Raw genomic sequence first — 558261 nt, 5'->3', positions numbered from 1 at the left:
TGTCACAGCAAGCTTCACTCCAGTCCTTCTTCACCCAGTCTTCCCAGCAAGGGACAGCCCCCTCACAGATCAGGAACACCCAGGTTCCCAACCCAACCCCATCCGGAACACAGGAACAGGAATTCTCCTCGACCTTTGCAAAAGAATCTGACTATAACGATCCTTACCAACCAAGTGTCGACTACCTCTACCCGAGTATTGTCCCCCAAGACACCCACACCCAGACAGACCTAAACTATATCACCTGGGCCATCAGACATGCAACCAGCCGGATCTGCCCACCCTCCGACAGGATCGAGATCCTCGAAGAGCAAACAACTACACTCCGGAGAACTGTGGACACATTGAAACACCAAATTGAGGCCCAAACAAACATGATCACCAACATGCATTCGGCAATTCATGCCCTCCTCAATAAACAACCACAACCGCAGCAACCGCAACAACAACAGCAACAACAACAGCAGCAACAACAACAACAGCAGCAACACCATCAACCACAACAACCGCAACAAAGAAAGAGAACGGCCCCTCCAGCGGTTCCCCAAACAATCCCCCAAGCAGCGCCACAGGCAGCTCCTCAGGCACCCCCACCCGCACCTCCCCAACAAGCCCCACCCCGTGGATGGAAGGCAGGCACCTGGGCCGCCGTGGCCTCGGCACCCGGTCATGCCCTAGGAAACTTCCAGGTTGTCGAGAGAAGAAAGAAGCCCGCAAAGCCAAAAGCGGACCCTCTCTTCAAACCAGAATATACCAAAATCAACAGAGAAATCATTGTTGAAACCACTGCCCCATCCGATGTAAATCCCTCCGAAATCAGGACCCTAGTCAATGCAAGAATTCAGGACGAATCCTGCCACTTCATTTCAGCAAGGAGAACACCCAAGGATAACTTCATCCTGGAAACAAAGTTTATCACCCCAGCAACAAAGGCAATGGAATATGCCAAAGAAATTGAGGAGGCTCTCCTGACCCAACAAGTACCGGTCGCCATCATCCGCGCAAACTCCAAATGGTCAAAGTTCCTTATCCACGGAATCCCCACTACGATCGGAGAAGGCATCGAGGCAGGACAACTGGTAGCATCTGAAATTAGAAGCAATTATGGAGAGAGTTTCCAACTTGCCCAGGTTCCCCGCTGGATCTCCAGAGCAGAGACTGGAATGGAGAAAACCCACTCATCAATGGTCATCGCGCTCCCAGGACAAATTACAATGGAAACGCTAGGAGTTAAGTTCCTATCCCTCTTTAACCGAAGCTGCCACATCGAGGCCTTCCTCCCAACCTTCCCAGACACCCAGTGCGCGAAGTGCCTCGAATACGGCCACCGCCAGGAGAAATGCAAAAACAATGGGAGATGCGGCCACTGTGCCGGAGACCACCTCACCAGCTTCCACCCATGCAATCAATGCCAGGGAGGATATAGATGCACCCACACCCCAATCAGATGTCTGAACTGTAAAGGAATCCATAAGGCCTCCGACCCAGCATGCCCCGAAAGAGTCAAACGCCGATTCCTCAACAAAGGAAAGGAAAACGCCCCACCCGCTCAAGACCCACCGGCCGCACCCGTCCAAGAGTTGCTTCCGATAGTTCAAGTACCAGCCACCGCCCCAGTCGGAGCCACACCCGTTCCCGAAGACGACCAACACATGACAAATAATGCCTAGGCCTCGAACCACCGCGCTCGCACATCAACTCAATTGTGCACGGAGCGAACTTATTACCAAGGCGGCGGTAGAAGAAGCGGAAACAGACTCTAGCATTTATTTCCTATTATTACAAGAACCATGGACCTCAGCAGAGGGATTCCCACCAGAATCAAACCTCTTTTATATTTTTACAGCCAGCAACACCAATACAAAATGTGCAACATACGTCCGCAAACATGCCAACCTCAAACCAAAACACCACTACACACACGATAATTTTATAGTATCAATCACGGTAGAAATCCAGAACAAGAAAACCCAAATCCTAAATATATACTCCCCAGGCCGAAGTGGCCCCTTTGCCCAAATAGCAAAAACAATCCAAACCCTCGACAACTGCCTAGTAATGGGAGACTTTAACTGCTATCATCAAATGTGGTACGGAGTATCATCACATGAATACAGAAACAACATCCGAGCAGACCGCGCCAACGGTGCACGGCTAAAACAATGGATAATTCGACAGAAACTGACCCTCCTGAATGAACCAGGCGTCTTTACGCACTTCCCCAGAGACAGAGGAAAAAGGCCTACGATTATCGATCTTACATTTGTAAAAGGCCCAACTCTCGACCACAACCTACGATGGAGCACTGAACCTTATGGAGCGGGCTCAGACCACGGGAGAACCTCCGTTCACTTACACTTGGAAAAACCACCATTCGTACCAAGATGGATGTGGCGACAAACAGACTGGAAGCTCTTGGAGAACCACATGTCAAACATTTCTCTCCCAGCAGAGGCATGGGAAACCAAGGAACATACGGAACAAACTGTCGACTTCTTCCTAGAACTGGTCAGGGCAACAATCAGTATAGTAACACCACTCTCGAAGGAAGGAGTAAGAGCCAACTCCTGGTGGTCAGAGGAAATGAAACAAATGAAGGCAAGGGTAAACGCGGCAGAAAGGAAGGCGAGAAATACAAAGAAACCCAACCACGCGGAGGAGCACCGGAAGGCATGCAGAGAATGGACGGTCATGATCCGGAAAGCGAAAGCGGACCAGCGGGAAAAGACGATGAACGAGGCGAAAGGTAGTGAGGTCTGGAGAATCCTAAATGCAGGAAGGAGAAGAGACACAATCATACCAACAATACAAGGTGAAGAAACGTTTGCGGGGAAGTGTCACGCTCTAAGAGCCCAACTTTTCCCCTCAAAACGGACGTCCCCCGACCATCCCCCCCTAAACATTAGGCCCCCCTCTTTTGACCTTAGCAACACCTTCGACATAGTCACCCCAGAAGAACTTAATAAAGCAATCGACTCCTGCCCAGCGCACTCGGCGACCGGCCCGGATGGCATCCCCTATACCTTTATTAAAGCAATAGTGAGAGCAAACACAACTCTAATTCAAGACATGTTCTCTGCCATGCTCCGGCACGGGGTACACCCAGCGGAATGGAAAATAGCTAAGTGCATCCCGATCCCGAAACTCGGCAAAGCAAATTATCATGAAGCAAAAGCCTATCGGCCCATTTCCCTTCTACAATGCTTCAGCAAAATCCTGGAAAAGATAGTGGCTCAGAGACTCTGCACCGCTGGAGAAATCCTAGGCACACTCTCAGTGAATCAATTTGGAGGAAGACCAACCATTTCGGCAATCGACGCCCTCCTGAGAACCTTAACACCAATACAACAAAACTTACTACTGAAAAACAGTACCGGAATCGCTCGGCGAGACAGGCCAGCGATCCTAACCAACGATATCCAAGGAGCATTTAACTGCGTCGACCACCTACTCCTCGCGGAAATAATGTACCAACAAAAATTCCCTACCTACTTAACAGAATGGTGCAAGGAATTCAATACCGGCAGAAAACTACAGTTTCAATTTAACCATGAGCTAGAGGAACCACAGCCCTATGATTCTGGAGTGCCGCAAGGTAGCCCCATGTCCCCGGTACTATTCATGATCTATGCTGGAGTAATCCTGGACCCAACAAGTAGCCCGAAAGAGATGGACACCACATATATCGATGACGATGCGCTGGTGCAAATATCCAAAACACCAGGCTTCACAATCAAGAGAATGGAGGAACGAATGAGAGAGAGACTAATAAAAGCTGAGTCACTCCAAATTAAGTACGACCCGGATAAATCCGACCTGATCTTCTCCCGGCCCACCACGTCATCCACACAACAACCACGACTTCCGGCCAAAATTAACAATACCAACATACACCCCAAGGAGAGGCTGAAATATGTAGGAGTCTGGATAGATCCGACCCTCTCCTTCCGGCCCCACATCGAAGCAGCGATTGCAAAAGGCCTTAAAGCCCTCCACCAGATTCGATACACCGCCCGCTTGCCAGGAATAACGGTTAAAACAATCCATCATATCATAACACAAGGCTTCCTTCCAAGTCTACTCTACGGATCCGAGGCTTGGTGAACCGGCGCAGACCACATTATAAGATCCCTCGAACCACTATATAATGAAGCGGCCCGGATCATCACCGGCCTACCACGATGGACCAAAAGAACTAAACTCCTCCGAGAAGCAGGCCTACCCCCCTTAGAACATCTCCTGACATATCGCTCAAGAAAGTACGGAACTAGAATACTCTGCACCGACGCAACCCACCCCAACAACAAATCTCTGATCGAGCTCCTCCCATACAGAGAAGCAAATATCAAAGGAACAGGCTTACACCGAATCGCCTCCCTACTACTCCCATACCAGACTCCCGGAAATGCGAGAGACAAGTGGAACCAAAATAAACTACTACGTGATCACCTGTTGGAAGAATGGAACACACAATCAATACCGAACTACCATCATCGGGGGGAACTCCGCCCCCCTCCCAAGATAGCGAAACTCACCCTTACGGAAGCAAAAAAAGTATTTCGAATCCGGTGCCAAACCACCCGAATCGACAAACATGCAGTACATACAGACCCCGAACCATGCCAGTATGGTATGGAAAACTCAGCGAAACATATACTTATGGAATGCCCAGCGTGGGCTCGAATCCGCACCCCTCTGATAGAGAAGATCCCCGGAGCGATGACCTGGGAAAACTGGATGTTTACAAACCTGAGAACGGACCTCATCCTACAATTTGCAAAACAATCTCAACTCTCGAAATGGTACGAGTCGGCGGAAGCGGAGGCGGACCTGGAAGAGGGGATGGAAGAAAATGATTAGGGACGGGACTAGGAAGGGCAGGTTCCTTTTACTCTTTAAAAATTTGTTCTTTATTTTCTGTTTTTGATGGATCCAGCGCTCGAGTCCGCTGAGATATGTTATTTCTCCTTGTCGTTGGGTTTTCCGGTTGAGTGTTATTCTGGAATTTCCTTGTTATTGTTTGTGCTCGCTTGTGCTTGTTTTGTTCTTGTTCTTGTTCGTTTGTGTTTGAGTTTGTTGTTTTTCTTTCTTTTGTTCGGTTCGTGTTTTAGGCGGTTGGGTCGGTGTGCGATAAGTCTTGTACTTCAAAGCAATATAAGTTTCTTCTTCTTCTTCTTCTGTATTCATTCGGCTCGCTAAGGCTCGCAAAACTTGCTGATAATAAATCTCGCTTCGAAAAACATTTCATTATCGTATACTTTACTTGCTCTACCTTTTACTTCTCATTACTTTGGTTTACCCTGGTATACCATACCAGGCTGAGCCTCCTCGTTCCTGACTGTATGGTCGCGTTTGTTGCTCTAAGCGAAAGAAACTCTACGAAAACTGGCTTCTAGTGAAGAATTCTCCAGTCTTGACCTCCCGAAAGGAAGAAAAAGAAACTTATCCGAAACATCAATCTACGCCGCCAGAAGAACCGGACATTCAGTCATGTCGCAGCAAGCTTCACTCCAGTCCTTTTTCACTCAATCTTCCCCACAAGGGACAGCCCCCCCACAGAACAGGAACACTCAGGATCCCGACCCAACCCCATCCGGAACACAGGAACAGAAATTTTCCTCGACCTTCGCAACAGAATCTGACTACAACGACCCCTATCAACCGAGAATTGACTATCTCTATCCGAGCACTGTTCCCCATACTACCCACACCCAGACAGACCTAAACTACATCACCTGGGCCATTAGACATGCAACCAGCCGGATCTGCCCACCCTCCGACAGGATTGAAATCCTCGAAGAGCAATCGATTACACTCCGGAGAACAGTGGAAACACTGAAACACCAAATCGAGGCACAGACAATGATGATCACCAACATGCATTCGGCGATCCATTCTCTCCTCAACAAACCCCAACCGCAGCAACAACAGCAACAGCAACAACCACAACAACCGCAACAGAGACAAAGAACGGCCCCTCCAGCGGTCCCCCAAACAGTCCCCCAAACAGTCCCCCAAGCAGCGCCACAGGCAGCTCCTCAGGCCCCCCCACCCGCACCTCCCCAACAAGCCCCACCCCGTGGATGGAAAGCAGGCACTTGGGCCGCCGTGGCCTCGGCAGCCGTCCCTGCTCAGAAATTCCAGGTGGTCGAAAGAAAGAAGCCTGCAAAGCCAAAAGCGGATCCCATCTTTAAACCAGAGTACACCAAAATCAACAGAGAAATCATTGTTGAAACCACTGCCCCATCCGACGTCAACCCCTCCGAGATCAGGACCCTGGTCAACGCAAGAATCCAGGACGAATCCTGCCACTTCATCTCAGCAAGGAGAACAGCCAAGGACAACTTCATCCTGGAAACAAAATTCATTACCCCCACAACGAAGGCAATGGAATATGCGAAAGAAATTGAGGAGGCCCTCCTCACCCTACAAGTACCGGTCGCCAATATCCGCGCAAACTCCAAATGGTCAAAATTCCTTCTCCACGGAATCCCCACAACGGTCGGGGAAGGCATCGAGGCAGGACAATTGGTAGCATCTGAAATCAGAAGCAACTATGGAGAGAACTTCCAACTTGCCCAGGCTCTCCGCTGGATCTCCAGAGCAGAGACTCGAATGGAGAAAACCCACTCATCAATGGTCATCGCGCTCCCAGGACAAATCACAACGGAAACACTAGGAGTTAAATTCCTATCTCTTTTTAACCGAAGCTGCTACATCGAGGCCTTCCTCCCAACCTTCCCAGACACCCAGTGTGCGAAATGCCTCGAATACGGCCACCGCCAGGAGAAATGCAAGAACAATGGGAAATGCGGCCACTGTGCCGGAGATCACCTCACCAGCTTCCACCCATGCAATGAATGCCAGGGAGGTTATAAATGCACCCACACCCCAATCAGATGTCTGAACTGCAAAGGAATCCATAAGGCCTCCGACCCAGCATGCCCCGAAAGGGTCAAACGCCGATTCCTCAACAAAGGAAAGGAAAACGCCCCACCCGCTCAAGACCCACCTGCCGCACCCGTCCAAGAGTTGCTTCCAATAATCCAAGTACCAGCTACCGCCCCGGTCGGAGCCACACCCGTTCCCGAAGACGACCAACACATGACGAATAAGGCCTAGACCCCGAACCACCGCGCTCGCACACCAACTTAACTGTGCACGGAGCGAACTAACCACCAAGGCGGCGGTGGAGGAAGCGGAAACAGACTCTAGCATATTTTTTCTATTATTACAAGAACCATGGACCTCAACAGAGGGTTATCCACCAGAATCAAACCTCTTCTACCTCTTTACAGCCACTAACACCAATACAAAATGCGCAACATATGTCCGCAAACACACCAACCTTAAACCAAAACACCACTATACACATGATAATTTCATAGTATCGATTACGGTAGAAATCCAGAACAAGAGAACCCAAATCCTAAACATATACTCCCCAGGCCGAAGTGGCCCCTTCGCCCAAATAGCAAAAACAATCCAAACCCTCGACAATTGCCTAGTAATGGGAGACTTCAACTGCCACCATCAAATGTGGTATGGAGTAACCTCACATGAATACAGGAACAACATCCGAGCAGACCGCGCCAACGGTGCACGGCTAAAACAATGGATAACCCGACAGAAACTGACCCTCCTGAATGAACCAGGAGTCTACACGCATTTCCCTAGAGACAGAGGGAAAAGGCCCACGATCATCGACCTTACATTTGTAAAAGGCCCAATACTTGACCACAACCTACGATGGAGCACTGAACCCTACGGAGCGGGCTCAGACCACGGGAGAACCTCCGTCCATCTACACCTGGGAAAACCACCCTTTGTACCAAGACGAATGTGGCGACAAACAGACTGGAAGCTATTGGAAAACCACATATCGAACCTTTCCCTCCCTGCAGAGGCATGGGAAACGAAGGAACACACGGAACAAACAGTCGAATTCTTCCTAGAACTGGTCAAGTCAACAATCAATATAGTAACGCCATTCTCGAAGGAGGGGGTAAGAGCCAACTCCTGGTGGTCAGATGAAATGAAACAAATGAAGGCAAGGGTAAACTCGGCAGAGAGGAAGGCGAGAAATACGAGGAAACCCAACCATTTGGACGAGCACCGGAAGGCATGCAGAGAATGGACAGTCATGATCCGGAAGGCAAAAGCGGACCAGCGGGAAAAGACGATGAATGAAGCGAAAGGTAGTGAGGTCTGGAGGATCCTAAATGTAGGAAGGAGAAGAGACACAATCATACCAACCATACAAGGTGAAGAAACGTTTGCGGGGAAATGCCAAGCTCTAAGAGCCCAACTCTTCCCCACAAAACGGACGTCCCCCGACCACCCCCCCCTAAACATTAGACCCCCCTCTTTTGACCTTCGCGACACTTTTGACATAGTCACCCCCGAAGAACTCAAAAAAGCAATTGACTCCTGCCCAGTGCACTCGGCGACCGGCCCAGATGGCATTCCCTATACCTTTATCAAAGCAATAATCAAGGCAAACACAACTCTGATCCAAGAAATGTTCTCCGCTAGGCTTCGGCACGGAGTACACCCAGCGGAATGGAAAATAGCAAAATGCATCCCGATCCCGAAACCCGGCAAAGCAAACTATCACGAAGCAAAAGCCTACCGGCCCATATCCCTTCTACAATGCTTCAGCAAAATCCTGGAGAAAATAGTGGCTCAAAGACTTTGCACCTCCGGGGAAATCTTAGGCACACTCACCGCGAATCAATTTGGGGGGAGACCAACCATCTCAGCAATCGACGCCCTCTTAAGAACCCTAACACCAATACAACAAAACCTACTACTGAAAAACAGCACTGGAGTCGCCCGGCGGGACAGACCAGCGATCCTAACCAACGATATCCAGGGAGCATTCAACTGTGTAGACCACCTACTCCTCGCAGAAATCATGCACCAGCAAAAATTCCCCACCTATCTAACAGAATAGTGCAAGGAATTCAACACCGGCAGAAAACTACAATTCCAATTTAACCACGAGCTAGAGGAACCACAGCCCTACGAATCTGGAGTACCGCAAGGCAGCCTCATGTCCCCGGTGCTATTTATGATCTATGCCGGAGTAATTCTGGACCCAACAAGCAGCCCGAAAGAGATGGACACTACATACATCGATGATGATGCGCTGGTGCAAATATCCAAAACACCAGGCTTCATAATCAAAAGAATGGAGGAACGCATGAGAGAAAGACTAATAAAAGCCGAGCCACTCCAAATTAAATACGATCCGGATAAATCTGACCTGATCTTCTTCCGCCCCACCACATCATCCATACAACAACCACGACTTCCAGTCAAAATTAACAACACCACTACATACCCCAAGGAGAGGCTGAAATATATAGGAGTCTGGACAGATCCGACCCTCTCTTTCCGGCCCCATATCGAAGCAGCAATCGCAAAAGGCCTTAAAGCCCTTCACCAAATCCGGAACACTGCCCGCCTGCCAGGCATAACCGTTAAGACAATCCACCACCTAATAACACAAGGCTTCCTTCCAAGCCTGCTCTACGGATCCGAGGCTTGGTGGACTGGTGCAGACCCCATTATAAGATCCCTCGAACCACTATACAATGAAGCTGCCCGGGTCATCATTGGCCTACCACGATGGACCAAGAGAGCTAAACTCCTCCGAGAAGCAGGCCTACCCCTCCTAGAACACCTTCTGACATACCGTTCAAGAAAGTACGGAACCAGAATACTCTGCACCAACGCAACCCATCCCAATAACGAATCCCTGATCGAGCTGCTCCCATACAGAGAGGCAAATATCAAAGGGACAGGCCTACACCGAATTGCCTCCCTCTTACTTCCATACCAAACCCCCGGAAACATGAGAGACAAGTGGAACCAAAACAAACTATCACGCGACCACCTGCTAAAAGAATGGAATACACAACCAATACCTAACTACCACCATCGGGGGGAATTCCGCCCCCCTCCCAAGATCGCAAAACTCACCCTTACAGAAGCAAAGAAAGTTTTTCGAATCCGATGCCAAACCACCCGAATCGATAAACACGCAGCACATACAGACCTCGAACCATGCCAATGTGGTATGGAAAACTCAGCGAAACATATACTTATGGAATGCCCAGCGTGGGCTCGAATCCGCGCCCCCCTGATTGAAAAAATTCCCGGAGCGATGACCTGGGAAAACTGGATGTTCACAAACCTGGATACGGACCTTATCCTACACTTTGCAAAGAAATCTCAACTCTCGAAATGGTACGAGTCGGCGGAGGCGGAGGCGGACCTGGAGGAGGGGATGGAAGAAAATGATTAGGGACGGGATTAGGAAGGGTAGTTTCCTTTTTACCTTTTATTTTGTTTATTTGTCTCTTTGATGGATCCAGCGCCCGAGTCCGCTGAGATATGTTATTTCTCCTTGTCGTTGGGTTTCTGGGTCGTGTGTTGCTCTTGAATCTTCTTGTCTTTGTTCGTGTTCGTTTTGTTCTTGTTCTTGCTTTGTTTTATTTTGTTTGTGTTTGTGTTTGTTGGTCGTTGTTTTTCCTTTCGTCTCGGTTCGGTTTTGTTTTTAGGCGGTCGGTTTGGCGTGCGATAAGTCTTGTACTTCAAAGCAATATAAGTTTCCTCTTCTTCTTCTGTATTCATTCGCTCGCCTCTGGCTCGCGATGGATTTCTTCCCCCCCGAGATGGAGTTATACTGATTCTCGAATTGCTTCGGTCCCTGAACTTCCCTCGCTCGACACCCCCCTTCTTTGTTCGTTCGGTGCCCTCACGGGATGCGTCCACCGTTCACCCCTCGCCAAAATAACGGCTACTCTCGAAAGCCGTCTTCGCCCCTCCTTATTTTCACTCATCGCACGAGTGATCCCACACGTCGGGTACGCACACTGTCAGTAATCTCCAGTCAGCGAGAACCTACTGCCAAAGCGCTCGACAGCCCGCGAAGTTAGCGACCCTTCGGTCGCGAAACTATCGTCAAATTTTTTACCCGAGGTCCCGTGACCTTACCACTCTCTATCGGCCTTAACCAGGCAACCCATTCTTACCCGAGGCGGCCCGCTCCCCTCACCCCAACCCAACCGGTCTCCGAGACCACCCCTCAACACAATACGGTCGGCACTTTCGATTGCGACCCCCATACATACTGAGTCTCAGACTCAACCCTCTTTGCATGTCCCCTCCAGAGGACACCACTTCAAACACGACTCGGGCACAGTCTTTAGCCGTTGCTCCTGGGACCGACGACCCCACCCATTCTTATCTGACCTACCGGTCACCACTCCTCAACTCCTCGCTGCCTGACAACCAGATGCCCGAGGACCCACATTCGACCCACCCCCCCTCGCTTTCACACCTGACGCTGTTGCGGTTGGCCTTTCCTGCCTTTGTGCGCGTGGTTTCCCAGTCCTGTTAAGGTTCGTCCACAGATATGACACCGGAGACGTTGGTAATGATACCGTTTCGGTTGAACACCATGTTTAGGATCGTGCTCGCTTATATGTAGTTGACGGAGAAGTTTGGGGTTCTTTCTTACTGCGGGAAGGTTTCTTTGTTGTCGCTTAGATTCTGCTTACCTGTACCACTTGTTATTCGCGCCCTCTTCGTGCGCTGTTTTTTCTTATCATGTACGTAGTTCTCGTAGCTGCGGTAGTTAGTTTTTGTACTTTGTTTTTTTCTTCGGGTTAGTCGGTGGAGGTTGTAGTCGGGTAGTTAGGTGTGCGATAAGCTTCGGCTTCTAAGCAATATAAGATTCTCTCTCTCTCTCTGTATTTATTCCACGAATATTACTTTTGTTCTACGCTACGTCATAGGGCTCATCTTGGATCTCGGATCAGGATTGAACCACCTCATAGTCCATAGTCACGAATCTCTTCTACTACGTTCTCGCTTCGGTTGTATTCCTTGGCATCATAGTCCATCGCCTATAGTCCCCGTGATACGTAGGTTGCGTCCTCTATCGCCAACCAATACAATACCATAGTTTACAATGTCGGAACATGCACCTATTGATTATCAACAACTCAACAATAACCTCCGAACCTTTTTTCAAGCGCACCCATAGGTCGATGAAGTTGTTGGAGCCGAATTCTATGCGCTTCTCCAACAGTGCCAACATGGTCTTGCTCAATATGCAACGGATTTACAAGAGGTAGAAGCGGAGGCTGAGAGGGCAAGAAGAATGTTTGAACGAGATCTTGCTGCTGCCCGAACCCAACAGACTGCTGTCCAAGCTGTTACCCCTGAGGGAGCACCCGTTGAGGACAATGCTCCACTTGCACCCCCAATACCACCCGCTACAGATACTACCTATCGGTCGGAAAAGCTTCCGGATCCTGAGGTGTTCAGGGGGGATCGTGATCGAGAAAGATTACACCTATTTAAGCAACAAATGAAAATCAAGCTATTGGGAAATGCCGATCGCTATCCCACCCTACAGTCGAAATTATCCTATGCGTTCAGCAGATTGGAAGGCGTTGCTGCCAATCAGTTCTTACAGTATGTCGGGGAAGGAGGTATTACCTTGCCCTCTATGCTACGGTTTTATGAAGTTTTGGACACTGCTTTTGGGGACCCCGATCGGATGCGCACGGCTAGGAGGAACCTCCGGAACATCCGTCAACGAAATCGAACGTTCGCCGACTCTTTCGCTGAGTTTCAACGGTATGCTGCTGAGTCGGGTATGGATGAAGTCTCTCGGATTGAGGCTTTGATGGAAGGTATTAATGCGGAACTCGATGAATCAATGATACACCATGAAACTCCTGCGACGGTAAATGCCTGTGCGACACTTTTGCAACGGTTGGATAATCGCCGTCGAGCGGCAGAAGCTAAACGAGGAAGTAAAAAACCTTGGAATGTTACTACTACTTCGGCCCCTCGTCCCCCACCAGTAAATCCTGTTCCTGCTCCCCATGCTGCTGCCCCAGTCGCCAATGTACCTGTTACTGAAAGTCATCCCTCATCCCGCCCGGGAGGCGATGTACCAATGGATCTGTCTGGAGGACGTCGTCGCCCCTCCCGTGCCGAAAGAAATGCCCGCTTAGTTGAGGGCCGATGTTTCTATTGCGGAGGTGTTGGACACATGGTTAGGGATTGTCCCCAAGCGAGGGCAACTGGAAATCAACCAAGAAGGCCTGTAATGAGAGGAGCAGCATTGACGGTGGAGGAAAATGATGGAAGCGATAACGAGTCGGCAAAAGATTTGTCCCTGCACTAAGTGGCTTAGCTCAGGGACCGTTTAAGAAATTTTTCTAGCATGTGTATTTCTGGTTTTTCGGTATCAGAGGAGGAAATGGATGGGAATCAACTTGTAGTAACTTGTTCGATTTCACAGAATAAAAACTCTTTCATCCCCACCTACGCTCTTATTGATACCGGAGCATCAGGATACGCTTTTATTGACGAATCTTTTGCACGCCACAATAATCTTACAATGACCCCCCTTAAAATACCTCGCCATGTAGATGTTATAGACGGAAGGCCTATCAAATCAGGAAAAATTACCCATATTGTCGATGTCTCGCTGGACATTCATGGTCATCAGGAGACTGCGCCATGTTTTGTGACGAAGTTAGGACACTATCCGATTGTGATGGGAATACCTTGGATGCGACGTCATGATGTTACGATTCGACCAAAGGAAAATCTACTTGTCTTTGACTCTCGGAGCTGTTGCCAACACTGTTCACTTAGCGGAACTGCAATTATCGTTCATGGAATCTCGATTCCCTTACCAGAATACCATACAGTCATCGTTTCAGCAATTGAAAAATCTACCGTCGACATCCAAAAACTAGTACCGAAGGAGTTTCAACATCGTCTCCATATGTTCAAAGAATATGACGCTTCAATCCTTCCACCACATCGGCCGTCCCATGATATTGAAATAGTGTTAGAAGAAGGCAAACGACCACCATATGGACCTATATATGGATTGTCTCAAATCGAGTTGAAAGCACTACGAGAATATCTTGATGAAAATTTACCTAAAGGATTTATTCGGGCTAGTGAGTCACCAGCGGGAGCACCTATATTATTTGTGAAGAAGAACGATGGAACCCTTCGACTTTGTGTTGACTATCGAGGTCTAAATGCAATTACAATCAAAAATCGATATCCGTTACCACTGTTAAAGGAAACCCTAGCCAAGTTGTCAAAAGCACAATATTATACCAAGTTGGATTTGCGTTGGGGATATAACCAGATTAGAATAGCGGAGGGGTACGAATGGAAGACGGCATTTCGGACTCGATATGGACATTTTGAATATACAGTAATGCCGTTTGGATTAGCTAATGCCCCTGCTACATTTCAACATTGGATCAATGATATCTTACGTCCTTATCTCGACCAATTCGTAACAGCATACTTAGACGATATCCTCATCTACTCCGAGACTCTATCGGAACATAAAGAACACATTCGAAAGGTTCTAAAGGTACTTGATGAGAATCATGTTCACCTTAAACCTAAAAAATGTGAATTTATGGTTCAGGAAACGAAATATCTTGGTTTAATCCTTACCCCGAATGGGAATAGAATGGACCCAAAGAAAGTTATCGATGTTTTGGAATAGTCTACATCGATGAACCTTCATGATGTTCAAGTATTTCTAGTATTTGCAAATTTCTATCGACGGTTCATTCTAGGATATTCGAAAATTGTTGCTCCACTTACAGCTTTGACCAAGAAAAATGTTAAATTCGAATGGACGGATGACAGGGAGGAAGCATTTCAAACTTTGAAAAAGATGTTTACAACGGCACCGACACTAGTTCATTTTAATCCGGATCGGAGGATTGTGATAGAAACCGATGCATCTGATTATGTTTCAGCAGGAATCCTATCTCAACGTGATGACGAAGGAATCCTACCTCCAGTTGCTTTATTCTCCAAAAAACATTCTCCTGCAGAATGAAACTATGAAATCTATGACAAAGAACTTTTAGCAATTATACGATGCTTTGAAGAATGGCGACATTACTTGGAGGGAGCTCAATTCCCAATTGAATTTTTTAGCGACCATCGGAATCTTGAATATTTTATGACAACAAAATTATTAAATCGTCGACAAGCCCGTTGGTCCGAATTCCTTTCACGCTTCGATTTCGTTATACAATTTCGGCCAGGAAAACAGGGAGCGAAACCAGATGCATTGACTAGAAGATCAGGTGATCTACCTAAAGAGGGGGATGAACGGTTGACGCATCAGAGTCAAGTGATTTTGAAGCGAAAAGATTTGAGTACAAAGCTAAGTTTGTTCGCGGGTTCTTTGTCAAATGAATCCGCTGAAGGAGCGTCCACTGTAGAGGAGTTATTTTCAAAAGCTTACCAAGTTGATAGTTTTCCAAATAAGATCCTCACCATGCTTTGGAATGGCGTTCGCCACTCGAATAAAATTTCGCTTGCCGAATGTACGGAAGATAACAACGGTCGGCTACTTTATCGAGGTGCATTATATGTACCAGAGGATAATGATCTTCGGCTAAGGCTCCTAAAAGAACACCATGACAAACTATCGGCAGGTCATCCAGGTAGAGCGAAAACCTTAGAACTCCTAAGTCGAGAATATTATTGGCCACAGATGCAAAGATACGTCGATCAATATGTTGGGAATTGCAATGTGTGCACCCGTAGCAAGGCGCCCCGAAATGCACCTTATGGAGTACTTCGTCCGATGCCAATACCTGATGGACCGTGGACGGATGTGTCAATGGATTTTGTTACCGATCTTCCTGAGAGTGAGGGATATGATGCAATCTTGGTCGTGGTTGATAGGTTAACCAAAATGCGACATTTGATACCAACAACCAAAGAAGTGGACTCAAGGGAAGTAGCGAGGTTTCATGGATCGACTAGTGGAGGAACGGGGTTACGAAGAGTTGGATTAGTCAGAAAGGTTCTATTGAGTTCTATTGGATTCTGTTGATTGTTAATGTATGAGTCATGTTGGATTTGTCATCGCTGGGATTTCCTTGAGTATATTAAGGGGAGATGTTTGTACTTCTTGTTCTTTTCCTTCTTCTTTCTTTACGCAACGTCTTCTGTATCTACGCCGTTTACTGCTATACAATATCACCGTTCTCTTCTCTCTTTAAAGAAGACCACCGCCTCGCTTCCTCCGTGCCCCGTCGAACCTTACCAACGCTAGAGTCCCGTGGGACCCCTATTACGAGTTCCCATACCGCCCCCTTATTACACTCTTCGTACCCTGCGGAATACTCGCTACTCACCCCCTTGAGATTACGTTGCGTCGTCATCCGCACCGTACGACATGTCCACCTCCGACCCACCTGTATGGGCTGCACCCAACGATGTAGAAGGATTCAGGCAGATGTATGAGGCCGACTCTACTGAATTATTCAACAACATCGCCACCCTCGTCCAGCGCGTCCGCCTCCAAAGGGACACCTTTCATACACAACTCACCGCCGCCAACGAAACCATTGACAACCTCGAGGAGCAAATAAACCGGCTCAACCTCGACCTCAATGTCGCCCGCGCTGCCTCCGCCCCTACCGTCGCTGTCCCCGTTGCCGCTGCTCCCCCACCTGCTCCTGTCCCCGCCTTCAGGTCTGAAAAGTTTCCAGACCCTGAAAAATTCGACGGCACCCGCACCAAGCTCCCCGGATTCACCACCCAACTTCGAATGAAACTTGAAGTCAACCACGATCGGTTCCGAAACGAGGCAGCAAAGGTTATTTATGCCGTCAGTCGCTTGGAAGGAAGGGCCCTTGACCAGGTCGTTCCACTCGTTAACGCTAACCCTGCCGCCCCCTTCTCCTCCGTCACTGCCTTCGTTGCCCATCTGGAAGCTTCGTTTGGAGACCCAGACCCCCGGGGTACCGCCCGTCGCCAGCTCGTTGCCCTGAAGCAAGGTAAAGGGGACTTCGCCACCTATTACTCGCAGTTCCTCCGTATCGTGGCATACCTGGACTACAACGAAGGAGCCAAGATCGATGCCCTGGCCGAAGGACTGTCGGAAGATCTGAAGGACGCCATGACATACCGGACGGATAGGCCTAACACCGTCGAGGCCTATGCCACCATGTTGATGACAATTGATAACCAGGTTCGGGGCCGTAAAGCTGAACAACGGGCCATCCGGAATACGATGGGACAATTCACCGCCCCCGCTGCTGTCGCACATCCATCTCACACCGCCGGAGGCCTCGCCCCAATGGACCTCTCCGCTCTCCAAAGCCGTCCCACTCAACGTCCTGCCATCGAACAACGATACACTTTTGTCAATGGACAACGTAAAACCTCTGCCGCGGAAAAACAATGGCGAAGGGACAACAACCTCTGCATGTACTGCGCTAACCCCGGTCATGTCTTTGCCAACTGCCCCTCTGCAAATCGTCCGCGTGGTAATCAACCGGTTATGAGGGGCGCCCTCCTCGCACCCAGTCATACGGCCGTCGACCCCGCTGTTCCACCGGTCGCTAGTCCCGCCTCCTCTGAGTCGGGTTTTCAGTAGTCCCGGGCTTGATTAATGGCCCCTGCCCGGGACCTCCCAATGTTTCTCCTTTGTCTGCGTTTTCTATCTCTGGCTTCTCGGTATCGTCTGTGGAGGATAAATTGGATGGGGATCATTTTGTTGCTTCTTGTAAAATTATAAACAATAAAATATCCATTCAAACTCACGCATTGATTGATACCGGTTGCTCCGGATTCGCATTCATTGATGAAACATTCGCGCGCCATAACAACTTCCCATTTCTCCCCCTTAATTCACCCCGCACTCTTGAAGTCATTGACGGACGGCCCATATCTTCCGGACAAATTACCCACCTCTGCTACCTACCACTATCAATCGACTCCCACCACGAAACTATCCCCTTCTTTGTTACCAAACTCGGCTCGTACCCACTCGTCCTCGGAATCCCCTGGCTCCAATTGCATGACGTTACATTACGGTTTAAGGACAACAGTATACTGTTCGACTCCGAACACTGCAAACGCAAGTGCAACTCTTCCGCGATACCCGTTCCCATCAAGGGGGTTGCACCACCGCCCCGTTTCCACTTCGTCAGTTCAGCTGCTCTTTGTCGCTTTGCTCGAAGGGACAAACTCCAAATCTTTTGTACAACTATTGAGGAAATAGATCAAACAATGGGCGAGGCCCCTAAGGAAGACTGGAGAACCCGAGTCCCAACCCAGTATAAGAGGTTTTATGAAATGATGGACGAGAAATTCGCTAACGAGATGCCGCCTCGCCGCCCCTACGATCATAAGATACCACTTAAGGAAGGGAAAGAGCCCCCTTTTGGGCCACTTTATGGTATGTCCCGTGAGGAACTTATTGTGCTTAAACGGTACATACAGGACAACCTCCAAAAAGGCTTCATTCAGGCCAGTTCTTCGCCTGCCGGCGCCCCTGTCCTATTTGTTAAAAAGGCCGATGGAACACTCCGCCTCTGTGTCGACTATCGTGGCCTCAACGAACTCACTGTCAAAAACCGCTACCCGCTGCCACTTATTCGGGAAACTCTCGACCGCCTTTCTAAAGCCAAGTGGTACACCAAACTTGATCTTCGCCAAGGGTACAATCAGATCCGAATGGCTGAGGGTGAAGAATGGAAAACAGCCTTCCGAACGCGTTACGGGCATTTCGAATATACGGTGATGCCTTTCGGCCTTACCAATGCACCAGCCACCTTTCAACATTTCATCAATGATTGCGTTCGCGACTACCTCGATATGTTCTGTACGGCCTACCTCGACGATATTCTTATTTATAGCGACACCCTCGAGGAACACCAAATACACGTCGAAAAAGTCCTGGAAGCCCTACAAAGAAATGGAGTACTGTTGAAACCGGAGAAATGCGAATTTCATACACAAAGCACCACTTATCTCGGCCTTATTATCGAACCTAATGGTATTAAAATGGACCCGAGAAAAGTGGAGACAGTGAAGAATTGGACCGTCCCCAAAACAGTTAAGGATGTGCAAGCATTTCTAGGTTTTGCTAACTTTTACCGCCGATTTATACGTGGATTCTCGGAACTGGCTTCTCCCCTTACCAGACTGACGCGTAAGGATATATCATTTGGATGGACACCCGAAGCCCAAACCGCCTTCAACGCCCTGAAAGAAGCCTTCACCACGGCTCCCATTCTTACTCATTTTGACCCCGAGAAAGAAATCACCGTGGAAACTGACGCATCTGACTATGTCTCTGCCGGTGTACTCTCCCAATACGATGACAATGGTACCCTTCGACCTGTCGCATACTTCTCAAAAAAGCACTCCCCCGCCGAATGCAACTACGAGATTTACGACAAGGAACTACTGGCAATTATTCGGTCTTTTGAGGAATGGCGACCGGAACTTGAAGGAGCTGCACATCCAATCGCCGTTATATCCGATCATAAAAATCTCGAATACTTTATGAGCACCAAACAACTCAACCGGAGACAAGCACGGTGGGCAGAATATCTGTCACGGTTTAATTTTGTCATCAAGTACCGACCAGGGAAACAAGGAGGGAAACCGGACGCGTTGACAAGAAGATCAGGAGATCTCCCTGGAGAGGGGGATGAAAGACAATTGCATCAGAGTCAAGTGGTATTAAAGAAGGAGAACTTTGATGCAAAGCTAAGTTTGTCGGCGGGTTCTTTCTCAAACGAGCCCGCTGAAAAGAACGCCTCACTGCATGGACTATTCGATGAAGGATACAGCACTGACCCGTTTCCACAAAAGGTACTGGATATGCGGAATAAAGGTGAACGACAATCAAAGGACATATCACTCGCCGAATGCACCGAGGTCGAAGGCCGATTGCTTTACCGAGGCAATATATATGTCCCCGATTACGACCCTCTTAAGCTCCGAATCCTCCAACTTTACCATGACGCTGCCTCTGCTGGACACCCGGGACGCGAGAAAACATTCGAACTCGTTAGTCGAGACTACTACTGGCCCCTTATGCGTAATTATATTGCCCGCTACGTTCGGAACTGCCACACCTGTCAACGAAGCAAGCCCAATACCCACGGAAAACTCGGCGTACTTCGACCTTTACCGATTCCCGAACAACCATGGCGGGAGGTATCAATGGACTTCGTTACCGGCCTACCTGAGAGTGAAGGGTACGATGCAATTATGGTAGTTGTTGACCGGCTAACGAAGATGCGACATCTCCTCCCCTGTAATACAACTGTCAACTCCGAAGACGTCGCCCAACTATACCTGCGAAACATATGGAAGCTCCACGGGCTACCCACACACGTCACCTCCGACCGCGGTACGCAATTTACGGCCAAGTTTTGGAAGGCTCTGTGTAAACACCTCGACATCGAAGCAAGGATGTCTACCGCCTTCCACCCGGAGACCGACGGCCAAACCGAAAGGCTGAATGCTGTGATGGAGCAATACCTACGTGGGTATGTTTCTTACCAACAGGACGATTGGGTAAAATGGCTTCCTATGGCAGAATTCTCCGCCAACAACCAGGTCTCCGCATCCACTAAAGCTACACCATTCTTCGCGAACTATGGATTCCACCCCCGTTTCACAGTGACGATTAAATCGCTCGACAGGACCCCACCGAGTCTTAACGCTAAAGACTTCGCCTCGAAGATGAAAGAACTCCATGAGTACCTACGTTCCAACATCCGCACGGCGCAAGATCAACAAGAGCAGGCCGTCAACACTAAACGAACGCCGGCTCCACGGTACGATATCGGCGATATGGTGTTTGTTTCAGCAAAAAACATCCGAACCGCGCGGAACTCCCGGAAGCTGGACTGGAAGAAGCTGGGACCGTTCCCCATTAAAGAAATTATATCGCCATATGCGTATCGAGTCGACCTGCCTAGGAGTATGAAGATGCACCCCGTCTTCCATGTATCATTGCTAGACCCCGCTGCAAACGATCCTGTACCGGGGCAAATTCAACCACCACCCCCACCTGTTATCGTCGAGCAGGAGGAGGAATATGCAGTTGAGGAAATCTTGGACTCGCGGGAAACACGGCACAGTGGCCTGCAATATTTTGTTAAATGGACAGGCTATACCGACCCCACCTGGGAACCTGCCGCATACCACGACAATACCGCCGCCGTCGATATCTTCCATATACACTACCCCGACAAACCTGGACCGTTGGAAGGCAAGATTAAGGTTAAGGCTCGCAGGAGCTCGCGCTTGAAGGGAGGGGCTACTTTCATGGATCGACTAGTGGAGGAACGGGGTTACGAAGAGTTGGATTAGTCAGAAAGGTTCTATTGAGTTCTATTGGATTCTGTTGATTGTTAATGTATGAGTCATGTTGGATTTGTCATCGCTGGGATTTCCTTGAGTATATTAAGGGGGGATGTTTGTACTTCTTGTTCTTTTCCTTCTTCTTTCTTTACGCAACGTCTTCTGTATCTACGCCGTTTACTGCTATACAATATCACCGTTCTCTTCTCTCTTTAAAGAAGACCACCGCCTCGCTTCCTCCGTGCCCCGTCGAACCTTACCAACGCTAGAGTCCCGTGGGACCCCTATTACGAGTTCCCATACCGCCCCCTTATTACACTCTTCGTACCCTGCGGAATACTCGCTACTCACCCCCTTGAGACGAGGCTATATATCGATAATGTTTGGAAGCTACATGGATTACCAGATACTATTGTATCAGATCGAGGAACACAGTTCGTTGCAGAATTCTGGAAGTCGCTTTGTAATCGTCTAGAAATATCGCCAAAATTCTCTACTGCATTTCATCCCCAAACAGACAGACAAACGGAAAGAATCAATGCCATAATGGAAGAGTATCTCCGAAGCTATGTTTCCTACCAACAAGATGATTGGGCTCGAATGTTACCAATGGCTGAATTTGCGACAAACAATCATGCCTCCGAAACAACAAAGGTCTCCCCGTTTTATGCCAATTCAGGAAGAAATCCAAGAATGACCTTTGGCCTTTTAGAACATGGTAGGACCACTGCGGAAGACCAAGCTAATAGCATTGCAAGAGAGATGGAAAAGATAGTGGAATTCCTAAAGGAAGAAATGTTCCGAGCGCAAAGAATACAAGAAGAATCCGCCAATGCGAATCGAACTCCAGCCCCTCGCTGCATTTTGGGAGATAAAGTTTTCCTATCGACACGTCAAATTCTAACGAAGCGACCTTCCAAGAAATTCGATTGGAAACGTATTGGACCCTATAGCATTAAGCGGATCGTTAATCCCTATGCTTACGAATTGGAACTTCCCCAGTCGATGAAAATACATCCAGTATTTCATGTCTCATTATTGTCTCCTGAAGCAGGTAATCCTTTACCTGGACAACAACAGTCGCCACCACCTCCGGTTGAGATCGAAGGAGAGGAAGAATGGGAAGTCGAAAATATTTTGGATTCGAGGAAACGAAGAGGAAGGTTTGAGTACTTGGTACGATATAGAGGGTATGATGAAGCCTCCTGGCAACCACTATCGGACCTTGAGCATTCACCTGATATCGTCAAACGATTCCACGAGCATTATCCAGGGAAGCCTAAGCCTACCAGGAGGTAGGCCTTAGAGGGGGGCGTGATCTGTAATGGCAGCTATGTATTACGGCCAGGTAATAGATTGGTACGAGACGAGGAGATATTGTGTAGTGGAATTAGGATTTGTAATGGGGATTCTGTTATGTTCTTTTTGTTTCTGTTACGCGGAAGTATTAGTCATCATTGGACTATCGTTGGATATATAAGGGGGTGTTGTTTCGTGCTTTTATTTGTTTTCTCTCTTTCCTTCTCTCTTTACGCAACCTCTGTATTCATTCGCTCGCCTCTGGCTCGCGATGGATTTCTTCCCCCCCGAGATGGAGTTATACTGATTCTCGAATTGCTTCGGTCCCTGAACTTCCCTCGCTCGACACCCCCCATTCTTTGCTCGTTCGGTGCCCTCACGGGACGCGTCCACCGTTCACCCCTCGCCAAACCAGCGGCTACTCTCGAAAGCCGCCTTCGCCCCTCCTTACTTTCACTCATCGCACGAGTGATCCCACATGTTGGGTACGCACACTGTCAGTAATCTCCAGTCAGCGAGAACCTACTGCCAAAGCGCTCGACAGCCCGCGAAGTTAGCGACCTCTCGGTCGCGAAACTATCGTCAAATTTTTTACCCGAGGTCCCGTGACCTTACCCCTCTTTATCGGCCTTAACCAGGCAACCCTTTTTACCCGAGGCGGCCCGCTCCCCTCACCCCAACCCAACCGGTCTCCGAGACCACCCTCAACACAACACGGTCGGCACCTTCGATTGCGACCCCCATACTTACTGAGCCTTCGGCTCAACCCTCTTTGTATGTCCCCTCCAGAGGACACTACTTCAATTACGACTCGGGCACAGTCTTTAGCCGTTGCTCCAGGGACCGACGACCCCACCCATTCTTATCTGACCTACCGGTCACCACTCCTCAACTCCTCGCTGCCTGACAACCAGATGCCCGAGGACCCACATTCGACCCACCCCCCCTCGCTTCCACCCTGACGCTGCGGCGGTTGGCCTCTCCTGCCTTCGTGCGCGTGGTTTCCCAGTCCTGTTAAGGTTTGTCCACAGATATGACACCGGGAACGTTGGTAATGATATCGTTTCGATTGAACACTACGTTTAGGATTGTGCTCGCTTATGTAGTTGACGGAGAAGTTTGGGGTTCATTCTTACTACGGGGAGGTTTCTTTGTTGTCGCTTAGATTCTGCTTACCTGTACCACTTGTTATTTGCGCCCTCTTCGTGCGTCGTTTACTTTTATTTTATGTACGTAGTTCTTGTAGCTGCGGTAGTTAGTTTTTGTACTTTGTTTTGCTTTCGGGTTAGTCGGTGGAGGTTGTAGTCGGGTAGTTAGGTGTGCGATAAGCTTCGGCTTCTAAGCAACATAAATTTCTTCTTCTTCTTCTTCTGTATTCATTCGGCTCGCTAAGGCTCGCCACGAACTCCCTGACAATTAACCTCGCTTTAAAAACATTTTATTTTATTCCTCTCGGTTTACCCTGGTATACCATACCAGGCTGAGCCACTTCGTCCCCGATCGTACGGTCGCGTTTTGTTGTTCCAAGCGAAAGAAACCTACGAAAACTGGCTTCCAGCGAAGAATTCTCCAGCCTTGACCTCCCGAAAGGAAGGAAAAGAAACCTATCCGAAACATCACTCTACGCCGCCAGAAGAACTGGACATTCAGTTATGTCGCAGCAAGCTTCGCTCCAATCCTTCTTCACCCAGTCTTCCCAGCAAGGGACAGCCCCCTCGCAGAACAGGAACACCCAGGTTCCCGACCCAACCCCATCCGGAGCTCAAGAACAGGAATTCTCCTCGACCTTCGCAACAGAATCCGACTACAACGACCCATACCAACCGAGAATTGACTACCTCTACCCGAGCGTTGTTCCCCAGGACACTCACACCCAGACGGACCTGAACTATATTACCTGGGCCATCAGACATGCCACCAGCCGAATCTGCCCACCCTCCGACAGGATTGAAATCCTCGAAGAGCAAACAACTACACTCCGGAGAACAGTGGATACACTGAAGCACCAAATCGAGGCGCAGACAAATATGATTACCAATATGCACTCAGCGATCCATCTTCTCCTCAACAAACAACCACAACCGCAACAACCGCAGCAACCACAACAAAACTATCAACAGCAACAACAGCAACAACAGCGAAAACCACAACAACCGCAGGGACAGAGAATGCCCCCTCCAGCGGTCCTCCAAACAGTTCCCCAAGCAGCGCCTCAGGCAGCTCCTCAGGCCCCCCTACCCGCACCCCCCCAACAAGCCCCACCCCGTGGATGGAAAGCAGGCACCTGGGCCGCCGTGGCCTCGGCACCCAGTCCTGCTCAAGGAAATTTCCAGGTTGTTGAGAGAAGAAAGAAGTACGCAAAGCCAAAAGCGGACCCTCTCTTCAAGCCAGAATATACCAAAATCAACAGAGAAATATTGTTGAAACCACTGCCCCATCCGACGTCAATCCCTCCGAGATCAGGACCCTAGTCAATGCAAGAATTCAGGACGAATCCTGCCACTTCATTTCAGCAAGGAGAACACCCAAGGACAACTTTATCCTGGAAACAAAGTTTGTCACCCCAGCAACAAAGGCAATGGAATATGCCAAAGAAATTGAGGAGGCTCTCCTCACCCTACAAGTACCAGTCGCCATTATCCGGGCAAACTCCAAATGGTCAAAGTTCCTTATTCACGGAATCCCTACAACGGTCGGAGAAGGCGTCGAGGCAGGACAACTGGTAGCATCCGAAATTAGAAGCAATTATGGAGATAATTTCCAACTTGCCCAGATTCCCCGCTGGATCTCCAGAGCAGAGACTCGAATGGAGAAAACCCACTCATCAATGGTCATCGCGTTCCCAGGACAAGTTACAATGGAAACACTAGGAGTTAAGTTCCTATCCCTCTTTAATCGAAGCTGCCACATTGAGGCCTTCCTCCCAACCTTCCCAGACACCCAATGCGCGAAGTGCCTCGAATACGGTCACCGCCAGGAGAAATGCAAAAACAGTGGGAGATGCGGTCATTGTGCCGGAGACCATCTCACCAGCTTCCACCCATGCAATCAATGCCAGGGAGGATACAGATGCACTCACACCCCAATCAGATGTCTGAACTGTAAAGGAATCCATAAGGCCTCCGACCCAGCATGCCCCGAAAGAGTCAAACGCCGATTCCTCAACAAAGGAAAGGAAAACGCCCCACCCGCTCAAGACCTACCGGCCGCACCCATCCAAGAGTTGCATCCGATAGTTCAAGTACCAGCCACCGCCCCAGTCGGAGCCACACCCGTTCCCGAAGACGACCAACACATGACAAATAATGCTTAGGCCTCGAACCACCGCGCTCGCACACCAACTCAATTGTGCACGGAGCGAACTTATCACCAAGGCGGCGGTAGAAGAAGCGGAAACAGACTCTAGTATTTATTTCCTATTATTACAAGAACCATGGACCTCAGCAGAGGGATATCCACCAGAATCAAATCTCTTTTATATCTTTACGGCCAGCAACACCAATACAAAATGTACAACATACGTCCGCAAACATGCCAACCTCAAACCAAAACACCACTACACACACGATAATTTCATAGTATCGATTACGGTAGAAATCCAAAACAAGAAAACCCAAATCCTAAATATATACTCCCCAGGCCGAAGTGGCCCCTTTGCCCAAATAGCAAAAACAATCCAAACCCTCGACAATTGCCTAGTAATGGGAGACTTCAACTGCCATCACCAATTGTGGTACGGAGTAACATCACATGAATACAGAAACAACATCCGAGCAGACCGCGCCAACGGTGCACGGCTAAAACAATGGATAACCCGACAGAAACTGACCCTCCTGAACGAACCAGGCGTCTTTACGCACTTCCCCAGAGACAGAGGGAAAAGGCCTACAATTATCGACCTTACATTTGTAAAAGGCCCAACTCTCGACCATAATCTACGATGGAGCACTGAACCCTATGGAGCGGGCTCAGACCACGGGAGAACCTCCGTTCACTTACACTTGGAAAAACCACCATTCGTACCAAGACGGATGTGGCGACAAACAGACTGGAAGCTCTTGGAGAACCATATGTCAAACATTTCTCTCCCTGCAGAGGCATGGGAAACCAAGGAACATACGGAACAAACCGTCGACTTCTTCCTAGAACTGGTCAGGGCAACAATCACTATAGTAACACCACTCTCGAAGGAAGGAGTAAGAGCCAACTCCTGGTGGTCAGAGGCAATGAAACAAATGAAGGCAAGGGTAAACGCGGCAGAAGGGAAGGCGAGAAATACAAAGAAACCCAACCACGCGGAGGAGCACCGGAAGGCATGCAGAGAATGGACAGTCATGATCCGGAAAGCAAAAGCGGACCAGCGGGAAAAGACGATGAACGAGGCGAAAGGGAGTGAGGTCTGGAGAATCCTGAATGCAGGAAGAAGAAGAGACACAATCATACCAACAATACAAGGTGAAGAAACGTTTGCGGGGAAGTGTCAAGCTCTAAGAGCCCAACTTTTCCCCTCAAAACGGACGTCCCCCGACCACCCCCCCCTAAACATTAGACCCCCTTCTTTTGACCTTAGCAACACCTTCGACATAGTCACCCCCGAAGAACTTAATAAAGCAATCGACTCCTGTCCAGCGCACTCGGCGACCGGCCCGGATTGCATTCCTTACACCTTTATTAAAGCAATAGTCAAAGCAAATACAACTCTGATCCAAGACATGTTCTCCGCCATGCTCCGGCACGGTGTACACCCAGCGGCATGGAAAATAGCTAAGTGTATCCCGATCCCGAAACCCGGTAAAGCGAACTATCATGAAGCAAAAGCCTACCGGCCCATTTCCCTTCTACAATGTTTCAGCAAAATCCTGGAGAAGATAGTGGCCCAAAGACTCTGCACCGCTGGAGAAATTCTAGGCACACTCTCAGCGAATCAATTTGGAGGAAGACCAACCATCTCGGCAATCGACGCCCTGCTGTGAACCTTAACACCAATACAACAAAACCTACTACTGAAAAACAGTACCGGAGTCGCTCGGCGAGACAGGCCAGCGATCCTAACCAATGATATCCAAGGAGCATTTAACTGCGTCGACCACCTACTCCTCGCGGAAATCATGCAACAACAAAAATTTCCTACCTACTTAACAGAATGGTGCAAGGAATTCAATACAGGCAGAAAACTACAGTTCCAATTCAACCATGAGCTAGAAGAGCCACAGCCCTATGACTCTGGAGTGCCGCAAGGTAGCCCCATGTCCCCGGTGCTATTTATGATCTATGCTGGAGTAATCCTGGACCCAACAAGCAGCCCGAAAGAGATGGACACTACTTACATCGATGACGATGCGCTGGTGCAAATATCCAAAACACCAGGCTTCACAATCAAGAGAATGGAGGAACGAATGAGAGAGAGACTAATAAAAGCTGAGCAACTCCAAATTAAATACGACCCGGATAAATCCGACCTGATCTTCTTCCGGCCCACCACATCATCCACACAACAACCACGACTTCCGGTCAAAATTAACAACATCAATATACACCCCAAGGAAAGGCTGAAATATGTAGGAGTCTGGATAGATCCGACCCTCTCCTTCCGGCCCCACATCGAAGCAGCGATCGCAAAAGGCCTCAAAGCCCTCCACCAGATTCGTTACACAGCCCGCCTGCCAGGCATAACGGTTAAAACAATCCATCACATTATAACACAAGGCTTCCTCCCGAGCCTACTCTACGGATCCGAGGCTTGGTGGACTGGCGCAGACCACATTATAAGATCCCTCGAACCACTATATAATGAAGCGGCCCGGATCATCACCGGCCTACCACGATGGACCAAAAGAGCTAAACTCCTCCGAGAAGCAGGCCTACCCCCCTTAGAACATCTCCTGACATATCGCTCAAGAAAGTACGGAACCAGAATACTCTGCACCGAGGCAACCCACCCCAACAACGAATCCCTGATCGAGCTCCTCCCATACAGAGAAGCAAATATCAAAGGAACAGGCCTACACCGAATCGCCTCCCTACTACTCCCATACCAGACCCCCGGAAATGCGAGAGATAAGTGGAACCAAAATAAACTACTACGCGACCACCTGTTGGAAGAATGGAACACACAATCAATACCGAACTACCACCACCGGGGGGAATTCCGCCCCCCCCCCAAGTTAGCGAAACTTACCCTTACGGAAGCAAAAAAGGTATTTCGAATCCGGTGCCAAACCACCCGAATCGACAAACACGCAGTACATACAGACCCCGAACCATGCCAGTGTGGTATGGAAAACTCGGCGAAACACATACTTATGGAATGCCCAGCGTGGGCTCGAATCCGCACCCCTCTGATAGAGAAGATCCCCGGAGCGATGACCTGGGAAAACTGGATGTTTACAAACCTGAGAACGGACCTCATCCTACAATTTGCAAAACAATCTCAACTCTCGAAATGGTACGAGTCGGCGGAGGCGGAGGCGGACCTGGAAGAGGGGATGGAAGAAAATGATCAGGAACGGGATTAGGAAGGGTGGTTTCCTTTTACTCTTTAATTTTGTTTTATTTTGTCTTGATGGATCCAGCGCTCGAGTCCGCTGAGATATGCTATTTCTCCTTGTCGTTGGGTTTTCTGGCCGAAGTGTCGTTCTGGAATTTCCTTGTTATTGTTTGTGTTTGTGCTTGCTTTGTTCTTGTTTTGTTCGTTTGTGTTTTGCGTTTGTTGTTTTTCCTTTCTTTCTTTTTGTTCGGTTCGTGTTTGAGGTGGTTGGGTCGGCGTGCGATAAGTCTTGTACTTCAAAGCAATATAAGTTTCTTCTTCTTCTTCTGTATTTATTCCACGAATATTACTTTTGTTCTACGCTACGTCATAGGGCTCATCTTGGATCTCGGATCAGGATTGAACCACCTCATAGTCCATAGTCACGAATCTCTTCTACTACGTTCTCGCTTCGGTTGTAATCCTTGGCATCATAGTCCATCGCCTATAGTCCCCGTGATATCCGTGTACTCGTAGGCTTTGTAAGGCTGGCCCCTTTTCTTGCACCAGGTGCATTCCTTGTCGCTTGTAGTACTCCTAGTATGGAGTACTTTGTTCCCTGTTTGAGGGGCTACCTCATTCAGGTTTTGTAGTCGTTGGCGTACGTCTTCATAGGTAATATCCTGTTTGGTCTGGATGTTGTCGACGACGTTGCTCAGCGATTTGGATAGCGAGCTTAGGAGGAATGCCGCTATGGCTTCGTTGGATTTGGTGAAGGGTAGGAGAGCCTCAGCGAGTTTGTGGTCTGCGCTTTGGCATCTGGACTTGAGAGTATTCCAGTTCGCATCGAAAGTCGCGAGATGCTCGTTCAGTGATCCACCTTCTTGCATCTTCGTATCTAGGACGTGGCTGAGGAGGGTGATCGCGGTGTTGAGTGAGACATGATCGTAGAGGTCTTTGAGCGCCTTCTATGCATGGAATGCATTTTCGGCAAAGACGACTGTTGGTTATATTTCTTCACATACAGCAGAGATGAGAAGGCTGTGCATTTGTTTACGAGCCTTCTTTATCTCGATTTTCCTGAGTTCGGTGTCATTCTCGGTAGGGTTCTCGATGCTCAACGCTTCCCACCAGTCTACAGCATCGAACGTTATCCTCCAGGCACTCGCCCAAGTTTGGTAGTTGGATTGCCATGTAGTTTAGGGAGTCTATCAAACTTGAGACGAATGTTACTGGTGGCTGTGGTCTCTGAGGGTTTAGTCTCAGCAGCCTTGGATGACGATTCTCCACCTGAAGGCATGATGTTGTATGAAGTGTTGTTGAGTTAAGCGAGGTGGCGATGGTGTAGTGCGGATTCTATTTGGCAGAACCCTGGCTTATAACCAGTGAATTGGAGTGTGGGAGAATAGACGACTTGAGGAGGGTTGAACACGTGACCTTTGTGAGGACTATGTTTATAGTGTGAAGAAGATACTAGTGCGCCGCTGAGTTCCAGCGACAACTGTGGGAGTTTGTTGCTCCTTATATACATATAGTTCTTAGTACCACGTGATCCCCTGATTACATAATCCTAGCGCTAAGCCTCCTTATTCCAACTATGAGTCATTCCTTATACATGAGTAATTACCATACATAACCGATTTCGCAATGCCATATTTTTACAGCTAGTTAGGGTTACGATCGTTGAAAGCGGATTTTGTTAGTACATCAATGTGTATTTGGTGGTGGTTGAAACCTGCTTATGGGTAGTTAGGGTTACGAGAGTTGAAAGCGGATTTTGTTGGTAGATCAATGTGTATTTGGTGGTGATTGGAACCTGGTTATGGGTAGTTAGGGTTACGAGCATTGAAAGTTGGTTTGGTGACGTGTACAAAATACAATGTTCGGTCAAAACGAAATACATCAATGTGAATTTGATGGTGGTTGAAACCTGGTGGTGGGTAGTTAGGGTTACGAGCGTTGAAACTGGTTTTGTTACGTGTACAAAATACAACCTTCGGTAATCTGAAATATATCAATATGTATTTGGTGGTGGTTGGAACCTGGATGTGGGTAGTTAGGGTTATGAGCGTTCAAATCTGGTTTGGTTACGTGTACAAAATACAACCTTCGGCAATCTGAAATATATCAATGTGAATTTGGTGGTGGTTGGAACCTGGATGTGGGTAGTTAGGGTTATGAGCGCTCAAATCTGGTTTAATTATGTGTACAAAATACAATCTTCGGTAAAAATGAAATACATCAATGTGTATTTGGTGGTGGTTGGAACCTGGATGTGGGTAGTTAGGGTTACGAGCGTTGAAACTTAGTAAAGCCGTGACCTGGAGTAAAGTATCCCAGAGCGTAAGAAGACAGCGGAGACAAATAGTGGGATTCGCCCAATGCGGTAATCCGGAGTTCAGAATCCGAAATATATGTATTCCATCGAAGCAGAGGATGGGGAAACGCGGCATCATTGAATTTCGAGCGCCGTCATGATCGTGGGCTCGAGACGGTGCGTTCAATGCCATGCAGTCATCGATCGTTGTACTCGCCCGGTGAGTGGCGGCGCCGGGAGTGAACCAGGACGGGTTGCCAAAACTCACAGTGAGTTACCCTACTCAACAGCCCCCAACCACCACCTCCGCCCCCGCAATCACGACCACGACCCCCTGTACGCGCATACCTGATGATGGGAATGGACTCGGGTCGTCCTGTTCGACCCATAGCCACGGAGCCCGGAATTGTGGGGCGACAGTTCCCGGGCAACCTCAAAATCCTGTCCGACATTCCACTACTAGAAACCTAACTAAACCTAACCCTAGCTAACCTTATTTACGCTTCACTTGATTCCTTTCAGGTGTCGACAGTTCTGCAGGCCGTAGTGGTGGGAGGGGGCGATGTCTCGATATGGTGGCAGAGGCGTGCAAATACCTGTCGTTGTATGCCCTATTCATTGCAGAATCGTTGAATCATTTGGTGCATAATCGCTGCCTGTTTGGTGCATGATTTGGAGCAGAATCGTTGCCTATTTGGGGCATGATTTGGAGGTATAATCGTTGCCTATTTGATGCATGATTTCAAGCAGAATCGCTGCCTGTTTGGTGCATGAATCGCTGCAGCCTTGATGCTTGATTTGGTGCTGGCGGAGGTGTCAATTTGGTGCATGTGGTGGTGCTAGATTTGTTCGCGGGGAGCCGGTGGTAGAGATACGGGCTGTGGAGCTGCGGCCTATGAAAGTGCGGACTGTGGAGGTGCGCGCTGTAGCCGATAGGGTACTGAAGCCTTGCGAATTTGTATGTGTTGTGCGGGCAAATCTGCGTTGGGTCGGAACGCAATGCATCCATACAGGTAGAACAACCGCCTCACGACGCTTGTTCTAGGAGGCAAAAGCAAGTCAACCGTACGCCCCCTATATATCAAAGGAGAAGTGCCTGAAGGGGACTGTACGGCACGTAGAACTGCATACTATAGGGGTCTCCCTGTTTTTGGTGATGGGGGGCTAACCTTAACCCTGAGTTCACCCCATCAGAAATGGGTATAATAGTCCCAGGTCAAGTTCTCACTCAGTCCAAGTCTAGTTCAGTCCACTCAACATGCCCAGCAGCAATAGGCCCAGCAACAGGCTCAGCAACAGGCCGCTCAACAGGCCCAGCAGGCTCTACTACTCCCTCATCAGCACCAGTCAGTGCTCCACTGCATGCTATTGCACCGGAGACCTCTCCATTCAAGCCCCGATGCCCCTCTCGGTTGTTTTCTATTGCAAGCCCATCCGAACTAATAGACCACCCCTCACCAGTATGACAGAGAAGAATTAGACCTTAGCCATCGCCGATTGTACAAGAGACATCCCTGAGTGTTCAAGAGATATCCTCGAGCTCGAGAGCATTTAAGATGACTCAAGCAAGCAAAGCGAAAATGAATTTAGATGTACTCAACCTACCTAAAGTGTACACCAGCATCCCCAACCGCCTAAAGGCAGAAATGCAAAATGTAGGTTGGGTCGATAAAAACACCTCCGGATTGCCTGTGTTTAATGCCCTATGCCTTTATTTAATTAACCTGCCCTCCCTCAATGATTTTCTGCTAATTTGGACTGGGAGTGACTCCGATACCCGTAGAGCACTGGCGAGTGCTCTACAGTGGCTCATCGCCACTGTTGGTATGAAGGATAAGTTATCAAGGGGACAGGGAGACCGTCAGTTCAAAGATGCTGCCAGTGATAGTGATGATGATGATGCCGGCGGTGGTAAGGCAGCCAGAAGACGCTCTCGCAAAGGGAAAGAGCATGTAGCACCTACAGAGCTCGTGCGACCTTTCATAATGGTTTCCATAGTGGACCCCGATGCTATAGGTGCATTCTTTATCCTCGTCCCACCACCTACTTATGACTGGAATGATCCCCTGAACCAACCTCCATTTATCGGAACTTTGACCAAGATAGCCTTCCCCGAGTTATGCAACTTGATCCTGAAGTATACAGCACCTGGCAGAGCAGTAAGGACTATCTGGGGAGCAATTGAGAACGTCCCCCCGGCAGCTGTTCCTCCCGTTCGGCCAGTGGAGGTACAAATTACGGATTCAGAGGAGCTCGAAGGTTGGTTGTGGAACAGCAATGCCAGGCCTCGGAGGATATTGACGGTCCTCCACAGAGCATGCGTGAGTGCTAACCTGGGTGGTGCAGAATCCCCTCCGTTGAACCCAGCTTTCCCTCATGTTGAGGAAGATGATTATAGCGTGATCGATATTCCTGCAGAGGATTCGGATTACGAGGAGGTAAAGCACCGAATAAATGCCAAAGGACTGAGGGTTTATATGCCTAGAACTGATACTAGTAATCAAAGGCTAATTCAGACTCTTGTTAGGCGTCGCGATAGACAGCAGGATGCTATCGACGATTTAGACCCCAAATAACTTAGGAAGTATCCTTTGGGTGTCAGGGTTGCTGACCCAAACTTCTTACAGGGGACGATCTGGACACCTGCCGGGATAGCAGCCAAGAGAGCTGCTGATGCACTCCCAGCTGCTGATGCTGGAGGTGGTGGAGGTGGTAGTAGTGGTGATAGTGGTGGTGGTGGTGGTGGTGGTGATGGTGGCGGGCATCATTAGTTCCCTTTGGTATAATCTCTAACTTCCCTTCCTGCGGAATTGTCACTAACCTTTTAATAGTTGTTAGGATTACTCTCTGAGCACTCGCGATAGCTGCTGAGGTGCGGTACGATTTGGTGTTTTGGGTTTCCCTTTGTATATCAATGGATGAGTTATACCGGATAAGATTAGATTAGATTAGATTAGATTAGTCCAGGTAGTAATTGCATTGCTTTTATTTCAAAGTCGAATCAAACTCCTTGATTGCTCTCAGAGCACTCGTTACCGCTTCAGAAAGTGCAGTAAAACGAGTGATGATAAATGATGCGGTTGAGTGCGGAAATAACGGTAACACCGGATGATCCCTACCGTATGAAGATTAGCGGCGCAAATTTTCTCGCCAAGAATTGATTTCTAATTAAAGATATCACGAGTGCTTCTAGAGCACTGCAGATATTCCTACCAGTCATCAGAATGGCTCCCACCAAGTGCTCCTCCAGTACAGCACCTCCTGCACCAAAGCACCCATGACTCCCATCACGACCTGAAGAGGATGGAGAGACTGATGAGTCTGAGATATCTTACCGACCATTGACTCCACTACCAGCCCGCACTCGGAGTAGTCAATCGACCACCGCAATCCAAATAGCTCGGAAGGGTCTTCTCCGTTCTTCCGAAACCCCGACTGGGAGGAGTATTCCTCGGAGGGTAGAATTTCATCTCCCCACGGATCATACTGACAATTTTGAAGCGCAGGAGGAGCCTGAGGCAATTGAGGCGCCTGAGATGGAAGAAATAGTTGATACTAGCCACTCAGACTATGATGATGCTCCGGAGAATGACCATGAGAGCTCTGAGGGGGATGAGGATGAACCGGAGGATGAACCTCAAGCCCCCCCAATCTTCCACCCAGATGTGTCAGACTGTTGGAAAGAGACCTCATACAATTCAACCAACTACTGCCAGATCAGTGGGCAATGCTCGGAGGAAACCAACTGGCATGGTAGCGGAGGTGATTGCTTCTTCCGACGTATCGGTGGACGTGGTACAGGTTCGACTCTATCTCGCTCATTGATGCTTTTTAACATGTAAGTATTAGTGGCCCACGATTCAGAGGAGAACTCGATGGGGCGCGAAAGTAATACGTAAACAAGGGAGAGCAGCACCCACTCCAGCACCCAGCCAGAATGCATCCCAGAGAGCACTCCCGACATCCCAGTGAGCAGTCATCAGATTCCTTCAAGCCAACTTCACGGTCAAGGTCGATCGCAAAGAGTCTACGAATTCGAGTACATTCCCTCATCTAGGGAGGAGGACGAGAGTGCTCCGATGCCAGAAAGTGATGGTATTTAGATTCCGGGAAGCGAGATTAGTATTCCGGAGGATACTCACGACGTCTTTGAGAACACTGGTGATATTCCTTCGAGCCAATTGACTTGGAGGTCTGTGGTCCCTAACTCTAGGAGTGCAAATGTGCTGTCAGTGCAGGCTCAGAGAATTGAGAAGGGGTGTAGCATGTTAATCGGGTAGCATACTCTTCTATATGAGCCCTTTCCACCTGCAGCAAGACTTTCGATAGTGGTAGTGAGCATGTGGGCAACTGCAAGTCACCAAGTGGAGTGTAAAGTAGACCTTGATGAGGTTGTTATTAAACAGGTGAGTGCCCCCAAAGGGATTACGAGTGCCCCCAGAGAGATTACGAGTGCTCTGGAAATATAATTGAGAACAATAGCTCAGAAGTCTGCACTCCCGTGTCCGTTCCAACTTGATGCACAAGGTGAAAGGGGGCCTGACAGACTCTACAATATATGGGCTTGGAAATCTTGTGGGGCCTGAGGCAAGGGCGGCCCAGGTGGAATACCTTTTGAAGAATGATCGTTTCTTGAGCCCGCAAGAGCATTACGAGGTATGATGGATGCCCAGAGAGCACTCGGGATAGCCACTGACAGATTCTAGACCTACCAACTGCGCTTTCTGGCTCCTGAAATTATCCATATATTGTATTTTAAATACTTCGATGCGGTAAGAATTCGAGGGGTTAGGGATCCCGAATTTCTACAGTGGATAACCACTACCCTTATTTGCCTGATATCGACGGCGATCTGGCACGGCACTTGGGCGTTGTCAACAGGGAATTACTTGAAGCCTGATAATTTTCAGTCGCAGAATGAGAGTGTCGTGAGTAAGTATGGCCCGATGCCCACGTTGATATGGCGAGTGCCTTGGGAGCAATGGCGGATGCTCCTAGGGCTATATGGGATTGCTGAGCTGACATCCAAACTCGAGTAGAAACGTTCAACAGGATGAGCAACACTTGGAAGGGGAGAAGTAAATTGAACCAGGAGGCCACCTTGGAGGTAATCAAAGATAACCTTCGAGAAAAGGTATGATACTTCTAGATGCCGGTAATGCGAGTGGTATTCTAAATGCTAACCCTAATAGATACGAGATAAAAAGGGGGTAACTATTGAGGTGATACCGGAGGAGGGTTTTAGCGAGGACGATGAAGCGCTGGCTGCGGATCTTGCCGCATTCCGAAATGCTCGGAGAATACCCACAAGTGCTCCAAAAGGTCGGGTTGGTTCCGACAGTGCCCAGGACGAAGTGATTAATGCCCAACTTCGTGGCGTTGACACTGAAGAGGAGGGGGAGGAGGAAGAAGAGGAGCCCGAATTACCTATAGTGGGAGAATACAAAGGGGGAGGAGTAAGGATGTGTACAACAATCGCGAGTGCTAAGGAAGATAGTGGGGGATTTGTTCTTTTCCGTATATTGTATTAGGGTTCGTTAGGGTGTCAAATAGCATATTGTTTTAGTATTAGGTGGAGGATCACGGTGTTGAATGGACCAATTCTAAAAGTGCAGTCGCGAGTGCTCTGGAGGCAGTAGAGATCGTCGTGCGAGTGATGTTTTGGTAATCTCATGGTAGAATTGTGAAGACCAGAGGCTGATACGGTAGAGAGGTGTATGCCTGGAGAGAATGGGGTGCGGACATATAGGAATCGGTACGTCGGGCGTGAACCAGGTTTCAAAGCACCCGATCCGGCAAAGTCAGGAGGGGTCAGGGCAATTATTCTATCTCAGGGCCCGCTGGAGCAGTCGGGAGTGCTGCAGGAGTAGTCGGGAGTGCTCCAGTAGCAGTCAGGATATACAAGTAAGCAACTGGCATTCTCTGGCAACCGAACTGACGTCCGGGTTGCGACGAGCGCTAGGATTAGGTGTCGGGGCACTTTGGGCGGACTAGTGTGCGCAGGGGCGGACAACCATACGCCAGAACTCAACAGGAGCACTTGCCGTATCTCTGGAGACGTAGTTTACCTACCGAGTGCCCTGAGCACCCTGAGCGCCTCGGGTGTCTGATGAAGGCTGCAGGCTTGCTGATGTTAACACATTCTATACTGATTCCAAAACGGTTGGTAATAGCTCTTGGGTGAAGATCCTTTCCTCTGTATCTTCTGCTACATTATTGGATCAGTTTCAAACACATTACACTTAACCCTAATCCTCGCTTTCTTATGGGTGGACCTAGTAGTGTAGTCCATGAGCCGGCCTGGCTCGAGCTTTAACCTCGAACTTTCGGCTCGAGCCCAGTGAGTCTCACCCTCCAGCGAGCCTGAGACGGCTTGAGCCATTTTCTCTAAGGCTCGAGCCTTACCTCAAGCTCAATTTGCTCACTCTGAACTAGGCTCTAGAAGCCATAAAGGAAGCAAAAAGGGGATTTCTACCCACAAGAGTGTTCACTTGAATAATTAATCTTTTTCACAGTATTAACCCATGAAATGAAGCTTATATCTGCTATTTTACTAGACTTGTTCTACGGATAACCTGTTTTTTATATCATTGATCACAGGCTCGAGTCAGTTTATGAGCCTGTCACCAAAGCTCGAGCCTTGTGAGCCTCTGCCTCCCACAAGCCGAGCCAGCTCGAGCTTATATCCCGGCTAGACTCGAGCTGGCTCATGGACTACACTAGGACCCAGCTAAAAAAACATCGTGTAATTCAAAGATATATGGCATTTCACTTTATATATAAGGTGAACTACTAGATTAAAAGATCCAATACATATCTAGTAAAGTACTCAGAAGGAAGCGAGATACAAGAAAATAATATATGTATTCTCGCTTTTGAATTTCAACAAAGTCCAGATGCGAAAGCTAGCCTTCTCCTCTACTCCGTAATGACTCACTAATACAATTGAATCCTTATTTACAAATCTAATCGTGGTAGTTTTATCTCTATAGAACTATGCTTAAGGGTGGTTAAGTATATTTAGTGGCGGAGATTTCACATAGCAAGTGAAGGTATCTAATGGAGGCTTGGTAGGGGTCACATGAAGGATAAGACTTGTTTCAACCAGTCAATAGACTTCTCATTCCATAGTGGAAAGTTTGATAGAGATCTTTATAGTACTAGAAGTCTACCCATGAACCAGCCTTTTTTTCCTTTTGCCCGATTCTACTGAAACAGTTTCACCTCTCCGGTCTGTAGATCTCTACCTCCGGATCCCCCCATACGTATTATGAATTGTGGTTTGTATGTATACGATCTGTATCTTTAACATTATTGAAGCAATCATAAGATTTCTTTCGTGGCTTCCCTCCCAAAGATAGCTGCAGAGAGAAAATCGATAACCTATAGACTATGGGAGTTCTGATGCAAATGTCTATAGATAGAAAAAAAGCTATATCCAATTTCAAAACAATTATCGAGCAGCAGATTGGCCAGGTAAGCACTGTTCTGTTACAATGATTTACGCACGGCTCTTTCCTGAAGCTCTTTCCTGGGGCTTTGTATTGAAGGGGAGTTGTTTGTGTCCCCGCTAACCCTAACCCTGATCAACTCGCTAACCACATAAAAAAAGGTCGATCAAGGGTTCCAGAGCCATAGGAGGGCTCGGAAGAGAGATCATTACACAACTCTTTGATAGGAGGACCTCTCTTGATACCTCATTTTCGCCGTGAAACCTTTGATCAGACGAGATTAACAGCAGATTTGACCAGGCTCCCGAGTGATACCCCAAGACTCGCAGCTTGATCGGCAAGCGCGTGTCGATCGATACTTTAGAGTAATACGTACTCGCCGCAAGGAACAAGTACCGAAAATGCAAGCCCTAATCTGCAATTGCCATTGGAGTAGAAGTCAAAAATACACCAAAACCCTGCAGCTACATTTTCAGGTACTTCAAGCCTGTTGCGAGTAAGCAATGCCAGATATTTCCGGATACCGATCAGCCTGCCACACATCTCACCAAGTTGGACAACCCATTTTCCTTGGCCTTTTCAACTCCTTACCTAGGCACTGAATTCCATAAGTTTAATCGATGTTTTCAAAGCGGGAGCACCGACTACCTGTCATTTATAAAGGAATTAAAGAAATTATTGGACACTCTTCATCGTGCTGTAGAATTCAATGTTTAGAACTTGGTGATGTTTAGCCTCAGGCGGTTAACTTCTCCTCTATTCTACGCCTCTATACGCCGCAATATCGATATCATTCCCAGAATATGGCTTGCCTAATATCAGCGGAGAATTCCTGATAGCCTGATATCCTCCAGAATTAGTATTTCTATCATGCATATATCTCATGATCAGTTTGAGGCGTTAATTACCGGTGCATATGGAAAATTATGATCTCCAGCAGGCATAACGATAGAGATGGAGCGACTTGAACTCTATATATGTCAACCGGGTATCCAGGATTCAGCACTTACTCGATTGTTTGCTATCCAACTCAAATAGCTGCACAAACGCCCGCATCACAAAAAGCATCTCAGCAATAAACATACCTCATCCGGTCGTATAGATTAACTCTCATATGATCTCAGGTTTGGAAGTTTCATGTGGACATCCAAATGTGATTTATGGGACCCCCCGGGGGGTCTACTCTTAATTGCGACTCTCACACTTCAATTGATTAAACAAAGCCACAATATCTCCCAAAAATGCCAAAAGGAAAGTCGGGGCCGCACCATTAGCCATTTCAGATATCGATATCCTGTTTAAAGGTTTTCTTCTCACCCCCCCACCCCCCCCCCCCCCGAACCGACCCAGCCAGGTTCTACAGAGTTTAATGTGGTGAGCCGTTGCTATGCAAGATTTGAACGCCTTCGATCAGAATATTCACGGGATGGCTTCTTCATTGGCCATTAGCTGCTAGAACTTCAAGTCATCTGATTATCCAGATGAACAAACGCTGAGAGCGAAAGTGATTTCTTTTTTTTTGAATCCTTCGATTTTGTTCTCCAGATACATACCTTCCATATATTGCCGCTACACATCCAAAATACTTTACCATAAGGGTGACCTCTGCCCTCACCGAGAAAATGGGTGAAAGCCCACTATCCTACTAGAAGTCCGTAGGTACTTGTAGTCAGGTGGGACCCTGAGCTAGAATACATGTAATTATCGGACTAGGTCTGATAAGGTTGAACGAGTATTGATAGAAATACATATAGTGAATACCGGAAATGTTCTGATCTTCTCTCATAGCGTCTATACGTATGTACATCTACTCTTTGTTTATTTTCTTTCTTATTCGATCGTTTAAACACACATTTGTTCAAGTTTCTACTTTATCGCAAGGTTCACAGACTGCTCTGTAATTACCCCCGCTACATTGGATTCTACATTTCAAACTTTTTATACTAGCGAGTGCACTACGTACCGACCAACACCCAACTCCCACACAAATAACCTTTGGCTGCTGCTTTAGCGGCCGGTTGTTTATGAATGCGAGAATGTCTTACACTCATTCCATGTGCCTGGTGAACTCGCTTGATAAAACTCGCAGTCCGGTCCGTGCACCCACGTACTCTAGCTACTCTACTCGTACTTTCGTGACGTTTGTAAAAGGAACCGCTATTGCATACCATACTAAATTGTGGATTTGGCGCGTATTTGTATGGTATGCAATAGTGGTTCCTTTTACAAACGTCAGGACAATACGAGTACAGTACTCTACATACTCTAGGTACCGTATTTCATGCAATCTCAGCTTTTCTTTTTGTAGATTATAATAGCCATAGAACTAATCATTAAATTTTAGTGTTTACTAAATAGGGCTTTCGTTTTTCTCAAACAGGAAAGCTGCAACTTTGAGAGCCCCGCCCGCCCAAAGGATATACTTATCTCTATTAAACCACATACATCCTCCTTGAAAAACGATTCAATGAGAAGTCTCAAATACGCGCGGGCAAAAATTGCACCGAAGATTTAGAAGAGTGCTGAATATTCTTTTCAGCAGCATTTCACAGATTGAGGTTTCTACGCACATCTCTGACGTGGTGAGCTAATCTAGCTCAGGTGGGATACGTTTAGTTTCTTTTGATGGAGTGCTAAGTAACAAAGTGCGTTTCCAGACTTGCCTATTCATCTCCGCGAATAAGAGGCTGTTATGGACTCTCGATCTTTACACCATTTCCAGCTCAACCGAGACACTGAGTCATCGCGCCTGATTGATCTAAGCATACATACATACAAGTTGCATGCATGGTTCTGATCACAATGTTTGAAGATGATTGAACAAGGGGGTCTTGGCGCCCATCACAATTATTTTCGAGTGATGTTCTATGCAGCTGTGACCAATACTCGTAACGTTTTCCGAATATGGCCGCTATTGCATGACATATAGGAGATGGACTTGGGCGATCTTTTATATTTTATGCAATATCGGCGGTCATGAGCACACGAGCACACATTTAACAGGCACTCGGATGCCAAGGCTTTCGTACATAGTAGATACCAGTTGTATACCTACATGTATTAACCAAGTCATGTGGAATTGAACGTACCGCGACATCCACCTTCTACGGGATTTTTCTATATGGTTGACAATTCATGATATCGATAGTGATAGCTGAACCCACTGCATTCTCGAATGAAGGTCCATGATGACTGGCCATCCACTGTACACGTCAAGCGCATTGCATTTGCGTGCATTGCAGAATTCAGTGAAGCTTGGCTAGGCTGAAACAGCACTAACGAGCTGTCTGAACAATTTACGCGCTCTCCTTCAGAGTGTACTGCTCGATGATGTAAGGGAATATTGAATTTTCCAGCTTGTGCTACCTACTCTTTGACACCTAGGTACATACTAAGCCACATTTAGCCACAGTCAGCCACACTATTCCACATCCTCCCCCTCTATCGATATTCCGTCTCACCCGGATCTCTCACTCTCCCGCCAATCGCAGAACAAATCTGCAACTACTTCTGGGCCCAAGCATTGAGCTGTTGGCGATCGATATCCTCCTGGTGTGGATAGCTCAAAGGTTTAGCTCGAAAGCTCAAGATGGGGTCTTCTCCAAAACGCTCTAATTGCAATGTTGAACTAAAGAGGACGATAGATTTTTCGATCTAGCCTGTGATACATTATCTCCTCTCCTCACATAGTGACGGTTTATATGGCCCTTCTTCCCCTCCCGAACGCCTAAAGGGACTTCAGTGAGTTTGGCTAGATCCGAGCAGAGAATTGAGTAGGGCATTGATAGAGACGTAGGTACCAATTTCCTTCCCACAATTCCAGGCACATGTTACCTCCCTGGCGTGAGCTGGACGAAAACAGGTACATTTCCTTACATATACTGCAGAACCAGGTGTAGATACACATACATACCCCAGGGCCACGCACTCGAATACTCGCCAGCTTAAATAAAAGAGACCCCCCTTCACTAAGCTTTCGATAACTACATCTCATTTATTCATCTGAATAAACCAGAGATGAGCGGACACCCCACCAGGTGGCAATTACTCTTCAAGCGAAGCTCACATCCCGATTCTGAAAATCGAAAGGCCACCACCATGCCTTATGGACCTGCACCGCCAATGCCTCCGGCGGTCGAGGCGCACCGGACAAGGCGGGATCACCCGTTAGAGCGCTCCCCAAGTCGCCCATCAAATCGCTCATCAGGTTGCCCGTCAGAACGCCCGTCTGGGCGCGATCGCCCGTCTGATCGGCCGTTAGATCGCACGTCAGGTCGCCCGTTAGATCGCTCGTTAGACCGCCCGTTCGATTACCCATTAGATCGCCCGTTAAGTCGCCCATCAGATCACCCGTCAAGCCGTCACGCAAGTCGCCCGTCTAGTCGCCAGTCAACCCCGGTGTCGAGCCCGGCGCTATCGTCGGTAGACCATTTTTCCTCGCGGACAAGTCTAGGTCTATCTAAGAAACCCTCATCACTAGCTGCCAACGACTCAAACTTCAAACTCCAAACTTTCAAATACGACGCTACGCTTAGCAATACAACTGTGACACACAAGATTAACGGTTATAATGAGGTCTGGGTTCAGGAACGAAGGCTTGGGGGCGGGGCATACGGAGATGTGTATCTCCAAAGAAGTAAAGATGCCAGGAACTCGGTTCGTGCGGTAAAAGCAATCACCAGGAGCGCTCACATGAACGATATAAAGGCCATCAAGAGGGAGTTGAATGCGCTGATAACCCTGCGAAAGGTAATAGTCTAATACCATGGCGTCCATGAATCCGTTGACTAACTGATACCTATTGTTGTCTATAGCATAAAGATCATTTTGTTGATTTCTATGGATGGTACGAGGCCACAGATAACAGTGGTACCGTATTTATCGCTATGGAATATATCTCCGCAGGCGACCTATCAACATACATGGAGGATGACCCAGCGCTGGCAAAGGAGAACTGTAAAACAATTGTTAGGCAAATTCTGGGGGCTCTTGTGATAATGCACCAACATGATTTCTGTCACCGAGACCTGAAGCCACAGGTCTGTCTTTCCACATCTTGCTATTCACCCCCTCCTACGGTTGTAGAAACATAATTGCTAATGCTAACCATAACTTCTCATTCTTAGAACGTACTTGTGGCTTCGACATCACCTCTAAGGCTGAAGCTTGCGGACTTCGGCATTGCGAAATCAACGAGCCAGGACAGTGTGATGAGGACCGCAATCGGCACAAGCAAATATATCGCCCCAGAGGTCTATAATTTGCTTAATTTGGGGCCAGAAGAAGAGTACAGTCAAGCTGTCGATATGTGGGCTTTGGGGACCATCGCCCATGAGATCATGACAGGATCAATACCATTTTGCGCCCCTGCGCCCACGAACAATACCCGTACCCAGAATGACAAAGATAACGCAGTCAATAACGATGACAGCGCGATGTTCAGCGGGATAACCTATGGCAACTCTGGACGGAGCACCAAGAGTACTACAAGTAATACAAACATAAGGGAGTTGATAGAATTTTGCGATGGAAAGAGAGACTTTCCTCTTGCAAGATCAGCGAATGGCAAATTGGCATATTCCTCCATATTCAAGGACTTCATACTATGCGTCCTTGTCCCTCAACCAACCCTCCGCTTAACCGCCGCCAGAGCACTTGAGCATCCATGGATCAACGAAAACGTCGCTTTAGTCGAACCTTGGCACCACGCTATCAAACCTCCCGTTTCCCGCACATGGTCTGGTTTTACTCAAACTGAACGTTTTGAAGCTGAGCGTTTCGAGGCTGAACGTCTTGAAGTTGAACGTCAAGTCGCTGAAGATGAGCGTATCCGACTTGCAAGGGCTCGGATTCGTGGTCTCACGGGCGTGATAAGGGCCACCAAAGTGTTTCGTGGAATGGTTCCACCACGCCCGACAGTTACCGATGAAGAAGAGGAAGAAGAATTTCAGAATTATGATTCTTATAGAGGGACTGAGCGACGTGATGAAACCAGATACTCAGGGGATCAATATTCAGAGGTTGACTACGCGTACGACGAAGCTGAATTCGAAGCCGAGCGTGATAAAGCCCAGCGTGCTGCAGTCGAGCGTGCTAGAGCCGAACGTGCTAGAGCCGAACGTGCTGAAGCCGAACGTGCTGAAGCCGAGCGTGTGGACCAGGAGCGGCGTTCAAAAGTTGCGAAAGCTAATATCCTTGGCCTCAGGGGAATGCTCAAGGCCGTTAAACGGTTCCGTCAAGCAGTTCCACGCCCCGAAGCTACGGATACAGAAGACCCTGGTTATCATCATCCTCGGCGTGAGGATGTATATGTCAGGCACTCACAAGATCGGCGTGAGGATTCCAGGCACTCCCTAGATTACCGTGATCGCGAGGATGCCAGACATTCACAGGATTGGCACGGGGATGCCAGGCAACAACAACAGGATCGGCGTGCAAAAGCTGGGCGGCTTCAACACAAGCATATATCTGAAGCTGAGCGTGCTTTCCTTGCAGCTGAAACTGAGCGACGTATGCGAAGTAAGCTTGCAAGATCTCGGCTCCTTGGTCTCACGGGAGTATTGAAGGCAACCAAAAAATTCCGTCAATTGTCAGTTTCGCATCAAACACATACGGATCACGCATATACGGATCACACGTATACGGATCATGAAGACCTTAATGATGATGTCGATCCTTTGGATACCGGGCGCCCAGCGGTGGAATCTCAGCGTGCAAGGTTGGAGCGTGAGGGTCGTGCTCAACGTGAAGCTGAAGCTGAGCGTGTGAGGCAGGAGAAAGCGAAAGCTAAAGCTAAAGCTAATATCCTTGGCATCACGGGAATGTTTAAGGCCATCAAACAGTTTCGTCGGAATGTTCCCACACCGGCAGCAGCAGCCCCAGCACCAGCACCAGTTATCGATAGAGATGCGGAAGAGATCTACGATCCGCTCAAAATCAATCATAATATCAAATTCACACAGCCCCAGTATCAGCATGCTTAATCGGATATTTCCGGTGTGTCCAGTGCTCTTTCGAGAGTGTGGGATTTGTCTCGGGCTGGATGTAGAACATTGGTGTGCTTGGTCTTTTTGGCGGAACAAGAGGACGCGGGGGACTATCAGGATCACAGAATCCCATCAACCGCTCTATCATATATTTTTATTTACTCTTCTTTAATTTTCGGAGATTGTTTTCATTCATTTCATCATCACGTCTGGCGGAGAAACAACCAACTATTTCACACTTGACCTGGATTCTCGCAGCGTTTACAACACTTCCACTATTCGAACTTTCTCACGACCTGCTCTCCTTCTACTCGATTTACTAGTGTCATGTGGTTTTTCTTTTTTTGTTCTGGAACGTCATTTTGGTTTTTGATTGGATGCATGTACATAACCTATACTCTATGAAAGCATTACGCTCTTTCTTTATGCACTGGAATAAAACTACATGTAATAAGCTACGTTCTCTATACAAGTAGTCCACGAAGTAAGAGTCTAATATCGGCGAAAAAGGGTGTCCTCCCAACCCCAGGCCTCACCACGAGCACTGAAAGACTGCGCATGATAAAACCTGCGTGGGGAAATGGAACATGATGTAATAGAGCAGAGTATTGTAAAGATGGACCATACATAGAGTACACGTATCCGGGTACTACGTTCTCGTACTCGCAGCGCACTACCCGAAAAGGCCAGCCCTGATGTGCGATTACTATTGCATTGAAAGGCAAAAATTAAAATTCACTTATGACTACTACGGAAACAGCACCAATTGAAACCTAAAAGGATAGTTCCGCTACATCCCCATTTCATAATTAATAACATCTTCCACCGGATCAGAGGCTATGCATATGCATAACGCCGACTGAGGTCACATCATGGGTTAGGGTTTCATGTCTTGGCATAATTTCTAGTGCTCAAGTTGTTGGTGAAAAACTAGCCTAATATATCATTGCCGAGAAAAACGATGACTGGACCGTCGCAGCGACTGGACCCTCCCTTCTTCGCGGTATCCCTTAGACCGCCAGGCCCGGTATTAATGTGGATCACTAGTGGTGGGTTAAAGGCCCAAATGCTCCTACTATCACGGTAAGATGATTATCAGACTATGGGAAGCGGTACCAAACATCTCCAGTCATAGAGTTCATGTTATCATACCTAATTTATTCGGCTAGTGATCCCTGGCGGTCTAAGGGATAACATGAATTGTGTGATGGCCGGGGTATACAGGTAGATAAAAGAGCATTCTTGATAAAGTCAGACACTTTCCCGGAATCTTTGTCCTGCGCTCCGGATCACAAACCAGGTAAGTTCGGCCTTAAATTGGTGAAGAGCCCCTAGCCTTGTACCAGAATAAAAAGGGTTTGGGAAGGGGGTGAAAGATTTGGCGTAGTGGTCTTTGAGATACGTATACATAAAGATTCTCAAGTCTTTGCATTGCACCGTACTAGTATCGATACGGAGGTTTTACCATATTATTATATATTCCTAGCTAGGCCTACTATCAACCACAGATTTAACGGGCCGTTCGATGAAATGGTCCCATTAGCAACCTGCAAGGTGAAATTCCTTGAAATCGAGCGTTGGACTGCCAAATACCAATGCCCTTTGGTGATGTTCGTATAATGTTTTCTGAGAACGCATAATATAGGTTATAGCGTGATAAAGTAGCACACAGAGCTAGTTCTTCAGAACTTCCCATAACGGAGTTTTCAATTTGAACGGAGTTTTACCTCCGTTCAGGCCGTTTCCAAACACGCCCCAAGGTTTGTTTCTGGTTACTGTGCCCATTTTATGTATCTATTGGCATCTGTCGATAGAGGCATCCTATTCTCAGTATTTTCTTTCCGGATGACTCAAACTATCCAGATGAAACCCGGATAGGTAGGATAACGAGACTTGATGGCCCCGATATTCTGTAAGCGATAGCGGGATCAGTCCTTGATTGCTTTACAAAATGCAAAGTTCAGTTTCTCCTATCTGCACGAATAGCGTTTTGTAACATCGATCATCCACGAAACAAAGAGATATGCCATAAATAAAAAACTTCCATTCCCACTACTCTGTCTTCAGAAACCCCTCGTCATCAAACAACCCTCTATACCTCGCCAGCTCCACCAACGTTTCCTGCACCACCCCCTTCCAATAGTCCCCATAATTTTCCTTACTATAATACCACGCCGCATGGTTCACCCCCCTTCTAAGCGTCGGTGCATCTTTCAACGTGTCACCATCATTTGCAATCGGCAAATCCGCATACGCCCCGCGGTCCTCCAGCCGCAGCCCTAGGGCCGCAAGACTTGCAAAGATCGTGTCTGCATCGGGAGGTACATTAGGCTTCCCGCGCGGGAAGTTGGCAAGCAGCTTTCGCCTTATAAGGCAGTCGAGCTCGGAGAGCGCCGTGGCGGGGAGGGCGTCGACGTCGACCATATGTGTGCGGCCTAGACGGCCATGCCAGTTCTTTTTGATGAGTTCCTGGAAGAGCTCAGGGGAGGCGCAACCTCGGCCACTGGCGATGGTGCGGGGGTTGTCAATGGGAAGGTGTGGGGGGAGGGTAGTGGGGGTGGGAGTGGAGTTAGCTGTGGTAGCAGGAGTGGGGGTGGTGGTGGACGGTGCTGATTGTGACCCTTGGAGGCGGGCGACACTGGCGGCGAGGTGCGTGTTGACGCTTGTGGTGGCCTTGACCTCGGCGAAGAGGGTACGGACTATGGACTGGAGGGCGGCGACGTCGGTGGGGAGGGGTTTATCAAACGAAGATTTGGTGGGAGAGCGTGGGGGCGGGGTGGTAACGTCGACAGGGGGGGATCGACCGAACGCTGATGTGGTGGGATCAGAGGGGGCGCACGAGGCAAACGGGGAGGGTTGACCGGACCCGGAGGGTTGAGCGAACGGGGAGGACCCAGAGGCTTTAGTGAACGGGGGGGGTTGACCGGACCCGGAGGCTGGAGCGAACGGGGAGGGCCCAGAGGCTTTACCGAACCCGAAGCCTTGACCGAACCCGGAGGCTGGAGCGAACACGGGGTTAGCACGAGAGGATGGGCGCGGGGTATATAGCGACTTTGGTGTAGATGGGTTCGAACGGGATATGTGGGGCGGGGAAGCTGGGGAGGCGGACATACCTTTAGGGGATCCAAACGGTCGAGTATATTCTTCTCTAGCTCCCCCCTGGAAAGCCATGATGTGATGCTTGATAGTTTGGATAGTCGGAGAGGGTTTAATTGTGTAGTTGTTTAGCTGTGTAGTTGTGTTGTTGTTGTTGTGGTTGAGGACGTTAGGAGCTGCTGATCGATGACACGTTCGATGGAGGCCTGATTATTGGTAGCACAAGGCCGCGACACGGATTATCACTCGGGTTTGCTATTTCTGTTGATTATGCGAGTGATGCTCTGTGATTATGTACCTCGTTGCCAACCCGTTGATTATGTGCAGCAGCCCAACCTGGCTGTGACAATATCTGACCCTTCCCCCCGGAACTACCCCTCTTCCCCCACCATACGCAATTATATACCTTTCGTAGCGTGCTGCATCTATGATAATCAATATCCTGCACAGTTTACCATAGCCGAGCATATATAGATCGCGCAAGGATCCAGTCAAATAATTAAGGTAGAGGCGATATATATATGAGGAGATATTAAGTGTAATTAATACAGGACGAGTGTGATATATTATATCTCGTATTGTTATTTTTTTTTCTCTCACGTGTGGTTGCCAGTTGCATAAATATGATAAGTAATTCGGTACACGGTTGAACCACAAAACCTGTGTTCCTACAACCGACGGGATAGCCATACGCCCGGTGAGAAACCCTACTGGTAGCAGCTCTCCTTCACACTTTCGAAACTCTTTCTTGACCGCTTCATTCGTTCGACCAGACCGGAGCCTCTACAATTTTATAAATTCATCAGCAAATGAATCCAATTTTCACATTGCCTGCATGTTGGGAAATGAATCGCCGTAAACGTGTTTAATAAAGTCACTGTCTCTCGCCTTTAAATGAATCAAATTAGTATGAGGAAACGAACCGGTAAACGAATCCTTGAGTTCAGTACTTTGTCGCTTAAGTCTACACATTTCTTATCTGAACAACGCCTAAAAAGTGATCTTGATGAGAGTTGGACTCCTGCCAGTAGGTTGACTGACTAATATAGATCTTATCACTTGCGCAATCAGTTGAGAGACTAATGCTTTCCCGAAAGGTAAGTAGTAAAAGGTAGTCAATGGATGCCTTTCCTCGAGACCTTTACTACCACACCATATTTGATTCATTTTCCGATGTCTTTCATGACGCATTCCCTAAGGCCTTTTCCTTGTGCCTTTCCCGAGTTTTAATCAGTACTTAGATATATCAACCCTTTCTATGGGAAAAACATGGAGAAAAGCATCGGGAAAGGTATGCTACACTAATCACAATTAATGTGTCTCGAAAGGGATCGAGTAAGGCATAAGGAAATGGGTCAAAGATAGTATGGTAGAAAGGATCTCGAGGAAAGGCATCCATTGATTGCAAGGGTCTCGCCACTATTACCAGGGTTGCATTTGTATGCCCGGGTTGGCTGTTGTCTGATCTGTCGTGATTTTGAGATATCTGGGCATGCAGTACAGAGATGGTAGAGATGCGAGTCACGGGTTATCTAAATGTAGTTATTGTACATCCAGAGTTGGTTTACGTGCAATGCGCACTTATCAGAATGCATGCCCCAAGGCCTTGTTTTCAGGTACGGTATAAACCATTGCCAAGTTGAACGCCTTCTAGACAATGTACTACCACTTAGTCCCAACACAAATCCAGACCATTCCCGATTAGCAAAATCTTCCTCCTTTTCTTTATTCGCCAATACTCGAATATCTATCACAAGCTTGATAGCCAGCCCTACGCTCGATAGTTGTACAGCCGCATTCGAAAAGTACTGGCACCCTACTATATTGAGTTGTTCATGAATTGTAGCCCACCAACAACCATAGCACTCGCGCATACTCAGCTTATTGACAGGTATGACCGCAATAGAGACATTGCAGCTCTCTCTGACAACGGTCTCGAATATGAGAATTGCAAAGCAGAAAGGACTGCCTCTTGAGTTTGGCCCGGAGGTGCCAAAACTTTTCAAATGCGGCTGTACATAGTTTATTGTCGTCATGACATATCACTCGTTGACTTAAAGACGTAGCAACATTCCCCTCGTTTGAACTTGCCGCCCTAAAATCCCAATTCCTCACAACTCCCTGGCCCTTATTTTAAGCTTACCTATCCCTCCGTCTTGAGGTACGTATTCAGCAACACCACCGAGATAAACAATCACCCCTTATTCACCCGCCAACGCAACACCCTCGAAATCCCACTTCACCAGCACCAACACCACTCCCCGCTTAGTCTCTTCGTCTTATATACTTCTACACAGGAATGGTACCCCACGAGAGAGGGTTATATAGTCACACCATCTAAACCAGGAACTCCAGTCTGGGATTTATCGATGCTGCCTAGACATAACCCTAACCCTGTCCATCAACCTACATACCAACTCTATCCTCGGCCTCTCTAGCCTATGGACCACCAACCCTTATACCAACCTTCCTTACCAGCCTAATGACCAACAACTAAAAACAAAAACATAAAAGCACACAACATAACCCCAGCAAACGCTCCCGCCCAACGTACTCACCAGCGAGGCGACCCCAATTCGTCACAATATCAACCCTCTTCAGTAAGTACTAACCTTCTTCGGTGCCGGCCTTTCGCGGTGTGTAGACGGCCATATACGGCACCAACCTCTAACCCCAAACGTACCCCGAAATCCCCAAAAGCCGGAAATCCGCACACCACATACAAGCTCCCCACGCGCAAGAGACGCAAACCTCACACCACATACAAGCTCTACAACACACAAAACCTCCTTACCGCAATTAACACAGTGGAAGAAACACAGCCAGCTAGACCCCAGCCGCAATGAACAGGACTCCCAGCTCCTGTTCCGCCAGCACGGGAACTGCCACAAAAGAGGCCAGCTAGCTGGGCGCAGATGGAGGGGAAGAACTATATTACTATTATTATATGACCCCAGGAGATCCAGAGCGGCAGGAGGTAGGCCTTCTTTGTTCATCGATGTGATATATATGGATTGATGGTATATATCGAGGTGGGGGAGTTCACTTTACGATTGGAGTCGGTAGCCACGAAAAACGGAACCGAGTGACAGCTCATGACGCCCTCCCACCCCCTCGCCCCCCCATATATCCCTCCACCCCGACCCCACCCTCAATTATACACCACACCCTAACTCCCTGTTTGACATCTGCAGGGCCCCTTGTCCATCATCCCACTTCTCGAACCACCGGGTCGCCGGCTACATAGCTATAGGCACATACCATACTCTACCCCACACCTTCATTCCCGGTAGCTAGCAGTGTATATAAGAACGTTAAACCCATACTTTCATAGCAGCCATATACGTATATTACAATTCAACCCCAGCGTCCCAAAAAGCACAAGACTCCAAAAAGCTACAGACATACAAAAACGACCAAAAACTAACACAAAAACAGCCCAGAGTCCTATATACACCCCCCGTCCCACAGCACGCTACCTCACCACCCACCCCCCGCCCCCCAACTCCCCCTCGCTCGCCGGCCCCGCACTGGCAGCACTCGCCCTCCTCGCCTCCTCATACGCGGCCTCCACCGCCTCCCTCATCACCCTCCGCGGCGCCTGGCGCCCCAAAAACATCTCAAACTGCGCATACCCCTGCTCCGGCAGCACCTCGAGCCCATCGACGCCGATCCACCCGCGGTGCGCCAGCGCACGCACCTGGTGCAGCAGCGGCGTGACGCGCGGCTTATACGCGAGCTGTTGTTGCAGGTTCACCTCCGTTAGACTCTCTTCAGCACGGCCGGGGCGGGGGCGGGGGCGGGGGCGGGGCAGGAACAGGATGTGGAAAATGCATACCTCGACGCAGACGCCGCCCGTGGGGGACGCCAGCCACGCCTCGGGGAGCGTGAAGTTTGCGGGCGGCGCGCCCTGGATGCTGTGCGCGGGGATGCAGCTGACCACGATGCTGGGCAGCCAGAAGTCCTCGGGCCAGCGGTTGTCGAGTGAGGGCAGCACGCGCACTGTGCTCTTTGTGCCGGTGCCCGTGCCGGTGCCGGTGGGGGTGGTGGCTGCGGCGTTGGTGGGGCTGCTGGCGCCGGACGGGATGTGCGTGTCGCTGGTGGTGGGCGAGTTGCGGCTGGTGGTGTGCGGCACCGCAAGGCTGCTGCTGCTGCTGCTGCGCGACTGGCAGTTGAAGTAGTGGGCGAGGTCGGCGGCGCGGTTCACGGAGCGGCCGTAGATGAAGATGTTCTCGACGCCGAGCTTCTGCAGGGCGTAGACGGCTGCGCGGGCCATCCCGCCGGCGCCGACGACGAGCGCGCTGGTGCGGGCGGTGATGGCGTTCACGGGGGTGAGATAGCGGAGGGTGCACGTCCGGATGCCGATCCAGTCCGTGTTGTCCCCGTGCAGGCTCGGGTGCGCGCCCTCGCCGCGGGCAGAGTCGATGGGCACAATTGTGTTGACGGCCCCGATGGCCCGCGCATGGTCCGAGATGCTGTGCAGCAGCGGGATGATCTCGAGCTTGAACGGCAGCGTGATGGACGCCCCGCCAAAGTTCGGATCGTGCACAATATGCAGCAGCTCATTGATCGACGCCGCCTGCTGGACGCGGTAGTTGTGCGGCAGGCCGTACACCGCGTAGCCCGCATTGTGCATCGCGGGCGAGAGCGAGTGCGTGATGGCCGACCCAAAGATGCAGAACTGCCTCCGTGGCAGCACCGAGCACGCATGGATCGCCACCAGCGCCTCCCGCGGCGTGACGGCGTCCTCCTCGTCCACGGCGATCAGCTGCTCCTTCTGGCACTCGACCAGCCGCGGGTGCGTGACGGGCGACAGCACCCGGTTCATGAAGCGCGACATGCGCCCCAGCTTGCCCGTGTTGAAGGCGATCAGGGGCGGCAGGCTTGGCTGCGCGGGGCTGCGCTCGGTGACCGCGGCGTTGCGCCGCCGCTTGACCTCCCAGCTGAAGGCGATCGCGGCAAAATTGTCGCCCGGGACCGTGGCCCGCTGGCTTAGCCGGGCAATGTCGCAGCCCAGCTGGGCCGCACGGTCGTAGACCTTCATGCGTTCCGGGCTGTCCCAGCCCCCCACCGCGCCGGACTTTTCGTGGTGCGAGCCAATGATCTTGGTTGCGCCTCTCGACGCCACCAGTTCGCGGATTCGCTGGTCGCTGTACTGCAGCTCCACCACAAGATACTCGGCGCCCAAGCGGAGTCCGTGATAGAGAAGGTTAAAGTAGTCGTCCTCGCTCCTCGCATCGGCGGGCCGCGCAGGGTACGATCCGTCCTGGTTGACTGTGCCCACATGGTAGATGATGGGAAGGTGTGACTGCCTCCGAACGTATGCAAACTGCTCGCTCACGAACCGGAGATTCGCCGGGTTGTCCCTCTTGTCCGCCCCGATAGGCATCCCCGAGTGGAGCAAGTGATCGATCCTGAGGTCAAACGCCTCGACCGTCGCACCCAGGTCGTCAAGATCAATCCGGCCGCCATCAATGGGCCCAAAAGAGGCACTGGGAGGCAGCACAAGGGCATAGGTATACAATCTATCTTCGAGCGCCGTCGACGCGGCGGCAGAGGCCGGGTGAGGGCTGTTTCGGTCCCACACAATCAAGGGCGCCATCTCCTGCTGAAAGGCAAAGTTGAGCAGCCTGAGAAAGTCCTGCTCGACCTTTTTCAATGTCGGGGACGACGGCGAGGACTTTCCGCTCGTGGACAGCTGCTGCTTGTCCCACATGTTGTAGAACTCGAAATTGGAGCACACGGTATACATCGGCTCCCTCCTAGCCGCAAGTCTCCGCAGCGTCTGGGCCGAGGCCGACACCGGGCCAGCACCACCCGGCAGCCGCAGCTGCATTTGCATCTGCTGCCCCAGGGCCGCGATCGGTGGTGTCGCCCCGGGCGATTGCGGGCTGATGTACGCCTCGACCTCCTTCTCGTGGCGGACGATATGCACGACGGGGTGCCGCTCCATCCAGTCGCGCAGCAGAGCGCGGGAGCCTGGCTTCTCCACACACCCGCTCGAGCACACGATCACGGCGCCCGTGTCGTACTCGCGCAGGATGTCGGCGAGGATGTTGGCCTCCTTGGTGCGGTAGGCGGGCCAGCCGTGGGCCGTCGCGTACTGGCCGGCGGCCATGCCCGTCACCTGGATGAAGTGCATGTCGGCGTCGATGAGGCGGCGGCGGAGGGTTGACGAGACAATGACGCCTATAGTAGACTTGCCGACGCCACGCAGGCCGATGAGGGCGATGGAGGCATTGGCGGGGAAGCTCTTGGGGCGGGAGGCTGACAGGAGCGGTGGGATCTGGCCGTGGCGGGGGAGGGGGGAGGCGTGTGCCGTGGAGGCGGGGATATTGCTACTGGAAGGGCCGAGGGGGGAGCGAGGACGCTGCAGCTGGCCGTCGAGACCAGCTACCTCTGCGAGTTTCCGTTTCATTGAGGAGGTAGCGCGCGAGAAGGGGGGCCTGGGCGAGGAGATCGAGGTCGAGGAGAATGACTGCTGAGGTGCAGGAGAGACAAAGGTCTGAGGTTGCGTGTGCGTGTGGTTGTGGTTGTGGTTGTGGTGGTGGTGGTTGTGTTCTGTGTTTTGCTGCTGCGATGATGAGGCTGATCTGGACGACGACGACGACGACGACAACTCTTTGGGCGATGATGCTGATATGGGGGGGGCAGCATTAGCACGGTTGTGTTGGTGATCCATCACTCACTTGGAAGGAATAACAGCAGAGTGGGAGTACTGGACTGAATGGGTGGAGCCCGAGCAGTGAGCAGCGGCATGAGCGGGCTTGCGGCTGTTGGTTAGGTGTAGGAGACGGGAGAGTGACATGGGGGGGGGGGGGGGGGGGAGGGAGGGTGTGAGGGTGTGAGGGTGTGAGGGGGGGAGATATGGGTGGAAGGGGGGGAGAGATCGAGTGTGGAGAGGCAGAGGCAGAGGGGGGGGGGTGGGAGTGAGTGAGGGGGGGGAGGCGAATGGGCGAATGGATGGATGCGTGGATGGATGGATGGATGGGGGGGACGGTTGAGACACGGGGGAGAAGAAGCTCCGGGGGATACTCGGGAGCAGACAGACAGACAGCTCGAGTGTGGGGGAGAGAGTTTACTGTCTTGCTAGTACTCTGCTCTACCGCAAACCTGCAAACACATGCTGTCAATTGCAATTGGCCATCCCTCCTCTGTCTGTGGTGGTCACAAAAAAGAAATGCTGCGCGTAAATCTTTACCCGGCGACCGCACAGCAACACCCGAGCCGAGCCCAGCCCAGCCAGCACCCAGCACCCAGCACCCAGCACCCAGCACCCAGCACAGTTCAGCACTCCCGGATAGCCAAGCCGCCAAGCCGCGCTTCACCGAAACTAGCCCACCCCACAAGCAGCTAGTCCGCATGCAGGTCTGTGTCTCGGTTGCGGTCAGGAAGGTCAGGGGGGGAGTCAACACTTGGTCATGGAGCTCTGTACTCTTTCTGTCCTTCTCGTGTGAGTGGGTTTGGCTTTGTCTGTCTGGCGGGCTGTCTGGCGTGGGTATGTCGTCTCTCTGACAGGAAGGAGGTACGTATAACGGTATCTTGATTACCAGTTCTTGCTCACCGCTCACAATCATATAACCACGTCCTCTTCCTGTCCACTTCTCACGCACCAGTGCCTTCATCACCCACTACCCTCATACCCCATACCCCTCCAGTTCTGTGCAGAACCCCAAATGTAGGCACATATACTCCACAGTGTGAATAAACCGCAGTTGATCATCTACCGAGCAATTACAATTACAAAACTACATGCCGTAGATCGCGTACATGCCTCCATCTACCGTCACTAGTACTCCAGACAATGCACGACTCGGCAAGCTCAGACCGTGGTTGCTACGGCATCTGAGCCCTTCCCCGGCGTTCTATCCTTACCTTGCCTGTCTTGCGGTAGATACGTTACTTAGAGTAGAGTACTGATCTAGAGAATGTAGAGTAGAGATGTTGTACCTACATTCGATCGGGTGAGGAGTGCTTAATCGTGATACCGACGCAGTGCAAGTTCCAAGAATCCAAGAGTGGGCGAGACAGCCACTGACTGCTATCCAAGATCACAAAGACGTAGAGTGTGGGGTGTGAGCGGGAGTGAGAGTGAGAGCCTCGTGAAGTGTACCCTCCTCCTCCTCCTCCTCCTCCTCCTCTCTCTCTCTCCATGTCTCACTCCGACGTACATACCCAATAATCCTGCTCCCATCCCACAATCCTCTCCCATTATTCCCCCCCCCCCCAAACCACCAACCACGCTCCAATCCGATCCCCCCAGTCTTCTTCCCCCCCCCCCGTAACACTCTAAGCGTAATGTTCCAAGCCTTCCCCACAACTTCCCCGCAAAAACTGGCCTGCCCTGCAAAGCGTTAGAACAGGTATCATCCATCCACATCCACATCCACATCCACATCTACCCACCCCAACCAACATCACATCTTCAATTCCGGGCACTCTCTCTGTCTGTCTGTCTGTCTATTTGTCTGTCTACACACTGCCCATCCACCACCACACCGCTGCCCACCCATTGGCCGGGCATAGAGAGAGGCAGAGAAGAGGATCTTGGAACTACAATAACACATTCGTGAAGCAGCACAGTACAACATCTACACTATAAACACCACCACCACGCCCACACCAGCAGCAGAGCACCCCAATCCCCACCCCGTCTATGCCCCCCCCGCCCGCACACCCCCCAACATGAGCGCGCCGCCGACCACCCCCACCCCCACCGCCACAGCCACCGCCACGCCCGACCACCCCGCGCCCAAACGCATGCGCGTCTCCCGCGCCTGCGAGCAGTGCCGGTCGCGCAAGGCCAAATGCGACGGCAAGACGCCCGGCTGCTCCCCCTGCGTGACGCTCTCGCAGACCTGCACGTACGGCGCGCAGCCGCGCAAGCGCGGGCTGCCCCCCGGGAGCGTGTCGGCGCTCGAGCGCACGGTGAAGCTGCTGCAGCGGGTGCTGGGGATGCTGATGGACAGTGTGGACGGCGGGGAGGGCGCCCTGCTGGCGCTGGTCAAGGGGAGGGGCGCCACGCTGTTTGATGAGGGCGAGGAGGGCCGGCGGCTGGTGGGGCTGTGGAAGGAGGGCGCGGTGCTGAAGGAGCTGGAGAGGGTCAGGGAGAGTGTGACGGGGACGGCTACGGGGGCTGGGGCGGGCACAGGAACGGGCACGACGGGCACGGGGAGCGTCGGCGAGAGGTCCCCGGATGCGCAGGATCGCGGGCCACAGGGGGAGGTACAGCTACAATTGGTGGGGGGCGAGCACGACGCCTTCCGGGACACGATACGGGCCATGGCCGAGGCGCAGAGGAGCAAGGACGCACCCCGGCGGGCATCGATGGCGGCGACGGCGGCGACGACAACGAACGGCGATGCCACCGCCACCACCACCACCGAGATGGACTGGGCGAAGGAGTCCCAGAGCCTGCAGCAGGACCCCGGCGTCGAGCGCGGGCGAGACAAGCCCCGGGACCCGCCCATGCCGCTGCTGCAGCACACGCCCGGCACCGACCACGGCTCGTCGACCGCGTCCTCGTATCCCACCCGCATGCGGCCGCCCCCCGTCGTGACGCCCCCGCTCTACACGCCCCTCGACGCCGCCGACACCGCCGACTCCGCCGACGACCACCACCACCACCACTTCTCCTCCGCCGGCCACGACAGCATCCTCCCCACACCCACACACGGCACACACGGCTCCTCCTTCCGCCCGCGCTCCTACCCGCCCGAGAGCCCCCTCCGCGAGAACCTCACCGGCACAAGCACAGCCACAGCACCGGAGCACCCCCCGCTGCCGCACAACTCCCGGCTCCTCCTCGACCTCTACTTTGCCTACACGCACGTCTGGTTCCCCATCCTCGACAAGTACGACCTCGTCCGCTTCTTCCACATCGTCAGCACCGCCACCGCCACCGCCACCTCGACCAAGCGCAAAGCCAGCCCGCCGCCCAAAGCCGACATCCCGCCCGGAAAGCGCGCCCTCCTCTACGCCGTGCTCTCACTCGCCAGCCTGCAGCACGACGCCCTCGCCGACGGCGGCAGTAGTAGTAGCACGTACGGGTATGCCTATGCCCCCACCACGGCCCCCCCGAGTGCGGCCACGCTCTACACCGCCGCGCAGGCCATCCTGTTCACCCCCGACGCCGACGCGGACGCGGACACGACCATCGAGCACATCCAGGCGCTGCTCCTGCTGGCGCTCATCAACCTCTCGCACAGCCACAACCACTCGGCCTACCTGCTCATCGGGCACGCAGGGCGGCTGGCCACAACGATAGGCCTCCCCGCCGCGCTCGGCCGCTTCGGCATCCGCGCCTGGACCGGCTACCTGGTCCTCGAGACGCTCATCAGCACCCTCACCAGCTACCCCGCACACATCTACAGCACCTTCTGGATCGGCATCATCGACGAGGACGGCTGGGAGGAGTGGGACAGCTGGAAGGAGCACCCCGCGGCCGTCGCCCCCGCACCACCGACAGCAATATCAAGAGACAGCGAGGACCCCGCGCACATCCTCACCACCTTCAACGCCCTCGCAAACCTCGCCCGCATCGTCTCCCGCGCCACCCACACACTCCCGGACCTCCACAACTGGTGCCGCGACCTCCCGCCCCACTGCAGCTTCGACGTCCTCAACCCGCTGGAGGTCGAGCTGCCCGCGCTGGTGCCGAGCACGCCGCACGTCTCGCACCTGCACCTCTTCTACGCGCACGCCATCCTCGCCCTGCACGACAACGCCGCGGCCACCGCCTCAATAGCCGCCATCCTCGAGGCGTTCGCCGAGACACGGAGTCTCGCTGTCGCCCCGCCGCTGTTTGTCGGCGTCGCGAAACGCGCGGATGCGGCGTGGGCGGGGCGGTTGGGGGTGTCGGGCGTGCTGACGGGGGCGGGGATATTGAAGGCGCCGGCGCCGGGGAGGAAGGGGGTTGTTGCGGCGGGACGAGGAGCGCCGCCGAGACGGCAGGAGGAGTTTGTGGAGCCCAGTAGGGTGTTTAACTTTACGCCTCCTCCTCCTCCTCCTCCACCGCCGCAGCCGCAGCCGCAGCCACAGCCGCAGCAGCAGCAGCCAGTGGGCGTTGGGTCGTTGCTGTCGCCGAGGGGCGGTGGTGGGCAGGAGGAGGAGTATGGTGGTGGCGGGGGAAGCCAGGCGGCGAGTCTGAGCTTTAGTCAGCCGAGTCCGGACGGGTTCGATGAGGAGATGGGGATGCTGGAGTGCTTGCCTTGGTGAGTTCTTTCTCCTGTTTTGGGTGTGTGAGTTGGACATTGGTGGTGGTAATATTACTGCCGGCATGGACATGGACTGTTGGGAACGCCGAATGATCAACTATTATCTGGCCGGGTTATTGGCTACTCAGCCTTGTACTGGACCAGAATATGATTGATCACCGGGCACTCCCAGTCCCCCCCAAATCTCACCATGCCACTGCCAACCACACCTCCCACCCCCCCTCTCTCCTTCCAACTACTAACAACCCCCCAGGACGCAAGCCGGCATCCCCGAGTTCATCCAAAACCTCGGCTACGTCGGCGGCTTCTCGCCCTCCGCCTTCCAGCTCCCTCCCGAGTCCCAAGCACCCCTCCAAATCCTCGGCCTGCGGCAAGACACCGACGCAACCTACAGCCACCCGGACGAGAACGAGATGGGCGCGGCGGCGGGGCGAAGAGGGCTAAATACCGTGCTGGAGCAGTGGCTGGGGGATGTATTAGGTGCTGGCGGGGTGGGGGGGCAGGGCGGAGGAGGGCAGGGCGGGGGGCAGGGGGGGCGGTGGAGTTAATGGTGTAGACTTTTCTTCCGGGTAGATCTCTTCTCTTCTCTTGTTCTTTTTGTTTGGTTTGGGTCTGGTTCGGGTTGGTTTCGGGACAGCGGGGTGAGGTAGAGGGGAAGAGCGTGGGGGTATATGACTTGATGAGGCGACTGTAATTAGTATTCTACATACCAAAAGATTCACGGCCATGACGCATCCTCCAACTCAGTCCAGCAGTAACGTGAATATTTTGAGCATAGATTATCACTCGGTGGATAACCCTAACCCATGCCGAGTTTCGAGCCAGCGAGCGAATTAGGCGGACGTCACGGGGTGCTAGATGATGGCTAACGTTGCCTTGTTAGTTTGGGGGGGGTGTGTCATGCGGCGATGAATGACGAGTGGGGCAGTGAGCAATAGATGGGGGGCAGTGCAGGGCGGTGTCATAATTGAGACATTTCTACTGTCGTTCACGGGGTATTGACGGACACTGGGTGTTGGCGGTCAGGTGGCTTTTTGACCAATAAGCAGAGCTTGGCTATCTCTCTTTTGGCTTGTCCGTCAACACCCAGTGTCCGTCAATACCCCGTGAACGACAGTAGAAATACGTCGAGGGGTGGGATCGAATCGTTAATCACGGGGACCCGGAGTTCAACGTCTAGATGTAGAAATACATGCATCTCTTTTGTCTCTTGGGATATAATGCACCGCATTAACGCATTATATCCAAGCCACATCCACCAATCCCCCGCATTATCAAGTAAGACGCAATAGATATCCTGTATGCCAGGCTCAGACGCGCGAGCTCGGGAAAGTATAGGGCAGGTGGGCAAAGTGTTTGAGTAAGGAGAGAATTCAGGGTCGTTTTCAACGTGTAAAGTAGTTTAATGAAATTCAAGATGTCTCTCTATGAGGCTGGCGGGCCTACCTACATGCCTCACTTAGCTGGTACATATAGCTTTCACATAGACCCGCGTGCTACCTATGATGAGTTGGGATGCGGAAAGAAAAAAATTCTGTTGCTCTATAAATCTCTATACAAAAACTTTCTTTTGAAATCCAGTTGATAGCTTTCCAGATATAATGAGAATTCGATAAGAAATATTCATGATATATATGAACTTTATTAATGATCCATAGGTGTGAGAAATCATCTTTAGATGGGAGCAGGAGTTTTATTTGACATTGTGAGTATTACTAATCCTGTTAGTAAGGAAGAAATCGGACCTACCTATTATCCATTGATTTATTTCAAGACTTGTAGCAATCTGTAGCTAATCACACAAAATTCACATATTAGCTAGAAGCAGCTATCCGGGGCGAAGAATTGTCTCCACTCATAACGTAAAAATTCTCAATTGATTAGTACTGTAAACAATTGTTGTTCGATTTTTGGTCTATCATGATTTCATTTCTAATCTAATAAGTTGTTATTCTCAGGAACAAATGAAGGAATTATCATCTCAGATCGAACCAGTGGTAAGATTAAGTTTTTTTCATTACTAAATTTATATAACGGAGCAATTTCAACTATCTGGTGTATGAGTATACACAGGGCCTGGTTATATGCTGAGAGTTATTGTTAGAAGGCAGTTTCACAGTGATATGCAAGGACCGGCAGTGTGGTTAGCTACCAGCTATTAGAGTAACTACATGCTGAGTACTAGGAAGGAGATCTATTCATAGGGGTAATAACTGACGAGTCTATGCCTCGCTAGTGACTAGGAGATCGGCCAGAGTGAAGCGCTGATTGCCCAGTGATTCTTGTATTCTCTACGCATTGCAGGTCTGCTGATGGTGGCAGAGACTACGTCAGGGAAGTCTACAATAAGCGAAAGCTCTATAGCAATGATTAAGCTTACACATAAGCGAGAGCTCATTCATGCAGACCCCAGTTGTGTGGCAACCAAGGCCGCAGGTGTTACAAAGGCTTTGACTAAGAGTGGTTGCCTTGGGTATCAGAAACACCTACTGGCGCTTTAGAGAAAAGCGGGGTAGCAGTGGTATTGTTTCCCAAACCGAGGAAAGGCTTCACTGGAACTAATTAAGGAGTTAGGAGTATAGAATAGAAGTCTTTTTAGTATAAGTAGTACTCAAGCTCCTTCTCACACTTCAGTCCTGATTCTCCTCAGTATTCATCAGAAAGAAAAACGAAGTTATTATAGTTAGCAGAGCCCTTAAAGATTATTGAGTTCTAGCAATAGTATTTTTAAACAATCTGCAACCTGATTGTCTATCTTGCATAGCCATCTCTATTCTATCCTATTCTATTTCTCTTAGAAGAGACCACCGTTATAATTTAAATACTTAAAATACAACTATTGCATAATATATTACATAGTGTGAAATATGTTATATCACAAACATAAGCGGCTATCGATCTGACTTAATGTTTTGGCTAAAACAAAAATATTCTGAAAATAAATGTTTCATTATTTCCATTAATGGTTTATAGACTTTTTTGTACGATTTAATTATAATTTATCCATATTACTATATTCGGTTGTTCTATCCATCTTTAAATTAATACGAGATAAACCCGGCATATTTTGCTTTTTCAATGAGTCAAACTGACAAGGATTCCGTTGGAATTTGTATTATTGATTGCAACATAATAACCGCTATTGCATAATACATTTAGTGTTTCACATCACTCACAACGAGGATCTAGCGCAATAGTATGATTACTAAATGCATTGGAATCACGTGTTTTTCCTCCTTTTTTCTTACTGTTTACCACACTATATATTCCGACTGATACCCCCGCATGTTGATAGCTTTTTGTACACTTTTTCATCCCCTATCTATCTGTAATACCGCAAATTCTGATTGTTTTCATCCAAACATACATATCTTCAACTCTAAAAGCGCTATCTGATATCAAATCCATAATGTCTCCCTCAGAATCTCCGCTTTTCAACTCCTCTTCAAATCTTTTGGAAATACAGAGTACCAAACCCTCTAGTATTGACTTGCTATCAGTTATTGGTACATGGGTTGGAGTTCTACTGGCACTTCTTACTATCCTCGCCCAAATCTACAAACATTGCACCCAAAATACGGCTGTAAGTAATATTTCTTCCATCTGTTCTCAACCTCGTTTTTTGCTTTCTAAAGAAACAAAATTAACAAGCATCAGACTCCTACTCCAAACAACAGTACCTATCATCTCACTCAAATTAACAATAACTTCAATAACACTTCTACCGGAATTAGCGATGATATCAATACCACCTATGCAGATGCTATCGAAGAAATGGCCTAATATTTGAATGAGAGATTCATTAGTGGGGTGTGGAAAAGTTTAATATTATTAGAACATTGGTTGAAGGGGGGAATGTTTGTCTTTGTTGTCACAAGTATTGTTGCCATGTTATCTCAAGTTAGCCTTAGCTTTGTTGGTTGCTAGCTCTGTTACTGCAAGTGTTTATTTTTTTGTTTTTTCCGGTTTAGTATTATTTCAATAAGGAGATGTCTGCAAGTCATACAAATATAATTTATATCATTTCAACAACTCGATATGTGTAACCTTTTCGTGAATGCTCTATCACCGCTGCTCAATTACGCTCGCCGACAGCAAACCAGGAGTATCCGCTTGGCTACGAGTTATCGCTGCTACTACCCCGCCGCTATGCCGCAGACAACGGGCCTAAGTACCAGCGGGCTACTTCTTATGAACATGTTCCATCGCGACGTAGCAATCACCGCTCCTGGCGGCGCCAACGGCGAGCCGGGAGACGCAACTGACGAAATCCCCCAATTTAGACAGTCGTCTCATATCCACGGTCCTTGTGAACGTATACGTATACTACCAAACGGGGCCGTGTATTACCGAACGGCCAATAAGCAAGAACTGCCCAAATTGGCCAACTCCCATTACTACATCTCGAGGGTGGTACCCGGGACACTATGATTATCTCGTTTTCTCTTTGGTAGTCCAGTCCGCCCATCAGCGAGCGCGGCTCCTCAGCGAGCGTTGCCCCGCTACCACGAGGATTCAACGGTTGCTACCCACCAAATTTTGGGTGGACGCTCGCTGATGGGTGGGGCTATCTGTAGTACATATCCCCGGACAGAGTCTAGTTGGAACGCTATGACTTCACCTGGGCTCGAGGGAGTGATGGAGATACTGCGGTTCCGTCTACAGTGGAGTCCCGATAGTAGCATTCTCGATAATATATCTAGTTGTGTAATCCTAAACGAGTCGGGCTAATCCACTACAGCTGTGAAAACAATGCCGAGTGACAATCTATGAAGCTGCCCGAGGGGACCTTCCCAGGAGCAATATGTCGGCTCTAATAACTATTCCACCCTATGATTAATTCGCCTAGGAGGCAGCTATAGCTATACTTGTATATTCTCTAAGTATTATCCCGCTGCGTCCTGTTGCAACCGAATTTCACATATTTAGGCAGAGTTCCCTCCCAGTGGGCTAGGGTTCGCATCCCCACAGCATCTCTCCTACCAAGCTTTCCAATCCGCACCATCCATCCGCCAGTCAGGGGCTCAGCAGCTCGCCAGGAACAATTCCACTTCCTTTACCACTTTTACCATGGATCCCAGCACCCACGCACTCACCCCCGCCCCGGAAGCTGCAGCCGTGCGTTCGGGCGGAATCTTGGCGAGTCGCGAAGGCTGTGCCTCGGAGTATTTAGAACCGGCGGGGTGGTGCATAGAAAGAGAAATAGGGGAGGGGAAGGGGGAACGAAGAAGAGTGAGATTAATTGCAGGGCTCTTGAGCTCGGCCATGTCAGAGGTAGAGTTGAGCTAATTGTAAGCTTAGTTGACATAGCCTTTGTTGTCTGTCCGAGCACAATTGTAACTAGCTGAGGGTTAGGGGTGCACTATAGGTGATACTCCCAAGACCTTTCTTTCTCAACGGCCTCAACGCCGTACACTCACAGACACGATCGATTGTTTGCCAATGCTCCTTCATCTATCAACAACTCACTCTCCGCGCCCTGAGGAATAATGAACTCTCTCGTGCAAACACCGGCAATACCGAAACCGTGATAACTCTCCACAAACGCCACCGACCTACCCCCCCTGCACTCCCCGCAGTCTCGGAACACGGTAAGCAGTGCCGCCCACTGCAGGCTCAATTGGCACCGAGGGGGGTGGAGGGACCGGGTTCCTTTCCACTGGCTTGTGTAATTGTTCCTGCAGATGTTTCCGCTCGCAGCGTACCCTTGGTACTCTACTATATGCGAACAGCTACTAGCCACCGACTGGTACTGCACATAGTGCTTCTCTTGGCCTGTTGAGGATATATCACGGCGCACCCAGGATCAGGGGAGGAATTGGACTGACGGCCCTTCATCAACCCCCGACACGCACCATCTCGCACCATGTCTTCCGAGCTGGCATCTAGACGAACATCACCAGCATACACTACACTGCTATTACAGCCGTGTATAAAAACACCATGAAACCTCCCCCCACTCTGATCCCCCATTGCCTCGACTGCACCACACCGACCTCCGCGCCACCACAGCGCCCTCCATTCATTCATTCACTCACTAGCTAGTACAGCAGCACCATGCTCCTCAAATCGCTCTTCGGCGCCGCAGCGCTCTTCTGCACGTCCGCCCTTGCGGCCTTTGGCGTGACAGACTCAGGCACACAGCTCACCGTCGACACCAACGGCGGGCTTGTGTTCAAGGTCAACAAGAGCACGGGTGACATCATCTCGCTCGTCTACAACGGCGTCGAGTGCCAGGACTCGTCAAAGTTCTCGCACATCAGCTCTGGTCTGGGCAGCGATAATGTCGTGGCCACCACTTCGGGGAGCTACATCAAGATTACTGTCACCACTGACACCTTGATCCACTACTACATTGCCAAGGTATGCTTTCTCTGGAAATCGTTGACAGTGATCATATAGACACACAGCTAACATTCCCCACCCAGTCCGGCGACCCAATCGTCTACATGGCCACCTACATCACCGCCGAACCCACCGTCGGCGAACTCCGCTTCATTGCGCGCCTCAAGAAGTCCGCTCTCCCCAACGGCGTCACCGCCTCCGATGTCGAGGGCGGCACCGTCGTCGAGGGCTCCGACGTCTTCCTCGTCGACGGCCAGACCCGCTCCAAATTCTACTCCAGCAAGCGCTTCATTGAGGACCAAGTCCACTGTGTCACTGGCTCCAGCATCGCCGCCTGCATGGTCATCCCCGGAAACTCGTACGAGAGCTCGTCCGGCGGCCCCTTCTTCCGCGACATCGACAACCAGGGATCGTCCCAGCAGGAACTCTACTTCTACATGAACTCCGGCCACGTCCAGACTGAGGCGTACCGCATGGGCCTGCACGGCCCATACGGGCTTGTCTTCACGACCGGTGCTACAGCCTCGTCCACCCTCGACTTCAGCTTCTTCAGCTCTCTCTCCGTCACCGGCTTCGTTGCCGCCAGCAGCCGCGGTTACGTCTCCGGCACCGTCTCCGGCGTCACCTCCGACGGCGTTGTCCACTGGAAGAACTCTGCTGCGCAATACTGGGTGTCCAGCACCGGCTCATTCACCTCGCCCGCCATGAAGCCAGGTACCTATGACATGATCTTGTACAGCGGCGAATACCAGGTTGCGTCTACCACTGTTACAGTCACCGCTGGGTCAACCACTAGCAAGTCCATCACCGCCACCGCCGGCACCGCATCCGTCATCTTCCGCATCGGCGCCGTCGATGGCCGTCCCACGGGCTTCAAGAACGCGGCTAACCAGCTCGTCATGCACCCGTCTGACTCGCGCATGTCCTCGTGGTCGGCCGTCACCTTTGCCTGGGGTACCAGCTCCACCGCCGACTTCCCTATGGCGCAGATCAAGACCGTCAACGACCCCACCACCATCACCGTCACGCTCACCGCCGCCCAAATCACCGCAGCAAGGACACTCAAGATCTACACCACTCTTTCGTTCGCGGGCGGCAGACCCAGCGTGGTGTTCAACAGCTACACGGCGGCAACGCCGGCGGCCCCGACAAAGATTGATAGCCGTGGTTTCACGCGCGGTGCGTACAGAGGGTATGGAGAGGTGTATGAGTTCCCGATTGCGACGTCGAACTTGATTGCGGGTGTCAATACTATCAAGATCAGCTGCGCGAGTGGAAGCTCGGGGGATACGTACTTGAACCCCAACTTTATCTATGATTCGATAGAGCTGTTCTAGGCGTGTGTGTCTGTGTATTATTAGTTAGTTAGTTACTTTGTGGGGGAGTGGTTTATGGGGTGGTAATTTTACAGATTTTTGGAACATCAATCACATCAAGATAGTCGTACCTATGTGAAGCCGTGATATCAAGTCTGCCTTTCCAACTCGACTGTCAAACACAACCAACGCACCCCTAACCCTACCAAGACCGCCAAGGATCCAATATGCACCTTCCCGGCCCTTTAGAGTACCGCCGCCAGGGTTGATCCGTAAGGCTGTAAAATTTTGTACTCTATTTTGGTTTTCGGCCTCTCCAAGACATGGCTGGCCAAATAGATGAAAAAAAGAAGGCTTGCTGGCTAGGCAGCACTGAAGTCGCGTCATCAGTGAGCAGATTTAAAGCAGTGGTGCCCAAAGCGGGTTCTCTGTCTCTACTCTGTGCGGTCTCCATTCTACGGCGAGGGATTCGGTTGCCTATTTCGTCTTCAAAGTGGCGATATGCAGGATCCAAGCCTCCTGCAGATCTGCCTCTTTGGTGATCTATTGGCTGAGTACATAATTGAGCGGGATACGTGCGGACTACGTATGCTACTAATCGTTCAGAGAATAGAGTGGAGTGCCTTGAGACGTAGAGTAGAGTGGAATGCCTAAACTGCGGGGTGCAGGAAATTTCGAAAGCCTCTGCCTGTACTCTGATATGAAACGGAGGACGAGGTGTAGATGATGATAGATAACGATGCACCGTTTGTGTTGAGATATTCGCGTGTAGAAGTGCTTCTACTTTACAGCTCTGAAAGCTGGAATATCATGTGCGAATAGGCCTGCAGCTGGACGGGAGTAGACGAACGAGAGCTTAAGCTTGTTTAGGTGTCAACTTGAGGCTCTTAAGCTTTCTCTCAAACGTGCAAACCCTTCACACGCCCTCCCGCTTTTACTTCCGAGAAACGGGTCCTCTGTGCAGCAGCCAACCGTTGTTTGAATAGGTGTTTTAACACGATACAAATCATCACTCTCATATTTCTGCATCCGAGCAGTTAGAGCACTAGAGCTAGCCTTCAGACCCTGGATTGATCGAGAGATCTCGAGTCAACAGCCTGATTTAAACGTGGAGCGGGAATCCACAGCCAGGGCTCTAGGGATTTACCTACAGTACTACAATACCGCCAAGCCGAGAGCTCAAAGCCAAATTAAGGACTTACGGAGAATCTATTTTTCCTAGTAATCCTAATAATCTAAACTTAATTGATCAAACAATTGTTTGCTAGTATATATATACTAACTACATGTAGTTGCAGGACCTCAACGCTCGAAACACCCTAGCTTAGGCGAACAACAATTGGCCATCAAGACGCTGCAGTAAGCCCTGCTTTCAATTGCGCCTCCCCCCTCCTTCCCACAATCACCGCTCGCAGGTTTCATAACCTCCACCACTCCTACTGACGGCTGCCACGAAACCTCCTCTGCACATGCTGTGTTTTCGAGTACCTACTAGCTACTTACTTCTCTGGGCAGTCCACAACCACTGCAGATAGACCCCCCCCCCCAAACATGCGCGCGTCTACCCATTGGGTGGCACCACAGGCGCCAATCCCTTCCCTGCACGTCTGCCTGACCAGACTGGCCAGAGCATGCGAGCTGATCGGTTGTGCATGTGGTGGTTACACAATCTATCCGCGCACCCCTCAGCCGACACGACGACATCCCACAATCGTTATAATATCAGTATGGCTCCCCCCCACCCCCCGTACGTTGAGAATGACCAAACCTCCAGCCTCGATCTCCTCCTCCTCGAACCTCTCTCCCCCAGTGTTCCTGTGTTCCTGTGTGTGAGTGTGTATATATTTACAGTGGGCACCTAGAGCAGAATACATACGTATAATAGACTCGTATAGGATGCAGGCAAGACCAAATTTAAAAGTACCGCCCTACACCGACACCTACGTCGACGAAGGCCGACTCGACGATGTGCCACCGACCCCAACGTCCCCAGCCCTCCCCCAGCACCAGCAGCATGACCGACAAACCGATAACCTCAGCGCCGACCTCTACGGGGGGCGGACGCCTGTAGCTAGTATGTCCCCACCCCACAATGCAATTGCCATAATTACACCCCCCACTAACCACCTTCTCCAGCCCCAGACTCGATCGCCTCCCGAGCACGCACCGCAAAGCAATCCACCAGGCCGAGCTGGCACTGGATCAAGCCCACACGGCACGACGTCGACCTGCACTACGCCCGCGGGGACTCGCACTACAACCATGGCGACGACGTCGACACCGACTACCTCCGCGCCGACCTCTGCCAAAAGAAGGTCAACGACGTGCACGTGCACCTGTGGTGGGTAGGGCGCCAGGGCAACATCCGCCCGCTGCACCACCAGAAGGCCATGTTCCGCGAGATTGTCGTCACGGAGCGGGCATACCTGCACATGGTGTGGTTCGAGAACAGCATCTTCCTGAAGCCGCTGCCCGAGTACCTGCTCGACCGGGCGTGGTTCGAGAAGAAGATCTGCCCGGACCCCGAGCTGTATAAGCTGGCGTGTGGGTTTCTGTATAGTTATTCACGCCTCATCGTGCACCGCAGCGACCACCGCATCGCCATAGAGGAGGGCCTGTTGCCAGAGTATATGGGCTGGGTGCAGTGGTGCCGGTTCTCGAAGGAGATCCGCGAGGGCGTGGACTTCAGCATGATCAACAAGCGCTACCGCTACGGCGAGCTGCGGCTCAAGCGCCTCAACCACGTGTATCGGTTCTGCAGGGGGCAGGTGCGGGGTTTCTACAGTCTTGACCGCGGGTACAACAGCTTCTTCACCCGGAATTTCGGGTGGATGGTGGGTCTGTTTGCGTTTTTGACGATCATCTTGACGGGGATGCAGGTGGTGCTGGCGACGGGGCAGGGACAGGCGGCGGGCAATGGGCTGTTTGAGGAGGTTAGCTATGTGTTTGGGGTGGTGTCGATTATTATTCCGGTGGTGGGGACGGGGACGGCGTTGGCGCTGTTTTTTGTGCTGTTTTGGTGGCATTTTGTGAAGACGCTGATGTATAGGAAGAGTGTTCAGAATAAGAGGAGGCAGAAGGAGGAGGACTTGGAGCTGGCGAGCTAGCGGCAGTAATGCTTTGGTTAGTTTTTGGTTATTTTTCTGGTTATTTCTTTTGGCATGTTTGGTGTGTGTTTTAGCGATGTGTTTTTACTAAAAGTATGGATTGCTTTTGGAGCCATGAAGGTTCCTGGGATTGTTGGATTGCATGGACCATAGTTAATAGATGTCCCATGTGGGCTATAAAAGTCTTAATTTTGATTTAGAGAATAAAAATCCACTCTTTATACATAGTCTTTGAAGCCACTTCTCATATATTTGTTGCCACGCTACATGTAGTTTCCTACTTTTTCTCGAAGCTTATTGCGACGTTGCCCATCTCACGAAACTGTATCAGGCGTACTACAACTCAAAGATTGTGAACTTGGAACAGCGTTTCTATAGACCCAATCCACCGAGGGTAACTTACAGACAGCTAGCGATTTTAAGTGTATCTTTCGACAAATATACTACCCACATGCAATGAGGCCAATACGTTTAATTACCTAGAGTCTCTCCACAGCTTATCACCCAATTGTGGAACTTCTTCCATGCCGATGTTTGGCTACAGCTAACTATCGTAGTACTCCGAAATTTAACCATCCCTGATATCCGAGTGATACATCATGATTAGCATATCATTCCCCGAACAACACATCGTATCTTGCCTTAACGTCGCCGCAAATATCCCAACAGTGGCTGTCAATACAAGTCGCTCTGGAGATTTGCCTGTGGTCGGGTAGGTGTTTATCAGAAGAGAATATGATGTGGCTTGTACCATTGTTCGTTTCGAGAATGTCATTTGGTATTTTAGCTATCTTTCCTCCCACTAAGCACAAGGCTACGTGCCAGGAACGTCTAATTTAGTATGGGATCATATTTCGTGCGGAGGGTGTTCTGCCTCATTATAGTTAGGCCTTCTCAATTTACTTTTGAGGTTCTGGTGATACGCTGTACTCGCCGCTTTCTAGAACTAGCAATAAATAAACGAGAGCCCTGAGCGGATTCACTCGAAAGATCTGAACTTAGGAGGACTGGCTGTGGATCGTTTTCGCTGATTTTCTTGGTCTGGTTTGGTTGATATCGAAATCGAGTGTCCTATGCTGCCTGTTAGTCTGAGGTACGGGGAGGACAACTAGAGGAGGACGGCCAAGGAAGAGGATAAGTGAGCCGTACTTACCAAGGCCGTGGTCAAAGGCCTCTTTGCCACCTGTTTTCAAGAACGTTTATTGACAAATAAAAACTTATCATCGATCGTCGTTTTCAACAGTTTAGAGGAACATGTCTGTGGGTTATGTGGGGCGAGTTCAATGTGTGTGGACGGCGATATTGATTAAGGATCGATAGATGGAATATAATAGTTGCGATTATTAGTTCTGGTTCTCAAGTAAGTAGCGACGTCACGCGTGACATGCAGGCAGCCAAGCTCTAGCAAATGTCACGCTTTTCCCGATATCTTTGTAACGTAGCGTTGTTTCATTACGTATATAAATAAGCTTTGACGCTAATGAAATGTAAACTATATGTAGCCTCATGTAAGGACTCCGTTAAGAGACCATGTCGAGCCTACCCTCCCCTTCTCCCTCCCCCCTAGCTAAGCAGTGGAGGACATTACATTATAGAACTCGATCGGACTGGATCCTTTGAACCAACCTGCATGTTCTGACCGCACTTGTATCCTTTGTCTTCGCTGGATTTGGCCTGTACACAGACTCCGTGGTGTTCGGAAACGCCGATGTCACAATAAACGTGTCTTTTATCTTTCCGTCGTGTACAGCAAGGTATCATGAGTGTAATCGCTTGCTATAGGATTAAGCTCTAGAGGCTCTTTCTGATGGGTGTATAAGTAATGGGTGTATGACTACTTTTCTACAGGTGAACATCTGTGCCCTATACGCATATGCCCATTGGGAAGCTTCGACTCCATCACAGCTAGGTACTCCTAGAGTAAGATCCAATTCAAGTATATCGAAGCCTGATACGCCGGTTTAAAAGATGACTTCTCGGGCTTCATCGAGCCTATAGGTGCACTTCGCCAGTATCATTATGTCTATACAATCACAAGATATAGAAGACTAGAGTACATAGGGCAATATTAAGTAAATATTTCACCCTCACGCCCCCACACCACCGAAAAACGAATTCGGCAGCGCCAGCGCTATCCAGAAACCCGCGTGGCGCCGAATACCAAGGGATCGACACACCCTACCTTGGCAGTAAGCACACTTTATCAGGTACATACCTAGGTATGCTATGGGTTGGATATTATTGGCCAGGAGTACATACGCCAGAAAACACCCTTCATGAGCTTCAGCGAAGTCTGTTCAGCCGCGTTCTTCTTTAATGGATATGACTGACTTTTGGACGTGTTATAGCATCTCAGAGAATCTTCAGAGGAGCTGATATTTGGTAAATACATAACTCTAAAAGCAGTGGCGAAGAATTATTTACACAGCGGTGGAAGACCACAACTCATATCGTGTGCCGCACATAGGGCGAGCAAGATGCATATAAATTCCAACGGGGTGAAAGCCCCGGAGTGAGGCTAAAACCCTGCGAGGGAAAAGCCAGTCAGATTCATTTGCAAAATCCACTCTAGAGCCATGAGTGAGTTAATAAGGATAGGGCTGAACGGCTTACTGGCAGCTGCAGTTGGTGGCGGCCAGAGAGAAACAACGGTGCTTTCCGGCTGTCGTAATATCATTTCCACCCAAACCCGCCACACCAGGCACTATTAATTAAGACTAGTTAACGCGGTTCATGCCGCTTATCTTATCGATCACTCGATCCTCCTCAACATCTGGTGCGACCATCACCTCCCAAAATTATGTTGACTTCTAGCTAGGCACGAGTCATGTCTACAATATCATCGAGTGATATATTGCATTTACATTCATGAGAGAGAATTGCACTGCTCAAACGTTCTAGCTGCACATATGCTACTACGTTCGATATCAATAGCTCAGTGGGGTGCAGGGTTTGATCAGTACAACTCAGGTTTGAATACGCACATATATGATCTTTTGGGACACGGCAGGACTTTGGGACAAAGTTAGAAGAAGTAACTTCAAATAAATTATAACCACATTATTTGAGCTGACATAGACAGCACCACATCGTCGTAGATTCAGGGACGCCTGTCATAGAGTACAAACCAACACCTTTTTTCCGGTATATACCGCGGCCTTGTGGTACATATCGAGAAAACATTTGTTGCGCCGAAGGCATTCTACCCAACTGGAATGTTTCTCTTCTCCAAACCATTACAGTTTGTCCCGGTGTTAAATATCGCTTCAAAGCATGGACTGCAGCCAACAGAGGCGTTTGTAGAGTTACCTACCTCATTGGAGACCGAACTGGGTCAAGCACTTTTACCGCCGATACGCAAGCATTTGCTGCATATATAGACGTTTATGTCGCTCCTCCGGGTGTTACGAGCACTGTTATCAAGATGTACGCGGAGTGTACTTTGACCGGGGTCGGGGGGAGTATAAGAGTCGATGCTGTTACGATGGATATTTTGTAGGGGTGGAGTTGGGAATATTCGTCGATGGCCGGCCTTTGGTGAGTTTTCTGGGGGACATAGACCTAACTAAGAGATATATATATGGTTTATTGTATACTTCCTTTTATTAGTTGTTTTCACAGAATTTCATTGGAAGATGTCTTTCATCTCGTCTTGAGAAGGTCTACTGGGGAATCTCAATTTTACGAGATAGACAAGGCAAAACCGACAATAATTTTAAAATCTGACAAGCCAGATCGAAGTACGTTTAATGCCCGCTGGTTTCATGACGCTTATGCCAAACCGCAATTAAAGGTAGGAATGAGCAGGTTAAATATAATTAGTTCCCCTACTCGTCCACCAGTTAGAGTCCATATAAATTAAAAGGTTACTATCAGCCTTTAACTGGTTGAGTTTACCCTTTTGATCATGAGCCATACACCATTAGCGTACTTTCTAATTCCTCAGGCTAGTTATCTCTGCCTTGTCTATCGAATTACCTCCAGCGTAAACCGTAGGCTATCGATTGAGTTGTCCGCTCAATAAGTCCTGACCTTAATATATCTAGCTTAACGTAGAGTAGTCATTGTTTTGATCCACGGCATGCATGGACATACGGCGTTTCCCTACTTCGCGAGCTCGAGCATGCGCATTTGTGTGACTGAGCAGAGTGGACTCCACCACGCAAAATCTGGCCGTCAGACTTGTAGCAAAGAAATATTTGTATACGAATGCTCAATTAGTGGTGCTCGCCCCATAGGGAAACACTGTAACTCAAGCAGTGTACGTGTTGGCGCAAGAGTGTAGCCGTGATCCGCCCCCACCCCCATAAAAGCCTAGTCGAGGCCGGAAAAAATTCATCAGGTCTTCCCATAAAGCAATATTAGTGTTGTGGTAAGGACGGTGAGTCTACCTTTTCAGGTAATAACCAGGAAAAGAGAAGTTCTAGGCCTAGCTTGTTATTATTTAGAGTGACATCCTATATCACTATTCCGGCTTTCATATTACGTAAAATTAAAACCCTCCCAATAGCTGTGATCAATTTAGGGGTCCCGCTTGAATTACTTTCTGGGGAATCATGTCTCTAGGCCATGGAGTGTCTTACATTCAAATACCTACTCTGGGTATACGAATATCAATGGGTTGAATGTACTGGCATGTGCGCAGACGCTTGAGTAAAATCATATCACATTCACATAAGCATATATATCTAGTGGCGAGATCATTTAGCAGATATAGAGGACACCTAGATTTTATCGCCTACCCGGGAAAGAACTACATGTAGAGTAGGCAAGATATACATCATATTGCTAACTTGCCCACCGTTGGCAGGGGAAATAAGTTTTGACTTTTCCACCTATCGCATTTATCACATTCCCACATTCCCAACAGTTCCATAGATTGTTTAATTTCCGTACTGAACCTGCTATCCCTTCGTCTGTTCCCGCAGTTCACAACTTCTTAGCCTCAAGGCAGCGTCCTGATATTCGATATGCTAGCTGTGATTGGATTGTAACGCTGCCAAAAGAGAATAAAACTCGTTCAAAAATCGAAAGATCTGCTGAAGGAAGGGTGGCGAGCGTTACATTCACACTAAAGAGGCTCACGGAGTGAGGGTTAGGTCTATTAGCAGAGGATTTACAAGAGATTTTGCTTGACCGGTTTAGCCACATAGCGCCCGGTCCTGAATACAGACGAAGGGATGGAAGAAAAAAAACATCGCCATTACTGATACGTGTCATATTTTCTTTGCTTGCATAGCGGTCCTGAATGACTAATATCCTCGCTATCAATCCGGTTGGAAGTCAAACCAAATGCAAAGAGATTCAGATACATATGTAACTCCTCGCGATCATAACCCCGAAAGGAGACACCTCCGTGCCAATAAAACGGAATTCCCGACCAACGTCGTTTAGCCCAGTCGACTCAAGCAATGCCCTAAATAATAATCTCTGACACGTAAAGCTCCGTGCTTGGTAGAGAAGGATTATGCATTTTGCAATACTACCGCCAATACAACTTGTAGTTAACGTTGGGTTTGACGTGGCTTGTCGAAACTTCTATGGAATGGGGCAATTTCCCCATCTCATGCTATCCAATAATCGATAAATTGCTTTCTACTCTTTTCCTGCGTGACGATCGTTATTCTAACGAACGAAGCATCGCGATATGAACGGTTCCTATCAACTGCCACACACTCGTTTCACGATAGTATTAGGCCGAGTGAGTTGATTACCCGCAGATACAGTAAGCTCGGCCGTGACACTCTAGTGTCTCTCGGCAAAAAGATATGTACCATTGCAAATACTGCAACTCCAACCGAAACACTTCGTCACAAGACATCACTCGGGTCCCAAACGATATGTTATGAGGAGGCCATGCTTCTGCAGTAAGAAATATCTTGGTTAGAAAACCCTGGATGATAGGTAGGTAGAATAGAGAAGGGGTGCATGGTGAGCTGAGTAGATACCATTCGATATTAGTGAATTGGTAATGATGGAATTGCCTCATATTTCCTATGTTTCAGTGGACTCAATAACTACCCGAGTGATTCCTTCCGAATAAGGTATGGAAAGTGCCAAACCAGAAAATCTTTCCACTACAAAATAGAGCGAGTTTTCAACGATGATTGATTAAATTAGTCATGTTCCTCTAGGTAGACTCAGAAATTTTAGCTGGGACCACCCATGAAAGGGTGTTCTAAAACACTTTATGAAAGGCTCTGATACCTCAACCGTCAAATCTCGAAACAAGAACCCGGGTGGAAAGCAAAAGTATAGAGCGATTGGCAGTAGCGAGATGGTAGTTCTTGTCGAAGACCTGGCGGTAAATTGATCAAGCTTATTTTAAACCTCATATGTACAGATTTCAACACCTGCTCTTTCGAGCTGAAGAGGCTGGCCGAAGATACTATCGATCTATATGACGAACAGAATCCTGGGCAATCATATATTCCTAAAAGAAAGAAAAAAATGATTTTCGGTTATCTGGCGTTCCAAGCAACCAGGCCTGGTTGTGGTGATTGCGATAGTAACCAATGTTAAAGCCAATCATATTTAATGTTGTGTAATGGAGCTAAATCATATTGAGTCTCGTTTGACCGAGCCTTACATCGACCACACTCGGGAATATTTGGCGGCGGAGCAAATAAGCTTAAATGTTGGCGCATATGCAGGGCCCAATCGGTAATTATCGTCCTCCAAGATTTTCGTGACATGGTATAAAACTCCACACGTGGTCCATGATTCACTCAATCTTAACAGAACTAGGACGTAGCTGAGTGGCTAATTAGCGGGATGGAGAACATGCCGCAACTGGGTTTCTCAGATTAGTGATAATCCCGCTATTAGGCTATGCTCAATCGATAAAGTAAATGCGGTCATTTTGACCCTAGACTCCTCCTATTAAAGAGTGCCTAGCTAGCTATAGGTTGATAAACACACAGAGCATTAAGCCCTTGAGCACCCGATATTAAGGGCCACAATATTTTCAATTACGACTGGGGAGGGTGGGAAAGCTGGGGAAGGCGGGGTATGGTATAATATTTCCGACTGTGACACTAGCTTCATGAATTCAAGAGCGCCTACACTTATTCACGGTAGATATCTGTCCAACTTCAAAATTTTGACATATCCAATCAGAAATCACCTTTTAACGATCGGTTAAAGTTCCACGATCAGCATCGGAAGTTTCCGTTAGTAAATAGCAAATGTAATTTTGATCTTGCGTGCATAGCTAATTTCTTGAGAAAGCTACAAGTAGGGACGCAACGTATATAGAGTAGAGAACGTACGCGTTTTGAGATTTAGCTACTAGTGCTATATACCTTATTTCGACGTCAGTGATGTTGGCAACTGGTGATCTGGGCTTCAGTCAAATACCAAATGTTAAAATGAAATCCCCTGTCAGACAGAGTAGGCATGGACCGTCTCATAACATGAGGTGATAGGCTCCGGCGATGCCAGCGCTAGCATATCACAGTTACTACCATCTAAACACCAATGAAGATACCGATATCCCTTTCTTGATCCATGGCCCGCTTTAGCACCAGGTCTGAGATTCTGCCTTTGTTTCTGATTGGGTGGCAGCTGCAGAGCATCGACAGATGGTTGATCTTCAGCTCGAATTGTGCTGGCTGCGCATGATGTATGCGCAGTGTGTGAGTCGTGAATACTCTACTCGTATTTTCCTGACGTTTGTAAAAGGAACCACTATTGCATACCATACAAATACTCGCCAAGTCCACAATTTAGTATGGTATACAATAAGGGTTCCACGTCAGGAAGATATGAGTAGTTCCACGGCATTTAAAGCCAATACTACTATCCTAGATGTCGAATTTAAGGCGCCAAGTTTAAATATTGCAAATACGACCGTTAGACAGCTCTGCAGGATAGGTGAGTGTTTGAATCTGTAACCCCATTCGATAAGTGTTTGTAGTGTTCCCCCTTTTCCTTAGGCACTCACGCTGTAGCGCTGGCTGTGATCGCCTTCTCATATATACTTCTTGCGCAATATATAACGAACGCAAGTCGCGTTTCTCATGACACCCCGTATGCCCCACAACACCCGACCCACAAACCATTTCATCAATTATAGAGCCACAAGAAGAGAGAAATCGATCCAGATGGCTACCCCCGCCGCGGGCAAAAAACCGCAGATTACCACACTGGAACCGGAGAGCGAACGCACGCAGGAAATTCCACAAAATGCGAGGAAAGGCGGCTTGGTAGGGCTTGTCCTGGGAAGGAACTCCATTGCCACGACCTTCCTCAAAAGTTTCAAACCGTTGACAGACTTCCTCCAATCGTGGGGTATTCTCATAATCCACTTGATCTTCGTTTCTCTTCTCGCAACCTGCATTCTTGTTTGGGTTTCAGGCCTGCGGGTGAATGCAGGCAATAACCGTTCAACAACAAGTCGGCAGGTGTATATCTTCGGGGATGAGATCAACACTAAAGTACTGGCCACCTTTAACGTTAAAGACTGGATCCTCCCCGGTGACATCACGACCATCGTCTCAACAGGCCTTGTTTTCATCAAGCTCGCAACGGGATCGTGGGCAGGAGTCGCAGCCTGGCGGTGTGCCTGCATTATGCTCGAAAAGCAGTCTCTTACCTTCGCAGAGATCAAATTCATAGTATCCTATAAAATGGGAATTTTTCCGCGCGAAAAATACTCTTGTACGACGCTCATCATACTGTTGCTTCTAGTACCTGCTCAGCTCTCTGGTCCCTTGGTTTCTGGTTCTATCAGTTGGAAGCAATCTATCGGTTTCATTCATTCACCCAGTGTTCTCCAGGTGTTTCCATCCTCGGGAGGGGACCCAATAATCTGGAGGGAATATATTGAAGACGCAGACACACGCGAGGAGGTCATGAGCGAGGCACTATCCTTCTCGTGGTCACTGTATCATGAAACCCTAATCAATGAAAACAATGCATGCCGGAGACACATCTCAGATAAAACGTTGAGTGACAGTTCGACGGTGAATAATATCACGATACCTTGTTTGCGATTCGATTCGATAGCGTGGGAGCAGAACCCTCCATCCGAGCAAATTATGAGCACATTCGCGAATCCTTACCGTGGGGCCCTTCCAGAGCCAAAGGAGAATCCCATTACTCATGCAACTACCGGTAATGTTGGAATGCTGGATCTTCCCCAGTGGGATGGGAATGCAACGTATCAGGGCTCCTACCCAACCCCTACGATTTTCAACGAACCACGTCTAGTTGCTTTTCTCTATGCAACTGTGCCCACCAACCAGACCTGCCCAACGATGTACGTTGAACCACAAACCAGAACCAAAAGCGCTGTCTTCCAGCGGAACGGAATAGTAAAAAACAGTTGCTATACCTTTGCCAGAGTCAGCTTCACTGCGGGAACAACCTTATCGCAGGCGAAAGTCATTTCTCCGGGGGTCATGCAAGGCAGTTATCATGCCAATATCGTTGCGAACGAGTTTACCAAAGAAGCAATATTCTTGATGAATGACGTGATGCATAGCATGGCCTTGGGTGATCCTGATCAAAACGTATCAAATCACACAGAGGCCTTAATTCTAGCCATGCAGCGGGCGTATGTGTCATGCTGGAATTCCTTGCAATACAACTTTGGAGACAACAGCGGAACGAGAGCACGGAACGATCTTCTAGGTGCCGGTGCGACGCAGAGAATCGATCTACTACAGGGAGTGGTGACCTACTGGAGGGTGTGGATGTGGGTGGTACTCCAGTTGCTCGTAACGGTTTCGGGAATTCTTTTGCGGTGTTTTGAGTCCCACTGGAAAGTTAGAAGTGAGGGTGTTCGGGAACAGAGCTTTGCAGCGGATGCCTTGCTACTAGACACGACGGAGGTATTTGCGGCGAAACGTGAGAGGAAGAGAGCGAGGATTGCGAGGACCAAAAACCCGCCGGGACCACCGGAAGATTTGCAGAATTCACTTGGTATTAATACGCCATTGCGTGTTCGCTTGGAGCCGAAGGAGCCGAAGGAGGGTATCACAGTCCCGAAACATGACAAACACCCGTACATGTTGACTGTATATCCTCCTAATCCACCATCGGCTAGTGGTGCGGGGCCAGAAGTAGGTGTGGAATGTGCAAAGTGTGGTCGGAAATACTAGGGCGTTGCGATTTGACGGTATATTTTCGAGATTATACAAGTAAGTATACGAATTAGTATACATGTAATGATCGGTTATGTCATTTCCTTTCTTTTCTGTATTTTCTAAGTTTAGTGATGAGCGCATATCAATGTCTGAGTACATCAAATCCTATCTGAACCTTTTTTTTTATTTCTGAATTATATAACCCTCAAGATAATAAACGGCAGAACAGGCACCATTGAGATCCTATGGTACATTTATAGGGGACTAGACAGATATTCAGGATATGATGGATTTAATCTTGGGCCTAGAAAGGAGGACGGAAGGAGAGACAGAGTCCAAATTGTTCGTTCTAAATAGTTACTTTTCTTTACTTTTACTTTTATTTTTATTTTTATTTTCTTTGCTGTTGAGATGGCGCGAACTCATGGTTTTATTTTAGAATATCAACATGCAATTGAGTATAGGCATTGTGTGGAACCCATTTGTACCAGGATCTCTAGCTCAGCATTAGTTTCCCATTCTCATGCCCAATGGGGGTCTCCTAGAAATAGGAGGCTCCCAGTGGTCCGACACATTGTATCACTCGAGACCCGATCAGAGAATATCACTCGACCTACATACATCAATGTGTTAATCATGGAATATCACTCGGTCTCGGTCTTTCGAGTTTCATATATAGAGTTTCGGATTAGCAATCAGGAGGATATAGTTCGGAGTCATAAAGAGCTTTCTTCCGATAAAGGCCTTGAAAGATAGCCTTATAACGTATACGAGGATTAAATATTCCGGCTTACGCGATAAGGCCAGGTAAGAGTTAGTATATATCGCACGGGTCCATATCTCTCTAAGGGATAAGGCCAAATATCCCAGATGTCTATCCATTCTTCTGAATCACCACTTTCTAGTTGAACGTTCTTCCATCTTATTGTCTGGCTTCCTATTAGTTAAAACTAGCATCAACTGAACACCACTCTCTGGAATCGAGTTGGTAGCAAATAGATCGACTAGAATATTCCGGTGGTGTTCCATACAATCGAGATTCGAAGGCCACTTAACAGGCCCATCTGGAAGCTCAAGAAGGGGAAGGAGATATTCTAGGCGAGGGACATCTACCAGAAGTACCTGTAGTGCTGTGAGCGGTGTTGTGGCTCTATAGAGGGGAGAAGGTGATGCCACTAGAGGAGGAAAGTTACAGCGGTGGGTAATAAGTCATCAGACGGAACGCCACCAAAATACGCGTTTGCAGGCAAAATTGTGGTTAGGTCGTCCGATGACTTATTACCCACCGCTGTACGAGCCGGGAAGCAGCTTGCGCATGGCGGGACTGGCCCTGTGAGCCTATCGAGGTGGAAAATAGGTCCATGGGAGAGAAATGGGGCCATGGGTTCCAAGTTCGTGATACTAAATGAACCTGCAGGCAGCCCCTCAGGTACAAGTATCACAAGTACCTAGGGAAGAAAATTCCAGTCCGGCGGGGCGGAACGATTCGGAGGACCCGCAGGTAGCAGGAGAAATGTCGCAAGTAGCTATAGGGGGCGCCTAGCTAGGTATTATATATTGGTGGAAGAATTGGCCCAAAAATAAGTAGAGAAGGTGGGGTGGAAATGATCCAACTAGGCGTCGGCGCCAGAAAGCCTTCACATCGATCTGCATGGTCTCGAAGACCCCAGAGACTGTGCTGATGTTCCGGCTCAAGGCAAGGGGCAACGACTTGTACTACTGAAAACATTCAGCGAGAACTAAGGAGCTTCTCAAAGTTGAATCGTCCCTAAGCTTTTGTGGTTAAGTGACCTATATCGAATGGCTACAGCCAAGTGCGAATGTCTTGATTTTTGTCACTTATCCGGAACTCCAAAAATGGTTTTTTTGTTCCCAAGGTTCAACTAATCATTCAACTTCTAGAACGGTAGGCAAAAGATATGACTTTTTGCACCGCTCGTATTAATCATCATACTTTATATCGCGCTGACGTATGAACCAGGAAAACCTTTTACGCCTTAATTTATACGTACGCTATACAAACAACGGTTTCCGCACTCGACGACCCAGAATGGCTAGCTGCCTAAAACCTCCGAATTGCTGTCCCTACATGTACTCACTAGAGTACATGTCGCTAGCCCGCAATTCCCCTAATCGTTCCATCCCAAAGCGGTTAGACCGCCGGCGCTAACCACAAAATACCCCACCATGTCCCCCGAGTCTGCAAGAGACCCTGGCAATCTGGAAAGTTTTCCTTGTAGGCTCATGTTTACTAACTGCATGTATCTACGTGTATAAAATAGATGGCGGAAATCCATGCGATAAAGGTTGAGATGTGACTGGTCCATCGTGCACTTACGTGTGTGCTATCGTAACCTGTGTGCGCCTTTCATATGTAGATCAGTGTCGCCGCGGTGATGTGATCGCGCTGTGGACTTTTGCTTCAATTTACTCAATATTGTTTTGGGGCGCTTTTCAAGCGAGGTGCGGGATACAAGCTCTATCGCCAATTCGCAAGAGTTCCTATGCGAGCTGCGCTCAGATAGCGAATATATTCAGCGGCAAGCTTTCGGTAAATATTTACTCTAGGTCTGTATATACCCATCCACCTGCAGATCCTAATATAATCCCCGAGTTCATTAGTGCAGATCCTAAGATTATTTGTGCACAATAGTAGTTAAGCCCGAATACGAGTGAGACATGATGAATCACGCCCCCGAGAAAACACACGGACGTCGTTGGTACCCTAGTTGTCACTTACCAAATATCCGAGACATCAAACCTCATTTCCACCCCTACTTTAGACTACCGGCCCGATATGCTTATATGAGACATCAGCATTCCTTTTAAGTCAAAAGGGGGGACGTTGGCAATATTTAGACATTACTCTTCCTCTCCCTCCAACACGCCCCCTCCAACCGCATCCCTTCACTCACTCAGGGTACGGTATATTCATAATTAATTAATAATGGCACTATTCGCAACAACCACTACAACAGATATCTGGGCCAGCTGTGGAACCGATGTCAATCCAACGCCATGTCCGGTTTCAACCTCATCTTCAGGGAGGTAAGTCTGCATTTCCTCTTCACTTTATCTGTTGGTATGTGGGGCCTAACATACGTTACGTAGTTCGACCCCCCTATCCACAACAATCGAGTCCTCGACCGCAACCACAGAGCCCACGCTCCCTCCCGCGCCCCATCCCATGACCAGCTCCGTCGGCTATATTCTTATAGGTGTCGCAATCCCCACCGTTATAATCATAATAGGGGCCTGCATATTCTACTGGAGACGGCGACGCCGTGCTGCTGCTGCCGCCGCCGCCGCCGCCGCCGCCCCGCCATTGGAGCCTCCTTTCCCAATCGAAAAGAATGAGTCGGATGCCGAGAAGGGGTATGGAGATGTGCGATTAGACACGGCGGTTTCGGAATTGGACCCAGGACCGGGAGGAATGGGGAAAGTGTTCATTGCTGAGCTTGATGGGTCATCGATGGTGGGGTGTATGGAATTAGACTCGAGCCCGGTTATGTCTATGAGTCCAGGTGCGGGGATAAAAAGTAACTTGTTTGTTTCGGGTGCTGGTTTCAACGCGAGCATGAGAAACAGTCAGTTCTCTGCGGTTTCGGGTGTGAGAGCGGGTGCGGAAACAACTTCGAGCATGAGGGGTAACGGATTTGCGGGTGCTGGTGCGGGTACTGGTGCGAGTGCAGGTTCGAATACGGGTTTTGGTGTTGGCGCGGGTGTAGCCACGGGCGTAAACAATAACGCGTTTATTGCGGAACTCGAGGCTCCTCTAGATGCCAGTGAGGTAGATAAGAAGAGACTGGAGTTGGAAGGAAATGACGCGCCGCAGATTACAGAGGTCGAGATTCCTAGCTCCATCCTGTTTACGGTCAAGAAGGGGTCATCCGGGGAAAATTAGGAGCCGGAATCAACTGGTGTGATCTGATCGGCTCGGTTATATTCGTTTCTGATGTAAAACTTCTTTAGGTTGTATAAATTATTTAATGTTGTGGGGGTGGCCGCAGGAGGTAGTTATGAGTCCTGAGATTCCATGTTGTCCAACTCAGCAGGAATCTGGGATTTAGACTAAGTACTATTTAAAGAGGTCAGTAATTCAAATATTTGAACTGATCTGTCCTTTCGGTTGCGCCTCGGCCACGGCTTGTGGTCCATTGTCAAAACGCCTTTGGGGATTGGATCCTAAAACCTCCATATGACGTATATGTAAATACCTACAATGCGTCCTCCTTTCTTGCTACCTTACGGCATTAGAACTTTCACGAGTTCCCATGCATCAATACACCCATGAGACCCCAGATCCATGTCAAATAAGATTTCTTTAGTAGTTCCTTGTTCCCTAAGGCGTTGAGACTGTCTCTGGGATACCAGCAGCTACCAGCTCCATGATCAATCATACCCGTTACTATCAGGGATCTTGATCCTATGACGTCGGACACAGATCTCCTCACCAGGACGGCGATTACTTGCCCACTGGCTATGGTATCAACCTCCTGGCGACGATCGAGCCTAGACCATTACCACTAAACATACGTAATTATAATAGTATGTAGATATTTATCGACAAATAACGAAAACTCACCTATGGACTACCCGTAGACGGGTGCTCTTACCCGCGTGAGGTAGCTACATGTATGTATCAATTAAATAATTAAATCAGAGATTCGTGAAGTTTGTTCTTTAACAGGTCGATGTATGTAGCTAATTTTGTCAACCAACTTCCTCCAGCAAGCCCTACTAGGGTAGATACATGGACTTTCCATTTGCGGTGGGGAGGCTACATACATGTAGTTACTCCACATCTGTGTAGGTACATGCAGTATTTAGAAATAGAGTAGAGGAGAGATACCTGCACGTCATCGACAGCTATCGGGTCAGTGGGGTGCTTTCTGACAATGGCACCACTATAGGTACATAGGAGGGGAGAATCCGACCGTTTTCCAAGCAAGAATATTACGACCCTCCTGAGACATGACTCGATTTCTAGAATTCGGTTCTCCAACTGATCAAACAGTAATCCAATAAGATGTGGAACGATTTTTTGACGAGGCCTGAGAATTGCATAGTATCTGGGTCTGATGAAACTGTTTAATCTGCACCCTCTAGATACATGTAGTTGAGCATGGCGGTGGTAGAATGGGAGTGGGAAAAAGGATCCCGGGGAAGGGGTTTACACTTTACGAAATCTGTTCCCTGGCCTCTCAGTTAACTTAGACCCGCATGATCACATAACGCACCATCACCAATGTATATTATGTAACTTTTTATGCTCTTGATGCCAGTAAACGCCCTTCTTGTGTGTACTAGCTGGTACATGGTGCTCCCTCGATCATGTAGCCACCCACATCACATGCACTCCCACCACACCCGGAACAACAGTAGCCCCGGTAACCCGGCACCGCGTGTCTTACTCTGCAGTCCCCAGATTCCTCCACCAAGGAGAGTCCCAGAAGGGGAAACATCCACACCCAAATCCCGATGTCATCAACGCGCTGACGGGAGCTACCGAGATACACCCTGTATCACTCGTCTTGGCAATCGGAACACAAGCCTCAACAGGCCAAGCTAGGCGACCACATGTCTCGGAAGATGGTCATCTGAGAGAGGCTCTTGACAACATCTATTTCCAGATGCAAGTCTGATCACAAGTGCTCGTGGCTTTATATAAAGGACTACAGCCGCCAAGCGAGGGTGTTTGTAGGTCGATAACATTAATTGTCGATTCCAAATGGCCATACCAGCAGCGATGTCGAAGACCGGATTTGCAAGACGGTTGCTGAGGAGGAGTAAGTCATGGTGCATCACTCAGACCCCAATCTCTCACTAACATGGAATTATTCTGCAGATCACACGTACACCGATATTGATCCTACCCCACACTCCCCATCCTCAGCTGGGAAAATAACACTTGCGCTCCTTGTCCCGCTCTTAATGATGTCCCTGATTATTGGGCTCTTATATCTGCGGCGGCTACGGCGGCAACGACAAGCGGTGGCAAATGTTCAGGCCAGGCTAGATGCGGAAGAGACCGGCCAATGGGGTGTAGACCGGTGCTATAAAGGCTGGGATTCACCCCCAGAAACTGGGGATATGGAGAAGTGGGGAGGAGGAGATCTAACAGTGCCGACTGGAGCTAGATTAGATTTCAGGTATCTGGGGAAAGGATTGGAGAAAGAGGATGAGGAGATACGATGGGTCATATTAGAGCGGGAGAGGGCTAGAATAGAGAATGATATGAGACGGCGAGAACTAGAGAAAACGCTGGAAGCGGAAGGGGCCTAAGGGTTTACCCTCACGCGGTTGATTGTATTTTTCTTTTGTGCGGTCGGAGTGTCTCCTGATTTCGTGGCTACTTGTACTTACGTGTAGTTCAGTGGGGGGTGTGATGTAGACGAGCTTATGTTGACGCAGCATGATAGGTGTTCTCGAGTCTAGTAACGAAAGCGACGGCGCTACGTATAGATAATACATACGCATTAATTGAAGTAACCTTTATTGGCACTCCGTTAATCTTGACGTTAATCTCGAATGGTGATATCAACAGCCAGATAAGTACAAAGGGAAAAATGTAGTTAGAGATTCTCAAAGTGAAGGAGAAGATCAAATGATTTTCTGTTTCAATCAAGCCCGCACCCGCAACCAACCACACCCGCCATGCCCGCTGGTCTATTGAAATTCACAAATACCTCTGTAGATAGGCCCATAACATACTTTGGATGCTGCGCAATAACCTTGGTGTAATCTCTGGTTGAGGTTTATATTTAAGTAGGTAATTATGAGTACCTGCAAATAGGAGCTGTAGCCGTAAGGCTTCATACAATTAATGAATTAAACAAAAAAAAAGAAAGAAAAAAGAAAAAAGAAATGGGAGCTGTGGTAATCATAGTTTCTCACTCGCATTTCGAATTACTTTTCCTGCAATGTATGGAAGCATTTTGATAGACCTAAGACGGACGTCGAGAACTACAATCTATTATCGAGTATACCGCATCGAACCGCACAGAGTTTCATTCTTCTTCGAGCTTGATAATCCTCCTTACCATGTGGGTTGAGGGCCGGCCGAATACGTTATTTTGCAACTACGAATATAAAAGCTTTGAAGTGCTGGTCATAAAAACTACAAAATCCGCGCCGCCAGCATAAAAAAGGTAGCTATTTTATCATATTTAATTATTTAGTAGTGACCATAGGCCACTTTTAATTAATAAACCCCACTTTTTCCAAAAAGGGAGCTTGGTGGTACTTGGAAGGGGGCAGGGGGCGGGGGGGGGTCCGGTGGTGATGACTTGAGTGACCGTGATCTTGATATGCGTAGCCTAACTAGCAGTCATGATGCATGTATTACTAGTACCGTGCATGCCCTTTGCTCAAGGTGTGGGTATCTGGGAGTGCCAAGGCTGTCCAAAGTTAAAGGTTTGGCTCATTAAATTGCTACAGTTGAAAACTATGGACCTCCCAATGGCCTAGCGGTATTGGGGTACGGTTCCCGAGGTAGTTTAACCGGGTGACCCCGGTTCGGCTTCCTTCCTGGGCAGGAGGGTTATGTAAGATGTAAAGGCTTATAAACTTATCTTGGGTCACTAGTTTTTGTTTTTGTTTTTGTACTCTTTGTACTCTCTGGAGTTTGGGGTTTGGAATTGATCGTTTTTTTGTTTCTTGTACTCTGCACTACTTAGTAGTGGCCCACATCGCGACCGCGAGTTGTACTGCAATTGTATTGTGAGCTAGCTTGGCAATGGCTGTATTTTATGTTGGTTGTGTGTGTGTTCTGGGCGTGGTTATGTAGGTACTCCCGGATTTCATGTGTATCGGCAAGATAAGCTCAAGGAAGCAGCTCACGAAGGCGGAGTGCGTGGAAAGTGTTTAATGGGATCAAGACAGAGGGCACTAGTGATAAAAATGGGTCACTGACGTAGGAGTGCACTGAATTTTGGATCTTGGGTATGGACGCAGGCATAGAGGTACATAGATGGATGAAGCGTTATTTGGAAGGCTGCATGTAATTAATAGGACGCAAGCCTTAGCGGAGTGGCGTGCCGAGTGATGACGCATGAATAACTGAAAGTGCACTCTGCTGATCCCACGTGTAAAAGTGCAAGTTTTACATCTTGTTTTAAAAGCAATGGTTCGATATGTATGTACTACGCGCGTAGGGGTAAATCTATAGACAGTGGCCGTGGTTGCAACAACTCTCACTATCTACAGACTTACGCCTACACGCGTAGTAGTGCATACATAGTGTGGCAAAATGAAGGGAGATTGTATTCTAGGGTTGAAGGCCCATAACCAGGGTAGCATCATTTGGGGGATCCGGACCTCAATTTCGCCCTCCGAAAGGCTGAGGATTTGCTGTACCTACACAGCTACATACAAAAAATCGTCATTTCTCTTCATTTACCGGCCCCTGTTCCCTGACCTCATCCCAAGCCTTCACAATCTCTTCCGGGGTAAACCTATGCATCAGTTTCTTCTTCACCTCCTCCACAACCCCGCCCTTGCCCGTTTTCGAGACATGGATAACTGGTACATCGAATTCCTATAGATTTCCGTTAATCTGTTAACCTACCCTGCCCCGACTGATGGAACCTACGTAAACGTCCTTCCACTTCTGCTGTCCTGGCTCCATCACGTCGATCTCGGCAAACTCAAAGGGCCGTAGCTTCCACGCGTCGGCGAGGTTTTGTCGCGCGTTGGTGCACAAGGCACAGCTGGAGCGGGAGAAGAATGTTATGTGGATTGGCAGGCGGGGGAGGACTTTCGACATGATCTTGATGGATGTGTTGTCGTTGGTTGGTTGTTCCAGATCTTGGTTGTCACGCCACTAAGATAAGATAAGATATGATAAGATCTCTGTCGGCGGCAAGGTCACTCCAGGTCACTCCACCCCCCCTCACACCAGTCCACTTTAAACTTTAGCTATCCCGTTGGTATGCAAATTCAGTGCGGCTTTTACTACCGTTGGCCCGAAGCTTCCTGTGCTGTCACGGCGGGATTGGCTGCGGTGCCGGGGAGAGGGATGAGTCTAGGATGTGGTGTGGTGGGGTAGCTGGTGGTTGTTGTTGGTTGTTTTGAACCCCTCGATGCAATCATGTGCCCTGCCCTGCCCTTAGCAAACTGTTGAGTACATATACCCACCACCTGCCATTCTCCTCCTCCTCCTCCTTCTCTACCCTCGATTATATTCATCGCTTCCAGTCTCTCTTCTGTCGCCAGAAACAAACCTTCTAAATCTCGTCGGTATCACACTATTCACTACTCTACAGCATTCCTACTATCTTCCCCTGCGTTGTCGTTGTTTGCCGAGAATCAAGTGACGCCCGCGATTCAAGCTTACAAGATCTACCCCACACCCATTCTCCAGTTCCATTTTTTGCCCCCCCCGCCGATTCTCTACCCCTCTCACACCCTCACACCTTGAGTTATTTTCTTCAGTTTCAGATAAAAAGATTATCATTTGAAATTTTTGTTTTTCTTCTCTGGTATTCGATTTCATTTCTTTTTCTCATTTCCTTTATTTTCATTCGCAGTAGTGAGAAACAAAGCGTATCAAAGAAATAATATACTAGAAAGAAAGAAAGAAATATTCGTCTCACTCATTCTATCCAAAAAGTGCACTTCACATACATATATACTCACTCCTGTCATCTCTTGGATCATGCAACTGAAACATATGTCAAGAATTAATAGCAAAATCCTTCCGCTAACCCTCCCCCTCACTAGCTGAAAATATGATGCCCTACGTATCAGTCCGTTGCTTAAACTGCAACAACATTGACGAGTTCCCCCGGATGGACTACGACGAGATCCCATACTGTTCGCAGGTGAGTACATGCTATTACTATCATTTCCAGTACAAACTGACTAACACCAACCACAGTGCGCTTCAACCACAAACCTCGTCCCCACCACGCCCCCAACCAAACCCCAACCCGGCCAACAACAATGGTCCGACCCCACCAGCGACGACCTCGCAAACCTCTTCTCCCGTAATCTCTCCCTCATCGACCCACCCGCGACGCCCCCAACGTCCCCACCGGCAACAATTAACTACTCCGTCTCCCAGCACTACACCCACCCCACCTACGCCCCCTTCCTCGCCCAGCAACAACAGCAGCAACCGCAGCCGCGCCCAGCTACAACCATCACCACAACCGCAGAACAAAACACCTACATCCAGTACCTCCTGCAATCCAACCTCGGCTCCACATCCTCCCAGAACGACCTCGAAATCGCACTCGCCCACGGCATCATCGACCACAATACCTACACGCACGCCCTCACCACGCACAACCAGCTCCTCCAGCAGCAGGCGCAGCAGCAGCAGCAGCAGATGCGAGCGTCGCAGGCACTGACGGAGGAATGCAGCGCCCATAGTATGCTTTCTGCGTCGGCGGCGACGAAGCAACGTTCAGACCCCGTGTACAGGACGTCGGAGTACTTCAATGAGTATTATGGGGGCGTGAATGACGAGTACTTGGATGAGGACGAAATGGCGCCGTGCAGTGTTTATTCGGCCGGTGGCGGGGGGAGATTGAGGCCGTTTGATTTGTAGGTGGTTGGTTTTGTTGGCTGACTGACTGATTAGTGTGTGTGACTTTCATTCTTTTTTACTTTTTTTCTTTTGTGAGGATCCTGTCAAGTGGGTGGCTTTTGTGCTTTTTGTTCCTGAATTTGGTGCTCAGTTTTGGCTTTTCTCTCTCTGTGGTTTTGTGGTATATATAGGACGTTTTGTAGATGGAAATGGCAATAAATAGCTTTACTTGGTCTTAACTTACTTGAGCCCTTGGCCGTCGGAGTACTTTCATCTTGATAGCATATGTACCCATTGTAATAAAGATCGATCAAAAGCTCTCGTACCTCAGGTCGTTCTTCTGGTCACGTGCATTGACCAACTAGTGCCCGGTTCATAAACAATCACTCGTCGCCTCAATTCCACGTGATGACGCATCCTAGCTTCTGTGCAATACAACACAAGCCGACTTCCCCTCTCCTCCTTCACACTTTTTCTAAAAGGCCTCGCCTTATCAAAGTCAAGGCCCCAACAGGGCCGCGGTGTTCTCGCCCAAGGTTTAGTCATCAGGGGTAATGACAGGAATGTCCTGATTTTCGTAAATCTTGGCTCTCCCGTTTTTTTTTTTTTTTTTTTTGTTTAATTCATACTCGCATGCAGCCCGTAAGCTATGGCGGCGCACCATCCTCTCCAAGCAACCAGTGCAGGGCTTCACCTTTCTTGGCTCTCCCGTGGGCGGTATATGGAACAAGGTTTCAAGGGGAAAGGTCAACTCCAAGCTGCTTATTAAAAACCTCACGTTTCATGGAGTTAATGCTGTTTTTTGGACCCATAAAATAGGCTACCAAACGCAGTTCATTTCTCAGAACGGGATTTTCGCCAGAACGAATCTTCAGGCTACAGCTACATAACACCATTAATTTCGGGCGGCTCCTAAATGTTCTCTTAGATACATGTACCTACATAGCTACTTCATACATACATAGACTCAACCACACTACCTAATAAGAAAATTGTAGCCCAATAAAAGAAAACGAAAGTATGATTACATACGTATATATCAGTCACATGTATTATCACGTTGCCTTTGCTTCATGTACCAGCTTTGCCCCGAACGACCGCTCCCCTGTCAACCAATAGGTCCGCAATTTCCACCTCTCCTCGGCGTATCGCTTCCTCTAGCTCGCCACCCTGTATGTCTGCTCCTCTATCCAGCAATAACTTCACAATTGCAGGGGCGGCGCTGCCGGAGCTTTGCACCGCTACTTCTAGCGCCCTACGGGCACTGCTGTAGTAGTTCGCGTAGTATGCGTTGATATCTGCTCCTCTTTCCAGAAGTAGCTTCGTAGTGTCTAGATGATCAACCTCTACCGCGAGTGGTAGGAGTCCACCTGGTCTACCGTTAAGTTCGTCGGTTCCGAGGATATCTGCGTGGATATCTGCTCCTCTGTCCAGCAGCAACCTCACAATGTTTTCCCGTCTGCTACTAACTGCTACCTCTAGCACGCTGCCCCGACCAGGGAAGTTTTCATTGACATCTGCTCCTCTATCCAACAGTAACCTCACAATGTTCTCGTTTCCACTATCCCTCATCACCGCTCTGTGTATCATGCCACCGCCAAGACTACCCACATGCATTTCTGCACCTTTATCCAGCAATAACCGCAAAATGACGTCCTCATTTCCACGAACAGCTATGTCTAGTGCGTTATTAACATCGTTGGCGTCTACTCCTCTGCCCAGCGCAAGTTTCACGATATTTATGTTTCCTCTAGAAACCGCTGCCTGTAGAACGGTGCGGTGAAAACCGGCGTTAGTTGTGTTGTCTTCTGCTCCCTTTTCAAGAACTAACTTCACTACGCTCTCGTTTCCAGACCCGGCGGCTGCCCGTAGCACGCTGCCCCACTTACCGCCATGAGCGTTAACATTTGCCCCTCTCTCCAGCAGTAGCTTCACAGTGGTCTCGCTTCCACGACCGACCGCTTCCGCTATCACGCTACAATCACCCCCATGTATGTTGACATCTGCTCCTCTGTCTACCAATAGCTTCACAAGAGTATCCGCTTCCTCGCCGCCTCCGACCGCTGAGTGTAGCGCACTACCAATTTTACGATCGCTTGCGTTGACATCTGCGCCTCTATCCAGCAATAACTTCGCAACGGTCTCCTTGTAGCTTTCGAACATTGCTGCCTGTAGCACGCCACCGTATCTCTCACTGCGTACATTGATATCCGCCCCTCTGTCTAGAAGCAGCCTGACCATGTTCTCCCTTTGATAGACAGCCGCTATATGTAGGGCGCTGCCCGAGAAAGGGCACTTTGCGTTGAAAGCTGCCCCTCTGTCCAGTAGTAGCTTCACAATGTTCTCATTTCCACCACAGAGCGCTTCCTCTAGCGCACTGCCGTTGCTACCGCCGGATCTATTGGTGTCTGCTCCTCTACCTAGCAGTAGCTCTACAGAGGCCTCCTTTTGGCTTGCGACCGCTGCGTATAGCGCGTTGCCGAAGTGACCGCGGCCGTATACGTTTATATTCGCCCCTCTATCTAGTAGTAGCTTCAAATTGTCTATGTTTCCGTTAAAAACCGTGGACTGTAGCGCGGTTGCTCCTATCCTGAACCTTAGGAAGCCCAGAGTTTGTGTGCCGTCGATATCTACTCCACTATCAAGAAGTAGCTCCAGGCCCCAGCGGTGCTGTGTCTGCGCTGCGATAAACACGAACAAATCTATTTTTTCTTGCTTCTCCATTGCATAAACACCCCCTGAGTCTGAATCCCACAAGCTACGAGCCTCAGAAAGCCCAAACGATAATGCTATTCGGGCTGGAAGAGTTGCCAATGAGCCTGTCCGAGGGTAATAAACAGGATTCCCATAAGACCGGTGTGCTATATCCCATGACACAAGAGCAGAGCTTTTTAAGAATTTCAAAAGTAATTCAGAAAGCTCGGGGGTTGTCTGTTGATGGAGAGATCTAGAGCACCGGACATGATGTATCAAATAAATCACGACGTAACGCTTGACAAATGCCGCCCTGGCATCAGGAGCGAGGGAGGGGCTCATGATAGCAGGATTATCCATCATATAAGAAAGACAAAACTTCGATGCCATGGTGTGTGCATTGATGATTCCGAAATCTTTTTCAAGAAATTCGCGTACTGATAAGTGTGAAAGCCGTAAAATGTTGGATTGGCGGTCAAGCACGAGAGGATTGCAACATATTTTCAACACCGTTTCCACGCTAAGCTCACGATCACCGATGTTGACGGACCGCGAGACTAGAGTAACGAGCTTTGCAGGTGTTAATGATATTTTCAAACACAGTACCCACTTCAAAGTAACTTCAGCTATCTGTGGGCTGTTCCCTTTCTGGGATTGTATATGATCATAAATCTCTAGATATGTCTCTTCTAAAGATTCTGGTAGTGCGTTTAGTCCCGCCTCGATATCCGCCGAGGTATCCATGGCGCATATGTGTTTAATTTGAAGGTCGGCCCATAGAAACCTTTAACCACCAGTTAGAAGAATGTTATGGTAGGTAGTGCATGTGGTATATTAAGAAATATTTGTATTCATACATTCCTTGAGACCGCGTGGTTAGGCTACTAATAATTTTCTCTATCATCTCATCTGTGACGCTACCACGCAACAAATCCCCATCCTCTTCACAGCGTATGACCTCCTTCTGCACGAACCTCTCAATATCGCCTGCATTGTCTGCTGCTTCGATCCAAAGGTTTGGTAATTTTTCTAGCTTGAGTACAATATCGTCATTTCTGCTAGAAACGAATATCTTCACAAGGCTTGTAGAAGATTCCACAATGATCCTTAAGGACATCAAAAATTTCTTTCGCTTCTCTTGATCATACTCATCTAGTTCATCAACCAGAATGGTGGTCTGTGGGTAAACACTGACTAGCTTGATGATGAGTTCGAGGCTTTCTTGAAACCCTAATGATCCTAAAGAGAACCCAGAACGCTTCCTAGCCTCGTAAACAGCGACAACCTCCTTCTGCAACGGCAGCGATGGTCGTAGACAGCATAGTTGCTTAACAATGGCGCTCATGATGACTTCTAGATCGGTCGGCCCAGATGCATCGCGCTTACAATAGAAATAAGCAAGGGCCTCATCACTTCCGGATTTCTGCTGTTGTATGGCGTTATCGATTACTCTCGACCTACAAAAATCAGTACATGAATACCCGCTATTGGGCGGTATGTATCGGTTGCGCTTACGTAAGTTTTGTTTTTCCGGCGCCAGCTACGAAACTCGAAACCAATGTCAGATTATAAATCGTTGTAGGCCTTTTGAGTTGAAAGGTATATTCCTTTCAAGATCTGGTGTTTTAGGTGACTTACGGATTCCACGTAGCCAGAGAATTGTTGAAGCACTTGACTTCTGCCACTGAATAAAATCTCTTTTATTCAGCAACCATTCACCGGTCCCAGCCACATGGCCAATGCAAGCATTTACATGATGCTTTTCATATTCAACTTGTGATAACCATTTCAAGATATTTACTCGCTCTTCGGCTGTTACCATATTCCACTATCAGCCTATATTCATTTGAAATTTTCAAGTATTGATATGTGGGGATCATAGTTTAGAGGAAGCTAGTTTTTTATATATACCATTTTGAGCACTAACAAGTATTTTAACATCGGACTCAATTCTAATAATTGGTATTTGAAATCCTTGGACAAGTCTTTTCAGTCCATCGGATATTTCTGGCGGAATCAAGTGGTAATGTTAGCTCGCACTCATCTAACTGGTCGGCATAGTATACAGGAGCTACCTTTACTTGTTTCCTGAAGTTCATGGCAAGCTATTCTATGGTCTATGAGAAACATGAGGATTAGAATTTATATTATCGAGTTAACAGGTCAAGGACTTACATTCTACTTCTGCAAGGTCAGTCGCTTTGAGCAAGCTAGCCTCCTGTGTGGCGACATCATCAAGCAGGGAAGCTAGCTCCGTCTCAAAGGTACTGAATGCAATCCGAACTATAGTAACGACAATTACATATTAGGATCCTGTGTCAATCCAGCGCCTCGGCGTCTCAAAACTCAGCAATACACGTACCTCCAGTGTTCTTTGAGTAATACTGCTTAGCCCGGACCAGGAATAGTAAGATATATGCGTATACTTTAACTGTTTCTTCTTCGACCTGGTGCCGTTCCCAATATATAGTGCTTCATATATCGCACACCTCCCTATAAGATTCGCAACAATTTCGAGGCCAATAAGTACTGCACCCATGTTTTGCTTGTCGTTTATAGCCATCTGCGCCCTTGATTAAAACTTCTCATGATTTACCGTATCAAAAAGTGAACATAACTGTAGAATAAACCTAAATGCGCCCCAAGGGAGTGCGGCATGATTTGGGTCAAAAGATACAACTACATCCCCAATAGATTTAAATTTGTCGACCCACACAAGAATCTTGTCGGCAATATCACGAAGTATGATACTCTCGCCTTTCCAGGTATATTTCCACTGTTTCTGTCGGCAGATATCTTTCTTCTCTCTCGTCGCGGCCAGGACAGCTTCCAAGATATCAAGTTTTTCTGTACCACCGACACCGAACGCTTCTTGCTCTTCTGGTGATAATTTTGCCAGTGCTGCCCCCCATGTTGATTCAGATTTACTAGTATTGTGAGCTTTATCCACAGGAGGATACTAAAGCAAGATAGTCACCTTACTTCAAAGTGGTGGGGATAAACGCTGCAACGTTCCCCGTAACTTCATTATTTGTTTGGTTATTCCCTGCCGGCATTTTTATGTTGACTATTAACACCTGGGTTTCCTATGCTCGGGGCACTTTTAGCAGGATGAACCGAGGTTTTTCTGCTAAGAGGTGGTATTCCTGTGACAGCTACAGCACTACTTGCTGTTATAATGCCAGCGCCCGTATTAGTCGGCATTGTAGTAATACTACCTGCAGTACTTCTGGGCGAAGCTACGGTGTGGTTTTGGGGTGTAGCAGCTGCAGAACTGCCGGCTGTAATATGGTCCCCAACAGACACAACAGAACTACTGGAGCCCATTGCATGGCCCGAAACCTGATTTGCAACAGGTAAGACTTCATCACCCTTTTTTGGTGATCGATGGAAAATCCTAAGGAATGAGGGCCGTTTCTTTTTGACTTGCTTGTTTAAGGCTTGATCTGAAGATCCACCTAGAGCAACAGCATTGATTGCCGACATCAGTAGATATATTCACGGATTAAAATGGTACGAAACTTACCTGGCGAGGGAGTAGGAAGCTCTCTAGCACTCATAGTGGTCTTGTAAGCTTGAATCTTGGTTGATGTGCGTAATGGAACTGTAAATATGTGGAGTAAAGATAGAGGTTCGACCAGCCTTGCTGCTTACTGCTGGCACCTTGCTCGAGTGATTATGTAAGTACATATATTAGCCTGATCAAGTCAACCCATGAGGTCTGTGTAACATTGAGCTGGGTAGATCGTATGCGAGATACTTCCTAAGAGCAAATCATGCCATATCTATTCTCATGGTCCTTAATGAAAATAAGCATCCTTAGGCTGTCAGGCACGATATATAAATCATGTAAACTAGGAAGTGAAGTTGTAATATAGGAATCTCCAAAGAAGAAGGGATGTATTTTTCTTATCAGGTCTTTTGAACTACGTAGTGGCAGACCGTGAGCAGCTTTATCCGGCTCCTCAGTTCTTGATGTTACAACCTCTGTTTTTGGTTAGTTTACACCATTCACAGCCTAAGAGATAAACACATAGATAGAACGATATCCTTAAGTTGATTTTATCAGTTTGCTTTCTAAAGATAATGCTTATGGGGGGATACTACTCCTAAATTTATGGGGTATCTAACCGTGTCACCTCAAAGGTATTCATGTCGGGTTACAAAATTAACCGATCATTAACGACAACGTGAACGTCGAACTCAACTTCAGGTGAGAATAACTCAATAACTAGGAGGGCAATTGAGTAATTTTTGCTCTCATAAATAGAGCTAGATGCTTGCCAGGAACAGGCTTATCTTTCTGACCTTTAATGTCTCGATGTGAGATTTCCTCGCAGGACGGTTTTGGTTGCTATGAGGGTGCTAGAGATCGGTTAATTTTGTGCCATACTGGATCACTGAGTTGACGGTACAATTTTAGAACTTTGACCAGACGACTACATATGGTAAAATGTGGTGGTTGGTGTCGAGGCGGTCAATTCTAGCTCTCTGATCAATTGTGCTGAAATTAAAACAATACATAGCCATCTTGTAATATACTGATTAAATTCGGTGTTGAGTGCTATTACTAAGGTTTAGTGTTGCCCTTCCTAAAGACTCGTAATTACTTCTCCATGATCCATTGGTATATACTTGACTGCGCGGCGCTCTAGAAATCCATACCCCAGAAATTACAGGGAGTATTATTGACATGGATGTAACTAGTCATGCCCACCAGACACAAGTGCCATGAAGAAACCACATCGATCCAAGTCATCTCAATAGGCTTATAAGCCCAAAGGATGCCTACTCCGAAGCATCTCTCAACGTTAATAATACTAGCAACTCTTGTCGCTTATGCCGCAGCCCAAGACAACACCGCCTGCAGTCTCAGCGGCAATCCCGACCTCTACGGCCTCGGCATTCGCATTGGCTTCTACAGCCAACTCGTCGCTACCTGCTTCGCCAACACGTTCATCCCCTCCGAGACGCGCGGCGCGCAGACTGTCAACCTCTGGTTCCAGTTCAGTCTCTTCGTCGGGCTGATTTTCCAAGCCGCGCGGGAAGGCACCGACTTCTATGCAGCCGAGAGCTACATCGTGGTGATACTCCTCTCCGGCGTTGTATTCACAACCTTCTCGTACTTTTTCATCTACCTCGCAATCTCACGCGACGATGACGAAAACGGGATTTTCGGCGGCGCGGTCTTCACGATGATATGCTTCATAATCCTGCTGGCAGGGTTGCATAGCTATTCGCTCTGGTTCTGGTGGCGGGGAATGGATAGGATGGGGGTGGGGCCGTGCTCGACGTACGGGTTCTTTATGGCGAGAGTTGACTTGTTTGGCTGGTTCCGCACGGTCAATAAGGTTTTTAATATATGGATGATGGCTGCACTGATCCTGGGGTGTATCTCCCTGGTCATAGTGTTTACCATGATCGCGGTTTCCGAGTCGCAGCTACTCTCTTCACGGAAGAAGGAGGAGAACTTCGTGCTGTACTGGGTCGATGTATTGCTAGAGCCATTTAAAGAGCCAGAGTGGTCAAAGAATGGTAACTTTCTAATAGAGATGAGATCGAGAGGTGGGGCCCAAATGCAGCAAACTCAGAATCAAACAGGCTCGGTAACTTCGGGCTCCCAGATCAATAGCGGACCGATCAACGGGCAAGAGTATATGCAGAATAAGCGTCTCTCTCCCGGAGAAATTCTGTTCTGGTATGTTGCTGGCTCATTGTTTGGGTTTGGGGGAATTGGTATAATCATCATCTCCGTAGAGTGCTCTCTGAGATGGAACCAAGTCAGTGGCGTCGGAGATCTCGACTCTGTAGGACAGCTCATTCCGTTTGTTGTGGGTATAGGAACTCTGTTGCAAATCTTCAAAAACATCTATCTCCAGGCGAGAAGGAATTGGAAGAAACAGGAAAAAGGTTTCCCCTACACCCCAAACTGTCTTTTGTATGTCAACCAAATGGATGATTTCTGACATTAGCGAAGGGACGAGGTCGTTTAAAACATTGTTCTTCCATTTTTTGGACCCGCACACAGGTGATGGTGGCGAGGATGCTGGTGGTACGATTGAGCTTGATCGTGAGTTTGACTTGGCTAGTTGATACCAATCCAATGCAACGGGCATTAAGCTGATGAGGCTTGTTATTTAGCTGTGACGACGTCCGTGCAAAGCTTATCGCCTGCGAGTCGTAGCGTCACTAGCGTTACATCCACCGCACACACGAGGTAACGTTCGAGATTAGAGATCGGAGCTGCGCATGCCTACATGTAGTATTGGAAAGTGATGATAGCTGTAATATTGCTGTTCAAATATTAGCATGGCTGCGGGGTAGATAAATATATGTAACAGGGGCGCAACATCTGATATCCAATCTGTGTTGCGTCTAATTAATGCTCAAGTCCCGAGGGCCGGGGAAGCAGGTGCTCGTTGAATTCAATAGATCGGGAGCCGTCCGTTCATAGCTACATGTCTAACAACATCCTCCGGATCCCCAAACGTACCACATCATTACAAAGCAGAGTATTCAGTTACAATTAATAAAAATAGCATTGAAGGATGAAGCTTTTACGGATCGTGATAAGGATCCCGTCCTTGTATACTATATCTTATAATTATTTAGGGCAACTTCATACTCGATCTACCGCTATTCCCTTCTCTATATCTGATGTGCTTCTATAGGGACAAGTACTACCAGGTCATGTGCGCAATCTCTAGCTATGCAGTTGTGCTCCAATCACCGCTTTACTCAGGTGTGCCTCGACTTTAGCTCCCTCAGAGATCGATTAAGAAGTTACATTCTTCTACCAGAAGGTCTCGATGATGTATCGTACCTGCATGAGCGTGTACGTTCTATTGTCATTATTTATGCCAGAAGATGCATGGCAAGTACTTTAACGAGCAGTACATGCTCCAGCAGTGGGGGCGTAAAAACTTTGCAGCGGCGGTTAGCTAGCTAGATATTCTGCAAGAATGGGTAAATATAGAACTCAGGTTCCAGATCCTTATTGGCACGTTCAACGCCGCGACCCTGCGTCGAGTTCTATTGTTAGATGTGGGGATTCTATAAGAACATGGTGCACTGGTCAAAAAATATTTTCAGATATCAAAGCCTAACTTTCGGAACTTTGGTTCCAGCACTCAAATACCGACCCCGGAGAACAAAGAACAATCATGGGAACGCAAGAAAGGGTTTTGTGGTGGTGCCCCACCGGTTTGGGCTTTCCACTTTAGGTTCATTTGCCGGTTCGGTCAATTTTAGTACTGGTATTCAATTAATTGAGATGCTTGGAGATTTCCTATTAGCTAACCAAAAGAAGATATCAAGGGCTCAGCCTCAGTCCATGAGCCCATAGGCATCATCGTCATGCGTCAGAGTTGACTCTCACTTATTTATACAAAAGAAAGAAAGCTCAGGACAAGATACAGAATAACGCCAATATACACCTCAGCCGCGTACCAAAAAACCAATGGAAAATCACTAATTCATCCACAAGGACCAGAGCAAAGCAAAAGCTGCTATCACTAGCGGCGAGGACAAAGACGAGGGCGGTGTTATTAACCGCATTGCAGCATTCGATATGCTTGCATTTATCGGGGCTCCGATCTTTTGTGCTCCCATTCCCGTTCCATTGACACAAAAGTGGTTCCACACCGCCGGCTCAGCAAATATCTCGGCTTCTCTCGCGGAGAATGTGATATCTATGCACTATATCAAGCCAGTGCTCAGTTAGTGGACCTTCTTCTTCTTCCTATTCCTCCTCCTGCCAAAGTATGTATGTATACATACACTATACAGCGCAGCGCCAGTAGCCGTCAACTGAATAACCTGCATCGTGGCGTTTACACCATCTGTCGCCTCACTCGCGATTTTCTTAGGGATTTTTATTTTAGGAATGCAGAAAGTAGCATTGCCACCGGTCTGGTTAAATAGTGGGACCATGGGGACATTGTACGGGTTGGAGTCGATATTTTCGTCGATGTCATTGCCGAGCGCGATGTTGACAGTCGTGAGTGCGAAAGCGTGGATTGGAACGAAAGACAGGGCGCCGCCGCCCACGGGCCATGAGGACCGGTTAGCAGACGGATCTCTAGGAGAACCTGAGTGGGGAAATGGTTAGAGATATCAAAGATGAGGGGATGGGGATGGGGATGGGGCTCAAACCTCCACCTACTAAAGTCAGCGTAACCTTCCAAAATTAAAGGGATTGAGAATGATGGGGTAATGTCTTACATGGGAACTTAAACTGATCATGATATACATATCTCCGTTGCGCGGGATACTGGACCTCGAAATGCGCACTAACGCCAGACAAGAACAATAGCATCCACGAGAAAAGGAGAACCCCACATCCTGGAGTCAGCGATGATAGCAGTGCCATGTTTTGCGAGCTTCTTCAACCAAAAGAGAACGCTTCTCTGTTTCTGTTTGGATTTTTTATTGAGGGGTTCAACCTTGGACGGAAGGAAAGGCTGAAAAAAGAGGGAAAGGGTGGGAGACGCATCAACCATATGTACTACGGGTACGGAAGAAAAGCGCGGGGGGGGTGTTGTGGGTGGAATTCCTCAAAGCTATTGAGACAAAAACCAAAGTGGGCATTACAGTGGAGGCTGATCATAAATTAGTGGCAATTAGAGGTCCAGAAGAGGCAGCGAGTGAGAAAAAGAAAAACAGTGATAGACAAGCTTCTTTCGCGATGGGCCAGACCTAGAGTAACTCCTTGTAGCAAATAAAAGCTTGCATGTAGGTCAAGCCCCCTGTTCAGGCTCCCGCCTTTGGTGATCAGAGCTAGGAAGTAAGCCAATGGCAAAGCTTAGAGCAAAAAAAGCAATTTTTATTCCAAGGATCCTAACGCAACCCACCACATGGTTTGTAATACATGTAGTTAATTGAACCCTTATGATCACTGTCGTCTACAGAGGAATGTGTATTACCTTTCCCTCCGATTAAGTATTTGGTGATTTTCAACAGTAGAAATATGTCGAATAGCATTGGTGTGAGGAGGCGCGACGCAATTGGTGGAACCAACCGGGGAAGCTAAGCTGTCTGATTTTATGATTTTTGATGCAACCCGGAGATGTGACTCCGTTTAATAGTGTGCGACAGTAAAAGGGTGAGCCAAAAAAAGGAAAGTAGATAACCCGGTAGATCTCCTGCTAGAGTACCTACGAGTCTCCCCGCTTCCGAGTTTGCATGCATGCACGTAAGTGAGTCCATAGAGTTACATAGTCCGGCCGTGGCATAGAGTAGAGTTGAGAGTATACGCGCCTGCGTGATGTAGATATTGATCGTATCATGGACTTGCTTATAATTATCGGGTCCATGTTTAACTGGGTTTTCAAAGACTATATCCAATTAGCTCAAAGAAGACGCGTTTCCTTTCTTCCTTTCGTATTCCTCGACGTTTAACTTTTGATGACGTCAGGGGAATATCAGGTGTCATCAGGGAATATCAGATGTCATCAGGGATTAATATCAGATGTCACCAGGGAATATCAAGTGTCATCAGGTACATACATGTAGTACATGTATGTACGGTAGCCTTCTCCCTAACAAGTTGCTTACATTATGGTATCAAGCTAACGAGTGACAACTTATGACGTAGGCAACATGCATATTATCTCTCGATGTATCGATAATAATAGTGTAGCTTTCCGTTTAAGTAAGCAATCCTAGCTTGTATTAAGGAGCAGCACATAACAAGGATTTGATTCAGTGTTTGTCGGCCCTGCAACTGAGAATAAACGTCTCCGTTTGATCTTTAGAAGACTTCCTAGCGGTTAGCTTTTACACTCGTATTCATCTACCTATACCGCCAATAATGGTAAACTCTCTATCATACCCCCTCAGTCTTTATCTAACTTTATAATACAGATTACCTCCCGATACCTTTGGTACTCACCCTATCACGGTGCGAAACCCCAGCGCCAATTGCAAGCGAGCCCTCATAGTGATCTCACCATAGGCACATGTTCTATATCCGTCATTTCAGCCCTCGCCATTATGAGATATAAATCTTTTTGCAGTGTTAAGTTGATCTTTGTTGGCTGTCACATCATGCTTACTCTATGTACTTCTTAATCGCAGCCTTGCATGTCATCAACTTCTTCAACTACCGCGTATATATATAGGTAGCTAGTTTGCTGACTGCAACGATCGACGAGTTCAAGTCAGTCTCTACGGTGTTGGCGGTACATCAATGGTAATCAGCATTCATGACGTGCCAAATCCACCTTTTTGTATGCCATGCAATATTGGTCGTGTTCGGAAACGCTATTGCATATGGGCTTATACTCTAATTACGGCATATGCTGTGAAACGGACTTGTGGGGTACAGATCGGCGAGATTGAATGGCCTGCTCCACGAGCACAAACATATGTACCCAGTGTGTCGGAAAATACATATGCGGGGAAGAAAGGCATGGATTACTAAGGCCCTGGAGGGAATGCTGGACGCACCTATTAGATAGATGAAATTTAGTGCTCTATTTTGCCAAGTACTTACATACAAGTACAAGTAGCTATGACGATCCTGTTGGCCAGTGGGCACTGACTTGATAACAGATAACTTATAGTATGCAGGCAATTAATTACCTATGGTCCATGTGGCCTTTAACTCAGTTGTTCTCAAACAATCTCCCTCTTAAGAAGTCAACAATTCTTACTTTATTTCTCGATAAAGCGGCCAATTTTCAATGGTCAGATATCCATCCACCAGTACCATTTCTCCTTGAGTCTAATAATTAATATTACAATTATCCAAGCTAACTATACATTCCCCAACTCCCCCATCCCCCCCAATCCTACAAAATACAATAAAAGATAAAAGATAAAAGATAATAAGAAACTTTACATTGGGAAAATGCTCCCCCGAAACCCAATCTCACACTCGTTTCTATTTCTCCTCGTAAATCTAAAACCCCTCTTTACCGCTGTCTCCAGAGCCGTCAGCCCTCTCGAATCCTTAATTCCAATATCTGCACCTTCGTCTAACAAAAGATTCAGCACATCTGGCGAATCCCTGCCCGAATCGTCCAACGCTGCCACATGTAGTGCTGTCTTCCCCTTTTTGTTCTGCACATCGATACCGGCACCATGCTCCAGCAGAAGTGTTATTGCATCGTACGCGCCTTCGAGATAACACTGAGCCAGCACATGTAGTGCTGTGTTTCCCATCTGGTCCTGGACTGTCACATCAGCACCGTTCTCGATCAAAAGGCTGATCCCCGGCACCAGATCGCGATTGAAAACATGGTTTCCTTGTGCTGCCCAATGTAGCGCCGTCTTCCCTCGCTCGCACCGCCGGTCGATGTCGGCGCCCCTCCGCAGTAGTAGTTCGGCGACAGCAAGATTGCCGAATTGCACGGCAAAGTGCAGTGCCGTCTGCTTGGCCTGATATGTACCCTGGTTGATCTCAACGCCATGGTCTAGAAAGATCATTACCATGCCTACGCGGCCACTGAGGGCTGCGCAGTGAAATGCCGTCTGCCAGGCGTCATCGTGTGCGCTGATATCGATGTCTGGGTGCGACAGGAGGAATTGGGCCATAAGCTCATTGTCGCCGAGGACAGCATGGTGTAGCGGTGTCTGGTTACAACCGTCGCGCACGTTGATGGAGGCACCGTTGGCGAGAAGGATTGAAGCGAGCTTACGAAAGCCCTTTTCTGCAGCCCAGTGAAGGGCGGAGATACGGCGATTTGGATGCTTCTGAGACTCTAGGATGGCCGCGTCCAGCAGAGGCATCAGAGCTGTGAGGTGCGGGCAGCACTCTAGGAGTGATTTGAGGGAGAACTCATCGAGCTTTGAGGCGATGGCTTCGAGGATCTCGGTGGGGAGATTAGGGAATGGCATGACATTCGGGCCTCTGCCAGTCTATATGTCGGAGGAAGTGACAGAAAAGAGGTTGTGTTTGCGGTGCCTGTCTGGTGGGGAAGACGCGATGGACGGGGGAAGACGCGTGAGGAGGATCAAGCAGGGAGCGCAGCTGTATGTAGGTAGGGGTTACTATACATGCGCCAAGAAAACCCCGGCCCCTGACCCCCTTATGCAGATCGAGTGCACCTGCATTGTGATCTGTGCTGGGGTTATGGTCGTTGAGCGGACCGAGAGCACCCTGTTTAGGAAGGAGTAGAGTGTTCGGTTCAGTGGCTTCATGCACTGTACCTGCATATTTATCGATGGTATGTACTCTAGGACAGTAAGTACATGTATTTATATAGTAGATCTGGAGTATTTATATATAGACGTAACTACGTGGAGCACTGAGTCCGAACTCTAGGAGCGATATCAAACGTCTGAGGATGGTTTCTGACGTTTCTTTAATGGCATGTAGTTGAGGATCAACTATCGAGTCCTAGTTCTGCACCTACGCAAGACACAGCCAACCAAAGCTGGATCAGGGGCTCGCGCCTCCTCCTCCTGTCGTGATAAGAAACTGTAGGGCGAAAAAGAAAAGCAATTGACTAGGTAACGTATACGGTAGATGGCGTGCAGATCCACACGTGTACGCCTCACGCTGAGACACATTCCCGCATGGCACAGCCACTCAATCTTGAAGACTGTCCTGAGTTGGTTGAAATTGGCCGTTCCCGAGACGCCGGGAGCAAATGTGGAGTAGATGGCAATACTCTAATTTTATGCGGTGACGGGCGGTACGCATTGTGCTGGGTGCCACGAAAAGCTTGGACGATGTCTTTGAGCCTACGATCAGTTGACATTATTGATGGGCACAATTAGACCTCTATAATACTCAAGGATGATTATTAAAGTTTCAAGATTTGACATTTTTCTATGGGCTTAGTTAAGCTTGCCTGGTTTTTTAAAAGACCATAAATGGGCGTGCAAAACGATGAAGGTGGCATACATATGTATGTTTCGATCCTCATGTATACGAGAGATTAGACCAGAGGGGTGTATAGAGATCGACTGCAGCTGTGAAAGGATCTGGCAGCCGCACATGATGGCTGTGCCATCGAATAAATGGTATCAATATCAGTATTCCTATCGACCCCCTTAGTTCGGCTATTTCCCAAAATGCTGACTATTTTAGGTACGTGGCGATTCAGTTTGACTTTGCTAATAAATTCCTCGATTCTTAATCTGAGTCAATTTCACTAATCGCTCGTCTGCGCAATTGTGACTTTTTGGCTCCCAGAAACAAGACTAGCCCAGCATTGGCAGCTTACTGGATGTTACATATAGTTAAGTAATTCTATCATTGATATTACCCACATTTGTAATACTATATTGGAATAGAATATCGTTATATATATACTTCATCTCTAGCTCGCAATAGTTATATAGCCATCGTATTATACTCTAGTTAGTCGGGATCCAAGATGGCTATTTAAAGCACCCAGCCTTAAATACTTTCGACTGGGCATATCATATATCGGCAAGCGCATTCGATATATCCCAGTGCTTGATATGCCCACGATGCGGCGTGTACGTTTTATACATTGAAGTCAAAAGAAAATAAAACTCCTAATGATATCACCCACCCAATTGAGTAGACCAATGACCAATGGAAAGGTATGTTCGGCCTTCTTTTTTGTCATATCGATACCCGCTACGGACACATGCCACCATAGTAACCTTCCAACGAGCATATATATGAGTTCAATTCACCAATCACTCAAACACCCAATAGCAACTGATCTTCAGAATCTTACTCATTGGACACTCAAACTACAGATATACCAACGTTTAAGTCTGTATCTCTCGCCAGTCAACCTGTGATGGGTACCCAAGTGGATTTATACACCGTTATAAATCTACTACAGCTTTAGGACAGACTAATACACTCAATTTTGGATGTCATCACCCGTTAATTCTGGTAATAAGACTTCCGGTCTGGGACTTTCCTTTCCATTTCATGTAGTCCCCGGAGATAGTGTGTGATAGCTTAAACGAGATGATATCTGTCACAGAGTCTTAGGCAAGTGATGAATGGTGAAGAGCAGCTTAAGCTTCTATACAAATATTTGTGATATTTGATACAGTCAAAGGATAGACAGGGTCGATACGTATCCTAGCATCAAGAATAGTTAAGTAATAAGAGAGCCTAATAAGAAAGAGACCAGTTTCTATATACGCCCATATCTAGTAGTCTTCCTGATATCATGATACGATTATCATAATTGCTCAAGATTTTGTTGATCGATAGAGCTAGAGTTGGTCCGTGGAAAATCATGGTCGTAAAAGTATCATGGTCCCATATATGAATGAGATTACCTCGGGGGGACCAGCTTCAAGGCGCTTAACTACAAGTACTATTACTACTACTCTTGCTTAACCTTCAATGCTATAATCGTAATTTCTCATAGGGGTTCCCATATTTTGAGGAATTTTCGGATGGCAGGCGCCATACACTAGAATTGCACCATGATGTCGTTCCTGAGACAATGGTTGAACGTCGAATAGAAATACTTACCAGACAAGAATGGTCTTAATTCTTATTTTACAGTCAGCTGACCGATCTCGTCGTGGTTTTGGACTCGTGGTTAATTTTCCCAAAAGTGTGTCCTTGTAGGCTTGGCGCGGATTACCGAGTGATAATCTGTGGTTATAATTAATCCGGATCACAATACTCGGGTGAGCTCAGCTATATCTCTTGAAAACCGTTATTCAAAGAATCTGAGACATATCCGGGTACGAAAGACCGCTACATGATGGAAGAAGAAGGGACGGAGGAGAAACATGTACAAAATTTAAAAATAGTTACTTTCTTTTCCTTTATTGAGATGGCGGTGAATTGATAGGCCCTACAGGAAGAGTATTTTCGGTTATGTGATAACTGAAAGGTTGAATACACTTAATGACAAACAAAACCAAAAAAAAGTTGGGAACCGTCAACTCCTTCCGAGTGATTATATATGATTCGGGTTAATATCGGAATACCTTGGCAACAAGCTAATACCCCTGTCAGAGTGTGCCACCAAGACAACGTGGCCGAGTGGTTAAGGCGTCAGACTTGAATTTCCATCGTTCGGTTATCTGATTCCTTCGGGAGCGTAGGTTCAAACCCTGCCGTTGTCGATTCGAAAACCATTTTTTCCCTCCCTCCCTCTATAGGGAGAATTCTTTTTTTTCGTCAATACTTTCTAACTTCTACGTATGTGATACGCACATGTATGGAGCGGTAAATGTGTCAAAAGTAATTTTACCAACGGTAGTAAATTATTTACCACCGGTGGTATAAGCACTGAATTTCAGTCATTGTGTCTGCACGCTATCCAACATTAGTACATTTCCCACCGGTATAAACACTGGGTTTCGGTCATTATGCTGCGCTATACTAAATAAGTAAATGTTCAATCATTAATGCCAAAACTTATGAAAATTTCCCACCGGTGGACAATTTTCATATATATTGGCATTATATGGCCCCTTTTGGCCAAAAGGTCTGTGCCTTTATCATAAAGATTAGCATTATAGGGTATAAATACATGTACTGGTATTATCTTCACTACCGGTGGTAAAATAATTTACTACCGTTGGTAAAATTACTTTTCACACACTTACCGCGCCCCATACACATGCACTTAGCACGCTTATGTAAATGATAAATCATGACCAGCTGTGTGATCGATGAAAGTACGAACTACATGTGCTATCTTGGAAAAGCTGAGCGTGTCGTATATTATAATTACATGTAGTAGTAGATATTTCAAAGGAGTGACTGGCTGAATACGTAGTAACGCATTACATTCTTGGCCTCGTCAAATTTTCTCTATAAACAAGTTCTTGTACGTACATACATGTATATTATATTGTATAATTACATGTATGTACATGATAGGCACATTCTTAATGGATTGTCTACTTTAACTCATACTAGTAGTAGCGCGGATGTCTAAGCAAAGCACAAGTTCTTATGTGTGAAGTCTTTGTTCAATTGCGGATCTCAATTGACCTTTTAACCTACCCTGTCTACATTTGTCCCACGGACACATAGCCTAGCCCAAAGACCCGGAGACCTACGAGATATCGATCCTAGCATCACGCTCAAATCATGAACCATCACTCGGTCGGATACCCTAACCCTGTTATTCTGGCCGGGCCAGGTAGTACTGGTGCCTCTTCGAGGTTACATCCCCTGATATGCTGTGTGTAGCAAACTAGGCTTGACTAGAGAGTAGAAATTCATTTGGGGAACTACATGTACATAGCTTGTGCAGCTAACAGCGGGTGCATGTCGATAATCAGGGGAGAGCCAGGAGATGGTGAAGTAATATACCCGTACTTGAACCTACATTTACACTAGCATATGTTGGAAGTGCTCTTTGAGAGGGAAACGGCTCGGGTATTGCGTACACATGGCGGGTGTGAGGCCGGAGCCAAGACCGAAAACAACGTCTAAGATTGCGGTCAGTAACGGCGACACAAGTACATGGATGTACTTAGAGTCACTTAAACACATGGGAGACCGAACTTTGCCCACGTGTAATGCTCTGTGTTAGATATAGCAAAGTCAGGGGACGGCTGAGAAGTGGCCTCTTCTTTTGGTTTGCCCCTGAGTGTTTATCGTTCTCAGTTTTTGAGCTTTTGTTTTTTTCCCGATGCTCACTACCGCCGCCACCACCACCACCACCATCATCATCATAACCACCATCACCAACATCACCCTCATAATCCTCATCGTCATCATTACAATCGTCTATTCAACCGCGGCGATATTTATCCATTAGCATTTGTCATTAGAATTAACCCTGTTCTTCGGTGTGGCTAATCAGGAAGAGCCGACTCCTTATTATTGATTTCTCAGTGTTGTCAAGTTTCGGTTCCTCCTTCCTTTATCATCAGTTCTGCAAGGACTGCATGACTCGAGAAGGCTGGGCCGCCTGTAGTCCTTCTAATAGTACTCATGCTCACTGCATGCCAACCCAGTCGGTTCAATTTCATAGGGCCGTCCACCAATAGCGAAGAGTCTCGATCTTGTCCTCGGCTTTTCCCACTGTTAGCCGGAGCGGATCGGGTCTGATTCGTGAGTTCCTACTCTATCTACTGCATCTATGTGATCCATGGCTATTGCCGCTGTATGCCGCACCTACTCGGGGTAGAGTATTAACTTACGTAGTACCTACTCGAGCGAGATAATCTGCTTTACAAGTGGAACATCGTTGGAAAATCTCATGCAACATGAAAAACTGTGCAATACACGAGTTCGTTGGTTGTGATCTGGTCATGTGGCAGTACTGGGTCCGTGAGTATTCTGAAATGCATGGTCTGATTTTTTTCTTTCTCGATGTCTCTCATTAGGCCTTCTGTATTTGAACACAAAACTTGAAGGCGGGTGTGAATATGAAAACGAAAGGAGAGCTAAATTCCGTAAACTAGGTGTTTTCCCCCAAAATACGTGGCAACGAAGGTACTATACCGGATTTTCTCAGGCGATTATGACGGAAGGACTCATGTTACAGGGGCATCAACTCGAACCCACCATCTTACACGTAAATTAATCCGCTACTATACCACTTGACATATCCTGTTTACCTCAGGGCCGTCAATGTGACCAGATAAGGGTAATAGTAGTGCCGTGAAGTACTCTATTAGACCTTTCGCCTACCAAAGCGATATCATGGCCAATCAGGATTCTCAACCAGTAGGGGTGGGCTAAAATTGATGTAGCTGAAGTCTATGAATTCTTTGGAAGATTACTCGGATTCTCACAAAGTTGATTAATTTTCTCGGCCGAGGAATACTCATTATCACCAAGTCATTTAAACAAGCTTGATGTCAAAATGAACCAGGGTGAGACGGGCATAGAGGCGGCACAGAGAAACAACTACCAGTATGGGGAAGAAAACAAAATACCAGCCATAGTCTGCAAAGAAAACAATTTGGCCACTCTACTCCACGGATATTCAGCTTCAGATAAGTACAAGGAGTCTGAGTAGCTATCGTCCAACAGCGATCACAAGATCTCACTCGCCAGTGTGGAGATGTTTTCACAGGAGATGTTGCATCCAACATAGGAATACTTCTACTCCAATATTACAGGAAACGATGAGCGAGTGACTATTCGAGTGATCTCATGAAAAGGTTTGTATTTTGCCGGGTCATGGGTTAGGGGAAACTGGGAGTGATCGATTGATCATAAGAATGAGGAAATATCACAGACGATCACGATTGACCACTCTGTGACCCAGGCCAATGGTATCACAGTGGCAAAGGAAAGAACCTTGAAATTTGAAATTCACAATCTGAGACAGGGCTCACTCCCATAATGCGGGGTATGCCGTGAAACACTCGGGTAATCTAATACCCACAACCAAGACATTCACAACCTCAGCCACTGCATGAGTGTGCCACTCCTGGCATGGCACGGAGCTCGGCAGGCACAGGCGGAGAAAATAAGATCCGGGGTGACGTTTTCACCAATGAGATCGACATATGTGCATCATGCTGAGGAAAATAGAGAGAAAAAAAACCGTGGTTTTGGTTTCGGCACCTACGGATGTGCAGGTTCATCCCGTCTGTTTTATTCTTGACTGCAGTGATAGAAGGCTTATTTTACGCTCGACAGGGAAGATATCAAGGTATGTCGGTATCGAGATTTCATCCGTTGTCGATCTTCTTTATTTTTGTTGTAGATATCGGCAAGTAAAGCAATTAACGAAGCTGGAGACATATTGCCGTGGATCTTAGACGCTAGAGACATACTGCCGTGGATCTTAGACAAGTATTGCACACCAACCCTTTTTCACACCGGATCATAATGAGAGAAATCCGAATCAAATGATTATCTCTGCTGCATACATATATTTTTCGATGTGCGTACATACCTTACCTACATGTATGTACCCCTCCAGATTCTGCATTTTCATATCAAATGTACTCTCCTAAAAAAACTCATACTGATCTATTCCTATAATATGTACCATACATAATAGCAAGAGAGTTCTTCCGTTCGGCATACGTTCCGGCCCACGCGGCCAATAGTCCTTTAACACTTATCCGATTAGGGCAAATTTTGTTTCCAGCCAAGCTTTTCGCCTATTCTTGTCGTGTGACAACGCCTGGCTGGCCACATGGTTGTTGAGATCTCAGCCGTTGTTGTTGTTGTATGTACGCTTACTCATGTGGATCTGGTATCGTTTGTGCAAAAACAAGATCCGAGAACCCTAGACTGTTAGCTCTAATTGGTGTGGGTTCCTACAGATCCTTGAGGCTTGGTTGGGCTGGTTCCTGCGGGTTCCTGCCTAGCTTCACGGTGTGCAGAGCTCCGCCGACGCGCTAAGCCTAGCTTTGCCACTACTGCTTTAGAGAGATGAAGGGATTTTTTTTTCTCAGTCTCCGATGAGTCAAAATAGGCGGACCAAACAAATGTTTTTCCAGGAAGAATGTCGCATAGAATTTCTACAAACTCCGTATGCATGATGAATACATGTAAGTTTTCGTCCCAAACATGAATAATAGAAACCGCAAGAAAAACCCGCTCCCCAAGCCAAACCACCCAAATCCCCACGTACCAACATAAATACAAAACTCATCATCATCAGAGACAAAGAATAGGTCATAGGCCATAGAGCTAGATGGCACATTTAATTACAATAAAAGAAAAAGATAATTTTTATCTTCCAAAACAAGAAGCACGAAGACCATTGCACAATAAACAAGCAGACAAACACATTATATCCGCTTGCTCCAAAGCCAGAAAGACATGTCACTTTAGACCACCTCCACATGCTTAGAACCTTGCTTCTCAATGCTTCCATCCGAGACCTCGCCGGTGCGAAGCTCCTCGCGGTTGATGGCAATGATGCGGTCGGTCTCTGGGCGGAGGTGGGTAGCAAGACCCTTGAGGCTGAACATGATGTCCATATCCTCGAGTGAGAGACCCTTGGTCTCAGGGAGGAAGCACCATGCAAAGATCATACCGCAGACGAGAGAGCAGCCGAAGAAAAGGAAAGTGCCGTAGGTGATGTTGTTCATCATGTACGGGGTGGAGTACACAATGATGAACTGACCGAGCCACTGGGTGCAGGTGGTGAAAACAAGGCAGACTGAACGGATACCAGTGGGGAAGACCTCAGCGCTAAAAGAAAACAGGGAATGTTAGTATGATAGCTTTAGAAATGAATATTGGAAAGAGATGGGGGCATACCAGAAAATCCATGGGATACCGTTCCATGAGAGAGCGTAGAAGATGGCAAAGATGTAGATCATGACAATGGCAACGTAAGCACCGGCGTCACGCTCGGCAACACCCTCGAAGGATCCGGAAAGCTTGGAGAAACCAGCAAGGTAGAACATTGCAACGAGAGCACCGACAGATCCGAAAAGCAGCGACTTGCGACGTCCCAAGACATCAACACCGAAGAACATGAAGATGATGGTAGCAAGAGCCTTGACAATACCGAAAACACCAGTAGCAAGAAGTCCAACGCTGGTTCCAGAGAATCCAATGCTCTTGAAGATGGTGGGAGAGTAGTAGTTGAGCGCGTTGATACCGGACAAGTTCTGGAACATCATGAGAGCCATTCCGATGAAGAGACGGTTGCGGTTGCCGGGGAGGAAAGTCTCCTTCAACTTTGAGATAACAGATCTATTGGCACCAAGGGCGTTCTCGTGCTCAATCTGCTGGTTGACTGTGTCGACTTCCCAGACGATGTACTGGTGGTCGGCGGGGAGGCCACGGATGGTGCAGAGGTTCTTGATCGCAAGCTCGGTCTTACCGGCCTTGATGAGCCATCTTGGAGATTCGGGCTGGAACCACATAAGAATGACGAGGAGGGAACCAGGGACGAGCTGCACGGCGAAAGGAACGTGCCATTGGCGGTCAGAATCGTCATCCTCGTGGATGGAAACTCCGTAATTGACCCAGAAACCGACGACGAGAGCCAATTGAAGCAAGATTTCAAAGATACCAATCAAGCGTCCACGGATAGCAGGAGGAGAACATTCGGAAATATAGATGGGGACCAAGAGCGAAGAAGCGCCGACAGCAATACCTGGGAAATGTCAGTAATGATCAAAATGCCAAGAATCAAGATGCGGACTAGGGGTGCACATACCAGTAAGAGCACGACCACCATAAATCAAACCAAGATGACCATCTGAAACCAATTGCAAGATAGCGCCAATACAGAACAAAACACCGCAAGGCATCAAAGTGTTTTTTCTTCCGAATTTCTCGGTCACCGCGTAACAAGCAATTGCGCCAAAGAAACATCCGGCCTGGAAAGTAGACACAATGTTTGCTTTCAAAGTGGCAAGTTCGTCACCGGTTGCCTCAGACAAACCGAAGCGGGACTGGAAGGATGGAAGAGACATGGTCCCACCAATGAAGGCGGAATCATAACCAAACATGGCAGAACCCATAGCTGCTGAAACCGCGAGCGCATAGATCCTCCAGTTGTAGACCTCTGGAGGTGCCGGGTTGGCGGAGTCGTCCTTCATGGCGAATGGGTTGCGCATATTGGGCGAGCTAGTGCTATTAAAACTAAAGAAAAGGATGAAGATTCGATTCCAACAGTATCAGGGAGTGATGACTGGACTGTAACAGTGAAGTCAGGACTGAGTGATGATTGTTGGGAGGAATGATGAGGTTGCGGAAGAAGGGAAATGATGGGAGTAATATATACGGCCGGACACTTGGACGTTTTTCACCACTAACCTACTGGTGCTAGCAACTTATTTTGTCGGGGAGAACACTAACCCCACCGCGGGTAGCCGAATAGGGTGCTGCGCAACACCATACCGACCAGCCCTTTGGTGGCCACCACTTGACGCTCGCACTGGGCGTTGTGGGGAAAACCAGCCCTGGTCCGGGGAAAGGAGGCCCGGATAGGACATTATGCGGGGAAATGGCCAAGATCTCCATCATACAAATTGGCGGCAGTTCTGCAAGCAAGGCTGAGAGGCAAGACACAAGTCTTACCTTCATGTAACCATGTGCTCTAGAGTCGGTAGCCTCGATTAGGGTTTTACCCGTTTTTGGCGATGTCGTTTGTGACCTGAGGTTGTGGATGGGTAGACCGCACAAGAGACCGAGATATCCTGGGCGTGTGTGAGGTGTGTGTGATGGATGACCCTGCCTTGACTGCACACGTTATGGGTGCTGCGACATGCCACCCCTGTATGACAAGATGCGACCGAACTGAAAGGGATACTTGCTTTTTTTTCTTTCCTTTCTTTTTGGGCCATGATCATGAAATGGCAAGGACGGTTGTGCTTTTTCCGCAAGGGCGATTGAATTAAGCCGGTTGAAGAAACCAATTGTTTCATGATTTCTAATAAACGATTCCGGATTCGATGGAGAGCATAGGAGTTATCTTTTCCCGTTGAACATCCATCTTGGTGCGAGATAGAGAGAGGGGGGGATAGAGGCGTTAAGACGGAAATAACATTTCTTGCGAGTAATTACAGTGTGGTAATAAGCAAGACAACTGGACAAGACATGAAGACCGAAGCAAAGCAAAAAGCGAGAACGACAAATTAGACCTCGGATATATCAAGGAAATCCAGAGAGAGTCTCTTGAGTAACTCTGGCCATATTTTCCGTTCAGAAAAGAGAAAAAAGTTGGGGGCTTCTTGGTAGTTTTAAATTCTTCTACGAACGGTAGCAAAAGAATGGACGGTGGAGAAAGAAATCGTGTCATGCCATAGATCATGCCATTGGGTTTTCGTGGTGGTGCCATTCCTGCAATTACTCGACTCACCAGTACATGGCTGCTATCTACTCTACTGTTGAGCAGCACGACAACGGGGAGCGCGATTAATATAACCAAAGTAGAAACCGTTTCTACTGCTGGATGAAGCAGTTACCAGATTTTTCATCGTCTAATAAGCGTTGTCTACACACAACTCGTAACGGTTGCGTCTTCTATATCAATCCATCCACCACTACATGTACCCAATGGATTCAGGGGAAAAGTGGACTCAAGCTTTTGCCCAGAAAAAATGCGTCTGGGTATATCCTCTACCGGGAAATGAACTTCTCAGTCCTGGGGACAATGCTGTTTGCACCGCCCCTAGAAACGTGGTATCGGTAATGACTGCTATGCAGTATGTACTCTGTGAATGGTTAGGGTTCCATGATAAGGTATGTATGTACCTCTGTGGGCCTGCCCTTGGTGTTTCTGAGGCTGCTGTGCCCTGATTGTGAGGTTTCACGTGATACTGTAGACAGGATGCTTGAAACTGTTTCTTTCTTTGTCAAAAGAAGGTTTGAGATCATTGACATTGTCATATTTTGAAGGTAACACAGCATCGTGGCCACGTGGGAGGGGAATAAAATATATTATTATTGTTATTTTCTTATTTTGGTGTGGCTGATTTTTCGCTATCATCACAGGATTATCACTCGGTTTACAATGTACCCGCCCGGCCATTGATTCATGATTGATTGATTACTTCATTAATTGTATGCAATGCTCCCGCACATATCACGAAGAACGTTTTGGACTCTACTTGTTGTCTAATCTCTTATGGATTCATCTGACTATTGCCTCTAGGTACCAAAGAAATAAATTGAAAACAGAAAAGAAAAACGACCTGGGATACAAAGTCCATTCACTTCTTCGCCAACACCGCATCCACCGCCGCACTCATCACCGCCGAAGGCGCCCGTCTCCCGGTCCACATTTCGAACTGGTGATACGCCTGCTCCTTCAGCACATCCGTCCCGCGGCTTGTCTTCCACCCGCTAAACCGGCCCGCAACCTTCATCAGCGCCGTCATCAACGGTCTATATGCCATCTCCACCAGAACACCGCCCTCCGCCGCCAGCGAAAAGAACTGCGCTGGGATATCCGCCTCGACAAAATCATCGGCGGGCACGCACCCCACTACGATATTCGGCACCGGCGACACCTCCGCCGGGAAGTCGGACATTGCCAGATAGTGCTCAAAATCTAGTCCGGGGAAGTCTGCCGCGAGCTCATCGGACTTGCTCCGCGTACGGTTGATCAGGTAGACCTTGCGCGCACCCAACTTCTGCAGGGCATAGCACGCCGCCCGCGCCGCCCCGCCAGCGCCCAGGACGACCGCTGCGGCAGTAGACACCCCACCGGGCGTCGGCCAGTTGACCTCGATGCACGACTTGATGCCGAGCCAGTCCGTATTATCACCCAACAAGACCCGCTCCCCGGTCTTCGGGTCCGTCTCCACCACAACCGTATTAACCGCGCCCACCAGCCTCGCCGTCTCGGACGTCTTCTGCAGATACTTGCCGATCTGGAGCTTATGCGGGAACGTCACCGACGCGCCGCCGAACGTCTCCTCGAGCATCATGGCCGCAATCTCCTCGTCGACGTTCGCCGTCTCGTGGATCGAGTAGTGGTGCGGCAGCCCTAGCTCCGCGAAACCAGTGTTGTGCAGCGCCGGCGAGAGCGAGTGCGCGATGTTGTTGCCGAAAATGAAGAAGTTGCGCTTTGGAAGCTGGCCTGCGAGGTGCATCACGCTGTGCACCTGCGTGAGCGTTAACTGCCCGGGCGCCGACGACGGGAGGAGCGAGTGCGTGATCATGCTGATGGGGGCCAGGGCGCGCGAGAGCTGGCCTGCGGCGCCCATCGCGACTGCGAGTATCGGCTTTGGGTGGTCTGCGTGCGCCCGCAGGAAGAGCGCTTGCTCGTAAGCGTCGTAGATGCTCGTTGCCATGATACTAAGCTTCGGAATATCTGCCGTTCATTTCCTGCATCAGCGATCATTTCCCATTACCTCTCCTTCTTCCGCACCTCCCCCCCGCCAAAACCAACCAAAGAAAAAAGCTAAAAAAAAAAAAAAAGTGAACTCACCACCAAAGCTATCAGCCCTCTCAAACTTCTCCCTCAGCACCTCACTCCCCCACGGAATGTGCCCCGTCCAGTCATGGAAGCTCCCCACAATCTTGCTCCCGCCCTTCTCCCTCACCACCACATCGATCATCTCCTGCGGCCACTCAATCTCAACATCGACATACGCACACCCGGCCCCCACGGCCATCAGCATCGCCTCCAGCGCCGCCTCGTGCGCCGCGTCCGGCCACTTGCCGCCTTGCGACAGCGTGCGGATCGTGAACATGATCGGCAGCTCTGTGGCCTGCTGGAGCAGCTCGAGTTGCGATTTAAGGTATGCGCATGATGGCGGGGAGGAGGCGGGAGCGGCGGGGTCGCAGAGCAGGTCGACGCGCAGCTCGAAGACGTCGGTGTGGTAGGAGAGGTGCGGGAAGAGCGGGAGGAGCGTGGTGACGCTGGGGTGCGTGAGTGGGAGGATGTACGTTTTTTTGCCGGCGGCGTGGTGCGCGGTGATGAGGTCGGTGGTGGGCGGGGTGAGTTTGGATATCATTGTGGTGGTGGTGGTGGCGGTGGTGGTGGTGAAGTCGAATGGAATGGAATGGTGGAGTGCAGTAGAGTGCAGTGGAGTGGGCTGATAATGATGCTATCGGTAATAGTGTTATCACTATTCGGTGATGTTCCTCTTTGCCCGTGGGGATATTTTTACTTTCAAGGACCGGATTCTCTTAAGCTTCACAAGCCCTCTTCTCTTGGTTCTTTCTTGGTAAAAAAAAAAAAATGTACACAGACAACGAATCAAGCAAGCCACTACTAATAGTCCCCTATAGGGGTACAGTATATAAACTGCCTCCTCTCCTCACAACATCATCGTGCCCTCAATACTCCCACTGCCTGTCTCGTCCGGAGTAACCCTAGCCCTGTCGCAGTGCCGGAACTCCCCTAACAAAGAAAAGCTACTAATCGCTGCCGAATGCGGTAATGATTGTCTTGGAGCGCGTAAGTGCTCTTCCGGCGCTCGGGCCCTGGAATACATATTGCTTTTTGGTATTACTTTTTTTCCCCGGGCTGCTCGTTTAGCCGTTAGCGAGATTTGGGTGCGAGATCGGTCGGTTGGTTGGTCGGCACTGGGGGGGATAGGGACGGGTGCGCCCTGTGACCTGGAGGCGGGATGGGGGATGGGAGGGTTGGGGGGCGGGTGTATGGAGTGTGATTATTGATCTCCCCCGCAGAGAGACGTGGAGGCGGCATGGGGGGAGGAGGAAAAAAGAAAAACGAGAGGGTTTATCCTTATCCTCGGCTCGTGGGGAGGATGGGGCGCGGGCGGGTAAGTGCTTATCCAGTTTTCGTGGGGAAACACGGGGGAGGTGTCAACTGACGCGCGGGGGAGATGAGGGTGGGGAAATTGGGGAAAGGGCTTGGGGGGGGGGGGGGGGGGGGGGAATGCTAACGAGGAGATGCTAACGAGGAGATGCTAACGAGGAAATTGGGTTAGTGGAATATGGGGTAGTTTGGCGGTATATTGTGGGGATATGCCTTGAGGGCTGCAGCTTGTGGGGTTTTTATATAGGCATTGTTAGTAGTCAGCTATATAGATAGTAGTCAGCAAATAGTTGTTTTCATTTTGAGTATTCTGTTGTATCGTAGCAATTGATACTGTAGAGTAATATTCACATCTATATTTCCGTTTCATTATTCGGTCCTACCTTAATAGCAGATCAGCAGTAGAGATTGAGCCTAATGGGCCTGGATGGAAATCAAGTTACCGACCGGTGCATTTTCGTTCAGTGTTATTTCATCTGATGAAAATCTCGGTGTTGTCGGCGTGTCTCTCGACCTCTAGAGACCACTCCTGACTCATTCCCATAGCTTTTATACTCGCCTCTTCTACACCAAAAACACACTCCTCACACCACGATCCCCACACTCAAAACCCACATCCCATACTCATCTCCACATCTTCATCTTCACAACCAAAAATGACCAACCCAAGCCAAAAGTTCTACTATCTGGCGGGCCAGGGTGTCCGCCACTCCATTGCCCCCACCGTCCACCAGACCGTGGCCGACGCCCTCGGCCTCCCATGGACCTACAGGCTCCTCGACATCCCCTCTGTCAAAGAGCTCATGTCCGTCTTCCGCCAACCCGACTTCGCCGCCGGCGTCGTCACAATGCCCTACAAGAAGACAATCATGCCGCACCTCGACCGTCTCGATGAGCTCTGCACGACATTGGGCTCATGCAACAACGTCTACATCGACGGCGACGGCAAGCTCGTGGGCTCAAACACCGACTGGATCGGCATCCTCGAGTGTCTGCGCACGGCATCGGAAAAGGGCGTGGGTAAGCCCGCAATGGTGATTGGTGCCGGCGGAGCGAGTAGGGCGGCCGTGTATGCGCTGTTTGCGCATCTCAAGTGCACGACCATCTATGTCATCAACCGCGACGACCAGGAAGTCGCCGACCTGCAGAGCGACGCGCGGGCGTACGGTGAGGCTGGGCCAACAATTGTGCATGTAAAGTCGCTGTCGCAGATTGAGTCGATCGCGGCGGAGGAGCTGCCAGCGTATGTGGTGGGCACGGTGCCTGATTTCGAGCCGCAGACGGAGAGCGAGATCGAGGCGTCGAAGATCGTGAAGTATGTGTTTGAGAAGACGCCGGAGGAGGGGAGGGGCGTGTTTTTGGATATGTGCTTCAATCCCAGGAAGACGAGGCTGTTGAAGGCGGCCGGGGAGCAGGGGTGGAGGACGGTGGAGGGGATCAATATCATCGGGTGGCAGTTGGAGAGGCAGTACACGTTGTGGGCGGGCGCGGAGGCGGCGAAGAATATTCCATACGAGAAGGCGTGGGAGGCGCTGAGGAAGGCGGCGGATGCGAGTACGATTATCAATAAATAGATGGTGATGTTGGTGGTGCTTGCGGTTGTATAGTTTAAAAATGAAGCTTATGATTTTTGGTTACTCCGTTGGTGAATGTGAACTGAGATTGTGTTGTTAGCTTGTGAAACACGAGAGGAAGTTAAGTGATGAAGTCGATAATAGAATAAGAATCAGACCATAAACTCTGCAATGAGAGTGTCTCTCTGAAATATTTGTGAATTGTGATGTGGTGGACGATAAATGGGAGAGATGTTGAAATACACATAAAAGAGGTCATGGCTGATGTTTAATGGCTAGTGAAAGATGACTTGATTGGTGATAGAGTGATGATAGAGGATGAGTGATGAGAGAGGAAGAGTGATGATAGAGGAAGAGCCCCCAACTGCGAAGATATACTAGCTCATCTGGCATATCTGTTCTACTTGTTCAGTGCTGAGGGTTCTCTCTACAAGCATTGCCTAGCCCCATCGGTCTCTCCTTACTCGGATGTTGTCTGTCCACAGCCCGCATGTTCGGTGTGTCTGTGTCTGTGTCCGTGTCTGTGTCTGTGTCCGTGTCTGTGTCTGTGTCCGTGTCTGTGTCTGTGTCTGTGTCTGGCGTGAGGCGTGGCATGATTTTAAACACGTCATGTTTGGCTGCATGTAGGTGGGTACGTGCGCTGAAAGCACAGCTATGCTATATATCATCCAGCACCGCTCACCCTAGGCTCTTCCTCTCCCTCTTCCATCATCAATCGGGTCTTCTATCTATCAGCCCTCCAATCCATCTATCTACTGCGACTGCTGGGAGATCCATCAACCTCCGAAAGCTGTCTGCCTTATACGCGGCATACTTAGATATTGGATCATCCACTATCACTCGATTGTTCCATCCTGCAACGTCACTCAACATTACTCGTGAAACCTACCCCTCATCTCCGCCCGTTATCTCCACTTTACTCTTGTGTGGATGAAGTGATGTCAGACGAGGAATTGGCTATCTTCCTATACAGGCATCAGCTGATTTACGCAGATATCAGAATATCGGATGAAGAATTGGCTATTTCGCTTGTACAGACACCGGTTGATTTATGCAGACATCACAATATGGCAGCCATGGACTCAAAATTTAAAAGTCCAAGAATGTTATATTTCTAGCTCCCGAAAAGTACAACCAAAGAAAACCCAAGACAAAAACTGAAGAAGAAAGAAAAGAAAAAAAAAGACCCTTTACACGAAGAGAGAGGAACTACAAAAAACCAAAAGAGGAAAAAACGCTCTACGCATCCCTCTCATCCAGCTTCAACGCCTTGATGCACTTGTTCCACGATGCCACACCACGATCAGCATGGTCCTTTGGCACCGACGGCGAAGGGTCCATCATGCTCCTGTTGAACAATTCCATGGAAACCCACCCCCTGTAGCCCCAGTCAAAGATCCACGCCTCGAGCATCTTCAACACCGGGAGGTAACCGCCCCTGTCCTCCTCGAAGGGGAACAACCTCGCATTCCTCGACCAGGTCATGACCCACTTCTGCTTGGGGTCGTACCACTCATGGGATGCCGACAGCGGCGGCGACATCTTTGCGGCGTCTGCGAGCTGAACGTAGTACACCTTCTCGAGCGGCACCTCGCGCAGAAACTCGTCAATGTCGGCCTGCAAGATCTTGTCCGCGTTGGGCAGGACACCGCTCTCAGAGGTGCAGTCGGCCCAGATGTTTGCAAGAATCTGGTACGTGTCGAGACACATACCAAAGTTGTCGCGGTTGACCGCCTGCGTGATCTTCCACGCCTGCTGCCACCGGTCGACGTGCGCGCCCCATGCCATAATCTCATACGCAAACCTGATCGGCGGGCTCTCCTTCGCACCCAAATCTGCCACCTCTACCAAGTCGGCCACAATCTTGTCCATATCGCCCGTCGCGACCATCGGGTCCTGGTGGAACATGGACGGGATCTGGATCGTGTCGGTCCTCAGGATCTTCGCCAGCTTGAACCAGTGCTTCAGCTTCTCGATCTTCTCGTCATGGCGCTTCTGCGACAGCAGCCCGTCGTAGTTCTTGAAGGGCTGGAACACAAAGATGGTGAGATTGTACTTGTCGCACAGGTCGCGGAAGTTCTGCGCGGAGATGAGGAGCTGCTCCTGGAATGTGGTGGTGGGGTCGGCGGCGAGGGCGCGGCGCGCAGGGATCTTGATGTCTTCGTAGAAGACCTCGATGCCCTTGAAGCCGGCGGCGGCGGCGGCCGAGAGCTTGGGCTCGAGCTCGTGGAAGGCGGCGCGGCCGAGGTTCATGGACGCGATGCCGAGGGGGAGGGCATCCACGAGCTTTGTGGGGGTGGTGTAGGTTGGGGGCAACATTTTGGCTTTCTTTTTTGTTTTTTACTTTTTGGGGGGAGGGGTGAGTGATAGTATGTGAGTGATAATAGGTGAGTGGGTGGGAGGTGATGGGTGGTGAGATGGAGGTTTACGATGAGATGAGATGAGATGAATTTTATTTTCCAAAATATCTGGTACTGACCGTGTTTTTGTACTCTTTGGGGAGGGGGTGGGAGGGGCGGGTAGTTGACCGTACTAGCAGAGCGCAGTGTCTACTAGGAACTACCTTACATGTACTTACAGTAGCAGCTACTAGTCTGTTCTGGCTGTGCTGTGGGGAGTTGGCGCTGCGAGAGGTCGGAAGAACGTTTAGACGGGAGGAAATGATCGAGCTTGCCACCACCACGCAGCACCCACCAGCACACCCCCGGATACGCAAGATACGCAACGCACGCACCGCACTACATGCCGAGCTTATTTCGCGGGAAAATGGAGGAAGCATCATGATTACAATCTGAGGGGTCATTAATCTTTTTTTTTTCTGTTGAGGGTAAGGTATAGGATTGCTTGCTGCCAATGCATATGCTACTAATGATTATTATTACGACTATTATTACTATTGCTACTATTATCACGGCTATTTCATAGGCAGTAGATACTCGCGGTAATAGTAGCCGTGGTGCTGTTTGGGGACGTTGTTTAAATGTCGGCTGCGCAGCGCAGTACCGCCGAGACTCCCGAGAAAGAGGCAGTACCAAAGTGGCCGTAGTCTACATTCTATCCTATCTATCGATTGGCCCACCACCACCACCACCACCACCACCACCACCACCACAAACCACCATCACCATCATTACCACTTCCTCCACCTCACCTCTCACCACCTCCTCCTACAACCCCCCAATCCACACAAACACACCCACAATGGCACCCAAACTCCTCCTCATCAACGGCCCCAACCTCAACCTCCTCGGCACCCGCGAACCCCACATCTACGGCCACACCACCCTGCACGACGTCGAATCCCTCGCCGTCTCCCAAGCCTCCGCCGCCTCCGCCTCCCTCTCAACCTACCAGTCCAACCACGAGGGCGGCATCATCGACCGCATCCACGCCGCGCGCGACGAGCAGGTGGCGTGGATCATCATCAACCCGGGCGCCTACACGCACACGTCCGTGGCCATCCGCGACGCGCTCGTCGGCGTCAATATCCCCTTCGTCGAGGTGCATGTGAGTAATGTGCATGCGCGCGAGCCGTTCAGGCACCATTCGTATTTCTCGGATAAGGCGGTGGCGACGGTGGTGGGGCTGGGGACGTATGGGTATACGGCGGCCGTGGGGTTCTGTCTGTTGAAGGAGAAGGAGAGGGAGGAGAAGGAGGCTGCGGCGGCGGCGGAGAAGAGTGGGAAGGCTTAAGGGGATTGGGGGGAAGAGGGGATGGGGGAGCGTGAGGGGATGAGAGGGGTGTTTGAAATTTGTATATCTGTCTTGTATGCTGCATTGTGTGTGTGCTTTTTGGGTGCTGGAATACCTACCACGTACGCTATAGAAATTGATTTCCATCTACAAACACAATCATTACCATTACTGTCATCTGTGAAAGCAATCCGAAACGGCTGCCCCATCGTAGAATACGTAGAGTATCCACACACATAGACTCATCTGTCAAACACAGATCCATCATCCAGGTACCACTCACCGCTTCACACACCCGCCCGGGTCCCCCGCAAACCCAAAACCCCGCCGCGGACTATCGGCACTGTAGCCACCGATAAGAAGCACGGGTAAATATTCACCCGCTATCACCACGTGCACACGACAACCGTGAAGACAACCGCAACACCTAACCCTAACCCATCACTAACCCATCACTAATCCTTACGTGACAGCTAGATGCCAACTGTCCCATGCCCGGGGGAGAGCCGGGGGGGGGGGTTATATGCTACAAAAGAAGCTTCTCCTTCTCTATTCTGCTCTTTTACCTGTATTCTTGTATTCCTACCTGACTGCTTTCCATCGGTGGTATTGCAATTGCATTTCTTTTCTTCCCTTTTTCATAATTGATAGTATACAATAATGGCAACAACCCGCCTCCGCTCCCTCCGCGCGCTGCGCCCCCAGCAGCGCTGCTTCTCGGTGCGCAGCCGCCTGGCGCAAGAATACAAGTCCAAAGTCGTCTCCCCGGCGGAAGCCATCTCGAGCCTGAAATCCGGCGACACGCTGCTCTGCGGTGGTTTCGGTGTTTGTGGAGTTCCCGGTAAGTCTTCATGAGTTCTCTCTGTTGCGAGTGAGTCAATGATTAGGATTTTGGGCTAATTGAGCGGTATCTAGACACCCTAATCAACCAGGTCCTCTCGACGCCCACCATCCGCTCCCTGACAGCCGTGTCCAACAACGCCGGCACGCCCGGCCACGGACTCTCGCAGCTGCTCGAGTCCAAGCAGGTCAGCAAGATGATCGCCTCCTACATTGGCTCCAACAAGATCTTCGAAAAGATGTATCTTGACGGCAGCCTCGACGTCGAGCTGACGCCCCAAGGCAACATTGCAGGCCGTCTCGCCGCTGCCGGTGCCGGCATCCCCGCATTCTACACGCCCGCCGGTGTCGGTACGTGGATCGAGGAGGGCAAGCTGCCGGTGCGCTACAAGAAGGACGGCAGCGGCGAGGTCGAGCTCACGAGCAAGCCGCGCGAGGTGCGTGAGTTTGGCGGACGGAAGTTTATTCTCGAGGAGGCGATCGTGGGCGATGTGGCGTTCATCAAGGCACACACTGTGGATACCCTAGGAAATATCCGTTTCAGGCTGTCGGCAAGGAACTTTAACGCTGCGATGGCGCGCGCGGCGAAGCACACTGTTGTGGAGGCAGAGAACATTGTGCAACCGGGGGAGATCCACCCTGACGATATCCATGTGCCGGGCGTGTACGTGAAGCAGGTTGTGCAGAGCACCACGCCAAAGAACATTGAGCTTCTGACGCTGGCAAAGACACCGGAGGACATCGAGAAGGAGATGAAGAGCGGTGGCGGCGAGGCGGCGAAGAAGCGGGAGACCATTGTCCGCAGGGCGGCGCAGGAGTTCCAGGATGGGGATGTCGTCAATCTCGGTATTGGTATGCCGACACTGGCGCCCAGCTTCTTGCCTGAGGGTGTGCATGTCCACTTGCAGTCTGAGAACGGGCTGCTTGGGATGGGCCCATACCCCACGAGGGAGCAGGCTGACCCGGATCTCATCAATGCGGGTAAGGAGACCGTCACCCTCAACCCGGGAGCGTCGACGTTTGGCAGTGAGGAGTCGTTCGGTATGATTAGAGCGGGCCGCATGGGCTTGACCATGCTCGGCGCCCTGCAGGTGTCGTCGAAGGGTGATCTGGCCAACTGGGGGCTGCCCGGTAAGATAAAGGGTATGGGAGGAGCTATGGACCTGGTCGCGAACCCAGCGGCCACAAGGGTCGTTGTCCTGATGGAGCACGTTGATAAGAAGGGCAGGCCAAAGATCCTCGAAGGTAATTGACTCCCCTAGCTCCAAACATAGAAGAAGAAAGATACTAACTAGGACTTAGAATGCCAATTCCCCTTGACCGGAAAGCAGTGCGTCTCACGCATTATCACAGACCTAGCGGTCTTCGACGTCTCCTTCACCGGCGGACTCACCCTCATTGAGATCGCCAAGGGCGTGACGGTCGACGAGCTCAAGAGCAAGACTGCGGCGGCGTTTGCGGTTAGCGATTCGTTGAAGGAGATTGAGATCTAGATAGGGGATGGGGATTTGGGTTATGGTTATCATGTTATATGGCGTTGGTATTTTTTTGTAAATATGTGTATGCTTCTTAGATGTACTAGTAATGTACCCCAGAGGATAAATGATATCAAAAGTTTTCCTTTTTGTCATAGAATCGTTTGCCTGTGTTTGTTGAGGGGATGATGATTGAGTGATGGATGGTTCATTCGTGTCGATGTTGAGGGGAGAGAGTGAAGTGGATGAAGAAAAGGGAGGTCGCTCGTTGGCGGTGTGATCGTTTGTCAAACGAGTACGTTGTCAAACAACATTCCACGTTGTGTAGACACGTACCTGTCCTATGATGAAGCCAAAATACCCAAAGCCACGCACTCCCGCGTGTCCAATTACTCGTGCGTTAGGGCTTGACACGACTCCCACATCGCTAACAAACCAAATTTTCACAGAATTATCCTCCACCCATTTACCACCTATTATCCCGCTCCCGCTCATAAATTCCAATAAATTTCTGCAGTCGTAACATAGCAGTACGAGTGATAATCCATGACATGGTTAAGGTTAGGGTTTGTGAAACGCAGGTGTGAGGGATCCAATGATGTTGGTTGAGTGTGCTATCTTGATTACATAGGTCTTATTCTGGATTTGGTAGAGGCTGTTTCGTTTATTGGTAGTGCATTACTGGATTGGCTGTGTGAGTGATAGTGGGTTAGGGATTGCGGAACGTGTGAGTGCATGTCTTATGGGGACGTGGCGAGGGATCGAATCAGTGAGAGTGGATGCTGGATTTAGTACGTTACTTACATCGATAGCAAACCAATGATATTCCAGATCACTTTTTATCATCGGTCGTCAACTACTGGTCGGTAGTCCACGTGCGTTACTCACTGAGTGAAGTCCATGTCTTGCAGGAGCGTGGGGGATCCAATCAGTGTATATTCCTATTTATTGTTTGTGCCAATAGTCAGGCTGTGGATCCGGTGGCTCTGTCGTGGTGCTAAAACCAATGATATTATAGACTTCCTTTTATGGAGTCGTGCAGGTGCAGGAACTGCTTTAGGATTATTGCACTTTCCCTTTCGATTTTACTGGTGATGGCGTGGTTGTGTCCACGCAGCCTTGTCTGCTCTATTGGATATCGGCGGAACCCAATAGCCTTGGGCCCGTTCGACACGCCGCCACCATGCTTCCTTACCGGCCTGATGCAAGTGCAGAAACGTTGGATTCTGATTATTGCACTTTCCCTCTCGACTTTACTGGTAACGGCGTGGTGACTGACACCTGCAAGTCAAGTGTCAACTCCACTGGGACGCAGCCCTTGTCCTTGTACTCGCGTGGCACGCTCCTGACTGGCACAGCACAGGTGCAAAAACGTTGGTTTAAGGTTATGACACTTTATTCTCGGATTTTACTGGCTCCGTTATTTGGTACATAGCCTCCGTCAGCCTGCAGCCTGCAGCTGTGTCGTTGTCTCCACTACTGGGATACACAGCCTTGTTCGATCGATATCCATTGGCACACCGTCATTACCATTATTTGAATATCAGTGGTAAGCCAGTGCAGGAAGGCTACTCGCTTTTGAGCGAGTCACCGTCTTTACCAAGTCCACCAGATCGGTGGATAGGCCTCCTTGCTGGCCCATGTAAACGTCTTGCAAGTGGACCTCACAGGCACATGGAAGTCCTCCAGTTAGAGTGCTAGTCTTGTGGATAACGTGTGCGGTGACTGATTGATCTTCCACTCCACCGGAACGTAGCCTTGTCATGCTCTATTGGTGAACCACCATATTTCCATCGGTGGTAAATCGATCAGCTGGCTGCAGACCCGCCTTCCACGTGCACCTATCACCTTGACAGCTACTGACCACTCGTCACCCTAACTTCTGGATAGGTTAAGATTTCTTACTGGCCGAAATACTGCACCAGTGATATAAGCAGGTCTATTATCTACACCACCAACCAACACCACCGGGCCAGAACCAGTAACTTTTCAACCCAGCAACTCCCACGTTTCTGCGCTCCAACTCAAAATTTACGACGTGTTCCGGCGGTGGGGTATCTCCCCATAGGTTCAGATCTAGACCGCACATTATGATTCAGAAACCCTAACCCACAAGGCTGCGACCGCACCCACACCTACGTCCTCTCTGTCCACGCACCCCATGGCCCACCCACCATGGGCCAATACTCTACCACAACTCGCGCCAGCAATAAGCCAATGAAACCGCAGACCGGGCCCCCTTACATCTCCCTACCCCATAGAAATCGAGCACCCTAACTCGAGATTTTGTGCTAGTGCTGTCGCAGCCTTGTGGGTTAGGGTTTCTGAATCATAACGTGCAGTGGCTAGATCTGAACCTATGGGGAGATACCCCACTGTGGTAAGTGGACTTTGAGTTGGAACGTGTATCTTGCAGAAACGTGGGAGCTGCTGGGTTAAAAAGTTACTGGTTCTGGCCCGGTGGTGTTTGGTTGATGGTGTAGACAGCATAGCCTACTGATCCACTTCCAGTCTTGTCCCATCCATTGGTGAACCAACCCCCCTCCCAACCATCCTAACTACCAGTACTGGGTGCATTACTGCAGCACCCTGGATTGGCAGTGCAAAACGTGGGTTAGGCCCATGAAACGTGCAGGTGCAGCAACGTGGAAGGGATCCAATGAAGACCATTGCACTGCCTCTTCATACTACTGCGCGAGGAATAACATGTATTGGCCGGAGATACCTGAATGCTGTTGAATTAAGGTTGCTGCACATCCAGTACCCGGTACTGTAGAAAACGTGCTGCTACGATCTGGATCGTCCACTTAAGTTGGCACAGCCATATCCTACCTCAGGATTCTATTGGTGCACCAGTAGCTGTCGCATGGTACTTGCATATTGGTAGTTGACCAATGAGCTGACAGATTTCTTAACACTCAGTGAAGGTTCTGTAGTCTCACATTGGTTGCGCTGAAACCATGTCTATCTTACAGAAACGTGAGAGGGGTCCAATCAGAACTGCACTCTATTCCCGAGCTATATACTGGGGGTCTTAAGTATTGGATGGTAAAGTCTGAGTGTTGTTGAATTAAGGTTGCTCTAGAGTACAGTACCCGGTACACTAGAAAACGTGGTGCTAGGATCTATATTGTCCACTTGGATGCAACGTTATCAATCGGTGCACCAATAGTAGCCAATAAAGACAGATTTCCTAACTGACTGACGCAATGAAAGGGATCCAATCATGATGCTTGCACTCTACGTTCAGACCCGGATTTAAGGATCTCATGTATTGGTCGATGATGCCTGAGTTTTGTCGGGTTATGGCTCAAGCTGTACCAGGTACAGTAGACAACATGCACCGCTCGTGTCGTCCACTCAGATGTCGCAGCGTTATTAGAATTCTTACGTATCGATAGTAAGCCAATAATAGGATGCAGACCCCCCAACTGCGAATGGCAGTCTTGCGGTCCTCTATGGGTACCTGGTCCCTCCCGATGAAACTCCCCATGAGCTAGTGGTGCACTTTGTAAAAACGTGGGGTCCTCCCAATCAGTATATTGCCCCAATCTGATCATGCAGATGGCGCTGATGGCTTTGATCATGATGTTCATTGGTTATCCCATGCGATATTCAGTCCACTTAAATACAGCACAGCTCCATCCTAGCTATTGGCGCATCCCGGCCACGACCATAAAGATAAACGGTAAATTATAGCCTAATGAGATTCGGTCTTTATTTCTACCAGTCGTGTTTCATCACTACCGTTCAGCCATTCGTAATATGGATTAGTGGTGTGGGTTAGGGTTTTTTGCCGAGGTGAAACATTTTGTTCTCGATTGGGGTGACTGCACTTTGCATAACTATTGGTAGTGTCTGGTTATTAGCTTTTGAAAGTGTTTGAACTTATTTCCGTATAATTTTTTTCGACATTATCGTTATGCTAGAATCGCTTTTTGTGATTAATGACCATAATCTCTTCGGTTCCTACAAATCCACCTGTAATCTTTATTCTGATGGAGGTACCGGACATAGCGACTTACAAACCACTGCCGTGAATAGTAATAAAATGTCGCATCCGCCATAAATCTTATCTAATCACCCGTTAATTCCCCCTCAAGGTGTGTAGATCTCATACCACAGCAATCCCAACCCCAACACCCCCAACCAGGATCATTACCGCGGCAATACCGATCTGCACCAAAAAAAACCGGCTCCCCGCATTTCACAGCGATGGAGATTGTTGATTGTTGGTAATCCACTTCCCATTGGGGCCACCGAGTGACCAATGATCCCAATCCCCCGCATTGAGTGCCATCGGGTAAACATATAAGCGGCCGTGACAAAAACTACGTCAACCACCCAGTCTGTCAGCATCAAGCATCAACAAAACCCGCCGCAATCCCACAATCATTTTCCCTTCCATGATCTCAATCCTCACCAGAAGTACTAACCATCTACTCCGCCGCGCGCTCTCCACCACCGCAAAAATGCATCCCTTCACCTACACCGCCAACCCCTCCCGCGTCATCTTCGGCGCCGGCACGCTCTCGCAGCTCCCCGCAGAGCTCGCCCGCCAGAACCTCACCAGCCCGTTGATCCTATGCACGCCGCAGCAGACCTCCCAGGCCTCCGATGTTGCCGCCCTTCTCTCCTCGACCGCTGGAACCTTCTCAAAGGCAACCATGCACACCCCTACGCACATCACAGACGAGGCCCTCGCCGTCGCCCGCGACACCTCCGCAGACTCCATCATCTCCATCGGCGGCGGCTCCACCATCGGCCTCGGCAAAGCCATCTCAATCCGCACCGGCCTCCCCCACATCTGCATTCCCACCACCTATGCCGGCTCTGAGATGACACCCATCCTCGGCGAGACCGCCGACGGCGTCAAGACCACCCGCTCCGACCCCAAGATCCTCCCCGGAACCGTCATCTACGACGTGAACCTCACCCTCACGCTGCCCGTCTCCATGAGCTTTACCAGCGGCGTCAACGCGATCGCGCACTCCGTAGAGGCCCTCTACAGTACTACCACAAACCCAATCATCAACCTCCTTGCCCTCGAGGGAATCCGCGCCCTTGCCGCCGCACTGCCAAAGCTGAAGGAGGACCCACAGAATGTTGATGTGCGCTCCGACGCGCTTTATGGCGCTTGGTTGTGCGGGAGCTGTCTGGGAAGTGTTGGGATGGCGCTGCACCACAAGCTGTGCCACACGCTGGGAGGAAGCTTCAACCTCCCACATGCTGAGGTACACACTATTGTGCTGCCACATGCCCTGGCATACAATGCGCCGGCGCTGTCAAAGGAGGTGTTGGACTCACTGGCGGCAGTACTGCCGGGAAGTGAGGGCGATGCAGTCCAGGGATTGAACTTGTTGTTGGAGAAGATGGGCGTAGAGAGGGCGCTGAAGGCGTACGGTATGAAGGAGGAGGATGTAGACAAGGCGGCCGACCTGGCGGTAGCGAAGCCATATCCAAACCCAAGGAAGATTGAGAGGACAGAAATTAGGGAGGTCATTAGGAGGGCGTGGGCTGGTGAGCCGGCGAGTGCGAAGTTGTAGACTTATTTAAATTGATTGGTGTAATTTCTTTTGTTGGGCTGGGTTATTTATTTGTATGTTAGTTTATGAAAAAAAAGGGGTTTTTATCGGTCAATCGTTTGTAGCATATGGTCCTGGCGATGGTATTTTAAAGTTGAAATTATGATATTAGATATCATTATTGCCATCCTGGTGGTATCAAACGCCGTAAGTCCGGATCCCCATGAGTCAAATCCACGGAAAAGAAGAACAATAAAACCCTAAGATGTTGGTATGTTGGTGTAGCCACAAACATGCAATCTAACAATTAACAGTGAATGCGTACTTTTTGAAAACAAAAGGAACCCCTTTACCAATAATCGATTCCACAAGAATCATCATTCGTCCATATCTTCGACACCATATCATCTCACAACCCCAAGAGAATCAATCCAAAAACCATTAATCATGATTTCATGATTCTTACTTGACATCGAGCTGTCGATGTCAGTAGGGCAAGGATGATTGCGCGGGCTGACACAATGCGAGTGATAATACATGATTAACTTACTGACAACTCCAAACATAAAACCCAAGGCAAGGACTAGCACAAATTAGCACCACGCCGCGTAGTGTGAGTATTATTTATGGCAGACTCAGTACTAGATCAGAAGTAGAGGCTGCCTACGGCTTTCATCGGCGGTGGTTAGAGCGGAAAGGTAGGCGAGGTGAGAGAAAGAACTTTGTTGCTCAAGTTGCAGGGTACTAAAAACCGACCGTGTTATTTTCTAGTGACTGTATTAAGATTAACCTATGAAATAGTGAGAGAAGTTAGCGTCTGACTTAATACATCCCGCCAAGACTATCACGCCACATGTCTCGCCATAATTCGACAGTCATATATCCTGCGTGACACGACTCGATTGTAGTGGTCTAGGGATAATTACCAAGCAGAAATGGAGACGAATAGAAGGACCTAGTCGAGCTCCTGATGAGAAGTGATGGAACCGGAAGTCAGACCACTGGCAAAGGCGAGTGATGCACTATGATTGACTCGATAAGAAGCGGAGGAATCTTCTCAATTGAACTAGTTAGATGAAAGAGATGATAGTCGTGTAAGTTACATGTACATGTAGTATTGGTGAAGATTAGGGTTCGGTGGTACTTGTATGTAGCGGGCTTCCCTGCGCATGCCCGGTAGTGTGCACGTGCTTTTTCTGGGGGAACATCGTGTGTGCCATGCCGTAATGAACTGTGGTCTTAAGTCTTTTAGGTAATCCGGCCTACCACGCTCCTAGCTACATGTACGTACGCACAAACACACCTTCTCACGAAGCTCATACCTTAACTTCCAACATCGATGTTCAAGGACAAGCGAATACATAGGTGTTCACACACCCACACCGACAATACAGAGGCCGTAGTATGGACACTCATATTTATACAACATTCTGGTTAGAAGCATCGAGCAGCTCTGCATGCTCCATGACCGTTCCATCACAAAATTCCGCCGATGAATGAAAGCGGTAGGGTTCCTGAGTACCCGATAGATCATCACTCACTTAGACGGTGTGGTGATGATTAAGCACATGTCTTTATCCTAGTGGCCAATTTCTAATGACTTATGAATGTCATATGGAATTCTTCCATTACCCAGCTGGCACGACCTCAGGCTTCAACTGCATTAATGCAGACACAAGAGTTGAGGAGTACTAGCTATCAGAATAAAAATGCAGAAACGGGGTTCTGAAACCCAGATCCGGTATTTACCAGCTCCTCATGTTTCATGGACTGGCGGGGGAGAAGAACTATCCCGTGAGGAACACAGTTCGATCCACATCACTCAAGGTTTTTTAAGACAAAAGGAACCTCAAAGAAATGGGGTTGGTCTTGGTAGCTAAGTGATGGGATGTGAGGTCGGGTGCTAAAGGCATGACTACTGGGGGTACTACAACCAAACTCCGGTTGATGACTCCGTATTATCAACTGAAATATATAACAACGAGGAAATCCCGGGTGCGGGTATATTGATCGGTTCCAAGTCTCTCTTCGACTCTTGATTCAAAGGTAGCGTACCGTTAATATGTTACAACCTGTTCTACAGATTATAAAGCTGACGGATATTAGGATATATCCGCTCTGACTCATGATTAACTGTTTAGAGTTGAATTATCAATACTTACAAACCATATCAAAAGCGAATTTCGGAATGGGTATTATTACGGCAGAAAGCCATACGCCGGCTTTAGCCGTACAACTGCATGTTAGGTAAGCAGGATCGGATAAAGTCACCGAGTATCACTCGCCATATTGATATGCTGGAGTACATCGGGATGAGGTAGCGAGTTGATGAAGCTCTGGAGGAAGTAGACTGCATTCAGAACTTGCGAATTCAGGTGCGTACAGGTCTGGTTGCTTTCCACAGTCGAGAGACAGTCTTACTAACTATCTAGAGAGGAATAAACCCATCGGTATCTCGCACTCAAACTCCGTGCGTGTCTCGGTAGTAGACACGTACATACCTACACGGCACTTAAAATGTGGCGACATAAGAATAAAGGTGCAGTAGTTAAGAAGCCGAGTGCGCCAGAACGCCAAAGCTCAGAACAATTTTACGAATGAGGCTTGAAAGAATCCGCCATTCCAGCCACCAAACTTGACACTCGAGCTGCCGGCCGAGTGATGCCCGAAAAACAGGGTAGTTGACTGCACCGGAATCACCTGACAAAGGTTCTAGAAGATTACCGGGTGTTGTGCTTACACGTGGGACGAAGTTAACTGGAGTACGGGATGTCTTGGCAGCTAGACGTTCCAGGTTGGCTCGCACCCCTGCATGATCATTGGCGTTACCAACCCTAACCCACCCCACACTCGTTTAACCCGCACGTTCCGAGTCTCCGCGCAAAGGCGAAGGATATGAGATTATCCGCCAATGATCTGCATACCCCGCACTCGTGCTCTCGTCCTCCTCAACCACGGCGAACGGCACGGGTAATGATTTATGCCATCTGGTACCTGACCCCATACGAGGTGTGCATACATGCGGGGTGATGGTCGTGATGGAGGTGATGGGGTGTGTGTGGCCAGGTACAGCCAGTGGCCATGGTGTTTTTTGGGCTTGGGCTTGGGGGCGTTGTCTTGGGGCACAGCGCAACCCGCAAACCCTACAACGCCGAGTGTGGCCGAGGTGAAAGAAGCAAAACTGCGGAGAAGGGAAGAGAGATGCTTAAAACCCCATCGGAGTTGGTTTTAGACGAAAGAAATTATCACCAGATTCCATCTCAAAAACGTATGTTCATTGCTTCTTGCTAGGAAAAAAAAAGTTCACATCAGTTCATCTCCAACACACACGGGAAAAAAAAAAAATTATCACACCTAATACTACCACCACTACCACTACAATGTCTGCCGAAACCGATACCCTCAAGCTCTCTTACGCCTACGGCACCTCTCCCCTCACCCCTACCTCTCTCACCGAGCCTCTGAAGACATACCTCTTTGGCTACCCCATTGCGCACTCCCTCGCCCCCCTCCTCCACAACACCCTCTTCAGCGCCCTCAACACAACCTGGAACTACTCACTCGTCGAGTCCACCAACTTCGATGACTTCCTCCCCAAGCTCAAAGCCGACAACTGCATCGGCTCCGCCGTCACAATGCCGCACAAAGTCAACTTCATCTCGCAAGTTGACGACCTCACCGAGGAAGGCCGCATGATCGGCGCCATAAACACAATCTTCCTCCGCCTCGACGCCGCCGGCAACAAGCGCTACATCGGCACAAACACCGACTGCATCGGCATCCGCGAAGCCTTCCTCCAGAACCACCCCGACCTGCTCTCGCGCTCGGCCGGCAAGCCCGCCATGATCGTCGGCGGCGGCGGCGCCTGCAGGAGCGCCGTCTACACGTGCTGGAAGTGGCTCGGCGCCTCGCAGGTCTACCTCGTCAACCGCATCCCCGAGGAAGTGACGGCCATCATCGACGCCTTCCAGGCGGCTGGGTGCCCCGCAAACATCATCCACGTTGCGACGCTCGAGCAAGCGCAGGCGCTCGAGGCCCCCGTGGTCGTTATCGGCACCGTGCCTGACTTCCCGCCGAAGGAGCCCGGCGAGATCTTGGCGAGGAAGATCGCCGAGGAGTTCCTCCAGAGGGACGTGCAGAGGGCGGAGGGTGCTGTTAAGGGATATGTCCACGAGATGTGCTACCACCCGCACCCAATCACCGAGTTCTACAAGATCAGCGAGAATAACGGCTGGGCGGTCATTCCGGGAACGGAGGCAATGATGCACCAGGGTATCGCGCAGCAGGTGTTGTGGGCGGAGAAGAAGCTCGAGGAGTTCCCAGTCGACCATGCAAAGGCTGTCATTAGGGAGGCGCTGGAGAAGGCGCGCCAGGGCAAGCACTAGACCATCGTCGTCACTTGACTAGCATATAACTAAGCGAAATGTGTTTTTTTTTTTTTTTTTTGGAGTATGTAAATAGATTATTTTCCTTTTATTCTTTTTCTTGGCATATCTATCGGACTGGGTTGGTTGGAAAATCAAATGGTGTTTTTGAAGCTCGTTCCATGCCGGTTCTGTGTCTCAGTGATGATTCCGTGATGTGCTACAGGTCCAAACGAAATACGTTGTGTAACATTCCCATTTTACCCGCCAAAGAATCATTGACCTTGCGTCGCATTGGCTATTATATTACTATCTGTCCGTATCGGGATGCGTCTTACACCCTGATCCCAGGCGGGCGGGCCCAAATAATAAAGATGGACCGGGAGAGAACGTTGCCTGCAGATCAGATCACAACTGCACTTGCACTTTACCATGCAATAGTAGTAGACGCGGGTTTAACTGGATGCGCGTATCCATGCACTAGTAAGCCCAAGCATCGCTACTCCACAGAGACCGGAGACTTTTACTCGTCATGGCCGGCGCCAACCACCGACGCCGCAGATCGAGCGTGAACCAGTGGGAGCATGGATGGCGCCGGCGCCATATGGTTCACTTGGTTATTCCCGAGGCTCTAGAGTGACAGGGTCAAACACCCTATCCTATCCCTGGTGTAGAGTGAGTGATCCGCCAATGGGATCAAGTAGCGTAGCAGGAAGTACGAGTTGGTCAAGTGTTACTTTACCGGCATGGGTTTTGGTTCAGCTGCGATAAGTCGTGGGGTTGGCGTCACGTAGAGTACTGGTTGTTATTCGACGAAACAAAAGACCGCAAGAAACAAACCAAAGTCTCAATTCCAGAAGCACAGCCAAAGCCATTCGTAGCAAACATGCATCACAAACCAACAAGCTATATACAACTCCCATCCCATCCCGTCCCGTCCCATCCCAGTGCCCAAGCCCCCAAAGTCCAACCCAACGCAAAAGAAAACCCCACACCGCCAAATCAGAGCCTCGCCCTCGCCCTCGCCCTCGCCCCCACAAGTCAGTCCAGCTCCGCCGCCGTCGGCAGCCCATCCTCATTCAGCGTCGCCACACTCCCCAGCTTCTTCAGCGCCTCCTTCGCCTGCAGCCTGCGCAGCGCATCGCTCTCCTCATTCGTGACGATGACAAAGTCGTGCACGAGCAGCCAGTCGCCGACCTTCATGCCGTGCTTCGCGGCGAGGGCCGCGTCCTCGATCTTGCGCAGGTCGATGATGAGGCTGGACTTGACGCCGAAGACGGCGTCGGAGGTTTCGTAGGGGTCGCCGCGGACGTAGAGGGCGCTGTTTATTTGCGTTAGCTAGAGAAGATATGGGGGGGGGGGGGAGGTCTTACGTGACGAGCTCGTCGAAGCCGGGAGCGTTGATCTTGAAGTGCATATGAGACGGCCTATACGCATGCCTCTTCAACTTCATCAACATATCGCCCACCGGGCCATCCGTCGGCACCGGATACGGCACGGGCCTAATCCCCTTAAACCAGAACCCCTCCTCATTACTACGCAGTATGCCCCTGCAATCCGGGCCGCCCCTATCCGCATACTGCGTATCATAATGGCCCGTCTCATCCGTCTCCCAGATGTCAATCGACGCCCCCAGCACCGGCCGCCCCTCCGTGTCCCTCAGACTACACAGCACCAGCATCGGCTCGCCCTTCCCCTCGCTGCAGATGCTCTGCCCATTCTCAAACTCCAGCGCATCATGCGTGTGGAACGGGCCGAGCACCGTGCCCTCCGTGGCGCCGGGCGGCTTCGGGTGGTTCATCGCGTCGACGAGCATGGAGAGGCCGAGCGTGTCGGAGAGGAGGATGAACTCCTGGCGCGTGTCGGTGCACTTCTGGCCGCACGCCGTGAGGAAGTGGATCGCGGCCATCCACTCGTCCGTGGTCAGGCGCGTCTCGCGCGAGAAGTCGTGCAGGTGCGTGACGAGGCTGTGTATCAGGAACTGGAAGCGCTTGTCGGGGCCTTGCGAGTTGATGATGTGCGTGTTTGCGGTGATGTTTTCGTCGGTGAGGTCCTTCATGGGTGGGATTGTGACTTTGGTGGGGTCCATTTTGGGCGGTGGTTTGTGTGGAGTGTGTGGGGAGTGGAGTGGAGTGGAGTAGAGAGGAGGACGGGTGGTGGGTGGTGGGTGGTGGGCTGTGGATTGAATTGGAGTAAAGTGTGGTTGATGCTCTGTGATGAGGAAGAAGAGAAGTGAAGATGCGACGTCCCCAGTTTTAAGAATGGCCACTCGGGGCCCAGAATGCGGGGCGGGGCGGGACGGTGTGCGTGTGCGTGTGAGAGGGGCAACGTACCTACCTACCACCTACCTACAAAGGGACGATCTCATGCACTCACGCAGCCGGTCAGTGTCCGTGTCCGTGTCCGTGTCAGTGTCAGTGTCAGGATTACCAACAGCCCACTAGCAATCACTCAGCATCTAACAATCACTTCACTTGTTGACTCCTGCTGTCGCCGCCTACTCTCGGCATTGGGGCAACACAGCACTGGCTGCACAGTGCTTGGTTACCATTTGCTAACACCACGAATGCCGGTTATGTCCGAGCTATAATCAGTACTATTACTCTCTCTCTCTCTCTCTCCGTCTCTCTGTGTCTGCATCGAGGCATCATGGCACTGGCTCGCTCTACCCCACAACACCCTCGGCAGTGCATTCACCCCTCCACACCCCTGGCACACGGGTAAACATATAGCCGCCGTCTCGGCTAGGGTTGGGGTTCGCTTCCTCTCCACCCCACATCATCGTCGGGAACCTTCACACAGCGACGAGTCTGGATGGAAGGGGATGTGCAATTGAAGTCGGGCTTGTCGGCGTGAGTATGAGTGTGCACGAAGAGATGTTGTAAATTACAGTGCTATAAAAGGTTCACGAGTAGGCCGCTCAATCAGAGAGAGATACACATATATATGAATACATCCATTCCACGCCTCCAACAGATCCTCAACACTCTAGCTCCCTCTGCCATCAAGCTTGTAAAACCATCTCCCGCAACAATGCCAGACTTCCACTCCCTCCCGCCAAACACCCGCCCCGAGGGTGCGGTTCGCAACAACGGCCCCGACGACCTTGCCCTCGAGCGCTACAAGATCCGCGAGCTCGCCGAAGGCTGGCCATGCTACCGGTAATAAGATGACATCCCTCCCCCACCTCACCTCCTCCAATGCTGCATGAATCAGCCCCCACCCCCACCACTAACACCCATCCGAACAGTGATGCCTGCGAATGGGAGAACTTCAAGTCAATCTTCCACTACCCCGACGCCTACGTCTACACAACCTGGACCGGCCGCACCGCCATCGCGGACTTCATCACCGCCTCCCAAGGCGGCATGGACCGCGGCGCCTTCATCATGCACCGCATCCACGGCACCACCACCGACATCCAGCGCAACCGCGCCGTGACCAAGATGAAGGCGACCATCACGCAGCGCTTCGTGCTCGACGGCTGCGAGGTCGACGCCGAGTCCGACTGCCGCTTCTTCTTCCTCTTCGAGAAGCGGGAGGGCAAGTGGGGCGCGTGCTTTGTCAGGCACTGGTACGAGAAGGACAAGCTGATCGCCGTGGACCCCAGGAAGGTGCCAAAGCTGGACGATGAGAAGCTGGCGACTTTCCCCAAGGGCTACAGGTACTTGGCCTACTGCCAGGAGGAGACGATGGGTGTCAAGGTCATGCTGGATATGCCAGGACACAGGAATGAGGGCGATAGTCTCACCGGGAAGAAGCATGATTTGTTGTACGTGCAGGCGAAGCAGTGGCTCGAGGGTGAGGAGATGGATATCTAGATGGGGTTTGTGCGTTTCTTATGGCGTTTTTTTTTTTTTTCATTATTAGTTCGTATATAAAATACAGGGATCTGGGGTTTCTTATTTTACGTACTGGCTTGCGAATGTGAGACCTTGATTTTCTGAATACCACATATCGTGCGCCATTAGGTGGTGCTGTCTGTATCTAGAACCATAACATAGGCCAGTGATGTTTGAAGTTGTTTCTTCCACATTCTCCAGAGCGTGAAATCCAAACTATCACAAAAAGCCGATATATGCGGATGTGGGGGCACATACAAGGAGGGCATATATATATATTTCCATCAGTAAAACCCCCGATATATTCTTCCACTGTTCATATTCGTAGTTAAATAAACAGCCTGAATATACCGACGATAATGCTATGTATCTCCCTATTCAAGACCATAGTCCAATTAGACATTCGGGAATGTTGACCAGTTACACCGATGGTACGCTGATAAGCTATTCCCTGTAAACCTTCCATCGGATCAGAAAATTAGCATAATCGTCTATGATTAAATCATATATGAGATAGCCAAATGGGGCTAGCTAGCACTGACAAGCACAGACCATCAACCTAGCTCCACGAGTCCAGGCACATCGGACAAGCTTTCTTCCCCGCCAAGCCGTTATACAAGCATGCGTTTATTCGCCCTAGCCATTGGTCCCGAAAGTTATCGGTACATCATGCACATGTACATGTATGCATGGTTGATCCTAGATCCAAACCCACATGGACTGAATGCTTGACCGTTACGAAGCCAGGGCCAACTACTAAAGCGCATCTTGAGTCTGGCTCAGCGGTACCGTTACCTGCCCCCGAGCTAGCTCGCTGGTCCTGAAGACACGAGCGTCACAATTATTGGCTACCACGAATTGTAGCCAGCATCCACACTCCCGGTAACGAATGAGATAGGGGACGGCATATGAGGAATCGCTTTCTCAGGCTAGATGAAACACGATTCTGACGGAGACTGGCACCTCCAGCGGGTTCCTGCACAGAAGAGACGGAGTATTCCACTTGAGGCATGGATGAGCTCAGGCCTAACGGTACACCACCGATACTTGTGGCCGCACAGAATGCCGGTTCCTAATGCTGATACACCAATCGTGGCTTCGGCAGCCAGCCAGTAGTTATGTGTGTTCTTGAGGTCGCGTCAACACAGCCCTAGAAAATCCGCTCCAACCAAGGTAAACTTAAAGCCAGACTGCCGCTGTGTTGCGAGGGAAATTGACATTGCTTGGCGGCTCAGACGTGTGATATTGGAGTCTATTTAGGAAGACCAAGACTAAAGTCTCTTGAGACTGCACCTGCAGATGTTACTCAACGGATGAAGTTTGTTCTTCCTTTCTCAAACTTTTTCGTAAGGACAGCTGTACTGATAAATAAATGTATGAATAGGTCCAAATTAGTTTCGTGCCCATCATCTACGAGCATCACGCTGCTCACCATAGGGTCTGGGGAATTGACATTCCGACAAATGCTGGGAGGAAAAAACCCGACACCCTCCATTTCCTAGGCCGGTCGAGCTCCGAAGTGTGATGTAGGCCGGAGTCCGAATTGTGACACCGGGGTCAAAATAAACCTTAATTTGCATAAAAAAAAAGAATAATAAAATCAAAAAAGAACTTTATTTTCGAATATAAATTGGGCCCCGAAAGGTCCCCTACCTCTAACAGCTGCAGCCTTTCCAACGTCGGAAAGCTCTCAAATTAACCCCAGTGAAAAGATCACAACTAACGTCAGAGGGATATGCTCCAGCAACTCCGATAGGAGGCTGTGTACAAGCCTAGGTTCAAAGCCAATTGGGAAAGGGATGATGCGAGTGGTAGGCGAAAAAGGACCCAGAGTGGCCTATTAGGTACGCTGATACCACGATGTAATAACATGGGAGATCAGTCAATACTCAACCTATCAGTCCACTCTTTCCAGCCGACGCATTGTATCGATCCCACCCCTCGCCTAATCGAAGATCTCAGATATGTTATTTCCAGTGGATCGGATGAGAACACACACCTGGTAATGCCAGGGTCCATCTTCGGTCGATGATGGGTCAGATATGCTAGAGTAGATATAAGCTATGTAGTTAATGATCAGAGGTAATGTAATTAAGCACTCAAATCGTACACCGTCGAGGCAATACTGACCCCGTTGTAGAGGCCAAGAGGTAGCTAGAGCCAATCATATTATTTATTGATCTGTTGCCCAATCTTGCTGTGACTTTAAATCTGACAAGAGGTGTCAGCATCGATAGTTTATGGAATACCGACATCGGTAGAGATTGGGCGAACCTTTGACAGCATTATCACGTGGATATTGAATCGCCTGAAGGAAGGCTCCTAATCAATTGGATCCCGGATATGCTCCAACCCGTCAGTCCAGAAACGGCTTTGTCGAAACTTGTGTGTATAACTATAGGCACTGATCTTCAATCAGCAGCCAACTCTTCCAACAACTAAACCGCAGTAGTAGAGAGTTGGAGTGGTGGAGATGTTACCGGAATTTTCAAGACGGGTAAGTGTCGTTAGCTGTTTTCAATATCTGCTGGAGAAGTTCGCGAGTAGAGACAGAAAAAGCTCGATAACTAAGATGATGAAACTAGTATTGCGCTAGGAGAACGATATGATCTTAAAAAGCCAAAGTCTTCCACAACCGCCGCTCTTGCTAGATAGGTGTCTCGGCATATTAGTCATCTACTAATGCTTGGCACTCACCCACATTTAGAAGGGTGCATGCGCACATCCCTGTAGCTGTAGTCGAATTAAGCTCGTTAATTAACAAATACGGAAACCAGCTTGGCACCACCACATCCCTAGAACACGTCCTGGGGACATCACTTAGCAATTCAACAACACTCTCATTCCAGACAGTGTGGCGTGGGGGTTACTTGTGGCTCACTGTGGCAGTTTATATTTCTTACCACTCAGGGCCCTCCAGCCATCCAGAATGTGGGGTGGCTAGATTTGGGAGGTTTCCCCCCACGTTGCACTTGGTATACGGTACATGTAAGTATCTGGTGTTCTCAGACCAAGAACAATGGGGTTTTATCGAAGAAGATCCATGCACGCAGGATACAGGTATGTAGAACCCAATAATATTTTTGTTTTTAAATATAAACATAAGAAATGAAAAAAACGATCGTATAGCGGATACCAACTCCCCAACCCCTACGCCACATAAAAAACAAAAGAAACCAAAAAGAATGTTCTCCTCGCTATGCATTCGATCTAAACGACGCCAACCCATGTGGTAACCTACACGTGATCGATATTAGACTTCACAGAAACAAATGAGCCGGAGACGAGCCCCAAAACTTACAATTTTCAAACCGGGCACTTAATTTGGGTCATCCTTCGGTCCAGTTCCTATCTGACAGGCTCAAACTCCACAGCATCCTCGGGCTCAGAGTGGATGGTTGACACGCGAGCAAGTTCTGGGTCGCTTTCACGCTCGGCAGGGGCGGGGCGCACAGGTGCCATCACGAACTGCATGGGAAAGGCGAGCCACAGAACAGGGCGGGCATCCACTGATCGCGGAAGTGGGCTAGGGTTATCCATTGGAAGTGTCTTTAATGACTAAAACATGGCATAAGCAGCTGAGCCGCAAGCCTTGACCTAACCCTACTTGTACATGTGTTCTGACTTACAGCCTTTTTTGGATGTTTCCAGTATATGTATCCCAAGATAAGACCAACTATAGCAATTATTACACCAGCAAGACTGGTGGTGATAGTGATCACGCGGTCAGCACTCGCGTTTATATCTTCTCTTGCGTAGAGAGTGTGAGGAGTATGGTCAAATGTAAAGGTTGGTGCAGCGGGTGCGGTAGTGTGAGTAGTTGTGTTCATAGATGCTCAATAATCTCTGGATATAGAGCCTTTTTTTCTGAGCCCGACACCGTCAGGCTTTCCCGCTGACAGTATACGCAGTTGGGGGGGGGGGGGGGGGGGTTAAAAGGGATATAGAAAGTTCAAAGTCCACGTCAATGAGGAGTCGAGTCTGGCAGGTTGTGCGTAATCTGGCGGCGTGACTTTCGGTTGAAAGAAGATAGAGTTTTTGCTATAACCTGGCGCGCTAATATATACATTCAAGTATATGTACTGTACATATATATCCCCAACCTGAATATGAAATGACTGGTCTCAAATTAACCTAATTGGGCCTAGCGCGCCTCATTATTAATACGACATCAATCTACATATTAATATTTTAGTTATCCCTTGGACGGATGAAACCTGCAAATTCGCGACCTGGACCGTGCACGCACTTAGTAAGGCAATTGTCTTTCTTTTTACAGGTGATAACAATAATTGAGCCAACCAAAAATCAGCTCTAATTACCACATAAGGCTAGTGATAGCTGAAAGAGGGAAGTCGCGAATTTGCAGGTTTCATCCGCCCAAGGGATAGAGGAAACACGGGGGGCTCGGAAAGGAAATCTTGATGATGCAGCTGCACAGATCGATGCCACCAGTTCTGCATAAAAGTGCATTTATTGAGTCCTGTTGGACCAATGGGATAGTACCTAGGAAAGCACCGATTACTGATTCTTCGCTTCTAGGCTGGACTAATATCGACCTACACTCAGGAAACTCCGCTACTCCAATATTGAAGAAACGTTTCCCTCATTTAAGCTAACAGGTCTCGTATCGACCCGACCGCCGATCGCTCGCCAAGGTTCGCTGTGGCTTCAGACCGCCACAAAAGAAAGGCTTCGCCACAGTGAGCCATAATAGGTTTTAAGGGCGCGTTGTGGCGCAGGTGAGGGCTAGAGCAAGGATTAGAGCATAGGTGTCGGATTCGTGGCCTAAGCGGGTCACGCATACATGTCATAAGCGTAACCTACTCAGATCAAGGGCTTATCCCACAGTTAGACCTATCATCATCTATCATCAATCAAGTCAAGATCACGATCACGAACAGCCTGAAAGCGTTTGGCAACCACGTAAACGGAGGTTAAGACCCCCAAATGCCGTTATGCAACACACTTTTACCAAAACTCTGTTATCTCGTTGCAATGCGCATCCCCCACAAAAACCTGTAACAAAATTCACCTAACTGAGCTCGTGTTTGGCAGACCAAAACTCTATTTTAATATTTCTCAGTTAGCAATGTGCTAACAAGACTTCCGCTTAACGTAGTTTCTAAACCACACGCGCCCTAAATGTACTACATACTACAAAGAAAATATTAAAAACGATCGTGAAGCAGCCCAACTCCAACTCCAACACCCCTACGCCACATAAAACAAAATCCGATAACCTATGATCGAACTCGTTACATTAGATTTATAGAGCAAATCGGACCTGAACTCCACAATGCAATACTCACAATCTTCAAAGTAAACATCTATACTTCTAGCCCGAGCTCTTCTGCCAGCTCAACCCTGTCCAGATTAGAGTGGAGGGTCGACACTCGGCCTAGTTCCGGGTCCGCTCCAGGTTCGGAAGAGGTGGGATGTACAGATACCACGCATTGCACGAGAACATGCATACGGTTGACATTGAATGTCGAACCTGGAAGCTGTGGGCTAGGGTTGAGAACAGGAAGAGGTGATGACTAAGAGAGATTTGAGTAAGCCCTAACCCTATGACGGGGGTATCGTGGTCCTAACCCCAATACTCGGACTTGCGGCCTTCCGTGGGTGTTTCCAGTATATGTATCCAAGAATAAGACCGATTATAGCGATTACTACACCGGCCAGACTGGTGGTTATGGCGATTAAGTTGACACTTGCACTAGTATCTGCTCTGGTATCGAGCGTATGAAGAGTGTTTCTTGGGAGGCTCTCGGATGGTGCAATATGGGCCAGTTGCAATGTAACAGTGGCTGTAACTGATATGGTAAGAGTTGAGTTGAACATTTGTAGCTCTCACTTTTGAATTATAGATCTTGATTTCTTCGTGGCGCGCGGTATACCGGTATGATGAGGGTGTCCGGGGTGGGGCGGGAGGTGCGGTGGGAGATGCTCCAGAGTACGTCCGCACTAATGAAAAGCTTATAAGCTTAGGCTTTATGCTCTGCGCCCAAAGTAGAGCTACTTGCGCGATATTATGTTGAAAATGGTTTCTGATTGTGGTCTTCGTCATTCTGGTTCTTATATATTATAGGAATTGTACATGTAGATAGAGGAGATCTAGATGCAGCCTACAGGTTAGGACCAGCTCGGTACCCCCTTTGATAGGGTGGTAAGCTATGATCGACAGGGGGGTGGTCTTGAGAGTTTGATAGGGTAGCTATGAATCGGCGCGGTGCGTGGCCCGACCGCCCACACACTGTTTGATAGGCCTCGATAGGCCAAAGTGAGAGTTGTGCGCAGGGTTGATATCCTACCCGTACCTACTCGGGCAAGGCAAGAAGAACCTGAAAATGACTTTGTATGGTAACGACTCTGATTCGAGGCTGGCGAAAAGCTACACCAAATTGAGCCCCTGCTTGCAGCTTGCATTTTCAGGTTCTTATTGCCTGCCCCGAGTACAGTCGCAACTCGCTATGCCGGATGGCCAAGACTCTGAGGGATTCGTCCGGGATAGCAAGTGATCCGGGACAGCAAAAAAAAGGGAAAAAGTAAATATAGGGGAGCGTAGACTATAGGTACGGTACTATAGGGGAGTGTAGAGTATAGGTACAGTATGCCGTGACCATGTATCTTGAACTCTTGCCGGCTTTCTACCATCCACATCCAAAATGCCTCCTATCCAGCGCAGACAGCACATTGCCGGTTTTACTCCATTAGAGAAATACAAATTGTGTAAATTGAGAGAGCGATTTCCAAACTTGAAATTATCTTTATTTGCACTTTTGGAAGAATGCCCAAGACGTCCAGATGGGCGGCCCCTTGCAACATCTAGTCTCTCGGACCATTTGAAGGGATGGGAAAAGAGGGCAAAAGAAGATCCACCAAGCGGTATGAGAAAACTTAATCTATGTTTTCTTAGGTTATCTAACAAAATATTAGGTCCGGATTCAAAGAAGAAGAAATCCAGGACCGCCCAATATCCATTTTTTGAGCATTTTCTTGCACTTTGGATAGATGCGGCAGAATCAGAACGAATTGCAGTTACAGATGATATAATCCGTTCGCAGTCAAAGACAATTCAAAAAGAGCTTCTGAATGCAGGTGTTCTTGAAAACTATGAGTCTTTTGAGTTGTCAGGGGGGTGGTTGACCAACTTTAAGGGGAGGTACAATATCGGTCGCTTAAAACGACATGGGGAAGCTGGTCAAGTCGACGAAACCATGCTACCTGTATACAGGGAGCGACTAGCAGAGCAATTAGCACCATTTGCCCCACCAGACCGATATAATTGCGATGAAAGTGGTTTGGTTTACAATAAACAACCACAAAGCTCAAACGTCAAAAAGGACAAGGGAAAACAGATCACCGGTTCGAAGGATTCAAAAACGCGTATTTCAACATTTCACATCGTTAATTCTACAGGAACCGATAAAAGAAAGCTTTGGGTGATTTCGAGAGCAAAAGAGCCGCATGCATTCAAGAAAAACCGCATTAACATCGCCAATTTGCCTGTTGTTTACCGATATAATAAAAAAGCCTGGATGTTGACTGGGTTGTGGTATGAATTCCTACGGACATTTAACCAACAAATGAGGATTGAGAATCGTAACGTAGCTCTTGTTACTGATAATTGTCCTACACATCCGCACCCGCTTCACCCTCCTCAGAACTACAATGGCCCAACTCCCCCTGTTCTAACGAACATAACTCTTATTTACCTTCCACCAAACACTATATCAAGACTTCAACCTTTAGATCAAGGAATAATAAAAGCATTCAAATCTGCTTATCGCCGTCAATATGCAGACAATATGGTACAGTACTTCAACAACCACGGAGTTGCTCCTGAGAAAATCAATATTTTGCAAGCTGTGCATTTAATATCAAGCGCATGGGATGCGGTAACCCCACAAACGATAATCAACTGCTGGTGAAAAGCGGACATTTGTGGTGGAAGCGCAACTCAAAATACTGACCTCAACTGCAACTCTTTACTTCCACAGCGACCCGAAGACCAAGTGCAATATTTTGTTGCTTCCCAGCGCACCCATTGTCAGATTGCTATGCGCCGCATTTTTGACCCTCTATCAGATTTTCAACTACCCGACCCTACATGGGCAGAAAGATTTGAGGAGTTTTTTTCCTTGGACGAAGATGCTGTTCAAGAGAGTACCGATTCAGAAATCAGAGGGAATGCACTACCAAGCACATCCCAACTGGTAAAGGCAGGTATCGCATCAGGCATTCTCCTGCAAGATCCGTCCCTACTTGACCAATATGACAGCATGGATAATGAAGAATCCGAAACCACGAGCACACAGGTAGAAGTTGACGATATTCCAGCTGCTTTAGCAGTTGTTACAACTGAAGGTGCAATCCATTATGCATCAGAGCTTTCCCGCTACCTCCAGTCTCTTAAAACGACAGAGCTGTACAGTAACGGGGGGAAGAGGCTCGGGGTTGATGACTTGGTCAAGCAAGTATCTGAGCTGAAAGTTGCTCTTGTTTGGTAAGTATTCCCTAAATTCTGGATTAGAATCAATAGTTAATGTTGAGGATAGTCACAAGCATACTGCGTATGTCCATCAAACCAAAATTAATAGGTATTTTACGGGCGCGTTCCGCGAATACAGAGAGAATCCAGCAACTGGACCATCTGTTGTTATAAGAGAATGGGCATTGGTAGAAGATGATATACCATTAAGATATTCCATGTCTTCCAGTGATGTTGAGGAGGACGAGGACCCTTACTTAACTTCTCCAGTTGTCTGGAGCGGGAGTGGTATCGATGCAGCGTACGAGAGGCTTGCAAATTGAAAATTGTATATAACTCAACAACCAGCCATCGCGGGCTCAAGCCGATAGCACCATTAGATTCGTCGTAAAAAACTGACCTATACACATTATTAACCTGTACTCATCTCTAATACACATATCATAATATCCAATTTTGAACATTCTCGATCTCAAATCACTTTTCCCTACCGTATTGTGATATTGCTCAGCAACCAGAGGTTGCAAGCCTATGCTGATACCACCGTTAAATTTCTCGTAAAAAACTGACCTATACACATTATCAGCTTGTACTCATCTCTAATATGCAGGCTGCAGTATCCAATTTTAAAAATTCTCGACCTCATTGGAATTACTTTTCTATACCGAATTCTGATATAGCTCAACAACCAGCAGTCACGCACCCAAGCTGGTAGAATGGTTAGAATCGTCGCTAAATTCTGTCCTATACAAGGTATTAGCATATATTCATTCCTAATACACAAGTTGCAATGTCCAATTATGAAAAAGATTGATTTTCTTGAACTTTATCATCAAGAATTTGACTATATCTCCACAACCAGGACTCGGAGGAAGAAACCAATAGTATGGTTAGATTTGTCGCAAAATTCTACCCTAGAAGCACTATTAGTATGTCTTTATCCCAAATGTAGGAAAGGATTTAAAGAAAGAAATGAAACTCCTCGAGTATCACCACTCTGCGACCCAACCCTAACCCATATGCCAAGCCCAACCATCCGGGATAGCAGATCTTGTTTCTGTAGGGACAGGGGTTCACTCTCCTGTGAATTCCCATCCGGTCCGAACAGGCCAATATCCGGGATAGCAAATGCATTTTGGTGATGAAAAGTAGTGTCCACCAACCTCATCCGGGACAGCAAGGGATCCGACACAACGAGTTCCGGCATATCGAGTTACGACTGTACTCGTTCTCCTCCACAGTTACACACAGTGACCCCATACAAATTATCCTTGTCATTGGCACCGGCATTTTCAGGTTCTTATGGAACAGAGTTTCTTCCACCGTAGGCCCATTGCAACGTTGCCGCCCAAAGTAGCATATCCCGAGCCCAAAGTAGCTATGGTGCGCACACTCTTAAAGGTGACACGGCGGCATATGGATGTGGAACAATTTTGGCTGCAATATGGACTCATGAGCCAACCAGAGGGCTCATTTCTAGCCATTTTTCTGCATCACTGCCACAACTTGATCAGGTTTGCTTTTCGGGGGGTATAAATGGGTATATTAATACTGTTCCACTTTGTTCAGTCTTGGCGCTTTTTACATACAAAAACAGCCATTTTCAATCGCTGATAACTTTATGACCATGATAGATATCAAAAATTCGGAAGAATAGAACTAAAGTTCATCACTATTACTATACTTCTATTTTTCCGAATTTTTGATATCTATCATGGTCATAAAGTTATCAGCGATTGACTTTCCGCCACTTTTGGTCACTTTTAAGAGTGGGCGCACCATACATACATTTGTGCCATGACTCCTTAGTCAGCGCCACACCTATCCTAGCAGTGATGGCACAGCGGTCAGTCCAAATCCTAGTGTTACCAAACTGATATAGTTATGCAATGTGCTCTGCTGAACTCTGTCTGTTTTTTCTATCATTGTAGCGACGGAGCATTCTAGCGTGTGATAATACTTATCAAAAATTTTGTGTCCAGCTGTTTTCTTCCTTATCCCGAAATATTGGAGTGCTACGTCATCTTGAGACGAAGCAATATTGGCCCCAAAACTTCATGTATAGAGTTAAGGTTCGATGCTCTCAACCAATCAAAGCGCCTTAAGGGATCCAGAAAACACCACGGCAATATACGAATACTATAGACAAGAGATTAAATAAATTCACGAAACGAACACATTCCCTTAGTTCCTGGTATCAAACAATTCCGAATCTAATACAATCCTCCAAAGTTCCACGAAGGCCTCGATCTATATATACACAACCCAACAACCCACAATAGAATCGTTAAAACAGAACCTCATAGCCTCATCACCATATCATCTACATCAACTAGCACGCGCAGCAAAACTATCCACAACACGCCCCCGATCTTCCTCCTCCACCTCAACATCGCGAATGCGCCGAAGGCCCACGACACCCGCCTCGAGGTCATACACGCGCGGCGTGTCCGGCTCGTTCCCGATAGCAGTTGGCGATAACGACGGCGCTACAGCAACAAAGGCGTTGTGCAGGAACATGAGGACCGCAGCATACGCTATGCCAAACACTTGATTCGCATCCACCATGATCGAGTTCTGCGGTGGGTTAAGGGTTTGTACGGTTCCTAAAGGAGCGGTCGACGGCGACTAATCAGGCGGGAATGTTAGACTTGGAAACATATATAATAGGTTGATGGGATCCCCACAGTCATGGGTCAATAGAAATGATTATATGGCAGGTTTTCTAAGCCGCAGAAAACATGGGAGGATTGAGCCTCAGCCATAGCTTTAGGTTGCTTGATTCTATTTCTTTGACTTTCGTGACTGTGGTTATCCCCTCTTCTGTTCTGTTCCCGTGAAGATCGCCGCCACATGAGACAAAAGCCACACAAGCAGAGGCACAGACAGATGGATACCCCTAACCCTGAATCCTAAACTGTCTTACTCACATCATGGTTGCAATTATGTTTCCAGTACTTGTATCCCTGAATCAGGCCAACCACGGCAATGAAAACCCCAATCATGCTAGTGGACACAGTGATAACATCAACGGTCACGCTTCTTTCATCCCGGGCATATAGTGCGTGGGAATTTGCCGCAAGGGCGGACGTAAAGTCGGCCGAAAGAGCCTCGGTTGTGGTGGTGATCGTGGTAGTTGGGTCCATGGCCAAAAAATGCAATATAAAGTTTCACACCAGTTTATGTATGTGATGATGATGATGTCGGAATCCAAGAGAAGGCTCAAAAGAGCAGATGTTATGGAAAATGTACTGATCAAAATCATGAAGATATGCGCATGATATATAACTCTCATGCTTCTCTGTGACTATTAAGGCGCTGTTGTTGTACATAACGGATGGAGAAAACGAACGTGGAACACAGTAAATAACAAAGATCCGACCGGGGGGACGATGTTACATAGTTTCCATAAGCGCGCGGTGTGCAACGGTTGAGACATCTGGTCCCAACTGTACTTAATTGTCCTTCTGTGGCAACTGGATCGGGTGCACGACCGCTCGCTCGTACATGTAGGTACTCTCCCATGTGGCAGAAAGATACCATCACCACTTTCTACCAATGGATGGATCTCATCGTATTCTTAACGGCACCCTATTCACCTTACTCTTTTGCAATGTAGCGGAGCTCCCTCCGTCCGGTACCAATTGTACGTTAGAGGCGCCCAACACCGTACGCGTCTGTTAGAACTTTTTGGGATTTTTAGAGTACGAACCTTGGATTGGACCAATACGAACTCTGGATTGCCCAATCAGCTTACCAAAGTGCTGGCGAGTCTGACCGGGACCCCCCCCCCCCCCCCACCCCCAATCAACCACGAGACCGAATCGGGATATTTAGATAAATCGTTATGGTTACTATTATGTACATACATGTACGTATGCGACCCGTTGTAGTAACTGCGAGGAGGCTCAAACCTGACAACGTTTTTCCTCGACCACTCAGACGTGCTGAACCACAGGTACACCCACCTTCTCGGGCCAAAAGAGGGACTCCAAGACATCGATGCTTGACATCTGCTGAATCATGTCATGAGCCGCGGCGGGGGCAGCTATTTAGCTCGTTTGACCTGTTCTATCAATTCTGGGAGCTCAGATACACAACAGGTCTTGCCTCTGTGCGTAGCTGGAGAATTATTGTGTACTTCAAAAGGCCTGACCCGTATTCACCGCTCGAAACCAAGCTGCTGCAAAATGAGCGACGTTACAGAGCTCATCACCCCCCCCCCCCCCCCCCTCACACGTGTCATGCAAAACAATCACAACAAACGTTTTGCAACAACTAGTACCCCACAAATGACTCTTCATGCGCACCGCCGTTCTCCTAGTCCTAGTCCTAGATAGGTAAATACCTAGCGTATCGGGTATCTGCATGGTGGGCTTCTAGAAGCCGCAGGTTATTTTGGGCCAAACGTGCATTCCCCGCATAAGTCTGGCTCGAGCAAAGGATTGGCGCGCGTGAAATATGGCATTCCCTCGCCTGGGGAAGGTGGAAAGAAGCATGCAAAGACCCGTATGGTGGAAATCCGTTGCTCAAGGAATTGTGACGTGGTACTTGCCAAGGGTCTTCACCAGGGTGTTGCTTGGGGTTAATGACTAAGCGTCCCGCTGCCCTAGCCAAGGTTGAAAAATAGTACCACATTAATTCGTCTCAGCGGCCGGTCACACAAGACGTCTAAGTTGCCTCTTCTAGCCAGCATGAGGGAGATTGGGGGGCGTATTCAAGGCAAATAACCATATAGGGGAATTTCAACGTCCTGTGTGACCGGCCGTCGAGACGAATTAATGCGGTAACGCAGGTTTAAGCTTTTCGACCCTGCTAGCGCTCGCGACCATGGTTATTTCCCATATCGGCATCCTAGGGTGAGAAAATGTACTGTTGGTCAACTGCCCGGTGTGTTAGTAATCGGGAAAGCGAGCTGGACATCAATGCATGGTAAGGACTCTTTCATCATAGGTAGTATATGGAGTTGATATGTTTTTTCACATGCTTACGATGATAATGTAGATAGAATTTTTTTTTTAAAAAAGGGTAAGGAAGGAGTGGTGGACGAAAAATGAAAAGGAAATAGAAAATCTAAAAGAATGCGCCAAACTCCCCATAATAGACCGAACCATGGTACCAACAAATGAAAATCCGGGGCCTGAATTACCTCGCTCTGGTAGAAACTGCCGATCCCTAACACTTCTCACCGGCATGACTCTAATACCACTACTTTCTCATGAAGTCCGCCTGCCGCCGAGGGAATGTGTTTTTTCTCTCTTTTTTTTCTCTCTTTTATATTTTTAAATATTTTTTTTCTCCATAAATATGTGTTATTGCTGAGGAGTAGGCTGGATTACTGGTATTCTCGGCGCTGAGATTCATAGATATAGTTCAGATGTGGATGCATCATGTATGTTAAGCTTCAGGCGCCATAGCATGGTCATAACATGCATACATGTATATATATATACTATAGGCCTAGGTGGTACGTATAGTCATTATTAGCTTGCGAATGCTGTGTTTTAGAGTTTCTGCTTCGGTTTTTACCTTCTTAGGTGACCGTCGCCGTTGTGCTGGTAGGTCCAAGTCCTCTCTCCTCCTCGTCAATCGAGACATTCTGGGCTGCAGCTGGTGCGAGCTCGATAGTGTCAGCCGCAAGGATTGGCGCATTGCCGACATCTGCAACGGGATCGTGTGCACCGACAGCCTGGGTAGCGGCTGTAGGCGCTATTTGTGACAGGTGGAACTTGCAGATGTCTAAGCAGATGCGGTTGATGTCGATTGTAACGAGGTTCGGATTCGCTGGGGTAGGGTTATCAACATTATTGGCCGCCTAAGCAAGTCAGCATACATGTAAGACAAGACACCGCCACGCTAGCCACTTTTTGCAGTGGCTGACCTTGCAGGCAGGTACTTGCCATAGAGACTCTCTTGCATTGCTTCCAGAACCTATATCCCTGAATCAAGCCGAAAATAGAGATCAATAACCCAGATATACTAGTAGTTATTTGGATCACATCTGCACTGATGTTTCTTTGTTCATTGCGGGCGTGGAGTGTGTGAAGACTATAACGTTGGATGTTGTCGGATACGATGTGGGCAAATGTGAAATTTGCTGAAGGTTCGGCGATAGGATTGGAGTACATCGAGTGCGGAGTTGAATGGGAGTCTTCGAGGTACAATATATCAATGTTAGGGCTTACAAAATCATAAGCAGATAGTGTCTGTGTAGGAGCTTTGTATATGTATTATAAATGTCTGTAGATGTGTTACCTAGGATTTTAATCTCCGAAACTCCACTCGCTCTTCGCAAAATACGTAATTCGCCTTTCCCCCTCGCTACTGCCCTTACTGGCCCCCATTTCCCGGTTCCGCAAAATGCTAGGCGAATTTAAGGAATTAAACAGAATAGAAAGAAAAAAAAATGATAGGCGAATCCAGTTGATCTCATTACGATCCTGGCAGAACAGGTTAGTTCATTCATCGGAGAATCTCGTGGACAGAACCACATTTATCCATGCTACTGCTCGAAAATTAAAGCTGCTGATAGGGTGGACATTGGTCATGTCATACTACGTGCATTATCTCAGTGATTGGCTCGCTCTGAGCTTTAGGGCTCTACAGATATATTGGCCAATTCCCAGCACTAATTCTGGCCTCTGGCCTCAAATACGCGAATTCAGTCCCAGCCCCGGTAGAAATATACCGTACCGATCCCTAAATCCCGGTACACACCACTTGGCAGTACTGTCCGGGCCGTTGGTGAGCCCAACTAGATGGCCCGCGGCCCGAGAAAGAACCGGAAAAAACCCTGCGACATAACCCGAAAATAGTCGAGGTGAACTGAAACGTTAACGCTCCATAAAGATAAATAGTTGGTCGGGTCGAAGTCGGAGCATCATATCAATATGCCTATATACCTGTATATATGTACTATCGTAGCTTAATAAGGTAAATAAAATCGGGAACTGAAAGGCTCTATTTGACACGCAGGTTTTAGCTACATGGGGAGGACATAGGAGAGGAGTGGCATGGGCCTACTTAATTCACAGAGAATTTCAAAGAGTTCCTGAACGGTATATACTCCGAACATAGCTCTAAGATCCGGTCTTGAGTTGTCTTGTTTTGCCCTAGCTACTATCATGACTTACTCGTTTAGAACAGCAATATTTCAAGTTTTTCAGGTTGAATAACTATTGTACATGTAATGGGCGGACGAGGACGCTATGCACTTGTTGCCATGGGATACAAGATGTTGAACATATATGTAATTATTTCCCTTCATGATCCTCGAAAAATTATAAATTCGAAATCTTACTAATTATTCTAAGCAGCTACCAAAGATACAAAACTATCCTATGAGTCTTCTCGGGTCTCTCCAAACTTCTCAACCTTGTGGGCTATGCTGTTCATATAAACTTGAATTCTCTTCACAAGCTCATGAGTATTGACCAATACCGAGATTCATCTTCTTCGAAGACATACATATAACCGCACCTCAAGGCACACACAAGGTTCCGAGACAGAGGCGCGGATTACGATTGATTTGGCTACAGAAGCGGAGGTTTTCTTCAAACACATGTGGTTGGTTGTTGTTATGGGGGGAGCCGGAGTGATGCGTTGTCGTGAAACAGACGAGGCTGTGTCGAGGCTGCAGTGGATGACGGTTGCCTAACACATGTACCTACGTGTCTTCCACAACAGAACAGCCTTTGTCTACATAGTACTTGGAGTCGAGAGAAACGTATCATAGGCTTTCGAACTTTTCATCGGCTTCTACATACTTGATTGATCACGACAATACGAGTTTACACGTATTCTAGATGTCTACACCTACCTCGAGGATCGGATATGTACACGAGCGGGGACTATGCATTGTCTGCTTGGCGTGCTATCTGTCTAATGGCTGTTTCCTGGGGGTTTGATGCGGTTTCTTCCTAGCCTTGCTTCATGAAGTTTCAATTTTTCACTCAAGCGTAATACACCGAGATCCGTTGGGCGATAGATGCTCCAATACCTATGACTCTGAAACCGAGAAAAGATCGATGACGGTTCGACTATATGATCTAGGCCTCCCCTACATGCCAGCTATTAGATACATTGCAAATTTTCAATGCAGGATTTGAAACTAGGCGCCTCCTACTTACGTGGTGAAAACACCTACCAGAAGGCGGATAGGGTCGCCACCTACGCTCTTGCGTATGGTGAAGAAGAATAACATAGATATAGACAGACATACATATCGTTGAGCCGTGTCAAGAAACTGCTGTTGCTAGTTGATAGTTCGAGTTCTGTTTCATACTTTCTCACTCGAGGGGGTGAAGGCTGCGCATGCTAGCTATGACGCATGCGCACAGGTCTAACGTCCACACCTGAGCCTTGTGGGTCTCGGCGCCAAGAACACAAAGCTTCAGGCTACCAATAGAGAATTGATGCATGGTATCCCCATATATGTGGCACGTAGGGAGACTTCCCTAATATACTGAGAAAGTCGTAATCATGGTCATTATAGCTACCAATGTTAAAATGATTGAGTTGAGGGGCCGGAGGAGAAATTGGTCGAGAAATTTTAACAAAGAATATGCTCCATGCAATCTCATCTTACGTCTATAAAGTCACATATATTCGGGGTATCTTTCCAGTGGGTCAATTGATCACCCGATGTAAACAAAATTCGATTTAATTGAGTGTAAGATTATGCAAGGTTAGAAATTCAGTACGGCGTAGACTTGCCTTTGGAAAATTCCGAATGAGCACAATTGTCAAGTCTAATCTATTTAAGCTTAAATTTTGTTGGTGTAGATGTATCTTTATGTCAAAGCTCGCTGCAAAGTATAAGAACATCTCCACAGTACATGGCGGAAGCTAACACAAGCCTGTCAGAAAATAAACAGTGTAGGGGTGGTCCTGGCCAAGAGAATGAAAATGAACCGAGATTTGTGGATGAACAAGATGGCGTGCTTTGCATTGATAAAAGTGATCTACTTATATAACGCATCCGAGAAAGCATAGTCGCTACCAGAAGTTCGGGTCCATGATTCTAGGGCGGCTTTCTAGAGCACCTAGCCGCATGATCGGAGACTGGGCTCGGTCTTAGACACCAGTTTGATAAGCAGCCACGTGCAATATGCATGACTTGGATCCCTTTTCCTTGGCGGTGTCAATGATTAGTGGATAAAGTTCTTGGCAGGAAAGTGAGACATATATGCATGCACATGTAAACCAATCATTAACCGCCCGGGCAGTTGGTTTATCAGCGCACACAATACATAATACCCATTGCTCCCACCCTCCCTCCTAGAGTAAGAAAACTCGCAGTTAGGCGCCCAAACAACTCGACAATAGAGTATTCATCAACGAATATTACCACGAGCACACTAACTCCTATCGATACATTAGCTATGTCCATTTTACCAGTTACTAAGTCAATGATTAATTGCAGTATAGATTCCGCAACGAAAGTCGAAAACTCGCCGTCGCAAAGGCCTTAATATCACCAAATCTGAATGGTAACGGGTTTGTGGAGTCAGCTTATTGATTGGCATATACAAAGAGATGGAACGGACTTTCCTAACGCCAATATCAACTCGCCTTCGTTACTCAATCAACGTCATTAGACCATCTTTTGCTAGTGACGAGTATCCTACGCGAGTATGCGCATATATCCAGATACGAAGTTTCAGTAACAAACTACCATCATCCAACTACTAGTAGCCCTAGCTCTACCATTGAGAAGGTGATCATGACGTCGTGCCGGTCGGGTACCTATCAATCTTGGACCAATCGACAACATGGCGCAATGCACTATAAGTTGATTTATTATTACCAGAGCAGGTAGAAACAAGTTGGGTTATTTGGTTCGGTTGTTTATCTAGATTTGTGGGGGTAGAGCGCTGTCGGATTAGAATCGCGGGAGGGATCGAGTGTCGTCGGGTTAGATTTGGGGGAGAGTGTTGTCGGGTTAGAATCGTGGGAGAGATCGAGTGTCGTCGAATCGAGGATTGAGAGGATGAAGGACTAGCTTAGTCCAGATAATCAAAACAATTCCCAACCTGTCCTTATAACTTTTGTGTTATCAGTACTGTTGCAAGTAATAAGGTCATCTTACTTTGTTAAATATTCTAGGCGTCGTCCACATCCATGAGAAAGCCAATTTCAAGAGCCCCCAAATTGCAAAGCACCAACGTATCACGACAAAAGAAAATAGTGTCATTTCTAGTCCAATCATATACAAAGGAAAATAAGAACAAAAAATCATATAAAGAACGCGCGCGATAGCCTCCGAATCCTTAAAAAGCACCCGTACGTACGCCATGAACACCCCCGGACCTATGCACCTAACATATTGGCAGCCCATCTATTGCCCATGACCCATGATATATATTACCAAAGAAAAGAAAGAAAAAGGAAAGTCCTCAAAGCTAACAATATTTCGTGCCTCATAAACTCCATCCTGCGCCGTAAATGTATTATGCAACGAGCTTCAAACCTAGAACCACCAGATCTAACCACTCAAACGTCAATTTCATCGATCCTCTCAAGCACCATTTTGCAAACCAATATTCCCAGCGGTCCCCGATCCAGGAGTTGATACACAAGCAATTCCCGCATCTCTCTCGTCGTCTGGACATGGAGTAGAATGTACCATGCGTAAGAACGTGAGGATGGCACACACCACATAGAATACATGGTTCGCATCCGCTGCGGGGAGATTCGGAGGCGGATCGCAGGGTGGTTGCCGCACATGCATTCCCACACGGTTTTCTTCAACAGCTGATGACATGAGCTAGAACATACATCAGAATCATCGAATTTTCCTAGCGGCCCTAACGCCGCAAAGTCTCATAAGTAGTATACATCTCTCCTGTATTGTTTCCAACGTTTATATCCCTCAACCAGGCCGATGATTGCGATCAACACGGCAATTATGCCAATTATGGCACTGATTACATCAACGTTCGCGCTCGTGTCATCTCTGGTATGTAATGTGTGAAGTGGATATCGCTGGAAATCGGGATTGTTTGTACGTGCCGAAACAGCAAACAGGGGGATTTCAGGAGTGCTAATGGCAATAGATGGGCTCGTTATAACTGGCGCCATCTTTGGAGATTGTTGACCTTCTTGTATCTTGTAATGAGGACTCGAGTGGATTTCAAAGATGACTCAGAAATATATAGGTGGCTGGAAGATGTGGTTATAGGCTTCAGCACAAATGTATAGCGCTATAGCTAGCTCTTATATATATTGTAGCCTTAGTTCATGGAAGTTATTTGGAACGAACTGTGCGAGGAACCATGGCCAGGGTATATATGGTCTTGAGCTTTCGAATTCATGTATTGTTTCTAGGGAGCTCGTTCCAATCCCAATGCAACTTCGACCTTGGATATTGCAAAGTCCCACATTTGCGCGGGTGGAAACGTTCGGCCTTACGGGGGCAAGTTCGGTGGAGCCGGCCGTTGATTCGGAAATGCGATTGCAAGGTCCGGCTTTAAAACCGTTCGTTAACAGTGGTGTAATTGGTGACTTACCCTTACCCACGTGGCCACGTGATATGTATATCCGGGGTATAAGTGTCTACGGCTGTGGTAAGGCGAACAATATGATAGGACTAGAGCCGACTTCTTTTTGACCTATTTCATGCGCCATATCAGTTGTAAGCTGACTCTGTATGTACATGTAACTACATGTAGTTAATATACATGATGTAGTGTAACGCACGCGCAGTGATAGATCGATGGCGTCCAACTAAATGTAAGTACTGCAACCTATGGAAACAATAATTATAACCAAGTAATTGATTTCGCTTACAAACCGAGGTATAAAGACGCGTACACCGGTGGTACTGAAACCGCTATATGTATATGGACTGCGCATTTTGCAAGCATACTAGTTGGTTTTTCATCTCTCGACGGATGGGCTATCTCCAGACTGGTATTATCCCTTCAATGATTGGCAATCCATGATCCAACTCATTGATGTAGCGCCCAGAATGATCCTCAGCCTCGATCCTATTTATAAAGTATCCAAATTCATTTTCGACGTCTTGCAAGGCTAGATAGCTAGCAGGCGCAGGCCGTAGGGAAACATATAAAGAAACACAATAGCCATGCATCTAGTATCCCGGGAGAGGAACGTTATATTACTCAGGTGCTGGTACGGTGCCGATGATGTTACTACTATCGTACTAACTAAGATGTCATTGGACCCTTTGCATAATTAATCATTAGCCACCTGACAGACGTCGTCCCTGGCGCTAAGATACCAAGTATCGCTGCATGGAGCTCCGGATGTTTTGACTCACAGCTGCAAAGAGAGGGCCAACAGCAAAATTGAAACTAGATCTCCGCTATTTCTGAGCTTTGTAGAGTAGAATCACCAAGTGGAGATGTTATTTCATGGTGATTTTTCCATGGTAAAACTCGGGTATAACGATGATCAGCTTAATGGTGGAGAAAAATGATGTACGTTATATAAGGTTCTCACCAAAATTTAAAACAGGGTAATGCCAATCAGCTAACCAGGGGCAGAAAACATCTATATCTGGCTCTGGCCATTTTGGACCCTCAAGATAAGCGAAAATTCCCATCTCCTCCGAATGGATAATGCCAAACTACAACAACTAGATGCATCCGGAGTCGAAGCGTGTTCTTCCTAATCTCTGCCAGGCACCACATGTCAGAATTGAGGGCTTCTTGAAGGCCGAGCCCAATTCCTGAAAGATTTACATACTTCTTAATCAGCCTTGAGACCATCGAATATCTCTTTCACACATAAGTTCTCGATCTCAAAAGCTCCTTCTTCGCATATGCGGGCCCGAGCCTGAATTACTCTTTTGGTAGTTTTGATGAGGCGAAATGCCCATTCGAATGGTCAGATCTGAAGGCAGTATCCAGTGCGGTTCAGCTTCATTTGTGGTTTTAAGCTTTGAGTCGGGGGAATGTATGTTGGTTCGCTAACATGACGTCAGACCGCAGCAGCGGCAACAGGGGATAACCTAACATACAGGCATGATGTCGGAACAACACATCAATCACCAATGTGATGTTTCCACATAGAGTAGAAGGCCGTGAAGAGGAGGATCTTCTTGGCGATTCTCGTATAGTGTTGGGCACGAGCCTGTTCGAGACGAGCCTGGCCTGGAGCTCGAGCTGGCTTGAGCAGATAGAGTCTTGGAAAGGCTTGAAAACATTTACAGCAGCGATCCGCAGCACTCCTAATGGGACTACTAAAGGCACAAAGTCCAATATGTACTGTAATCTCTGAGTACTGTGACTCTTAACCTGAACAAGGATACTAGAAAACAGCCTATGGATGGCCCGGGCGGAGGATTTGTATTTTGCTAGTAATATCCATGCAACTGTGGGGCTGGGCCTGACCTCCGAACAAGGGAAAATACGCTATCACAGCTAATTCCCCTCCAAAGCACAGAAATTCGGTCGGGACGGGAGCACTGAACCGTCTGATCCAATGCCGTGCCTGCAGGTCGGTATTTGAATTCTCCATGTTAGCCTTATCGTCCGCAATCCACCAGCCTTAAACCCAGAGGCCCAAGAGGCTTGAAATACGAGGAGATCAGCAATTCAGATACACGAGCTAAGCCATCCAAAGCTATCTTTGAGTATCCCCCATCTTCTGGTAGTTCCAAGGTATATAAGCATATTATGTTGGAAGTGGCCGGCTATACCGGCACCAGAACTACTACAAACTTTAATTGACATCCCAATATAAGGAAAGCAAGTCATAGATAAATACGAAAATAGAAATCACACAACTCTATGAAGAGCTTTTGGAATCAAAATTGATTGCTTGGAAGTTACTAGATGGTTTTCAGTGTTCCTCGCGCTTTCAAAGTAGCCCTGAGGACTAAACTTTACTTCATTCTGGCGTTATAACGCGGCGTCCATTATACTATATTTAACCCGGACAAGGAGCCGGGGTCGCGGTGGGGGTCGGGGGTTAGAATATCTCAGGTTATGCTCCGTTTTAGGTCAAGATCGCAATATTTAATGTTTGAGAAAGTCTTGAGACGATATATGGGTTACTCGAAGGAAAGATATGGTACTGATTCTGCAGCAGTGTAGATCCTCTAATACCTTGAACACGAAATCATAGAATATCACTCGGAGCGGTAGAAACGGCTGCGAAGATAATGATTGATTGATTAATAAGAGTGCCAAGAGGATAGCGGCTCAGGCGTCTAACTACATAACTTGAGCTTATCCTGCGATAATCCAATCTCCAGTACTACTCCACATACATCATAATCAACCTCATACATTGACAAGCATTCGACTAAATAGTGGATACTGTTTCAGACTGTGGATCAAAATGCTGACCCTACAGGTATTCAGTACATCTTCGTTTCTGTTACAAACAACTACATGTGATGTAGCGTCAATCTAATACTACCGAGCCCGATTACCAGTACCCCAATACCTCGCCTTCTCGATAACACCCCGCGGCCGTACCAGGTCACCCCCGGGGCCTATATTACTTGTTTTTCCCCCAGCGAGTTGGTAGGTGGATAATTAAGCAATGTGATCTTGAATCCTCAATGAAGAAGCCTCACACAAAATAAGTCAAGTAACGATACAAGACAGCCCCTGTACTTCAACCAGCCTGTAGAGTCATGAGGTATCACTCGGATACCAAGACTCTGAGTGCAGGTAGAATTGATTGTTAATTCACTCAGTGTAGTGAGACGAGGGCAAGGTAATACCAAGAGGACTACCGTTTACAGTTATCAAGTTTATACTGACCTTATTGGAGGTAGTACTTTCGTGGTCACAACTCTTGCAACGGCCTACTAGATCTCTTGGTTTTGGATGGATCCAGTCCTAGAATCGTCGCCTATCAGAGACAAGATTCTTCCGTAATTATGGCATGAAGGAAGGGGACTCTGGGCTATTGGCTCGTGTAGTTATCTACGTGACGTTCAAGCCCGCCGGCCTCTGGTAATGCCGGAAGAGTAAATGCACCAATCCCTTAGATCAATCAATATTACCCACCCCTTATATAAGTTAAAGTCGTGATACTAATAGATATTTGCCAATTGTTTTTTCCGAATTAATTCGATTAACTGTGACCCGTGCCGTGACGTCGCTGTTATTGGTGGTCAATGATTGAAAATCCGAGATTTATCTCGCCATGTGCAGCAGAGAGAAATTGCCACTCTAACGCTCTCACATGCGTAATCTTCTCGGCCGGCCCTTACGTCAAGGATTTGTGGCCTCATCTAATACTGTCATAACGTAGGGCGTTGATATGGAACGGGGCCGGTGATATATGGTATGTGTCTATAGATCTAGCTAGCCTACCTTGTGATGTTAGTATTTTAAGAAGTCGGTAAACAGAAGAGTCAGTCGCATTAAAGTCTAGTATATAGACTACAACCCGCAATGTCGTTTCCTTTATCGCCTTAGATCTCAGATGGTCTTATAATACACCTAGTCCGTATATATAGCGCCCGGCCGATCCCTCCAAGGCTTTATATATAGACTGAACCCGAGCTAGCTCATGGAACTGGAAGTTCTTTCGTACAACGTTTCTAGATACGAAGGTTTCTGTATATTTGGGTGGTCAAATTCCCTTAAAAGTACGTGAGTTCATGGCTTATTGCTATAATTTATTGTAATAGAGATGAGTCGGGATTTTACCTATTCCTGTGGGCTGCCATCAAGTGAACTCAGTAGAGTCACATGCGAGAAAACATGTACTGGCGCAGTCCGTTGAACTGATTCAAATACGAGTCTGTACCCGCTAGAGAGCTCAACGGTCCCACCAACCACAAGCACACTGTAGAGCAATATCATGCCTTCGACCTAGGTCCCCTACTGCTGCCCGGCACCCATCGGTAATATCTCTGATTGCATCTCCCGGAAGAGGCAGCAGGAATACCAACAGTCTAATCAATGTCAGATATGGCGTACGTTTGCTAACGGGAGTACAGAGACCGATACTTAAACGGTCATCCAAAGAGCATTTACACGCAGCATACGGCATGAGTTCGAATATCTCGGGCGTTCTGTAGAGATTTTCATCCTTGGAAACGTGATCCGCGGGATGGGGCTCTTGCTCAGGCTGAAAGGCTCAAATCAATAAACGTCGTTGCAATATTTGATGGCGATTAGAAAAATATCTAGGAGACAGCTAGAGGATAGAATAGAAAGAGAGGCTGGTCTAGCTACATGTAGTCATGACCACCGTGTCGCCCGCGACCTCTCCTCACAGGAATTCCACATGCGTGTCCTTAAATTGTCACACGCTTTTTAGCGAGAAAGGTAGCGGAACGTAGTCGAAAGGCGGGTGAGATCTAGAGACAGGTGGCTGGAAGCGAAGGATTATAGTTTAGTTTTCGATGACTTCTCATCTGCACTACCATACGATCATCACCATATATTTAGTACACGCACCATCATCACAACCACATCGTCTCATCTCTATAGATATCCCCGCTTTTCATCAGTCCATCGAAAAGGAATACAAAGAGCAGCCAACACCGTCACCCGCGCCACAGGGTCGTATATGTCAGGTTTTAGACACAGAACATCACTCGACCTCCACGGTTAGTAGGATTATTTCCAGCCATATTTTCTATTAAATCATTTTAGGCACAAATAGCAGCATTGGCTATAATGATTCTATCAAATACGGGCTAACTTATTTTCAAAACACTGGCAGATCCTCAACTATCACAAACCGACGGTCTTTCTAGCTCGCACTGATCGATATCGGAGTTCCGGATATTTACAACGCCTCGGGCCCTCGTAGATAGATACAAGATGCTCTGCCCGACAGAAAAATACAAGGAGCTATAGCTTCGAGCCGCGGTTCTCAGCCTGGTAGATATCGAGAAATTGTTCTTGATCCCGCTAGGGTGGCTTGTCTATTCTACCCTTTCTCGAAGTTCAAGTGGGATTGCTATGCATCTGGCATACTGGCGAAGGCTTTAGTGATGAGCACAATACGGAACAGGGCGGTATCTGACTCGAGGGTGGTTCCTGTTCCTTGCGAATTACAGAAGGAATTCTCGGAATTGTGAATACTTGAGCCATGTATTGAGCGAAGTCTCGATCTTGAGACTTAGGGTTAAGATCATCTGGTTGGTCTTCCGTATCACTTTACACGATTACACGCCGGTATTTCCCCCCACGATAATATCTTCTCGGGAACCAAGTTTTGATGCTGATATCGGTCAAAATCACAGATGATCACTCGCATGTTTTGAAAATTCTCGAGACTAGACTTTTCCTATTTTGTCTGGTTTTGTCTTCTCTCATTCTAGCTATGTTTTGTTTTGTCTCGGATCTCAAGCTAGACAAAGTCTCGCGTGTCTTCTGGCAGATAGCGAGGCCGAGGACCATGTTAAGGATCTAACTAGTAGCGGGCTTGGCTCCATGCTATGAAGGAATCAGGCCTTAGCTACGAGTCCAATTCTTCCGTTTTTTTCCGCTGGTGTCAGATTTCTTGTTTCGACTATAATTATTATGGTTTGCTTTATACTATAGACTGCTCGCTGTTATACTTATCGTTGACGTATTTGTACTCGACGTACGTTTTTATCTATCTAAATATGCAGAGAGTATATAATCTGAAGGATATTACGTGTAGTACTGGCACTAACCAAAGCTTTCTGATGCTAATCAAACCGATGGATTTCTGATGAGTATGTATTGAAGGAACATGTTTCTATGTTCTAACTACAGGTTTATTTATGGAAAGGAAAGAAAAAGAATTTAAGACGAGGGAAGCTAGTAGCAAAGAAGTGAGGTCAGAAAAGAGAAAAGAAAAAAGAGAAAACAAAATCTAAAGACTCTGTACTTGTATCTTGCTTCCAGATGCTAACTTACTCCGCCCAAACACCTCACAGCCCCTGCTGCCCCAAGACTCTCTCCACCTCCCCCATCACCCTCTCGACCCTCCTGGCCCACCCAAACCAGCCCACCCCCCTGTGCTCATTCTCCTCGCTCCAGACTTTCCGTCCCGCAACCCACGTCTCCTTAACCCTCACACCCGACAGCCCCTCACCCCTCAACACCTCCGGGTCCCCCTCCGCCTCGGCAACCACATCCGTCTCCAACACAACCCAATCCGCCCACCCACCAACCCTAATCTCCCCCGCGCCATGCTTCTCCATAAAACTCGCAAACGCAGGCCCTCGGGTAAACCCCTCAAAGGCGCTCCCAACGTCCACCGTCTCCTCCTCATACCACCCCCCATCCCTCCACGTCCCCGACGCCGCCGGCGACCGCCTCGTCGTCGCCGCATAAATCCCCTCCCACGGACTCGGCGGCTCCACCGGAAAATCGCTGCCAAACACCATCGGGATACCGCGCTCCTTAAACGTACGCATGCGGTACGCACTCTCATTGAGGCGCTGCGCGCCGAGCCGGTCGAGCGCGTATGCGGCGTCGCTGGTTGCGTGGGTTGGCTGGATGCTCGCTATGATGCCGAGCTCGCGCATGAGCGCTTGGTCGGCGGGCGCGATGATCTGGGAGTGCTCGATGCGGAGGCGGCGGTGGTTTTTCTGGGTTTGCGCCATGCAGGCGGTTTGTGTGGTGAGGAGGATCTCGGGTGAGGAGACGAGGTTGGCGTGCGGGCAGGAGGAGGCGAGGACGATGGAGAAGGCGCGGATGGCGGCGTGGCAGGCGCGGTCGCCGATGGCGTGGATGTTGACTTGGTAGTCGTGGGCGTACCACTGGTGGGGGAGTGTTAGTGGGGTTATGGAAGAGGCGGGTGGGGAGGGGTTGGGGATACCTTTCTAACGACTTTCTCGAGGTCGTGTTCTTCAATTAGCATGGTGCCGCTGGTTTCGGGCTTGTCACTGTAGGGCTCGAGAAGTGCGGCGCCCCAGGATCCAAGTGCACCGTCTGGAGAATGTTAATAGAGGCAATGGTTGGGATTTGGATTATCATGCTTACCAGCAAAGAGCTTGACTGATCGGACACTCAATACTCCATCGTGGCGTTTGATCTTCCTCACTTGTTTCCCGCAGAAGGTGTTGCGGACCGGACACTCGATCATTGCATAGATCCTCAGAGTCATGAGGCCCAAATCGGCCAATCTACAAGGAGATCATTAGAAATGCTCGTTATAATCTCGCCCGCAATGGAGAAGCGAAATACGTACTGATCATACAGCTCAATATCCTCTGGCACAACACCAGCATCGTGAGCACCCACGATCCCATAAAAGTGTAAAGACTTCATGGCACCAACAAGATATTCCATCTTGTCCTCTACAGTGGGCTTGGGCCATTGACCAAGTGGAAGGTCCATTGCGTTATCGCAGAACACGCCTGGGCCTGGATCAGTTGTGATTTCGCCGCCAGGGACATTGGGGAGCGGGTTTGGCAGAAGTTTAAGTACAGCCTCTATTAACCGATATCGTTTAGTAAAATCCTTTGAAATGAGTAGGACAAGACGTAGAAATACCGGAAACCCAGGTGCAGTGAACGTCTACGCGATCAAGCATGATGTATTTCCCCTTCAATTCCGGATCATCTTCAAGGTCTTTCTACAGTTGCGCAAATCATATCAGGTAAGTAACCACGCTTTTAATATCTAGTAGGGGATATATATTGAGTTTATTTACAGCAGTTGGCATTGCGCCTCCAAAATTTGCCTGATCCCATCCAATTCCTCTAATCCACTTCTCGGGAGTTCCATAGTCGTTATCGAGTTGCGCCTTGAGATATTTCTTGATCCTTATTTTAACCTCTGCAGCAGAAACCATTAGTAATTGAAAATTTTCACAATCAAAAAAAACAAAAAAACAATCGGGGGTGCAAAGTTTACCATCAATGCTTTCGACACCATATAGCTTGACACTATGCAGCATCTCCCCATACTGCAGCACATGCCCGTGCCCGTCCCACAAACCCGGGTACGCATACCCCGTGTGATGTGTCGCACCAGTCTCAGGCGTATCATTCCAGATCTTAGTAACAATACCTCCCTTTACAGAGAAGCACGTGTTCACGCCCTCTTCATCCTCGGAGTTTGTCCTCACGCGCGCATAGCAATGCTTAGTCTCTCTCCCGCCAGCCGACAGGAAGTAGGCAGCGGGGCTGAGACCCGCAAAAATGGGGATATGGCGCAGGCCATAGAACGCGACGAGGGTTAGGAATATCCAGAGCTTCGGTAGGCGCGGCATGTTGTGATGGTTTGTGTGAAGCGACCGCGGGCGGGATCGTTTCAGGGTGATGTGGAGGTCTCGTGAGATCAAGTTGTCAAGATAAGGTAAGGGTAGATTGCAGGGGGGAAGAATCCCTAACCCTGAGATATGCGGAGGTACTAGGAGAAGGTTTGGCTTGGAAATCTTATTTCAACGTCCGACTGCCTCGGAGTTGTACCAATGATAAGTTGGAGCGTGTTTGTTTCGGGAGGAAGTAAGTCTAGAACGAATTAGTTCCTAGTACAACAGATGTGTATCAATGATTGGCGCGCTTTTTGTAAGGGCTGACTGTATTCCCAGTTCAGACTTTAGTAATTATTCCTTGCCATAGAAATCCTTGGCCAATGGCTCTTGGCTCTTTAGCCTTGTCTCTTGTGCATACGTAGACAGGAGAGGTGGTGGCACTTGATGATGTAACCAAGAAGGTATGATGCTTGAAAGTTGAAGCAAATACCACCGAGAGAGAAGCGAATATCGGCCCGTATGAAAGTAGCCGGTTCCGATAGTGTGAAATTGCCATTAATATTGTGCTGAAATTCAAACTTTAACTTCGGCTGCGCAGATTCTCAATAGACATCAGCGAGGATCATGGTATCTTCGATTACATCTCCTGTGCGTCTTCAAGACGAGAGTGCCGGACGTTGAACAACCACGTAATTAAATACGTCAGATCGTCGCGTTTATTGAAAATAATAGATTATTAACATACCGATTACGATTTAATCTCTGATGAGAGAATAAATGTACTTGAGATAGATTCGAGCGTCGGTCGTATGCTGCCTGTGATTCCGAGGTGCGGTGACGACGACTAAGGCCGAGGAGGACGGGTGCGGGCAGGGCCGTACCCAACAACCTCTCGCAATTCTGTCTTTTCGTGTTTCTACCGGTAACTAAGCATGGGTATATCGATCAATAAAACCCAACACTAACTGGCCTCCCATGCTGCGGTATATGTGTACACATGGAATTATCATGGAAAGGGAGTGCTGTAAAATCTAGCCATAGCCGATATATTGATTGACAAAGATGTTTAAGGGCTATCTAACTAGTTACATGGTTTTATACTAAGTGCCGAAAGCGAGTCAGTAGGTTTCAGTCCCCTAAGGCAATGATGGGCGTTTAAGTACCTGCTAAAATATAGGCACCTTTTAAGGTGTAAAGTAGAGGTACCGTAACGTAAACCCTTTAAGGTAAAAAGAAAACAAAACTTTTGGTAACATGTCGCGTGAGTGAAAATTAAAGTTAAACACAGGCTCATGGTGTTTATCACAAGGACGACAGTGATGTAATGATACACGGATGCGGGAGGTAGAGGTTGAAGACTATCAACTTCGCACATATATTATATTAGCTCAAAAAGGTATTCATGTGGGAGGGCTACATACTACTTCGATGAGTGTCTCTCATCAATCAACCCATAGATCCCGCAGCATCATGTACTAACGACAATCACGCCTTTCAATTTCATGGATTGAGCTGGTTGGTGATGGAGCCCAGTCAAAGAAGATCTCTCCACTGACAGTGATCCAAGAGCTTCTGTGATCATGAGTGGGCTCATAAGTGTCACGAAATTCGACATATTCTGCTTCGTGGGTGGTATTCCTGACCAACGAGTCGGGAGAAACTTGATTCTCTACGTATAGATCTAACGTTATCAGCCAAAGTCAAAGCGAAATTTAGGTAAAAGGATACGGGTTTTTTTTTTTTTTTTTTTTTTTTTTTTTTTGGGGGGGGGGGGGGGGGGGTGAATACCGGCAATATTTGAATTTAAAGCCTCGCAGTCAGGATTACCACATAAGATATCATGGATAACGCCACGCATTCCGTTTCCCCCGCAAGGAGTCACAGGATCGAACTTTAAAGTGATTTCCTCTAGCTCGATGCTGTCCTGATCAACAATAGCAGGACGGACCACACGAACGCAGTCGTGTGCATCAACATCTACAACTAGCTGGTCTCTTTATCGAAAGATTTATCAGCTGAGGCTAATTGAAGATTTTGTACATGAGGGGGATAACTATACCTCGCTTCATTATGTTTTCTGGCCATGGGGAAGCAGAAGATCTTCCAAATCATTCTCTTACTCTTTTCATGTAGACTCTTGAGAAATTCCATCTTTGTGTTTGACAAAAAGATTCGTTTGAGAAGCTTAAAGATTTGATGTATATGGAGTTGATGGAATTGGTAGATGGCAAGGGGATGTTGTTTTGATGGATTGGATGTATATTGTAGGTATCATACAAGTCTCAAAGGTTCAACGGATCTGTGCTTGAAGAGGAATTAAAGTCTAGGGAGGAAGACGGAGAAAGAGAGATGAAGCTGGAGAAAGAGGGAGGATGCACAGAGGAAATGTGAAGAGTGGAGGAGGAGGACGAGGGAGCAATGAAGAGAAGAAAGAGGGAGAGAAGGAGCAGCGGTAGAAGAAAGCGATAGTAGTGGTGGTTGTAAGAGAAGGGAAATATGACGCGAAAACATTGCACACACAAGCTACTATGTACATCGTGCAAGCCCTACGTAGGGGGCTCATTCATGTGGTAGTAGCTCGATTTATTGGGTGAGTTTTTACTTATCAACGAGGCAACCGCGTGTGATGAAGGTTTTACTAGGACCTGTTAGAAGCAGCACATGTTCTTTTAGTTTATATATTGCATAAACCCCATATTTCTTAGTCTTTCAGCGGCGTATAAGGATGTGAGGTTTGTGTGTGAGACGAAAAGTCCGATCTATCGTGTGACAGTAAGAGATTTAGTCGACTAGTACAGCAATCCCATACTATCTCGCTCCTCATTAGAGTATGTTCACATGACAAGGAAGGGAAGGGGAAGATACGATATATTGAATCTCGAGCTCTCAAGGATAGCAATGTATCAAGACTTGTCATAATGAGTATGTGCACATGAACGTTAGCCCACCTGATGTACGCTATTTCACAAGAATTTAGTTTGATAGGTCCGGGGAGATTTCTTAAGTTTGTAGGGTCGGCGCGTCTCTTTTGCGTGTTTTTCGTTAGGTATTAGAGCTGGGTATGTCCCCGAGACGTAAACGCGTGTGTTTTTCCGTCCAAAGAAGGCCATAGTGCCGGAACAACGGGTTCATTTCTGCCTGTGATCTTCTGCTTACCTCTGTTATTGGTATCAATTACAGTTCAATCTTCGTATAGGGTATATACATAAGTCGTAAGTGTAATCATTTATTAGGGTACTATGAGCTCTCATCTTTCATAAAATTGAATTTTACGTGTATCAAACACTTTTCTGTTCTGGAGCACCTCACTGCCCGAAGAAAAAAATTCAATAACAGCTTGAGTTATAAGTACAGTTACATCCCGCCTTACAATTGAACGCGGCTTGTGCCGAGGGAGCTGCTTTATGTCAATGTGTGATACCCCCAGAATTTCCTTATCTGATTCTAAGTGATTGCACTAAGCGATAAGATATCAGCTGATAACGATAGTAAGAGTCAATTGATTTGATGCGATAAGTACTGATCAAGCAAGATAACGATAATAGATAAGATTTAGACAACGATAACGATAAGATCTTAGATAGACAATAATTCATTGGTCTGTTTTCACAACTGGACATGAGAGGTCGGGCCACCAACATATATAAATTTTACTTGTTTCCCCTACATCTGTGACCCTTCCTCCATCTATTCCGGCATGTCTATAACGTGTAGGTATTTAGATTCTCTGAATACAACCACGCAATAGTGTGCCTAGCTAATATATTTTCGTTTTTGTAGGGACAGACGACAGGATAACTGCAATCAGGGTATGTGAGACGAAAACATTGCTTCAAAAAGCCTGCGCTTCCAGGTCCATGGTGAGCGAGTACCAGTGGCGATCAATATACTTGGCAAGCTTGAGCCCCACGTATATCGAGAAGAGGAGCCCGAGGTAAAGACCAATGAAAACATCCGAGGGGGCAGTGGGGCCCATGGTTGTATGCCGGTAATCTGTTTCAGCAAGAAAGGAATCAAAGTCAGGAGTCTCCACCATTAAGAGGGATCTGCCTAGGAGCGGGGTGCCTACATCTTAGCTGTGAAGTCTTGTACTATGGAATTTCTTAAAGGAGAGTCAGTAAAAATAGGATTAAGGAACTTCTTTAACTAGATCTGTACCTGCAGCTGGTATCGTGAGTAGTCGAGAATGACGATAGTGAGGGAACTTTCGATGTTATCTGGAGAGGAAATGTATTGTCGAGGGTGTGTTGAGTGAAGAAGGAGGATTGGACAGAGAGAAGGTTAAGGTGAGTAGTACAATCACATGTGGGGGATAAAGTATAATGAGATAGCTTATGTACGTACTACAACTTTCAGTTACTAAGTGTGGAAATTATTACAGTGCTGTTCATCATATGTAAGTCCTTGCCTGCATTGATTGAACTAATTTGAGTGTTAAACTCTCTCCTACAGTATGTATATGTATATACGAAATGCGGCGGGAGAAACAAAAATATGCTGTGCGTAAAGGAATTCGATCACTATCTAAGAATACAAATCGCGTGAAATTAAGAGCTTGAAATGCAAAGCCCGATTGAGTGAATTACTGGCGCTGCTGGGCATGGGAGGGTTGTGTGGGCTTGAAGAAAGTACATGTAGTCACCCAGCATCACACATGACCACGTGCACAGCAGCCCAAACTTATACAACTAATTTATGGCTTTATCATAGGAGTTGATTTAAGCTTACATTTATTAAGTGTTTTTTAAAATAAAAAACGTGCTTTTATGTTTAAAAATCTAACACTCTGCTGGCTTCTCCAAATTGCTGGAACTACCACCTGGTCTAGCTCGATGCAGTGAGCGCAGCTACCCATTGCCACGTTGCAGCCAAACATGAACGCACAATGAAGTTCTAATCCCGAGACTCTCTGGGTAATAATAGGTCCGTCGCCATGATTGTCTTATCCCTCCCTTTTTATGCAAACCTCCAAAATTCCTTGATCTTAATTAACTAATCTTCTAGCTCACTAAGGGCGGCGGTTATCAGATTACCATCAGCTGCCAGTAGAAGATTGCAATGTAATTTTTTTTCACTAGCATCGAAAATGTTCATGGTCAAAGTACGTCTTTGGTTTTCTATCTTAGGGGAGCGGTCTTCATGCTAACACTTATAGAGTGGTCATACTGGGAAGGCTCAGTAAGAAGAACGCAGGCGGGACTCAGTGGTTTATCGAGAGCTACCGGTGGGCTCTCGTGAGGTTTAGTAGACTTGGTGATTATTCTATAGTGAAAGTATGCTATTGGGTTTATCCTCTCTCACTCTTTTCGGAAACCATTTTAATCATATGTCTATAGTCGTCTTTATTACCTATGGTTGTCGGAAGACTTCAGTCATATGGATCTTGATGGATGAGGATATTGTTGATAACTGGATATGGCTGTGATTGGGTTGAAGCCGAAGCATAGTCAATAAGAAGGTATTCAAAAGTAACTCCATTTAAGAGGATCCGTATTGCTCACGTGACATCTGTGAATTAGGGTGTACGTTGAAAAGAAAGAGAATATATATCTTGCTCGACTTGAGAATCTATTGAACTTTTGGAGAATAAGTGGTTGTTTTTATCGTTCGCGAGGAACGGAGAAAGGTAGTTAACAGTGCACGGAGACAACTACAACTATTACCGAGGATGAGCTAACTGTGGTGTAGGAACTTAGATGGTGGAAGAATAGTTCGCAGGTTGCTCTATTTGGGTGTGCGATGACAATTTGTTTCTGTCGGAGGCTAAAAGAAGTTTTAATGTGTTGGAAATCATTGTGCATGTGTGTCGCTTGCACGACCGCGTACCGGTATATTATTGGAGATTTTAATGCCTGTCTTTCCTTGGTGGGATGTTTCGGCGCATCGTTTTTGGAAGCAAAGCAAACTGCTGCAGAAGCATCTTGCGGTAGTATATAAAGCGATTGTTTCAAGTTTTTCTGTACTCAAGGCATTTATATTAGGATATTGACACCATCATAGTTTAGATATACCGATTTCCGAGAGATCAACCTTGGTCATTATACCTCCGGTCCCGTATGCAAATTCCATTTTCATACTGACGATATATACCTAAGTTACCTAACTAATCAGGGTGTTCAATACCTCCAGCGACCTATGGTGTTGGTTGACATTAGTTTGCGACGTTCTCTGGCCGGCCATGCATTTAGACAGGCTACTGATGATCACAGATATATATACGCTTACGCTGGAGTTTGTATTATTTAAATGAGCATCACGACGTACGTACGGAGCGTACCGACTACTCTACTACGTCAAAAACTGGAGCACATCATCGATTCAGTGGATGGGATAGTCAATAGCCTTCTCGGAATAGAGGACATGGTGTTGGTATCTCATGCTTGGAGATCATTTTAGGTATAATTGTATAAGTGTTATGTTGTTTGGTGCAGTGACCTCTGGTAGTCCGTCCAACGGGGAATGAGAGCATGCAAAGGGTAAAATTGAAAGGGTGAGTGAATCAATACTCTAAAGTCTATAAAGGCTCTATGGAGAGAGTTTACCTCTAATTTCCGGGTGAAGGTCGACGCCTAGATTGACGATTTCTGGGGTTTTGTCCATTTGAAATCAAGCTCTGGGGGTAAAACTCACTTTCAACTACTATAAATATAGCACTCATCAATATTGACGGTCGGAATATCACGTTAATATAGGTGGAGGGATCGAGCTTTTGAGTCTGAGGCATACTCGTCAATTCAATTAAGTATTGCCAGGTTACAGAAATAATTACGCATCCGGGCCCGCATGGCAACCGGAAATCCTTTTCATACGTATACGACACGATCCTCAATCCCTTTCATTCAAGCCATAGACAAGAATACTAGTTCTATAACTCTCTAGACTCATAGATATACAAGCATCTTTTTCATATCTATTGCGGTTATCAAAATATACTCACTTGTGATGGTTGTTTGTTGAAGTTGTGTGCGTAGTTATTTTTGTAACCCGACAATACTTCGTCGACCTTCACACGCACAGGAGTGCCTAAGTACTGTCATAGTTACCAGGCAGTTCGATGTGGGCCAGAAATATCTATTTTTCTGCGGTACTCGTTGGATGAATGGGACGTGTCCAGTTCTGGGAAACACAAAGTGGTCGGACCACTGTATTGTCACACTTTCCAACCGTCACATAATAGGCTCGCAAAATTACGCCATTGGCCCAAGAAGCGAGAGAGTACAAGATACGACTAATTGGGAACCGGATAATCTTGCCGAATTATCCCACTGTTCTGTGCATCGATGTCGTCCCACAAAGTCCAGGTGGCTGAAATGATAGGAAAGCCCTGTACGTAACGTCAACCCAGATTCCAGAAATCATATATACAAGAACAGATCTCGGGAATGTTATCATTAACAACCAATCTAGCTTTCCGGCGGAAGATGGGAGTGTAGGACAAACTCTATTTCAACGACGAACCTCATATGCAGTGAGGTTGTTCGCACGGATTTCATGGTTGAGCTAGTTCTCAAGCAATATGCGGTATGTTATAGATACATATATAGCCTTTGAGATACATTATGGCCCGCTTTATATATAACATCAATCTCTTTGGTTGGTCCACAGATGGCGGGGATGGTTTTGTCCCGGAGTCTTGTCTGGATGATATTAATAGTCTCTTCACTTGAAATACGAGTGATTGAACCAAGATCGACTAAAATCATAGGTTGTTTCAGAATTCTATTCTGGTGGTGGATGAGCTAATACTTTGCGGCCAGATACATTAGGTGTTTCCTTGACACATAGAATCATATCTGGTCACTCATGTTTAGCAATTACTAGGATTACATGCCATTTCCTGGTATCTACTTTAGAGGGATCCCTGAAGCGAAACCAACAACCACAATACCGGAATCAGAGTTCCGAATCCTTATGACTGGCGATCAACGAATAAAATATTCCTAGGTGACTAAGCAAGTCTCGAAGACAGGTCTAGCGATTTTCGTCTTGTCATCAATCCCACATGCGCTGGACAGCGCAGTAAGATTCTGGCTTTCAAGTTCCTCCATTTCCTATACTGGGGTAAGGAGATTTCTGGCCCCCATTATTAATGATTCCACTCCCGTTTCTCCGGAACTGATCGAGTGGGAGGAACGAAACACAGCAAATGCATATCTTCAATATATTCAGCTACAAAATACGTATAAGGAAGGATTTGGAGTTAAGGAAAAATGGACCTCTTACGGCAACTCGGCTTTTTAGCGAAGAAGGTTCTCACCACCTTCTGTCGGTGGCTCTATTATTTACTTGAACCCTTGCCAAGCTACAGGATAATATCCCTCACTCCACGCGACGCGAGGAGCATTTATCCAACAACATCGCGATCATGGTATCCTCGTAGGAATTTCTGCATGCATGTCCAGGCGATGCACTCGGTAACATGGAAAACACTAATGTGGGATAAGTGCATTCCAGGGGTCGTAATGTCGTGTTACCAGGTTCGCCCCTCAACGCCTTATTGCGGGATGATCTTTACCTCCGGACACTAGTAAGTGGCTTAAACGGTCGCTGTAGAGGTCGTCATAGATTAAATACAAAGCTCCGACCCCAAATAATACTCCTGAAGAGAACATGAGTACAGACTCGTATGATGAATGGCACGGCTTCTGGAAAGGATGTACCGGGTTCCCAATTGCCGTGATATCCTTGACAACAACCAGACCTTACAACACGATGGCTCTGTGCAACTTGAGAGCAAGTAATGATTTGTGCATCTTTACCGCAACACTGCAGCAGGAAAAGAAAACTCAGCTCTCTCGTATTTGAGAAGATTATAAGCCGAACAGACATTATTTATAGCCTTTTTGAGTAAGAATAGTCATCCAGCTGTGATGTGTGGAGCCAAGACATCTTGCATGCAACCAATGATTAGATTAATGTGAATTATTTGGGGGCGAAGCTCAATATTAGAGTTGCGAAATCATCCAGAATTATCCATCCGAAGTTAAGTGAGTTAGATGCATGCAAGTGATAAGTAACTATCGCGCTCTCATGATCCTATCATTCTCAAAGCTAGCCGGGGGAATCTGCTCCCGTCTTTCACAGATAGTGTCAAAACTCCAAAGATCGAAAGCGTCTTAACGAAGCTCCACAAAATTATACGATGAGGGCTTTACGAGCCTTTATCGTCCTAATACGATTTCGAGAAGATATCCCGCTTGGGGCGAATGAGGTTGATATCTATTAATATCGCAACTTGTCCACGACATTGATTACCTAAGCGGTTTCGGGCAAGTGTTTGAGTGAGTGACTTTCGAATTCCTTCGATCGGATATACACAGATTTGATGCTGTTGTACCAATTATTGAATTTATTTTTCACAATAAGGTTTACTAGGAATTCGGAGGATTCGCTCCGACCTTGCCGAATCCGAATAGTACTATATTTTTTAGCTTAGGAAGTCCCATGTCGGAACCTGGACTTACTAGATCGAAGATTGTGAGGATGTATGTAGCGTTGTACGACCGTTCAGGATATTTTCCGGCAATAAGAAACATAACGGATGTATTCGTGACGCCATGAGGCGAAGTGACTCAGCCGTGATTCTTGGGCGTTGAATATTGCATAGTCTGTTAGAGTACAAATACCAGTTCTACCACTGTTTATCAGTTAGATGCAGCGACTCGACCGGTGAGAACGGCAATAGATTGTGCGTTATAATGATACTTCATCCATGGGATCCGAGGTAGCTCAAAGCCAACTAACCAGGAACATGGGTGTCGAAGGAAAATCAGGCGTGGGTCATTTCAGCCAACCACAGGTTACTGATCTATTCAATATATATATATTGCATGGCAGGGGTATGAGTACAGTTGAACCAATGAGAACCAGCAAGCCCTGACCAGGGATGAGCTGTCAGCTTCATATCGGGTTTAACCAGTAGGTTCAACCAACCATCAATGAGAAATGTTCTGAATAGCAACCTTAAAAATCCCTGTCGAATAAATACTTGCTGGCCAGTGGAACCATTCTAAGCATTCGGAAATGCACATCTTAGAACCTTGGCTAGTAGGTGCGTACGTTTCTGCTCGACTGTCTATGGCAATGAATGTTCTGCACGTGACCTTTGAATGGGACACAAAGGATTAGTTAAGAAATCATGATAGAGAACGCGAAAAGTGGATAAATAGAAGGGCTTCTGCCTCTCTTCAATACCATCGGCTTCACTCCTCATCTCAAGCACAGATCACCAGGAGCACTGTAATTCCGGATCCCTATTCACCTTAATCCTAATCATCCACCCCGCCACATCTACATCATGAAGTTCCAAACTCTCGTTCTTGTTGCGCTTTCTGCCTTGGTCTCAACAGTGCTCGCTATCCCTACCCCTTGTGACGTCTGCGCAAACAGCTGCACTGTACAGTGCGCTGCACAGGCACCACGATCATGCTTCTGCCCACAGATCTGTGGTAAGTAAATGGAAATATCATATCACGATGTCACCTGAGACTAATCTTTCATTCAACCAGATCCTGAGTACTCCACATGTACCACCCGCCGGTCACTTCTCGGAGAACGTGAAGCTACACCAGCACCAGCACCAGCACCGGCCACTAATCCCTGCGGATGCTACAACGACTGCACCTTCTACGGTTGTGGTGACGATGTTGCGCCAGAGGACTGTTTCTGTACCAAGGAATGCGGTCAGTAATCACACTCCACCAGGTCTTATTGAGGCTTCATACTAACAGAACCAGATCCCAAATACGCTTGTGATGCCACTACCACCGAAACGATCGAAGCAAGACAGGTTACATGCGGACCATGCACCAACGCGTGCAAAATCAATTGCCCAACATGCATCTGTCCTGAATATTGTGGTATGTGTCCCAAACCCAAATTCTTCCTATCGCGTAATGATAAACTAACATCCACCTCTTAATAAATAGACCCCGCATATGAATGCCCAGCCACAGAATAAATTAATACGGGCCATTAGAACTCGGATGGCCGAGAGTTCTATTATGCGGCTAAGTACATAACATGTACATGTAGTTAGATCTAGAATCTATTAGCATTCTAACAATAAATATAAATATGCAAGTGCAGGAAGATCTTAAGAGGCACTAGTCAAAATTATTGTTGTACCTGTGAAGGAAAATTGTCCATGGACACATACGTAAACAGTGTGGCGTTAAATATATTCGCCATGAAAGCGTGACAATAAATGAAAATTTGTTGCGTGAGCCTGTTGCAAGGTCCAGTATTATTATCCTATGGGGTGTCTAGTCTCGCCTTGCCCGCCCCAGGACAGGCTTGGCAAACACGAGTGAGTAACCGTGAGCCAAGAGTCTCGAAATGAAACCTCAATCGCAAGGCGGCTCGGCTTTTTCACCGAGAAAACTACACTCTACACCTGCAAAGTCCTTCGTTTGACCGTTGTCCATTTCTTGGTAGGGATTGGCGATAGTGGATAGTAAAATCGTAACTTGTAGTAGTGAAGTTGAATCGTCCTTCTTCTCGTTCGTTGCATATGCGAATCGGGGAGCAATCAGAGAGCGTATTTGCCAACCGTCAATTTCAAGAATTTACAAATTGTGGGGCTCCGAAATGGCAACCGGGGCTGTTAATTTTGAATTTCGGTGGGGCGGCGTGCTGTGAGATATACCAGGAGGATCACAAGTACCCAGTTTTGTTACTACCGAAGCTAGTATATAAATTGTCTGATTTTCGGGGTTTATTCTGTCATACCGTTAACCAGATCGATTTTGGCCACTGAGGGGAACTGTCAATTTTGCCTCCCGAAACTGTCAAGTTTGAAGTGTCAATAGTTGAAATTGACGGTTGGCAAATACGCTCTATTTGAAAGAAGATCGAGTAGGTAACTGTAGGCGCACGGTGGTAATGTGAGAAGGTCAATAAAGTGAAGTATCAGGTTATGTATTTCATATATGGAAAGATATGGTTTCGACGTAAGAGGTGTGACTGTGGGCTCAAGAGTGATTGGACTGAGCACGGAGAAGATGTTTCGCTAACCATTTTATATTAGCGTGGATCTTGTCGAACCTCAATGTTGTGGCGCGTGGCGCTAGCTAAGCCACATAATAGCACTAGAGGCGACGTAATAGTAGTTAGGTAGCTACATGTATATAGTTGATGAAGGCGAAGGAGGAAACGTACATGTAGCTTAGATGGTACGCTTAGTCTTAGGTTTTTGTCTCTATCACTTCTAGACTATCATCCGCTCTACAATAGATTTAATCTGGCTTTTACGTTCATCATCGATTCTGATTCATGGGCGAATTGGACTAGACTCTAGAGGACTACGAGAAACGGCCTGCAACGTGTCGTTATAGGCAGTACTTGGAACAGATGCAACTGTTCTGTTTATTAAAGTATGTAACATGTCGATATCGTACATGCATGATTCCGCCAAACGTGATCACGCGATCACGCTTAGTATGATCTCAATGTATACCCATAGTTTTAGAATATCTTATGATTGATCAACGACTTCTACAAATCCAGGGCTTCAAACTCTGACAATATAAATACACGGATCCCTCATATAAACTATGAATAACAGTTACCACATTGATTGTGGTATAATGCCAATTCTTAATTTGATCGATACGGTGATTCCGAGGTTTCAGTGCCTAGAGCGAACAGTTTGACAGGAGCCATTTACGATCAGTGGAGAACGTGGGGTGTTCTTATCCTGGGAACTTTCTTTTACGGAACTGTTTTGTGAGGATCCATCTACAGGTTTGTGGTAGTGTTGAGGGTTTTGAGAAGGAAATAAGTTTGCATTATGGTGCATAATGTTGGGTGGCAGAGAATTGTTCTCTTGTGGATTTTGTTTTGTGGGGCTATTCTGTGACGGTCCGTTTCCAGGTACTTGGTGGTATTGAGAGTTTTGAAGAGGTTCTTCCGGAGGAATTATGTTTGCATTATCGTGCATATTACTAGTGGGCGGCAGAGAATCGTTCTCTTGTAGATTTTGTTGTGCGAGGCTGTTCTGTGAAGTTCCATCCCTAGGACTTTGGTGCTCTTGGTGGTTTTGTGAGCGTATTTTAGGAGGAACTGGGTTCGAAGAACTGCGTATATTTCTGAGTGGCAAAGAGTTTCTGCGATGAATAGCAGGAGACCGTCTAATATTAGAAAGCGGACGAAGTGGCGATGGTCCTCGCACACTTGGCACATTACGTTTTTGGGTTGGCATATGGTACTTTGGTTTCTCCTCTCGTGGAGCAAAGCCCCCCACCTGTCTTCGAGGAAGTAGTGGAGCGGATGGCAAAAATGTTTTGGGGCCATTTCCGGAGTGGAGTGGGTATGTGTCAACCGAAACATACGGAAAATTGGGATCTTGAATACCCCCGGGAGGCATTCCTAGTAAAGGCGGCGGTAATTGCAGTTCGTAGGGAGGTGTTGGCTGATTTACAGTGCTTCCAACTTGTTGGCCTACGTCCGGGGGACCAGGCGGTGCCAGATCAAGCGTAGGCAAGTTGAGGTTTCTCTGATCCGTGGTAGGATACATGTGAACTATGTTCTGCGGGAAGAACATATTAGTAAGGATTTGAGAATTTATTAAATTCAGGTCTTACGGGAGCGTTATCAATGTCCATCAATGGTTGTTGGTCTAGTTTTGGATTGATCCCGTCTAATATAGCAACAATATCGTGTTCGGTGTTTGTGTAAGGACGATTGGAGCTGGGGGGACTCCGCAATACCTAGGAGAACGTAATGTTAGACTTTCATAATGCTCATTTGCGACAAGGTTTACGGGAGTATAGGTGAGTGGCCGAAAATCTTACAGGTCGATTTTCAATGAATTGACCTAGCGAGTTCACATAGGCGGACCTCAAAAGTGGACGTTGTATAGACATATGACCGTCTAGCATAGCTCTTGCACGATCTGCTGCAGTTCCATGAGTAAGAACATCAATAAAACAACGCAATCCTGTAGCCTCCGCGACCAGTCCAATCCTATCTTGTAGCAGATCTCTAATCCTGGCATGGCACAACGAGAGAATTGCGTCCCTCCCAGATATCTCTTGCTCCAATATTTGAATTTTTTTGTCTTTTCGGATTAATTCTTCGTTCAGTGCCAATTGTACCCGTAAAGAAACCGATTCTTGCTCTTTTTCCAGTATCTCTCTTTTTAATTTCTCGATTATTGCTTCATGTTTAACTACTTTTCCGATGGTTGGAAATTTGTGGGGTTTTTGCTTTGCAGAAATATGTTCCGTTCTTTCTTTCTTAGGATTTAGCAATTGCAAATCGAGACCTTTTTGGACCCAAACAGCGTTCTTTGGGTCAAAAACGCTCTCTACGAGAGATTCAACGGTTACCTGTGCTTTCGAGGCATTGTTCCTATCCCCTATTCTCGCTTGTAGATGTCCCGGAGTGACCATATTGCCTTTTACCTTAATTAGATCACCGCCTCTTTCCTGGAGCGTTTGATATTTCCTGGATATATCTGCAGACTGCGTTTGTACTTGCTGCGTTTTCTGCCCGGTTGGTGTATCGGTATTGGATTTGACTTGGTTGTCCCTTGTGCGCAATGTATTCTCATGTTTCGATCGATTTTCAAAGAGTCCCATGCTGTGTTTTGACTCTTGCTGCTGTTCTTCTGAGGGCGTTCTATGCGTCTTTGTGATGTCACCTTCCGCACCAACAGTATTTAACTGTCGCTGAAATGTATTGTCTAGCGGCTTGACTCCTTTGGGGTCTGTACCTTTGTGTTGAACTGGCCCGGGGGGAATCGGGGTTGTAGATTTCTTTACTAGGGGAGGCCAGCTCCAGACGTTCTTCTCAGGTCCTATTTCCCTTTTTACTTTGCTCTTTAGAGTTGTCGCGTATGTATTGTCTAGCGGGTTAGCTTCTCTTGCGTCTGTACCTTTGTGTTGTACTGGCTCGGGGGGGATTGGGGTTATAGATTTCTTTGCTAGGGGAGGCCAGCCCCAGACGTTCTTCTCAGGACCCTTTTCCCTTATCCCTTCGCTCTTTGGAGTGGGGTATATAGTATCTAGCGGGTTGACTTCTTTGGCTTCTGTAGGTTTGGATTGAACGGGTTCGACGTGAATTGGCGTAGTGGATTTGATAAGCGGGGGGCACCTCCAAAGAGTTTTTTCAGGCCCTGTTTCCGTTTTCCCCTCACCGTCTATAGTGGATTTAGTTATACTTGAAAATATCTTGCTGCCCTTTGGTATTATAATAGATAATATTTGTGATTTTTCTGCCTCCGGTTGCTTTATGTTTTCTATAACTTGGGCTTGGACACTTGTTGCCTTCTTAGGTGCTTTAGTTTGTATCTCCTTTGCCCCTAATCTACCCCCAGCTTCGTAGTTTGAAATGATAGAAGCCCAATCCTTCTTTTCAAGAACTTGTGAGTTTGTCTGCCTGGGGGGCATTTCTTGCCTCTTAGCCTGCTTTTCTAAACTCCGTACTTCAGACAAGGGCGACTTCTTGGATCCACTAGACTCTAGTTACAGTGTATATTAGATTTGGAGCTTGATAACGATCTTTCAAGTAACTTACCTTTGGTAACAGAATCTGGAATATTTTCTTTAGTTATGTCATTCCTCAAAATTGTCTCCTTCGCCTCCTGCTTTACCTCAACTCTCAGAGGTTGATTAGACCTTCGCTCCTCAAGTTTCTGTGTCGTCTCAAATGATTTTGAGGTCCGTAATGTATTTTCTGGAGGCTTAGGCTCATCAGAAAGCTTGGGAGTCTCAGAAGGCTTAGGCTTCTCCGAAAGCTTAGGATTCTCAGAAGGCTTGGGTTTCTCCGAAAGCTTTGGATTCTCAGAAGACTTAGGCTTCTCCGAAAGCTTAGGATTCTCAGAAGGCTTGGGTTTCTCCGAAAGCTTTGGATTCTCGGAAGGCTGAGGCTTCTCGGAAAGATTGGGATTCTCAGAAGGCTTGGGTTTCTCAGAAAGCTTGGAAGTCACAGAAGGCCTGGTCTTCTTAGAATGCTTTGTGTTTTCTGGAGGCTTGATATAATCAGAAAGCTTTGTATTTTCCGGAGGCTTTGGTTTCTCAGAAATCTTTGAATTCTCAGAAGGTTTGATATTCTGAGAAGGTTTATTATCCTCCTGGGGCATGACGTTTTTCGAAGACTTGTCCTTAGTCTTCCGTTTATCTGGCCTTGTTACCAGCTTCCAACCACTTTCAGTAGAATATGAGTCCTCGAAGTCCGATAATATTTCCCATTGATCCTCTTCTTCTTTCATGTGCGTTGGACGCGATCCCGTTGGCGATTTCCCCAGATCACGCTCAGTTTCCTCACTCTTCTTAGGAAATAAGACTTGGCGAGGCCAAGTAGGAGATGCAATAAAGACAGTATCAAGTTCTTTCCCCTTTACTGGTGTTCCTGCCGACCGCTGTGGTGACTTCAATTTCCCTAGAGCTCTTTCATCTTTCTTCCTGAAAGGAGATAGGGCTTTGCCCAACCCATCGATGTCGACCTTCTGCTCTGGCGTACCTGTCGTGTGAAACAACTTACGGCCCTTAAACTTAAGAAATCGTTTTTCGTTATTTTTTGCATCAAGGGGAGAGGTATCAGGCATGGTATTCGTTATTGAAATTTTCTTCTGACTCCCTGTCCTGTGCTGAAATTCTGCCGATGCTTGCTTCCTCTCTCTAGTAGGATACCTGGTTGGTGTGGATGCTTGCTTTCTTTCTTTAGGGTGCCTTGTTGGTGTCGATGCCTGCTTCCTTTCTTGGGGATACTTTGTTGGTGTTCTCTTGATATATACCTCAGTTTTGCTATTTTTGACTGAAAGAAAGCTTTTAGGACTCACAAGTCTAGGAGAGCAATCGGTCATTACTGCGGTAACGCCCACGGCTGTTGAAGCATTAGATTTCCCGTTTGTTCTTTCAGCCAGAGAATTTACACGCTGTTTCTGTTCTTTAGCATCTCCTTTTGGCCGTTCCATACCCAAGGCCCTCTCTTCTTCCTGTTGCTTCAGAATAAGCTCTTTCTCTAGCTCATCCCAGCGGGTGGAGAATGAATCGTCCACGCAGTCTTTCTCTTCCGGCCGCGAATGCAGCGACAGAACTTTCTCTTCTTTCTTATTTATTACCAAATGATTATCTTCACTTGAGCCAGAGACTTCGGTTTCTAAAGTGTCGATAGGCTTACACTTACCTCCATACCCGATTTCGTCGAAGTCATTCCGTTCTAGTACTGCTATTTGAGTTTCAGTCGCGATGGAATCAACTTTGCGTTTTGCATTCCTTCCAAACGTAGTAGACAATGCCGATATCTTACCCATCTTTCGGGTATTTGATATCGGGTAAATATCTACCTTGGATACTTTTGTTGATATTTGTTCCGTCTCAGTAAGCATTGCATCAATCATTCCTGACCCTAAACATACACCGCCCGTCTTTAATAGGATTGGTGTATCATGATCGAGCTTTCCGGCCCCAGGGATTCCGGTCCTAATTATCACCTTTTCGGGAATGCTTTCAAGGCGAGGAGGGATAGATAATTGGTCGACCACCTTCGCAGTAGCGGGCTGATTTGATGTCTTCTCGTCTTTGTTACTGATTTCCGTCAAAATATGAGACGGCCCTACATCTCCTGTCTTACAGTTGAACTTTGCCCGATCGCCATTTTTCTTTTCTATGTCTTCGTCTTGTTTCTGGTCGGCGTTGGAAGTCGGTTTTGATTCTCTTGAATTATCCGCACTCGAAAGCGCCATTGTTTTACTTATTTCTCCGGTCTTAACCTCCAGGGCGTTTCGGACACTCGATAAAAGGTTATTTATTTCCAAGTCTGCTGGTTTATGTACGTCATTCACAAGGGTTCCAGACATATTGTTCCGGATTTCTTCTCCCGGATTTGGAGATGGAATTTCGGAATGAACCTGAATTTCTTCGTCGTTACACTGCTCAGTTTCTTTGGCCACAGGTTCGCTAGTTGCAAGATGCTTCGAACCCCCTTTCCGTCCTTTCTTCTTAGACTTCTTTTTGATCTTTATGTCTTGTAGGAGAACGTTCAAACCAACCAAAAACGCTTCTATATCCTGCGACACCTCGGTGACTTGATCTAGTACCCTCATTGGTCCCTGCTCATTAAAGCAGAGAATAAATTTCGTGGGCGACAAGAGCGTAGTGGTGGTTAGAGCAGCCCAAAGGTATCCGACACAAATTAAATTCCACTTGACATAAGGGACAAACTTGGCATTGTACCAAAAGCTCAGAATTTCTCTGCTTCTAGGGTGTCGACAATCTTTCACCTGCTGGAGTAGAAACTTTTGTACTGATTGCCTGTCCTTGATACCCATGACGGGAACAACTTCATTATTCTCAACATTATATCGAAACAGAAGGTCGATTTGGTGATCAACACAGAGAGAGATCGTAAAGATGAGGCGCCTTATGTAATTCAGAGTGCGGTTGAAATTGGTAGGGCCACCCTCCTGAGCAAAGCGATGGAGACGGAGCTCTAGAATGTCTGCCCCATATGAAAAACAAGTGATAGCATCTTCCAACTTGATGTCTAGGGCGTGACGAAAACGAAAATTATTGATTTGTTGTTGCCATCCGCTTAGGGAGAGGGCGCAGCCCGGTGCAATAGAAGCATTTCCGCAAGAGTTCAGATATGACCATGTGCGCGCGCCTAGAAAGACGTCATCCTCAAGGCTCGTATTATACAAAAATATATCCAACCAGTCTTCAAGCCACTGAGCAGTTCTCTGGCTGCCAATAACATTCAGAGCTTCTTGTATTCCCAACTCTATCATTTGGATGATCTCCCCACACTGTGAACTTTCGATACGTCGTTGAGAGTCACCATTCTCCCATTCTACCTGCGTAATCCAAGACTGCCATTTGGCCTGTATCTCCCATTTAACGATCAATTCCTGCTCTTGTTCCGTATAGTTCCCCCACAGATCGGAATACGGAGGCTGGGAGATAACATCGTACATTGCTCCAAAGGACAAATGGAATATATCGGATAATCGCATTCTCCTCCTCTCGGTAGCTGGCAGCTTACGCGACTCAAAGTAATAATCACATCCTTGAATATGTAAAAGATGAAGTTTACTAGCTTTGTCCATTCGGGAATAAAAGTGACGTGGCAGGATACTTCTTGCCCAGCTATCGTTGTGACAGTCACCAGTTCGTGAGTATCGATACCATTGATTGATAAGATATGTGGGCTCTAAATATTTCTCATCTTCAGGTCGAGGTTTGAGACCACTGGGTTCATTCGGAATGGTCATATCCGCCCTGTTATTGTGAGTAGGTGACCTATCATCAGAGAGAGTATTTGAAAGAACTTTCATACGATATAGGATGATATTGATATTTTAACTCTGAGACAAAGAGATTTGACTTGATGATAGTATAGAACCTCCTATGCGAACTGTTGAGAATAGGAAATTTGGAACGAGAACTCCAAGCTCGGTATCGATGATATAGTTATTCGAACAAAGTTTTCCTGAAGTTGTAAAAGGTAGAATGACCTAGGGGAGAAGGATGTATTCGCGCATTGGGACCCGGGAGTGGGTGGACTGGGAGTTGTGAGTTACGTTATATCTGTCTTATAATCGTTCTCTAGTGCGTCGCGAACACCGTGTCACGTTTCATGTACATGTACATGTATCTTCATTACATGTAAGCTATCGACCTACGTTGCCACATGTAAATGTTTATAGAAATATAACAAGCACAAGCATTCGATGGCTTCCCTATGATATTATTTCCATAATGAATCGGATAACGTACCTATTAAATAAGACATTAAAGAATACATGCACTTTTGTTCTTCAAAAAAGTGATTAACCGTCATGATATCGGGTAGAGAGCTAGCATGTTTGAGCCTGGACGAGGTACCTAAACTTCAAAGTGGCCGGCCGCATGTGAGATCTAGGCCCAATGAGTGTTTAAATGATCATGTGATCCTCTTTACTGATGATTTCTGGAATGTTCTGTTAACACTTTAATTGCTTTTGGAAGGGTGTCTCCACAAGGGAATTGTTCGGTTCCCATGTATTCTCGCGGTCCGTCAGCGTCGCCAGATGTAGCACTGCTTCGGATTTCCGTGTGGCCTGGGTCGTTCAACTATCTTGGGCCTGTTCATATCAGGTATTGTGAATGTAGAATATGTTTGACGTCTTATATAATTAGAAATGTAGTTGCGGGAGATCGAGAGGTGAGGTGAGGTCAAACCATACTCGACAAATCCTAACCCTAGATGCTAACTACATACATTCGTTAATTAAACAAGCAAACAGACTTCTCTCCTAACGTACTCGGACCTTACACAGTGTGTAGAGTATCTTGTCAGAAGTTCCATCCGACCGGGGAGCGTTCCAGTTCACCGTTCAGAAGTACTTATGTAGAAGACTGCTAGGCACTCAGAGACAGAAAATGAACAAGAGGAAATTAAAGAAACAAAGTGAGCCCCGGCCCCGACCCCCGCGGTGCAGCGCAGGGGAAGAAATACCAACTAAAACGCTGATTCTGATAAGCGGGCAGGCTCCTCCCCGCGATAAATCGCTACATGTATCTAGTTCACTTGTTTTTGCGGGAGATGGGTTTCCTGGCGAGCAAGATTTGGGGCGGGGTGGATTGGAGGGTGGGGGCGGGGGAAGCATATATGCTAGATACATATACATATATATATATATCGATGCTGGATACCTCTGGAGCATGAAGGTAGTCTCTTCATACTGATCCCGAGACTTTCAGTTCCCCTCATTCTGTGAGCAAGACCGGGACTCTCTATATCGAGCATATCCTACTTTAATTCTTCAGGTAGATTAGTGTAACCACAAGCCACATTAATTTACAGTTAAACTACATGATCTACATTGATTCCATATATAATAATATGAAACTTTTATCTTAACCCGCCAAGACGCACTAAAAATTCATTTTGACCCATACAGACTTTATTACTATTATGACGTCTATCTATCTGAAAGGTATCCCTATTTTACCTAACCCCTCCTTGCCCTCGAAATCCGGGAGAATCTTTTGAAAACTTATCATCCGTACATGGCGGATGTGTTTTCCCACCCCAAGCCTAGTTATCACTTTGGATACCACCGACTCTCAAGCTCCTTCTATACCCCTCCCTCTGCTTTGCCATGCGGGCATCTAGAAGGCTCAATCCTCCCTTCTTCTTCCTCGACCAGCTGCCGGCTTTTGGTGTTGAATGCTCGGGTGTCAAGAAATGGTTTTGCTGACCGTATGAGGCATGTGGACCGAAAAGTGGGAGATGCCCGAGTGGTGTCTGTACAGGGGACAAAGATTGCCTGAATACGGGCGGTTGGAAAGCTTTCTTCTGTAAACCTTGCTGCTGAAGGGCCTGTTGCTGAAAATGTTGTTGCTGCTGGGACTCTTGGTCATAGGGACCTCGATGATCATGAAGGAGACCTTGATAACGTGACCTTTGGTGATGCTGTGCCGACTGCTGAGATTCCACGTTGTAAGATAGTGCGTACAAGGCAGAGCCTAGAGCCACTGGCGGCTTGGTTTTCCAGAGGTTGTTCTTCTCGATATGGGAGTTTCTCCTGAGAATACTATCAATCTGAAGAATGGGACCGCCTAACGCCTCGAAGGACTTATTGAACTGGTCGATCTCAAGGCGCCAGTTAGGGAGGCCTTCTTTCAGATAAGGTGACGGAGGGTACCCCGGAATATAGTCAACGGTCATCCTCGGTGGCCAGCGCGTAGGTTGAAGAGGATAGTACGTCCCAGTGTATCCTTGGATAGGAACAGGAGGTAAGATAGGATGCCTATGGTCAGGGCTGATCCCGTCAGCAGAATTGAGTCGTCTGAGAAAGGCCGCGGCAGTCGATTGGGGTTGAGGATGATACATATCCTGAGGCCTGATTGTGGAGAGTTTGATAGGAAACGGGGCGTGCTGTGGATACTGAAACGTTCCCTGAGACAGGTTATAGTTCCGCTCCGGCGAGGAAAAAGCGTTTCCAGGTTGGGTATACGCAGAGACCCCGGGGCGCTGATTTCTAGTATTGGGACCCAAAATACTGTCCAGCCTGACTGGTGTTTGAGCAGTCCATCCAGGACGAGGTTCCATGAATCTCGTTTCCTCTCCTCGGGATAAGAATCCTAAATCTTCCTGCTTGATCTGCCCGAGCGCCGGCCCGAAATCGTGATGAATTGGGATTCCGTCATGATTGGAAGCGGTTAGAGCAGTATCTTCCAGTCCATTTGGTGTCTTCACGATGGAGTCAGTTTCGCCTCCAGCTCTCGGTTTATCACCCTCTTCTGACGAATCTGGTCTATGGTAGGTTAGTAATGAAATGGAGTAAATGGAGCAAAGTATATGTACATCATCTCAAATTCAATAGCACCATTGCTGTCGATAAACATCCATTGAGCAATCTCAGGGAACCAGTTTGCAGTGGGATCGAGAGACTGAACGTGTTCTGGGGTTGGGTTTGAACGTTCGAGATGCATCTTGCTGTATTTGATGAAAGGTGATGACCTGACGTTGAGGTGTTGCGGTTGTGGGGAGCTCCTGTAGAAGCGGTTTAAGCTGGGGCTTCACCACTCGCACTCGGCATCGGTGGGAGTACCTACGGTGTAAATCCCAGACAACGGTAGCCAAGAAATAACTTAAAAGTTGCGCGTATTGCTGCGTCATAAGATATCACGCGAAATAAAATAGATGTAAGGTGTGTGTCACAAGGTTTCCAAATCCTTGAAAATCTACTCGGCCTACTACCGGACAGAACGAAGCCTGCAGGGAGACCCTCTTCCAAGAACTCTATTATCCGGCTTTTCCCTTGGTTATAGTTTGGTGTAGTTGTCGAACTGTTTCTCACCAGGTCAGCACCTAATCTTTACTGTTTTCAAATGCGTTGTCCAAGGGGTCTGAGGCTCTGCGGCATTCCTATTTCTTTATACCAACATTTTAACTCGCTTCTGGATTCCTTATGGTACTATAGATATTAAATTCCTCTATGAGCTAATACTACCCTAGAATTTGGTGGTAACTTGTGTAGAAAGCGATACGCACAGTATGCTCTCGAATAATTCTCGACTCTAGTGGAGGAAAAAGTAAGAGGATATGAGATGTAGGTGGGTGGTCATAGAAACACACGGAGGAAATGCATTAGGCGTTTTGCAGCAGTGTACTAGTGTCTTCCCCTTCATCAATATACATGTAGACACGTTATAAAAACTAGGGAAAGAACAGTAGGGGTGGGGGTTGTACATGTAGCGTACAAGACATTATTTTCCCCGCCTCCGAGGCCTTATCCCGGATCCCAAACTACCGGCGTTATCCACGGCTCCCGTGAGAAACTTGTCGCCTCAACCGTGGCGACCGCTATTCAATACATATAAAGTAGCCTTCATTATCTCAAAATATATGTGATATATTGATGGTTGATCCTACCTCAGTGGGGGTAGAGTACATCAAACAGTAGTTTTTTCCACCGAGTACTCATGGTCAAGGGAATGTATATCGTGGTATATCGGTACTGATTGAATTCTTAAGAGATCTAGAATTGAATGATTAGTATCGATTCGTGGTATGATGAATAAAGAAAGGGTGTTTGCTTACACCTCTTGATCGCGAATTCCACGTTCCGGTACCGTTCCACAGCTTCCAGCTCCCAGTCGGTAAGAATCCAAGACAAATAGAATGTAGATAAATGTACATCTTATATCCAATGACATCTTGATCGACTCACCTCCAACCTTCACGACCGCTACCCTTCTTTCTTATCAACATTAACCAATCAGGAGGAATCTTTTCAGTGTCAAAGGGTGAGATATACCCTCGCGTCAGAATCCAATTTCAATAGAATCCAAGCTGTAACTTGATGTGGCGGACCAAACCAGTGGCAATTGCAACGATAGGATTTATTTTTGTTAGTTGTCGAGATAGAACATATGGAACAAAATACCACGTGCACTAGCAGTTGAACTGAAGGAACTTAGCAAACTTCCGAGTACTTGAGAGAGAGAAAAATCTTTAATCAAGTTTTGAGTGTTTAAGTTCTTTTTTTTTAGGGTGTCATAGAACAATATATCACTTTTACTACTCATTGAAAAGAAAAGGTCAAGAAGAAAGCTCTGTGTAGGATGTCAAAGAAATGATATATGTGAACACGATAGGAATGCGTTAACGGTGACCCGCTTTCGTCACTCTACTAGTAAGTTGGGAGAACATAGGCTGCGGGACCGAAGGTAAGTACATGTAGCATGCACACTTCGCAACCATCGAGTTCATTTCGACTGCATGCCGGAATAAACAATAATATGAGCAGATAATATATATCAGACGTTCAATAGCCCAAGCATCATCAAGATTATTCTTTAGATCTAGATTTCATAAACCACTGAAGACATGCAGTTAAGTACATGTACCGTGAGCTCTCGAGATCAACCCGCCAAAAACATCTCAAGCAGCCCATATATTATACATGTATGATTCCTTGATTGGCCCGAGCATGTGTACCTCCCAAATCACACAGTTTATACATTTAGGTTAGCTACCTTTACAAAATGTATTAAAGGCTTTATAAGATCTCCTCACAACATGTGCTTCAGAACATGCTATGGGTAAGCTATAACTATACATGTACATATGGCTTAGATCAGGTACTGCACGTATGTCTCTGCTTCCCGGCCCCGCTCTATATATATACATGTAGTAAGAAATAAGATTTTCTTAGACTTGAAAAGCAGCTGGCACGGTGGATTTCTTCCACGCATGAGATAAAAGTCTACTGACACTTAGGTTAATCATACCTGCTGCCTGCCTATTAGTCAGAGGATACTTTTCTCCTCAAGCTTCCTCCTGATCACCTGTGACGAGAAATAATTAATACGAGCACCCGAACACTATCATGGCTCCTAACCCTCTACCACCTCCTGGTCACCTATTTACCACTCAGCCTTCTAACGGACTCTATATTTACCATTCGCTGATTATTACAACGTTCATCTCATTTCTCATCCATCTGGGACAGAATTTACTCTACTCCAAATATGTATTTCTTGCAACCTATATCCCACAATATTACTTTCATCCATAAGATGTCAGGTTGTCATAGAAATATTCCAGAAACCAGCCTCAAATTTTCTCAAAACCCATCATGTCCATATGTAGTATCAGTTCGCCCTCAACATACCGATGGTATATATGAAAACAAATTTCTCAACCCTACCGAAGGGACCGATTTTATCCAGCTTTTAAAGATCCATATGAACCTTGATGTCAACCTCATAGCCCTCGAAGGCCCGGAGAAACATGGCCCAGCATGGGAGAGATAGGTCGACGTATATATCAATACCTTCGTGAGAATGACATATTGGTCTGTTGAACAAAGAAACGTTGTTGATTTTATGAGACTATACGATGTAACATTAATTGCTACCCTGATAATTATTCCCATAGTGGAAAAAGACTATCAGAGCTAACCCTATATATACCCTTCCACGTTTAAAAGCATTAATGATGTCTTTAAAAGAGCCGTTCTTTCACTTAGTCGTTGGCTCAGACTCAAGGCCGCCTATGAGAACGGGCTTTTTAATCCTCATAATCCCAACCACACGGTTGTCAACATTCGTCGTCAGCCAACATTCGGAGAGCTATTCAGGGGACTCCTCATTCTTTATCGATATTTCAGAATCTGGGAGGTGACTACTAAAAATCAAGCTCCCCCAAGCCTTATATGGCGAACAAAACGTCTCGTTTCATTCAATGGTATTACGGCAATCCGGTCAACGCACACAGTCTCAGCGATGTCCGATATTTCGGTATCGATGCTTACTCGACCCCTCAAAATACCTGTGAAGATAGCATTACTTTTCAGAGCATTAAGCGTAAGCGCGCTTCACGAGAACTCACTATTGCAAAATGTTTGAGAGATGCATGCCGCACCAAGGCGCCCTCGGCCTTGCGCTCACAGAGAACATCCTCCCAGGATTCTTTACCGAAATGGCTCCCTACTTGGGTAATCCTGCTTTGCAAAACATTTGATAAGGACTCTTTTCCACTTGGAGACCAGGGTGCGAGTATTGACTCCACTCATTAATTTCCCGAAGACGATGATAATGAGTCGCCGCGTCGTAAACGCGTGAAGATCGATTATACCGTTAATACATCTCATTGGAGGTTTGTCGTCAACTGGGAAGGTATCCATGGATATAAAGCTTTCTACAATCCGGCAACGTTAATGAAGACTTTGAAGGGCATCCTTAACGTCAAAAGTAACAGCGTCAAGAGATATTGTAAAGACTCCAAAGACAAATATAGTCTTATCAGGGACACTGATGACTTGAATAATGATCAAATGGATATATTGTCTCATGGAAATTCCGCCAATAAAAGATTACATGAACTAATTGCGAGTGGTGACATTGGTGTGTATATCGATCGAACGCTGTTCTTTGCCCTCATTAAGTCGTAGGCACCGAAGCTCGAAGTAGCCGTTGACAGACGCTGATAACACTCTAAAAGGCCAACGCACCAGTACAAACATTATGTTCTCCGATCATAAAGACACATCCTCTAATAAGATACATGCCGGACACGTCGATCAGACTGATAATAAAACCTTCCCGTGGTCCCTCTCACCGCGTCATGCACACCTGCTGTTCGAAGATATTTCGACGTTCAACCAAAACATGGCTCCCAATGAAAACAACATGCGGGGTTCCGAGGATATTCCCTTGGATGTTTTGGATCAGGACCTATCCGACCCTCCTAGCCAACCTAAGAGTTCTCCAGAACTGAGCTCTGTCAATTCTCCAGAACTGAGCGCTGTCACGTCTCCAGAACTGAGCACTGTCAGTTCTCCAGAACTGAGCTCTATCAGTTCTGGAGAACTGAGCTCTTTCAGTTCAGAAGCCGTCTATAGTGATAGCGAAGATGGTTTTAATACGTATAATCCTAGGGGCATCCGGGATTGGACACGTGAAATGAGTATCCCGCGTGAAGATAGTGATGAGGAAGACGACGCGAATGGGAGCCTTCCTGGGCGCCTTGAGCCTTCCATCGACTCAGAAGAGGAGGAGCATGAATTTATGAGCGTCCGAGAAGGGAAAAGACCTGCGCGTACCACCAATCCCATCGTGCCTAATAGACAAGGAGATTCTGGTAGTAAGGCAGTTGGTAGCCGTGAGTCGTCTCCTAGGAATTCCGATGAGGGGTCCGGATCCGCAGATAGTATCTACAGATTCGCAACTAGTCACATGGATTACCGTAACTCGGAACGTCTGGACTACGTCTACATCTACTGCCGAGATCCTCCGAGCTTTCTCGATTTCGTCCACTTGCTCTATGTAAAACATAGGGTAGACGGGTTTAAAAGGATCTACAGAGTCAAAGTGATTTTAAAGGGGGATTTTATCAACTTTCGCGTCGGGAGGATTAGTTGTCAATATGAATGGGAAAAGGTCCTGAAGATTATGGACGAGGAAAATCTGCAGGCCGAGGTGCTATACCGTACAAGGGAGGAAGAGAGTGAGATTATGACAGATGCCGTGCCCGAAGCCGTCGTTCCCGAAGGCGCCATATCCGAAGCCGTCATACCCGAAGTCACCATGCCCGAAGTCCCCATGCCCAAAGTCGAGCAGGCCGACAGAAGTCAATTCTTACTTACAATGGAAAAGTTTCTTGAGGACACTGTCAAGGAGATTGGCACGACCAAGGAGACTATTAGGATCAAAGAAACCGCAGATTCCATCGATCAAGGTCTCAAAATGGTCAAAAAGCTCTTCCAAAATACTATCAAAGTGATCGTCAGACAGGTGGGTGAGCAGGGCTTTAGCCAAGCTATCGACCAAAATCATGACCAGGATATTCAGCAAGGTTCTAGGCGGAATCTCAAGAGGAATGCGGACCAGATTGACGAGGAAGATGTCAAGGAAGACGTCAAGGAAGATTTCGAGCAAGACGAGGAGGAAAAATCAAACATTGACCGCATGGAGGTTGATGATATTTGAGAACTACCGAATTTGTTATTGATTGAATACATGTCTAGTGTATTAGTCTTTGGTAATCGAGGACACTATGTATGTACATGTTCATCCTTTACGAGACCTGAGAATGGGATAAGTAAGAAAGCCCAGTAGGCTACATAGGCAGAGTAAATGTTATTTTTACTACCTATATGTTGATGTCAGAATGAGTAATAATAACAAAATGACATTCTTTCATCCGTAAGTTAAATATTTTTCCAGCAATTATATGAAACTCACTGAGCTCCTATAGTGGTACCCAACTGCAAGAGCCGGCATAGGAGTGATGTATATATCTTGCTGTTTTTCTTGGAACTCTCGATCTCTCGATCACTTCAGTACTCCCCTATGACGGAAACTCTTTTTTTAATCAATATTTAGCTTTAGGTGTGGAATATACATGTGTATAACTGTCATGACAGGGCGTAGACCAGCGGAAGCGAATAGGGCTAGCGAGGCTATCTCTTTTCTCCCCTCCCCCACAGCTGGTTTCGGTAGACCACACAATGCCACAGCACCCGAATTCACGGAACCACGGAACCAGAACGACTATACGTGTACAAACAACCTCACAAGCCCACGAGGCCGGCCGCGTGCATGAGACTTTACTGGCAATGAGGACAGATATATCTGGATCCTGATATATTGTCGAATGGACACTATAGTCACGACCGAAACGAGAAAGATTGACGGTTCTCGGCCCACCACCAAGCCAAAGTTCGTATAAGTTCTTTTCCTAGGGAACTTGGATGTCAATACCTACGGTGATCTATATATGTACGTACGTACCTGTTCTAACGTTTTAATTTGTGAAGCCTCTACGTACCGAAGCGATCTCTATCCACAAGATCGAATGCAATCGATACACAGAACTAATTGAATACTCAGATCTCTAGGTCCAAAATCCAGTTCCATGCACGGCTAGAAGCTTGGGAAAGGCATGGCGGGTCTAAAACGACGTCCAAATGTAGGAGTTTTACTCTCCTTTATGAGTACGTGTTTACAGCCCATCTTATCTCTACCTGGAGTCGGTAATTAATCGCACTCGGTTGCGACTTGTCAAAGGTAAACCGGAACCCGGTATCTTGTACGATGCGGTTCAAGTACAGCCTCGCCGGCAATCCTTTCCTTTGGTTTGATAAGGTGCAGGATTGCTCTATAACTGAGTGCTTTACTTATAGAGGTTACTTTAATTACTAATTCTTTTTTTCCGAGAGTAGAACACGAGCTACAGTCTTAACTAGATTCTCTCTGTACTACCGTAATGACCTTAGACACGCTGCTATCATGATTACTTCGTACCTCTTTATACTCCGGTGGTCCTAATTATTTTCTTTTAGGGATACCGGTATAAGAAGCCTACTGGCACTAGGAAGACCACCGTAGTTCTACAAAGGCGTTCCGCTCTTCCGGCATATATGGACACCCTATTCCCGCATTTAAGAGGTTGCGTTTGGAGGAGCTTTCTAAATTTTTGAATTTACTTGTCTGATATCGCCTCTATCTTGTATTTATATACGTATAAGGAAGTATCGAAAAGGCATCCTGGATGTCCGACTGCTGTAGCGAGATAGGAATTAAACTTAGAAATATTAGATTCTAATCCCTATTAGAAGAATATCCTCGTTTTGCTTCTTGCTTATAATCATTGTATGCACGTTCTTTTTTAATCGTAGATATTTGAAATTTCTATCTAAGCTTCGAGTCCCTTTTGATCGAGTGCTTGACATAGGTCCAACAGGTATATATTAGTAGATATACTTATATATCCGTGCTAACCAGAACCTACATGTACCTGGAGTGTTCACGAGACTTTGGAGATAAGTTACACACGGTTTAATTGAGGCTACTGCTCACGTCATTGGCCCTCCGTGAAGTAACGTACTAATATTCTCCTCCCTCCTCTCTTCTTCTAACTTTGCTCCAACTTGCCTCTCCAGTAACAGAAACCATCGTCAATATATTTCTTTTGCAATCATCCGTACCTTCACCCATATATATCTAGATCCTGAATCGAAACCTTTCTCCCTTTCCATCGTTTCCACTCATCACATTCATAAGATATTTATGGTCCCTTTCTTTACTGCTTCATATCTCTTGATTTCTGCAAGTTATATCACAATCAACTCTTGATAACGCTTCCCTGCTCGGACTTCTTGATTACAATCCCGAAACAACATATCCTCAATTGATCAATTGATCAACCTTCATCTGTTGTTTCACTGACGTTCTCGGTATTTCCACTACTAAGCCCCTCAAAAACAAACTGTCAACAGATCTCTAACCAGTATATTGCTCTAGGATCTCGCACACACGCAATTTAAAACCTATTCACCTTTGAATATAACATATTTCATCTTGCAATTCGAATATAAAAAAAATGTCGACCATCGAACAATCAATGCCTCACACTCAGAAGCACGTTCACACTCTCGAGACCAGGCAATGGGTTGATGTAAAGGCCCTTAAGACGCCTATCTCCGAGCATACGGGACCTCTCCCCGATCAGTCTCCTTCATCGCACGATCCCCCACGGGGAACGACTTTTGAAAGCGATAGTGACTCCGAAATGTCTATTGACGAAGAGCATACAATCCCGGGAGGCGATCATTACCTTATCCCAGCAAGGTTTTCAGGTGTTCCTGTTTTTATCAATCTCACCGCTCATAGTTACATATCTATGCCTTTCGAAGCCACAGATGGCATCCCCTCCCTTGTCGGATTTTCAGCTGCGGATATGGAAATCGGCGGTCAAAAAATACAAGTATTCATTAGGGATCATGGATGCTGGGATGACACTAACGAGATAAGCTATGTTCCGATAGGCGATTCTGGGTCTAAGGTGATCTATGAAAGAATTGAGGACGCTATCAGGGCTTTAGAAGTGTTTTCTACCCAAAAGGAAAGAATACAATTGGACGTCGATGGTATTCACAATGATGAATACCACGATAAAAACGCGGCGATAATGGAGGATTTTAGAATTGAAGAAGCAGCAAAGAAGAAGCAGGATGGGGCGGGAGAGGTAGGCAACGGCGAGAGCGACGAAAGTGATGATGATTATACTGGTAACAATTGTGACGAAGATTGCGGTCTTCATCATGGTATAGGTGAACCTGGTGATGGGGATTGTGTAGATGGTCTAGCGGACTGGGTGCGTGAGCAACACCGGAGTTTAGAGAGACGAATTGACGAGTTGATAATGGAAGCGGCGGGAATTTCTTCCATCATCGTGGATGAATATATGTATGACGGAGCTTTGCAGGTCATCATTGATGAAGACGAGAATATGTGCGATAGTGACGTTTTAGAGGATGGCGCATGGGCCGGGGTGGGGAAGGGGGCAGGAATTGTCGGGGGACATGAAAGAGGACAGGATTCATGATACTAGGAATTCTAAGTTGAAAGGAAGTATCTCGGCGCAAAGTAGGTGGATCCTTTAATTTCGGTATTTCTTTCTTTCCCCCCTTCTCTTTCTTTCTTTAAGCTTTATGACAGGGGATATAGATTATTGGTCTTTATGTTTAGCTCGTGCCAGTTGCAGGTTGGGAGTCGACTACGTGATTTTTTTTTTAACATTGTGGAATATTTTTATGCTTAAGGTGGAACATGGGAAGTAGGAAACGTTGAGGTTTCGGAAAGATTAATTAATTTATTGAGCTATACTAATCTAATCTAATCTAATCACTTGGCATAGTGTTCGCTATGCTTATGACCGTACTACATGTATTGAAAGCAATTCATTTGAAAGCAAGAAAACCCTTTTTCTCACCTTGCTTAAACGTCAGTTCAAGTCACTTTCACAGTCGCACACACGTAACAGAGGGGAAAGCTACTTACAGGTATCGTTCAACCGCACACTTCCCCTCTCTGATCTTGGCACTCAGCCAAACGAAGAAGACTCCCGAAACTCATCTAGATCCCGGCCATGGTTATGCCCAGGTACTTCTTCAGCTGTCGCCTCCGAACTGCCACCACCCCCACAGTCGGCAGACCATAGCTGTTGAGGATGGCATTCACATCCGCCGCTGGTGACAGTCAACAGGCATCCTCCATTACGCAAAGACACGAGAGTGTAAAGTGAGAGAGACTCACAGTTTAGGCGATCGATATCACCGGGAGTCAACAGAAAGTTTGGTACTTCCTGATTGTCCGGTGTCCGTAGAGGACTAAGCCGCGAGTCGGCCGTCGTCGCGAGAGCGCTGTTGGTCAAGCGAGCTACAGCGTTGTAATCCCTATAGTCAGTTAGCCGATAGTCAAGCTATGCAGCGAGAAACACTCACGCGGAAGAGAGGCGGGTGGATATCCCCGCGACTCCTCGCTCCAGAGCACCGAGTCTCTGACCTATATTTCTCAGCTCAACCAGTATCTGAGCCCCAGCATCAAGAGCTGGAATGTTTCCCATCCTCTGCAAGTTCGTCGCCAGAGATAGATGAGAACGAGAAATGACATTCATGACTTCGACCATCGCCGCGAAGTCGGGCTGTTCTTGATCGGGAGCAGCCATGTTTCTGTTCATTCTCGTCAGTAAAGCACGGGATGGCCGGACAAACGAGTACTGAGCCGGCGGGTCCTTTGCAGGGGACCGTGCCATATGACTGTTCCGTCGATGGTGGAGGGGAGATTTCGGTGGGACCCACGATACCGTCTAGGGTAGTGGTTGGTATACGATGTAATGGTTAGGTTCAGTATGGACCATAGTCGGGGCAGGGTAACCGTGTCGCAGGGGTGCCAGACTTGGTAAGTGACACGAGAGTTGCTGGCACATAACCCTAGCCTGTGCCAGGCATGATTGGCTGCGTGCCAGGGATGATAAACCATATGGGAAGTGGATATTCTATCCTTAACAAATTGTCAATGTGCCATGTGCCAGGTTTTCTCTAGGGACGAATTAATTGTACATATTGACTTTCTTCGAAATCCTTGTCCCCATATGTGAAGCAATTATTACTGTTCTCGAAAAGGTTAGCTTCGTGAAACGGTTAAATGCCCTGTTACATATTACGTAATGATTGTAACGCCTTGCCTAATATCCGAGTGATATCTCATGAGTCATACGTATCCTTTTTTGCTTATGATTGATCATTGACGAGAACCGAAACTTAATGGGGACGGAGATCTCAGTATAACCCGAGACTTCGCCTTAACTAAAGAATTCTTTATTCACGATTTAAAACTACATTATTACGACTCAATGTTATCGACTAATTTAAACGCCATGAAATGTCACATACACAATTTTACACAAATATACATGTAACTAGTTGTGTAGATGTAAGAAAGGTTGGCCGTCAAAATGATGTCCCAGAAAGCTGTCGGTCTAGAGAGAAAAAAAAAGATGTTTCAACACACGCATGTAGCTCACCATCAGCAACATACCCCCGGAGGAATTGCGGTAAAGAGGTGTACTTCTCCCAGCGTTCTCTTTGTCCCTTCCGACTTGGCGCTTTACCCAAACGTACAGCTGGTCAAGCTCAGCGGATCCATGTTTCCTAGGCTACCGACATACTCTAGTTACATCCCGTGATAGTCTTGTACCCTTCCCTACGAGCAGCTCGCTGCTCACCGAAGAATCTTACAATAAAATCTAGATCACAAGCATGCATCTCAGAATGCTCAACCGTATCAGCTGGCTGTTGCTGCTGAGGCCTTCATCTACTATCTGGTCCAGGACCCGCTCGGAAGCCGATCGAAAATCCACATCTACTGTGCTTCTTAACTTACGACCATATCTACACACTTAGTACTAGTGACTAAGATCGAGCTCATGGCTCTTTTAAGGACTTAATTGAATATCATAAGGTGTGTAAGGTTCATCTCAGACGTCAAGCTATTTACGGATTACTGATGTTCCTTTATTAATCTTAGATAGGGAGGATGGGGATAGGGGCACATGATGGTTGCTTTTCGAAATTTTCATAAGGTAAATTCACGCCGGAGTCTAGCCATCACACCGTTCTTCAAGCCATTTTCTTCATTTCATCTGATCTTTCTTATTTCATTCGCTCTTGATCTGATAATAGAAGGATAAGCTAATTTCATATTAATGCTAAAGATTCATCCATCTATTTGGTTATACCGATCGGGAACACAAGACAATTTTCATCCCACGGTGGAGTTCATTTCTAAGGATCTTGTCTCTCGTAGGAATACCAACGGAATTAGGAGCGTCCTTAAGGCTGTTTGGAATCGAATACACAACCTACTGAAGTAAGATTTGCTTATTTTCGTTTTATTTCTTTTTGCAACAATGACTGATCAATGTACTATCATAGATATGATATCCCATATCTCTTCAACGTATTGACAGTATCAGGGTTTGGGACGAGTCACAGGCAGAACAACCACCATTCACTAGGCGCATGGCAGCAGGGCCGTTGGAAGTTGGGCTGGCGTCAACGCCAAAAACACCTAGGGGACAGGTCTCTTGCTCCGGCTTAGTTCAATACAGCCGGGCCAAATTTTCTTTTCATATATCCCAGGTGTTTTGTCGGAGGGTCGATTGACAAAATACTTTTGTCTGTTCCACGGCACATAGTTCACCTAGGGCATTAAACTTGCTAACCTAGTCGTATTCAAGGAAGGTTCAGGTACGTAATAACCGCCCTGAGGGACGAGCTACTGTACTAATGTTAACCTGAAAAGTAGTGAGTATACCTTTCTCACCGTCAGGTGTTTTGTAAGAGGGTGGTTTCATCACATTTTCCCCAAGGCACTGTTGTCCCTCCAGCGGAATAGCCTTTCGCAGTGCTATATTCGGCCGTGTGTCTCAAGTGGTCTCGCCGACAGCTTCATGGCTGTAGCCGAGACTACCCATCCTTCACTGGAGACGGTGCAGTTGGAAACTTTGCTGGTTTCAGCGCAAAAACGTCCAGTATATTGGTCGTCTGCTCCGGCTTCGTTCAAGGAAGCAACATTCTTTCCCGCGTTGAATCAAATCCCAGGTGTTTTGTATGAGGGCAATCTCGCAAAGATATTCTGGTGAGCTCCCTTCCAACGTTATAAAATGTCATCTGGGTAATTGACGTTGCGGCTAGCTAACATGGCTGCATGTTCTTCAAAGCAGCAGTGGAGGGCAGACGGGCCTTGACTGGGTGGACGCTGCCGTGACAAGGTCAAGCTGTCAGGTGCTTTGTTGGAGGGTAGATCCACCAAACTAGCCAACAGGTTGAACAACCTTCGCCATGGGACTCGATGCCAGGATCCATGAACAGGCGGCCGAGCCCTCGGGGTTCACACCCGTTAATGCCATCGATCCCAGAGACCGATACTATATACTCAAGGACGGGTGTGCATTGGCCTTCCCCCAAATATAGCCATATATATAACAAGTTCCGAGAGAAGTGAGGAAGGTCAGGACTGTTAGTACCAGTTCCATAGGAGACCAAAAAATCTTATTGACGATGATGATAAGTATAGTAGATTTATTGCCATGGCCTACGACAAGGGAGTACCCACCTCGTGGGTACATAGTGATGATGATTTCATAGTGGAGGAGGATGACCACCCAAAGGTAACGGCACAACGGCGCAGGTGTAGCTTGATACTAATGTTTTGATAGATCAGCCAGTTTGAGGACCTTAGTTCGCAATACCCTGCCTCGAAAACATCAAGGCTCTTGCATGGGACACTATTCTCAACCGGCCAATGCGACAATACCGAGTTCGCAGTACCCCACTCTTCCAGTGGAGACGGTGCGGGTTAAATGGTTATGTTGGTGCCAACGTCGAGAGGTCTAGCATATTAGTCTCCTGCTCCAGATTGTGGACCACCTTAGTGGTTCAAAATGTTATCGATAACATTCTGTGAACAATGGGAGCCAACTGATCTAGCATGATGTTAGATCTTTGCGGGATCTATGTAACCCAACATGACACTACTACTAGGCCCGGAAGGTGGACTGGGGTGGATTATCTGACAGGGATAGAAGGCAAAATTGGAGCGAAGAGCTCAATTTTCTCTTCTCGACAGCAAGGACAGGGAGATATTAATCATTTCCCAAACACCTTTGGGTGTGGGCTTGGGGGGGATATTGGAGACAGTTCTGATCTCGATGACGAGCTTGATGAATAGGAGGAGTTAGGGGGAATCTTATGATTATGTAATTACTACGTAGTTGGGAAGAATGAGAAGTTTAGTTCTATTATCTTGAATTCTCAAAACTAGTTTTCCCTTCTGCCACTTCTAGCTTCTCCATTTTGCATTTTTCTGTTTTGTAAGTCTTAGGTAAATATAGCGCCGTATGTGTTGCCTGGTAAATATGTATTACATGTAGTAACAGAATCTGGCCAAAAACTCCAGCTAAACATGCTATATATATAATGTCTGCTCCAAGAATACATTATTCGAGCCCGTAAGGAAAAAGAGAGCGCTACTCCCAAGTTGTCTCCCTTTTATTCTCGGTCGGGACAGACAGGAAGTACCGCCGCATACCTATTTTTATTGTACATGCGGGCCCGGTTCAACCGGCCGCACAGGCCGATGCCATCAAGCCCAACCAAAGAACCATTGATACATTTGTAGCCCGTGGAGAGTTGAACCTAGCTCGACAAATTAGGTTAACCTCTCAAATAACCTTTGGCTATCCCGGTGCAGTCAGATCCATATCTCTTCCCGCACTCTACCATTTATGATACACTAACCCAAACCACCACTAACTTGCCAAGATCCTATACGAGTGCTTGACGATGACCGAGTGATGTTCATGACCGAGTGACCACTCATGATTTCACCCTTTGTGGCGGGTAACGAACTCATCTAGCTCCGGAATGTTATATATATAATCGTTCACATGCACAGAGATCCTGCGTGTGAGGAATTATGAGGGATGGCTACCAAAGTCAGCTACATTGCATATTCGAACTATTGGATAAACATGTACTCGAGTACAGTCTTTGTCAAAGATTTAAATTTCACCTGCAGCTGGCTCTCGTTTGAAGTCTTTATTGCGGATTTAGTAGGTGGAGCTTCGGAGAGCGGAACCACGTGAAAGTCCGTGGCAAAGATATGCCAGTAGTATTCGTAGATTTTCAACTCTATTTCCCAAGCAGAGTTACTGCAATATTAACGTGCTAAAGTAGGATGTAATATGAAATGTGGCGAACATACAGGCTCCCCTATAGGACTTGAAAATAGTGGATAACGTCTAGGTAACGAACCAAAACTCAATATCCTGAAAGATGCAAAATTCGGTGACACAGTTTAAATGTATTAGTGTATCGAAGCTAAAACTGATTACAATCTGTCTGAAGACAAGCTAGCTGTGTTCTCAGATGGAATAGTAATCTGGAATTATTTTTTACTCCTCGAGTCCTCCTATGATAGTTATTTGTAGTTGAGGAAGTGCCTATTTTGACAGGTACGACATGCTTGATGTTATCTTTGTGATGGTTATTGGACGCTGTTAATATTATTGATAAACTCGTTATTTTCATTATATTACCTGCCGAAATAAATTCTACAGTATTTTGGCAACGGTCTCACATCCATAGACTTTGGAATAGCATGTAAATTAGGTGAGTGTCGAGATATAATACAATCCACTTTAACAAAGCCGCTTTATAAGAGAGGTTGGTAATACAGCGAATAGAACCTCCTTATTCTATGTACTAAAAATAAGACAGTGGTAAACTCTATCCTAACGAACGACGCCTTCCCTTAATTTCAGCAGGAACTGCGAGAAGGCTGTGCGCCATTTATACAGTTGATAAAAAATGCAACTAGCTATGCTCAACCTAGCCTCATACCTAACGCATTCCATAAAACTTCATCTCCACAAGTCCCTCGTATTATGTAGCCATAAAATCTCGATTCAATCAACCTAAGTCTAATCTTACTGGAATTGAGTAAAACTACGAGTAAAACTCCGCGTCAGCGATCTCCAGAGGCCCGTCCGGCGCTGGCGGCGCTATAAGAGTCGCCTGTGGTATCTCTTGTTAACATAGTCCTTTCAAGCAAGGATCAATAATATAAACATACAGCATACTGACCCCCTGTTTGGGAAAATATAGAAGACCGGTCTAAAGTTGGATCTGTTCTCATTTGGGCAAATGGAACTGCCAAGTGACCTCTTTCCATGAGAATCCTTCGTGACCGGGCGTCTCCGTCTATCAACATAGTAACTAGTGCCCTGAGACTATAAATTTCTTCATGCAACACATGAATATCACCAGCTGTATTTCTAGAAACAAGTCAGCGCTTCAGTCACCCAATAAAGATAATGTCGACAGGAATAGTTCTTCAATACCTGCTATAATCCACGATACTCTGGATAGCATTGCCTACCTGATCAGGTGGTAGTGCTGTACTAGGCCCAGTAGAAGCGTCTTGTGGTGGTTCTCTATTCACCACCCTAGGGGGTACATCACATGAAGTAGAGTTATTAATGTATGGTTGGTTCAAGACTAGCACCGATAAGTCGGGCTTATAGGTATGATCACTAGTAACATGATCAGTGTGATCTATGGTTGGCATAATCTCCGGTGCTTCCGGCTGGTCTAGTTCATGTAAATCTCTGGAAATATTTGGTCCGTTCGATTGGCCTGCTTGATGCGATTGAGCTTTTTCAGATTCATCCACTTGATCTGTGATTGGTGTATCGCTCTCAGATTTAGCTGGTTGATTATGCTGCTCTGTTTGGGTTGTCTCAGTCTGTGCTGTTGTTGGAGTGTCACTCTCGGGTTTGTCAACTTTGATCTTTGGCGGGGCGGGTTCGGTCGGTGCCTCTGTTTGGGTTGTCTCAGTCTGTGCTGTTGTTGGAGTGTCGCTCTCGGGTTTGTCAACTTTGATCTTTGGTGGGGCGGGTTCGGTCGGTGCCTCGGTGTGGGCTGCCACCGAAACGTCGTCCTCGTGTTCCAATTCTACCGCTCTAGAGATGAGCTCCGAGAGTGTTTTGAACCAAAAAAGCCGTACTGGGGATAATTTGAGCATGTTCGGGATAACAAGAATATCGGCATTCTCCTGTTTTATGTAATTCCATACTGACTCGGATGTTTCCGTTATTTGGTCTGTATATTTTACCGTCATTTGCTTAAGCTGATGTTTTAGTCCTAAGGGGAGGTCGACATCTTCTTCGTAAAGAAATACTACAAATCGTAGAAGTACAAAATGTAGTGGTTTATGGACCTTAATTTCGAATGGGCCCAACTTGCCGTCAAAAACAGATTTTGAAGATACCGGCATTATTGTGTTCTTATCCTTGTACAAGCTAAGTACTCGGGCCATATCATCGACCCATCCTTGGAAAATCTTTCCAAATAATCTGAACGTTTTCTTTATATCCTTACCTATGCCTGCCTTGGAAGAAAGTGCAACCAACAGATCTCCTTGAACAAAGAACGGTTTTCGCTTGAGCATAGTGAGCTCGTTCTGCGAACCATCTGAATCGTTATCTTTTTCCGTCATCTCCTTAAACGGGCGTAATTCTTCTATTGAAAGTTAGTTAAAAATCGAAGCCGTTATAACAGTCTCATATACAGCGGAACAATTTCTGTTACCTTGATTAGCGTCAAGACACTCGTATCCGGTCGGAAACCTTTTACTAATAAGCCTTTGGAGCTCAAATATAAAAGTCTTAGCAAGACATAACTTTTTGTCAAGCCTATGTTGATCAAAATTTTCATTCACATCCCATAACCAGATGAAGTTCTCGGCAGGAACCATGTGCGCACAGAATGTAATAAAGTCCCATGCGTATCCAGTACAATAGCGATCTAGATCGATAGTAATACGGCAATATCGAATCCAACGGCCGATCGCCGGCATTGCACCTCCGAAGTCAATTTGACGAATTGAAGCTTCGAAGTCTGCGAATGTTTCTACATCTTTCTCCGTGAATTTCATGAAAACTCCCGCAGCATCCAGAGAGGCTTGCATGAAGAGCTTGAGTTGAAATATTGCATCAAATTGATCGAGAATCATACACATGAGGGAGAATCTGCGGTCGTCGAAGTCATGAACCAATGGTTTCTTCGCAATGGCCTTAGCCTCTAACAAGGAAGCCTGTATCGCATTTCTCAGTTCTCCAATCGCATCTTGAATTTCCAATTCCCATGGCCAGCGAAGACAGAATTTGTGAAATTCCTCTAACCAGGATTGAGGAAGGTCATAGTCCCTGAAATCTGCCAGGAAAGCCCAAATTATGGAGGTTCCTTCGTTGTAGAGGGCTGCCTCATATGCAGCCTGGTATTCCTTTTCCCATGATATCATTGCGTCCAACTCAGGGCCCTTTGGAAGGCGTCTCATGAAGGCTTTGATAGTTTTTGACAGGTCGAGGTGCGTGTCTGGTTCAAAATTCCGGCGTCCGGAGAGTTCTTTTAGCTTGATAGCCCCCCATTCAACACAGGCACTGCGTAGGTCCCATGTAGCCAGCAAAAAATCTTCTTTCTGTTTCTTGGTCAGCGCCCCCATTCGGTTAAGCGCCCTACGCCCTATCACCTTCCTCTTCTCTCCGCCTCTTTGATTATCAGAGCTCATAATTTCAGAAAGCTTTGTCATCCAGTCGACAGCTGATACCCACTCGGTTTTCTTGAGAATCTCTAGTAACTTATCTGGGCTGTGTTGTGCCCAATGCCTTTTCGTCTTTGCATGCTGATGAAATAATGACAGTGGCATTGTGAGGTTGTATGATATAAGTGGAGTTTAACTGGTTGAGAGGGACAGAAGGATTTGATTGGAATTATTAGAAATATTTAACTAGAATGGTAAACGGTCCAAAATATGTTAGCCATTTAACTTGGGGCTCTACTTGATGAAATAGGTTTCATACCTTCGCAGAATTTAAATTTCTGGAACTATTGTGTTTGGCAATTGTATCTGATCAGAATCAGAAAAGACTTCAGTCTAGAAAGAGAAACAGAGGTTGTGTCTATTTTGGATATTTTCTAATCGGTCTTAATACTCGTTGGGGAAATTTTTAAATCGTGATGATTTTAATGAAATATCTTAATTTGAGAGATCTGAGGGGTTAAAGGTGTGGATTAAAGTTGTAGATGAATGATGAAGGGCGAGGGGGAGTGAATAAATAGGGCCACCTAGAGAGGTCCATACGTATGTACATTCATGTATCTCAATCTGTTCTCAGGGTTACCTAGGGACCACGCTCACTGAATCAGATAGACCACATCTTACTACATATACTTAAGTTAAACCACTTCCGTTTTAACCCTCTTATTCAAAACTACATACAGTACCAAAAGAGGGGTGGGGGTTAGTACGGTAGTACTACGCCCATCCCACAAAATCGGGTAGCACTCCGGTTGTCGAGCGAGTAAAGCCGCCTTTCAGCAAATGCTCTATCGATGCTGTATCAATACTGCATTATATAATCTATGTATTCCCTAGATTGCGCAGTGTGGATGGTATATTTATACTGCCCTAGTACTTCCGCATTTCCCAAAATACGGCATTCTTGTGGTATTGAGGGAAATGCCATTCCCCTAACTCTGAATATCATATTTTGGTGATGAAGCATTTCGGAACCAAAGATCACCAGTCATTGTTTCATCCACCGATCCATCAATTCACATCCTCCTAGTATAGGCTTTAAACTATTGGGATATACTTTTGAAAAATAAATTTTGTGTTCCTAGGCACACATATGCCCGTGATTATAATTAAGAAAATGACGACGAATTAGGAATTACATGCACTATTCAGTCGTGATGATGATGATGATGGTGATGATGATAAAGTGGTGTAGGTGCGGTCTAGTCTCGTACCATGGGACGAGCCTAGGTGTGGGTGGTCCTGGACCTGGTACTGGAGCACTAGACCTGGTGCTAGCACGCTGGACCTGCGCCTGGTCACAGTGTGCTGCGGCCCCTAGGTTATTAACATACATGTCATGTTAAAAGGCCTATATTGGTGTGGTAGTGCTATGGTACTGCTATGGTATTTTATAAAAAATATATTGCTCGAAATTCTGAAATGATGCCGCTGTCCTGAGAATACCCTATCACGGCAGTGCTACCGTAGCACTACGGCATCAATCCCTACCCCCTTTTTGGTACTGTATTCATGTACATGTAGGCCTAAAGTAAAGTAAATATGTACATGTATGTATATACATGTAAAGCTCTAAGACCACGAACGTTCGTTAGTAGGATTACACTTCCTATTGAGCTCAAGCACATCGAATTCTGTCAATTCGATTCATACATGTAGGTAAATTAGTAACCGTATCATTGAATTGACAGTATACGTACATGTACAGTATATACAGAATATCTAAATGAGTAATTCATTTACAAAGACTTTTGTCACTATATGCCATGTGTCCATGCAATTCACATATACGTACGCTCGAGGTAGCACCAACTAACACAAAGAATTGATTGCGAAAGACAATATTAAAATACATGCATACAAAGAAGCTGGTTAGTCTGAAGTCCTATTTTCCATTCTGGGCATGACTCTTCACCGCTGACAAATTAACCCCAAGCCCCCATCCTCCCTGAATCACTTGGAACCTCTGCCACAACTCTGGCTTCGTCCCTGAATCTCCACTCCGCTGTCTCGGCTGCCTTCATTCTTCTAGCCAGCTTTGCGATTTCCTCCGGTACCCTAAAAATCAATCCCTCAGGGACAGTCACAAGCCTCTCCTCCTTGTCAAGACGTACTGGCGCACAACTCGTTGCTGGCCGGGCCATAACGAGACTCGTGTTTACCCAACCCTCACACAACCTCTGATTTTGCTGAATGTCACTGCGGCAAAGTCGATACTTGACCCCGATCTGGTCATAATCGATATCTCCGGTACCATCTCCAGCACTCGAGATGCTGCCACGACGCAAGGCCACATCATAGCACCGAGTGTATGCTTCACGAGCCTCCTCGAATCTTCCCAGGCGGATGTAAATCGATCCAACATGGAAGTGAGCAACTGCCAGGAATGGATCTATTCTGATAGCGCTTTCAAACCAGGAAACACTTTCCCGCAGATTTCCCTCACGGAGATGAAGCTGGCCGATGTTGAAATGTAGCTTGGCGGTGGGTTTGGAAAGGAAACAAAGCTCATGGTACATAGCGAGACAGATATCGAAGTCTCCAGCGTCGAAACATTCCTCGGCGTCATTTTGGATTTTGATTTGGCGAACATAGGGCATCGTGGGGTGCGCGGGTGGCCATTGTGAGGCAGAGGTAACATCAGTGGGACAGGCTAAACGAGCCCGATAGTGATCTGACAGACCATATAGCGCCATTTTACTGTTGTTTACTTCGGTTTGTTAGTCTCTAGAGCTTTTGTGGATAAATAAATTTATTGTTGATAGTGCTTCGAATTTCAATGAAACCACAGCGCTGTCGTAAGTATAACTAGGGGAGTAAAAATAAGACATCATTGTCAATTATAGGTTATGCTGCTTACGGATTGGTATAAGATAGAATGTTGATAAACGCCGGCACTGGGGGGGAAGGTGGCTATTGCGAGGTTTGGTGGGGCAATCCTATTTCGTTGCTCGAAGTTTATGATTTTGATCTCGATTTTTCCCTCATTGTATGTACGTACAATTATATGTACATTCCTATCTAAAGGACAGACGGCACCAAGAGAATTTAGTTAAAAGGAACAAGATAATATAATTCACTTTATCTTATTCAGCCATTTTGGGTTATCGTATCTATTCAGCTGAAAGCCCGGCCATAGAATGACCAGATATACGGTATCGATACAGGTATCTGCAGCATTTATAATCACCCATTGTATCTATCAGGCGTTGACATCATTGCACTGTTCTAAAAACCATGATCATTAGCTAAACAATCAAGGCCTCTTTTTTCCAAGGTTAGGTCTCGAGGTCTTGATCAACATACCCACTCTGGTCGCATCCTGTAAGGCAGCTGTGTCCACCGCATCTGCAGGCAAGTGGATATATCTCAGGCTGTTACCGCGAAGGAATATGCTGTTTAATGCGAACTAACGGTCCTCTTTTAGCCATACGATCGTAAAATGAACAGGGCGAATCCAACACTACCAAAACTGCTTCATTTCCGGCCGCGTTGACGATTGTGATGTCTTTGAGGGTCATGTTGAAGTAGCTATCGATGGAAGCGAGAGTGCCCCGGAATACCATGCCGTCCTTAAGTTCGACCGTGACCTAAACAGACCTCGTTAGAAACACTATGTGAGAAGTAAGAGAAAATACCCCTACCTCGAAATTGATGAGTGTTTTAAACAGACTAGACAATTTTTACCTCACGATTAGCCAGTTCAATAATATTTCTTCCTCCTCTGGCGCGGTCATGAGGCGGCCGTTGAAGCAAAGTGCAGATTAGGGCCAAGGGTGCCGTACCTGAAGAACGGCATGCTTGGAGATGTCTTCAGGGTGAGGAAGCCTTCTCCTAGAGGATTATTTCGTGGTGTTGACTATGGTGTATATGTGAACGCTAGTCAGGCCTTCATGTTGAAACGCCTACCCGCACATAGAAATCTGGTCTTAGCGTAGCCGTAATGCTAGCACATGACGGAAGAGAACGGCGGCACCATACAGATGAATAATTTCATTTATATGTATCATTTATGTGCGAAATAATATACAAGTTCGTTCACTTTTTTTTCCTTTCGAAACCAGGGCCTGTGTCTTTCAACATTCAAGATGCCAGTCAATCAAGTCAGTTGAATACCCTCAAAAGATAGATGCAATTAATACTCCGGCCCCACCACCGCCGTCGCCGCGTAGTGTAGTCGACGAGTTGAGTATGCTCAAGCTCACGATCACAGCTCCAGCCAAATACACGACTAGGGTCGAATAGGGTACTATACTGATAAGTCGAGTTTGCTCGCGCGATTATTCTAAGAACCGATTCAAATTGCTCGAGCTTCCTAATGCATGAGATTGTTTCTTTACTCGGCACCATTCAACGACAAGCTCCAACCTCGCTACGAGGATTGGTGATCCCCTCCGGTCTACAAGCTGCTCGAGACGTCAATAGTAAAACTTTACCCAAGTTGTTAACCAGGCTACGCAAGAGATAAGTGGAAAATGAGAACTAAGTATGCTTTTGTGCGGATGTTTCTTGTGTCCCATTAATGGGTATCTACATGTACGCATGTTAACGGCAAGCTTTTACGGCAAAGACATGATGTTTGCAGTTCTGGAGCTAAACGATCCAGATAGAAACGATGACAGAACTACTTAAGGACAGACGCAACCAGTTTAATTGCGACCCTTTTGTATATTTAAGACATGGATTCATAGCTATAGTAGATAGCCCATACTTTCAAGAGAAAAACCCTATGTAGAATATTCCCAAGCACGATCATGCGCAACGATGCCATTGATAGCTAAACCGTCACAGCAAATGTATGAATATACACACTAAATACACGTATGATGTTAGGAAATGATTTTGATATGGCCAATTTGATAGAATGGAACTTACCTCTTTTTTTCTCCCCTTTCTTTTTTACGCATCTCCTAATCCGAAAGTTTCTAGAATATTGCTTCCTCTTCTGAAACGTGATCTGTTTAAGATGTTGTTAGCACCTTGTGACCTCCCTGGCTTCATGTAGATCACAAGTTCGGGGGTTATCCTATACTTTCGTCTTTAGCCATAGCACATGTATACTGTAGACAGCTAGACATGTGCACATACGCTAACAGCATCGTTAGCAATGATCTATATGTACAACTATGACTCAATGACCTAATGAAGCAACCTACCTTTTTTTTTTTCCTCTCCTTTTTTTTCACCCAGAACCGCTAAAAACCCGATGATGATATAATTCGCGCCCGAACTAAAGAAGCGTAACCTCTTAGAAACCTCGCTCTTTCCGGTCTTACCTAAAGTTATAGGAATGGTGACTTACAATATTTCTGTAGTGATGACTCGTATGATATCATACACAGACAACTCCACGCGGAGGCGATCAACCGCTGGACGCTGAATACACAATATCCAGTTAGTCTCCAGCCCTTAATAGTAACTCAAGAGAAAAACCTACATATATCATCGACCTGACCAACCTCCGGTTCAGACTGAGGAGCCGGGGTCGGCATTTGTTCCCTAGCCATTTGCTCCGCGAGAGTTGTAGTTGGTGCCTCCGCGCGAGCAGCAGTCGGGGCCGGCCTTTGTTCTCTAGCCAATGCCGCCGCGCGACGAGCATCACTCGCAGCTCGCAGATCACTTACGAGAACCGTATCGAAGTCAAAGACATGAACGTTGGGGGCTGGCATCCCAGTAGGCAAGGGTCCTGTCCAAATACCAAGGTCAAAAACCACAAAACCACCAACGAAAAGAGAAAAAAAAGGTCAGATTTTATATAACTTACGATGGCGCAAATTAGTCCCAAAGGCGACATTACCCTCGGTTTGAACAGCGACAAATGTTCTGGTGTTGGGCGAATCTATTCCGAGATGCGAGGAGAGAATCGCGGGTGGGACACGGGTTACGGTCATCAGGACCATGGAATTCATCACGAAGCCTGTGCGGGGCCTCTGGGGCGTAGAATTGGGGGTTGGGTCGGCCATTGGTGTGAAAGTATTTGGGTGTAGAAATTTAGAGAGTTGAATGAAGGCGAGGGACAGGTGGAGAGGATTTATGATTTATATAGGTGATGAAGGGATGATCGAAGACGATGAAAGGATGATGAAATTTAAAGGATGGGGGGAGAAGATACGGGATGACGAGGGACGGAAAATTTAAGTAGGCGGAGCCTGCGACTGTCAAATTCTCTCTCTTAATCATTTGGTCACTCATTGTGTATCTGATTCTTTTATGGTAACGCGAGGATTATAGGTGTTGACGAGGGTATAGGTTTGAGTGCGTCGACGTCCGCCCTCATGATTATCTCACCAAATTCTTTCCAGATGGTATTCTGAGGCGACTAAGAGAGGCAAGAACCTTGGCAATCCATAAGGTCATAATTACATTTAGGTATGGCTCTTAGATATCTGGTAAGTAGTTTTGATTGATGTCCTCATAGTGGAGTCAATGAGGATGGAATTCTCATGACATTGACTGGTATGCGTATGGGATTACGAACACGATATTCAGTGGCTATGAAGAAGATCGAAGAGGAATTCTTTCTCCTCTTCATTATGGAAAAGGGAAAGTTAGTCAGATATGTTTACACTGGGGCGTGTTCCTCTCACCTTTGAGATAATGAGACATCTAATTTGCTTCTTGGTGTCAATGCATTTACTTGTCAAGGCACTTACTTGTCGAGAGATTCACTGACTAGATTTCGAAGTGTTACACCTTAAACGAGAGCTACAGTCACTACGACTCGGGGAATCGGGGAATCGGGGAATCGGGGAATCGGGGAATCGATAGCTAAGTGAAATTAATCAACGTCTATATTTTGATTCGGGGGAGAGCATGCATTATAGCAACATGTTTAAATTGTTGTTTTACAGTCTTTGCTACCTGCTATTACGTAGTACTGTGTCAAGACAACGAATCTTGTTGGCCTAATGCATAATACGTGTTTATTTACAATTTCTTTGCTATAAAACGAGCTCCGTGTTCCTTCTACTCCCGATAACAAGTATCAATCCCGTAATATAATATAGTCTCTTATAAATTCACTCCCTGAATAGCAGAGACAACCATCACCAAGGTAAGCCCAAAGCAACCGTTTCATTTTATTACAACTATTGCTTTTACTACTTTCCATTATACATATGCCCTCGCCAGTAAACCCAATTCTACATAGACCTGGACGTACATGGTCCTATCTTCTATCACTTTTCTCTCAAGAGGTTCAAGGAAATAAATACTGCAGTGTCCTAATCGTGCATACATACATACCCCTCCAGACATACCGGACCATTCATATCCGACCCCCTAGCTACTTCCTCCAGCGCCTCTCGCTCCACTGCCTCCTCGGCTCTCTAACCACCGCATTTTCCATTGTCTGCAAATCCTTCACCTTTCTACCCCACCCGTTCAGCCCGGAGTCTACCACCCGCTCCCTATCCGCCTCACGAAATTGTGTCCGCCACATGCCACCATTAAACGCTGCGATCTTCTGTTTGTAATACGACCGGACCAAGGACACGGTGATGAATATCAGACTCAGGGGGAGCCAGCCACAGGTTACGACGTAGAGGATGGGGACGTAGATCTTTTCGGCCTTCTTTTGCTTGGCGGATTTGGGCTTGGAGGAGTTGTCGTAGCCTTCGCGTTTGGCTAATGTCTGCGGTACCAGAATGTTAGTATATTGTAGGTGTGCCAGGTATGCCGGAAGGACACTGTAAGGGTCCTCTTGTCCACTCTTTACCGCCACTGAGAAAGTTGATCGGTACCGTGGTTTGGCAACTAATAGAGATCTGCACTATGCATCTCTCCCTCCATAGTTCAAAAGTGCCAAGCCACGCGACCTGGAGCTTCCTGGCACCAGCCAGCACTGTGAAGGTTGAAGAAAGATGCTACACACATACACTTTCGGAAGAGATATCGACGCAGAACTCGCCCTCATAACTGCGTAAGCCGCGCTGTCCGGGTAGACAGCAGAACGGCGGTCCTTCGCTCCCGCCCTTGTCGCCGGTGCCGAAGGCCGGGGTCCATGATGTGTCCGCACATCCGCCTTCGGTACCTTCCACCATTGCGCCATGCAGGCAATTAATTCCTTCGGTCCATGTCAGCACTGTAAAAGGTGTTGTTTTAAAAATGGAATTTTACCATCAGGACAGCAGATAAAACGCCCTGTGTCTTCAGAAGCTATGCAACTGCTCTTCGGAGGGCAGCAATAGCTCTGTGTGGACCATTCATGCTGTTCCTCAGTGAATATAGTGCTGGTTTCGGTGCTACATAACTCCAGCCTTCCTGGACAAGTCGCAGCCCGTAACGGCCAAGTCGCGATACCGTGCTGCAGAGTCAGTAACGCATCTTCGTATGGTCTGCCGTCAGTCGTACGGCTGCCGGCAAACAAAACAACAAGCCCAACGGCCAAGATGAAGGGATGGAGGTTTTTGAACCACATCCTCGGGGGAGAGAATGTTTATCTCCATGGAGAAACCAGCTTGACTATATGAACTATATGAACAGTCCATAAAGCCCGGGCAAGCTATCACTATCGGGGGCTGAGTACTTTATGCCTCGTTGGTTGACGCAGCAGGGATAAGGTAGGAGGTGTCACAATGTGGTCTGTGTTTTTGGGCGACTGCTGACATTGGCGGGTTACACTCACGTGCAGACGGAGGCAGCCGGGTCATGGATTGTCACTCGGGTTCGTCTGCCTTGGTAGCCTGATGACAATGAACATATCCCGGTGCAGAGGCCTTGTTCTGTCTGCTTGGCCGAGAGAATATATACGTGGAGAGCGATTTAAAAGAGGTACGCCCTCGCCCACATGCCCATCTATTGTCGATATGGCGGTGTTGTATGGAGACTTCATTAATTTGGCGGTGTGCACCTTGCTTACACAGCCAGGCCCAGATACTTAGTTGTAAAGCACGAGTACCTACTACTACTACTACTACTACTACTACTAAAACATGGATATACTAATATATTCTTTGTCCCCAACCCAACAAGGCTTCAAAAATCAAAACCGCGATAGCAAACCAAAAAAACCACCTTTCCCATCTCCCCCTCCCACTACTTCCTCCACCCCAAAAACGCCTTCTCCGGTACCTTCACCTTCGCCCCCTCCTCCTCTTCCTGCACCTGGACACCCCATCCATTCACCCCACCGTCCCGCTCCACATCCACACCGTCCCTAAACCTCGTCCGCCACTCCCCGTCCTTCCAACTCACGCGCACGTCCATGCGGAACCCACACACGCAGTACCGTCCCCTGCTGCACCGTCGCCTACAGGCCTGGAGCCACCGGTGCAGGCGGGTGCCCGGCAGAGAGGCCATGCCGCCGATGTATATGACGAAGCAGGGGGTGATGAAGGTCCAAATTATGGCGTTGATGGTCTTGGTGGGGACGGCGCGCTTGAAGAGTGACTAGCGGGGGGTGGGGTTAGTACATAAGTCTCCAGGGGAGGGGAGGGGAGGGGGACGAAGCTTTTTATAGGGAATTTGGAAGGGGGGTTGAAAGGGGTTGGAAAGTGGGGCATACCTTTGTAGCTGGCGGTGATGTTCCCAATGAGAGTTCGGATGGGGGGGGAGTGGTGGGGCTAGAGCTAGAGCTTGTGGTGTCTTGAAAATATCATCAGCAAAGAGCTCACAAAATCCCCACACAGCTATATATATAGCACTACCAGAATTAATTAAGCTGGTCGTCGGGGACACACAGGTATACGCACCGACGTCACTTATCTCCCACCCAGAGCCACTACCACCACCAGTACTCGCGATGCCGTCTAGAACACCCGCAGGGGCAGTATCAGCTTGTAGATAGACCTCCCGTCCCGCACCCGTACTTGCAGGGTGGATCTCAGGGGTATGAAACGCCTCGATCCCAAGCTCCGGCCCCGGCAGTGGACGGCAAGCAACGACAGACAGCAGAGCAACAAAGAGCACAAGCACGTTGATCATAGAGTATAGTACTGCGGCCGAAACTAAAGAGCTTCTGTAGCTATCCTAGATATCTCTGGACAGCAGCAGCATCGTAGCTGGGGTAGCTAGATAGGCCGCCCCCAAGGCTGTTTTTTATACCCAAGATGGCGAAGAAGTGCAAATGTGTAAATGCAGTTATGGGATGCATATGCGGCTGACAGTTTTTGGTTGGAGCATGGACTTGGTTGGCTGGATTGGGTTGCTTTGCGAGTGGGTTAGGGTTGAGGTGTGTAACGGTCACTGTATGGACGATTGCGACGGTATCTCGATCGAGGAGGCTACAATGGATTGATTGATTTGATTGATAGGCTACAATGGAAAGACTGATGTGGGATCACGAAGTAAACTATATACAAATAAACATCGTTTATAAGTGCACTAAACAATATACTCATTCAACATGCATTACATGGTTTGTAGCGAAATAGAAGTTGAGGATAGATTTGATCCCATGTATATCTAAATCAAGGATGAGATCTCAGGCTCAATTCAAAGATACAAAGCTCGAATCGAAGTGTATTGATGACGATGATGGGAAAGGTATTCCAGAAAGGAACACAAAAGCAATAGCCTTTGTCCTTGTGACCTGTCCTTGTCTTATACCTCCAATGCTGTCTATAAGATGGTACACGTCAGGAAATCTCTTCTTCAAATCATCTATCGGTAAACATACCTATTCACCCTTGCTACTGGAAGTTTTCCCTGCGCCGGTCAACTATAGCGTCTGTATATAATCGTTTGGCTGAGAACATTTTGTGACGCTCCAGTTAGGAGTTAAGCAGAAAAATAACGACCTATAAAACTTAGCGAGACTTGTAATTGGATGAGTACTCATTATACTTACAATTCCTGCTCCTCCAAATGGTATCTTGCCAGGCCGTAGACTTAACGTCGCCTCAGGCCCTTGCATTAAGTCTCTCATCAATCCCATAATCTTAGATTCCAGACCACCAAAGCTTCCCTCCCTCTTCATAGATGCAAAAGCCTAATTATCAATAATTAGTTCATATCCAAATAAACTGACGACTAGCCTGCACCTCACGTTCTCAGGGCAGAGTATCCCCACTCCTGCAGTATTTTCTGTATTACAAGTATATACAGATGAAGCACCTTGTGGTGGCATCGCGATGCGTCTGGTTTGTCTGCTTCATTGTGTAAGTCGATGATTGTTTTCATCTGCTGTACTACGTACCGGTTATTTAATTAGAAACTAGCAAGATGCTGATTGGACAATATAAAACTTGCCTGAGTGCTGGTAAAAGCTTTGAATGGCACTGAGTGACAGATATTCTCGGCTGGTCCATGGCCCAATCAGGGGCGCCGTGTTTGATAAACAGAGGGAGAACTTAATTCATTCACGACGAATATGATGAAAACGTGGAGGATTGAAGTAATAAACCAATGTAATTAATTACGAAGATGATGATAAGGAACAGGAGAAGTATCTAGAATTTGAGCTATTTACAATATGTATACGTTTCCTCCTGCAATTCTAACCACTTATTTCCTCCCGCCTTTGATTAGTATACGTCTCCCACTGAACCTTAATTTGCTGCCAAGCCACTGTCCGTAGTCCTCATTCAGATTCCCTCTCTGCATGTTGGGAGCGCTTAAGCGTTCAATCCATCCCGGGCCCAGCTCGCAGCCACCGTTAACGTTTCTGGTCTCATAATCCTTCAAAGTGAAGCTCGTTCCAGTCTTCCCCGTGGTATTTCGATCCTGCCCCTAACCCTCGCTTGCTTATGTAGATACTCGTTCAAAGTGACACCTGCATATACCACATGGGATGCATGTCATGGTTACCGTTACACAAAGCGTTGTATGGTTGAGGTCGAGCGAGGCTACTACGTCTAGATATCTGGCTACGAACGAACTATCGACTCTAGCCGCCGCGAAGGCTGCTACATGCATTCGCCACCGGGCAGTGCCGCACAGGTAAATGCATTGCGGATCGGTCGCCTTCTTTCAACACCGTTTGTTTCGTTATTTGCAATACGTCGGATCCTTGCAGCGTATCAATTGGTGCCGCGAGCTAGGAACTAATCCTCACTGTCGGCGTGAGGCGGCTTAGCCCAGTGACGGAAGGGGGCTCTCAAGGCCTTAGGCCACGAGTATGTACTAGTTCTAGGTGGAGGACTCCACCTCCTAGTCTACACCATCATCAACCACGTACGTTACCAAGGCCGTGCCTACAATCAGCCAAGAGCTACTTTCTAGATCTAAGATTGCTGGTCCAGCCAACCCCCTTGAAGACATGCTCTGTCGACAGCATAGGTACGGCGCATCCCGGACGGCGACGCTACCTTCCATACTACACGTAGACTGCGGCCAGATGGAGAGCAGCAATGACAGAGGCACTCCCGGGATAACTACGTGGACCTTGGCTTTTCTTGCGGCTGGATTACGGACAACACTCTGTGGTATATATCTCCCGCGAGGCATTGCCCGAGGCGAACAAGGTTGAGATTATGTCTTCCAGAGATTTCACCAAGCCATACCGATCCGTGTGCCTTATGAAGCCGTTAAAGCGCACCCAATCCCCCGAGGAGGTAGTGTAGTGTCGTACTGGATACTTGGAAACTTGTGGAGGCTTGGATTAAAGGTTAATCACCAACTACGAGTAGCCTGTTTTGAATCAAGGGAAAGGACTAGAATTTCGGTTTAGGAAGGCATTGGGAGTTTGTGGAATGGGCTTTTTATCGATAAGGGGTTTTGTCTTGAGGTTTAGGTCCGGCGGATTAGCTATTCCTCGTGCCTTGGCCGAGTGGGCTTGGCAAGGATATCAAAGCATGGGAGATGGTATGAGACAGTTATTCAAAGAGTTCCAAATTCCGGATGTCTGTGCATATTGACGTAGGAACAGCGGGCGGCTCAAGACAATGGCCCGTTTGGCTGTTTTGGAGGTATCGAAACTCCGTTTAGTAACTGCTCCGTTAGGGGAGAGTAAACAGAGCTTTTTCAAAAGGGAGTTTGGGTTTATTTGGCCTGTCAAACACCTGATTGTTAAGGTTGCAATGGCTGCAACAGCGAAACGGAGCTGAAAAGTAGGTACCCCCTACTTTTCAAAAACTCCGTTTCAGCAGCCTAACGGAGTTACAAAATTGGCTGTCCGAACACAAACCTTTTTGAAAAAACGGAGTTTCGAAGAAAATGAAACGCAGTAATAACTCCGTTTCGCTAGGTAGGGCCCTAAGCATTATTGGCAAGATACATACTACCACCTACCTTACCACGTAGATCTCAAAACAAGCCGGACATAAAACCGTCAAAAACAAAAACACAGAAGTCTATTCAACATTTTTCTAGGTATCTATTCTTTAAATCTTTCAAATAAAGCAATATCGTTTTTACTCGGTACCCCCCACATCCGCGGTTGGGTCTTTGAAGACGCCGCCGAGAAGGAAGGCTGGTTCTTCGACGCTGTGGTGGTTGTAGCTGTAGTAAAGTGCCAGAGTTAGCAAGGAGCCATAGGATCAATGGAAGAAGGAACACTCACGTCAATGTCGCGATACCACCGGGTTCCAGGATCATCTGGAGCGGAAAGTCGAGCTCGAGGCCTAGCCACCTCTTGGTGAACGCGCGCAGCAGATGGCCGTGGGATACCTACACACCATCAGCATCAGCACCCCCCCCCCCCCCAAACCACACTACCAGTAGCAAGCAAACATGAACCAATAACACCTACCAACATCACATCCACATTCTTCTCGCCCCTCATATACGGGCCCTGCAACTCCTTGATCTCCGCAATAACCCTATCCAACCGCTCCTTCACCTCCGCCGCACTCTCCCCCTTCAACCCCTCCGGTCCCTCCCCGTCCTCACACCCATCCCTCCAGATATCAAACGGCCTCTCTTTATCCAGCCCCCTCGCCTTACGGTCCTCGCGGATCTGGGCAGGGAACCACCCCTCATACCGCCCATACCCCCACTCCGCAATGTCCTCCGTCGTGCGTACCTCTGTGCCCGCTGGTGCGCCACTGGGGAGCAGGAGCTTGAAAGTGCGCTGCGCGCGGACACGGGGAGAGATGTAGACCCGCGTGAGGCGGGAGGGGTCGATGAGGCGGCCAGCGCCCACGAGGGATCGGCCGGCTTGACTGACCTGGGTTTCGCCGTGGGGGGTCAGCGGGATCTCGGAGATGCCGGTGTGGCGGCCGTTGAGTGTCCATTCGGTTTCGCCATGGCGGGCGAGGAAGATGCGCGGGGTGGACATTGGTTTTGATTCGAGGGTGGGTGCTGCAGTATGCTGGTGGGAGTGGTGAGGGCGGGGTGGTGGGGGGTTTGAGAAATATTCAGAGTGGGGCAGGGTCAGGGGTTATGTGGGGTGTAGGGATAAGCTTTGGGCGCTCTTGCATGCGATGCGGCTAGTGGTCGCGAGAACAGGGATTTAGGGCGAGCTCTGGAATGTTTGTGTGGGGCGGTTTGGAGCTTAGGGAATGTGGGGTTTGTTTATGTTCGTAGTTCATAGACGGGCTGAATTGTTTGGTCTGTGTATTCAGTCAATTGATCATTTCCCTCTTTCTTTCTGCCTGAGAGATTGAAGTTCCAAGGCTGCCAACCGAAACAGCTCGCTTATCTGATTCCGTGTCTATTATTGGCCCAATCTTCAGCCGCATCACCAAACAAAGCTCCCCAGTGCTGCTCCGCACCATTCCAAGTTACCGGGCCACAACAACACCATCACATCACCACCACCACCGCCACCACACACAACTCCTCCTCCTCCTTCACAAACCACGCCCTGTGACAGATATTCACAATGAATATCGACGACGACGACCTCCCCGCGCTGCCCCGCCCTTTCCCCCGCCGCCCTGCCCCGCTAGCATCCCGCTACCTCGACGAGATCTACCCCAACCTCTGGCTCGGCAGGTATGTCATCACTCCCGCCCCTCCCTCCCCCTCCCCCCCTCCTTCCCAATCCTCCCTCCCACCCCGCCTAACTCCCCACTCCGCGTCCAGTCTCCAAGCCGCCGAATCTGCCGAGATCCTCCAAACCTGCGGCATCACCGACATCATCAGCATCACCTCCCACCGCCCGCGCATCCCCTCGAACCTCGGCATCACCAAGACCCACTTCCGCCTGCGCGACAACACAGAGGCCGACCTCCTCAGCATCCTCCCCGAATGCATCCGCAAGATCGAGGAGGTCATGTCCGCCGACACCACCCCAGGCGGGCGGGAGCGGAAGGTGCTGGTCCATTGCCGGATGGGCATCAGTCGGAGCGGGGGAATGGTGGTTGCCTACGGTATCTCCCCCCCCCCCCCCCCTTTCTTCCACCTCCCCCCAGATAGAAAAAGCACATGGCTGACAGACACCCCGCAGCCATGAAGCACGCCGGCATCCCCGCGCGCCTCGCGCTCGAGTTCGTCCGCTCGCGGCGCCCGATCGTGAATCCGAACAAGGCGTTCATGGCGCAGCTGACGGTGTGGGGCGAGTGTGGGTACGACACGGCGCTGCTGATGCCGGACATGGACATGGCTGTGGCGGAGGAGGAGGAGGAGGTGGAGGAGGAGGCGGAGCCCGACGAGGAGGAGATGCTGCAGATGGCGCTGGAGATGAGTCTGGCTGCATCGGAGGGCCCGGGGCAGACGCTGGCCGCCGGCAGGCTGGTGGTGGTTAATCCGGATAGGGTGCCGGAGATAGAGGCGGGTGCGGCGGGGGCTGTGGTTGGGACGGCGCGTGTGCTGGATGTAGAGATGACTGAGGCGGCTACTGACGTGACTACTTGTGTAGAGACTAACGAGACTAACATAGAGACTAACGTGACCACCGACATTCCCACTGACGCGACCGCTCCCCATACCGAGCTAGACATAGAGATGACCCCCGCCCCCGACCCGGCGGCTATAGAACCACGGACCCCCGAGCTCCTCGCGCAGTACGAAGTGCTCGAGCCGGCATCAACCACACCGCCAGATCTGCACCCTGAACAGCGCATGCTGAGAGCGGCCGCCGCTGCCGCCGCTGAAGAGGAGTGGGTGGTGATCACGATGGATGATGTCATGCGGCAGTGCTTCGAGGAGTGTGTGAGGCGTGTTGGCAGGGTAGATAGATAGCTGAGAAGCTTTCCTTTTTTTTTTTTTCTTTTTTTTTTTTTATTATTATTACTGATGGGGTGGGGGCTTTTTTTACATCTGTTTTTTTTTTTTTTTTTTTTCTTTTGTGGGGTAGATATACAGTGGGGTTGCGTGTAGCTAAGTAGCTAGGTAGAGGTAGCTAGGGAGAGAAGAAAAGAAATGGACTTTTTTCAGCGGCATGGTGGGAGTTTTGTGGGTGGGGGTGGTGTGATGTCTGTGGGTTTGGGGTGTTTGGAGGTGTTTGCGGTTTTATGGGTTTTGTGGGGGGTTTGTCATTGGCTTTGTGGAGGAATCATTGGCTTTATAGCTGGAGGTAGAGTTGTAGGTATGAACGCTTCCTTTCTTGTCTCGTACGTAGGCGTGGGTCTAACTGCGCTGGACTCGGGGGTGGGTAGGTGTGGAGGTTTCGATAGTTATGTGGGTTCGTGTGGCTGGAGTGATTGTGAAATTTATGCTCGAGATGGCCTTTTTTTTATGGCTATGGGTACGGGTAGATATGGTTCGTAGATATACAGCTGCGTAGCTTGGTATATGACGTTTGACACTCATTTCCGATACTATGAGCTCCTTTGGTTCGAACTGTTATTCACTACTTAGTACTTCCGATACGTTTGGCCCAAATCTCTACTGTTAACTACCATGAAAGCCAAAATGCAAATATCAAAGATAAAAACCTTCTACGAAACAATCCATATCCTTCTAAGAACCGCCCCCGAGTAATTAGCCATTTCTCTCTGTCCTCCTAGCTTATCCCTCACACCACCTACACAGGAGTCGTGAGGCCTCCCCTCCCCGCACCGCTCTCGAGCTCGTCCGCCGGTGATGTCAAGGCGGGGGGCAGTGGTGGTTGGTGCTTGGCATAGGTTGTGCTTCTAGACCGTTGGTGTACCTGGAAACCGGCGGAGCTAGTGGAGGGTCACTTCATAGGAACTCATGCAAGGAAATGTTATGACCTTTTATTGCAATTTTATTTTCGTGACAATTGATACAGTATTGTTTCCTTAATTTTTCCTTCCTGATCTCCTGGGCTTGCTGGTGTGATGTGATATGATGCTCCCAAATTGTGATGAAATTGATCATTGACTACTGCTCACGGAGGCGTTGTATGGTGTTAAGGTAACTAGATGAAGATACGGCACACCCAAGGCTGTAGTGGATATTGTGGAGCCCTTTTGGGTGTTGGTTTCTTTTGGTTGCCGTTCCGCCATTGTTATGATACCGCAGGTTCTAGCTAGTACTAGTATGGACAACAGGTTAGCGGATGTAGAGTGTGAGATTTTTTTGACGGGGTCTGAGAAGTACAGAGGATACTTACAAAATAGCTCGATTATAGCCAGTCAAGCTCACAGCCAGATGTTGATCGTTTTAATTGCCGCTTTGTCGCTATCATACCGCCGAAGATCTAGATCTAGTTAATATATATGTTAGCAAGCATGCTCTTTTTCTAGATTGTATTAAAGACTCTCCTCAGGGTGTCTACAGAGAAAGGGGTCCTAACAACATAGTGTTCGATTAAGGCCAGTCAGATTCGAGCTCATACTGGGCCTTTTGATAGATATGTATTCAATAGGTGATATTACGGAGTTGAACTACCGCGAGCACTATGGTGCTGGCACGACGAATTATATATTAGGTGAAAGCCCACTTTTTCGATAGATTGTACGTTCTAAAAAGATGATGCTGGGGGAGATAGGTATTCTCTTGGTAAAAATAAATTTCTTTCGTTTTCATCTGCCCTAATGATGTTGAAAAAATGCATCCAAATTCCCGCTACCAAACACTTACGGCAAGTCGTTCCTTAGCAAGTCGTTCCCTGGCAAGTCGTTCCCTGGCAAGTCCTCCCCCAAGTTCTCAGCAGCTGCCAGGGCAGCAGCCGACTTCGTAGCTCTCCTCGCCTGACGCCGAAACAGCCGCTTGATAGACACACTTTTAGAGGCCGCGACCACAAACTTTCTTTTTTTGCTTGCTTGCAAGGTTTCGCCAAACGCTGCTCGTCCTCGCAGGCCAGGGAGTGATTGGGCGCCGATCTTTTGGTCGGCGGGGGATTTGCTGAACAGGGCGTTGAAGATCTGCTGTGGTGTAGGGCCTTCGGGGGCTTGGACAGCGGGGGCTTTGGCGGTTTCTGCGTCTGAGTCTGCGGAAGCATTGGCATTTTCGGGAACATTGGCGTGTTCGAGAGCATTGGCGTCTTCGGGAGCATTGGTAGCTGCATCAGGGGCCAGGGTGGCTGGGAATTTTTACTTGTTAGCAGATAAATCCGATTGAGACTTTTAATGAGCATTTAATCACCTTCATCAGCGTGCTTGGTGGTCTCTAAGTTGGTAGAAATGAGAACACCGTCGTCGTTTTTTGAAGTATCCTCCTTATCTGAATAATAGAACTTGTTAGCATTGAACTAAATTCATGAAACTTCCAATAACGAAGAACAGTTTTATTTACCCGAATCGCCCTCCACTATAGCAATCTCTTCTTTAGCGCCGTCCTCACTCTCAGAGAGAGTATCATACGAATCCCCCAGATCCTCCAGCCCACCGCTCTCCGATTCAGATTCAGTTATAAACTCCTCCGGAAGTGTTGCTGGTAATGACCTACGGCGACTTTTCGTCGCCGTTTTCAAAACGTGGTCAGATCTCTTGATTCGCACCATGGTTTCCGAGAGAAAGAAGTAGCCCTTAAAGGAATTTGGGTAATGTGTTATTTCCTGGCGTTTTTGGGTGGGGGTGGTTTGTGGGGATGGGAGAAGAATGTTCACTCCATGTCACTCGATTGTGGCGTGGATGAGGCTCAGCTGCGCGCGTGCGCCACACCCAAATGCGATTTTTGACAGGTCATTGGAAACCCACTAGTATCAAATATTACACCAGAAAAACAACAGTTGGGGATTTGTGCATGACTAGAAAATATGTCTAATAGGTAGATGACAGGTCTTCTTCTTTGCTTTCTCTATAGAGATCTTCGTACTCGATGCCAACGTTCTTAAAATTTCCATGCCTTTACCACCGTGCACCTCGTCTGTCGATATTCCCGGGCCCACTATATAATTGAGGGTCGCGATTTTTATGATAGATCAACTATTTAGAAGAAAGATAAAGTGATATGTGAGTAAAAGTCACACTCTTGGCACTAACATTACGGTGAGCAGCACCTTTCCACAGACCAAGACATAAGTCACAAATTCTACCACCCTATGCAAAAAGAACATGCTGGAGGACAACAATCACTTTACAACACCCTTTCCTTTTCTTTTTTCTTTTTGAGTGTCAAGAAACCTCATGGAATCTTCTTATCTTGCTGGTCAATAATTACCAACATCTCAATAGCGAATAATTGGTGGAAATGCGAATCAATTCCATCTCGTGTCGTGGACATGACAAAAGGAGATTGATGAGTTATGAAAGATTATGAAGCGGTATGCCCATATGCATTCCCCAACGCCATGGTTAAATCCTTGATACTGACTTTCACAGGATCTCCCTCACGAGCAGAGAGAGAAGAGACATTAATGAGTTGCTCAATGATCCTCTTCTCTCTTTGCTCATCATGGGTGAAACTTTCACCACGAATTGGATTAAGATATTTCCCTTTGTACAATTGTGGACTCTTGTATTACTCTTTTGTCATGGTCTCAGTACCTTGTGAGTACCCTCCTACTACTACCCGTTAATTCATTGTAAGCATGCTAAGTGATTTATTAGTCTTGTTCTCGTGAATTCATGAATTAAACCGCCCATTGGCAAACATGACCAGATCACGCCAAGGCACGACATAGTTTCATCGAAAGATGATTTGAGCAGAAATTTACACGGGCCCTTGGGCTGCTACTATGGAATGGTTTTGAGAGGGATGCGAGTATGCGATACTACGCCATCTGATGATTACCGTTTCGTTGTGGACGTTGGCCTGTAGGACGTTGTGATAGATTAGGATGCGTTAATGTGTGGTTTCTGAGAAGGAAGTGCCCAAGTAGCGTACTGCTTTAAGCCCATCTGACGGATGAGTGCATCTGATTGCAGGCTATGAAATTGTTATCTTAAAGTATAGCTAGACTGCTTCTATCACATTATTGAGCCGATTTGAAGCTCTAAATGATCAGGTATGTACAGGTTATCTTCTTCCTTCACTGAAACCTATATCCTATTAATACTATCACTAGCAATAACTATTCGGTGTTTAAAACACCAAAATACCGGGCATCAACGATACCTGCTGCGGATTCCCTGGTATACGCCTAAGACACCAAACAAGTTCGGTGGAACCCTCATATTGGGTTATTTCCTTCTTGGGTGTGTCTCATCCGGTTTCTTCATACCTTGAAGTATTATAGGAACACTAAAAAGGGTTTACGAAATATATGTAAGCATCTTTTATGATTATCATGGCTTGAAAGATTTCTCTTAAACGGGATACCTTTTTCGTATATGTCATCTTCCCTCAGGCTTACGAATTAATGAAGTTGGCGTCAGACCTTTGGAATTATTATATCAGGGGATCCGACTTTTCCATTTAATCAGTGAAGGCTGTTGCAGAGACCATCAAATTCTACCGAATCTTATGATGATTCGACCTGACGTTGCTGCTCGGCTACAGTCATTGACGGTGATGGCAATCGTGACGCCTGAGATAATGACCCTTATATCTTACTTTCTCCTTAAGATCAAAGCTCTATCAAGATTGAACTACACTTATATTCCGAATACAGGTGAGAAAGCACTCTACGTTACCCAATTATGAATATCTCTAACACCTTGAAAACTAGGAACATTGGGCCCGCAAAGAGCCTACTGACCCCAATTATTTGTTTGGTGTGAAAACACTCAGTAATTCCCTGTTAGATCGCGGAGTGAGGTTTCTGATCAAAAATACTCCATCCTATCAATCCAGCAATTTGAAAAACTACATTTTGTAACGGAAATCTGGATTACCATGAGACATTTGAGGAGCATACCAAGGCATATGTTTCTCAACTCTTTCCATCATATCTGCTGAAGATTTGAGTATGTTTTTGTATAGGAGTATTTCTTGAGAAACCTCTGGAGATTTGTGTACTTTCAAAACTCAGCATACTTGGAAAAACTCCTAGAAAACGGATCTGGTGTTGAAAGGGTTATTCAAACTGCAATTGTGATCTTCACGTCTTTTGCTTGGTCTCCCGTCATTTTCAAGAGGTATTGACCTTGTGGTTTGAATTGAGTGCGCTCATATATAAACAAAAATATATTCGACAATAAATCCTATCATCACTCACTCACATTGGTATTCTATCATCAGATAAGAGCAACAGAACACCAAAAAATATCGCATATCCTGACATCTACACATCAGCAAGCCAAAATACTATCAATATATCACCCAAACACAAATCAATCTTATATCTCAATCAAAAATGAGTCTTTCTATCGGTGGAGCTTCTAGCGACGGTGTTGATCTTAGCTTTCCAGGAGTCGACCACGACGAGATCACCCTCGGCGTTGAGCTGGAGCTGGCAATTTTCAATCTTAATGATGACAACCGGGACCATAGCCTATGGTTCTCTTATATCAGAGGGGCGCTCATTGATATCGAAAGAAAGTTGTCTAAACCCGGTAATAAAGTCATATTCACTGTCAAAGACGACGCGTCGATTAATATCTACTGGAAGGGGCCCGGCCCAAACGTGGGTGTTGCAGTAGAGGTTGCAACCCCGATTCTGCTCGGCGATCAGTTTGAGTGGGTAATTCCTGAGATGTGCACCGCAATCAACAACGCGGTCAAGAGGCAGGGTGCGACGATTGATCTTTCACCTGAGAGTGAATGTGGTCTTCACGTTCATATTGGTATTCAGGAAAGACACTATACTCTTGGGGAATTGAAGAGAATCGCAAAAGCCGTCGTTATCTTTGAGGATGTAATGGAAATACATCATGCTGCTCATAGGCGAGGAAGCGCGGATTATATTAAGAGTAACCGAGCAGCAGAGCAGCTCAAAGGACTCTCGATAGTCCAGATGGTCGACAAGCTTGAATCGACCACTACTAGTAACGAGCTGTTGCACATGATCAACAGCGACCCAGACCATCCAGACAAACACTTTAAGTACAACCTTACAGCAACCAAAAAATTCGGAACCGTCGAGTTCCGTCAGGCAGAGGGATCAATTGATGATACTAAGATTCTCGAGTGGATTCGGAACGTTATCACCTTCATCGTCGGCGCATTATATACCCCAGACGAGCGTTTTCCGCAATTTGCGGATTGGGCCGACCAGGGTTTTGCTTGGGACGAAGATATCTGCGCATACTATGGCCTCCCGCCACCAGACCGGCAAGGATTGCCAGCTGACATTGATCAAGCCCCTGGAAGTGACGATGATTCTGATGAAGAGGCAGAGGAGAGTGATGATATACTTCCTGACCTCGTGGATTTGAGTCTTGGCTCTGGTGGTGCTGAGGGGCCGAGTGTGATGAGAAAGCGTGACACCCTAAGGAGGCTCAAGGGAAAGGTATCCGCCAAGATACATTCTCATCATATTCGTGAGAGACTGACCGACAGGATACATCGGAAGCATATTCGGGAGAGATTGTCTAACAGGATCAAGCGGACTTTAACCAAATTTTCTAAACATAGAACCGCGTAACTAACCTAATATCTCATGATTTAGGGCTTGATATTCTGACGAGTTATAGAACACTGCTTCGTGATCTATTGCGACTAACATGGGTTTTTGATTTCTAGGCTTGGGTTTTTGGATCCGATCTATTAGATGGTTTTTGATTTTTATGTCTTTGATTATGTTTTTCGGCGTTATCTGATTTGATGTTTTGAATTACGCGCTGTGTTTTTATCGTTTGCATTTTTAGACTGCGAGTTCCGATAGATGAGTTATTAGAAAATCAAAACTATTAAACTGCGATATTTGCATCAATCGTTCCTCTTGTTGTGATAACCCTCTTGAAACAGGTGTCGAGAATGAAAACCCTGCCGCGGCTTCCTTCACAAAGCATCACTCGGGCGTCTCGCTTGGAAATGATATTTTTTTCTTTTTTTTTGTTTAATTCATTAATGCTTGGAAATGATAGTCTCAACAGAAACCCAAACCAACTAAAAATCCGACTTGTAAACCCCTGTCGATCGCAACCCGACACCGCAGCTACCTTTATCACACTAGCCATCTCGCTTAACACCCCATCACACACAGCCAAACTTCATAGCTGAAAAGTTAATTCTCGTTGGTGAAGACGGATGATTTCTTGTGATTCAAAATCTGAGTGATGTGTTGTGACGAACATGTCTTCATGGCTTAGTTGGTTAAAGCGTCGGTCTCATAATATGACCAGATTCATCAGTTTCTGGATATCCGAAGGTCGCGAGTTCGACTCTCGCTGAGGACATACCTCTTTTGCCTCATCGGGTGATGATGGTGCTGGATTTTTTAATTGCGTTGGTTCTTGGTGGTGGGGGATTGCGCGGAGTGGAAGATTTTGGGGGTTTTGGAGGTGGGGGTCATGGTGTATTTTGGTGGTTGGTGCTGGCTGGGTGGTGGTTGGGTACGGGTATGGGAAAGTGTTGAGTGAGGTGCTTTGAATCCGGGCATCGGGAAGTGATGGTTCTCTATCTCGGAGGCCCGGGGACTTGTAGTTCCCGATCGGGTTGTGCTTTTTTGAAGAGATGATGATAAAACGTGAAGAATTTCAACCTTCATCTTGAATACCCCCGCTACACTTCCTTCACAACCATGGACCGCACCGCTCCACCCCCCACTCCGCCAAATAAGCCCAAAAAGAGTACTGATCGTAACCAATGTCTAGTAGCGATAAGCGCTACTTACTTGATCTAAAGGAAGCGGATGTGCTATCAGAAACGATCAAGTGGGATGTGCTTAGGTCATGGGCTATCACTCGTATATTAACTGACTGCGTCTTTGTTTTGGTTGTTAGTTTTTTTTGTTCGGTTGAAGAGGGGGGGGGGGGGGGGTTGGGGGTTTAGGCAGGTTGTGGGCTTGATGTTGCTTAAGGTAATGAATGGGTGGTATGTTAGATCAATTTGTTCAGAATATTCAAACTGAAACGCTGGATCATCTGCGCCAAGTTTTGTATCATCGATCGCATTTGCGGGAGATAGGAAGTGCAAGCATGCTAGTTGATAGTTGGTTGTTCTGTTCGGTATAAGTAATCCCAAGTTGACATCCACTTTGCGGTGGTGTGTCACTGTGATGATTTAGTTGGGTCATGGGATATCACTCGGATATATCAACCGCTCTGATAGGCGTCTTGAAAAAATAACAGCCTATGTTCAGCTTGTTAGCTTGCTTGATTTTCAAATATTCTTCAGAGTAGCTTGAACAGAATCATGGAGGATATAAGAAAAGCTTTCCACACCACATCTATACTCCCATCACATCATCACACCTCATAAAAAACCAACGTACAAAAACGCAAATCAACAACACACACCAAAAAGCCCAATTCCAAGCACTCATCCACCATGAAAACCACCATAACCCTCCCCACCGGCCTCCCCCCGCTCAAACGCAGCGCCATCACCATCGGCCTCGAGCTCGAATTCCTCATAACACACCTCCCCCACCCCATCGAAACGCACAACGAGCTCTGCAACGTCCCCAGCACCTTCATCCTCATCAGCGCCGCCCTCCTCCCCCTCTGCACCGCCCTGCGCATCCCGCCCCCAAGCCATGGCCACACCCTCCTCACCACCCACAGCACCTTCGCCGTCAAGCGCGACGCCAGCCTCTACACCTCCTCCGGGCGGCCCTCGCCCCCCCGCGGCGGATCCCGCCTGGCCACCGGGGGCGGCGTCGAAGTCGCCACCCCGATACTGTCGTACGGCACATATGCGCGCGTGGTGCACATCATGTGTGCGGCCATCACCGGCGCCGTGGCGGCGGCGGTCGGCGCGCGGGTGGAGTGTAACCGCACCACCGGCCTGCACGTGCATATCGGGCTGGGGCGGCAATACACGCTCGACGAGCTGAAGCGCCTCGCGAAGGCCGTCCTCATCTTCGAGGCGCGCATGGACACGCACCACCCGCCGCACCGGGACGGGAGCGTACCGAGCGCGGACGGGCTGAACTACATCCAGTCCTGCAACGGCAACGAGGCGCTGCGGAGCCTGGATATGGGCGGGAGGGTGGCGATGGTGGATGGTGCGCGGTCGTATCTGGCGCTGTGCGCCATCATGAATACGGGGCGGTTTGTGGGCGCGCGCAGGGTCGAGGAGATGTCGTGTCGGTTCTACAAGTACAATTTCGAGGCCGTGGGGCAGTATGGGACGGTTGAGTTCCGGCAGGCGGCGGGGACGGTGGATGCGGTGTGGATCGAGGATTGGGTGGAGAGGGTGCTGAGGTTTGTGACGGCGGCGATAAGGACCGAGGATGATGTCTTTAGAGAGTGGGCGCTGGTGGAAGGCGGGCCTGATGATCCGGCGGTGTTGGAGAGGTTTGGGATTGGCGAGGTGAGCGAGAGTATGGCAAGGAGGAGGAGGAGGCGGCGCAGGAGGGCGGAGAGTGCTATCGGAGATTCGAGGCCCGGTAATAAGAGATCGAGACTGTCGACCGTCACGAATCATGAGTTTCCAAATCTTGGGCCTTTGACTCTCGATCCAAAGCTCAAGACCACTATTCCCCAGAGTTCAACTCCCAAGCTCCCTGACCCTTCCGCTTCGACTATCCCTCCCAAGCCCAAAATAACTGCCCAAAAACCTGTCAAAACAGACATTACCTACCCCGAACTACCTGCCCTCAATCCCAAGATAACCGCCCACCTACAAGAAACCCAGAAAACAGACATTACTCACCCAAACCTCCCTGCCCAGCAACCCCCCAGCACAACCCCAGACACCCCCAAAACCGACCCCAACAACCCCAGGAGAACCCTCTCCCGGGACGAGTCCACCAGCTGCAGACCAAAGGTGCCCATCCCCAAGTTCAAGAGGAGACACATCCCCACCGTCTCCCACAAGCCCGTCATTCCGAAACCCAAACCCGCTGCGCGTGCTCCACTCTTCATCCCCCCCACGCTCCCCGATCCCAATCGCAAGATACCCACAATGATCAAGCCCGACCCCGCAAGTGGTATTCCGGTCATAGTTCTTGCAGACCCCGACGAGACCCCCATCACTGCATATGTACGCGCCGATAGCGACGTCGAATCTCTTCCGTCGGTCATCAGTGATGGGGCGCCGACGTCTGAAGGGTCTGAAACCGGGTATGAATCGCCAGTGTATTACGGCGAGACTGGTGGTTTGGCGGTGCAGAGTGCGCCTGTGTTTTCTATTGTTGCGGTGTTGACGCTGCCGTTGGCGGTGGCGATTTTGTGGCTTAGGGCCCAATAGATTTGATGTGCTGTGGTAGATAGAGGTGTTGGTTGGCGATCGTGGGAGGACTAATGTTTGAGTTGTTTTGGATAGAGTCTTAATGTGTGTTGGATAAGTGAATCGTTTTTTATACGACTACATGTAGTCTTGATAATTAAACTGTAGTAGAGCAGCGCTAGAGGAGGACGGTAGATTTGAAAATTAGGGCCAATAGATATAGATGATCATGAGCTTTTGCACTTAATATAAAATAGCATGTGAGTTTTCCAATCGATGCGAGTCTCAATATTGTCCAATGCGCGCCGGATATTCTTGATCATGCCGCAACCTAAATTTTGTCTTTCGAAGTTAGCAAAGGATATCCCAATGACGCTAGAAATTAGGTGACGCAAAAAGCCCTGTTGGTATCCGAACTCACCCGTCACGTTCTGACTTGTATTGAAGAGCCAACGCCCAGAGATCATTCAAATACTATCACCACCCAACCCGCCCACAGAAAGTCTTCCATCCAAACACCACCACCCCCGAATACCGCAACGCATTATAAACCCCCCAGTCCCAAACCCCCAATCCCACGTCATAGTATAACCGCAACAACCCAAACAACGCCAGCCCGCGCACCCCCCCCACCCCCCCAAACCCAGCCCAAACCACAAAGCCGCAAAAAACCCCCACCGCTCCAAAAATAAAAATGCCACCCAACAAAAAAAGCCAGCTCCTCCAACCTCTCCACACCCTCACCAAACTACGCCGACCAACCTCGCCCTCATCAACAGCGGACACCACGCGGCTTCTACACGCCTGCACGCCCGCCCCCCGCTTCAGCATATGCATCGGGCTGCACAGTGTCGCCTCCCACCTCTGCACCGCCGCAACCGAGCTCGACCACCGCCGCAACCAAAACATGCGCCTCGTCCGGAGCACGCAGGTCTTTGAACACGAAGCGTACGAGGCTGGGCTTCGCCGGTTTGCCCATGGTGCGGGGGAGAGCGAGGGGGGGTGGGGGGGGGGGGGGGTGGAGGGATGTGATGAGGGCTAGGCCTGACTTGATGTATGAGTTTGTGCGGGCGGAGGTGAGGGAGCTGGGGCACCTGCTGGACCGGGTTGAGGAGGCGTTTTGAGGGTGTGAGGAGGGAGTATCCGTATAACCTTTTGCGGGCCGGGGGTAGAGCTGAAGGGATTGCGGTTGCGGTGTTGTTGTAAGAAGTGGGATTTTTTGCCTTGTGCCTGCCTGCCTGTCTTTGTTTTTTTGGTTAGTGTTTGGAAATTGGATAGATCTAGATCGCAGTTATTTTTTAAAAAACACCGATAATAATAAAAAAAAACCCCGGAAGCCAGTTGAAAAAAAAACAAGCAAATAACCCCCCACACAACCATACCCCACCAAAAACCCAACCCCCCTCCGCTCCAAGTGATAGCCTTTCCTCGAATCCGCCTTCTGCTTCATGATCACCAATCACCATATCAAGTTATGAGGACCACAGTAGCCAACCCAGAAAAAAAAAAAAAAGCGATATATAAAAGGACCAATAACCTAGTCCAGCATATGCCACACTACTACAACCAGGGCCGAGAGACTGGGCGAATATCTTCGCGTTTGTAGTTCCCATCACCGGAACCGGATAAGCCAGACCTCCGGGGGGGGGGGGGATTAGAATCATATACCATCACTCGGTTTGGAAATTTTACTATCTACGACGGCCTGCCGTGTGTCCAACGTGTATGTATATCCATCCATAATGCTACGGTATGCTGAAAGTCAAGCGGTACTTCTTCACTCCGTGTAAGCCTCATTTCTAAACTACGGATTTCTCGATAATTTTTATTTTAGATGTTATTTTGAGCTCCAGGTTTCCTGGACAATTACGGTGGAAAAGGGGTAGTTAATAGGGATGTGTCATTTCATTTCACGTAATAACTAGAAATCTTTATTAATCAATAACGCTACCATAAAACCAATCTCTTCCCCGGGTTCCCCCATAAAGCACGCTCCAACCCACCAACCTCCCCCCTCCCCCCCCCCCCAGGAAAAAAAAAAACCCTCTACCAAAACTCCCCCCTACGCCATCAACACCCCCGGAATAAGCCCGCCCACCCCCCACCCCCACCCCCCATTCACACCAACACACTCCTCCCCCACCTCCCCCACCACCACCCACTCCTCCTCAAACACGCTCCTCCGCCGCCGGCTCCCCGCCCTCCCCACCACCCTCGGCCGCACCACCGCCGCCCGCTCCTCCCGCACCCACGGCGAGCACGCAAGCCCCTCCCACGCCCGCAGCTGCCTTACAAAGCTGCTGTTCGGCCGCACCCCGCCCCGCCTGCCCACAACGTACGCGAGCGCCTCGTCGACGCCGCACCGCCGCGCCTTCATCACTGCCCGCCCGCCCACCACACGCAAAATTCAGCACGCACCAAAAACCAAAAAAAGGGCAAGCTGCGGGGGGGTGGATAACGAACCATACGCGACCACCACCGCGCCGCTGCGCGACCGCCCCATGCAGCAGTGGACCAGCACGCGCTTCTGCTCCTCCTCCTTCTTCTCGTCCGCAAGCAGGTATTCAAGCCTGTTCACGCAATCCGGCAGCACCGCCAGGAGGTCCGCGCTATGGTCGTCGTGGAGGTTGTGGTACTTGTGGATGTAGCCCTGCGGCACCCTGGGGCGCGCCGAGGTGACGGAGAGGACGTGGGTGATGGCGTGCTTGGCGAGGTGCGATGGGGACTCGGCTGCTGTGAGGCTGTAAAGGGGGGGGGAAGCTAGGTCAGTGGGTGGCGTGGGTGAGGCGGCAAGGGGGATGGGGGAATGGGGAGGGGATGTTACTTTCCGAGGAAGAGGTTGGGCAGGATCTCGTCGAGGCTGGGCGGGTGGTGGCGGTGGCAGCTGGGTGTGGGTGTGGGTGTGGGTGTGCAGGTGGGGTCGCTGGGGCAGGTGCACTCGGGCTCGACGAAGGAGACTTTCGGCGGCATGGTAGATCTAGAGCTGGTGGTTGGTTGTTTGTTTGTTTGTTTGTTTGTTTGTTTGTTTGTGCGGGTATGTTTTGTGTGCGGGTGAGTCTGTCTGTTGGTATCTCTAGAGCTAGCCAGAGAGTGAGGATCGCGGCTGCTACTTATGCTGCTGCGGTAGCTTAGCTGGCTGTAGCTGAGGTAGCGCTCTGGCCTTGTGATAGCTGCGGATCGAGCTGTCAGCTGCGATAAGGAGCGCGTGTGTAACGCGAGAGCCCTTATCGGGCGCGGCATGCAGGGATTAGGGGGTGCAGGCACGTGAGAGGGCTTGGCGGAAATGATGGAGAACAAAAGTGCGCGTTTTGAAAGCGTTGGTGTTTTCAACATGGAAACAGTGATGCTGGGGACAGTGGGCGCTATAAAGCTGCGCTCTAATGTAGACTGTAGCCTCTCATCAAAGCCGCACAGAGCTTACAGCCATACAAACTAACAAACTAACAAACTAATCAGAGTTCCAACTAAACCAAAAATTAAAAAAAAAAACCTCACAAAATGTCCACCCCCACACTCCCACCCACCCTCACCACCCTCCTCGCCACCCTCTCCCACCTCCACACCCACCTCACCTTCACCACCACCACCGACCTCCCCCTCCTCCGCGCCTTCCTCACCTGCATCCCGCTCCCCCCAACACTCTGCCCCCCCACGCCTACCCGCCGCTCCCCCCTCTTCACCCAACAATCCCGCCTCGCCGTCCTCTCGGCCCTGCACACCCGCACCCTACCGCACCTCCTCCAAACCCGCCCCGCCGCCGCCTACAACTTTGCGCAGCGCAGCATCGAGCACACGCGCGCGCTCCTGCGGGCGTTCATGAGCGCGCTCGTCGACGCCGAGTTCAGCGTGGCCGAGCTGCGGGCGGGCGTGGCGGCGCCGGAGGTGCTGGTGGGCGTCGAGGAGGGGATCGATGCGGCGCTGATGCTGTATGGCGCTGCCGTGGTGGAGCTGGACTATGTGAGAAGGCGGTGGCCGTGTGAGTACTTGGAGCCGGAGGAGCCGGGCATGGAGTTGGAGCTACTGCTGGAGAGGGGGGGGGTGAGTAGGAGGCGGTAAGAGTGTTTTGTTGGGGGGGGGAAGGAATTGTTGCCGAGTGATGGCTGATGACCAGGATGCCAGCCAGCCGTTGATTGTGACACGCCCGTGATCTAGATACCGATAACTAGAGACTTACTAGCAGTGCCAATACTCGCCGGTAGTTGCTTGATCCCAATAGACGATGAACAAACTCCAAACCCTCCCACAACCCCCTACGCGCCCCGAGTGACACGCCATGATCCAAGCCAGCCCACCCACCCACCCACCACCGTGACCCATGCACACCGACCATCCCCTGCAACCCCAAAGCGGCTGCTGCATCCCCGCACCCGGGCTGCCCACCCAGCACCAACCATGGACGCCCGCCCGGACTACAAACCCGCGCCCTCCCTGGTCGAGGCCTCGGCGCTGAGCGAGGAGCAGCTGAAGCGGTGCTTTCTAGGTAGGTATGACTATGTAATTGCTATATATAGTACGTTTAACTGTTTAACTACCTGGCTACCTGGCTGGCTGCCTGGCTGCCTGGCTGCCTAACTGGCTGATTGACTGACTGACTGATTGATTGATTGATTGATTGATTGCTGGCTGCCAGATTTCCCGCACAGCCCGGAGTACATCGCGACTGCTCCCCCCACTTGTGTTTACGTGCTCTCTTGATCTTGATCTCGAACAACCGATGCATGACCGATGACAGCCTACTCTAAACTTCTAGGCCGTCAACGCGCTTAACGCGAACACCCACCCCATCCCCGTCCGCAGCTCCATCCACTATCAATGCCACCGTTGCTCCTATACCGCTAAGTTATTCGCCCACCCAGCTCGGCCCACCCGCCGCTAGATATGGCCCATCCGGACCCCTCACTGCCGCCGCTCCTATATAGCCCGCCGACGCCGACGCCGACTTCCAGCACGGCGCCTTCAGCACCACGCAGGACCACCCGTCGATGCAGAGGAAGCGCGAGACGGTGCGGCGCATCGTGCTTGAGCGGCCGTACGCGCAGCCGCCGCAGGCGGTGGTCACGTGGCCGTCGGGCTTTCCCGTTCGGGCGGCGCGCGAAACATGCGGGGCGGAGGGGCGTGTCGGCGGGCGGCGGCCGGGTTCCGATCTGTATGTGAGAGCTCGGCGGAGGAGCCGATGCTGTTCTCGGCGGAGCGCATGTTCGTGGGCGGCGCGTGCTCTCGGCCGACAGGGCGGATACGCGGATGGGCAACGTTCCAGACGCCCGTGCCGTTTCCCGAGGAGGGAGACGGGGGGGGGGGGTTTGTGGGGCTTTGGGAGCGGCCAGTTTCACGGAGGAGGAGGAGGCCGGTGATGGGTGTTTTTGGCGATTTAATCGGCTTGCGGCGAGTATATATGGGGTCTGAGGTGAGCCTGAGGGGGTGTCGTGTGCGAAAGGTGGATAAGGCGGGCCGGGGCTGAGCTGGTATCTTACTACGTGGAACAGCGCCCAGGTTACCTTTGCTGGGGCTGCGTTTATCGTGGTGGGCTGAGTTTTCGATCTGCGGGGGGCATGTGTAGCTTGTGGCTTGCTTCCTGCGCCGTAGTAATAGTTCTGGTATTCCTAAAGAACACGGCAATCCCGTTGTCGCCCATCCATTGATACCGATTCCAGAACGAGGCTTGTCGCCTTGTAATGTCATATGCCCATGGGTTATTTTTGTCACAATATTCAAAAGGTCTCTTTCTTAAATAACCTCGATCTGGCTGCCGTTCTTTGTGGCTTAGGCCGGGTCCACGGCTGGCTCCTAATCAATGTTAGTTGGCGCAAGTTCATGACATATTTCATGAGGTACAGGCTTGAAAGCTAATAGAGCGGCCACAGTTGCTACACTCGACTTCACCCTGGAGCCATTAAACATTCTCAACAAGTAGCACTTCTCACCAATATCTGGAGAGTGCTACGGTCCATATTGATACTTCTTTTTGATTGCGACCAATTGATCATATTAACTACACTTTATTAAGCGGCTGCTACGGCAGCCCTGACACCACAGGATGCCAGAAGAATCTCTCAGAATAACAAAAATTCGGTCCTCCCACCACCCAGTAAACCCCCCCCCCCCCCCTTTCTCCTCTTTTTACAGTACGCTCTACGTTACTATTCTAATTTAAGCCATCCAGTAGTCCTTGGTGAGGTACGCGCAGTAGCCGGCCATGCATGCGAGCCAGGTCTGGGCACCATAGTATCCAATCGGTCTCCCGACACCCATAGTTCCAGGACTGCGAAGTCCAAATTCACTATCCATCCACGTCAGTGCCTAAATCAAATACGTGGGAGAATAGAAGTACTCACATATGAGCAATCTTGAGCATGAAATACGCTCCAAGGGCATAGCTCAACGTCTTATGGTCTGCCCCGTTAAGCTCCGCGATCAAGGAGAAAATCATCTATCACGATCAGCCACGATTTCTAGCTTCCCTCAAACGCGGCGGTTACACTTACAGCCGTCGGCACGGTCTCCATGTAGTTAGCATAGCACCTGGTTTCCAAGAACAGCCGATCCGGATTCTCTGCAATGCTCTTCTTCTTTCCCATCCCAGCACTAAACTCGGTCTTTCCGAGCTCTGTCTTGTTTGCACCGCCACCCAGCTCGGTCTTGCCGGCTGGGGGGGATGCGGCCTCGATGTGGTCACCGAGGAACGTCTTGGTGGTGAGACGGAGGTATACGACACGGCCAGAGAGGAGGATGAGGTACGCTCCGAAGGGAACGGTCCACGCAGCGGTTGCGGCTGTGAAGTTTTAGAATAAGTGCTGAGACGGGTGGGTTTCGGGGCCAGAGGAAAAACTCACGGGTAAGGAGAAGACGGGGCATGAGCCCAATGGTTGTAGTGGAGTAGTTGGCCATTTTACTATAATTTTTTCGAGTGTATCTAATATTTCGATGATAGAGAGTTGACTTGATGACTGACGGTGATGTAGATGGGAGAGAAGATCAGGGGGGAGGATGTTGGGAGAAAATGTAGGCTCGTATTCCCAGCCCCCTGAGGGGGAAGAAACAGATATGTAGGTGTCCCGCGCGGGCCTCTCTGTGATCTACGTCATGACGGACTAGCTTCTTGTAGCGCTACCGAATCGTGTTCCCGGGGGATTGACACCTGCCAGACTTAATTTAGCGAAGTGTTTAATTAGTTTGTTGGTCTATTAATTTCATCTTATCTTATCAGTAGTGATAACTATCTCTTGGCAGCTGTCTAACCTGATCTGCCATTAGTACAGCTCCTCCTCTAAACCTAACAATCTGAATCGAAAGGAATTTTTCAAAAGCATCATCAACCTTCTGTTGAATATTACAAGAGTGCGTAAATCAAGTTCATATCTCTTTGACCTCGTTTAGAGTTTTGTTCAGAGTATTCGAGTTGCCAAGGCCCATTCAACTGACCCTAACCCTGATGCTTTCAAGATCGTTTCCTAATACATGTATCTTACTAGTTGTTACTACATGCAAATATGCGCTGTGCGGCAACATATTTTTCAATACGACTCCGTAAAATCTCTTTCAAAGCCGACAAAGCGCCCACATAGTTTCTGCGTCTGCATAACTTGAAAGCCTCTATGAGCATACTATGCACTGCTCCATGGAATACATAAATATGGTGTTATACTATTGCCTACTTTCTCTCACCAGGTTATAGAGCACTCACTACATCTTCATACATCAATACATCCAACACTCTACATTCAACACTCAACTTTCGATACTCAACAATCCAACAAGCTCAAAATGTGCAAATTCAACCAAGAAATCCACGTCTGCGGGCACATCACCTACACCCTCCACGCCGCTTGTCCCATGGCCAGCCACATGCAAGCCAGCGGTCTCACCGGCCAAGCTAACTGTTCTCTACTCCCAAACACCACCCACTTCGTCCCTAGCTCCTTCATCTACCGGACCACCACTCTGCCCGACACCAGCTGCAGCTCGCCCAGCTGCTTCTACACAGTCGAGAGCGACCCCTTCCACTGCGATGCTCCCAAAGCCCCCAAGACCACCCCCCCGGGTCCCGCACTCCCTCCGTCAATCCCGTCCTTCAGCATTCCCATGAATCTCAGCCCCACCGGCGGCCCCTCTCTGTTCGACGAGCTCCTGATCATAGACCCAACTCTCAGCTTCGTGGAATCTATCCAGCTCGAGCTCCAATGCTCCGTGGGTGCTCTTTCGCGCGAGAAGCACCAGGCGCGGGCCAGGCGCGGATTAACGGGTGGCTATATGACGCCGAGGAGGGGTGGCTATCAGAAGCTTAGCCGTAATATGGTGGAGAGGCGGTCTACGAGGGTTAGTTATTCGGGCAGTCCTGTGTCGGTGAAGCCAAAGAGGTTGTGTGATATCCCGAGTACGGGTGGGAAGAGGAAGAGGGTGCTTGGTGGCAGGCCTGTGAAGAGGAGACGGATGGCGATTTCGAAGGTTGATGAGGAGGCGTTGACATGTGATTTTGAGGCGTTGAGTGTTCAGGGACGGGAGCAGGAGTATGAGTTGCCGATGGATGTTGTTGTTTGAAGACTTTATTCTTGGGACTATATTTGAGTGGTTGGTTCGTTGTGGTCGTGGGGCTGTTGTGCTAGATGTGTTATCTTGTTAGGGTCGATTCCAACGAGATTGAGTGTGATAGTAGAACTATCGTTGAGGGGTAGTGGCTATAACTTCTTATTATAGAGATCATTTATTAAATTATTCTACATAGGCACTCAATTGCAAGCTTTGGCATTTACATGAACTCCGATCATTGGCCTGGCTAACGAAGGATAACCTAGAATCCAATGGTTGTCCCCGTGTCGTTGATGATATTAACTCTCAATTATCAGATAACTCAAATTAATAGCCACGTTGACTTTTACTACAAACATTTGATCTTTGTCATAACCTACACTTTCTCTACTTTATCTAAGCCTCGGAGACGACTACAAAAACATAACGATGCCTTCTCATCAAGCCCAGCTAAAGTCAACTCGATACATCACTAACACCACCTAATCTTCCGTCTAGATCATTCTCGCCCTGCTTAAACTCGAGCGCACCCACCATACAAACCGCATCACAACCGCTCACTCGACGCAAAACCTTGGCAACGGCGGAACACCAGAAAGTCACGATAACCCCTCCACTCTTTTTGAACCCTCGGTATCACCCAGAGCCCACAAAAAGAACGGAACGAATTAACGTAAAAAGGCCCTCTCCTCTTCATACGAAGAGGAGAGGGCAAACCCACAGAACCCAGAACGACCCAACGCAAAAAAGCCCCCCTCCCCTTCTTTCGAAGAGGAGAGGGCAGAAACACCCAACGCAAAAAGCTCTCTCCCCGCAGGGAGAGAGCAGCAAGCCGACCTAACGTAAAAAAAGCCCCCTCCTCTTCAAAAGAAGAGGAGAGGGCCAAAACAACTGAACGCAAAAAGTCCCCTCCCACAAAGGGGAGGGGGCTTTGATAGAGAAAACTCTACCGCTTCTGAACCCCACGGAGGCGCAGAAGCGGTAGAGAGATTTCCCTCCCGAAAGGGGAGGGAAGAGAAGAAGAGTTTTCCCTCCCAACCTGGGGAGGGGAAACCACGGGCGACCGGGGAGACGGGACCGGGAGTGAGGTTCCCTCTCCCACCAGGGGTAAAGGAGAGTTTTCTCTCCCCAACAGTGGGGGAGAGAAGAAAACCTTTCTCTCCCCACCCCTGGGGGAGGAAGTTGGGGGGGGGGGGGGGCGGCAAGGCCGAGACGTCCCTCTTCCCACAGAGAGAGAGGAAACGGGGAGAGACAAGGGGGCCCAAAGGGGAATTTCCTCTCCCCACCTGGGGGAGAGCAAACGAGAAGGGGGCAGGAGAAACTGCAGTAACCCTCCCCACGGAAGGGGAGGGGAAGGGGACGGCATTAGCCCCCCTCTCAGCCCCACCCAGGAGACCAAAAGCCAAAGAGGCCAATGGATTATCCTCCCCTTTAAGGGAGGGCCGGAAGCGGGCTAGACTCTTGCGAGTCCAGCTGGGATAACCGTCCATACCCCAAGAGGGGGAATGGAATTCGATGGGAGACAAAAAGAGAGGGCTGTGATAACCTGAACGTAGGCATGGGATAGCTCGGCACGCCCTGCTAGTGACGACCGCCCAACCTTGGCAACAGATATTTGAAATGGACGTAAGGTAGATTTCAATTTCTAAAGGGAGTTTTATCTTGTTTTATTGCGCGAGAAGTATATTCGGGAAAATTCAAAAGTACAAGTACACCATATTTTGTCTCGAGTAGCCTCCTAAGTTAATCACCACAATCGATCTACTAAATTATAACCCATTAAACCAACTTCAGATCCTTACAGTTTCCGTTATAATTAAGGGGTTCTGTTTCGTACACCATGCGTTAGGAGGTGGTCCAACTAAGACGGTAGGATATTAATACGGCTTCCTGTTGAATGTCTGGAATAGTCATGTTGAGAGCTAGAGCAATATTCTCGCGAGTTTGCGAGCTCGAAAACACTGACTCCTATGTGCCTGTCCCCGCACATGCCTAGATCCAACGAGGGCTGCGCTCAGGTACTCATATTGTATTGGTAATATTGGACATTTCCACATGTATGATCGGGCCACGGGTGTAGTTAGGGCTATGGCGAAAACGAAAGATAGTATGTACAGCGAGAATGTGGACGTTTAATTAGCCTTCCTGACGGGCTCCCACGCTATCTGTGACCATAGTCGCCATCTTTGTAATAGTGCTGTCGCTCTGTTTGAATGAATGGTGGATTGCTAGTAACGTCGTAAACTATCACTCGATGTCCTCTCGCTCCGTACTTTTTTAAATATGGCTTCCGAGCCTAGGATAAAATATGAGGTTTTCAGTATGAATCACTATAAATCACTATATGTCACTATGAATCACCATAGGTCACAATAGTGTCAATATTATGGAGCGGTAAATGTGTCAAAAGTAATTTTGCCAACGGTAGTAAATTATTTACCACCGGTGGTATAAGCACTGAATTTCAGTCATTGTATCTGCACGCTATCCTACATTAGTACATTTCCACCGGTATAAACACTGAGTTTCGGTCTTTATGCTGCGCTATACTAAATAAGTAAATGTTCAATCATTAATGCCAAAACTTATGAAAATTTCCCACCGGTGGTGAAATACCGCCACCGATGGTGAGATTCCCCACTGGTGGACAATTTTCATATATATTGGCATTATATGGCCCCTGTTGGCCAAAAGGTCTGTGCTTTTATCATAAAAATTAGCATTATAGGGTATAAATACTGGTATTATTTTCACCACCGGTGGTAAAATAATTTACTACCGTTGGTAAAATTACTTTTGACACATTTACCGCCCCATACAATATTACATGGTACAAACAAGGGAATAGTCTAGTATGCAATAGCTGTTATTAGTATATAAGGACAAAATTCCTACTGTAGTCAAGCATACAACTCATGACAGGTTTCTACCACTCACCTCCGTGTATATTTCTAACAGTTACTTCCTGTCCTCATTGCTGGATATTTGACGTCAACTTCCCCACCTTTCCATATCTGTATATATGTGGTCATATAGCCAGCGTCTGTCTAAGAAACAAATCCTTTACCATGATTTCACTTGGTTTCAACAGCCCGTTTATCTACTTGAAGTTACGATTTAAATCCACTTTTATATTTGCCTTTAGGTATGGGTACATTATCGAGCTAGGTTCGAACCTATTTGTCCATATTCCCGACGGAAGCTATATATGTACCCCCGTAGAAGCCGGCCATTATACTCCACGTCAACTAAGTCCTGAGAAGCTTTTCGAGAGGACTCAACTGACATACGAGTCAGCAGCCCGCATATCATACCTAAAGCTCGCCTATGTATAAACCACACATTAGCAATCATCAATCACCCATGTAGAAAGGGCATTACTAACCTTCGAATTCTCCCCCTTCAGAAGCTTCGCCATCAACATTATCGCCATCTTCAAGGCCTTCCCCCTCCTCGTCCTCGTCCTCGACCTCTGTCACTAGCCTCGCCTCACTCCCAATTTCAAGATCCATCACGTGATCAACATCTCCCCCCGCCTCAATCAATAGCCTAATGGCTTCGTCCCATAATTCTGAATCCGGATCCCCCATCATCTTCCTCTCCCAGATCATATCATACGCCGCTTCAAGAGGGGTCCTACACGCTTCATCCTTCGCAATAGAGTCCGCTCCATACATTAAGAGAAGCTTCACCATGGCGGGATTATTGGTCCTTATAGCGGTATGCAACGTCGGCTCATCCCACAAACACCAATCCTCCTCGTTCTCTTCCCACATACAGCCTAGTTCAGACTTCTCATTGGGCGAGGCACCATGCTCCAACAACAGTTGGACCATCTCATAATGCTTAATTTCCACAGCCTTTCTGACCACAGAGTCTCCATGAAAACAGACACCAAGCTTCGGAGTAAGGTCGACGCCGTTGAAGACGAGGAGTTCGACGGTTTCAAGGCATCCGCTGTCGACAGCGAGATCGAGGACTGTGGGGCAGTCCAAGAAGGCTGGGTAGCGGTAGTTAATGTTAGCCCCGGCCTCAATGAGGCGGGCTACAAGGTGGGTGAGGCCACGACTGGCAGCCCAGAGAAGGATGGTGTCCTTATTTCTGTGGAAATAGGCAGTGAGGAGGGGGGCAAAGAGGCGGTGGAGACCGCGGCAGGTGGTTTGAAGTGAATTCAGAGAGCCTGTTGAAGATGGGAGAAGATCTTTGGCAATTTCAAGGAGGATCTCATTAGGAAGATAGATGAGAGGCATTTTTGCTGATGAAATTCTTTCTTGAGGATGGAATTCTTTCTTGAGGATGGAATTCTTTCTTGAGGATGGAATTATTTCTTGAGGATGGAATTATTTCTTGAGGATGGAATTATTTCTTGAGGATGAAATTCTTTCTTCAGGATGGAATTCTTTGGTATTGATGGAGTTTTTAAGAGAAAGAGAGGGAGGCAGTGGGTATATTTTTATCAACGATGACTGGAGAGCTAAGGTTTCCTAGCGTGTGAAAAACTGGCAGTGATGTGGGCTTGCTCGACTGCGCTTATTTGCTTGTAGAAAGCCCCTGTAGAAAGAGAATAGAACTGTCTCTGACAGGACGTAAAATCGATAAAAATGACGCCGGAGTATTAGAAACTAAGTTTTGATATTCATCTTCATACTTGTGAATATTTCATCTGTCGTTCAACCAGTCTCACGCTCATCATTCTCGACAGAGAACGACTACATGTACCCTGATCCATTATTCTCATGGCTACTGTACATCCGCTCCCCATGCATGATGCAGCATATACAGGATAGATAACCTAAGGGACAGAGGAGAGGGGTGCAAAGGGTGCAAAGGGTGCAAAGGGTCCTATAGACCACATAACCGTCCTCCGTTGACCACCGTCATCATATCATCTTTACCCCAACCACTTGGCTCACTCGTTCCCAACTCCATTGATGAAAAATCACCCTCTTTCTTGTCCGTTTCTCCACAGTTTACGCCTACCCAGCAAAATATCCCCGCAAAGAGGGCTCTATCAAGAAAGGGCTATCTAGAGCAAACTATTTTCTGAGAATCCCCTCAAGTCTTTATATATATCTACTTCTTAATTTCATGTTGAAAGAGAAGATACCAATGATCGACTTCCCTCTTTTTTCAACCGACGCAGTGGTCCTCCACATACACAGAATCAGAAATTCAAAGCTACATATACAGACCTGATCTTCAAACTACAATCCTGAAATATGTGTGCAGAGAGAAAGGCAATATTCAAAGATCAATCACGTTGCCCGCTCGAAAGGCAAGTATATATCAGACGTTACATGGAGTAACACTAGCGAAGTAGTTAAATAGGTCAATGATCCGGGAGATGGTTAAATAGATGTCAATGATCCCAGAACTAGTTAATGATCTGTCGTGACATAAATAAGCATATATAGCCAACGTCTCGTGACAAAATCCACATCCGACCCATGTAATCTATTTTTAGTAACATATTTACACGCAATATAAACAACCTCATAAACAATTGCCTCCATTTATTTTTTTTCGGGAGTGCGTTTCATGCAAATAAGAATCGCGCGATAATAACCCTCTGGACCGCAATAAGGTCTTCTAGACTGCTCCCAATCAAAATTACCCATCCTGCGCTTTCTTAGTGAACCACACTTATCAGTATCTCCTGATCCATTAATACCAACCACCATCTCCGAACCCAAACTCCCCACCAATAATGCACCAACCACAAGCCACCTGCAGAATTTCGGGGAAATGAAGGTTTACGTAACCCTCTACTCGGAACCCGAGTGACGATTCATGAACGTGTCGTGTGACACAATTTCCGCCAAGGTAACAACCCCCCCATCCCATTGCGCCTGTTATCGCCCAAGATAGTCAGCCTCCTCATTTCGCAAACCTCTCCTCCTCCTCCTACTCCTCCTCCTCCCCCTCCTTATTCTGTCCCCCCCAACACATCCTTTTCTTCCTCGGCATATCTCCAAGTCTGTACTCAATCCACATTAGTACAGTATATCCATTCCACTCACCTGAAAGATCCCTACCATCAGAGCTCGAAGCTCCTCAACAACCGGAAAACCACACAATGTCTCTCCTCGCCCTCGCCAATGAGATTCTTCTCATTATCGCCTCCAACCTCTCCACTCGCGACCTAATAAACTTCCAGGTCAACCACCGTCTACACTCCCTCCTCACACCCGCCTTAACCCGCCTCATGCTCGCTCGGAAAGACCCCCTCCTTCTCTGGGCCGCGCACAAAGGCCGCGCACCACTTCTCCGGCGCCTTCTCGCCAACGGCGCCTCCCTCGCCTACGTCGGTAACCGGCACGATTGGCCACGCAAAGAGCTTTACCAGCAGCGCACCGTCCTCCACCTCGCCTCCGAGTGCGGGCACGTAGAGCTTGTAAAGCTGCTGATTACCGAGGGCGCCGACGTGAACAACGCACAGCACAAACCACAGCAGTACGCGTCGACAGCGCTGCACCTCGCGGCGAAGCGCGGGGATGTGGCGGTGGCTGAGGCGCTCGTGGACGGCGGTGCGGAGCTGGAGCTCAAGGACCGATCGGGTGCAACAGCGCTATTTTTTTCTGTCAAGGGTGGGCATGAGGAGGTGGTCAAGTTTCTAGTGGACAGGGGGGCCGACGTCAATACGACGGATTGCGCAATGACAACTCTGTATCAGATGGCTTCCACCCGCGGGTTCCTGGAGATCGAGAGGATCCTGTTGGATGCGGGAGCTGTGCCAGAAGCGACAGATGAGGATCAGTGTATGCTTTCGCCCTGCATTAACGGTGTCTAATAAATTGATCTTTTTGGGAACATTGGCTTATCTGTGCACACAAAAGAGATAGCCACCGCTGCGGACTCGAACCCCCCCCAGAGTCGCGCTAACCGCAGTGGCCTGGGGCCTGTGGCCTTTTTGCGCGAATTTGTTTCTCGATTCGGGAAGATGAAAGTTAACAGCAAAGCGGGGACGTATGATAAGAAGGGAATTCGGGCTGCTGGCCCGTTATTCCAAAAAGGATTTCGAATCGTGTGTTTTTCCCCCAGACGCCGCCCCAAGACTGCGGGGCTCCCTCCCGGGGATGTTGATTGAAAACCTACAGAAAGGTGGAGTTATTAACAGTATCGTTATTTAATAGTCCTCGGTAGTTATAAGTAAGACATGTACATAGGACACCAAATCCATTCAAATTTCCTTCTCAAGAAATCAATTGTCTAAAACAGACCTCTTGCCTTCCGTGGCTAATTATCAGTTTAAATGATTGGACGACTTACGAGGTTGATAGCATGCGAGCCTGTAGCCTGTAGAATTGCCACTGTGTTGCTGATAAAATTTTATAGCAACGAATGTAGTCGGGAGTTCTCGGAAGTGAGTAACGAGTGACGACCCATGATCACTAAACCTCAAAGCCCGTTCCGTTTTTCTTTTCAGCTTATTCCTTCCCAATACACAGGTCGGTCTTCAGATAGCTCTTGTGGTATGGTTTTTATGTTTGAAATATATTCCCAGGGCAATCTAGAATTTTCCGAGGTGAATCGCAGTAGATGTAAAGCTTGCTTCCAGTCGGAAACCCGTATCGCGGGGACGTCCCTGAATGGCAGGCCTGTTTAAGTCCTTGCCGGGCATCTAATCGCAGTTATACTGCAACATCCATCGCACAAGAAAAGCCCAGTCAAGCCTGCGAAACCTTATAGATACCCTGACATTGTAGGCCAGGCAAGGATGGCGTAGAAAGCCACAGGTTTTGGTCGGCAGCACCGCAGGGACTCCTCCGGTAGATCTCGAACTTGATTAATTCTCAAAGCTTGTATTTTCCAAGGGACATAACCCTGTTCACTTGATTTAGAAGGATGGTTAAACTGATCCAGCTATATTGAAGAGTGAATCCTAGATAAGAAATTCTTCCTATAATAAGAGACGCCGAGGAACAGTCCTAAGATTAACACTTTTCTGTGAGTGATAGAGAGAGGGATATACCTTGATGGAGATATAGTGGACAGGTCAGTTTGAAGTGATTTTGTAGTCGTAGGTTGAGTGTGCTGGTAATCCGCCCCTGGTTGAGGTTTTGTCTCCATCCCGAGTGGCCATGGTATATACATACCAAAAGCTAGTCATGTACTCATCCCCCGACGAACAGTTTGTTGCTCACTGTAAGAGGGCTGGGTACGAGCCTAACCAAAGGTCTACCATTAGGGATATCCTTAGCTGGTGACTGGGTCAGTTCGGCAGATAGATCGCGATTCATCAATCTGACAGAGGCTAGAGTATCCTACGCCTACCTGACAGATGACCTTACTCACGTCGCACGATAAGATCGTTCCTCGAGTGGTTGATGTATTCTACCGCGTCACCCCAGCGGGTGTGCGGTGGTGCCAAGCTAGCTCAGAAGGTATTTGAGTTGAAGAGCGAAAAAGCATACACGGTGCTCTTAATTCCGGGTCGGATAACCAGTGACTCAGGTTTTTGCCTCACGCTCCGAGTCAAACCTCGCTTAATTACTGTGGTGCGCAAGAACTTTGTGGTGTTGGGCTAGAATTGCGGGGGGGGGGTTAAAAATATCTCCGGTGTTCTTAGACTACATACAATTCCAAGCACAGTACTGCAAGGCTCGATTGGCAAATATTGAATTCCAGATACGTAATATACGTATATCCCATCCAATACATGTAGTGAATAATCAGCACTTTAAACGCATGCACTTGAGCGGTTGGTAAATATATTAGAAGCCCGCGGAGAATAATGTGGGCTCTTAAACCATCGTTTGCGGTGTGAACATAGCGCGAATGATGGGGGGAAATAAGATGTAATCACAAATCTGCAAAGAAGGAAGAACATGTATGTATTATACCACGTTACATAATTTAAGGTTCCCTTTGAACAAGAGCTCGGACTTGAGCACGTGTAAGCGTGATGACTGGACACATGAGAAGAACAAAGGTGTGTTCTGCTCCATACCCCACACATAAATCCTTGTTTTATAAATTTAACGCATCCCCAGGGCGAGTCCATCATCTGCAGCAGAGAAAGCCATCACGACAGCAATATTAGTGGGCTCGCCACTGTGACACGGTGATAGCGTGCGAAGCTCGCTGGCTGGCCGTACAAAGGACTGGATGAAGCTCTAGATCTGTAGGACCGAGGGAACTAACATAATAGATAACTGTTTTAGTCCTTGGGCTATCTATTTGGAACTGTGAATACTGTACGGAGTGTTCCTACCAAGCCAGGCCAGGCCATATCCATAGGTGCTCGCGGGTACTTCGCCATGAGCGAACATACCCAAATACATCGTCAGAAAATACATGAGTAAGCACCTCGGAATACGGAATTCAAAGATGGTTTGCTTTTTCTCCAAAAATAAACTTCAAGATCGAAAAATCGGCAAACAGTACTTGATCCACCAACTTTTATTGATCGATAACGGCGGCACCCAAAGGTTCGGTCAACGAGGAGAGGATAAACAACGGGGAAGAAAAAGAGTGAGAATTCTAGCCATTCTATGTGCCCGGAAAAGTTCAATAATAACGGATAACAAGATAAAACCGCAAACGAGTTTGCCGCCTACAAAAATAATGACACCATAAAAGGTTAAAAAATCTACAAAGGATTGGAGGCAATCAAGTCCAGACAACATCTCATCTCGCAATTTCAAACAGTCAGTCCAGGGACCTTATTCTTATCTCTTATCCTTCTCCTTCCAGCCTCGGATTTTATCCATAACTTTACTGGTCTTGCCTTCACGATATCTCCGGTTTCCACCATATGCATCACCATTCAGCGGTAGGTTCTCTGCAGATACTTGTAGGTTTACCAGTCCAGTTATTCGCCCAAAGTCTGCATCGTTTTCAGTCTCGGTGTCGGGAGATTCGGAAAATTTACTCCTCACTTCCCGCGGCATCTCTGATGGCAAGTTCAAAGATGGGTGAGTAATGCTGGATTTCTGAATCCCAGGCTTCTTTTTCTTGGAATCGGTTAGCTTTTTGCCGAACCTCTCACTCGCGCTTCCAAGCCGATTGATCATTGTTGACGACTTATTCGACGCTGTTGGGTCCTCCTGAGCGGTTGTGATGTAGGTAAGAATCGTGGAGTCCCTTTCTATCTTATCCCTTGGACTAAATGCGGCCTCCTTCCTTTTCTCCGCCTCCGAACGAATCTTCTGTCTCATCTCCTCTTCATCCTCATTATCAGTTATCTCTTTTGGCCCCCTAAACTTCTCAGCCTTATCTAACGATATAGCCTTTACTGCAAGGGGTTCGTTCTTCGGCTTTGATAGTGAAGGACTCAACATCGAAGTACGAAGGCCCTCCCGCGACGATCTTCCTATATTCCCCAGAGACGGTAAGTTTCCTTGACGAGCGCTCAGAATTGGCGGTGATAGGGGAGGAGAAATCTCTCGAACAATGCTCAGAGGAGATGCATATCGTGGGTGCCGAGCCGTCGGAGACATTGGTGTTGATTGGTCTGACTGAATGGGAGATTGTAATACCTTGGAAGGTAATGATATTGTCGATAAAGCCCTCGGGGAAGTGTAGGCGTTTGAGTTACTTGGGCCGTATTGGCTGCGCGTTGGAGATGACGGGGGCTCCCCGATTGTCGACCTGGCAACCTTGTGAGGCACTGGCTGTTCCCTAAGCCTTGAGTCGAGACTATTCGCTGCCGAATGATTCCCCATGGGGGGCATCGCCGGTAGCTCTTTATCCACTCGCAGTATTGTAGTGGGCCTAGAGATGACCTTCGCAGTCACATTCTGCTGGGCTATATCACCACCTTTACTATCACCACATTCTTCACGGGGGCGACCTTCTGGTGGCAGTCTTGACCGTATAGGTGTGGTGATATCAGCAATACTCGAAAGCACGTTCCGCACTTTTTCCAGCTCGTCCCGCAACTCTACGATAGTAGCGTCCTTCTCTCTGATTAGCAGCAGTTGGCTTTCAACCTGCTCAGCTTGTCCCTGCAACTCGATGATGGTGGCGTCTTTCTCTCTGATAAGTAGTAACTGGCTTTCAATCTTCTCGGCTTGCTGATTGATAAGCTGCTCCTGCAGATCAGCGAGCTGGAGGTGTTGCTGCTCGAGGTTGATTTTAGCTTTTGAGTACTGATCTCTAGTATACTCCAGAGCGATAGGTGCGTAAAAGTCCATAGCGGCTTGGTTATTGTTGTCCATGGCTTAATATTCAGGTTTGTGACTTGAGGGTATTATTAATATTAGAGCTTATGGATAACCAGTATCGTGATCACAGCAATCAGCGTGAGGATAAAAGGAACTCTGTGGAGAACTACTCTTTATAGAATTGGCTTCCTATCTCGATCATATTGATCGCTAACATGACATTCTATGACGGACGTGGAAGAGCCTAGGCAGCTGGAGAGAGCTAAATTGGGCCTTGAATAGCATCTATAAACCATGTAGAATGGATAAGAGATGATGTCCACCAGGCGGAAAAGAACATTAGAAAGACACAACACACGCACGTATGGAAAAGAGACCGCGTTACATATAATGTATAAATTAACAAGAAGAACAATATAGAAACCATATGATACCCTTGCCCTCTCCCAATCATCCGAGTGATAATCCATGATTTATTGACTGATTATTTGATATCTTTTATTTTTCATGACAGGAGCGGCGGACGAACTTTATAAGGAAAGGAAAGAAAGAAAGAATTGAGCAGACATAAAAGATCGTGCTCAAAGGAAAAACTGTCATAAAGGAAAGTAATGGCCACAGGAACTCTGACAAAGGGGAATCATAAGATCATTCTGGTCATTGACACTGACAACGAGCACACCCGCCACAGCCACTTAAGCAGTATTATAGAGGAAAAAAACATTCTTTAACGCGTATCTACCGCCCAGCAGCCTACACGCATCTTGCCCGGTACGTTCATGCATCCATGGAACTCCCACTCCCTTTCTATGCTCGCTAACGCGCGGACAACCACGGACAGCTACTTAGCTAGCCCAGCGCACATCCATACAATTCTATCCATCCTCCGATGTCTCTCGCACTTGTTCCGATAAGGGAGTAATACTAACCCATCTTCTATACCTCCTATTCAATCTTTTACTCTCCCAGCCCCTAGCTGGGACTAGACTGTGCTCGTGTATCGTCCAGTACCAGATAAGCTACCGGAGATCTGATCTGCACCCACACACACCGCACACACTAGCTAGCCCGGGAAGGGAAGGGCAGGGCAGCGAGGACGGGTATCAGTTTTCAGATTTGGGTTTTGGCGTGGGCCCACGTGGTGGTGTCGAAGCTTCTGGATTTTTGGGTGTGTGGGTGTGGTGGACGTACAGATGTAGAGAGATGGGAGGTTTTTTGGGTTTGATAGTCCATGGTAGAGGTGGCCATGACGAAGTGTGAATAGTAACCTCAACTCTCTCCCTACTCTACGTATATGGCGTAGATCTAGAGTGAAGTAGAGTAGCACGCCCGGACCCGGAGATCTTCCCACACGGGCCGGATGGGTATGTACGCTATGCTGTTTTGTGTAGATTAAATATTCCGAACCAACCCACTACATCTGTATCTCTATCTAATCTCTATCGAGTTCAAATCTGAAATACTAAACACACACTGACCAGATATGCTTCAAACAATAACACCAGCAGCCATCTCAGCACTCCAAAGTAGGGTACATACATGTACAGTCTACATACATGTACCTGATTAGAGTACTTTCCTTACCGCATCCCACCCACCTTCCCATATATCAACCCGCCAGCCCATCCGCCCATCCGCCCCCGGTAGACATTCCATATCTCCATCCTCCGCTCCCACCCAATCAAACCTTTTTACAAATCCACCTAGGTATGCACCCAAACACTCTAGATGTAGAATACATGTACTCGCAGCAGGTAACAAGTACCCGAAAATGCACGTCCTAATCTGCAATTTCCATTGGAGTAGAAGTCAAAAATACACCAAAAACTTGCAGCTGCATATTCGGGTACTTCATGCCTGTCGCGAGTACCTATGTAGATGTAGCGTAGAAATATCTCTCCAGCTCTACATACATACATACGCCATACCCCTGCCTACCCATGCCTCCGCCCTACCTTACCTACGCAAAAAAAAAATTCTTCACAGATGCCAGAGCGACGTTGTATGAGTTGTCCATGCCACCCCCCCATTTTACCCGGCGCATACCCACGCACGTCCCAACGTCGGCGTCTCTCTACCTTCCACACATAATTCTCTGTCTCTTCTTGCGAGATGATTCGCGCGGGTAATATAGAGGCTTGTTGCATGGGCGGCGGGCGTTTATCCAGCGAATCAGGTGCGGGGCGCTAAGATCTGGGAGTGCACTGGGATGGGCTTTCCACATGGAGAGAGGGCGGGGAGGATGACGTGATGGTGCGCTATCAAAAGAAAGCAGGCAGGCAGGCAGGCAGAGAAGAGAAGAGAGGGAGGGAGCGGGAGCGGGTCGGGGCGTACTCTACAGTGCAGGCAGAGTGCGTGGTTGTATTTCCAGTGTCCTGGTGTGTGGTGTATTTTTTTTTTTTTTTCGTTGGTGTCGTGTCGGGAGGGAGGGAGTGCCGTGTTGCGGTGAGGAATTATATTGGCCGGGCCTTTATTTTCATTATTATTTGTGGTGATATATTCACTTACGAGTCTAACTAAGCTACTTAGGTAGGTACCGGCGATAGCTACTCTCGATACTCAGATACGAGCTAATCTACGTGTTGTCCAAGATCTGCAATGTATCTTTTCTTCTTCCGGGATTGCCAGAGAAGAAGAAGCAGCAGCAGTAGCATCCAGCAAAAGAAGAAGAAGGGTCGTGGGTTTGTCTCAGGCGCTATCTGCCTACTTTTGTGCCATTTTTGTATCTATATCTTACTCTCCTCTGTATACTTGCTTCTTCCCCGTACCTTTTCATAAGCTTATTATAAGTGGGGGTGGTAGGTTTCTCACTGTCAGGATGTCTATATTTTCTTCTTTCCCCGGCAGCTGAAGAAAGAGACAAGACAACGAACGGGCAACACGATAGATAGAGTAGAGGCACTCTCTCGTGTGTGTGTGACATCTGCACATTCCCAGCAGCGTGGGGTTGAAGCTTAAATTCCAGCAATGTACCGGCCTCACCTCCATAGAGCACTCTACCTTTCTGCCTGCCTGCCCTGCAGGGACCCCAATCAGAGTCGCCAAAGTCATCCCTATCGATAGTGTATTGGCCCTTCCGCTCGGTGAGACAGCATCCCGGAAGACAGGCAAAAAAAATTGCTTTGATGGCATGGCAGGGGATGTGCATTCCTGGGACCGTTAGACTTTTTTTCTTGACCTTCCGTGCTCGTGCTCGAGCTCGGAAGATACATAGAGTGATGAATCATGACGCAGCACCCAGCAGCAAGCAGCAGCAGCAATCTCTTATCTGAAGTTCGGCAGGTACCTAGATAGCCAGATAGCCAGGGAAGGAAGAAAAAAACGAGAAAAGAAAGGAAAAGGAAAAAAAAAAAATATTTATTTTTTCCTCTTCAACGCACAGGCCCGCACACCCGCTGGCTCGGGAAGATGAGCCAATACGCATCGAGAGCTAGTTAGCTGGTAAAGAAGCAGCAGAGGCAGGTAGATTTCAAACCTTCTTTCGCGGGGCCGCATTTTGATTCCACTTCCAGTTCGGGGGGTCGAGCAAGAAAAAAGGGCTAGCCAACAGAAAGTGCTTTCTGTTACCCTACTACGTCAGTTCAGTTTTTTTTTCTTTCCCCTGCGTGTCTCATGATCCTGTAGGCTGTAGGTAGGGTCATGTAGCTTCTCAAAGAAGCCGTGCTCCTACAGGTAAGTGAAAAGTTAGGGTAGCCCTCTGAATGGCCTCCTTCGCGAGCCAATGATCGATATTTCGTGCGAAAATATTCCGGCACGTGCACACTTGGAGGACGCCGATGAACATCGTGGTTTACTATGGCTATCGTGATATATAGGAACGTTCTTATTTCTCTTGCCATTCCTCGCGCGCAGCTCCCGTACGTACTCTAAATTCCCATCCTTACCAACAGCCCCCCCCCCCCCAAACCTTTCCTTACTTCCCCCCCCCCCCCCCGCAATCCCCGCAAATTGACTATCCCCGGATTTTAATCATGGCGGGAGATCAGATCGAGGGTAAGAAGAAGCGGAACTTCATCTACACGAGATGGATGGTTGGTAGCTGCCACGTTTCGAACGGCGGATGACCGACAACGTAACGACGACGACAACGACGACGATGTATTGTAGTTCTCGTCCCGTATCGGGTTCGCAATCGATGGCAGCAGCAGAGATTTACCTGTTGTCGTGACCCCTTGGTGCTTGGGCACGGGGGGACAAAAAAAAACTGAGGTATGATAGTTGAAGAGCTCGAGCAGAACGGAGACGGGTAAGCTGCCAACTCGAGACTATAACTGGGTCCCCCCAATAAGTAACAATTACCACTGCTGTTACTACTACCATCCCAGGGATTTTGCCACTCCCCCCATCCTTCACGAACTGGAACTACCCAAGCTCTGGATTCCCGATATGAATTGATATGAATAGAGCTTCACGATCGGGATGGGCTCTTTCGTCCTCTATCAAGAACAGGTCTGAACACGCGACAGGGCTAGGTACCTCTCCTCTGGCTCGATGTGTTGTTGGGGGCGACGTCAATCAACGTGTCCGTACGGGAGATCATTCTATGAATTGCCTATCAGAGCATAAATCACGTTCCGGTGGGTTTCAGATGTGCTGTAAGCACTCTCGGAAGGGAAGATGGGGATCTTGGATTGCACTGAAACAAGGGGATGGGGTTTTGTAGATTCGTGCCTGCAACAGATATTTCATCTCTATCCCCACATACCCCCCTCCTCTCCCTCCTCCTTCTTCCCCCTTCCTACCCTGAAGCTGTAAGCAGCATATGGGTTAGAGATATGTCGTTCCAATTCGACCGTAGTACCAATTCGACTCACTCCCCCGAACATTACTAGAATCCTCCTGAACGGATATTCAGGAGTCATGACGGTGTTCAAAGGTGACAGACGTCAAAAAGTTGCCGACCCATTCGAACAGCACAGAAGAAGCCCGGATGATTAGGAAGCTTAAGAAACCTGTATTTTCCTACCAGGCACCATAGGTAGGCCCAGGGTTATTGCATCTCCAAAATAGGACCCGGTAGGCTGGCTCATCAAGCTATTGGAACGATGCGCTGGTCAGGGGGCTGGGCATGGGGCGTAATTCTCCGAAGAGGTTGCAATTGGTTAAGTTCTTTTTCTCTTATGCTTTGTCAGGTACTTGCAAGCGGAGAAGGAAGGAGGGAGGTTTGTGCGAGTGAAAAGAAATAAAGAAAAGGGCCAGAGAAAGAAAGCACATCTCACGATGTATGTAAAGTAGTTTGGAATTGGTTGTAAGATCAGTCTCAAGTGCCGTTGTTTTACGGTAAAGCCGATCATTACCAATCTCCACGATAAAGGCGAGCGATACGGGGCTAACCCAACATCGCATCAGAATGTTAGTTAACCTAAAGTTTACCATAACCGGGTGCGATGCCCATTTCGTTAATTCCAGCCACTCTCGTGAGCGAAATCCCGACGCAGCAGCCAGATGATCGATGGTTTGTGCGGGGTTCGTTCAGTGGAGTCTGAGTCAGGCCATTGTTTCCCCTCTGTCTGTCTCTTTTTTTCTTTTACCCCCTCCTCACCGGTACCGTCTGTGGAGAAGCACGTAGCTTAGCTGGGGAGGGAGTGTAACTACTGTTCTCGTGATACCCAGATCGATGGAGTGCTTAAGAAAACGACGGAGAGGAGAGAGTGGGTGAGAATGTGATTGGTCAAGGAACAGGAGCCTCAACCTCGGCTGCTAATAAACGATTTGTTCCAAACAAGCCACCTGTCATAGCTCTAGCCAACCATAACATTCCATTCCAAACGAGCCACGGCCCAGTGCACCACCACCAGTGTCCACCACCTGCCAACTTGTGTGCCAAGTGAAGTGTTGCTGCACGTATGTCGCCCTGCCCGATCCCAGCCACGTTCTGCTGCTACTGCGCTGCTCCTGACTGAGGCTTTCACCGGTGGGATTGAACCCCTCCAAACAATGCAATTCACTTTGTTTGGCTGTGGGCAATCAAACCATTACATTACAGTACTCACATTAACAATGCCATTTACTGCTCCTTTCCTTGGGTTCGTCCGCCCTTGCCGCGACTAGCGTAACGCTAGACACTTCAGGGCCCCGACCACAGGACACGACGGTCACGCACATCGAAGTCTCCATGGATCTGTCCATCTTGATTGACTGATTGATATCCCAGGGATCTATTCGAGCACTCACGGCTGACAGCTACTCTAAACGATGATGGCGAGTATTGTGGAATGTTTCCCCAGAGGAGTAAGGAAACCTTTTTTTATTTTTTAAATTCTAAAAGGACATGACATATCGTGCGTGATGCTCGGAAGGAGACCGAATCACTTTGAATTGTTTCGAATACGAAAAGAGATGCATGGGGAGGGGATTTCTAATTGTTCGACACGGAGATAACTTTTGCCTCATAGTACTCTACTGCTAACTGCACTGGCATGGTGCACATATGGCGGTGGCTATGACTACATATTGAATGCCCTACTGAGCATGAAACTCGATTTGATGTGCATCCGAACGTTTTCTGCAGAGTAATGAAAGACGTAATGTAATGGATGAGGAAAGTCGGAAGGCAATTCTCACTTTTCGCCTTTTCGCCTTTTCGCTCTTTCCGTTCGGCGCGTCCGGAAGCTGAACAAGCGAAGCTGATGATTGATGGTGGAGGCGGCGAAAATAGTCTTCTACATACAGCCATGTCTGTACTCTATGTAGACGCAATCCAAATCTCATGCGCAAACAAATCCATCCGTCCATCACACATCAGGCTGATGCTTACTTACATTCACGCTGTTGTTTCCCACCACCCATCCATCCACCGCCTGTTCCGGAGAATATCACCATCATAAATTTTAGTCTTACCCATGAAGTAAAAACAAAAATACCAATCACCAAAGTACCAATATGTGTGTAGATAGAGAATCATCATCATCCGTCCTCCGGCCCCGACCGACCGATCATGTCAATGACGCCAGCACTCACCCCGGGAGATTCAGTCATCATCCTCCCTCCCTCTACCGCAATGATTAGCGGGATCACCGCCCTGGCTTCAACCCTGACCCTCGTTGTTGCGGAGACGCGGGGTTGGCTTGTTTGTTTTGTTTTGCGCATCACAAGCCAGCCTGAGAGTACGGTGCACCTACCTCCTCTGATATGATCCTCTATCACTCTATCGGCGGCGGGGTAGGTATCATATAGCAAGCAGGGACCACTATGTAGCTAGACTTGTTCCATCGCGACACCCGACAAGTCCAGACATCCGGTGAATCCAAAAACACATACAAATAGCTTCATTCGAATCTAGCGCGCACATCTGTTTACTCTGCCCTGCCTCTGCTCTAGCTGTGAAGTGTCAAGTGCCTGCTTGCCTGCGCCTGCGGTGTGATTGATGAGGTGCTTCCTGCAGCAGTTTGTGTTCGATAAGTGAAGTGAGTGGTTGCGAGGGGAACGGGTGATTGTTTACATCCCTCCATTGAAGGGCCACGAGGCGCTCGCTCGCTCGCCGCCGCCGCTGCTGGTGCAATTAATCGTTGTATATATGTACCTGGCTGGGATGTACCTGCCTGCTCTACAGACATGTAATCCATAATCTACATGTGGAAGTCCACGAGGAGTACGTAGAGTACAGTAACGTCTGTATGTAGCACACAAGATGAAAATAGCACTCTGCTTCCCTCCTCCGGAGGTACAAACTGCGTGCCAGTGCGAACTCCACTGCGCAAACTATCCCCCTCTAAGTCGTAATAGTTAATCTAAGCCTCACATATCACGACATCAGGGCGAGATGCCCATCCGTACCCGTACCGGCATCGCTACCCCTCCATCGTCCACCCCTCAAAGCAGGAACCGGACGATAGGGGCATCACGCGCAAGTTGGGGTGGGGAAAGGGCGCGATAAGGCTGGTTTTGGGGGGGTTTTTGGGAAGATTACATGGTTAGCTAATAGCTAGTGCCTTTCTGCTACAACTACATCTACATGTAGATACTCCGCAGAGAGATGTCCTCCCTCTCCAAGCACTCGGAGGTAACACGATGGATCAGTCACATGAAGTGATAGCACAGTCCAAGTCGGTAGTATCATAGCATCATCATCACCACGCTGCCTGCCCCCCATGTCCTGTCTTGTCTGCCTCATATGCGATGAACCAACACCACCAACACCCCAAAAAGCTTTACCGAGAAACTTAAACTTGATTCATCCCCCGCATCATATCATATCTCACCTCTTTTTCCCATACACCTGTTTCCCCTCTCTACTAACCCTAGCCAGTCCGGGTGTGCGCATGTTGGACAATACCTAACCCTGCACGTAGAAGCACATCACGAGCCCCTACGTCTTCGAGAAGCATTCTGAAGGGCAGAGATAAGTGAATTGAATTGGCAGGCGGGTATGTAATATGTAGTTAGGTAGGCCCCGCATTGACATTGATTATCTTATCCGCTCCCCGAATAGGATATTCGTACTGATAGGCAGCTAGAGTAGCTAGGCTCGCACTGACTGAGGTGAGGCGGCAAACACACAGGCCAGGTGAGACAAATGTCATAATTGATAAACATCTTTTGGATACGTATATTTCGTTTTTGCACCTGCATGGAGGAGTGAGTAAGTTGTACATATCTACATAGAGCACTGTACGCGTAGTACACTTTCTGTTGAGTCCATGTGTGTTAATTCGCTGTGTTTGAAGTCGTGTTGATTATAATCGTTCTACTATCTACATATTGACCGTCTATCTACATGCTGTACACATCTCAAGAGTACATATCCGCTACCCAACCAGCCAGCCTGAGTCGAAATCTACAACTGCAGTGCTACTCCGAGTACATCATCTACCAGGTATATACATACCGCTGTTGTACTCTCCAGGTGCTGTCCTACATACATGTGTTGAGCAGGTAGGTAGGGCAGTCTTTTATATCCCCAGCCAGCATCCTCGCGCAAGACGGCACCCAGCATCAAAGTGCATACCACCAGAAACTTGGCCTCGTTCGCCCTCTCCCCCATGTCATGTAACGTGCACATCTGGCGGCGGATGTGGAAGGGGGGAATTTCGGGGTAACTTTTGTTTGGCTCGACGTTTACTCTATTTTGTATCTGTTCGCCTCCCCCCACCCCCACCCACCCTGTACCCTGCCCTGGAAATGTTTCGTTTTGACGGTGGTGGGCGCGAATCGGCAGGGCTTCTCTGGGTGCGGCATCTTGATGCGGACAGGGAGGTGCTTTTATGTAGGCAGGGCAGGGCAGGGCAGTTGAAGGGAAGCAGGAAGCATCATCATCATATGTATGTCAAAAAAAAGGGCATGTAGCTGTAGAATCGGTAAGTAAAGTAGAAGCGGGCAGCCAACCAGCCCTGCCGCTCAGTCGGTCGCACAGCAGTTTCCATTACTCCCACGACCACGACCGCCGCCGCCGCACGCACGTCCTAACGTTGAGGGAGTGTTTTCGCGGGCCCCTCCCTCCCCCTCGCGCGAGATGGGACGACAGAGACAGTCAGATGTGGTGATGACCGTCCGGGGAACGGAAGCGTGCCCGGCTCGCAAGGGCCAGGGAGAGAGGAGAGTTTCTTTCTTTTGGCTTCTGGGTGGTTCCGTGCTAAGGCGCGATGCTGCTGGTGTATCGTGCAGGGACCAGGAGGGGTTCTATTTGTGTCATTTGCGTTTCCAGGAATGGGTTAGGGGAAAACCCCGTTCTGTTTTTGGGGGCGCGACGAGGGGCGCAACAGTAAATAGTGCCCGATTTGGAATCATGGGGGAATGAACCCCATTGGGGATTGGTGTTTTCTTTTGTTGGCTGAGCTTGCTGCCCCCGCTTGACAGTCCATGATGGTTGGTTTGTGGTTTGTGGATATGTGAATGGTTGTGGGTTATGGGTTGTGGTTACTATTGTGGTTGCGGTGGTTACTGTCACTGTCACTGTGGTGGTGGTGGCTAGCGAAACTACAGTTATGTAGCAGCAGCCACCCACAGAGCAGCAATTCGACAAATCCCACAAACCATAAACGCCCTGAGGGAGTGGCAGAGGAGATTTTATTTATGTTTACTGTATGTATGTATGTATGTATATGCGGTGAAGGCGTTGTACCCCTTCCAGATCAGTGTCTGCAGGACCCGTTTTTTTGTTTTGTTTTATTTTTCGATGTCTATTTTTTATTTTAGCTTTTACCTGGAGAGGAGCCTCCCTTCCTGGTTTTCGCTCCCACCACCCCATGCGCAGATACCCTCTCGACATACGCGCCGGGAACGTGGGGATTTTTCCTGATTGGCTGAGCTGGGTGGTTGTGGTGGTGGAGAAAGGGAAACCTGTTGTGGGATTGTTTCCCTATCAAGTAGTTCGGTCGGGAAGAAGGGGAAAAGGACAAGGACTGGATTTGGCGCCCCACCACCACCCCTTCCTGCTCGAGAGAGATATTTTATTTATTTGTAGAGATGAACCTATTTTACGCGGCGATTTAATAATAAATCACGGGGTAGATGTAGTAGATGGTATGTACCAGTTTGTACCCTACGCAGGGAGTTTGGGACCCTACGAGTACCCAGTGCGGGTGCAGCGACTTTACGGAAGCCGCAAGGTTTGCTCTCGGGGGAGGGTTTAATAGTGGTGAGTTTTTTTTTTGCTTGGGGGAAGGGGGAAGGGTGGATACGGGGGCCTTCTTGAATGTTTTTGAACAACTCATCAAAGTGTATGGAATCGAGATCATTTTTTTCTGGTGGTTTGGAAGAGAGAGAGGGCAACAAGAACGGGTAGGTATTGAAAGTAGTAAGAGCCAAAATCTGGGAGTGACTTCTTGGCTTTGCCGGGGGTGGTGGCGGCCATGAACCAGTGGGAGTTTGGGCGACTTGCCAGTTACTTTTGAGCCCTTGCTTGTCTGTCTGTTCTGTCTGCTCTGCTGCTGCTGCTCAGTGCAAGTTGTGCTTGCCTGAGAGCTTCCCTTCCCTGCTTTGGCGTTGCCCTGGCTGGTCGCTCCCCGCAGGGCGTGTAAGCCAATCCGCGATGTCCCCCGCCCTTTCCTTTTCATAGTGCTGGCCGGTGTTGCTGGCCAGAAGAGTTCAGTTGGACGAGAGAGCAGCAGGAGTAGCCATAGCAGGAGCAGGAGCAGCAGCAAAAGGCACCTTTCTTAGCAGCTAGCACAAGCAGGTCTTGGGACATCCCGCTCTCCCCACCATCACGAATTGGACAAGTGATGATACCCAATAGCCCTGCTTGCCTGTTCTGTTCTTTCCCTCTCCCATCATCATCGCGCCCTCACTCTCCATTCGGGCCACACACCCACACCCCATATGCACCGCACCCATTCCCATACCCATATCCACGCTCAGTCAGTCAGTGTCGTTCTCACCCACCACACTGTACGCAGCTGTCTGTCTGTCCTGCACATCCCCCCCCCAAATACTCCAACCAGTCAGTAACTCGGACAACAGGCAACTTCGCTCGCGAAAGTGAATTGGTCGTTTCGTCAATATTCCCATCACGCTCCGTAACCTCTTCCCCCTACTTCTCTCTACCCTACCTTATTCTCTATTCTCTTCTCTTGAACCTCACCTCGAAATCCCCCCCCCCCATTTCTCTTTCTAACAACCTTTTATTTCTCCCCACACCCACTCTCCCCCTACCCCCATCTTGCATCTCAGTTGACCTACACCCCCCCCTCCCCCTCTCTTCCCCGAATTAACCCCCCCCTCTTACTACTACCATCCCCGCTTCTATCTATCGGTCGGGCCATCATCCCCATTGCTCTCTCTTCAATCGTCCGCTCGGAACGAAAAACAAACTCCGTGCTTTCTCCATCACTGAATCTTTGACCTTTTTTTTTTTTACTTTCTTCAATCTCTGTCTGCTACTGTTCTATCACCAGTCCAGTTCCAGTCCAGTCCCACGTTGCTTGTCCGGCATAGACATTCATCCGTCCTACCCCCCCCCCTCCCCCGGTTGCATTAACTTGCAATCGAAACAGCCACGACTCTTTCTCTCTCTCTCCTCCGAAACAATCGAAACGTCGCCCATCTGATTTGACTACTCTTTTGTTACTCGAAAGATCAACTCGGCTGCTTTGAAATCGTATCTCCGGGAAACGAACCTGTCAAGACAGTTGTTCGTCCCTATTGTCCAGCCACCGCGCTGTGTTAGAAACAAGAAGGGGCCTCTTTTGCAAATAGACTCCTCGTCTTATAGGCTTAGGCTTGCCTTTCCTCCTTACTACTATTTACTACTTCTACTTCTACTTCTTCTACTTACTTCTTCTATTTCTACTTTTACTGCTTCCTACGCTTAACGTACTTATTTCTCTTTCGTTCCTTTTCATTACCCGCTAGCTGGTAGTCGTCATCGAATTGCCATCTGCGTATACAGCACACTGCAGGTTCTGCGAGCCACCACCACTGCTTCTACTAAGCCCCCCCTTTTCTTCAGAGCCGTCCTCTCTCTCTCTTTCTTCATCCTTCCACAGGAAAAAGGAAATCAGGAGCAGGCCCAGCCAACAATATTGACCGTAGACCGTCAATATAACCAACCCCCCTCCCTCTGAATGCTATAATCGTTCTTTTATTTCCATAACTCACTCACGCTACCATCTGGAATCGTTGCCTGGCTATTCACAATAACTCAATCGACTACTTGCATATTATTCATCTCAATCCGGCGAGATCGTCTTTCGTTCCATCGACAGTTCTTCCATTCCGGTCCTGATCTAAACCACTCAGTCTTGGCATCTACTATTCCCACGCTACTCCATACTTGGCATCTACTATTACAAGAACCATTACCGAGTACACGTCGTTCCCTGTAGTAATACTCAAAAGTGGCCACTACTACTAGCGCATATTAGATCTCCCCACCTCCCTCTCCCTCACCCCCCCCTTCACCCCCTTCAACAACATCATCAACCAGATCGTTAATCTTAATCAATACTACCACCAGCCAGCTGCACACCTCTCGAGCAGACGACTTTAACCGTAGTCTCTGCTCGTCTGTTACAGCCCCCCCATCCACACACCCCCTATGGCGCTTCCGAAAATGACTACCGACCCCTATGCAGTCCTCGGAATACCTAACGATGCCGCCACAGCCGCCATCAGGAGTTCATACAAGAAGCTAATCCTGCAATGCCATCCCGACAAGGTGAAGGACGAGTCACTACGCGAGGAGAAGGCCATTCAGTTCCAGAAGGTCCAGGAGGCCTACGAGCTCCTGATCGACAGTCGCCGCAGGCGGAAATACGACGAAGAACTGGTGAAGCAGGCCAAAGCAGCAGAAGAAGCAGCAGCTAAACCACCACCACCCCCGCAACCACAGCCACAGCCAATGCAGACACCCCACATGGCCCATGCGCACCCTCACTCATCACATCGGAGCACCAGCGGACCCGGACCGTCTCCAGGCAGTGCGGAGCGATCATCGGAAAGGACGGATAGGCCGAGGAGGGAGAGGAGTAGTACTAACCCGTCGCCAGACGACAGGCAGAAGGAGAAGGACCGGGAGAGGCATGCAAGGAAGCGAGCAGAAGGACGGGGGGATAGAAAGTCGAGGGAAGAGTCCTCGTGGAGTCAGGAGGAGCGGAATATGAGGAAGGAGACGCAGGAAGAGCATTATGCGTGGAAAGAGGAGGCGAGGAAGTTTGAGGCAGAGCGGGAGCGGGAGCGGTTAAGATATGAGGAGGCACAAAGGTATTCGCAGCCACAACCACAGGCCCCACCACAGTCACATTCGCGCCATCCCGATGAACAGCCGCCAAAGAAGGGATACAATAGATATAACCCCGACGGTTCCCCGCGAAAATCATCATACGACGCCCGACAATACGAAATCCCGATCCCGAGTACGAAGATTCCGCCAGCAGCACCGATACCGCCGGTGGCACCCGACGTCCGACCGGGATATCTCGAGGCGAAGAAGGCTGAAGAGGAGAGACTTGCTAAGGTCAAGGCGAAGATGAGCATGGCGGATGAACCAATCAGGCCGCCTGTTTCAGAGGAGCGAGGAGGTCTTGGAGCATCAGAAAAAGAGCGGGAAAGGCTGGAGAGACAGGACAGAGAGCGTCGAGAAAGAGGTGGTAGAGATCGGGATCGAGATCGTGGATCCGAGGTCCCGCAACACCGCGAACGAAGGTCTTCAAAAACCCCACCAATATTGCGCAGAGGATCCTCTGTCACTTCAAGATGCGACGAACCTTCGACCCCGATGATGCGCCCCGCGGTCTACGGAGCATCGGCCCCGACCCATAATACCTCCCCATACTCGTCTAGCGGAGGAGCAACCAACTACGCGTCAAGACCGCGAAGACACAGCAGCCCAAGTGTCGAGAAACAGACGTCCCGCCAGCACACTCGCGAGGGATTGGCACCGTGCGACTCTGGGTACTCAAGCCCGTCAACCGATACGCCAGTTGCCGACAAGAAAGTGCCTACGCCTGAAATGCGCACTGCTGCAGAGGGGTAAGCACTGTAATGTCAATGATAGGTTTTAACTTTTGCTGATTTTCCCCCCAAGCATCGATACATCAAGTGGAGCATGGAAGAGGTACACTTTCGAGGTTTACATCCATGAAGGCATGGAAGCCGCCGCACAAGCCAAGGGCGGCGTACCGTCAGGGCCCCACAGCTACCGCCAACCTGGCTCATCTTCACCCTCAATACACCCCGCCGACCCCGCATGCGGCCCCGCACCACCTCTCCCCGCCGAGCATTTCCGAAGAGCAACGGATTGCTATGGCATACCATTTGCCGTGCCCGTAGCCTCCGTGTACCCTAGCATGGAGCCCCGCTATCCTCCACCACCGAGCAGCAGCATCCACCCCCACTCGCCGCCAAGTAGTCACCACCCCCATTCGCCTCACTCGCCCCACGCTTCGCCGCCAAGACATTCAAGTTCAAGGCACCACCACTCGCCCACGCTCTCGCCTAGGCTGGTGTCGGAGCCAGTGTTTGTGTCACCAGGGCTGTCGAGGTCGAATACGATGCCGACGCACACAGCTTACGCATCACACTCATCGCGGTCGTCCCGGGAACGAGGGGATCACGGCGGGTATGGGACGTATGCGCCGTCACTGAGCCGCAATTCCACTTTCTCTAGTTAGTTAGTTTCTTGTTATCATCATGTGTTTTATGTTAGTCTAGATGAAGGCAGGTGTCTGTGTCTTTTTGTTACTTGTAGTAGTGGTGAATTACGCGCGCGCACCCTTTTGTTTTGCGGTTATGTGGGATGTTTTGATGAAACGGAATTGGAACCCTGTTTTCGGTTGTTTTTGGTCGGTGGGTTGCTTTGGTTTGGGGGGCAGTAAGGGTGGGGGGGAGGGGTGTGATAAGCCTTTTTTTGTGATTTTTTATCTATTTTTTTGGCTCCTTCTCATGGGGTTGCTTGTTATTTTTTTCTCCTGCTTCTAGCTGTTTTTGCTTTCGGATTATTATTTTTTTTCTCTTTCTGTGGGGTGTTTATTGCTCGTTTTTTGGTTGCGGTTGCGGTTGCGGTTCTTGTTTTATCGGATGCCAAATGCTACTTCTATAGCTTACCTACAATCTTTTTCTCCTCCTCTCCTCCTCCTCCTCGATCTCTCTCCCCTTTCCTCTCCCTCATTGTGTGTGTGTTTATTTCGCTGTTTTTATTTTTTGGGGTGCCATTCCCTTTTTTTTTTTCTTTCCAAACTGCCAATGATCAATTGTGGGGTTTTCTTTTTTGGGATTACCGGGTTCTTATGGTGACTGCTTTTTGCACTTTACAATTGTTCTCTTGCTCCTAAGCTACGTACATGTAGCTACAGAAGCTACATACATACATCCCCCTTATTATGTGGTATATCAAATCCTCCGCTTTTTTATTTACTTTTGCCTTTTTTGCTTTTTTTGTTTCTTGTCTATGGCAGCGGGGCGGGTATGTGCATTTTGCATTTCAGATTTTTCATTTTTTGCGGGGATGGAGCGGACCGGGGGGGGGTAATTTTTTTTGGTTGACCACCTCCTTGGAGTCTTGCCCCCTCGTGCTCTATATGCATGCATGACTTTTGATGTCTTTACGTCTCATGAATAACTATATACCAAAGAAAGAAGGAGAAGGAGGAAGGAAGGAAGGAAAAAAAAAGAGGATATACACTACCAGACCATTTCTGTTTTTAGCAAAGAAAGATAGCAACAAGCATAACATGTCAAACAACCCACCCACCGCACCGACCCACCGACCTCATGGGCTCACCGGCCGATTGGCGAGAAGAAACAAAGAAAGAAAGAAAGGCGCGATATAGCAGACACCAGGCAGCAGGTAGACAAACTCGACATTGCAGACTAGCTAGATAAACCCATACCCGGTTTACCCGCCCATCGAATCGAGTCGGATCGGATCGCACGAGTCAGCCCTGTGGGGCCCGTTCGTTCGTAACTGCTGGTCCGGAAACGGGGGTTGGCTCAACCACGGTACTCTACCAGTTTGCACGTACGGTTGGAGGAGGGATGAGCGAAGGGTAGCTACACAACACACAGCACACAATGGACTTCGGCGTTTCAGCTGCTGCGTGCATACCCTGGCGTTTCGTTCCCGGCCGCGGACCGACCATTCTTCTCTGCGTGGGGTTTTTTTCAATTGCGGGGAGGGTTGCTGCATGTCTGTTTTCGGAGAGGGAGCGGAGTTAGAGGGATACATATCAATACCGTACCATAACTTTGTACTTGCTTTATGTTTTTTTTCCCGTTTGTGATTTTCCGTTTGGTATCAAAGTGTACTATGTACCCCCCCCGATGGTGTTTACTGTTTGTTTGTTTCTGTTGCATATTTTCCTGCGTTCCCTTTTTTGATTTTCCTACCCCATTTTATGCATCCCATGTTTTCCTTTTTCTTGACACGATACGATGACGGTAATGATGATGATCTTCGAGTTAGGCTCTGACGAGACGAGCTGTTTTACTTTGGGTCTGCTCTGCTCTGCGACATTTGGGAGGTTATTGAGACTTACTAAATTGTTTTTTTTCCTTCTGATGTGATGATATTGAAGACAGGGGTGGGGTTTGGAGTTAGGGGTTCGTTTCCCGGGGTCCAACTTAGTTGAGGACCGATGAGGTTGAACCCTTCTCTTGGACCTAATAGTAACACATATTGTAACAAACGAAAAGGGAACATACCAAAGAATTATTACTAAAGAACGCCGCGTCCCTACATACACACCTCGTGCACTTGATGAGATGGCGAAGGATCTTTCTGTTGCTGTTGGAAATGATTGGAGAAGGATTCGAGATCTACATATCTCCCTCAGTTCAGTTGGCCATCGAAATGTATTTTATGCAGGCTTCTTTTTTTTTAGAACCCGTGAGCGAGTGACATCATATTATCTCTAGAAATCTTCTCGAAGATTTCACTACAGGCAGAGATAGATGATGACTTGGTACCGTATCTAAGCTGGGCCGGAGCATCTGCTGCTGTTTCAGAGAATTGTGGTAGAGTATATTATGCCTCGTCCCTATTGATTATGGTGGAGGTACATATTCTCAAACGTCGACGTCTGTATGTGCCTTAGTTGCCGGGTTTCTTGGCAGGTGTTTTACTTGGCATTTCCTTACCAATGGTTCCCATTCCAGTCAGCATGTGTAACCAACGACAACATCAGGTTCGCCAGACCTCCCGTTTCGTTTGGCTGGCGATCGAGGGAGGACAGTGAAAACGCAAGATGGTCGAAACAAACACCTCCTCATCTGCAGGTGGGTGATATAACCATGACACGCCAGCCTTCTCTTTCTCGCTTCCTCCTTGCTCCTGCAGCTCCGTCCAGTCGGGCCAAAAGATTATCTCCTATGCAGAAAACCAATTAATCGCTTAATTGTGCACATACGCCTTGGGTGTATCTTTATCCCAGGCGAACGAACCAGCTGGTCTGTTTTCCGTTTAAAGGGAGGGGATGATGTTTTTTTTGGTGCATGCGTGGCAGTTGATTTTTTTTTCTATTTGACAGCCGCCACACTAGTTGACATGGCGCATCGGAATTGGATGGATGGGATTGGGATGGTCTTCGTCTTGATTCCTGTTTGCCAACCATACATCACAATTTCAGAGTCGAAATTGTATTTGATTCCCCCGCCGACACTCCATAGAGCAGTGTGGAACTCATGCGCGTGTGGTCCGGTTGAGAATTTCCAGCGCAGCCCAATGAATAAGTTGAATTTTCACTCACACACCCCTTTTTTTTTCTTTTCTCGGTGAAAAGATGAGGGTAGATAGTTTTTTTTTGCTCCCTCTGTTTTAGCTCAGCGTCCTCCACCGTGCCCCTACACACATACCAACTGAAGCTAAGCAGAGTAGGTACATGTATGTACATAGATTCGTAGGACAGGTAGGGGTTCATCGTCGATCGGCGGCGCAAATTATTGAATTCCGGGGAAGAAAACCCTTGTCACTGTCCACATACACTAGGTATTTTGCAGGTTTGGTTTGTTTGTCCCGAGAGTCGACAGGTTACAAACGTGTTTTTTTCTTTTTATATTTTAGTTTAGGCGTTGATTCTTTCCTCGGATCGAGAAAACGCCCGACGTGGTCCCCGGTTCCGGTTTTCGGGAAGTTAACGGCGTCCGGCGGGCAAGCAGGCAGTTGGTTGCGTCTTATGTAACTCAGGCCCGCCCCGCCCGCTGGGAACGATGTTTTTTCTTTGGTTTTTCTGAGGAAGGGGAGGGAAATATTTTTGTTGAGTGGTTGGGCTTGGTTTGGTTCTCAAGCCGCCCACTTGGGCTGAGTTTTTTATTATTCCTTTTCCTTTGGTACCTGAGCGAGTGAATGTGCTCACGCTTTCTATGCGTTTTCACAAGTATCTACTTACTTCCTACATGTAGAGCAGAGAAGTGCGTAAAAATCATAATAAAGTAGACGTCTGGTACATGTATACGCACCCAATTGACTACATGTATCTGTATGTAGATTAGTAGTAGGTACTCTAAAGTAACTAGGGTCGAGTGCATAAACAACCCTTGTAACACTTACGTCCCAAGATCTGTAGAGTAGAAAACGGTGCAGCTTGTTTAAGACTAGAAGATATGCACACGCTGTTTCTAGCAACTGCGTGTAACGGTACCGCTACATAGTCTACCCTATGCAGCGATTTCCTTGCGGAATTATGTCTGGCCGGGGGCTCTCTAGTCTGTACACTAATATCTGTAGGGCACCTTTACATTAGTATTTTTTCTTTTTCCTTTTCTTTCTCGGTAGGTACCATTATTTAATCCATCTGTAGTAGGCCGTAGTATGCACTAGAGCCTCAAGGCGGAATGCAAGACGAGAAGAATTATATTCTTCTACCAATCGAGTTTAAGCAGAAGCAAACTTGGTATGGGCTATGATTGGTGAGGTCCGACATAAGAGATCACTCGCTATCGATGACTCTGTCAGCCTTCTGCACAATGCATAACATACTAGCAGTTTTACTGAGTGCAAACCACCAGCGATTGGGTAAGCAGATGGAGGAATCCATCAACCAGGTCTCTTGCGAGGACGCCGAGTGATATATGGTGACTCACTTTCGTAACTCAGGCAAACTGGTTGCCCAACAGAAAGATTAATTCAACGACTACGTTGTCGTACCCCCCAGTCAGGGTCTCCATAGACACCATCAAACAACGCAGAGATCCAAACAACGCAGAGGTCTAGGATGGCAACTATCCAGTCAGTGGCCTTGTTACTCAGGCGGTAATGAAATAATCCATATTTCGTAGATGCGTGTGGAACATAGCTCGAATATGGTGGCTCCAGTCGCCGTAGCGGAGAGATCAGCTGTCTGTTGTCTAGGTTCCAGCTCCAGCAATGTGCCCGGAGATGTTGCGTGTCACGAGGATGCTGTCAATAGTTCTGGAGATATGCCATGCTGTAGATCTATTATCTGCATATTTCTTGTAGAGGAGCAAGGTATACCCTAGTGCTGGTCCGAGAGCCGGGAGGTCGGCCGGAGAATTGGAGAAGGATGCCTGTGATAAAGAAGATAAAGGCATGTGTCCACTCGTGTATCGCCGAAACAGCCGGGAGGAGACTTACAAGACGTAGATGATGAAGTTAAAGCTGGGCGTCGATGACGCTACTTCAGGGCTGACTGCATGCAGCAACGGTGTTCTCAACCGCGGACTCCAAACGCCTCGCCGAGGAGATACAGGTAACATCCCGGGGGAGATGGTGATTTTCGGTGGAACCCTGCCATGACTCAACTGGGGAGTGGATCTATCACATAATCTGTCAGGTCCAGATTTCGACGGCTGAGGTAATAGCACGAAATAACAGTGTGGGTGAGTAAGCTCGTGTTTACATACAGCGGTACGATGCAAGGCACCGATAATCAACTTATGCAGGCCGAGATCAGTGGGGTTTCGAAGGCAGAAATTGTCAGCCTCACGCATGTACAATTAGCCTTGTGAATACGACGAGGTCTGGGTTTTTTGGACAAGAGGATTGTGTGAAGACGTCTCGGATGACGTGACAACAGTTGTGCAAGTGCAGTACATACCACGGGCCAGGGTTAGGTGTATATTCAACAAATGCAACCAGGTTTTGATATTGTAGGCTGATGATATGATATATTTGAGGTCACAACTAAAGATGTAGAGCAATAAAATTATATTGTTGAAAAACTAAATGTAGTGAAGTGAAGAATGGTTATTTGGAGGTGACCCTCCATTTGACGCGTGTTTTCCTGTTCTTATGTGACCGTGTCCCCAAGAATCGTGTCACGCCACGATACCTTAAAGAATCGTCTAGCACTCGATCGAGTCTTCATCTAGCTGCAATTTTAGCCATCAACTTCTCTGTACTTCATCAACCCTTATCCCATCGTCCGTCTGTAAAACGCTGACCCCCCAAATTTTGTGTGGCATTACTAACCGATATTATTATCTCTCTTATCAAACTAGAGACCTCCCATACAAATTTAATTCCTCTATTATAGGGGGCCAGCTTTAACGGGCCATGGGGTAATCTAATAGGAGGGAAAGAACAATGATTTATTTCTTGTTTGGATATTACCGGTTCAAACTTAAAGAGCCGACCGTCTTATCATTAACGGTGCCGAAACATAGCCGGATACTATACGCCAGGGTGAAGCATTAATTTGGAGAGCTTGTACTCAGTCGTTAATTAAAAGGTCGGAAATTTTAGTTGCAACGATATCCGACCATTTAATTAACGCGCGAGTAGCGCTCTGGAATAATAATTTGCAGAGGTCGAGTAGCTCCGGCGACATCGGGCAAAGCCAGTAATAAGGGCCAATTTACAGCCCTACCACTCACCCCCTAACTCGGTGTCTAACCTGACGAACAGTCTAACGATTAGACCACTCGCCCATGGTGGATACTGCGCAGGAGGTAATACTTAAGCTTAGCAATATACCAAGATAAGGCAAAACCCCTAACCCTTAGATATCAATATATACTCAGCCATCCATAATATTCAATAGCTCGATCGCATTTTTTCATTTTGATTATATAGCTCATTTTGCATCATATGTTATTACAGAGCACGTATACCGAAAAAACTGTCATTTTAGACCTTTTCCGTACAAAAAACTAATAAAAATAGTATATACAAGAAAAAACCCGCAAAATAGAAGTTTGGAGTCACGAGATGAGAGGAGGGGGGGGGGGAGAAGAGATAGTAAGAATTTATCTGAAGGATTATCTGCTTATATATAAGTAAGTTAAGTGGTTATTTGATAGTAGGTATTTTTTATTAAGCCTATAATTATAATAATACATGTCTTACATGTACAACTAGACCTATATACCCTTTCGATCAAGAAAATTAGAAAAGCTGCCACAGACACTTATAGTACTTGTTATTATTCATCCTAAAGTTTCGATATACCTATTATTTGCCGTGATCGACGGTGCGATACTATATTGGTCATAATACATCACTCGACCCGGAGCAAGCCAGGAAGAAAATAATGAATCGAGACCGGGACCTAACACTGAGCGAATCATTTTGGGCATATTGTTGGAATTGTGTTCCGAGCCTAGGAGCAAAGTCCTAATAGTCATATGAATGTCAGTATATGTCAATATGTAGTCATATATAGACTGTTCTAGGCACAATATTGTTGTATAAATAAGGGCTTGATATGCCCCCTGTATTATAGTTAAGCAAGTCAATTGAGAAAGTCAAAGTCTTCCGCATTTATTATTCTTTACTATTTATTTCCAACACATATAAAACAATCACTTCCATTTTAGACCTATACTCTTATCTAATTGAATCCAAGGAAACCCTCCAAAACGAATATGCATCATGAAATGTCACTCGATGTTCAAAAAAAAAATCAAATCCCGCGTCCAGTAGATATTGAAATGTGTTCCTAGTAGCTGGCCCGCCGTTGTAGATAGCCCAGGGCTTATCTCGGACTTTTAGGGAGACTTCACCTGGTTACTGGGATGCTATCTAAAACGTGTATGCGCAAGAAAAGCTACCACAGCTCACGAAAACATCAGTCGGCCCATCTTCTCGGTATAACTTCCACACAACACCATGGGCCGGCAAGTACATACCGGTATCTTTCACTATTCTTCCCACCTACCCTTCATCCAAATACACCCAGTCTGAGTTGTTGGGGTTACATAATGAGGTAGTTAGGGAGACGGCCCCGAGCTCAACAAAGCTCTGTCGTCTAGATGTGCGGTATTATCCACCTCCTGTTGTGCACTGGAATCTCGGGGGCCAGGATCAATTCGCCGGGAGTATCGGTGGGGCCGCAGGTACATGTAGTTCTAGCTGATTACTTAGCCTCGCGTGACGATGTGAAAATATAGAGATAGAGCTTGACAACTCCGGGAGCTTAACACATTGCTTGGGGCGCCTACCAGTTCTTTCAGTGCTAGAGTTATGTACGTGCTAAAGGTTCATCAGCGTAGCCCAGGTATAGTGCGCACACTCTTAAAGGTGACACGGCGGCATATGGATGTGGAACAATTGTGGCTGTAGTATGGGCTCATGAGCCGACCAGAGGGCTTATCTCTAGCAATTTTGCTGCATCACTGCCACAACTCGATCAGGTTTGCTTTTCATGGGGTATAAATGGGTATAATACGGTTCCACTTCGTTCAGCCTTGGCGCTTTTTACATACAAAAACAGCCATTTTCAATTAATCGCTTATAACTTCATGACCATGATAGATATCAAAAATCTAGCATGATAGAACTAAAGTTCATCATTATTACTATTCTATCTTGCCACTTTTTTGATGGCTTCTTTGGTGGTGAAGTTATAAGCGATTGACTTTCCGTCACTTTTGGTTACCTTTAAGAGTGGGCGCACCATATCATTGACACCTCTGGTGACATCTTGTGTCTGATGCACGCTTGCACATACACCAACTCCGAAGGTTTCTACGGTCTGAACTACCTTTGGATATCTTTGATTACGGATCTAGATCCTACCGATTAAACACTGTCAACAAACTTTTATCGGCAGCTATGTAGCATGCCTACTAAACCACCGCTCGACTAGCTAGCTAGAAGGGCCAACAAAGGAACAAAACAAAAATAAACCAGCGAAAAAACAGCCACATAGCTGCAACTCCGTCTCTACCCTACTAGTATACGCCACAGCTCCCATCCCCGCATCACCACTTTCCACCAGACCCGCAACCTCCCACTCGCTGCGAACACCAACATCAACGCCATCCCCGAAACCACATAACGCCTATCCCACTCAAGCTCAACCACCGCCAGCGCACACCATCCCACCAAAAACAAAACAATAGATATCAAAGTCCACCGCCACTCCCAGAGAGAGGCTGGAGATGGCAGCTCGAGGTGGTACTCTTGCAATGGGGAGTAGATGTTCTCGTAGCTCCAGGAATCTTGACCAGGGGTAGGGGTTTGATACAGATACTCAAAGGGCTTATACTCATGCCAACTCTTCTGGCTCGCAGGAGGGGTTGCGCTGGGACGAGGAACCGGCAGCGGCGTCACGAGATCCAACAACTCAGATAGATTCTCCTCATGCTCGCCATTTTCACTTGCACTGGGGCTTGCAGAGACACGAGGGACAGGCAGTGGTGTCTCAAAATCCAACAAATCACCGTACTCCCCACACGGCGGTAGCGGGGTAACGTCACACCTACTCCGTACGTAGAGCAAAGACAGCACCTCGTCACTTCTATCTGCATAGCTATAACAAGACTCTGCATATCCGCTGCTCCCGTAATCTGAGTACGCATCAGCCCTGTCCAAGAACGGGTCGTACTCGTCCCGCTGGAAGGGTCTTGCAGTGTCGAAGCTTTCGGGGGTTCCGGGGATATGTTGGGAGGGTCTGGTGGTGTCACCACTTTCCGGGCTTCCCGGGGGCGCGAGGTATGGCGGCGGTGGGTGGCGAGTGATGGGTGGTGACGCCAGCGCGGAGAGGAAGAGGCGGGGGAAGGATAAAGACCAGGGGGAGAACTGGAGGGTTAATTTGTAGGCCATGGGGGCGGTGGAGATAGGGGTAGGGATAGGGATTGATTGTGGTGTAGATGAGTTTTCTGGCATTGTTGTGTGTGGTTAAGGTTGTGATTGTGGTAAAGTTGTGGTTGTGGATATTGTTGTAGTTGTTGTAGTAATTGGGAAGTGCTCGTAGATAGAGACAGGCGGGTTCTAGTTATAGTTATAGGATGGAAATTATCAAGATAAAGTTTTGATGGTTCTGAAAGAAGGTCTTCAAGGTGCTGTTGAATGCGGACATGCTGAAGAGACTATGTCGTCTTGAAAACCGAGATCGTAATCCACCAGTTTAGTTGCACGTACGGCCTGCAACTCTGTTTGATTCCCAATGCCATCGATCTCTAGCAATTGGGGGGAACGTCGACTTCCCACTTCCGATGGCACTCTAGCTAGGCCTTACATGTTCGGAGCAGTATCCTCGGCCAAGCACTCAACTGGTCGTCTCTTGAAATGCGCACCGATGATATCGCAAGCGCAAAACTTATTTCGCCATTAGTGATATCTGGAGACAGCGATCATTCGGGCGTCGCTGTTACTACATATCGAACTCTTGGATCTAGCGGGTACGTGGTTAGCTTCTAGTTGCGATCATGACCAAAGGCGACATACCAAACCTCATTCTCGGAGATTATTTTAACCGCCCACACTCCGCCATGTCCGAACGTACAGTTACAAGTAGTTGCCACAACCCGACGTCGTTTCTTGCGTTGTGTCCCAATCCCGGAATCTCTCGAGGGTGCCGTTGCAACATCCCCGGCTTGGCACGCCTCCTCTTTGCCATTCCCTCCTGAAAAATTGCCAGCGCCGAGACTTCACGATTCAGTGGTGTAGTGGTATCACGGGCGCTTGCCATCCTTGCGATGATATGCGCCCGACCCGGGTTCGATTCCCGGCTGATTCATTATAGGCATAAGGGTAATATTCCTTACGGGATAGATCCAAGGTTTGTGCTTTTTGCTATGGTTTTTATGAATCGGCTTTTTTTGTACCGGATTGGGTTTTGTGGTGGTGGTTCGAATGTTGTTCGAGGATGGAAATATTGCAAGGCGGAGCTTGTTTGTAGGATTTACTACGGCTTGGTTCATTACAAGTCAAAAGTAAGAGCAACATTAATGATGATAGCAGATAAATACTATTAACTTGTAGCTCTATTTTCAATTGTTCAAACCATCTTTAAGGTCTCGTTTGGAAGAGGCCTAAAATGGAGTTATGGGAGCTGATCAAAACCCCATCCTGGGTAAAAACTCTAGTTCGAGAAAACGATTTTGAATAGTACGCAGATATGTACACATGCAATTTAGCGGGAGTCTAGAAAAACAGCACGTCACTAACTCCGTCAGAGGCAGGGTTTTTAAATCGCCCTTTTCCCACCACTATAACATACATAGTCCTAGCTAGGCCTACCGTTACTATTATGTACTTCACATTGTAATATATGGCAAACACCACCATTGAGGCTGCTGCGGAAAGCGGCATACGTACTTAGTAGGTCAAACGCGAGGTTTGTTGAGGGTGTGTTGTTGGGTGGGCTTGGTCTGTCCTTTGTTGATCCCGAGTGATTACTTATGATGCGACGGGCCATCGGCTGGGAAGAGTACAACAACTACTTCCTCTTCACCGCCCCATATTCTCTCTTCTCTTATATCATCCCACCACCCGTTCACCCCGCTAAGAATGGTATGGCCCACAAAGCATCCATCCTCTCTTTCTCTCCTGTGGGGATGAACGCCGATCGACACTATACGCCATCGGCCTCGGATTAATTCGCAACGGAGGGATGGAAGGGCATGCGAAATGTGAACGGACTTTCGACACTCGGGGCGGCGATACCTACTGGAGGAAAGAGAGGAAAAGGGTGGGGAAAAAGTAGGTTGAAATTCATGGCTGTCTGTTTACCGAATCACCCGGTGCATACTGGTTTAACGTTTGATGTATATAGATGAAGTTCGGTGTTCATGTGGGCCGGGCGGAATATCGGACTTGAGAAATCTGGTAGGTGGCAGGCACTACGGGCTAGCCCACTTACTGCTGCCAGATTTGCACTATATTTGAAAACTCCATCTCCGGTCACGAAGAGTTGGTAAACCCACCTCAATATGCAATATATACTTCAACGACAAGTGCAACCACAGCCGTAAGGACCTGTCGAGGTTGAGCCACTGAAAAAACATCTTTTCAGAACTGTTTCCTGGTGACCGCTCTTGATGTGGAGTCTATAAACGGGTTATGCATGTAGTTAGTCCTCTCCACTGCACACCACAGCTGGTGCTCGGTACTCAACATATGCGCTCCGGCTCCCCTCCCTACAGATAACACCTCTGCTAAGAAATACCTGTAGCTCTCTTGATATTGATAGCCGCTTCTTATTATTCTTCGCTGACGTTCGCCACCATAGAACCAACTGATCCCGCTCTTGCAGCCCATAACCCTGGTAGAGGGCTGGCCAAGAAGTACAGATGGCAATGATAAGTAGATCACCACTTTACAAATTCCCTTCTTTCTTTGTTTTTCTCATGCGCAGTTGGGATTTGACCTACCCTTCCCCTTTTGTTTCCCGCTCCCGCAAACCCTCTCATGTCACTAATAAGCATTAGCAAAGAGCGCACCCGCCGAGAAATGGCTGCCGTGTCACAATAGCAGGGATACCACCGAGTGATAACCCAAGTACCTACATACCAGCACCAAGTGTGCCAGGTTTAGGGTTAGTTACCTCACCCACTCTATAACCTCAATCTGTCGACTGGAGCTGAAAAAACACAACCTCCGAGAAAAAACACAACCCCGCTCCGGATCCGCTCGGGCCCACTATTCGGACACTCAGACAGTTCGAAACCCGCCAGTTCTAGATACTTCCACCCCCTGGCGCTAAAACTTTCCCCGTTTCTAGAAAACAAAAAGGAAAAAACGTATGGGGAGAATAGGCTTATGTACATATCGCCACCTACAGAGGGATCCGTGGAGTGGATCAGTAGATCGAGATATCCATGTTGAGTAAATAGATACACCTACATCTATCTATGTATCTATGTAATCGCCATACTACATGTAGGTAAACAAGTAATGTATGTAGAGCAAGAATAGAACTCGCTGCCGCCCGCCCGCCAAGATACCAAGACCCCAAGCCATGCAGCCCCGCCAATGATAACCCACAATCTCGTGTTACGCAGTAGAGTACATATGCCACCGTATCACGGTGAGACAGCAGCAGAGGCGGCTAAGCAAGCAAGGCCGGAAGGAAAGAAACACTTTTGAGCGCTACACAGCAAAAAAAAAGAACGATTCTGGGATACCGCTGCAGTGGGAAAAAGAAAACCGGTAGAGAAGGTAGGGCTTTGGAGGGGACTGAGCGGTACGGTGCCGGGCGGGTGGGTGGGGTGTGGAGTAATCATTGGTAGGGACAGGTAGTAGGAGGGGCGGTAAATGATTGCAGGAGCAGGAGGAGGAAGAGGAGGAGGAGGAGGTCAGTGGGTGGATGTAGAATAGAGTAGAGCAGAGTGTATACTCGGTAGCTAGCCGGCCGGTACCGCAAAAACGGTGGCACGCTTCGATTTCCTACCGGCTAGGGGTGGGCGGGTGGGCGGATCAGTAACATTGAAGGTTAATGATAGCTACCTGCAACTCGGGTATCGGTGGGGTGTATAAGTACCAGACTATCAGGCCACTGCTGGAGTTACTTTTCTTCATTCTCATTCTGGGTAGTATCAGTAGTTCTGTGTTTAGTTCATTCTCTATTTTCTCTCTTTTTCTCTCTTTCTTTCTTTCTGAGGCCCTTTGATAGGATACCCATACACTCATTCATTGATTGCTACTTACGTTCATTCATCCACTTTCTGTCTTTCCAATCATTTCCACCCACTCATTCGGTACACCCACCACCATCCACACCATGCATTCACCCATATTCCCAGCAGCCCTCCTGCTCTCCCTTCTCGCTCCCGCCGCCAGCGCCCACATGATCTTCAACACGCCCTCGACCTGGGGTCTCGCCACACAAGGCGGCGACCTCGAGAAACCCCTCAACGCAGCCTTCGGCCCCAGCTGGCCGCACCACGGCGCCACAAAGGACACCGAAGAGGTCGTCACCTTCACGCCCGGCAGCAACCCGTCGTTCCCCATCACGTGCGGCGAGGCCGCGGGCGAGCCGGGGAAGGCGTCGGGCGTGTGTAAGACTGAGGCTGGTATGTTCATGCCCCCCCTAGAGTAGTCTGAAGGAAGGAAGGAAGTAGGCTGATGTTGTGTGTGTGTGTGTGCTAGATTTCCACGGCGGCGGCGGCTGCGCACTGTCGATTGCTTATAGCTCTGGAGGAGCGCCCAAGCCGGAGGACTTTGTGGTCTTCTCCGTCACCCACGACTGCCCAACGTTCAACAAGTTCAACCACAACTTTGCCGTGCCCGCGAATCTGCCGGCGTGCGAGAGCTGCGTGTGTGCGTGGCACTGGGTCCCGGATCCGGACTTTGCCGCGGACGAGTCGGTAAGTTTTTGGCTTCAGGTGGATGCGGAGGTGAATGATTGCTGATTGGTGGTAGTATATGAACACGTTCAACTGCGCGGTGGGCGGGACGACGAAGGGCAAGATCACGGGCGGGAAACAGCCGAACTACTTTGGTGTGAGCGGGTATGAGGGCGGCGGGGAGAGGCCCATGTATAAGAGCACGTTCCCGGCGGGGGCGCAGAAGCTGACGGTTGGGGCGGCGGGGAAGAGGTGGGTTGCGTAGGAGGGTGTGACGGAACGGCTGTGGATTTTAAATATTTAGGCCCTGGTGGTCACTTAATGTTTAGCTTAGAATTATATAGGGGTTTGAAATGGAATATCCAGTACATAATGTTGTGTGGGCGAAGAGGAAAGGGTGTCTGTGTTGCTGTGAAATGCTCAGATGTCGTGAGAGTGTTTTTGGCGTGGGATTGGTTCGCCCGGGGAAGCATTGGTCTCTCCAGGTCTGAATTCAAAGAATGTGTCCGACATGGCTCAAAATATCAGCCGTGGAATTGCACTGGACCTGTCTACTCTACACGGTACGGGAGCGATGTCAGCCAATCGCAAACCCCCCATCCAGAAACTCTAGTAGGTACACGAGTAGAGTAAGTATGTCTTACCTCCCAAAGTTTAAAAGCTGTCTATAAAACTCAATTCCTCATCACAGCCATGTTGAAGGGACCCGAGTGGTTAGATGCCACTTCCCTAGAAGCCCAAGTTTGCATCTCGGCCCTACCACAAGACGTGCATATCTCGACACTAGCGTGCTCTACTCTACTCCTCTGGTGGTTTGCATAAAGCTCAAATCCCAGAAGCCCGGTCTGGGCCCTTACCGGACCGGCCCTTGGTTGAGCTCATCATGTAGCTCCTGCATCCGCTTCATGCCGCGATGTTGAGTTTGTGATCTGGCAGCGGTGGGAACGCCAGAATTAATTGTGTACAAACATATAGCTATGCTATACCCGCAGTTTGCGAAATGAATAAATCCATTGGGAGCAGAGAGACGTTGTAGAATATGCCAGTATGGTGTGGGCCGGAGTTTGAGTGCAAGGTACAGCAAACCCAGCGTGACAGCCCGGGTTGCCGCGATGCTGCGGTCTTGGCAGCGGTAGATATAACATCAACGCGTCTCTCTCTCCCTTACTCTTCTTCCCTCCCCGGGCATCACGGTACGTCCCCCACAGAACCCCCCCCCCCCTTCCACCCCTCCAGTTCCATATCTAACAAAACCCACCACACAGACACGGGGATCTCGGTGACGACACAAAGAGAGCACACTACCGCAGTCGCTCCCCAGCGGAGCCGACGCACATGGGTGACCACGAACAGAAATCGGAGAGCATCCCCGCCGTCGCGGTGTCCGCCTCGAGCCGCAGCCCCGCCGCTCCGTCCCCCCGATTCTTCACAGGGCGCGCGAGACGGCGGCGGCAGAAGAGAGGGCGCGAGGGCATGTGATGATGACCCATAGATAGACCTGCGGAGACCTGTACCTGAGTAGCCGCAGCCAGCGTCTGCCTGCCTAGGGTCGGGTTTGGTCTGCGAGAGCAGATCGGGCCGCGACCTGGCGGCGGATACGGTGGTGCGGCCGCTGGTGGGTTGGTGATGGGGTGTTGTATGTAGTTTTCAATCTGATGCTGGTATGCCCACCCCCTCTCTCGTCCTTCCTGCTGTCTCTTTCTTGGCTGGCTCCGCCGCTGACTTGGACATTGTCTGGTACACAGAGCGTCTCTCTCTCTCTGTCACGTCTCGACGTGCCCGAGTACTATAGGCGATACGCCGGGTATGGGGTTTCGCGGGGATGGAGATGGCGTGGGTTGCGGCCCGACGCACAAACCTTGCCTGGTGATGACAAAAAATCAAAAGCCAAATCTGACTGTTAGCCCGGGGCCCTCTTGCGCGGATTGGTTTTTCGGCCAGTCTGTGTATTGGGTCTCTGTGGTTGGCAATGATCAAAAAAAATTGAGAGCTATAATTTTTATCTGAAGGCCCCCTCCTCGCCCCCCCTTTTTTGTTTCATCTGAACTTTTGTTTGCACCTTGTTTGTACGGTTCGCGAGTCTTGTATGCAGTAATTTAAACCATTTTTATAACTATTTCGGGACATGTTGACTTCTACCTCTCCTCTCCAGCTAACCCAGACCCAAACCGACCGCTCTCACTTCTTCCAGCTAGCCTTCCACATCACCAAACAGCACCCTCCTCACTATCCTCCCACTTCACCTTCTCCGGCCCTGCCCACGCCCGCCCCGGCTCAATACACACCACCCTCCGCACCCCCGGCGCCGGACACACAAGCCCCTGCCAGTCCGGCACACGCTCCCACGCGTACGGTAGTATGAATAGTATATACCCGAGCGCAAGCCCTGCCAGCGTCTGGGCGAGGAAGGAGTATGTCTGTGCGCGTGCGGCGGCCCAGTTGATGGTCGGGTGTGGGCGTGGGGGTCGGCGGTGTAGTCGGCGGGTACGGCTTGGCGGTGGGGTAGGGGAAGGGGAGGAGGAGTCGGCGAGGGGGCATTTGTAGAGTGCTTTGGGCATGGTTTGGATTGTTGGTGGTTTTGGGGTGTTTGTGTATGTGTGTGTAGGGGTGGTTGAGGTGTGTAGGGTGGGGGGGTTATATAGCTGGTGGTATCAAGAGTGTGGGTGGGTGGGGACTTGAATAAATATATCCCTAGGGATAGCAGTTGGGGTGCTTCTTTTCTTGTGTCAAGGCCGTATATATGGACCCCATGAAAACTGTAGTGTATATTCTGTTCGGTGGGGGGGCGTTTTCATGGTCGACGTCGCTTCTTGTATCAAGTGACATGTGGGGAGTAAAAGTGTAGAGTGTATACATGTATGTATACAGGCAATCTTTTTGTTTGAACTCTTGGTGTTTGTTGAAACACCTGGTCGGTTTTGTTTGTAATATCTACAGGTGCTGACGTTCAGACAAGCAAGACAAGCCACCGAAATGGAGCAGGCAGGAGTTGTGCGGGTGATTGTGTACTATGGGATTCCGAACCATTTATATCAAGGAAAGCTCCGGTCCGCAGACTGTAATCCGTTTGAAAGCCCCACTGTATAATCTACCGTTGCCGCGAAACTGAAACCGCAGTTCCTTGCCGGGCGACTTGACCGTTTCAAAGATCTAGACCAACCTTCTACCATGATTGCGGGCCTCAACGTAACCTCATCCATCCATCCAATTCATAGAGCTACAGGTTCGGCCGGAAAAAAACTACTATAGATCCTCTTCGACAGGAATCAATCGAGAGCCCATATACGTAAAGTTCTTGGGGGTTTCCGGATTCGATATCCTTTCCCAAACATATTTCCACTTCTAAAGATACCGAAGAGCAGAGACCTGTAACCCTCAGGAACGCGGGTGCAGCCTCTTCCTGGTGAGGTGGGGAGCTGGTTCTCGACCCATGAGATGCGATATGGTGTGTCGACCGACTAACATATATATAGAGAGGGTATTTATTAGTTGCCGCGTTTAATTCATGCAGGAAATGAGACACGTCTTCACCGTCTCGCGAATCTCCTGTTTGGGGACGTTGTCATCCAGAAAGGCTCTTGGGCCAATACTGAGGAGAAGGGGTGCGATGAGTTGAGAGTGGTAAGAAAACAAGCATTCCGAGTGACGTGTCATGATGCCAATGATGGAAACCTAACCCTAGTACATACGTTTAACGGCGAATGCAAATCAGCCCTCTCAACAAAAGGATCTGAACCAATTCCGGTCCACTTTTATACTAATTATCTATATCACTCACCGTTGTACTAATCCATCTTCACCAAGTAACTAAGATGACTATATCCGCTTTTTATACAGCAAAGCCAACACGCAGGCGGTTCTTTGGGATAGATCGATTGCCACCCGAGGCATATCAGCAACAATATAAATTATAGTAGCCTTTATTTTACACATTATAAATACAGGAATGAAGAAAAGAGTTAATTGATATCAGGCCCGCACTCGGGCTGTTTTCTTATGACGCTGCAGCTCGCGAAAGACATGTAAAGTTGAACTCGGGTCCACATGAAGTGTGTCCGGCTCAAGGGATCCAAAAATAGATGTTTGAACACGTACATAAATAAACAATGTGGCCTTTCAGAGTTCGCCAGCGTGTCATAACGTTACCCTCCTCTCGTTCCGAACGATCAAAACCGTTTTCGCGCCCTCTCTTCCTTTCCTTCCCTTCTTTCCTTGGGGGCGGCGGTGGTGAGGGCCCCCACAGAAAGATTTCTTTCTATATGTTTTTCATTTCTCTCTTATTTTCGTTTATCTTTCAATCATTTTCTTTTTTATTTTGTAAGGAACACTCTTTTTCCCACTGGGTTTTTTAACGAGGTTCCTGTTGTTGTCTCATGTCTTCTCATTTTCTTTCCTATTTCCTTTGTTTCTTATTTTTCCTTACTCGACATTTCTACTATATTTCTATTTCCCCCCTCATACCATTATCACGTCCTGTGGATCTCCCATCTATGATAGATGGGGTTCCTTTTATATTTCTCATATTTTTATTTCCCCCCTCATACCATTATCATGTTTTGTGGATCGCCCATCTATGATAGATGGGGTTCCTTTTTTCCTTTGTTTTACATCTCTTTTATATCTTTTATTTCCCCCCTCATACCATTATCACGTCTTATGGATCACCCATCTATGATAGATGGGGTTCCTGAAATGTACTTGTTGTGGCCTGTATCTCTAGAAGTCGGTTCGCTCTTTTCCCACAGGGTTTTTAACGAGGTTCCGTTCTTCTGTCTTGTCAATAAAGAATACAAGTCATTTTAAAGTCATAAATTCGCCCGGTGCTATGCAAACTGTAGAGTGAGTTGAAAAGATTATTGTTATATATATTGTAAGACATCGCCTGCCCAACCCCAATCGCCCACGCTGTATATTGGTTCGGAATATTCCCGTTTATCCTCTTTCCACTTTTTAGCTCTACAAACCAATCAATCAAGTATCGTAGGCGCAAAAATCTCGTCGGTGTTTAAATCGAGTGACATTTCATGATCCCGCCCGCAAAAACGGAATATTATGTAGTATTAACTGTAACCCCACGAATTAAGATCCCGCCACAACTTTAAAATCTCATTATCACCACTCCATTCTCAATACCCTAAGCTATCTTAAAAATTGATGGAGAATCTCTATCTATTTGTGGAGTCACGGTCTTTGTAATCACAACGACAAGTAGCATCGCAAACAAGAGACAGTCAAAGCCGCAATCACCAGCAGCGCACTATCCTCCCAGAAGAATGTGCCAGAGGCTGGGTGAGCCCGGAGTCAACATACCCGCCGGCCCCACTTCCGCTGCTCTGAAGGCACTCTCGCGGGGAACCCACCATACTTTACCATGACAAAGGCCAAAATATATTATATATCTGCTGGCTTTGATGACGCAGGATGGCGAGGGAGCTAGAAACAGGAGTGCTGTATCATCTTTTTGAACGCTTCCGAGTTGCAGCTTATGTCTTCGGGTCGGGGGTGGAAGTGCGGACTTAATTGAGAGAATATTCATGGAAGAGACAGACCTCTTTGGAGTGGTGCATCAATACATCACGACCAAGAAGCTTGGAGTATGGTTTTCTTTCAGAGCGAAGATATTGTATATGTGGCCTTAGGCGCTAGTTTAAGAATCTGCAATCACCTACAAAATCGAGTGGTCGGTGTGGATGTGTATATAGTATTCACTGGTTTATGATTTAGCTACGTTAACGTAATCTCACCCACTTAAATTCCCCGTTCTGCAGCTGCTCATTGCAGTTGTATGCTATCCGGTCACACAATTAAATTGGGAGATGTATTCTTCAAACGATTGACATCTACGACCACATCTTCTAATCATAAATTGATTGTGTTGCTATTCTCTAAGTTATTGAACTAGATGATTGCTTGCCACACCCCTCATATCCCCAGCCGTACATCGACAAGCGGGATTGCAGGTTGGAGGCCCCCTCGCTCCTATAGATGAAGCACAATCATAACCGGAAAGAGAATAGAAAGAAAGAAAAACTCTAACAAAGCACTAAGTTGAAACTATCCCTACAATAATCTAGATGTGGAGGTTCACCACAGTCTTCTCCGCCTCCTCCAGCTCTGTCGAAAACATATCCACTGGTGCCGGGGCTCCGAATGCTTCAAGAATATAAGCATCAGTAGTCCTACCAATGCCTGCTTTTGCCCAATTTTCCAGCGTATCATCCGATGTTGATACAGCACTGATCACAAACTTTGCTATCCTCTTGATCCAGTTAACCGCCATCTCACCGTTGAGAGTCCCCGCTGCCTGCCGAAACTCAATTGTGCCCAAGGTAGGAATACTCGTAAAACTGTAACGATAGCCCTTCCAGTGTGAAAAAGGTGTATGGTTGGCGTTGTTCATGAAATATGGAACCGGGTTGATCGTATAGATAAGCTCGGCGATCGATGTTGTCTTTTCAAGTGCCATCATCATATCGTAATCACTAAGTCCGTTCAGATGTCCACCTTTGCGGCAGGGAAGAATATGAGAACCAAGTAGCGTGTAACGCAAGTTTCTGTATAGTGGATGCAATGTATTCATGGCATCCTCGAAAAGTATAACAGCCTTTGCGACGCGTTTCAGATCTCTCAAAGTGTAGGGCCGTCCGATACCAACATGAACATGTAGAGCTGTAGTACGATTAAAAGATATGTCGAGAGACTTTCTAAGATGTCCCATCATGTCCGGGACGATAAAGGTCCACTCGTCATTTCTCATTATTGGAGTGATGACTTCGACCCCTGCAGAGTTTGATGCTTCCCAAATAGAAACAGAAGTCTCAACATCAGAGTCTTGTTTTATATTTGTCTCGATGCTCAGGTCATCAATAACCTGAAAGAGGGTGTTGAGAAATGGAACGTCTGGTGCCTCTAGGCCGCGCTGATATGCGACACTTGTTCCTAATTCCTTGGCCAGCGGATGCAAGGCATCTGCAACAATCCTATATACCTCCAAACCATCTTCGAGTGTGAGATTATCGATGATAGCTTCCAGCTCAACACCAATTGTGAGGTCGCGTCGCCTAGGTGGAGTAACAATCTCATGGGGGTTTTCCGCGGGGGACGTATGACCATCGGTAGGAGGTACTTCATCTGGGCTACTATCGTCTGATTCGGATGATTCAAGCCTAGAGTAGCCATATAATGTAGGTGTGGGAGGTGCTGTTAATGTGGACCCCGGTGGGTTACTATCGGTGGTGCCAGTCACTGCTGATGGTTTCTTATCAGGTGAGGTTTCTGGCTGTGAGGGAGTGGTGGTCAGTTCTAGTTCTTCGAATATATCCGCAGGTGTACTTACTGTCTCGATGAAGAGTAGGTTACTATGCGACTCAGCTAAAGCCTCTCTCAAGCTGGTTATCTCGCTTCTTTTCATCGTTGATAAATGGCAATAATTTGATGGTATACGGTAATAATGGTACTGAATGGCGAAACGTAGTGTTGGAAGACTGTGGGGTATGTGATCAGTTACACTTAATGCAGTTGGGACTTAAGGCTACGAATGCGGCATCGAAGTGGTATATATGTAGGTGGTGGAAATTCCAAACACAGAATGACAGGTGGAGAAAGAGGCGTTTGCTGCGAACGTGTTCTATTAATTGAACAGCCGAGTCCCTTATCTTTTATATAGTAGAATATTTTGAATAAACTAGAATTAAATACGGAAAGCTACTTGGTATCTCGCATAATGAAAGAGGGGAATATAATTAGGGGAAGGATTAAACGAGTGATATTCTATGATTCTAAAGACATAACAACACCACCGGATAAGTAAATTTGCGTGTAAAATTAAACTAGGAACAATGAATGAAAGAAAGATTAAAGTTCGGTTAGTTATGCTATCTTTTGACAACATGACCTTGCGTCCAAACTGGCATCTAAGGACAGTGTGAGGTATGTGTTTAAAGGGAAAATGGGCCGAAATTTCGGAAGTTTTGACTACATACTTGTAAGCTCTATAAGCTCGGTGCTATAGTGAGCTAGGTTGGTAACATTTGATAAGTGACAGCTTGGAATTGGAGCTTTGCCTCAGGGAGAATATCGCTTGCTTGGGTATTATATATATGCATGTACTTCTCTACACCCCTCAATTCATCACCCTTCAGTTTGTCCACCGCTTCTAATCACTTGTACTTGGACAGCACAGCAGCAACCACCCACCGTATCTAGGAACTGGATCAGTAGCTTACAAAAGGCGTGGTAGAGAGTAGCTAGACTGCTGGTGACACAGTTGGAAAACACGAAAGGATCCAGCTTCTTCCTCATCATAAGATTTGTTCAGGTATACAGTGTCCTACTTCACTGTTTTACACTGATTACATTCTCATATTCAATCTGCTGGGAAACGAAATCGTCACCCATAATTAAAGACGGCAATAACCGCTAGGCTGGGCTCTCCGTCCTTGAGAGGGTTATCATCGGCTTAACTCATGTTTATGCCGGCCGGTCACACACACAATGACTACTTACCGATAACAGAATTCGTCTAGATATACGGACCCTGAGATATGTCATTGCTCGTTCGAATGACAGGGAACATCTTCTATTATCGCTCGTAAAGAGACCAGTTTGTGGTAGTAGACCAATTCTTGACACTTCCGGTAGTCCTTAGAACGTGCAGCCTCATCTCTAGCTCCAGGGTTAGAAAAACGACAAGTTGAGGCCCAGCAGAATCAGTTTGATTACTACCCGGGCTATGGTTAAGCTAGGCACTGTCTAGCCAGTGGAATAGCTATCCTTAGACGTTCAGAAGCAATTGAGCGACTACAAAACTGCGGTTGTCAAATCGTTCGGTTGAGATGAAGGTGTGTTAACTCGATTGTGTAGTGGTGAGGTGGTGGGTACGTGACAGGTGGTTGGTAATGTAAATAATTTCCTTCCACCGCAGCTTTAGATTTTATTTTACTCACACACAGCCCACCTTTTTCAATATATATGCACATAATCCGACGTTATCCATCGCCACAGAACTCTCTTTCACTCTACACAACTAGTTTCACACTGTACGTACGACGGCCCAATAGGCAGGGTTTACGAATAGCACAGAACATCAACGTTGACGAAGGGTACGAACTATCTATCAATTACTTGCTCTATCTGTTGACCAATCGTTGTATCGGAAGTTGACAGAGGGTACACCACTGGCCAACTTAGGTCCTCGGTGAGTGTAATAGCAAAACACTGACAATAATGACTAGGTCGGGTCAGCGATCCTCCACAAATTAATTCCCTTAAGGATCTTATGCAAACCTAGGAGATTCGAAACCAATTCTCTGTCCTAGATACACCCCAATGAATTGGTTGTATATGTATATGTACCCCGATATCCTACAGAAATGTACGTTCACCCACTCTGGATTGCAGCTCAATACTCTCAAAATTGGAACGAGGTGACAGACGGTGCTTTTTCAGTGGACCTTCGATATATCAAACGGTCGACGGATAAGGACGGTTGATGGAGAGGCCAGAGCAGCCATGGCACAGCCAACGGTGGTTGCCTGTACTCTATCAACTTCCGTTGTGTGGTTTGCGTTTACTTCGTCAATTTTCGTTCTGAGGGTTGCCTCTGGCCTTTGGGTTATCCGGTTTAGCTGGGCTATCTCCCTTTTTGATTCCCCCCGAAGAATAATATTCTAGGTGCAAATAAGGCTAGCACAGATAACTATAGCTATCGGGCCTGTAAGTTCGCGAGCGATCCCTTGAAGAAAGATAGCAATTTTATCAATCACGAAGTCACGACATAAATAAAAGGGCAAAACATTAAATAAAGACAATGACCTACTTTGGAAGCTCATGACTCTAGCTAGTATCGACGGTGCCCTAGAAGAGTCTCTATCGTGTCTTATTGTGATGATGGAGAGGAAGAAGAGACAACAACATGAGGAAAACCAAGCTAAATAAAGGTTGCCCCATTATGAAACCTAATATCTACCACCCTCCTAAAAGCTACGTTTTAGCTTACTCTCCCAGTTCCGCCATTGCTTACACATAATCATGTTCTCTTCCTCATCTGGGCATATTAGAGTGCTATGGGAAGTCCCGATCCCATTCCAGAATTTGTTATTTGTTGCATTAGTCATTTCTTTATAGATGGAACCATTTCTAGCAGGGGATCTCAAATCTTTGGAATTTCTAAGATTATTCTCAAAAGCCTCGGGAGCTTGAATAGGGCAAGGTGCAAGTCCCGAGTCATACCAGGGAGTTTTATCAGTAATCTTGACAGCAGTAAGAGTCATTAATTTGTTTCTGTCCACAAAAATGATGCACATTTCCTCTCCAACAATTGCTGCTGCAATTGAGGTATGAGGACCGGACCCTTCTCAGGAGATAATGATGCTCTTGTACTCTGATAAAGTAATAGGAAGGCCATGACCATGAAGAGCAAATTGGATCCTAAACCAAATATCTCCCCCCAAAGGTACTCCCAAAGCCTTCCCCCAGTACTGGACATCCTTCCCACTGAATGAAAAGTCCCGAGGAAGTCCCTCCAGCAGGTGCGAATCCTGGATTGTTTTGCCATCTTTTCTATACTACATAGAATGCAATTCCAAATGATAGGTGCCAGGGCCTATTTGGGCACAAATCATTCTCCACATATCATAATATGTGTAGGCTTCGGGCATCTTGGCTGGTTGGCTGGGATCGGCACTGCAACACCCAATTACAGACAGGCTAGTAACTATCAGTTGTAATAGTAGACAGCTCATATAGATACCCAGATAGCAGAGATGAGACTCAGTTATGGTGGTAGCGAATGGGATGAACAGTACCGGTGGTGGTGGTGGTAAAGGTAGCGAGACAGCTTGCAGCTAGGAACAGCTCAGGTACAGCTACATGTAGTAACGAGTGCAGCTACATAGCCACGCAACCAAGTCTCCTACAGAGCCTTAAAATACATACATGTATAGGTTTATTAGATTCCAAATATTAAGAAAAAATAATCAAAACACCCGTCTAAATTAAATTCCTATCCTGCGATATCATGTCAAAAGTTGGGATTCACGGCGTTGCTTGGTTGCGCGGGCAAAAAGTGCAGCGCAGCTCACCACACGGCCTCAAATCTTGAGCTTGCGCATCAACCTCTAACTCTTTCTACATGCATAGAATGGCTTTATATTAGTCACATATTCTTTATTTACTTTGAAATATTAAGACTTTATAATTAAAAGACTTTCGCTAAAATTACTACACATTACAAAAGTAGAGGTTGTGCACTAAGCTATAACTCTTTCTACAGGAAATGGAAAGACTTTATATAACTTACATTTTCTTTATTCACTTCGAAATATTAGGACTATATAATTAAAACACCCGTCTAAATTAGGTTGCGGGCCTGCGACATAGTGTCAAAAATTGGGAATGACGGCATTGGGCGCGCGCCCTTGCCAAAACCACGGATTGTACTTAAAGGACGAGTCAGTACGACCCTCGAGGAGTTCGTGGGTGCCGTTCAAAGTTTCAAAAAACGGAGCAAAAAAAAAAAAAAAAAAAAAAAAAAGGAAATTCCGTGTTCCAATGTCCAAAGCAGTAAAAAGGAGAGGCATCCCGCTCTGCTCCTTTACCCAGTCACACAGTGTATGTTTTCCCACCAAGTCTGGGAGGTTCGAACTATCGAACTCGGCCCCTCTGGGCGACACTTCAGCTTGCTAGGCCACAGGAAGTGGTTGATGGTAGGTAATTTTCTAATTCCCTTATAAATCCATGAACGCTAGTGAGTCGGTAGCATACTTCCATCCTCCACCGTGACCCTCGAATACATGTAGTACATAACACTAGCAGTGGAGGGGACTCGCGAGTACCGCGAGTTGCTAGTTTGATCCCTTTACTCCAATTAATTGTACAACCTCTTCATGAGGCTTTCTGTCTTCCTGAAGGACCGCAGTTGCGCATGTGCAGTCCAAGATCGCCCCCCGCCCCCCTCCCGCGCCAGTGAAGAGACCTCTTGATTTTTTTCGAACCTGTTCCCAGTTGATGAATACACATACCCAGATAGAACACCTCCCTACCCCGTGAATAAATAGCTTTTGATATCCCGTTGATGATGATAGCTCTCTTTATATATTCCCATTGAGGATATCTCAATACTCTGTAAATGTTTATTCAGTCTCCGGAGGTAAAGAAAAGAAAGACCTACACAAATTTGATATACAGTTTAAATTTGGGGGTGGCATTTTGGGGTTGAGCTGGTTGCTATGCAGGGTCAGGGTTTTCACTCTTGACTAATCAGAGGGCGAGTAGGTTCGCAGAATTAAGGAGCAATGGCTAGTTAATGTATGTACATCACTCTGTACTTGCGGGGAATGTACTCAAAAAAAGGATGGATTCAAGGACCGTAAAATGGGAGCACGGATATCACTCGCGCGAATACAAAGGGGGAAGTGTCAGGGTCAGGGTTGTAGGGTTGTAGGGTTGTACCCTCGTTGAGCATCAAGGATTCAGCGTAAATCACTCAAAAATTATGTTTATTTAACGTCCCCGAGAAACGCATCAATTGATTCATTAATAAAGCCGATAAAGTCTTCGTCTTAATATATTTATCCTCGCAGGTACTTTTGGCGATGTTGGGTGTGGGCTCCGTGTGTGGTTGTTGGGGAGACAGAGAGGATGTGTTGAGCCCTGCCCTCAAGACCCACGGTAGAACATCATCCTCACAATCGGCATCCTGTAATTCCGGATACTAGTAGAGAAGGAGAGGAGACGAAACTGACATATGTAGTATCCCCCTTCAAAACCCAAGCCACCACAAGGCTTCCCTCCACAACCTCTACCCAACCCTCATGAAGCAACCAATCACCCAACCCTCGAACACCCAAGGTTTCCGAGTGACACTCCATGATTCTAGAAGCCCACTGTTTACCACCTCCACTCCCAACACCAACCCTACGTCTTCCTACTACCAACTCCTGATACCCCACAACAATTGTTCTCCATTGTCATACCACGCAACACAGACATGGACGACTATATGTACGAGGACGACGGCGCCTCAGCTGTCCCCAACGAGCGTAATACCGGCAGGGCCTTCGAGTCCGCCATTGACCATGATGCTCTTCTCCAAGCTGAACAGGCCGAAAGCATACGTCAGGAAGAAGCCGTAACCCCCCCCCCCCCCCCCACGTTGTTCGTACCCGACTAACACCCCCTACAGATGAGTAAATTCATGAACAAGCTCCGCGACATGATAATCTGGGAACCCTTCCTACTCGACAACACCATCGACGACCTGGAACTGGTCACCAAGAGCAGCATCGCCCAACTCGAAGAGCTCGCCTATCGCCCACGCACGCCCCCACCACCTACCTCCGGCGTCGTCCTCCCCACCGGCTGCTTCCACATCCAATCCGCCGCCGTCCTCCACCTCGTCACCTCCTCGTCCGCCGGCCCGCGCACCGTCTTCCTCCGCCTCAAGCGCGACCTCGCAAATATCGACGAGTTCATCAGCAGCGTCACCCCCGCAAAGGTCGAGTCTGTTTATTGGAACGAGCTGGGAAAGTATGCGTTTATCAACTTCCTCGACGAGGGCATGGCGAACGCGTATCGTGAGTATATGCGCTACCACCCGACCCACCCGTACAACTGGGAGGTAAAGGACACGCTCATGAACAACAGCGTGCGCCCCATGCGTGCTGAGATCGCTGAGGCTATAATCGTCAATGGCGCTACACGCATCCTAAGGCTGAATAAGGTGCCGATTAACGTTGGTTATGGGCGTGCGTGGCGGATTGCCGAGACCGGCCATCCACGTTTCTGCCATGTGATCCGCATCAGGGAGGGCCCGGTGGACAAGGATTTTGCGCTCGAGTTTGATGATGTGGGGAAGGCGATTAGCGCGAGGGATAGGCTGGCGGCGAGGGTGGAGATGAGGGGCGTGGGATTCGTGTGGATGGGGAATGAGCTGGATAGGAAGATTGAGGAGTTTACGGAGGAGTTGAATGGCGTGATGGAGCCGGTGAAGATTAACTTTCGGGTTTGAGGAAAACAGAAGGGAGTAGCGGCTCTTTTTGCATACTGCGAGGCTTGATGAGCAGCAAGGGTGTAACATAGTTAGATTCCAATTCCACTGTCTGCCACTTACGGTCTTTGATAGAATGATTGTTTCTTCCTAAGCCATGGTTGTTGTCCTCTCGAGATGAAGCAGAATGAAATTCAGGGTATTGTATAAGTACAAGAAAGGAAGAAGGAGAAGAAACTGTGCGAATTTAACGAAAGAAACAGGACAGCAAGATAGGATACGTATACATGTGCATGTCGTATAATCTCCCACCCGCTTAAGTTAAAACCTCGCGCGATATCACTACATGTATTTTACTCACCTTATCATTTCCATGTCTTGCTCGACATCCTAATGAGACATTCATTCATTTACAAATCAATATTGCCGTGCTTGAAACGTTCCAAATCGGTTTATGCCATTTGAGAATCAATGGGTCGACGGGCGAGCAATCAAAAACAAGCGTACAAGCGGGAAACTTTATCGGGAACCTTCCCGCTATTGTGATTGGTCGGACAGATACTTCATTTACCGCTAGTATAGGGATATTAGTGCACTGGTTGCCAGCAGGCTAGCTAGGCCCCCAATGTTTCTGCTCTTCTTTGAAGCCTACCTTGCGACTACATGGATTATAATTATGGATTATAAATATATATTAACCTTTTCATCAATAATAATGGGGTACTCGATATTGGGGTGCCTTCGGCACCCCCTCCTCCTCCCGCCTTCCGGGATCCCCTTCGCTCTCCCCTCTAAGTTGACCTAGTAAAAGGGACCGACTTCGAGATTTATATGTGCCAAGGAATGACTGTCAGAGACTACGCCGGAAAATTCTCCCGGGCTGTGGTGGATTTGGCTGAATAATCATTGGTTTCGTGGTGAGCTGGGGCGCTTGGGTGGGCAACTTTGTACAGTTCCACCCGCGACCCCTTCTTTCTCCGGCGTTCGGTGCGTGTGAGCACTCTACGCGCCGCGGAGCGTCTCTGTTCACACATTCTACTCGATAATCGGAGATTCTTTGTAAAATCATCAGATGCAGCCGGCATACTAGCTAATAATTCTCATTCCTTACCCCACCTATTTAAACACGACCACACTACACTTTCCACAGCTACATACAGACTCAGTATTCTCCACGACACCTCTCAAGACGAGAGTAAAGTCCAGTAATATCCCGCTTTCTGAAATCAACCAATCAGGCAATCGGCTTCGCTTGTCCATCCTAAGACAGGCGAGTGACATCTTGTGAACCAATACCCCCAAAAACGCTCAACAAGGACGCGATCACGGTTCAGATAAAGTTAGGTCTGAGGAAAATGAGGGTCTACGTGTGTTTAGGCTTCGAGGCACTCTTGTAATCAGCTAATATGATCGAGGGTGTTCGCTTTATTCCTTGTTCCTAGAGGAAGCTATAAATATATAAATCTTCAAGTAGTGCTTCCACGATGTATATAAGGATTCCTTGGAAGCACACCAAGCACCACACTCCCATGAGCAGGTCCTTGGTGCTTGTCGCCATGCAAAAATAACATTTCTCATTCAAACACTACCCATTCAGGAGACAACCATTAACGGAGCGGTCCTGGAAGCGAATTCCTTGAACATAGCGGGAGCTCAGTCTCTATTTACTAAATATGGCTATCGCATCTAACAATCAAGTGCAAACGGGGTGATTGAGCTTAAAATCTATCCTGCAGTATTAGTGTGAAAGGCTGCCCCATATTGCTGTTTCAATGAGCCCTACAATGGCAGTTCAAAATTGGAGACGAAGTCTCTCTCGTAAACAGATATTTTATACTATGATTGCTCTCTCTATCGTGCGCCCTAAGACTAAGCTCGCCTAGCTTAATTAAAGGCATCTACTCGGTCGGCTCAAAATAAATTGTTAAAAGAGCCATGTGGAGAACCCCTCAACGGAAATCCACTCATCAGTAGCCCCTTGCGACGTTTCTAGTCTGTATGGTGCTTTCTCTGGTTCCCCGTCCGTTGGTTGTTCTTTGACAGGGCTCATCAGTTTGACACTCGAAATTGATAGATATTGAGACTGTAGCCAACATTCTCAAGATTGGGTGGGGCCTGAGAGAAAATAGATTTTCGGACTGTTCATCGTAGCATGAATACGGGCCCTATAGCTTGGAACTCGACCCCAGTTCACATAAGGACATGGTTGATTCGGGAAAATTCCTGAGTGAGCGGGTCTACCAAGGTTCTCAACGATAATCCGATATGGGGATATGTATCGATAAAATTCTCTGGTGGTACAGTGGGTAAAGTACGATATGTTTAGGTAATAGTGAGTATGAATGGTATCCTACATATCTGTATCGATAATATCATGACAGAGTCTTGGCGCGCGGATCAACAGTCTATCCGCCTTTTTTTTGCTTTCTCTAAGCTGGATCTATCCTTCAGACATACTTTTCGCAACATGAGACATCACTCGCTTCCACTATGATATATCACAGTTAGTACAATAAGACATTCGCAAAATATCATGCAGTTCGATAATGATCTGAACACATCGCAGTTGGTGCAATATGGCACGAAAATTACACCGATATGTATCATTGAGAACCCTGGGGTTTACTGAGGAATGATTTGTCAAGAGAGTACAAATGTCTATCTTGGTAGCCTGACCAAACACCCACTCCCAGCCATATACATTCTACTGAATGTATAGGAGCCTAATATGTCACATCTTAAGCGATTCTTCTTCCAGCCGTTGGGTATTATATTTCTTTCGCCGGGTCAACTCGAGTCATGACGCAAGTACAGCCGATATAACAAACACGTTCCTGTGTCGACGGCTCGTTTAGGAGGATTTCTGAATGAACCGCACCTGAGTAACATGCAACGATATATGCATCGGGCACCCTGTGGATGAACGTTTTTCGAAGGGTTGAAAAGAACCTGTTTGGACCGTCTGAGTTAGCGTCGGATACTCTGTAAAGGTATTATAAGTTTAGATCGCTGATAAATGACGTTGATTTCCATAAAACGCACGGCACTGAAGGGTTCATAAGATTTGAAGGTAGAACAAGATGATATGACAGAGTTCCAGGGGAATGAATACAAAGGATGAGGCACTTACAGTATGATAAGTTTACCGGAGCTTACGTAGTAGCAAAAATAATAGTTTGAAGGCTCTAGGAGAAACTTTCGAGCGAATTTGAAGCTCTATTTGTGTCTGCTCATCGAGCTATGGAACTTCCGTGCCCTTAATTCCACCGGTACATGCGATGATAGCTCGGTCCGAGCTACGGAGCACCCTGATTACTTTTGAAGCCTAGGAGAGCGCCTCTGACAGGTCGGGGTACCAATTTGAGATGGAAGTGCAAATTGTGATTTCCAGCTATGAACAGATAGGTATGTTAAGGGATCGTTGAAACCCTAAGCCCTAACAGTCCGGGGAATGTGGCACATGTGCCCCCTGCAGAAATAGGCCAGTCAGCAAAATATGTTCCCCGATCAGATCTCATCAGATTGGCCGCGGGTCCAGATATTCGGAGCGAGGAGTCAGCCGGTTGTAAGTGGCGCACGTTGTGTCCACCACTTGAGAAGAACTTGGCGGTGATGTTTTCTGTATCGGAGCCACAAGCAGGAAAGGAAAGATGGAAAAATTCTGAAATAGGAGATGGTGTGTACATGTAGTTTTAGAGCCCTAAAAGTGTTTTTTTTCTCCGTAGGGCTACATGTACTTAGTAGGTTCTATTGTAAACATGTAGGTACTGTGGCGCACAAAAAATTAATTACCCTAAGCCCCAATTAAGGTTGCGGCGACACGAAGATCGTCCTCGGTGATTTTCCAACCAACACCACACCTTACTCACATCCCATTTGATATCCACCCACGACGCTCTCTCTTCCATCACAATTTCTTCCCCTTCCGCAGCGAGTCTTGTTGTTTGTTGTCGCGCGAAGGACTCTCGACACCAACGGAACCTCCAAACTGATCTCTCAACCCAACGTGACGTCACCTGATCAACAAAGAACGGAAGGATAATTGTAGTTGGGAATAAAGGAGAAATGGTGTTCAGAAATAAAGATCCGTGCCAGCCTTGCAGGACCAAAAAAGTACGTGAACCTCTCCACTGCTACTCCGCGCACTTCCCCTGACCCGTGAAATCATTATCGAAAAAGATAAGGTGCATTCATAATATACAACAGATCCCTAGCCCCGCGCCGGTCGTGATCCCCAAAGCAACCTTGACGCCTAGGAAGACGCGTCATGCTATGGAGAAACCATTAACGGTTAATCTTGGCAATATTCCGGTGTTTGAAAACCAGGAGGGTCTTGATGCGTTGGCGACGATCAGCAACAATAACCTTGGGGCTAGAGACAACACTCCGGACTTGCTAGAAACCTGCAACACAAAGCCAGTGGTTATACCACGTAAAAAACGCCTCTCTAGGGAGTCTCCACCGGCAAAGCTCACCAAAAAGCAGAAGTTGGATGGTAGCCCAACAGACACATTCGAAGCAGAAATGAATGTATCGGTCCCGGCGTGGATGACCGAGAAACTAAAAACTATGCCTGATTTCCGGAGCCCCATGGGCTCCAAGAGATCCGGTCTTAAGTACTGTCGAAAGAACCTCAAACCTTTATTCGCCAACACCCGTGACCCGGAGGACTCCTCTAATAGCTCTGTACAAAGCGCGTCAACTGGCGAATCAGAGAAGGAAGAGCGCTTGAGGCCCTCCAAAGCCAGTTTGGATGCCAGTGCTTCAAAAAGCGGGTCTTCAAGGGCGACAACATCAATTGTGGTGATTGATGATGATGATAACCCGTTTCCTTCAATAACCGAAGACTCTGAACACGACCTGAGGATGAAAGGGGGCATGGGGGCGTTGTCATTGATGAGTCCATCGGCTCCTGCCTCCATAGAGGGTAGTCTAGAAAAGCCAGAAGTTGGCAATCCCGTAGAGGTTGAAAAACATAATTCACTATCCGTCCAGGCTCTGGAGGAAGAGCCAGACAAATCCATGAAATCTGGAAAAGCGGATTCGGGAATACTCCAGGAAGTGGAAAGCAAGTTGCATGAATCTGAACCGAAAGATGCGGGCGCTTTATCAAACGGTAAAAATCTTGAGGAAGAGGTAAACGTACCTGTAGAGATTGAACTGCACCAGCCAGGGACGACGCAAGGTGTCGAAAACGCACCGCATAGTTGTAAACCGCTGAACAGAAACGAACCTGTATTGGTGATTAATGGTGCGGCGGACGGCATATTCTCTGCTAAGGGTAATGATCCACAGAAGGTTCCTGTAGTTACTGGTCTCAACGAACAAGGCATTGAGCATCAGGAAGAAGAACAATGCGTTGCTGGTAACCCAGAAGGTTCCTCTTCTGAGGAGCCGGGCCTTCAATCTATCATTACATCAGATGGTGTTATTGATGGCGAGGTTGATGTCGAGCATGTTCCTCATCTTGGTAACACGAATGATTCACCACTGGAAAAAGCAGGTGTTTCTGAGGAGAAGGCCTTGAAGGATATGGCACAAAAGAATTTGGTGGAGGTTACGAGGGAAGAATCAGCCCAAGCCACTCTCAAAGTCCAACAAAACAAGGATGTCCAACAAAGCCCGGACGAATCATTGGACCCCGACGCAGATATTTACCTTCCTGATATCGCGTTTCCGCGGTATGAACTTCCAATAGCACCAATCCATCCCAATGGAGTTGCGCTGAGTCCGGACCCCACTCCGTGGAATAGAACACCTAGAGATGAAAGTTCAGTGTCTTCAGACGGGTCTATGGATAGCGACAACACAAGACGAAACCTATGGATCAAGGAGCAGACTGGGAGCCCCGGTTTATCCACTGTCGACAGGTCTCGCTGGAGAGATTTGGATGCTGGGCCAAGCCGTTTCTCAGGGCCTCGTATTGTTACACCGCTTCGCGCCACCCCTCTTGAACCTGGAATGGGCCTGGTAGATACAAGACGTTACTCTCAACACGAAGGGTTGTGGAACATGGTCACTAATGATGTAAGTTTCCTATCTATTTTCGTATCTATATATAAGCCTGGGATATAATTACTAACTGTGATATTGAAGTACCTGGCGAAGTTCAAGCGCGTTTCTAAAGAGAAAGAGGAAGAAAAGTTGTGATGGAACGGCTATCAAGAGTATCAATTTGGGGCTACCTCTCTGTGTGAGTCCTTTAAAGGTTCTTCGTGTTGGAGTATTGATTTCGCCCGTCCTTTCTGTCAAGCGTGTCATTTTTGATGATCCAAGGTTACAATACTACCTATGATACATCTCAGCATAGCCTTTTATATACCAGAATCGCAACTATCACTTCTATCGTTCTACTTGGTCTCATCCTATAATCTCTTGTGCAATGATAATTCGCATTTTTTCATTGGAGAGCATAATCAGAGTACCTCTATACCAAACAGTCATAGAAAACTACATCGGGCAGCTGGGAACCAATGTTGGAGCGTGATCTCCTACTATTCCACGATATCTATACTGCGCAAGGGCTCCAAGTGTCGTAAGATCGACCCCTTTAGGCAAATATAATCGCTGTCTCACAGCCATCACCTGTGTGCGTGTGTACGGTACGGCAGCTAGAGTAACCATTATAATTGGAGGTAGGTCCCTTACTCCTCGTAAATCGGTCTATTTGGTTCGGATATAAGTTGCTTGGGAGCTGTACCGTCGGGTTACAAAATTAACCAATCACTAACGACAACGTTAACGTCAAACCCAACTTCAAGTGAGAATAACTCAACAACTAGGATGGCAATTGAGTAATTTTTGCTCTCATGAATAGAGTTAGATGCTTGCCAGGAATAGGCTTATCTTTCTGACCTTTAAGGTCTCGATGTGAGATTTCTTCGTAGGACGGTTTTGGTTGCTATGAGTCTCACGAGGGTGCCAGTGATCGGTTAATTTTGTGACCCTACAATATGTAGCATTGTAGGGCGTCTATACCACAGTACCTTGACTCTATATGCTACTAAGGTGCCTTTCGCGATCCCGCTGGCCAGTCCACGATACTACGGGGTGTCAGCAATCCCGTAAAAGGCGTAAAAACCTCACAGGCCCCAAATAATGGACACTGTATCGGGATCACCCTAGAAGCAGCCTAAGCTCATGATCATATAACCCAACTTGAAACCGGTTCGTTGAAGTTTCCCTCACAATGGGCTCAACTCAAAGACAATCGGCTCGACTCACAATTCCCAGGTGCGTGCGTGCTAGACGAAACGTCAAGTCTCGTCTAAGTGGCAGAAGAGATGTGTCTGTTGTGGTGAACGAAGGAAACCTCTTTCTATAGAGATCTTTCACGAAGCTGACAAGTGTCCAGGTTATAATGCCCAATTGAGTCAGGTCTTTCGGTCGACCCATCCATCAAAAACATGTCCGACTAATTATTTTAACTGTCCCATTGGCATGACATATGAGTAGGCAACCCAAAGGCTGGACACACCCCATTGACCGGCGACGGCCCGATATATAGGCAGGGTTTGCGAATGGGACAGGACACTATTACCCGGAAAGTTCTCAAAACCATACCGGATTATACACTAAGGTCTAAGCCGGTCTCTTAGTACACGAGGTTTTTCAGCTTCGAATTCACCCAAAACGAAAGATCGTCAAAATATACTTGTATCCTTATGTAGCATTCTCCAGTCCCACCAGCACATAAAGAATACTTCTTCCCTCGTTGTTTTGCCGTCTTCACCTTTGGGCTACTCACTAGAAGTTTGTTTCTTTTCAGAAGCAGTTATTATTTTGGTCTCGCCCAAACCCCTAAACCAGGGTTAGGGTTATTTGAGCAATAATTTTATACGATTTTTTCATTGCTCTCTCTCTCGACTCGCGAGCTTAAACCTCTTTCTTTCCTTTTCTTTTCGGTCATTTTTCGTTTTTTCTTTTTTTTCGTACACATATGGTGAGTTCTTTTACCAGCTCCTTACTCTTTTTGATAGTGAGTTAGGGAACCCGCAACGATCCAGAGATGAATTGACAAGTAATAGAAGTCTTCTTTGGTATATCACGCTAAAGGTCTCTCATTGCTGCGAGCTGAACGTCATTTATAAGAGTAAAATCAAGATCAGTATAGATAGGGTTAGGGTTGTAGCAAAGAGAAATACTAAATACGAATGTATCGAGTTGTGAGCCCTCCCATCTTCTTTTTCAACAATCGTGGCCCTGGATTAATTAAATTGGTCATGGTGATTCCTGGTGTGGTTGGTGAGAAAGAAGGCGGAAATCGGTAACCCCTTTACTCCTTTGTTTGACATGCGGTTAGTAAAGATTTTCTACTGGATACGGATGGAGGGATTGGGAGAGAACGTTTATCGGTATCAACTCTGGAGTTCTACATCTTGACCGGCCGGAGGTTGTGCACCCTCATAATTGGAGGGTGTTGAACATTTAGAGCGACAGGGTTAGGGTTATATCGTATCTTGGCGCCAGCTATGTACCTTCAAGTATAACTCCCGGACAGTGAGAAATATCGGCGAGTGGTTAGTGGATAATACACCGAGACTACTGGCCTGTCTAGATACAGCACCACTTTCAAACCCTATACAGCCAGCACAGTCTATGTGGTTGAGGTGCTTCCTGCCTCTCTAAGCCGAAAGCAACGTACCTTAAGACACCACAACACCCTCGCCGCAAGATCTTGCGGCGCTCAGATCCTTTCCGGTGGGTGTGTCTTCTTTCTCTCGAAAGGCATAATAGGGGATTGAGGTACGTATTTCAATTTTTGTCTCTAGTGTTGTTTCTCGTACTGGTCGTTGGTAATCATTTCGCAGCCTGTGTCAGTTAAAGCCAATTGCAAGGTCTCCAGGAACATCGACGGAGTTGAGGCAGCCAGCGGGGATTCTTGTCGAGGTGGAGGCCAATCGATACTCTCCCCCCTCTTCACCTAGAAATCTCTTGTGGACTACACTGCCTCATTGCCTATGACTATAGGTTTTGCTAACAAACCACCATCCGTCCTCTTTATTTTCTTCTCTCCTACTTCCCTACTGCGACAGAAGAGAAAGTGTCTCCCGTGCAAGGTAGTGGCTGTGCGTGGGCACTTTCAGTTCTCTTCCCCGACGTGCAAGCATTCATGCTACCTGGACGTTCTGGTAACAGGTAGTAGTTGCGCATCATCCAAAAACATTCCAGAGCTGACATATAGCACGTTTGATAAGATATTCTAACCTTGGAATATTGACCATAGCTTTTCGCAAGCCTTATCCGACACCACAACCTTCCCAACCTTACTTTACAGGGAAATTCCAAAGCGACAGTTGGTTAGGTCAAGTGCGTGAGAGGCTGACACTGCTACGTTCATTTATATGACCGCTCGAGTATACTTGGGGGCTGTGCGTAGGACTATCGAAAGCCTCGGCAGGACGATAGGGCAGAGATACATAATCTCACGCCTAGGCAAAACAGCCTCCGAGTTCACCTCCTCATCTTGGAAGTTGGAAAATCAAATTTCAGCCTAGGAGCACTGTATACCGTTCGTATCCTCGCCCTTGTATCCCTCATTTTTCACTGCTCAGATCTACCCTTGCAATTGCTAGAAAAACAGAATATTCCTGGCTACCTGGTTCAATGGTGATCAGGATCTAGATTTGGGCTTACTTTCGGGGAGGTCTTTTATATGAACAGGCACGGCTGACGCTCGTCGTATATGCCAGTAAAGTCTTCTCTTCAGTGAAAGTTGTATCGTACTTCTCCGGTTGTTTAACATGTCTGGGGGCTGACTTCCTCGACAGGGAAAAATCCCAAGGGCTTCGCTTCACCTCGCCAGAAACCTGGAAGCCCTGTCCTTCTTTCGCCCAAATTTGAGCCGTTTCGCCGTTCTTCCAAGGCCCTCAAAAATAGCCCTCTTACGGACGCGGGGAGAACTCTCCGGCTGGGCCAAGCTCCCGGCGGGTTTATATATTTAATCATAGATTATCACTCGCCGATAGTTGCACATCACTACCACATGAGGAGCCTTCCCGGGGGTGGATAAGTATAGATCAAATAGACATTATCGGGCATCGGTAGAGCTCCGTACCCCGCTGGAGCCGTAAAGCGTGCCTCACAACATAAATTACTCCCTAGTAGGGGCACATCTACGCCACGATGTACTTAGTACTCAGTATACACGAGCTTCCTCTAGAAAATACGAGGCGATGATCGATATATGCATTGCCAACTTGATAACACCTTCAGTATATATCCGCTTGCGAGAGCACCATCAATTGAAGCCCTTCGCGATCGGGTGAAGGATAGTAGTAGAGCCCGAGTGCCCTAAAACATCCTACAGATTCTGTTACTGTCGATACGGATAAAAGATCCAAAGCTTATATGTAACATCATTACCAAATCTTTATCGAGATCATCGGATTACATACAACAAGCGTTATTTAAGCATAAAATAAGGCGTCAAAGTCAACCTACATGTATCTACCGAGAAACCTATTATCACCCTACGTTTGAAACAAGGTTTACCTAAAGCCCACCTAGAGAAAATGTATGTGGAGAAGTGTAGTAATTGAGCGTGTTATTGCAACTAACTAGAGGGGGGAATGCTCCATATTTATACTAAAGAAAGGTAACACAAAACATAATGAATCATAGCCGTATGAGTAGCAGAAAAACATGACTAATAAATACCAGTGAAAGAATGAGTCAGAACCCGTAACTCATGATAACAAATGAGAATCCTCCAGTACTATGAAACGTGCCGAGCGTACTATTTCAAGACCACCTTCCCCACTCCGTTCTCGGAAGCAGCGTCGTCATCAGGAATTGAGTTATCATCAAAAGATTAACAAGCTATTCTACTTCTGGTTACAGACTTTTAACAAAAAGTACTGTGCCCCGTACTGCACTACTCCCACCCCCGATTCGAACCCAGGTCCTAGGGATCAAACACGCGGTGTCTAGCCTGGCGAGCAGTCTCAGTGTGTTACCCACTTGACCACTCGCCGATGATTTACAAGGGCGGGAACTTATACCTGGGGGAGGTGCTGAAACTAGTGGGAAGGCTATCCCTAGCAGCATCACGATATGAGTACTATATGAATAACAACTAAAGGCTTCGCAGTCCCGACATCTACGAGAAATGCCGCCCTCAACTACGAGTCCCCAGGACTGCCGTTATGAGATAAAAAACAAAGAGTAACAGCCTATTCCGGCGTCCATTTCCATCGAACTGCCAACAAAAAGTACTGTGCCCCTTACTGCACTACTCCCACCCCCGGTTCGAACCCAGGTCCTAGGGATCAAACACGCGGTGTCTAGCCTGGCGAGCAGTCCATGTATTACCCACTTGACCACTCGCCGATGTTGTGCATTCGCGGGAACGTATACTTGAGCGGGGCGGCAGATGAGGAGGCTAGTGCGGTGCACTAGTATTGGCTGCATTAGAAGCCTCGCAGGCTCACAACGACACCTACCACTTTACGCACCACATGGCTGACTTCTACGTTCGGGAGAGGGGTGAAGGGCTTGATTAGATCGTATCGGAACACTATCACTTCCGGTGCCTGCTGCTGAGGATATGCACTCCTTCTGGACTTCCAGGGATAGGTCAACTTCGAGCAGATTGGTAATCTTGAGCGTATGAGACACACTCGAACGCCGAAAGATGTTTCAATGATGAGCGGTATAGCCCATAAGCCTGCTCCCCTGGTGTTTCTCCACTTCGAGACTTTTAACAACTATTTGGCTGACCTGACGTCGTGACCACGGGGAACAATGAGCTTTATTGACAGCTGACGTCCCAAGAACAGTGCAATCTACGGCAAATATGGAAAAAAAAGACCCCATTCCTCTTCGCACCACGCTCAGGTTTTTCCTCTCCGTCACTGCTGAGGGTGCTTTGCCCGCAATGCCACATAGGTGGTGCCGATCACTGAGAATCACTCGGAGGTCTCGAGTCTTATTTCGCGATTTCAAAGCAAAAATTCATTTCACCAAAGCTACACTACATCATTCCAGCATCAAAACCCACCAATCCCCCAAGCGCTCGCCCTCTTCATCCAGTCCCCCCTGAATTGCAAGCCACCGATTGCCCTTCCCAGCTGCGGCGAACCGGCCCCTCGCCAAAGGCTTCTCGCCGGTCGTGATGACCTCGCACCACTCCGCCGCGGCGATGTCGTATGCCCAGATGTCTTGCAGGTATTTGACGACCTCGTCACCGCTCTCGCCGGATTCGCCGAAGGCCGTGAGGAGGTATTCTTTCTTTGTGGCGGGGTGCACCAGCGGGACGAGACACGATGAGTAGCGCGGTGCTGGGCCGGCCTCGGGCGGGTACTCGATCGTGCGCCATGTGTCGTGCTGTATATCATATCTAACGCACCCGTCAGTCCAGCCCCCACAGCCACCAAAACCAACCAACCAAAAAAGCAATGAAAAAAGGAAAGAACTCACACCCCCACCTCCCCCCCAACAGCACTCTCCCCATCCCACCCCGCAAACCTCCAAATCTCCCTCCCGCCCGTCACCGCCATCCCCACCGCGCTCCTCTCCCCCCCCGGCGCATCCCGCAACCTTACCCACCTCCGCTCCGCCACCACAAACGCCCACAGATCCCCCAGCATCCCGCTCTCCGCCACCCCCGCATGCACATACACCCTCCCGCCCGTCGCCACGAGCGCATGCCCCCCCCGCGCGCTCGGGAACTCCCCGCCGTCGGCCGGATCAACCGCCTCCCACGCCTGCGCGCCCGCCGTGAACGCCCACAGCCGCCCGCCCTCCTCGAGCGGACTCATGTCTGCGCCGCCGCGGCCGCCAAACACGTACAGCGTGTCGTTGAGTGTTGCGGCGGCCGCGTCGACGCGCGGCGAGGGGCCGGACGGCGAGGCGAGGATCGTGATGGCGAGGGGGACGCTGGGGTCGAGGGGGAGGAGGTGCAGTTCGGCGCCGGAGGGGGGGCGGTTGTCGTGGGATTCGCCGGAGAAGTGGTGTAGGGTCGAGTGGAGGACTGAGAGGGTGTGGGAGGAGCGGGGGATGGAGGGAAGGTGCGGGAGGGGGTGCCATTGCGCGGATAGGGGGGCCATTGTGGTTGTGGATGGAGAGGGGGAGGTGGTGGTGATGGTGGTGGGTGGTGTGATAGCTAGAGGGATGGTTGTGATAGTGGTGGGTTGATGATTGTGAGGTCGTACAAGATCGCGGATCTTAGACATGTCGGTTATAGGGTTGCTGGCATGCTGATCTCCCGTTGGACTTACCGAAATACGCATGGCCGATAATGATAGCTTTTCCTAACTTCTAGGGAACTTAATAGCTCCCTCCGCAGCCTACAGCAACAATGCCAGAAGTCGTTGGTCACACTCGCTCGAAGCACTCAACAGGCGTAAATACTACTAACCACCGATTGTACATACCGCACTATATTAGTTGCCAGGATCGGATTTTATAATATGGAGATCAATCTGTGCAGTTCAGTGCGGTCATGGGGCATACTTGGCAGGAGCTTCCACAGCCCGTTGCGCACTACTGCAATACTTGCTATTTCGGTCATTTACCCCGGCCTCCAACTCCAGAATTGCGTTTAGGAAAACTAGTTAGGGTCACAGACGTCGACTGGCACTCACTATTGGGCGGATAGTGAATAAGGTGAATTTGGCGGTTGGCTGAATTGCAGCTCTCTATTTCACTCAACTTTTGCTCCACGTAGTTTTGTGTATATACATAGCCACCTCTTCGAATTGAAGTACATATATCTAAATACTAAAAGCCCACGAGCCTGTAGTGTTGGATGTAACTTCAGTGGCAGCCTATTGCAATCAGCGTGTTATAGAGAGCTGAGGAGCGCAGACGCTATGTACTACTTTCATCTAGCATTGCCGGTATGGGTACGTCTTTATCAGAGAGAAAAAGCAACAGAGCGGTCTACGGTTTCGCTTTACTCCCAGATGATATACAGACAGAAGCCCTGTTACCATTAGATTCCCCGTCCCCTTCATTCATGTACACGATGGGACCCTGGCTCATGAAGCCCTTTAACTGGTATCATCAGTGGTATGTTGCCATTGACAGGGTTAGGGTTCCGGGTGGTCTTGGCAGTATATATCCCATCGACTCGGTTTCACAACTTTTTACTTTTACGGAACACCTCAATAGCATGTTATTTATTTCTAAAATAAAAGGCTGCATCTTAGACATAAGGTTCTGTGTTCATGTACCCCCCTGCAGGCACCAAAGTGCACGGCACAGCTCCACACACTGAATTACTTAAGTTTGTGAATACACATGTATTTGCTTAGACCCCCGGCCCCGTCACCAGCGCACATATATTGACGATTTAAATTTAATAATCATGGCCCATCAAGCTACGAAGAAGCCCATAAAACATGTTTATAGAAAACTAGGTAAACTGTTTCTCGGTTTTAATGACCTGAAAAACTACCTTCTACAGTACACCTAATTCACATCCCCAGATTCTCATTAATACCACCAGAGATATCGCATGTTCTCTTCCAACGAATGATTCTTCTCATTCTAGTGTGACTAGGAGTACAAACTTAGTGTTATTACTCCAACACCTTCATCCCCGCAAAACTCTCAATCCCTAAACTCTTAAAACTGAGCTTTGTTAACACCCTCAAACAGCTCAACAGAAAGGAAGGGGAGGGGGGGGGTGGCTACCTATAGCATGGACTAAATATAACTTTTTGTAATACTTTTGTTCCTGGGTTTGAAGGGAACTCACACCTTCAACCCCAACTGGTTCGTTGGATGTCTTGATATCTTCCAAGAATGGAGATATGAAAAATAGGTTTCTGGCAACTGAGTAAATGCCATTGGATCATGGAAAATTGTCTTAATTGATAACAGCGACTGCATTGGAATTGGGATCCTGGCAAATGTCATTGATCATGAAGTATTGGTCCAGGGTGTCGACGATCTTGGGCCCCTCGCCCACAGCATTTGCTGTCTTAGAGTCTTCGCAGCTAGTGCTGGGCATCGCGGAACCTATATATACGTTAGTATTCCCCACCCCATATTCACAGGGAGATATAGAATCCACCCACCTTTCGCCGCGCCAATAAAGTACCCCGCCGCATAATCACCCAAGTACTCCTCCCCCGTCCTCGCCTCCCCCACCACCTCTTTCCCCCCCCTCGTCTTCCCCGCCGGCACCCTCCATTTGACACACCAAATATTAACCCTAACGCTCGTCCCTCCGCCGCCGCCCACCAGCGACGGCGAGAAAAGCGCCTTAACCTCCTCCACTGCGCCCGTCACCAGCTCCCGCAGCCCCTTCGGATAGTCCTCCCCAAATACCCTCGACATCTCCGCATACTTCCTTGGTCTTCCGCGCGGTCTGGACGGCGACTTATTCTCCGAGACATACCCCGTCTCCATGATAAAGCGCTTGTACAGGTTCTTCAGGTTCGCGCAGCCCGCGGAGTCGCAAGCTTTGAGTGCTTCAATACCGACCTTCCAGCCTAGCTTGTCGACAGCGGACTTGAAGGCAGCTCGGAGAAGCTCCTTCATGGGCGCCTTGACGTGGATCATCGGGAACGAGCCCAGGAAGAAGTCGTACGCGGCCATGAGGGTGGCTTTTGTGGTGTCGTGGAGGACGAGCGTGATGTGGCCGGGGACGACAGTGGAGTTGCGGATGGAGCCGGTGTTGAGGTTGCTGAGACGGCATGTGATGCGGTCGAGCTTGGAATCGGGGCCGTAGATTCTGGCGGGCAGGGGGATGGGGGAGGTGATGGTTATGATGGAGGTCGGGGGGGTGAAGAGCGCGGTGAGGGCGGTGTTGACATGGAGGACGCGGGAGTCAGCGGGGAGGGAGAGGAGGGTGAGGAGCCAGGCGGGGGTGGTAACTTTGGTTGTGCGGACGGAAAAGGAGGGGCTGGGGGAGGGCCAGGAGGAGGTGGGGGCGGGGGGCTGGGACATCGTGGGGGAGGAGGGAGTGGTGTGCGGAGGGATATTGATGGTTAATGTTGGACGATGTGCAGAAAGATATTGCCTTTGAAGTGCGATTAATATTCAGAAAAGTATGAGTAAAACGGTGGACGTTCAGAAAAAAAGTATTGTTAGGTCAAAGTTGAATTGAGATGCAGAAAGACTGGTGGGGGTTTCTCCTCCTCCTATAACATTATACCAGTCGATTGCGTATCCATGACCCATGACGCTCACGATGGACCAGAGAGCTAACTTACCTGAACTTCAACGACCACGATATGACGTCTAAAACCGCCCAAAACAGTCGCCCACTTTCCAATGCCATTACAGTAATATAATATGCGGAGATAATCTGCTAGATTATAACAGAAGTCAATGGTACAATCTTGAAGCTTCAACAATTTCTCTGATCCTTACATGTAGTTGATATGAAGGTTCATAAATGACGATCAGAACTGCGTATCTGATATATGCACAGTCGACTCTCTCGAAGGGTACGGAAATCCCGTGATATCGTTCCGTTATAGAAGAGTCACCCATATGGTTCAGGGTTAGGGTTCAAGGCGAATTCCATTCGAAACGTTTCTCACGCCGTCTTGCGTTGTTGTTGCTGCGTCTGCCTCTCGAACCCTAAATCTGAGTGCTGTGTAGCGTTCAGTTCTCAAGAGGTGAGGATGGCTTATTAGAAGTCTAGGAGGTCTACATGTAGTCATGCAGTTGAATAGTCCTAGATCTAGCGTAACACCGTGGTCCGGTTCTACATTATGACACAGTGGCTCAACCTGTCAGATTGACCCGAGTCAGGACAACTGGCCATAAATCCTGAGTTGAGCCGCTAGCTCCACCGTGCAATGATCTGGTAGAGTAAAAAGCTAGCGGTCCCTTCACTCTAATGGTTTCACTTTTTAGGGGCGAAGGGTGCTTCCACTCGAGCTCAAAAGTCAACTTCCCTATAACAGTAACACACCAAAGAATTTAAAAATTGCATGTCCTAAGGGTATTTTTATATCAAAAAATACAAGCATTTGCCCTTAACAGTATATTTTCTATCCCATTGCCCATTCACCGGAGGTTTTAAATTTTGTTATATAACGTAGCTACAGTACAGTGACATTAGACAGATCTCGAAACGGTTTTTTCTTCCTTTCAGGCTTCCAATTTTGTTCTCTTCCCCAGTGTTGGATCGCCGCTCCTAACACCTGTTTATCATTAAAATAAATACAATGCTTTCCTGTGCCGTGGTGGTCTGTATGTGAATGCTAACCTACCTAATTGCGTGCAGACTTCGCAAGAAAGGATTTTGTAGAATGTTGAAAAGGCACGAGAACGAAACAGTCTCGGAATGCCGAAGAAATTGCATATTCCGTTGTCCCGGGGTTTTCAAAACTGAGTTTAAAGTTTGTAAAATTCTCATCTCGGCTTCCTATTTCATTTGCACAAAATGCCTAAAGACAATATCTAAACAGAGTTCCGATTAACTGATCTAGGGGCCTTACATTCTTCTTGCAAAATATGTATAGGTTGCAGGATTCCACAGATCTAACGTCCGATGAATATGGCGCTCGTCCAGCAGAAGTCCGGAAAATCCAAAGCGTCCATCAGATATGATATCCATTCGATGGACTTCCGGTGAATGGGTAGCGTCCGCGAATGGGACAGTACTGGAAAAAAAAATGGCCTAGATACAGGCCGGGACCCTTATAGGACGAGTATTCTTATGGAGAGTACCGTTATAGGGAGAGTCGACTGTGCCTGAGATGAAACATCCACTTAGCGGGTTTACTAATTGATAGCATCATAGATCTGGTGTGGCATCTCCATCTAGATCAGCCAATTGCAAAGGCTTCAAGTTCCGGGTCGGCAAATGATATGCTATGTGCAGCTGCTAGTATACATGTATATATATACCTTATTTAAAGTAATGCTCCAGAGGTGCAACAAGATCTTCGGACTGGTCTAGATTCAAGTGTCCCTCGTCGTAACCAGACCTTATGTAGCAGCCTAAGGAATCATTCTTCGCCCGCGCCCATGATTCACCGTATATCACGCTTTGGTTTATTCGCATATATGTATATGAACCCCTGTCGACCACGGATGACGGACATGAAGTTTTAAGTGACACACCTTCGTGCTAAAAAGCACTTCACGTCAGCTTCCTGCAGGTATTTACAAGGATCGACAGCGCATAGCTCCCTGCGCAAAACGTGCAAAAGATGGAAAAATATGTATTACTCAAAGTGCAAAAGATAAGGTGTCATTGCTACGGGCCAAGTAGCAGTACCGCTTGAGGTGATAAGAGAGCGGCCCGAATATTCCGGCAAACGGCCCCCTATATACCCAAAGTTTTCCCATGTTTCTAAGATGCCTTTTCATCCTCGGTGATCTAAAGTATTGGAGCTTTCAGCTACCGACCGTAGAAAGGTTCTCGAATAAAAGTTCCAAGACCATTGTGCATGCTTTAGAGAGTCCTGGCCGCATGGTACGGGACGTACTTTGAGATGGCATTCCTAAGCATCAGCATTTGAAGATCTAGAACAAAAAATTTCGTCCTTGACTAGAAACTGACCTGTCATATGCAACCTAATGCACAATAGTCTTAGACGCTTTAGACTTTCCGGTAGAGTATCTACTCTAGAAAAAAGACTCGATTTCCATATTATCATTTCGGCTCGTACTACCACTTACGTCGTAGGATATCTATTGTTCAGCTTTCAATCGCAATCATGTCAAGTAGATCTGCAGATCATTCGGCGGCCAACCAACCGGAAATCTTAAATCGACGCCGAGGTTAGGAATCCTGTCTGAAAATCCTGCTGCAGCTGCTTCCCTGCAGAAGCGCCAGGAGTTTCTCATGCATAGACCATCTCTTCGATGTTGGTCGAGAGTTGAAGAAACTGCATTTTTGCGTCAATGTCTAGAAAAGCAATGGTGTTAGTATTCGATCTCTCTGTAGTAAATTTACCATGTACCTACGTTTATTTGCAAGAAAGGGGAGAACCTCATATGTATATAAAGCTGGCCATTTCCACTCATTGTTCACCGCAGACAATTTCCCATTCGATTTATATTCTAAGTCCCACTGCCCTTTTCTTCATATATTTCAATATGACCCCAAATCAGTACAAGTTCCTCACCGAGGACCAAGTCGAAAACTTCATGAAATATGGCTACCTCCGTATCCCAGAGGCCTTTAGTGTCGAAAAGGCTGCCTCTTGGTCGGCCCAGTTATGGGATCGTCTAGGCTACTCTCCCACCGACAAGTCCACCTGGCTCCAAGAGCGCGTCAATATGCCCGCACACAACCGAGAACACGTCCGTACCTTTTCCCCCAAAGCCTGGGGTGCCATGTGCGAGCTCCTCGGCGGCGAAGACAGAATTCACCCAAAGTCAGGGCTCTGGTCTGACGGCTTCATTGTCAACCTCGGCACCGAGGAGTGGAAGAAAAATGGGCCACCTCCGCCAAAGATGTTAGAAAATTGGCATTGCGACGGTGATTCCTTCGTGCACTTTTTAGATTCCCCGGAACAAGGACTACTCGTTATACCCATTTTCTCAGATATTGAGGTCAATGGAGGGGGGACGATCATCGCTACAGACGGCATTGGAGCTGTGGCGAGACATTTATGGGAGCATCCTGAAGGAGTGAACTCCAGGATGGTACCGGTGGGGGAGCAAGAGTTAAGTCCAGACTTCAGCCGGTTCAAGAAGTGGGTTCAAGAGGAGTGCAGCGAGTTCCATGAGATGACGGGAAAGACTGGAGACGTGATATTGATGCATCCTTTGATGCTTCATTCAGTATCAAAGAACTGTCTACGTGTTCCTAGGATCATCACAAATCCGTTAACGTGTATGAAAGAGCCCTTCAACTACGATAGGGAGGATCCGGCGGACTATAGCTTGGTTGAGAGGAAAACCTTAAAGGAACTGGGGGTGGAAAGGTTGAATGGTTGGAAGATTACCGGAAAAAGACAGAGGGTTATCCCGGAGCGATTGAGAGTTCATGCCTTGATGAGAGAGACTGAAGAGAGGAGGCTGAGAGGCGAACGAGTGGAGTCTACGGATATTACAGGTGTTACTCATGGGACAATCACGGCGGGCCATGTAATATCGATGGAGCGGCTGATGGCTTGTGATACTCAAGCTTTCTTTTAAGTGCTATGTTCTTTCTAAAATCTCCGTAGTCAAGGGAAATAAATAACTAGACGACCTTTTACCGTACCAAGTGTGTTTATAATATATCGTACTTAGTTGTCCTTTGCGTATTTCCTGCGTGTGATAGCCATAAATCATTGAAAAGCTGAACATTCCTAATTCCAACATGTTGTTTTGGCTGTGGCTCTATGTTTGTGGGTACATGTACTCACCACAGATTCCTGTACGGATGTTAGCGGGGTTTCGGGGCATCATTTCTCCCCGGTCGAGCAGGACCGGGGATGCATACGTTCGAGAGCCGGGGGTACTTTGAGGAGGTTTCCTCTGTTAATTCGCCTCTGTTTGCATCGATCGGGATCATGGAGGGCAGGTTACGTTCCTCAGTCCTCATTAATTGCCAGATATTTCCTCCAATCCGCACGCCCTAAGATTGTATCCTTCTACACGAGCATCAACATTCAACTAAACCGGTGTAGCTTAAGACTGGCCGGGAAGCGGAGGAAGGGCATAGGTGCAGTTCCACCTCCGAAGATCGCATACACCTCTGAATCGTACCGTAGCTGCTAACACCGAAAGATTAGATCTCGAATCGATTTTCTTAATCCTCCGTATACCGCGCATCGAAACGGCGAGAGAGGCTGGGTGGTATCCGTCCCTAGTCACAATATTATTCGCAAAGCCATTATATGTACCTAGTACATGATGGAGCCGCCAAGACCTACCAAGGGAATCTTTCCTTTTCATTCTTCCCCTCACCCATTAGGATTTTCTCTTCCTTTAGAGCCCAAGGTTCACCACAGCTGTCCATGAATAGGGCCTTCTCGTTGGCAGGTACATACATTGTACGGGTCATGATTTGTCTGAAGAGAATATAGGAATTAACGCTCTGAAAGTTCGCCAGAGTTGAGACCATACGGAGGGGCAGGGCCAGAATTTGTCTCCACAGCATTAACACAGACGTAAGATCGCGAGAGCTCTTGGTATTGCCGATAGGATTATCTGTCTCCGACACTTGGGGGACGCCGCAGCATTGCTATATCTGACACAGAAAAATCTACCGAGAAAATTGGGCTGATAACGGAGTGCGTGTGAGAGGCTTTATGTTTCTGTATGCATATAAGGTACACTTCCATGTGATCGTTTTGCCCCTTCCACCAGCGAGAGGGCGGATACATACCGCCAAAACTCGAAAAATTGGCTATCTTCGTTTAGGGATTACCACTTAAGTGATTGGTTGAATGTCATCGATCTGCATCAGAAGTTCCCATATAAGTAATTTGATCTAGCCAATTTTTCTAGTTATGGCGGTATTGTAGTTAATTCATGCAGGGACGGGGGAAGGAGAGGACACCCGAAAACAGTGATTGGGTAGGAAATATGGACGTTTTTTTCTTTTTTTTTTTTTCCCTTCATGTATGTACCAAAGATTTGCTATACTCTTGTAGATGTATCCAGATCAGCTCTCTAGGCTCGTTTAGGCGGGAACGCCGTTCACTCTGATCATGAAGTATCACTCGTGAAACGCTAAAAAATCTGTTAAATTGAAACGAAACAAATCTTAGGTCTAAAACGAGCTCATCTAATAAAGAAACCAGCACTATCCCAAAGAGCCCATATATATGTACGCAGCTGGGTCCCAGGAACTACATGGCCATCGCAAACTCATGATCATGCAAATGCGACCAAAATCAACCATGCTGCTCGTCTAGCATATGTATGCTTAGATTTAGCAGCTATGACTTTTGGTACCCGTACAAACATATCGTGTCCTAGTCCCAGCAGTTCTACGCTTTTTGGACGTGAGGAGTCAGAGCCTTACTCCTGAAGGTCCACCCGTCTCGCATAGCAGTTACTTGCTGTACAGCCACGTTACAAAATCCGGGAAGTAACATGTACGTATACTACTGGATACGTAAGTCAATTGAGCTTTCTCTTATTACGTGGGATCGCTTATCAGCAACAATTTGAAGCTTATAGCCCAACAGCGGTATTAAAGACGAAAGGACTTTTGCCAGCGGGGAAGCGTACAGTGGGGGCTGGGTGGGGCTTTATATGTTTGTCCTTTTCGTTTTTTCATGTCCAGCCGGCCCACTCAGAGTTGATTCCTTCTCGCTATGAGTCGAAGAAATCGAAATAAAATTAATATAAACTGTACAGGTTTTTTCAACGAGTAGGGTCTTTGGAAATTATTCGGCGATTGATCACGGACTATCACTCGAGTAATAAGAGTTAGCAACATTAAGCAGTTGGTTTTTTGATTAGTTTAGCTATTATATGTAGCTTGAAGGAGTAAAAAAGTAGAAAAAGAATTCTGTACCAATCTCTGCCTCTTCATAGACCTGATGAGTCCATTTCTGCGTTTCTCAAACCTTATTTTCGAAATGGCATTCCCTTCGGCACGCCCTCCCTCCCCCCCCCTCCTTTTCCCTCCCTCTCTCCCCTACCTCGTTCCTCATCGTCCCATGTATGCTATCCTTTCCCAGCATATACTGACATAAAAAATCGCCTGATTTTTTCTTCACTCCTGGGACATCATCTCTCCAAATTATTCAGCCAGAAACTTCCACATCGCCTATGACTCTGACAAGAACCTCTCGCATAGAATCAGATATATCAACGTCAAAACCTTTGTAGGTTGGTAGAAATTTTCTCTCCTACTCCTTTCAATCTCGGATCTTTCTCGTCCTCACCACCACCACATCTTGTCTCCTCATTTATACCACTTGAAGGTAATGCTCATTTCTTCGGTGTTCATTAGACTCTACCGAAATTCCAACTATCAAAATAACACCAATCCACTGCCGTGCCCCATAAACAATATGACCGACAGTGATCCTCCTGACATCGACAGAACGAACCTATGTGTCTGGAACCCACATAGTGTTTATTGGCATATTCGACCGATTCGCCCCCCATCGGGACCGATCTCTGACACACCATCCGCTCCGATTGATATCGTGAGACCCCCAGCCCCGAGAGTCGTCCCCAAGGACGAAGAGGTGATCGTTGGGTCACCTCCAAGGAGAAAAACGTCCGGGGCCCATCCGGCCCTTTTAGGGTCGACGTTATTGTTCAACCAGTGGAAATGGTGGACGGCCATCCAGATGGGATTAATGGGACCCTCCAAACGTGATGGAACAAATTCCAAATCATGATATTTCTTTAGGTTCGATCTTATGGTTCAACTTTTCGGTCATTGAGCTCCATAGGAGTTGCAGTTTCTATATTGAGCGTATATGTCAACGTTTTAATTTTTCGAATACATGCACCGGACGTTCAAACTCACTCATCATTGACCGTCAATAACGCACCCTTCTTCCATTTCTTCTGATTCTTGTTTCTTTGATTGTGGAAATGGAAAGGCCCGGTTTAGTTCGTTCGTTGTGCTAGAGCTGTTTATTGCCAGGTCTGTCCTTATCCTTCTCGCAACATCTGGCATTATACTGTGGCTGACCAAAGTTAGATAAAATTATGAATCTACAAAAAAAATGTCGATATGGTGAAGCTAATATTACCGATACTCTCCTGGTTAATATTCCTTCGGTGAGAAATACCGCCTGAGACGATGCTAATTGGTGATCTTTTAGCAACCCATCATCTATACTTCCTCAAGTCGATCATCTCATCTTCGTTATATCTCAACCCTCTGGCGTTTTTGTTAATCGATGATAGCTATCATCTGGTATTCAAGAACCGATCAGAATGTTCCGCAACGATGAGCAACACCGACAATTGTGTTCCAAATACTAGTTGTCAAACCTAGTAGTGTTTTTTTTTTTCACAACCTGGTGGTTGTTCTCCGATACCTGGTTGTCAAATCCACTGATAATTGTTTCTAAATGCTGGTTGTTGAATTCATTGATATGAAGGTATTTTCCCTTTGCTTGGTTGAATGCTTTGTTGATTCGAGTACTAACAGAGGTCATTAAATGTAGCGAGTTTTTCTTGAATTATGGATGTCGGGGGAAAAGAAGGGTTGCTAAATTGTTCATGCTTGAATGTGCCGTCTCACGTGACACGGCTTATGATATCCTTTTCGGGATTTATATAAAATTTGTTTGTTGGGAGGATAACGTCATATTGATTGGACAGCTCGGCTGCCTTGGCTTGGTATTACGTGAATATATACTCCTCTTCTTTTAAAGTTGTAAGGTATATGTTTTGTTATATACTGGTCTCAATACTACTCTTCCACAGATAACAGTGTATTTCGTCTTTCGTCATGCTATTTTCAAGCGAAATTTGTCACTCCCGTTGTATCCTTTCTTCATCTCATGATTACAGGGAGACAACAAGCTTCCACTTCATATCCGATTCAGAATTCCTAACTGAGGATGAAAGGGAATTAAACCGATCTTAATATCAGTGCGGCTGTTGGCCGGAGCACCCGCTCACCCGACAATAGTTGTGAATAAATGTGGTGGAAAGCTCTGATATTATAAACTACCAGAATGCCCGATGCACAATCTGATCGAGAAATATGACTGACGATAATAGTCTACCGTACGACGAATTCATGGAGATATCATCAAAGTTTCCTAAGTGTGAGGATTTTTGTTTATAAGGAAAGTGTATCTGGCAATGCGTCCTATCTCGGATGAAAGCTGATATTTTATAGAACAGGTGCTGGATACATGGCCGCGGATGGCTGTAAATCATCTAGGCAGGTTTTACCTCCAAGACGGTATCAACTCAGAATTAGAACCCCGAATGACAGATATCAACTATGATCTACATGTTGTGTTTGACAATCCTACAGGGGAGCAGGCCAACTTTTCAGAGTGGGAGTTAGAAATACTGGGTAAAAAACTTTAAATCATACGTTTTACTAGATGATGTCTTCTCTTCTAAGAAGCCTCTAATTAACGTGGAAGCTTCGAAGTTCAGGCGGTCGAGGTCGATAAGTTAGTTCTATCCTTTAATTCTCTTTTTCAGAGTTAAACTCAAGTCACTTGATCGGTACGTTAATTATTGCCAGTTATCATGCCCACACCATCACGCCCACACCTGGCTTAATCATAGTCTTGCTTATTATAGCTGGTTCTTTGAATAATAAGTCCTAGATCGGAGAATGCCGTTCTTCCTCCGCACCTGGGTAGAATATCACCAATCAACTGTCAGGAAGAAGAAGGAAGTTTATATTTCGGACCTTGTACCTTCCGTAACTCTTTGATCTCCAACGCAGTACGTCGGGAGACTAGATGCGCACCGTTAGCCATGCAGCCGGTCATCTATTATCACTCGATATTCATCGCCAAGCTTGCAAGAATGTGCGGGGGAAGGATTCAACTCATGACTAGAACGACCAGAGTTCCTCCGGACCCAAACGGAGAAAAGAAATAAATATGAAACATTTTCCGGCAAAGCTGAGAATGGATATCGATTGAGTAGGTGTTGAGGTTGGTGTGGTAAATATTATAATGCAAGACGTCATGTAGTACAAGAGTTGAAAGTGTTACGATCATGAGCCCTTAAGAGCAGATGACGTTTTGCGACCGTGGTAATGAAACAAAATGCATGCCTCTAAGAACTCTTGGGATAATTGTGAAGAGCGTTGAGGGCCCAAAGAACTTCCTCCAATGCCGTCCAAATACTCCGCTCCTAATGATCTCGGACACGGACAAGACGGGCCCTTCCCCGCAAATTGGAAGTCTCCGAAGCTAACCGATCACGAGCTCGGGTAAATTAACCGGCCACCCAAAGTAACGCCTGATCTACGGTGCGCACTCTCATTGGAAGATGAGCCCTTGCCCGTGTGATCGGGTGCATATGAATCTGCATGTTGCATGAGAATGGTGCAGCCGCAGATGAGCAGGGTCCACATTTTTTGGCGGGGCATGTCAGGGTTAGGTGTCGGCGTAGCCTGAAGAGGTAGCGATCTTCACAACACAAACAAACCCTGCGGCGTACAACATGTGCTCCTCCCTCAACCTATGCCGTCTGCGGTATTACTTCGGACCTCGTTCGCGATATCGTGACTGAGGAGAAACTGCGGAGCTGACGCTTGTTTGTCTATCACAGCAAATCCAACTGCTCTGAGGTGGTGAGGATTGGGAAATTAAGCTCCTGATCAGCTTTGGTCCCGCACACTGTTTCGTGTAAGCTTCTCTCCAAGGATTCGGTTAGCTCCAAAACTACTTTAAAACTGACCTCTTAGCTTCCCCGCATCTTGCTCTCTTCGGTCCATTTCGTCGCAATCACCAGTCGATTGCTCAACTCTTCAAAACAAATTGAATACGGCCCAAAGGATGAAATCACTTTTCTTACTGCTCTCAGTAGCAGCTCTAAGCTCCCTATCGGCAGCTTCATACACCAAGCCCCCAGTACTGCCTCTCTTCGTCCGGAATCCATACCTTAGCTTGTGGCTTAATGCTCGACACAATCCGTGGGATAGCTGGCCAATATTCTGGCATGGACAGGAGGTTTGGTTCCCAAGTCAATTACCCTCTGTAAGATGAACTGACAGAAGTGTCCGGCAGATTGGGTTCGGGGTGATGGCCCAAATACCCGCCACAAACACTGTTTACCCTCTCATTGGACGTCCGCAAGACGCACTACTCCCAGCACATCCGAAGGATGGATACACAGTTCAGTTTCCGACCTACACGGGCTTTCAGTACGACTCTTCAACTACGAACTTGACTTACTCGCTTCCAAACCCATTGTCGGGAGATGTCCTTGTGACGTTGATGTTTACTAGCCCGATTACTCCTGAGAGTACGGAGAGGCAGGCACTCCCGGCAAGCTATGTGGAGGTTATTGTGGAGGGTCAAGTGGATGTTAATATTTACGTTGATTTGAACGGACGTAAGTACTCTTCCAAACCTTTTTGATCTTTGCGCTTCATCGCGGTTCGTTTAAAGAACAAAAGCTGAAGTTTACTTCCTATAGTTTGGGTCACACACGAACGCAAAGCGATCATTCAATGGGGTCTCACCAAGGGCGAAAATCTCACAACATGGTCGATTCACAAGCAAGATCAATGGACCTTTGCCGAAATTAGCGATCGGGCTGAATGGGGCGTGCTTCACTTCACTGGTCCTCAGGTATTTTTTATAGCCAAACCCTTTCTAATCATTTTACTGACATAAATAGGACCCCACTGTCACATACGAGGCCGGAGTATCTGGACCCCTGCGACGCCGGTTCTCGCGAAACGCAACACTCGCAAATACTTACGATACCGGCTTCCGTGAGGTCATGAATGAGGAACCTGTTTTCTCGTTCTCCAAGCACTTTGCACTGAGTAGCAAGAAGAATCATACCAAGACAGATTCGGTGCTTTTCACTGTTGCACTCATCCAAGATCCTGTTACACAGTTTGCAGCTGCTCGTGGCCTTACTCAGATGAGGCCACTTTGGAGGTTTCAACACGCGACAGATACTGATATGATCTCCTACCATTACTTTGACTATCCCAATGCTTACGCCCAAGGTAAGGCATTTGCGGACAAGGTAACAGCTCATGCTAGAGCTGTGGAGGGTGACACCTACGCGGATATTGTATCAATCTCGGCGAGGCAGGTGATGGGAGCAACTGTTTTTGCGGGCACTCCCGAGGATCCGATTTTGTTCTTGAAGGAGATTAGTAGTAATGGGAACTTTCAGACGGTGGATGTTATTTTCCCAGGATTCACATTCTTTTTGTATGCAAATCCGAAATGGCTGGCTTATCTGCTTGAGCCGTTGTTGGAGCATCAGATGGCCGGGTTGTACCCAAACAAGTGAGGCTTCCCCCTTTGGCAGATTAGAGAGATCAATCCCAGTCCCAATCGATGAAAGTGCTAACAAGTATTTAATTGCAGGTACTCGATCCATGATCTTGGTGCTCATTTTCCCAACGCTACAGGGCACCCTGATGGAAATGACGAGCCAATGCCTGTGGAAGAGTGTGGAAACATGTTGGCAATGGCTTTGGCATATGTACAGACGTTGAATGATGGATCAAAGGCAGGGAAGAAGGCGGCACAGAAATGGATAGATAAGGGTGGAAGATATGCTCTCTGGAAGCAGTGGACTGGGTATTTGACGGAATTTGGGTTGATCCCCGCTTATCAGCGTATGTGAGCCTCTTTTGCTTTTGTCTGAAGCCGTTGTAAACAGCGGTAATTCTTCACCCTAAAGACCTTTACTGATGCAGAACAGTGTCTACCGATGACTTTGCCGGCCGACTGGAGAATCAGACCAATCTCGCAATGAAGGCGATTGTCGGTATCAAGGCCATGGCAGAGTTGTCGTCGGTAATGGGCAACACTGAGGACGCCGATTACTACACTAAGGTCGGCGACGCTTATGTCCTAGCCTGGATTGATTTTTCCATGTCACGAGATGGATCTCATACAAAACTTGCATACCATCTTTATGGTTCTTGGGGCACGCTATACAACCTATATCCGGACTCCCTTCTTTGTTTTGCCCAAAAGGGTAATAGCGGTTATATTCCCCACGATATCTACCGTAAACAGTCACGCTGGTACTCTGCCGTTCACCAAAAGTACGGTCTTCCATTGGATACCCGCCACCTCTACACCAAATCTGATTGGGAGGTCTGGGCTGCTGCGATCTCTAGCAAGCACACTCGTACGCAGATCTTAGAGTTGATGGGGCTCTGGCTTAATGAGACAATAACAAATCGTCCATTCCCAGACCTGTACGACACCGAAACCAGTGACTTCCCGGGAATCTATTTCATGGCCCGGCCAGTTGCCGGCGGTCACTTTGCTCTTCTGGCACTTGATGAAGCATGTGGTGGTACTGGGCTCTCCTTTTTGGAACAAAATATTTTCTCCTCACCCCAGGAAGAGAAAGCCTTCTCTGCTGCTATTGACCCAGATGCATCTCGCGCCTACGATTATGAGCTCACCGGTACCCCTGTTCACGGTAGTAATGTTCAATTCCCACCATTCCCGCCAGGCGAGGGATGGCCAAATTCATGCAAGGAGTGGGACATTGAACATCCACCTAAGACACCCGAGCAAATTGCGGATAAGGAGAAGTGGCATCCTAAGATGTATCTGACCAAACAATATCTCACCGACGGTATTGGTTGTTGGTGGAAGGGAGGTTGTGGGGATGACCAGGTGGTCTATACAAGGCCGAGCGAGTACAGATGGGACTCCGTGGATGAGGTTCAAAGGATTGACAAGTGGCTCAAGACGATGAACGGTCAGACACCGCTCAATTAGAGATTGGGTGGGGCCTTGCAGGACTTTTTATGGTTGATATGTTCATTATTTTTTGTATTTACCCCGTGATTTTCTTTGTTTGTTTATCACATGGCGGAGTATGGGGCTCAATGTGCATCCGGATCCGGTATCAGGAGGTAACGTGGGTTGTATGTAAGGGCATTTTTTGATGAGACACGTCTTGGCATCAATAAAGATATTGAAGATCTTCTTTTCATGGACTTGCGGGGGAGTGAAAGGAAATTGTTCATGGCGGAGGTGATGGATCAAATAGAACTAATTGATACTATGTGAGAGTAGTTCATATCAGTTGATGCCGATCACAATTACTTGACAGGTTCGACTTTATATATCGCGCGCAGGATGTTCTTGTGGTGGGACCTGCTTCTGCTGGAGATCGACGAGCTGCAGTAAAACAAACCATCAAGATTATCTAGGAGAAAAGATTAGTATTAACTGATGTGAGGAGAAACGAATTACTCAGTATACCCACCCCGCTATAAAAACATACCGCCGCCAAGTGAGACAGATGGCGGGAGTCATCCTATATCACTCGATCTTGGCATTTGTGTAACAAGGGATCGAGGGGGGGGGGAGGAAGAGATATAGAATCTTATTCCTGGGGGCAATTGTGGCTAAAGCCTAGTAGAGGAAGAAGGTAGGTATTGATTATAAGGGCTGTTAGGTGATGCGAGTATGCTGTTGATGAAGTTGTTAGATGAAATGGGAAGGACGTTGTGTTTTGGTGTTTCTAGTGATGAACACGAGACCAACTGTCCCGAGATGAAGACTCAATACCTCTTTAGCCTTTTTTTCCCATCTAATTATGCTCAAGAGAATTGACAACTTGTAGCTGTTCACTCTTTGGTTGGGGGCTTCAAAACTGAAATTAAAAAAACGGGTAAAGAAAGTGATGCTTTATCTGGGAATGGAACGAAAGCATAGTCCACTATGCCAGTAAAGTTTGAGAGCGAATAAAGATATAAAAGCTACGCATTTACTCGTTACAGGCGCGGTGGGCCAGGACACGATAGAACCACAATTATAATCAAAGCTTGAATTGGAATAATACTGTGCGGGTAATATTTTTATTGAGCTCAAGTAATCTCTCCTAAATCTTTAAAGACTAATGGCTGGTATGAAAATATTTACTAGGTGTACACCAAGGGGTTGATTCGCCGATGAGCAAGATTTGACCATCATCGTATTCCCAGCTTGTCTTGCTTGAACCCTGGAAGAGCCTGACTCGCACTGGGATTATATTCTGAATGTTACCTATATCCTTGCGAGAAGAAATAATTTTAACGCAATACTCACGATTACGATTCAATACTCCCGGACTTCTAACGGACGGTTTGCGGGGCGGTATCTTCCTTGAATGCTTAGTTCTTTCCATTTCCCGGGAATAGACCGGAATATCACGTGCAGCCCTGGAATAAAAAGTAGTAGTACGTGCTCACCTGCCAACTAGCTAGCACTCTTGTTCTTACTATGGTTATTGAAAATGCTGACAGGTGGTAATGTTAGGCGCCTCTCCTCATACGACGTAGATTCCGGTACCAACTAACCAGGTCTATCTATCACTGTCAAGACCGTTCTTATGGGGTTCAACTTCAAAGATTTCCGTGCGTTCGTGCCTGCTAAAGTTGAGCTGGCTGGGAGGAGTGAAAGAGTGGGTTTGGGAAGCTCGAGGTATGGTAAAGAGTAACTACAACCCTGGTTATCAATAGGCTTATAGGATCGAGGGGGGGGGAGGAGGGTTGTTATAACGAAAGAACTGTCATAATTAGCCCGTGTCTAAGCATTTAAGCGACCACACCTCCGGTTTAAACGGACAGCTTGTAGTGGTGATATGGGACAACCATCTTGCCAGGTAAATATAGGGAAGGGAGTAGAGAGGGAAATATAGCTGGTCGACGGAGAAGGTGAAAGGCAAGACTGAAACGAAATCGAAGCGCTGTGGGAGGTCAGGTGCTTTTTCGATGTCTTTCCCTTCTGTTCTCTCTATATTATCTCCGAACATGTCTTTCCCCTGGCTTTTCATGGCTTCAAAACAAGTAAAACGGCTTCTTCTGTCATGGCTTCGACATGTCGAGAGAGTAAAACCTTGAGATGGAGTTCGGTGCTTCCTAATCTCTTCTGTTAGCCGGATCCTCGGGCCAGAACATCACCGGTAAAGCATACTGAAGGTTTCCTACCTCAAATAGAGCTTTCACCGTTATCCCTTAGACACAGACCTGACTCATTGAAAAAAAGACCTTTTCTTCGCCGGAAAAGGGGCTTTCAGTCTCGCTAATCGAAATGGCTTTTGAAAAGGCAGGGCCTTAAGCTTTGGGTTCAAGTCTCCTTGCATCATTTTTAGTTAAGGCCTCACTAAAAAGGGAGCAAGCACGGTACACGAATGATCGTAGGATGTAGCTATTCCGGCTGAAATGGATTTGGGACCACCATTCACAAGGGACTGGGGTACCAGGGGATATCCATAGTTGATTGGCCGCATATACCGCAAATCTAGAACACCTTTAAGCTGGTCATCGATCGAAAATCTGTAGGAGCAACGGGTGATGACACCTACCAAGTATTCCACCCCCTCTCCCTAGACGTGGCGTAGCAAGCTGGGGATATTGAGATGCAGATTCAAAAGCCAACAACATCAGAGGAGAAGAGATAACGCTGCAAGGCTCCTTTGACAGTGGAGAAAAGAACTACATATGTATATGATGGGACGCAGGCATCTTAAGATTTTACTGGATGGAACAGGCTGACATGCATGCTCCCGTTGCCAAGATAAAAAATGGAGTAAGCGGTGGGGATAAGAAGATTCACAGCATCCTTTTTCTTTCGCATAGTTCCGTGCATTAAGTACATGGCGAAAGAAACCGCTGGTTCGGATGTAGATTGTAGGCCAGCACGTATCTTGCTGCTTGCACCCTGATGCTTCCCTCGCGCAAACTTGAACTCAATGATGATCGGCTCCTTGCATTCAACTTGGCGGAGGATCAGCTGACTGGATTAAGTTTTATGCAGACTGGTCACGACATATATTTAAAGTACATGGATAGAGATAGATCCTCACGGCTTTCTCTTATCTCTTAGAATCCCTTTCGATCCGTATCCTTGTCCTACCGTCAGGTACTTAAATAATCCAAAGAGAGCACTTTAGTATTCACAGCTAGTCCAAAAATACATACAAAATCCATACAGTCCTTCAAAAACTCCTCACTACATCTCGCAGCATCGTTGTGTGGCTAGATTAATAAATTCTTGGTGACGACGATGACATCGCGGGTTAAAGAAAAGTTTTGTTTCTATATCAATGCGACCAGATGAAAGATACATTTATTTCCTTTTCTTAGTTCCGCATCTCAGAGACAGGATGACCCCCATGCATCCATCACGAACTGATACACGGGGTATGTGGGTACCCGTCAAGGTGTCACGGCGCGGGAGTGCGGATTCCTATATGTGCCTGGGTATAGGCATGCATGTATATATTGCTATTCATTAATATTTCAGAATACAAGAGGCTTGGGAGTTAATTGATAGAAGAGTGCTATAAGCAGGTGGGGGAAAAAAGCGCAATAACGAGAATAAACATTCGGGGAGAGCCGAGATCGAGAGTGTGTTGATACGTGTAATACATGATCGTTACGATGGGCGAGATATAGTTCTCGTGGGGTGATCTGTCTAACGGGCATTTCTGTGTTTGAGTATCTTGTCCTATTATCCCAGGTATATATACGTATACTACGCGTGACAGAATTACCGTTCATAAACTCCGAGTGATATATCATGATTCTGGTTCGAGCTCGGGGATGTTATATTTTTGGACGCTTTACAATCAGAGCCGCGAATTGCATATCACATAATACACTCGAGAGAACTAGAACGAAGTAACTAGCAAAATATTTTTTATTTTCCAGCACAAACTTTTCAATCCAGCTCAAGCAATCTAAAATCATAAGATTTTCAACAACAACAAAAAAGAAATTACGGAAAATACACGTTTTTATTGATCAAGAGAAACTTGAAAAAGAAAGTTACAATCCTCCAATCAATACTTGACATACCTAGCATACTTTTTGGCAGCACAAGAGGCGGTAGGATCAACCTTGTTGATAACGATGTTATCGATTCCGAACCTTCCTGCGGGATGACCACTTGTTTGGTTCTTAATCTCCCACCTATTCTTCATATGGAAAGATACCAAATTGGTGAACTTGCGGTCAGGGAAGTCCTGGATAATCTCCATGGTGGTCTTTCTGACAGGCCTCTCGAAAGAAACAACTGAACCATCGATCTTGGTGCCGGTGAAGGTGGTGAGGCATGCGGTGTCATTGGAGAAATAGCGGGGATTGACGAAACAACCAATCATCCACAGAGAGATAACATCGAAGGCGTCACCCTTCTCGGAAACGGAGAGCTCGGCGTTGGTGGTATTGTAGTTGACGCCGGTAACAAGAACATTTGGGGAAGACTTCGGGATGAACGGAATGTTCGGACCAGCCTGAACAACGTTCCAAGAAGGATCGAACTTGAAGCCCTCGTAGATGGTGGGCGCGGGGTGAAGGGCAGTAGTGCCGTTGAGATCATCAAAGTTAACAGTAAAAGTATTGCGAACGCCGCCAGTAGGGAGGCAAACTGCCTAAATAGTAAGAGCATTAGAAGAGTTCTATCAAAGAAGAAGTTGGTTTCTTACATTTTGAGCAGCGGCGTTGATAAGACCAGCAAATCCGAAGATAATGAGAGAGAACAACATGGTGTTGATGTGATAGATGATTTATCAGAACGTGAAAGAGGGTGTGTAGATTGAGACTGATAGATGATTGGAGATCGAGTTGAAGCTTGAGTTAAAGGCTTGAGACGACAGAAACTTCGAAATGCTGAGATGAGCAGATGATGGAGAAGGGAAGAGAGGAAGGGGCAGGTTGAACCTCTTTTATAGCATAGGAAATCCTCAGATATTCCGCAATACAGAGAATATATTGGGATTCGTCCTGTACTAGCAGAAGCTTAAAATGCCAAGTAAGTATCTTGAAATTGGCCGACGGTATGCCAAAAATGCCAGGTTTAAGAGAGCCGAGCCTTTTTTTCCCACCTCCAAGGGGAGGAAGGTTCCGTTCAATATACGTACGTAAGTCCAACGTACTCTGTGTGTGTACAGGCACCCATGGGTGAAATCCGCGTCCGGGAATATATGCACTCTCCCGAAGGTTTTTGGTCAGAATTCCCGGGGTGAGTTATACATCTCCTCATGGTATATCTTGTTCTGATACATGTAGCTGTGCAGAAGCAACGAGGCGTGAGGTTGGATCATTTTTGCATAAGGTCCCGATAAAAATTATTTCCTATGTTAACAACGTATTCCAAACCTTATAGGCGAGAGGGGTAGCTGTATCTCGTAAAAGTTTCTCAGCAACAATTCGCTAGACTTCAAAGTCATTTGTTACAGTATACATGTATTTCTAGATGTCGAGCCATAATCCATGTATCGGAAAGTTGAATCATGCTATTAATGGATAGGGTGTCTTGGCACGCGTGTTTGCTTGAACGACAGAAGTACTGCACACGCATGTAGTTAGACAGTTTGCGGTAATGCCGAATATTTCGCATGCAAGATGTTCCCGAGAATCACATAAACGTTGCATGTATTCCCTCTAACCTGTTGTGAATGCTCGAGGGCATATAGTTGTCGAATACATCCCCAGGAGGTGCCTGAGTCGTAGGTTCTTGGGTTCCGGGAACCTGTCAACTAGTGCGAATGAGACTGTACGGGTTGAAAAGCGGTCTGTTCGTGATTCACAGATATTAATATGTGAGAGGCCTGCATTAATGGGCACGCTGGCAGTATCACCTCGAGCTAATTAGTGACAGTGTTTGGAAGAGAGTTTAAAATAAGGCCAAGGATGGGAGATGAAGGCTACATTCATGCACTCAAATACATAGTAAGAATCCTCAAGAGTTGCCAATAATTGTCACAAGCACATCGGTGTACTCTGTCTGCGAGAAGCCCATGGGAGTACATGTATTTATAACAAAACTCTGATATTAGGCTCCAAGGCGATGGCAATTCAAAAGCAGGTGAGGTACTCCGGCAGTCAATAAACAGGAAATTGATACTTACAATTTAAAATCGACAGCGATATAAAACCTAGGTTACAGCTTTCATTTACGTATGGGGGATCACAGAGGTCTTGAGAACTGCTTTTAGAGACATGCTGACTAAGTTGCTGCAATTCAGACTTGCATCTTAATGTTATCTCGAACGTAATTTAGCGAAGACGTCTGTGTCAGGACGCTGCAGTAATGCATATACGAGAACTTTATCAGTCACCAGAGTCCCGATAACTCGCAAGAGAAAGGACGGGAAGCCTTTTACTCATAGATCAACTAAAAGGAGGTTATGCTCTGCTCCAAACTCACGGTTCAAACCGCTATCCGGGTCAGAAAAGCGCTCAAGAGCTACCAATATCCGATCCCGCCGGTCCCATGCCAACAGTGCCCACAGCATGTCCTTTGAAGACACCACTCCTGAAGATTATCCTCTCCCAGTAACCAAAGGCATAAACCCCGATGGTCCCGGAGGTCTTGAACACTGACTCTCGGGAGCAATTTAGCTTATAGATATCAGACTAATCCGTTTACACAGCATCATATGGCGCGGATATTGAATATGGTGGTGGTGTTGAATTAAGGTTATTGCACTGTCTTACCTCAAACGTCAAACCCAACATGCTGTGATAGTCGCTCCTTCAGGAACAGGGAAAAACGAGGTCCTCGTCGCGGCAGTTGAGTTACCGACATCATGCTGTACGACCGGTCTTCTCGCCTCCTGAGACGAGGCGGTTGCTTTCGCCTATTTGGGGCGGGATGGAAGTGGTAGGCCTTTTGAGGCTTCAATGCACGAGCGTTATTGTGATAATGTCAATACCCATCTCCGAGCGGAGTTGTGGGTGATGCAAGTCTCTCATGCTGCTCGACAGTTTCCAAAATCAATCTCCCAATGATTTTCATAGAATTCGCAAATTATTGCATGTTAAACTTTCGGTTACTAACTTCTCACTTTTGGAAACCTTCATTGATTGACTATAGCTACATCATGTATAGTCAGTGGCAAACGGAACTGGACCATTTGCAAATATGAATGAGAAATGTCCGAAATGAAGTACATGTGGTGAAAAAAAGAAATGCAAGATGAGTTGTATGTTCTATCTGGATGAGACAGCATGAGCAGGCACCATTTACCCTGGCTGGTTTTACCATTCGCTATTGACCTGGGTTCGCCATTCACCTAGAAATTATTAACCTAACCCTGATCTCACGTGCTCCCTACGACACAGAATATCACTCGCTCAGTGTGTGCATGTATTCAAGTTTTTTCTTTCTTTTTGGTTTAACTCACTAATTGTATGCGACAGGTATTCATGTAAAGAGAGAAACACATTACCTGTGCCTCGCAATCCTTTCCGTTCTATCAAATTCCGCAATCAATGGTATTACTAATCTTGCTTTCCTGTAGTTGGGGTGGAGAAGAAATATGTTGTGGGGAGTATAAGGGAGAGTCTCTCTAGTCCACATGCTCCCGTTGTAAAACCCTCTACCGCTCTCGATAAACGACCCGGCGTATTATTCCTCCTTTTTTGTTGACGTTCGCAGGACTCGGAAGTCTGGAAGAAACGCCAAAACAGCTTGGATAGCGATTCAGAGGACTTGGGAGATTCACCTCTCTTTCCATGAATGGCGTTTAACTATCACTCGTGCATGCGGCATCTATGGAGTTTTGAGCTTGCGGTTATAAGTTTTCCGTAAGAAGCCATGTGCTATCTTCCGGGTATGAATCGCATGGGATAGATATCATTCCAATATCACGAGATACCATTTGTTAGGAGGAGAAAATCTACCCAAGAGCGCTTGAAAAACATCGGTACTGGGGGTCTTCTCCGGTACTCAGCAATCTGGCCGTTCTTCGGAAACACATGTCACATCAATAAATAACTCGCTTCTAATTCATTCCATTATTCTCATCTAGTATTTCTCTACTTTTTCCTTCTCATCGTCTCATCTATTCCTTACCCAGATCTCTATCCTCGCGGCCAAGCTTCTAGTCCGCCTCACTCCTAGCTTCGCACCCCCACGTATCCCCCACCTCCACATCGTCCAAAATCCGGTCCGCCATCCTGCTAAGCGACACAGCCCTCCTCAACGCCCGCAGGACCTTCCAGATAAGTGTCTTGCGCCTGATCTGCCATCTGCGCATCTTGGCTTCGGACTCTAGGAGAGACTCGGAGTTGAAACTGTCGAACCGGATTGAGCCGCGGTCTCGTTGTTGATAGATTGTAAAATCATTTTGAATCGGGAGTGTGGTGCTACGAGACATTGATGCTGATGATGATGGGATGGCGCCGCGAGGGTTGTTGTATGTGGTACGCATTTCTTGTTATTGCTGGTTGGTTTCGGGATAATTGGTTTGTGTAGATACTGTAGACGTAGAAGTGTGAGTTGTGGTTGTGTATAATCTGACGGAGAATAGTGATTGCAGTTTCTGATACTCATATTAGAGTGAGTAGAAATGACTTATATATGGGTGAAAGGACGTTCCAAGTTTGGGGTCGGTTTCAACTTGAATATCGATGTTTGCCGTTTCATGCGGCGTGGCGCGCAGAGATGATACCTGGAAAAGCATGTGTAATCAACATGAATCGTTGAGTGTGTAATATTGTATCTATTTCAAAGTAATATCAACATATTACTCGCTATATCTATCGCCGACCTTAGAGGACAGAGGGGGTAGGGGATTCAATACTAATCTTGATGCTATAAATAGAAATCCCAAGAAAATTTATCAAATAGTTGGGGCGTTATGGTATTGAATCTTTCCTTGGAAGATCTGGAGGAAAGAAGTGTCGAACCCCCCAGTTAGCCCCAGAGGCGTTGCCATACAGAAAATAAAATCGTTGTGTCTTGGCAGAGATATCCGAGTGATAACCCATGAGTCTTGGATTACGCTGTATTGATTGATGAAGATAGTCAGTTCGTGAGATGAACCCACGTTACAAGTGAGATTCCAGAGTGGGCGGAGCTTTAGGCTTGCGGTGACTTTCATTGTAAAATGTGGCAGCACCTCCGCGTCTCCTGGGGTGACCGGTCATTCAGGCAGCATAATGACAGGCGTCTTTATAAAGACATAGCAGAACAAAGAAATGCATTGGAATAAAAACGTCGACAGAGGGAGTGTCTTTTCCACATTGAAGCTAGTAACCTTCTGGAGGATAACCATCAACGGGAGGAGCGCCCTACCGCCTATGACCGATTTAGCAGTCGTCTCAAAATTGATACTTAAGAGCTTACATACGGGCCTTTCGGGCGATTTTTGGTATCTGCAGGAGAAAATGATTTTTGAGAAGAATATTGTAGCAGGTCCTAGTTTCAGAGGATGTCAACATGGTCTCATTTCTTTTTCTATGGTTATCCTTTCGAACAGCCCCTATTGTACGCATGGATCGTAATGGAAAAATATTGAATCCTTATGAGATATCGTGCTGTCGACGTTGGTTAATTGACGTTGGTTGACGTTGGCTGTTGCTCGTGTTTTGGTGGGGTGAGGTGAAATTCCGCGCTAGCCTTCCCCACCACCGCTCCCAGAAACCACCACCAAGCGGTCCCACCTCACCTCCACCGCACTACCCATCCCACCAAAGCACACAGACTTCTCTAGCGCCAGCCTGGAGTGTAAGAATCAGCACCACTGAGCTATGCCGCTGTGGTACCACCCGCCAGCGGTCCCGGTCAACCTCGGGGCGCCAGTTTAGTAAGTACCACTCCGCCCACAGAAAAAAAGCCCACTTTACTAACCGCACCCTATTCAGCCCTGGGCCCTTAATGTACCATCCAGCACCCGTCTTGGTCGACCCTCGCCCGCAATACCCCTGCGACACGCTCTACTGCGCCTGCCAATTCTCCATCGGTCCAGCGCCTCCCCCGCACTGGTCCTCCAATGCCGCTCCACCGGCGATCACCACTCTGCCCGAGAAGCCGAACACAATCAAGAAACATGTTAGCTGGGCTGGCCCGTCAAGTGTTGAGACTGAGTGGGAGTACGAACTCAAACGTCCCACCGGTCCCGCGGTGGATGTCGCTGTCGAGAGGAACAACACGCAGGATGGGAGAAGGCTCAATATTCGTCTGTCCGGTGGTCATCTTCGCGCCCACTATGCTCCGCCAAGCAATACTGCGGCCGAGAGGGTGTCGAAAGTTGTTTCGTTAGATGAGGAAACGGTCGAACGAATCCGGGCGGAGATCAGGAAGGATTTCGAGAAGATTCACGGAAAGAACGCACAAGCACAAGCACAGGCACCCCCTGCTGAACTCGAGATCACCAGACAGCACGATCACATCAAGAAGGATTCCGATCAGTCGAAAGAGATCTCTGAGAAGGAAAAGATGGAGAAGATCAGAGATGAGGTGCGAAAGGAGATGGCCGCCACATACGACGAAAAGATGAAATCTCTTGAGGCTCGTGAACTGGATATTCAAAGGAGGATGGATGCGATTAGGAAGAGGGAAGCTCAATGGATTGAAAGTTACGGGGAGGGCATCATCAAAGGCAAACCTGCTGGTATGTAATAAAAGATCCAACTCCATGCCAGAATGTCAATGTCATTTCGTCTGTACCATGGAGTGGGCGGTGTACTCTGACGTTCGGGCTACTTTCAAAATAAAAATAATTACACCACTACTCTTTCTTTATCATACATAAAGAAACGCCGCGAGAAAAGTTGATATAACTTCTCTTCTGGCTGCCCTTATATCCTGCTCAGTTGTAACATGTAGCAAAACCTATTACCATAGATATATTAACTGACAAGTATGATTCAGAATCAGTCCGCCCGCAGTCTCCACCAGAGGTCGAAGAACAGAATTTCGTGTCAGACCTCGACAACGTCAGCGCCAACGAAGAAGAAGATCTCCCAGCTGCACTCAGCGAAGACGAGCCACAAAAGACTCCACGCCCAATGAGGTGGCTATTCCGCGACCACGAGCTCAAATCCTACTACGAGTCCCCCCTATCCGGCGGGGAGGAAGACCGTGCCTCCACCACAGGCGACAGCTCCAGCGGCCACGACGAAACCGTCGCCTCCCCCCAAAGCTCCACTCTACGCCTGGAGAGCACCTCCGAGAGTGTCAAAGCACACGTCGCCCATCTTACCGGCGCGACAAAGTCGGCAGGCCTTTTCGGTAAAGTCTCGCAGATGTTCAGCAGCAGGCCGTCGAGCAGGATGGAAGAAACCAATACGTTTCGAGATGTACCAGCCGCCGAGGGTAGCTGCTACAACTTTGAACTCTTTGATGCGGGGCCTTCAAGGCAGCCGTGGAAGTGGTTTGAGACAGGGAGGAACGAGAACGTGTCGAAAGCCACAGTAATGGGTCCTACCTACAACATCTCATCCTTGATTTCGAATCCGGACGGGATAAGCCTCAAGCGTTCTTATGAACAAACACCACACACGTCTGCCAATGGCGGCATGACTGGGAGAACAAATCCCGACACTGAGTTTCAACAAAAACCTCCATCTTCGTCATGTTCGTCGTCTTATGTCAGTGCCCTCCGCGATCTCAAGCTAGATGACGGCTCGCCCAAGAAGTCAAAGTTCGTATTTGGAATCAGAGGCTCAAAAGATTCTTTAGCCTTGCCAAGGAGTACGAACTCTTCACAAAGCACGGTGATAAAGACTCCTCAAGCATCGCCGTTGGAGAAGGGAATACCAGAGCTGCGCAACCATTTCTCCCCGGATAAGCAAGCGACTGCATCTCCACTCAATATGAAGGGCGAAGATTCGCCCAGCAGTCCAGTGGTTGAAGCAAAACAACCGGTATATGATGCTCCTCCGGCACCTCTGGTTAAGAAGGAATCAAGTGTGAGCGATGTGTCAGAGGCAGCCGACTTGGAAGACAGAGATTTCTCTTTCTGTGAACCGTTTTACGACTGGTCAATTCATGATAACAGACTTCACGAGTATCGGTTCAGGCTGCCGACGAAGAAAGAACTCTATGATAGGGAATTACAAGCTGCGGCTCCTCTACGCAGCGCGCCGGGTTCGATCAATTTTGAAGAGAATTCGAATATCAGTTCCAATTTATTCAAGGCCACGAAATACATGATGAGAGGTGCAAGGTTAACCAAGCCGGATATAAGGATGACCGGAGAGCTCAAATGGCCACCCTCGCCGACTGTCTACACACTGAGCTCCACATCAAGCTCAGACAACGGCGAATTCGAAACTCGCCATGATCAAAACACCGCCGCGGACACTGAAGGAGACTTGCTTCTTTCCAACGAGCCTATCCTCAACCCCAACCGCTCGCCAACGAAAAGACCCGCCGCCGTTGAACAATCCCATATCCTCGATGAACCTATCGTCTTTGCCGCAAATCCATATATGCAATTCCATTCTCCTCCTATAACACCCACGAAATCTCACTCGCCTCCACTTTCCAAGAACGTACGAGTGTTCACATTCCCGCCGAGCACAATCGGGCATGAACTCTCCATCACCATATCCCGCAGCGTCTCGGAAACCTCTACACATAGTGATGATGGCCGTGACGCTCCTCCGCCAACTGATCATGAGAAGAGCATTCCCCCAAGCTCGCACGATCATTTCGAAGACGCCGCAAACGAACGGAAGAGCAAGCGTGTGAAGTCGGTTCACTGGGGGGCTTCGACCGAAGCGGAACGGCAGTTTGCGGTTTCGGAGGGAATGAGTTATTATGAAGTTGATAGTGATGAGCATTCCGATCCAGAGTATGACTGGTCTGAAGACGGAGAGGACGGGAATGATGAAGAGAACAGGGATGATGGGGGTGACGGCGATGACGAGGATGGTGAATTAGACGACGAAGGCGAGGAGGATGATGGGTATGAAGGGGAGGGCGATGCGTCCTCGTTGTGCGGGAGTCAGGCGTCCACGAAGGGGGTTGTTGATGCTACTTATTAGAGGTAGAGGCAATATGATTTCGAGTTTCTGGAAGCCTAAAATAAGCTATTCTCATCACTATCAGGGCTCTTTGAGCATGGCAATGCACCTCCGGAAAAGGGCCTTTGAGGGTGGTTATTCATAATGATATTTGGGCCTGGCGCAATTGATATCCTGTATTGTAGTATCTGGCTGACAGATCTTTGTATAACTAGTCAGAATCGATAGAGGAAATAAAGTAGAACTACCAATCTCTATGCAATCGAGGTGTTTTTCAGGTAGAATTGCCAGGAACCACATTAGGTGGCAAATCCCTTGTGGGGTATTCGTGTGGATTTATGTCACGCTTTGCCAGTTGCCCTCTGCGTTAGCACTGGAACACGTTTAGTGTGTTCGTGGGATGCGCACCTCTGTTTTTGTCTAATCTCAAAGAGTTTTATTTCTTTCACCCTTACTTTAACTAGACGCCACTTGAAGGCCTTCACCGACTGCGCAACAGTGCTCAATTTCAAACTCCACGTCCTATCACCTTCTACTACATACTATCCAACTCAAAATTGAACTTCGCTTTCCACCCGATTCCCCGTATACACCCACCCGTTCCTATCCCCTCACCGCCAACCTCACCCCACCCCACACCTCCACAACCCCCCACAATCCGTCCCCCAGCTCCTTTACCAACCCCTGCTGCTCCCCCTCCAGCGCCTCCTCCTCCAACATCCGCATCCACCCCTCCGCCCATCCCAACAGTTGCCTCACCTCCACAAACCTCAGATGCCCCTTCGCCCTCCGGAGGACAATAATAATACGCCACACCCTCGCTACTACGCGGTGGAAGCGCTCGGGCGTGCGTTCGGCCGGCGGACAGTACACAGTATGCGGGGGTGCGAGGCGGCGGAGGAATATACTCGGGGTTTCGGGCGCGGCAGGCGCGGGGGCGGTCGGTGGGTATATGTGTCCTGGGGGCGCGCGGAAGGGGGCAGTGCCAGGAGGAGGGATGGGGGCGGGGATTCTAATGGAGGTGCTGAGGTCGGCGAGGAGGGTGAAGATGTCGTATGTGCTGATTGTGAAGGTGTGTGTTGACATTTTTTAGTTGTTGCTTTGTTTTGTTTTGTTTGTGGTTTGGGTAGTTTGGTATGACTTGGTGTTTTTGTTTTTGCGTATTTGTGATTTAGCTGGTTTGATATGATTTCGTGTTTTGGTATTGGGGTTATAGGGAGGGCTAGGCCTGTATATATAGAGGTAGAAAATGTGTGTATCAAATTAGGATACAGATACTTGAATATAGTTGTCAGGAGTTTATATGGAGAATCAAGGAAACAGCGAAGAATAATAATTTCAAGTAGCGCCAAAGTTGAAGTTCCGGCACTCGCTGCTTGAAGTATGATTCGGCGAGCATATATAGCCCGTAGATCTCCACCCAAGACCGCACCATCCCGCTGGTTTTCTTAGAGGGCAAATGGGTTTCTATAGTCCATAGCCCAAATACTATTGTCTTAATGATGCAATTAATGAATTAAATTAAAAAAAAAAAAAAACTATTGTCCTTATGCATGTATTCATAGGTCGTCACTCGTTCCGGCTGCGAGTGATAAACTGTGATTACGCCATTCGCGGTGGTTAGTTAATTTTTGTGTGGATAGGAATACGGGTCCTACTTGCTCAACTGTGAAGTGAGGGAGCTCGGGGGATATATTATCACGTTGGTTTATATCAGCTTCAATCACCAGACAGCTGTGGCATTGGATTCACTTGGTGTATGGATGATGGAGTATTGGTGTATGTATTAAGCTAAGACTAGTTCGCAGAGAGGTATAACAGAACAGCGATATGACAAGAGATAGGGCTAAAGATACACAGGAAAGAATAAGATATTATCTGCCATGAAAAAACGAAAAGGATGTTAAAACATGATCTGATAGTCGCCCATGCCGCTAAACGGGAGTAACACGATGTATCTTCTCCTTATAAGAGCCTCTAACCCTTCAATTTGTAACAATCGGCGCCCCCAGCACTATTCCGACAACTCATGGTTAACAACCTTCGGGTATGCAAGTGCGCGGCCATCCTCCTCCCCCGGCGCTCTCCCCCTCAACCAGATCCTTCTTGCGCCCCCATTCTCATTCTGCGCGCCTCCACCTTCCGCAACGCCAGTAGCCGCAGCCCTCTCAATATCACCATTCTCCGCATCTCTAAAGTACTCCGCCAAATTCTCCGGCACCTCCCCGCCACTGTAATCCCATGCCTCAGCCTCCCCCGCCTCTTGCTTAGCCTTATCTTCCTTACCTTTAGCTTTCATGGCCTTCTGAGCCCGTCTTACGGCCTTCCAGCCTTTCTTTTTGATCTTCTTTGGCACTTTTGGCTTCTCCGCAGCCTTTTCAATGGGCTTCGCAGCCTCTTCAATGTGCTTGTCGATCTCGCTTTCCGTCAAGTTCTGCCTACGCCTTTCCGGTCGGCCGAAGGATCCGCCCTGCTTCTCGGAAAGATGTCCCAGCTGTACGCGCTTGGGATAGTCTTGAAGCATATCGTCTGTGATGGTTGGGGACAGCTTGCGCTCTGGGACCTCAACACACAGCCACTTTCCATTAACCATGATATTCCGAGTAGGGACTGGGGGTTGGTACGGCTTCCAACCACGGTTCAGATCGCTGGGTTGGATAGTGTTGGCGGTGATGAAGGTGGTGCCGGTGAAGTCTTCAAAGTACTGAGCATCAGATTTTTCTCGGTCGGGCTCGTTTTCGGGGTCCTCATGCGGGGGGCCATCACGCGGAGAGTAGGCGGGTGAACGGGATCGAGCTCTGGGACAGCAACCGTACATAGATTCGGTGTCTGAGTCTGAGTCTGAGTCTTGAGTTTTGTATCCCATCCTGGCTTCCGCAGTGATGTCTTGCATCTCATGGTCGGTTGTGTGTTCTGCGGTAGATCCTTTGTCCTCTGGAGACTCTTCATCTTCGAGATATAGGTCTTCCTCCTCAAGACACGAGTCTTCGAGCTCGCAGCTGTCGCCGTCCGACGCCGCCACCGTGGAGGGGTATATCACGAGCTCCACGCCCTTAGCCTTGCATGCCATGTCCAGCGCCAACCTGATCGTATGCTTCAAAAGCTCTCGAATCCTATCCAAACCTGTCAGCGACGCGTCCTATGCACACATAAAAAATGATTGAAAACTCACTTATCTGCGTGAGACTCCTCATCCCACCACCACCCACAACTACTCTCCTTATTGAAGACATACTTCTCAAATTCGGCGTTGATAGCGCAGAAGGTGGCCAGATTCACATCCTGTATATAGACTGCATCTTTTGGGCGTCTCTCCTGCGTAACCCGATCAAAAAAGGTGTTTTCGCCAATCACGTGCCGTTCATCGCCGCCGCACGCTGCATCCTCTATCATCATCTCCGCATACCGCTCTGCTGCGGTCCACAGCACGTTCATCCTAAATCCTGAAAGGCCGGCGCTGTTACTCTCGGCATATTGCGCAAGTGGAAGAGGAAGGGGACGTTCTGAAAAGCGCCGGATTGTGCTCTGAGTTACGCTAACTTCTAGGGCGGTATCCAGGACGACAACAGCGAGCGGGTGTCTTTCGAATCTGTTGCTTGATATCAGTTTCCATACGATTCATCCTTCTAATAAATAAAAAGGAGAACTTACAAGATGCGATTATTATCATTCTTTCTCAAGGGATGAATAGGCTCGGAGAAGCCGCTGTCCAGGACCCATGAGAGCAGCAGATCATGCTGATCCTCAAAGCCGAGATAGAAATTCGCCTCCTCGCCAGATTCAGTGAGCGGGGGAGGACGGTGAACGTAGTCCAGGGCTGCCATCTTGAGGATGTAGGCTTGGAAGGGGTGCAACTCGGCGCCTATTTCGTTGCAGGGGATCGGGTAGGTAAGGTGATCCCAAGTGGAGCGCGGCGATGTAGATCCCATCTTTGATTGAAATTCTAAACAGCTGTTTGGGTGATAGAGTATCTAGAATGTGTGATGGTGGGGTTGAGACACGTGCGGTGGGATGTGTGGTTGAGGTGACAAGTGCGGGGAGAGCGGGGTGGTGGGGCGGGTGGCAACCGGTCATCAGCTCTCACTCGGTGGCTGAGGAACCGTTGCAAGCTTGCATAACGTCTTGCGTGATCCCCGCATGCCAGCCACCCGACCGCTCTGCCAGCCTTTTTACCTCTTTTTTTCTTATATCTGCATTTTTCTATCAGCATGCACCAAATTGGGAATTATGATAAAGTACCTAGTCGGCAGGCTCTGGAGCCTTTTGTTTTCTGTTCCTCACGCACTTATACGCGTCTTCTCGCTACACCTTACAACGCAATACCGATGCTGCGCGTCTCTCAACTAGGTGTGCAAATATCTCCACCGTAACATTCCACCTCCAGAGTGAGGCACGCTGATTAGAAAATTTGACTTCTCCGAGGCTCCCCCCTTAAACTTAACAGCCATCAACCGTCGCCAATCATCCCGAGCTCCGGTAATGGTAGCTATGCACTGAGATAAGATAGGAGATGTAGGTAGTGCTGCAATAGATGCTTGTCGACTAATTGGAGTATCTAGATGTGCGAGGGCTGTGTTCATACTTCTTCGGTTTCCCTTTTCTTTACTCACCTCCCCTTACTCACCTATGATTTCACTTACTCTAATTTTGTTCTTAGTTATATAAAACCGAGTAACCTCGTTATCCCTAGGCTGGCTAGATATTTATCAATTTTCCACCACGGTCATTTGGGGTCTACCGGTAGCTGCGTTCACATATCAACCCGAGTGCCCTTAGCAGGAAGGAATTATGGTGAGTAGAGCTCTTCTACCAAAGGTCTATGAAGATCCAAACCAACTAGCAGCTAGCAGGATATCAGAGATCGAAGTTACTCCAGGGTGTAGGCCAGAAAGAACACCGCGAAGGAGGTGAGCTTAATAACGGAGGTCCAGTACGGCCATGGAAAAGAGGAGAAAGTGCTTGGCGGTTAATTGACACAGCGTAGAATTCAGATGATGGGGCTTGTTGTGAAGAGCTTTCCACGCTCACGGATCATTTCATCAAACCCTACAGGTCAATGAATGGATCATATCTCCTGCCTCTCCTCTACCTCGGAGATACCTTCAGTAGGGAATTCTTGCAGATTTAACAAGAGGAAATTTGACTGATCGAAAATCTCAGTAAATCTCTGTATGCCAAATACTATTGGAGGTGTCTGGGGCACAGAGTTGCATTCCTGTAGGATTCGAAGATTGTCAGTGCACACAAAACTTTTAAATTCCCTTCCGGTAATCCTTAACAACTCTGAGCAGTAAAGCATAGAAATCGAATATCAGGAAGATAGGTTAGGATATCCTTGTTGAACTTTCTGGTTGACGAAATGCCAAACAGAGAAGATATCGTAGTGATAAGTGTAGGAGGGGGAAGAGGTCCAATGAATCATGGGAGCGAAAAACAAAATGAGGCAAAGTGAGTGGTCTCTTGGCCGCGGCCAGGACTCTCCTCCCTGATTGATACCATAATCTGACATACCTCAGAAAGAGCTATTCGGTGTAAAATAGAGAGAAGTAAAAATAGAATAAAAAAAGAATGAAATGAATAGGACTTGGCGGCAGAAATGTAAACAAATGTCCAGGGTTCAAAGCCGTTCACAACGGGAGGGGCTTCCATCACCCCCGAGACATCTCACTCTTCATCCATTGTGCCGCTGTCTTGCAACCTCACGGGCACTTCCTGTGAGCGTGTCTTAAACAAGCATTGGGAAGCCAATTCCCTATATCTTGAGAAATAAGACTTGAATATGAGTTTGCCTAACGGTAAATAATAATGTTTTGTCGTGTGAATGTAAGATGTTTTATGGGATAAAGCTCCGAGGGTAAATATAAGAATATTTCATTCGGGGGAAATTGTGCACCGCAAATTTGAGGCTTCCAAGCCAAGCTGATAGGAGATTTGGTGGGTTAGTGGGTGAGGGTTCTACTTCCCGATATTGAATAACTGGTGGGTTGCAATTTGGTGGCAAAGAACGGAGGCCTCAGCTATCGCTGAGCTGAGTACGACTAGCTAGAGTGACCACATGCTAGACACGAAGTATATGTAATTGTCAATTCCATGATAAGAGCCATTAGTACACCGCTGCCAGTGCTTATTTTATCATAGAGAGAAAATCAACCTCATGTTGTCTTTCGGGGCGACAAATAAGGTTATTATTGATCCCGTACAAGTTGAAAAGAAACGCCTTCTCATAATGTAGCCATTGAAAATTTCCTGCGGCTGTATGGTCTTCCTCGTACAACCGGCAGCGCCAGATTCTGGATGTAGACGGCCGAAATTCCGATCCTTCGCCAGTGACCCGCTTATTACCGTCGGTAGCGTCACCTGCCGGCCGATTCTGAGGGGTGTGTAGGCAGGCCAAGAAAACTCAACCACACAGCATCCCACCTACTTTACCAACTCGTTGCCTCCACTTCCCACTTCCACTCCCTTCATCCTTTACCTAACCACCAACGAACTCCAAGCAACTCTACCCTCCAAGCACAAGCGCAAGAAAGCATCTTTCTTTATCCTTTCAACAACAGTAGCCATGTCTACACCCAATCAAGCGGAGTCGTCAACTTCTGGCGATGGAGACTCTCCTGCTCCCGCTCACGCTGTCCCACCACCTCTGTCAAGGAACAAATATGTCATGGCCTCTGAGGCATTGTACAAATTGTTCATTGAGAGTGGACTCACTAGGGATGAATGCAGGACCCTCTGGAACTCGATGAATGACCTTATCGTTGGTGAGAGGCACATACTGTACTTCTCTCAAACTGCCACCCCCGAGGATCGTGCTATCTGTCGCATAAAAATTCTGAATCAGATTTTGGTAACAATCAGGACCTGGGCTAGCTCTACTTGCCGTTGGAGCGATGACCTGTCTGCGGATGACCCTGCTAAAATCTTTGCGTAAGTAATATGACCTTTCTTTCTTTGGTTTTCCTAGCTGCTTACTGAGGCTTAATAGTATCGAGAAGAAGGTCCACAGTCTTCTGGGGCAAGCAATCACCTGCTTCGAGCTTACCGTGGATGGCTACATTCGCACTGGCAGACACTACCTCTGGCTCATTCAGGATCCGGTATGTAACTATTGCATGAGTTCAATAAAAACTGATATTCAACAATGAAATGCTGACTCGCCAAAGGTGACTGATCCACCCAAGGAATGGCAAAACTTTCTTGAAGTCCAGGGTACTCGGATTGAGTATCGTTAAAGATTGTTGATGATATCGTACGACGGCCTCCGAAGGCTCCAAAGGAGAAGGTTTTATAAGGCTGGAGGTTTTAAGTCCACGAACAGCGTCATATTTCTTTTTTTTTTCTTTTCATGTGGAGCTATGCATCTTGTCTAAGAAAAGATTCGTTTGCTATTGGGCGTAGATATAGCAACGGTTCTATCACGCAATAGATATTAGATGTTATTAGACTAGCTAAATATGATAATGGGTTTCTTGTTACTTACCAATCCCTCTTGACATAGTGACCTTCTGCACGATTGTTTCTCTTTTGGTATATCGATATATCTGAAGATCTGCGTGACCTCTAAAGACTTGACTTTCAGCAGCGCTGTGACAGAAAATCTTTGGTGAATATGGAGAAGATGTGGGTTCAATATGATGGGGAAGGTAATGGATGAGGTTGGGAGGGAGGTTGCTAGTGGTCATATTGCAAGGGACGAAATTAAGCTTCGGTAAATACCGCTTGAATCTACAGTTATTCTCTTACCCGGCAATAAGAAGAGGACATCATATGACCTTACATATCATTCTGCCCCTCGGCTTATATAATTATACTCGAAGCTCATTGAAACATCAAAATACAGCATAAATCAGCAATTAATCCAGATATGGTAGGCGTCGCTTGCTTATAAAAGCCACACGTTCTGGCGTTTGTTCGACTAAGATTTCCCTCGATTAGTACTCCGTAGCTACTTTAATAAAATCAAACACCTATAAACATGCAGAAATCACTGCTTCAGCCGGAGTTCATTTCGACACACGTTGTGTTGAAATACATACAAAACTAGCCAACCATCCTTGGCGCACAAATATCATTTCTAGCCATCAACACACATGGGCGAGTGGTCTAACGGTTTAGCCCTCGCCAAAGAACACCGCGAGGTTTAGCCCTGCTTTCGATCACAGAAGGCCAGGGTTCGACCCAGGGGTGGGAGTAGTGCCAGTTCGTCCCGGAACCGCACAGTACTTTTTGTTCTTTTTTTGTGTATGAAAGAAGAGATACTATAACCACCCAAAATGTACCGCTTGGGGTATTTTTTTAATTTGATAATAGTGCGCAATACCCCCCAGTATAAAGCCGCAGTTGAATTTGACATTCCGTGGCATTTGGGGGTGGCATTTTGGGTGAGCCCGTTGCCACGCAGAGGTCAGGGTTAGGTTCCGCTCTTGGCCAATCAGAGGGCGAGTAGTTCCGCAGAATTAAGGGCAGTACATATTAGATTCTAGGGGAGGTGTAGGGAGACTTGGGCTGTAGAAATGGAGCTGTGATCTTCCGTTTACCACAAACTATATGGGCTAGGACGGAGTGTACGATTAGATCTGCATGGGCGAGGACTCCTTGCTACATGAGTTGTCTGACATCAGGTGGTTGGGGCTTATTGCGTGACTGTAGCTGACGAGCGATATAGATCAAAAACGAAAACGGAGAACAGCAAGATCTCGAGACGTGCAGACTCGGACCTGATAAAGTACATATCACCGTTGATGTCGTACCGGGACCACCTCAAGGACTCTGCCTCGAGAGAGCTGAAGGCATGGGGGTCGATGAGGCGAGCATGCTCGAGGCAAGCCCTCGGCCTCCTACAGGCCTCGGAAACCAGCCGAACTATATGGAAACAGAGGAGTTTCGGTAGGTCTAAATATAGGAACTACCAGCTGTATTGAGCCAGCAGGAGCACCACGAGGCGTCACTTCCTTGCACGAGCGAGGAAGTTTATATACCATACGAGGCAGAACCTCCTCGAGACACAGGTATCTAGTAACTTCGAGCAGCCTCTTGGGCCACACTACCGTCTTCTTTTGGTAAGATGGGCGAAATCAAAGACAAGGAAAATTAACCAGTTGAATGGAATAATATGTGAGGTATTATAAGGTTATGGTATTCCCAACAATTTAGAATATATAACCTGTGTTAACTTGGGACGTTCTTCTGTGGATGGTAGCTCAGGGAGGAACGAGTAAGACATCTATAAACATTGGGTTTGACGGGCGCAGGCAAAACCTCTTCTCCCTGTCTAATCGCTAGCGGCGTCCTGTTCTACTCCATTGACCATCATACTCCATACAATAGTGAAGAGGTAACGCCTGCGGATGGGCTCATGATCAATTAACTACCAACGAACACCTCATTCTAGCGGGGTATGAAATGTTCTAGATGATACCTAGGGTACACGAAGTAGATATTCCTTCTGACAGTTCACTAGCGTTTTGAATAAATTATGACACAAGATGTACAGCTGCAACTTTCATTAGGAATGGCTGTCTTATATTGTCCCTTTTTCTTCAAAAATACAACATTCGCATGGTACATATTGAGTAATGACGTGTGCTTGGTTTCTCAATAAATATTTCCCTTAATATTTCAATGGAGGGCTGATAAGATAGTTGTGAGTTCAACTAGAGGATGGGGTAAGTGCGTTGAGCGTTTTCTCAAGAGCCTAATATGACTGCCGTGCGATTATGGAAAATAGAAGTGAATGATTCTCAGAATCGGTCCCTTTCACGAAACTCTTTTCTAAATCACCGCAAGTGTTTCCTCCAGTGTGTCCCTATCGTGCTCTATCCTTTATCAACCAGAGACGAGATATCTATTTTGCATGATGGGTATCAAATTAAACTCAGGTCTGGGTAAAAAGCCTGTAGCCGCGTGATATATTTAGATCTCCAGAAAGACTACATTTATTCACACCAACTTCAGTACCAATATGAAGGAATCCGGTTAGTTGATGTATTCTTTTACAATTGATTTGATTTTTACTACGGTCAGAATCTCCGGTTACTAGAAAAAAGGTGGATGAACGTTGTTATAGGATGTTCTACTCACTTAGAGATCCCAATATTCAAGGTCATCGGATCCAGCCGGCCGACATTTTTGTTAGTGCGAACAACGGGGTCAAAACGCATGGCCCAACCCTAAGTCCTATCGCGCTAAATAGATCTCTACGTAACCAACACACATGCTTTCCTCTCCGTCAACTTATTCCATCATAATTCTGTATGCAACGCCAAAGACACAACTACAAAAGCAACCATGCCGTCGAGTGCTAGAGAGATTCGCAACGTGCTTCGAAAAGAAAAGATGCAGCGCAAGAAAGACGCTGCCGAGCAAGCTGCAATTCATTCCGGAGGTATGTCTCGACAATCCATCCAATTCATGATAATCTTACTCATACATATAATCATGAGGCAGACATCGAAATGGGCGAAGATAAAAACCCCCATGACACCACCTTTCCACCTCTGGGACTCCGTCCTACAAGCCTGAGGAATAATCCGACGAAAACGACGGCACAAGCTAGGAAGCATGCGAGGAAAATAGCGGCGGACAATGCGACCGACCTTTCGCTCTCCGGCGCCAACGATGGGGACCAGGCGGGCGAGAAAGCTGAACCGTCCAAAGCACAACAGAAAAAAGCCAGAAAGCAGAAGAGAGGTTAGAGATCGTTCCCGCCGTACATGTGTACTCATGCTAACTACTCGTAGAGGAATGGCGTGTACTATTGCTCCGCGTTGCCCAAAAGATTTCCGGCGACGATACTCTCCTGGAGATAGTCAAGAACTCCTACACCAGTGAAGGTCGCACGGAACTATTCAATGCCGTCGCTGCAATTGACCCCGGCGCTGGCAGAGATTCGAATCTCATCAGTGAACTCAACGCCATTTGTGATAGGCACACCCTCGAACCTCTCCGGGTAGCACTGAAGTATCGTCACGACGTGAAGGCTCTCCGAGATTCAATTGCTGAGAGAGACAAGGCGGAGCTCCTGGCACGTTTTGAGGAGAGTCTAACTGTTCAGGAATATGAAAACAAGAAGCTTGAGCTCGAGGAACAGCGCCGGGCGGGACAGCGCAAGTTCGTTCAGAACGAAGCGGCTGCGGGTAGGGAGGTGCGAGATCCTGGGGTTGATGCTAGGGCTAGGCGTGACAGGATAAGGTTACATAGTCGTCTTATGGCAAAGCAGAAACGACAGGAATTGGCGGGGGCAAACAGTGCTGGTGAAATGAATGACATTTATGCTATCATTGGAGGCTTGAAGTTTGATGCTGGTGCAGTCGACAAAGACACCGGTTCAGGGACTGACACTGCCTCGGAGGTTGTACCTGTCAAGGAGATGTCTCTTCCTGATCCCTAGACAGGATATCTCGCGGTTAGTGTAAGATTGGTTGAGATCATTTTTTTTTGCCGATCTGGATCTGTTGAGTAGCACGTTACTTTGAAGAATTTCAATGTCACGTATTTCAGTCGCTTTTTACAATTCGTGTCTCCTAACGTACTGCTCCTTCTTCTTCTGTGACTAACCCTGCGTTCTTAAGCTTTTCCATTCCTCCTACTGCTGAGCATCATCCCATGATGATTAGGTCCCACAAGTCTTCAGCTATTGTAGTCTCTCAACCTTGTTATACGTGAAAGAAACGATGTACTCAGGGTTCATATCTTACAACTATCCAATGATCTGTATGCGGACATATTATCTTACTATTCTCAGGTGATATTCATCAGGTTTTCGGAAGCTCAATATGTATGTATACATGTACCTTTTCTCATCGAACTCATAGTCATCGCGAGCCTGGCATCGGGGGTATGCCCATAAAGGTAACAGCCAGCTCTTGCAAGCTCCAACTCCTCTTTCTCAAAAAGAGAGGGAGGGAAAAAGGAAAGAAAAAAAAGAAATGGACAAAAAGAAATCCGCTTCGACTTCTTGGAGGGCTCGAATCCACGGCCCCCCAACGCCAAGATTAGCGCGGCCGAAATGGGTGCTGACTCGAGGAAAGTAATGTCACTATGTACTACACTACCGATGCTACTGGTGTACTCCGGACGGAGAACATATTTGAGCCTGGCGCTCTGCTCCCTCTACCCCTTACCATCCCTTCTACCCTCTCATCCAACTGAATTCGTATATGGGGTGTTTATTGCACCGTAGGGCTTCTGACTGCTCAGTGCTTTTTACATCTAAGTATTTTGAGATGTCGTGCCTCCAGTCCTAAGCCACCCACCACTACTGTGTACGCATAGAAAGATATTAGAGTCCATGCATGGTACATCTCCCCGCGCCCACCATGAGTTTATCACAGTCATGAAAGTATCTCTTTTATATTTTCTTTGCACTCCTATACTTGAAGCTTTCATCTGGTGTAATCGTTATTCATTACATCATCTCTCAGTTCGAAGGACGACTGAAATTTTATGATCACTTGACATAATGTCTACTGCTTACACAGATTTTCGCTATTCGCTAATACCTACCTACTACCTCAAACCGTCGCCAAATCTCCCTACTCTGCAGCAGTATTCTCACCATACCTGGGCGGCCCCCTCTCCACCGTCACCCACGTTATAGTGGTGGATAAAACCTGTTCCATCAACCCCCAACACCCAGCAAAGTACCTACATACCTCCAAAACTTCTTTATCAAATCGCCGCCTCCTTCTGGCAATCAACCCATCTAGAAAATCATTCTTCAGTGCTTTTGGTATATGTGCCAGCATGTCGGCCGTACTCGCTTCGAAAACGTCCTCGCGGTCAAGGACCTTCTTCAGTTCCACATCACTGATAATCTCATAGTTAAGGAGGTCATTCACGTTCTCGCGCAGGTCGTCAAGGCGTTCTTCGGCGATGGAAGACATTTCGTGTATGTGTCTATATGTGTGTGTGTCTGTATATGTGGATTTTGAGTACAATGAGTGGTGAGTGAATAGAGGGGTCGAACCCGTTTTTGTGGGGCCACGATGGGCGCTTTCAAGGGGCTGGGTTGATATATGGCGAGTCTTTTCATGTTCCTAAGCAATAAGGTGTCAAATCATAAATTGAAAACTAACGCGCTATAGTTGTTTTGATGAAAACGCTACGCACCAGGTCGCATGCGGTGTACCATCCTACTCCACTGAGCCAGCCATCTCATCAGGCAAGTTGCTGGACATGCCCAGATATCCAGTCCGATAGCGAGGTACGGCAACCGAGCCAATTGGCCCACAGTATTGCAGTGTTTTCAACCGTTTTGAGTGGTTCTTCCTTTGGGAAAAGCTGAAGCAAACTGAGCTAAAATGACCGAATAAGACCTGGTACAGACTGGGCAAGCGTGCTGAGGCCTCAGCATGGTTCAGGTACGAACTCTACACCAACGATTTTGGGGGTTAGGGTGCCACGTATCACATAAGATGTTCGTTGTTTATACGGGAAGTGCAATATGCGAAAAAATGTTTGCACCGCACGGCGAAGTGAGGAAAATTCTTGAATGTCGGGCGCGCATTCTGCCAGGAGATAGATCAAACAACAGGAGACAAAGCTGTCACAACCTAAGACCGGCGGCCGCACCGTACAACAACAAAGAAAAAGCACAAAATTGGGGGAGAATCAATGAGATACATTTTGCGATCCGAACGCCCTTCCTCTCGAGCAGCAAAAAACGTATTAATATACCTAAGTGGTAGCTCATGGGGAAAACGGTCAAGTCCTATGTAGGTACGCATAAGCTATTACCTCTTGACCATTTTTCTTCGGGAGCGAAGGTCCCAGTCTTTGGTGGAATTTGAGGGGCTGTTGGATTGTGTCATTGGGCTCCTAGGTTGCTCAGTTTGGCTAGAAGGAAACGCTGCTTCGGGGTGTGACGTATGGGTTCTAGGTTTTACATCATCTCCTAAAAGGAACTGACGAAATAAGCGGAGTTATTTTATTCAACGGTCTTTGGAAGACGCTCAAATAACTCCTGTTCTACCGCACTGTTCAAATATCTACGCTCAGACTGGTCCGATAAGAAGATCTTGTCTCGAGTCAGACCCAATTAGGCTCAGCGTGGTTGATAATTAATTCGTGTGGTTGAGTCGTCAGCCTCTTGCTTCCAAGTTTATTATTATTCAGGCACGTGATCTGTACCACCTAACGTCTGGTTCGAGACAAAAGAAGATCTGAGGCTTGAATAAAAACTAAATATACTGTGAGAGAAAAACCAGTTTGCAGCTTCCTCCGACTTCAGATAATTCCAAAGGTCTTCTCAGAACCAGCACATCGAATTACACAGGTAACTCTCATTAAGTGGAACTGGTATTGCACTTAAGAACACATGGGGTATGTCGCGATGTTAGTCAGCCAGTTCATAAAAGATCACTCGCTTTGGTTTCTTGTGTTACCTACATGTACATAAGTATTAAACCCTGCTGACTAAAGTTGCCTCTTTATGGTTCCCGCCAACTTATTTCCCACCAGTTGATGCACTAGATGCCGCCGCATGTTTGGAGCGGAACCTTGGGAAGGGCGGGGAAAAATGTGCAGTCATCGAACATCACTCGTTATTGGCAAGAAACTGCATGTGTACATTGTAACCAGCATGTGTAGAACGGTGAGCGAAGGTTTTCTGGACCTTAGGTGCATGTATTGCCGATGGGTCTTAAACCTTTGCGAGCTTTTAATACAAAGTCGTGTATTTCTTAGCCTGAAAATCCATTGAAGGCGTGTTCGGTAAACGTTGTGGCACATGGTTGTGGCTAAGCCACTGAGCGACGTAATCAGGAGACAAGAAGGAAACGTAATAGCTAGAAGCAGACTAGAATTAGTCGACCACAGAACGCTTAGACTAGACCATCACCCATCATAATCTCATCAGTTCTCTCTCTGGTTCATATCGATTCGTATTCGTGATCAATCTGGAGGAGACTCTAGGGAACTACAGAAAACAGCCTTCAACGTGCTGTTGATCGGTCATAATGTTGTATTGCGAGTTGCCAAAATTAGCTGGACACTGCGTTATAATCAAACTTAGTACGGGAATGCAACTTCAAAATCGCCTTGCAACACAACCACATCTGGAAAGGTCGAGAGGGGTTATATCTGTGAGCTCTAATCTTGTATTATCTCAGGTATTAATACGGGCTCAATCGTAGGGATTTGAAAGCTTAGGCCGCGCCCTGTTGCAACGAATATCACGATATTCGGCCGTCTTGGCACAATATGTGAAGGTATTTAGTGTTCGAGCAACCACTTTTTGTGATATTTGTCATCCTATTAGAGTCCCAATATCACGATCTAAAATATTCTACTCAGACCAAAATATTCAAGCTTGTATCACTCGATCCTCACCGCGCTATCACCAAATTCACAATCAAATTCACCAGCGCCAACTATTGTATTGCTAGAGCTCTCATTCACATGAAAATACACTCATCGAGACACCATTGTGGCTTGCGAAGGCTTAATGTGCTATGGGTAGCAGAACACGCCCTAAATTTTTATTTCTGCCAGGTTGCAATCCTGACATATTCCGTTGCTACATTGGCAGGTCACAACCTCACAATATTTGAACTAGCGGTTGCCAGAACGCGGCCTTAAACTCCTCTATAACTAGTGATTTTGCAATTGTGTTTGTTGACTGTTGGTATAATAGTGGGTCTTATGGAGGAGGGGAGGAGTTGTGGGTAGAGCGTCCATTTGCTGTTAATTGGCCCGTTGCCTATGCCAAGAAGAATCTCATCCGAAACATCTTACATGTGGTCGTAGTAATCGAGTGGCATTCGACAAAAATAGATTTATCTTGTTATATGAGGCGATTTGATGAGCTACACCTCCAGGGAAGGATTTCCGAAATTGAAAGCTCTCCGATCGGTACGCCCCCGACATAGACCACCAGGATGGGATGTTAAGTAAATGAATATGAAGGATGACCGATGTATGATGACAGATATCGCCGTAATATCCCGCGGTCCGGCCCATAAGAAAGGAGACGTTCATAGTTCCCATAAAAAAGTCTTTTTTTAGCGGAGAACTGAACTATCCAAAGGATTTAAAGAGGACAGTTGGTCTTATAAAGCATAATTTCTACCCCTCAGTCAGACATCGTGCGAAGACTCTTCCAAGAAAATAGTCGACGATTTCCTCCCCATGAATCTCCGCCTTGCTTGATCCCGCCTTCAGGGCTTCTCAATATTTCTTACGTTAGTGCAATCAGAGAGTAAGCTATGTCGGAGAGTAAAAATAATCACACAGGGATGACACCGTGTTCAAACACTCGTAACGAACGGTATATATGTATCTACATCGAATGTCTATATGTATTTTGATCTATCATCACCTTTTGCCGTTCTGACACATTATAAACAGAACGCTATACACGCGAACACCAGTACTGAATGTGTCCTATATACCCCAATCTATCTAATATATGATTATTATAATTAGAGCGGCATCGCCGCTTATCCGTGCATGTGTCCAGAACTACGGAAATATCAACAGATTCTTTTCTTCTTCACAGCTTGCACCTCTGAAAGGATCAATAGATTTATCATTAAACTTAAATATACCCGGTGTTTGTACAGAGGTAGGTAATAAGTGATGGAACGGCTTGAGACACAGTGATACCTGGTTTAGGTAAAACGCCACCAACATACGGTGTTTGCAGGTATAACTGTACCTCAGGGCGTTCCATCACTTATTACCTACCGCTGTACTGATGAGCACGACAGTAGAATAGATTCAATTGGGCAAATCTTGTCTCATTTTGTTTCCCGAATCGGGGCTTAAAGCCTCAAGAAATCCGATTAGTTCTGTCAAAGTCTCGAGACATTTCTGTGTATAACTTCCCAATAAGAAAAGCTGAGAAATTATTATAAATACGTTCGGAGATCGTCGTGTGCGTTGTTCCGAAGTGTTCCGAAGAAACCTGGAAAACCACTCTCCACCCGGGCAAGGAGTTATAGCTAAAAGGCAAAGCTTACAAGACTTGTATCGAGATTTCCGGGACTGGTCCAGCCCTTCATTTCCTAACCGCTGCCAATGTCCCCTCTTCGCTTGCCAAAACCATCAAGAAAATCTGGCTCGTGCACATTACTAGGTGGGTGTAAAAGGCGCCAATCAGCATTACCACCCCAAATTAGGCCAAATATCGAGTCTCCGAGCGTAGAACCACTGCTGATATTGTGTAAAGAAGGAATCATATCATGGGCCACAATTGATAGTATTCCTCACATTGCGGTCCTAAAGGCTTGAACCCAATCCTTGGTATATCATGTTTTTTGTATAAATACCTCGACCTTCATACCACAATCTGTATCAAAATCAGCAGCAAGGTTCAATCCCTCCCCTCCTGTAGTACTGATCGACATATACATACCTTCTCACCAATTGGTCACGGTTGAATGTCGCATAATGCTGCCATACGCAATAAGATCTAGCACCTGGGTATGGGAACATCGATGAGCTCCGTCATGGAAGCATTCATCGAAACCTGTTCAATGGCCAGGGAAGACTTCTGAAACCGCTTAAAGAGGTACCTGCAAACTGAGCCATGTGTGGGAAGATCATTTGCCCAGGTCTTCTTTTTGCAGGCGAAGATTCGACTTATGCGCGGATTACATGACTGGATGTCATGGGGGTAAGGCCAGATATACATCAAGATATCCGCCGTCATCAGAGCATCATAAGATTTGCGAAAGTTTAAGGAGTTTCGCACGCCGATTCAGACACAGGTCATCGTCAGCTGTTCTCTCGGCGGAGCCCCTATAATCCTTCAACCTTCCTCGGGGTGTTTATTTGACATAACCTAGCAAGCGTCGAGCCACAGGTCGAGCTCGAGGTCTGATACCTTGGGCTCCTACAGGTCTTCGCTTATCGATAAGCATGACCTTCCGATCGATCGCTTAGAGCGGTTGTTGCGCGAAAGGTCATTCATTAGTCCTCGGCGCATTAGTAGAAATTGTAGAACTTTCAATTCTGAACAGTAGAAAATACCCGAATGGGAATCCGGAATGGGAATTCGGTCATTCTCAGGATTGCCGGTCTTGAGATATTCTCCTTTTTTGGTTCTCAATGAACGCGGGTGGTGTGAGAGTTGAATTAAAAAAGCATCGGTCACAAGATGACCGCTGTGACCGGAGTCTTGGCACGGGCAAAAAGACTGCGAGTGATATTCTATGAAGCTGCGATTCCATTCATGCGGAGTGGGTGGTACTGTAGGTCACATAGGGGGGTGGGTGCTTCGCTGCTCTGCGGGAAAAAAAGAGCTTACACCTGATGATAGGAGATGGTAGAGAAGCTCTGGCCCGGTCTATGTTGTAAGAAGGAGGTCGGAGTTCGCACTTAACTGCTACTACACCACGAAATTAATCATTATTTATTGTAGGATGTAGAGGGGTTCAAAAAAGGGAAAGAATGAACTGTGACTCTGCATACTCGCTGAGCCTAAGCTAGTACAGAAGCCTGTATACACTAGAATTTTATTCCTAGAGGTGGATCATTTATTTGCTGGGGTCGGCGAAGTCACGTGGTATGGGTGGAAGCCCAACACGGCACGCTTCATCGACTTTGAGACGCATTTTACAACCACAACACCACTACTATCTTGTACACCCATTATAAAGTTCAAAGTACCCATGGAATCCACCAACCGTCCATTTCCGTTCGAGCGAGGGTCGCCTAACCGAAGATCTCCGCCGCCGCTCGCAGTCGCCGCCGAGAATGTCTCGCCCATCGATGTGACAATGTTCGCATGGCTCAAATCACCACCTGGTGCTGCGTCTGCCGCACCACTTACCAGCACAAGGTCAGCGGATTATCATCCCATCACGCCACAGCGAGTAACCGCGCCCAAGGGAGTGCCCGGGGTAGGGTCGAAGTCTGCAGAGCATCCCGGAATGTCGGCGGATGTCACGCCCACCCCCGTTCCCGTGGTCCTCCCAATTTTGCCAGAGGACAAACTCCCAAGTTCTAGGCCAAGAAAAAAACGTCGACAACGCAAGATCAAGCCCAGTATATCTTCTTTCCCTACTTCGTGAGGCATCTGCCAGGAGACTAACATCTCCTTTATTCTTAGGTTATAGCCCCTCCACAATCTGGGTAGGTATCGCGAAAGGTTTAGGTAGTAACGAGCATCTACTGGACCTTCTGAAGCACTATCGAGATGAAGGGAGGGATGCCGCTTCAAAGAAGGAGATTGAAGATTGGCTCCGTAGCCATATACCGGGGGCTTCCCTGGTTGGGGGTCTTTTGAACGAGAGCATCCGCATCCTTTCGCAGGAGCAGGGAAAGACGGGCAAGATCATCAAAAATCAGCATTACTTCAAGAAAGTCAAGGCCGCACTCAAGTATCGTGTGGAATTCCTAGCGAGTGCTAGTGGAATTGAGAGGGTGGGAGATGGGGATCACGTGGCCGCAGTGCAAAGTGACGGAGTAGAGAGAGGACCAGTTGTCATTAGGTCGGCGAAGGAGGGGGGGCTTCAGGCTGTGAGAGACTGTGCGGAACTCCCGGGGAATTTGATAATTGGGCCCAGTACTGCGGATTCCATTGAAACGACTGCGGGTGAGGACTGCATCATAAGCGAAGTGCACGTTGTGGTTCAAGGTTAAGGGGATATCGATTGGCCGGAGATATTGGGGCAGTGTCGATAGGTCTGATGCATCCTGTCGTTCATAGTTCACCACTCCTACCTCTTGCAAGGCCAAATAATCTCCAGTTTTTCATGTTCCTCGTCTACCTTTCCGCTGTGCGCTTCAATCCTTTGTAGAAGTGACTCTGCGTGGACTGAACAGTCAACTGGTAGTCGAGCGAGGCAGAAAATATTAATTAACTATCAGCTTCCAATATCGAAGGAGATATCTAGAATACTATATCTGCACTACATACCATTCTTATTCACCAGCGCAATTGAACCCTTAGTCCTAGATTTGTTCTGCCTCGTCCAGAGAGCTCCAATATGTGGGAATCGTCTCGAATGCTTTTACCGTCTGATGGCTTGTACGTGTGGGTGCTTGACTATCAGCTTGACAACCAGAATATAACTAGCCAGGAGATAGATGAAACACGTGGGATTAAGCTGTGAAAGCCTGACCCACTGCACCATCCGAAAACACAGAGATACAAGCTGCAGAAAAGGATATGATGCTTGGAGAGGGGGGGGCGGGGGGGGCGGTGACTTGAGGGTTGTGTAGAGTTTTATCAGAACTGGCTTCTTCACAGTGGTGATCGCGTAAGGTGGGAATTTGAGGAGATAGAGGACTTTGGTGAACGACAACACCCGGTACATATAACTGAAGTTTGTTCTATTATTGATCCCGGGAAGAAGATGCACAACAGCCTCATCTCCCACTGGACTCTATGGCTATAAGCCCACGTAGATACTGTGTCTCGCCGATGTCGACAGGCTGACAGCATCGTTCCCCAAGGCACCCTTTTGCGCCATATGCAGAGTCCTCTTCGAAAACGTGAGGAAGGTGTTCAAGATACTTGAGGCATACGAGGGACGCATTGACTCCATGTAGTGATTACATCTTGTATATGACTATAGCGTTTCGAGGTGTAGTGGACAATGGTTATCCGACATGTCGCGTTGGGTGAGCTATGTGAACGAAGACGTTCCAAAGCATTCTCACGCCGGAACGGGCTAAGCGCTTCTGACAGTCCTTGGCGTCCCTGGGAGACCAGAAATCATTTCCAGTCAAGAATACACATGAGCGAATGATACATCGGTTCTCTGCCTTACTTGCCTGCCAGAACCGAGCGGTTATGCCTGGTCTTTCCGTAGAAAATCCATGGTTAAGTCCAGTCGTGGGAGTCGTAGGGGTGGGCCTGATCTTAAATGCAGTACTATTTGTTTTCTTTGTTTAGAAAGATTGGTATCTGTGAGGAGTGAGAGCTGTACAGATAAATGGAATCGATAATTACTCATCGCTCGAGTCTCTGTCCGTTGTACCATTACCTGCTGGAGACTCAATCGAGTTTGTCCTCTTACCAAGTGTTCTAATTGGCTGATATTCTCTCAAGTCGTGCAAGCTGGTATAGATTATATACGTTGATCTACTATGATTGGCTGGGCGTCTACTGGTATTTCCATAGTATCAGATGAGACCAGGGTTTCCAACGGTAGAAACCGGTTGTGATATAAGACAAAACCGCACCGACCACTAAATCAAGCAGCTCAAACTGTACCAACTGTACCAACTGTTTATCTTGACAATTTAAACTAGTTTTACTGCTTAAACCGCGGTTTTATATCTTAGCATACTCACCATAATCACAGTCCAAAAAATCGCTCTTTATGTTCTCGAACAGGGTATTCGAGCTTTGGAACAGACGTGTTCGAGCTCAGGAACTGGGGTGTTCGAGCTCATGAACATGAGTTGTATAAACCGTTTAAACCGTTGTATAACAGGTTTTGCAGATTTCTAAACCGTTCAAACCATGTATTCAGGGCGATAAGAACTGCACCAACTGTTAAGTTAAACGGTTCAGTTAAACCGGTTTGAACCATATAACCGATGAACCACTGGAAACCCCGGATGAGACTTGTGAAGAGGCCCAGTCCCTCGTCCCGGGTCTTCATAAATTTGCCAATGCATGGCAATCGTGATCTTTGGGTTTGGGGGTCTCGGAATCAGAAAGGTTGGGATTGCAAATGTGGGCGGAAGGGTCGTTGCGCATCATGGCCTAGACCTATGGCTTTCTAAAGTATCCCAGCATCACTCAGATCACTTATTTTACAGTCATGGTTAAAGAGAGAGTAGCTTTTTTTTATCATGCTAAATATCAATTAAATTAGTCTCGTGCCCTGACCTTTGAAAACTCGCTCGTCGTTTGCTGGAGAATCACACCACAGGCTGGCACGAGACTACGATTAAATAACATCTTTCTAACGATAGTAGATCTCGCATTGCTGGGAGAGGCCTTGCCTAAAGTTGTACTATGACAGAAGCTACGTTACAAAAAAAGGTAGGGGACTGTAGATTCTCCTAAACCGTTCCAAGTACTCCTAAAATCGGGAAATAAAAACACAGGAAAAAAGGGACTAGTAGATGATGTTTATCCCAAAATCCATCTCGTATTAGTCAATACTCATTTCATCCTCTCTAGCTTGGTCCTCGCTGCTGTTCTCCGCACCCCCCTGGAAAGACAACAGTGACTCAAAACGGTCAACCAGCATATTCGTTTCGTCAGTCCTCAGCATGCCCCCCCTCGTCCTTCTCCGATCTCTCGGCGGCCTCGTCATCCTTCTCTCAATTCTCTGCGTTGATGTTTCTATGACCGTCCTTGGTAGTCTTAAACCGCCAACGGTTCGGTGCACCCTTATTCCCGCGGGCCTAATCAATATACGGGGCGAAGCCGCCCAAGGCCTCTTCTTCTCCTCCTTGATGCGGGACCGATATAGCCTTTTTAAAAGATCATTAATACCCCCGGCACGTGGGTAGAGCGTGATCATGCGTAATCTTATCTCTTCGCCGCAGCTAGGGTCGGTCTCCGATCGCTTGAGGAGACCATCGAGATCGGGGTCACGCATAACTGCTAACGTCATATATGTGATAAGGCTATTGTCTTCGTCGTCTGGGTCTATGTTAGTAATTTTCTTCGGGATTTGAAGCGAGGTATCTGGAAAAGGGAGGGGGGGGGGGGCAACTACCAAGACCAGAGACTGCAACAGCGTCACGGGAAGATTCGGAATGATAGATACCAGTATCTGCTGCGAGGTATGTTAGTGTTTCTTCTACAGAGAGAGGTATGTGTTGGGCTTCTACGTGTTTTGGTGGGCTCTCGGTCTTCCTGCTGCTGGGGAATCGAGTACTCTGGCATTTTCCCCTTCTTATCGTGTTTTTCGCTCTGCATTGCGCGACCTTTTTGATTCCTGGCTGTTGAAAATCAAGATGGAGTCAGAAAACGTTGCGGTCGTATCTTAGGTGTAGTGAACCTGGAGCTGTGGAGTGGTGTTTAGATAGAGGTGCGAAAGAAGTGGAGATTCGGGGTCCTTTGTAAATGTAGAAGGCTGTCCTGTTCTCGCTGAGAGGTGATAGTGGTGTGAGTGTTGTTCCAGAGCGGGGCTGGTGATGTAAGAGCAGACCGAGGATCTCTTTGGTTAAACTTTAGATATGTATTCTACGATGACATATGGCGCCGTGGGTAGCATTTAGGTGGTCAGTGCGTACTAGAAGGTCATAATGAGATTGCGTCGGGACTGGTTTGGCAGAGACCAATCAGCACAAGTACTCAGAAGATCAGTTAATTGTGGTTGGGCACGGTCCAGACCCAGTGGATTAATCGGATGGCTGGTGATCTCACAGTCTGCCAATGTTTGGACTTGCTGCTGTGGACCAGTTGCATGTTTCAAGATTCGGATGGAAACTTGTAGGGCTTCGTGATGGGACGTACTGGACCTACAAGTTGATGCGTGGAAGATGAACAAACTAAGGAAATACCTAAGTACGTACTATGTCTCATGCGGGGACGAAAGGTCAAATCCTTTCACAGAGAACACTCGCAGCAGCACTAAACATTCCTTCCTTCTACGGTCTCTATTTGTTATAATTGTGTACTACCGGTGTAATTTGTGTCGTGCCCTATGAAACCTTTTGGGCCAATCCTATTTACATGCCAAAATGATTTCTGGAATGCTATTTATTACTGAAATAGAGAAGATCCCTAACATAGGTGTCAATTACCTTTTCTATAGACCTACATGTATACATGTATGTACCTATATTGCGGGGCGGGTGGGATATACTACTGACTACATGTAGCAGAACCTTTGGCCCACAGGATGTGGTCATGCTTTCATTTATAATATAAATGTTCATGTACAAACTCTTCTCTCAGAAAAAAAGAAGGAAAAAGAGGAAATAGACAAAAAATATGCTTCTTGAGGCCCGCAAGGTTTCCAGTGGTTTACCGGTTATATGGTTTAAACCGGTTCAACGGAACCGTTTAAGTTAACAGTTGGTACAGTTCTTCTCGCCCTCAATACATGGTTTGAACGGTTTAGGGGTATGCACAACCGGTTATACCGACGGTTTAAACGGTTTATACAACTCATGTTCGTAAGTTCGAACACCCCAGTTCCTGAGCTCGAGCAGGTCAGTTCCAAAGCTCGAACACGCTGTCCGAGAACATCAACGCCTATTTTTAGGACTGTTATCACGGTGAGTATGCCAAAGCATAAACCGCAGTTTAAGCGGTTAAACCAGTTAAAACTGTCAAGATAAATAGTTAGTACAGTTGGTACAGGTTGAGTTCCTTGATTTAGTGGTCAGTGCAGTTTTGTCTTCTATCACAACCGGTTTCTACCATTGGAAACCTTGCTTGAGGGGCTCAAATCCGCGACCCCCCAACACCAAGATTAGCGCGGCCGAAACGGGGCGCTGACTCGAGGAGAGTAATGTCACTACTACGCTATCGAAGCTACTGGTGTACTCCAGACGGAGAACATATTTGACCTTGACACTTTACCCTTCCACCCTCTTATCTAACTCAACCCATAGACTATATATGGGGCCTTTTTTTTGCGCCGTAAGACTTCTGACTGCCCAGTATTGTGATGTGTCGTGCCTGCTTGGCCACCCAGCCCTGCTGTGCACACCAAAAGAACGGATTGTAGTACATATTAACTAGCCAACCATCCTTGGCGCACAAAGGTCGTTTCTAGCCACCAACACACATGGGCGAGTGGTCTAACGGTTTAGCCCTCGCCCAAGAACACCGCGAGGTTTAGCCCTGCTTTCGATCACAGAAGGCCAGGGTTCGACCCAGGGGTGGGAGTAGTGCCAGTTCGTCCCGGAACCGCACAGTACTTTTTGTTCTTTTTTTGTGTATGAAAGAAGAGATACTATAACCACCCAAAACGTACCGCTTGGCGTCTTTTTTATTTTGATAATAGTGCGCAATACCCGCCAGTATAAAGCCGCAGTTGAATTTGACATTCCGTGGCATTTGAGCCCGTTGCCACGCAGAGGTCAGGGTTAGGTTCCGCTCTTGGCTAATCAGAGGGCTAGTAGGTTCGCAGAATTAAGGGCAGTACAGATTAGATATTAGCGGTTGCGTATATGAAATAAATGTAGATTCCGTGTATCATCCACTTCAATGAGGCTCTTGTTAATAGAAATAGGGTCTGGTGATTGTGGTACATATTGTCGAGGGGGCTCATTGGTCAAACCCACGTGAAGCATTATTGAATAATCTGCCAACTTCTCTATTCTATCCCAGAAAGAGGATCCACGGCCAAACCAGCGGATCACCATTCAACTTATGCTTCTAGACGAATTTCTCTCTAAATCGTTTAGTCTCTCATTCCTCAAGGCATCACACACTTCATAAATGGTTCACAAACACTCATCCCATGAGCAAGCACATTGGAGAGATAGTAAAACCAGAGTCTCAGTCCAAAACCTGACGTGCACTATTTATTGAAACAACTTTAAACTGTGAGAGCTATACTACGAAGATAATTAACCACTCCTCTATCCACTACAAGACATGTGAATAATATCTCGCTCCAAAATATGCTCCCCCCCCCCGCCATTAATATCTCTAATTTCGCATTTCTGATAACTCCTAGAACTTCCAGTCTTACACTGAACTTCGCCGTCCTACCTAGGACGCGATCCCGCTATTCAAAGAACCAGATACAACCTGGGGAATTATTGATCGGCGGACTCTTGTGATTGACGAATCTATCGAAATCAGAGTCGTACTGGCACGCGTTGTCGCACGCAAGTTGCATCTTTTGAAGGGGAGATCTGGTTTTTGGAATATGGCGCCTTTTCTGGATACCTTTCGGACCAGCACTGTCGGGATTGAGTTTAAACCTCTTCATCGCAGTTACTAGGTCATCTCGAGATGGGGACTGTGTGCCCGATGAGCAAAAGTTTTGGAAGTCTTTATCATCGTTCTTATGAGGCATAACGGGCATCATGCAATCATGTAGCATGACCTTTTTGGGGTCCTATTTAGCATCCCCAACCAATATTAGTTTCGTCGACTATAAAAAGAGAAGTGTTCTGAGGTTCAAGAAATCAAGACACAGGAATCCTACCACGTAAACAGGGCGTCTGATACCACCAATGTTCAATCCCAGAAGTGGTGTGGACCAGATCATCTCACCCGGCTCAAAGTTCTCCTTTGGCACCAGTGCCCTATTACCGTGCATATTTTCTAATATGTTGGAATGAAGACTATTAAGATCAGAAAGAGTGCTCAACAAAGCGCTCTCTAACCTATTCCCCATAACATCCTTGGTCAACCTCGATTTCGCTATGGTGGAATCCGAGCGATAAATTAAAACCTTAGGTTCCAACGGAATAGGAATGTGATAGTTGAATTCAAGCATCTTGAGGTTCTCTGGAGAGTTACCCAAAGAGGTCTGGAGCTCGTCACTGCTTGGTGTTTCTGACCACTGATAAGTGCATGCGACACGTCTGGTCTCGGTCGGAATATCCTCTACATCAATCTTAAGACACATCTCGATCAGATCGCGGACGATCCGATAAACACTTGTAAAAATACACATCTTAGTGGAGTCTCCTGGTGATAATTGGCACAGATGCAACTTACTGAGCGAATCTTTCGAGTGGGTTGAAATTTTCATCCTGCATGTACTTTCCCCATACCTCCGGTATGACCTGTCTGGCGAACCTATAAACCATTGGTCTGCAGGCGTCCTGCTTAGAAGGATCCAATAGGATTTCACGGTGTTGCGACATGAAGACAATCACGTGGTGCGTGAGAACGGCAAACGAGACCTCAGAAAGATCAGATTTTCCGAGTAGCTCACCCGCGACGAGTGGTACCCAGGCTGCGACCCCCTCACCGCCCTCAAGGTAAAAGAAATTCGAATCTTCCGACATTTCTTCAATTGGGCTCACTATGTCAGATTAGAGGTAATCCTCACTTTTGGAAATTACTGGCAGGTATCTTACGAGTACATGTATGTCGGGCGCCCTCCTCTCTGGGTGTTTTCGCGGGTTCTCCACCAGCTCGCAAGGTTCCTTTGGTCACTGCCATTGCAAGAGAGTCGTATACGCGTAAAGAGTACTATCGCTTGCGTTATCTGTTACCACAAGATGTTAGAACGTAGGGCAATGAAGCTTTTCCCTTGGCCCAGTTCACACCGACCACCAGATAAAATGAGATTGACCAGTTTGTCTGAGGGCGAGGGAGGTGGGGGGAGGGGTACAGGGAACAATATGGAGAGGGTTCAAGCATGGACATACAGTTACAAAAGGTCTCAGACCGAGTGCGTGTTCGTATTTATGTCAACCTTCGCGGTCTTGGGTTGGTGTATTTTCTTTCGGTGTTCAGGTCTGGGAGGTCATGCAGGAGCGGCTTTATTTGGATAGGTGAGCGTTCTGGATGTGGCTTTGGACTTTATATAAGGTGGGGGAAGTGTGCGTGTGCTTGAGGTATGAGGTTGCAGAGCGTAGGTTTAGCACTGCTGACTACCAACGATGACGTGACAAAACAGACATTCGGGAGAAGAACACCTATTCTTAGGAAACAAGCGAACTAAAGTAGGAAGCGCGCCCCAATTACGTTCACAGAACGAGGTATATGTTTGTAATTAACAAAGATACGCCACGGAATATATACTACTGAAGTAGACCGAAGCAGACTGAAGCCGGTCGCGCGTTTGGTACCTCCACCCACTTCGTATAGGCACGACAGAGACAAACCATTCCGTAACAAAGTAACACCAAAACGAAGCACGGCTTCTATTCGCGCAGGTCAGTTCTCACCGGACTCGCTTACTCTAGGCCCTAACTGATAAGTCGTCGACTCTGTCACCCCCAATTGTTCGCTAACAGAAACATCGATTTGATGTTGCTGGGGCTATACAGCATACCACTTAGACCTCCATATGTGCTCCCCCTGTGCTTACACTTCCGCTTTCAATGGAGATAGCTGCCATGGGAAATCTTTCTTCCGGACGAATTCAAATATTCTTCATACGATACGTATACGGGTGACGTAGGTAACCAATGAAATGCCGACACAAAGAGGGCAGGTACCGCCTGCCTAGCCGGCGGAGACAATGGAGAGCTTTTACATGGCTTTCACTATCGTTTCCACCTTTTTCCAAGGCGTGACACTATAAATGGAGTCGGGCATACAAAAATGTTCCTTCATGGAATATCACTCGATAATGCCAGTCCCCCGGATGAGGTCAGAAAAATAGAAAGGCGATATGGTAGGAACTTCGTATAACCTAGGATCCTTTCTAACGAGATAAGGTGTATTTCAAACAAGTCTATCAATATTCATAACCCACACCCATAGAAGGAGTTTAGGTCATGGGGTGTCTAGGGAGAGAGTACGTTCAGAACATTCTACAGCTTGCTATTTTTGCCCTAATTTCTATTTGGAAGCACTCCGGTGTAAGATCCAGCAGGTTTGCAGTGTGACAGGCTCGTGCGAACCCTAAGGATTAGGGGTAAACAACAGGTGCCGCAGATAGGATGATGACAAGCCGTAAGTGTAATGCTTCACTGCTGCAAATAGCACGGCGAAGCGCTTCCAGAACACACCCGAATAGAAGCTCTATCGATTAATCTCGAGCTTCTACGTCGATACAATCTTATTATCGCTCCACACGATAGAATATGAATTATCACTAGTAGAAGCGAGATTATCGGAGTCCAGTTCTCTGATGACACTCCGGAAATATTACCTACAGAGGTTCCAGCTGACCTAAGAAGACATTACTGAAAAAAAAAATAAACTTGAACAAATTGGTACGGATACTCAACGGTTACGCTAAAGCTCATCCTCAACTTATCGTTAGTCATCCATGCGAGTGATACTCCGTGCTTCTGTGAGCGAATCGTCGACTTCGCCAAGACTCCAGGACAAGAACTCCCATTCAAGTCTATAAAATAAAACCTAAAAAGGAGAGCGATATTGTGCATTTCAGCCGCGTTGGATCTATCATCATATTGAACAGCTGTTTTTCAAGTAACTCGAATGTCCGAGTTGTGTCATGGGTCCTGGGACAGGACGTCATCCCATAGAGCAAATGTTTATGTCATGATTTAGTAGCAGTCTTCCGAACTTTAGACATTGCTTCAGCGGGACATCAATATCGAAGCTAGCCAGCGCCTACGGATGGAAGAAACTCGTCGTTTCTGACACGGTTTAGAGCGCGCTCTTCCGGTCCTCGCTGCCCAGACATTTTCTTTCCCGTTCTCTGCTCATATCGGCCCGACCGCTTTCTCCTCTGTCTGTCCACCAAATGTCCAGTTTTAACTCTGTTTTCCGATCGCGAGCTGAACGTGCGATCACCTTCAAAGTGTTAACGGTAGACAGACATAAAAAGGCTGCGGCTGTTATACGCAAGACGAAACGCGGGAGTGCCGTTATGACACAGCCCGCCGAGACCAAATATTGAATTGCCGGGTGGTTTTGTCTCCCCTCGACCACTCGAGTCACGCCGTTCCTTATGATGTGGGAAGTACGTCTACAGAATTTGTAAATTTGGACTTCATAAAGTTATTTGGGGGGGGGGGGGGGGAGTACCTATTCTGCTCAAAGGGGGGAAGGCCGGTACCGGTGAGGATAGAACAAGACAAGAGAGTCTTGGTGATGTCGTAACCATCAGTCGGAGATTCCAAGAGTTCCCTGTTATTTAAATAATGGTTTATAAAGATATTGGAATTGCAGCATTAATTCGCCATGGTGATAGCATCAGTCTATTGTCGTACCTTGGCTGAGGAAAATGAGTTTTCTTATTGCAAGTTGTTATAATCGAAGGTTCAAAGGGAAGATAGACGAACCACAGTCGCCATGTCAAGTAGTATCATCTGAAGAAGAAAAACCCCTCATGGCACATGGAGTCGCCGAGAGAAATAAATACTACCCACCTAATACTTCAATGCTATGAAATTCAGTAATCTCTACCGGAAGGCCCGGAGAACAATTGATTCTATTATGTATTGGAAGGAGTACCAATGAGAGCCGCTTAGGTACAGCGGTGGTTTGCAAGTGTGTTACGTAATTAACCCTAGTCCCTATATGTTCCTCCCTACATGTAGTCCTGACCACTATCAAATCAAATGTACGTTCTCCGCCATGAATCAGCACAAATTCAGTAAATGAGAGATTGAAAGAAATTGAGTAGACAAGAGAACTTAGAAAAAAGGAGAAGTAAGTCTCAGACCAGAGTTTTCCCCTATGTGTCAAATAAGAACAGCAAGCTTATATAAAATCAAAGCAACAACATCATTATGCGAAATCAATTTAAAGAAAATCCACTGAGAAAAAGAGTGTAAGTTTTCAACAACTGATGAAAGAGATCCGTCGAGTTCTTAGCTTTTGAAATCAGCGACTAACAGAAAATATGAAAAGAAAATTTAATGTGTGCGGTGTGGCTAGAAGCAAGAAAGCGGCAAGATTGGGGTGAGAAGCGGGAATGACCGCGACCATCCTAAGGAACTATGACCTCCACTACCTTCCCTCCTCCTGGATGAACCCCTTTCCAGATCGTTAGTTGCCCGGCGGTGGTAGAATCGGTATTTGACTGATTGGCAGGGGCGGTTTTGGTCTTTCGGTTATCGATGGCGGTGGTATTAGCGTTTTTCTGATTGCCGGTTGTCCTCTTGTTGTCGGGGGGACAAAGGGGCGGCCAGTCCGGTTGGAGGGGATGCTTAGTGTGAGGGAAGGTATAGTTTCGTTTAAAAAAACTTTGGTTCCACGGCGTACGCATATTTTGAGATGGAGTTCCAGCAACGTTCGAGTCGGCACCACGAATGTTCATTTCCAGGCGTATCTTGGTGACAACCCTCCCTTTCTTTGGAAGGTCCTTCTTAGAACACATTGTCCCATCCGGCGTGGTATACATTGAGAACTTGATTCTTAAATATTTTCCCTTGAGAACTGGCTCAGTGATGATGTCACGGCTTGCTTTGACTCTGATCCTTATTTTGTACTCACTTTACCGCACATTGGATTAGCATTAATATCTGATACGTTGGAGACAGGAGGGAGAGCTAACATGTAGAGTCGAACACGCTTCCCAGACGTTCTGTTGATCAGACCCTGGGCTAACCTTTCTTTTATGCTGGCAAAGATACTGCTCTTGAATGCCCATACGATGACCATTCGTAGGAACCAAGGGGTGAACACCTGATTACGGTCCACTACAATGTTCATAATCCTCTGATAAAGAAGGTTTGATTAGACAGGGCTTCAGAAAATGGAGAAGATATCATACATTCGAAGCCATCGTTATAGGTTGTATGGATCAGGAAAGAAACCGCTTTTTGCTTGATGATTACTCAGAGAGGTGGAGATGAAAGACGAGGAAGAATATTTGGCAAAATATAAATTGTGGGAGTGCGGCACTGACTTAGGATTGAATGGAAGTCACGCTTATTAATGAATAGGGCTTTAACCATGACGGAGAAGCTTCATAAGCTTCATAAGCTTCATAAGCTTGACGGTCTGGTGGGTCCAAGCGGTAAAGTTTAAACGTGCACGGACAACAACTTCTACTGGAAATAGAATACAAAAGAATTATGATAATGAACATTGCAGCTTCCAATATCTTTATATTTCGGAGAGGAAAGATATGATCCAGATAATCACAAATGAATTGTTAGGTGATATACGACACCTCTCGTTTCAGTTAGGCCTCTGATCCTAAAATCTGCTCCGAGTTGCTTGGCAGATTGATCTATAAACATGGCGGAGATAATGCGGCATGCTGCGGGATGTGTTAAAAATCATGTTATAATCTCGTCCTGATTCTTGGTTCCTTTTATATTGTGTGCTTATCACCAGATACGTATAACATCTGCACGATAGGGTTGAGTAATTCCAAATATAACCTCCAAATCAAAGGCTCTATCTCAAACTATCCTCTATAGCCCGTTATGACGTCTTGGATATGTAATCCTGATGCATGACCATAGATATCCAGATTCAGTAGCAAGAGATACTGAGTTCTATCAATTCCGACTTCAAGCCCCTGTACCCACCTCTACGCCCTGGGGTAACTCTAATTCACCCTTGATAGTAGCTGCTGCAAACTCTCCGGCAACAACCGAGATTCTCCTTAAGTCCCTCACTCAATACCTGTGTATGTCATATCCAGGATATCGAGGCCCACATTCCGAACAAGGGGTGGGGGGACCTCGGAACTGAAATGGGAAAACCTTCGGGGTTAGCTTCGTGTTGCGAGTTTGGTTCTGGAAGGATCATCGTTGGGCTCGGGACATGTTACCTGAATTCCGTAACAATTTATATACAGATTCGGGAGAGGGCTAATGAAAGGCGGAGGAGTTGTAAACCCCCGGTTGTACTTCCCAGTGTGTACTACAGCGCCGAGGCAGCGTTGGCAGCAAAAGAAAAGAGCTTTAAATGGAGATTGAGTAGCAACATAAGTATCACGTTAATAGGGAGACTAGATTCGGGGGTGGGTTGAGAAGCGATGAATTACGTCTGACAAACTTTAGTGCTAGGATAAAACAATGCCAATGTATGAAGATTTTGGAGACGCGATTCTGGCACGTTGGCATATGTGATTGAGGTATTTTATTATGACACTAAGGACTAAGTAGCACAAGGCAGTAGAACCATTAACAAAATAAAAAAGCAGGATATGTACTGCGCCGCTGAAGAAACATCGAAGATTATAGGCAAATGGAATAGAAAGCCGTCAAAAGAAAACAAATACTGAGCCCGCCAACTATTCCACCAGTCGTTCATAAACGTCATGTACGGATGTCAGCATTACCGTTAGCTATACCAAAAGAAAGGGAGGAAGAAATTCCTAAATAAGGAAACAGAAGTAGTAATAAGAATGAAAAGAAACTAGAATTAGAAAGAAATTGATTAAAATAGTTTTGAATTCATAAATAAATGGTGAATGAACGTTAACAGGTCAGTTATATAGAAGTGGGTTAGGTAGAACAGACCATCGATATGAGCGAAGCTAACGGAACAGCAAATCATCTTCCTCTGTATATGGATAGAAGGTGCGAACAATCACCCCTACATGGTTCGTTTCTTCGAGGAAATATCCGAAATCATTGGCATCTGGGAGTTTGGTCTCCTCGGCATTTTGCTCCTGAAAACCCCAATCATAGAGAGGGAGGCCTGTTAAAGAACTTAAGGTTAATCCGTCGTTTGGAGGAGGATAAAGGAGCCTATTAGTCGCATCTTGATCAGAACTACCAGCAACCGGCTCGTTAATGTTCATTGAGCTTTTGAAAAATTGCGACATCTCTGATTCTGTTTCAACCTTATCTGAAGCGTGTTCCGGAAAGAAAGCAAGGTCAAAGTAGCTATATTCCTGTGGATCATAAGCCCAATCAATCCCTTCGTCTGCACGAATCTGGGCTTCGATGATATCATTTTCACTTTGTGGTAAAAGCTGTTCACTGTTAAAGGTAGGTGTTTCCCAATTAGTTCCTGGCGGTAATTCAAAATTGCTGTGTAATTTCATTTCATCTGTCCTCATGTTACCTACTCGTTCAGAAGGCCATGAATCTGCCTCACGAGCACGGGAAAGGTATTCATTATCAAAATTGGGATTCTTGGAAAGAAGAATGGGATCGATAGCTCCATCTTTAAAATGCGGAACCACCTCCGGAGCCTTTCCTTTGTCAAGCATGCGAACCGGATGAGTACCAGTTCTCTCATTAAATTCACCAATAGCTTCGGGGGCTTTGACGTTGTCGATTTTGCGAATTGTCCCCTCTGTCTTTCTCTTTACAGCTCTACGGACCACGCTCGGGGCCTTCCGTTTCTCAACCCTATGAACCACTTCTGGGGCCTTCCCTTTGTCGATTATGGGAATCACCTCCGGAGCCTTCCCCTTGTCAACTGTGTGAATGATCTCTGGAACCTTTCCCTTGCCAATTATGAGAATTACCTCTGAAGCCTTTCCTTTGCCAACTCCGGGAAGCACCTCTGGAGTCTTTTCGTCGTCAATATTGTAGACCGCTTCCGGTACCTTTTCCTTCCCGATAATATGGGAACTGGCTTTTGAAGAACAGGCAGCAACCTGCAAGGCTGGCTTACGGCGCTTCAACACCTCTGTAGCTCCACGCCGAACATGACGACGCGGTGATCTCCGTAATTCACCAACTCCTTGGGAGGGGCTAGCAGTGGGCCCCGGGACGGGTAGGGATGGCCTCAAACTATTCTCTGGCGTTTCCCTGTCATCATGTATGTCTGCCCAGTAGGGTACCGGAACTAGCAGGTGTTCGGCGGGGTTGGTAACCATGATATCTGGAACGAATGGAGCTCTTAGACGCATGACGCGGTTTTGATACATATAGGTCCCAGTCCTTAGGTCCTCTGCGGATTGTTCATCAAAAGCTTGAGTGGATGAGAGATTATGCCCAGCTTGAATCTGGAGGATATATTCTTCGTCGGTGGAATACTCCCCATCGAGATCAGGATCAGTGACTGTACCATTAAGCTCTAGCTTAGATCCAGTCGCTGAATTCAATTTGAGAATCTCCTCTGCAAGTGCAGCGGCTTTTATCATACGAATCTCCTCGGCTAGCGCTCCTTCCCTTGGGTCTTTACCATCTACGAGTGTAGACGACTTGGGGGCGATCTCGCGCAAGGGGCGAATTGGCTTGTCGTATCTATTCTGAGCTTGGGCGCGACGGGTTCTGGTGCGCTTGCTTGAAGACGGACTAGGGTCTTGAGCGGAGGTTGAACTCATATTGAGACCTGAGAGACGTTGAGGTATAAGACACGAAAAAGTAGATGTCAGGAAGCCCTGATTTATTATGAAGCTCTAATGAGCTCTATGGAAAGATGGGAGGGAGCCTATGGCGTTTCTGCACTATAGGGTGGAAGGGGACGATGTTGGTACTGGGTGCGCGGTGGACTCCGTAAATTCAGAGGCTCCCTCTAATCAATATTCTGATTAGAACCTGAGCTTTTCTGGGAGCTTCGTAGTGCGGGTCGCTATAGATGTTGACGTTCTGTTCCTGCAATGGGGTCGGGGTAGACGTAATACATAAACAAATCTCGAGTTACTTCCTGTCCTTCCACATACATAGAAAGTGACTCGCATTTGAGTACGAGCTGTGAGCCTTCGGAAGATGCCGATCCTACTTCCAGGGGGCGTTTCATAATTAATTAATGGAGTGTGTGTAGGTGATTCGTAGCTGTACACCTTGCCCCGACTCCGAAAGAGGTACCCGAAGTCCTACAAACCAATAGTTAGACCATAGAATGATAACATACATTGTTTGAAGATTAGACAGAATATATGACTAACCGTGATGAAACTCCTCGAGGTATGTTTGATATTATTCTGGTGAGCCTATGGAGAAGCATACTTGATATTATACACATGACTTGTGCACATAGGTTATTAAGACAATCGAGGATACTATGAGCATACTCACCTTCCCGAAGCTTGATCAGGCAATATATGTAATGATGGCTAAGATGTCACACTTCGGGCTCGCGTTTGTCATTATCATCCAGCGCCGGAGGTATATATATGTCTGTCCATACTATTCCTTTAAATAATAACCGTAAGCTTCTGCTTTGTGCGCCGTGAACTGTGCATCGAAGAGACTAATTGCATATTCTGGAGCACGAGTCTTATGGTAGAGTGAATGGCGGATCAGGCGGAAGGAGTGGGTGGTGTTTTCGATCAAGAGCTCTAAGTTCGCAGGCAGGGTAGGTTATACACTACGTGTGTTTACCCTGCTAAAATGACTTTCCCCCCCTCCAACACCAAGTGCCCTTTGTGAACGATAGTGGACTCTGCTGTGTCCACCTGAACTTACTCACCATACATGATAAATAGCTGTTCATTAAGCCTGCCGAGGATGCGGATCTATGTGCCTTTTATCGACGTGAATGCACTGAATACAGCATTGAAGAGTTGGAATCCACAATTTACCGTACAGATTATAAAGCGGAGGCGGTTGCGGTGTCAACTTAGGTGTGGAATAATCGGTTGAGTTGGGGCCACCCGATAGGAGATCCCGGTCGAATGTAACCTCTATGGCGCCATACGTTCATTGGCGAACCTTCTATATTCTGTTGCCATGTGTATCGGCCTTTTCTGCCGCGCCTATGCAACCTAAGTTCAGAGACCAACACTGCCGAGTGATAGTATATGACTCTCCAACATCCTAGTCATTCCAGAATATGAAAGCTGTAATATTGGTGTCTGATCATAATACTCCATGTTCTCAACACAGTTAGGATGATACTGCACATAAATCAAAGTTTTCTTGAGCAAGGCTCAAGTCTGGTAAAAGAAATATACGTCTGCTGCGTGATGTCCAGAGCAAGGGAAATAAGTACAAATTAAGGTGACATTTATCCGAACTCACCATTCCCTTAACATTGAATTTTATTTCTGTTCATATATAGCACTACCTTAGAAAAGACTATACGTAATATACCTGAAGATCACCGGCCGTGTCCAAAAAGAGAGGCGGTATGAGAATCGTATCATTCTTGCCTGATAGTCCAAAAGGGTTGAGTACATAGACCTCCTGACACGTTCCTCCCTCACAGACCTCCGGACTTCGAAAATACCCTATCGCCCCACCTAAAACTTATGGAAGAAGTGGGTTCTTGATCCTGCACTTGAATTTGAAAAGTCCTATAGAGCCTGACAGCTATTGAGAACTTCAGCTTGCTCTGAAAATGCGGCCCAAATCGAGTCATTCATTCCATCATATGATTACCATACCATTATTCCCTGCAAAAATACAGATTCCTGCCAACAGTCATGGAACTTCATGCATACATGTCCTATAATATACATCCCATAAAATGTAAATCTTATGTAATATACATGCAGTTACCCACACCTTTCAGTAGTTGATTTGGACACCTGTCAATCCTCTCGGCTGCTGAGAAAGTATAAATCAATCCGTACATAAGTAAGCCGTAAGGACACGCTTGTCCCTCATCCGGTGTGCACAGGAGGGAACCCGTTAGTTGCGTATAAGTAGAACATAAACTCCCATTCCTCATGGTTCCGTTATTTACTCCTTGTCATCGTCCTTTATCCGCACCCCTTATCTGTGATTTGTGGGTAGTAGTTATATCCACGAAAATACCAGCAAGATGTTTGATTCTCCGTGTTTTCCTGCAACGAAGTATCTACATCTTAATAAATAGCCATTTTTATTGGCTGGGTTCCAACCCCCAAAAAGATAGTATCCCTATTTCTCACCCTTTCTCGCCCTTGGAACACCTTATTCCTTTCTGTCACGATCTTTTGGATAGCATGGCAACCATCTTCCGCTCTCTCTCCTCTTGGGACAATTCTCCTGAGGTGGAGAATTCTCACCACCAAGAGGCTCCTTCCTTCTTTTTTCTTTTTTCTCTCTGGGTGGGAGGCAAATAGGAACAATTGTTCCATATCCGTTGCTGCTGGGCTCGGTTTAAAAACCCTGACCAGGAAACCATTATAGTCAGGTATTCCTTTCTATCTTTCTTTGATTGAAGAAAGCTCAGAGCTCCTCAGCTCTTTCATCCACAGCTAAGCTACTAGTCTAGGAGGGTCAGCACCTGCTGAAACCCCCATACCCAAGGCCCTTATTCGGTTAGGATATACGGGGGCGGTATCCCTTAAGGGATGGTTAATCTCGAGCAAGACTTTTCAAGCAAATGTTTGTTTGGCCTGTCCTCTGATATTACTTCGTATAGGGTTATGCTAATAGTAACCTTGACTTCTAGCTCAGCTAGATATGTTTGTCACCGAGGGTATTAAAACCTGGTAATTGGACTATTCCTCTCAGGACCTCCTCCCAAAGGGTATATCGCTGGTCCTCAAGAAGAGGGTAATGATCCAGTGGTCTACGGGAGAAGGATGGGGCCGGTTTGTGGGGGTGGTGATTAGACAAACGGGCCCGTAGTTGTTCCAAACCACGGTAGGTTTATGTTCCTGACCATTTCTTATATCCCAATATAAGTACTGCGAGTTGTGAAACCCCGGTTGTACTCACCACCTTTGGTTCCTTCCTAGGCGTCTGAGGCATTACATTCTGGCCTTCGATCGATCGCTTTCTTAATAGGCCATGTTTGTTTGCATTGCAATTGCCCGTGGCATCAATTCGAATCAGTTAGGAACTGAAAGGCGTGGTGCAATGTTGCCTTGGCGTTCCAAGCACATACATGTACATGTAGGTAATAATTGGTTCCAAATCCGGGCTAGTCTATTATTTACTAACCGCATTCAGTCAAAATCTAGACTGTACTGGAACACCCAGCGGGATGGCAAACCCAACTACGACATAAGTGCACCATTGGATGGGGCGAATAGGTCAAGGTACCATAGGTTAAGTCCAAGGGCTTGGGAAAGGAGTCGTCCTGTTGGGCAAAGGCGTTTAGTACCAGTAGAAAAAACCTAATCAGTGGGTAATTGGGGTTTTGTTAGTTACGTCCCCATACATGAAAGGTTTATATATAATACTAACAGTAACGAGTGTGAATTAGACTCGGGCTGAGGTTCAAGGAATTATTGGCACCCAGACCTGCAGGGGGGTGTCAATTCACCCCAATGGAAAGAGTGTATGACCGGGCCAGAGACTTCTGAAGAAGCTTCTTAAAGGATCTCTGTCCTGGGTGTGGACGGGCATACATCTAGTGAGAGACCTTTGAAGAAGCTTCTCAAAGGACATGTTTGTGGCTCTGGTAAATTCAACCTCTGCACTCGAATAATTAAATTCTGACTTTCCTCTGCTAATTATAAGTATGTCCAGCTCGACTTGGGAAAGAACAGCAAGACACTAGGAGGAGTATCCAGGTAAAACAGCTTTCCGTACATTTTTTGAACTGTGAATTCGAATTAATAAACAGTACGTTTTACGCAGGATCATCTATGTTAGGGGTGTACACCGACCATCAGTCGGGGCTGCTGGCGTTGGACTAAGTTTGAGAGTGCGTTAATTTTCCAGCTTGTTTTAGTTTTCTACGCTAATATGTTGCAGCTTGGCGGGTTGATTCGCCGTCTTGTCTCAACAACTTCATTTGCCGGCTGGCTCTCCCTATATCATCCATAGTCGTGTTTCTTGTTCAGTGAGTTAGGATCCATCACTCGTTCGTTAAACCAGAAAAGAGAACTAATTACGCCAATTATTTGATTAAGGAACAGAAAGAAGACGAATTTGTCCTTTGTTACTCAATACCATACCGGCTCTACTTATGCCCTGTAAGAGAGTCCTGGAGTTTTCTTTCACCAAGACATGCAGAAGGCATGAAAGAGAAACGAGCAACCTGGGCGCCAGTAAAGCGTAAGATTTGGTTGGTATGGTAGGAGGGTTGAGGCGCCAACTCCCACACCTACTTTGTATCTATTTAAGACAAGAAAATCAAGTTTATATTAACAAATTCTTCTCCGGCTTGCACACTGCGATCTCTTACGGTAAATAGCGGATCCCAGTTCGCCCTGATAGCTTCCTTGAGACACTAAACGTGGAGACATCATGGCAGACTATAAGTGAGATGTATTCCTGGTATAAAGCTAAGGCTCCATAGGATCATAGGTGCTACACAACGTGTATACGTACTTCTAGTGACATAGACATATCCCGTGCCGGCATAGGTGGCAAAGATTGGAAGCTGCTATATGTCAACCATATTCTGTGCGAAACATGTTACTTCTTTTTACTCCATTTCTTCTAGATCTGTTCTGATCCATTGACCAAGACGTCGATTTGGTCAAGTGCGCGCACAATTCCTCAAGATTGATGGATAGGGCGATCCTTTCAAAAGGCCCATATTATGATGAATAGGTCGCTCCATCCAGTAAGCTCGCGTAATAACTCTACTCCAGTCAGCAAGTACACACACATTGAGGTTCCGAACTGTGGCAGTACTTGTACTTTATTAACCTATGTCGGTGTTCACTGAAATATTGAGTCTTATATTGCGCGTCACAGAGGCGCATAATGAGAGAAAGAACACTGTAAGCGTGCACCATAGCTGCTGCCGTAGCATAGGTGGGTCCTCCCCGCTGCGAAGAACTCACAATTTGAGCTCGAAATTTGAAAGCCGAGCGTGGCCAATCCACTCTAGATCTAATGGTTGTTTAAAAAATGCAATTCCTCTGTATAGGGGATCAGCGTCGATATGTAGCTTAGAGATAGGTAACTCCTACTATATTAACGCGTCCGCCTCAGGAACGAGTCGAAATTATCTGACATTGGATTTTGAGTGTTGGATTGTCTCGACTCATTAACACATTTGGAGGAAGGAAATAGCATAAAGTCTATTTCGGGAATGGCCACTTGATCATTGGACCAACAATCCAGCAAGACGCCCATTTGGCCAATGGATCGTCCCGTCCATCATCTTGTTCGATAGTGCGCCCACTTGGCCAAATGCACGTCTTGATGAACGGAGTATAACAGATCTGATAAGTATTCTTTTCTCCGATCACACCTCTTCCCGCTCCACCACTCGAGTTATTGATCGCCGAAGAGAAGATGACTCGTATTCCAGTTAGGCTGGTGGGCGAAGATGTTCCCGGTATACCTCACGACCATAAAATATCCCGCAAATCACGGGGCGGGGGGCCCGGGGGGACCCATTAGGAAAGGTGTTCCGCAACAACATAATAGAACTCCAATAGTAAATAAATGCCTGGACGTAAATCATCGTGGCGAAGATATAACTTATACCATTCAGTAAAAGATAACTTAATAGTTAGGGGAATCATCTGGAAGTATTAAATTTCAAAAATATTCATTGTAGCATGGATGGTAGAGCATTTTGTTGGTTCTTCTCAGAAAATGTGCCAAGACCTCAAATTTGTTTGGGGTCTTGGCAATTTTCGGAGAAATCCCAAAATTTGCAAATTCAAAGTCACATAACTTCCGACATATTGGATGGAAGAAATTATCGCTCAGAGTACATGTTCTTTTAAAGTGTATATTACTATCCTGAAAGTTTCATGGTGTTTAGGTAACAATTTAAGCCTAGGGAGGGGGCCAATTTTGGCTAATTTTAGTGTGTTTTTGCGCGAAAACGATGATTTACGTCCAAGAGCTATACCTCTGGGCCTTTGAGTTTATGTAGCATAGGACTATAGTCCCATTTCATTGTAGTGATTTGTTGCTGGTTTGTTTCTGGTTCTGGCCTCAACCAACCAAATTTCTCTGCCTAGTATAACTAGTACACTTCCGCTGGCCGAATGGGAATTCTACGAAATAGCTCTATAGGATCAGGAGACACGAGTACCCGCAGAGATGATATCTCCTCCTGTGAGTTACAGACCACCGGAAGTTAGATTTCTATAATGGAAGAGGGAACTGGCTTTATTATATCAGCGGTTAGAAGAATATTGAAGATCAATTCTCACGACTATTTTGAAAACACCCTAATTCCACTCTATACACTTTCTGTGACCTACACCAATACTCCGAAGTCGTCAACGCCTGATGAAAAAGAATGGACTGTTTCCACTGGCTCCCCGAGCCACCAGAACCTGTCTATGAACCCAGAGGTTGCGGAGCTTTGACTTTGTAATGCCGAGAAAAATTGTGGCTTTCTTTTCGTCCTCGAGGATAATGAGGCAGTCGTTCATCTCTTCACTTCGAAGATATTGGAATAGTCCTCCATGAGGATTGCAACAGGGCGTTCGATTTTGGTGATCAGTTCTACCCAAGTCCTCAGCCTGGACAGGCCTTTTTTTCAACCCCGGAGTTTGCCGTTGCCAAGCTATATTCCGAGTAAGTATTTGGTTAAGATCTGCATCGAGTGACAGCGCATGGATTTCCTTACTTAAATGATCGCTTGGCGAATACCACTTCACTTTCACCTCAGCGTCGAAGCAAATTGCGTCTAGAGTAGAGGAGGATTTGGGTTCCTGAGGTCTATAAATGAAAGAACCTATATAGTTCCGGTATCTTTATTTCCATAACGTTAGGGACATGTATGATGGAATTGAAGAAATCCTGGGAATATAGGCCGTAGTGAAGAAGGCAAGAAAACATTTAAGGTTCAATAGGCAGCATGGGCTCACTGATTACAGAATATGCAATGACTGCTAGACCGGTCTAGCCTATGAAGACCTTAGGCGTAACAGGATAACATCAAACTATTAGGCTCCCGAAGCTTTGCAAACAGAATTCACCAGCAAAGTCCCTGACAACTGTGTATAGATTTTATCAAAAATACCCATCTATATTTATACAGGGACTCGCATAATCCAACTGGCATTTCTCGCTGAATCCTTCAACCCTTGCCTTTTACTATTCTACCCAGAAGGGAGGGTATGCAGGGAGTGCCCGGTAGGATTGGAGCATCCCCGAAAAGGTCTTAATACTCGCGTATACCTTCAGCGTTTCACTAAGGTCTGAACTACCAGCGGAGATGGATTCTGTACGATGAAAATTGTAGATAAAGTATGTGGGTCTCAGCAATCCTTTCCACGATCAATTGGAGATAGTGATAACCACTTGAAAGACGCCCTTTACTACATTGATCTCGCCTTGTCTCCGATGAAGACACTAGGCGTAATTCAGCTTTTTTCGGCCCTGGAAGAATTCTCTATACCCCATCGCACCGAACCTTGTCAATTGTCACCAACCACAGGACTATACCGAAGTCTACAGTTCGGAATGTAATTTCCATTTTTTTTTAAATTTACCCTTTCGGGCTGTTAAACCGTACGAAGGTTGTCCTGGGGCAACGCACGCCTGATGAGGAACTGATAAGTACGACGGATTATTCCTCTGTTTAAAGAGAGAGTGGTTGCAGTTACGAACCTCTATGTTTGCCGAAGTCATTGATAGAAGCCCCCAGATCCAAAAGGTCCTTGAAAGACTCAGTCCCGACTAGAGGCTCCTCTTAACGTGAAATTGGGTGTATGTGACCGCGTTATTTGGGTATCCAATATGAGGCCAAGCTAGCGTGGGAAATCCAACTGGCTCAGACAAGACGCGTGCCTTCGCACCAAAGCCCCAATACCGACAAAACCTACTCCCCACAAAAACCTCTTTGAGAGAGACTATTCCTCATCTCAACCAGATATTCTCAGAGCCGGGCTACCATCGAATAACCGTCTCCCATTGACATAGGCAAGCGTCTGAATTGCAGAGGTGAGTGAGCTTGTTATAATCTCCGCTTTTAAGATGATAGTCTAATGGTGGTACGAACCTATCAGCTTTTATTATGCCTCAAACTGTGCCTGACTTCGAGAGCGAACTGTATCGCCTCGAAGAGCTGGTGCTGTCTATGGATGGCTGTAATGCTCACGATTTAAATCAGAGATCTATGGAGGCCAAGTGTCTCCTCATTCAACTTTGCTTGAGAGCGGATTGTCCGCCATGGCTTACCTACGGTATCTTCACCATTCTCCCAAGAGAGAGGAGATGTCGAATGCTCAATATCACTGGAGAGGGCTGCGGAGCTTTCTTCAGAAGCTCTAAGAAACTATATGAGCATGTATACCTTTGCCACCTACCCGATAACCTACACGAGAGGCGTCCTCATTTGCTACACCTCACGCTTCTCCCCAGCATTGGCAGGTTTTCCCTTCATCGTACCGACTTTCAGGGGTTCGTACGTTCGCTTAAAGAACGACTCAAGGTGCAAATGCTTATTGCCAAAGGCCAAGAAATCCAGGTATGAAACCCCGGGAAGGTATCCTATTTCAAACTAATAACGGAAGCAGCAATCCTCGGCCGACGAAGATAAGGACGAGAGGGACTCCGCCCAGGAGGAGTGGGATACCGACGAGAATATCGCAGTTACGTCCAAAGATGACGTCGCTGCTAGCCACGAGGGCTGCTACGCTGTTCACCCGGAGGGGGGCGACCCTGTTAAAATTGAGGGAGGTAAGCAGAAGGATGGCTCCGACGGGAGCTCAGACTGGCTGGCAAAGGTAACGGATGAAGAGGCGTTAGAAGCTTATGAATGGTTCTGGTGGTTGTATCCTTAGGGAGTCGCGGCGATCTCTTAGAAAGATGTTTTTGTTTCAAAAAAAATCGCATGTATACAACTGTCTGAAATGATTCTTTTGGCCCGATCGCCAAGAAGAAAAGAAGAAACTGTGTGGACCGTACTTCGAGTCAGTGCGTATATTTCTTGCCTGATGTCATGGATCTTTTCGGGACCATTCAAGGATTTGAAGATTTCGCCAATGGATCCGGGTCCTCCGCAAATTGCCCATGGCCCCCATATATTCATGGCAGGCCCGGTCTGCCAGGGAATGACCTGGAAGAACCATAGTTCCTGAAGGGAAAAATATGGTTTACTAAACGTCAGCCACCATCCAAAGATGAAAACCTTACTAAAGAAGCTTAGCACAATATTTAAGATATGAGCGATCTCGCTTAGCAAATTAACGATCAGTTGTGAAAATTCCTTTTAGGGCCTTTCCAGGTATCTTGATGCATGCTTGCAATATGCAGATCAACATTTGGAGTCACGGTTCCATTTTGTTTGGGGTTGCCTGTACCATGCTTTGGAACAGGATACCATATTCTTTTGGGGCCATTCGCTGGTGGACCGGGCCTGCCACGAATGTATGGGGTCATGGGCCATTAGCAGAGGGCCTGGATCCGTTCGCGAAATTAATTGTCAAACCCTTAAATGGCCCCTAATAGATTCCATTGTTCTCTTGTCGCATCCGGTTCAGTAGAAATAGGTTCAGATATCTCGGGATATGTATTTGGTCAGATCAGAAAGCTCATAAACACGTATAGCTCGGTTAGGCCATATACGATGGGCCATGAGATCTGAACCACCCCTCAGAAGTTTGTCAGCCCATACATCTGTGATATCCGCTTTCGTACCTATGAACCCCCACCCCCCCCCCCCAATCTTCCCCTCCCAGTTATTTCAATCTTATTACTTTTACATGCCAAAACATCATAACTGATCCGTCTTCTGATATCAGCACACCCATATTGTAATAAATAACTCTACCTGGCTGGCTTCCAATGAAGTTAACTATCCAGTTAGAACCATTTCGCAAGTGGAGGCGGGCTTCGTGGAGTATTGGGTTTTCCAAAGCTTTTCTTGCTACCTTTTTCCGTGATTTAAATACCTCCAGTACCTCATCATCAAGGTAGGGTTTGGGCATGTACCTTGACTTGATTCTGGATCTGGCGTATTCAATGGCGCTTGCTATACCTGTGGACCTCGTTTCGGTTTCGGATGAGGTCGCAATTTTTGACTGAAGAGTTGAAAGAAGTGGAGATTTTTGACATAACTGATTTATTGGAAGAAATTGGACGGGGAGAGATCATGTCGGTTATCCTCAAACACCGGTTCTAAGCGGTCGTTACCCTCTTGAAGGTTCATCTAATATGTACTACGATAGAGCAGTTTCGCGCTCGGTTGAACCCTGACCCTGATATCTGCGTGGCAACCAATCCGCCCCACCAAATCGCCCGTGGTCAATCAACAGCGGCCAATGCCCAGTCAATCAAACAAAATGTAGGAGTTTTAAATTATGTCTTAATAATTAAATTATATCTTAATAAATAAATGTGCTATCTACTATCTTCTATAGTGTACCTACTGGAATACGGAAATTAAACATAATCATATTTTTAGACGTTACCTCAGATGTGTCTGGACTATTGAATATCAGAAACGTGGTTTATCACATATGCATCTTCTATTATTTTTAAACCCTGAGGACAGATTCATGACTTCTGAACGTATTGAACAGATTGTATGTGCTGAATTGCCAGATCCTCAATTTGATCCCGATGGTGAACTCACAGCTGTTATCAAATCATGTATGGTGCATGGCCCATGTGGAGAATTGGCATTCGATTCACTATGTATGATCTCGAAAACACCTGATGCACCTTGACTTTGCACCAAACGGTATCCTAAACAATTTCAGAATGAAAGTGTTATACAAGAAGATGGATACCCATTATATCGATGTCGTAATGATGGTAACAACTTTATGGTTCCTTTAAGAGGTTCACGAGACGTTGGAATGCATACTTTTGATAACAGATTGATTGTGCCTTATAATCCTTATTTGTCCTGGCGTTATAAAGCACATATAAATATTGAAGTATGTGCAACAATCAATGCAATTAAATATATTCACAAGTATATTTACAAAGGATCCAACCGTACAACTCGGGAAGTGGATTCAAATTCGAATGAAGTCAAAAGATATTTACAAGGTCGATACATTGGTCCAACAGAAGCTGTTTGGCGTTTGTTTGAATTCTCAATGCATGAGGAATCTCCAGCTGTTATTCATCTCGCAATCCATATACCAAATGAACAGCCTATATACTTTGAGGCGAATATCAATGAAGAGGCTTTATGGGAGAGAATGCTGTTAGCGAAGTCAACGCTCATTGCATTCTTTGAATATAATCAGTTACATGAAGATGGACAACAATATCTTTACCAGGATTTCCCACCACACTTTACTTACAATCCACAACTCTGGAAATAGGCACCTAGAAAACGCGGTATTGCAATTGGCCATATGTATCATTGTAATCCTTTAGTCGGAGAGAAATATTATCTCCATCTATTATTGACAGTTGTTCGTGGTGCCCAATCATTTGAGCATATTTGTACCGTCAACAATACTGTACATGAAACCTTTAAGCTAGCATGTCTTGCGCTCGGACTGCTTGAAGATGATCAAGAATGGATTCAATACTTTCAACAGGCAGTTATATTTTCCAGTGGATTTTTGTTACGAACCCTCTTTGCAACAGCTATGCTATTCGGAGATGTTACAGAACCTTTACAACTCTAAAATCAATTTGCAAATAATATTTGTGACGATTTACGACATGCGATTTTAAATGACGAAGGACTAATTACACCACCTGACCTACCTGATGCTCATATTGATTACGGTCTATATTTGATATCTCAAATACTGGCAGATTCTAATAAAAATCTTTCCGACTATAGTTTACCAACAAATATCAATGATTGGGGACGTACCGATGGAAATGAAATGATTGTATCTGAATTACGATATGATCTTGACTTGGAAACAATGCTAAGCATTGAGAGGATTGATCAACTCAACCAAGAACAGTTGAATTGCTTTAATATTATCGTCAACAGTGTCAACAATACCCAACAAACTTCACGGTTTTTCTTACAAGGGCCAGCTGGAACTGGAAAAACATTTCTTTATAAAACATTGTGCAATCACTTTCGGTCTCAAGGAAAAATTGTACTCTGTGTAGCTTCGTCAGGAATTGCGGCTCAATTGTTACCAGGCGATCGAACTTCACACTCTCGCTTTAAGATTTCAATCGTTATTAACGAATCTTCAGTCTGCGGATTTACACGTAATACATTACTTGGAGGCCTTCTTCGTCAAACAGCAATTATTATTTGGGATGAAGTGCCAATGCAGCACAAGTATTGTTTTGAAGCCGTCAACCGTTCACTAAATGATATTTGTGATACAAATATCCATTCTTTGTTTGGTGATATCCCGATTATTCTTGATGGTGATTTCGCACAAATTCTTCCTGTTGTTAGACGGGGGAACAGGGATGCCACAGTTCATGCCTATCTTCAAACATCGTCTTTGTGGCAACACTTCAAGCTTTTATCATTGAAGCAAAATATGAGAATTCAGAATAATATTTCAAATACGTTATTTGCGGAATGGCTTGCGGCAATGTCATACAACCCCGATATACAAGGATATATAACACTTCCACCATTTATTCAAATAATAACAAATAATCCAGCAAGCTCATGTCGATAATAGAGTGTTCACAGGCCGTGTAATTCTGGCCATACGTAATGATACGGTATCAGAGTTTAATGATATTGTGCTGAACGAGATAATTGGAGAAAGTCAAAGCTTTTATTTATCTGATACTGCGGATTTTGAGGGCTCTCCGGATCGATCAAATGAGCTCCTGGCTGAATATCTTCAAAGTTTGAATCCAGCCGGTATTCCACCTTCGGAATTGAAATTAAAAATTGGTGCACCGATTATTCTTCTACGTAATCTCTATCCAAAACAAGGTCTATGCAATGGCACTCACATGACGGTTACAAAAATGGCCAGGCGTTGCATCGAAGTGCGAATCTTGGGTGGTGACTTTGATGGTCAAATCAAAATCATCCCACGAATCAAACTATCAACAACAGAAGGAGAACTACCCTTCATTCTTACACGCAAACAACTACCAATTCGATTGTGTTTTGCAATGACCGTAAATAAAGCACAGGGGCAATCACTTAATGGGGTCGGTATTGATTTGCGAACAACATCATTTACTCATGGTCACCTATATGTTGCACCATCCAGGACTATCGACGTCAACAATTTAAAGGTATTACAAAGGTAGGAAACGGACACACAAACTACAAACATAGTTTACTCGGAGGTTTTGTTAGCACAATTGTAATTGGATTCATGTACAATAGAGAATAAAATAACAATATAAATACTGATAGTTACAATCTCATGCTTAACGTTGAGTATGAACATCAGCAAGATGGTACATTTGAATAAACCTCCCAACAGATATTGATTCTCTGTAGGTTCAGGAAAAGTTTTACGGTCATTTTTCAGCTTGCTGATTCAATTATATAAATATAACGTTTTGCAACAACGGCTCTATCCAAAATCATTTTTTAGTTGGTCATGAAATATCACTCGGCATGTAGAAAAAAACTGCATCGACTTACGCCAGCTGTTCACACATCACATAATCTCCCCGAAAGGAAAGTAAGCTTTGAATAAACAGCTGGAGCCTTACGCCCTTAGCTCCAGAGGAATAAATTCATGGTACACTAAGTCGGACGACCCTCTTCCTCTGTGGCAAGGCATCTCATCCATTTACGATGGACAATGTGATGTACCTTCGAGGCCCTCAATTATATATCGCCGAGCCTGGAATTTGAACCCCAAGAACTTCGACATATGTCAGACATTTAAACCACTACACTAGGTAGCAATAGCTATGCAATATAATTCTGGAAGTTTATATTAAAGCAAACTCCATTAAATTACACATACCTTCAGCTCACTGGCGCTGGCATCGGTACTGTAAAAACTGGACTCACCACACCCACCCGCCCTTCTCAAAATTTGGTCACATTCAAGCTCACACTTCGCCCTGGCGAGGTGGCCAACTGCTAGTTTATATGTACGGTAGCTACATCCGGAAAGGTCCTACTGCGCATGCAGACTCTACACCTGGTACCCAAGAAACAAACACCTGGAAAAAATTGTCACTCGGTCTTACGCTATGGGCCTAAATGTTTAATATCTACGGAATATGGTATCGGTGACGGGAGTGAGTAAGGAGAACTTTTGAGCGTTAAAGAAAGCGTGAACTTCGTGTAATACTTGGCTGATAGGTCTCTTCTATCAGGTAAGAATAACTCCACAATTGTCAAGCTTTCTCGTCTAGTGCTCAAAGCTGATACTTTCAAAGCTCAAATCATGCAACATGACTGTAGTCAAAAGAACAGACCTTCTTGATAAGTCCTTGTTTTTTATTATGATTATTGTGCTGAACAGATGTCATCCTTAATTCTCGGACGATCTCAATAGAAAGAGCCATTAATTTTCTATATCTAAGAGAGCTTCCGAAAGCTGATGAGGTGAGGAAACTCACAGATTATCAAAGACGGCTGTTTGCCTCAGGGCCAGGCCAGCATATACACGAACAATAAAACACAGCATTAGCCTTTACCCTTCGAACCATGCCCTGGATTTTTCAATGTCTTTTGCATGGCATCTTGTAAGACAAGACATCATCCCTTTTGTCCACAGACACCGGTCGAGATATTTACAGACACACAATTTCTTGCAACAAATCTCAGTCGTCCACCAATCTCGACCCTACTTGCGCGACGCACAGTGGAGTTCTATGAAAAGGACAAGAACTATATTGAGATATATATATTACATTACCCATGGGAGAGGCCAGAGCATGTCAACAGAATGGTATTTCCGATTTGGATTCGTTTAGAAGAAAGCCGCGTGGGGTAGCCCTAGAATAGAGAACATTAGAGAATTTTTCCGAGCATGAAAGTCAATCGCCTCATCAAAGGTACTGCTTGGATTCATTTCGGAGTGGCGATTTCGTTGAAAGCCTACTAATGCCTGATAGGTATTACTACCCCCACAACATATAATGACGTAATAGCCATACTAATTACTGAGAACCAAAACAGATTACTCTTTAATTTCTAATTCTAACGGTAGCTGTAAATACCTAGAGAGCACAAATGACTTGACCCATATGCCCTCGACTAACCCTCTTGTTGCAGGAGCGCACGGGGGCAGAATTCAAGCCTACACTCCCGGACGTTTACAATATAATACCTATTACTCAGGGGTTAGACAAGACAGCCTTTCATCACCCCCGCTACACCCAGAGAAAGTAAAAGAGAAAATATTACGTCATTTAGGCGGAAAGTCTTGTGCAAAAGATTGCCAGGCACCCACATCTCCCTGGCTGTGGGTAAACCTAAAACGTCGTAGGTTGGGCAACAAGTCTAGGATGAGCATTCATTCAATAAGTGGATCAGCTATCCTTGAGCCCAAATCCAAACAAACGTGGTCATGGGTTCTGCTTTCTCATACCAACTTCTCGAATAGCAGATTGCGTGTAAGCAAGCTAGGTTCAGGTTATGTCATCGAGTAGAATAACGCTGATGCTGTTAAACCCCTACATATACTCCTTGTGGAGTCCTTATCCACTGCTGCCACTATCGCAAGGGGGAATAGTACGATTCTGAGAGATATCTCCGTATATCCCATCCGATGAATGATATTCTATGATAAATTAAGGTATAACTACCACACGCTGGCTTTAGAATATTAAGCGCTTGAATCAATAGTATACATCAGATATCAGGTTTGGATATACAAAGCATACCCCTGAGCACATATCAAGATCGCAGCGACATTTCTCCAATTCGAAGTCACCACCGTTCTGACTTCGGTAAGCCGATGACCGGCGTGGGTTCCGTCTCAAAAGAAGACCTTATTAATCATTTTCAAACGGCATCGAATCTAGCACCGTGGCAGAAGACGGGACTTTTAAATGTGTATCTGATCTAGCGTTCCGGGTGTGCTTGCTATTAAGCGCAGAGAAGATTCAGTCCGTTCCAATCTATTCCTCAGAAAAGTCTCATTGCAATTAAAGGGTGTAGTAGGGTGTGTTGTGATTGATAAAGGCCAAAAGGCAACCTCAAAATAAAATAAGAGAATTGAACCTGTGATCTATCTACATGCGCTGCGATGTTGTTTATAATTTCCGCACAGCAGTGGTGGTAGGAAGTGCGACATATTTTTTTGAGAGTGAGGAGTACTTGGAACTTGAAAACGTACATTATACACGAAAGCGTCACCACATTTAACTATCTTAGCTTCTCGCACATTATTTCGCCAATTAGTCTACCCCATGCATGGTCAGCCGGATGTAGGATTAGGCCGGTTGAGCGAAACCTTTTCAGACCATATTATTTTATAGTATAGTAAATACATGTACTGGATTATTTTCTGACGTACGCGGAATCGACCTGATTGTCTGAGGAGCAAGGAACTCTAACCCCGCATACCAACCAGCCCACCCCACCAAAGGTTGGTAGCGGGCAGGCATACCAACGAGAGAAATGTAGTGGCAACCGGCTCACCCCACCAAAAATGCACCGCCAAACTCGCAGTACCACCCCCAAACGGTATATAAACTCTTGCGTTTTATTTAACTGCGGAGACGAATTATCAACGGGGTATAGGATGATCACCAACAGGTAACTAGTTCAAAAAAGAATCACGAGGTCTATTTAATGGAGGGGCAGAGTGGGGGGGGCGGTCTTGGACTGGACATACCAACTACGGTCCTTCAGGAGGGGCGATAGAGACAAAATTAAAAGGCCTCATGAACTTTGCCTGGGGAGTGCGCTCGAGAGATACAATTGTATGTAATTGGAGTAAAAGGATCAATGGATCTCCGCACGATCAGTAACTCGCGGTCGCGGGGCAGGCCACTGCTAATACTGTCTCGTATAACCGTACTAGAAGAAAGGTGCACTGTCCCCACCAGTGGGAATCTGTCAATGGGGGGCGCTTCCCCTCCACCGAGCGGGGCAACAAAAAGGGTAACGGTTTAAGCCTTCGTAATATTTGTCATTTGGAGAAGCGAGTGATTACTCATGAATCTCTACATTACTACCTCGTCTCGTGTACCATGAATATCTCTCCTACCGCTCTTTACCATCTTCGTGGAGTTCTAAGAGTCTAAATACCCACACCACTACCACCTCAATAAAAAAATAAACAGTTTTCAGCACCACGATAACGATATCCCGTCATCTAATATCACTCGCCTCCATATATAATTGCATGGATAATCACTCGTGCCAAGCCGTACGCCATAGTTTATACTTTATGCGACCATTCTGTACCTAGAACCAGAAATGAAATGATGTCACACACACACACTCGTGCCAAGCCGATGTCTCCAAGCACGTATGGTGCGCACACTCTTAAAGGTGACGGCGGTATCTGGAAGTGGAACAATCGTGGCTGCAAGGTGAACTCCAAGCCCAATGAGAAGGCTTATTCCTAGCCAATTTGCTGCTTTCCTGCCGCAATTCACTTTTGAGGGGGTATAAATGGGCATAATACTGTTCCACTTTGCTCAGTCTTGGCGCTTTTTACATATAAAAATACCGAATTTCAAGCTCTAATAACTTTACAACTAGCATAGATATCAAAAATCAGGAAAAACGAACTAAACTCCATCACTAGTACTTGACTTTCTCTTTCCTGATTTTTTTTAACTTTTTTCGTCGAAACGTTATTAGCCATCGACTTTGCGCAATCTTCGGTTACCTTTAAGAGCGGGCGCACCATACCTTCCTCAGGCCGATTCCACAGAAATTTATCGTTTACCCATAACTAAATCTACCATTCATTTGCGATAACCTACCTAGATCACCTGGCTATGTCTCTAACTACAGTCCTAAAGGTTTGTTAAAATTAGTTCGGTTCGCACCTGTTACTGAGCCAAAATCTATGACTACTCTCTGCTGTCGTTGAACATGGCCAGCGGATGGCCACTCAACCCTCAGCCTCAATTATTAAAACCATTGTCGCCACTATGGTAGAGAGAATGAACTATTTGTAAGAACAAAGCGAGAATCTCGCAACGGTTCATATTTACAGCACCTGCTCGCTCCCGCGGGACGCGACCATAACGGTCGTAAACTTTGTTCCGCTGAAGTAAAACCTAAGAAGCGGTGGTTGGGGTCTCGGAGGAGTCTGTGCAGCTCACCACCATGGTACGCAGTGTCTTCATCACATCGAAGGTGGGCTCCGCGTGTTTTTGGCATTCATTGAAGTATGTACAATTCTGTATCTCTTGATGTAGAAAGCTTAAGTTAGTTCTCTTACGTTGGTACTTTGAAGTTCATGCTCTTCTTCGCATAAGTGAGATCTATAGAGCTCACAGCCTCAGTGGGCCCTATAGGTCTTCCTCCGACGCAAGTATCAAGTAAAAGACCAACTAGGATAGAGTTATCTCACACACTGGGTGAATTGCTCCCGGAGTATGTGTCATTATTTTTTCGATGAAGGAACAGATAGCCTTTAAGTGCGGAGGTACTGCACACAACATATCTGCCGACCCGGGATAGTGGTTTCACTCCAGATGTCAAGCAAAGCCGCCAACCACTACATCACAAAATAGGGTGAAGAATCAATAGAATATTTATTCAGATTCAACTATTAAAGTTTCTTGTAGTTATCATTTAAGCTATGTTCACTCCTCTGGTATCTGGTTACCATTCAAAGTGGTAATTTCCCCCTCCGAGTAGTATATCAGTAGCATCACCCCCATCTTTTTCAACCACAAGATACTCACAAACAGAATAGATACTATCTCAGATTCCAATAATTAAACCTTTCAGCGCTCAAGTATCTTTCCCTCACCTAGACACATCCAAATCAATTAAAGAATACCTGTTTATCCTATCAAATACCGAACACAACAATTATAGCAATGGCAGATCTAAACTATAATGTAAATGTTACTCTAAAACTTAAAATCCCAAAAGATAGGGAAGGGGATCTCACTGTAAGTAAATCTACGCCCAGGTAATTGCCTTGACTTGTATTGAATTATCTAGGTTGTACCACTCACCGGAGGAGACAGAGTACAGTGCGGTACCATGGAGGTAACATTGGACAATGGAGAACCTATTGTAAGTCAACAAATGCTCACGTGGTTTGCTCTGCTGACAGTACACCATCTAGTTTGTGCCTCTCGCAGAAGTAAATAACGCACAATGCGGGTCTGCGGAAATATCTTTAAGTGCTGAAGAATGGGACGCTATCTTCACTGAAGGAAGCACCAGCTTAGATACCCCTCCTTCATCGGGGTCTCGCTCTCGTCAATCACCAGGAGTATCAGACGCAACAGAGAGGGAAGACCCTACACAAGTTACCCCCGATGAAACGAGTAGTGCCTCCCGGGAACCAACTAGTGGGAATGTTTCACAAGAAAAAGGGAAAGCGCGTGAGGCGCTGGAGGCAACTATCCCAGCCCAAGATAATATTTCACCAGACTTCAACCCTACACTGTTCTCCATGGCTCTTGAGGAGGCTGAATGCGAATATGCCCAGTTTATAGGCTCCGGAATTAATTCGTTCGGCATTGGTGGGTCAGGGGCTCTCGGATTCCATGAGGCTGGCAATGTTCAAGAACCTTCATCTATGGAAGAGAATAAACTACAGGCTATCCCGGGGTATGAGTGGCAGAGCGACGAGGAACTCACTCAGCTTCTAGGGGCCGCACTAGAAGATTCCGATAGTGGGGACGCAGAACACCCAACATACGATTCAGTTCCTGGTCTCGAGGAGGTCCAGACGCCCGAAGCAAACCAAGAAGAGCTCAATGAGATAGAGGACTATGATTTTGAAGATGCACCATTGACTTTGATAACTGATCCCAGCAGTTCTGTAGGTGACCATTATATTCTGTCACAGGAGGACTCAACCTGGGAAGCATACCCAATCGGTCGGACACCATCATTTAGCTCTCTATTCGGTAACTATCGGGACAGCCCTGAGAGAGCGTCTCCGCAAGGTAGTTCTCAAATAGAGATATTCGTGCCATCGCCAGCGCCTGACGGTGAAGCCAGACCTATCAACTCGCCCGATCATGATTCGGAGATGGAACTTGACAGTTCCACGGAGTACGACGAGGATACATCAGAAGATGAAGGGATGGGAGTTGACTATTCGAACCTCGAGATAGCTGACGATGACATGGAGGAAGATGAAGAAACTGAACCAGACGCAAATGAAGACGGAGCAGAAGGTGGGGTTAGTACAGATGCTGCTACGGGGAGATGTACTCGGGAGGGATCTGAAGAAGGGGAAACGTATGATTATTCTTCCGATACTAGTGATGAGGATATGGACCACTCGGAGGGACCACCCGGCGATATGACGCCAGAAAATGCAACAGATGAGTCAACAGCAATGAACAATTCTTCTCCTGTACCAGAATCGCCACACCCCATCAACGCATATGTGTCCCCGCCCACCCGTGCACGTGCAGATAGTGAGACACCACTCTATCAGCGGAACTCGGTATACTGGGAGGGACAAGCAAGCACTGCGCACACAGTCTACCCCCAACCATGGGAAGTGGAAGTTAATGAACAGGCTAGGATATTAGTGTATAATGGCCAGATATATCAACTGATGGATTACTCTTAGCTCCGACCTGTGGCAAGATCAGAGAACGTAGTTTGGATCTCAACCGTTGCTTGAGTTTGGAAGGTATTTTGAAAATGTGCAAGGATTTATGTCTTTGCTGGGAAGACCTTTTTTCTATGGTTTATTTCTTGTCTTTTGTTATTAGGTTTCTTTCTCATCATAGTTTTGGTGGAAGTGTACGGCAAACAATTATAAAGTATTATATCTTTGAACAAGCAATCGCGCAATATATCTTATTTCTCCACCTGTAATCTTATCTAAATAGAATAGTCAGGTATCTCTGTCCTCACGAAAGGTTTCTATTGGCTGGTTAGTTACCTCCCATCTCTAGAGTATAGTCCGGTGGGCTACAGCTGTCGATACACAAAGAATCGGTGCATTAAGGAAGACGACATGCATGTTTTCATACATGTTTTCTTAAGGCATCAAACCACGAGTTCTGTCATGATATATAATAGCCCCTCTGACCAACGTTATAACCTTTATACTTGCCATCAATGGTTCTTCTTGAGCTCTTCCAAAACTAACACTTCACGCGAGCAAGGAGGGGCCCAGCCTGCCGCGCAGCGGCAGGCGGCCCCGACTGCGTGCGAGGAATCGATCTCTATTCCGAACCATTGTATAGAGCTGTATGTTCAATTCGAAATACCATTGTATCTGTATGTTCAATTTGAAACACCATTCTATAGAGCTGTGAGTTTTCTGGATCTTTACATACTTTTCTTTTGATATCGGCGCTTCCTCGAACTGATTTTTAATTTTATATGCGGCCGGAGGCCGCTCCTCACCAGTACATCCATCAACCCACAGCTGAGACTCTTATATTGAACTCAAGCATGTTCTGCGCTGTCCGGGGGGCAGCGATGAAGCAGCTTTCTAGAGTTTCATTATCAGGGCACCCCTTAAAAATCGAAATGAATAGATTTGACTCAAGTCTTGAGGTTAAAACTACCTGCCACCTGCCACCCTCCACCAGCCAATACACAAACGAGACCGTTCCCGAAAATGTTACAAGCTCGTGTCCGGAGCCCATAGTTACATTAAATCCTTAGCTCAGATCTCCCCTTACTCAATGGCAAGACCCCTCGTTTTGGTCACCGGAGAAGCAGCGCTGGTATTACTAAATCTCTGCGCTGGCATCGGAGGTCTTGGCCCTCTTTGTATTCCGAGACGATTTCTGACAACTCGGCTTCTAGGTGCGTAGGATCGTAACTATTATTATTTTTAGTAGCTGGATAGTGTATGTTATTTGAATTGAGACTTACGGAGTGCTCGTAGTGCTGCGGTGGCGGGATCCGTGAAGAAAATCAGGTCTCAACAGTTCTCCCTATTCTCCAGAACCTGCACTTTGAGAGTGTGTTTTCTTTCCAGCGACATGAGCAGAAAGAGTTCTGTGCTATTGGTGTTGTGATAACTAACGATCGTAAGCAGACTTGCACACAGCTTTGTCTGCAAGATTGTTTGGGGGGGGCACTTGTAATGAACAGCAAACCAGAATGACTGCCATCTTCAGACGTCGAGCGAGGGTGAATATGTATTAGGTATCTGATTCTTTCTTTTACGCTGTAGAGCTAGTTTCCGAGTATTATGCTCCTCTTGAGAGTTGTCTCAAACTAGACCTGGTCTGATTATTGAACTTGACGATCCGAGTTCACCCAACCGCATTTTCATTGAGAAATTGATCAAATGTACGCTAGGCCGAACTGGGTTTGGTACGGGACAACTCCTGCGAGATAGATTTTGGAAGTCCCGGCGTATTATTCAAGGAAGACGCCTTTAGTGATGGAAATAACCTCAATCTGAGAGGTCCACAGCCTTTGGTAGAATTAAGTTAACTTGTAGTTGCTTTGTAAGTTGTTTGGAACAGGACTAAACACACACATGTGCCGATTTTCAAGTTAATTTGAACCTATTTGCTGACCTTTAATATTGAGGCACCAAGAATTAAGGAAGGGAACAATAAAGAAGGTCACATGAAGAGACGGAAGCATAGAGAGTTAAACCTGGGACTGCAATAATCTCCATTAAAAGACTGAGGATATAAATAGATATTACGTAGAAAGAAGCCTGGGAAATGAAGACCGATGTCCTTATATTTAGATCAAAAGCCCTTAAGGGGAGATTTGATACTCGAACTCTGATCAATAACTTAAAAATATTCTGAAGAGAGTGCCTTCGCATCCTTGGTATCCCCTCGTCCTAGTTACCAGGATTCCAACGATAGAACCCATCACTCACACAAGTGATGTTCAGGTTCTTGCAAATATTTCCAAACCGAGATTTCTCATAAGCAGAAGGAATAACTTGCTTGACTACCTGTAACTTAGACGGCACAGGGTCGTCAAGCTCATCATCATCTTGCCAGCTACCCCCAAGTGTCCACCCCCGAGCCTCAAATTCCGCGTCAATATCTCCCAAAGGCGAGGTCTACACATGTGAAGGGATTAGCGTTGCTCTCCTAATCGAAAAGGATTGGCTTACAGTATCAAGTGATACGCCTGTGGAACTGTCTCCACCTTCAAGAGAAATCGCAATCACTTTTGGAGCATCAGGTTCTTGCCCATCAGTCATGACAGGAGAACGCAGCTTAGGCTGATCGTTAGTGCCCCTGTCATCCTCAGAGACACATTCATCAAAATCTTCTGCACAGTCACATCCATCAGAGTCTTCATATTCCGGCGCAGCGTCAACCGCCCAAGTAGGAAGCTAAATATTTGAAAAACGCGTCAATATCAGACGGTCACCCAGTTAACATGGTAAAACAAATAGAGAAAGGCCAACCTCGCATCTCACAGGAGTGGAGTCAGGAAACAATTTACAGACAGGGGTGGACGGCTCGCCACTATCGAAAATAGGGGTAGTTTGGGCAAAGGCAATCTCGGTATAGGAATGGTTGTTTTCCGGACTCAAGAACGGCCCAGCCAGATAAGTGTCACCGGGAAAGGTGTCACATGCTTGTGGGAAACTAATATCCGTCACACGAGGCTCTTGGACCTGAGGAAGAACATTAGTGAACAACGTCTTCAAGTCACTTGAGAGAAAACTAGTGTGCTTACAAGATCGATAGCTATTTCAGGCGGCGAAAGAACCAGATTCTCTTCATCAAGCAGAGAGTCGTCCTGGTAAGCAAGCTAATATTAGTCTTAGGAAATTGTAGGATCAAGAGATGCTTCCAATCTCTACCTGTGTAATATCTGCTGAAAAAGATAATTCTGCCTCTGATAAAATCTCGCTGTATGGTACCTCTGCCTCAGATAGATCTTCATGCTGCATCAAAGTAGTTTCCATGACCTCAGTCACGTCGTTATTATGTAGGCAAGGTGGTGTTATCTGGTCCTTGAAAACTATTGTATTAGTTTCAATGTTCAAGGAGAAAGGAGTGAATTAAATGATGAACATACTGCAATCATGTCGTGGTCGATTGGAACACATTGAAGAACCTCGTCAAGCGCGAGGTCCGAAGGGATACTATTATTATACCTTTCCGGTATGACGTTCAGATCGAGCTTCTATATTACTCAGTTAGTAAAGGAGAAAACGCAAAGGGTAAGGAGCTTGTTCACACACAACATCTTGACCCGACCGAGCCTCACCGATGGAGGGCTTCCGAGTAGAGGTATTATTACACGTGAGATTACCACACTGATCGTCCTTAAGAGAGGTATTTTCTTCCTTGAAGGAGACACCTGTCAGTTTGCAATTTAAAGGTAGGAGGAGATAAGAAGCCTACTTGAGTTTCCACAGACTCGTTCTTGCATCTAGTATCACGAACAGTTGGATCCGCGGTAGAAGATGCAACTGACTCAGATACAAGGGATGACTTAAAAGATAAAAAAACGAAGTCAACAAGCATTCCAATCACGAAATCTTGAATGAATTCCGTCAACTTACATGTTTGAGTAGCTGTTTCTCGGAAGAGCAGTAAGTTGTGCCAGAGCGAGAGTCCTCATCATCAGAATCACTAAACACACTAGATGCGTCTGACCGGTGGGATGATGTAGCACTATCATCATGGATGGCAGTCAATGAAGCAATGTTAAGAGGTGAGAGTTGGACAAGGGGACGAGAACGTTTAGAGAACACTCTTTTTGTCACTCGAGTTGTAAGAGCTTCGTTGGGCTTTGCGAGCTCCTTCCTGAGGGACTCGAGACTGTTCTTTGTCAGCTGAGCAGACAGCTTATCAAGACTATCCGGCTTCTTTTTTGATGGCGCAGCGCCAAGAGCTGGAGTCTCGACTTGAATGACAGTCCATTCAACATGGACTGTAGTAATGTCAAAGCTTTGTAGCTTGTGAGCAAGGAGAGATAGTTGCTCCTCAGGCTCAACATAGGTAGAACAGGGTGCATCAACCGGGTCGTAGACACCAAATGGAACCTTGAATCGTGGTGCAACGTAGGACCTGAAGAATAGAGCGGAAAGAAACTCGAGGGCCTCAGGGCTTGGAACGAACTTGGCCGGCTCGGAGGGCGGGGGAGGAGAAGTGGAAGCGAAGATGGATGGGACACTGCATTAAACCGGTTAGCTGCTGATGGAAGATGCAATGTTTAAGAAGAACATACTCCGCGACAGTCTCAGCCGGCTTGGCTGGGAGCTGGCGAAACATGATGAACGGCAACGCAATGCCATTAGCGGCATCGGTCTCTCGATGGATGTTTTTACAAGCCGAGCGCTTGCTCGGATGGCTGCAATCAATAATAGCACCATTGGAGATACGCTTGGACGACATGGAGGTCATTTTGGAAATGATTCTAGAATCTGGTGGATGTTAGATAGACCCCAGAAAGTGCTGCTACATAAGATCTAACGGCTAGTTGAAGGGGAAGGTACAAGAGAGGGTGACAAGGTGGCATTATTAGGTTATCGGGGGTGGTTAGGCTTACTTAGAAGTGATCAGACTGGAGATGTTGAATGGTTGAGTGTAAACAAGTGATGGAAGTCGACGGAGCTTAGACGAATCAAGATTTGTCTATTGATTGGTGAAAGTCGATGGAGATTGGATGAATGAAGTTTTGTTTACTGATCGATGTAAAGAGATGTTTGTTTGTGGAAGGGGGTAGGTAGCTCTTTGTGGATGTATGGGATTAAAGGTGGGAAGTAGGCTTTGCCAAGGTTGGCACGAGTTGGGGGACTACCAGTTACAGCAGCAAAGTGGGACCACTTCCCAATTGCCACTTTACCAACATTAATCGCCGACAACGTCCTACACTCTAGTCGCAATGCCTCAGGACCCCCGCTCGACCAGCTTTCAATCACCCGCCGGAGAGCCCCGCAGGCACTTCCATCAACGACAGGATGGAAAGTCTCTGATGCAACCAACGTACACGCCCCTCCTTCAACACGCTGCACTCCTTTCCGGCAGTGTTTAGTCACCAGATATCACTCGGAAATGCCCCGAACAAGACTTCCACGCCCCACCTTCCATTAAACAGAGATTCTAGGAAAAGAACCACGTGTACGAGTAGCACATCTTACGCCAGCTATGACACAGAGATTTTGGAATACTAAAGAGCTAGAAGCTATCGTCTTACTTCAGGATTACCCGCTACTCACCCTCTCTCACGCGCGAACTGGTGCCCCTACATGCTTTATAGAAATATAGGATCCCCAATCGAAACTTGGCTTCTTTTTATAGAATACCGCTCTTCCAATACCTATTCTTTGAATTCTTCGATACAGACTTTGACATACTATTTAAAAATCCGAACGATGTGTCCCCGGTTATCGGAAAATGCCGTCTACTTCGCTTGTTCCTAGACTCTTTTCAGGCTTTGTGCTCCTTTCAACTCACGTATCTCTTGTAGTATAGGTCAATCTCTCTGTGTACTCCAAGGCCAAACCGAAGCGGGCAGCCATAAGCGAGTGATTAACCATGATGCGGGAATGCGAAAGGGGTCAATAAAGCCTGCATTATATACATGGGACTATGCGAGTGCTATTTCAATCAAGGCAGGAACACTAGATTGCCGTACATAAATTTTAATATCCTGAACTCAAGAACAGTCCTGGGTATACAAATTTACTTTGTGTTCTGCGAAGCCGTTCACGGTGGTGTTTTGAGAGTTCGGTGCAGTGTGTGATTACCTATAGCGAACAAGATGTATCACCTCAGCGTAATGGCTAGTTAAGGTCCTAGCATATATTGCACTATACTCTCAATTCATTGTGTTGATCGATCAATGATAAACCCCAACCTTGGGCCGGACCCATTTCGAAAGTACTCCTCGCCTTTGCCCTTAATTGACATGCTTTACGCACAGTCAATAGGCAGCTAAGAAAAGGGTATGATGTCTATGAGCACACAGTCTATCATAAGATAGTAGACTGTAGAGCACTGCTTATCACAATTCCATATTCGAATAGGTGAGGAGGGTTCTATATCTTATTAAGGACCGGATGCTTCCTTTAAGCTGTTTGTCCCGCGATTCAATACAAAGTAGATAGAGTAGGGACTCTCTATCGCCGCGACCATCACGTTTGGTCTTCCTAGCTCATTGAAATCGACACGGAATGTGTGAGTGCGGCTCCGGGAGTGTTGGACACTTGATTGATAGTGCTTCCAAGAATGGACGCGGAGCTCGAACCCCGTAGATCCATGCACTATTCTGATAAGCGATAGAGTGAGCTCTCTTTTGAAGTTGAATAGGAAATACGACTCCCGAAATGCGGATACCTGCATCCCCGGTCTTCCGACTACGGAATATTGTATAGAATATCGGTTTTGAACTATGCTCGCTTAAAGAAACAAAACACATATCTTCCTCGTTCGTGTTGCACATCAAATCCCGCAGGCTCCCCAGTACAAATCCAAACCAGGAAAACACATCATTGGCTCTCCGAGTGATAAATCATGATTCATGTCTTTCTTCTTTGATCTTGAATCCTTTTCAGTCCCCGTTGCTATGAATTAATATTCAAACAAGGTTTAATCTCAGATGCATATCCTGGGCATCTCTTGTACCCTCGATATGCGCAATAACATTGCGTGTCAATGACTACGTAGTGGTTCTCTCCCACTAAATGTGATTCGAAATATGAGATCGTACTATGTAATCAATAGAAATCCTTCACCTGAGGATTTTCTCAGTTCTAAAATGCCTCCTGTAGGAAATGAATTAAATGCAGATATACGTAGATTAATTACTTCACCGAGCGTCAAATCTAAAGATCACAATCCTGAGAGGTATATATCTATCGAGCTTCGATCCGTTTGATTTTCATCGCTATAGAATTAGCAATCGCAGCGCTCCTCTGCACGCACCGAGCAAGGGTCCTCTCTCTCGTGCGCCTCGAGGACAAAATCCCAGAGATGGCTAGCTCCTGAACCCACTGTCAGCACAGGCGCCGTGAATATGCGAGCCTTCACAATGTGAGGAGAGTCTCCGTATCTTACATACCCGCCCACCCTCCCCCCCCCAACCTTCTCATTAGCAAGGTACTCCTATAGGCGGCCAAATCCCTCCCTTGGGAGCGGCCAAATCCTGCTCTTCGGCGGTCAAATCATGCTATACTTGTCCTGAAGGTCATATGGTAGGCTTCCAAGGTAGGCTTGGAAATTAAGAGTATAAAATCCCTCTCTTCCTCCTCTTCTCCTTCTTTTTCTCTTCTCCATTATTCATCCTTATCCATCATTCTTATCCTAGAGACATCGACACCTCTTTTCTGAGTACCGATTCCTTCTCGTTTTTTTCGCCCCTTCCCGGGCCTTAATTTATCACGAGAGCCCAAGGAGATGGGAATATCGCTTTCCCCCAAAACTCAGCATCGAGGGCTCATTCTTCCGTTTCACCCTTCTCTCTCTCTTCTCCTCTCTCTCCTCCTCATCCCTTCCCTCCCCTCGTGTGGTGTATTGCCTCTCCTCTGAGAGTGCAATGTATCTGGTCCCTCTGGGACTGAGTCCTCTTTAAGCTCAGCGTTCCACGAGGGTCCTCCGGCTTTCTTGACCTCTTTTCATTGGAAGAAGTCCAGGAAGGTATTTCTCCCCCTCTCTACCTAGCCTTCAGCTTTAACATGACACATATTGACTGCTATCCAGAACACATGACTGAAGTCCTGCTCACGCAGACTCTCTGTGGTCTCTCGCTCTCTGTTGGGAGAGCACAAGATCCCAGGGACCTTGGGGACGGGCCGGGCATATTTTCTGCCCGCGTTCCCACAAACCCAGGCGCGAGGTGGACCTCTAAAGTATGTCTTTCTCTCCAATGCTCCATTTTTGTGCCTTGGCTGACGTTTAAACAGCTAGCTGCGCAAGCCCCTTAACTGCGGTGGTCTGTGTGCATCTCTTGACCTTCACGAGGGCATATCAGTCGCCCCTCTGCGGGAACCTTCGCACCGCCATCTCATGGCCTCCGAGTCTGGGCTTTGGCGGTGACTCTCGGTGTGGCGCTTCACACCGCCATCTCATGGCCTCTTGGTGTGGCACTTCACACCGCCATCTCATGGCCTCCTGGTCTAGGTTCTATAATAGGAAGGTAAGCAGGTGTTTCTCTACCAATGAACATCTCCAACAAAGGCTGACAGCGAAAAGGACCTTATATTCTCGTACCTATAGTAGTTCTAACTCTACAGCGAACGATGAGGATAAGTAAGCCCCTCTTGGGTGTGAGGTGTTGGAGGTATTTGGTCAGTCTTATTCTTCTCATAACCTTGAAATATTGAAACATTAATACTAATTCTGTTTGTACAGGTGGAATTCGTTCCTTTAAAGTATGAAAAAGGATCCTGTGTCCTGGCTCCTGCTCGGAGACGTTCTGGCGTCTGCCGTGTAGGCAGATTCTTTTGCGCCTGCCGTGTAGGCAGATTCTTTTGCGCCTGCCGTGTAGGCAGATTCTTTTGCTCCTGCCGTGTAGGCAGAGATTTCCTGGAGCCTGCCGTGTAGGCAAGCCTTCTGGCGCCTGCCGTGTAGGCAAGCCTTCTGGCGCCTGCCGTGTAGGCAAGCCTTCTGGCGCCTGCCGTGTAGGCAGAGATTCTGTGGTGTCTGCCGTGTAGGCAGAGCATCTGGGGGGTGTGTCTTTCTTTTTCTGTAAATTTAATTATAAAACAAAGATTTCTCTTTAAATTGTTTCATGAGTCTATCGCTATCGTCAGTGATATACTTCCTTCCAGTGATTCACAATCATTACCTTGTGTGGATAAATCATGAGCTTGAGATACCTTAGTTACCGGTTGTAGTGATCGACCTCGAACTGTTTCTTGCCATCAGGATCATTTCACCGATAGGTGTTATTGTGACACTGTGGTAAACCTCCCAAACGTTTTGCTACGCATAGTTAAGACCCCTAGCCAGCGTGGATGTTTCAGCACCAAGCATGATAGATAGTTGTGGTCGTGAGGTTCCAGTCATATAGTTAAGGATTGCATTCGGCTATAGTACTCGCGCATTGCTTTAGTTAGTGTATAGGTTGCTGCCCCGCATTCAGGAGCGTCGTTGGGGGGAAATGGTACTCGTGAGACGTCACCACGCCCTTCTCTGACATTTCCACGAACGCAGCAGATGCTACATGCACTGATCATACGACAAGGCACCTTACGAACGCAAAGGAATGACCACATCACCATTGAAACTGATCGCTCTAGTAAAATGACGGATAAATCGGTGTGTTCTATGTTTTTTATTTCTCTGGGTGGTCTCAGGAAGAAGAAGAAATATTTATATCACAGGGAAGACCACTTCTCTTCTATCACACTCCCCAGTGTTCCGTAAGATTTTCATTATCCTTTGTTACTTCTTCTGACTAGGGCGCCATAAACCGCCACCACGAACTTGCGAATCACTCTATGAAAAAGAAAACCTCGTCTGCCTAGACAGTGTGAGACGTCTTGCCATCTTGCTACGGTGTAATGCTCAGGTTCTGATTTAAGCTGTAAGTCTTACAAAACTAATTACTACAGCAGGCATCAATCACAAACCCATTCCATACCGTACTTTAGAGGATCGCAATTTATTCCTATACGCCGGTGCCCACAACGCCCCACCACCTCGTCGTAACCGAAAGCATAACCCCAAAGAAAAGAAAAGAAAAGAAAAGAAAAAAAACACCCTCTCCCCACCCGCATCACCACCAGACCACCCTCACCCCACCATCTCCGCCACCTTCACCTCCATCTCCACCTGCTTCGCATTGGGGCCCTCAACCCTCACCCACGTCTCCCAATCACACTGACAATCCTCGTCCTCGGCCTCAATGCACAGCTTCTTGCCCTTAAAGTCCAGCACCACCGCCGTAATCACCTGCCTCGCCCCCAACCGGTGCTTCTTGCGCAGCTTCTCTAGCACGCCCGTGAACGGCAGCGGCGTCAGCGAGTCGCCGCGGATCAGGCGGATCTCGTGGCGCCGCTCGTCGCGCTGCACGTATGTCATGAAGAGCAGGTCGTCGGAGATCTGCGGGGTGGTGGGGGTGTTGCTGGTGCTGCCGGAGGCGGTGGTGGTGGCGCTGGGCGGGGGGATGGGTGGGAATACGGCGCCGATGGGGTCGAGGCGGAAGACGGCGTGGGGGGTGGGTTCGAGGGAGACGGGGCTGTGGTGGTGGATAGTGCTTGCGGTGTTCCGCTTGCGGGTGTGTGTGTGTGTGGTGGTGTCTGGCGGGGGCTCGTCGGCCTGCTCTTTTTCGGCGTTTGATAGTAAGACCATGATGCGCTCTAGTCGTGGGTTCTTGTGGCTTGGCTCGCCGTCGACTTGGTTCGCTGAGGTGTAGTGCAGAGAGGTTGGGTCCATTTCACGCTGGCGTTTTTTGGAGAGGCCCTTCTGCGCACAGGGGCTGCTGTTGTCTTGGTCTGTGTGGGACTGCTGGGTCGCGGGGATCTTGATTGGCGGGTGGGAGCGCATCCAGGTTGTACCGCCGCTGGGGCCACCGCCAGCACCACCAGGGCCGCTGGAAGGGGCATCAGACCTTTTTCCCTTTGCCGCCTATAGTTTTACAGACACAGGTTAGACATGATTCCCGCCGTGATTGGGACGGTCTCTTGCCTTGCGTGCAATCCTTGCCCGATGGACGCGCTCTTTCTGGAAGAAGTTCATGAACAGCCGGCGGAGAAAATCCTTGATCCTAAACGCCGGAGTGTCAGCAGATGCGCATTTAGCTTCCGGAGTGTAGTGATAATTATTACAATATATGGTCCCCCGCACGGTCCCCAGCCCACCACCGGCCCTTCGTCTTCGTGCCCCAATGTCTCTCTGCGTAGATGTCGCAAAGCGGGCTGAAATGCTCGTCCCAAGCCTTCCCCTTATCCTCGTTCTCGAGCATGACGTCAAGGCCCGTCGGACCTCTCACATCTCTCGCCACACACAGACACAGGTTCATCCACTCCGACTCGTCCAGCTTGCTCTCCGCCCGGAGCGCATTGAACTTCTTCGTGTAGGCGCCGGGGAGGTAATTCTCCTCCTCCTCCGCCGCCGCCCCATCCATCCCCGCCATCGCCGGATCCTCATCGCCGGCCGGGTCCGGCGAGTTCTCGTACGGCGCCTCCGCACTCTTACAGCGCGCCTTACACTTTGCGCACTGCTTCAGCACCCAGCCGACCTCCTCGCGCGTGACGTGGTAGAACTTGTCCTTGAGGTAGTGGAAGACCTTTTCGCGGCCCGCATGGCCGTACTTGAGGTGCGACTCGACAATGAGGCCGTACGCCTCGTCGTCGTTGATGACGGTGCGCGGCGGCCGCCCGTCCTCCGGGATGTACTGGAGCGTCTCGTTGGCGATGCGGTAGCGCGAGCGCACGTGCGACTTGTTGCAGGAGGTGGCGTCGCCGAGGTAGACGCCGCGCAGAACCTCGCTGATGAAGGTGAGCTTCTCGGGAGAGGGGCGCTGGCGCGAGCGGCCGTTGAGCTCGGGGTACTGGCGCCAGAGGTGGAGGGTTTCGTCGGTGAAGCATTCGGGCGGGTCTGCTGTGGTGGTTGACATTTTGGGATCTGGGGGGGGGGGGGGGAGGTGGTTGATATTTCTCTCTCTCTTATATATGATATGAGCTGTTGGCCGGAGACAGACGGAGATCCGGGCTAGGAGGGAGGGAGGCGAACTGCGATGTTGGTTGTTTCCTGGACAGCGCGGGCCAGCGAGGGGATTCCCTGCGCTTCTTATACACGCGTGGCCAAGACCCGCCGTCCGTTGCTGTTGCTGCACGCCGCGCACCACGGACTGTTCGCGTGCCCGGCTCATGAACGGCGTGACTGCGACCTTCGCTTACCGGCCAGCAACCCGCGAGGAATGGGCAGCAAGCGGAATGCATTCTTCCTTCATGTAACCTGCTTCTGTGCTGCAAGACGCCGTGCGAATCGAGGATCCGCAACAGAAAATCGGTTTTCACCATCTGGGGGAATCGAGCGTGTTGTTTGGCGATGCGTATTCGCCTGGCACGCCGTACCGGAACACGCTCTCACGCACTGCACTCTGACCGCACCGCACACCACACAATGCCAACAGCTTTCTTTACTCGACACCCATACAGCGTATATCAACCACATTCTCAGATTCACAGGCCGATCGGCATCGGGTGCGCTCGACACATCGGAATGAGCAGACTGCCGAGCTGGGCAAACCACACCCTCGCGAGCCGAGTGAGTCACTAGCAGGTCAGAATTCCCTTCTCACATCTAGGCCATACATAGTAACCAACTAATAGTCCCAAGGTGAGAAAGAAATCTTGATATATGACCGTTCCTCCCACCGCACACCGTAACTATCCTCCAACAACAGACAAACTCACAGCCCCCAAACTACCCATCACAAACCGTCCCCTCCACCAATGATATCTGCTAGGCAAATATTACCACCCACCATTTGCGACACTGCACACGTTCCCCAACGGCGCGAGGCTGTACGCCGTATCGGCTCACACACTCCATCATTCCGGCGATGTGGGCCGGTTGGTTGCGCTGCATGGATGAATGGATGGACGGCCCCACACCACACCGTGCGCTTATACTTGCTGCTTCTGCTGCGCAATCGGGATGTGTACCCGATCGGTTGTTGCCTCATGCGCTCGCTAGCTAGGTTGGAATCGGGATTGTTCTAGTCGTCAAGCGAGCGAGGGTCGGGACCTTTTTTTTCTTTTCTTTTTTCTTTTTTTTTTTTTTTTTTGGGGGGGGGGTCTATGGCTCCAGTGCTGGGGAACGTACGGGTGATGGTGGTTTGGTTTGGTTTGGGGAGTTTTGAGCTCGCCATGGTATTGAAGCCTACGAGGGCGCACGTGTTGCAGGGCGCCGGAAGTGCGTCACGCGGTATCACTCACTTAGCGCAACAACGAAATTGATCAACAGCTATGCGCACCCTAGACGTATTTAGGGCGTCTCTCATCATGTCTAAGGCTTCAAAGTATGTAGATATAACTATAAAGTCAAAGTATTCGTCTCGATAGCGGGTGGTGATTTTTTTACAGCGAGCACATGTAGCTGCACAGATCATCACAAATTCTATATTTGTACCGCAAAACCCAACCGCCTCCGAGATAAACCTAGGGTCTTTTTAACTGTTGTATCATTGACCTTTGATAAATGTTGGGAGGAACGGGGTTAAGGTCAAGTATGTTTGCCCGCCCGTGTAGTACATGTAGTGACATTACCTTCCTTGTGTCAATTCCACTGTCCGGCCGCGTTAATCGGGTATTGTAGGGCCATAGATTGATTCCTTCAAGAAACCCCTTTTTTTTTCTGTTCTTTTTTATTTATTTTTTTTTTTTTTTTTGAGAGAGAGAGAGAAGTTGGAAGAAGCGGGGTGGGAGAGAGTATCTGACATTTTGCAAGGAAGGCAATTCACCGCAGCCCAAGTTCCAAAGACTTTGATTACGATTATGAACATGACCACTATTATGGCGGGGGAGAACCGACTCTGTACAAAATCAAAAACTTTGAGACGACCTATAGTAAAAACCTGTACAAATCCCCCCCGTTGCCCTTCAGAACATTCCCCCAGCCATCGGAGGGAGCTCCACAGTTTCCGGAGAGCGATGGCGGTACATTTCGGCCTCGTCGACCTCGCGGTTCCAGGCCATCTCGGTCACGCCGCCCATGGAGATCCAGTTGTCGCCTACATGCTCCCAGACATCTTCGGTAAAGCCTAGTATAGTATAAGTAATATAAACTAAAGATCGGGGGTGGATGTACATACTGAAGACGATGCAGTGGATGAGTCCTTGGGATGCAACACAGGCCTGGACAACACCGGGGTGGTTAATAAATTAATAGATAGGATTGAAGGTTGGTATATAATGTAGAATTCACCTTCTCCAGAATAGTCAACCACTGAGGAGTTCCCCATTGTTCGCCAGAAGCATGGTAGACATGCACGCAGGTAGGTATAATCCAAATCATAGCCCACGCCAACGGATACTTCATCATCCTGAAAGAGGCCTATTTTCTCGCGTCAGTACCCTTTCAATCGCCGGGATAAACATTGCTAAAAAGAAAAAAAAAAAAAAAGGCAAAAGAAACGCACAGCACGTAAATCCTTCTCCGTAGCCTGATAATTGACCGGCGCCTCCGCAAAGCTCTCTCCCCCGCCGCGCACCATCGTATCGTCCCTCGCCCTGATGCGGCGATGGAACTCCATATCGTCGGTGTCAAAGTCGGAGGACTTGGTGATGTATCGGAAGAGAGAGATGTAGATTGTCATGATGACAAAGACGATAGTCCAACGGGGGATGTAGTTGATAAAGAGAGACATTCCGTCGTTTTGGAACCAGCACCCTATATGGGTGTTAGTATATATATGTGTCGACTAAGAAGTGGTAGGATTTATTAAGTAGAGGAGTTGAAACATACAGGCGCCAACATCACCGTATCCCACAAGTGCCAGAGAGACGGAAGCACAGGTGATGGAAAGCAGCCAGGGGATTGCCCATATCACGCCCACGCTGTCACGGATGAACTTGGCATATTTCCCGCCCCAGCCGACCATGATCCATGTGTTAATTGCAATGGTTAGGGCCCAGTAATCGGCTGCAATTCACCGGAAGTATAGGTATTAGCTTATAATGCCAGGAAAAAAAAAGTAGGGAGGAGGTCAATTACTTTGGACAACAAACAGCTGTGTCAAGAACCCGCTTGTGGAGCAGAGCTTGGGGTAGTGTTCCTGGTTGATGACTCGGCCGCTCATCTGGAATGCGGTGCTGAAGAGGAAGTTGAGACTTAGGAGCATGTCGCTGGTTGCCAGGCCTGTTTCGGAGTTTACATGAGCACTTTGTCAATGTCTGGTAGAACTAAACAAAGACATACCTGGTAGGACCTTGTGCCTATAGTACCTCAGAGATCTCATGAACTACATGGAAGCACCCGCGTCAGCAACCTCACCCCTCACTCCTCACCGCTAACAAAGGCAGCTAGCACAACAACCCACCTTGCAACTCAAAACAATAACCAACGAAGACAGAAACGACAGCAACGCAATCACAAACAAGGTGACGTTCATCGATATACTGGGCGTATAGTGCTCTATATGCTCCATCATATCATGCCCATGCCCATGCCCATGGTGGTCGTTTATATTGGACTCAGAGTGCGAGTGGGCGTCGGCGTGGGTGTCGAGCGCAATCTCGCAGGCTTCGACGAAGCTGGTGTTGGTGAGCTGGGTGAGGATCACCTTTGCGCAGTCTGCGGTGAGGTTTCGCATTGCTGAAAAAGGAGGGAGGGGGTGTAGTGAGCGTGGGGGTGTAATTGTTATAAAAGAGCGTTAGATATGATTGTAATCAAGCTGTGACATGGGGATCAAGAAGAGTGGGGGAGTTGGGTCAAGGGAGGGAATTGTCATTCATGAAGATGGGTAGGAGTGCTGTGTTGTCCCCCAAGGTGTGTGTTCTGGGTATTGGCTATCTCAGTGGGCTTGGTCTTTGGGTGTTGAACTTTCGGCGAGTTGCAGAGAAGGGGATTCGAGTGATCGTTCATGATGGTGTTCCTGCAATGAGCAAGCCTCCTACAACACTAAACCACAAGAATAAATCGAATCATTTTTCATTTGAGATGGATCTCAGACTTACCTTCTTAAAGACACTCCCGCCCTGCTCCCCCTCCCCCTAATCGGGTTCCTTAGTCCTCGGCGGAGGTCTATTGATACCAGAGCAGATGTTGGCAGCGGTGGCAGGTTCTATGATGAGCTTGAAAAGAAACGGAAGCTTTGCACTCAGGTACTCCCTCCTTTCTCTAACATTCTCTCGCTATGCTATAAAATTTATAATATTGGTTGAGAAAGCAAAATGTCCTTTCCTACCGACTTCATCCAAATAGGCCCTACGCGGGACCGAATCTTGGACGAGATTATTGAAAGTAAGCCTGGTGAGCTCGACGCTGGATCTGCACTCTTTGGAGCGGAGGGGGATTTTTACCCCACCAATATTTACAAGAAAAACTCGGGGGTGGTAGCCAAATGCAGCATGGTTTTTTTCCAAGGATACATGTCTCTCTAAGGAGAGGAGGTTTGAGGTGGTAGTACTTTCTTCAAGGTGGATGTTTTGTATCTATTCATTTGAAGAAAATACGTCATGGATATCCAACCCAGCAGCATCGAGGTCCTCCCCCGTTCTTGATGCAAGAGAAGGATATCAAGACGTTTAGTCCAGAAAGACGTAGATTGAATAGTCTTCTGGCTCTTACCTGTCGTTCTTCTTGATCGGTATTGAAGAAAGTGATAATGCGGAAAGAAAGAAAAAAGGAAAAAGAACTACAGCGCAAGACGATGGCCCAAACTGAACAGCTGAGTGTTCTGATTTACAAAGTCTCACTTGTTCTTTTTCTTTCCCTTCATTAGAACATGAAATATTTATTATCTTAGTCTACATTGTTGTTTAAATTAATGTCATCCGAAGTGTGACGTGCGGAAGGCAGCTCAGTGTGAAATCAGTCGATTCTAGGGAAGAAGTTCAAAAACACACCGTTTTCCAAGTTACCTGAACAAAAGTAACATTCGTGAGATGAGTTTGTTTTTCTGCTACTCTTTACAAGGGATATTAAGAACAGTTGGTAGTTACACCATCTCCTTCGCTCCTTTGTTTCCTTAATTCATTTCTCCCAATTCCCACCCATTCAGAACTTTATTTTCGTAATATTTGGAGAGCGCAGAATCTTACTCGTACGGTTTTTTATGGTTCTTTCCTACGGCGCGTAAGGAAAGCACTCGTTAGTCATGCCGTCGCATAGTAGTTGAAAGAACAAAAAACAAATGGGGCACTTTGCACCAGACGAAATAGTCGCTCTGGTTGGGACACTTACAAGCGAAACCCACTACTTGCGTTCGATATCTTCCTTCTCCCTCCATGCCCCTCAACTCACAGGAAACCTATACGCCTCCCCCTCCATGTAAGGGAAGCCGTCCAGGCTTCCTCCAATCTTTTTCAGATAGGCCGGATCAAAGTATTCATGTTTACGAACATTGATACCCTTGAAGACGTTTGTGATAGTTGCGCTAGAGATTCCAACACAATGCGCAATTCTTGCTACCTCGACATTCATATCCATAACCTTTGCAATTGCGTAAATCGCACTCCCCACAATGCTGAGTGGGTTTCTTCCACTGAAGGTGCTGTCCATAATCATTTTCTTGACCAACTCCTCCGCCGCTCCTGTGAACTTCGTATCGTAGCCTAGCATATTGCAGAAGCGTATCATATTTTTTGCAGTATTGGTGTGGGTTGTAGGAATGTACTGTTTAACTGGAGCGAGCGGTACTACGGTAGTCTCTTCGTTTGTCGGGACCGGCTCCACCTCTAGGTAAGGGAAACAGTCCAGGCTTCCTCCAATCTTTCTCAGATACTCCGGATCAAAGAATTCATGTTTATGAGCATTGATACGCTTAAACATGGAGGCGATAGTTGGGACAGAGACACCAAGACACCTCGCAATTGTTGCTTGTTCGACCTTCATATTCAAAACCCTCGCAATTGTGTAAATCGCGCCCCCCGCAATGCTGAGCGGGCTTCTCGCACAGAAGGTGCTGTCCTCAGCCATTTTCTTGACCAGCTCCTCCGCCGCTACTGTAAACTTTATATCGTAACCTAATAGGTTGCAGAACCGTACCATGATTTTACTAGCCTCAGTGTGGGATGTAGAAATGTACTGATTCATAGGAGCACACGACACTGCGGTACTGTCGTCGTCTGGCGGGACGGCCCCACTGGACTTAAGGAGGTAGTGTTCGATGCGCTTAAAGGTACGACCAATCTCCTTCTTGGGCACATTGGTTAAAAGGAATATCTCGCGGAACGTTCTGTCAACCTTGCACTGACGACAAGCGATCAAAATACAACTCGCAACCACTGCCTCATGCACAGCGGACCTATTGTTCAACTTCATCCCCTCATCGACACTCTTGTAGATATGCTTTGCCACATCCCTCACATCGTCCTGAATCCCATTCTTCCCACAGTAGATCTCGATTTCGGCGTAGGCCCTAGCGAGGAACCTGCTCTCAGTGGAACTACTGATTTTTTTATGGGTCCTTTTCATTACCTGAGCGTATCTGTCACCCTTCATATCGGCAATGCTGGTATCGAATCCAGGACCACTTTCAAAGGCACTGTGGACTGCGCCGACTCTGTTTGGATCTGCTTTGCTGGAGTCGTCGTTGCTGAAAGTGCGCCATTCAGCGCGTTCGTCGATCATGTGATCAGCCATGACAAGGCCACATGATCCGCAGATTGTATCGCCGCAAGAATACTCCTCGATGAGATTTGGAGGGTCTTCGCGGCAGTAGGGACAGACGACTTTGACCGAAACGTCGAGGGTCCACTTTGGCTGCTTTGGCTTCGCGGGCGGGCCCATTGTAGCGGGAGGTTGTTTAGAGAAAAGTGGAGACATGAGGTTGGAAACTGTTCACAAAGCCGTTAACTCTCTAGGAGTAAACTTCCTGCTCACATGAGTGACTAACATTTGAAATCTGTTGAGGCAGCTCAGTACAGTGTTTTACAGTGCTTGCAGGCAGCGTGTTGCTTTCGATTCGTAAGATTTTCTCTCTAGAAACTACTTCTGCAATACGCTGAAAAAGATTTTTTTTTTTTTTTCGCTCAATCTGAATGTTCAAACCTACGCATTAGTTTATTCCCAGACCAAGTAGCTCGGAAGAAGCATGCTGGGTTCTGCACTCACACTTTGACACGAAAAATACAAAACCAAAAGTGTATCTCTTGTACGTTGATAAAGCCTTCCTTGACGAAAACAAAATCTCACTGTGAAGGAATAACTTAGGTGTGTAGTAGTTTTCTGTCTTGAATATCTAGAGTGAGATGAAGAGGTCGGGGGTGGTAAGCGCCGGGTAATTTAAATCAGTCAACATTTCCACAGACCTGAGCAACTTAGAATGGACAAGTACGTTGTTGTAAAAAATTGATTGGCTGATATTTAAACTCGTGCAACAAGTGAAACTTTCCAAATTTTCCGAGTTTGCTCAGAACCTTCCTGTAAATGTTTCGCCCCGAACTGTAGACCAAATTTTATATAAGTCTAGTCACTGGTGCCAGTTCTGTCTACAAGGGATTTAATCAGTGACTCTTCTTTGATAGCATGAAATACTTTGAGGTATCATTGCTCTGTATTCGTGACTCAGAGCACTTGAAACGAAGTTTCACCCAATCATCATCAACTAGAGCAATGGATATAAGCTAGTCAGTACATACGTGCGGGCATTCTGTGCACCCCTTGTGTAAGTAGAAACAATTTGTCTCACTCTGCAGTCTCACTCTGCAGCATGCAGGTCCAGCAAATATTTTCCAGCACATGTGATAACGCAAAGATACTCCTTGGAGAACACAATTGATCTTCCCCCATCGGGGGCAAAAGCGGAAGCTCTCCGCCGCAAAGCTTGTGGGAGCATGTATGAACTCAATAAACATAGGCCAAAAGAAAATCTTGGATTCCCTCTTCATTCTTTAAAACGTATAGACAGTTTGTACATCCGGAGGACTAGGTGTTAAGAGAAGCTTGTGTACAAGAAAAGAAAAATCATTTATGAACAGTTTGAGATAACGCTAGCCATATGGCTGGTGAAAGTCCAACCCTGACCACTCAGATACGGAATATCACTCACGCATTCCTTCATTAATCAATCTCAACCTTTTTGAGCTACCCAGCCACCCTTTCGTCTCTTATCAAAGGCCCATCAGCCCGACTCATCTCCTCATGCCATGTGGCCCACTTGTAGTACAGCTGCTCTGCGGTCACCTGCTTGTTTGGGTAACGAATACTGAAGTCACGTGCCAGCAACCGGAAATGATCAGCATTTACCACGGTTCCCATTTGCTTCACCGCCCAGATAAGCCAGCGCAGATCTTCGCTGTCGAATCCTGGAGGGATTGTTGCAATGGCTTTCGCTGCTGCTTCTGATAATTGATCCTCTGAGCAAGTGTTTCCGAACCTGCTGACGTATGTGGTGCGAAGGACCTCTCGTGGAATATTATTTTCATCTGCGTAGGTAGTATGCTCTAGCAGTATTAAAACACACGAGTATTATTAGTCTTCAGTACCACTTTCTGAAGGCCTGAAGTGTTACGTGAACTTACGGTGAAGTAGGATGAGAGATAGAGCAGCCTCCCACTCATCACGGGTAACGTGTATAAGAGGACGTTCTGAAGCTTTGGGTGGAGGAGGGCTTTCTGAATCCAGGGACTCTTGCTCAATGGTACTGTCACTACCAGGAATATGTACTTCGAGGTTTTTATTTGGGGGGGTGGTAGGCTCGTCGTAGGTAACACTCTGACGGAGCTGAGACTGCTGAATTGGAGTTGACAAGATTCGATGTGCGTTTTGAAGTCCAATCGGGCCCTGTACAACTCTGAGCTTACTGGCAAGGTTCTTGTGACGTTGCCTGAGAACCTCTGGACTTTGGTAGTTGGGTAATTTGGGTTGTCCCATGTGTTGCTGTTTGGAGAACCGGTGAGGATTCTCATCTAGAGTGACCTCTTTAGTAGGCATCCCAATTTTTCGCGAGTCAAGTCAACTTTGCTCACCGTTGCCCAGATCTCGGTGCCTCGATAGGCTCTCCACGTTATTTGCACCAGTCGCTCGCAGAGAACTCTTTGCAGTTATCATAATCCTTTCAACATCTTTGCTGGCTAGGTTTTTGACCTCTGAAGGAGGATGAGGAGGATTTTTGTGAAACATAAATTCGATACTGGCTGGGCTCAGGAGTTCCCTTGAGTTGAAGTGGAATAAGAAAAAGTAATTATTTGTACCTTGAGAGCAGCGAAGCACGATTGAGAGATCAATATAGACAGTGAAGCGGAATAGATGTGTTCATGTTAGTTTGATGGCTTATACAGCTGTGCACCCAGAATGGGCCCCCTTGAAGGCTGCCGAGTACGTCACGTGTTCCGCTAAAAAAATACTATGAAGAAGGGCCCGCCCAGCTTGGCTTAGTGTCTTTTTTGTCGTTTCCGCAGGAAATCGGGCCCCGGTACCACAGCGTAAGATCAAGTTTGATGAATCTTCACTTCGACAATTGTCTCATTGTGTACATGTAGTTTTCATCTATCGGTTTGAAAAATGTGTACTTAGATATGAGCCTACGGTTCCCCTCAAATTGAAAGATCACTGTGGCTTCAATAACCCCCATTTGCAATACGTATCTAACAAATCAGGAACCTAGGAAGTACGCCGCACTCCCGTAAACTGTGCAGGACATTAGATGATACTTGTAGTTTCTACGTCAACCTTTGAATCCTCTCTCACACAGAATCACGTCTGTCCATCAGTTTTAAATTTTACCAATTTCCATAGAGCGCAGTAGTCTCTCTCTCTACGTTACCCAATGTTGGGGTTGGCTGGCTGAGGTTGGGAAAATCGAACCAAGTGGTCCACCCCCGACCTCTTCGATGGAGAAACTTGCTTAAGGTGTAGAATTGGGACATCTTTCACATCTTACATGTTATACTGACCAATTGAAGGATCATGCGAGATGCTTCCATCTACCTCTGAGGACAACTTGTCGGCAAAGAAATATCGCTACGCATACGCGAAAGGAGAGGTGGTGTCATGCAGAATGATTAGATGGTTAGATGATTGAATACTGAGCGGATCAAAAGTGCTTTCGTCGTTTCTCGATATCAAATTTTCTTGCCCTGACTCTTATGCGGGGTAAACTTGTGGGCTCATGGAATAAGACACTAGTATCTTGGCATTCCTGCGGAACACCCCCGGGAACACAGGCACCAGGACACATTAGCTCAAAAGACCCCAGCTGGAGGCTCCTACACATGAAGTATTTAATTCTTACTCAACTCCACAAAATAAACAAAACAAAAAAATATTTTATCAGCATCATAAGTTCTCGGTTGTTGTGGGACGAACGCATAGCCTTGGCAAGGATTATTTACAAAACTGAATATCGTTAGCGCGGTGCTTTGCCAAGGCGTGTTGTTACTGTTCTTTGAGGCTCTGCGGGGCTTGCCGGTAATAAGTAATGGCGAAAGGTTGCACCAGTCAACCCCAGGCAGCAGAACACTTCGAGCTTCAGTTAAAAATCACATGCAAACCATGATACACGTCCTACAGGGATCATACTATTACAGATGGCATACGAAGGATACAAGTACATGTAGTAACAAAAATATCCCTTCTTTCATTCAATTCTGGACGATCTTCAAGACTAAAATTACATACCACTTCCACTAGTGACTTCTATCAACACGTGTGCCGACTTGAATACAAGCGAGATTACGAGAGATCGTTCATGAACGACCCCCATAACAACAACAGACCTCGCACATCAAGCCCGAAAACGAAATTGAAACCGCGTCGGCGAATTCTACTAGCGAAATCGAAGCCCAGGATAATATTCTGCTATCCCTTCTTTCTTGATTCGAGGTGCCTCCGTCTGTTATAATTGTCAGGTTCTACCCCTTGCTGGACAGATCTGTGGACGTCGTGTGGCTCTGCTAGCTTCGAACTGTATCGGATTTCTCTGGCCTCGCATTTCTCTGTTCTTCTGCGAGTGGACCCCGCTGCAGCCAGTGATATCGCGTGTAAAGGTATATCGCAAGTCTTGGCAACAACTCCGACCGTCACCACAAAGAAAGAAAGACACAAAGCGAGCGCCGCAGAAAGTTCCACCACACCTGTGACAAGTCAACATCAGAGCACAGCACACTCGATCCTCCATCTAACACCTACTTCAAAGCCTTCTGCTCCCTCTGTATGATAGCAATTATTCGCGGCGTCTAGTTGAATCTAGAGGATGAGAGGTTCTATATAGAAATACAGTCCTTCAGCATGAAGAAGGTACATAAGTCCCCTCATCGGTAACAGTAGCTAGAAACTAGCACCAAGGCAAATCATGAATTTTGGCGGAGCTCTATTCCTCATCTACAAAGCAGCGAGTACGGTCAGACGACGTGTGCCCAGCTACCGTAAAGATGGAGTGCAGCCACCCTGCAGATGGAGATGGTTCGATTTCTCAAAGGTATCGCGGTTGTGAGAGTGAAAGGTAAGTGAAGCTGTTGTGGTTAATATCGCCGGTTACGGTAATTGAAGGTCTCTAGAACAATGGGCCCCTTTACGGGTTTCTTTGTTCGCAGAATAAATCCTTTGTTCTAAAATAGACATGAAATTCCAATCCTAGATATTTGATCGGCGCGTAAAGCGTATAAGGCAAAGACTTACCTCTATCCCCCGTAGGTCCTCTTCACGGCTGTCAGAAACCCCCGAAACCGAGACTGGCATCCAGGAATTCGACGAAATGACGACTAGAACAGTAGTAGCTACCCCAAGCAAGTCGGCACTAACACCCTACAAAAGACCGTCGAAAAGAAGGCTCAGAGCAGAGGCCGCTCTCCAGGAAGCCAGAGTAAAAGAGGCCAGATCCCGAATTATCTCGGGGAAGGCGTTTGTCCCCGACACAAGCCAAGGCAAAGACGTACCGAAAGACAGAGGCAAAGGCCGTACTCTTGCTGACCCTCCCCCTTTCGATGAAAACAGCCGTTACCTCCAAAGCAACGAAATCTCTCCTTACTTCGCCTGGACTGAGAAGCTCGACATTGACCGCGCCTCCCTCCCATGGTGGGTGCGTGTTCCGACAAGGCCGAATATCACCCACCATGAATATATGAAGCAAACACGGAGCGTCGCGCGCACAACAAAGCTCCTCAACGACGCTCTGAGGACAATGCAGACCCCGGAGAACCAGCGCACAAAGGAGATGAATATGGGACTGTTTCCGGCGATAAGCGAGTACGAGCAGTGCATGCATCGGGAAAAAGGCAAATGGGAGTTGCCAAGGTCGACGCATGAGACCTATGATAAGCTGGTTGTTCTATTGAGCCAAAAGATGCCCGAGTATCTTAGACCTCCGCCGCGGTCGGAAAGGGAGATAAGGAAGTATCCATGGGGCAGGTTTAAAAACATAGTGCCGAAGAAGTTGCCGCCAATAGAAAAACCGATTATATGGGAGCCAATATACCTTAGCGATTGGGAGGAGCACATGTCGTGGGGACCGAAGGAAGTTTTGAAGAAGCTTAGCTCGGGTGATATGGGAGAGGAGCGGCGGCAGAAGATACGTGAGATGTTGAAAGGGATCGAATGATGACCGATTGAAATGGGCTCTTCTAGATGTATTATAAATCTTTTTACAATGTTATCGTGTTAATGGACTGTCTATATTTCTTCTCCATATTTCATTTACCTATGCGCAGCCTGAAACGGACAGTCCCAGGGCAACACGGACCAATTGCAAGCATGTGTCAATTGGGGTGGGATATTCCAATGTCACACGGCTTGCAAATTGGAAGTCTATGATCTATTTATCTATTGTACATGGCCTCCTATTTATAGTACCTAAATTTATTACGCAGTCTAAAACCATATATAGCGAATCAGATAACGTTCCAACGAGGGTAATACTGAAAGCCTCAAGTAAAATAAACAATCTTCCAAAAGAAATAAAGAAATAAAAGATTATCTAATAACGAAAGTGGCTTTCCGCGAAAAGCAATGTGGCCAGCTGGTGATGAGTCATTTTATTAATGAACAGCATTTCCAGCAGGATGTACAGCCATTCAGCAAAAGTGTTCGTGATTTAGTTTTAATGTCAGTTCGTAGTGTGGCGCACCCGTAAGGTTGATATTATTAGTGTTGAGATTTAAAACAACGAACAATAATAATATAGTTTGTGACTATATATGAAAGAAGATAGGTAATTGATCTTATTGTTCATTGATTCTGGGCGCTATTGATCACTGGGAAAGTCTTCTCTTGGGGGTTTTTGGTGGTCCGCCACGGTTACCTATGGAGAAATGTCTCACTCCGAAATCGGGATCACGAACACTTTTGCAGAGTGGCTGTACATGAAGTACTTTTGAGTCTTTTTTGCCAACGACCGTGAGAGTTGTTAACACTACATGCAAATTAAAATACCGAAGACTCTGGTGCATGCAGGATGCATATCATATATCACTTTTTGAATCAGCAATTGAAGGATTGCCGGTATCTCAAGTGGGTGATCAACGAAGGTAATTCAAGTCCTGAATTCACCCATTCTGTTAAGTCCTAACATACTGCCTACCCTACCCAGCACTGCGATTATACCCGGTCGTCCCCATCAACTTCCGCTACAGAATATACTGTCAAATACTTAGAATACCAATCCTTAGAATTATTCTTTACGAGTATTCCTCATACCATGCAGTCCAAGGTCCCCCTAATGCATGTAGGGCGGTCTTGGGTGTTTTAATTTACTACATGTATTAACACCTCTTGCGGTCGTTGGCAAAGAGACTTTATTCTCCCCGTTTCCGCTCCTTATAGAAAACCTAACCCTATTAGTCAATAAAGATAAGATTATCGATGCCAAGCCACAACTAACGTCAGGGCGTGCAACAGAGGAACAGACCTCCGTGTCAGGTTGACGCAGACTTTTCTTTCGACATTTTTCACCTTTTCTACTTGAAGCTCCCCGCATGAGGTTATTTTCATTTGCGGTCATTGGCAGTAAGGTTCTGCAGCTATTTATTCTGCTCCCGGCAATTTCCTCTTCGCCAGGTTCATGGAGAATGACAGAGGCCAGTTGAGGAGAACTGTCAAGTGCGAAGTGATATCATCGTTTAGGATTAATTAATTGTGGATTGGTTCTGTGCCTTGACCAAAGTCATATACATATAAGCTCTACAAGTTATGCTAGAGTCTAATTGAACTATATCACTGAATTATGCCCAAGGCTCTAGCAGGTACATGTATGCAGGCGGAGGTGGGGTCTTAGCTCATAAGTGCTGGGTGAAAAGAGCCCGCCAGGAGGAGGCCGAATGTCTTCTATATTCAACAGATACTTCGTGAGAAACAGAGAGATACGAGCAATCTATGAGTTGAAAGGTTATGGGTAAGAGAGAAAACATCCACCACTGCTAAGGAAGGAAGTCTCGCCGAAGAAAAAAGGACATGCAGTAGTAGTTGTCTTGGAATGTACGCCGGCTGGGCCTTGGCCGGATTGACTGCCCGCTGTCCTTACCCTATTACACGCTGGCTATAGGGAAACCCTTTTCCACTCATAAAGCAGTCCTCTAGAAAAAGCCCCACAGAAAGCCTCCCTCTCCACTTTCACTTCCACACAAACAAACACTCCTGTCGAACAAAAAATCACTTCATTACGACAAACATCCACTCTCATTTTTCTATATCTCCGTCAGAAGTAAATTCCAAGCGCTCTCACTCCTTAATCAAAATGCAATTTTCCACCCTCACTGTTGGCCTCGCTGCCCTACTCATGGCCGCTGTTCCTGCCATTTCCGCTCCCCAGAGGTATTTTCTTTTCTGTTCCCGCTAGTTTGTTTCTCTTGATATTCTTCCCAGCTTTCTCTGATACAGTGTTCAAACAGTGGCGGCGAGTTTGACGATGCTGAATTCATGCTTCCTGATGTTCCCTCCGAAGTTTCCAACATGTTCACGCCCCCCGAGGGCATGAAGATCATCACCGACACTACGCTTCCACAGATGACCGAAGGGCTTGCTAGTGTGTTGATGACTATGGTCACTGCCATCGGTGCCACCACTACTCAACCTCCTGCTATGATGCTGCCAACCTCCACTGGGAATGTGGTACCGGAGCATGATCATGATCATGATCTTGACAACATCGAAGACATGGAAGACATCGAGGACATTGCCCTGCCAACTGAACTTGTTTCTCTTCCAGGTATGACTCGCTTCTTTTCTGACAATATTCATGCACGATAACTAACTTGAATATGCAGTCTTCACTTACACCTCGAGTGCTGCTACCGAGACTGCTTCTTCCATCATGTCAGCCCCTACTAGCCAGGCCTCCAGCAACGGTACAATCGTTGGTCCCATTGATCGTGCTAACCCGGGAACCATGGTCACTAGTACTATTCCAACATCCATCAATGCTACCGCTACCGGCAATGGTACTCATACCATAGCGATGCCCACCGCTCTTGCCAATTCCGCCAGCGGTGTCCAACCTCTCCTTCTCTCCGCTATTGCTCTCTTCGCTCTTGGTATTGCGATTTTGGCGTTGTAGGATGGCCAATTGGTCGAATTTTGAGTCGGATTCAGTAAATAAAATTTACCACGTTCTTTTCTCAATTTTCTTTTGTTCTCTCGGTCGTTCTGTAACATCCAAGAAGATGAGTTAGTATTGTTTGTTTCTATTCACTTGTACTATTCCAAGCGATGAATAATATGTTTCCTTTTTTAACCTGGGAATTGGGCTACGAAGTCTCTTTTTTTTATTCTTATTGTCTTCACCATTTCTTTTTTAACCCTTGATACTGCAGCCGATTCACTATGCATCTGCTTATATTGCCATGTTCAGTTCGTCTACGGTACAGGTTTTCATTGTGTCTCAGCTCTTCTGTTCCATGAACGGTGAAGTATCTACAAATAAAGTCTGCTACTTCACACCTCCTACCATCTTTGTTTTCTCATATTCGGTGTGGTCCCACATGCGGGGAGATTTCACGAATAAATATTGCGCTCTCTGCCGCTTTATAACTTAAAAATAAAGAACAGGGAAAATAACTGTGACCATTGTAGAGCTCGGTAAGTTTTATAGTGATGCTGATCCGGTTCACGGGTTACCCGTTAGCCGTTACTCTAAATAATCGAAGGCTTTGTTCTCAAATTGATGTATACGTAAATACAAGTATGCATAATAAAATCAAGGATTACGTTCTTTGTGCTTCCTACAGATATAAAAGAATCACTTTTGATAAGTATGTACACGGTGTGTAAAGGTTAAGCTCCATACTTTAATCTCATGTACCACCGCCTCCGCCACTACTTCTTTTCCATCTTTGCAAATGCGGTGCCGGACTTGAACATGGGGGGCCAGGGCCTCCAGGTTTAATTTGGAGGAGCATTTGTAAATGGGGATATGGTACTAATCGACCATGAGGAAGAGTGTAGTATGATGTGCCAGGAAGTACCCCCTACCTGTGGTACCTACGGGTAATTCCGCTTCTGGAAACTTGCCCATGTCGCAGAGCGCCATCATGGATGTAACCCCCGCCATTACATCGGTCTCTGATCAAATTACCTGTAGGGTGCGCGCGTTATGCTAACCTGTTTCCTGGACGATCGATACAAAACCGGAATTGTCATCTTAGTGAAAAAAGAAGAACAGAAAACTACAGGAAGAAAAAGAAGAAAGAAGAAGAAAAAGCAAAAAAAGATTGAATAACGCTCTGGTCAGGAATGGAACCCAAATCCCGCAAGAATGAACGGGCCGCCGCGCGGTGCGAACATTCCGAGGTACGTTGCCCACTATGCTAACAGAGCTTGGATGAATGTGCGCTGGGTGCATTTTGAAGATGGCCCCCGCGTCCAACGATGTTGGCGCCATTTCCAGCGCTAACATCACCTTCTTGTTCTCGATGAAGTCGGCTGTGAATAGCACCGCCAGCGTGAGAATGCTGGTTCCTTCACTCCACCCGGGGGTCTGGTGCAACGCCCCGACAAGCTCTGACTCTTTCCAAGGTACATCCTTCTACACCCCGGAGGAAACTTATAAAAAGATTAATTTTTAACAGGAAGCTGTCAAGAAATAAGATAACCCCTGCCACCGCCATCCCCGTCCTGTACCGTCACTCTTACAGCATCTAACTACGTCGCAGCTCAGAAAATAGAAAAAAAACCGATAGTTCTACTGAATTTCGATGGCTAGAGAGCAGGAGTAAACACCAATGGCCAGGTCCGCGGATAAGGAGACCAGGTACGAGCATGGAGATGCTATCAGTGTTCTGCCCTCCATCGGGAGTGCGATAGGACAGAGATAAAAGCCAGAACTCAGAGTGTTAAGAGGTAGAAAGATTGATGGACTATCATATGATGGGAAAGGGTGTGTATTTCATCTAACGTTCATAGGCGGAGATACTATTCAGAACTGATATCAAATTCAGATAGAGAATCGACGCTCTCGGGGGTTACAGAGCCTCCGCCCTTGAACCCATTGGGCGGAGGTTCGATGGAAAGTAGGAAACGTTCTGAAAGGAAGAGCAAGTGCTTTTAGAACATATCGTAGAGCCTTTCTATGAGTTAAGGAAGCGGGCCTTTGCAATGTCAGCTTCCTCAGTTGTAGCGGAGCGCACGGAATGCCTTGTATACTAACTACAAAAAACCTAGATTACAAAGACAAACAGAAGAACGCCCACTACCAAGTACACAACAATAATCTCACACTCCATATGCCTCAAATTCCCAAATTCTTCTAGTCCAACCGGCCGCTCGCCTCTATACCGCTCAAGGACACAGGTTTCCGCTTCCCTATTATTGAGCGCCCCATATGCCATTCCGCGCCAGACAAAGAACTGGAATTCAGCAGAAATATGTCCACGGCAAGAATCAGAACATGGGTACGTTGCAAGGGAGAGGGAAAAGTAGACCCGCAACTACATCGACCCGTGGGACCATCCCCATTCGCTGAGCTGTCTTTTGATCTCATGGGAGCGGCAGCGAAATGCTACAGGATATGGCGCATAGTTTGCCATTGCCCATACCTACCTCCCACGTCTCGTATTGCATTGCACGTCGGCGGAGACCAAGAGTGTCGGAGGTCTATGTACATAGGTTTGTGTCAGAGGGGGGAATAATGGGAGGGTAGATATAAGGAACTTATCGATATCTTACTTAGAGTATGCTAGGTACATGGCTTTGCACCGTATAAATAAACCAGTCCTGCGGGTCATGTTGGATCTTTGGATCATACGGTGTCACTCGCCACTACCGGATCATGAAGTATCACTCGCAACGCCACCTAGCCCACTACCTGATATCGAAGAAAGAACAGGGCTCGCAAGTTTTGTAGTCGAAATAAAATCAATAAAAAGAGCTTGCTTTTACTCCCTACTTCCGAAGACTTCGGCGAAACAGACCACTAGATCAGCCCGGCGGCGGGAGGGGAGGTCGCTCGCGTTAGTAAGGTAATCATCCACTAGAGGTTCATGAAGTGCCATGGGCTTTTGTAACCGCTTAGATCTCGGAGGTAGAGTCCGATCTGATTTTTTTTACGAGCAAAAGTTTAGAGCTCGATTAATGTTATAACATAACCTTCATATTCCATATTCGTTGGTATAAAAAAGATCAAACAACAACCATATCGGTTACCATATCGGTTGCCACTTTATGAATAAAGGAACACGAATAAACACATACAAAAGAGAAACAAAAAGACATGGCGCATAGTGAGAAACTGAACCAAAACCGCCGCGAAAAAAAGAAGATAAGTAAAACAATTAAGGAAAGGGTATAGTGCGTATCATTATTAAACTTGTGTATCATCAAGACATGAAGCCATATTCATACAGACCCTGAAATTTGCAAAGACAGACTGAACAAGAGACGATGAGCAATGTTGCCGGGAAAGCACAACGTGAAAGGAAAGACCAATGCCCCAGAAGTAACGCGCTCTCTATTCCCATCCCGGATCCGGCCCCAACCCAACCCAGCTCTTCATCTTCCTGGCGAAGTTCTCAATCTTCATCTGAAACCCGCTCTGCGCAAACCTCTCCATACTCCCATGACGTCTCTCCAACTGCTTCCTAATCTTCCTCCTCTCCTTATCCCTTGCCCTAATCGCCATCTCCGCCTCCTTATCCTCGACTTTGAGTCTCTTAAGCTCTTCCGCGGCCTGCTTCCTGGTGCGAATGGCGGCTTGCTTCTCTTCCTCCTTGTTGAATTTGTCGAGCTCGGCCTTCACGCGGAGTGACCTCTTCTCTGCTTCGCGCCGTTCTTTGTCGGTCATGGTGGCGCGGGCGGCGAAGCGCTGTTCGGCGATGTTCATTTGCAGGGCTGTGGAGCGGTGGACGTCCATTGAGATACGCTCGCGGCTAGTTGAGGTGCGGACAGACTGCTCGACGCGGAGTTGGGAGATGAGGTTGACTGGGGTAGGGACGTGAACGTCCTCTCCGGCATCCTTGGTGTGCTCGAGTTGGAGGTTGGCCGCTGGGCGTGCTAGAGGTGACGGCTGGGTGACGGTGACCATCGGAGGTGCAGAAATGATGGCACTTGGGATAGGTTCACCGGGTACTTGGATGTAGGTGAGCGGGGGAAGAACGTATGGAAGATCTGCAGGACCCGGCGGAGCAAGCGGCTTGGGAGGCGGTGCGGGTGGTTGGATGTGGGTGAGAGGCGGGATAACGTAGGGGAGATCAACCGGCGCGGGAGGGGCAGTTATCTTACTCCTTCTGAGACTACCAAAAATGCTGGAGCGGCTGCTTTCAGAGGGAGGGGAGGTAAGCGAATCCCGGAAACTTGGAGTGCTGGTCTGCTTTCGAATATCCCCAGCCAGATTAGGAGGGCGTAGATTTACTTCGCTCCTCTGAACTCGGAGGATTGAGGCGTTAATTGGGTCTTCGGGAGTCGGGGCAGCAGCTGTGTTCAATGTAGCACTGATAGAGCCGCCGATCTTAGTAGTCTCGGTGTTGTCCGGCAAGGTGATTGTCGGGACCTTTTCTATGGCTTTAACAGTTTCCTCCATTTCTGGTGACCCGGGAGGGTCGTCAGTCGCCTGTTGAGAGGAGATCGTCTCTGTGAGCGCCCCGGTCTCAGTCCAGTCAGGAGAGAGATCTGGAGGCACCGGAGAGCGTGCCTGGCTGATGTTCATATGTTCCTGAAAGCGGGAGACGTAGGCTTGACTTCCCACACTCGTGCGGAAACTGTTAAAGTTAGAGAAAGACTCCTGGCTTCCTAGGCTCCCTCGGAGACTGGGGGGAATCGAGCCGTAGTAGGATGAAGACTCCAACGGAGGCTGAGGATATGGGTAGGGGTTGGCGTTGAAGAGTTTCCCGTACTCTGACATTTTGTTAAAGGTAATGACTGTGGTTGTAAATGGCAAGAAAAGACAGTGGGTGTGCATAGAGTTGAAGGAGAGTGGATGAGAAATGTTGGGAAGGGAGAAGGCTATGGGTGAGAGATTGAAGGAACTGAAGGTCCCACAGCTGGCAGCTGCCACACGAATGGGAGTCTCAGCTGGACTCAACACAGCACCCGCAGTTGTAATCAACAATTCCTCAGTTCAGCCTGCGCTCACTAACCTATGTTTGGAAGCGGACTACCGAGGCCATTTCCTCTTTTTTATTTTTGAATAATGGTAAAGGTGCTAGTCAAACGTTTCTGCCTATAGGTAGAGACATGCGGTGGGGTAGTGGAAGGCGATAGCAGGCCGTCGGAAACTCGAGATCGTCAGGAGAAATTCCGGCTGCCTCTTTGAGTAAGACAGAGAAGAATATGTTTAGGTAAAAGGGGCATTTGGTGAATTCGTACATTGTTGTGCTGATTTTCCCACCAAGAACATATTTCAACTTCGATCACTCACTGTCTAGAAGCCACTCTGTGCAAATATTGGATCCCCGAAAAGGGTAATGGAGTTTTAGTGACGGATGCGGATTGTAGATGATATCAGGGGGTTAGGAAATTGGAAAGAGGTTGTCCGGTCTGTAAGAGAAGAAACCGCAGCTTTTTGACAGATATATCTCATTAAACTAATTGCATCTAGTCAGCTTTGTAGATTGCAGGGCGAGAAGGGAACTCTGACCAATGAGGAATCGCAACGAGTAACTCCTTTATTATCGGAGGTTTGAAGAATTAATTTGCTTTTTAGATCCCCCGATGAAGGAGGAATTAATATTACATGCAGCTCGCAGGTCATCTTCCGGGAGATTGTGGAATTTGCGATCGCTTTAGTTAAAAGCTGTAGTGCTAGTGGCTTCCGAAAATATACCTATGAGAAACGTTGAAACTACATTAATGCTAATTGGAGAGTTCTCACCGTGCTGAAGTCTAAAACTGAAGGAACAGATCGTAACTTACTATTCCAACTGCGTACACCTGTGAAATATTTGAGGTATCCCACTGGTAGTTCTCAAAATACTAGTTAGTCACCGAGATGCTCAAATTAAATATGAAGGAATAACCACTTCTCATTCCTGCATCGTTAGATCTATAGAGCTCCTCGCCCGGTCGGTGTAGAGGTGATTAGCCCAGTAGGGTGGTGCTGGTATTGAGCAGGATTGAGTTCGGAGATATAGTAGTTCATATATCGTAGAACACAACATTGTTTGTCGCAGAGATAATAAATATTAATTTGGTTTTGCTATTTTACCGTATATAGGCTTTCACATGAATCCGATTGTAACAGTTATAGAACCGAAACGCCACATATCTTGGCAATGCCGCCACAAACTTCCGATATCGCTTGCTTGGCAAACAGTGCGGTAGCCGAGATCTTTAAAATACCATTGGTGGGAATCACATACACCTATTCACTTCAATCAAGGAAGAGTGCTGAGCCTATAAATCTTCAGAAAAATCACTTTTTATTCTCCACGCAGTGCGAAATATCTCTCCAAATCTATAGCTAGCAACAGATCCGAATTCCCTTTTCCACCCGTTGGCAAGCGCACTGCTAACAATCAACCATATAGAAGCCTGCAAGAAAGCTCATTCCGCTGACAGGACACGCCCAGTAGGTCACTGAAGGATCCCATGCCCGGTCATCTTCACCTACTGTAGACCTCCGCCAGCAGCTATCAAGCTTCCTCATTCTCATCGGTATCGACAACTCCGAAGAACCCCGACAAGCGCCTGAAAACCTTGGCCACGATCCCATTGTCTTTGACAGTGTCCTTCACATCTTCATCATCACCATCATCAGTCTCATACACATCCCATGTAGCAGTATCGAACAGATCAGACTCACTTTGAATGATCTCAGGAACAGACGACCCAGCACGACAAGCCATGTCCCAGATTTCATACGGCGAACCCTCCTCTTCATCCACCGCCGCAAGGTTCTGGTAGAACTCGGGACGATTGCGTGCCTTTGACACCAATGGCAAGTGGGCATAAGGATACAAGTCTGCATTGAAAATTCCCTCAGCACACTTTCCCTCGCGGATATGCATGGTGTTGGCGGCGTGGTCGAGATAGGTTCCAGAGCCATAAAGCTGAAGCCTCAAGGAAGGTGGCATCACCGCGATGTCGTGCTGAGTACGGGTGCAGTATGTGTAATACTTTTCGGGGCACTGTTCATAGCAGTGATATGGCGCCTTACACTCATGGCCGGGAAAGGAGTGGAACTTGTAATAGTCGAGGATGTAATCGAGAAATTTATGATCGGATTGGTCAATACAGCGGGTGTAAAACAGCTTTCTTACTGCCTGTTCGGCGAGGTAGATTTGTTGGCTGCGGTCGTCGTCGGTAATGGGTGCGAGGCAGACGGCGCAGGGGGACTCGCTGTATTCGTGGATGACTCCGGGGTGGACAGTGTCGGAACAGTCCATGGTGGTCTTTTTAGATATGAAGACTGGGTGGAAGCAGCCGTGGTGGGTGAAGATATTGAGGCACATGTTAATGCTTGAGTTTGAGATAGAAGGTGAGTGGCAAATGAAATAGAAGTGTTTGTGGGAAGGGTCTAGTAGGTTTGCTGTTTGCTGTTGATGGATGATTGGTTGAAAATGGTGGGGGAAGATAGATGTTTAGTTGTGGGTGGTACGGTGATTATATAGCACGGGAACGCTCGAGTTGATTTCTAACGGCTTGGCTCGAGGGATGAAATACAGTCCTTGAAAGGAAGAAGGCTAACCAAGAAGAAATAGGATATTCAAATTTGTTATTCAGATGCTTGAGAATAAACGGGAAGCTTCTTTCGTGTAATCTCTAATGGCATTTATTTTCAAGCAGTCTCCTTCCTCGCGATTGTTATTCCCATCGAAATACATAAAAGACAGAATAAAACACTCTAGCTACTCTTGGCCACCACGAACAATAATAGTCTCTTCATTGATATACGGATTAACAATAGGCAGCAATCCAATAGACGAGATACCATTAAAATAGAACAGGATTTCGTCCAACGCTACGTAGCACATAGCGTCTGTTACGCAGGTTCTCTGTACTCTTTGCGAATAAACAGATCATCCGCTTAGCAGCCCATATCCCGCCCTTTCGAGAAAGATTACACCCCCGAAAACGCTAGTGAAGTACCATTGTTCTGCCCGTCCTTCATCCCCCCGCAGAAGGGCAGAAGGGAGTAAGACCTACACCTACAAGGCAGAATAAGATAATCGAACGTAGAAGAGATAGCTCAACATAAAGCATCCCACAGCCTTTCAAATATATCAAGAACCGTTCGTGGAAATCATTGAAAGCACTCCTCAGTTTAAGTGTGACAACGAGATTCATGAACCATCACTCGAAGATCGAGCGAGAATCCATGACTCAGGCTGTGGTGATGGCGGTGATGATTACAAGAATCACCCGCGAACGTTCTTAGAGTCTTAACAGAGGTTTGACGTAGAAAGAACGAAAAATTGGTTCTTTTTTCTTTGGTACCTGAAGTTGAACGAGTGGGCTAGGAGGAAGTCGTGCGGGTGGGGCTGTTTATGCCCCCTTCCCCGGGGAAACAATCATGAAGGGGAGACAAGCAAGCCCAGGAGCGCGAAGCGAAAGGCATTACTAATTAAAGCAATACAATACTTAGTATCTGTCGGCTGATGTTATGCGAGAACAAACTTGACCCAGTTCCGCGGTACATGCGGGCGTTGATACTCTTAATTATTACATGTATCCAGGAATATGTCCCTTAAATGGAGGAGTACATTTACGAAGGAAGTTTCACTGAGAGGTAAAAACAGTGGATGATTATTTGTGCGGTTGGTCATCGCTGTATGCGGCAGCCAACTAAATCGGCATTTCGACCTGCGCTGAAGGACATCTGCTCGTGCTGCCAACCACTCCACTCCACCTCTCACATACCACCCCGCTATCAACCGACTACACGCAAGTCATCAAATCTCCGTCAACGTTATCTCCTTTGTGTTCTGTTTCTTCCCCCTTGCATCTAAGTGCATTCCTTTTGTCACCTACTCTCTCTATTGTCAAGTCATCGAGACTGGTCTCCTGTGTTTTTAGCCTTGTCTGTTTACTGGTGCGACGGACGCACCGATTGATTTGAAAATGTATTTACCACCAATTCCTGCCAGCAATTGCCTTATTTTCCATCCAGTGCCTAACAAACTCCGATAGCCATCGTGCTATAACTAGGCTGGGCCTGTCTCACTCAAGTGCACCCCGAAGACATTGAATTAATCATACTTCAGCGTGGATCTCTCGTCATCAAAGTCTTCATTTAAGGTAATTTACATCCCTTGTTCATGTCATTTTTCCCTCACACCCTAACTGACGATAACCTATTTCCAGGAATCTTCTTAGTAAAATCATCAACATTCTCCTGGAGACTTCCGGCCAGGGCGGAAATCAGCTTCCAATGGTGGTTACGAGGCCAGCTCCACGGCGAACACTTCGTCGCGTTAAACATCTCCAAATCACGAACATTTTGCGGGGTAGGCGATCATTCGAATTTGGTCGCCAGTATAATGCCAACCCTTCCGGCATCAGAGGCGATCTAGTACCCCCACGTAGAACACCTCGGCGCTCTCCTCAGAGCCTTCGCGTATCACCGAGGTCTAGACACTCTGTACCTAGTACCAGATCATTTGATTCAGTATTAAGCCAAGATATGACACCACCCCCTCCAGGACGACCGGTATCGATAAGGACGCCGACAAGGGGAGGAGCCTCAACCATTCCAAGTGATGATGTAGCCGGAATTCGATTACGCGGAGTCTTTGAGCCATTATTCACACCGGTCCAACGCTCATCAGTTCAAAAGATAGTCAGTTATTTGGAGGACGGGACAGAAGTGACTACCTTTGTGATGAACACACCTACCAGCCACGGGAGCGCCGACTCCAATGGGTTCCGGAGTCCCTTTCAGCGCGATCCGAGCCCGCCACTCACACCCAGTGATGCCGACAGCATCTGGCGCGAGAATGAGAGGCACTCAAATGAAATTCGAAATCAGATTTCACGGCTTTTGAGCTTCGACTCAACCCTATCTGAGAGGGATGAAACCACTCATCATCACATCTTTTCTGTACGCTCCAGGTCCAACACTCTCGAGAGTTGTGCGGAAACAACATCTGTACTTTCCATCATATACGCTTCCTCCGATGATGTAAGTAATGGAGTTGAGGAAGGCAGTTTGTCATCAGATCGGTGTGTGGAGGATGCAGCTGGTTCCCTGCCTGTCGAGAGATCGCATCGGACTGTGCCAAAACCTCCCTCTGATCCAACTGAGAAACCAAGCACTGAGATGAGGTCGCGTCGGAACAGTTCGGTTAGCATGGTTGCAATGTTGGCCCCATCATCCAAGAAGAATTTCGCATCGATGGGAAAGACAATGACAGCTCGCTTCTTCATTTCTGGATCGAAGGCATGTAAAAAGTTGGTTTCTCGGATCGGCCTATTTGATATTTTTACTCGTCGCTCTAAAAATCCATATACGTCAGCTGGGTCAATAGCATCTTCCGAAGCATCAACCCTGTGTACCAGTATAAATCATTTCTCCGAAAGGTCCGATGGTAGAAACTATCTCCTCAACGCAAGCAGTCACGCGGAATCGATTTGGAGCGTTGAAAGAGACGCGACCGTTGGTGCTTCATCGCCACGCGAGGGGAGTCCGACAGGTGAGAGCGAGAAGAATGCAGACAAGGATATTGACGGCTACGGCGGTTTAGCCGCTAGTGGGGAGTACTCTCAGGGCACTAGTACCACGCACGAAACCCCTATGTCAAGCATGAGCTCAAAGCTCAAGAATTCCGGATGCGATCGCTACCTGCGTCTATGCCAGAGTAGCAGCGAAGGATATGAGAGGCCACCAACTGCGGCCTATTACGAAGATCCCACCGATCCGACCTCATATTACCGCCCAGAACACACTCAGTCCGATATTGATAATGACATACCAACTCCTCCTTCCGGGCGATGTGTTCGGCCAACATGCTATACAACAATTGGATCAAACACTTCGGTATCAAGAGCATGGACCGTTCTTCGACCTAACTGGCAAAGAGAATTCATTAGTGGCAGTGATGGGAGAGAAGTGGATGAACCAAAGAAGAGGAGATGCCGGGACATATCGTATATCTCCAATCCTTCCTCCATCTCTGTAGGAAGTACTGGAACCGTTATCAAAAGGGTCCCTCTAGAGAAAGATGATAAGCAAAGGGTGAGCCAAGCAGCAGATCAGATGGCTACTTCACCTTCGCAACTCGAGAGCCTCTTTTCTGCTGATGCGGCAGGTACGGATGAGTTTGCAAATAATAGCGAGTGTGGTTCGATGGGAGCGGTTCCGTCAGCACTAATCACCTTGCATCAAACTCACGATCTACACCGCGTGCTCGTCCAGGATACCACTCAGCTTCCCACAGTATCAAATGCTATCTACCAGGTTGTGGCGGATGCACAAAACTTCAAGGTCTTGGAGGAGAGGGTTTTTCAACCTGGACAGTCAGGTGTGGTCGCTCTTTCCGAAGACGCAAAAGCAGTCCCGATCCAAGGTTCTCTGGATATGGAAGAGACTAAGAGACAGTCTTGGCTTAAACAAATTTCCTTGAGAGTTAAAGCCAGCGTGAATGATCTCCGGAAACGAGATTTCGGCTACAACACAGATCGTCGAAGGCGCTAGCTTTGAGAATGCCATCATGCGGATACCTGTTCTGATTTTTCAGGGTGTTACGTTTCCCAAATAATGCTTTCGCTCGCTCCCCACATCCCCCAATAATCTTTAATCCCTACCTTCATTTGAATTTCGAACTCCCGTTTTCATTCGTTAGGCACACCCTTCCCTTCCTCTAAAAGTTGTCACTCTTTCATCTTGTTTAGAATAGCTCCCGCACATCTGCGCAGGCAATAAAACGCCAAATTACTTTCTTTACCCAGTTTGTTTTTTAACGGATCAAAACAGTTATCATATCTTATTTGGCGCTTTTGCGGTGGGGTTTTCATAATAGTCATACCATTTATTTCATTTTCGAGAGTTTTTATTCGGGTATCTCACAAAATCCGAGGACATTTCGTATTCTTACATTCATGATACGTTCGGAGGATGGTTGTTGAATTGGCTTCTAGAAAATGTAACACATAGCGTCCAGATGAAGGAGCATGAAACTGGGGGAGAAATAGATATTATGCATTTTACAACCAAGACCCTCCGATAACAGCTGGATAATGGTCTGATAGGCTTGATAGAAAAGATGCCTGAAAGAGCGTTTCATAAGTTTTGCTACAAGCAAGAAATCGACTATCGAGGAAGATTGTTACTGAGGACCAATATAATATCCCTAACGTGCATACCTTAAATACCTGCTATGGCTCATTCTAATGTAGGTATACAGAAGATAGAGAGATATCGACACCCCCCCACGCGACGGAGTTAAAGAATGAACCTTGACCCCCTAAGGGTAAATGATCTGGTGGGTCCTGTCCGAATAGTTCATAACGGGGATAGGAAATCAATCCATACTAGATAAAATAAGCAATTCCAGCCCTTCAATACTCTAAAGACGTAGAACTTTGAACATAAGAACTATCACTTTAATTAATTAAAAAATCGTTAGCCCTTGCAAGTCGTATATGTGTCTCGGAACGTGCCAAGGTCACAGTGTCAAATACTAAAAGTACATTCTGGTAACACGGTTGACTATAACTAGCTCTCCTTTATACCCTTCCTCTGTTATACAGGGTGACCTCGTCCCCTTTAGCCGTCAAAGACTTAAGACTCGCCAAAGTTCAAGTTTCGATATGAATCTCAAATGCAAGTGATATTCCATGACCATAATTCCACACATGTTTAAGGAATGTGATATTCATAAGATGATAGACCACAATACTAGCTAGAATTTCCAATAATTCAATAAAGCTATAGGATACACAGTGAAGCCTGGTAGGAGATATAACACCCCCACACCCCTTCCCCCCAGATGGAAAATGGTAAGCAAAGGAACAGCGCCTTTGCCGATGTAACCTCAATTTGACTATACTCACTAAGATAATGGGGCTTTAAGAGAATTACGATCTATGAATTTATCTACCTATATAGGAACGAGAATTTACAGTTATTTACCATCTAAAAAGGTTCTAAGAAGCGTCAACACACTACAATCATAAGCAAGCAACAATCAAGAAGCTATGAGGGGGTTTGATGTTAGAGCAGAATCCCATGATTGGCACTCATTCTCTGTTATAGAGGATTGAGGAAGAACTAGTTATGCTCAAGCCACCGGGGGTGTGTAAGTTATACAAAATCACCTGGGAAATAAGGTTCCTGGATCTTTGGAGGCTGTAAAGCTGAGAAGAAATTATATTAAGAAGGAAGGTTCTGTACCCTCGCTCGGAATATTATGCTGCCTTAGGATGTATTGCTTGAATCAAAAGAGGAGAGGTGAGGGTCACCGGGTTATCAGAATTACCAAGTTGAAGTACGTCAGGATTCACCTGGAATTGTTCGAAAATGCACATAATCTGAGAAAAAAGCGTGAAGAGTTGCAAATGAAGAAAAACGATCAGTCACTCGGAAGTTTTCAGGGAAAATATATTTTGTTGCTAAGTAAAGTAGGTAAAACTATAGATAAAAATGAAAAGCATGTTCCTTCCAAGAAGACCCAAAAGGTTAAATCTGATGCTGACATGAACGTCGAGCAAAAAAGGTTACTTTTGAACAAGAAACAATCGAACACATTGATAACTCTCGCTAAAAGAGAAGGAGATCATTGTTATAATACTGTACAGCTCCTGTATCAGAATTGTAGAGGACCTTCATCGCGCTCTTGAACTTCTTTGCAATATGTGAAAGCCGTACCTGAAGCTGGTCGTTCTCCTCCTCCGTCGACATCGTGTGCCAGATAGCTCGCGCAAGCATCACCTTGGTTTGATCATTTGACTCCTTCGTTCCCCTAGCCGGGTCTTGAACTCCAAACATTTGCTCAAGCGTTGCTTGTGCCGCGAGTCTAAAATCAATGATAGCAGTCTCCCTAGTACGATAGACTCCGACAATGATTAAGGAATTGAGCTCTCTAATCTCCAGCGGCTGACCGTTGTTGAATAATGGGATATCTGAATCCACGGTACGCATATCAATACCATCAAGGATCTTGCGAATGAGGTCGGGGACAGGTACTGAGAGCGTCCAGCCTATGTTACTGTCGGACATCGCTCGGGAGATTGTGTTGAATTGAGTCTGAGTGATGGACTTCGGGGTTGATGCATTTTGCTTCAGTATAACATGAGCTTCACGGATTGAAATCATAAGGCTATTGATCCAGTTGATAATATCAACCAGTTGAGCAGCTTCGAGCGTGACGCTTCCGATCATGATGATTGATTGGATATATGACGTTTATGTGTTGGGCTGTTAGTTTTGGTCTAGAGGAGGAATCTGGTGATATGGTCTAAGAAAATGTTGAATATTATTGAGGGAGGGGATTGGAGCTCTGGGGGTTCTTATAGGGAGATTCGAAGGTTTTAAGATATGACATTGAAGGGTTGAAGATAAAATAACGTTCAATATGTTATCTAGGGCCTCTCTCAAAGTATAAATTTAGACAATGCTATTATATTAATTAACGGGCTCCAGGTGCATATACATAGAATACATGGAAGTAGTTTCGGTAGCAGCCGCAGGAGTTCATCAACGTCACATTTAGTATTTGCAGATATTACAGGTACCTCTTGCGAAATAACTCTAGACCTACATATATGTATTCCTTTTTGGACAATGCGTAACTTTTCCATCTATTCGGCAGTTACATTGTTGATGTTCCAATAATTACATTCTATGTAGAACTTCAAAGGTTGAAGCAAGGTAAGCTCAAATGTTGACTTTACATACATGGTCCCCAATGTTCTCCTTTCTATGTCAATATAGAATATCGAACGACCTAAGTCACACTAACCTAACGATTGATTTTACTATCAACTACATGTATTTTATTAAAATTCTCATATGATCAATCGTAACAAAAACTTAACTTCGCCAGTCTTTAGGTCTGTGTGGTAAGAGATGTAATATTTCTTATGCCAATAATTCGATTCATGTATAAACTTTACATATACTGGAATGATTGAAGACCACATAAGAGTTTCGAAATTTAAGAACCTGAATGAAACGACAGAGGATATGAAGCAGTTATTACAACCCGAACAGGAAGCTGTATGTATGAGAGTAAATAGACTGTATGAAGGAAAAGAATGCGTAGTACATAACGGAAAAGATGTTGTTTGTAATCCCTACCAACCCCTAACAACTTCCGGCTCGCCAGTCAAACCAGGGATAAAGAACTCAATCGTGCCGAGCTCGGGATAATAAATTGTTTTAAAAGAGCTCTTAACTTTAAACTCTATATCGGAGAGGTGAAGATTAAAATTACGGCGTTGGACGTTTTCTTCTGCGGGGGTGTATATTGCTAGGGTCACTCCTGCCACCGGTTCTGTAAGCTCCCTCTCATCGTAGTCCGGATTCCGAACGCGAAACTTCTGGTATGCCAATGACACTAGTTCAGCCCTCGATGCGACCATGTCTGCCCTTATCTGCATATGCAACTGGCAAATCAATAAGGCGTTTCGTTCCATGATACCAAGAACGTCTCCGTCATGGTATGTTGGTTCAACATTATTGAAGGTGACCGGGTCGACACCAGTTGGTTCGACCCTTTCGACAAGCTTGGGAAGCAGGTTATTTAATGTGTATGATATATTGCTTTCCGTTAAGGCCCTGATAATCTTTCTGATCTTGTCATTAGCGTACTCCTCTGGAGGGCTTGGGTTATCTTTGATTATTTTGATGGCGTCGTGTAATCTCCCATTTATCGCGGAATATTGAGTATTCAGCTTTGCCAACTGTGTAGCTTCAATACTGATGTTTGAGATGACCATATTGTCCTTGGATTGTTGATAGAATAATCGGCTTTAACACAAGATACTAAAGAGTAATCAAGTTGGCGAGGCTTTGTTAGTGTACCGGTGTTGGACGGACTATGGCAAATGTCCAGAAGATCGGAAGATCCTATTTATATCAACTTCGAGGTACAGTAGGGTAGTACAGGTGACGAGAATCTGCTTACCTTTCAATGTACATCGGCAGTTCAGCTGGGTGTATTGATAGATTTGACTTTAGTCACTACTTACGTCCCGAAGTCCTACAACGTTCGGCTTTGTAGAACCCCCACACGATGCCTCTTGAGTGACGTCGGGATATGATTCCATATGTTACATCTAATGCAGGTGAGCATTTTGTAAGTAATACTGGTCAGGCGTAACAAGATTTCGGGTAAGCATAACTAAGTCATAGTTAATTTGCGTATGTTCCTTCCGATGGTCAAGCAATGACAGGTTTGGGTTCTAGAATATCTGGAGTCTCACACAGGTCTTGGTTTACCATACAAGATGAAGGGTCTATGTAAGGATTTTTCAGCCCGTAGTACCTTTAGTTTTTCCTCGCGTTGGTAAGTATTTGACTGAGTTCCAAAAAATGCGAACAATAAAATTGCACGCGAAAGTGAGAAAATGAGACACTACGATCTATGCACGTGCTAAAAGTTCCGAAGTGGAACAAAGATGCGGCTCTGCGGATGTGGTGTAGATCACTTTAGCGCCTTGGCCTGATGAGCTGAACGTCGCGACCAAGAACAGGTGCGCGCTCAGACCTAAACACACCGATCCATAATATCGCGACCTTTGGATCACAGCTTGCATCTTTGAACTGAAATATCATCTATCCAGATTCAGATGCATCGAATACAGCTACACGAGCCAAACTCAGCTCGTACGAGGCCATAGTGGAAAAATTGCCGTACAGGGGTTTATGCGAAGGTCAGCTTCTTTCTGCGCATCAGAAATATTTTGATTTTTCAAATTTCTCTCGCGGGGAACAAGACTTTCGGATTAATTCGTGTTGAGTTCGTTGAAGTGATTCATCCGCAGCCCTCGGCGGACGAGCTTCAAGTTTACACGCTCTTCGTCGCCACGGAACACAAACGGTCTTGTCAATACATGTGACGGATCCAGAGCATATGACTGACGAAAGTAAGACCTAAACCACCTCTTCGATCTTCAGCCATAGGTCATGGGAACAAATCTTTTGTGACTCTGCTCCTTGGAATGCAAGTAGCTCACTACTATCGCTTATGTTATCTCCACATGAGTTCCATTGACTCAGCTAACCTCTCAGAGATTCTCAAGCTTCCTTTGAAAGGGTACGGCGAATGGAAACCGATCTATACGGCTTTAGGGTTCAAGATCATTCATAGGATTCTTTGTATCTTCCATGCAGCCCGTTTTACGCAAAATGCTTATTTGAAGCAACCTTCCAGGCTACATACTAGGGTAGATGAGGTGGATGTAGATTTTGGTGAACTAATAAAGATTCTCAGCCACCATGGGATCATCAGCTGCCTGGGTCTGGAGTAGAAATTAAAGAGTATTACTTGTCAAAGGGGCCTTGAGCCGCATGGATACTCCGTCTAAAAACGAAGGAACTAGCACTATTTAGCCTAACAGTTGGTTGGGAACAGAACTCACAACTCAGTGAATACATGTATGTCAGTAATATCTTTAACTTTACTCCCGGGTGGAATACATGTATATTCTCTTACATTAGAAATCATTTTCCTTTCTCTTTTCTCTACTTGTTCTAAATAGAATCGTTTGAGATAGAAGGAAATGGACATTGCACATTATAAGCATAGAGTAAGGATTATGTGAACTCTCTTGATAAGGTATTTGGACGCCGAGGAGGCACCCCGCTTTATCACCGCCACCAGCAGGCCCTGAAAAATTCTCAAGACCCGTCAGGTGAGGTGAAAAGGAATACTTATCAACTCCACACGTGCATGATATTCGAGGAGCTAATGAATATAGTGAAAGAAAGCGGTGGGGAAAGGGAGTGAAGATCTAGCACGAGAGAGATATATATAACGGGAAATGAATATCGATAAATTCGTAATTCCAAACGGTGGTGGTTTAAAGTTTGCCATTACTGATGTTCTTCCCTTTTCTAGCTACCACTGCACATTTTGCGAGATCTTATACTGGGGAATGAGATTAAAAGTAGACAGACTTCACCTCTGCGTTACTGCAAGGCTTAATGGCCGCACTGCTCTAGTCAAACCAGTGAGTCGTCTATCCGGCGAGATCTCCAGTTGGCGCCGTCCAACTGGCCAAGATTTCCCAATGGGCCGCTATTTTGTGACTCCCTGGATCGCTAGTCAGCTGGGTGAGATAGTTACCATTCAGCGAGATCTCAAGATCGTGTTCATGTATGGTCAAAGTCCTTGATTGATATGAGGAATAGACTCCGTCGGTGACCTGCAATCCCTTCCTTGACCTCTATATTAGCTTTGATTAATAGTTAAACCAAACAGTTAAAAGGCCGAAACCGGTGTAGTTTTACTTGGAGACTGCAAAGCCTGGCACAGTACCATAAAAGAATATAATAGGTACTGTAACAATACAAAACTATGTAAAACCTCCGAACTAAATTGAAATCCTAACTATCATGCGTAAAAATACCGTATCCTTACTGGATTCAGGGGTGATAGACCAACCACCTCACTGAACGGACATGATTTTACTTATCTCACTGTTTGGGGAAATGCCAATGCTAAGCGATAATTCTGTAGCTTTTAAACTTGTAATATTGTAAACCGGATTCCGCTCGCTGAGTGACTGATGATGCCACTAAGACGAGGCAGAACCCTACCCTATTTATACATATTGGAACCTATGCCAAGGCCCGCTTTCTAATACTACTAATACCACGATAATAGAATAAGACAATCAACCCGAAGATAGCCCCGATAGAAAAGCGCCCCCGCATAATTCTGTTCCTCCATTCTAATTCTAACACGTAACCATGAACCCTGCAATTACCAGTAACCGAGCTGTATCATACTATTGTCCTAGAACTACTTCCTTAAGTAGAATGGCCTGCAGCCATTAACCCCGCTTCTATTCCGTTCCGGGTGAGACACCCAATAGTAAGCGTGTTCTCACAATAGCCTAATACTGGTGTGGTCGCACCCGGTGCTCCCACACCCCTCGGTACCTTTCTATGCTTGTTCTTCCGCTACCCGACCATACCCGCATCACCACCCATTACTCGTATTCTTCCTATTTCCTCAACCTAGAACAGTGCTCGTAATTCCTGTAACACTACTCCCCCTTCCTAGACGTCGCCCTCGACCGTTAAAATCTCTCTATGATAAAAACCCTGTGGGAAAAGTCATAGAGTAGGAAAGGTATCGAGCTAGTCTTTCCTAGTCCATTGTCGCTTCGGAGGCCGTCTCGAGTCGGTGACTGGCCCTTGACTCCGCGTATGGGGTCGAGTATTCGTACTTGGTTGGAAGTTCTCATCTAAGAGCGCTTCTTGAGGATCGGGTGTTGCGAGTCGTTTCCGTTTATTCTGTTGTCTGCCTGGATTAAGGTCCTCTCGATAAGGTCGTAGCAGCATTTCGTGGAATACATCGTGAACCTTCCATTCTACCGGAAGATTCAACCGATAGGCCCTATTTCCTATAGCTGCGGCAACCTCGAAGGGTCCAGTAAACTTGTCCGACCACTTGTCGTATCCCCCGAGATTCCGAGTATCCAGCAAGACCTTTTGACCGACTGTGAACCGTTGAACTGCTGGCCCTGGTCTTGACGCCATTCTGTCAAAGGTTTTCTGCAGCGTATTTCTCGCTGACTCGTGAGCTTGAAGAAGGTTGTCCAAGTAGTTGTTTCCGTTGACGTCCAACCGATCGATATCCGCATCTGTTGGCCAATCCGTTCGTGGGTGGAAACCGTAGTTACAATAGAACGGCGATTGTCCTGTAGACGAGTGTTTCGCATTGTTATATGCATACTCGCAGATTGGTAGCAGGTCCTTCCATTTCTTCCCTGTGCCTGCGGTGTAGGCTCGAAGATAGGATTCGAGGTGCTGGTTAGTTTTTTCCGTTTGGCCATCTGTCTGCGGGTGGAACGAGGTTGAGAGTCTTCTACGAATCCCAAGTCGTTCTGTAACCGCCGTCCAGAATGCCGATACGAACTGTGTTCCTCTGTCAGAGACAATGCTCCTGGGAAGTCCGTGAAAACGCCAGATGTCTTTGACAAATGCGTTAGCGGTTTGTTCCGCATTGATTCCCGTCATTGGAATGAAGTGAGCCATTTTCGTAAAACGGTCCACAACTACGAATATGTTACGGAATCCTGATTTCTCCTTTGGCATTTCTACCACGAAATCCATTGAGATATCAGTCCAAGGGGTGGTGGCTAACTCTAGGGGTTGAGGGAGTGACAAGTGTCTCCGACGTTGCTTGGCTCTCTGGCATACATCGCAAGTCTTGACGAAGTTGGCTACATCCGTGGACATTCCTGGCCACCAGTAGTTCCTATCGATCAACTCGAGGGTTTTATCCCTTCCTAGATGCCCCGCTACGGGTCTGTCATGATAATCCTCAATGACTTGCTTAACCGCGTATCCTGGCACTACCCAACGACCATCGTGGGTGGCCTCATTCGATCCCGGGGTCCATTCAGTAGTAGGCTCTGCTGTTACGGCAGCAGCTTCCTCTGACCCGAAGACTTCAAGGTTTGTATCAGGGAGAGGTTCATCCCGGAACACTCTCCGAACCCATTGTCTGTCCTGTTCATACCAGTCTTGTAGTAGCTGAGGCAGCTCTACACCTGGTATGTCGTACCACTGATCCAACGGAATCCATCCTTCTTCGGGGCTGCTGATAACTTCAGGTCCAGTTTCTACACTGGTCCGTGTTTTTCTGGCAAACTGTTCTGCGCTGAGCAACTGTTTTACGGGTTGTTCACGCATCACTCCCCCTTCCATAGCGAACTCTGGACGCCTTGTGAGTGCATCTGGCTTGCCGTTCTTTTCGCCTGGGCGGTAATGGATCCTGAAGCGAAAAGGTGCTATCTTTTCGGCCCATCTGGCTTGTCTTCTCGACAACTTCTTGGTCGTTGTGAAATACTGTAGGTTCTGATGATCCGAATGTATCTGGATAGGAATATCCGTTCCTTCCAGCCAATGTCTCCAAGTCAAGAGAGCAGAAACTATAGCGAGCATCTCCTTGTCATAGATCTCGTAGTTAACCTCTGCCTCGTTGAACTTGCGAGAGTGGTAAGCTACCGGGTGTAGAATACCGTCCTCGAACACCTGAGAGAGTACTGCGGCCTCGGCCCAGTGACTCGCATCAGTTTCTATGATGGCTTCACGGTGTTCGTCATAGTGTCGTAGTATTGGGGCAGACGTGAATCTCTTCTTGAGTTCGTCGAAAGCGCTTTGCTATTCCCTGCTCCATCGCCATACGGAACCCTTCTTCAAAAGGTCGGTCATTGGCCGACAAATTTCGGAGTACCTGTGGATGAACCGTCGTAGGAAGTTGGCGAACCCGAGAAAACATTGAAGTTCCTTAACCTTGGTGGGTGCTAACCATTCAGTGATTGCTTTCACCTTTTTAGGCGAGACCTGGTTCCCTTTTCCTGATAGTACAAACCCCAGGAATTCTACCTCCCGTTCGTAAAATTCCGTTTTCTCGAGGTTCCCGTATAGGTGGTTTTGTTGCAGTCGTTCCAATACTTTTCGCACAAGAGTCGTATGCTCTTCTCTAGTCTTTGAATATATCAGGATATCATCCAAGTAGACTACTACGCCTTGATCCAATAGATCCTTGAATATGGTATTAACCATGACCTGGAACGACGCTGGTGCGTTGGTTAAGCCAAAAGGCATTACCCTATATTCGAAGTGGCCGTATTTCGTTCTGAAAGCTGTTTTCCATTTCTCGCCAGCAGCGATTCTAATCAAATTGTAGCCATTTTTCAGGTCCAATTTGGTGAAGAACTCTGCTCCTTTCGTCGCATCGGCCAACTCTGTCATAAGTGGGAGAGGATAGCGATTCTTGACGGTGATAGCGTTTAAGCCACGAAAATCTACGCATAGCCTTAATTTCCCGTTGGCCTTGCGAACGAACAGAATGGGTGCTGCTGCCGGGCTAGTGGAGGGGACTATTTTGCCAGAGGCTAGCATTTCGTCCAAGTATTCCCGGAGTGCCTTCTGTTCCACTGGGGAGAGCGCATAGATCGGTCCCCATGGAGGCTGCTTTCCTTCCATAAGGGGAATGGTGTGGTCCCATTCAGAGTGATCAGGTAGTCGATCAGCTCCCTCCTTGGAGAAGACGTTGACAAAGTCCTGATACTCCATTGGTATAGCATCAACGAGAGCCTCGTTTACCAATGCCCTTGCCCAGAAGGGGTGTTCCTCGATCATCATCTGTGTCCCGGTCGACGACCTCAACAGCCTGATGACGAGCTCTTCTGGGTCTTCTTCATATATGTCATACATGGTCATGAAGCATCCCTTAATCTGACAATGGATATTGTCGAAGGTGACCTTATTCTGACCCCAATGTATGGTAGGTTGATGCTCCTTGAGCCATCGATGTGGTATGACGAGGTCTTCTCCTGCGAACGAGCCAACCTCACAGACGATGTTTTTGTCTAGATGGTTGCCGATGCGGAGGGTAAGAGATTGAGTGATGTGGGTTCCGGAGTTAGGCATAGGGGTACCATCGGCCTGTCTGATGATGAGAGGCTTGGGTCGAGGTTGGGTTGGTATCTTGAGACGATGGATACAGTTCCAGGACATAACCCAGTCCTCTGTTCCGCTGTCTAGAAGTGCATTGACTATTTCTGCATAAAAGGTACTAGTTGCAGGGTGTGCCCAGGAGATCTCAATCTCGAGGCGGGTTTCTTGGTTGTGTGAAGACATATTCATATGTATAGAAGGGTAAGGTAAAGGGGTGTTGTTTTCAGATATATGTGAGATGTTGGTGGTTCTTGTTGTTGAGTGCGGGGCGAGGGAGTTTATATAGACAATTCAAGCGTCGATGGAGGCCATAGTACAATACTTATGCATCAGACGTTTCAGGGTGTGTCCCCGCTCCTCAGAATATGTGTAAAGAGAATTAAATTGCGCGAAATAACAACCGATAGAACATAACATAACCCGATCCTTTGTAAAAACCAAACATGGAAAAAACCCATAATACAACATAGAATGTAAAGCATAGAAATACCCAATCAATTTTTAGTTCTCCAGATTCGTAATCCTTGCCCTAAATGCCTCATTTTGTGGCCCCAATTTTCGTTTCTTATCACCCTCCCTTCCGTGGTCCTTCCTCCCGGAAAAAGGCTCTCTCCTCTTCAGGTTCGTTAACCTGACCTTGCTTGTCGCCACACAATCCTTCACGAAGTGGTTATCTCTCTTGAAATAGTACGCTCAGCACATTTCATAGTATTGGAGGATTCTCATTTGTCATTATGAGTCATGGGTTTTGACTCATTATTTCCTTGGTATTTATTAGTCATGTTTTTCTATTACTTATACGGTTATGATTTACTATGTTTTGTGTTACCTTTCTTTAGTATAAGTATGGGGTATTTCCCTCCCTTTAGTTAGTTGAAAGATAACGCTCAATTACTATACTTCTCTACATATATTTTCTCTAGGTTATGAGCCCGGAGACCATCTACGCTTAAATACTCCAAACCATTTCTACTATCAAAAGTACACTCTATCGTTTCACTTCAAACATGTCGAACAACAGTGTAAAAATTCCCGCTTTACCATGCAAGTTGTCTGGCCAAGGCCATTACACTGTTTGGAGGGACCTCGCTTGTCGCATGTTAAAAGTTTACGATTTGTGGAATCTAGTCAATGGTACGAGTAAGCGTCCTGCGTTCACCACTACGGTTACAGCGGCACCAACTGCAGAACAACCAGCAGAAGAAGACGAAGAAGAAACCACAGACAACGCCGAAGAAATCAGTGAATGGGACAAGAAAGATAACCTCGCGGGCGTCTTCCTTCAATCCAATATCGAATTTGAAGTCATTCTCACACTCACTCCGGCCGATACCGCTCACCACCTCTGGACCCAACTCGAGGACAGATTTGATCGAAAAACTGTATCTTCTCTCCACTCGCTTCTTGCCAACGTTGTAACCCTACAGTATACACCCGACAAAGGCATCAAGGAACATCTAACCCAGTTCAATACTCTTTGGTCATCTCTCCTCACTAGAACTAGTAACTCTACGGACAAAACCAAAGACCCACTCGGTTACCACCTCCACCAACTCGCATCAGTCTCAGAAGCGAAGGCATCCTTCCTACTCCTCTCACTCCGGCACGAATCCCTCGAATCAGTCGTTGACAACCTGCAAACCAAGCCCAACGTCACCTTCGATGACGTCTATGAAAAGCTGTTGGATCTGGACTCACGACGCAACAACGATGGACAAACGACTGGAGAAGCCTACAACATCAGGCGAGGAAATCCAGGACATGGAAACAACAAAGTCGGTAAGGCACGGAACAACAAAAAGGATAAAAAGGATCTTACATGTACATGGTGCACCAAGAACGGTGAATTTGCAAAAGGCCACAAGCACAAAGACTGCCGGAAACTCAAAGCTTTCAGAGACAAAGAGAAGTCCGCTGCATCTGGCAACCTTAACGTCGCATCCGGTACCGCATTTCACACAAAACTAGACCTCTCTTGGATCCCTGATCTCTCTGGCCTCCCCGCACTCGAAGAAACTGATGTATTTACTATGCCGGTTTCCTTCGACCTTACCACTTTCTTAGATACCTCGGATGTAACAATGGAAGACTGCTTTGGCCTCGTTGCAGGACCTTCCACATCTGATAACAAGGCATGGATCTTTGACCCTGGTGCAACTAACTACATGACCGGAACTCAAGTTACCAGCCCCTCACCTCATAGCGGAACAGTTACTGTTGGCGGAGGGCGAAAGCTACAGATAACCGGAATTGGAAATGTCACCATCAACGGATCACATGGCCCCATTACTCTGCAGAACGTATTTTTAATCCCAGAACTCGGCAATACCAACCTAATGTCCTGGTCATGCATTGCCAAAAAGGGATTTACAACGACAGGGACAGAAAACGGCTTTACCATTTACAAACCGAATAGCAAGGAAATCGTTGGGATCGCTAACCCAAACAGTACTGGTCTTTATATTTTTGAAACCAAGGAACTTTGCGCACACATCTCCATCGCTACCAGCTTCTATGACTGGCACCAACGACTCGGACATCTCCCCGCTTCCTCACTCTCACGGTTACGTAACATGATCGCCGATCCCAAGTCTCTCCCCACAACAGGTCACATGGAAACATGCAACACATGTGAACTCGCCAAATCCACCAAATCACACCTTCCTCCTCTCACCGAACCGCGATCCAAACAACCACTAGAACTAATCCACTCAGATCTGAGCGGCAAGTTTTCCAATCCTTCTCTTGGCGGTTTTAGTTACTATATTACTTTCATCGACGATTACTCCAGGTACGCTCACCTCTACTTCCTTAAAAAGAAGTCAGATGCAGCAGCTGCCACACAACGATACATCGCATACATGGAAAATCAATTGGATAAAACGGTTAAACGGTTTCGAAGCGACAATGGTGGCGAGTACATCTCCAATAACCTTCAACAATTCTTTGCCTCTAAAGGCATAAAGCATGAATTCACTGTACCCTACTCTCATGAGTCAAACGGAACAGCAGAACGCTTTAACAGAACAATAGCAACAATGGCACGATCCGCCTTGCTCGACCACGATCTTCCACGGAATCTATGGGCAGAAGCAATCAACACAATAGTACACGTCAAGAATCGTCTCCCGCATAAAGCACTCCCGAATATGACACCATATGAAGCACTCACCGGCAAGAAACCCTGCATTGGGCATCTCCGATCCTTCGGTGAAACAATGTTCATTCATATACCTGTCGAAGCACGACCAGCTGGAACAAAGTTGGATGCTAGGGCAATTACGGGACAATTCTGCGGTTACGGAGACTCTGATAAAATCTGCCGTGTTTACATACCATCACAAAGGAAAGTAGTTCTCTCTCGTCATTTTAGGTTTAAAGGTCCGTCCGTAGGGGAAGAAATCGAAACAATAAAAACCGACATACCCCCTAAACCAAAACAAATCGAGATCAAACAAGAACCACCTTCACGTCCACCAACACCACCTGCGAAACTCTCAGATTCCGATATCGAAGACATGTTCAACCAACAAATGCTCCGAGAAACTATGGAACAAATTTCCAACGACGAATCTGAAGTAGAAGAAGAAGAAGCCGCTCCTGAACGTATCCAGCACGATGATGTTGACACAGACACTGATCAGCCGAGACGTAACCCACTACGGGAACGGAAACCTCCGGTCAGATACGGATACAACATTCAGCATGATATCACCATGTCAGAACCAACAAACTATCACCAAGCGATCAACAGTCCTGACTCCGAAAAATGGCAAAAGGCTATGGAAGTTGAACTAGACTCACTTGCTAGGAATAATACATGGAAACTGGTTGACACACCAGATCACCGAAAATTGGTCGACTGCAAATGGGTATACAAAATTAAACTCGGGCCCGATGGCAACCCTATTCGGTACAAAGCCCGACTTGTCGCAAAAGGATTCTCACAGGTACCTGGTCAAGACTTCGATCAGACTTACGCCCCCGTCACTCGATATGAATCCATCAGACTGCTTCTTGCCCGCTGCCTTCAAACCGGCGGTCAATGCGATCAAATGGATGTTACTAGCGCTTTCCTATACGGCGAACTCCAGGAAGAAATCTATATGAAATCTCCACCTGGCTACCCTACTCCCGGCAAAGCATGCAGACTTATCAAATGTATCTACGGCCTCAAACAGTCATCACGGAAATGGTATGCTCGTCTCTCCAAAACGCTAATCAGAATGGGATTCAGAAAAGCGGACTTCGACCCTTGTGTTTTTATTCACAAAACAGGGGAAGTCGTCATCGCCATCTACGTGGATGATATCCTTATCTTCTACTGGTCCGTTGAACGCAAAAACCGCGTCAGCCTCCAACTCCACGCAGAATTCGAAATGACGGAAACTGGCACAGCCAACTGGGCACTCGGGATCCACTTGATCCACACTAAGACTGGCGTGATCCTATCACAGGAAGCCTATCTCAAGCGTGTACTTATCAAATACGGTTTCGATGAATCTAGACCTGTGGCAACACCCATCGACAACAATGTTCACCTACAAAAAGGAACAGAAGCGGAGAAAATCGAGGATCCAACAATCTATCAGTCGATAATCGGTTCATTAATGTATGCAGTAATCGGTACCAGACCGGACCTCGCCTACACCGTCACCATGCTCTCGCAATTTTCTTCCTGCCCCACTAAAGCTCACCTGGCTGCAGTCCATCGCGTCCTTCGTTACCTCAAGGGTACCCTCGATTGGTCACTCTTCTACGCCAAAACGCCACCCACTGCACTCATCGGCTTCAGTGATGCAAGCTATGCCTCTGACATCGACGATCGCCGCTCATTTACCGGCCACTGCTTTATGCTAGGGGAAGCTCTTATCTCCTGGCGCTCTTATAAGCAGCGCTCCGTCGCCACCTCTACTACTGAGGCAGAATACATGGCTCTCTCGGATACTAGTCGACAAATGATCTGGTTAAAGAATGCGATACATGAGTTGGAACGGAAACCGAAACTTTCTTTTATTCTTCGCGGTGATAATAATGGTTCTTTGTCCTTGGTTAAAAATCCTGTCTTTCATAAAAGGTCTAAACATATTGATGTGCATTTTCATTTTGTTCGGGAACGATACGAGGATAAATTGTTTGAGTTGGAATATATTTCTACAAATGAAAACGTGGCGGATTTACTTACAAAGGGATTGGATAAGGGCAAGCATGTTTTATTTTCCTCTACTATTCACTGTGGTTCACGAGGGGAAGTCTTGAAATAGTACGCTCAGCACATTTCATAGTATTGGAGGATTCTCATTTGTCATTATGAGTCATGGGTTTTGACTCATTATTTCCTTGGTATTTATTAGTCATGTTTTTCTATTACTTATACGGTTATGATTTACTATGTTTTGTGTTACCTTTCTTTAGTATAAGTATGGGGTATTTCCCTCCCTTTAGTTAGTTGAAAGATAACGCTCAATTACTATACTTCTCTACATATATTTTCTCTAATCTCTACCACAACGGAAACATTTTCCTTCCTTCTGCCATTTCTCCTTTTCTCCCTTGGTGACACCTAAGTCTTCCGAGGTCTTGGAGTTGTTGGCTGATGCGGGGAAAGTCTTCCGAGGATTTGCATTATTGCGCGATTTTCGCCGTTCCGTTTTTTCCTCGCGAGGTTTGACAGTATCTTTACCTCGCAGGATTTCTTTCCGAGCCTTCACCTCGTGGTCCTTGCGTCCAACTTTTCGTACCCAGGCTAACCAGTCCACGAAATCCCCAGGTTCCTCAATCGCATTGGAGAGCCGTTGTTCCAGCGAGGAGTTTATTCCTGTTAGGATCATGGATCTCATGACAACTGGTCCAACTCATGCGTCCCATTCTAGATTTTGCATTTCATTGATGTAGTCGTCGATTGGGCCAGTTTGCCGGAGTTTATCCATCTTCTGCTTGGCCTGTTCCTGACTTGTACGGTTGCCGTATTGGGTACAGAGCTCTTGCTTGAACCGTTCCCAGGTTCCGATGCTGCTATCCAAAGCTAACCTCTCCGTGAAATTTCGCCAAAAATTCGCCGCACTACCGGTAAACTCGAGTGATGCCCACATAATCTTGGTGCCGTTATCCCATTGGACCTTTTTCTGGAGACTGATTAGGATCTCCATCTGGTCGATCCAGAGTCTTACGTCTTGATCGGCTTTTCCGGAGAAGGGAATGTTGGCTTTTTTGGGTGCATCACCTACGGTGGCACGAGGGGGGTGCGAGAGTTCTTTCTCTCGTTGGCGCCTCCTTCCCTGTCTTCGTTTTTTATATTCCAGCCGCCTGCGGCGTTCGTTTTCCGAATCTGAGGAGTCCGATGAGGATGATCCTGGAGGTCCTGGTCCACCAGGGGCGTTACCTCCCTTATTGCCATTCCCGTTGCCTCCACCTTGTGCTCCTTGACCTGCTTGCTTCCCTTGTTGGCTACTACGCTCAGAGTTGCTTCTTGGTGCTAGGCTTTGGTCCTCGGGGTCTTCACTGGATTCGGAGCCAGCTGGAGAGGCGACTGGTGATTTGGGAGGTGGTTGGGGAGGTGGGCCTGATCCACCGCCACCTGTCTCTGGGGCCAGTGGTCGTTCCGCAGCCGTTTTACGGGCTGTTTCCTTCATTTGCTCCATCATATCTTCTAGGGCCGTCTTTGTTCCGGAGAACCCATCTACCAGTGAGGCCTGCTGCTGCATAGTCCTCTCCAATTGTGCCAGGGTGGCTGCTACGCCTTCTGGGACTTGGGCTGGGCCTTCTTTTGGCAGCTGTTGGATCCAGTCAGCCAGCATGGTTATATGCTGGGCCTGCTCTTCCTGCCGCTGTTGGTGGGCCCTAGTAGTGTTGACGATCTGCTCCAAGACTTGGCCGAGATTCGTAGTGGTTGTGGCTGTCTCTGCCCGCACTTGCGCGAGGATAATCCCTTCGCGACGTTCTCGTTCTTCTTGGTCCTGGTTGAACTTCATCTGCAATTCGCGGATGAGTTTGGTCTGCTCTTCGTGCTGCTGGGCGAGCTGCGCGGAGTGCTGCCGATTGATGTCCCTGATTATAGGGAGGTCTTGGACGCTCACAGAGAGGTCTCCAAGTCCGCGACTCAGCTGCTGAACCACTGGGTCTCCTCTCCGTTCGATTTCCTGCCCGATGATTTCTCCAAAGGGGTGCTCGATACGGCGTTCCTCCACGTCCATATTCGTGTCTTCGTCTTCGTCCGTTTCCCTGGGGACCGAGGGCCTCGGAATAGAGGACCTCTCTCTGATTGGCGTTTTGTACGGGGAATAGTCTCGATAGTCCCCTTGCCTGCGTGGGCGGGGTTGGACATAGGATTCGGCCGGCTGAGTCGACCTGAAGAGGTCGCTGATCGGCATGTCCAGATCCCGCCTGTGGCGCTGTCTCGCCTGGGTCTCGACTATACCTCGATCTCTCACTGTGATTGAGCTCTCCATATTGTAGTCTTCCTCCAATCGTTGCTGATGACCCCTTGACATTGCTAAGTTGCTCGATCCTGAGCTGTGGCTGTCTTCTGCACCAGGGTTGAACGACGAACCAAGGGACGGGGTGGGCTAATCCGTAGGATTGCTGTCTGAGGGTGACTTTGATGGGGAAAAGTTCAGGGTAGTTGAGGATCTCCGGGTCGTGTTCCTCGAACGTGCAAGTAGTACCTGCTTCGATAAAAGACCCGGCGTACTCGAGGTATCCGCAATAGAGGTGTTCGGCACTGCCTCTGCGAACGACAAAAGAGGTGGTGCAAGTAAAGTTGTTGATAGCTGCTGTTGCTACTCGGGGATGCATAAGGATCAAAGAGCCCTTCTAATAGACTACTTTCTTATTCTTTTACTTGAGCGCACGGTGACTATCCGCCACAAACAAAATACTCTCAAGTATTGGTCTAAGCAAGTAGTTGTCTTATCGGGACGTTGATAATATGCAATCGGTGAAATAATAGCGTAGTGGATAAGGTACAATATAGTGTTTGGGGAATGCCAATGCTAAGCGATAGTTCTGTAGCTTTTAAACTTGTAATATTGTAAACCGGATTCCGCTCGCTGAGTGACTGATGATGCCACTAAGACGAGGCAGAACCCTACCCTATTTATAAATATTGGAACCTATGCCAAGGCCCGCTTTCTAATACTACTAATACCACGATAATAGAATAAGACAATCAACCCGAAGATAGCCCCGATAGAAAAGCGCCCCCGCATAATTCTGTTCCTCCATTCTAATTCTAACACGTAACCATGAACCCTGCAATTACCAGTAACCGAGCTGTATCATACTATTGTCCTAGAACTACTTCCTTAAGTAGAATGGCCTGCAGCCATTAACCCCGCTTCTATTCCGTTCCGGGTGAGACACCCAATAGTAAGCGTGTTCTCACAATAGCCTAATACTGGTGTGGTCGCACCCGGTGCTCCCACACCCCTCGGTACCTTTCTATGCTTGTTCTTCCGCTACCCGACCATACCCGCATCACCACCCATTACTCGTATTCTTCCTATTTCCTCAACCTAGAACAGTGCTCGTAATTCCTGTAACACTCACCCAACTGACTAACGATCCAGGGATTCACGAAATAGCGGCCCATTGGGAAATCTCGGCTAGTTGGACGGCGCCAACTGGAGATCTCGCCGGATAGACAACTCCGCTGGTTGGACTAGAGCAGCACGCCCTGGGTCAGGCTGATGGAACGCAGTCTCCATATATTGAACAAAACAACATGCAATCTGAATGGTGGGATAATTAAAGAGTTTAGGAGTTAACGTTCCGAGTGACCAAAAATATTTCGTCCCCAGAGTCGGGCCAATATTAAGCTCTAATAGAAGCCAAGAATACCCTTCCATGAGCTTAGGTATAAGTACATGTACGTTTTTTTGGAGTCAAACAGTTCAGATACTTCAAGAACACCAAGATATCAATGTAGTTCGGAGATATTCGCATCCTATTTGATTCAACCCTTGGTATAAATAATTAAATACCCAAACAACGAACGAATTAATTCACTCATAGAGAGATAAAGCCACGATATGATATGAAGTAAGTGGATTGGTAAACTCTATTGTTCCACAAAGCATCCCAGTAGGAGGGCATAAGCCCCGACCATCTGTCCACACTGGTTAGGGTTAGACACGACTGCTATACCCTGGACATCCCACAAACACAATCAAAGCTAAACAGTGTATGCTCGGACCTTCTCTTCTGAATCTCTTCTGTGGATAATAGACTCAATCAGAAGAGATCACTCGACCGAGTGATAACAAGCGTGGGTAATTACAAATTCAGCACCCTGAATTAAATCGTCAAGTACACGGTACCTATCAGTGAAGGTCTTTCTTTACTCAAGAAATTAAAACTACCCTCAAAGATTCAAAATTCTCTCCCCCCCCCCTTACCCACCTCGACCCCTCATAGTCCTTCTTAGCAGTGTTTGCAGCATCGTGGAAAGAAACTACCAAAGCTTCTCATTGATATAAAAGAAGGCCAGAGAATCATATAAAGGTAAATATTACTAACACTGGTACTTCTTTCAATGTTCTTTCTCAGGTTCTAACTCAATTGAATAGTTCCTACTGTTCAATTCCAAGAATATGCCCCCTGCCCGCCAGCCCGCCCGTCCTCCCGCCGGGGTTAATGCCTTGACAAATACGAAGACCGCTCAAGAGGTTCGTCAAGCAGCTGAAAGGGCCGCTGCGTTTCTTGCCCAGAGAGACCTCCATAGCCAACCAGCGTCCAGTATAAATACAGGCAATGGAGCTGATAGGCTTCACACCTCCTTTGAGTTTGCTTCTCTATCTGAATATGAAGCAAGCTTTCCTGCACGTGTAATAAACGAAATGATCGATCGTGGACAGATTGGTCCGGAATGGAGGGAACTGGCTCGGACTCGAGCTATCCAAAACGTGTTAAACCGGGGTTCCCTAGTCGAAACCGGATCGTCCCTTCCCAGCACGTTGGGAAGTAACACTTCGCGTCCTATTATTATGGACACACAGATGAAAAGAAGTACGGAGCATGCTTTAACTACAAGCATGAGTGGTGCGGAGCAGGGGCTCCTGCCACATTTAGAAAGGTCTTCACTTTCAGCGGAATCAGATGCACCTTGTACCACTCGCTCGCGATCCGTTCGTGGACGAGCGCGCAGAGCAGCGTTGCCACGTGCGGGAAGGCAAACGAACCCTCCTCGTCCGTTACCTATTCAAGGGCCCAAAATGGAACCGTTTGATCCTGAAAAAAGTCGTGAAGAACTGGCCAGGTTTCTCGGAGCGTATATGGATAATGTAATGCCTGGTGTCAATCCCTCCTCCCTGTCAGCGGCTGACACAACGAGGCTGATAAACGATATGGAGCAAATGATCGTTGCAGGTACTGGGTTGCCAACTGGCCCTAGTGCATATCCCGACATATCTGCGGGTTATTTAGGTAGCCCTGGCAACAGCGGGCAGGAAGGAATTATGAGCGATGAACTTCCACCAGTGGGGTGGGGAATGTCCAAGGAACGGTATATGTGGCTGATCGCCTATATGAAACGCTACATGCCACTTGACACCCCAGCAACACTTAGTGAAGATGAGAGAGCAGAAATCATGCTCGTTTTCGATCGAGCCATGCTTACGGACAGCCTCAATGTTGAAGTACCTGATATCAAACTTAGTGAGAGCATTGCTCAGCAATCCAGGGATAATTCAACGCAATCTATTTCGGAGGATGTGAGCAGGTCAGACACATGTTCTCACTCGGCCAATTCCATTTCCGCCGTTGACAAGAACCCACCATATACTGCAAAAGCCTATACCGAAGAAGATTTGAGCCGGCTGGCTCGGGTTTCCTACGATATTGCCATGAAAAGAGTACGTGAAGGAGGCGGATCCCAGAATGCTCTTAATCAGAGGGACGAAAGCCATGATAAGTCCGATATTGACCAGCATCAGTGCTCGATTTCGGAAACTTTGCACCAGGTGTTGCTTGAACAAGTCACAAACTTTTTAGGGGATAGTAAGGTGGACGCCCAGAAGCCAGACTTTCTCAAGCAGGGAAATTCAACCCCTGCCAAATCTGATATCACTTCCCCCGGAACTCGTACAGCTCGCAAAGCGGTTACCCGTCCCAGAGGTGGGCGAGGCAGAGGCCGGGTTACAGGAAATGAACACCACCAAGGCCGAACTCAACAAGCAGACAACCCAGACCAGTATATTGCACCTGCATCAAAAATGGCTCCTGATGCTTCCACCATGACTGAAGACAAACGTGAAACACTTGCTTCCTACATGGAGAGAACAAAGGCAATGAAAACTTCGTCTGGCCAGCGCGGAAACAAAAGGGGAAAATCTCGCCAAATTGAGGATGAGACAAAGACGGCAGTGGCTGATGAACTCCCGGTTTGCACCAATCCTCATTGTCAATGTAATCAGGCCTTGCCTCACGAGGACTCTGCCAGCGAAGCCGGCGGTGGATCGGGGCCGAAGTTCTTTGAACCGGTGAGTCCTTTCATCACTTTACCCCTCTTGCCGTCTTCTAATAACTGGATATTTAGCCTACCTCATCCAACGGTGCCGATTATGGCAGCGACAGTGAAGCTTCCAGCCCCATGCCCTTCAAGGAAACATTCGAAGAAGCCCTTCTGGCTACTTCAGCCTTTTCCGAGCGCGTCAAAGTCACTCCACGCAGCGGACAACGCCAAACGACCCACATGTCTGGTGTCGACGAGTTGCTTGCGAAAGCCCAAATGTTGGAGCATGATCAGTGCCCTCAGGAAGCCGAGAAATCGGATAAAGATGGGTTGGCTGCCGATGGCCATCAGCAGAATAAGCCACACACGCCTCTCGATAGCCAGACTCCCGAGCTAGATGAGATGTTGACCGAGGCCAAGAAGGCGGAGTTGGATATGTTGGTCAAGAAATATCTCAACTGCACATTGGAGCCCGAACGTATGGGCGGCGTGGTTGACTGTCACTATCGTCAAAGCACCATCTCGTCATCCCTGAAAGAGCGCGACCGCCTGTTCCACGCCATGGATGAGTTGAACGCACCGCCGCCGAAACCAGCATGCACCAATAAGACTCGCCCCAAGCGCGAGAAGGTTAGTGCCTGTGGCGCAACAAACAGCGAAATTTACTCCGGATTCCGCGCCGTTGTTGCTGAGCAGTTCAAGGCTCCCTCCAAGACCTCAGAGGACGGACCTGGTCTCAACCTTCCAGCCTTCCTGTTGCCTGGACTTTACGACTATGTGATGAGTCAGAAGAACGATGGTGCTCCCGCTCCCAAGCCCCGCCGCCGCCGCGTCAAGTACAAGACAGTTGTAGCCCCCATTCCTGCCGACCTCAAGAGGGAGATTGATCACTGGGAGGTAGAGTTCAAGGAGTTGGGGATTCCGGAGGAGAATTACATGAAGTGGATGACCGGCAGGTACAATTCGTACTGCAAAGGCCTCGCGAAGCTCCAGCAGCTGGTTACCGATATGAAGCAGGGTCCTTCTAGCCCTGAAATCAACCATATCTTGAAGGCTGCGCAAGGTGCGACTGGGGTGGCGGCTGACACTTATTTGTTGAAATCCAATGCGGAAGGTTCTTCTTCTGCTGAAACTCCAACCCGTAAGAAGTGAAATGTGGGACGGAGTTTATGTCACAAACTGAGCAGTGTCTCGGGGTGGCCTATATCTGTGTGGAGAAGTGGGGGAAAATACCAAATGGGTTTCTTTGTGGGTGGATAACTGGGGAAAAAGTGGGAATAATCAGGGTAGCCTTGTTGAAGAACATGAGTATCATTTGTCTTGTATGGTGGTCTCGGTGGCCTGAAGAAAATCTTTGAGGACGAGTATTAGTATATCCAGTAAACAAAAAGTGGAGAAAGATTTAGTTTAGTCACCTACCGTCACAAGAAATTGAAATGATCTACCCAGCTAGTTGGCAATATTCCCAATGCAGCTTGACAGAATAGTCGGTGATAGAGCTTCTTGTATGTCTTCAGTTTTCTAATTCCTGCGCACTCTAGTGGTAGCAATACTTCCAGGAATGATTTGTCTTATTAAGAGGATGTGATAGGCATATGATCAAGATCTGCACTGTAATTCTTTTCGCAAAGAAAGTGCTTAGATGGCAAAGTGTTTTTAATTTCCCGCTAAACCAACGTAGAGTGTAGAAGGTTGAGGAGAATGAATAATCAAGGTCAGAAAACTTAGACAAGAGATTGGCAGACGAAATAAAACAAGTGCTACTAATCCTGGAGGACAGCGCTCTAGATATATATCAAAACGTATCAATGATAATATTTTATCAATATCGCATCCATAAAAGGTCATAGGGCAAAAGTCTGTTTTCTTCCTGTGCTGGTAGGTATGCACAGTAGGAGGTCTCACATACATGTACCCTTACAGATGAAGATCTTTGAGGCCAGAGAACATCTAGAAGTCTAGCATAAGATCTCACACTGACGGACTACCTCTCACTCCTTTTCTCATCTTCTCATGCAAGTATCAACCTTGTTCAGAAGACGGTATGTTCGGGGAGTTATAGTACATGTAGCTTTACGGTGTTGTCTCCGTTACCTCTGACTGGTTTTGTCTCCATTTCCTCTCAGTAAGACTTTTTTCCTCTCTGGGGAAACAGCAGAAATGGTTACATCAATGTATCGATTATGTCCCTTATTCTAGGAGGATAATACTTGTGATATGAGGACTACTTATGGGACTATATCATCATCAAGGTCCGGACACCTGGAGTAGGGATAGAGAGCTTGCTATAACTGTAGAACTACATGTAAGTGGGCAGGAGAAATGACTGGATAATTCAAGAGTTTTTAACCCTAGGCCCATCTATGGTATCAATACGGAACCCGCCACATGGATGTAGTATACAGTATACTTGTATATCTAATAAGTATATAGATATACCGATATGCAATGTGTTATTTAAAGGTTTTGATTGGCCAGGTTTGAGGGGTTTTCTTTTTCTCTATCAAATATGTTTGTCAGTAAGTAGATATTCTATCAAATATGTTGGAGTTAGTAGATATTCTATCAAATATGTTTGAGTCAGCCAGTAGATATTGGTTCCAACATACCTTGAGTCAACCAAATAGTATATCAGATATGTGCACAGGGCATCTTGGGGTTCAGTGATCTTAAGCGTTGGTAAACTGATATTGTTTAAGCCATAACAGTTCCTACTCCGGCCAAAGGCCGGAAAATGCTTGTATACACTAATACTATATCTTCTCCCGAGAGTTTAATAATTATATATTTGGGAATCGGCCGCTCTCTTGAGTTTTTCTATAAATAAACCTCTTCGCCCACAGCCGATGTTCTCATAAATCAATCACCGGCACCACTCGCCTCTTTTTCTTTTGGTGCCCTCTTTTTCTCTTTTCCATTTTGGCCAGCTTTTTCTTTCAGTCCCTTTTTCATCCGCCTTTTTAGAGGGAGACATCTTTCCTCTCTTTTCCCGCCGGCCTTTTTCTCCCTCTCCTGACGACCTTTTTCTTTCTTCTTTTTTTTCCCATTGGCTGACCCGGCCCGCACCGTGAGTTGGGCGGGGGGAAGAAAAAAAAACCCGCCCCGCACCGGAGGGGACTAGGGACTAGGTCCCAGATTTTTCCTTTTCGCTGTTGCGGCACCCCCCATCTAGCGGAGGGTCCCACTGGGTGTGCAACCAGTGAGGCCTGACTCGCAAACCCTTCTCCAGGCCCCATGACCACCATTCGCAAGAATGTGATCATGGCCCTATTACTGGCTTCCCCTTAACAATGGTTTTGTTATAGGAACCGTGAAACTACTGTTGGAGTGATTTCTGTAGGGTTAGGGTTACTAGTAAAAAGAGTTGTTTCCTTTTTTTGTAATCTCCTGTTTAGCGTAATTAATTACGATTCTATTCAATAACCTGTTCTTTGTCATAAAAAACTCTTCTTTCCACTAGCAAAAGTCTTTTCAACTGGTTTTGTAACTTCAATCGAGTTTTCCTATAATATGGCCGGGGAATGTACATGTATGCACATAGACCAAGAAGCTTGTTACACAGTACTAAATTTCTCAGGCCATATTAGCAGCTAATAGTCCCGGTAGTCGTCTAGCCACACTGAGCCAAGCACTTTCTATCACGTTCAATGATATTTTTAACTACACGGGCCCGAAAAACAACAAACAATCTGCCAAAAATCATCAAATATCAGAGATCACACCTGTAATAATCAAAAGAGACCCGTTAAGAAGCCCGCAAGCTCAAGAAGTAAGTATTTCATCGCGGGGGCTTCCGGGCTAGTTAGGTCGCCGGCGTTCAAAGCTAATTCACCTCGGCGATATAGGTTATGTCGCCGGTTATGGGCAACCTTTGTCCAAACCGGCATGCCCACACAGAACACCAACCCGATAGATTTGTACCCCGGAGAACCACTTTTCACTTACGCACCCTCCTTGGGATCAGTGCCACACCCACCATTCAAGTTTGATTCGCTGACCACCAAATTTACTCCTCTTCTATTTCCTCACGCTTCCAGGCTCCCACAAGCACAAAGGGTAGCTCTGATACCGCTACAGCGCATCTGAATCCAGGCACGTAAGAGGAAACTTGAGGGGTTAGGCACAGAGAGACGGTAGTTACACTTACTACTTTCTCTGCAAATACGCTCTGTTTGTATCCCCGCTAGGCAGTATTCAGCACCCTCGAGGTGTCTTAATGGGATAGTAAGCTCTCTACCTTCAATTCCTATCGGTTTCAAAGGACTAACAGTATAGGAAGTAGAGACCCTACTCGAGGAAAAAATTGTTCACGGATCGAGTAGACTCTTACTGGATAACCAGGGTGGGAGAGCCGTGCTTTTGGGTGGTGAACGTAACTCAGGAAGAAAGGGGAGAACTGTATGTATGTATACCTTGTATGCATCTTATTTCACCTCAGGGGCTAATCATACCAGTAGGCAATTATTCCCGCGGTGTTGAAGGGGTTCACAGCGACAAAGATGATTGAAACGCCAGTGCGCCACGCGTTCATGTGCAGTACGGATACCAACTTTCAGCATAAACATGGGGGAATAGAAAGAACTACAGGAAGCTGTTCCTCTGAAGTCGGGGAAACAATGAATCACCCATTTCCAGAGACTCTGTCTACTACAGTTACCAACTTTGGTGATGCAAAGACACTTGATTCACGACTGTCAATGGACAGGACCCATTCAAATCTTAGTGTGGCAATCCCATATCCAAAGGAAAATCTGCCTTCGTCACCTCCATCTTTGCCATTCGTTGCTCCTCTCCACCTTCAAAATACGGAGACCTATGAGCAATGGGTTGAACGAGAGAGGGCAGAGGCTATTGTCAAGAGACGGTCACTTAGTGAGATGGAACGAATAAGTCCAATGAAGAGGAGGTTATATTCTCCATCTTGTGCGTCTAGAGTAGGCTCACCACCGCGATGCCGGCAGCATAGCAACATGGACAAGGATTCAGATATTTGCAGTTCACAATATCTTCCGAAGTTGTTAGATGAGCCCGAATCGAAGATGGAATCTTCTAGAATCAGAATAGGGAGAGCTCGATGTAAGCCAACAACAAGCACTACTTCCGGGAGCCATGACATTCCAGGATGGCCCTCACCAAAGGGAAAGGGCGTTGCGGATGCCGCCGAAACGGATTCGGTGGAAGATATCTGGTTGGATAATTCCTACGACAACTTGGTTCGGTGGAAGGAAGAACTGAATGAATTCAGAGGTGGATTACAACCACAAGGCAGCCTTGCGTCAACATTGACGGGTGCATTCACAGCAGTATCAGAACCCGAGGAATCGCTTGCTCAAATTCTGACACGTCTCAAAGCCACTGGGGCTAATGAAGGAACTGGAAGACCACCATTTGATTTAATCAATCAGCATATCAATTGTGTCAATGGTGAGGCAGATAGAATTTACCATACACAAGGCGGGATAGAATCAAGCGGCCAAATAGTTGATGACTCACCGGAATTTATTTTTTCCCCGGACGGACAAGCCCAGACACATGCGGAACTCGAAGAACTTCGGAAAGAGGCAGCTACGTACCAGAGCGTGCGCGATGTATGCGCTAGTCCTCAACTAAGACCTCTAAATATGCAACGCATTCAGTGTGATCCTGATAAAATCAACTACGGTACCTTCGAATACGTTCCTTTCAATATCAACAGGAGCTCTACGACACCCAAGGTGTCCATGACAATTCCAGAGATTCCGATTGGAAATATCACGATCGAATCAAGGCCTCCTGTCCTGGTACCAAAGCCAAAGAGGAAGCGCACAAATTCTTTTAATAGGTTCATTGACTGGATGTATGAGAAAGTCATGAACCTTAGTCAAAGCGTCGTGGTGGTTCGAGAGAAGCGTTGGCACATTCCTACCCAGAGGTTTGTTCCTCGTGGCTCATCGTCCACTGGTTAGAGCTCAGTTGAACGGAACCCGAGGCGGCTATGATTTGGTCAATTCTTGACCTGTAGCTAAATATGCTGCATCTACTACGGCACTTCCTGCCTTACCACATTCATTTGCTTCTTATTACATTTCAAGGAGGATATAAAGGGTCCAACTATCTTCACCATTACCCCATGACTATATACTATTTCTACACAGCTTTAGCACTTATTTTATGTTTCTTCTGGCGATTAGATTCCATATGCACGTCAAGCATATCTTGTACTCATCGCAGATACGCAAGACCTCATATCTTTCCTTTTTGCTAGCTTTGGCGCTATGGTTATTGATATCAGCCCCCTCAACCTTTTCGAATGTCATATTGACAAGTCCCATTGGCTTTGAATATGTTCCCTCTTTTCCGACCCCACGTCCATTAAACTTCTAGCATGTTGTCAATCAATTTAACAGTCGTTCTTTATAACCAGCCTGCCTATATTTACATTATTTTAGGATAGGCATCCCGGGCAGCATATAGCTTCTCATCAAATAGGCTCTCTCGAGGTTGTTTCATGCAAGACATTAGGGCACGATTCAATCTAGCGTCCATCGGTGCAAGAAGAATATTCGAACAGGCGGGACCTCCGGGCAGCCAACTCACCGATGTTACGCACTGTACTAATCGTGTTGATTACTAGTCTGGCCACTGGATTTGTGGCGTGTGGTGGGGCTATGCAGAACGTACTCGACCTTTCTCTTTCTCGTTTTATTTCTTCCTGTATATTTGTGCTCAGGTTACCAATCATAGACCTACCTGGTTGTTTGGGGAATGCCAATGCTAAGCGATAGTTCTGTAGCTTTTAAACTTGTAATATTGTAAACCGGATTCCGCTCGCTGAGTGACTGATGATGCCACTAAGACGAGGCGGAATCCTACCCTATTTATACATATTGGAACCTATGCCAAGGCCCGCTTTCTAATACTAATGAGATAACGATAATAGAATAAGATAATCAACCCAAAGATAACCCCAGTAGAAAAGCGCCCCCGCATAGTTCCGTTCCTCCATTCTAATTCTGACACGTAACCATAAACCCCGCAATTGCCAGTAACCGAGCTGTATCATGCTATTGTCCTAGAGCTACTTCCCTAAGTAGAATGGCCTGCAGCCATAAGCCCCGCTTCTATTCCGTTCCGGGTGAGACACCCAATAGTAAACGTGCCCTCACAACAGCCTAATACTAGTGTGGTTGCACCCGGTGCCCCCACACCCCTCGGTACCTTTCTATGCTTGTTCCCTCGTTACCCGACCGTACTCGCATCACAACCCATCACTCGTATTACCCTTATTCTTTGACTTAGGAGCAGTGTTCATGTTTCCTGTAACACTACTCCCCCTTCCTAGACGTCGCCCTCGACCGTTAAAACCTCTCTATGATAAAAAAAACCCTTTGGGAAAAGTCATAGAGTAGGAAAGGTATCGAGCTAGTCTTCCCTAGTCCGTTGTCGTTTCGGAGGCCGACTCGAGTCAATGGCTGGCCCTTGACTCCGTGTATGGGGCCGATTATTCGTGGTTGGTTTGAAGTTCTCCTCCAAGAGTACTTCTTGAGGGTCGGGTGTTGCGAGTCGTTTTCGTGTATTTTGTTGCCTGCCAGGGTTGGGATCCTCTCGGTAAGGTCGCAACAACATCTCGTGGAATACGTCATGAACCTTCCATTCTACCGGAAGATTCAACCTATAAGCCCTATTTCCTACAGCCGCGGCGACTTCGAAAGGGCCTGTAAACTTATCCGACCATTTATTGTAACCGCCGAGGTTCCGAGTATCCAGCAAAACCTTTTGACCGATTGGGAACCGCTGAACTGCTGGCCCTGGCCTTGACGCCATCCTATCAAAGGTCCTCTGCAGCGTGTCTCTCGCTGACTCATGGGCTAGGAGAAGGTCTTCCAGATAGGTACTTCCCTTGGCATCCAGCTGTCCGATTTTCGCATCCGTTGGCCAATCTGTCCGTGGGTGGAAACCATAGTTGCAGTAGAACGGCGATTGTCCTGTCGACGAGTGTTTCGCATTATTATATGCATACTCGCAAATCGGTAGTAGGTCCTTCCATTTCTTTCCTGTTCCTGCGGTATAGGCCCGGATGTAGGATTCGAGGTGCTGATTGGTTTTTTCTGTCTGACCATCTGTCTGCGGGTGGAACGAGGTCGAGAGTCTTCTACGAATCCCTAGTCGTTCTGTAATCGCAGCCCAGAATGCCGATACGAACTGTGTTCCTCTGTCAGAGACAATGCTCCTAGGAAGTCCGTGAAAGCGCCAAATGTCTTTAACAAAGGCGTTAGCGGTCTGTTCCGCGTTGATTCCCGTCATTGGAATGAAGTGAGCCATTTTCGTAAAACGGTCCACAACTACCAATATGTTACGGAATCCTGATTTCTCCTTTGGCATTTCTACCACGAAATCCATTGAGATATCAGTCCAAGGTGTGGTGGCTAACTCTAGGGGTTGAGGGAGTGACAAGTGTCTCCGACGTTGCTTGGCTCTCTGGCACACATCGCAAGTCTTGACGAAGTTGGCTACATCCGTGGACATTCCTGGCCACCAGTAGTTCCTATCGATCAACTCAAGGGTTTTATCCCTTCCTAGATGCCCCGCTACGGGTCTGTCATGATGATCCTCAATGACTTGTCTGACCGCGTATCCTGGCACTACCCAACGACCATCGTGGGTGGCCTCATTCGATCCCGGGGTCCATTCAGTGGCAAGCTCCGTTATTACGGCATCAGCTCCCTCTGTCCCGAAGACTTCAAGGTTTGCGTCAGGGAGAGGTTCATCCCGGAACACTCTCCGAACCCATTGTCTGTCCTGTTCATACCAGTCTTGTAACGGCTGAGGCAGCTCAGTACCTGGTATGTCGTACCACTGATCCAACGGAGTCCATTCTCCTTCGGGGTTGCCAATGATTTCAGGGCCCGTTTCTACACTGGTCCGTGATTTTCTGACAAATTGTTCTGCGCTGAGCAACTGTTTTACGGGTTGTTCACGCATTACTCCCCCTTCCATAGCGAACTCTGGGCGCCTTGTAAGTGCATCTGGCTTGCCATTCTTTTCGCCTGGTCGGTAATGAATCCTGAAGCGAAAAGGTGCTATCTTTTCGGCCCATCTGGCTTGTCTTCTTGACAACTTCTTGGTCGTTGTGAAGTACTGTAGGTTCTGATGATCCGAATGTATCTGGATAGGAATATCCGTTCCTTCCAGCCAATGTCTCCAAGTTAAGAGCGCAGAAACTATAGCGAGCATCTCCTTGTCATAGATCTCGTAGTTTACCTCTGCCTCGTTGAACTTGCGAGAGTGGTAAGCTACCGGGTGTAGAATACCGTCCTCGAACACCTGAGAGAGTACTGCGGCCTCAGCCCAGTCACTCGCGTCAGTTTCTATGATCGCTTCACGGTGTTCGTCGTAGTGTCGTAGTATTGGGGCAGACGTAAATCTTTCCTTGAGTTCGTCGAAAGCATTTTGCTGTTCACTGCTCCATCGCCATACGGAACCTTTCTTCAAGAGATCGGTCATTGGTCGACAAACCTCGGAGTACCTGTGGATGAACCGTCGTAGGAAGTTGGCGAATCCGAGGAAACATTGAAGTTCCTTGACCTTGGTGGGTGGTAACCATTCCGTGATTGCCTTCACCCTCTTAGGCGAGACCTGGTTCCCTTTCCCTGATAGTACAAATCCCAGGAATTCTACCTCCTGTTTGTACCATTCCGTTTTCTCGAGGTTCCCGTATAGATGGTTTTGTTGCAGTCGCTCCAATATCTTCCTCACAAGAGTCGTATGCTCTTCCTTAGTCTTTGAATATATTAGAATATCATCCAAGTAGACTACTACGCCTTGATCCAAAAGATCCTTGAATATGGTATTGACCATGACCTGGAACGACGCCGGTGCATTGGTTAAACCGAAGGGCATTACCCTATATTCAAAGTGGCCGTACTTCGTTCTGAAAGCTGTTTTTCATTCCTCGCCAGCAGCAATCCTAATTAAGTTATAGCCATTTTTCAGGTCTATCTTAGTGAAGAACTCTGCTCCTTTCGTCGAATCGGCCAACTCTGTCATGAGTGGAAGGGGGTAGCGATTCTTGACCGTAATAGCATTTAAGCCACGAAAGTCTACGCATAACCTTAATTTTCCATTGGCTTTCTTCACGAACAGGATCGGTGCTGCTGCCGGGCTGGTGGAGGGGACTATTTTGCCAGAGGCTAGCATTTCGTCCAAGTACTCCCGAAGTGCCTTTTGTTCCACTGGGGAGAGCGCATAGATCGGTCCCCATGGAGGCTGCTTTCCTTCCATAAGGGGAATGGTGTGATCCCATTCAGAGTGATCAGGTAGTCGATCGGCTCCCTCCTTAGAGAAGACGTTGACGAAGTCCTGGTACTCCATCGGTATAGCACTAGCGAGGGTCTCGCCTACCAATGCCCTTGCCCAGAAGGGGTGTTGCTCGATCATCATCGGTGTTTCGGGTGACGTCCTTAACAGCCTGATGACCAGCTCTTCTGGGTCTTCTTCGTATATATCATACATGGTCCTGAAGCATCCCTTCACTTGACAATTGATGTTGTCGAAGGTGACCTTGTTCTGACCCCAATGTATGGTAGGTTGATGCTCCTTGAGCCATCGATGTGGTATGACGAGGTCTTCTCCTGCGAATGAGCCAACCTCACAGACAATATCTCTGTCTAGATGGTTGCCAACGCGGAGAGTAAGGGGTTGGGTGATATGAGTACCGGAGTTAGGCATAGGGGTACCGTCAGCCTGTCTGATGATGAGGGGCTTGGATCGAGGTTGAGTTGGGATCTTGAGACGGTGGACGCAGTTCCAGGACATCACCCAGTCCTCTGTTCCGCTGTCTAGGAGTGCGTTGACTGTTTCTGCATGTTGGGTACTAGTTGCGGGATGGTTCCAAGAGATCTCAATCTCAAGGCGGGTTTCTTGGTTGTGTGAAGACATGTTCGTACGTTTTTTGAAAGTATAAGGTAAGGTAGATTGTTCTTGGGTATGAGTGGGTTGATGTTGATAGTTCTTGTTCTGAGAGCGGGGCGAGGGGGTTTATATAGAGAATTCGAGCGTTGATGAAGATCATAGTTCAACACTTATGCGCCAGGTGTTTTCAGAATGTGACCCCGCTTCTCAAAATGTGTGTAAAGAGAATTTAAATTGCGCAAAAATAACAAAACCGATAGAACATGACATAACTCGATCCCTTAGAAAAGTCTTTTTCCCAAATAAAACCCGTAACACAACATAGAATGAGACACCGCATAAAAAATAGAAATACCCAATCAATTTAGCTCTCCAAATTCGTAATCCTTGCCCTAAATGCCTCATTTTGTGGCCCCAATTTCCGTTTCTTATCACCCTCCTTTCCGTGGTCCTTTCTCCCGGAAGGATACTCTTTTCTTTTCAGGTTCGTCAACCTGACTTTACTCGTCGCCACGCAATCTTTTACTAAGTGGTTATCTCTACCACAACGGAAACACTTTCCTTCCTTCTGCCATTTCTCCTTCTCTTCTCTGGTGACACCTAAGTCATCCGAGTTTTTGGAGTTGTTGGCTGATGCGGGAAAAGTTTTCCGAGGATTTGCGTTGTTGCGCGATTTCCGTCGTTCTGTTTTTTCCTCACGAGGTTTCGCAGTGTCTTTACCTCGTAGGATTTCCTTCCGAGCCTTCACCTCGTGGTCCTTTCGTCCGACCTTTCGTACCCAGGCTAACCAGTCCACGAAATCATTTGGTTCCTCAATCGCATTGGAGAGCCGTTGTTCCAGCGAGGAGTTTATTCCTGTTAGGATCATGGATCTCATGACAACTGGTCCAACTCGTGCGTCCCATTCTAGGTTCTGCATCTCATTGATGTAGTCGTCGATTGGGCCAGTTTGCCGGAGTCTATCCATCCTCTGCTTGGCCTGTTCCTGACTCGTGCGGTTGCCGTATTGGGTGCGAAGTTCCTGCTTGAACCGTTCCCAGGTTCCGATACTGCGATCCACAGCTAACCTCTCCGTAAAATTCCGCCAAAAGTTTGCCGCACTACCGGTAAACTCGAGGGATGCCCACATAATCTTAGTGCCATCATCCCATTGGACCTTCTTCTGGAGACTGATTAGAATCTCCATCTGGTCGATCCAGAGTCTTACGTCTTGATCGGCTCTTCCGGAGAAGGGAATGTTGGCCTTTTTGGGTGCATCACCTACGGTGGCACGAGGGGGGTGCGAGAGTTCTTGCTCTCGTTGGCGCCTCCTTTCGTGTCTTCGTTTCCTTCGTTCCAGCCTCTTGCGGCGTTCGCCTTCCGAATCTGAGGAATCCGATGGGGATGATCCGGGTGCTTCTGGAGCGTTACCTCCCTTATTGCCATTCCCGTTACCTCCACCTTGTGCTCCTTGACCTCCTTCCGGATTGCCATGGTCTTCGAGGTCTTCACTGGATTCGGAGCCGGCTGGAGGGGCGACTGGTTGTTGGGGAGGCGGGTTAGGAGGTGGGCCTGATCCACCGCCACCTGTTTCTGGGGCCAGTGGTTTTTCCGCAGTCGTTTTACGGGCTGTTTCCTTCAACTGCTCCATCATTTCTTCTAGGGCCGTCTTTGTTCCGGAGAAACCGTCCACCAGTGAGGCCTGCTGCCGCATGGTCTTCTCCAATTGTACCAGTGTGGCTGCTACGCCTTCTGGGACTTGGGCTGGGCCTTCTTTTGGCAGCTTTTGGATCCAGTCAGCCAGCATGTTTATATGCTGGGTCTGCTCTTCCTGTCGCTGTTGGTGGGCCCTAGTGGTGGTAACGATTTGGTCCAAGACTTGGCCGAGGTTCGTAGTGGTTGCGGCCGCCTCTGCCCGCACTTGCGCGAGAATGATCCCTTCGCGGCGCTCCCGTTCCTCTTGGTCCTGGCCGAACTTCATCTGCAACTCGCGGATAAGTTTGGTCTGCTCTTCGTGCTGCTGGGCGAGCTGCGCGGAGTGCTGCCGAGTGATGTCCCTGATTATAGGGAGGTCTTGGACGCTCACAGTGAGGTCTCCAAGTCCGCGACTCAGCTGCTGAACCACTGGGGCTCCTCTCCGTTCGATTTCCTGCCCGATGATTTCTCCAAAGGGGTGCTCGATTCGGCGTTCTTCCACGTCCATATTCGTTTCTTCGTCGTCGTCCGTTCCCCTGAGGACCGAGGGCCTCGGAATAGAAGATCGTTCTCTGATTGGCGTCTTGTACGGGGAATAGTCTCGGTAGTCCCCTTGCCTGCGGGAGCGGGGTTGGCCATAGGATACGGCCGGCTGAGTCGATCTGAAGAGGTCGCTGATTGGCATGTCCAGATCCCTCCTGTGGCGCTGTCTCGCTTGGGTCTCGACTATACCTCGATCTCTCACTGTAATTGAGCTCTCCATGTTGTAGTCTTCCTCCATTTGTTGCTGATGACCCCTTGACATCGCTAAGTTGCTCAATTCTGAGTTGTGGCTGTCTTCTACACCAGGGTTGAACGACGAACCAAGGGACGGAGTGGGCTAATCCGTAGGATTGCTGTCTGAGGGTGACTTTGATGGGGAAAAGTTCGGGATAGTTGAGGATCTCCGGGTCGTGTTCTTCGAACGTGCAAGTAGTACCTGCTTCGGCAAAAAACCCGGCGTATTCAAGGTATCCGCAATAGAGGTGTTCGGCACTGCCTCTGCGAACGACAAAAGAGGTGGTGCAAGTAAAGTTGTTGATAGCTGCTGTTGCTACTCGGGGATGCATACGGTATCAAAGAGTCCTTCTAATAGACTACTTCCTTATTCTTTTACTTGAGCGCACGGTGACTATCCGCCACAAACAAAATACTCTCAAGTATTGGTCTAAGCAAGTAGTTGTCTTATCGGGACGTTGATAATATGCAATCGGTGAAATAATAGCGTAGTGGATAAGGTACAATATAGTGTTTGGGGAATGCCAATGCTAAGCGATAGTTCTGTAGCTTTTAAACTTGTAATATTGTAAACCGGATTCCGCTCGCTGAGTGACTGATGATGCCACTAAGACGAGGCGGAATCCTACCCTATTTATACATATTGGAACCTATGCCAAGGCCCGCTTTCTAATACTAATGAGATAATGATAATAGAATAAGATAATCAACCCAAAGATAACCCCAGTAGAAAAACGCCCCCGCATAGTTCCGTTCCTCCATTCTAATTCTGACACATAACCATAAACCCCGCAATTGCCAGTAACCGAGCTGTATCATGCTATTGTCCTAGAGCTACTTCCCTAAGTAGAATGGCCTGCAGCCATAAGCCCCGCTTCTATTCCGTTCCGGGTGAGACACCCAATAGTAAACGTGCCCTCACAACAGCCTAATACTAGTGTGGTTGCACCCGGTGCCCCCACACCCCTCGGTACCTTTCTATGCTTGTTCCCTCGTTACCCGACCGTACTCGCATCACAACCCATCACTCGTATTACCCTTATTCTTTGACTTAGGAGCAGTGTTCATGTTTCCTGTAACACTGGTTCTCCTCGATAAGCAGTGTATCTTAGCTTGAAGACAGGGCTGAAATATGGTGTCGCTATGGTGCTTGTATATACAAATATTTCCAGAGGTTTTCAAGTTTGTTGGTGAATCATTGACCTCCCGGTCCTTTCCTTCTCAGCCGCATGGGCATCAAGGGTGTGAGGTTCATCTTAGTCAGCATCATAATCAAGCACTCGCTCCCCAAGTATCCTAATAGGCTTTAGTTTGGAACAGCACTTAACGTTGCTGAGTATCACAGTTGCGTTTGATTAACATCGAGAAAATACGCTCTACGTAAAAAATAAAATTTTGTTGCAACCAAAACCTCTAGGGATGCAGTAACTTGTAGGGCGTGGTGGTGTGGCTACATGTATCTGTCCTGGCCAGGTAGATGTCGATCTGTACATGTACATGTATTTTATATCTTTTTTCTGCTCAAACCCGGATATAATATGGATGTATCAATCTGTCACCTGCCGCTTTGCTGTGAATTTAATAATTTTGAGAAGATCTATATCGACATTTCCAAGCTCTCTCTTTCGTTAATATACCTGCACTTTGGGATTATTGTCGTTACGAGTATGCCTGCAACGTATCCCTATGATCCCCTACAGGAAGTTGGGGAACATGTACAGTCATCATCATGGACTAGCACTCGCAGTCATGGAGTATCACTCGCTGAGTCATCACTCCGCCGCCCCAATCCACATCTCTACCCATCACCACACTACTCTACACCTGGAGATATCGTTCAGTGAGATACATGCTGTTACTTACGGAAGTATTAGTGATTGAATACACATCGCAGAGCAGAAGAACAGACAGTCCTTGTGGGATATATTTTGCCGGGAGTCATAATTAATGAACTATCAATCGCCGGGAGTCATGGATTCTCACTCGCGGTGCTGTAGACTCGTGTTCTGGGGTAAGAATGTGGTTTCTACAGCGTATAATCAATCTCAGCTGGGTGATAGAGCTATGAGGCGAGTAACTCGGGGTTACAAGAAGAGGGAGTTGAACTGGGTAACGTTTAGGGCAAGATGCAATTTGAGTCATAATGTATCACTCATTAACTGTGAACTGAAGTAGGTTTATAATAGCTTTCTGGGTATTGATGGTTTTTTCGTGATCTTATCGATATACTCGATCAGGAGTGTGTGCATGCTGTCGGGTAGATTGGAAAAATCTAACCCAGAAAAAAGAAAAAAACTGAGGCTTGGTGTTTTTATTGGTGGAGCTCAGGTCTATTCATTCGCGGCAAGAAAAATGGGTTTGTGTAAACAAATAACCATGAACCTCTTCTTCTGATCACCTTTTTTTTGTCTTTCTGTGTGGTATGAATGGGATTCTTGTAATATCAAAGTTTCAAGATGCCAGTCAGTAGCTCCAGTCTTCATCTCTCCTCATGGGACACCTGTAGCTTATCCGGTGGTCGAATCCAACCCGGAAGAGAAGAGTACAGGGAGCGATGGAGATTGTGATCAAGATCAAGTACTACTACGACCAGGTGTGTGGGCGGACTAGCAGCTATTACCTCTTTCGGGAGTCGTACGGTGATAGCTGCCGCACCGAGAATAAGCGATGGCATTGGGTTGCACTAACCTACATAGGGGAACATAGAATGGTGAAAAATCGTGCTGCGGTCAAAGAACTGATCCTATTCGCTACCATTTGATTGTCACAAATCTGTGTAAGTGTGTAGGTCAGCGGAGCAGAAGTGGCGGTTTTCTAGTTACCCGCGGCGTGGTTGCGGTTGCTGCCATAGTGAGAAAGTGTTCATTGTTTACCTCACAATGTATCGTCTTAGCAACCAGACCCTCTCGGTGAATCCTCTTAGCGTTGCTCCCATCACAACAAACCAACCAACCCACCTTCTCCCCACTTCTTCCCAAACTATTGGTTAAGGTCAAACGTTGTGCTTCATCCCCAAGCATAATTGTGATCTTAAAACATCCGTCACTTCTCTCCCCAACCTTCGCCTCCTGTTAAACAATCATATTCTCTTCTACTTCATTTCCCACGTCTCTATCTCTCATCTCTTTGCATAATAATCATTGACGTCTGTCTATGGTCTTTTCTCTAACAGATTCTTCTCCATTCTTCGTAGTGGTTTTAAGAAGAGTTTTCAGTATTCTACCGCTCTCAGCGTGTATCATCTCTGACAAGTTGCCTGAAGGTATGTAAAGGGTCGCGTCCTCCTTTTCTAATTTATACTAACACTCCACCAGTATCAACACTTCCGGACTTTAGCAAGATCAACATGTCCGCCAACACGCAGCTGCCTCGCGCCATTGGTAAGAGATAGTCTCTCTCAATAGGAAGGAAAGAAAATGGTCGAACTAACACATATACACAGTGAGGAAGTCAAACCAGTTGGATTCTCCAACGAAGTCAAAAAGCTCAACCTCCACCGGCTCTCGTAACTCGTCTACCTCCGACTCTTCATCCTTCACAAGTGTTGAAGGCTTCGACGCTTCCAAAATCCCTACCCTCATCTCCGCTTCCACCCTCATCTCCGCTCCCACCTCTCCCTTCAAGAACAAGTTGAAGAACCTTGAACCAATTCTTGACAAAGTCCCTCATACACCATCATCAAGAATCCCCAAGCCCAGCTGCCCCTCTCCCAAGAAGGTCATCCCAGGAAAGGTCACTCATGCCTGCAAACCTCAGTCCCCGATCAAGCGTACAGGCCCTACACCTGCTACACTTCCTCAAAGCAAAGTCATTGCTACTTCGGTATCTAAAGAACACAAACCCATTACTAAAGGCAAGCCACTCAAACTAGCCTTCGCCAAAGAAAATGCCGAAAAAGAAGCCACTCGAGCGGCCGCCAAGCAAGAGCATGCCACCGAGGCTAAGCCTCTTACCAAAGGCGAGCAACTCAAACTCACCTATGCAAAAGAGAAAGCCGAAAGAGAAGCCGCTCGAGCAGCAGCCAAACACGCGCACATGTCTATGGTCCTGCCCACAGCAGAGGAGGTAATGGCAGAAATCAAGCTTGAGACTGCCGCACGCATCAAGAAACGACACGAGGAAAGAGATCGTGTTGCGCAGGAGAAAGCAAAGAACGAGGCCGCAAAGTCTGTTGCATCTTCTGCACAGTCAACCTCCGCAGGATCTGCTGATCCATCGCTCACCAACGCTGAATTGATAAAGTTGAGGATGGCGAATGAAGCTAAAAGGAATGAGGAGGAAAGGGCAGAAAGAGAGGCTGAGAGGGAAGCTCTTCGTCGGAAGTGCGTGGAGCAGATCACACTGGGCACTTGGTCGCCTGTTGCATCTCCTGCGAAGCAATGCGAGAGCCAACCTATCATCCAAGTCCAGGCGACTCCAGAAGAGATACGTAGTGAGGATTATTTTCCCAGGGGTCTACCTCGTCCCATTCAGTCTGTCACCCAGGTTCAGGCGGCTCCAGAAGAGTTCCGTAGTGAGGATTACTTTCCTAGGGGATTACCTCGTCCCGTTCCACCTGTCAACCAAGTTCAGGCGGCTCCAAAGAAAGTCCGTAGTGAGGATCACTTTCCCAGGGACCTACCTAGTCCTATTCAATCAACTATCCCCAAGCCAGCTACCTTCACTCGAAAGCGTTCCAGCTGCGCCATCTCCATGCCTGTCCCACGTCAGAAAAAGGTTGTTTTCGAACTTGAATATTCCGACAACGACGAGTCCGATGAATCTCCTGAACCCACCTTCATCACACCTTCGGATTATTCCGATGGCGACGAGTCCGATGAATCTCCTGAACCAACCTTTATCACACGCTCTGAACCTATCGACTCTCCTGCGCTCCTCTCACATGCTGAACAAGTTGAAAAAAAGAATGTCGAAACAGAGAGGGCGCAGAACCTCGCAGACCTCAAGACTCAGCAGCGCAGAAGGTTCGGGTGGGTAGATAAGGTTATTGAGACCCGCACTTCTCGTCAGAAGTTTCCACCTATCGTCACTGGTTTCGAACACCTCGGCATCTATGTTCCCGATCCCAGGAATGGAACACCAGATAGGTGTACTTCATCTTGGGGCCAGTACCTTACATACCCTCTTGACAACGTGAACATGGATGTGTACAGGGCGAGGCACCAAGCAATTCAGCGTTGTATGGCGCATTTTGTAGCAGAGAGAAAGATTAGGATCAAGCAGTATCACTTCAAACATGAGTATGAGCATGAGCCATTCGAACAGCACAGAGGCTTTAAGCATGACTACTTGTGCATCGCGAACACTGAGGGCCCGCTTTACAACCATCACAGAACCATGTCTTATCGCAACTCACGCTTCAAGCATGATCCAGAAAAATGTTGGCAGTGCCACTTTGCCAAGATGCCTGAGATTAAGATCATCTGGGAAGAGGAAGACGAGCTTCAGGAAGATCACTGCGAAGAGCAAGACAGCTGCATGATTGAGTTGTACGATGAGGATGGCTTTTTGATCGAGGAGAATGTGTGCAAATTTGAGGATGCTTATGAAAGGGAAGAAGATTTCTACGATGACGAAGTGGGAGTCTATCAAAGTGATGTCCACACTGAGGAAAAGAAAGTTTTTGAGATTGGGAACAACCCCGATAATGAGGGGCTCTTTGAGGTGGAAGACGATTCTTACGAGCAAAATGAGATAAATGAACAAGCAACTGCACCTGACTACGTGCAAGAAGTTTCTGAAATGGTTGAATGCATCGAAGCAGAGACAATACCCAAGATGTTTGAGGAGAACCAGCTCATTCAGGTCCAGGAGAGATCCTCAACTCAACTCATTGCTCTTAAGGCAAAGGCCAACCTCTCTCAAGCCATCAACATCTCAAAGATTCAGCCTGTTCTTCTCAAGCATATCAAGTCACTTTCACCATCAATTCTCGCCAGAACAACTAAAGTATTCTACAAAGCGTTCAGGTCCATCATCCTTACCAACTCCCGCGATACCGCTGTCAAGCTCCCCCTTCAGCGATATTTCTCCGACCTCTTGATTGATCTCACAAGATCCCACAACTGCGCCCACATCGCTTCGCACCCAACAATTACATATCTCCGAGTAGTAGCACCTACCGCTCTTGTAACATCATCTGCTACATCGTCTACCGGTGTCTCCACCATCACTGGTCTTACAGCAGTCTCAGAAAACGGAGAGCTCACCAGTGCTATCAAGCTTCTTACTCAGTTTGCGAAGGAGAATGGGATCACTCGAGGACCAGTTAACATCATTAAATCATGGATACTTAACATGCCACCCTACAAGCAAGTTGTTTCGTGTACTAAGAAGGTTGGAAAGGTGATTAGACGTGTTTTCGGATATGTGAAGAACGCAAGGGCATAGAAGAATTTACGTCTTTAGGGAAGATGGGGTTTTTGTTCTGGGGATTTTGGAGGTTGTCCATGTCATTCTTACGATTGCCTTTTTTTTCATTGTTACATTTTGCTGTTACCACACCTCACTTTGTATTTATTATCTCTTGGGATGAGGCCGTATTAGAATAACGACATGCGTACAATATTTCTTTGTATCACTTTTGGGGGCGTCTGTAATTTTAGAAATCTAAGCCTGCCTATTTTTTTGTGTTTTTCTAGAGGAGGTTCAAAACATGATCATTTGACTCGATATTTTTGTAGTAAGAGTATCATTTAATACCAGTAAATTTTAAAAACTTTATGGCGTACAAGTTATTACACTTAGAGCTTCTTGCACCGTAGTTTTTGCTGTCTATTTGCCATTCTGTCGAGACTACTCTCTTTCTGATGTGACTTATTTCCTTCTTCACCCTCTCCCCAACATGAGAAGTAGCATGTCCATACGAAGATGGTCCAGTTATTCAGAAAGATTTCCGACGATTCATCTCTTCTCTCTCCCTCCGATTCAATCCCCCCATTCCGCATACATACTGCGCAGCGTCATTTAGCCCTACGTATCTCACTATCTACGGGACTACACGGCTTCACCTACGTACATGCAACTACAGCTATCTCTCGCTATAAAGATATTATCTATAAGGACATATTATTTATAAGGATAGGATGGCCCGGTCCCGTTAACCTTCTTAACGCCTAATCCTTATCCTTCTATAGCGATCATTCTCTATGATGATGCAAAATTTCGGTCCCAATCGTATCCTTATAGCAAGATATCACTGTACATGTACTACATGTAGGTATAAACCTCTTGGTCTCCACAACATTTAAATGTGGTCAGCATTTTACGTATAGTATACATTTTCAAGTTCCAACTCCTTCCTCTCAGAAAGGAAGGGGGAAAAAAAAGGAATCGAAAAAAATTGTGCTCCCAGAGGGGCTCAAATCCACGACCCCCCAGCCGATCTTCTCCATTAACCTCTTCTGCGATTATCTTCTCCTTCTCGTACTCGGTGGTGAAGCCACAGGTGCAGGGTTAGGGTTCCGCGAGGCCTTTTTTTACCTACCCGAGGGTTCGCTCTCGTGTTTACCGGCGACAAGACTTCGCCTCGTGCATTTCAATGAATATTTCTGTAGAGCGGTGGGGAACTTTGTCCGTGAGCGTGTGGGGGCATTGATGACCACATCACCCTTGCACTCATGGGAGATCACTCGTTCTTGGCAAAGATCGCATTGCAACCTCGCCTCCGTGCCGATCACGCTCAGCCATATGGGCAAATGTAGAGTTTGCTCAAGATAACAATAACACATAAAAAAACCGTCTAATTTATGTTCCAAGTATTATTCTCCACGCAGAAATCTGGAACTCTCGCTAGCGGACCTAAGCTTATCTTAATCACGCTCTACCGAATGAACTAAGGGCCCGAACCGGGACCTCAAAGTTTCAATGAGTTTTTCGGAACGTAGATGATTTGCATGAGCATTCTAGCTCCAGTAGAGGTGTATATATACATAAAAAAAGTAGCCATACTATCTTTCTTACGAGCATTGCATGTGGTCGCTTCCGGAGGTATTATTCCTACCACCTTGCCGCAAGTCAAGGCCGATATCGAGTAATTACTGCATGTACCCAACCCCCATCTCTCATCTCTCATGCTCCCACCCGTCGCCTCAACACATCCTCCACTAAACCCCGTCGAGGCCTCTCTCTCACCTTCCGGAAGAGGTACGACTAGCTCCTGGTTTCAGCCAGGGGATACTCGCTGCTACCTGAAAAGGTAGCAGGGTAGTATCCCCCCACCTTGAGTCGCTTGTGAAGGTTAAGGTCACTACAAGTAAGAAACACCTGAATGGGTAACGTTTTCTATCGTAAATACGGACGAAAGGTTGCCCCATCGTAGACGTTCTCTACCCGGGAGTAGAGGATGAATGGCGAGTGCTATCCCATGATTCGGTTACACCAGTGTGCGCGTGGTAAATTGTACGCAAGACGATTCTATAGTTTTTAAAAAAGAAGCAAGTAGTACACAGGTGTCTTGCACTACCTCGGCTACCTTAAGTATGCTGCTAGTTGAATGGTTGCAGATTTCGCTGCCTACTTGTGCCCAACGGTAGCCAAGAGGAAAACCTGGGTCCATTACCTCACCAAGCTGTTCTTGAAACAACACCCACAAATAAGTCAGCTTTCAACTCAGTGTTATACCTACCTTACTCACCTTCAACCTTAACTCTTCATTTTACCACACCTCTCGCCTCACCTATATGCAATCACCACATTCTCTCTCCTCCCATAGCAAGATGTCGCATAGACTCAGCTATAGTGAATCCGCGTCGTCCTCTCCCGACCTAGAGTTCTCACCCTTCAGGAGGAATGTTTTCTATATTCCAATTCCTCCCTCTGGCGAAATTGTCTTCCAAAGTCTCACCCGCGAGCAGAAGCGTCTTCTCCGCAATATGGGGAAGCCGTCCCCGAAGAAGATCTTCGATGAAAGTCCACCACCAACCCCCGATAGACGCACCTTTCGCCGACACAGCCTTGCGCTCTCTCCGGTGCTTCCTGTCTCCGAAGAGAGTGACAATCCGGCATATGAGGTGTCGCCAAAGGTCCGGGAATCCACTGAGAGAGTCCGCGTTTACAAGGAAAGACTCGTCGCGATGAGAGCAAGTCGCTCTCTCGGTAGTGCTGGCGCCTCTATTTCTCCCGTAATAGAAAGTGACGTAAGCACCGAAAATGTTGTTGAGGTTTCTCATAGCGACTCCGCCGGCGTCGAGTATTTCGAAGCAAACGAGAGTGACGATGCCCATATCCGGCTTTGCGAAGCGGTTCAAATACCCGTGTTGGTCGGGGCTGACGGGACCAAAGACGGAGTCTGGGAACCCCTTCTTGCGGGCGCAGACGAGGAGAGCGGTCTCGGTCTTGAAGGCCTAGGTATTAGCGTATGGACAGAGACCAACCGCAAAACCGGGAAGCTTTTCCAAGATGCCTATTCCGAGGATAATTTCACTGTCGGCAGCGCTACCGAAAGAGAGGAATTGGCTTCCGGAGAGGTTGTGACCATCTCTGCCGATGAGGTCAAGCATTCCACCATTCTCGATATACATCAATCACAGTCTTGTCATAATCTGTCAGGAGTAGATCCTCCTCCTGATTTCCGGGTTTGCGAAGCTGTCGCAATGCCCGTAATAGTCAAGACAAGCGAGGGTGAAGACGGAGCCTGGGAACCTATATTTGCAGGGTCATATAAGGGGAACGGCCGAGGTCTCGAAGGCCTAGGCATCAGTGTATGGATAGGGAACACATCTAGCCTGGAGAAGTTCACCCGAGATAGCTGTTGCAAGGACGCGCTCGCTGTTGGCATCGCTGTAGAGGAATCTGATGTTTGGGAGGACATCATCCTATCTGACGACGAAGGTAAGTCTTCTTCTCTTCTTGATACATATTGATCACAGGCTCACCATAATTTATTAGAAGTAAATGATCCTATAGAAAATACCATTACGCTCACCAACATGCTATCTCCTCCGGAAAGTGACACAGTACACAGCGACGCTCCTTCAACCCCCACAATGGACTATAAAAATACCCTCCCGTCTTTCGAATTCTCTCCCGGCCGCCGTCTGTGCTGCACCGGACCCATCAGCAGATCTGTGCTTCTTTTAGGGTGGGGGTGGAAGTGTGCTACTTTCGCGCGAAAAGAGGGAAAATTGAATTATCTTGAGCGAAGGATTGAAGAGGCCAGAAAGAGCGTCGGAGTGAGTCGATAGGGCCAGAAAGATGGTTCTCTTCAATTTCATGTAAATATTTGGAATTTAAGCGCGCATGTTTTCCTAGAATGGAACTTCTGTTCGTGAATAGAGTGGTGGCATGAACGAGTCTGATAGAAAGAGGTCTTAGAGAGGCTGAAATATTTAGAAAGCAAAATGATCGATATTTCGTCAGCTTGAGATCAGCGTTGTCTGATGAGGCTCGGGAGACGAATTAGAGTTTTAGTAGCGCATAATGGCATTTGCGTGTTGGATTTCAGCAACAGGTGCAACTATATGATCGGGAGTCTACGCCAACGTTCTCTGTAGCTCTAGCCTAGACCTATTTCTTCCCTCAGAACAGCGAACCTAGAATCCTGCCATCCCTGCAATGATGCTGGTATTAGTCAGGTGCCAAGCGTCTAGACCCGAGTGACATGCCATGATTTGCCTAGTAACAGCTCGTAACAACAGTAGCCCCGAAAGGTAGCAATTTGAGGAAAAGCAAGAAGGGCCGGAAGTACATGAAAGTTCAGAAGCAGATCACATCACGACCCTCCCGCAGTCTACATGTTTCACCATAGCTCAAATTCCCGGTGGTAAAGGTATTGGCAAATTGTGTAACGTGTTAGTTTCGTTTCAATGAAGATAACGAGCGGCTTAATTGATCTCTGAAAATGAGCGACGTTTGCTTAATTGATATATCTGGTGGAACAGAAACTTCCCTGGTGAGTCAAGTCTCAAGTACACAACAATCAAGTTAAACCCTTCTTACTGATCATTTGGTATAATACAGCCGGGACAATCGCGGGATCACTTTGATATCGATATATCAATCATATATGCTATAGAATTTCATAATTTCTTTCTTGGAGGTTGAGGACCACAGTTACCCAAAATTGATCTACATGCTGCATTGAGCCCGGTGTTGCCGCTCTCCAAACAGCACGCGGGAGTTAGGATGTTGATTCATGTACCTGGCGAACGGCTCGTTCTTTCCCGCAGAGTTCTACCACACATACATAAGCGGAACTGTTCGGCGGCCAATCTCGCTCACTCAATCACCTACCCCTCATTCGAAACCAGAGGTCACCACGCCATACCTGACGTACGCTACAGGCTGCATGTTATCCTACTTGAAAATCTGGCTCGGCGTCTTTTCACTTCTTCTCATCATCTCCTTTTCACTGCACCAAACCTAGCTAGGCCTCTGCCACTACGGTTTGTGGAGGGTCAACGTTTTAAAACAGATCTATAGTAGGTTTTTTATTCCAAATCCTTCTGATTTCCGGATACCTCCGCCTGCTAAATCAATGAGGCGTCTATTTTCAAACGTGTCCCAAGTGTTCGCCTACCTGAAGCATGTTCTCAGTGGTTCTTCTATGGAATCTTCCATGCTAATGCGGTCAACATAGGACTATACCCCGCGGTTACACTCCTTCAGAATTGCCAAACCACACATACCATGTATTCCCGCCACCACCGCTCCATGCCGAGTGCCCCGGTGCCCACCCACCGCCCCGACTCCCGCACCATCTTCCAACAAAACCAAGCCCAATTCCAAAAAAGCATAGCCTGCAACCACCGCGGCCCCAACGGCGTGCGCTACAGCGGCGAGATCTGCGAGATCTGCTTCTGCCGCATGAATGACGTCCCACTCGAGGAAGCCCCTCTCAACCTCCCACGTAGCCAGACAGTTCCAGGTACTCCTTCTAGCTCCCCACTAGACTTGGTTGGCAGCCCTGCCTGGGTGCGGCAGGCATTAACACCGCAAAAAGCAGTCACCCAGTTCATGCAGAACCGCAGCTTCGGCAATATCAACCTCGTCGAGAACGACAACATAGACCTCGTCGAGAACGAAAACGTCGTGGCTCACCCAAGTGGCTATGGAACGGACACTGTGGGCAGCCGTCTGTTTAATGCGGACCCGATCGATATCGACTCTACACGATCCGACCCCCGCCGGGTCTTGAGGCTGCCGGTAATGCAGCCGGAGTTTGCGGGTGCGGATACGATTGCGAGGCTCAACGATGACCCGGTTAGGCTTCACGATATGGCGTTTGGAGGGGATTTTGGGACCTGGCGTAGCAATGGCACTAGACGCATGAAGTTTGATCCGCCGGTCAAGTCTTTGAGTATGAAGAGCATTGAGAAGAAAGGTGTTAGGGGGTTTCTCGAAAGGGCTTTTGGAAGGAAACGCACCTAGGGCATACCAAACAAACAGGGTATCCCCCGGGGCGGAGGCTATTAAGACAGCAATCAGGGTGGAAGGGAAACGATCAACGATGTGACAGAGATATCTGCTGTCACTTGCAACGGTCTTCAGATACGTCTCTCTCTACAGGTTTTAAGGTCGAAGCTGGAGGATTCGTTGCAGTGAGATATTTTAACAAACAAGCTAAACGCTACCATGTCTTTCTTCACCTGTACTGTCTGCCTTCTTTTCTCTCTTCATTATTTCCTCAAATATTCGCCGTGGACTGTTTTGATCCCTTTTGCTTTATTCCTTTGGGGATGTTTATTTCACATCCCATTTGCAAGTTTAGCTCATTCAATCATTAGATTGAGGAGCGTTGCTATATATCAGCCTTTTTTAGATTAAATGAATAAACTAATAAAGCTTGAGTTCTGAAGTTTGATCCTACCTTCGTGGAAATGTTTACAACACTGTGATTTGATTGATGAAGAGCAAGTAGCGCCTCGTTAGCTTTTCTTTGATAGTGCACTATCTTATTGAGAGCTAGAGTAGTTTAGTGAGATCTTAGTAGGATAGGAGTATAAATAATCTGCCCTAGTGAATATGGTGTAATCTGTAAGTGTATTGACCGCGACATGTGAGAGGAAAGATTACGTCGGAATTCAAGCCTGAGAAGACTGTTGTGTGGCCTAAGGAAAGACTTGGCAGTTCATTTCTTCCCCACCAGCATATAAAGTGAAAATGAACAGTTCTTTCACAATAATTCTCACAGTTTACAAAAGAAGATAATACTTAGTAGTAAATCTCTTTCTAGGCACTGGTGCAAAATAAACTGCACAGTTACTGAGCTCGTTAGAGAGAACTATCTATTGTTTCTTATTATACTAAATAAAGAGATAGAAGATACAATGTGAGTGTATTTTAGCTCTTATAATAGAATGTACATCGGACTGTATCTGTCTGGAGTGAGTAGGTTGCGTGTTTTTGGTAAAAACGGGCTGAATGTAATCTATAAATAACAGTATCTCGGTTCCCAATGCCTTTATTAAACAGAGGTCCTACACTGTTCTGGTTCCACAAATATATGATTGTTCTTCGTATCTATACATACTCGGAATCGTTTTAGGGCATATAGGAGAGTTCAGTTAGATGGCTTGAGTCTGTCTTCGTATTAGTAAGAGCTGGCAAAATTTAAAAGTAAATATCTATCTGCATCAGGTTTTGTGCTGTATTTTCTTCTCTGCAATCTAGCAGATTTGAAGCCAGTTTTGCACAGAATTCCAATTGATTCACACACTCAAAATAGAGTAGATGTCTGCTTCTTAGAATCTTAGGCTAGTCACCAAGAAGAACATACTGACTGCACAGCTCATGGGAAGTGGATTGCCTGAGAGGCACAAAAAAATATTCCTCCCTAAAATTTCAACAGCCTTCAGCCTGACTAGACATTGGATCTACCGCGAGTAACTTGCTGTGCATCTTGATCCTTGTAGATGAGATAAGGAATCCCTGTCCATCAGAACATCCCGGGCATGGAGCCCTGTCATTTTCGTCAATGACCAGAAGGTTGCCAAGGAAGACCTATATCTAGTATTGAAATAATGTTTTCTCGTTGTTTGGGACAGTTGGCAGTTGTAGGTATGAAACATAGGCCCTGGAGTCATACGCCAAGCCAGCCGAGGGCAGTCAGCTCCTTCACACCTCTCTCGCTTCCATCAACACAACATTCTTCTTTCTTCTTTCCAAGCCACGCAGGAAGAACATCCCTCCCGAATCTCAAGGGATCTCAGTAACAACTGCAAAGGTATAGATAGTTGTTCCAACATCTATTCTTTCAACCAATTCTGCTCACTGTCTTTTTTTGCCTACTTTGCTCCTATGTTTATCCGCAAGTACCTGTCAGCTAACTTCTTCAGCGTGATCATAACGCTTACCCCAAAGCCCTCCCCTCGTTCAAGCTGACAGCTTCATCTTCCATTTGACCTCCAGTCGTCGTGAGTACCCTTACTAAATGTGTACTCCACATTGTCTCCATCTTACTGACCTGGTGCATCTTATAAGACGCTGAACTAGCTGTCAGACAGGATCCTTGGTTTTTCAAAAAGACTTTACGTCGTTCATACCAGAAGAATAGGTCAGCCACTGTTTATTTCTTTCGTTAAATATTGGCCTGCTCGCTGACGGATATATAGAGATGTCCAGCAGCGGCGGCTATCCCGCGTTTTCCGAGCAGGACTTCCAGGCTTTTAAGCGTGAGCTTGAGGCGAATGCAGATTCCATTTTACTCGTGAGCATTACCCAAGCTGGGGAAGCAGCACAGGACAGGCGCCGTAGCCATACAGGCGCTGTCGACAAAGGCTTCCACGAAGTTAGAGGACACCGCAGGCAGTCTGCGATCAGGTCCAACAGCGAATTTGAGGCGTATTTCAATTCTCGACCTCGTCCTAGTGCGGACCAGCCTGAAATCTCCGTCCCCTGCAATGTGGTTATCCCTACTATTGTCATTCACACCACTGCAATGACCGAAACCGAAACTCACGAAGCAAGTGCTCCCTCTACCGAGGACGATGGGAACCTTGGAGACGCTTTTGAGGTTCAGGATCATGTCCATGTGGCTGCGAGAAAAAGGAAATTTGAGGGCGTATGTGATAGAATCCTCGCCTTCTTAAAGAAGGTTCTTCGCCTCGATTGAGGCAAGAACTGGAGTCATTTAACCCTTCGTATGATTCCTTCTTCGAGCAATTCATCGTCCTGTGCTAACATTCTCATCAAGTATTTCATTTGTGTCTCTCAGGCGACCGCATCTCCCTAGCTCTGTTCATGGAACTGTTAGGCATATTCCAGAGAAAACGAAATAGTATTGGAGACTCACATATGTATTCTTATTTTGCTTTGGGCGTTTGGATTTTGGGTCTTTCTTAAACTTCCTTGGCCTTTTCATGCTCTTCGTGCTCTTTGGTCTTTGGCTTTTGATACTTCGTCTTTATTCTCTGTTCTTGCACTGATCCTCGCCATGGATTTGGAAAGGGTTTCTCCTTCAGACTATTGCCCTGCTGTTTACTGCCAGTTTGTTTGCTTCCTGCCGTCTTCTCTTCTTTTCCTGGCTTTTTATGAGTGAGAACGATCTTGTGCTTCTTCAGAGAAAATTCCTAAACTTCTGTATAAGTTTGCTTGGTTTTTGCTTATTTTCTTTTTAGCTTCGGATAAATGTCCTCTTTAGATTTTTTCTTCTCTTGTCGCATGGTTGGAACGGGGGCTTTGAGGAAGCGATGGTGAACTGACGATGCTTGAAATTTCTTAAGGAAGAAGAGGATAAAGGGTTTATATGACATCTGTCCAAAAGTCTAGGGTGAGGTGTCGTCTTCAGCATTATGCGCCTCACCAAATCTGGATCTCGGGTATGCTTGGCTGCGATAAGATCTGGATGGATGGCCCGTGCACGATAAGGAAAGTCTTATTCTCACCTCACTTCACCACACCACACTTTATCTTATTTCTGGGATTTATGGATTTCGGTGCTACACTATTGGAATATTGGGCTTTGGGTTTGAACTATTCTGAGGTTATAATCGGGAGGAGATTGAGCTGGTGTTTTAAATATGACGATATTTAATTATGAGCTCTGATTAATACAATACGACGTTTGCCAAGCTGTCTCAAAATATCGTGAACGAGCTCGAGTACCTGATTAACCAATTAACAGGGCAATAATATGATCCCTCCTAAGGGCCTCGATTAATTAAACAGCAATAGAAGGCACTATTATATTACGGTCGTGGGGTCGTAATTCGTAGAATCTGAAAATAGGTGAAATACCGGTCATTGCCTACGTACAGCAACTCAGCAAAAGTGTTCGTGACTTAGTTTTTATGTCAGTGCGCAGTGTGGCGCACCCGTAATGTTGATGTTATTAATGTTGAGATTTAAAACAACGAAAAATATATAATATAGTTTGCGACTATATATAAAAGAAGATAGGTTATTGATCTTATTCTTCATTGATTCCGGGCGCCATTGATCACTGGGAAAGTCTTCTCTTGGGTTTTTTTTGATGATCCGCTACGGTTACCTATGGAGAAACGTCTCACTCCGAAATCGGTATCACGAATACTTTTGCAGAGCGTCTGTACGTAGTGAACTAAATATCATTATATCTATATGTATTTTCTTTCTTTATTCCATAAATTACTCGTCAAGTACAAAGAGAGATCTATTGAAAAAGGGGCCAGGAAGATTGCGGGTGGAGCGTTTATTTCAAGGATCCCTCACGATACTAGCTTGATTTACTCAAGGCTAACATCCTGATATTCATTGCTAAAAAGGTTTCAACGTCTAGAATACGCTCTCGACCTAAGGCAGCATCGCTAGATATATGCTACATATAAGGTGGCACAATCCTCGAGGTCAAGAGCAATGTCAAAACCACGGTAAAAGGATGCACTTTAAGTAAGTCCTTCCAATCTTTAGGATCTTTGTAGTCTGGAAAATGTATATTTAAAGGTAAGGTGAGACATCCGCAGTTCTGAGATTTCAGTTACGCGAAAATGAGGCACAACACCACGGTATCGTACCCCTCCTCCATGAAATACATGTACTTGATCGATTGTACGCAGTGGCATAGAATTTGCAAAACATGATGACTTTAATATTCTGACTCAGAGAGTGGTTCCGTGTATCATCAGACTTCGATCCATATATCCTTTTAGTACATCCTATATCAAACACAAACACATTATCCAATCAGATGCAGTCTCCTGTATGCGGGTCTTCACACCGGGGGATATCAACTGAATAGGTCTCTTAATAAGGATAAGGTTAGTACAGAAAAAACAAGTAAACATATCAGTTACGGGCTCGGCGTGCACTAAACAGAATCCTCGCAAAATGCGCGGGGATCAGTGATTTCCCCATGTAACATTAACAAATGAGCGCAGTAGTATTCCCTAAATCCCAGTCCTTCCCCCCTTCTTCTTCTCCCACTCAACCCCTTCTCCATTCACCTATTTTCATCACCGATCGTCTCCCCTATCGCCCTTTCTCTGCGATCATCCTACCACCATCACCGCTGTTTGTTTATCAAAAATGACGAACATGGCGGAAGCCAAGTATGTCATTTATGACCTTGAGCAGTACAAGCGTGATCGTGGCACAAGATGGATACTCGAGACCTACAAGAGAACATCTGCTGTAGGAGGCCCTCTTGACCTATCCCAATTCGACCCTGGTACAGCCCATATTTTGTGGGAAGGCCAAAGGCCGACCTGGCTTAGATTCGGCCTTGTCATATTCCGTGCTGTGCACAGGACCGGTGATAATGTACCGCCTGGATTTGTCCTCGGAATCGTGGTAAAAGAGGAATTGGATCTCGAGGTGAGAATGCGCTCATCGAAACGTGTGGTGAGGTGATGCTAATAAAGGTTGAAAGTTGGCACAATTCGATATCCACTTAAATTTTATCAGTGAGTTATTTGTTAGCCATGTAGGTGTTAAAGATCCGCTGCTTTTGTTGTGAGAAACATTCTAACAGGGGGGGAATTTAGGGATGGAAGATTATTGACGTCTGGATCCAAGAGGAAAGTTTGTATCTCGATATCGAACTAGATGTGAGCTTAAAGTACCGACTTTCTATAGGAGAGACTGCTGACTGTTGGCACTTCAGACCAATGCCATTGATGCTGTCAATGGAGATGTTGAAGATTATCTCGAGCCGGCGAGGTATTCCCGGTTGAGGGACGCTAGGCTGTCTCGAGGGCTGCACAAAAACCCCAACTCGTTCGTGCTAGTATTGACATTCCTAGATGGCATCCCACCAATGCCTAGAAACTGGGTACTGCCTAGCGAGACACAACTTCCCGCCCCACGGTCTCGATCGCCCGAAGAGCCAACCTCTCGATCTCCCACCAACGAAAGTCTTGAGGATCAATCCATTACACCAGCTTATACATCGGGCGAATACGAAGCTGATACTTCAGCATCTCCCCCAAGTGTTGCATCCGATTCCGCGCTGACCATTGACGACTACTCTGATACCTTTCCTCTTCCTGACGACAATCGGGAATCTATGACCGACGATGAAGAAAGACTTGCTGCTAGATTGGACGCTGAGTATCGTCTGACGCGCGGTACTACGTATTCCGATCAAAGTACCTTTCAGGACAGAGAAAGCAATCCAAGCACTGGTAACCGTTCGGAAGACTCCGGTGGTTATTCTTCAGGCGCGGCCTTGAGTGATCTGCTCAGGCGGGATGGACAAAGCACCTTCACTACGGCTAACGACGAGGATCGCATTAGAAACGCGGCGGAGTCAGCTAACTCGGCAGGAAGCTATCCATACAGCAGCTACACTGATAACTCTAACGGTAATAATATATCGGGTGAGTATGTTCAACATTCTACAAATGGAATCGACCCGCAATTGCCCACCCAATTGGCCGAAACCGAGACCACAGAGGCCGCTTCGCCATATATGGATTCTAATGGATCTTCACCTCCAAGGCGCAAGGCGAAAGATCTCGGAGAATACCTGGGTGTTTTTCAAAAACCACTCAAGAAATCTCAACACCCACCCTCTCAAACTTCATCATCCGAAGAGAGCGTAAAAGGATCGGGTTCTAGGTCAAAGTTTCTGCCGGGGATGTTCAAGAGCAAAGAAAAGTCCAACTCTACTTCCACTTTATCTACCGAGGGCGGTACAACATCTCCTCGACGTTTGGTGAAGACTCGACCCGCTCCTGCTGGGACCAAATCTGGAGCTGCATATGGTGGATCCTTTAGTCGTGCTACCGGTCCGGGCTTCGCTAATAGTGAACAATCTCTCGGCGGATCAGCAGGAAGAGCTACCGGGAGTATTGCCAACGGTGACATCGATCGCAGCGCCAATGAACCAGCACCTGCGCTCCCAGATGTCTCGGGGACCGGTCGTCCTCGCAGAGTCAGGAATCGGGATAGCACTGAGACAGTCAACCAGGAAGAGTATAGGAACAGCGGCAACTCAGTCAACAGTCAACCTCAAATTAATAATGCCGCTCCCGTCGCTTCAGTCATCAGAAATGCCTTCTCTACCAGTTCTACTTCCTTCAATTCTCTTGCCACCAATGCGCAGAGCAACATCGCCACAGCCGCCGCTCAGACTCCTGCTATTGTACCACGTACTTTTCCAGCTGATAGCTGGCAGGCGAGAGTGAGGGGAAACTACAATGCCAGGATTGATCAGGCTGAGGATGACTATGAGGCAAGCGCTGAAATCGATGAATTCGAAGTAGCCAGGAGAGCAGATGAGGAGAAGGCAAGGACCATGCGGTCCTGGGCGAGGAAACGTTAAGCAAAAGAAAGAGGTCATCTCGGTTTTAAGGCGTTACTCATTTACTGTCCCCTCCCCCAAGCACTTATTACTTTCCTATATCATTACACGTTGTTTTCCTTTGTCATAAATGCACGAGCCCATATGCCCCATTGCCCCTGGTACTGTCACCGTCGTCATATCATGTCGCAAAGAGACTTTTCCCAAGAGGAAATCACCACATTGTAACTCATTTACATTGTAGGCTCCATATATTAACCTAGTTCTTAATCCAAGAATTTAATCAAAATCATAATGACTTCGTGTTCTATCAATTCTGAGTAAAAGTTCACTTCGCTTTCGGGAGCACCAAAGTAGATATCAAGCATTTCCGGTCTAATAACCCAAGGGGGTAAACGTTCCAGGTAGTAAGTTGTTCATGAAGAGTTAGAGCCTTGATTATCAATGAATATACTCGCGTGTTATCTAAGTGCGAAATATCTTGTGAGGTCGTTCATGCCAAGAGCATTGAAATCTTAATTGGCACGGATGAGAAGCTCTATAAACCTAGATTATTATTCCTCAACACATGTTTTATGCCGCGATGGTGGCTACGTTGAAGGTGAAAAGAATGTTGCGGCTCGGACTTCCCACGGAGCCGAGTGATATTTTATGATGCCGCCATGTCACATCCCCTGTGGAATGGATGTATTTCTCTGTTAAAGTACTGGAATTCGATTAAAATCTCCTTTCGCTGTGAGACGAAACTCAGACTTTCTTTAACTAGATTTTATTCTCTACAGATCATCGTTGTTCAATTTTCGGGAGAGGCAAACACTCCACGGGCCCTTGAGAAGTCGAGAGGTTGTGCCTTTCTTTAGCCGAGAAGTATAAGGCTCTAACGCTGGGAAAAATATTTTCATTCAGAGAGTATTCCCCTTAGAGTACTCAGGTGTTTTCTTCGCCCTTATGTTGGACCTGACCACAATTGTCCTGTGTAACCACCACCTTCCAACATTTTACCCCACCACCGAGGCACCCCACACACCCTATAGTTACCACTCTCTCTCAAATACCAAACTCCGCAAACCTAGGCACTATACCTGAGGTAGAACTTTTTTCGCCCTTCGGCGGACAGGCTCCTACTCGAGATCTGGTATTTCACATAACCCTATAAAAATGAACCCCGCTTGTACCTCAGCGGACTGCGATTTAGTTCCAATATCCAACCAAGAGTGGGAAGAGGACTCTGCAGTTACACCAACACTTCGTGGTCGTCATTTGGCCTCTCATCAGCTCTTTGAGGACAAGGAGGAGAAAGAGTATCAGGGGGGAAATGACGCTGATCTCACGCTCAGCGGAAGGGCGGATGGGAAATCAATCAAAGTGTACGAGCTTGACGCAGACACTGGGATAGAGGAGTGCGCAGAGCTTGAGGAGGCGTGCTTGTTCATGCTTGGGGATATGCCGTGGGAAGATATTCAATTGCAATTTGGCTCGCCTCAAATATCTGGTAATTTCGTAAGTGGAATAAGACTCCGCTACAACGTGGGGAGTCACAACTAACGCTGGTAATTTCTAGTCTCGTGAGGAACGCATTTGCTATGAGGAAATAGTTGAAATGTTTAACCTTGCTGTAAGATGCGACACCTCGGAAGTGACTTGATTTGATCCTAATGTAAAGGTTGTAGGATTACCAATTGAAGGACGTAACTGTTTCGGAGGAGGGACTGCAGTTTGTTGTGGATCATTGTGTAAGCTTAAGATTCCTTTTGACAATAAAATTTCTAACGATAGGTAATATGAGAAGAGGCGATCCAGGCAAGGTTCGAAGAGGGAACACGTTTCTGAGGAGCTTTTTGAGGAGGAAGGGGTTGGAAACAGGAAAACGAATTCAACTACACCCGCTAGCTCAACGCAAGGATCTGCCTACACCAGGAGTGGGAGGGTCCTCGAGAGAATGAAAACATATGAAAGTCTCTCCCAACACGCACCATCATCAGCAGATTATCTTCCCATGGGCCCACCTCGTCCTAGGCTACGTTCAACGAGCAGAGGCATCATCTCTGAGAATGGTGTTGTACGGAAGGTTAAAACTGTGGGGATATTATCTTTACGCTCGGAATTCACGAAAGGCTGTTCAGGGTGCAATGAATGCGACGAACATCCCGAAACCGAAGCTGACGCAGGGCGTATGAAAGCTCAGAATTCCCTGTACTATTTCCCGAGCAATCCCTCTATCGAAGACCTCACAGATCAGTCATTTGCCACTGCCAATCAGTCAATCTCGGCGAGCGATGAGGGCTGGAAAACAAGGAGCGTTATAAGTGCTTCACCGACTGGAGCCTTGCCTGTCTCCTATAATACAAGTTGCCAAATTAAAAACACGCAGCATGAGACTAGACGCTTGACCTGCCCTCATCTACAGATAGTCACCGATCCCCTACTTCTCAATACTCCCTCAAGTCCCCTCGGCCATTTGAAGAATATCTCGCTCGAGAATCTTGGTACTGTGAACCGAAGAAGCAAAGTTCAACGAGGCTTTATAATCCCTGACGATCCTGCAAGCACTGAGTCTGATCTCGGGGACAGCTTGAGCGAGGGTTCAAAGAGGCTTTCTCGAATGCAATCGATATTCGCTTCAAGACAGCTCAATAAACGTAAATCTTTCGAGGAAGCTCCATGCTCTCAAGAGACTACGAACACTCAGCTATCTAGAACGGAGTTCGATACCCAGCTTCACGAAAAGCTATACAGCAGGAATGAAGAGGAATATACCCTGGCCGCGAGCATGTACGAAATGACTGGACGCAAATATCGCTCTCACTCCCGCTCCTCTTCCAACCAATCAACCAAATCCAACCGATCAATGATTATGGAGGTTGACCCAGAGTTACTCGCCTGGATGAAGAAAGAGGTCTTGACTGTCAAAGTTAGGAGAGACAGCGAGGTGACTATTTCCGATTCGAACTCATATGCAGATAGCCGCCGGAATTCCCGCTCTCATCTCAGTGACCAGTCTTCCACGACACCTGTCTCTATGTGTCAGTCTCCTCAACATAGCTTCTCCGATGCTGCGTTGGCAATAGCCATGAGAGTTCCGAATCCGTCCCGTTTACCTTCTGAAAGCGGTGAGAACGTCAGGCACTCCGGAGGATATTTCAGCTCTTCGCTTTCACGCTCATGCTACATGCCTATGTATTCCGAACAGGATTACGAGACATGCGCGAGGAATGATGATGCGGAGAGCGCTGTTGCTCCTACCAGAGCCTCCGCCGAGAGGATAGAAGACCCAAACAGACGTCTAGAGGGAACTACAGATGGGATGGATGCGAACGCTGATAGCTTGAATGGAATGGAAGTTGTCTCTTGCGCCCTGAATGGTGTTTCACTTGGATCAGGTATCAAGGCGCCGTGCCAGATGTGCATGACGGACCGGCCTCATTGATCCACCGATTTCGTATCTCACAGCTTTTGCTCCTTTCAAAACCCCGGGGTTGAAATATGGAGGATGATATGTTTTACATAAGGCCCGATAATAGCAACCTCGGGCAACCTAGCGAGCGTTCACCCTATAGTGTGTAAGATCTGATCATCAGCTTTCATATAATATTATAATAAAGCGTCGACTGGGCCCAACCGGTTTGAATAATCTTTTTTCCTGTTCGTTTCTGAGTTTCTTGGGGTTGGTGTGCTGTGTTTTTATATTGATGGAAGGCGCTGGATTGAAGGTGAAATAGAAAGAGAAGTGGTTTATAGTGTCAACCAGAGTACGATTTCATTGGAAGGGGGTTAAAGGTCATAAGATGAAATATGCCTAATTGCGGTCCTTTTCGTTTCAAACATAAACTGCAATTAAAAAAGAACGGGATGAACACATTGGATGAGTTGGGTAATACCTCAACCACTACATAGCGAGAAGGGTAAAAATATTTGCTGCACAGAAAGTAGATTACCTCTTGGGGGGTGGAGGAGGAGCATCAACTATGATGTAAATATTTCAAGGTGTAAGAACTTAGATTTTAATAGAAACTAGTGCAAAGAAAACAGAATTAGCCTGGCTTCTATATGACCTATGTGACAATATCCCGCATGTTCAGCAAATAACATGAAGAATGGCTATGACTTGACGCGACATCTCCTGCCATTAATCGGCATTCACATCTCTGTCTTAGTTCATGGGCTCCCCCAACCATCCTTACATCATTGTCCCTAGTCTTAGATCTTTCTTTTCGCCCTCATCCAGTCCGCCGCTAGAGACTCGCTTTCCATAAATGCTTCAAGATCAGCCTCTAGCCCAGGCTTGTGCTCCGTTTTGTTCTTGCATTTAACTCTGGTTGACTCATCCCGATTGATGTTGTTTAGGTAGTCACTATACTCCTTCGTTAACGCTTCAATCTTGGGAGTTGACTCCTCAACCTCGGCGGATTGAGAGAGAGCTACCCTTGGAAGCGGAGGTAGAGGTCCCTTCGGGAGTGGAGTTGGGGCCTGAGCCTCAGTAGGAATGGGAGGCAAAGGCCTTGTCGGAGGTTCGGTTGGTGCTTGAGCCAGAAGCTCCTCAAAATTGTCAGGAACGTAGAAGATGTACTTCTTCACCGGCTTTTCTTTCTTGACCCTGCGTCTTCTCTGCACTCTCTCTCCCCGAGGCTTGGTCGGCTTTGGAGGAACAATGGTTCCAACCGATGCGTTGTCGTCTTCACCGGATGAGTCGTCAGACTCCATAAATCCCTTTGCCGGAGGGTTGGTCACATTGTCGAGATCAAAGTGCGTCATGTATTCCTGGAAGTGATCAACTGTAGGGGTAGTGGGATTGAGGGAGCCAGTTGAAATCTGACTTTGAGAGAGTTCAGCTCTCTCTGCTCTAATGGATGAGTGACTGAGAGTCTTGCCACGAGAGGCTTGAAGTTGTTCGGTCTCTCTAAGGCTATCAACCTCAGCACGGGCACGCCTTAGTCTGAGATCCATTTCCACACTGAGAAATCCTGCGGAGGTTCTTTTTCTTTCGGTTGCTGGGGCGGGTATTGGAGCGGAATGAGCAGTGTGAATAGAGGTACTGCTACCTGACTCTCTTCTAAAGAAGGTGCTAACATTGTTTGAGCTCCTGCTCCTAGGAGGCTTGGGATGGGTGTTGTCTTCAATCACCATTGCCTCGAGTTCGAGAGTAGCTAATTCGGCGGGGGTGAGCGGACGAGTATTTTGTTGCATGATTCTCGACAGGTGCCTTGTAGTGTTATAGAGATGTTTGGTACCTTTATAGTCCGGTTCAGAGCACCAGGTAGTTGTAGTACTTGGCCTTTGAGAAGTATGAAGATCAACGTTCTCATTTACTGACATCGATACGAAAGAACTGGAATCAATGTCTGTAATCACTAAGGCCTCTCTATCTACCGACGTGATGTGCTTCCCGGAGGTTGATGGTGAAGCTTGAATATGGAGGGATTCAGAGGAGCAATTCTGACCGACCACTTTGGTGAAGTTATTCATATCTTCCGACATGTTGAGAATAATCTTCAATGATGTAGGTGAGGAAGAGAGGGAGGAGGTCTGAGTGCCGTCGTCGTCACTTAAAGAGCTCGTTACCAGAGATCGTGTGACATTGGCAGATACGTTGTCTTTTTCGGGCGCCCAAATTATAGTTCCTTCGTCAGAAGAACAGCCGCTTTCATCCGACTCGGTATCCAAGAACCAAGATTCTCCCGCCATACGTTCCGCAGGCCGCGCCGTAGTAGATTGAGAGCTTATTAACTCTCCCTTGTAGTATCTCTCAAAATTAGACTTCTCATAATTCTCCCCACCATGATCACGGTTGTAAACGTAATGTTTCAGTGGAGGTAAAGGCACCTCCACATCCACCACTTCTCTTGGCCCGATATCCTCTCCGCCACTTAAGGGAATAGCACACGTATTACGCAATAAAGACTGAACTGGATAGCTGTCTGCTTTAAGGTGTAAATCAAATATCATTGGTGGTTTGAACTTATTAGTTATATGATTAGCGTGACCTAGAATCTATAATGGAGTACCAGCCGTCAATATAATTACATTCTTTTCCAAGGTATATGTACTATTTCCAGTCGGTAACTGCGTCTCTTCTGTATTATAGCCCTATAGATCACTCAATTAGTATCCTCTTCAAGATCATAAATCGGTTTAGAAAGGTACTGAACTAACATTTATACCGCAGTGCTTGCTGAAAGTAAGAAACATATTCCGAGTCTCTGGAGACTTTTTTTAAACTATTAGCCAATCCTGTCAAGAGAGACAACAAGATCTATCACACCAAGTAATATCCAGGCAGTATCCCAGGGATGACATAAACCTCTATCTTGTAGCAGCTCCTCTGAGTTACACTTCCAAAGCTCTCTCGAACAGGGAGCATCCTCGTCTTTACTGTAGTTGGCTGCAGGATTGGCTGTATGGTGTTACAATACAATTTCATCAGAGGGAAGGGTAGCAACATGACGTACCTGGCTCTTTCTGTGGAGTTTGATACCAGTACGAAGCGTTTCCTCAGCTGAATCATTTCTGTATAGAGCGCTACGCCTTGTGCTGTAGCGACGGGGAGGATTGTAACGTTCCATTTCTGTAGCGGTAGCAATTGGCCTCATGGGAACAGAAATGGAGATACACCCATGTGATGGGGACAGAGTGAGGATAGGAATTGACAAGATAATTTGAGATTGCGAAGTTTAAGCTTTGCTCCCCGCACAGGATGCTTTAGGTTTATGGTAAGAGATTCCTGAGGCAAGGAAACGGATACATGTAACTATTACCCTTCCTATTTGGTTGGGGAGAAAACGGGTAAGCCCGTTGATTTTAGGCAATGAAAATTTAGAGCAGCGAGGCAATCCGTGTTTCCCATGGTAAAACCTTTGCTTTTCGAGGATCAGTTGGAACTTGGAAGGGAAGAACGAGAAGTTCACAGATCATGTCACAGAGAACGCCAGTAAATTATTTGCACTTATTCGTCATTTGCCATCTAACTAATGAGTACAAACATTTTCTCAACAATTCTCATCCACCCTATCTGAGTCTTAGCCCAGTAAACTCAAACCAGTAACCAAATCTTGTAGCATAATGAACAACCAAACGAGAAGAAATAGCCAACAAATAGATTGTCAACAAAAGAAACACTCCAATCCAGTACCAATCCCCAAAGCCCATCTCCACCAGATAGTATATGCCTCTCAAAATTTCTTCTTTCTTGTTCGATCTTGCAGGACCTAGGCGGAACCTGCTCCTTCATACTCAGTTTTTTCGTGTTCTTCATCGGCTTTGCTGTTCGCATCGAGTTTCTCTTCCTCCTCCTCCTCCTCCTCCTCCTCCTCCTCCTCCTTCTCTTTGTCTTCCTTCGCCAACCTAGCCTTTTCCTCTTCCATAGACATTCTAAGAGCCAGAGCCAGTTCTGGATCCAAGCTAGGATCAAATCCGAACTGAAACGCCCCAGCACCTTCTCCGGAACCAAAACCTTCACCACTCGCATCCTCCTCCTCCTCCTCCTCCTCCTCCTCCTCCTCCTCCTCCTCTTCCTCTTCCTCTTCCTCTTCCTCTTCCTCTTCCTCTTCTTCGTCTTCTTCCTCCTCTTCCTCCTCTTCATCATCTTCCACTTCATCTTCCTCATCTTCCTTATCTTCCTTATCTTCCTCATCTTCCTTATCTTCCTCATCTTCTTCGTTTTCTTCGTTTTCTTCGTCTTCTTCGTCTTCTTCGTCTTCCTCATCCTCGATATCTTTCTTACTGCTCTTCTTCTTTCCCTTGTTCTTCTTGGCCTTGGACTTGGCTTTCTTGCCCTTGATCTTCTTGCCTTTCCCGCGGGTAAGCTTTTTAACTCCATCCTTATTCTCTGCCTTCATGTAGCGGTCGCGCATACGTGTGGCACGCATCCAAAGAGTAGTATGGAAGGTGTCCTTCTTCTTTGGAGGGGCGGTACCAGCAGGTCTATGCTTTGGCTTCCTCAATTTATAGGCAAGACGAAGCGGTTGGCAATCCTTCCCGCAGAGCCATACGAAATGCTTTGCTAAATATCCATTGGCCTGAAGCCAAACGAGCCAATAAGAGTACCGATCATGTATTGGCATACAGCCGACATCAGGAGGCGGGCCGTCAAAGGCATCGCTGTCAGGTGGAGGGAAATAACCTAGTCGCATATTATTCTCCTTCTCGTCGTCGCCTGGAATGATAATGTTGTTGTTCGGAGAGCTCTTGGCCCCAAATGACCCCTTCAAGGCATCTTTGTAGACAACCTTGAGGATGTTTGCTGCTCGTTTCGCGAAGTGTGGTTTTACGGATGGCGAAGGAACCGCAGGAAATTTGGAATTATCGATCTCCCACCAATTCATTGCTCCAGTTAGGCTTACATCTCTTGGAGACTTCCCATCCCAGTGGCAGTTGTCAGTGTCACGATCCCATTCGGTCACTTCAGCCGTCACTGAGCCTTTTTTCTTGTAAGCCCTCTTAATTCGAGGGGCGGACTCCGACATTTCCGTATCGTTGTCCTTGTCCAGGGTAGGCGCCTTAAACTTAGGGTGCACGTAGGGAACAGGTTCATCCGTCACTGAGGCCGTTTTCTTAGAAGCCCTCTTAATTCGAGGGGCGGACTCCGACATTTCCGTATCGTTGTCCTTGTCCAGGGCAGGCGCCTTAAACTTAGGGTGCACGTACGGAACAGGTTTATCCACCACCAAAGTCTCCTCTACCACATATTTATTCTGTGGCCAATTCAACACCTCCTTGTTCCAAATCTCTATCTCATACTGCGTAAGACTGACAGGAACTATCGTCATAACCACAAAGTTAGTCAATCACTTCAGAACGTAATTCTAAACAGGATATACGTACCAAAGATTTCACATTGGAACTTGTCTGCGATTCGCAAATGTTCTCTGGTGCGGTCAACTACCATTTTACGATCAACTGGTTCGTTGTTGTGATTGCGCTTGGCATGACTGTTCCAACCCAATCTGAAATAGTCCTCGACTGTTGCAATCACTAGTTCAAAAGATATTAGCATTGCTTCAGCATGGGTAAGGGACAGAACTAAAAGAAATACTTACAAGATTGTTTCTCCGCTTCTTTCTTTTGGTCTGCTGTCATGTCATCGTTATAGTACGGCGTTTTGTATGGATCTAAATACCATGGAACAGTCATTTCGTTAGTTGATTTTTTCGTAAGTAGATTTTTTTGTTTGTTAGATAAAGGTTGAAGGTGGAGAAAGTGTTGGATGGGATTTTTGTTGGAGGTAGTAAAATGCAGCTACATAGTTTCATGTATGGTTGGTCGCATTGTGCTGGCCAGACATGTCTCACTTTAATCTAATCTAATCTAGTTCCCTCTCAAATAATTGAGAAAACAAAAAGAGACAAGAAAAGGTTGTAACGAATGGGAGCAGACAGGTTGCCAACCAACAGCACAAGGGCTAATGGCAGGACTACTTCAAATGATTTTTATAAATTTTGATGTTGGAGTGGAAGTATGAAAGAATAAAATGAAGATATGAAATAAGAGCAAGATGGGTAACCTACCGGAAAAGGTGTTCTTTTCGGTCCAATAGGCTTTCTTCAGGCGAAGCAAATTGGGGGTTACACGGTCATTTCCCTCCTTGTTGTTGACAGGAGTCGTAGTCTCTGACAGCTGAGTTGTTGGAGTCTGACTGCGCACCGACCTAGGAGAGACCTCTACCTCTGGTGTCGCCGGGGTTTTTGCCTCTGCCTTTGTAGACATCGAAGATGCAGTCTTTGGCTGCTTTGTAGGACGTGATTCGCCATCCTCTAGTCTCACCTTCTGGAAAGAATCGCTGAGATCTTGCTCCCTATCTCTTTTCAAAGTTGTAGCAGGCAAGGTGATACCCTCTGCGGCCATTGCCCGAGCCCTATTGGCCCTTTCTTTGGTCCTGGGGTTACCCATTGTGAAAGTGGGATGAGATATTTAGAAGGATTGCTCTCGCAGCTGTGAATTTTGCTTTGAGAAAGAGGTGGTTGGTGATGGTGATGAGAGGGAGAGGTGGGTGGGGATGGGCTACTTAAATAGTTTTCCGACTACGTGAGTGGGAGACACACACGTGCCGAGATGGGGTCTCCACTCCCCGTGCGGGATAGACTGAACGCCTTGCCTCCATACACGTAGATGTTCTGGCACTGGCATCCTGGGCCATGGGGGCATGCCTATCAGCGGCATCTTCATGCATCTGCAGCCATGAGGTAGGCGACCACTCTGACGAATGCCATCAGTCAGTAGAGACATTCAGTAGAGATAATCCTAGCCTAAATATTGATCTCATGTATCAAGCAGCATGTTTACTCTACCCACTTGCTCCCCATTCTCTTGGCCTACGACGAATATTTCGCTCGAGACCTTCACGTCGCAGGTCAATCAGGAATGATGTGGGAAAGCGCCCAATCCTTTCCTCAAACCCTCGCAGCCTTGAACTATCCACCAGTTCTAGATCCAGAGCCTGCCTCGCCCATTGGATAGTCCCGCTCTTGATGTACCCGGCCGACAACGGCGACCATAACGGAATGTTTACTATGCCTCCTCCAACAATTGCAACTCGTAGGCAGACATCACACCTTCCTTGAATAATCTCTCTCATCCCAGGATGGGATGCCATATCATAACCCAGTATCCAATAAACCCTATACATTGCATGGACAAATATCATCATTGACATGTTGCTTAAGATCATTGACATAAATCAAGTGATTTTCATGGTATAAATTGTCAAACAAGATTTATCCATGTAATGTATAGAATATTAAAGTCACTTTCCTCTTACTCACTTTCCTGTCGCAGCATGCTCCAATTAACCCAGGGAAACATGGTGATCTAGATGCGAGGTACAACAACTATGCCGGCCACAGTTCTTCTTCCGCTCAGGCCAATTCTGCCGGCCATGTACAACCGAGGCGGGTTGGACTAATTGAAGTCTTATTAGACACCGCAAGGAGGTGGATACCCAGTTCTCATCCCAGCCCTACATGTTTCACTGGTCATTCGCCCACTACCTGTTGAAAAGCGAAACAGTAGGTCGATATGGCATGGTCCCCACCCAGGACCAAACCCTCCGAAAACGAGTGTAATCTCGACAAAGGAGAATCACTTCCTCCCATATTTTGTAGCCGTCGGTTATTATATCCAGCGCCCCGACGTCCTATCGACGGAAGGACTCTCGCAAGAGCTCTCTTCCGCCACCCACGCCCTCTATAATCTGCCCACAGATTATCTCTTTCTCTCCGGACTGTTTTTGGTACCAACTAGTTGTTAACCTTCACCCCCTTCCCCCTTGCTCTGCTTCATAGGACGAAGAGAGCTGTGTCACCTCATCAGTTCAGCTGATTTTCCAACAACAATTGACCATCTTGCGCTAGCTGCAGAGGACTCGCAAAAGCAACTATGTAATCCTCTAGCTCCCTGTGCTCTCCCACAAGGTCGACGGTTACTACCCTTGAAAGTCTCTCCGGAAGTCAAATCGAGATCAGTTGCAGCTCTGCCTTTTTACCCACAGCTTTAGCACCGTTCCTAAATCTAACATAAGTCTAATAGATCCTTAAGTCGAGTCGAATCTTGAGAGGGCGAGCTACAGAGCCTTGAAAGCAGCTGCAGTATCCTATCAAGCACCAGCAGCCATCAGGGCGTCTGAGTGAAGAAGGCAGAATAAGGTGCCGCACGATTATTTAGCGCTCGTATTCGGCTTATTATGACAGCCCGATGCCTTCAGTGACGGAAAGCTGAATCTCTCCGATCTCAAGCTCTTTCTGTATGCCTGAGATAAGACTCAATGCCAGACCTTGGACCGGAAGTATAATGCCCATATATATTATCATCTTACACCATGTGTAGACTCGACACGATAAGGGTGTCACTTTTCCTTCCTTCACCAATGATACTGAGAATAAACCCAGCTCAACCATGCTCATCAACAGCTTGATTCCCATCTTTCGGGGGTAGTGAGGTAGTAGCACAAATTGTGGTCAATGATCTACGAATACTCCGGGTTGATTTTTAAGAGCCGGGTCTATTAAGACACCTCCGATGTCGAAGAAGTCATACGCAGTTGCGCTAAAGGCTCACGATAGTCATATGAGCGGCTCTCTGCATACCCGGAATCCCACTCTTCCTAAGGAATGCGGAATGGACACCCATCAGTGTGGCGGTATCGCGCAATGAGAACCCGATCTCATGGTCATATATATATGAGACCGCTGCTACTAAACATCAACTGATGGGGTCGAGTTGAGTTGGTTCAGGACTGGCGAAGAAAAGCGTACTCCGAACCAGGGAATCATCATAATATAGAGGCCTAGAACGGTAAAGCCCACTTACACATAGACCTGGGTTTTAGGGTTAATCCCTCGACGGACAGGTCCCCTTTGGCTGCGTAATTAACATTGATATTCTGCTCTATATGTACTTGAAAGGTGGGAGGAATGGCCTAGATTCTCACCTCTTAATTTTGACTTTGTGTCAATCACCCACCGGCCATGGTAACGGTCTATCAACGAAGATCAATTACCAAACATCTTTTACCAATGTCATGAGATAAACTAGAACGACTAACCATAGTCGAAAAGAAAGGCTGCAGAGGGGAGAGCTACTCTCACTGATGCACATTTCGTTGCTCGCTGTGAATATGCTTGATGAGAGAGATACACAGTGGTCTCGAAGGCTTCGGAGTCTAAATCATACTTGTTGTCTATTCATGTCAGTCGTTTTCTCTAACGTAACAATTGAGAGCCATTCTGAGATGGAAAGTCTTCATTGACACCGTAAATCTTTTCAGTCTAAGGCCAATCATAGTTCTCGAATGTATGAGTTCATATGAATCATCCATGAATCGACCCCATTAACGTGGGGGCGCGGAGAGGGAATTAGTTGCACTCATAGCGCGCAGAGCTTTCAAGGACTTTCATTCCATCACGTCGTATACGTATAGGATCCTCTATACATCTGTAATTTCGAGCGTTTCGGGAGAGACGGCCCTTCCGGTCCACTACCTCCTATTCACCACCTCCGGGACAAAGACTGTTTGATATTGAGAAGAGACCACTACATACCATATACCAGGCTCAATAACTCTCAGAGGCTTTCTTCTCAAGGTTAGGAAGAAGGAAATACAATTTCCGAAAGCGCTCGTCGCTGAGATCACTTTTCGACTATGTTGTCACGTGATGGATGTTGATCTCATTTTGAGGTTTATCGATCCGAACGTGCTCGACGGCGAGAGGGACGGTGGCGCCAAAGGAGCGCAATATGCCTAAGGTGAATGGCATCTGAGTCTATTTGTCGGAATGGCGCTGTATCGGAAAGCGGGGTCATTTTTGGTTTATGAAGGTTCTTTTTGGTGAGGGCACAGCACGCCAACGCAGTAGTGACGCAGCAGTGCAGTGCTGAGGCTTACATGCACGCACGGCCCTTCTTCATGCATGATGGCAACAATATCAAAAACATAAGAGGTACCTACAAAACACATTCCAAAGAATAGATCTTTCCTGGAATTCAAGTTGCGGGTGTGATCGACAATCCAATATTTGAGAAGATCATTGGTCCTCTTCATTTTTTTTACTTGACCTCTTCAATCTTTCTGCAAGGTATTTACCACATATACCAAATACATGTTGATCTCACACCCTTAACAGCCTCAATGGATACAGCAGCCGGTCTCATCGAAGAGCGCTGTCTCATAACAACCTAGTCAAACGTCCACCAAAGGTTCTGTGGGGTCATTCTAGCTGCTGTCCACATGGACCACCTCGGCCCGGAAATCACACCACCGCAGATGAGACTGAAACTCCTTTCTTTACCCCAATATCCCACCTTGATCAATTGACATTACACAGATATATATACATAAAGTTCAACGTACCATCTCCCACCTTCTTTCCCACCTCTGATAACGTACAACTTCAACCAGTAAAAACTATACTTATTCCAATAATCTCTACAGAGGTTTCTCTTTTGTTGTCTTTTTCGGGAGTCACAGCCTTGCTCGCAAGCTGTGATCAACAATCCGCCGGAGGTGTAGTACGCTCGCATTAAGTAGAAGGCCGTTAATATCTGCTCGATAATTTCTTCTTACGTCAAATGAAATTATTGTAAACTATAAGATTACTACAAGATGCATAGTAAGTCCTAGATAGATGCGGCCCATCTAGCAAGGGTTTGCCAAAGGTGAGCCGGAATGATCACCAATGCTTTCAAGATCATCGTCATGTAACAAATCTGCTCTTCACTCTTCATCTATCTCGTCTCCTTGTACCTCATAAATATACTGTTCCCTTTCCGCTTTCTCTCTTTGCTTTCATGCCAGTGCTTTAGGATCATTCTTAGCTTTAGCTTCTGCTCTCATCTTTGCTTTCTGCGCTTCTTTCTGGGCTTGGGATAAGACTAAGAAATCCACTTGCGAACGGCACTCGCGCTATCTGATCTCTTTGTCAAGCGCCAGCTTCTTGGCTCGCGCTCGGGCCTGTGAGTTTGACTCCAGAAAATTATGGACAGGCATTTAAGGTTTATAGGTATGGTGCGTTGTGAGAGGAACCGGAGAGGGGAATTGTTGTAGTGTATGGCTATACCGAGACTGGCGGAATATTAGGTGGTTGAAACCATAGATCGCGCCGGCAGGTGTTTTGCAGTGATTGTGGTTGGATGGAAACGTAGTCAGTTTAGAAATTTCTGAAGTAGAGGAAATATTTAAACTTGTGATCACTAGCGTTCTATGCCATTCAAGGTCTCTTGTTGCAGGATTTAATCGTTGTGGGAAAGGCTAAAGCAGGTATTCCTACACTCAATTCAATGGAATTTACCATATTATCAATTCTTGCATAGGCCTCGAGCAGAGATGGGAATTTATCAGTGGTGGTACATGGTGTTCCAGTACATCTGGTGTTACCAGAACCTTATCATCTTAGTATCGCACTGCCGCCCACCTTTGCCTTGGTATCCATCATTTCCCTTCCCGGCTCGACCGCCGCTACTGCTTCTTCCTCACTACCTTTTACCATCTTCCATCGCGAACCCAGAGGCAGCGTCATCGTTCACCTTGATTCTATTAGCGCCGGCATCTTCTTACGACAACATGTATTCCAACATAAACCCCGAGACGTTTAGCAGCGGCCCCGAGCTACCTATACAATGACCACGGCTGCCGAGGTGGATACGCTCCGGTTTTGCATTTACTTATACGCCGCATCATATGCACTTCGTCCATCGCCATCTCGATCTACTCCCGATCATTGAGGGCAGAATATTTCCATTATAATCGGCCGCTGCCACCCCCAACAAATAAGTCTTGTCTGTCTTATACAGATATCTAACTTGTAGAATTATGATTCTACCAACCTTTTTTTTCCGTACCTCCTGTGAAAGTTGGTATATAACATCTCCGGACACGAACTATATTATCCGACACCCCCGAAGCCACATGGTCCAACTCTACTCCCTCCTCAATGCCGCAACTATCTGCGTTATATGGATCTTGGGATCGGAGAGAAGTACTTTTTTGACGTTTCGGGCTATATATATATGGACCCAGTCAACATTCTTTCCTATGCGCTCTTGAGGGGTAAAATTGTTATCTATAGACATATTAAAGCTCAGTTCATCTTCGTCATTACTACATGGATATAACAAATAATGATCAATCTTTCTTACGTTCGCCCACTATTGACCTGTTTCTAATAACAAATACCGGCGCATCCACATAAACCACCCAAATTGATCTCCATAAATTTGCCAAATCAATCTCTGTATAGTAAAAGTATCAATTAGTGAATATCTGTAGGGAATATCTTGAATTGTGTCGTTCAACCCGAAGTTGTCTAAAGCTATCATAAATTCCCCTCAAATAGTAATTTTCCCCGTCCCGGGACTCATAGCACAAGGCCTAGATAGACCACGCCTTCAGCACCTGTAAGTCCAATATCTAGCTAGAGATCTTACATTTAGGCCCTTAAAGAGTGTTATCGATAATACTAAATGAACCGGTAGTAATAATATTAAAACAACACCTAAGACCGCACCCGTAGGGTCACTTGATGACTCCCTCACAGCTCTATCCTCGCTTCATATGATTAAGTATCATTCAAAATAATCAAAAACTACCCAGAGATCACTTCTATACATGGACGACCTCATAGGTGCTGCTTTAGTCCTTCTGTAGTGTTCGGTTGCTTTCCCGGTGATGATTGCTTGTCGAGCTTGAGTGAAATATGTTGTCTACCTTCTGAGCGCTTCCAAACCACGCGCTGTATCGACGGAAATGCCATTTTTAGTAATGCCATTTTTAGTAAGGCCTGGGTCAAAACTGTGATCCCGTCACTTTCGCTTGGGCTAAGGTTGAGGATACGCGTGTCAGCCTACCTACGTCTGCGTACGTATACGGTACAGATAAAAACCTGTCGCCTATCCATTCACAGGAGGTCTCTATATATTGCGAGTTGTCAAAAATAATGGGACGCAACAGGCTCCATGACCAACGTAACGATCGCTCAACCATGGCCCACTACAAGGAGGACGCATTTAAGATAAATGATAATAAGAAATACTAATAACAGAGATTCAAAATTTATTTCATTTCCTATTGTCGTTCGTTGGTAGTGGAGTTGGGTGACCGTTGCGGTATTCGTTGCCCCGTTGCATCCCATTATCATTATTTTTGAGAACCCGCAATACCTTGCCGGGTACCAGCTCTTTCCGGGCGTGATTATACTAGGGATGAGAGTCATGAGACTCATAGAAGCGTTAACGCCGGGAGTGGAATTTCAGTCACAGATTATCACCACAATTCTTCATTCTAGAGCCTTTCATGTGCATACTGGTAAAAAAAAACATTGTACCGCCGGAGATATATCGTGTTGGCACTCCCGGCCATCGGCATTGTCTTTCTCCCTTTTGTTCAGGTTTTGTGCTCACGACATACCTTACCGTCGAAACGGGTAAAATAAGAAGGCTGATTTTGAGCTCTAAGATGTAGAAAAGCCTTAAATAAGGCATATATCTCAAAAAAGCAAAAAATAAGCGTGTTTTGGGCAAAAGCATGATATTTGCTTAATATTACCACCAAATAAGACTCTTTTAAGACCTTTACTAGTATTAGGATTACTAAATAAATAAGCATTATGGAAATTCGTCAGGATTATAGGCATTTACGGGTGCTAAGGCTGGGTTAGGGTTAGGCACTTAGCAAATATTAAACCGTGTTCTTCCATCCGTTCATTAACACCCCACCTCTACCTCTCTATCACCTCCGTCCCCTCTACTCTCCTAACCATCTCCCCCCCCCATCTCCCAATCGTCAAAATTAATATCAAAACATGAGCTAACCAGCGAATCCAGCAGCAGCGAATCCAGCAGCAGCAGCAGCAGCAGCGAATCGAGCACCAAATCGAGCACCAAATACACCCAATTGAGCGAAATAGGTCGATAGGCAGGTAGGCAGGTAGGCAGATAGGCCGATAGGCAGCTGCAGGTAGGCAGGTAGGCAGGTAGGGAGGTAGGGAGGTGTGTAGGCGGGGAGATAAATAGATTGTCTTAAATCAATGTACATATTAAATTCAGTATTAATAAAAACTTTATTTCCGAAATTCACTATGGCGAATAAGTGTAAAAGTATACCTATCAGGCTATCATGCTGATCTCACGAATAAACATTATTCAGCCTTATTTTTCAAAAATACCTTAAATAAGACTGATCAAGCTCGATAAGCCTGAAAAAAATTAATTCTTAGCGAAACCATGGTCTACTAAGGACTTTAAAAAGCAATAAGAGAAAATCGTCAAAAAAGGCAAATATCATGCTTATTTAAGCCTAAAATAAGACTTAAAAAAATACCCGTTTCGACGGTAAGGTATTTGAGAAACTAATTTGTTTGATACCGAGTTTTCTAGCTTTATGTATAATAAAACATACACGGCCCCAACTCAATGCCTCCCAATGAATTACCACTAGGCTTGGAAAGTACTGACAATCGCAGGCCATCACTCGCTCTCCCACAACTGACTCATCCCCTACTGATATTCGAGTGATAGACTATGAGCCAACACCGGCATTGCTATTCCGTCTTCACAAATTCACACAACACTTTACATTTTCCTTCTATGCCGTCAAGGCGTATCATTGACGTTGGGAATTTGTATATTTGGATCCGAAAATGATTAAATGGACGAGAATCGTGGGGGTGATGCAAACTTTCTATGGAATGATCCATGTTGAATGTTAGTAAAGTCTTGTGACGATGCGGAAAGACGATATCCGGGTCTAGATCTGATTGAATTCCCGGAATAAGAATCTTGGTGGCCACCTCTGCGTATGGAGCATTGGAATTGGCGGATGAGGGAGTAGAAAATAATCTGCTAAACATTTGAAAAGACCTCATCTGAAATTAAACTGGTATCTTTCAGGAAGAATATACGTATTCAAGTCGTCAGATATATCTACTACCTTCTAAAAATCATATCCGAAACAAAATAATGAAAGACGACGAGTCGAGTGATAATCGGTGACCCACTGCCTTCGACCGGTAGCTTTCATAGCATAATATCCTAGAGAAATCTAGAAGTATTTGCATTGCAATTATACATTTTCTCCTCCGTAGCCAATCCCATTTACTTCTGTCTACCAGCCACGAACTCAATTCGACTCACACTCAGCCAATATTTCTATCTGTCGCTGGCCTTCGGAGACAAAGCAAACGGAAACAGTCAACAGACAAAGCATGACAAATATACCTCATTCCGATAGTATATTCGGTGTTGTCCCATGAATCAGAGCAATTCTACGCAAACTTAAAACACCTCTCCTTAGCGTGATATAAATAGTGAATGGGGGGTATCGCTCCCCGGAACTTCTTCGAACACAAATTCAGAATCGGTCCAACAAGCTTCCCTCCAGATCAAATATTTATTACCACTTACACTATTTTTATTCTTATTTATTTAACCAAATATTCATAACCATGTCCGTCCGACCAAGACGAGCAATGTCACTCCCGGATAGAGTCGGCTTTCCCATCGGAAGTAGTCCAAAGAATATAACACCGAAGGAAGTCCTATTGGAGAAAAGCAAGGTTCCCCAAGCAGTAATACCGGAACCTATCAAAAAACCTGACGAAGACGTCTGTGAGATAACAGACACAAGTATAGTTCGTGCACGTCCGATAATGCCGGCAGGACCTGTACCATTAAAGGCTCCGTTCTACGCTCCATTCCATCCCGGTAGTGTCACGTATAGTTTTGGACGATCACCAATCAAATTCCGCTTCACTCCTGGGAAATCTTCCAATCTGTCCTTTGAAGAGTTTAAGCAAACACACCTCGGTCCCAAAAGGCCGGTAAGACGAATCGAATGTGTTGATCTAGATTCTGACCAGGAAGGAGAGATGATAACTGAATCGCCGGCAACTAAACGGCAAAGAGTCGGACTCTCGCGCAGTATACCAATCTCCCGCGAAGTCAAGGGAGAAGAAGTTGGCATAGCAAATAGGGCAATCTCCTCCGTCACAACGTTAGAGGTACGGCCTTCCACTACTGGACATATCAACCCACAACCAGAAAAATACTCCGCCAACACGATCGTAAAATTGGCTGCAGCCCCTTCATCCAAGGAGTCAACTTCAATTTCATCCCCTGAGATGTACAAGAAAATTCGCAACTGGCTTATCCTGTACGTGAACGACCACACAGGTGCTTTTTCAGAATCCTATTGGGCCGCTTGCAATCAAACCCTGAAGGAGGAATTAGGTATACCGGTCCATAAAGACTTTCTGCATATCATGTGGGACCAGATCTGCAAGGCTTTGGCTGTCGCCGAGGCAAGAAAAATGAGACAGGCTCTAAGTATTAGCACTTCAAAGGTGATATCCCCATATTCTGCTGTCTTATCACCGAATAGCGGGTCTCATCTTGTCAAGCAGATTGAGAGTTCTTCTATTATTCAGCCTTCGGAAGTCAATGCTCAGCAATTGAAACGAAAGGCCAGCAGGGAACTTGACATGGCCGACGAAGAGAGCAGAAGTTTTAAATTTACTAAGCCCTCCCCCAATCATGAAGAGTCAGTCAACGTTAAATCGGAGAGGGATATTCGAGAGAAGCTTTTTTTAACTCTGCTTTCCTCGTCCGGCATATCCCCTGCACCTCAATCCCCGACCCCGGACCGTGCACCGCGCCCAGCACCGAAAGCAATACATAAGAAGCTGTTGACTTTCTTCTCTCAGTTCGACTACCCATCCTCAATCATCGCCATCGGGAGTGAGCTTACTATAGACCAGGCACACTGGCTCGTTGCTTACGAGTTGACAAACTCGCCGCCCCAGACAGAACGGAAGCCGAATGGGTACTGGAACACTACAACAAATCTATTCAACAGTCGTTTTTCCGTAAACAGAGAGAAAAAGTCTATCACAGAGACGACGGCGCGTCTCATGAGACACTTCCGAGAGGATTCCAGGTAAAATGAGGAGGAAGAGATAGCGGGCAAGGAAAAATCAAATCTACGGAAATCATGTCTCTTAGTATTTCTCAGCGTAGTGTAGTCTTTTTCCCATTAGTTATATAGAAAGATATACAGACATTCATGTATTCCAATTTATCTCATTCTGAATCAGCTAGATCATCATCAAGTTATCCCTTTCCATGTGATTAGGCGTAGTGAGTAAGGCTGGGAGGGCGGACTCTGAGTGTAGGCCATAGATGGCAAAGTTAACAGCGGGTCTATCAGCTGCAATGAACACATACCTGCGCACCTTGCCATTACACATAGGCTGTCTGCTTTTCTCGCTTCCTGGGCAAACAGAATCTTGGCAGCGGTTCATAGAAAGACTCCTATTAAGCTGTGACTGAATCTAGCCCTGCATGTGTGACCACGTGTCCAGAGTAACCAGGCTAGATAAATGCAGAGTATATGTATACGTATTTGCACCTTCCATCGACAGGAATAGCGGAAGTGTGCTGATTATACTCAATTCGAAGAATGTTCAACGTACATGATCAACTTTCTGATCCTAGTATCCCAGTGAGATTAATCTATCACAAAAAGACCATTCTGAATGGTTTATGCTAACAAAATAATACTAGATAGAGCAGTTATCACGATTGGACAGAACAGAGCCGAGCTACCGAGATATCTTCACCGAAGAAAGGAACCACAGGCACAGACGCAGATAAACATGAAGATAGTCACACGATCACAGATAACAGTCAAGAGTAAAGTAATCAGGGTTTAAGAAAGAAATTTCATTTGACTACTCTGAAAGGTATCATTGCAACGACATCAGTTTAAACCTTCTACACAGCCTATAGCTCATCAACAACAACCTTCCTCCAATTTGACAGCGAGCTATCTCGACTTCCTTCAGACTATCAATTCAAACAATTTAAACTGGACAAAACAGGACCAAGAAACGACTTCGCATCAACCAGACCATCAAGTATCGGTATGCCCGGCCTTGTCGACGTCGCGGTTGAATTCAATGATAATGTACAAGGTGTCGCTGATCTCTTGAGTGGTGCGATCGTCGAGATGGCGGTCGTTGAACAGTTCAGTAAGCTTATTGATGTTCGTACAGCGACGGTATCCGTCCTCGAGCCACTTGATCTGCTCAGTTGTGAACCTTCCGTTGGTGCGACGCACAAGCTCTGCGGATCTTTCACCGCCAGCTTTCTTAATCGCATTAAAAGCTGCAACACTTTTTTTCGGAAGAGCCGGGGTGTGTGGTTCTCCATCAGCAGGCGTAGTACTACCCTGAGCCACGACTGGCGACGACTTATTTCCGTGTGCAGTCGCCCATTGGGTTGGAGTAGTTGCCTTTGGGTCTAGCTGCAAGCGTGGACCCCCGGAACGGCTAGCACGGAAACTGGCGGGGAGCGGGGAGCCGTCAGGGTCGTCACGACGGGAGATAGGATTGACCGCAGGGAAGGGTGTAGTGGGCTCCTCGTCTGCTTGCTTGAGTAGATACTCCAAGCCCGACGGTTTTTCGGAGGAACGAGCAAGCATCCTCGCGGGAACAGCAGAGGCGAGAGTAGGAAAATGATTGCCGGCCATGGTATTGGCGGTCATAGCATCACGAGCGTTGTTCATAGCATCGTCACGGATGCGTCTGGCGACGACCTCGTTGAGGGATTGCTCAGCGATGACAACTTGATCGTTGAGATGAGTTGCGTCGACATCCATCTGGTCATCGGAGTGTTGCTGCTCAGAAGCAGCAGCAGGGCGGGAGGAGCGCATATTCTCACGCATTATGGGCGAAAAGGCTGGAAATAGTCGCAGAGTTAGCATATACTAAACGCGCCCAAAGTGGGAACAAAACAAGGGAAAAGTTGGTAAGTAGAAAATATTGGAAATACCTTGTCGTCGTTCAGTTACCAAATGGTTTTGTGTTCGAGCTCGATGATCAACGTTGCTTCGTGATGATGGAGAGATGGAGAAGTATGGGGCCAGAGGGGTGGAGTTGAGGAGGCGAATGGATGACGAGGTGAAGAGGTAAAGAAGTGAAGAGAGAGAAGGTTGGAGGTAAGTAATGGGGCCTGCGGCGTTGGTGGGGGTTGGTACTTGGCCCACACATCTGTGGCCGCCGAGCTCCCCAACATCCCCGCGCTCTTTCACTTGTGACTGTTCTTATACAACACGATAGATGTCTCCCTATGCTCTCAACGACCGTTTCGATCACATACCCAGCCTTTGCGCATTTCGAACTTGTATAGTTCATCCTTCATTTTTTGATCATGCTATGCTCATTTTTGGGAAAATAAAGTAGCTATTATGACGCACATTAGGCTTGAACACTATGTACATTCTTGTATCTAAAATAATAAAAGAAACTTCGAGTATCAGATCGGCCAGTGTATCTCCCTGCTACCACCACCGCACCTTTTGCGCGCGAACCTTCGCGACGAACCAGCACTACAACTCTCGCATTAAAGACGAGTCGAAAGAATTTTCCCACGGCTACTCGTTCCCACATGTTTCTATCCTTCACATGTTGCAGGAATTCGCCAACTAAATCTAGGCATTACCAGACTACCCTCACAAAAACCTTTTCTCTATAACCGCCACCCCGTACACACGGGCAGAGCGGCAGAGGCCCTTGCCGCCGGCCAGGGAATTGTCGTGTGCTAGCGTCCATGCAACAGGGTAACTCACAGAGGGCAAGAGCCCTCGCCGCTCCCCGAATGCAGGTTAGCTTGTCCTATTGTTTGTTTACTTTCGCAGCGGCGGGTAGCTGTGTACGTGTGGAGAAGGCTGCGGACGCGTCACGTAAAGAAAACACGAAACGCGTTTCTTGTCGAAGGACCTGGGTAACTGTACATGTAGTTACCTCTGGAGTCTCCGACTACTAGGAGGTATGGAGGGGCGGCGTGTAGTGCCAGCGAGAGCACTGTGTATAATCTCTTTTATTTCCAATAGATACCAGTGTATGCCTGCGCATTGGACTATACAGTCTACTTGGAGCTCATTGCGCAGATGAAGTGGAGGGCAAAAAAAACATACAGCAGGCCACGACAGACCAATTACCCCGCTACAAATGACCAGATATATCTCAATTTCAAGGCTGGTACGCCCTAGATTTATCCAGAGACAGTCCCCGTCCACAATTTAGCGATTGCAGTTTATTCCAGCTCCATATTGCAGCGATGGTGAGATGAAGATAAAATTCTTAATTTCACGCTAAATTGGTGCTCGTGAACCGTTGTGGGAATTGTTTGTTTTAGCTTATCTTAGCTTATCTTATCTTGATTGTAACAATTCTTGGCATCAACGCGCTAGAGAACACCAACTTACATAGAGAACGTGACTGCAAGTGAACAAAGAGATTACATGTAGTACTCGGGACAGGCAAGAATAACCTGAACATGCAGACTCTGTATAAGCCTCGGACATAGGGTTCTCAAACAGATACCTCAGCTGGATGGAGACAAGATATTTTATTCTAGAGACTGCAATCCCGTAGGGAACCCCTGTAAATGTGTACCATGCCACAACAACAACCAGCTAGCAACACCTCGCGCAATAACATAACTGCTACCAGAACTTCGAATCCCTAGTTGTAATTCCGAAATAAAATTAAGCGATCAGTTTACGGTCACTTAGTCCGGATCATTTCTCAGTTTGGGTTGGCAATAATCATGGACAGCTGGAAAAGTCCCTATAGTGTTTTCCGGATGCGATATAGCATTACTACAGTTACCCCCATCTCTTGTACGCGATAATCAGCGCGAGAATATACCCATCCCCAGGCTCTAAAACAGATTGCCCAGCCCATCTTGCCCATTACATAAACTTCTTGTCCGTTCCTTTCTTCCACGGGTATCTTAGCTTCTTCTGTCGGTATTCATCAGGTGATATTCCATATTGACGGATAACTTGTGAAGACAAGCAAACATTTGAGAAAATAGAAATAAGAGATATCGCCAGCATTAAATTCCACCGAGACGGAATTAGCACTAGGCATGACCTCCGCTTGAGCTTCTCCGAAGACAGAAAATGTGTGCCAATCACCCCAGCTCCTTCACTCCTCAACCGCCGGGAAAGAAACGCGAAACCACAAATACTGTTCATCTTATCGATAGTTTTGAATAACTGAGAGAGAATTAGCAAAGAAATATTTGCCTAGGGCTATGAGATTTATATTCATATATTTGATTACTACTGCCGCCCCCGGAGGCTCCACAGCTGCATGAACAGTCCCTATGTTTTTCTTGGAAACCCGCGGCCAGTCCAACCGGGTCCCTTCTTCTATTGACGCAGAAACCTTCGACGCCGAAAAGCGAAGGAAACACCAAGAAAAGGTTCGTTGTCCAGTCTTGACAGTTCCTTCTCGCTATAGACCTCTTGTTTCTGTTAGGTATTGGTTTGTACCAGAACCTGCGAGAATGCCTTTCCCGGTAATTTTCCCTCTTTTTGCGAGCTGTTGTTTTCTCGTGTCTTCTACATGTTTCCCGTACTCTCTATATCTAATTCATTCGAGAGTACGCTTTGATTATCCTGTCGGCGGTTCTATCGGGCGTGAAGATTCTGGCATTGATATAGCTGGTGCGCGAGGGAACAGGGGTGAAGATAACGCTGTGGTGGACGCTCAGAAAGACAGAGTGCTATACTTTCACCCACCACCGGCAGATGGTAATTTAAGCGGAGTGAAGTTCGCCGAGAGTCTCGCCATAGAGGAGACTTCCGAACGCACGAAAGCCCCTCTTCCACCTACGCCAATTTTCATGGGCCTCCGGAGGAGCTGCTGTATACCACCATTAACATCCTGAAAGCACCCCGAAAACCGTGTTTGAATGATGGATCTGAATCTTCCCGCTTCTCCACCACTTTCCAAGATGGAAGAGAGAAGGATGATGACCGGAGGGCTGGAAGAGATGTGGGAGGGAGGAAATAGCACTTTTTGATGGGACTTACCAGGGACATTCTCGTAAAGTATTTCGCTCGTTATACCGGCGGCAAGAGGATGAACGCGGGAATGTCGGGTCGAAGGATTGGTTGGGAAAGGCAAAGGCTTTGCCCGGATTCAAGATGCGGGCGACGTTCCCATCCGCTGATGGCGGATGAAATAGTGATCGTATCGTCTCTGTTGCCGACTGCAAGCATGTCCGAACGCATGTACCATGTGCTGGTGCTATTGTCACATCCAAGGCCATCACGTGTCCTCGCATGTCAATAGTGATAGGTGATAGAGCCCGAAGGACCTGAGCCCCTTCATAAATGGGTCAGATAGGATTTACAACCAGGTTCCGTAGCACAGTTGGCGGTGCGCCCCTAACAGACCCGGGTGGTCGAGGGTTCAAGTCCCTTTGGAGCCCCCCCTCTTTTTTATTTTTCAAAAATTAGAATTCGAGACCATTTTACAAGGTGCCCACTACTAGTAGAGATTGTTTTCCAACCTAGAAACACGACTCCCACACTACGATTCTGCAAACCGTAGTTACCATCTGTCCCTTTGGAATAACTTCAGGTGGTAACTCGAGCCCCTTGATAAATGGGTCAAATAGGATTGACAACCAGGTTCCGTAGCACAGTTGGCGGTGCGCCCCTAACAGACCCGGGTGGTCGAGGGTTCAAGTCCCTTTGGAGCCCCCCCTCTTTTTTATTTTTCAAAAATTAGAATTCGAGACCATTTTACAAGGTGCCCACTACTAGTAGAGATTGTTTCCCAACCTAGAAACATGACTCCCACACTACGATTCTGCAGACCGTAGTTACCATCTGTCCCTTTGGAATAACTTCAGGTGGTAACTCGAGCCCCTTGATAAATGGGTCAAATAGGATTGACAACCAGGTTCCGTAGCACAGTTGGCGGTGCGCCCCTAACAGACCCGGGTGGTCGAGGGTTCAAGTCCCTTTGGAGCCCCCCCTCTTTTTTATTTTTCAGAAATTAGAATCTTAGGCCATTTTATACCAGAAATCGTTTCCCAACGCCACTCTCTTCGTAATTCTACTTCAATCTATAACCCCCGAATAACCTCAAGTCAAACTCGAACCTCAGACCCGCGATTTACGAAGAAAAAACTAAAAAAAAAAACTAAGATAAAGTACTCCACCGAGCAATGTTTTCCCCTTTAGAGGCGGAAGAGTGTTGGCGGATGCTGTCCTTCGCACTGCCAAGCCACCCGATAGCGAGCAATAATTCATGACGCACCCTCCCCAATCGGGAAAGCTCACTCGTAGTCTGACTAATCAAGTCTCAACACCACCCAGGCATGGAGGCAGTCATTCTGCTTCGAATTGGTGAAGAGTACCCGGCCCATATCCTACTTTCCGGGAACGGTTCCTGGTGGCGGTGTGGATGGTGAATGTCTAAACTGCTCACAGACATCACCATGAGGCTGAAGCGTACCGTCACTTCTTGTCTCAAGATGGTTTTCCCAGTCGTGACATTCAACGCGTTGAACCTCTTATACGTCCGGTCTGTTGGTTTTGACTTCAGATTCGGTTCCAGAATTCCTGGATCTACACCTCTAGCTCTCGTCCGCCTCTGAGGAACAGTTTTGACTTCCACGAACACTTTGGATGAAAGGGTGTACGTTCGTCAATAACCTAGTTTCCTGACGAACGTTCACGGGCGGAGGGCGTTTGTAAATGGGCTGTAAATTCAGTAGTTTACTTCGCGGGTGTCGGTGAGCTGTAAATTCTATGAGTATACCTGAATGTCTAGGTTCTCTCACAATACACTAAGGGCCTGCTCGGATGCAATATGGCTTTTTAATGCCATTGTATTTTCGGTTGCATGGTATTTCACCTCCCAGGTAATGCCAGGTATGTATTGCCCCAGTATGAGGTGTCTGGTCAAATATAGCAAGGCATCTATTGACTGGGCGTAATATAAATATAAATAAGAAACACAATTCTCCACCGAGGTAGATGACTCGGATCTAGACCACATGTGCAATGTTTGAGCCCTCATCACCAGCTATCTGCGACAAAAAAGAGAGAGAAAACTCCACCAACACTAAATATTGGGCACCATAGCTGGAAGGCTAGATGCCTATACTTGTAATCGATGCGTAAATTGTTCAATCAATCAATGGAGGTCCAACTTCAACTCCACCACCTACCTCCCACCACCTACCCACACGGATTTCTCGCCATTAGAACAACTATCCCTCTGGCCATATGCACAGCACTCACCCCCCTCACCTGTATCACGCACCCTTATATCAGTATGTGCTCTTGATCAGATTTCCCACATCACAGTGAGAAACACCCACCGCACTTAAATATCCACGATCTGTAGTTGGATGCCGGCGATATTGTGTGTGGGTAAACGGGTGGTGAGGCGCTGTAATAAACTGAGTGTAGAAGGTGAGAGGGTGGTTGGGTGGGCGGCTTTATTTACTTTGTCCCATGAACCGTCGATGCTGATATTGATGTCGCTGGAGGGCCAGTGAGACATCGCCTCGCAGCGCTGATCTCTTTAAACTTGGCCTTAGTTCTTTGATTACTGTGGTAAGTCCCAGTCTCGTACCCATCCCCTACTTACAGCAAGCTGCTCAAGCAGGGGGTTTGGGGACGAGCCTAGGTAAGTGCATATTCCAAATAATGTCTTAGACTACGGTAGCAAACCACTACATCGACGTCCTTCCGCCATACGGCACCCTATCGCTCTTAGCTAGCTCCACCTATATTACCGCTATCGCAGGCATAGTGCAACGCGGGGATACACCAACCGCACCTCGATTCACTTCGCCCTGTAATGGGTAAAATCACACACATCCACAGGGATCTCCACTACTACAGCGTCTTAGGTAGCTTGAAGATCCCTGGAATAACACGGTCGTGATACTCAAGCTACTTGGAGGCCATAACGGATGGTTCCTTTGTAGGCATTTCTCGAAGGTGAGATGCTACCATACTAGCTGCGCTGAATAATCTTCCATATATACCCCGTTGATGATATAGACAGCTCCAAATAACTCATTTAAAATTATATCTCTCGGTACGTACCAGCTAATAGAAAATTTTAATGGTTTATGTGCCGTTGATGATACCTCTTCACATACCCGCTTTGGTGATATGTATTTACTTCAACCGCTGGGATGGGGCGAGACACTAGGAGCTCTTTGTCCTCCGCTATGCTTCGTTGTAGCTTTGTACTGGTTACGGATTGAGTTGGTATTCCACGTCACGACATGAGCGGTAAAGAAGCAAGCCGCAAGACTCCCGCCGTAAGAAACTCGCCGGCATTCATCGACGGCGCCTGAGAGTATCTGATAATGGGCTTCATTTCCGTTAGAACTATAAAGACCTTCCTAGCTCTTGCGGCTAAGGTGTGCCTTGGTTTAAGTCGCTTTCTGGTACCCGTTCATATTCCCGTTGTAGTGTATTCCGCCGAACATTCAACGCTGAAACTCGCTCTGAATCCATGTTAGCATAAAGCTCTGACATGGTGAGGAAGGACAGGTGCCGAGCTGAACTCCTGCAGACTGGAATGGGACGGTACGGGTGCTACATGAGTGTAAGCTATCCTCGAGGTGACATAGAAAGTTCTCTAAATCATCTTGCGTGGTGAGCATATGAGTCTATCAGTACCATTCTTCCCTGTAGAGAACAGCCAGAGGAATTGTGTTCATGCTCCTGCGCAAAATCCCGTACCAACGGATGAGTTGAAATCATATTATGAGTGGGATCACAATGCGGACGACATACGTACCGAGCGTAATGAGAGAAAATACAGTGGTGAGTAAGTATTGGTGAACCCTAGCAGGGCGAGCGCGCGAGATGATATTTTATTTGTGGTAGAAAAACAAATTCCCTTTTTCCCTTATTTCCGGCACTCCATCTGCTATCCTTTCTTTCGTCCGTTTTGGATGCTTCGGTAAAGCAGGCAAATCGCGCCCAGGCTACATTCATATCTGAGAATTGATGCCTTAAAATAATATCCAGTTCAATAAAAGAAACGAGAAGGGAGGGAAAATCCGGCAGCAAAAACTGCAGCAAGCCCGGCCCCGTTCGGCCACGGCTCTCCCGCCTCTACCTCTTTATAAACATCCCCACATCTAGCAGCACTACCGGTCGTGGTACACATATAGAGGCAAGAACTAATGACGTTCGCTGTACCTCCCCCGTACTTCTTCGATACTTTTTCTGAATTTGTTTTGCAAGACTAATATCTTAACTAGATACTCCACTGTCTACGGCCTCCTTTATTCCTATCACCAAAGTCAATCTGTATTTCTTTTTGTTTTGTTTCATCTATTTTTGTGTTCCGGGAATAGCATGAACTTACTTCGGTCTGTAGAGAACGCAGAGCTTGCCGCAAGGAGTATATTATTGAGAAGGCTTCTCGAACTCTTCTGTAGTTAGTGCTGTGAGCTGTCATTATGTTCAATATTAGCCTGGAGACAATGGATCGAGCCCAGCTACGATCTGTAGAGCTCTTGCGAGTTCTATACATGTATTTGTAATCTTGCTGGACAAAAGTATCGTCCGGCGCATGCATTAACCTCTCCCCCGCGAGACTCCTAAAATATTTGTTTTCACAATCCCACCTAATAGGCCTCCTTTCTATCTTGTGAGAGACTGAGGCGGTTTCGGTAGTGTGGGTATATTATATTGAGAGAATAAACATTCCGTCGTCCGGAGGAGGGAGAAAGGGAGGTTTCATCGAAATAATATTCAATTGTCATATTTAAACCCATAATAGCTCTCAGCGGCCTATAGTTAGTTCCGGGTATCGGGTGTGCACATGTGCTCTTCGTGCGTTAGGATCCTATCCCGAAGATAAGGGGAAGTACGAAAAAAGAGGGGGAATCAACATAAGGAGCGTGCAAGTCGCAACCGGTCCTCTTCTTCTTCTCTCATCATGCACGCCCGCCATATTCTCTTTTCCAAACAACAATGAAGCTTTATTGAAGCGTGAAATCACATGGCTGTTCTTCCGCCTCGAGCTTCTAGGGCTCTCTGCCCTTGCTCCATGAGATCCGCCCTTTGTTTACCCTAGCGCATAGACCCTTAATGTACCTTGGCTGGACAGGATGGAGGGAGGACCTATCTTTGTGTATCTTAGATGAATTCAGAGCTTATAGCAGGGTACGGGGGTGCTTTGGTCGGGCGAATTGAAATGGCGGAGAAGGGTTCGGGATCTTCTTTTTGATGGAAGAGAATTTTGAAAAACGAGACAACTGTCTTGATGTGATGTCTTTTGGAAGGAGGAGGGGAGTAGATGGAACATACGTTGGTTCTGCCATTCGAATGCTGCACCCTGAAAACAACTGTCATCGAAAATGGAGGGAGAGCGGAGGACGCTGATGAAGATACGACGAAAACGAGCCGGTTTAGATTGAGATTCCTGGAAGAACCACTTGTCTCAAAGCTCAGGAGGGGGCCTCCTCAGGTCAGCGTCATCTGCTCGCCGCAGCGGTCTTCGTTTTTTCGTTGAGCTGGATCGAAAGATGTCATCGGTATATGTAATTACTCCATTGCAAGGAGCAAGACTTGGGTAGAAGACTCTGCCGGAGTGGAGTGATGAAGGTGGAAAGGTCAGAGATCGTATCTAAGGAACATATCGTAGATTGAGATTAGATAGGGGTGCCGCGCGTGTAGGTGGTGTTTATCACAGAGTTCCGACATGGTACAGCAGGTGTTTAAAACGGCTTAATTAGAGAAGTAACTACATGCACGTACTCAGTTAGTAATCTCAGATTACCGTCACTGTGCGAGCGGCCCTGATTCGATTCCCGGGGCGGGCGGTTAAAACACGGGATGGTCACAACTGTCCCGACCTAACTTGCTGCAGTTTTTGCTGACGCATCTTTGTTTCTTTTTTAAACTAGATACACAAGTACTAGCAAGGCCAACCAACCTCGCGACTGCGACCTTTTTCCTCACTTAATTAATCATATTCTTCCCTGTGTAGGTAAAACTCATCGTGCAGAGTTGCATGAGATATCACTCGAAGAGTGATATCTCATGCAAATCAGCCACAATCACCAGCCACGAGTGACAGAACATGTCAGAGCGTCCTATACCTCATTTATCGTGCTTCAAGAACCCAAACACAAGGCCATGTCTTGGAAAAGTAGCGGTAAGTGTGAAGTCTTGTCCATACCGAGAGCCGGGCCACCACAACTGTCCAGAATAAAACCGACTCAAACTGCATACTAGATTACTCTATTGTGTGAATTTCTTATACGGTTATCTCTACGATATAACTGGTGTGAACGAGCTAGAGGGATCGCTGATAGGCAAACAGAGTGATTCTGGGGCGCTCAAGTGGTCGATATTCAGAATATAAGCCCAAGTTCCCTCACTCCCCTCTTCATCCGTCTTTTTGCACCTTGTGGTGCAGGTTATTCGAATAGGTGTTTTCACACGTTGCAGCGGTTACGTGGTTGGACTCGGGCAAGCATATGTGTTAGTTTCTTGGAGCCTATAAAACCACGCTGTGGCACCCACTTAATACAACCATCATCACTCCTACATACATTCCTATATCAAAGCAAAATCTGCAAAAGCTCCGATAGAGAGATCTCGAACACCAATAGCCTGAAAACGTGCAGTATTCACCCTTGGGTATCTCATTAGACATGAGTTCCTTTCCGGAGCAGTTTCACTCTGGTTCTGCCGAAATCCTAAAATTGGGTTAGGGTTATTGACGGATAAGTTTCGTTCTTTTTTTTTTTTTTTTTGTAATGAATTTTCTTATACATATCACTAATTGGTTCTCCTGTTTTTCTCTCTCTCTTACTCCTTCCCTCTCGCTTGTGATTTGTAGGTCCTTGCTTTGTTTTGTCGTTTATTTTCTTTTCTCTTTCTTTCTCCTTTAGATAATTTAGTTCGAATTCGCTATTTAATCTTTTTTTAAAAAAAATATCAACATGTCCTCAAACCAAATTCGCTCTCATGATTTCAAACTGTTTTCTTTCATTTGGTGATTCTGACTCACGGCCCAAATGCCACGCTGCCCACCCGCTCCTAAAATCGGTCAAGAAAGCACAACGCGGAGTAGTATGATCAGGGACCAATCTATTTGACCGTATTTAACTACCGCTCCAATAGAAACATAATGCTGTCATCTTCTTGAATATGTTTATGGTAGTATAGTCCCACCCCCCTTCCCCCCCGGGCCGGCACCAACGGCGGCAAAATTACTTAATTACATCAGGATCCAAAGTTCTACCTACCTTACTCTAATCGACCCCCGCGGGGTAATATTGCATCCCTGTTCCCTTGGGTCGCTACATCTTAAGCCAATCATACCCGTGATCGTCCCAAGAATCCTATCAAGTATATCCTATAAACTTCTCTATAACCCTATCCTTTGGGGAGCCTTGATAACCTGCCCCCCTGATTTTTGAGTGATGTTGGTTCGCCTTCCTCAGACGAAGAGCCCAACCTAGATGCCACTACTGCAGCACATTTTTCCCAGTTTAAAAGTTTGATTCTACTTTCTTCTATCTAAGGCTTCAGAAAGGTACTTATTATCTCTTTTCCAGCTTTTCATGATGTTGCCGTATCACCTATCCAACAACCAACGCGTTAGTCACAGAATATCACTCGATTTTATTTCTTCGTTTAAATGTAACACAGCGAACGCTCGAACAGGGACGGTAGTTTCTTACCGAAGATACGTTGGCGCGTCTGGAACTGAGCCCCAACTGCTTCCTTTCCACTGCGCCTCTGCTGTTAGTTGCCTCTCTGCTTCGTACAAACAATCTCATTAGCCCTCTATTTCAAACTCCAAGAATATCCAAACAAAAAATGTCTATCAACATTTTCCACAGCTCGTGCGTGCCCTTCTACTCTTTGCAAGGACCAAAAAGAATCTTTTACCTCTCACCACGTGATGGACAATAACCTCCCTGAGCCGTTGATCCTCGAAGGACGCCACATCCTCATGATGCATTATGGCCGAAAAAAACAGCGAGATATAGCCCAGCCTCTCCCTGCATCCCACCAGCACCCTCTGCCAGGCCGCTTCATCATTCAGATTGACAAGCCCCTTATACTCCGGCACGTATCTGTGCGGGTATTCGTCGCCCGAGACTAACCCATGGAAGCAGACGAAGACGGTCGGGTCCCTGACGACCGACCGGTCGATCTCGAGGCAGTCGAGCATTTCCAGCAGATGGATGGTGGTGAATGTCCACTCCGCCGTGAATGCCTTGTCGCCTCCGCGATGGGCCGGGAGGATGATTTTGAACCGGAACCAGGTCTGGATGGGGTGGGGGATTTGTATGAATGGTGATTCGGCCGTGCCCAGGCCGCGGTATCGCGGCGTGTAGACGCTCAGATGACCGTCAGGCGGGGCACAGGAGCAGCTCCTGTTGGTGGGCGCCCTTATTGGCGACATGTTTGGTGGGTGCGGGAATTAATATGGTTGTTTGGCTAAAGTTTGTTTTCGTTGCTTTTCGAACTACATGATGTATCTAAGGAATACCTTATCGTAGATCGAGATTAGATAAGGGTGCCGAGGTTGTAGGTTGGGTCTACCATTGAGTTCCGACACAGTAGGGCAGGTGTTTAAAACGGCTTAATTGGAGAAGTACTCTGTAATCTCTAATTATCGTCACTGTGCTAGCGGCCTGGGTTCGAATCCCAGGGCGGGCGGTTAACGTACGGGGTGGTCACAACCACCCCGGCCTAACTTGCTGCAGTTTTTGCTGCCGGAGTTTTTCTTATGTTTTCCGGTCATAGTTGTATATGGGTTAGGGTTACTGACACGTACACATCTCAGATTCTTAAACGCCAACGTCAACCCCACGTGTCCATCTAGACGAATATTCTGCTTTCGGCGACACAAGCCTGGCCTGATCTTCTTCGATCCATTCAGTTTTAGAGCTGACTGGAGGTTTCCGTCGAATGTTGTTGTCCAGCTATACGAAGTGGAAAACGAATTGTAGATTGATCGATGATTAAAGGAAAGATCGAGAAGGAACAGACTCTTTTTATAACAAAGCCAGAGAATACGTGTGGCGTGGAGACCATGCGAGCTGTTTGCTACTGGCACAGAAGACATGTAGCAAAGGTCAGTGTGAAAAACCAACACTTTCAATATCAGTCAGCAGGAGACCCGAGAAAGCCCGTGACAAGAAACCTTTACCGTGTCCTCAGGTTCGTGCGGTTCGACCTTTTTTCGATTCTCTACGTCTAGATGTAGTTTATTGTGCTCTGTAGGCCTGTCTGATCTGCTTATCCAAAATACTTGTAGCACTCTTGTCTCGAAGTTATCCCGGGAGGCTCCTAATTCGCTTCAGCGAACTTTGTAGGTGACTTCCACCCAAAACTCATCCCTACTCCTCTTGAGAGGCTCTACGGACCATCACACAATGACCTGCGTTACGCGGAAAATTTCAGAGGCCACCACAAGTTTTTTTTGGCGTATTCGAGTGATATTCCATGACCACCAGCCAACTCCGACTCCGCCAAAGTTCCCCGGAACTCCCAAGCAACAGATATCAAGCCAGAACACACAACTCCCATTGTAGCGCTACTACTGTACTGGCCTCTAACTCTACACACCGACACTACGCCTCCTTCGCCAGATCCCACCTTCCCCCAGCGTCAAGAGAGACCGAGTCAACCAATCTAACATGACATTCTTCTCCTACATATGGTAGAGCCGCATCATCTGCTCAGAAAGCTCTCTACCTCACCAAACACCGTCATAGCAGTCCCGGAGTACCGTGTCATCCCAGTACGGTCTACACATCGACCCCGTCGCCGATTCTCCTCACCGGTCACCAATTTTCACTTCCTGCACGCAAACACAGAGTCCGTTCCTTCCAAGATTACATGATACGACTTCTAAACACCCCCCCCCGGGGGACTTTCTCTTCCCACCACGAAAAGAAAGCTAGAATAGATCTATCCCCCAGAAGCAGGTCACAATCGCAACCCTAACCCAGGTCACACCACTCGCTCTCATGCTGAGTCATCACTTCACGACACCAACTCAAACTCCGTGTGCACGTGACTCCACAGTACAGCGACATACAAAAAGTGATCGGATATGCCTTGCTTAGAAATGTGAGACACTTGACGATGTCGATCCCCCTATTGTCAAATGCCGTAGAAGTAACTTAAAGAGTCAACCAAACCTATCCTCAAGACAGACAAAATAACGGTAATCAAGTCAGATTCGAAGCTAAAGAGGTCTCAAACCTCTGAGGCCCAGCGCTCTATAGTAATTACCCTCCACGAGTAGGGTACCCATTCAATAAAATAGTAGAGAGAATAGGTATACCAAAGAGTACCTGTTTTTCAATTGTCAAATGCGACAAACAGCACCGAGAAGCCGGTACGAAAACTCCCTACACCCAAAATGCAGCTAGGAGTGGTCGCCCATTGAAGCTTAGCTACAGGGAGAGACGTTTTCTTATCTGGATTGTACGTCGATGCCGTCGAACCGCCCTTAACCAGCTTATTAAAATCCTACCGAAATCCATTACAATCAATACCGCTAGATCCTATTTGGCATGGGTAGGCATCCGTAGACTGAGGGCAAGGAGAAAGCCTTTTTTTAAAAAGGTTCACATGGACAGGAGATTGAGTTGGTGTAAAGAGCGAAGACATTGGTTATTGGAGGATTGGAGGATTGAGGTGAAATTATCTGGACAGACGAGTCGAGATTTGAGGTCGGATTTCATGCAGGCACCTGCTGGGTTTCTCAGGCAAAAGGGGAAGAAGATTTACCTGACTGCCTTCTATCTTCATTTAAGAGTGGCAGGACGTCAGTTATGATTTGGGAGGCGATCAAGTTGGGAACCAAAGGGCCAATGGTTATTTTACCTTCTAGATCACTCAAAGAACCTGATTATATCAAGCTAGTCATAATTCCGGCACTCTACTCCTTCTATACCCAGACCAGAAGACAAGATGGAGAAGCAATGGTCATGGAGGACGGAGCTCCTATTCACAGATCTGTAGTAGCCTAGGAAGCTAAGAACCTCCTTAGGATCCAAAGAATTCCTTGGCCTGCCCAATCGCCAGACTTGAATCCAATTGAAAACCTCTGGCGAAAAATGAAATACAGAATCAACCAGAGAAACCCCCCAATCACCAAGAAGTATCAACTGATCAAGGTTCTACAAGGAGAATGGGACAGGTTTACCCCGGATGATTTTAGGAGGTTCATAGAGAGCATGCCTAGGAGAGTTATGGAATGTATTAAGAGAAAGGGGGCCTCAACCCATTATTAAATTAATTTCCTATGTCCATCATATCATACTAGATACCTCTATGGTCATTTTGATATATTAATCGATGTATTTCGTTGCCATTTCGTGACATTCGCGAGGGTCTTCGAGGGGGAGCAACGCTGATGTCTCACATTGCTCAGCACGCTCCATGCAGGCGTCCGATCACTTATTACCTGTCGCTGTACAAAAGATCACTGAACAATTATTTCCATTCCTCGAGCTAACTAACAAATCCTCTATTACAATATTCTCCTTCTAATCCTCCCCATATTTAGATTATTTTCCTGCCGGAAAGGCTTAACATCTCTCCGCAATCTCTCCGAAGGGGAAGGGTGTGAACAATTGGTAATTCCCTTGATTTCAAATCCACCAAGACGACGACCCCCCTGCAAGTATCTGCGGGCGGTAGGCCTCACCCAAAACACCACCCAAGCTAGCTACTCTACAGAAAGCTATCGAATCCCTCGGCCCGCCCCATACGGCGGGGCCAATTTGTCGCCCTAAACCACATTGTCAATCATCCAAGCAATGTCGTCATGGGCAAACAACGGGGACCACACACCCCAACTTCGAAATCCCCCCCCCCCCCCCCTTCCACAAATGCATATATAACACTCGCCCCCTCGCGGCCCATCTCGAACTATGAACCGCAGCATCACCAGACTCCTCAGCATCACCAAACACATTTCCAACAAATCCCCCGCCAGCACTAACACCTCGATATTCCGCGCCATGTCTTCCTCTTCAGAACCTTCGATTACATTGTACACGGCCCAGACGCCCAACGGCATCAAGGTCTCGATTGCTCTCGAGGAGCTGGGCCTCCCGTACGAAGTCAAGAAGATCAGCATGGCCAAGAACGAGCAGAAGGAGCCCTGGTTCCTCGAGATTAACCCCAACGGCCGCATCCCCGCCATCACCGATAAGTCCGGCCCCGACGGAAAGCCCATCCACATCTTCGAGTCCGGAGCCATTTTGCAGTACCTCGTAGAGACGTACGACAAGGACCACAAGATCTCATATCCCAAGGGCACCCGCGAGTACTGGGAGACCCAGGAATGGCTGTAAGTCCTCGCACAATTCACAATAGTAACAAGCAAAAAACTAACAATCCATAGGTTCTTCCAGAACGCCGGTGTCGGCCCCATGCAAGGCCAAGCCAACCACTTCTTCCGCTACGCCCCCGAAAAGATCCCCTACGCCATCAACCGCTACATCGCCGAGGCCGAGCGCCTCTACAGCGTCCTCGACACCCGTCTCGCCTCCAACCCTCACGGCTTCCTTGTGGGCGACCGCCTGACGATTGCCGACATCTCCACGTGGGGCTGGATCAACATTGCGCCGTGGTCCGGCGTCGAGCTGTCAAAGTTCCCGAACCTCAAGAAGTGGCATGCGAAGCTCCAGGAGAGGCCGGCCCTCAAGAGGGGAGCGGATGTGCCTGAGCCGAGCACCCTTTTAGAGACGTTGAAGGATCCCAAGAAGGCGGAGGAGCTGGCGAAGGAGGCGCAGAAGTGGATTGTGCAGAAATAGGTTGTGGACGAAGAATATATGTATTTTAGGAAAATCACGTAAAATCAAAATGCGAGATTCCAGAGCTCAAGATTCAAGTCGTTGAAGTTGCAGCCAATCGTTCCTTCAGCAGGATTAGAATGTCATGGTGCAATTGCAATTGGAGGTTGCAGTAGTAGTTCCATATGTAGCTCCAAGGTTAATCTCCAGCGAGACATCATAGGGAACACTAATTGAGGAAACGATGCAGAGGATACATGGTCTATCTTTGATAAGGAATCCAATGCCATCATGATCACCAATCACCATCATGAGGCTCCGCTCGCCAAGACACCCCACATCCGAGCCCCACCAGTGACGATGTGCAATCCGTTCAAGAAGCTCACCTCCAAACCGACCCCTAAACGCCCAGATATATACATTCCCAAACCTCCAGGCATGTCTGGCGCGGAAGCGTTCCTCATATCGGGTCCTGCTCCCCGAAAGAAGCTTCGCGTTGTGTGCGTATCTGACACGCACAACTCCTCGCCCAAGGATGGCGTCTTCAAGGTTCCGCCAGGAGACGTGCTGATTCATGCCGGGGATATGACGAACCAGGGGTCCTATTCTGAGCTCAAGAGGGTCGTGGATTGGATTGGTGATTGTCCGCACGAGGTGAAGCTAGTCATCGCCGGTATGTTTGGCGAGCTTGGATACGGTGCAACAAACAATAGCTTTGGGAGCTCATTCTGACTACAGTATTTATCAGGAAACCACGACGGGGTAACACTAGATCCGGAATTTCTCAAGGAGTTTGGGGGCAATTTTCACAATCAGGCGCCCCAGTCTCACGCCGATAATCTAGCTCTCTTCACCTCGCCAGAAGCTGTCGCGAAAGGCATCGTTTATCTTAACCACGAATTCAAAACTATTACTTTAAAGGATGGACGAACGTTCAATGTATTCGGCTCACCCTGGGCTCCCAAGTGCGGTCTTTGGGGATTTGGGTACAGCGAAGCACCAAGTCTCCAGTCGAGCATGTGGAAAGGCATCCCACTCGACACCGATGTAAGACCTTCAAAGATGCCACCCCTCCCTCTCTACTTAGAACACAGATATACCAATCACTTAATACGGGCAGATTATGATTACCCACGGCCCTCCCAAATTCCACCTCGACGGCCCCATGAGCAGCAGCGGCTGCGAGCACCTCCGACAAGCCGTCTGGACCGTCCGCCCACTCCTCCACGTCTTCGGGCACATCCACCAATCGCGCGGCGTCGAGCGCGTCCGCTGGGACCTCAATTCCAAGTTCGTGAAATACAAAGAAAAGTCCGTAACAGTTGTTGAAGACCCCGCCCCCGACAGCGCAAAGCAGTTTGTAGTAGATCTGACCGAGAAGCGTCGCAACGCATTGGACAACGATGGCACACTGAATGGAAGAAACGAAACATGTCTTGTGAATGCGGCAATGGTTACAAGGCCCTGGAAGAAGGGTACAGCACACAGTGCGAGAAACAAAGCGGTCATTGTGGATGTGAATGTGCATGTTGTGGAGCAGCTTGGCCAGGCGGGCACTGGTTCCAAGCCTGAGGACGACGTTGAAATTGATGCTACGACGGCATTAAACAAGGACAATAATACGGGTGATGATTTTTCCTTTTAAAAGAGACCAGTGTAAGAGCTCGCAACGAAGGTTTGGAGGATCAAATCCTGAACTATTGCCAAGCCCAATCACTGTCTGCACATATTTGGAACTCAGAGCATATTATTACCCCTTCGTAATTTCCAATATCTGGTGGCGGACTAGGTTAGAAAGCCATATGTTGGCGCACTCAGTCCAACCTCTATTACTATTTCTCGAGTTGGTTGTTTGACTCACCTACTACGCATTATATATTCTTTGTTGGCACAACACAACATCTGACACTGTGGTGGAGTGGTTAACACGTTCGCCTGCTATTCCTCGGAAAGTGTAAGCGGATGCCTTCGGGCGCGCGAGTTCGAATCTCGTCGGTGTCGTTACTTTTTTGTTCTTTTCTTGTAAGTGGATAATTGCATATGTATAATTTTCAATTTCCAGACTTTACTTGAGATCTTTGACGTTTTCTGTGTTTTGGTGGTTACACAGTGAGTGGTAAGCTGGTGGGTTTATTAAGCTATAAACCTCCACACATAAAGCTTCCAATTCCGCCGCGCCAGATTTCCGATACCTCAAGAGTTGCATATTCTACATACTAGGTAGTAATTCCATAAAGCACTACACAAAAGCTCAAGCATCCAGCGTTTTAACTGCTGATGAAACCAGCTATTTCATTTGCAATTTACAAGTAATGCTAATGATGACACAATTAGTTTGAGTATGTCAGGCCGCAGGTTAGTACCCGTACCCGTCAGTTTCCATACGATCGGACCCCCCCGGCTCCTTGCTGAATTATGCATGATCGTACTTGATCTACAATTTCGGGCGTCAACTTCTCACCAATTTCATAGTTCGGGACCAAGCAAAGAGACCCCTCCTCCACCGGTCGAAAAAACTCGCAAACGCCCTTTTTAGGAGGACACCTTTTCCTCTCGTCAAATGAGATAATGGCTTTTTCCAACCCTCTTTTCATAGCCGTCAATTCTGCCTTCGTTTCCCATTCCGGGAATACATTGGCAATTCTCAACACCATTCCCCCCAATGCTATTTGGTCCTCCCCAATCTGCGTTGATGGATTAGTTTGTTCCAGCTGCTTTTCAAAAATCACAACAATGATATCAATGGTAAGTATAGAGTACTGTCCCAATGCTCTTTCCACGAGTAGGTCTCTATACCATCTCGGGCGTCTCTCAACCAATAACATCACCAGCTTTAAGATTGGCGCCTCGAAATTCACATCGCATTCCTCACAGCACACGTTACCATCCTTGATGCGAGTGATCATGGCTACTGCGAGCTCTAGATTCCACCGATTTTCGACCAATATTTGACCTACGTATACAGGTCATCGTTAATATGTTATCTGATGGACTAGAACTTATCTGCGGTAAGCTTACGTATCGAGGCATTGACCTTCAGAAGTGCTTCAATTGCATGAACCAATACGGGCGCTAGATAACACCATTGATGGGTTCCCTAAATCACAGGTTCTCAGTAAGTCCGTTTCAACAAGGATGGTTACAAACATTTTTCAATAAAAGCCTTCGGATATATCCGAAAAGCTCGAAATATACGAACGGTCTTTTTATCCACCAACTCGTACTGAGCATCGCCGCCAGCTCGCAAAGCGGTGCTTTGATTTGGTTAGCAATTCGCAGGATTTAAGGCCTTGCATGTACCTAATCAAAGCTCTAATAAAGGGAACTTACATATTATATATGACATATCATAAGCATGTCGTACAAGTTTTGAAATAAGTTTCAAAATCTCTTGGTTCTTCGTCTGCTCGGTCATTCCTCCGGTGGAGATATTGATACTATCTCTGATGCTTTCAGCCAGCGATACATCCGCATCCATGTCAAATCCAGTTATGATGAGAATTTCACATGCAGCACCGACAGACGCTGCATGCCTCCAAATCAGCTCAGGGTGAGAGGATTTTAATAATACGGATACATAATCGTGACTGACGTAGCTCAGCATCGACAGGACGAAGTGTGTTTTTACTGCTAAAGAATGACGAATCTCGTTGTTAACCCTTCCCAGGAGAATCATAAATTGTAACATGGCCGTTAAAGTCCCAAACTGATTTGCGAGTTTTCTGACAGGAAAGTCAAGCTCCAAATTACTCTGGCAGAGACTCATTATCGATTCAATATCTCGAAGGAACACTTGTATAACTGTACATATATTCTCATTAGTTCTAGATGCGTGTTCTCAAAATTCGAGGAACTTACACATATCTATCTTGCCCATCCCATTGGCAATATTTGTAAATGCATCTTCTAGAACAAGCTTAGGGATCTTTGCGAGTAGCATGCAAACCGATTCCCAGCCTAACGGACTTCAGAAAAAAATATAGTATTCATGAATTCTTGGTACTCACAAGAAATCGGTATCCAATTCTGCTCCACTGAGCCTGTAAAACATCGGATGATCTGTGAGCACAATCCCAGACTTATTACTTCCGGTTGTGAAGTAAAAATTAACCTGACCACCTGTAGGGTCAATTCCAGAAGTCGACGAACTTTACTTATAGCAGTCGAATCGAAACTATCCTCGTACACAAAGAAAAACTTGAATAAATACTACTCACGTTAGCTATCGATAATGTCACTGGTTGCATGCAATTAATGAATTAAACAAAAAAAAAATCGATAATGTCACTTCGCCGGAGACAAAGAAGAGCCGCCTACACTGAGCACCTCAAGACCGATGGGATTTTTCTTGAGAAGCATAAGCACAGGATGCTTCATATCTAGCTTCTTTTCTTCTTCTTCTTCTTCTTCTGCCATCATCCACGTACTTGTCATAGCCATCACGAAATCTATATCAGTAGTTCTTCTTTGCCACAACCATGGAAGAACCCATTCAGCATTCATCGTTATGCACGCCTCAGGACTGAGCTCTACCCGATTCAAAGGAGTCGAGATGATATTGAGTCGAGCTCTACGTTTATAGGTTATAAATATCTTCAAAAGCTGGACGGCCCTCATATCTGTACTTGGTTTAAAACCTGCATTCATTGGTCAACTTCTCCATACAGCTATTTGTGACCCTTGGCACCATATTTACCTTTCCCTCCCAATTGTACTTCGTTGAAGATATATGCCAATGCGATTCTGGCAGCACTCTCCGGATGTGACTTCAATCGATTGAACGCCTCCGGGTGCTGTAAAACCATGCTAATACTCCATGGACTGCTGAATTGTACTAAGTTACGATGCGGTGCATCTGAATTTATCCAGGATATGAATAATATCCTTAAGTTTGCAAATTCATATGGTCTCGTGAAATCGTGATTTATTAAAGAAGGAAAAACAGGAAAGTTGAATGGTGTGGGTGTAAATGCATTTATGTTCTCAGAAGTTGCAAATCCATGGAGCCGTTCTAAGGGTGTTAAAAGGAGATCAATTGCTGAAAAAATATCAGCTGGCCTTAACTCCACACGCACTGCCGCTCGAAGAAGCGAAAATGCTGTTGGGAGAGTAACTAATATCGTTAAGCTTTTCACCTCATTAAAGAATACAGTTCTAGCCCGAGAAGGAACTCACAGAAACACTTGGAAAGACTGAGTATGTTTTTCGCATATACTTTGCTCTTCGATTCCCACCAGGGAGCGCCTGTTGTCAAGAGATTCAAGCACTTCCACACCGTTACCGTATACTCAAAGTTTGTGTCCATACTTAACCAGCCAGCGTCAGGTACACTATGAAGCAAGTCTAGCAGAATCTTCACGGCCTTCCCATGTTCAATCACCCAGCTTCGTCCGGCTGTGTTTACCAAAGACAGTCTGAGGAGGCAGGATAATAGGAGCTCTGACACGAATTGAAAGCCACCTTCTGTAAGTCTTTGAAAGCTCATTCGAATTTCTGCGAGAATGTGCAAGCTTTTTTGGGGTGGAAGTCTCTGTTCGTCTTCGTTTTCACCACTGATTGACCCATCCGTATGATCTCTATTCCAAATTTGAAAGAACTTGGAACGTTGTTGTATCAGGAGCTCCGGTGATTTGTGTGTGAATGGCGGCCGTGTTAGAAGAATTTGAAGAATGAATTCAACAAGTTGTGGCATAGAAGCTGTGCGGGCATCGGAGAGAAGGAGGTCAGGAGTTTGATCTTCGTTTATTTTATCGTTTGAACCGCTGGAAGCAGATAGAGCGGCCGCAAGGGGGGCTGAAGAGACCGAGATGCATGGGACGTTAAATATTTCTTGTAGAAGGTTGAGAAGATCATGCTTGGTGGTTGTAGCCATTTTACCGTCAAGACTGCAGATTCTCTCTGACAGAATCGAATCCGTTTCGATACAATTTTATACGTTTCGTTCAGTCTCGCTTACCACGCGGCATACATACACACTAGCAGTTGGCCACCTCGCCAGGGCGAAGTGTGAGCTTGAATGTGATCAAATTTTGGGAAGGGCGGTTGGATGTGGTGAGTCCGGTTTTTACAGTACCGATGCCAGTGCCAGTGAGCTGAAAGTATGTGTAATTTAATGGAGTTTGCTTTAATATAAACTTCCAGAATTATATTGCATAGCTATTGCTACCTAGTGTAGTGGTTTAAATGTCTTACATATGTCGAAGTGCTTGATCTGGACGATCGACAGCTGTTTGACCTGGAAGTAACTCTGCAACGATTTCCGACCATTTAGGATTCGCTGTAAATGTGATGAAAAGTGAAGGTCTTCCGAAGTGTCTTACGATAGCCATTGAATCCTGGTATAATTATTGCATATAACGATCACCACCGCTATAGCTGCTAGGAAGTATTATTCTCCGTCCGGTTTGTTCTGGATTGAAGTCTTCTTGAAGCATAGCATCGGCCAGGCCATTATACAAATCGGATCGTAGTCTTGATTGATTCAAACGTATCCAATTTAGTTTGTTCTGATCACATACAGCCCATGCGTCAACCAAATATTGCTGAAAAAGGTTTTGAGATTGAAATAGTGTTAAAGGCTCGGTTGAATGTGAATGAATATGATAGCTTTGTAATAAGTTAGTAATGATTTCTATGATAATATATTAAACATACCGATAAAATTCACGTTGACCTAAATGCAATACTTTCCGATTATTCAATCGATCTCGAAGTTGTGAACTCCAATGCCAACCGGTATCCCCATTTGGAAAAAGCAATACGTAATGCAATGGCATATACGCAGCATGGTTAGGATTGATGATACTGAACATTTGATTTGGCAATGGATTTCTATGTGCCAATACGATATCACGGAATCCAGCTTCTTCATATTCATCAGGAATTATTACCGCCACCTCGTTACTTGTAGGAAAGTTGTTTCGTCGTTTGTCTGCTCCTGTTTCAACTATCAATTGAAGACGTGGATTAAGTATAATGCGTGCATTCCCATCTTGTGTTGAAGCATTATCCAATCTTTCTTTTGCTGTTTTATAAAATTCAATAAACGGATTTATTGAATTTAACTCCATGGTGAGACGTTGAAGTACCATAATATCTAAAGTTGGATGTGTTGCATGTTGTACTTGTGCTGAATATTCTGGATCGTAGAAATATAGTTGGGCGAAGGAAGGAGTTGCTCCGATTGCTGGTATCAATGGTCCCTGAAGATGATATAATTCAACATGAATTTGGAAGCAACTTATACAACCGCCATTTGCGCCAACTCTTGTATCCGTATTGTATTTGACTGAGGTAAACGTAAGTGCTGAATTATATTCCCGTATATGTTTCCGGAAGTTTCTTGGGACAGTTTCTAAAGATTCCAACAGGTACTTCAGATAATCAGAAGGGGGTTTAAGAATTTCAAGTACAACGTCTCCCTTCTTGCAACAATTCTCAAAGATTGGTGTTTGAATTGAGCTCCCGGTGCAGCTTGAATGTTCATTTAGCCAATGCAAAGCTTTGCATGATTGGCAAACAATTGTCATACGCCCAAGTATTAATAGTGACCATTTTGTTCGGGAAGATAGAAATGCCATTGGAGAGGGGGCTACAACTGGTAAAACCAGACGGAGCTGGATTACTGTTAGAAACCATCCGAAAAAATATTCAATAACCAAAATCGTAATACCTCTATATTATTTTCTTCCTCCATTAATCTTGTGGCTCTACGTGCTGTTCTTCGTTCTCTCTCTAGTTGCTATACAATTTGTTAGAGCAAAATATAACTGTCACCCGGAAAGATTCAACACTACATACCAAACATGTACGACATGATTTACGTGGTTCTCCTTGATTATCCTGATCGTAATCTTCAAGAGGTTTCTTCCGTTTGTATTTACGGCATGTTATGGAATTCATTGTTGTTTTTCGTTGATCAGAATTGTTTTAAAAGATGGTGGGATGGGGGGAGGTAGTACCTATTTTAATTGAATAGGCCCGGCTGTTGACTGGGTGTTGACCGGCCTGGATATTGATCCGGATGTTGACCGGCCTGGGTGGGGCGTATTGGTTGCCACACAGAGGTCAGGGTTAGGGTTATGGGCCGGCGTGTCAGCGGGGAACCGCATCAAAGATACATGTATCAAAGTACCCCTTAAAGTGTATTCCAGTAGGTACACTATAGAAGATAGTAGATAGCACATTTATTTATTAAGATATAATTTAATTATTAAGATATAATTTAATACTCCTACATTTTGTTTTGACTGGGCATTGGCCGCTGTTGGTTTTGATTGACTGGGCATTGGCCACTGTTGGTTGACCACGGGCGATTTGGTGGGGCGGATTGGTTGCCACGCAGATATCAGGGTCAGGGTTCAACCGAGCGCGAAACTGCTCTATCGTAGTACATATTAGATACCCGTACCTACACCTATGTATCTCTTGTCACGCAAGTGGATTACGTCACTATCTATCACTCGCTCTCGTCCCAAGAGATCGGAGCTAGAACAAACTTTTTACCTTCACTCCACCATACCCTTGACGAAGTGTTCCAACTCTCTCCTGAGATTATACGATGCTTCCCTTATCAACTACCATCACGAAAAGAGTTCCCCCCAAACCAAAAATATATTTACACACCGCAGCGGATACACTACAGCCTTTGATTTAGCTTGATTGTTCTTGATTATTAAATCATCTACCTAGGGCAATATCACCTCTCGCAAAATCAGTGAGAGCAGTTTAGATCTTAAAGAATCTGCAGATTGAATAGTCTCCAAAGAAATCCTATCTTTCATTCATTAATCATCAATCATGATATATCACTCTATGTATCTACCTCGGTTTTGAGAAATGCCACCATGTAAGAGAACATTTCCGTGAATTGAAGCAACAGATCTAATGACGGTACGCTGGTTTCTTGGTGATAATCTTTCAATTCAGTTCTGGTAATTGAAATCCAAAACCATATTCATTCCAATTGCAACTGACTAGCTCTTTTTAGTTAATCTCCTAATAGATTATTATAATAGATACATAGACCTTCCAACACAGCTCAATATCATTCACATTAGCCTTCCAACTCTTGCATCGAACACGTCTTTATGCAGCATAATGGTGCTTTGATTTCAAACTGCTAATATTTACTCTAGACATTACGCCCCGGCCTTAGAACCTAAATCTACCGATGCAGAGAGCTAGATTAAAGTGCATACACATGCCCTAGAGAAGTGGATATGCTGGCATTCGTCTGCGCTTTCGTGAAGTCTACTATTCGCCATAAGTCTCAGGTAGTACAATGATATCTTTCCAACTAGCACCCAATACTCTAGTCCCAATGTCATGTCTCAGCCAACCCCAGCTAACGCACGGACACGAACACGGACACGGGAAGTTATTTAGTTCAGTGGGGGTGAATGCTTGATGCCCGAAGGGTCCATCGGTACATACTCTATTGGCGATGAAAATAGGAACATTCCCTTACTCAATTCTTGTTTTTCGGCAACGCCATGACTCGTGGCTTGATTATTGATCATGAGAATCTCTTTGACGTCCGATTCTGACATGTTGTTCTAGGCCTTACCTTCTTTGTGAAATAATAAGGCGAATATTTCCCTTATCATAATTACTTTATCCAGTTACGATCCAGTCAATAATCAAAAAAAAATCCTTGATGGATTTTCTTACGCCTACGTTGTGCGTGGAATCTGCTCTGCTCTAGAGTATGTGATATGCAGCTACTTTCTACACATGACAATCAGTCTCGCATAAGATACAAGGCGTTCAATACTTCATTGGATATCGATGGCCGACTTAAGGAGCACTCCATTTGCTTTTCTCTGTTGTAGATACACAGATATCTACATCATCAATGGAGTACCTTACCGTAGGCTCTTCTGGGGCGCTTCCTCTTCTGGTGGAACCCGGTTGGTGGACGCCTTTTTTTTTCGGAAGACCTTTTATTGGGGAATCGGTTCCGAGATCCAGACTGGAGATGCAGCTCGGTTGGAGCGGAGTACGGGTGACTTGAAAATGTTTCTACTTTGGGTTGTGGATCGAGTCATGTTAAGAACGGTGCAGATGATCCTGGTAGAAACGACATGCTTCCGAATAGTTTTGAGAACTACATAGGCAGATAACCTCTTCTATTTCACATATAGACATTTTCACATACAATTCCTCTAATTAACCGTATGTAGGGGATATCTTTTCTCTGTCTTATTACTCCACTCTGCCTATCCAGCATCACGTAGAGTTCTCTATCTCAACTAAAAACTAGTCGTGCATCACATACTAACATGCGGTCATAAAGCGAATTGATTCACCTTAGTTACCGTAGCTTTTGCAAATGCGGTAACCTCTTCCGATCTGGCTTTCTCTCAGTAGCCGGCTCGGAGGGAAGCGCGCGCTGGGGCCGCATTCGGGATCGATACACCTATGAAATATGCACGTGAGGATCGCGTAGTTTCAAGCGGCAAGTATGTTGGAGAATGTATCACCACCACCACCAGGGGTGGACATATCCTGTGCCATGGTATTGCCTCCACCGATGATGGAACTTGTGGTAGGAATTAAAACAATTGTGCATACCCGTTATCCATGGTTATGGTCGAGGAAGAAACAAGTAGGCACCAGGACATAGAGTGCATACATACCCCGCTATCTGCCTAACTTCAGGGCCCAGCATGTTTGAATCCCCTTGCGGCGTTGGTGGGTTTCTGAGTATTGTTTCAAGATCCCAAGTGGGAGGGAAGGGGGAAGGCAAGGAAACATTGGACGACTTTGTTTGTGGTCGAGATCTGGCTGCGGCTGCTGCTCACTTTACATACTGCACGTGGTATCTCGACTACCACCGTAGCGAAATCAAGAGATCTGCAGTCAAAAGCTGCTTGCTTCTCGGTAAAGCCGTGCCACGGACTGGCACTCAGGAACTCTCCGCTCAGGTTTCGAATTGTGCGATGGCGAAGAGATGGCCCATGGGGCTCTATGGAGATTGCGCCGCCGCGTTACTTCTCATGTATGACTCGAAACAGGTCATCTTTCCTGGCGTGAATCTTACGACAGAGTATGTTCCTTCTCCACAAGTCCCTGATCTCAACATTTTGTCTTGGGACTTGCGCGTCAGTACAACATCCACACGAACTCTTATTGATTTGCTTTCTTGGCAGTCTCTATATGTACGACCCTGAATGATAAATGCACATGAGCCTAATATATTTAACGCTAAATAGAGAACATTGAAATTCTGAAAGTGGGCAGTGCCACGGCGAACCCGTCCTTACCCCTTGTTCTCTTCCCTCTCGCCTTCTTATTTTGCGTCTTTTCCTCTAGCAGCTGAGGATCGATGACGCTTTCTTCCCGGGCACTCGCTTTGAGATTCTAAGAGAGCGCACCCAGCTACCGTGTAGCACTTGAGGGGAGGGGATTCCCGTTTGTGTTTACTGTTAAGCGCCGACCACAATGCCAAGATGTAACGGACGTCTCGGATGGCATGGGTGGCGGATTGGCGCCGCATTATGGTTGGGGGAGAGCGCGTCGCCAATCTCATTCACAGACCAATGTCTGTGTGCGTTCTCACTAGCGCAATATGTTCCTGAATAGTAGGACATCGCAATAGAGATCGAGTGGGTTGCAGCAAAAGTGAAGAAATGGAAGGGCTTGCTGGGGACATTGCATGCAGCCCATGTATGCTTGAATTTAACCTAACTGATATCGCCAAAACCCCGTCTCACCTGAAGACCTTGGACGACTTCTTAGAGGTTGAGAGCTATTGAAAAAGATATAGTTTCCATGCTTGGGTATCCCGAATTAGTAGGGTACATGGACACTTTAGGCCTTAAGTTCTAGCTGGGACAGTCGATATTGTGCAGAGGGGGGTGGGTATTAATAAAATCATTCTCCATCACTATGAGATGTTGTTTAATCTCATTCCCCTGACATCTTTCATCTTCCCCTCTGTTTTTCTTGTGCTTCAACATTTTGTTGGATATCGGTACAGTCATTCACTCACTGTTGGAGGACATACATCTGCTTCCAGAACCTGATTGATAGCCGCTGCAGCAGTCACCCTTTCACACCGGATACCACTACGAACCCGCTGTGATAGCAAGTACTTCCACCTCTACGCGCCGACGCTACTTCTGCTACCAGCCCTACGTACCGAAGGCCCTCCTCCGTTCCTGCATCAGGGAGTGAAAATCTACTCGTAAATTCATGACGTTTCCGGACACGACTGCTATTGCATACCATATAAAAAAGCGCCAAATCCACCTTTTTGTATGTCATGCAATATTGGTTGTGTTCGGAAACGCTATGAATAGACGAGTACAAATCATATCCTATCACACTTTTTTTTCAAGGGGTTGAAAATTGTTAGTAGAACACCCTTCTTTCCGTGCCTCCCCTGTTAATATAACTGTTGGCCTTGCACCAACTTTATTCCTACATTATATATTATCATTCACCCCCGCTATCAGTACCACTATTGCCCATACTCACACTCGTCAGGTCTCTTAGTTGGTGCTACCTACGGATACATATTATACAGGTCCATCCCTTCGACATTCGCTCTGCTATCTCGAAATTCACCTGTGGATATCAATACATTTACATTCTCTATCTCAAATTGAGAAGACAAAATAGTCAATATACCACCTATTTACAATCCATCTAGATATATATCACCACAACCTTAATACAAATACAAAACTCACAATGTCTTCCCGGCCATACTCAACTCTTCACTCTCCTGACGCTCCCTTCGCAAACCCTCAGGCATCACAATACTCTCTCCACACACCCGTGGACCCCAACAACAATAACCCATTCTACAGCTCAATGCACCCGCAAGAAGCCACCCAAGCACCCATCGGGACACAAGAAAACGACATTCCCATGAAAAACTACAGCGGCACCGACTACCCGTCTCCCTCCGGAACACCCGCACCAAACTACGTCTCCCCCTCCGGCACCCCCGCACCCGGCTACCCCAGTCCCCAAGGCTCGGTTGCACCAGACTACAGCGGCCCTTCATCATCCTCACAATCACCCTACGTCCCGCTCTCAAACCTCCCATCGTTCCCACCTCCCCCAACCAGCGAGACCCACCCTGGCCCCGCAACATCGCCCCCACCGACCCACAACCTCCCGCCCGTTCCCCCAGAGCCCGCATACAACAGCCGCGCCGCGGCCGCAGAGCGCCCAATTACGCCAAAAACACCAATCTACACACCATCGGGAGCAAGCGGGCCGAACGGCGGTGTGCATGCGCCGGGGCAGATTGGACACCCGAACCAGCAGCATGGAAGGGAGGAGTATCAGCACGGGATGTGCGACTGCTTTAGCGATATCGGGACTTGTAAGCTCCCCACCGACCAGTCAATATCACTGATATCAAAATGAACGGATCCGCTAACATATCTTCTTTTCTCTTGATAGGCTGCACCGGTTACTGGTGTCCTTGCATTCTTTACTCGCGCACAAAGCACAGAGTCAAGACCTCGCCGGACAGCAACATCAACGAATTCAAAGCCTTTAACCCGCACTGCATGGCCTTCTGCGCGCTCGCTCCCGTAGCTTGTAAGTTCAACTCTTCGCTTATTTAGTTGCATGGCATGCAATATTCGAACTTAAAGCTAACATATATCTCCAGGGGTCTTTACCATGCTCCAGCGCACCCGCATCCGGGAGAAATATCAGCTCGAGGGCAGCATCGCCAACGACTGCGGAAAAGCTTACTGCTGCGGCCCATGTACGCTCATCCAGGACGAGCGGGAAGTCACCAAGCGAGAAGACGAGAGGAGCCGCTTTGCGGGCCCGAGCAAAGACATGAATGTCGGCGGGTACAAGAAGACACAGACTATGGTCTACGGCCGAGTCGATGTTTAAACCTCTACTCCGGAACTGAGACTTTGAGAATAGCTCTCTTGTTTATCTTGTCTTTTTTGGTTGTTTGCATTTTCGTATAAAGGCTGCATTTGGGTATCGGCTTTTTAGCATTGCATGTTTTTTTTTTCTGTTTGGTTTTTTGGATAGCGTGGTTTGGGGGGTTTTTGTTTCTTTTGTTTTATCATCTTCTGGTTTTTACGACCCGGGTGCTTTCTACCCACATTTACTTTTCTTATGTTTTATTGACCACAGCACGGATACGATGCTGTATTATTGCATATTTGCAGTGGCTGGATGAAAAGGCTGTTTTTATGCCAGGAGGCGGTGGTGGCGGGGCAAAGATTGATTACACGACAATATGGCGATGATGGATGGGCTCGGACGGTGAACGTTTCTTCTGTTTATTTTTTTTATCATTATTTCTTATGAACTTTTTTGTAATATTCTTATTCTTGACGTGGAGGAGGATGAGTGATGAGGGTGATCCTACTGGTAGGAAGATTTTGCGGTGGTTCTGTCCTTTTTTTCCGGCCTGGAAGTAGGTTAATATTAGGCGGTAAATGATAATTCACGCACTTTTACAGGAACATTTCAATTCCTGGTGATTTTGTGAGTTAGTGGTTGCCAAACTCAAAAGCAGTATCGCATGGGTTCACATCTGTTTGCAGCTTCTGACAGGTAGTTATTCATATCTTGAACATGACTATTACGATATCCGATTTGAATCATCACGACTACCACGATATCTACACATACTGACCTCTCCAGTCAGATCTAGGCCTCGAGCATGAGAGGAGCCCTGCACTTACCTTTTCCCCACTGACAGGCTGATCCACACCCACGCATAAAAGCAAGACCCAAACGATCGAGAGATCTTGTATGCACGGAACGCTCTATGGGCCTTCCACTGCATTCTCCAGACATATGCCGTCTCCAGCTGACTGGCCTCTCAGCCGCCCTCCCAGCTCCCGATCTCTGCACTTGTAGTGTGTCCAAATACCCTACCAATAATGGTCAATGACCAGTACCGTACCCCTCCCGCTCACCCGATATACCGCACCAGTACCAGTTGCGATCTGAATATAGAGCGGCTATCTGGGCCGTGCTTCTATGTAAAAGACGCATCCCATTGGGGTGGCTGAAGATGTTGCAAGCCAGTCATTATGCATGAATGAGTGGATCATATATTATCACTCGGACCACGTGCGGCTCGGCTTGCGGTGGTCGGCGGGTAGGGTGGGTATGAGATCGTTGGACTACACTTAATGTTTGATTTAAAACTCCAAACCATGAGTGATTATTGCTGGTGGTGTGGGATGAATATAGTTATTACCCAGCTGTGGCTACATGTAGCTACATAATATCAGATTCCAGGCGCTAAACAGTGCAGATCAATGTCTTGCATCCAAGCTCCCGCCGCTGTCAGATGTCAACGTCAGCAGGTAACCGGACTTTTTGCGCTTCCATTTGCAGAATACCACCGATGACATCTTGGTCTCAGATCTTGGAGATTCCGCCATCAAACCTGGCGGTTGGGGATGAAGAATGAGGATTTGAATACGTACACTATACGCGAAATGCTGACCACATTTCATGGGTCAAAAGGCGTGCATGCTGCATCTCTGGCGTCTATGACTGAGAGGGCGGTGGGTACAGCGGCAGCCTACATACACGTGCGCAGGCCTGTCTAGAGTTACTAAGGGTTTTCACTATTTCTTTGAGCGTTATAAGGATAGGATGGAGTTAATGCGTCTAACTGTATTCTGGATCTGATTACTAGTTTCCAGTTCTCTCCGAGTTAGTTGTGGACATAAGTGATGGAATTATGTGGAGAAACTTATCTTCTCTCCATCAAAAACTTGCTAAACGTTTGGTCGTGCAGTACGTCCATGATGTTTTAACATGGACGAAAGACCCTCAAACCAGAGTAGAGTTCGTAGGAACTTGATAAAGCTAACACCCCCACCCCCCGATATAGATCATAAAAATCCCGCAAAGAATATTGCATAATGGCGTTGACTGAAGATTTGTTACTGGCTCATGCGTCTCTTCAGAATTTGCAGTAGCAGCAGTAGCAAAACCTTTCCTGAGAAATGGCCCAGGCCTCATCAACGAGACACACACGCAAGGAAACGGCATTCCTTTAACGCTGGCCTAGCGTGGTCTTGTAGCCCAAACTATTCATAGTTAGTACAGAGATTAAACGCGAGTGATGCCTCATGATCCACTCTAACTTTGCTCTCCAGTCCCCAACCTCTCTATATGAGTATCACCATGTAGTAAAAAAATAACATTTATACAATGCTATGCTCACGTGAATTCTTCCCCAAAAAATCTTGATTCTTTTAAAGTTGAAGAGAATGCCATCGCTATTTGGATAGATGTAAATAGTTACTTCGGATATAAGGGGAATTTTTAATAGGAAGCAGAAGAGAGCCGATGAAAATATTTTATTCGTTGTGTAAGAGCTAACGGATTGAAAAAAAAAAATGAAAAAGGGGAGAAAGTCCTTCTTAAAAGTAGTTACAGTTAGTGAACAAATTACTTCAACGACAAGAGCATAGATGGTTTGGGGCCACGCGGTCTAATCTACATAATGAAACGTTGGCAACATCAACAATAACCGCAATGACTTACCACTAACAACAATATACTGCTATTGTCTATAGGATGCCAAATACCTCACGAGTTAATCAACTTCTTCCTGGAAATCTCCACTACATGACGACCCTCCATACACCAACGTCCCCCATAAGTACACATCCAGCTTCGAGAGCACAAATCACCCAGCCTGAGCAATCAACTTGGACGTGCACACCGCCCCGCGGCCGCCAATTAATCAAAATACCCTTATGACGAGAATATGACCACTGCCAATCTCATGAGAACAACGCAGCAATAATTAGCTGGCAGTAATTCAAAGGAGCGGCAAGTAAGGATCGAATGTACAACAGGGCCGAAATGAAAGCCGTTCTCAAGCATCCGAGTGATAATACATGATTCACTAACCAATTCCATGCAACATAGGTATCGTTCGGCACCACATCTTCGAGTGCAACATCGGCCCTTTAAGCAGATCTTCTACAACGACGCTGTCTCTTTGGACCTATTTCTGTCTGTGGAAACTGCATATTTACGGAACTACTACATTTAGTTTACTCTCTACCATCGATCGAGTGTTGCATTCTGACGCAACATCCTTTTCGACGTACCCGGTCTCCGGCTCCTCGGGCCACCAATTAACATGTTGTCTGTATATACCCTCTTTCGCCATTAACTTTGATGCTGGAATATCTATTTGGTTTCGAGGGTTTATGGCGGGTAGGTTCACGGGCGAGTCTACAACCAATCATTCACAGAGTCCTCAAACCCAAGCAAGCAGGCACAAAAACGTAACAGTTCGAAAATCCCATAAATATATATCCGCCCCGTCCCCCGCTAACTAAATACATGGTTACAATACATACATACAGGCATACATACAAGCATACATACAACACCCTCCCCCTCCCCTTATACCGCTCAAAAAACATAAGAGAGAAAAAAAAACACCACGCTCAAGTATAATCAAAAATCCCGGATTCCCATTCCCACAAAGGAAACAAAAAAAAGATACAAACGGAAAAACAACCGGTGACCCCCCTCAAGCCTTACAGCAAGGAAAACGATACACAGCATACGGGGAAATAAGATCAGTAGACAAAAGATAAGATACATGTAAGCAATAGTAGAGCACAGGATAAGACAAGATGAAATAAGGTAGGATAGGATAGATAGATACAGCGAAAGAATAAACAGCCCGCTAGCCAGTCAGCCAGGCTTAGGTAGGTAGAGGTATGTGGTATGTCAGATGCAATAAGTGATATGTCCGGTTAGCCCCCAAGAGAGAGAGAACCAAAGAATAAATATACGATAAAAAAAAAGAATATGTAAACCTCCCTATGTAGTATACCGCCATCGACGGAACCGCAGCAACAAGTATCGCAGCGCAGTGTAGTGTGGTGTGGTGTAGTAGTGTAGTGTAGTGTAGTGTAGCGTAGTGTAGTCTATCAACCCAACTCCCTCTACCCCCCCCCCCCCCCCCCCCAAACCACTCTCCCCAACTACTACCCAACCACCGCACCTCATCATCATCAGTCTCTATATCTATCATAGCAAGGCATCGCTTTCGTCTGATCTTTCTTTCTTTTCGCCGCTTTACAAAAAAAAAAACTCCATCAAACCCCCGCGCCGCGCCAACACAGACAGACCCAACCCGCAAAAAAAACACATGCAAAATGCAAAACCCGCTGTCAACTCCCCATCCCCCAGGCACCCCCCTTCCTTATAACACAACCAAGCAAGTAAAGCAAGCAAGCAAGCAAAGCACGCAAAACCCAAACAGAGGATAAAGGAGATGAAGGTGACGTAGGTAAGTAGGTGAGGTAGGAAAGAGAGGTAGGTGAGGTAGGTGAGGTAAGAGAGGTAGTTCACAAAAGGGATCAAGGATGATATGAGTAACAGTAACTAGCAGCAGCACTAGGAATCGGTGTCGGCGACGGCAGTGGTGGTAGGCGGAAAAGGGAATAAAAAGCAATCAAATCAAATCAAGCACAGCATCAAAAAAAGATGAGACGAAACGAAGCAAAGCAAAGCAAAGCCCAAAGACATGCGCCATCGCCCCAGACAGAATTCGCTCCTTTTGTTTTCAATTGCCATAACCCGAAAGAAGATATAAGAAGAAAAAACTCCCCAAAGCCAAAGCCAAACCAAAAGCCAGACAAGACCCCAGCCAATGCCATAATATAAATCCATTCATCGAGTTTAACTCCAACAAATGAGAAAAAAATAGTTCCTTGTACAAAATAAAATATAAAAAAAGAAGTTATTTTGCCAACCAGGCAAGTAAGCAAGCAATTGCGCAAGCAAAAATAAAGTAAGTCATAAAACCCCCCCGACCCCTCCCTACCCTGCCAGCCAGAAAGAAAATCGGCAAAATAAATAAAAAAAAAAAAAAGAGCACAGTACGCCCCGACCCAGTTTTTAACAGAAAAAAGCTCGCAACGCAAAAAGAAAGAAACAACTAACCATTGACCACCTCCTACCGCCTTCCAAGCAACCTCTCACCCCCAGGCGTCCTCCCCAAACTGCCCCCCTCCTGTCGACTATCCAGATCCACACTCTCCCTCAGCACCCTCGCCGGCCTCCTCGCACTACTCGGCGTCCTCCCAAAGCTGCCACTCCTAAACCTCCCCTGCGTCGTATAATCCTGCTGCTCCACGGCCGCATTGACCGCATTCTGCATCTCATACGCCGCCCTCTCATCGCGCTCCCTCATCTCCGCCCTCTCGCTGCTGCCACTAAAGAAGCGCCTCTGGCCACTACTCTGATGCACTACGGGAGACGCAAGCCCCCCCTGCGCGAGCGAGGTGCCATGCGACACCACATACTGTCTGCGCGGCGGCAGCGCATTCGAGACGGTACGGTCCGCGCGGTCAGGCGTCATATGGTACGTCGTCTCGCGGTGGTGCTGCCTATGGCTCAGTACCTCCGTCGCAGCGCGACTCGGCGAGCGGAAACTACTCTCCGGGTCCTCCTCGTCGTCAAACATGTGGCGGGCCTTGAGGAGCATCGAGTTGCGGGAGCGGAGGTTTCCGGGCGTGGTGGGGCTGGGGACCGCTTCCTCCGGCATCTCGCGGTGCTCGGCGAGCTGCTGGCGCGGCGACGACTTGAGGAAGCCCGTGGAGGTTGAGATGGACGCGAGGCTGCCCTTGCGCTCGGCGATGCGGTCTGCGAAGCGGCTGGAGATGCGGCTCGACATGCGCTCGCCCATGGCGCTTTCTCTACCAAGCACACTCTCTCGGCCCAGCACGCTCTCTCTGCCCAGGACGCTCTCGCGGCCGAGGATGCTCTCCTCCCTGGTGCGGCCGAGGATGCTGTCTCCCCGCTCCCGCCCCAGGATGCGCTCTCTCCCCAACACACTATCCGACCTGCCCAGAATGCTCTCGTTGCCCACTCCCATTCCCACGCCTCGACTCTCAGGCCGCGCGCCGCCGCCATAATGCTGCGACAGGTGAAGCGAGAAGTTAGGTGCTCCAGCGCCACCAAGAGAAGCTCTGTTCTCCGATAGCGCGATGCACAACTCCGTCAAGCTCCGACACACACTGTCGGCTTTGCGGCGGACCTGTCGATCGGACGCCAGTGTCCCAGAAGAGACGGGCGACCCCGACGAGGAGGCCGCGTTCCCGACGGTACTAGCCAGGGCCGCAGCGTCGTTCGCCGCGACCTCGAGGTACTTGTACACTTCTGGCGGTATCAACGATTTCGACTTTGCCAGCGCGGCATGGAGGAGGGGGTGGTTGTTTGGCGACTGGTGGCCGAACGAGGAGTTTATCGGCGAGATGCCGCTCTCCTTGTTATTGCGCGGCGACGAGGAGATGGTTGTGACCGTCGTTGTCGCAGTGCGCGGGCGCTCACCCGAGGAGTTCGACGCGCCGCCCACGGTGTTGAAGCTGCTGCTCAGGCTCGCAACGCCCGACGCCGACGCCGGAATCCGGCCCGTGAGCTCCAGGCGGCGGATGCGCGACTTGAGATCGTCGAGCTCGTCCCACACGGTGCTTGGCGCGGTGGTCGACACCGACGAGGAGTCGTCGTTGCCACCCGACACGCTCTTGTCGCCACTGACGCTCTGCTGATCGGGCCTCGTGGGCGTGATGGGATCGGCGGCATCGGGGTGCGAGTCCACGCCCATCATCATCCTCGTGCTCACCGGCGGCGGCCTCTCGCGCTGCTGCTGCTGGCCGACATCGCGCGGCGAAATGTCCTGCGGGCTCGAGTGCGTCGCGCGTGGCGCAACATGATTGGAAAGCCCCGATCGGGTCCTCGCGACGGGCTCGGCCATCGAGTAGCTCCGCGTGTGAGAGGACGTTCCCGGCGAGCGCTCCCGTCGCAGCATGCTGAGGGGACGGGAGAAGGATGCGCGCGGGGTCACGGCTTTGCCTTGCTCATCGACGTTGCTGCTGTTGTCCAGTAGCGATGCGTTCGACAGCCTGCGGTCGCGATAGGATGTGGGCGGTGTCGAAACACGGTCCTGGTGCCAGTTGCCGTTATCGCGGGTGCTCGGCGCAGGCGAGTTTGTGAGCGTGCGGTTGGCCTGCGAGTGCGTCTGTATCGCGCGTAATGGCGATGCCGAAAAGGTATCCGCGGGAAGCGAATTTCGTTGTTGCGTCAGTTGCGTGAGGCGTGACTGCACATAAGACTATAATCAATTGTCGGCCCCAGCGCAGAAAAAGAAAAAAAGAAGTGAAGAAAAAAAGAACAAAACAGAATAGAATAGAATTATAAGAATAAGGACAAGGCAAAAATAGGAATAAGGACCCACCCTCCTGCGCTCAGCCCTATAGGCCGGATTATCCGTATAACTCGATACCGAGTTGCTCCTAGCCAGGTTCAAGAACACGTCCTCCCCGCCCATCTCGCCAGGATCCTGGCCTGCATCTTCAATCCCGGCCGCCTCTCTCTGCAAGTCCTCCAGACCCCTGATCGTCCTCTCATCCTCGTATCCCCTCTCGATCCTTGAATTCCTTCTTGACCCCTCTCTCGACAGCCCGCCCAGTGCCTCCCTCGCAATCGGCGTCGTGACATCCCTAGTCCTGCTGTCCCTATCCCTATCCCTCCTCGCGAACGAGCTCCTCTCCCCATGACTTGTAGTGGTGCTGTTGATGTTGTTGTTATTGATGTTATCCCTAGCGCCCCCATTATTCAGATTCATTGTGCGCGGCGACGACGAGAAGCGATTCTCCATCATTGCGGCGGCGGTGTTCGTGCGACGGTAAGCGAGTGACGGTGGAGGTCCGGTGCTTGTCGCTATACCATTACTACTGAACCGCGCGGGCTGTCTAGTAGCTGATACCTTTTCTTCTGGCGCTGCAGCGGCCGGAGGAGTAGTAGCAGGAGCAGTGGTGGACGCGGTCTTTTTTGCTGTAGCGGTGTCTGAGATGTGACGCTGCGCACGGACTGGTTGTGGTTGTGGTTCTGTTGACTGGGCAACGGGTTGTCGTGAGCTGGGAGTGGTGGTGGTGGTTGTAGCGTGCTGCTGCTGGTGCCGCTGTTGCTGCTGCCTGTGTTTTGAGGATGGTAAGAAGAGGGGGGCGGTAGACGTCGTTGACGACGGGAGCGAAGCAGACTTTGAGCGTGTGTGGGAGGAATGGTCGCGGCTGTGATGGCGGTTTGTGGACGGGGTTGTGAGATTACTGGAGCGACTAGACGCACGCGAGTGTGTGAGGAGTGATGCTGGTGGTGGATGTGGTGGTGGTGGTGCTGCTGTTGCTGCTTGTGGGTGTCTGGCTGTGGTAGACGAGCGTGTATTATTGTTTGTATCGTTGTTTGCAGTCCTTGTGGGGGGTGTGGTTGAGGACGGAGGCACAGTATTTGAGGCTGTGGTGGTGGTGGTGGTGGTGGTGGGTGTGGATGTGGTTGTGGTGATGGATGTGATCTGTGTGGGGGATGAGGAGCAGGAAGAAGCTGTCTCTGTGTGGTTGTTTGGGTTGTTTGTGCGAGTGTTGGTGTTTTGGCTGGCGGTTGTGTCGTTGCTGTTGGTGGGGGACCGAAGCGTGCTAGCGGTGATCCGAGTCTTACTACGGCCAATAGTAGCAGTGGTACTAGCAGTAGCAGCAGTAGCAGCAGTAGCAGCAGTAGTAGCAGTAGCAGCAGTAGTAGGAGTATTACTAGTAGTGGTAGAAGTGCTAGTAGTAGTAACAGTACTGCTACTTCCCTGAGTCTTGTTCTTCTTCCTGACAGGCTCTCTCGGGCGATTGGTACTGCTTGTGGACGACGAGCAGCGGCAGCAGCAGGAGGAGGATGATGAGCAGGAGCAGCAGCAGGTGGGTTGCGGAGCAGGAGGTGGAGGTTGTGGGTGCGGTTGTGGTTGAGGCCGTGGGTGTGCAGCTGCAGCAGCAGGTGCAGGAGCAGGACGTGCAGGAAGAGATGATGGAGATGAGATTAATATGCTTGTCTGGTTATTATTATTATTATTATTACTTGACGATGATCCCCCTCTTTTTGTTCTTCCTCTTTCAAGCACAGCAGCGACTACCCCGTCTTTTGCTTCTGTTTCTGCGGAGGAGGATGCTGGTGATGAGTAGGAGACGGATGATGGCGTGTGATCGGAAGTGGTGGAGGAAGACGACGTCTCTCGGGGGGGCGGGAATAATACTTCTGTGCCTGTGCTGCTGGTACTGCTATTGGCACTGCTAGTAGTGCTGCTAGTACTGCTTGTTCTTCTGCTACTACTTCTTTTTCTTCTTGTTCTGCTGCTGCCACCGTTGGTGTGGAGATGAGCCTTGGAGGAGGAGGGATCAGGATTAGGATCAGGATCAGTCTGTCCGGGCCTGCTGCTGCTACTGCGCTGGGACGTAAGGGCCATGACTGCTTAACTTGCTAGTATGCCTGTCTGTCTGTCTTCTGCCCACAACAACAACAACCTCATCGGTTTCCCAAGGACCAATTTTTTTTTTTTCTTTCTCTCTTTCCCTTCCTTCCTTGCCCTTCACTCCCTCACTGCCTATCTCTTCCCTTTCCCCAATATCACCCTCCCACTCTAGATCTCGCACTTCTCTTGTTCCTTCCTATGCCAGACTTCCCGTCCCGGGAAGCACTCAGCACTCAAAACCGTCGCTAGAATGATGCCTGCTGTTTCCAATATAACGTATCCCTTCCTTCCCAGCACTCCCCCTTCCTATTTTTCTCACTCGGTATTTTTTTTCTTTCTTTCTTTCTTTCTTTGCTCGTCTTTTCGCTTGCGAAGGTATGCAGAATGTAGGGTCAAATTAGGATCTTCCCTTCCGCCAATCCTTACTAGCTGATCTCTCTGCGCTCTCTTCGTCGCCCTTTCCTCACCCCTTCACTTCCTCGGAATATGGATATGGTATGCGGATATATGAGTGGTACTCGCCGTATATTCCCGGGTCGGCTCGTCCTATCCTATCCTCGGGGGGAAAACAAAAAAAAAATATAGATAATAATAGCAGTAACAATCGCAATCCCTGCCCGGGGCCACTCTCTCTCAGAAAAAAAATAAAAAAATAAAATTTGATCACTGTGATGTGATATGAGACACCTTTTTTTTTTTTTCCCCCTCTGAGCGAGTGAGTGAGTGATCCTCGGAGATCAGTGTAGGCAAAACAGAAACAACCCGAAGCTGGCGCGCGGGGGAGGGGAGGGGGCGGAGATAGAGAGGTAGGTATGTAGGTGGTGGTGGTGGTGGGGTGTTGCAAACAAACGAACAAACGGGAATACAAGTCACACACAGTCACTCACTTCGCTCACTGCAGCAGCAAACGGAGAGAGCAATCGGTGATGTGATGCGAAACAAAAAAAAACTTCGCAGGAGGAGGAGAGAAAAAAAGAAAAAACGCTAGTCCAACCTACATACTTCTTCTGGGGAGAGGAGGGGTAGAGGGATGATATTGTATTTCTCTCTCTCTACTCTCACGAAGGGAAGGGATGGGAGGGAGGGCATGAGAGGGGTGTGTTGCAGCAGCTGCATGCCAGAATGATGCTGAGCAGGAAGCAGGAAAGTTAGACTTGCATACTTCCTACAGTATTACATGAGTAAGTTCGTCCTACATCCATCCCATCACGGCACCCGACGGGTGTGGTAAAAAAAAAAAAAAAAAAAAAAATGCCAATGTCACGGATTGGCAGAGACGTCGAGTTTGATATCTCTACGTACAGACAGTTGAGTATGAAATGTCTAAAATGTCCCACGCCCAGTACTCTATGCAGTCCCGGGACAGCGGGTTTATTCATAGAAAGGAAAAACAGACCAGAAACCGCAATCGAAAAGAAAAATACAAGTCACGGAAAGGAACATTCCTGAAAACAGCCAGAGACAGCCTACATGTGTGATCTGTCTGCCAGAAAGAAGCAAATATGATACTCTAACCTAAGACTTCCCCATCACCCAAGAAGCTCCGATGCATCTCCATCCGCTCGATGTCATTGATCCAACCCAACCAAACCCCAGGAAGGAACCCGAGTGAGAGTGTGAGCAAAAGAAGAGTTAAGCCCTACATGTAGGTACGGCACTCTAGCTCTACTTTACTAACCCAACTAACCAGCCAGACAGCAGCCAGAGACAGCCAACCAGCCAACCAGCCAACCAGCCAACGATACCTCCCTCCCTCCACTTCTCCATCCATCACCATATCACGGAATCCGCCATCCCCATCCAAATCAGCAAGTACCACGCTTTCCTCCATCTATCTCTAGAGTATCTACCCTTCCCTCCATGAGCCAAGCGAAGCCACCCCTCGCGCGCGCCATCCCCCATCCGCCCAGCAACCCACCCAGATAGGGGACCCGCTGCGCCCAAACCGGGTGGGTGTCAAGGCCAGGAATCGCACCCCCCTCGCACCGCTAACCCGATCCAGCAGTAATCTCGTTATGTAGCACGCAAGATGTGGGCCCTTCCCCCCTCCCATCCTCCCCCCCTCCCCTACCCCCCGCGCAGCAAGCGAGAGACTAGGGGGTGGAAAAACCGTTGAAGGGCTGGGTGTTTTTTTTCTTTAAGGAGGTGGGTGCTCTAGAGCAGAGGGCAGCCAGCAGCAGAGAACCCCTAAACCACGGTCCACGGGGAGTGTCTGTGCGTGACAGGAGGTTGATATTGGGGGGTTAGGGGAACATAGAGCAGATACGCAAGTAACTAGAGCAGAGCCACCGTTTGTGATGTACCGGCATGGGCAGGTACAGTAGAGCAGATACGAAGTGAAATTAAAAGGTACACTCGGAATACTAGCAGACACAATATCACCATATTGTGCCTACTAGTAGAACCACAATCGGTACTTCACTCGGCATACCCCTACTCTAGATAGTAGATAATTACTACCCAAACAATACTTCACCCCGTAGAGGTAATCCACAATAGGTATATAGTGAGAAAGCCACCTCGGCCCGACCCTAAAACATCCCAAAAGCCCTCAAGAGTCAAGAAACAAAACCCCAATTCCCTGTACATCCACTCATCAGAGTAATGCTCGGCGACCAAGACCGACTCCGAGCCGGAAGAAAGGATATCCCCCCCTTCCCTTCGCCTTCAACATCCTCCGAGAAAGTGGTTCCCCGAGACATTCTGAATCGCGTTTCATTCCACCTACATGCTGCACCACCGATCACCCCCCCCCCCCCCCCCCCTTCACGCGCAGCAAGGCACAGCTACTCTACTTTAGAGCACTTCTACTAACTCCTACATGCTCTACTAATTCTACCCAAACCACCAGTAGCTAGCGCCAAAACCAGACCTCTACACCAGCTCAATATCAACCCAAGGCTCTCAAAACATCACATCGCAATCCCCAGTTCCCCATTTGCACTCCTCTATTCCAATCGCCGCCACAATTAATAAACACACTCCGCAACAGCACATCTCCTCCTCCAGCTCACTCAGCCTCTTCACTTCCGCCTGCCTTACCTTCCCTATTCCTCCTCACCCATCATCTATCCCATCCACCCAATATCCATCAAATCAAGCCCATCATATCATCCAATCCACCACTCCACCACCCCCATTGGCCCGTGCACCCCTCCACCAGGATCTTCCCTCCTGTTTCAGCAGTCCCCGGGGGGGGGGGGGGGGGGGGGGTGGGAAAGGTGCAAAAAAAAATGGACAACGCATCGTGACGTGACGGACCCTACATGGTGTTTCGTGTGGTTGGTTTTTTAGCCTCATGTGCTGTCCAGCCAGTCCAGTCCAGTCCCATCCAGTCCAGTAGAGTAGTGGTCCAACCCTAGCTAGTACTCTAGGTAGCATCGACTTCTACCCTTCACTTCACTTCTACCCTGTGCCCTGTCCTGCCCTGTCTTGCCCGGCGGCCGTCATAGGGCAGTAGGGGTGCGGATGATGGGTATGGGACCCGCACACGTGCAGTATGAGATTTCGATTGCGAAAGGCTGGTAAAATAGCTAGCTAGCTAGCTCGCTCGTAGAAGGTGCCGAGAAAAAAAAGCTTCGCTCGTCGACCACGTTAGTTGTGCTTTGGAAGAGCGTCCGACCCTATGATGGCTTTTTGGTATTTTGACTCTGTGGCAGCCTTCTACTCTGCTCTAGAGTTGTTACTCTACCTGCACTGCATACACGCACATGTACAAGAGGAGAGAGGAGGGGGAGGTATAAGGTGACTCTGTAGTACGGTGGGATCATCAATCACTAATCTCAACGGTTTACAAACCGAACCAGACAGTGCACGGAACAAATCAACATCCACAGAAAGTGAGGTTTCCATACTTCTGCCGGACCGGGAGGAGGAGGAGGAGGAGGTTTTGGATCCGAACTGGCCTAACCTAACTGCCTAACTCAGTGAGTGTGAGCGAGCGATATCTGCAACTCCCCAAACCCAAAAAAACCAAAAAAAAAAAAAAAAAAAAAAAAAAAATATAAATAAAATAAAAATTCAAATCCAAGGCCCGCGCATACATCATGTCCAAACCATCATTTCCCTACCGGTATACTCCCCGATCCCATAAGGCTACCTATACCCTCCCTCCCGTTCCTCACCACCGCATCTCATCATACCTGCAGTCAGGACGAGAATTGAAACCAGTATCAGATATCTCAAGTACTCATTCATGCTCGTGATACATGTTTTGGAAATCGATGGCCACGTTACCAGTACGTACCTGCGGAAATGCTGGCCTAGCTACATAGCTGGAGCATCTGGCTATGTAGCCAGCATTGTGGCTAGCAAGTAGATACATGTAGATACAGCTCCTCAGGTCTGGCATTTAGCCCCCCCCCCCCCCGGCCGGCCCCACTTGCTGCTGCTAATCAGTCATAACCTTAATCCCACGTTTTGCCTTGAGATACTGTATGTACACGCACGCACGCAATGGAGCATCGTCAATGATAGCAGCACCATCATCAGCAGAGACAAATGATAACTTGTGCATCATTGTTGGACAAAAATGTAGACATAGACAAAACTCAGTTCAATCAATTCGATATGATACGACATAGTATGAGAAACAGTTTTACAGCGAATTTACCATAGTAGATTTCCCTATATAATATTTCACCAGCCACAAAACCCAATCCAAAAACAAAACACACAATCCCAAAAAACCACAAATGAAAAAGCCCATATGAAATCACACACACGCAGACACGGTCTCACACACAAAATAAACGCTAAGCTCATCACAGAAGAGCATAGTTGTAGTTATCCCCTAGGTATTTGGCCATATACAAAAAAATCAAAAAAGAAAAAAAAGTAAACGAAAGAACAGAAGTTGTAGATATAGATATATATATCGATGATGGGTATAGATGATATAGATGATGATGATGACGTTGACGATGATGATGAGTGGTTACGCAGTATAGTAGTAGTGGTAGATAGTAATATGTAGTTAGAATCTACCCTTTGAAAAAAAAAAGAAAAAAAGAAGGCGCCTCCGACGCCAGCTACCGACCAAACCGACCGACCTGGTATAATATAAACGACAGAGTTGATGATGATTAAAAGAAAAAGAAAGAACCCCCAGAAAACAAGAAAACCAATTGCAAATCCAGATGACAAAAGAAAGTAGAAGAAAAATATCAAAACGAATGCCTAAAAGGTATAATAATAATAAAAGGAAAAAAGGTATCATAAAACGATTGAATGTGTGCTCTCGCACTCCGGCAGAACTCTCTTTCTTCCCGCCCCCAATTTACCCCGCTGCCGTCGTGAAAAAGTCTTTCCCATCCATCCATCCCATCCATCCTAAACCAAC

At 47.3% G+C, this 558261-nt stretch overlaps 140 protein-coding genes across 140 annotated transcripts; 68 read left to right on the top strand and 72 right to left on the bottom strand.

The window, feature by feature from the left end:
- Positions 1-13288: 13288 nt before the first annotated feature.
- Positions 13289-15925, top strand: H6S33_003322 (uncharacterized protein; the record flags this gene model as incomplete). The annotated part of the gene is made up of 3 exons (XM_044834699.1): positions 13289-14485; positions 14573-14849; positions 14937-15925. 3 exons carry the CDS (start codon positions 13289-13291, stop codon positions 15923-15925), a joined length of 2463 nt encoding a protein of 820 aa, XP_044692529.1.
- A 5828-nt stretch (positions 15926-21753) lies between these two features.
- On the top strand, positions 21754-22506 carry H6S33_003321 (uncharacterized protein; the record flags this gene model as incomplete). The annotated part of the gene is made up of 1 exon (XM_044834698.1): positions 21754-22506. The coding sequence occupies one exon, from the start codon at positions 21754-21756 to the stop codon at positions 22504-22506; it is 753 nt and encodes a 250-aa protein (XP_044692528.1).
- Positions 22507-32485: 9979 nt separating this feature from the next.
- On the top strand, positions 32486-36806 carry H6S33_003320 (uncharacterized protein; the record flags this gene model as incomplete). Its single annotated transcript, XM_044834697.1, has 11 exons — positions 32486-32700; positions 33055-33548; positions 33636-33727; positions 33917-34043; positions 34791-35127; positions 35194-35384; positions 35625-35695; positions 35772-35945; positions 35996-36221; positions 36329-36423; positions 36482-36806. Coding segments are annotated over 11 exons (2347 nt in total), but the record flags the coding sequence as incomplete, so codon positions are not given.
- A 5951-nt stretch (positions 36807-42757) lies between these two features.
- Positions 42758-45723, top strand: H6S33_003319 (uncharacterized protein; the record flags this gene model as incomplete). The annotated part of the gene is made up of 3 exons (XM_044834696.1): positions 42758-43489; positions 43555-43779; positions 43867-45723. The coding sequence occupies 3 exons, from the start codon at positions 42758-42760 to the stop codon at positions 45721-45723; spliced, it is 2814 nt and encodes a 937-aa protein (XP_044692526.1).
- Positions 45724-47778: 2055 nt separating this feature from the next.
- H6S33_003318 (uncharacterized protein) lies at positions 47779-48897 on the bottom strand (the record flags this gene model as incomplete). The annotated part of the gene is made up of 2 exons (XM_044834695.1): positions 47779-48725; positions 48840-48897. The coding sequence occupies 2 exons, from the start codon at positions 48895-48897 to the stop codon at positions 47779-47781; spliced, it is 1005 nt and encodes a 334-aa protein (XP_044692525.1).
- A 3400-nt stretch (positions 48898-52297) lies between these two features.
- On the bottom strand, positions 52298-55504 carry H6S33_003317 (uncharacterized protein; the record flags this gene model as incomplete). The annotated part of the gene is made up of 1 exon (XM_044834694.1): positions 52298-55504. The coding sequence occupies one exon, from the start codon at positions 55502-55504 to the stop codon at positions 52298-52300; it is 3207 nt and encodes a 1068-aa protein (XP_044692524.1).
- Positions 55505-57507: 2003 nt separating this feature from the next.
- On the top strand, positions 57508-60586 carry H6S33_003316 (uncharacterized protein; the record flags this gene model as incomplete). Its single annotated transcript, XM_044834693.1, has 2 exons — positions 57508-60035; positions 60292-60586. The coding sequence occupies 2 exons, from the start codon at positions 57508-57510 to the stop codon at positions 60584-60586; spliced, it is 2823 nt and encodes a 940-aa protein (XP_044692523.1).
- A 3601-nt stretch (positions 60587-64187) lies between these two features.
- Positions 64188-64469, top strand: H6S33_003315 (uncharacterized protein; the record flags this gene model as incomplete). The annotated part of the gene is made up of 1 exon (XM_044834692.1): positions 64188-64469. One exon carries the CDS (start codon positions 64188-64190, stop codon positions 64467-64469), a length of 282 nt encoding a protein of 93 aa, XP_044692522.1.
- Positions 64470-66095: 1626 nt separating this feature from the next.
- H6S33_003314 (uncharacterized protein) lies at positions 66096-67720 on the top strand (the record flags this gene model as incomplete). The annotated part of the gene is made up of 2 exons (XM_044834691.1): positions 66096-66401; positions 66467-67720. 2 exons carry the CDS (start codon positions 66096-66098, stop codon positions 67718-67720), a joined length of 1560 nt encoding a protein of 519 aa, XP_044692521.1.
- Positions 67721-69595: 1875 nt separating this feature from the next.
- H6S33_003313 (uncharacterized protein) lies at positions 69596-70806 on the top strand (the record flags this gene model as incomplete). Its single annotated transcript, XM_044834689.1, has 2 exons — positions 69596-69773; positions 69836-70806. The coding sequence occupies 2 exons, from the start codon at positions 69596-69598 to the stop codon at positions 70804-70806; spliced, it is 1149 nt and encodes a 382-aa protein (XP_044692520.1).
- An 8105-nt stretch (positions 70807-78911) lies between these two features.
- H6S33_003312 (uncharacterized protein) lies at positions 78912-80912 on the top strand (the record flags this gene model as incomplete). Its single annotated transcript, XM_044834688.1, has 1 exon — positions 78912-80912. The coding sequence occupies one exon, from the start codon at positions 78912-78914 to the stop codon at positions 80910-80912; it is 2001 nt and encodes a 666-aa protein (XP_044692519.1).
- Positions 80913-83844: 2932 nt separating this feature from the next.
- Positions 83845-84801, top strand: H6S33_003311 (uncharacterized protein; the record flags this gene model as incomplete). Its single annotated transcript, XM_044834687.1, has 2 exons — positions 83845-83945; positions 84009-84801. The coding sequence occupies 2 exons, from the start codon at positions 83845-83847 to the stop codon at positions 84799-84801; spliced, it is 894 nt and encodes a 297-aa protein (XP_044692518.1).
- Positions 84802-86628: 1827 nt separating this feature from the next.
- On the top strand, positions 86629-87182 carry H6S33_003310 (uncharacterized protein; the record flags this gene model as incomplete). The annotated part of the gene is made up of 2 exons (XM_044834686.1): positions 86629-86686; positions 86746-87182. The coding sequence occupies 2 exons, from the start codon at positions 86629-86631 to the stop codon at positions 87180-87182; spliced, it is 495 nt and encodes a 164-aa protein (XP_044692517.1).
- Positions 87183-89280: 2098 nt separating this feature from the next.
- H6S33_003309 (uncharacterized protein) lies at positions 89281-89664 on the bottom strand (the record flags this gene model as incomplete). Its single annotated transcript, XM_044834685.1, has 2 exons — positions 89281-89436; positions 89491-89664. The coding sequence occupies 2 exons, from the start codon at positions 89662-89664 to the stop codon at positions 89281-89283; spliced, it is 330 nt and encodes a 109-aa protein (XP_044692516.1).
- Positions 89665-90628: 964 nt separating this feature from the next.
- H6S33_003308 (uncharacterized protein) lies at positions 90629-91452 on the top strand (the record flags this gene model as incomplete). The annotated part of the gene is made up of 2 exons (XM_044834684.1): positions 90629-90721; positions 90778-91452. 2 exons carry the CDS (start codon positions 90629-90631, stop codon positions 91450-91452), a joined length of 768 nt encoding a protein of 255 aa, XP_044692515.1.
- A 1050-nt stretch (positions 91453-92502) lies between these two features.
- H6S33_003307 (uncharacterized protein) lies at positions 92503-97181 on the bottom strand (the record flags this gene model as incomplete). The annotated part of the gene is made up of 10 exons (XM_044834683.1): positions 92503-94909; positions 94983-95582; positions 95641-95665; positions 95764-95937; positions 96037-96132; positions 96201-96242; positions 96301-96408; positions 96488-96572; positions 96722-97052; positions 97108-97181. 10 exons carry the CDS (start codon positions 97179-97181, stop codon positions 92503-92505), a joined length of 3942 nt encoding a protein of 1313 aa, XP_044692514.1.
- Positions 97182-98909: 1728 nt separating this feature from the next.
- Positions 98910-100346, top strand: H6S33_003306 (uncharacterized protein; the record flags this gene model as incomplete). The annotated part of the gene is made up of 6 exons (XM_044834682.1): positions 98910-99604; positions 99676-99690; positions 99750-99823; positions 99883-100035; positions 100103-100195; positions 100267-100346. The coding sequence occupies 6 exons, from the start codon at positions 98910-98912 to the stop codon at positions 100344-100346; spliced, it is 1110 nt and encodes a 369-aa protein (XP_044692513.1).
- A 1249-nt stretch (positions 100347-101595) lies between these two features.
- H6S33_003305 (uncharacterized protein) lies at positions 101596-102496 on the bottom strand (the record flags this gene model as incomplete). The annotated part of the gene is made up of 3 exons (XM_044834681.1): positions 101596-101823; positions 101905-102215; positions 102349-102496. The coding sequence occupies 3 exons, from the start codon at positions 102494-102496 to the stop codon at positions 101596-101598; spliced, it is 687 nt and encodes a 228-aa protein (XP_044692512.1).
- Positions 102497-102618: 122 nt separating this feature from the next.
- Positions 102619-103107, bottom strand: H6S33_003304 (uncharacterized protein; the record flags this gene model as incomplete). The annotated part of the gene is made up of 3 exons (XM_044834680.1): positions 102619-102725; positions 102823-102888; positions 103050-103107. The coding sequence occupies 3 exons, from the start codon at positions 103105-103107 to the stop codon at positions 102619-102621; spliced, it is 231 nt and encodes a 76-aa protein (XP_044692511.1).
- A 1857-nt stretch (positions 103108-104964) lies between these two features.
- H6S33_003303 (uncharacterized protein) lies at positions 104965-105966 on the bottom strand (the record flags this gene model as incomplete). Its single annotated transcript, XM_044834678.1, has 1 exon — positions 104965-105966. One exon carries the CDS (start codon positions 105964-105966, stop codon positions 104965-104967), a length of 1002 nt encoding a protein of 333 aa, XP_044692510.1.
- Positions 105967-112415: 6449 nt separating this feature from the next.
- Positions 112416-113322, top strand: H6S33_003302 (uncharacterized protein; the record flags this gene model as incomplete). The annotated part of the gene is made up of 4 exons (XM_044834677.1): positions 112416-112581; positions 112643-112655; positions 113082-113184; positions 113278-113322. 4 exons carry the CDS (start codon positions 112416-112418, stop codon positions 113320-113322), a joined length of 327 nt encoding a protein of 108 aa, XP_044692509.1.
- A 465-nt stretch (positions 113323-113787) lies between these two features.
- H6S33_003301 (uncharacterized protein) lies at positions 113788-115536 on the bottom strand (the record flags this gene model as incomplete). The annotated part of the gene is made up of 3 exons (XM_044834676.1): positions 113788-114154; positions 114224-115070; positions 115134-115536. The coding sequence occupies 3 exons, from the start codon at positions 115534-115536 to the stop codon at positions 113788-113790; spliced, it is 1617 nt and encodes a 538-aa protein (XP_044692508.1).
- Positions 115537-117633: 2097 nt separating this feature from the next.
- Positions 117634-119385, bottom strand: H6S33_003300 (uncharacterized protein; the record flags this gene model as incomplete). The annotated part of the gene is made up of 2 exons (XM_044834675.1): positions 117634-118739; positions 118857-119385. The coding sequence occupies 2 exons, from the start codon at positions 119383-119385 to the stop codon at positions 117634-117636; spliced, it is 1635 nt and encodes a 544-aa protein (XP_044692507.1).
- A 1426-nt stretch (positions 119386-120811) lies between these two features.
- On the top strand, positions 120812-121729 carry H6S33_003299 (uncharacterized protein; the record flags this gene model as incomplete). The annotated part of the gene is made up of 1 exon (XM_044834674.1): positions 120812-121729. One exon carries the CDS (start codon positions 120812-120814, stop codon positions 121727-121729), a length of 918 nt encoding a protein of 305 aa, XP_044692506.1.
- Positions 121730-122968: 1239 nt separating this feature from the next.
- On the bottom strand, positions 122969-124048 carry H6S33_003298 (uncharacterized protein; the record flags this gene model as incomplete). The annotated part of the gene is made up of 1 exon (XM_044834673.1): positions 122969-124048. The coding sequence occupies one exon, from the start codon at positions 124046-124048 to the stop codon at positions 122969-122971; it is 1080 nt and encodes a 359-aa protein (XP_044692505.1).
- Positions 124049-124930: 882 nt separating this feature from the next.
- H6S33_003297 (uncharacterized protein) lies at positions 124931-125422 on the top strand (the record flags this gene model as incomplete). The annotated part of the gene is made up of 1 exon (XM_044834672.1): positions 124931-125422. The coding sequence occupies one exon, from the start codon at positions 124931-124933 to the stop codon at positions 125420-125422; it is 492 nt and encodes a 163-aa protein (XP_044692504.1).
- A 660-nt stretch (positions 125423-126082) lies between these two features.
- Positions 126083-127755, top strand: H6S33_003296 (uncharacterized protein; the record flags this gene model as incomplete). Its single annotated transcript, XM_044834671.1, has 3 exons — positions 126083-126263; positions 126338-127507; positions 127565-127755. 3 exons carry the CDS (start codon positions 126083-126085, stop codon positions 127753-127755), a joined length of 1542 nt encoding a protein of 513 aa, XP_044692503.1.
- Positions 127756-132209: 4454 nt separating this feature from the next.
- H6S33_003295 (uncharacterized protein) lies at positions 132210-133283 on the top strand (the record flags this gene model as incomplete). Its single annotated transcript, XM_044834670.1, has 1 exon — positions 132210-133283. One exon carries the CDS (start codon positions 132210-132212, stop codon positions 133281-133283), a length of 1074 nt encoding a protein of 357 aa, XP_044692502.1.
- A 3359-nt stretch (positions 133284-136642) lies between these two features.
- On the top strand, positions 136643-137647 carry H6S33_003294 (uncharacterized protein; the record flags this gene model as incomplete). The annotated part of the gene is made up of 1 exon (XM_044834669.1): positions 136643-137647. The coding sequence occupies one exon, from the start codon at positions 136643-136645 to the stop codon at positions 137645-137647; it is 1005 nt and encodes a 334-aa protein (XP_044692501.1).
- A 1020-nt stretch (positions 137648-138667) lies between these two features.
- On the bottom strand, positions 138668-139715 carry H6S33_003293 (uncharacterized protein; the record flags this gene model as incomplete). Its single annotated transcript, XM_044834667.1, has 2 exons — positions 138668-138947; positions 139000-139715. The coding sequence occupies 2 exons, from the start codon at positions 139713-139715 to the stop codon at positions 138668-138670; spliced, it is 996 nt and encodes a 331-aa protein (XP_044692500.1).
- A 944-nt stretch (positions 139716-140659) lies between these two features.
- Positions 140660-141447, top strand: H6S33_003292 (uncharacterized protein; the record flags this gene model as incomplete). The annotated part of the gene is made up of 2 exons (XM_044834666.1): positions 140660-140787; positions 140877-141447. 2 exons carry the CDS (start codon positions 140660-140662, stop codon positions 141445-141447), a joined length of 699 nt encoding a protein of 232 aa, XP_044692499.1.
- A 3369-nt stretch (positions 141448-144816) lies between these two features.
- On the bottom strand, positions 144817-145298 carry H6S33_003291 (uncharacterized protein; the record flags this gene model as incomplete). The annotated part of the gene is made up of 2 exons (XM_044834665.1): positions 144817-145026; positions 145098-145298. The coding sequence occupies 2 exons, from the start codon at positions 145296-145298 to the stop codon at positions 144817-144819; spliced, it is 411 nt and encodes a 136-aa protein (XP_044692498.1).
- A 2838-nt stretch (positions 145299-148136) lies between these two features.
- On the top strand, positions 148137-150285 carry H6S33_003290 (uncharacterized protein; the record flags this gene model as incomplete). Its single annotated transcript, XM_044834664.1, has 4 exons — positions 148137-148356; positions 148408-149369; positions 149472-149977; positions 150030-150285. The coding sequence occupies 4 exons, from the start codon at positions 148137-148139 to the stop codon at positions 150283-150285; spliced, it is 1944 nt and encodes a 647-aa protein (XP_044692497.1).
- Positions 150286-152290: 2005 nt separating this feature from the next.
- On the bottom strand, positions 152291-153108 carry H6S33_003289 (uncharacterized protein; the record flags this gene model as incomplete). Its single annotated transcript, XM_044834663.1, has 2 exons — positions 152291-152590; positions 152893-153108. The coding sequence occupies 2 exons, from the start codon at positions 153106-153108 to the stop codon at positions 152291-152293; spliced, it is 516 nt and encodes a 171-aa protein (XP_044692496.1).
- A 2387-nt stretch (positions 153109-155495) lies between these two features.
- Positions 155496-156090, bottom strand: H6S33_003288 (uncharacterized protein; the record flags this gene model as incomplete). Its single annotated transcript, XM_044834662.1, has 2 exons — positions 155496-155777; positions 155962-156090. 2 exons carry the CDS (start codon positions 156088-156090, stop codon positions 155496-155498), a joined length of 411 nt encoding a protein of 136 aa, XP_044692495.1.
- A 4391-nt stretch (positions 156091-160481) lies between these two features.
- On the bottom strand, positions 160482-161044 carry H6S33_003287 (uncharacterized protein; the record flags this gene model as incomplete). Its single annotated transcript, XM_044834661.1, has 2 exons — positions 160482-160730; positions 160802-161044. The coding sequence occupies 2 exons, from the start codon at positions 161042-161044 to the stop codon at positions 160482-160484; spliced, it is 492 nt and encodes a 163-aa protein (XP_044692494.1).
- Positions 161045-167807: 6763 nt separating this feature from the next.
- Positions 167808-170098, bottom strand: H6S33_003286 (uncharacterized protein; the record flags this gene model as incomplete). Its single annotated transcript, XM_044834660.1, has 7 exons — positions 167808-168641; positions 168701-168813; positions 168865-169007; positions 169073-169316; positions 169378-169459; positions 169538-169662; positions 169741-170098. 7 exons carry the CDS (start codon positions 170096-170098, stop codon positions 167808-167810), a joined length of 1899 nt encoding a protein of 632 aa, XP_044692493.1.
- A 5833-nt stretch (positions 170099-175931) lies between these two features.
- On the top strand, positions 175932-176687 carry H6S33_003285 (uncharacterized protein; the record flags this gene model as incomplete). The annotated part of the gene is made up of 5 exons (XM_044834659.1): positions 175932-176009; positions 176084-176137; positions 176213-176318; positions 176528-176573; positions 176645-176687. The coding sequence occupies 5 exons, from the start codon at positions 175932-175934 to the stop codon at positions 176685-176687; spliced, it is 327 nt and encodes a 108-aa protein (XP_044692492.1).
- A 676-nt stretch (positions 176688-177363) lies between these two features.
- H6S33_003284 (uncharacterized protein) lies at positions 177364-178324 on the top strand (the record flags this gene model as incomplete). Its single annotated transcript, XM_044834658.1, has 7 exons — positions 177364-177409; positions 177491-177512; positions 177553-177604; positions 177689-177788; positions 177841-177849; positions 178049-178144; positions 178227-178324. The coding sequence occupies 7 exons, from the start codon at positions 177364-177366 to the stop codon at positions 178322-178324; spliced, it is 423 nt and encodes a 140-aa protein (XP_044692491.1).
- A 1010-nt stretch (positions 178325-179334) lies between these two features.
- On the bottom strand, positions 179335-180280 carry H6S33_003283 (uncharacterized protein; the record flags this gene model as incomplete). Its single annotated transcript, XM_044834655.1, has 8 exons — positions 179335-179338; positions 179421-179501; positions 179548-179654; positions 179710-179720; positions 179933-179959; positions 180017-180074; positions 180143-180186; positions 180265-180280. The coding sequence occupies 8 exons, from the start codon at positions 180278-180280 to the stop codon at positions 179335-179337; spliced, it is 348 nt and encodes a 115-aa protein (XP_044692490.1).
- A 278-nt stretch (positions 180281-180558) lies between these two features.
- On the top strand, positions 180559-180810 carry H6S33_003282 (uncharacterized protein; the record flags this gene model as incomplete). The annotated part of the gene is made up of 1 exon (XM_044834654.1): positions 180559-180810. The coding sequence occupies one exon, from the start codon at positions 180559-180561 to the stop codon at positions 180808-180810; it is 252 nt and encodes an 83-aa protein (XP_044692489.1).
- Positions 180811-183135: 2325 nt separating this feature from the next.
- H6S33_003281 (uncharacterized protein) lies at positions 183136-189299 on the bottom strand (the record flags this gene model as incomplete). Its single annotated transcript, XM_044834653.1, has 7 exons — positions 183136-183213; positions 183264-183611; positions 183667-183792; positions 183877-185546; positions 185603-186809; positions 186867-187129; positions 187214-189299. The coding sequence occupies 7 exons, from the start codon at positions 189297-189299 to the stop codon at positions 183136-183138; spliced, it is 5778 nt and encodes a 1925-aa protein (XP_044692488.1).
- A 1808-nt stretch (positions 189300-191107) lies between these two features.
- H6S33_003280 (uncharacterized protein) lies at positions 191108-192507 on the bottom strand (the record flags this gene model as incomplete). Its single annotated transcript, XM_044834652.1, has 3 exons — positions 191108-191834; positions 191904-192329; positions 192380-192507. 3 exons carry the CDS (start codon positions 192505-192507, stop codon positions 191108-191110), a joined length of 1281 nt encoding a protein of 426 aa, XP_044692487.1.
- A 3230-nt stretch (positions 192508-195737) lies between these two features.
- On the top strand, positions 195738-198012 carry H6S33_003279 (uncharacterized protein; the record flags this gene model as incomplete). Its single annotated transcript, XM_044834651.1, has 3 exons — positions 195738-196074; positions 196111-196428; positions 196526-198012. The coding sequence occupies 3 exons, from the start codon at positions 195738-195740 to the stop codon at positions 198010-198012; spliced, it is 2142 nt and encodes a 713-aa protein (XP_044692486.1).
- Positions 198013-200407: 2395 nt separating this feature from the next.
- H6S33_003278 (uncharacterized protein) lies at positions 200408-201412 on the top strand (the record flags this gene model as incomplete). Its single annotated transcript, XM_044834650.1, has 1 exon — positions 200408-201412. The coding sequence occupies one exon, from the start codon at positions 200408-200410 to the stop codon at positions 201410-201412; it is 1005 nt and encodes a 334-aa protein (XP_044692485.1).
- A 530-nt stretch (positions 201413-201942) lies between these two features.
- H6S33_003277 (uncharacterized protein) lies at positions 201943-202534 on the bottom strand (the record flags this gene model as incomplete). The annotated part of the gene is made up of 3 exons (XM_044834649.1): positions 201943-202055; positions 202123-202262; positions 202311-202534. The coding sequence occupies 3 exons, from the start codon at positions 202532-202534 to the stop codon at positions 201943-201945; spliced, it is 477 nt and encodes a 158-aa protein (XP_044692484.1).
- Positions 202535-205211: 2677 nt separating this feature from the next.
- On the top strand, positions 205212-205732 carry H6S33_003276 (uncharacterized protein; the record flags this gene model as incomplete). The annotated part of the gene is made up of 4 exons (XM_044834648.1): positions 205212-205315; positions 205367-205388; positions 205442-205540; positions 205589-205732. The coding sequence occupies 4 exons, from the start codon at positions 205212-205214 to the stop codon at positions 205730-205732; spliced, it is 369 nt and encodes a 122-aa protein (XP_044692483.1).
- A 2146-nt stretch (positions 205733-207878) lies between these two features.
- Positions 207879-210639, bottom strand: H6S33_003275 (uncharacterized protein; the record flags this gene model as incomplete). Its single annotated transcript, XM_044834647.1, has 6 exons — positions 207879-207947; positions 208006-208207; positions 208274-209453; positions 209523-210411; positions 210463-210481; positions 210545-210639. 6 exons carry the CDS (start codon positions 210637-210639, stop codon positions 207879-207881), a joined length of 2454 nt encoding a protein of 817 aa, XP_044692482.1.
- Positions 210640-212456: 1817 nt separating this feature from the next.
- On the bottom strand, positions 212457-213131 carry H6S33_003274 (uncharacterized protein; the record flags this gene model as incomplete). Its single annotated transcript, XM_044834646.1, has 1 exon — positions 212457-213131. One exon carries the CDS (start codon positions 213129-213131, stop codon positions 212457-212459), a length of 675 nt encoding a protein of 224 aa, XP_044692481.1.
- A 602-nt stretch (positions 213132-213733) lies between these two features.
- H6S33_003273 (uncharacterized protein) lies at positions 213734-214330 on the bottom strand (the record flags this gene model as incomplete). Its single annotated transcript, XM_044834644.1, has 5 exons — positions 213734-213759; positions 213838-213940; positions 213999-214121; positions 214176-214203; positions 214317-214330. The coding sequence occupies 5 exons, from the start codon at positions 214328-214330 to the stop codon at positions 213734-213736; spliced, it is 294 nt and encodes a 97-aa protein (XP_044692480.1).
- A 978-nt stretch (positions 214331-215308) lies between these two features.
- On the bottom strand, positions 215309-216494 carry H6S33_003272 (uncharacterized protein; the record flags this gene model as incomplete). The annotated part of the gene is made up of 8 exons (XM_044834643.1): positions 215309-215342; positions 215407-215441; positions 215484-215488; positions 215564-215620; positions 215688-215761; positions 215834-215907; positions 215991-216217; positions 216296-216494. The coding sequence occupies 8 exons, from the start codon at positions 216492-216494 to the stop codon at positions 215309-215311; spliced, it is 705 nt and encodes a 234-aa protein (XP_044692479.1).
- A 1322-nt stretch (positions 216495-217816) lies between these two features.
- Positions 217817-218573, bottom strand: H6S33_003271 (uncharacterized protein; the record flags this gene model as incomplete). The annotated part of the gene is made up of 2 exons (XM_044834642.1): positions 217817-218164; positions 218409-218573. The coding sequence occupies 2 exons, from the start codon at positions 218571-218573 to the stop codon at positions 217817-217819; spliced, it is 513 nt and encodes a 170-aa protein (XP_044692478.1).
- Positions 218574-219567: 994 nt separating this feature from the next.
- On the bottom strand, positions 219568-220455 carry H6S33_003270 (uncharacterized protein; the record flags this gene model as incomplete). The annotated part of the gene is made up of 3 exons (XM_044834641.1): positions 219568-219921; positions 220037-220116; positions 220224-220455. 3 exons carry the CDS (start codon positions 220453-220455, stop codon positions 219568-219570), a joined length of 666 nt encoding a protein of 221 aa, XP_044692477.1.
- Positions 220456-223823: 3368 nt separating this feature from the next.
- On the bottom strand, positions 223824-224689 carry H6S33_003269 (uncharacterized protein; the record flags this gene model as incomplete). The annotated part of the gene is made up of 3 exons (XM_044834640.1): positions 223824-223911; positions 223973-224079; positions 224162-224689. The coding sequence occupies 3 exons, from the start codon at positions 224687-224689 to the stop codon at positions 223824-223826; spliced, it is 723 nt and encodes a 240-aa protein (XP_044692476.1).
- Positions 224690-225235: 546 nt separating this feature from the next.
- H6S33_003268 (uncharacterized protein) lies at positions 225236-226536 on the top strand (the record flags this gene model as incomplete). The annotated part of the gene is made up of 3 exons (XM_044834639.1): positions 225236-225348; positions 225439-225725; positions 225803-226536. The coding sequence occupies 3 exons, from the start codon at positions 225236-225238 to the stop codon at positions 226534-226536; spliced, it is 1134 nt and encodes a 377-aa protein (XP_044692475.1).
- Positions 226537-228338: 1802 nt separating this feature from the next.
- H6S33_003267 (uncharacterized protein) lies at positions 228339-229204 on the bottom strand (the record flags this gene model as incomplete). Its single annotated transcript, XM_044834638.1, has 3 exons — positions 228339-228784; positions 228847-228924; positions 228997-229204. The coding sequence occupies 3 exons, from the start codon at positions 229202-229204 to the stop codon at positions 228339-228341; spliced, it is 732 nt and encodes a 243-aa protein (XP_044692474.1).
- Positions 229205-231940: 2736 nt separating this feature from the next.
- Positions 231941-233121, top strand: H6S33_003266 (uncharacterized protein; the record flags this gene model as incomplete). The annotated part of the gene is made up of 2 exons (XM_044834637.1): positions 231941-233035; positions 233086-233121. The coding sequence occupies 2 exons, from the start codon at positions 231941-231943 to the stop codon at positions 233119-233121; spliced, it is 1131 nt and encodes a 376-aa protein (XP_044692473.1).
- Positions 233122-235017: 1896 nt separating this feature from the next.
- Positions 235018-236883, top strand: H6S33_003265 (uncharacterized protein; the record flags this gene model as incomplete). Its single annotated transcript, XM_044834636.1, has 1 exon — positions 235018-236883. The coding sequence occupies one exon, from the start codon at positions 235018-235020 to the stop codon at positions 236881-236883; it is 1866 nt and encodes a 621-aa protein (XP_044692472.1).
- Positions 236884-237147: 264 nt separating this feature from the next.
- H6S33_003264 (uncharacterized protein) lies at positions 237148-237841 on the bottom strand (the record flags this gene model as incomplete). The annotated part of the gene is made up of 4 exons (XM_044834635.1): positions 237148-237193; positions 237284-237336; positions 237625-237666; positions 237725-237841. The coding sequence occupies 4 exons, from the start codon at positions 237839-237841 to the stop codon at positions 237148-237150; spliced, it is 258 nt and encodes an 85-aa protein (XP_044692471.1).
- Positions 237842-238924: 1083 nt separating this feature from the next.
- Positions 238925-239832, bottom strand: H6S33_003263 (uncharacterized protein; the record flags this gene model as incomplete). Its single annotated transcript, XM_044834633.1, has 3 exons — positions 238925-239241; positions 239326-239603; positions 239687-239832. The coding sequence occupies 3 exons, from the start codon at positions 239830-239832 to the stop codon at positions 238925-238927; spliced, it is 741 nt and encodes a 246-aa protein (XP_044692470.1).
- Positions 239833-240360: 528 nt separating this feature from the next.
- On the top strand, positions 240361-240918 carry H6S33_003262 (uncharacterized protein; the record flags this gene model as incomplete). The annotated part of the gene is made up of 1 exon (XM_044834632.1): positions 240361-240918. One exon carries the CDS (start codon positions 240361-240363, stop codon positions 240916-240918), a length of 558 nt encoding a protein of 185 aa, XP_044692469.1.
- Positions 240919-241254: 336 nt separating this feature from the next.
- On the top strand, positions 241255-242391 carry H6S33_003261 (uncharacterized protein; the record flags this gene model as incomplete). Its single annotated transcript, XM_044834631.1, has 3 exons — positions 241255-241356; positions 241782-242008; positions 242346-242391. 3 exons carry the CDS (start codon positions 241255-241257, stop codon positions 242389-242391), a joined length of 375 nt encoding a protein of 124 aa, XP_044692468.1.
- Positions 242392-243009: 618 nt separating this feature from the next.
- On the bottom strand, positions 243010-243747 carry H6S33_003260 (uncharacterized protein; the record flags this gene model as incomplete). Its single annotated transcript, XM_044834630.1, has 4 exons — positions 243010-243139; positions 243195-243289; positions 243345-243631; positions 243693-243747. The coding sequence occupies 4 exons, from the start codon at positions 243745-243747 to the stop codon at positions 243010-243012; spliced, it is 567 nt and encodes a 188-aa protein (XP_044692467.1).
- Positions 243748-244623: 876 nt separating this feature from the next.
- H6S33_003259 (uncharacterized protein) lies at positions 244624-245397 on the top strand (the record flags this gene model as incomplete). The annotated part of the gene is made up of 1 exon (XM_044834629.1): positions 244624-245397. The coding sequence occupies one exon, from the start codon at positions 244624-244626 to the stop codon at positions 245395-245397; it is 774 nt and encodes a 257-aa protein (XP_044692466.1).
- Positions 245398-248699: 3302 nt separating this feature from the next.
- H6S33_003258 (uncharacterized protein) lies at positions 248700-249635 on the bottom strand (the record flags this gene model as incomplete). The annotated part of the gene is made up of 2 exons (XM_044834628.1): positions 248700-248710; positions 248771-249635. 2 exons carry the CDS (start codon positions 249633-249635, stop codon positions 248700-248702), a joined length of 876 nt encoding a protein of 291 aa, XP_044692465.1.
- Positions 249636-251461: 1826 nt separating this feature from the next.
- On the top strand, positions 251462-252175 carry H6S33_003257 (uncharacterized protein; the record flags this gene model as incomplete). Its single annotated transcript, XM_044834627.1, has 1 exon — positions 251462-252175. One exon carries the CDS (start codon positions 251462-251464, stop codon positions 252173-252175), a length of 714 nt encoding a protein of 237 aa, XP_044692464.1.
- A 2881-nt stretch (positions 252176-255056) lies between these two features.
- H6S33_003256 (uncharacterized protein) lies at positions 255057-256547 on the bottom strand (the record flags this gene model as incomplete). The annotated part of the gene is made up of 1 exon (XM_044834626.1): positions 255057-256547. One exon carries the CDS (start codon positions 256545-256547, stop codon positions 255057-255059), a length of 1491 nt encoding a protein of 496 aa, XP_044692463.1.
- A 12919-nt stretch (positions 256548-269466) lies between these two features.
- H6S33_003255 (uncharacterized protein) lies at positions 269467-271540 on the top strand (the record flags this gene model as incomplete). Its single annotated transcript, XM_044834625.1, has 3 exons — positions 269467-270131; positions 270216-270899; positions 270955-271540. The coding sequence occupies 3 exons, from the start codon at positions 269467-269469 to the stop codon at positions 271538-271540; spliced, it is 1935 nt and encodes a 644-aa protein (XP_044692462.1).
- Positions 271541-279987: 8447 nt separating this feature from the next.
- H6S33_003254 (uncharacterized protein) lies at positions 279988-280932 on the bottom strand (the record flags this gene model as incomplete). Its single annotated transcript, XM_044834624.1, has 1 exon — positions 279988-280932. One exon carries the CDS (start codon positions 280930-280932, stop codon positions 279988-279990), a length of 945 nt encoding a protein of 314 aa, XP_044692461.1.
- A 3838-nt stretch (positions 280933-284770) lies between these two features.
- On the top strand, positions 284771-286814 carry H6S33_003253 (uncharacterized protein; the record flags this gene model as incomplete). The annotated part of the gene is made up of 4 exons (XM_044834622.1): positions 284771-285062; positions 285139-285356; positions 285412-285587; positions 286601-286814. 4 exons carry the CDS (start codon positions 284771-284773, stop codon positions 286812-286814), a joined length of 900 nt encoding a protein of 299 aa, XP_044692460.1.
- A 725-nt stretch (positions 286815-287539) lies between these two features.
- H6S33_003252 (uncharacterized protein) lies at positions 287540-287893 on the bottom strand (the record flags this gene model as incomplete). The annotated part of the gene is made up of 1 exon (XM_044834621.1): positions 287540-287893. One exon carries the CDS (start codon positions 287891-287893, stop codon positions 287540-287542), a length of 354 nt encoding a protein of 117 aa, XP_044692459.1.
- Positions 287894-291405: 3512 nt separating this feature from the next.
- H6S33_003251 (uncharacterized protein) lies at positions 291406-292746 on the bottom strand (the record flags this gene model as incomplete). Its single annotated transcript, XM_044834620.1, has 2 exons — positions 291406-292614; positions 292672-292746. 2 exons carry the CDS (start codon positions 292744-292746, stop codon positions 291406-291408), a joined length of 1284 nt encoding a protein of 427 aa, XP_044692458.1.
- A 5577-nt stretch (positions 292747-298323) lies between these two features.
- H6S33_003250 (uncharacterized protein) lies at positions 298324-299343 on the top strand (the record flags this gene model as incomplete). Its single annotated transcript, XM_044834619.1, has 2 exons — positions 298324-298464; positions 298519-299343. The coding sequence occupies 2 exons, from the start codon at positions 298324-298326 to the stop codon at positions 299341-299343; spliced, it is 966 nt and encodes a 321-aa protein (XP_044692457.1).
- Positions 299344-303594: 4251 nt separating this feature from the next.
- On the top strand, positions 303595-305472 carry H6S33_003249 (uncharacterized protein; the record flags this gene model as incomplete). Its single annotated transcript, XM_044834618.1, has 2 exons — positions 303595-305349; positions 305419-305472. The coding sequence occupies 2 exons, from the start codon at positions 303595-303597 to the stop codon at positions 305470-305472; spliced, it is 1809 nt and encodes a 602-aa protein (XP_044692456.1).
- Positions 305473-306037: 565 nt separating this feature from the next.
- On the bottom strand, positions 306038-307546 carry H6S33_003248 (uncharacterized protein; the record flags this gene model as incomplete). Its single annotated transcript, XM_044834617.1, has 8 exons — positions 306038-306048; positions 306178-306223; positions 306309-306365; positions 306443-306454; positions 306896-306903; positions 307070-307122; positions 307371-307395; positions 307474-307546. 8 exons carry the CDS (start codon positions 307544-307546, stop codon positions 306038-306040), a joined length of 285 nt encoding a protein of 94 aa, XP_044692455.1.
- Positions 307547-308434: 888 nt separating this feature from the next.
- Positions 308435-309266, top strand: H6S33_003247 (uncharacterized protein; the record flags this gene model as incomplete). The annotated part of the gene is made up of 5 exons (XM_044834616.1): positions 308435-308460; positions 308549-308621; positions 308702-308833; positions 308986-309036; positions 309093-309266. The coding sequence occupies 5 exons, from the start codon at positions 308435-308437 to the stop codon at positions 309264-309266; spliced, it is 456 nt and encodes a 151-aa protein (XP_044692454.1).
- A 2035-nt stretch (positions 309267-311301) lies between these two features.
- On the bottom strand, positions 311302-312371 carry H6S33_003246 (uncharacterized protein; the record flags this gene model as incomplete). Its single annotated transcript, XM_044834615.1, has 2 exons — positions 311302-311662; positions 311743-312371. The coding sequence occupies 2 exons, from the start codon at positions 312369-312371 to the stop codon at positions 311302-311304; spliced, it is 990 nt and encodes a 329-aa protein (XP_044692453.1).
- A 1766-nt stretch (positions 312372-314137) lies between these two features.
- On the bottom strand, positions 314138-315222 carry H6S33_003245 (uncharacterized protein; the record flags this gene model as incomplete). The annotated part of the gene is made up of 2 exons (XM_044834614.1): positions 314138-314289; positions 314349-315222. 2 exons carry the CDS (start codon positions 315220-315222, stop codon positions 314138-314140), a joined length of 1026 nt encoding a protein of 341 aa, XP_044692452.1.
- A 3114-nt stretch (positions 315223-318336) lies between these two features.
- H6S33_003244 (uncharacterized protein) lies at positions 318337-319383 on the top strand (the record flags this gene model as incomplete). Its single annotated transcript, XM_044834613.1, has 1 exon — positions 318337-319383. One exon carries the CDS (start codon positions 318337-318339, stop codon positions 319381-319383), a length of 1047 nt encoding a protein of 348 aa, XP_044692451.1.
- A 6248-nt stretch (positions 319384-325631) lies between these two features.
- H6S33_003243 (uncharacterized protein) lies at positions 325632-328568 on the top strand (the record flags this gene model as incomplete). Its single annotated transcript, XM_044834611.1, has 6 exons — positions 325632-325805; positions 325863-326190; positions 326275-326429; positions 326479-327107; positions 327189-327442; positions 327529-328568. The coding sequence occupies 6 exons, from the start codon at positions 325632-325634 to the stop codon at positions 328566-328568; spliced, it is 2580 nt and encodes an 859-aa protein (XP_044692450.1).
- Positions 328569-332622: 4054 nt separating this feature from the next.
- On the bottom strand, positions 332623-333327 carry H6S33_003242 (uncharacterized protein; the record flags this gene model as incomplete). Its single annotated transcript, XM_044834610.1, has 2 exons — positions 332623-333213; positions 333268-333327. 2 exons carry the CDS (start codon positions 333325-333327, stop codon positions 332623-332625), a joined length of 651 nt encoding a protein of 216 aa, XP_044692449.1.
- A 3342-nt stretch (positions 333328-336669) lies between these two features.
- On the bottom strand, positions 336670-336999 carry H6S33_003241 (uncharacterized protein; the record flags this gene model as incomplete). The annotated part of the gene is made up of 1 exon (XM_044834609.1): positions 336670-336999. The coding sequence occupies one exon, from the start codon at positions 336997-336999 to the stop codon at positions 336670-336672; it is 330 nt and encodes a 109-aa protein (XP_044692448.1).
- Positions 337000-338447: 1448 nt separating this feature from the next.
- On the top strand, positions 338448-341563 carry H6S33_003240 (uncharacterized protein; the record flags this gene model as incomplete). The annotated part of the gene is made up of 2 exons (XM_044834608.1): positions 338448-339183; positions 339444-341563. 2 exons carry the CDS (start codon positions 338448-338450, stop codon positions 341561-341563), a joined length of 2856 nt encoding a protein of 951 aa, XP_044692447.1.
- Positions 341564-342145: 582 nt separating this feature from the next.
- Positions 342146-342628, bottom strand: H6S33_003239 (uncharacterized protein; the record flags this gene model as incomplete). The annotated part of the gene is made up of 1 exon (XM_044834607.1): positions 342146-342628. One exon carries the CDS (start codon positions 342626-342628, stop codon positions 342146-342148), a length of 483 nt encoding a protein of 160 aa, XP_044692446.1.
- Positions 342629-343556: 928 nt separating this feature from the next.
- Positions 343557-345471, bottom strand: H6S33_003238 (uncharacterized protein; the record flags this gene model as incomplete). The annotated part of the gene is made up of 3 exons (XM_044834606.1): positions 343557-344655; positions 344715-345131; positions 345194-345471. 3 exons carry the CDS (start codon positions 345469-345471, stop codon positions 343557-343559), a joined length of 1794 nt encoding a protein of 597 aa, XP_044692445.1.
- Positions 345472-346330: 859 nt separating this feature from the next.
- H6S33_003237 (uncharacterized protein) lies at positions 346331-346843 on the top strand (the record flags this gene model as incomplete). Its single annotated transcript, XM_044834605.1, has 5 exons — positions 346331-346333; positions 346426-346449; positions 346527-346647; positions 346703-346775; positions 346834-346843. The coding sequence occupies 5 exons, from the start codon at positions 346331-346333 to the stop codon at positions 346841-346843; spliced, it is 231 nt and encodes a 76-aa protein (XP_044692444.1).
- Positions 346844-348104: 1261 nt separating this feature from the next.
- On the top strand, positions 348105-348774 carry H6S33_003236 (uncharacterized protein; the record flags this gene model as incomplete). The annotated part of the gene is made up of 3 exons (XM_044834604.1): positions 348105-348469; positions 348528-348639; positions 348706-348774. 3 exons carry the CDS (start codon positions 348105-348107, stop codon positions 348772-348774), a joined length of 546 nt encoding a protein of 181 aa, XP_044692443.1.
- A 3055-nt stretch (positions 348775-351829) lies between these two features.
- On the top strand, positions 351830-352931 carry H6S33_003235 (uncharacterized protein; the record flags this gene model as incomplete). Its single annotated transcript, XM_044834603.1, has 3 exons — positions 351830-351926; positions 351989-352231; positions 352282-352931. 3 exons carry the CDS (start codon positions 351830-351832, stop codon positions 352929-352931), a joined length of 990 nt encoding a protein of 329 aa, XP_044692442.1.
- Positions 352932-354075: 1144 nt separating this feature from the next.
- On the bottom strand, positions 354076-354426 carry H6S33_003234 (uncharacterized protein; the record flags this gene model as incomplete). Its single annotated transcript, XM_044834602.1, has 2 exons — positions 354076-354153; positions 354196-354426. 2 exons carry the CDS (start codon positions 354424-354426, stop codon positions 354076-354078), a joined length of 309 nt encoding a protein of 102 aa, XP_044692441.1.
- Positions 354427-360156: 5730 nt separating this feature from the next.
- On the top strand, positions 360157-361129 carry H6S33_003233 (uncharacterized protein; the record flags this gene model as incomplete). Its single annotated transcript, XM_044834600.1, has 2 exons — positions 360157-360532; positions 360597-361129. The coding sequence occupies 2 exons, from the start codon at positions 360157-360159 to the stop codon at positions 361127-361129; spliced, it is 909 nt and encodes a 302-aa protein (XP_044692440.1).
- Positions 361130-363600: 2471 nt separating this feature from the next.
- H6S33_003232 (uncharacterized protein) lies at positions 363601-364376 on the bottom strand (the record flags this gene model as incomplete). The annotated part of the gene is made up of 3 exons (XM_044834599.1): positions 363601-364097; positions 364174-364233; positions 364289-364376. The coding sequence occupies 3 exons, from the start codon at positions 364374-364376 to the stop codon at positions 363601-363603; spliced, it is 645 nt and encodes a 214-aa protein (XP_044692439.1).
- A 67-nt stretch (positions 364377-364443) lies between these two features.
- Positions 364444-364985, bottom strand: H6S33_003231 (uncharacterized protein; the record flags this gene model as incomplete). The annotated part of the gene is made up of 4 exons (XM_044834598.1): positions 364444-364617; positions 364694-364722; positions 364794-364921; positions 364972-364985. The coding sequence occupies 4 exons, from the start codon at positions 364983-364985 to the stop codon at positions 364444-364446; spliced, it is 345 nt and encodes a 114-aa protein (XP_044692438.1).
- A 2161-nt stretch (positions 364986-367146) lies between these two features.
- H6S33_003230 (uncharacterized protein) lies at positions 367147-368383 on the bottom strand (the record flags this gene model as incomplete). Its single annotated transcript, XM_044834597.1, has 3 exons — positions 367147-367482; positions 367573-368029; positions 368091-368383. 3 exons carry the CDS (start codon positions 368381-368383, stop codon positions 367147-367149), a joined length of 1086 nt encoding a protein of 361 aa, XP_044692437.1.
- A 3572-nt stretch (positions 368384-371955) lies between these two features.
- H6S33_003229 (uncharacterized protein) lies at positions 371956-372753 on the bottom strand (the record flags this gene model as incomplete). Its single annotated transcript, XM_044834596.1, has 3 exons — positions 371956-372460; positions 372523-372686; positions 372742-372753. 3 exons carry the CDS (start codon positions 372751-372753, stop codon positions 371956-371958), a joined length of 681 nt encoding a protein of 226 aa, XP_044692436.1.
- A 1710-nt stretch (positions 372754-374463) lies between these two features.
- H6S33_003228 (uncharacterized protein) lies at positions 374464-376209 on the bottom strand (the record flags this gene model as incomplete). The annotated part of the gene is made up of 2 exons (XM_044834595.1): positions 374464-375342; positions 375406-376209. The coding sequence occupies 2 exons, from the start codon at positions 376207-376209 to the stop codon at positions 374464-374466; spliced, it is 1683 nt and encodes a 560-aa protein (XP_044692435.1).
- Positions 376210-379107: 2898 nt separating this feature from the next.
- Positions 379108-379978, top strand: H6S33_003227 (uncharacterized protein; the record flags this gene model as incomplete). Its single annotated transcript, XM_044834594.1, has 9 exons — positions 379108-379141; positions 379209-379221; positions 379271-379286; positions 379388-379402; positions 379498-379551; positions 379595-379654; positions 379712-379769; positions 379887-379907; positions 379968-379978. The coding sequence occupies 9 exons, from the start codon at positions 379108-379110 to the stop codon at positions 379976-379978; spliced, it is 282 nt and encodes a 93-aa protein (XP_044692434.1).
- A 172-nt stretch (positions 379979-380150) lies between these two features.
- On the top strand, positions 380151-380686 carry H6S33_003226 (uncharacterized protein; the record flags this gene model as incomplete). The annotated part of the gene is made up of 6 exons (XM_044834593.1): positions 380151-380165; positions 380234-380277; positions 380331-380361; positions 380405-380411; positions 380462-380549; positions 380620-380686. 6 exons carry the CDS (start codon positions 380151-380153, stop codon positions 380684-380686), a joined length of 252 nt encoding a protein of 83 aa, XP_044692433.1.
- Positions 380687-382695: 2009 nt separating this feature from the next.
- Positions 382696-384262, bottom strand: H6S33_003225 (uncharacterized protein; the record flags this gene model as incomplete). Its single annotated transcript, XM_044834592.1, has 8 exons — positions 382696-382733; positions 382834-382851; positions 382929-383192; positions 383256-383340; positions 383951-383983; positions 384045-384070; positions 384124-384172; positions 384242-384262. 8 exons carry the CDS (start codon positions 384260-384262, stop codon positions 382696-382698), a joined length of 534 nt encoding a protein of 177 aa, XP_044692432.1.
- Positions 384263-384647: 385 nt separating this feature from the next.
- H6S33_003224 (uncharacterized protein) lies at positions 384648-385416 on the top strand (the record flags this gene model as incomplete). The annotated part of the gene is made up of 2 exons (XM_044834591.1): positions 384648-385100; positions 385150-385416. 2 exons carry the CDS (start codon positions 384648-384650, stop codon positions 385414-385416), a joined length of 720 nt encoding a protein of 239 aa, XP_044692431.1.
- A 2265-nt stretch (positions 385417-387681) lies between these two features.
- On the top strand, positions 387682-387912 carry H6S33_003223 (uncharacterized protein; the record flags this gene model as incomplete). The annotated part of the gene is made up of 1 exon (XM_044834589.1): positions 387682-387912. The coding sequence occupies one exon, from the start codon at positions 387682-387684 to the stop codon at positions 387910-387912; it is 231 nt and encodes a 76-aa protein (XP_044692430.1).
- A 7558-nt stretch (positions 387913-395470) lies between these two features.
- H6S33_003222 (uncharacterized protein) lies at positions 395471-397194 on the top strand (the record flags this gene model as incomplete). Its single annotated transcript, XM_044834588.1, has 3 exons — positions 395471-395545; positions 395598-395672; positions 395725-397194. The coding sequence occupies 3 exons, from the start codon at positions 395471-395473 to the stop codon at positions 397192-397194; spliced, it is 1620 nt and encodes a 539-aa protein (XP_044692429.1).
- Positions 397195-399393: 2199 nt separating this feature from the next.
- On the bottom strand, positions 399394-401929 carry H6S33_003221 (uncharacterized protein; the record flags this gene model as incomplete). Its single annotated transcript, XM_044834587.1, has 10 exons — positions 399394-399621; positions 399676-399900; positions 399988-400188; positions 400251-400313; positions 400378-400530; positions 400596-400703; positions 400762-400866; positions 400925-401014; positions 401086-401698; positions 401754-401929. 10 exons carry the CDS (start codon positions 401927-401929, stop codon positions 399394-399396), a joined length of 1962 nt encoding a protein of 653 aa, XP_044692428.1.
- A 5334-nt stretch (positions 401930-407263) lies between these two features.
- Positions 407264-409088, bottom strand: H6S33_003220 (uncharacterized protein; the record flags this gene model as incomplete). The annotated part of the gene is made up of 3 exons (XM_044834586.1): positions 407264-408097; positions 408158-408236; positions 408298-409088. The coding sequence occupies 3 exons, from the start codon at positions 409086-409088 to the stop codon at positions 407264-407266; spliced, it is 1704 nt and encodes a 567-aa protein (XP_044692427.1).
- A 1990-nt stretch (positions 409089-411078) lies between these two features.
- H6S33_003219 (uncharacterized protein) lies at positions 411079-412790 on the bottom strand (the record flags this gene model as incomplete). Its single annotated transcript, XM_044834585.1, has 8 exons — positions 411079-411239; positions 411291-411333; positions 411404-411532; positions 411618-411868; positions 411944-412120; positions 412193-412336; positions 412397-412439; positions 412518-412790. 8 exons carry the CDS (start codon positions 412788-412790, stop codon positions 411079-411081), a joined length of 1221 nt encoding a protein of 406 aa, XP_044692426.1.
- Positions 412791-414433: 1643 nt separating this feature from the next.
- H6S33_003218 (uncharacterized protein) lies at positions 414434-415966 on the bottom strand (the record flags this gene model as incomplete). Its single annotated transcript, XM_044834584.1, has 1 exon — positions 414434-415966. The coding sequence occupies one exon, from the start codon at positions 415964-415966 to the stop codon at positions 414434-414436; it is 1533 nt and encodes a 510-aa protein (XP_044692425.1).
- A 1260-nt stretch (positions 415967-417226) lies between these two features.
- Positions 417227-418075, bottom strand: H6S33_003217 (uncharacterized protein; the record flags this gene model as incomplete). The annotated part of the gene is made up of 2 exons (XM_044834583.1): positions 417227-417585; positions 417664-418075. 2 exons carry the CDS (start codon positions 418073-418075, stop codon positions 417227-417229), a joined length of 771 nt encoding a protein of 256 aa, XP_044692424.1.
- Positions 418076-420513: 2438 nt separating this feature from the next.
- Positions 420514-421679, top strand: H6S33_003216 (uncharacterized protein; the record flags this gene model as incomplete). Its single annotated transcript, XM_044834582.1, has 2 exons — positions 420514-420584; positions 420776-421679. 2 exons carry the CDS (start codon positions 420514-420516, stop codon positions 421677-421679), a joined length of 975 nt encoding a protein of 324 aa, XP_044692423.1.
- Positions 421680-423809: 2130 nt separating this feature from the next.
- On the top strand, positions 423810-424628 carry H6S33_003215 (uncharacterized protein; the record flags this gene model as incomplete). The annotated part of the gene is made up of 4 exons (XM_044834581.1): positions 423810-423886; positions 423964-424280; positions 424339-424387; positions 424472-424628. 4 exons carry the CDS (start codon positions 423810-423812, stop codon positions 424626-424628), a joined length of 600 nt encoding a protein of 199 aa, XP_044692422.1.
- A 3387-nt stretch (positions 424629-428015) lies between these two features.
- Positions 428016-429404, bottom strand: H6S33_003214 (uncharacterized protein; the record flags this gene model as incomplete). Its single annotated transcript, XM_044834580.1, has 1 exon — positions 428016-429404. The coding sequence occupies one exon, from the start codon at positions 429402-429404 to the stop codon at positions 428016-428018; it is 1389 nt and encodes a 462-aa protein (XP_044692421.1).
- Positions 429405-429722: 318 nt separating this feature from the next.
- On the bottom strand, positions 429723-430528 carry H6S33_003213 (uncharacterized protein; the record flags this gene model as incomplete). Its single annotated transcript, XM_044834578.1, has 7 exons — positions 429723-429803; positions 429869-429877; positions 430056-430086; positions 430140-430165; positions 430236-430310; positions 430374-430456; positions 430522-430528. The coding sequence occupies 7 exons, from the start codon at positions 430526-430528 to the stop codon at positions 429723-429725; spliced, it is 312 nt and encodes a 103-aa protein (XP_044692420.1).
- A 605-nt stretch (positions 430529-431133) lies between these two features.
- Positions 431134-431952, bottom strand: H6S33_003212 (uncharacterized protein; the record flags this gene model as incomplete). The annotated part of the gene is made up of 2 exons (XM_044834577.1): positions 431134-431237; positions 431304-431952. The coding sequence occupies 2 exons, from the start codon at positions 431950-431952 to the stop codon at positions 431134-431136; spliced, it is 753 nt and encodes a 250-aa protein (XP_044692419.1).
- A 2171-nt stretch (positions 431953-434123) lies between these two features.
- H6S33_003211 (uncharacterized protein) lies at positions 434124-436133 on the top strand (the record flags this gene model as incomplete). Its single annotated transcript, XM_044834576.1, has 1 exon — positions 434124-436133. One exon carries the CDS (start codon positions 434124-434126, stop codon positions 436131-436133), a length of 2010 nt encoding a protein of 669 aa, XP_044692418.1.
- Positions 436134-438197: 2064 nt separating this feature from the next.
- Positions 438198-438818, bottom strand: H6S33_003210 (uncharacterized protein; the record flags this gene model as incomplete). Its single annotated transcript, XM_044834575.1, has 2 exons — positions 438198-438227; positions 438306-438818. 2 exons carry the CDS (start codon positions 438816-438818, stop codon positions 438198-438200), a joined length of 543 nt encoding a protein of 180 aa, XP_044692417.1.
- Positions 438819-439732: 914 nt separating this feature from the next.
- H6S33_003209 (uncharacterized protein) lies at positions 439733-440377 on the bottom strand (the record flags this gene model as incomplete). The annotated part of the gene is made up of 1 exon (XM_044834574.1): positions 439733-440377. The coding sequence occupies one exon, from the start codon at positions 440375-440377 to the stop codon at positions 439733-439735; it is 645 nt and encodes a 214-aa protein (XP_044692416.1).
- A 7710-nt stretch (positions 440378-448087) lies between these two features.
- Positions 448088-452344, top strand: H6S33_003208 (uncharacterized protein; the record flags this gene model as incomplete). Its single annotated transcript, XM_044834573.1, has 1 exon — positions 448088-452344. The coding sequence occupies one exon, from the start codon at positions 448088-448090 to the stop codon at positions 452342-452344; it is 4257 nt and encodes a 1418-aa protein (XP_044692415.1).
- A 231-nt stretch (positions 452345-452575) lies between these two features.
- On the bottom strand, positions 452576-452911 carry H6S33_003207 (uncharacterized protein; the record flags this gene model as incomplete). The annotated part of the gene is made up of 1 exon (XM_044834572.1): positions 452576-452911. One exon carries the CDS (start codon positions 452909-452911, stop codon positions 452576-452578), a length of 336 nt encoding a protein of 111 aa, XP_044692414.1.
- Positions 452912-452935: 24 nt separating this feature from the next.
- Positions 452936-454570, bottom strand: H6S33_003206 (uncharacterized protein; the record flags this gene model as incomplete). The annotated part of the gene is made up of 1 exon (XM_044834571.1): positions 452936-454570. The coding sequence occupies one exon, from the start codon at positions 454568-454570 to the stop codon at positions 452936-452938; it is 1635 nt and encodes a 544-aa protein (XP_044692413.1).
- A 2100-nt stretch (positions 454571-456670) lies between these two features.
- On the top strand, positions 456671-459681 carry H6S33_003205 (uncharacterized protein; the record flags this gene model as incomplete). The annotated part of the gene is made up of 2 exons (XM_044834570.1): positions 456671-458557; positions 458614-459681. 2 exons carry the CDS (start codon positions 456671-456673, stop codon positions 459679-459681), a joined length of 2955 nt encoding a protein of 984 aa, XP_044692412.1.
- A 3464-nt stretch (positions 459682-463145) lies between these two features.
- Positions 463146-464474, top strand: H6S33_003204 (uncharacterized protein; the record flags this gene model as incomplete). The annotated part of the gene is made up of 1 exon (XM_044834569.1): positions 463146-464474. One exon carries the CDS (start codon positions 463146-463148, stop codon positions 464472-464474), a length of 1329 nt encoding a protein of 442 aa, XP_044692411.1.
- A 1456-nt stretch (positions 464475-465930) lies between these two features.
- H6S33_003203 (uncharacterized protein) lies at positions 465931-468408 on the bottom strand (the record flags this gene model as incomplete). Its single annotated transcript, XM_044834567.1, has 1 exon — positions 465931-468408. One exon carries the CDS (start codon positions 468406-468408, stop codon positions 465931-465933), a length of 2478 nt encoding a protein of 825 aa, XP_044692410.1.
- Positions 468409-468453: 45 nt separating this feature from the next.
- H6S33_003202 (uncharacterized protein) lies at positions 468454-469446 on the bottom strand (the record flags this gene model as incomplete). Its single annotated transcript, XM_044834566.1, has 1 exon — positions 468454-469446. One exon carries the CDS (start codon positions 469444-469446, stop codon positions 468454-468456), a length of 993 nt encoding a protein of 330 aa, XP_044692409.1.
- A 337-nt stretch (positions 469447-469783) lies between these two features.
- Positions 469784-471898, bottom strand: H6S33_003201 (uncharacterized protein; the record flags this gene model as incomplete). Its single annotated transcript, XM_044834565.1, has 1 exon — positions 469784-471898. One exon carries the CDS (start codon positions 471896-471898, stop codon positions 469784-469786), a length of 2115 nt encoding a protein of 704 aa, XP_044692408.1.
- A 3125-nt stretch (positions 471899-475023) lies between these two features.
- H6S33_003200 (uncharacterized protein) lies at positions 475024-478260 on the top strand (the record flags this gene model as incomplete). The annotated part of the gene is made up of 3 exons (XM_044834564.1): positions 475024-475132; positions 475185-475250; positions 475313-478260. The coding sequence occupies 3 exons, from the start codon at positions 475024-475026 to the stop codon at positions 478258-478260; spliced, it is 3123 nt and encodes a 1040-aa protein (XP_044692407.1).
- A 2327-nt stretch (positions 478261-480587) lies between these two features.
- Positions 480588-482054, top strand: H6S33_003199 (uncharacterized protein; the record flags this gene model as incomplete). Its single annotated transcript, XM_044834563.1, has 2 exons — positions 480588-481701; positions 481759-482054. The coding sequence occupies 2 exons, from the start codon at positions 480588-480590 to the stop codon at positions 482052-482054; spliced, it is 1410 nt and encodes a 469-aa protein (XP_044692406.1).
- Positions 482055-483498: 1444 nt separating this feature from the next.
- Positions 483499-484239, top strand: H6S33_003198 (uncharacterized protein; the record flags this gene model as incomplete). Its single annotated transcript, XM_044834562.1, has 2 exons — positions 483499-483736; positions 483812-484239. The coding sequence occupies 2 exons, from the start codon at positions 483499-483501 to the stop codon at positions 484237-484239; spliced, it is 666 nt and encodes a 221-aa protein (XP_044692405.1).
- A 2185-nt stretch (positions 484240-486424) lies between these two features.
- Positions 486425-486922, top strand: H6S33_003197 (uncharacterized protein; the record flags this gene model as incomplete). Its single annotated transcript, XM_044834561.1, has 1 exon — positions 486425-486922. The coding sequence occupies one exon, from the start codon at positions 486425-486427 to the stop codon at positions 486920-486922; it is 498 nt and encodes a 165-aa protein (XP_044692404.1).
- Positions 486923-489312: 2390 nt separating this feature from the next.
- Positions 489313-491551, top strand: H6S33_003196 (uncharacterized protein; the record flags this gene model as incomplete). Its single annotated transcript, XM_044834560.1, has 4 exons — positions 489313-489600; positions 489656-489709; positions 489771-489833; positions 489890-491551. 4 exons carry the CDS (start codon positions 489313-489315, stop codon positions 491549-491551), a joined length of 2067 nt encoding a protein of 688 aa, XP_044692403.1.
- A 1137-nt stretch (positions 491552-492688) lies between these two features.
- H6S33_003195 (uncharacterized protein) lies at positions 492689-494957 on the top strand (the record flags this gene model as incomplete). The annotated part of the gene is made up of 4 exons (XM_044834559.1): positions 492689-493030; positions 493092-493145; positions 493201-493263; positions 493320-494957. The coding sequence occupies 4 exons, from the start codon at positions 492689-492691 to the stop codon at positions 494955-494957; spliced, it is 2097 nt and encodes a 698-aa protein (XP_044692402.1).
- A 770-nt stretch (positions 494958-495727) lies between these two features.
- On the bottom strand, positions 495728-498090 carry H6S33_003194 (uncharacterized protein; the record flags this gene model as incomplete). The annotated part of the gene is made up of 5 exons (XM_044834558.1): positions 495728-497485; positions 497552-497614; positions 497681-497734; positions 497790-497921; positions 497977-498090. The coding sequence occupies 5 exons, from the start codon at positions 498088-498090 to the stop codon at positions 495728-495730; spliced, it is 2121 nt and encodes a 706-aa protein (XP_044692401.1).
- Positions 498091-498732: 642 nt separating this feature from the next.
- Positions 498733-501412, bottom strand: H6S33_003193 (uncharacterized protein; the record flags this gene model as incomplete). The annotated part of the gene is made up of 4 exons (XM_044834556.1): positions 498733-500282; positions 500348-500497; positions 500563-500634; positions 501031-501412. 4 exons carry the CDS (start codon positions 501410-501412, stop codon positions 498733-498735), a joined length of 2154 nt encoding a protein of 717 aa, XP_044692400.1.
- Positions 501413-510453: 9041 nt separating this feature from the next.
- H6S33_003192 (uncharacterized protein) lies at positions 510454-511947 on the top strand (the record flags this gene model as incomplete). Its single annotated transcript, XM_044834555.1, has 1 exon — positions 510454-511947. One exon carries the CDS (start codon positions 510454-510456, stop codon positions 511945-511947), a length of 1494 nt encoding a protein of 497 aa, XP_044692399.1.
- A 971-nt stretch (positions 511948-512918) lies between these two features.
- Positions 512919-514207, bottom strand: H6S33_003191 (uncharacterized protein; the record flags this gene model as incomplete). Its single annotated transcript, XM_044834554.1, has 3 exons — positions 512919-513745; positions 513839-514103; positions 514166-514207. The coding sequence occupies 3 exons, from the start codon at positions 514205-514207 to the stop codon at positions 512919-512921; spliced, it is 1134 nt and encodes a 377-aa protein (XP_044692398.1).
- A 4997-nt stretch (positions 514208-519204) lies between these two features.
- On the bottom strand, positions 519205-519384 carry H6S33_003190 (uncharacterized protein; the record flags this gene model as incomplete). The annotated part of the gene is made up of 1 exon (XM_044834553.1): positions 519205-519384. The coding sequence occupies one exon, from the start codon at positions 519382-519384 to the stop codon at positions 519205-519207; it is 180 nt and encodes a 59-aa protein (XP_044692397.1).
- Positions 519385-524697: 5313 nt separating this feature from the next.
- On the bottom strand, positions 524698-525282 carry H6S33_003189 (uncharacterized protein; the record flags this gene model as incomplete). The annotated part of the gene is made up of 1 exon (XM_044834552.1): positions 524698-525282. One exon carries the CDS (start codon positions 525280-525282, stop codon positions 524698-524700), a length of 585 nt encoding a protein of 194 aa, XP_044692396.1.
- A 3490-nt stretch (positions 525283-528772) lies between these two features.
- On the top strand, positions 528773-529660 carry H6S33_003188 (uncharacterized protein; the record flags this gene model as incomplete). The annotated part of the gene is made up of 2 exons (XM_044834551.1): positions 528773-529194; positions 529249-529660. The coding sequence occupies 2 exons, from the start codon at positions 528773-528775 to the stop codon at positions 529658-529660; spliced, it is 834 nt and encodes a 277-aa protein (XP_044692395.1).
- A 270-nt stretch (positions 529661-529930) lies between these two features.
- H6S33_003187 (uncharacterized protein) lies at positions 529931-531284 on the top strand (the record flags this gene model as incomplete). The annotated part of the gene is made up of 3 exons (XM_044834550.1): positions 529931-530312; positions 530388-530686; positions 530760-531284. 3 exons carry the CDS (start codon positions 529931-529933, stop codon positions 531282-531284), a joined length of 1206 nt encoding a protein of 401 aa, XP_044692394.1.
- A 658-nt stretch (positions 531285-531942) lies between these two features.
- H6S33_003186 (uncharacterized protein) lies at positions 531943-535511 on the bottom strand (the record flags this gene model as incomplete). The annotated part of the gene is made up of 11 exons (XM_044834549.1): positions 531943-531954; positions 532069-532592; positions 532658-532736; positions 532787-532893; positions 532970-533440; positions 533498-533596; positions 533647-533698; positions 533789-533848; positions 533957-534276; positions 534336-534752; positions 534815-535511. 11 exons carry the CDS (start codon positions 535509-535511, stop codon positions 531943-531945), a joined length of 2838 nt encoding a protein of 945 aa, XP_044692393.1.
- Positions 535512-540309: 4798 nt separating this feature from the next.
- On the top strand, positions 540310-540865 carry H6S33_003185 (uncharacterized protein; the record flags this gene model as incomplete). The annotated part of the gene is made up of 2 exons (XM_044834548.1): positions 540310-540689; positions 540856-540865. 2 exons carry the CDS (start codon positions 540310-540312, stop codon positions 540863-540865), a joined length of 390 nt encoding a protein of 129 aa, XP_044692392.1.
- A 1473-nt stretch (positions 540866-542338) lies between these two features.
- On the top strand, positions 542339-543511 carry H6S33_003184 (uncharacterized protein; the record flags this gene model as incomplete). Its single annotated transcript, XM_044834547.1, has 3 exons — positions 542339-542981; positions 543062-543202; positions 543276-543511. 3 exons carry the CDS (start codon positions 542339-542341, stop codon positions 543509-543511), a joined length of 1020 nt encoding a protein of 339 aa, XP_044692391.1.
- A 5080-nt stretch (positions 543512-548591) lies between these two features.
- Positions 548592-552914, bottom strand: H6S33_003183 (uncharacterized protein; the record flags this gene model as incomplete). Its single annotated transcript, XM_044834544.1, has 2 exons — positions 548592-550748; positions 550872-552914. The coding sequence occupies 2 exons, from the start codon at positions 552912-552914 to the stop codon at positions 548592-548594; spliced, it is 4200 nt and encodes a 1399-aa protein (XP_044692390.1).
- Positions 552915-558261: the final 5347 nt, after the last annotated feature.

Source organism: Morchella sextelata (assembly GCF_020137385.1).
Source record: "Morchella sextelata strain SCLS chromosome Unknown scls_14, whole genome shotgun sequence".
Taxonomy (NCBI): domain Eukaryota; kingdom Fungi; phylum Ascomycota; class Pezizomycetes; order Pezizales; family Morchellaceae; genus Morchella; species Morchella sextelata.
The sequence above is the reverse complement of the archived record's forward strand: the minus strand, read 5'-3'. Positions and strand labels throughout refer to the sequence as shown.